This window comes from Natator depressus, chromosome 4 (assembly GCF_965152275.1).
Source record: "Natator depressus isolate rNatDep1 chromosome 4, rNatDep2.hap1, whole genome shotgun sequence".
Taxonomy (NCBI): Eukaryota; Metazoa; Chordata; order Testudines; family Cheloniidae; genus Natator; species Natator depressus.
The window spans coordinates 12,960,811-13,437,508 of NC_134237.1; the positions used below are offsets into that span (position 1 = coordinate 12,960,811).

Below are 476,698 nucleotides of genomic sequence, written 5' to 3' on the forward strand. Positions count from 1 at the left end.
CAGGGGAGAGAACAATACAAAAAATACATGCCCACAATGTACAGGGAGGTAAATCATTTAAAGCATGGCTGGACCAGCCTAAATCTGAGCTAATGTCATGAGGGGAAGCAGCAAATATCTTTGAGGACAGGATGGGAAACCATTCAAAGCAGCTAGAGACTATTGCAATGAAAAAAGAAATAGGACCATGATATTAAAATGCAATTTTGAAAGGTAGAAGTGAGAATGTAAATGGTTCTGTTTGTATAAGATGGTCTATCAGTTCTGAGATGCTTTCAGCAGCCAGAGAAATTATTTGTATTATGGATATCATTTTAATACCTTTGGAGTAATTGCATGCAACAGTGAGTTTAAAAAAAAACAACTAAACCAAGTGAACACTAAAATTTCTCATTGGTTTGTCATTGCAAGAGGACATTTTTATTGTATCATTTTTGACTTGACTGCAAAGCAATACTAATCTGCCAGATCTGTCTCCCTTGATAGCATGCTGGGAAAGGAGAGGACAAAACATGATTTAATTCAGTCGCTTCTACCAAAGGACAGCAAGCAATAGGCTACATTCAGAGTTGGTTTAGTTGGGAAGGAGTAGGTTTGAGAGGAGGCAAGCGGCTATGGCTGGATATGGTGATATCAACGATGCTGAGGTGTAAAATGTACCTGTATAGGATTCAGAGATCAATGGGAAGGGGTATAAAGTCTAGGAGAAAAGTACAGCTGGGGTCTCAAGCAAAGAGGGTATAGTAACAGTGGGACCGAGATACAGCAATTCTGTGCTGGTCCAAGTTGTATTTAATGGCTGATGTAAAATAAAGCTTCCTCAGGCTCAAATAATTGAGGGAGAGATCACCCCCAGGCAATCATCCATGATCCATATGGGCTAGACTGTACCATGATCTAATGCAGCCACCCAGGAGAGTAGAGAGAGGAGTAAGATACCCCCACCCATCCCCAACGTAACTGTGCTGGACTTGCCTGGATCAGGCTCTGGTTATGGACAGGTGAGCAGGGTTTGCATGAGCAACAATCTCCCACTGAGCAAGCAAACAGATGGCTAGATGTGAGGGGAAAGTATGTATAGATTATAAAGCCTGAAGGACCATTGTCAGGCAAGAAAATTTCCCTGAATTACTTCCTGTTTGAACTGCAGCATATCTTGGAGAAAAACATCCCATCTTGAGCCCACTTAAGATGGACAGTTGTGGGGGATCAGCATTTAGGTATTGAGAACCCTATGTTGTCAGTCTGGGAACCCATGGTTGTGTTTTCCTATTCCTTCCTCTCTAGCTTTCTTAATATTGCATCAACCTTTCAGTTCAAATTCCTCCAGTATCTCCTGGGGATTCTCACCAAGTCCCCTTGCCCAGCCAGTCCCAGACCACCACCACCACCACGGAGGTCCCCCCGCCCCAGCCAGAGGGAGGCCTTAAATAATGAACTTTTCCATTAGAGTTGGTCAAAAAACATAAGAATTTTGAGCAAAAATTTCTCATCTACTTCTTTTTTTAACCAGCTACAGATCTGTAGAGCTAGATTCAATTTCTCAAATGCTTCTTGACAATTTTGAAAAGCATTAAAATAAGGGGGGGTGGGGAGTGAGAAGGGTGTAGGCATATACCTAACCTTTGAGCTAGAGTGTGAAGGGTTTATGCTGGGTGGTTTGTTTGTTTGTTTGTTTTCCAACTAGCTCTCCATATAGTGTATTGAGTTGTGGCTCTGTTTTACAGCTCTTGTGTGTTAAGGTTCTGAATTCTAAGACGCAACGTAGTATTACTCTGCAAGCTTCCAGCAAGAGTATTTTATGTTTTATCTAACTTCTGTGCGTATGGCGTGAACATAATACTAATTCAGTTGGATCAGCTTTGCTTCAGAACTGATTTGCACCTCCCTCCAGCAGTAAATTCATCAATATGTAATCCACTGTGATGTTCAAGATACTCTTTGTAATAGTTCTAATTTAAAGATAATACATGGCTTTCTCCAGCTGCCTACTACATTCTGTTAGTTTTGTTTAGCTGATTTTAATAATTCATTATACCATAAAACCTGTTGCTAGTATTTTCAATTAATCTAAGCGATTTAGGAACCTGATTTCCATTGAATTTCAATAGGATTTAGGCATCCAATTCCCTTCAAGTTCCTTTGACTAGCCCTATAATAAGTAATAAGCTATCCTTACTTTTGTTAGGAACTACATACAAAATATCTTGGGGCTCTAAACAGGCATAGACTAAGACACATCCTTGCCCAAAAGAGTTTAGAACTAGATATTTGAAAGTGCTCTGATCCCACACTTGGGTCTAAATATTCAAAGTAGTCCACTCTCATTTAGGTCTAAAATTACAAATGTTTGTTAATAAAATGTGATTATTACATGTCAGGCAGATTAATGCCTTTAAATCTGAGCTCTGCATTTTATAAAGACAGGCAAATTACAGAGTATTGAAAGCCAAGCAACAAAACTAACGAGTCTAGAAAATAAGACAAATCAGGAAAGATTACAGTGAAAATTACATATTAAAAATCCTAAACTTTGAAAAATAAGAACCAGATTGCAATAGCCTCACTTATTTTCAGTACAAACTTACTTCTCAAGCAGTTCCATTGATTTCATTGGAACTTTTCATGTTGTAAGGTACTGTTAACATAAATAAGTAGGTCACAGCCTAGCCCTGTCCAAGTTATTCTTTCTAATCAAAGAAGAGAGAACAAGATTGAGCTGCAAGACGGGAAAGGTTGGTTTAAAAATTAGGAAACTACTGCCACACAAAATAAAACCCTTAGGTTTTTACACAGAATATCTGCTGCCACAATTAAATGACCCCATAGACCATACGCATTGTCATATCTGTAAAACCACGCCAGGCACCTATTTCCACCTAATATGAAAATGTCCTCGGATTCTGGTAATCTCTAACACTTCATTGTATTCTATAGATTTATTTAGAACCAACTGAAGGGCTTTGTATTTTATTCCAATTGTTTTCCTGTTGGCAAAGGAAATCGCACAATGAACAAAACGAGAAATACTGCAAGTGGGGGGGGGCTGTGGTGTGAAGGTTGAGGTATTGCATTGCTGAAAAGGGAAGTTGTATATCAGAAAAGAATCAACATGGAAATATTTAATACCACTTTGGAGAAATCTTTTGAATCAAATGTGCTCAGTATGCTTAGGAAATAAGCAGAATGTGTACAGTAGGTTTACAGTCTCTCTTATTAATTAGAATAAACCAAAACAATGAGAATAATCCTAAAAGATAGATAAGATGGATTAAGCTAAGTGGATTCCTGATCCATCAAAATCTTGCCTCCTTGACCTAATGCCCCATAGCCCTCAAATATATCTTCCTTGCTAGCCCTCTAGCCCAAATACATATCTGCTGCCTGAACCCCACACCCTTCCTCCTTTAGTTTACAGCAGGTTGAATAATCTCCATCTGTGGCATAGTGAGTGCTCTCCAGGGTTCTAGATGAAATGAAAGTGCCACATACACTCATCCATCTGACTCCCTCACACATTCACTCCTGCCCCACCAACTCCACATTCACCCTGTGCCCTGGAATGTTTTCTTCCTCCACTCAGGACAGGAGAGGTGGCCAGTGGAAAAACATTCTTTCCTTCACAGAACAGGGCAGGGGACGACAAAGGGATTGCTCACCTCCTCACACACTGGTTTTTATATTCACTTATAGGTTTTAAGGCCAGAATTAACCATCAGGTCATCTAATCTGACCTCCTGTCTAACACAGGCCACTGCATTTCACTAGGTTCCCCTTTTATCAAGCCCAATCACTTGTGTTTGACTAATCCAAATCTCCCAGAAAGGCAGGCAGGCTTGATCAGAAGATGGCAAGGAACTGGGAATTCACCACTTCCCTTGGTGGATTGTTCCAATGGTGAATCACCATTGTTAAAAATGCATGCCTTGTTTCTAATTTGAATTTGTCTGGCTTTAATTTCCAGCCATTAATTTTTTGTTACGGCTTTAACTGCTAGACTAAAGAGTCTATTTGCCTAGTTCTAGCTGTAACATTGCAAGTAATAATAATACCCACCTCTTGTATAGCACTTTACCTCCATAGATCTCAAAGCACTTTACAAAGGAAAGTCAGTAACCTTGTCTCCATTTTATAGATGGGATCTGAGGCACAGGGAAATGAAGTGACTTGCCCAAGGTCACCAGCAGGCCAGTGGCAGAGACAGCAGTAAAACTGAGCTTTCCTGTATGTCAGGCCATGAATATCTAACTCTCCATCTTAGCGTTTTACACTGCTGCCCATGGCCATAGTATCTGAGTGCTTCCCACATAAAGTGGATAGCAATGGTGAAATCTCTGATGCTATTTATGAAGTCTCTGCTCTTTTTGGGGTTAAAGCTTGACTAGGGGTGGGGTATTTTTGTTAGATTTGGGGGTGGCAAGTAAAAGACGGGTAGGAGGGGGCATCTATATACACAACCAATTTCTAATAGTAATGCTCACAATACAGCTCATTCAAAACTGGCTAGGAAGGGCCTATGGAGCAGCTGCTGATGTCTTCTACAATAGATGTCGGGTCAGATCCCCCGGCAGATGCCAGATTGAGACATTTTTATCATTAAGATTTTACAACATGGCACCAGAGAGAGGATCCTGCATAAGGCTCGGGAATTGAAAAATCTGACATAGGGAAACAACAAGGAAATGGTGTTCCCTGGGTATGCTTAGGAAGTGACAGGGAGAAGGGCCTGGTTTAACAAGGCCAGGAAAATGGCCAGCTATAAGGGGCTAGTGTACTACATTTCACTTCCAGCCACATTTAAGGTTAAAAATGAAGGCCAATTCCCCAGTTTTGTCATGGCAACAGAAGCTGAGAAATGTACTGAGTCTCTCTGAGGGAGCTTCACTGTACAGTCTCAAGGTTGGCACCCTCTCTATTGTGGAGATTGATCTTTTATTTAACCTTTAGAGCTATTGACTAGTCCTTACGCTCCCTTCCCTTCTCACTGATGTCCATATTCAAGATAGCAAAGTTCCCTCTTCCTTGTCTAGATTGTTGGAAACAATTTCTGAGGTTGTCTTTTTCTTTAAAACCCCTTTCTCCTGCACTGAACATGTAAAATGCCTACAGGCTCAGGGAATGCATGTGGAATCAGCAGAAGTGTGATTGCTATCCAGATCCACAATGATACCCACGTCCACATCCGCTAGGAGCGACTATGAAGGTGCAACACTTACTACATTTTTTGTATTGTTTTTAACTATTTTTACCAAAAAGTTCCCAGGTTTTACAAAAGTTATTTGGTTTTTACCGATTTTTTTTTTCCACCCAAATTTTAGACTAATCAAGTACATGGAAAACACAGATTGCATTAAGAAAATCCAATCCATTACATTTGGTAGATGAGTTATGTTGATAATAAATAAGTTTAAGTGTAAATGCAAGGCTGTCAAATTATCCAAGATACACATGTGTATGAGTGTGTATTTGTATTGTTCATGAAATAAACTGCTGCATGAAACTGCTTTTAATTTCAGTACTCTTACTTTTCTCTCTGTTGCTTTTTGCCTGTCTTCCAATATTTACCCAGAAAACTATAAAGTTAATTTTTTGCACTGAGATGTTTCACCCATTTTTTTTTTAAATTTAATAAATGCTAATTAATCCCTGGAAAATTTTTAAACAAAATAAAAGCTGAAAAAGGACTTTGATAATAAATTTATACTTCCCTCTGACTGAAACTGCATCTTATGAAAGTGAGCACCTGTGTACAACTGATTTAGACAACCTATGCTTGTTCACGCAGCATGCTTTTGCTAAGAACAAACTACCATGTGAGACGTGAGCTGGGAACTGCATCTCTCCACAACACGGCTTCTCAAGTCCTTCTTTCTCAGTGAATGCCCCAGTCTGGACCTGTATAAATCACCTCCCCACCCTGTGGAATTCTTTATTTCCTCCCCCCATCTTCTTTTTTTTTTAATTTATTACTATATAGCAGCCTCAACCCTTGACGTTTTCCCCCCTCCCTTTTCATATAGAGTCCAAATTTGGGATATGGTGGTTAATTGTTAATGATTCCAGTTACTTATATTGTGTTTTTACTCTGACTGAGGAGAATGATGAGAGAACCACAGTCTTACTACATGTTAACATCGGTTGTAGGATGGTTCCTTCCCCTTCTCTCCGCCATGATGTGCGGATAATTAGAGGACTACCAATCTTTGTTATGTATGTAAGGTGCAACACCTCACCGAATAGGGTATTCCTGTTAAAGTGAAATAATATATGTATTATCTGTTTTTGAATTTGTTGGATATGATGTTTGTTAACGAGCACCTAAATAGATTATATTGGATGTGGACACTAGGGGAAACTGGTGGGGGGGGGCTTTCTTTCTTCCTACAATGACTCCCCCTGGTAGGGTACAATAGTGTAGACCAAGAATTTCAGCTGTATTTGATGTATATTGGTTATAAATAGGGCTTCACGTTTGTCACAGTGGTAAAAATGTCAGATACTGTGACTTTTCTGGTTTTGTGCCTGTCTTTTCACATTTGAGTGAAGGAGTACTGACCCCACATGGCAGCACTTCCCCCTGGCACCGCTGCCCTAGCGCCATCCCAGTGAGGTGGGGAGGCCCAGGAGGGAGGGGTGGGCAAGCAAGCCCGCTCCACACTTGCCCTGCAGCTGTGCTTCTTGTCACTCAGGGCTGGGCCCTGCTCTGATCATTGCAACCTGGTGCATGGGGTCACAGTGCTATTGCCCAACTGCCCCTCTGTCATGACCCATGACTTTAGACACCATTTCCCCCATAACCCATGATTTTACTAAATTTACCATGGCTGCTCCATGATTTTTTGATTGGGGAAGAAAAAGAAGTTGTGAGAAATCTGCAGTACTAGTTATCATTGAAACCTACTTGTGATTAATTGGGTATGGGACTGTTATAGACCCATAGCCTTTTGAGTTATATATTATAGGTGACTCCCTCTTTGGGAAGGGCTTACGTGTTAGGTCGTGGGGTGTGTGTTGGGATTGCCCCTCTCTGACCTCCTGGGTATTGTCCTCTCTGTGTAAAGAACATTTGTATTGCCCCTTTTGATAAGGGATTTTTTCCATTAGTTTTCTTTTCTTGTTTATTACCATTTGTAGTTTTCTTCTCCTTCCCCCCTTCTCCTACTTCCTACTATCCTATATCTTGATAACCCTCCGTGGCCACTCTGTGTGTGTGTGTGTGTGTGATCTGACTCATCAGTGCAATTTTCTAATTACGGATTTGATGGCTCATTCAGATGAGTTCTTACATGGGTCAAATGCTTTATGGCACTTCAGGAATTCATGTCCCAACACAACCATTTGTGGCATGCTTTGTTGTTATGTACTGGCAGTAATGAGTGAGTTTATTAACAGTGTCATGGACTATCAAGGGCTTAAGTTACTCATCAAAAGGAAATATTATGAATCATTTATTTTTTTTAAACTGAAAGCCATTGTAGTATTTTTGCAGGACACTCATTTCATTCCCCACCCCCATTCTTCATATTCCAGAGTTGAATATTTTTAGTATCCAAGAATTTAACTCTGTTATCAATAACACTATCAAAATAATCATGACCTCAGATTGGGCACCCATTTCTTTTCAACTTGCCTCACATGGAGGTGACAAAACCTGTAAACAATGGAAATTAAACCCTTTGCTGTTAGATAAGTATTTTCAGAGGTACATTATAAAGGAAATTAACTTCTTTCATGGCATAAACAATATACCTGAAACCTCTCCTGCTACTCTTTGAGGTACAATGAAGGCATACTTAAGTGGTAGGAGTATAGCATTTGCATCTAATTAAAATAAAAAAAAAAGTGAGTCAAGCTTGTGTGACCAAGCTGATGAATACTGAATATGCAGAATCCCCATCCCCAGAAAAATTGCAGAAGCTAATTATCACGTGCTATGAGGTTAATAAAATTAGCTCATCCCAGGTTGATTTGCACTATTCAGGTTGAAACAACAATTTTGGGGAGTTGGGAGATAATGTGGGTAAACTGTTAGCTTACCACCTGAAAATGAGAGCACAAACATGCAAAATATGTACAATTCAAAATGGTCAGGGCCCCGATCACATCCCAAAAAGACAATAATGATCAGTAACCTCAAGTTCTATGAGGCTCTATACCAGGATGAACCTCCAGACAACAAGATATAGACAGGTTCTGAAATTGTCTTCAATTTCAGTAGACCAGCTGTCCTGTTCAGCTAGATGAAATACAAAATGCTTTAAAGGATATGAAGAAGGGAAAAGTACCAGGAATGGTTGGGCTACAGCTAGCATTTTATCAACAGTTTCGGGAAAGTGACCCCTAAACTCCTTCTAGTAGTGTATACAGCTGCCTACAGTGTAAAGCCCTTACCTTAGTCCACGAGAGAGGCTCTCGTTTCTATTATGCTCAAGCCGTGGAAAGAGTCGCAATAATCAGACTAATTCTGATCAATGTCAGTATAAAAATCCTATCAAAGGAGTTGGTTACCACACTAAACAAAAGAGGGTGGATGCTGTCAGCTATTATCAGATGGGATTCATAAAGAAAAATCAAGGCACTGATGATACAGGATTACTGATATATTTAATGCTTTTCATCAATATTCAAATAACTCATTAGCAGGGGCATCTTTAGATGCTAAAAAAGCACTTGGCAGGATTGGCTGGCAGTACCTGTTTGGAGTTCTAGGGAGACTGGGCTTTAGTAAGAATTTCCTCTCCTGGATTCACTTGCTTTACAATGATTGCCAATCATGTATACTCACAAACAGGCTAGTCTTTCAGGTGAACAGAGGAACAAGATAGGGTGGTCCTCTTTCACCACTGTTGTTTAACATTGCCCTTGAAATGTTGGCAACACAAAATAAGGGTTATGATAAAATATAAGGTATTAAAAACAGGAACACATTAGACTAAAAAATTACTTTATATTGATCATATAAATACAATTATATCAGACCCACAAATATCTACCCCTAATATATTGAACACGGTAGGTACTTTTGGGAAATACTCAAGCTATAAATCAATTGGACTAAATCTGAGACAATGGAAGTCTCCCAAGGAGAGTGAGAGATCAGTTTGGTCAATAGCCCTTTTCAGTGGCAAGAGACTAGTTTGAAAGATTTGGGTATTCAGTTGCCTAAGAAAATTAACTAAATTGTTAGAACTAATCTTAACCATTTAATTAGAAAGTGACTAATGACTTAAACAGATGGCAGAGCTTACCTCTCTCCTTATGGAAGAAGATTAATGCTATTACAATGAATGTCACCCAGACTACTTTTTGAACTGACAGGTTTCAGAGTTAACAGCCGTGTTAGTCTGTATTCGCAAAAAGAAAAGGAGTACTTGTGGCACCTTAGAGACTAACCAATTTATTTGAGCATAAGCTTTCGTGAGCTACAGCTCACTTCATCGGATGCATACTGATGAAGTGAGCTGTAGCTCACGAAAGCTCATGCTCAAATTGGTTAGTCTCTAAGTTGCCACAAGTACTCCTTTTCTTTTTTTGAACTGAGTGTATTGCCCTGTGTGCATCCCCTTTTTTTAAACTAATAATATGCTTAAAATTTTTCTTTGGGGAGTAGAAAAGCCAGAATTTCATTTGAGCTGTTATAGCTGTTGTGAAAACAAATGATCCAATATTAAGTTATCCTAGGAATGGCCACTTGACGGTTTAAATCATTATCTCAAGGGCCCTCCCATGGCAGTGGATAGACGAGAAACTGATATCTCCCCTGGCTTTGTAGGGAGTTTTGAATTCAGATTACTCTCATTTTCCTAAGGAATGTTAACCAGAGTTAGAGGCAGCCCAAAAAGCAGGACACTTTTTCACTAAATTTAAGACACATCCTCTTCTGCATATGGAATCTTCAGTTTGGGGAAACTCCAATATTTGTGTTGCTCGACATGCCGTACTGTGGAAGGACTGGATTACTAGGATGTATTAACCCTAACAATCCTAATAGAAAATGATGATGTTATGCCTTTTGTGACACTGGAGGAGGAGTACAGTTTAAAATAGACTTGGCAAGGCAGCCAATAGACAGGTCAAATCATGTTAATTGACTAGTCAATTAACCACCTATTTGACCATGGTCAAATATTCCAGCAAGAATGTCTTGACGCAGCTGACCTCTTTGATTGCCCCATTGTGACATCTGTTAGCAAGCCTACTTAAATGTCTTGATCGCTAACTTTACTACAAGCTAATGCCACCTGTTGCGGGTGCGGGGGAAAGTGAACTAACCAAAACTTGAGCATCTGGATTGGCTTGAACCTTTTAGAACAAACATTGCATGTAAGTATCGCTCTATTTGTACACCAGGCCATCAGTGTACATGGCAGTTTTTACAAAGTCCATTAAACAAGTTATAACACAGTACACACACCAGCTTCAATTATTCAATTCAGGATCAGCTCCTTGTACAATACCACAGCACTAAGGTATGTTTATAGTGAAAAACAATTGTAAGTTTATTATCGGAGATTTAAGAGAGAGAGCGGTAAAAATAATGGATACAGAAGGGTTCTATATGGAACACAATCAATACACGTTTTCTAGAGACTAAATTCAGCTCAGGCTAACCTCGCGTCTAAAGCAGTCTTATCCCATCCAAAGCCGTTTTCTGTATTTTCAACCAAGGTTGGTTGAGATCCCTTTTCTATGAATGTAAGTGTTCTGTTTACTTCCTTGGGGCAGGATAAGAAGATGTATTTTTGCCTTTCCCGTGTATTCCCCAAAGTTCATTGTCTGCCTCCAGACATGGGATAATCCCATGTGGTTGAGTCTCTCTGGTGTCTTGTCTCCCTGTTGACTTCCCATCTCCCTGTAGATTTTGTACGTAAATAGGCTTCTGTAATGTAGGGGAGGAAGGTTCAGTCATTGAAGCTGCTTCCCAAACACAGAGAAAAGATGAGCAGCTATTAATCTGCTTGAAGAGTTGGCATGCTGCCTACCTTCCATAAGCGCATTTCAAATTACTTTTCTTTTATGGGTAGTAAATGTGTTTTTTATTTCTTTTTTCTTTTGTAACTGTTCAGTCTTGAATAATATTCACATTTAAATGCTAGCTTAACATTGCTAGAAAGGTAATTCTTCGTCCAGGGCAGGTGACTGACCCGCTACAGCCTGGGCTCCTGGCCCTCCCCCCAATGGTCCCTGCTCCCCCACTCCCCGAGGGCAGTACCACACACTGCCTGGTTCCGTCTTCCAGCCTCCTGTCAGGCCAGGGTGGGACCTCAGGGGGAGAAGAGGAGCAGGGGGTGAGCCTTGTGGCAAGGGGTGGGGGAGCTAAGGCCCCCCCCCCCGGGAAGAGCCTGGCACCACCCCTGCTGATATGGCTATGCCAGCAGCAATGGAAAGAATCTTTCTGTAATAAAAATTATAGAGATAAGTTCACTGATATATAGGCAGATTTTATAGAAATGATGGAATAAATTGGTGGGTTGGCTTCTGATTTCTTCCGGTGCCCTCTCCCCTCCTCTTCTTCTCTCTGTCTCTCTATTTTTGTTGCCTTTTCAAAGAACCATAGGGTTAGAAGGGACTGCAAGGGCCATCTAGTCTAACCCTCTACTAAGATGCAGGATTTGTTGTGTTTAAACCATCCAAGAGACAGATGGCTATCCAGCCTTCTTTTGAAAACCTCCAGTTAAGGAGCTTCCACCACCTCCCTAGGCAGTCTGTTCCATTTTCCTACTGTCCTTACAGTTAGAAAGTTTTTACTGAGATTTAATCTAAATCTCCTGCGCAGTAGTTTGAACCCATTGCCTCTTGTACTGGCCTCCTTGGCAAGAGAGAACAACTTTTCTCCATCTTTTTTATGGCAGCCTTTCAAGTAGTTGAAGACAGCTATCCCGTTCCCCCTTAATCTCCTCTTTTCCAAACTAAATATATCCAGTTCCTTCAGACTTTGCTTATATGGCTTGCAGTCCATCCCTTTGATCATCTTTGTCACGTGCCCCTGGGTCCTTTCCAGATTCTCTACATCCTTTCTATACAGTGGTGACCAAAATTGGACACAGTACTCCAGCTGAGGCCTAACCAGCGCCGAGTACCGCAGTACTATCCCCTCCTGTGACTTGCATGCCATGCCTCTGTTAATGCAGTCTAAAATAGCATTTGCCCTTTTTTTTTTTTTTTTTTTTTTGCAACAGCATCACATTGCTGATTGACTTTGAGGTTGTGATCCACCACAACTCCTAGATCCTTCTCAGCAGTGCTGCTGCCAAGCCAGTTATTCCCCACTTTGTATTTGTGCGTTTTATTTTTTCTTCCCTAAGTGTAGCACCTGACATTTTTGTCTTTGCTGAATTTCATTGTGTTGTTGATAGCCCAGTTCTCCGATTTTTATCAAGATCCCTCTGAATTTTAGCTCTGTCCTCCAAAGTGCTGACAACTTTCCTCTCCCATCCCACCCCCAGCTTTGTGTCATCTGCAAATTTGATGGGTCTGCTCTCTATTCCTACACTCAGGGGCGGCATATTTCTAGGGGTGGCATTCCGGCGCCGGCCATGCCACCCCTAGAAATGTGCTTCCCGCCCCAGCTCGCCTCCGCCCCAGCTCCCCCAAGCGCGCCGCCACCGCCACTCTGCTTCTCCCTCCTCCCTCCCAGGCTTGCCGTGTGCGAAACAGCTGTTTTGCGCAGCAAGCCTGGGAGGGAGGGAGACGAAGCCTAGCGGCGGTGCGCTTGGGGGAGGCGGCGGCGGTGGTGGAGCGCAGGTGAGCTGGGGCGGGGAGCGGTTCCTCTAGCCCCCCCCCGTTACTTCCTGCGCTCCCCCCCACCCTCGCTCATCTCCGCTCCGCCTGCTCCCCTGAACGTGCTGCCTTTCCCTCACCTGAGAGGGAGTGGGGAGAAGTGGAGCAAGCAGGCGGAGCAGAGGTGAGCTAGGGTAGGGAGTTGCCGGGGGGTGGGGGAGCCGCAGGAAGGGGCGGAAATGCGGAGGGGGGGAAATGCGGCATGCCCGGGGGAGGAGGCGGGGGCCGGGGATTTGGGGAACGGGTTGGGAAGGGGCGTAGTTGGGGCAGAGCCAGGGGCAGGGGGTCACGAAAAGAAGCGGGGGCGGCCAAAAATTTTTTTGCTTGGGGCGGCAAAAATCCTAGAGCCGGCCCTGACTCAGGTCATTGATAAAGATATTAAACAACATCAGATCCAGAACAGATCCCATCTGGAACCCCACTTGAGACCGCCTTCCAATCTGATATTAATAGTTTCTCTTTGTGGTTTCACCAATGATGTATCCACTTAATGGTGGTTCCACCAAGCCCACATTTCTCCAGCTTACTTATCACAATGTTCTTTTCTGTCATTCATTAACTTTTACCCAAAAAATGAAATACAATTTATTCTCTATATGATAACTTCTGCTGTAGTTTGGTTTTTATTAATTTAAAATTATAAAACATTTAAAAATTAAATGTCTGTTATGATAAATATTCAATCAAGTACATTAATTTAACCATCTTATGTTTGGGGCCGATAGCACTACTTTTTAATACAACTAATATGTAATTTGATATATTTGCATGACTCTTTGGTAACTTTTGGTATTAATGGACCTAGTGTTAGTCGATCAATTTGGAGCAGCTTTAAAGCACAGAGACACAATGGACTCTAACAGATTCTGTGGTCTTTATGGTTGGTTTGTCAGCCTGGGGCAGTACTGCTTCCCCAAATGTATAATTGATCACTGGCTTTTATAGATCAGTTTGGATCACAGATTTTAGCATTGTCCACCTGATTTCTGGATTCCAGTTATAGAGCTGGGTTAATAAATTATAGTCACAAACTTATTGGACATTTATTCTCTTTTTCTGTTTGAATTGCTCACAAGTAACTTAAGGTTTTTCTTCAATTTACTTGTTCAGATTTATACACTGAATACTCCTTGGCATATTGACCTCAAAATTTGGGCTACCAGTTGGTTTTGATTGGACACATAGGTCACATGGAATAGTTTTTATTTCCCCAGATTTCAAATGTGATTACTTATTTTTAAATTCACTTTTCATGACTATTCTTAATATTCACTTCAGATTCACTGTTTCATCAATATTCCTGCTAAAGAACTTGTTAGCTAATATTTGCAGAAAGCAAACACACACATTGTGCAAACACAGTCAATGTGTATTTGGTTTTTGAGCAAGGGAATAGTAAGGTATTTGACTAGCTCTAATACTTTATCTTACTGCAACACCCCACAAAACCAAGAGGACAACCTGGATCTACAGTGTAACCTAGCTCTGGGCTTCAAATCTTATCAGCTTCCCCCAGCCCGATGTTGAATGTTTGAACTATTCCCAGGCTGTTTCTCACCTTTGCCCTTTCCCTTGCATTTAACTGACTGTGAGTGGCAGGTGGAGCCCCCCTTTTGGGGAGGCTAGCTGCTGGCTCTGCCCCCTTATGCCCTGACACCTCCCACACAGACACCTGCGTGGAGGAGCCCCAAGGTCCCATCACCTGCTTGGAGGAACCCTGAGCCCCCCCACTTGCCCAGAGGAGCCCCGGGCCAGCTGCCGCTGTGCTGCACTCTCTCCTCTCCCCTCCCCAGACCCCAAGCCTGCCGGAAAAAGGTACAGCATGACAGCATCTCTTCCCAAAGAAGAACCCTGAGCTTTCGCTATGCCCCATGCAGTTCCAGGGCGGCTGAGGAGACAGTATGCATTACTCACCTTCCTGGGTTCATCAGTCATCTCTCTCTGGAGTCCAGGGAGATGACTGATGAACCCAGGAAGCTGAATAGCACATACCGCCTCTTCAGATGCCCCGGAACCTGCGTGGGGCATAATAAAGCAAAAACTTCCTTCCACCAAACCTGAGCTCCGGTGGCACTGGTGAGGCCACACCTGGAGAATTGTGTCCAGTTTTGGGTCCCCCACTATAGAAAGGATGTGGACAAATTGGAGAGAGTCCAGTGGAGGGCAACAAAAATTATTAGGAGGCTGGGGCACGTGACTTATGAAGAGAGGCTGCGGGAACTGGGCTTGTTTAGTCTGCAGAAGAGAAGTGTGGGGGGGGGATTTGATAGCCGCCTTCAATTACCTGAAAGGGGGTTCCAAAGAGGATGGAGCTCGGCTGTTCTCAGTGGTGGCAGATGACAGAACAAGGAGTAATGGTCTCAAGTTTCAGTTGGGGAGGTCTAGGTTGGATATTAGGAAACACTATTTCACTAGGAGGGTGGTGAAGCACTGGAATGGGTTACCTAGGGAGGTGGTGGAATCTCCATCTTTAAAGGTTTTTAAGGCCCGGCTTGACAAAGCCCTGGCTGGGATAATTTAGTTGGTGTTAGTCCTGCTTTGAGCAGGGGGTTGGACTACACGACCTCCTGAGATCTCTTCCAACCCTAATCGTCTGATTCTAACTGCTAGAAGTTGATTGCAAGGGATAAGGTTGAAGCATACAATCCCTGCTCAGGGAGAAAACTCCCAAGATCTCTAAACATGCCATTGCAGGAAAATTCCTTCCCTACAGCATGGGGTTGGCAACACTGAAACAGAATTTTCTAAACTACGTTGTTATCCTGAAATTGTAGCTGCTGAGATCCTTCAACCTCAGAGCCAAATAGACCCCCATGGTATACAGGGTGGAAAACCTGGCTTTAGTAAAGTTCTCTTTAGAAGCAGGCTGGTACAGGGAGCATTTCACAGTGAATGAAATAGAAAGAACAAGCAAGGATTTTTTTAATAGTCGACGGCATCTGTTTCCACTGCTTAATCCTACTAAATATTATGTTCACAGCTTGCTCCGTGGCTTCCCCTCATATCCTATGAGGGATTTCACAAAGATGTCCATCTCAAGAGCCCAGAGATAAGGCACAAATGATTCATATAACGTTCAGTGCACTCAACGCCCAAAGAGCACTTACCACTCATGAAAAGAATGGTCAAGTTAATTTATTCCATAACTCTCTCCTCCACTTCAGTGACTTATGGATGTGATTTTTTTCCCCCTCCTGTGCTTAAGAGGCTTATCTAACCATTAAAACTCTGACAAAGATTATATTAAATAGTAGTCTCCTTATTTTAAAAAAGATGGTGTATTTTTTTTTCCATGAAAGTAGTTCCTCTCAGCAATCTCAGACCTGGACAATGCTACAGCAATAATTACCTTAAAAGCAGACTGAATTCACTGGGGAAATATGTGAGCTTACAGATACAATGTGGGGGTGGGGGGCACATTACAGCTCCTCAGTACAAACACAGGAAAATCAATTGTGCCTTCCAGTTGCTTCGGGGAATACTACTCTGTTGGCTTTCATAGCAGCCTGAGCAGCGCTGGCAGGCATTCCGTGGAGGTTCATAATTAGGGTGACCAGACGTCCCGTTTTTAAAGGGACAGTCCTGTATTAAGGCCCTCCTGTAAGTGTCCCAACTTTTTCTTAAAAACGGGCAAATTGTCCCATATTTTCTGTCTCCCCCCCCATCAGTACTGGCAGGTCCTGCTGCTGGTCGGATCCCCACTCGCCAGCTGCCTGCCCATCAGCAGTGAGTGGGATGGGGGTGCAGTGACTGACGACGGGGGTGGGGGTGCAAGGCTGGGGGTGGGGGTGCAAGGCTGCAGCGTACAGGGCCCGCCACTCCCCCTGCTGGTCTGTCAACACAGTCCCCGCTGTGTGCCAGCTCTCGACCAGCAGCCCCTCCTCCCCTCCCCGGTCCCTTTTCTGGCCAGCACTCTGAGCTGTGGTGACTGGTGAGTGTGGGCAGGTGCCAGTGGCAACCAGTTACATATCGCCTCTACTGCCCACCCATCAGCCCGTTACATGCTCCTCCTCTTGATGTCCTCTCCCTGCTTTGCCCCTTTACCCTCCACAACCCCGCTGCTCCTCCATATTCCACCCCCCCCAGGGCGTGTCCCACTCCCAACACTGTGCGGGGAGCCAGCCCTTGGTCGGAGCACTCAGCTCACCAACAGCCTAGCCGGCAGGCTCCTTCCTTCCCCCACTGGCTCTGGCTGGTACAGCGCCCCTGGAAACCCCCAGAACCTCTGGCCCAGGGTGCTGGCCAGGAGGAGCCAAGCCCTGTGTGTGCCAATGCCCTGCACACAGCGCTGGCATGGGGAAGCCTCTCTGTCCCTCAGCTAAGCTCTGGAGTGGCGGGGGGGGGGGCAGGGGAAGCGATTTCCAGCCTATTTGTACCCCAACCCTGCAGGCTCCACAGCACCCTCTTCACCCACCCAACCCTGGATCCTACCACATTCTGGTGTGAACCCTGGCAGAAATCTGGAGGGGAGGCCTGTGACCCTGTGTGCCCCCGACCCACATGTTGCCTCAGAAAGATGTGGTACCAGGAGAGGCGGGTCCGTCCCAGGGGCCTGGCCAGGCATGGAGGACAGAGAGCCCCGGGCAGGGAGGGTCGGGTCAGTTGGTCACCTACCCTCTGTGAGAGAAGTGTATGGGAGGGTGTGTGTCACCTCTCCCCGTAGGTGGGGTGCCACCCTTCCATATCAACCCTAAAGCCTTAAAGATAAGAAGGTAAATAAAAAGAATCCAACTATGCAGTATTTCTTCTTAACAGGGGCTCAGTCAACTTGATGTTAATTTGAATGTTTGTACTGCATAGTTCTTTTTGATTGCCGTTGAACTCGCTTGAATATGAGTAATTTTACTGATGTCCCATATGGAGCATAGGGAAATATGGTCTCCCTATTCATAATGCCAGTCAAGAATTGACTTCTGATTGTAACAGATGAGAAGTGCTGATTAATGAGTGGAGCTGGATGGCACCTGAGGAAGTCGAACAGAAGCATGATACGTGGCTGATATTAGGGAAGATTACATTAGCTAGCCATTTCCCCTTGGGAAAGTTACCCAACTAAATTTCACATTTGACCGATGTGATCTAATACAATTTTCTGCTGACATGGGTAACACAGTCTCATGGCATGAGAAAGGGAAATGTACAAGACAAGTGTAACTGATGTGAGAGCCTTGTGAAGTTTCCATGCTTCCAAGGTATTAACTGAGATGTGCCAGATGCTGTGGGCCCAGAGATTATTCACAAATTTGGGTATCTTTAAATGTCACATGTATCTTGGTGAGCTAGCGATTGTATTCTAGCTCCATGAGGAAGGATTACCAAACTTCTTCTCAAGACTAAAATCAGTGGTGGGTGATTACTGCAAATTCCAGGACAGGTAAACGACTCTGGAAAAGTACCATGCCCTGGAGGGAATTGGTTCAGACCAAGTACAAGAGGCCCAGGAGACAAAAGGGCATTTGGTGTAAACAGTCAGTGTGAACTGACTCAGAGTCCATCTTTTGGATCCAAGAACTGACATGAAACTGTAATTAAGAGGGCAGAACCCTGCTGGAGGGTTTGGAAAGACTGAAATCTGCCATGGTCTCCATGTGGAAGATGGGTGGCTGCTGGTAAGCTTAGCATGCATGTGGACCATCTTCTTTGTGATGCTTTTGTCCTAAAATACATATACTGTGCTCTGTGAAACCTGGCTGGTCACTAGTAACTCTGTCATTTGCCCTTGAGAGAGAGCAAACTGCATGTGCTGGACTAAGGTCAGACCTGCTAGGATAGTCACAGTGAATTGCAGGGGGACTTCAAGCCTCAATCCCTGGCCCATAGGGAGAGGGATGCAGAGAGGTGATGCCTGGAGGTCTTAGACTCAAGGGGTGCCCTTGAGCAGACCATAGAGAGGGCAGATTTGCAGTTAATCCTGTAACTGTGACACTAATTAACCTATATTACCTCTGCCATGCTACATTTTATCAGCACTGCATCAAAAATGGCCTCTTGCACCCCACCCCCCAATGTGTAGTTTCCTTAAGGAGTACATTTTGTGTACCCCAGGAGCTGTGCAACATTGCGCTTGCAAGATGTGCCATGTTCTGAGGCAAGAGTCTGCAGCAGAGGCCTGCTCATTCACTGCTCATTTTTCACTAGGCATCTAAATTACACTCACTCACATGATGCCACCTTACTAAAGCTCCACACCCAAAGTGTCCTGTGCATGTTCAGTGTGATTTTTTTTCCAATGGGTCTTTATGCTACCAAGTGTTGCCTCATCTATGGATTGTGTATTGATTATTTAAGAATCCCCAGTAGACAAACTAATACTCTGAGGTTTGACAGGTTCCTGTTTCAAGACCAGGCCAAGAGTTATTAGAATTGCAGTAAACTTGGAAACCCCGATGTGCATGGCAGCAGTCATACTTGGTGGGGGGGAAAGGTTTTGAGCTTTTACTAGTTGTGTTAACAACGTGAGAAAACACGTGAGTGTTCCAATGCAAACAAGAATGTAACAGTAATGCAGTATTAATGTTCTGTCCAGTGTCATGTCATACGTTGTGGAGCCCTAGGAGGTGCTGGTGGTCCACGAGGGTCCTGGCCTATCTGTGGCACGTCAAGTGATCCCAGTGGTCAAGGTCTCGAAGGGCTAACCATGGCCTAGACCAATTATAGGGTCTGATGGCTGCCATAAATATTCATAGGTGTTCAGCCCCCATTTCCCATAACTCACTTCCTCCCACACTAAAAATGTTGGTGTGTCCTTATTCTATAGGTTAGTATGTTAATTATCTCAAATTTATTAGCATATATGTCAATTGGTAACTAGCAATCCTGCCGTTAAGCATCTGATGATGTTCCTATCCTAAAATACCCAAACTGGCATCAGATGACTTTTGTGTTTCCATGTCAGCATTTTATGCAGAACATCAGCAGAATTTTTTTATTGCAAAATCATATGTTATGCCAACTTGTGACTTCGGGTCATTGTTGGTAAGCTTACTTATACTAAGGCTCAATAGGCCTAATATAAGAACATAACACAAAAACAGCCATACTGGGTCAGACGAGTGGTCCATCTACCCCAGTATCCTATCTTCCAACAGTGGCCAATGCCAGATGCTTCAGAGGGAATAAATAGAACAGGCAATCATTGAGTGATCTTCCCCCTTTCTGGCAGTCAGAAGCTAGGGACACTCAGAGCCTGGGGTTGCATCCATGACCATCTTGGCTAATAGCCATTGAGGGACCTATCCTCCATGCACTTATCTAGTTCTTTTTAAAACCCTGTTAGTTTGGGCCTTCACAATATCCACTAGCAATGAGTTCCACAGTTTGACGGTACATTATATGAAGAAGTACCTCCTTTTGTTTATTTTAAACCTGCTGCCTATTAATTTCATTGGGTGACCCCTCCCCACTGGTTCTTGTGTTATGAGGACTAAATAACACTTTCTATTGACTTTCTCCACACTGGTCACTATTTCATAGACCTCTATCATATCCCCTCTTAGTCATCTCTTCTCCCAGTGTTTTTAATATCTCCTCATACAGAAGCTGTTCCATACCCCTAATCACTTTTGTTTCCCTTCTCTGTACCTGTTCCAGTTCCAATATATCTTTTTTGAGATGAGGTGACCAGAACTGCACACAGTATTCAAGGTGTGGGCATACCATGGATTTATATTGTGGCATTATGATCTGTCTTATCTAATTTTCCTGTTTCCCTGCCTCCCACTACCCTGAACCTTCTCTGCCTAGGACCCATCAGCTGCTTTTCCAGGAGCAGCAGGAGCTGGTGAGGGTGGAGGAGGTCAGGGAGTACTGCTGAGTTCTGGGTGGAGAAGTCCTAGAGCAGTTAGGGGGGGAATAGGGCAGAAGGGGAGTTCTCATACATTTTGGGATTGTCTAGAGCTCCAGGGCACTGTGGTCAACACAGCCACCATTTTATATCACCCAGGCTGCTACCTAAGAGGGATGGAGAAATGTACGCAGACTCCCCTCTACCATCTCAGTGACCAGAAACCTCATAATGACCAACCTTCAGATGGCCCACATTGGCAACCATTGGGCAGGAAGAATTTCCCCAGATTCCCCTACGATATCTCTGTTCCCATGAACCTCTGTATACTTCATTTCAGGCAGTTCAGCATGGCACTTCAGCCAGCAGCTGTGAACAAAATAGCCAGCACAAGCACTTAAGTATAATTACATCTATAGAGCCAGTGAAGGGCCAGACCTAGGAGAACGTTGACATTTTCAGCCTTTTCTTGACCCTTTGTGGCTAAAATAGAGGCATTCCAAGAAGATTGGAAGAGGCCCTGGAGGTTTTTCGCCTTCCTCTGTAGCATGGGGCATGGGTCACTTGCTGGAGGATTCTCTGCTCCTTGAAGTCTTTAAACCACAATTTGAGGACTTCAATAGCTCAGACATAGGTGAGAGGTTTTTCGCAGGAGTGGCCTGCGTTGTGCAGGAGGTCGGACTAGATGGCCATACTGGTCCCTTCTGACCTTAGTATCTATGAAGATCTGGTATGATCAATGAATAATGGCTGCCAGTATTCTAGGCTTTTAGAGTTTATTTTACACTTGTTCTGATGAAGATGCCCTTAAGTTTCCATTTTTCTAGCAGAAATGAGGTCAAACCCACCAGAGAATGAAACTTATGTGACTTTTTGCTGTTCTTTGTACAGTGTATACCTTCTGGGAATATATTAAAGTGACAACAAAAGTCGTTCCCCAGATCTGTTGCTGATTTACTGCACTTCTGGGAATATATTAAAGTGACAACAAAAGTCGTTCCCCAGATCTGTTGCTGATTTACTGCAGTAAAGGATATCTGTTCTAAATGATTAGAAGTGGTGGGATGTGGACTTTGGATGACTTAGGTTATTGATAATGAGACAGAGCCTCTGGGTAGCAATTCAGTTCCGGCCCAGGTAGAAAGTAATCAAATGTCACTGCTGTCTGCTAGCCACTGGAAAAACCTATGTGAAATGAGTTGTGGGTCACAGTCCAGCCATTACTGTTACCAGGGCACATGGCCTCTTTGTCAGCAGTTGAGATGTGGAAGGAGGGAAAGTAGGATGGGAGAGACCCAAGAGAGTACTAGGAAATGAATGGAGGTTCCCATGTTTTAGGGCATGAGGAGAAGGTAAGTGAAGTCTCCAACTCAGCAGCCAGGAAGAGAGAAAGAGAGTGGGTGTATTAAGGTGGATTTTTCAACCTGAACTTATCCCACACATTAGCAGAGAAGTAGAGGAAAGTTTAAAAAATCATGAGATTGCCCCCCAAAATCATTAGATTTAAAATATACCATCAAATCACATGTTTTAATCTGGGTTATCACTTTTGAATCAGACGCATTATTTTTCTTTGAGATTGGCAGGACTAAACTGGTCACTACTGTGATGCCATTAAAATACCATTTCTTTGAGGCAGCAAGCCAGTGTTGTCTGAATATGAATTTCAGTGCACACACCAGTATCCTTGCCATATGTCTGTCAAAACTCTTGCTGGTATCTAGTCACCTACCTCCATTGATGGTAGATATTTAAACACCTTTGAGGAGCTCAGCCTAAGGGCATTCAGCACTTTACAGGAGGTGCTCCACTTCACAGAATCAGGCTCTGAGGACCAGATCCCCACAGATAGATAGGTCCCTAAATTCCATCAAATTAGTGGGAGTTAGGCACCTAAATCTCTTTGGGGAGCTGGGCCTGAGTTCTTAACACCTGTGTGCACACAAAGAGGGGATGTGGAGCTTCTTGAATCTCAATAAATGCACAAAAATATCTTTCCGGAAGCTTGAATAATTCTAAGTAGCAGTCCCAAGGGATTACAGGAGAAATGCAAAACTAATATTAAAAGCAATTTGCTTTGGACTAAAATTCAGTCCAAAGCAAATTGCGTTAAATATTAGTTAAGTGCAACTGAAGGGTGCTCTGCCCAGTGTTTGGTCAGGAATGAAGTATGAAAGGGAAAAAAATCAAAGTACAATGCCCACAAAATACAAACAGTATTGTATAATCAGTGCTCTAGGTTACTGGCTGCCCTAGTCTGGCTTCCTGCAGTTTCTACAAAGGGCCAGACTGTGAATCCCTTACTCACAGTGGAGAGCAATTCCCTGTGTGGTCCCATTTACTTATCTGGAACTACTTGCTAGTGCAAGTGAAGGATTCACAAACAGGGCTTCAGCATTTAGCTGGGTTGCATTAAGAGAAGCCCACTCAGCCCCATATTCTGAAGCTCTTGAGAACACCCAGCTATATATTGTTTAGAGGACTATTTTCCTGTTAGTGCACTAAAAATTCACATCTGTTTATCTTGTATGGCTCCTACCATAGTGGTATGTGAAGACCTACTTGTGAGGATGAGACTCCCCATTTGCGTTAGTTTGAATTAATACCCATCACTCCTCCATCTTAAAAGCACTTTACTAATATTATGTAACTCATCCCGTGTACATACCTGGTATTGACAGAAAATAGATCCCTTACGGTGGTTTCTTTTCTTTGTTTTCAGTGCTTTTCAATATGCAGATGTGGAATCGGAGCCTTTGGAAGGGAGAATGCCTTAATACCCTTTTCCCTCTGCCCCACACCTCCATTCCCACCCCCCACAAGCTCTCTCATAGTCCCTCATGCACCATCCAGACAAACCAGTCTTCTGTGATAAATGATTATTAAAACCAGAAATCACATATATTAGGCTCTTCCAGCTCCTGAGAGCCAACCACGTACCCCAGGTCAAAATATACTTCAGGATTTCACCCAAAAACCATGCTGGTAGTCAATCTTTTAGTAAATTAAAACTAAAGGTTTATTGCTATAAAAAAGAGAGTTATTAAAAGGTTACAGTGAATCATATACATTACAGTTGATTTCAGAGCTTGTAGATCAGGATAATAGCAGTGATGTTGAATCTGCTACCTTGTAATGAGTCTCTGATTCACCCAAAAGATTGGGGTCCTCAGTCCATTGTTCAAAGCTCCCTTTGTCAGAAATCACAGTCCAGAGATATGGAGCAGGAAAGAGGCAAAGAGGTGATGTCACCATCTCCAATTAATACCCCAGTCCATCTGCATGGAAAAGTACTGGCTCGAACATGGAGTCATGGATCACATGTTCTACCTGTCCTGCTGAGTCATGGGCATCCATTGTCCATGCACTTTCAGAGGTATCCTCTAGAGGGGCCCAATGGAAGAGCTGATTCTCCTTTAATGGCCCATCAACACATGGCTGGCTAGTCTTGATGTAAATCTGTCTTGTGGATGTTACCCAGGAACACATGTTTAGTAATACGTATACAGTAAAATTTCATAATTTCCTACACAATGGTGATACCCACATTTCAACAGGATAATAATACTTAGCAATTTATAACCTTTCCAATGATCCCTTACAAGGCATGCTTTGTACAAGATTTATCACAATTGTGTAACATTGGTGACATTCGTGCAGTCACCTCCCTTTTTCTACTGAAAACAACCAAGAGTCCTTGTGGCACCTTAGAGACTAACAAATTTATTTGGGCATAAGCTTTCGTGGGCTAGAACCCACTTCATCGGATGCATGGAGTGAAATACCTTCTCCTGTATTTTCACCCCAAGCATCCGATGCAGTGGGTTCTAGCCCACTAAAGCTTATGCCCAAATAAATTTGTTAGTCTCTAAGGTGCCACAAGGACTCCTCGTTGTTTTTGCTGATACAGACTAACATGGCTACCACTCTGAAACTTTTTTCTGCTGTGTCACTCGCATTCTTGGGTCCCAATCCAGTTCCCATTGAAATCAGTGCATGTCATTACATCAGGGCTTGTCAGCTACATGGGGCCATTCCACAACCAACCACATACGCACTTTGCATTCGGGTCTCACCAACTCTCTACTACCTCCTCACATCCTGCCTGTTCATGTTTGCCCAACAATTTCTTTCCACCTTTTAAATATATTTGTAAAGACTGGTTCTGTCTGTGCAATTGGCTCTGGAGTGTGACTGTAATACATAGCTGATTAATGCCAGAAGAGTTCAACGGGTTGAATCAGCCCAAGCACTTAAACTCCACTTTTAAATATGTTATCTCATTATTAGATATGAGGAGCATGCTGCTAACTAAACAGTCCAAAAGGACAAGAGAGCAAACAATGGAAGCACGTTGACCTGCGTGGTGTTTGCAGAGAGCTCAGCTTACTGAAGTCAAACTAGACATCTGGAAAGAAGCAAAATATTTAACCAGCTCAGCAAAACCTAAGTGAAAGTAAATGGTAACTGAGAAATGGGATTCCCGAAAGCTACCAATATCCTGTTGAAGTGGAACGAGAGAAAAAACTGGAGCTGGTTGAATACTGTGGAAAAACTTGCCAATAGTGTGTGGATATTAAGCCTTTGGCTTGACTCGGTTTTATTCAAGCCCCGTATGTCTATATTCACAAAGGGATTCAGGTGCCTAACAGTTATGCACCTAACTCCAAAATTTAGATTTGCAAAAATTCTTCATAGCTGCTGCCTAACCCTATAGGTGCCTAAATTCCCACTGGTAACATTCCCAAAGGATCTAAATTTCTGCTGTTGGGCATGTGAAAGGCTTCCTATATCCTGATGCCCAGAGACTAGCTAATGCCTAAGCCCCAGCATGATCCTCAAACTAGACATCCCTCTGCCTATCTCACCTGGGGGGCCTATTGGGAAAGTGTGTTCTGAAGCTGCCTTACAGCACACCTACCAGATCAGGCTCTGAGGAAGAAGTGATGCCCTCTCCTCCCCCCTCGATACCTAATTGCCCAGTGGCTAGAGCACTCACACAGATATTGGAAGACCCAGATTCAAATCCTCTCTCTGCCTAATAAGGAGCAGGGACTTAAACCCAGGTTTCCCACCTCCCCAAGGAGTGCCCTAGCCACTAGATCATAGGGCATGCTGGAGTGGGTCTCTCAGTCTCTCTTGTTGAAGCTGTTCCACTTTTTGTATTGAATACTTAAATATTCATTGAGCCAGGGAGAGAATGAGAGACTCTGCAGTAACCACTAGGTTATACTTCTCGCATCCAACTTGATTTGCAAATACCGGGACTGGTTCAGAAATGGCTCAGGAAGGAGAAAAAGTTACAATTACTCCCCTGGCAAGGGACTGGCTCTAGTTTCAATTTCTTTATGGGCCAAGCCATGGCTCCAACTTCTCCCTGCTAGGCTACAATTTAGCCAGGCCCACAGAAGGCAGTGTATTTTCCTGGTGCCCTCATCTGCTCCCAATGTGCATCTATGTAAGGGAGAATCTGATCTATGGTAAAAATCATCAATATTTTAAGAGAGGAGAAAAGAATCATGCCTACTTAAACAATACATTTCTGCTCCTTTGTAGAATGTGCCTTCCCGTTCTCATAGGCAGACAGGACCTTAAGCACATGCACAAGTCTATAGAGCTCATTTGATGAATCCTTACCCCCATTGGTCAACGCTTACCCATGTCAATAGTCCTATGGATTCTGCAGTTACAGCCATTTAATGTAAATCAGAGACACAGCTCTGGGCACAGTTCTCCTCTCATGCTCTCATTTACAACGGTGCCTACAGTAGAATCTCGGAATGGAGGTTTTTCCTAACTCTGAACAAAACGTTATGGTTGTTCTGTGAAAAGTTTACAACTGAACACTGACTTAATACAGCTTTGAAACTTCATTATTGCAGAAGAAAAAATGCTATTTTTAACATTCTGAATTTAATTGAAACCCGCACAGAAACAGTTTCCTTACCTTGTTACATCTTTTTTTTTAAACTTTCCCTTTATTTTTTATTAGTTTACTTTTAACACTGTACTGTACTATATTTGGGTTTGTTTTTTGTCTCTGCTGCTGTCTTATTGCATACTTCTGGTTCTAAATTAGGTGTGTGGTTGACCAGTCAGTTCATAACTCTGAGGTTCTACTGGAACTCCATTGTGATGAAACTGATGTAAGAAAGAGGAGAGTCAGGGCAGTTACGCAACACCTACGATGGTGAAGATTTACTCCAGCAAATAAGTCAATAAGGCTACTAGTGTGAGGAAGTGCTCCCTAACTTCTATAAGGGTTTTATAACTTGGACCTTACTATCTGTAAAATTCTGGGCTCCACAGTATGTAAGCAATGGCAGAAGAGGAATATACTGTTCAGTAAATGTGGAAATGTGATGATTTAAAGAAAAACACCAGCAAATTAAAGGGTCTGTAAAAATGTCAGTTATGTTTTTAAAAACAGGATCCCTATTGTCTCTAGCACACTGAATCCATTTAAGGAATGCCTTATAATGTGCCAGAAATTAGATTAAGGCCATCCAAATTTGTAATACATAATTATTCAATTAGCAGGAATACATAAGAGCAAAAATGAGTTGGACTTGGCCTGCAGGGCAGAGGGGCTTAAAATGAGGCAGATCTGGTTAACACAATAAATCCTAAAAGGGTTAGTTTCTGAAAAGAACAGCCTTGTCAAAAAGAAAGCAACGGTTGCAAGTGGTTAGGAATGGTTTATTAACTTCATTTTCTGCATAAGAAATTACTTACACTATTATAAACAGCCGCCAACATAGTTAATCAAATTACACTGCAAAAACAAATTAGAAATATATTTATCAGATTACTTATGGATAAGAAAGGACATATTCTCTCAGTGCCGCACCGCATGTTAATTTCCCGGTTGTGATTTATGATCATTTAAATAAATCATAAATAAAATATTTATTTAGGTCTTTGAGTGCCTTGTCATCCGACAAGAGTAACCACAGACACAGAGCAGGCTGAAATGCTGACAGCGACATGACTGCAACTACTGTACCCTAACCACATGGGTCTGCTTTTCAAAGATGGGTGCATGCAAACTCCATTTAATCATGTATTTGCATACACTCATGGCATGTTGATGCACAGGTAGGCCGTTTTCCAAGTTCCAGTGCACCCATCTTTGGAAATCATGCTGTACGTGTTTAATATGCCATGCTTTGTGAATGAGGGATGATTCCTTGTGAAGGGAGCACCGCTGAATGAAACCCCTCATTAGGTTGAACCAAAGTGAATGTGATAGGACTGTGAGCTGTCTGGAAGTGGGTGAAGATTGGGAGCCAAGATAAGGAAGAACAGGAGTACTTGTGGCACCTAAGAGACTAACAAATTTATTAGAGCATAAGCTTTCGTGGGCTACAGCCCACTTCATCGGATGCATAGAATGGAACATATAGTAAGAAGATATATAGATATATATATATATATACGGATATATACAGAGAAGTTGGAAGTTACCATGCAAACTGTGAGAGGCTAATTAGTTAAGATGAGCTATTATCAGCAGGAGAAAAAAAACTTTTGTAGTGATAATCAAGATGGCCCATTTAGACAGTTGACAAGAAGGTGTGAGGATACTTAACATGGGGAAATAGATTCAATATGTGTAATGACCCAGCCACTCCCAGTCTCTATTCAAACCCAAGTTAATGGTATCTAGTTTGCATATTAATTCAAGCTCAGCAATTTCTCATTGGAGTCTGTTTTTGAAGCTTTTCTGTTGGCAACTTTTTTTTCTCCTGCTGATAATAGCTCATCTTAACTAATTAGCCTCTCACAGTTTGCATGGTAACTTCCACCTTCTCTGTATGTGTGTGGATATATATATATATCTTCTTACTATATGTTCCATTCTACGCATCTGATGAAGTGGGCTATAGCCCATGAAAGCTTATGCTCAAATAAATTTGTTAGTCTCTAAGGTGCCACAAGTACTCCTGTTCTTTTTGCGGATACAGACTAACACGGCTACTACTCTGAAAGATGAGGAAGGTTAATCAATGCCATGCCAGAGGGGCGCTAGATTCATCCTGGGCATTATAGGGGATAGCACCCAGCAGCTGAAGGAAATCACAGACTACTGCCTTTCAGCCTCTCAACACCTATGAGAAAGAGACCTCAGAACAAAAGTTGGAGGTTGGGGGAAGCTCTGGATCCAGATGCGAATTAAGGATAAGATTTTTGGCGAGCAGTTACATACGTGGACAGTGAAATCAGTAGGACTATTCGTGTCCGTTAGCACTCAGCGATATGAGTGCTGCAAAGATTGCACATCACTGGATAATCCCTTCCTTGCAGCCATGGGGTGCATAAAATTTAGGCCAGGTTCATCCAAAATGTTCACAAATAGCAGCAGCCCTCGGCAGAATTTCAGGTTTGTAATGAAATCCGAAACTTTTCTATCTAGCTGGATCTGTCCACCTACCTACGGCAGTAATACCAACTCCCAGTGTGGAGTGCCTGAAAAACCGTAAGATTTTAAAAACACTAAACATGGGGGGGGGGGCTTGTTTTTGTGTTTTTTACCTCCTGTACACAGTAGGTCGCAGTATTTCTTCTGCATTAGAGCCTTTGGGGTGAAAGCCGAAATTCCTATCTAATTATAGCATCCAGGAGCTGGGGCTTTAAGAAAAGCACCAGCTACTGTGAAAGGCCTGATAAAATCAGGAGAGCTGGCAACGGGCTATGGTATTGACAAGTTATCTACTGCCTTAGCATGTAGGCGCTTTGTGTGCAGAACCGGGCTGTTTGATACCAGAGCTGCACCTGAGAACTCTTACTGCTGCTTGGAATCCTGTTGATTTCAGAGACTCCTCTGAGGACTGAAGGATCATGTATACGGATCAGGCACTCCTACCTTGGAGGTGTTCTGCTATTCTAGCCGTGAGCACAGTATAAAAAATGCAGGAAAAAATTTTCAAAGATGGGTGCCACAAGGGGGGCTTCTAAAGCTATAGTTACGCACCAAAATAGAAACTTCAAAATGGACTCTAGCTGCACTTGAATGGGAGTCCAACTCTAGTTACCAAAGTCAGAATATTTTGGACACCGGTAGAATCTGGTTTCAGAATTGGGCCCTGGAGATATCAGTGTGATTACATTTTAAATTTGCTTTGAATTGCTCCCCTTTGCTTTGCAGCCTTTTGATTTTGCTCAAAATGCTCGGTTCGCAACATTCTTATAGCAGTGAGTGAGTTTATGGTGCTACATTAACAGCTTGTAATGATGATATAGGAGATGTTTTTGGTTGCACATAACTACTGGCTAAAGCTCAAACAATTAGTGGTCTTCTGAGTCCAGTAAAGAGCAGCAGTGGCAGCTTTTAAAGTATTATCAGTGCTCGCTGGAAGGATGACCAGCTACCGAAGGCTTTATTCCCTTATTGCTACTTTAAGTACCTTTTTATGTTGTTTGGTTTTCGTTTTACCTTTGAGACTGTGCGTGTGATAGCTGCGCAACGTCCCCACTTCATGGTACAAATCTTCTGGAACCACAGGAAGAAAATTAGGGACAGAGAGCTCCTGAGGGTGCGGGACTTGGTTTATGTATTTTATTGCAACCCAAAACAAAAATGTCCAGGAAACCGTAGATCTACTAGAGGGCTGGGGTTATAAACCCCTTGGTTCCACCGGCCACAAGAAGTAACCAACAGCATCTTGTTGTCACTTGTTCTTTTAGAAACCTGGCAAATATACCTGTCACATAGAAAGATAGAATCTAGGAGGGGAAGGTCCTCCACTGGTGTTCATCAACATAGCTCCATTGAGGTCAACACAAGCTGAGGATCTAGCTGCTAACTGGCAAGGCTTTATTTAGGAAAAATAGGCCCTTTATGATTCAAATCTGAACCTCTTCTACACCATTTACTGTCCTAAAATCAAGGTGGGGGGAGGTATAGTTCCGCTTCTGCCTCTCTCTATTGCTAGATATTGGAAGCACCACACTCTTCTTGCTCCTGTTAAATATTAGATGTGTGTCTACTTTTATGTTGGTTGAAATCAAAACCATGATCTTCCTTTAATATCCCTCTTACAATTCTCCTCACCCTTTTATACATATAATAATATTATTAAAGTTATGGAGAGCTGTGAGGCAGACTCATTAAGGTTTCCTCCTGAGAAATCTCTACATCACTATATAAAAATGGGGTTTGGTTTGGGTTTGGTGTATGACCTGTTTGTTTTTTTGTGGAGAGCTTTTTGTGTTATGGGAATGGGAGGGAGGTTGTTGGTTGGTGTCTGGGTGTTTTTAACTAAACAGAATTGGCTGCTGTTGGCTCTCAGTGGACACGTATTTTTTTTTCCCTAGTTGCCATTATTAAACTCCTCAGATCCTCTTTAGTCCTTCAGAAACTGATTATTTGCAACAGTCCTATCTGGGAAGGGGGAAAGCGTGTTTACCATGTCTGGTAACTGGTGTGAATGTAATGCAGTGTTACCTTGCTAGCAATAGCAATGTGATTGCACGTGGCTGAGCATAGAGAAGAAATCTTCTTGGCATGGTCTTCTGTAACGCTTTAGCAATCAGCACTGGGAATGCAGCAATTATTCCTCATGGAATCCATCCCTAAGCTGAACTCTGCTCTGACAGCGGTCATGTCAAAATGTGGCTTCCTTGCTCTCCCCTCTCCGCATGTTTACAGGGAGAAGTCTGGATCCCTGCTGTGGGGGTGTCAAAGAAGGAACTGCCATTTCCCTGGCATGCTTCCCTCTTCTCCCCAACCCTGAAGAACTTTACAATTAGGGAAGGGCTGGGGAGGAGGCAGAGTGGGAGTGGGCCGTAAGGTCTGACAGATTCTCTCTGCACCTATGCTGTGGAGTCCCCATGCTGAGCTAGTAGTGGTTCAGGGCTGGCTGGGCAGCAACGTGGAGACAATGAGTTTGTCTATACTGGAATAAAAGACCTGCGGCTGGCCCAGCTCAGCTGACTCGGGCTCATGGAGCTGCGGAGCTGTAAAATTGCTGTGTGGATGTTCTAGCTTGGACTGGAGCCCACGTTCTGGGGCCACCTTCTCCCCTTGCAGGGTCCCAGAACTCCAGCTCCCGCCTGCAACCAAATGTCCACACAGCAATTGTACAGCCCTGTAACCTGAGCCCCGCGTCAGCTGACCCAGACCAGACGTACTCAAAGGGGCCTTCAATGTGGAGCTCCCTGTATATCCTTCAGCAGCCCAAAAGTTGGGAATTAGTGCATGTGACACATGGAATAGGATACCAGAGTGTTTCACTGCATTGCCTGAGAGCAGCACTGCACTGGAAAAGTGCCGTCCATTCTTGCCAATAATAGCACGTGGAAGAGAGAGGGTCTACTTATTTTCAGAATTTTGGGCCATAATCTTGACTATAACTCAAATCTCATTTCACAGCCTAATGAGTTGCTAAGCATTCCCCTTGCCTCACAGTGATTTTGTGAACCATCATTTTAATTTTCTTTAACACACCTTCAATACTAACTTTTCTCTGCTGAATTACAGTTAAATATGTAGGGATCTGCTGCAAGGAGACACAACTTCCACATTTTATACCAAAATAATAACCCATTACCTACCAGAAATGCACGGTAAACAAGTCCATAGCAGTAGCTCTCTACAGCAGCGGCTGGCTCCAATGAGCATCAGAGCTTGTCTAGCATTTTGTGATACAACTATTCTTTAAGGGTCAGAGGCTGCCATGATTACTCATATTGAGTAGCACTTTACATTGTGAGCAATCTCACTTATTTCAATGGGATTACTTGCAGAATGTGGTACCCTTCTGTGGCAGAATTTGGCCACGTGTGTATCTGCATATATGATGTCCTGTTTATCACTATTGGAATTAGAACCCACCCTTTTAATCTGACCCTCTTTCCAACCCAATTTCTAGACCAAAGACCTTCTGAGGTCTGCCCAGAAATAATGTGTTGTAATGGCAGCTCCCTGAAAAGTGCTAAAAATCTCTGTTCACGGTGCAAAGGAAATGAATGTGCAAGGATTTCCTGCTAGGACATACGGCTCCAGTCTCATCAGATCTCTTATAAATAGCCAAGCTGGGGTTACAGGAGGGATGAATGCAACCTTGAGCATTGAGTAGCCAAACTTCTGTAACCTGTGGCAGCTGCTATCCAGTGCTGGATGCCTTTGCACCTCCCTCAACCCCCACTTTTCTCTCACTACTCCCCAGGAGGGAGAGGAGGAGCCTACAGAAGTCTGCCTTCTTTCCCCCAGGAAAAAATCCAGGTGCTACAGCGAGTAATGCTCATGGTGCAGCAGGTAGCCGTGTTTCCTCTGGATTAGGACTAAACACATGTCCCAGTATGTTGTTCAGGAGATATGTGCTGCTGGATATGCCAGTCCATGCCTGTGCACAAGGACAGACAGGCAGCAACTGACCTTTGCATTAGAGATACAAAAAGGAAAAGGGGGTTTTGGCTCAGATCCTCAAAGGTCTTGTGGCCCCTATCTTCCATTGAATCCATGGGAGCTAGGTGCCTAAATACCTTTAAGAATCTAGGCCTTTGTGCCCTCCATAGGTACAATCTGGCTCTTGAAAAACGTATAGTTTAAGGGCCCACTCTGGACCCATTTGTGATGGTCTAGTGGAAGGTGGCTGCTCTTGTAGCCTAAGAGGTGTCAGGTTCAAATCCGACATGATTTAGGGGAAGAAATTTAGGGTTAGGGTGCTGGCCTAGGCCTTGTGAGACCTGGGGTCAGTTTCCTCCTTGTGTGACTCTGGACAAATCAGTTAATCTCTTCGTGCCACAGTTCTGCATCTGTAAAATAGGGATAGTAGGACTTCCCTACCTAATGGGGGGCATGGGGATCAATATTCTGAAAACTGTGAGATGCTATGTTAAGGAGGACCATATAAATACCAAAAGTGTACAGGTGGATGGAAGTTGTTCCACAGACTCAAAAGAGTTTTGGTTGAGGTCTTAAATTCCTCCTATAACTTAAACTGAATATACTCCTGACGTCCAGTCCTAAGCTCTTTGTATTGTTGCTGTGTGAACTTAAATGGCTGACATGCAAGCCAAAGGTGACTGTGTTTCTGTGGTGAGGAACACACTTTGTAAAGCACTTGAGTGAAAGGCATTGTGCAAGTGTCATTGATTTGTCATGGTTTTGTACCTGCTAACGCTGCAAAATAAACTTCTGTTAGAGAAATTGAAGCTAACATGAGGAGCGATTAAAATCTCCTGTGGCAGGAATAGTTTAATAAAATTTCCGTAACTATGTGGTATAGGTGGCATTGTCTCTGTTGCTTCCCATTTATGTGGTGAAGGCCACCATATCTGAAACAGTCACTAGTAATTTAAGCAGTTAGTCTTAGGGTTTTTATTTGGGGGGGGGCGGGAAATTATATGAACAGGGAAGTCGTCTAAGAAAAAATACAGGCTTTTTTTATTCAGTTCAAGCCCTGGGTGGGGCATCAAGCAGGAGCCAGTGACCGATAGCCTGGAAGGCCCTTAAAGAACAAATGTTAAGAAAATGATATGCTAAATGTGCACCTCTTATTAGGAATGTGCAAGGGGACTCAAGGTTTGGCATTTATCCATATTCGACATATGAGACACAAGCATAGAGGGGACCTAACTTATCCTGGGAGCAATTCATTTGGAATGGGGTTACTGGAGGGAAGAATGCAACCTGGGGCATTGGGCAGCCAAACTTCTGTTACCTGCAGCAGCTGCTATCCAGAACTGGATGCCATTGCACCTCCCCCACCCTTCCCTTCTCTCTCACTACTCCCCATGGGCGAGAGGAGGAGCCTACAGAAGTCTGCCTTCTTTCCCCATCCTGGAGGCCAAGGGAGGAGCCTTGCATCTTTCCCCTTCCCCATCCCATAGGCCCTGGAAATGATAGCAGCCATGTTCTTTTACTCTCCTCCCCACAGAGACCAGAGAGAGAGAATGCCGGGAGGGAAGGCTCTTTCTTCTCTTCTTGAAAGAGATGGTGACTAGGATCCTCAGCTCAGCAGGGTGAACAGGGTCTTCATGGGCAGCTTGAGGAATGTACCGATGAACACATCCCTAGTTCTCCATTAGCTGAGCACAAATCAGCAACCTCAACATGGACTCTGCTTCTTGTAGCACACTCCAAAAATATTCTGAGAATACCCAAATATTGCTGATCTTTAGGTAATTTGGCAAAACCACTTAATTTGACTCCCATCGCTTGCTATTTTGGTAAAACTGATGTATTATTCCTTATTTACTATATTTGCAAGTCACCTTTAATTCTCCAGCTGATAAAAATGGTGAGTAAAGACCTTGTTGTGTAATGGTCTGCACAGGACTGCTAGATATCAGGAAGTGCTGACCGAATCCCAGTTTGGAGGGCAATGGGCAATGATCTTAATTTCTTCCTCACAAGGTGCTGTCAGGATCAATGTCCATAAAGCACTTTGAAGGTTAAAACTGCTATGCAATAAGATGACACATAGAATGTATGTTTTCCACCTCTCTCTCTCTCACACACACACACACACACACTCTCTCTCTCTTAAAATTCCTGTTACATTGTTTGTGCATTAAAACATTGGTAGGATAAAAAGTTTGACTGGAATTGTATAGCTTGCACCCCAGTTTTGCAGAGTTAATAATAAAACCACAGAGATTTTTGGACACACTGGCATCGGTAAATGTCTATTTGTCTTTACTAGTCATTTCATTTTATCTCCACTAGACCAAGCATGCATGCCCTCTGCTCCTCGACCTAGATTAATCATTTATTGGGTAATTTACCTTCATCTGATTGATATAAATGGCAGAACGACCTCTAGAGTGCTACCTTTGGGGAAACAATCTGCAGAAGACAAAGTGATTAAACCATCCCTTTAAATCCAGTGTAATTACAAAATGAAGGTAGTAATAGTCCTGCTGCTTGCTGCAGTATCGTTGGGTCATGCTGAACATAGAGGTAAGATGGCTTGCACTCTGCATTTCTCCTGTGAAACTTTCCATTTGAAAGGCTCCATCCAACTTCCATTGAAATCAAAGGAAAGATTTCTGTCAGTTTCAATGAAAGCTAGATCCAGTCCTCAAGCAGAAGAACCGTTTAGATAAAGACAATGGAATCGTTCAGCCTGGGAGAAAAGTTCTCGGGGTGGCAAAGTTGTGTTAGCATATGGAACACGGTGTGCTTATATAAGATCTTGCAAAGACTGGGTGGGAGGCAAAAGGTATGGTCCATTATGTCTTTTATAGACTTTGAGGCAGGGGGCAAACCAAGGTTGGGGGGGCAACTGCCCCTTTTACCCCAGAGCAAATGATGCCCCTGCTGTTAAGGTGTTTGATTTTTCAGTAACAGGCACTAACAGGAACCTCTTCAGACACTGTAGTGATTAGTGCAGTCACACAATTGATGGGCATAACTAACAGAATCATGATCACTTATTAAAAAGTGTTAATGAACTGAATTTTTAATTGGACTTCCACTATGACGAGAGTTTCTCACTGCAACACAAACTCAGAACGCACGAAATAGAAAACGTCTTGGTATGGCTCTGTGTCGGCAACGGAACTTTGCACCTTTTGCATACGAGGCCAAGGCTGGTAGTGAAGTAAACTGACTGGGCCAGCTCCTCACTGGTGTAAATTGCCACAGCCCCATTGAAGTCAGTGGAACTACAACCATTCTACCAGCTGAGGATCTGGCTCATTATGACCTGATAGCTGTTATGTGGCCTGTCCGAAATGGATTGCTGCCCTCTCTCCAATTCTGGGGGTTTGTCTGCACACCCCATGGCAGTGAGCCTCCCAGCCCAGGTCAACTGACTCAGGGTCGCAGGGCTTGCCCTAGCGCTCTCAAAACAGCTTTGTAAACAGTGCTTTAAAGTTGTGGCTTGGGCTGGGGCTTGGGGTTTGAAGACTGGGGGTAGGGGGAGTGGGCTTCAGAGTGTCATCCAAAAAATGACACAACACAATTGCCACCTTTGCAGGGAGTCTCAAACTGGGAAGCAAAGTTCCGAGCGGGCACGAAGATTGAAGTATCCTCTTTGTCAGAAGCAGAGCACAGTGCTCAACAATGTGAAGGGAGAGATTGATTGCGTGGCTTTTGTTGGCCAAGCTCAGCCTGTTCAGGGGGGTGGAGGGGGAAGGAACTTTAGTTCAAGGCCTTGACTCTGCCAGGATTCATGTGGAGAACATGACTCTCTCTGGGGCTTTCAGTCTGGTACCTTTCGCAAACACTTTTATTTGCTTTACAAAATGAAAGACACTGAGTAGAAAGAGCAGGGCAAAATCACAAATTCTCACTTTGGTTACTTGATCTGTATTTGCAGACTCACAAATGAAGCTCTGCCAAAAAGAATGTAAATTATAAATAAATAAATAAACAAACCTATATATATGTATTTTATAATTATTACACACCAATTCATGAAAGTGAAAATGAATTCCAGCAACCTTGCCCTTCAAAGCTACCGAGTGGTGATATTAAAACTAATCCTTGATCGTGTTCGGAATATCTCCCAAGGGCTAATCGCCATACAAAACAACAAAAGAAAACTGGACATTAATAGATTCTACTTACTGCCATTTGCTTGTATTGATTCACAGGTTCTTCTTGCTTAAATTTTTAACACTGCAAGGTAAAAAGGAATATGTGGTTATTTCACATTGCTGAACCAGAGTTCTTTTGCTTCTATGATAGAAAACCTTTCCTTTGATGCCAATGTACAACTTGAGGGCTGATTTAATTAAACAATGCCCCAGAAGCTGAAGTGTTACAAAACCTCTATTGGAATGAAAAATGCAGGAAACTAGAGATTTTTCCCTCTCTTTGACAGGACAATCAGTCCTATAATAACAACTCTGTACAGCCTTGGCCATTGTAATCACATGAGGCCTGATCCTCAGCTGATTGTAAATTGGTGTAACTCTACTGATTTCAATAGAACTGCAATTAATTTACATTATCTGAGGTTCTGGCTCATGATGGATTTTTTTTTTCCCTTTCAAAAATCTAAAGTATTATCTTGAGATCTGAATGCTACCGGTTACCCAGCAATTAATATTGTAATTACTTTGGTTAACTGGGAAATAGCAGAGGCAATATTCTCTGGTATAAGGCACACACTGGATTCTTGATGTGAGAAATAACAAAGCTGGATGCAACAAATTCTGAGGATAATCTGACCCTGGAAATATCAAGAGCCTCCAAGATTTTAAAGTGCTAGCATGCTACATAAGGGGCTTGAAGAAAGAAGCACCAGAGAAGGAGTAAAAAGGGAAAACAGGAATTGTCCAGAGAGTTTATAGTTTTGTGAAAGATGGAGACAGGAAAATAGGATCGCGGATTGGTTCCAGGGGAGAGGGAAAAGGAATATTGGCTTGGGAAAAGGATGGGAAGGGAAAATACCTCAGTAGGTTCAAATAAGAAAATTTTCAGACGCTATGAACTCTTAGAGTCAGATCTTCAGCTAGTGTACATCAACATCACTTCACTGAAGTGATGATTTACATCAGCTGACCATCTGACCTTGAAGTGTTTGCCTAAAACCTGACCCGTATCTTTCTCTTCATACAACTTAAACTTGTAGGTAGGGACTGGATGGATCAGGAGTCTGAAAGGCTCATTAGTTCTCTGTCCTCTCTCAGATACCAGCTTTACTATGTCTCCAGGTCAGTAATGAAAAGAGCTGTATGAAATGCTCACAATGAAACTTCCGGAGGTGTCTTATACACTCAAACATTAGTCAATGGTTTGCGTGAACTTTGGCAGAGTTTTGCCTTTGTGTCGAAAATCATCCTTTCCTAGTGTTTTGACATGATCCTGAGGGCTTCGACGGAGTTTCATTTGTGCTCCAGGGTTTGTTTGACCTTAGAATTCAAAAGGTAAAAACTGCAAAGATCAAAAATGAAGAAAAAGTTTTTATGACCCTAGCAAAGTAAAACTGGTGAGTTTCACACAGCTTGAGTCATGACTAAAAGTTATCATCTCATCCTTGTTTGGGGACCTGCATAAAATGAGTTGCTGGTCTCAGCCCAGTCACAGTGGACAAGTGCCTGTTTGACAAAATTACCACTACCGCTAGCATTCATTGCGGCTTTGAGTGGCAGTCTCAGCAGAAAATCCAAGATCTGAATGGGCACAAAAGACTGAATTATCTCACTCTCCATTTTTCCTTATCTCCCTCTTTCAAACAGCCACAGCTGGACAGCTTGCATCAGTCATGTAAGATATCAGGCTCACAATTGACGCATTCACTTGAAAGCATTTCACATCATACTTACAAAGAAATAAAAAGGTAATCTCCAGGCCCACCCTATGACTTGTGCCATAAGAGATTTGAGCCCAGTTCCCATGGTTGGGGAGGGTGGTGGTGAAAGCAGGCCTAGTCCCAGTTAAGCAAATGCCTAACAATGCTCTGCGGTGATCCCACAAGGTAATCCAAAGCAGCAATAATAGGGTTTGAAGGAAGGGCGTTCAATGCTGCTTCAGTAATGCAAGAGTTGGAAGGCAGTGTCAGGCTGTTCTCCTGTACATAAACGCTTTCTACAAGCAAGGCTTAATTCCCCCCCCCCCCCCAATCCACCCATCCACTTTTTCCCACATCCATCTCATACCCTTGTTAATCCAGTCAGATTTTTAAAATTGACGAAAAGATGCCATAAACAAAGCTGAGCGCTTCACCCTCTTGTGGGCATTAAAGATACTGTGGCATTTTTCACAAGAACTAAGGCTGTAACCATGTGTCCTGATGTCAGATCATTCCCATTCCACTATCTGGAGGTCCTCACAGTCGTTAAGCTGGAAAAGAGATTTGTCACTTCTGTCATCATCTTCTTGGTGGTGTTTCTGTGCCCTCTTAAACAGCTGATGTGTTTCAGGTTGCAGGGAGCCAGCTACCTTTCAATGAGAGCTGAAGTGATGTGTTAGCATGTCTGTTTAAATAAGTAACACGCTCTGAGATCTTCTGGGATGAAAACTATTTCCCCCTAAAACACAGCCTGCTCTGTAGTCCTGCGACAATTGAGCCCTGATCACTGGCATCACGCCGCCCTTACCCTCTCAAAGCACCATCTACACCAGCAAAAAGGTGTGTATTTAAAACATGAGAGCTAACATGTTTAAAAACCCCAGTGGAGACAGGACAAGTTATAGTGTGGACCCGTGAGCTAGTCAAGGTGCGCTCTAGGGGAGAGTCTAAGCTGCAGACACTCCCTGAGTGGAGTACGTACCATCAGTGCTGCTCTGGGAAGCGTTAATTTCCATAGTGTTTCCTGACAGCGACTCTATGGATTTCTGAGGGGGTCATACTGCCTATAGCAGCCGCTCCCCTGCTCTGTCCTAACCAGTGGGCCATACCCCTGAAACCACGCATACCCCCAGCCAGGCATAGCTCCCTCCAAGAGGCTGGCACTGGCTCAGGGCTGGAGGAAGTCATCTAGACTCATAGACTTTAAGGTCAGAGGGGACCATTATGATCGTCTAGTCCGACCTCCTGCACAACGCAGGCCCCAGCATCTCACCCACCCGCTCCTGTAACAAACCCCTCACCTATGTTGTTGCCAGTCTCTTCCACCCATGCTTCCCGACCACATTTGACAGGTAAACGTGCTCATTCCCTCCTATTATGTCACAGAAGAGAGGAGGAGGCCCAGGGTGCTGCTCAGAGGTAGCTCTCTATCTGCAAGGAGGAGCTGAATGGAGCTGACTCTTGAAGGCAGGAAAAGAGGCTGTGGTGTTGACGTCTTCCTAGTCTTCTAGGGCCTAATCTAAAGACCTGATCGCAAGTCAATAACAAGATTTCCCCCCCTGATTTCAATGGGCTTTGGATCAGGTTCTTAATGAGCAGGGGTTATTTGACTGAGCTGAGCAGCCATTTCATATATAGAAATAACCTAACATGGCTGTATGTTTTGTTCGAGTCCAAGCCTCCACTTGAAGTATAACTTTCTGTGTCCTTTTCACAGCTGGTGGACTATCATTAACATCTTATTTATAAGCACATACCAAATTGTTTTGAATATGTTGAGCAGGTGAATCCCGTATTTATTTTGTGTCTGTTTAGCTGATTTAAGTGACAATATCACAGGGTATCAGTGAGCAGCTATTCCAGGTCAAAAAGACATGTATTTTGTTTACTTTGGTTGTGAGGAGACAGTGTTCTAACAAAGAGCTGTTCACCCTCAGAGGCTACTTGTTCTAACTGGGGAATGGGGTCAAACTTCTTTGACTTTAATAGATTAACAGGATACTGCCTGAATAATATCTTCTAGCTGGACACCTCACCACACCAGCAGAATCATCACTTGTCTGTGGGGGAAGATTCACATGAGCATAGTCAGATAGCATCAGACTTTAATACCATCAAAAATGTCAAACACAAAGCAAACAATAGCACTTTGAAGCATTTCAGGAAACTGAGGAGTTTTCCCATCCATCTCTCTAATTTTGAGTCCTGCAAAGTCTATGCAGCTGGTGCATTAAAATGCACTTTTGCTCTAAAAATGCCACCTTCTTACTAAGCAGCTATGCTACTTATGTGCATTCAGATGAAAATAGGCTTTTACTGATTTTTATTCTGCTTTCAGGGGCAGCGAGTTACATGGGCCTGTGGTGCCCGTGCTCCAGAGATCTTCAGGGCCTGGAGGCCCGGCTCCACCAATATCTCTCCCCCAGCCCCACCTGCCACCCCTACGCGCCTCCTCTGGAGCATCCCCCGGCCCCGCCTAATGCCCCTGGAGCGTCTCCCGGCCGGTGGTTCTGTGCACCACCAAAAATTATACAAACCTGCCGCCCCATCTGCTTTGTTCTGCAGAGTCCACATAGTTAAGAGAGAGTGAGCTAAACTCGATTAATCACCATCAGAATTGTTTAAGTTTCAAATCAGTTACATCTGTGCAACTGCACTGAAGGAAAAGGTGTTGTACATTTCCCCCTGAGGGCATCATTTGAAGACAGTGGGTTAGCAGAAACTTGATCATGGTAATGGTCCCTTCTGGCCTTCAAATGTATGAATTTTAGCCTACCACTCAACTCTAGTTCATGTAAAGGGATATCACTCATTTTAATCCCAAAGATCCTTACATTCCATGCACATTTGATGTCCTCTCACTTCTACTGTTGAAACTGTTTGCATCAGAAATAAAGTATCATGACAGGGAGGTTTGAGAGAGCATTAATTTCGCTACATGAATGGTTCTTACAACATGGTAAATGTCCAGCATTACTAATATTAGTATGTTCCCATTTGGGGTCTGTGTATATCTTGGACTTTTATATCTTCAACCAGACCCTGACTTCCTTAGATCTAGCTGGTTTCTAGATGTTGTGGGCCAGATCCCCAGATAGTGTAAATCAGATTAGTTCTGTTGATGTTCCAATGGAACTGCAGTGGTTTCCACCAAGTGCTGATCTGGGTTATACACTTCTCACTGCCCACTGGTGCCCCGTGTTTTTGCATGATTCAGATTTTCTAAAGGGTCTCCTGGAGCAAGTATTTCCAGAAATGGCAGCTTAAGGGTAAAAGAGAACATGGGAATTTTTTTTTCAAAAGTGCCTAAATCCTATTTTTAAGAGTGACTTAAAAGTCCAAGTCTCATTGAAAGTCAATCAGACTTAGGCTCATAAATGCCAAGTCCATTTTTATAAATGGGATGTAGGGCCAGACATTAAAGATAGTCCGGTTCCTAGAGATGCAAATAGATGCCTAGTGGGATTTTCTAAAGAGCCTAGGTTGGGAGTTAGGCACTTGGACCCAGATCCTCAAAAGTATTTAGGTGCCTAAGTAAATTCAATGGGAGTTAGTCAAAGGTATTTAGGCACCTATCTGGGCCTTTGGCATATGCAACGACATTCCATTTTCCTCAGGGGTGCATGACCCCCCAACTCTGCCCCAGGCCCTGCCCCCACTCCACCCCTTCCCGCCCCGCTTCTTCCAGCCCCCATTCTGCCCCCTCCCTCGAGTGCGCCCCACCCTCACTTCTCCCGCTCCCCCCAGCGCCTCCTGCACACAGCTAAACAGCTGCTCCGCAGCGGAAGGAGCTGAGCAATGGGGCTGCTGGTGGATGCTGAGTGCCCACTCTTTTTTTTTTCCCTGTGGGTACTCCAGCCCCACAGCACCCATGGACTCGGTGCTTATGGCCCTAGGTGCTTTTGAAATTTACATCTGTAGGTACCTAAAAACCTTTGCAAATCTGGCCCTAACTACCTAAATCACTTTTGAAAATGGGACTTGGGGCTCCTAAGTCACTTTGGTGCTTTTTGAAATGTTACCCTTTCAGCTTTTCGCAGTAACTGGATTCATCCTGTCTTCACTACAAACACCTTTCCGGGTGTGAAAGTCACTGTGAAAATAATGTAAATGTTACAGCAGAGTGTCTAAAATTATACTAGAGACTAACAAATTTATTTGAGCATAAGCTTTCGCGAGCTACAGCTCACTTCATCGGATGCATCCGATGAAGTGAGCTGTAGCTCACAAAAGCTTATGCTCAAATAAATGTGTTAGTCTCTAAGGTGCCACAAGTACTCCTTTTCTTTCTGCGGATACAGGCTAACACGGCTGCTACTCTGAAACCTAAAATTATACTGATATTTAACCTGCTGGTACCACATCCAAACCCAGACAGTTTGTAGCAAAACCAATGGCACTTTACAGGGATTAGTGGCTTATTACCATTCCTTTGGCACTTGCTATAATTACATGAATTATAGTGCTCTCTGCTGAGGGTTGGTAATATGGGCACGCTGTATCATTTTATAGCAATTCCACTGCAATTTAGCATTAATGTTCACCTATTGCAAAGACTTACGGTAATTCCTTTTCATTCTGTCTGTCCTGATACCTGATATTTCTTTTGATAAATCCATTCAATCCTGTGCATTTTCCAGACTGAACATAAGATTGAGTGCTCTCTATTTCAAACAGATATGGTTCATAGCACCCTTTATTGGTTCTTATTACAAAAGGAATTGATTTCCATGTATCTGGTGCAATCTACAACTTTGTGAAGCCAGTGTTGCAGCTGAAAAAATGAAAGAAGACAATACAGAAAAAGACTAACATCAATAAAACAAGGATAAATTTCTTTTAAAAGTGCCTAAATGATTTAGAAGACTGAGTCCTATTTTCAGAGGTGACTTAGGCACTTAGCAGATTCGGTCTCATTAAAAGACAATGGGACCTAGGCCCTAAGTTAGTTAGGCACTTTTGAAAATTGTGTCTCTAGACAATTAGAGGGAGATATTCAGAAGCATCTTTTAATTTTTTTTTCAATGAGAGTTGGAGCCTTAATTCCTTTTAAAAATCCTAGTCTTCAGTGATGGCCACTATACAAACCACAAAGACAGATGGATAGATAGAGTTGATGAAGTAAGAAGTGAACGTCTACCTAATTTCTTTAACTAAAACTCTAATTGGGCCTGCTTCTTCTTTCACACTGGCTTTACACTGGTGTAACTTTATTGATTTCAACAGAACTACTAATGGGGTATCAGCTGTCAGATAACCACTGAAGAAGAGTTCTGTGGAGCTCAAAAGCTTGTCTCTCTCACCAACAGAAGTTGGTCCAATAAAAAATATTACCTTGCCCACCTTTTCTCTCAAATAACGCTTTACTATTTTTGTTAGATTGTCCTGAATACCCTGTTGCTTATAAAAGCCAGAAAGAAAACAGTCATCACCTACCACCCAACATGATAATTTAAGAACTTTTTTAATACTAATGAAAGGAGAAACCCTTCAACAATAGTCACCATTAAACTCAAAATTAAAATAGATAAGAGGAAAAAGGAGAAGAGCTTGATATCACAGAGTTTTGATAGGACCATGAATGAACAGGTTACCTACCTTAATGTAAGAAAAACACAAGTTTGGACCTAAACATGAAACAATGAAAGACCTTAATTGACACTATCACATGACAGGATAGAAGAAGAAGAAGACTAAGAGTAGAAAAGCATCAACCACAATATGTGATTAATATTATAAAGCTGCAGAAACTGACTGGTAGCAGGTCTCATTGATACAGTTGTAGGGACTTCCATAGGCCAGTTTATAATTGTGTATTTTGTGTATATATTTTGTGTTTTCACGTGTGCTAGCTGCATCTCATCTGTAACATCAAGTGATTAGACAGGATACAAAACATCAAAGTCCTGGACAAAGAGAAGTGCAAGCCAAGAAAGCAGGCTGTGGCAAAAACAAGTGAGCATGTCTGCCCGATGGGCAGATACATCTGCAGATCCTTCATTAACTTACATTTTCACTGAAAGACACACTGAAAAAAACCTGACTCTTGTACATTGACTACAGTGGGAGTCTCCCATATATACTAATTTTTCTCTAAGTTGTAAAGCAAGTTTTATAAGGTTTCTGTGACAAAAGAATGGATCCGTTAGGCTTTGTTTTTCTTTCAAATTACTATTCTTTATTTATACCACAGTAAGTAAGAGAAGAAGGCTATTCTATCTCTTTTCTTATCAGACATACCACAACATTTTTCAGGATTAGCCAGACTAGGATAAAAGAAAGTCACACATTAAATCGTAATGTGCCCACATTTTGTATGCAGTTTTCTTTAGGGGTGAATGGGAGCTGCTGGTTCTCAGCTCTTTGAAACTAGGGCTGTAATTTTATTGAGATGTGTAAACACAGACTTTAGAGCTACAACTGCATACCCTATGAAAAACATGAATGGGTCTTCCAGAAAGCTGATCAAATATAGCCAGTGAGTTCTGTAACAAACTGAAAATGCAGCAGTGCTTTCTTCTCTCTTTATTTCTTTTTGCTCTTCTTCCCTAAAGAAATATTCTAACACTTTAGTGTATGTTCTGTTTTGATTTTTAATGGGCAAAAAAACCCAACCACCTTCCACTCTTTCTCAGCCTGGCCACCTCCTACTACTTCCCCGGCCCCAACGAGAACAGGGATTCCCTGACAGTGAAGAATCCCTGAGCTCCTGTCCTTTGTGTGGGCCCAGGGAGGAGGATGGAATTGGAGAGAAGGGAGAGGTCATGTGATCCTCTTTTCCTTCCCCCCCCCCACCCCCCACTCCTATAAGCCTTGGGTCTCAGTGATTTGATCACTTGGTGACTCACCGTATCTTGAAATGGTTTTATGACTCGAACATTCATGAAGCGTTCTATACACTCAGATCACTGATACGTGCCTGCAGCTTTAACCGCACACTGACAAAGCCTTTTTGTGGGTGGTCAGGCTAATGGGACTGTCCCTCAGATTGCTAATAACCTGTGTCCTGCACTGGATATTGTATATTGATGGCTAAAGGAAAAGAAAGAGAGGGAGACATCATTTATTTGTAGGAAATATTGAGCATGTATTTTAAAATTCAGCCAGGGATGAAGAAAAATTCATTAAAAAAAATTAAATCTATCATATTGGAAACTGAGTTCTAAATTATACTCTTGAATGGGTCTCCCACTGATTTTAAAAGAAGTCTTTCACCAAAATGACAATACATTTATTTCCAGACTGGTTTCCCCACCCACACGAGGATCCTTGCCCTTCCCTAGTACACCAAGTGCCCAACTCTGCCACCATTACTTGCACTGTGTAGTACATAACTCCATGAGTAGCCATTGGAAACACCAAGTGGGTAGGTGGGGATGGGAGGGAAATGGGCGAAGCCAATGCACAAGCCAGCACCGCTGAATCGGTGCAGGGGGAGGTTATAATTTGCTACTGATAGAGGCCAGCAACAAATGACGCTCTGCCAGAAGCAAGTGGGGGCGATCGAAAGGAACTATGCCTTTCTTACTTCCCTGGGCTACTTTTACACCCCATCCCGCAGGCTTGTGGCAAAGCCAAAAATCTAGCTCTCAGTAAAACAGGTTCCAATTAGCATTATGCAAAGCTCTCCACTTTTCATTTTATGGCCAAGTTAATATTTTCACAAACACTAACTTTGTGTTCGCCACAAGTAAACACTGCTTTGCATGACAAAGATGCCCTTATTCTATATTTACCTCAGTTGGAAATTGGCCATTTCTGTCTGCCTGCTTTTATTTAAAGAAATGTTCCCTGCCTCATGACATCTGTGCATGAAGAATGGCCTCTAGCATGAAGAGCTTCAAGCATCCTTCTCTGCTGCTGTCTAAAGCAGATAAATGTGAGTGTAACGCAGCAAAGAGGCAGATGAGACGACTGGATCATTCCAGCCCTACTAGTAGCTTGAATTATTCAAATGAAGACGGCTCAGGCACTGAGCAAACTGGAATCTCATCAGACAAACAAGATGAGGGTTAAAAATGTTGTCATTTTCCCTCTGATTTTTTTCAAGCTTCGTTTAAATTCTGAAAATGCCCAGTAGTACCTGCTAAGTGACTTACAAAGAAGAATTTAGTCACGCCATGTGCATTCACCCTGAGGTGAAGTGTTTACTAAGAGAGTGTCACAGAACATCAGTGACGCATTAGGTTCAGTGATGCATTCCATTGGGGTGGAACCAATAGGGTTTTATGAAAATTAATTGGAATGCTGTGAAAATTACTCTGAGCCTACAGTGTCAAATTTAACAGAGAAATATGTTCTTTGTAGAGTTGTGGGGCTTTTCAGGGAGTGGTTTGAGGAGTTGGTTTGTTTTACACAATTCTGTGGAATTCTGCAGCGGGGATATAATTCTGTTTTGAACTCTATAGGCTGTTTTGAACCATCCTATGTTATTTTGTATTAAATGCTATAGGGATGAAATTCATCCCCATGCAGCGGGCCTGCACAAGCTTTCTGCACCACTAGAATCCTATTTTGAGGGCTTAAAAGGGAATTAATTGATACTTAGAAAATTGATGCTGGACCTCGGCACAGGGGTGAATTTCACCCCACTGCTTTTCTACAAAGATACCCAAACAACATGTGCACGTAGACAGTTATTTTCTAGTTATAATAGTGGCAAAATGTGTTTTTGTTTTTCCAGAAGAGATGGCTGGAATATGGGAATAGACATGTCCCTCCCCTTTCCATTTAAAAAATAAACCAACATCAAAAAGAAAAGGAGGACTTGTGGCACCTTAGAGACTAACCTTAGTCTCTAAGGTGCCACAAGTCCTCCTTTTCTTTTTGCGAATACAGACTAACACGGCTGCTACTCTGAAACCTGTCATTAATTCTCTCATCTTCTCATTTTGGAAAGAAGAGCCTGATCGAAAGCCCACTGAAGTAACAAAGACTCCTATGCACTTCAGTGGCCTTTGGACCAGACCCTCAAGAACATACAGATTCTATTTTAAATAGGTTTTTATACTATGCTCATCACCATGGTTCTGAGCACCTTCCAGAACCTCAGTAAGGGACGTGACTAAGATTTGTCATGTTTTTGGTCTCTCATCCTTTCCCAAAAGGAGAGAAGTGTGCAGTAGAACATGTTTGGGTAGGGTTTTTATGGTGTGTTTTTTGTTTTGGTGTCACTCAAGCCCGTCTTTGTCTTCAAGAGGACAGAGTGAGATATGCTTTGTTTTCTTCTGTGTCTGTTTTATCAAAACAAGTAACTGATCATAAATCCTCCTGTGACTGATTTTGCAGGTCGAGACTATGTACGGGACAAAATCTGTCAAGAATTCAACAGCATGGGAAAAGACAACTTCCGAACTCTGTATGTACCCCCCAGAACACTGAAGCATTGACTTATAACCCATACTGCTAAGACACAGCACACAAATCAAGTTAAAGAAAAATATTATAAAAAGAAAAAATAATGTTATAAGTTTTAACTATAATTAAATTCTATAAATGGTGAGTCCTATTGATTTCAGTGGGACCAGTCACATGAATAAAGTTAAACACCTGCATGTTTGCAGGATCAGGGCCTTAAACTGTAAGTTGTTTGTCTGCCTTGAATTTTCAAAAGAGTTAATTACCTAAATCCTATTGCATTTTAATGGAATTCAGTGCCTAGCTCCCTTAGGATTTGAAAATCCCAGCCTTCTACTTGAATGGCAGCATCTGTCTCTCTGACCCCATTTCTAGCAAGCTAGCAGGTGTCTATCTGAGCTGGGAAGCACGCTCCCAGCTGCAGTTTGGATGTACCCTTAGACATTTAACTGCCTGATCTGCAGCTGCTATCAGTACTTAGGCATGTATGTGACACCAGATGTATCCACAGATAACTGTAGAAGGAAATCTGTGTCCACAATTACTTCTGGCTGCAAAGCTGTGGGAACAAACTGGAAGCCTGGATACAGGCATGCTGAAAATAAGTCTCTATGGCTATAGCACAGATTCCGGTGACATTTAAAGAAGTCAAAATGTTGCTTTAAAAGAAAACGCTTGTCCGTATTTCAGACCCAGAGCTGCTATTCTTCATGTAAAACTTGTAACTGCAATCGGACAGATTTCTTTCAATAGGGTTTCAGAGAATAATAAATACTTCCCCAAACCGGCCATAAGAGCTTTGCCTCCTGTTTGTTCTCAGAGCAATCATCCTGAACAGCAAGAAATTCTCCAATGCCACCTTTGAAGAGATCAGTCACCTTGTGAAAGAGGTGGTCTTCCTGGCAGAAACGTGTTGTCTCAAAGGGGTTCACCCCAGCTGCTATGAAACTGGGGTAAGTCATGCTCTGTAGAATCACAGTATCTTAAACACGATGCATTTATTAAAGAAAACAGCTTCTAACTATAGACAAACAAACAGGCTTCCATGCAGCTTTGGCCTCAGCTTTTTCTCCCTTTTTTACCAGGCTCCATCCTGTATGACGACAAAGGAGACCCATTCCAATTTAGGCTTAAATAGTTTCTTGTAGCATTTATTTTGCACATTTTAAGACTACGCTATTACCAGCTATAAATTATCTCTTCTGGGGGGAGGGAGACTTTTTCCAAGTCTCTGGTCTCTGCTGTGTTCTTCCCCTTTTTTTCTCCACTCTCTTGTTGTCAGTCACTATCTTTTATACCCTATTCTGTAGCTTTGCACAGACTAAGTTACCTCATCTGTGAACCTATCCGTTCTAAATCCCTGACTAAACATTTTTATGCACAAATCACAATAACTAACCCAAACTAATACATTTTTGCTTAAACTTCTTTTTACTTGTCTTACTTGTATCGTCTGTTCTCTGCTATTAATCCCACTGGCTCCTTCCAGTTTTTTTAATCTTACTGGTCTGTTTTTGTGGCCTTGGGTTTTTGCTTGTTTTGGGAGCACCTAAAATTAACAATTCCCTCATGAGGCTCTGTTTCACTTTGCTATTTACACAGACCAAGGTTTTACAAAGCAAGACACACAAACCAGATTTCAGAGTTTATACAACCCTGAAGCTTTTCCAGCTACATTCAGGAATGCTGCATGAGCAGAGCGACACACAAATGCCTTTCTATTGTCTTATAGTACTATATATAATATTCATGTCTCTAACATTATTTAGTATATATATATTTGACTGACACAATTCATTATGCAGTTTCCCAACAGCACTATCTGGAATTCTGAATGGCATACAGAGGCATCTACTGGCTGAATAATATATTGCACATAACCATATCATTACATGCTTAAAGAGAGAAACAATGTGATGGTTCCAATTTATGTACAGTTATGTACATGCAATGTTGTTTACATTCCAATGAAAGTTTCAAGTGAAAATGGTGGAGAAGTCTGGGGGGAGGTGACTACGTATGGAAGCATCTTGAAATTAATTTAAAAGGTAACGCTGACTATGGCTGAAAGGCGGTGGGGTTTATTGTCTGTTCAGCGCACACATGTAACTCTCATTAATATTAATGGAATTTAATAGAGCTGGGATCCAGCTGCAAAAATCAGGTCTGGATCCAGATTTCAAGCAGCTTGTCATGTGATTAAGAGTTACAGAAAGGGTTAAATTTTCCTGGAATAAAGGAAATGGTATTATCCCTAAAGTCACTGTGACCCCTCTTTCCTCCAACCCTATGCTTTGGTTCAGAGCTTCTGCCTAAAACCTGCTGCTGGTGTCTTGCTACATATTTAAAGGAACAATACACATACCCTCATGTTGCCAAAAGATTGGGGTATGCTGATCCAAGCTTTTGGGTTGAGGCCATCTCTATTTTTTATTTTGGGCAAGTCACTGTCCCACCTTGTGCCTCAGTTTCCCCATCGGTACTATGAGGATAATCATTGTGACCTCCTCTGTAAAGTGCTTTGAGATCTAAAACTGAAAAGTGCTATATAAGAACTAAATGTTGTTGTTATATAGTGCCAATGGCTAAGTGGTTTTGCAAATCATATTCAGAGTATGGATGAGGAGCCCCAAAAAGTATTGGGCCACATTTCCTGTGCACAGATCACTGCTCTGGTTTAATCGCGTCTGGAGAAATACAAATGTTGGGATGACTAATATCTAAGAGACCGACTCCTCGTCGAAACGGGGTGGCCCACTTCTGCCAACTTAAATACCCATTTCTGGAGTTACACCTGCCTCTTTCCTCTTCAGACCAACTCCATCATGCCAGCACCAAGCCTGAGTGTGTGGACTGGGCATGGGCCAGTGCATTGATGTGGGTGAGGAATCTTCAGACTCTCACCCCAGCCACAGAAGACCCATTAGGTGGAGGCTACTTCCGCTATGTGGCTAAGTAGCTCTCCATGCCAGTTACATGCTCCTAACATGGGACAGAGAATTGGAGGACCATGAATGGCCAATCATCTGCTTCTACCTCTCCCACAGGCCTGCTCTCACCTGTCTGTGCCCTGCAGCCTCCTTGGCTCCATGCACTACAGCCCCCCAAATCCTACCTTTCCCTTCTACAGCAGAAATGCATCAGATTGACTGCCAGAAGACCCTGTGCAACAATAGAGGCAGAATTTTGACACTAAGCAACACAACCACATCCACTTTGAGCTACATCTTGCAGTCTTCTCACTTAAAACAAGTCAATGGGACTTTTGCCTTCATTAGGGCTCCAGAATCCATCCCTTTCTACAGTGATTACCATTAAAAATTGAATGTTTTCCCACAATTACCACACCGTAGTGTCTGAAATACTGCAGGTATCTCCTATGCTAAGATAGCCTTCACTGACCACATTGCTAACGCTGACTTTGTAATGCAGCCACTGTAGTTCTCCTTCTCCTCTTTTCTTGCTTTGCATTGGAGCCCCCACTATTTCTGGTGCTTGCTTTATGCATTAAGCAATTGGGTTTTTTACTGCTGATAGTGTAAGACGTTTGGGTCAGATACCTTTTAATGCATGTTTTGTGTTATCTCCTTCTTAGAAGCACCCTGAACATAAGTTGGCTTAACAAAAGTCAGAAGTTGGCCAGAGCTACAAGTGGTTAAGCAAGATGGTTAACAAAATTCTCACACAACTCATTCATCCCTCCTCCCCCCCCAAAAAAAGTTATCTTGTCCCTCTTCTCACCAGAGAATGAATAGCAGAAGGGGAAATCTCATGTTACTAAGACTGTATTACATTGACAAAGTATTCTGTGGTACATTCATGGGTATGCAATGAATTACTAACTAACGTGGCCCCAATAAACTCCATAAGTGACTGGGAGGGGTTGCAGCCAGCACAGAAGAATAAGGTAGTGACACTGTGGTTCTGTACAACATACCTGTGCTTATGTCCCCAAGATAGGTATCACCAGCCCAACCCCCCACAGGGCTCCTCCACAGAGCCCGCTTCTTTGAGCTGTGTGCAGAAGTGGATTTCACCTATAGAAGGAGGCAACGTTTTACTTAAAGAATGTGAAAACTGTAATTACTGCTAGACTGAGAACTTGGACATTAATGTTCTCTCATTTCTTTTTCTTCCATTCCACCCTACCCCAGTCTTCAGCTCTGTCTGCCAAGTCCTGTGATGAAAACTCTCCTTATCCTGATCACCCAGGGATTGCGGCTTGTTGTACCCAGCAAGGGTTAGAGCGAAAGCTCTGTCTGGCCGCCCTGCACCAACCGCCCAAAGAGTTCCCTACATACGTGGAGCCATCAAATGAAGAACTCTGTGAGGCCTTCAAGAAGGACCCCCAGGATTTTGCAGATAGGTAAGTGTAACCCACACACCTCCTGGATGTGGTGTTCTGGCCCATCTAGTGTCACCAAGACTACTTAAAGAGAGAGAGAGAGATTAATGAGTTTACTCTACAGCCAGCTGGCTTTTTTTCATAGATTCATAAATTCATAGATATTAAGGTCAGAAGGGACCATTATGATCATCTAGTCTGACCTCCTGCACAACGCAGGCCACAGAATCTCACCCACCCACTCCTGCGAAAAACCTCTCACCTATTTCTGAGCTATTGAAGTCCTCAAATCGTGGTTTAAAGACTTCAAGGAGCAGAGAATCCTCCAGCAAGTGACCCATGCCCCATGCTACAGAGGAAGGCGAAAAACCTCCAGGGCCTCTTCCAATCTGCCCTGGAGGAAAATTCCTTCCCGATCCCAAATATGGCGATCAGCTAAACCCTGAGCATATGGGCAAGATTCACCAGCCAGATACCCAGGAAAGAATTCTTTGTAGTAACTCAGATCCCACCCCTTCTAACATCCCATCACAGGCCATTGGGCCTATTTACCATGAATATTTAAAGATTAATTAATTGCCAAAATCATGTTATCCCATCATACCATCTCCTCCATAAACTTATCGAGTTTAATCTTAAAGCCAGATAGGTCTTTTGCCCCCACTTTTAGGTCAGGCTTTTAAAGACTCATGCTTTAAGCTGCAGAGGCCCCAGGTTCGATCCCGCCCGCGGATGACCGGGGTCTGTCAGCATTACATAAGCACTAAGAGTTTAGCTTATGAACTTTACACATCTTGAATGTATCCTGAGAACAACATTAAATCCCTTAGTTAATTTCAAACAAACTCATTCACTAGTCAACAGGTTGTCTCCATCAGATTCTGTTTTTTCTCTCTGACAAACGGTTGGGATGCAGACAAGTGTAAGTGCTATTAAATGGGGGTTAAGCACTTGATAGAAGTTTATCTTGTGTGCTTTATTGTCTCTGGCTCCTGCATGGATGCACAAAGCTGCCAGGGTACAAAGAACCTTTCTCCCCCTACCCACTATGTGTGCCAAGCACGAGGGTTAGAACCACAGTCCCTGGAGACGTGCTCCACTCATAATGGGGCAAAGGGGACCGTGGCTTAGCTTAATAAAATCTTATATGGTGTAGCAGTAACGTTCTTAAAGACAATGGGGTCGGAGTGTCTTTCTGGCTGCTGTGTGATCTGAAGAAGGGTCTCTGTGGTGCCTCTCAGCAATGCAGTTTTTAGAGTATCTTCTGCTTGGATTGCAGTAGTTGGGGGTCAGAAGGCACCAGGAAAGGCTGCGTTTCTCTTGGTTCAGGAAGTTAGGACTATTGTTTGTTCTGACTCATATGGTGGAGACATGGTGGAAAAAGTAAGGAGGGGAAAAGCAGAGAGCCCTCTGTAGATCCTGAATCTCTGACTTATTGTCTCATTCCTGGGTTCTCCTGAGGGACTAACATAGGGACTGAGGTTCAGATTTTCAAAGGCATTTAGGTACTTAAACCTGCAGATAGGCACCTAATACAAATGAATTATAATGCCTAGCTTACTCCAGTACCTATCTCCCATTGAAATGAATGTGAGATAGGCCCCTAAACCATGTACGACATTTTTGTAAATTCTGCTAGACACCTGTCTGCATCTTTAAACCCTAAAATCTGGCCCTGAATCTCTCTGTAGAGATTGATAGTAAAATTTCTTTTTAGATACTTTAGAGAGAGATTTTCAAAGGTACAACAGTGATTTATTCACACAACTCCCACTGACTATCAAAAGTATTTGATTGTCTTTGCAAATCTCTCTGCAAATCTCTCCCGAGACACATCAATGTGCGAAAGAGTTGTCTGATGTTAAGTGCCCAAGTTTGCCAACTTTGGACTTACGCCGCTGTTTATTGTTAGATTTATGAACACATTTACTTTTATTATTTCTTTCCTTCTCCTGGCGCTAGCTGTTTAATAGTCTTAGAAAATGTAACCAAACTACAAGATAAAGTGTCCAATGTGATTGCCTGTAAAGGAAGCAACTGTCTCATGCGCCAGGGATAAAAGAGAGATCCATTAACTCTGACATTTCACCCAAGCAAAACCAGGGAGAATTTGGAGCTCATGTACTATGTTTAGGGCCACCTCTGTGTGGGTGCACAGCTAGGCTGGGGAGAGGGTACATCCCTGTAACACAATAATATGGCAGTCAGTTGTGTGGGAGAGGCAGTTAGAACTACTGCCCGCACTCACAGGCCTATGGTGGATGGGAAGGGGCGTGATCATAGCTTTCTGTCGGCATTATGCTTTATACAAGCATAATGTCTCCCTCCATATGACTTAGGCACTACAGAGTCTCTCCTCTTTCCCCCACTTTGCACTCCATGGATGCACAGAGCATACCCTAGCTCTATGTATTTATCTTTTATTGCTAACCCACCTAATTTGCTCATCAGGGTTGGCAGATGCCAGTCATGACAAAAATGCAATTTATTAAACCATTTATTAATTTATCTGAAACTCATCAGGATGCTACTAAATAGCCAACTTAATATTTTTTATACCATGAGAGTTATGAAGACTCCGTAAGGTCAGGCTGACCTTATGAACTGTAATGATTGTCAAAAAATGCATACGAATAAACAAACTTGCTGGAGTATTTCTGTTCTGATTTTAGTTGGTGGAGCAGTGACTCATTCACATGGGTTTAAGCCCATTTTTGTGAACTGGTTTATGCAGGCAGCCTGCTATATGTTCCTGGCATTTTAAAAAAAAATTGAGAATAGCATACGTTACATTTGCAAAAACACTGGGATGGGATTTTCAGAAGCCCATAAGGGAGTCAGGTCCCAACTCTCTTCGAAAGTCATTGACTTTCTTCAGGTGCCAAATTCCTTTCGATGTCTTTGAAAATCCCTCTGAGTTAACAAATCCTCCAGCCAAGTACTGTCTCTTTTCTAGGTTTGCTCATGAGTATTCCAGTAACTATGGACAAGCCCCACTCCCAGTATTAGTGGGTTCTATAAAGAGTTACTTATCCATGGTTGGGACTTGCTGCATTTCACCAAGCCCTACTGTGTGCTTCTTGAAAGAGGTAAGTGTGTCCCTCCTTCACTTGCTTCCTACCAACTTCTATAGCACTACTACTCTAAAACCTTTTAAAAAATGTTGTCTCTTCTATTGGTTCTTTAATCTTGACACAGTCCCTATCACAGTGGCATGGCGGTGTGTGCGCAAAATGCAGTGCCACACATCATAAATTATATGTACTGTATAGAACAATGATGGAGTATTACCTTGTTACCTTAGAACATTCAGGGTGCCATTTGGAAGGCTACCAAAGGATGTAGCAATTCAGTCCTGGCATCCACTGACTTTTAATCATGATTAAGCTGTGTGACTCTCACCAGTTTTGCTCCATGAGGAAGCAAGGGAACATTTGCTCTGCATTTGATCCCCCTGGGTTTGCACTCCTTTAATATGTAATTGTTGAAGTCAAACCCAACATTCCAAATGAAACTCTGCTAAAGCTATTAAGTTTCATATCAGGACCTTGCTAAATCATGAATTTTGATAGAAAATCTAAATTTGTCCAAAGTCTACTCCATGTTTCACACAACTCTCGTCATCTTACCAACTGTCTATAAGATGCTGCCACACATGATGAAAATGAGCGCAATAAGGGGCTTGGTTGCACCACAATCAAACAATATCCCTCTTATGTAAACGACAGTCTTATTACACTCAAAGTTGTCTAAGAGGAGATAGTTACTGCCATTCATTCATTCGTTTTCATTTGTTTAAAAAAAGGCTACCCATCAAACAAGATATGGCCGAATAGTGTAGAGTCTTTCTGTGAGAGATCTATTGCTATGGAGATTCACTGTAATAGGCAGCACAGTTCCTTAAGGGAAACTATGAGAGAATGCAAAATAATTTCCTTGGTGGAGAGAGGGAGCTAGGAAATTAGTGAGGAGGGAGAGAAGTTTACTATGCCACTGGTACCAAAAAGGGGGTTTGCTCTGAATCAGCCTCCATACACTGTCTTACTGTGCACTTCAGGAAGATCGCATTTAGGGTCTATAGTTTTTATTTGGTTTCCTAGCATCACCATGCACCCAGACTGGAATAGGATTTGCTGCTAATGCAGTGGAGGCAGGTGCACCAATTCCCTTTGCTTTCAGTCTGTAGGGAAATTAAGCAAACATCACAAACATGATGTTCATTTCCTACTAAGTGGCAGCTGCTAAACATCACTCCAGTCATTTCCAGCAACCTGGAAAACTATGTTTCAGAGTAGCAGCCATGTTACTCTGTATCCGCAAAAAGAAAAGGAGTACTAGTGGCACCTTAGAGACTAACCAATTTATTTGAGCATAAGCTTTCATGAGCTACAGCTCACTTCATCGGATGCATTCAGTGGAAAATACAGTGAGGAGATTTATATACACACAGACCATGAAAAAATGGGTGTTTATCATACACACTGTAAGGAGAGTAATCACTTAAGATGAGCTATTACCAGCAGGAGAGCAGGGGGGAGAAAACCTTTTGTAGTGATAATCAAGGTGGGCCATTTCCAGCAGTTAACAGGAACGTCCGAGGAGAAGTGGGGGGTGGGGGAAATAAACATGGGGAAATAGTTTTACTTTGTGTAATGACCCAGCCACTCCCAGTCTCTATTCAAGCCTAAGTTAATTGTATCCAGTTTGCAAATTAATTCCAATTCAGCAGTCTCTCGTTGGAATCTGTTTTTGAAGTCTTTTTGTTCTAATATTGTGACCTTTAGGTCTGAAATCGAGTGACCAGAGGGATTGAAGTGTTCTCTGACTGGTTTATGAATGTTATAATTCTTGACATCTGATTTGTGTCCATTTATTCTTTTACATAGAGACTGTCCAGTTTGACCAATGTACATGGCAGAGGGGCATTGCTGGCACATGATGGCATATATCACATTGGTAGATGTGCTGGTGAACGAGCCTCTGATAGTGTGGCTGATGTGATTAGGCCCTATGATGGTGTCCCCTGAATATATATGTGGACACAGTTGGCAACGGGCTTTGTTGCAAGGATAGGTTCCTGGGTTAGTGGTTCTGTTGTGTGGTGTGTGGTTGCTGGTGAGTATTTGCTTCAGGTTGGGGGGCTGTCTGTAGGCAAGGGCTGGCCTGTCTCCCAAGATTTGTGAGAGTGATTGGTCGTCCTTCAGGATAGGTTGTAGATCCTTGATGATGCGTTGGAGAGGTTTTAGTTGGGGGCTGAAGGTGATGGCTAGTGGCGTTCTGTTATTATCTTTGTTGGGCCTGTCCTGTAGTAGGTGACTTCTGGGTACTCTTCTGGCTCTGTCAATTTGTTTCTTCACTTCAGCAGGTGGGTATTGTAGTTGTAAGAATGCTTGATAGAGATCTTGTAGGTGTTTGTCTCTTTCAGAGAGGTTGGAGCAAATTCGGTTGTATCATAGAGCTTGGCTGTAGACGATGGATCGTGTGGTGTGGTCTGGGTGAAAGCTGGAGGCATGTAGGTAGGAATAGCAGCAGTAGGTTTCCGGTATAGGGTGATGTTTATGTGACCATCGCTTATTAGCACCGTAGTGTCCAGGAAGTGGATCTCTTGTGTGGACTGGTCCAGGCTGAGGCTGATGTTGGGATGGAAATTGTTGAAATCATGGTGGAATTCCTCAAGGGCTTCTTTTCCATGGGTCCAGATGATGAAGATCTCATCAATGTAGCACAAGTAGAGTAGGGGCATTAGGGGACGAGAGCTGAGGAAGCGTTGTTCTAAGTCAGCCATAAAAATGTTGGCATATTGTGGGGCCATGCGGCACTTCAAATCAGCGGCACTGCTATGGGTACCCACATGGCCCCACATGGCAGCACTCCTAAAACTAGCACACTGCAAGCTCCAGTCCAGAGCCACAGATGGAGGATCACTGCTGTGAGCTTCTCAACATGGAGATCAGGATCTCCCAGGGGTGGGGAATCACACATTGGTGAGAGGGGATCATATATTGCTAAATAGTAAAGCAGGCCTGGCTAGATGAGAGAAGGTCCTGGTAGGGAAGCAGAGGTCCCAGACTGTAAAAGATAGAGAATCACCCCCTCTGGATGATAGTGATCTTAAGAGAAAGGAAGTAAGTTTGCAACTCTAAATAAAAATAAAGAGATTCGGAAGTTAAAAGCCACTTTTGAAAAGGAGTGAATTACTAGGAAGGGAAATGCAAATGACTGAGAACTGCCAAGTTAACATATTCAGACCTGAATTTCTGACACTCCTCAGAACAGAGAAGAGGGCAGCAGTTCGTCAGCATTGCAACCAGTAAAAAGGGTATTCATGACAGGAAGAAGGGGCTCCAGTTGGAGTACCCTAGGTGACAAGACATCTTACATGAGCCTAAAGACTATATAAATATCTCCTTGAACCATCGCAAAACTGAAGGACCACAAGTGATAGTGGACATCTAGGAAAGCTGTGTGTAATTTCAGCATTGCATTGAGGGTTAATGGGGATATTTAGATTCATTTAGGATAATAAACTGAATGACACACTGAATGCATCCGATGAAGTGAGGTGTAGCTCACGAAAGCTTATGCTCAAATAAATTTGTTAGTCTCTAAGGTGCAACAAGTACTCCTTTTCTTTTTGCGAATACAGACTAACACGGCTGCTACTCTGAAAACTGACTGATAGGAATGCTCCCGTAGACTACAAGTAAAGGAGTCAATCTGTGCCTAATGCAGTTCTTCTCCTTTCTGTTCCAGAGGTTAGAAAGAAAGACTCTGTCCATACTCACCACCATGTCAAACAGAATTTGTTCCCGCTATGCAGTATATGGGAAAGAAAAATCAAAGTTCAGGTACAAAGGCAATACTATATGTTCAGAAGTGAAGGTGTTTCATATTTGAATTTCCTGTTTCCTGTAAATCTGTAATAAGATTCAGCAGGATTTGAAAAATAAGTGCACTATTGTATTCTGTGGAAAAGTACTGTATTTGGTAGAGGTGCAAGGCAACCAGTCTAATCTATTACCATTCTTTTGTAGCATGTCAGAGCTGTGAAATCCTTGTTTAGATGGGCTCCCATTCAACCCAAGATTATTTCAACTGACATGGCTACAGATCTCTCTTGTATATGGTTGGTGGAGTCTCACATCCAATTAGAAGGGTGCTCAAGAGGCATATACTTACTGTTTCTATTCTGCAGAGATGAGAGAGTAGATTGGGCTTTCGGCTTTGTAGTGGCATTGTGAACAGCGGGAGTGTTGTTTGTGTACTGAACACAGAGAGCAAGATATTAATGTTCCAGGCTCTTGACTAGTGCCTGAAGGTGGGATAACATAACAGTGTATCAAGGATAAAGGTGGCAAGTGCTCATGGATACTCTTGGTTTCAGAGTTAAATTTGGGTATGGAGCCATGCCTCTGGATTTCCCAACTCCAGCTATTTAGGCCAACATCTTCAAATGAGATGTCTCAGGTTTGGCACTTTAATTAATGTACTGCTTTTCAGAGCTGCTCAGCACCCATATGGAATCACAAGTGCTCAGCGCCTCTGAAAATCAAGACCACTTATTTAAGTACTTACACAGGGAAGGATGTACCTAAATTTAGCCACCCATGCTTGAAAAAGCTGGTCTTTTTCTTTCCCAACTACACTGTTTTAATGAGATTCTTTCAAACATTAGTCCATCGTTAGAGAGGGCTAAAGTATGACATCTCTACTCACCTGTAACTCAGTCATTGCTCAGGCATCATTCCCAGTGACTTCACAGGGAGCTTGCCAGAGTAGAACAATATACCACGTGAGGAGGAATTGGCCCAATGATCCTGGTTTATGCAAGCATGTTAAAGCATTTCAGTCTTCCAGTTCATTATGGTGCACTCACCATTAGAACACCCACTTGCAACAGGGCATAATGTTGCAGGTACGCCCAGTTCCAACCCCTTCTGCTGGCCATCTCCATCTGCGTGGGTCTTCCATGGCCTGGCCCTCCAGGCAAGTCACCTAAGAGTTCAAAGTTCAATCCCCTTTCAGGGCACTCAAAGTCCCAACACACACACAAGCTCCTGAGCTCAACTCACCGTTCTTACTGGACTTCTCTTCAGTTCCCTGCCCCTTATAGCCTCCCCGATACAGAAGCCTGCTCTGCAGGTCTCTTCTATTCTTTAGTCCCCTTCCAGAAGGTCTCCCTGGACACCTGGCCCCTTGTTCCAAGGGTCCGCCACAGTAGTTAGCTCTATTCCTGTGGCTCAGTTCTTCAGCCATAGACAACACCAAATTCATAGGCCTTCCCACACAGACAAATACTTCTGCCACTACAATCTCTTCCACACCTAGCTCTCTCAGCCTGTGTAAAGCCCAGCAGGTCTATACACAGGCCTGCAGGGTTGCCAGGCAGTGAACACCAGCTCCACACTGACACCTGTTACCAGCTTGTGCACCCCAACCCATGACCCACTGCAGATACCAACCCCAGGAAGTCTCACCTCTAGGGGTTTGACAGACAACAGCCTCATGGCACCTGATTGTCTTCCCACACTGTATAAATCCAAGGGCCATTCCAGGAAGTGTCTAGGCAATAATGCAGAGTACTAGCTAGCTGCCATGACCACCCTACATTCTCTGTTCCTGAATTCCCAGTATTGATCTTGAATCTTGACCCCCATTCGAACCCTGGAATACCCACATGGCCCCCGATACCTGGTATTGGCCCTCGGCCTGATCTCCAACTTGTCTCTAGCTCTGTTCTTTGGCCTGACTCGCTGCCTGACTATTGACCCTGGTACTTATTCTGAAGCCCAGCGGTTGTTTCTGCCTACTGAGTTCCTGCCACTAGTCCAGCCTATCTTCACCCAGGATCCTGACAGCCTGCTTTTAAGGCCCAAGTGCCTGATGGATCACCACCTAACTCAGGCCAGGAGGCAATCAGTCATTCACCCCACTGGTGTTGGTTGTGTCTCTAATTGAGGTTCTTCCCTTTCTCTGGCAGGTGAAGGGGAAACACCATCACACTGCTTTTCTATTTTTAGTCCATATTTTAAAAAGCCATAAGGTTTATGCGAGTCATCTTAGTAGGTTGAGAGTTAAAGTATTGGCAATAAAAGACTTTGTTGCCCTTCCCTGCTCCTGGTTCAACATTCAATAAAAAATGTACCGTATTTGTTTTTTCAGACCTTCTGCAGCCATAGTGTGAAACAAGCAAATCTCTTTTTAGTTACTCGTGTTCTAAATTCGTGGCACTTATCCTACAAATGTCAATAGACAGGACTTAAGAACAGTAGGCAGACTTTGGAATGGCTAAAATACCTAATTCCATTTTGCATTTTGTGACTGTCTAGCACCTTAACAATGTTTGCTCAGAAGATACCCTCTGCCTCGTTTGAGGACATTTCCCCACTAGCTGAAGACTCTGCTGAGGTGTTTTCCAAGTGCTGTAATTCCATGGCTGAAGACTGCATGCAGAAGGAGGTAGGAATCCCAGAATTCTAAACAGAGCAGACCTCTTAGGTCATCTAGCACAGTGGCTCTTCACTTTGTTGAGCCCACAAGCCAAAAAATGGCCCCAAAAGTCATGCCACAAAAGCTTGTGGGATTTGGATCAAAGGGAGAAACAATGGGAGGCATTGGAATGCTTTGAGCAATAAGTTGGGCAAACTGTCAGGTCTTGAGGACTTGGGTGTAGGGGTGGTGGGGACGCTCAGTGGGGCTGGCAGGGGTCTGATGCTGGGTGGGGGTTTGGGAGCCTAGGGGATGGTGGGCTGTTTCCTTTCTCTTCTCCCACCTCTGCCTGCTTAGTACTCACTTCAATGAGCACTGCTTTGGGATGCTGGCTCTGCAGCCTCTAGAAACAGCACATCCGCTACCCCAGAATTAGGTTCTCTAGGCAAGTGGGAGGAGGGGAAGGCAGAGAGCTGTGTGGTGACTGGGTTGGGAGGTGGAAAAGGGCTAAGGTGGCAGGAGCAGCAGAAGAGAAAAGGGAGAGAGCAAGATGTGCTCCCTGGATCCTACAAACTGCAGGATTTGGCTTTTTTCCCCTCAGTCCATAAAATAAGGGTCACACACTATAGACTGAGAAACACTGACTTAGTCCAGACTCCTTGCTGGTGCAGTAGTAAACCACATTGTATGCTTGGTTGTGCTTTGGTGCAGTTTTGTTTAACATGTCTCAAGTAGTTGAACTTCCACAATCACTTCCCTTAGAAAATTCTTAGGAGAAGGCCAGAGTTTGAAAGTATTTTGGCTGCCCAATGGGAGTTAGGAACCTAAACACCTTTAACAATCTCGCCTGAAGTGCATAAGCTTCGTAAGTGCTATCATTTCATTCTTCAAAGGGGCTTGTTTTGTTTCTGCTGCTTATTCCCTCTGGGTTTCTTTTCCTTTAGGGTATGTCTATACTTACTGGTAGGTTGGCACTGCTACAATCGATGCAGCGAGTATCGATTTAGCGGGTCTGGTGAAGACACACTAAATCGATGGGAGAGCACTCTCCCGTCGATTTGTGTATTCCACCTCCCCGAGAAGCATAAGGGAAGTCAACAGGAGATGCTCTCCTGTCTACCCAGCGCAGTGTAGCCACTGCCGTAAGTGGATCTAACTACATCGACTTCAGTTACGTTATTCACGTAACTGAAGTTGCGTAAATTAGATGGATTTACTGTGGTAGTGTAATCCAGCCCTAGTTTCGGATGACTGTACTAATTAAAAAAACTTCTTTGAAATGGGATCTCTAGAGAGTAGCATGAGTGATTCCATTCAATTTCCCATTTCATGTATTTATTTCTGTATTTGTAATTGAGTTTTCAAATCACCAGCTAACTTATTAGTATAATAATCACTTGCGCTGCTAATTGTTTCCCCTATTTCTTTATTTACTCTTCCTCATGGAAGAAGTTGTTAACAGATGGATTTCTCTATCTGATAGGTGCCCATCACACTGCTGTGGAGTTTGAGTAAATACATCCATTGAAAATTCTTTTATTCAGTTTCTATATTGACTCACCCATTAGTTTCCCTCCGAGACAATAATGTATTTGTGGGGGAAATGTCTTCCTAACCTCAGTCTTTAGGCTTTATGTCCTAAAGTTTGGGATTAATATCAGTTCTACAGTTTTATCCTAGATAGTCAAATAGTGGATGATATTCTTATTCAGATTGGGCCAAGATTTTCAACAGTGACTAGTGATCTGGGGTATCTCAATTTTGGGGTGTCCAGCATCAGATACTTACAGATTTCAGAGAGTGAGTGCTCAAAGCTTTCCAAAAAAATCACCTTGATGGTATCCCACGTTGGGCACCTAAACATGGAGGTACCAGAACTCACTAGTTACTTTTGAGTGTCTTAACTTCAATGTCTAATCCTCTTCTAAAATCGACTCAGCTTTTACAATGATGCCTTGTGACAGTAAGATCCATGTGTGCAAACAAAGTTGGCTTTGACTGATTACTGTTAAGATGATATGGACTCTAAGCATTTGAAAACTGACACGTAATCCTGAGCATTGCACCCAACCCTGCATTCAAAGTCCAATACCAAAGTTCACTAGTTGGACTTCGTGATGTTTGTGGCAGGTAGGAAAAGTTAAGCCAGTTTTCAGAGGCTGCAAAAGCCAGAGTCATGCCTTTTGGGTATCTCAACCATCAGGAATTGGTTCTGATATTGTAATCCTTCTACAACGTGTGTTTATTGTTTGACACATTGTCAGTTTGAGACCGTTTGGGATCTAGAGTTGTTTGACAGCACAGAGCTAAATTTCCCTCCAGCTTGTGCAATTCACTTAAGGTCTTATGAACTCACTTGTTTTTCTCACTCTGAACTCCAGGAACCAGATCCAAAGCCCAGGCAGTAACTGGAAACGCTGCTGGTCCAAACACAACAGACTTCTTATTAATAATAGATAAGACACTGGAGGAATGACCGCAGGGCTGGGAGTCAGGGGGTCCTGAGAAGTAATCTGTCACTGACTAACCATTTGGCCTTGAGCAAATCATTTCACCTTCCTGCTTGTTTCCCCATCTGTAAATGGGGTTGATAATATTTATCCACATGCCTCCTAAGGGCATAGCGGGAATTTAGTAGTCAGTGTCTGCACACTGCTTAAGACAGGTAAACCATTGTAAAAATGTCAGGTATCACTATACTTCAGCCCTTAAACTCATTGCTGTCTTCTTTATAGTTATCAGAACTCACCACAAAAATCTGCACTAAACTATCATCCAAGGACGAAAAATTTTCTGATTGTTGCAAAGGAAAAAATCTCCTGGAAAACTACTTCTGCATGTATTCACTGCAACCTGCTAAATCCCCTCAACTGCCGGAACTCCAAAGGCCCACAGACGAACAGCTGTGCACTGGTGATGGGAGCCATCAGATGGATCGGTACCTAGTCTCATTGCCCTCCTTCCCCAGCCCAGACAGAACAATGGTTACTGCTGTCCAAGCGGAGCCTTAGTTTCATTCTAACCCTTCTGAAAGGCACTGGGTTAATTGCCTTTGGTTTATGATTATTCATATCACTTGTACGTCAGCAGCATCAAGAGGTCCTCGTTGAGACAGGGGCCCATCATGCTTCAGTGCTGCATAACCCTAATAAGAGACAGTTCCTGCCCCCAAAGCACTAACCATCTAAATAGACAAGACAGACAGTGTGTATGTGTGGGTGGGGGGGAGCAAATACTATGATGTGAAAAGAAGCACAGAGAGATTAAGTGACTAACCCAAGGACACACAGGGAGTCAGTGTCAGAGCCAGGAATATAACCCAGATCTGCTGAGTCCCAGTCCTGTGCCTTAACCACAAGACCATTCTTCCTCTCTTCAGGGATATTACCCAGCAGCTCCCAACAGGATCAGGGTCCCACTGTGCATGTTGCTGTACTGACACACAAAGACATAGGCCCAGAGCTTCAAAGGTATTCAGGCACCTAACTCAATGAGAGATAGGCACCTGGGTATCTTTGAGGATTTGGACCACAGTCCCTTCCCCCAAACAGCTTACAATCATAAGCAGAAATGTAACGATGATGGGAAGTGTCAGGAAATGTTAAGAATAGGTGGCACTACGAGCCCTGCCTGTAATCCACACTGGAGAAATTGGTGGTTTTGTCGTTGTAAGAGAGCATCATCTAAAGCTTGTCAGCAATGCTGAAAGGAGGGATCTGGTTTCATCCCATGATGAACACGCAAACTAGAGGGTACCACGTTTTTCTTGTCCTATTGCAGATTCATATTTGAGAAAGCGCGAAGGCAAACCAGCATCCCAGAGGTGTTCCTAAGTAAGGTGTATGATGCTACCCATAATCTTGTCAATGGATGCTGTACCGCTGCGGATTCCGTTGCTTGTGTCTCTAGCAAGGTAACAAGTGTAATCGTTTTCTCTCACACGTTCAGATGCCCTCTGCCTTGCTCTTAAATTTCTCCTTCCCCTAAAATCTTTCCCAAACTCACACAGAGCTTGTATGCGCCAGCCACAGCTAGCGGATCAGGACAATGCATTGTGACAGACAAGGGGATTTCTTGATTATAGAAATATTCCTTTCTTTCTGCACTGCAGAGGCCACAGCTGAAAGGGGAGATATTCAAATTCCTAGCAAAGGCCAATGAGCTATGTGGAGAATATAATGACCTGACGTTCCTTGAATTCAAACAGAGGTAAGAATACACATTCCTGATCCTGTAAGCTCTTCTACTTCCGCCATTTGCTCCTAAAGCTTCTCCTCCATTCTTGACTAATAGGGCACTGCCTGCAATATGTCCTGAATATTCCTACGCCTTTTTAAACAACTTCATTTCAGCTGTGTCTTTGCCCCTTTTAAGTTTACTTTCTACACATGTTCTAGTGACCAAGTTCACAGGCGCGAGTGTTTTGGGAAACATAGAAATTTGAAGTGAATCATGGAGGATATTCACAGAAAGCAGATCTATTTGGACCAGAAACCTCACAGAGAATTATGCTCCTCAACTCGCAGCATAGAAATAGCCCATGTGACCTGTGTCCAGTCAAAAGTGCTCAGAATTAAGGGATGTGTAAATTATCTGTGGCCCAGAGGTGATTTCTCTTGAAAGGGGACAAGGCAATGACTTCTTCTGCCCGCTTTAGTTTTGAGGCAGGGCCAGGGGTGGCAGGTCTGTATAATTTTTGGTGGTGTCCAGAATGGGTCCAAGTCCTGCCTGCCTGCCCCCTCCCACACACACACACCTACACCTGCCTAAGTCTCTGGGAGGGAGTTTGGGTGCGGGAGGGGTGCAGGCTCTGGGAGGGAGTTTGGATGATGGGTGCGGGCTCTGGGCTGGGGCAGGGGGTTGGGGTGCAGCAGGGGGTGAGGGGTGCGGCACTTATCTTGGGTGGCTCCCGAAAGTAACCCGCACACCCCTCTGGCAGTGGTTCCTAGGCGAGGAGACCGGGGGGGGGGGGTCTCCGCGTGCTGCTGCCTGCAGGATCCGCCTCTGCAGCTCCCATTGGTCACAGTTCCCGGCCAATGGGAGCTACAGAGTCAGTGCTCAGGGCAGGGGCAGTGCGAGAAGACCACCCCCACGGGGCCACGGGGACGTGCCGGCCTCTTCCAGGAGTGGCGTGGAGCAAGAGTGAGCAGGAAGCCGGCTTAGCCTCGCTGCGCTGCCGGTGGCAGTGGTCGGGGGCCCCTGGGCCCTTTTAAATCACTCAGGAGTGGCAGGCGGGGCCGGGAGACACTCCAGGGGAGGCATGCGGGGGCTATACGAGGGGCCAGGAGAGAGACCGGGCCCTGAACATTGGTGGAGCCAGGCCCCGGGGCCCGGAATATTCCTGGAGCACGGGCACCACAGGCCCATATAACTCACCACCCCTGGGCAGGGCTGCTAGTAGCTGAGGTTGCTGGTGGGTGCAGTGAATCAGGCCCACTGAGTGCTGTCCTGTGCTCCTTAGAATCGGTGAGCGTTTTACCACTGATGTATTTGTACACAAATTGAACAGATCAGTGTAATTTTTAGTGCTTATTCTGTCACTAACGCGTCCTTTAAAATCTGACCTGTTGCCACTACATTGCAGACTAAAAGAAAGCTTCAGCAAGACAATGCCTGATACAACCCCAGCCTCCCTTGCCGAGCTGGTGGAGCAGAGAGCCAATTTCGCCTCCACGTGCTGTATTATGAATGCACCTCCAGTGTACTGTGGCATGAAGGTAAAGTGCCCTCTCTTTCTCTGCTCTCTTCAGTGAGGTTCAGGGGATATTTATTTGGTTTTCATCTGTCATGTGACTCCTCCTGTAGCTGCTGTGACTCTGCATTTAGGGCCAAATCCTGCAAATGGCCACACAACCCAAAAAGCCAGCTTTTGTATTTGCTAGGGATCCCTGACAAGGCCACAGAGGAGGGAATCTTCCCTGCCCCTAAGGTCATGGAGTCCCTACGCTTCCCGTGGCTTCCTTACTGATTCCATATCTGCTCTGGAAGAGCAATGACCATTGGATGCAGGTACCAGGGAGTTCTCTGGCCCTGCATCCTCTCCTTCCCAGACATACCCCAGATCTTCTTCCCCAGGAGGTCCTTCCCAGACCTCCTACCCCATCTCTTCCTGAGAGTGCAACAAGAGCTCCTGCAGAACTAGTGCCCCTGAATGGCACCTCCAAAGTCCTTCCCAGGGTACTACCTCCACCCTTAGGGCAAAAGCCACACTCCTCCTGGAGCACCAAGCAGGGTGTATCCGGGAGGAGAAGCTCCCTTATCCTTTGACTGGGTGCACCACGTACTCCCCCTGTGCTGCCCACACTCCCCGTCACCCCATGGCCCACTGGAGAGCAGTACTACAGCATTAGCATGGCCCAGTGGACATGATGGGGGCTGTGCTTATCCTCTGTACAGGGCCCAAGCAAAAGAACACTCCTAGTGTCCTCTCCCCGCACTGTGGACTTGCTTAGCCTGGGCACAATCTAGCCTGCTTTTCAGGATACCCACTGAATGTCTTATTTCAGGACAAAAGCAAGGTTTGGGCGGGTTTGGGTGGAGGAACTGCTCCAGCAATATCTGAGAATAACAAGGGGTGATGTTATCCTCTAAGTGGCACCTATGGCTGGTGTCCAGACAGCACCCAGCAGTGATCGCCTGGTGATTAAGACCTCTTGACTCAACGGCTACACTTAATGCTTCTTACTTTCCTGGCAAATAGCCGGTAGCTCTACAAGTAAGCCATCTTTATCAATGACCTGGAAGAAAACATAAAATCATCACTGATAAAGTTTGCACATGACCAAAAAGTTTGGGGGAGTGGTAAATAATGAAGAGGACAGATATCTGATTCCGAGCTATCTGGATCACTTGATAAACTGGTCACAAGCAAACAATATGCATTTTAATATGGCTAAATATAAATGTATATATCTGGGAACAAAGAATGTAGGTCATGCTTACAGGATGGATGACTCTATCCTGGGAAGCAGTGACTCTGAAAAAGATGTGAGGGTCACAGTGGACAATCAGCTGAACATGAGCTCCCAGTGTGATGCTGTGGCCAAAAGAGCTAACGTGATACTGGGATGTGTAAACAGGGGAATCTCGAGGTAGGAGTGGAGAGGTTATTTTACCTCTGTATTTGGCACTGGTGTGACCACTTCTGGAATATTGAGTTATTCAAAACGATGTTAATACATTGAAGAGGGTTCAAAGAAGTCACAAGAATGATTAAATGATTAGAAAACATCCCTTATATTGATAGACTCAATGAACTCAATCTATTTAACTTAACAAATCGAAGGTTAAGGTTTCAGAGTAGCAGCCGTGTTAGTCTGTATCCGTAAAAAGAACAGGAGTACTTGTGGCACCTTAGAGACTAACAAATTTATTTGAGCATAAGCTTTCGTGGGCTACAGCTCACTTCATCAGATGCATAGAATGGAACATATAGTAAGAAGATAGATAGATAGACACATACAGAGAACATGAAAAAGCGGAGTAAAAGGCTAATTAAGATGAGCTATTATCAGCAGGAGAAAAAAAACTTTTGTAGTGATAATCAAGATGGCCCATTTAGACAGTTGACAAGAAGGTGTGAGGATACTTAACATGGGGAAATAGATTCAATATGTATAATGACCCAGGCACTCCCAGTCTCTATTCAAACCCAAGTTAATGGTATCTAGTTTGCATATTAATTCAAGCTCAGCAGTTTCTCGTTGGAGTCTGTTTTTGAAGCTTTTCGGTTGCAAAATTGCCACCTTTAAATCTGTTACTGAGTGGCCAGAGAGGTTGAAGTGTTCTCCTACTGGTTTTTGAATGTTATGATTCCTGATGTCAGATTTGTGTCAAGATTGTCCAGTTTGGCCAATGTACATGGTATAGGGGCATTGCTGGCACATGATGGCATATATCACATTGGTAGATGTGCAGGTGAACGAGCACCTGACGGAGTGGCTAATGTGATTAGGTCCTATGATGGTGTCACTTGAATAAATATGTGGACAGAATTGGCATTGGGCTTTGTTGCAAGGATAGGTTCCTGGGTTAGTGTTTTTGTTGTGTGATGTGTGGTTGCTGGAGAGTATTTGCTTCAGGTTGGGGGGCTGTCTGTAAGCGAGGACTGGTCTGTCTCCCAAGATCTGTGAGAGTGAGGGATCATTTTTCAGGATAGGTTGTAGATCTTTGATGATGCGCTGGAGAGGTTTTAGTTGGGGGCTGAAGGTGACAGCTAGTGGTGTTCTGTTATTTTCTTTGTTGGGCCTGTCCTGTAGTAGGTGACTTCTGGGTACTCTTCTGGTTCTGTCAGTCTGTTTTTTCACTTTAGCAGGTGAGTGTTGTAGTTTTAAGAATGCTTGATAGAGATCTTGTAGGTGTTTGTCTCTGTCAGAGGGATTGGAGCAAATGCAGTTGTATCTTAGAGCTTGGCTATAGACAATGGATCGTGTGGTTTTGTCCTGGATGGAAGCTGGAGGTATGTAGGTAAGTATATACCTTCAAGTCAGCGGCACTACTATGGGTATCCGCATGGCTCCACAGTATGCCAACATTTTTATGGCTGACTTAGAACAACGCTTCCTCAGCTCTCGTCCCCTAAAGCCCCTACTCTACTTGTGCTACATTGATCACATCTTCATCGTCTGGACCCTGGAAAAGAAGCCCTTGAGGAATTCCACCATGATTTCAACAATTTCCATCCCACCATCAATCTCAGCCTAGACCAATCCACACAAGCGGACCATTTCCTGAACACTACTTTGCTAATTAGCGATGGTCACATAACAACACCCTATACCGGAAACCTACTGACCACAATACTTACCTACATGCCTCACAAATATGGGGGGAAATCTCAAGCCCAACATTCTGGTTTTATTGCCTTTTAATGAGAGATTGCCTGAGTAAAAACACCTGGATTTGGCCCATATCAATTCAAATATAAGCAGAGAGAAATTATTTAATATTTTGTTCATCACGCATACTCTGTAAGGCCGTGATTCTGAAACTGGCTCCATGCAGGGAGATTCCTGAGCCCAAATGACTCCTCACTGAAGTCACTGGGGCTCCACACAGATGAAGGGGGTATGTTCACCCATAACAAGTTGCAGGATCAGGGCCAGAGGTTGGGAGCGGTGAGTGGTCAGAGTCTTGCCTTTGCATGGTTGGGAGACAGGTCCTCAGAGAATGTCTTTCATCTGCCCAAATACACCCCCAGCAAAACTTGGTTAATTTCTTGACCTCTTGCATCCAGAAGCACCAGAGCAGCCAGCTAATTTGGGAATCCTATCGATCTGTCCATCTTCCATCACAGCTTTAAGTGACAGCATAATAGCCAAATATTATATATTCCTTATATAATTCCTTATAAGTTCAGTCCATTCTTCCTGTTGAGCTCATTGTGAGTGCTTGGAGGATAAACCATGAGAGCCCAGTCAGTTGAGCTGATTATAAAGTCCTTTTGGTTGGTCATTTTCCCGTGTGTGTATCCTCATGTCCCTTTCCTGAAGTTATCCTTCCTGGGATCACTTTCTCATGGCTTTGATTAGTAGGAAGTTGCCAACCAATTTGCCTTCTATTCCCTAATTCATACTGCTAAAAATTTACTTTTTCCACCTCTTTTTGTTTTATGTCTTTTTTTGTCTTCTTGGCAACCATTTAAAATTGGCTGGGTATTGATGAGTATCCAGTCCGACAGGGGGACTTCCACAGTCCTTTCCCATAGGATCTGAAATCTAGGACCGGATTGCCACCTCTTCCCCACACACATGAAACACAGGCCTAAGTTACTCTCCATTGGTTGAGGGGAGTGTTTTTTTAATAGGATTTCTTTCCCTGGTACGTCTAACTTTTAAAATCATATAGACCCAAAGGCTATAGCTAGCTAAGAGGACAATTTTTAGGAGCTTTAAAATATACAATTGTTTTATGAGCATGAGAATGGGCTTTATTTTAGGGTCTAGTGTGTGGTTGGGTCTGTTTCTGTTATATAGTAGTGTTCCTAAATCTCCCTGCATTCTTAGAGAGTACTTTGCTTTTCCTGCCAGCTTTTTCCCTTACTACTTTTCTGGCCAAACTATGGCCTCGTAAGTAATGACTACGTATCTGCCCTGAGCACAGGGCACCCAATAGGTGTGCCGTCCTGTGAGCACACCAAGCAGTGAATTGTGATGGAGAATCACGATTCATTTTCTGGTTCCCTCCCCTGGCTTGGGTGGAAAGGGGCAGGGGGGGACAGGGAAGTAATCTGTGAGTGATCAATACCAATAGTAAATTATTTCCCTTCTGCATCTGCTGAGCTGCTCAGGATGGGCAGATTCAAGGCTCTGCCTACTCCTGCTCACCTGCTTTGGAAGGGAGGTAGCAAAGCTGTTCTCCCCACAGTACTGTGACCCAGACAGCCTGTGCAGTGATGTAAGGGGCTGCCTTACCACCCAGCGCTGGCAGGTGAGACAAGCAACGGTGCTACTCTAAATTCCTCATGGGGCCAAAGCCAGCGACAAAACTCCCACTGATTGTGCCCTTCCTCTGTATTTTTCCATTACCCTTATCTGCCATCTCTCATTGAGTCTGCAGAGAGATTTCCAATCAGACTTCATTTCTGGTGGCACCTCTGGCTGATGGTTCCCCTCCTGAGATAATCCCATCACTGGTGAGGTCTCCAGGCCCCCTTGTGTTTGAACACAGTGTTCTCCGGAGCATAGTTAGCTGAGTTAGATTGTAAACACTTGGGTGCTTGGATCTCCTCTCTTCTGTGTTTTGTGTAGCTCTGTTGCACTTTTCTGATGCTCTATAACAACAATAGAAGCATGCTCAGAATAAACCATTCTCCTCATTGTCAGTCCGTCTGTTTTGTGTAGGATTTCCTATTAAGAATACTCAGTATTAAAATCACTTTTAATAAATATAAGCATGTTCTTCTAATAGCTGTAAGCATCCGTCCTCTTTATTTCATGCTCTGTAGGTGGATAATTGCCTCAGATGCATTTATGCTTCCGCAGTGAGCATGGGATGCAGACTAACACTATGGTTCATTTTCTGCCTCACAGTGAGGGACAGAGACGGATTATATGTTTCTCTTTTCAAAAAAGTCTGTCAAAAACCACAAGTGGAGCTGATCAGTATTTGCTCCTTTCGCACATCTACTGCTGTCACACCAGGATGCTGAGGCTCTGGGTTATTAAAGGCTTGCAAATTTTAGTTTGTATGTAACATCTTATTTATTATTTGTATTACTGTAATAATGCCTAGAGACTCCAAGATCTTGTCGTACTGGGAGCACACACATAGTAAGAGACAATGCCTGTTCCACACAGTTTACAATCTAAGAGAGACAAGGTGGGGGAGGTAATATCTTTTATTGGACCAACTTCTGTTGGGGAAAGAGACAAGCTTTTGAGAGTACATAGAGCTCTTCTTCAGGAGACCTGATATTACCTCACCCACCTTGTCTCTCTAATATCCTGGGACCAACACAGCTACAACGACACTGCATACTATAATCTAACTAGACAAGACCCGGCGGGGGTCGGGGGGAGAAGAAAAGTATTATTATTTCCACTTTACAAATGGGGAACTGCAATACAGAAAGATTAAACTAACTTACCCAAGGGCACCCAAGAAGTTGACCCTGGATTTCCTGAGCACCAAGCCAGTTCCTTAACCACAAGGTCAACCTTCTTCCAGTACTAGAACAGAAGGTCAGAAGTCAGGCAGATCATCCATTCTCTTCATGGAGCATGAAACTGCCCAATCAAGAGGGCCAGTACCTCACATAGGCAACGCTTACTTCCCTCAAAATAGAGCTTAAATGGGAGTTAAGTGACACATAGGCCTGGCACTGGGCTCTACACAGGAGTGAATTTCATCCAGAGTCTAATATGAAATTCCATCACAGCCAGGACTCTCCTTACAACATTCCTTTATTGCTTTTTAAATAGGCTACAGCATAATAATGGAATCTTTTGCCCTATTTGCAGATTAACACTGAAGTTGGACACACATGTGACCACGATTCCTGCATGTTGATCTAGCTGTGGAAATGCAAACAAAAAAAACCTCCCTAGGTAGGTGTCAAATCCGACATGGACTTTGTATGCAGGCAGTTTATAGTGCATGATTTAATTGGTAAATGATCTGTGGGACAAGGACAGGACTACTAAAGACGGATACTGCGTGCTGCTATTTGTCAGGTCTTTACACAGACTGGGAGAGTTAGAGAGCTCAGTAAATGAATTGCTTGCCTTAGAATGGTGTTTAGTGCAATTAGTGTGATTTTAAAATCAGTTTTTAGGCTTAGTCTTTACACTTTAAGAGATTTAAAAACTGTATGAACTCTGAATACACGTTATGTGATTTAGTATGTATCCCTAAGGAATCAGCCCTGTCTCATCCCCCACCAACACCGAAGGCTCCTGGCAGCTAAACTCAAGCACTTGGGTTGAGCAAGGGGAGTGTGATTTGGAGTGGGCACTTGATCCTGCCTCTCCTTCAGTGCTGGTGAACTTCGGCACTGGTGAACAGCAATACATTCGCCCAGCGCACCTGGGAGTCGGGGAAGGACAGTCACAACAGAGCACTGCGAAAGTTAACTAGAGTTATAACTTGTGTGTTGCACATAACTCAAGTCCTGTCCATACACAAAGTTCTTCCACAATTCATTGGGAGAGAATTCAGCTAACTGCAGTGCTAAGAACCACGGGATGTGCCCCCAGAAGCCGTCATATCGCACGTCAGTGAATACAGTGCCACCCTGGATGCAGAACTGAAGTATTATTTCACAGTGTGGCCATTCTCACTCCAGGTAGGCTAACTCCAGACCAGTAACTCACGTGTACATAACTTAAGTGAAGTCTGCCATGAAGACATTCCGAGGGTAATGCTAAAGAGGAAGCTGACATATGGGACCAGATCCTCAGCTGACATAAATCACTGTAGCTCCATACAATTCAATAGGGCTCTACCAATTTACATCAGCTAAGGAATAACCATTGTTGGTGTTTTGTCACAATCCTGACTTGAATCAAGATCTTTCCTGTCTTCACCAAATGTATTTCTTCACAGGTCTGTATTATTTTTAAGACTTAACATTTATGTTCTGAAAGGGACATAACATAAACAATGTGCTTGGGTCATATTGTTCCTTGTACAAACGCAAAAAACCAATTCTGATTTTTTTTTCTTTTGATCATTTTGCTGACAGAATGCAGAGTTTGCAAGGAAGCATTTTGAGTCAAGAGTCATCTGATGAATTGACTGGTTGAGTTACTTTGTTAGAACGTAATAATCATTCTTTCTACCTCAGTCTATGTGACTGCATGTTGGAGAAAAACAACCATTATTCTTTGTTCCCGTCACTATTTTACTTGAGATGGGCCCAAACTTAACCCCTGATCCTAACACACCCAAACTTTGGGGAAGTTTGTATCCTAATCCAAACATCATGGCTCAGCTCAGTGTTCGCCTTATAATTATTTTGACCATTTGTTTAGTTTGATTGATAAGATAACACTGAAAAAAACCAACAGCAGAAAGAATTTCTAGCCTGCTTTGATCCTGGTTTAGAAGTGAGACTTAAACCAGATTTAAAAGCAATGGTTCCATTTTTAGCACCTTTACTGATCTTTACTAGTGTTTGTTCAATCTTTCATCCAAAGGTTTCAAAGCCTTTGTAACCAAAGAGGAGGAGAAGGAGGTGTATAATTATTACCAATGGGGATAGAGAGGGTAAGTGACCGGCCCAAGGTTGCAGGGCAGAACATCCGGGAATAGAACCTAACTGTCTCTATGAGGGTGACCGTTTTTGAAATGAGAGGTAAACGTGCCACACTCTCCATTGTTAATCAATCAACTCTCAAAATTGGCAGCTGACATTTCAGGCTGGGATTCTCAAAGCAGCCAATGGGAGTTAGGCACCCAAATCCCAGTAAATTTCAGGAAGAGTTGGGTTTCTAACTTCCACTGATCCCTTTGACTATTTCCCCCTTTCATGTAATGTTTCCTGGGCCTTTTACAGAACTAAGCAACGTATATTTGATACATGGAAATCCTTTTTACACTTTACCCAGCAAACTGTACCAGCAAATTCCTTTTAGCCCTACAACTCTGTAGTCCTGGTTACACACTAGAGAGAAACAGAACGCTGAATCAAGTCCTTTGGATTACTCATTTCTGGAAGAAGCATAACCTTTGGTAATTGTTTCACCTTTGTAGGCACAAAGTGAAAACAGCAATTAGAAGGAAGCATGATCCTCCATTTATGGTGATGCATGAGGACCTCTGCTTTTCCTGAGTCACAAGAACTAAGACCGTGAATCAGTCTTATGGCTTCTTATCTATTATTACAGCAATGTGACTAGTGTTTATTGCAACCTCAATAAAGGCTTCAATAGCACCTCCTTGCAGGTGATCATGTTAACACAATGGCACGTTTAAATGGAAAATACATACTTGCAAACACTGAGGTGAAGTGTCTTTTCAGTTAGATTGGACCAGATCCCCACTGCTATAAATCAGATCCCTGACTTCAGTGGAGCTACCCCCATTTACATCAGCTGATGATCTGTCCCAACTGAGGACAGAAGTTCTCTTTCCAGTTTCCATTCCAGCTTCTACCAGAACTTTTGTCATGGAAAATCCATTCTCTATTTTAGCAACTCAAGGGAAAACAGAGCATGTGATGGGGCAGCTGCCACTCGCTGGCAAAGAGTTAATAGCAGCCCTTGGAGCAGTGGCACAGAACCCAATCAGAGGAAGTCTTAGAAGCTGCCAATCAGGGCCAGGCTGGGCCCTGTAAGAAGGGCTGCAGGGCAGAGAGGAGCCCAGTCTCTCTCTGGAGCTTGAGGGAGAAGGACTGGCTGCCTGTAGAGAGAAGGACCTGGGACAGAGCAGTGCTGGGCAGGGTCAGGGGAGCAAGCAGAACTCCAGCCTGGCTGGCTCCCAGACAGAGGCCTTGATACAGGGGCCGAGTAGGTGCTGGGGCTATGGGGAAGTGGCCCAGGGAAAGCAGGTAGCAGCAGAGGGGAAAAAGAGGCAGTGAGCGGCTGCCAGCTATAAGGTCCCTGGGTGGGGGCCCAGAGTCGTGGGTGGACCTGGGCCCTGCCCCCTTTGCCCCATTGGCCGCCGAAGGAAATGGCCAGCCAAAGGACTGCCCCTGAGCGAGGGGCTGGACTAGGGGCTGCAGTTCGCCACTGCGGCAAAAGGCTGGGTGAAGGACTGCCGGTTCCCCCAGAAGTGGGGAGACAACGGAGTTGGGGCACAGCTGTAGGGCAGTGCCCTGAAGAGGACGCCACGATCCAGGAGCAATGTGGGTCCCCACAGACAGTGGAGACAGTGGAGAAGCAGTGACAGAGGGTGAGACACCACAAGTGGAGGGCGCCCTGCTGATGGACAGAGCTAATTCCCAGAGCAACCAGCAGGAGGCACCACGGTGGTGAGCACAACCCGTAACAGAGCACAGCTACAGTCCATTTCTCCACATCAGGGTGTTTGACTGGAAGATTATCAGCAGGGTGGCAGGTTGACAGTAAAGCTTGAAAGACATTTTTTCATTTGCCTCCAACAAGTTCAATCAGCTCAGTGCAAAGGCGCTTAAATATGTGTTGACTTATACCATACAAATCAGTGTCAGGAAAGAAGCTCAGCCTGTCTTATGAAACATGTACTTATTAATTGCTACAGCAAACAGTGCCAGTCAAGGGGCTGTACAGTACTGAGCTCCCATTAGACTTTCTGAAACTGATCCCTAGCTGGATGTGACCTGTCTTGTGCTGTCCTACCATTGCAAAGCAGTCATAAAGCAATGGATGGACCATGGCAGATGGGAATGTAACAGGGCAGCCTGCCCTTTACAAGGCCCCGGAGGCCTGTGGCTGGCCAGCCCCACCCCACCACAGCTGAACAGGGTGTGGGACTGCAGAGGAAGAAAGCCCAGCAGTAAGGGGGTGAGTGAAGGAGTGTGGGTTGACACCTCCTTCCTGAGAGCCAGAGCCCTTTGTACTGGGCTGCCTGAGGAAATGACCCAGGGGATAGCAGAGACTCTTCTGCTGGAAGAACTTAGGGAAAGCATATGCAGCTGTCAGGTCTCTTTTGGCGAGGGTGTGGGGAAGGACTCTAGCCCAGGTCCAGTGGCCAATTGAGAGGGCCAGGGTTTGCGTGAGACTATTGTGGACTTCTGTAGCTAAGGTGGGAACAAAGAGAACTAAGCACAGACCCTAATGAGAGGCTATAGAGGACCCCTCGAGTCAAAGGGAAGAAGGAATGTTGTGTGTCCTGATTGGAGTGGGGGAGAAGTATTGATAGGGAGGAAGAAATACTGATAGGCCTGACATAAGGCCTGTGGACACTGGTACCCTGGAAGGCATGGGACTAAGTCACTGAAGCAGTCTGGAAGGCATTTGTTGCTGAACTTCTTTTGCACAACTATTTGTCAGATAATGGCAAATAAACAAACAAAACACCATTTAAAACAAATCACAAACTGTTCATGGACAAAGGACTAATTCATTGGATATTTTACTCACCGCACATCATTCAACCACATTTAGCCACAAGACTGTCACCAGATGTGCTGAAATTACCTCTTAGCCCATTTTCCCTGCCAGCTTGGGACTTCCAGAACCCTGTCTTGTTGAGTCAGACACATTAGCCTGCTGCAACACAGACCCCGAGTCTGGTCCACACCCCCAAAGCTACAGACTTAAATGAAAACAGCTCAGCAGGTTACCTATCTCCAGCACCCAGACACCCAGTTCTCAATGGGATCCAAACCCGAAATAAATCTGTTTTACTCTGTATAAAGCTTACACAGAGTAAATTCATAAATCGTCCGCCCTCTATAACACTGATAGAGAGATATGCACAGCTGTTTGCTCCCCCAGGTATTAATCACTTACTCTGGGTATATTAATAAACAAAAGTGATTTTATTAAGTATAAAAAGTAGGATTTAAGTGGCTTCAAGTTATAACAGACAGAACAAAGTCAGTCACCAAGCAAAATAAAGCAAAAACATGCAAGTCTAAGCCTGATACATTAAGAAACTGATTACAGATAATATCTCCCCCTCAGAGATGTTCCAATAAGCGTCTTTCACAGACTAGACTCCTTCCTAGTCTGGGCCCAATCCTTTCCCCTGGTATAGTCCTTGTTAGTTCCAGCAAACATCTCCGGTGGTAACTCGAGGTTTTCTCATGACTGGCACCCCATTTTATAGCTTTGGCACAAGGCGGGAATCTTTTGTCTCTCTGGCTCCCCACCCCTCCTTCTAAATGCAAAAGTACCAGATTAAGATGGATTCCAGTGTCATGTGACATGGTCACATGTCACTGTAAGACCCCTAGTCTCCATTCTTTCTGGGTTGGCCTACACGTACACAAGAAGGCTTGCAGGTAAACAAACTGTTTACAACCAATTGTCCTAGTCAATGGGAGCCATCAAGATTCTAAACCACCATTAAAGGCCCACACTTTGCATAATTACAATAGAACCTCAGAGTTATATGTCATATTTCTACCTTCAGATACAAGAATGATACATGCATACAAATAGGAGGAATATATTCAGTAGGTTATAACCTTTCTTATGATACCTTACAAGAGATCTTTTGCATAAAGCATATTCCAGTTACATCATATTCACACTCATAAGCATATTTCCATAAAAAATATGGAGTGCAACATCACACCTATCTGCAGAGAATGGACATAAATGTAGGTGTGGGGCTGCCAAATTTTGTGGACAACAGCAGAGCTCCAGCCCAGACTTCTCGAGTTTACCTACCTGTGTCCACGGGTAATCACTTAAGCATTTCCTCACCCATTAAAGCAAACTTAGGGCCAAAAGCCCAATCAAAATGTTCAAAGTGAAGGAGTGTGTGTTTACAATTTCCAGGAAAAAAATTACAAATGAAATCTGGCCCTTAAAACTATCCAGAATAATTCACCAGATATCCAACAGGTGGCGCTTACACTTTAAGAAAGAGGAAAATCCACACTGGAAAAGTAAGGAGCTATTAATGCGAACTTATGCTTCTCATACAGTTATCAAACTGGGTGGGTTGCAATTATTTTATCTACTTCGCAGTTAAGTCAGTTAGTAGATATGGTTTGCTCAGAGCACATACATTACATGGACATCCCAGAAGTGCTATATTATCCTTAGCAGTCCTCTCTTGGGATCTTCTATATGAAAGCAGGTACACAGATACTTTATATTGAATATGAGCCATGTAATGGTACCCACCCAATTTAAGAAGATGCCACAGACTCAAGAATTGACCATGGCATTCTCCAAACCAGGGTTCAAGTCCCCATGAAATGTTGAGTGTCACCAGATGACAAACAGAAGACACTGGTAGTGTTTTGAAACATAAAATGTTATCAACAGTCAGTAGTTTAAAATTGAGCTTCTTCTAAAATCTGCCGAAACGCTATTCACATATTAAGAGGTGGGGCCTATTTAAAGTCCCCACACAGAATTGGTTGACTATCAAATGACACCTTGAAAGGAAAGGTCAGCCCTCAAGTTAGCCCAGGACAGAATTAGTGATGAGTGTAGCAAGGAGGCGTGGCCTCCCTCAGAAATTAACAGGGAGAGATGGCCACGCACACCCTGGTGGGAGGAACCAGCAAGTCCCCGCCCACCCCACTGAAAGCAGAGGGGCGGGACAGGAACAGGAAGTATAAAAGGCGGCTTAGTTGGGCTGGAGCTGCTAAGAGAGACAGACACTTCTCCCCTGCTACTGGAGTGGGATGCCAAGGAAGACCTCGGCTGCTCCAAGGATTTGCCTGAGCCTCCAGAACATCCCACCACTCCAGATGCCGAGGAGCAGCTGGGACAGCCATTGGTGGTTTATCCTGGGGAGACGGAGGAGGACTCCTGGATCCAGGTACACCCCGAGGGGAGGATCGGTAATAGCCCAGAAACAGGCGACTGTAGCCTGGCTGCGTTGCTGCCTGAATTCAGGTCAGGGTGCCATGGCTGGATCCCCACTGACCCCATAGCATAGCACTCTGCCGCTGTTACGGCCCTGGGCTCAGACCTGGTGGAGTAGGGGTGGGCCTGGGTTCCCCTGTCACCCCACCCCCCTGCGGTGGTGGCCTTGCCACCTTAAGCCAAGAGGCCTGTGTTAGTCTACCATCCACTAAAGATAGGACACTAGACCCTGTACTGCTCTGCCCTGCCTGCAGGCTGGAGTCTTAGACTGTGTGGTGCCCCGCCCTGCCTAAAGGTCTGGGCCCCCATAAACTGTTTAGTGCTCTGCCTTGCCTGAGGCCTGAGCCCCTGCAGACTGTTAGATGCCCCGCCCTGACTGAGAGCTTGGCTCCCAGACTATTGACTGCTCAGTCCTGCGGAGGGCCAGAGCCCTAGAGCCTGACTGGGGCTCCCCCTGGCCTGCGGGCTTGAGCCCCAGAGCCTGATTGGGGCACAGCCCAGCTCAGAGGGCCTGGGCACTAGAGACAGCTAATTTCCCATTTTTCCAGACTGCCTTCTTAGGAACGAGACAGCAAGGAGTTGTGGCCTCCCTCCAAGACTGACAGGGAGAGCCGGCCACGCACTCCTACAGTGAGTCATAAGGGTCTGTGGTGTGTTTTAACCTTTGACTTGTTCCTCTCCAACTGCTTGGCTGATGCTGTGCATTTCTCTCTGCCGGCATGAAGAGTCACAGCTCTTCAATGGTTCTGAGCAGGACTCCCTGGGAGAGGCTTTTGCTAGCACTAAAATGGCTAACACTGGGAGGTGCGGCTGGCTACATAGTCATCAGATTGCTCCCATCATATAGCCCTGAGAAGGGCTTTTATTGATGGAAAGGGAGATGATGTGCTCATGGTGCCCCTTCCCAGGGCATTATCACAAGATAATAAGATAAGGTGGCATAAATAAAAAGGCTGGATCATCAGCGGGGGTAAACCAGGGAAGCTCCACTGACTACTCTGGCCGTTGCGGGTGGACAGCACCCCGGAAAATCAAGCCACGTATTTAGGTGCCCACCAAAGCTTAGAACAGTTGGCCATAATATGTTATCACTTCATCCAAGAGCACTGAAGTTACAGAGGTGCCCCACAGTCTCTGCCTGGCCCTGCACAGTGTCTCTCTCACTAGGAATAGCATAGCAAAAGCCAAGAAATTGTCAGGTAAAGATAATGAAAAGTCCCATGATGCAGCCGTGTCCTGCTTACATCTAAAATTTAAAAAATTAATTTTTTTTAAGTTTGAGATTGCAGGGCTATCGTGGGAGCCACAGCACGTTAGCCCAGCAGAAGAAAGCAGTGGTCCAGGAGACTGCGAAGGCAGCAATCTGGTAAATGATCTGATCAGCAGCCTCTCCCATTATATAATCAGTTTTTAGGGCTAACAGGAGCCTTTCCAATGGGTTCCTGTTCAGCTTCTACCCACCCCTTGAAGGCTTTGTAAAATGAGCTGTCCCTTTCCAAACCTGTCAGTTAATTTGAAAAGCACCAGCATTACCAATCAGTGTCTGTCCCACTAGCTCACTTCCATTTGGCAGGGGAATGAAAAGGCACTTTGCATTCCGCAGTGGATTCCATGCCCACAACTGGCCTTCGCACAAAGGACAGGCAGGTTACTAGCGGCTAAGGGAGAGATCTAGCTGTCTTTCAAAAAACGATTTATTTCCCATGCAAGGGATCTAGTTGGCCTTTATGACAACCTGAAGAGCTCAGGTTTGTCTTTCTCATGGTCTCCCCTGATAGACAACTACTCCACTCTCAGTCTGATTACTAGATAAAGAAACTCCATCCAAGATAACTAGGGCTGTCAAACGATTAAAAAAATTAATCGCGTGATTAAAAAAAATAATCTTAATTAATCACGTGATTAATCACACTGCTGAACAATAATAGAATACCATTTATTTAAATATTTTGGATGTTTTCTACATTTTCAAATATATTGATTTAAATTACAATACAGAATACAAAATGTACAGTGCTCACTTTATATTTATTTTTTATTACAAATATTTGCACTGTAAAAAACAAAAGAAATAGTGTTTTTCAATTCACCTCATACAAGTACTATAGTGCAATCTCTTTATCATGAAAGTTGAACTTACAAATGTAGAATTTTGTACAAAAAATAACTGCATTCAAAAATAAAACAATGTAAAACTTTAGAGCCTGCACGTCCACTCAGTCCACTTCTTGTTCAGCCAATCGCTCAGACAAACAAGTTTGTTTACATTTGCAGGAGCTAATGCTACCCGCTTCTTGTTTACAGTGTCACCTGAAAGTGACAATAGGCGTTTGCATGGCACTGTTGTAGCCAGTGACGCAAGATATTTATGTACTAGATGCACTAAAGATTCATATGTCCCTTGATGCTTCAACCACCATTCCAGAGGACATGTGTCCATGTTGATGACGGGTTCTGCTCAATAACAATCCAAAGCAGAGCGGACCGACGCGTGTTCATGTTCATCATCTGAGTCAGATGACACCAGCAGAAGGTTGATTTTTCTTTTTTTGGTGGTTCAGGTTTTGTAGTTTCTGCATCAGAGTGTTGCTCTTTTAAGACTTCTGAAAGCATGCTCCACACCTCATCCCTCTCAGATTTTGGACAGCACTTCAGATTCTTAAACCTTCGGTCGAGTGCTGTGGCTATTTTTAGAAATCTCACATTGGTACCTTCTTTGCATTTTGTCAAATCTGCTGTGAAAGTGTTCTTAAAATGAGGATGTGCTGGGTCATCATCCGAGATTGCTATAACATGAAATATATGGCAGAATGTGAGTAAAACTGAACAGGAGACCTGCAATTCTCCCCCAAGCAGTTCAGTTACAAATTTAATTAACGCACGTCATCAGCATGGAAGCATGTCCTCTGGAATGGTGGCCGAAGCATGAAGGGGTATACGAATGTTTAGCATATCTGGCACGTAAATACCTTGCAACACTGGCTACAAAAGTGCCATGTGAACCCCTGTTCTCACTTTCAGGTGACATTGTAAATTAGAGGCAGGCAGCAGTATCTCCCGTAAATGAAAACAAACTTGAAAACAAACAAGAAGCAGGACTGAGTAGACATTAGGCTCTAAAGTTTTACATTGTTCTTTTTAAGTGCTGTTATGTAACACAAAAATCTACATTTGTAAGTTACACTTTCACGATAAAGAGATTGCACTACAGTACTTGTATGAGGTGAATTGAATACATAAGAATGGCCATATTGGGTCAGACCAAAGGTCCATCAAGCCCAGTATCCTGTCCTCTGACAGTGGCCAATGGCAGGTGCCCCAAAGGGAATGAACAGACAGGTTATCATCAAGTGATCCATGCCCTGTCACCCAATCCCAGCTTCTGGCAAACAGAGGCTAGGGCCACCATTCCTACCCATCCTGGCTAATAGCCATTGATGGACCTATCTTCCATGAATCTATCTAGCTCCCTTTTAAACCCCGTTATAGTATTGGCCTTTATAACACCCTCTGGCAAGGAGTTCCAGAGGCTGACAGTGCGTTGCGTGAAAAAATACTTTCTTGTGTTTGTTTTAAACCTGCTACCTATTAATTTCATTTGGTGGCCCCTTGTTCTTGTATTATGAGAAGGAGTAAATAACACTTCCTTATTTACTTTCTCTATACCACTCTTGATTTTATAGACCTCTGTCATATCCCCCCTTAGTCGCCTCTTTTCCAAGCTGAAAAGTCCCAGTCTTATTAATAAAAAGAAAAGGAGTACTTGTGGCACCTTAGAGACTAACCAATTTATTTGAGCATGAGCTTTCGTGAGCTACAGTTCACTTCATCGGATGCATACTGTGGAAGCTGCAGAAGACATTATATACACACAGAGACCATGAAACAATACCTCCTCCCACCCCACTCTCCTGCTGGTAATAGCTTATCTAAAGTGATCATCAAGTTGGGCCATTTCTAGCACAAATCCAGGTTCTCACCCTCCGCCCACCCCCCCCACAAACTCACTCTCCTGCTGGTAATAGCCCATCCAAAGTGACCACTCTCTTCACAATGTGTATGATAATCAAGGTGGGCCATTTCCTGCACAAATCCAGGTTCTCTCACCCCCGCACTCCCCTCCAAAAACCACACACACAAACTCACTCTCCTGCTGGTACTAGCTTATCCAAAGTGACCACTCTCTCTACAATGTGCATGATAATCAAGGTGGGCCATTTCCAGCACAAATCCAGGTAGAAAACCTGGATTTGTGCTGGAAATGGCCCACCTTGATTATGCTGGAAATGGGTTTCTGTGTGTGTTTTGGGGGGGGGGGGGAGGGGGGGTGTTGAGAGAACCTGGATTTGTGCTGGAAATGGCCCACCTTGATTTTCATGCACGTTATAGGGAGAGTGGATACTTTGGATAAGCTATTACCAGCAGGAGAGTGAGTTTGTGTGTGTATGGGGGTGGGGGGTGAGAAAACCTGGATTTGTGCTGGAAATGGCCCACCTTGATTATCATGCACATTGTAGAGAGAGTGGTCACTTTGGATAAGCTATTACCAGCAGGAGAGTGAGTTTGTGTGTGTGGTTTTTGGAGGGGGGTGCGGGGGTGAGAGAACCTGGATTTGTGCAGGAAATGGCCCACCTTGATTATCATACACATTGTGAAGAGAGTGGTCACTTTGGATGGGCTATTACCAGCAGGAGAGTGAGTTTGTGGGGGGGGGTGGGCGGAGGGTGAGAACCTGGATTTGTGCTAGAAATGGCCCAACTTGATGATCACTTTAGATAAGCTATTACCAGCAGGAGAGTGGGGTGGGAGGAGGTATTGTTTCATGGTCTCTGTGTGTATATAATGTCTTCTGCAACTTCCACAGTATGCATCCGATGAAGTGAGCTGTAGCTCACGAAAGCTCATGCTCAAATAAATTGGTTAGTCTCTAAGGTGCCACAAGTACTCCTTTTCTTTTTGCGAATACAGACTAACACGGCTGTTACTCTGAAACCAGTCTTATTAATCTCTCCTCATACTGAAGCCGTTCTATACCCCTAATCATTTTAGTTGCCCTTTTCTGAACCTTTTCCAATTCCAATATGACTTTTTGAGATGGGACGACCACATCTGCACACAGTATTCAAGGTGTGGGCGTACCATGGATTTATATAAAGGCAACATGATATTTTCTGTCTTATTATCTATCCCTTTCTTGATGATTCCCAACATTTTGTTCGCTTTTTTGACTGCCGCTGCACATTGAATGGATGATTTCAGATAACTATCCACAATGACTCCAAGATCTTCCTTGAGCAGTAACAGCTCATTTAGACCCCATCATTGTATGTGTATAGTTGGGATTATGCTTTCCAATGTACACTGCTTTGCATTTATCAACATTAAATTTCATCCGCCATTTTGTTGCCCAGTCACCTAGTTTTGTGAGATCCTTTTGTAGCTCTTCGCAGTCTGCCTGGGACTTAACTATCTTGAGTAGTTTTGTATCATCTGCAAATTTTGCCACCTCACTGTTTACCCCTTTTTCCAGATCGTTATGAATATGTTAAATAGGACTGGCCCAGTACAGATCCCTAGGGAACACCACTATTTACCTCTCTCCACTCTGAAAACTGACCATTTATTCCTACCCTTTGTTTCCTATCTTTTAACCAGCAGAATACTACTTCTTTTGTTTATCATTTTTACAGTGCAAATATTTGTAACAAAAATAATAATATAAAGTGAGCACTGTACACTTTGTATTCTGTGTTGTAATAGAAATCAATATATTTGAAAATGTAGAAAAACATCTAAAAATATTTAATAAATTTCAGTTGGTATTCTACTGTTTAACAGTGCAATTGAGAGAAATTTTTTTAATTGCAGTTACTTTTTTTGAGTTAATCGGCTGAGTTAACTGCCATTAATCAACAGCCCTAGATAAGAGCCGTCACTTAAGGAAACTCATTAGTTCCAACAACAATGCCCCTACTATCCCAGAGGCATCCTGTTAGCTTTGTAATATCATTGATTTGTCCACTAGATGGCAGTAGATTTCCTCTGTTAGAGCTCTCTCTTTACTGCTGATCCATGTGCATTTTCTTTTCACTTGGCAATGGGATAAGCACTTTACTTTGAGAAAGTTAAATACTAATCCAACCTCATTTGTCACTCAACAGCATTTGGACAAATGTATTACGTAAGGGCATATTTTCCCAAGCAGGGCCCAAAACACGAGCAGATTCTGAACACCCCAGATTTTGGGGCAATTCAAAGTCGAGACCCAGGATTTTGTGGCTTGAGTCTCTCTCTAACATTTTCTCAAAGAAAAAGTCTTTGTGTATAAGACAAACACAGTCAAATGTCCCTTAGCTTCATCGGCCAGTGTGGTGCATGGGTTGAAATGTGTGATGGGAGATTAGCTATGATGGACTTACCACCCCCATTAAACGCTAGACACAATCCAAAATACTTTCCTTTATCAAAACCTGTAACACAGCAATATGTCTGCACCTTGCATTTGTAAAATGCAGTAGAGAAACAAACAGGCCACACGTAGCCCCCTGCTCTCAGGCACACCCTTATACGTCACAATAGACATGTAGCCCATAGCCGTAGCCCAAAAACTAGGAAGCATTAGTCCTTGAGCCCTTGCTGTAGAGCAGCTTTTAGAAGGGGTGTTGGCTCCTTGTCTGTTGTGACTGCAGTAGGATGGGTGGCACCAGAGCTCCTCAAGGGTTTGTGGTGTCTTGCTTGCTACAGTCTGACTTGCCGGAGGGTGTACACTAGAGACAGATGAACCCAGAGAAGGTTGGAGTCAGGTATGTTAACAATCAAGTTCAGGTAAGCCAGACCTCAAAATCTTTCCCCTCTTCATGCTCTGGAGGTGAGCGCCCAACATGGAGGGCAGCAGCAAAATGTGATAACGTGCACTGTAGCCTGCAGCATTGCCAGTAGTCCCCTTCCTGGCGTTTTCCTGTACTGCGCACATCTGGCGGCTTGGGTGTTTTCTCAGTTCCTGCCCCATCCATCATCTGTACATATGCTTGACTTATTACAGTGTCCAACAGCCATACGGGGTACTTCATGACCAATGAGAATGTTTTATAGATCATCTTCTTTTGTTTGCATCACATGTCAATATCTAGATTGTTCAGCCATCTAACTGCTGCATTATCAAGGGTAGCAAGGTGTTGCCATCCACCTGCCAATCTTCCAATTGGGCACTCTTCCATCATGTTTGACTGGCTGCGTGGCTGCCCTGTAATCACACTGTGAAGACTGGGCTAAGCCAAATTTCTACATGGTGGTAGCTATTCTGGCAGTTCCAGCCTGTTAAGCCGTGTCCAGCATCTGCATCCCAGGTTGCAAACAACTGGGTGTAAATTAGGGCTTCTAAAGTTCATCAGCAAGTTTGCCTCTCTGTCCCTGGGTTTCTGACACTCTGCTAGGACGTAGCTATTGGCCCTGATACGCCATTGTTCATCTGAGAATGGCAGCACTGGAAATGAATGGCCACTGCAAAAGGATGTGATGAAGTCATCATGGCAGGTCAATAGGCACTGTAGGTGTAGGTGTTTTCTTCTGGCATTGGGCTCATCTTCTTGTAGGAAGTGTGCGTTGCTTATTTGCCCCTGTTGAAATCATTGTCAGCTTTGTGGACAGCAGGTTGGTTGAATCCATTGTAGCCCTCCAGACAGTTTTTAGGATAATGCCACCTCATCAAACTTTTAGAGAAGCTATATGAGCCAACACACAAAAGCAGATGTTAATGTGTGGCTAAGGCAACCACTAGTGATATGGGTGGCTGTGTTCAGTTCTAAATCAACACGATAAATATGCTGACATCTGCCCCAAGCTGCTGCACAATATTCCACTGGAGCAAATACCAGCGCCAGGATTGAGATTCATAGAACATTTGCCTCTACTCCCCAGGAGGTTCCTGCTAGCTTCTGGATCCAAAGCAGGGCAGGAGATTATCTTTTTCTTTACACGCACTAGAAGGAAGCGGTATATTAGATTACAGTCCAGTTTGACTCCAAAATAAGTGATCACTGGCTGGAAAGGGAGTGGACAGCACAGACCGTAATGGGGTTGAGTGGCCAGGAGACGGTGGCCAGAACCTTCCACCTGAACTATCTTAGACTCACTTAATGTGTCTCCACTGAAAAGGTAAGTGGCCAGAACATTCATGTCCTAGCTGAGTGACCCTTCAATATATGTAGATAATTACCCACATCAGCAAGACAGATGTCATCCACATATATGTACTTATTGGCCTTAGTTGTTGGTAGGTCATAAGTATATATGTTGAGAGGGGAAAGGAGCTAGAATGGGTCCTTGTGGGAGTCCATTACAGAGATGCCTAAGCTGGCTGGTTTTGTTTCCAGCTTGCAAGATGAAGCTCTGATTCATTATTATTTCCATGACGAACCACACCATTCACTGACAACAAATACTTGCAACAACTTAGCAGTCAGCCCCAAACTGAGTCGTATGCAGCTGACGGGTCCACCAGGACAGCACTAACTTTCTTTGAGGCCATGCCTGCTGCCTTCTCGTCCCGTGTGGGTAGGGTAAAACAAAATATGGAATACAGGCTTGCTTTCTAAGACAATCAGCAAGAAGCTATTCTCCAGGGGGGCCCCTTTTGGGGCCAGCACCGCAAACTCTAGCACTGGGGCATTCTGAAGATTCTTATGGGTGTGTGCTTAGAACAGAGTTTGAGCTCTCTCGTAGGTATCCACAGGCGTGAGGCTGGTTCCTTTGCCATGCTGCTCTCCATTTTCTATAGAAACCTGGTCTGTGATTGGTTTGCCGCATACACATAGGCCACACAGCTCTTAGAGCCTATCAAGTGATTAACATACAAAGCATGACTGTAGGCCTTCATCGTGTAGGGATGATTAAAGGCTTCTCATGCTGGAGAGCTTTTAGACAAGAGATCAAACCCATCCCCTCTCCTCTTTTCACCAGTGTTCTCACTCAGATCACAAGGGCTATCTGCCTCGCTGGTGTCACCTGAATGAAGGAGTGTGAGGCTTGGGCCAGAATTGCACTGTGTCTTTAAGCAGGACCAGCAGCAGAAGTTCTATTCCCCACATGACTGCCTGTCCCTGAGGCAAGGAAGCAGGGGATGAAAGGGAGCCCATGGATCAGACTGCTGGGAAGATCCAGGCCCTCTCATTCCTTGCTGTTAAGTGAACGCACTCTGTGGGCCTGATTCTCCTCCCAATTGCCTCTTGTGGTGTCATTTACACCAGAGCAAAAATGAATGTACAACACTATCCAAATGCTAATAACACACACCCAGTGCAGAGCTGTAAATGACTCCACAAGGGGGAATCAGATGCTATATTTTAGAGGTGCTGGATGCATAAAGAATTCTTTGCTTTGTCTTAAGAGCTGGGTATATATATTTTTTCCTCTCTGGCTTACCTGGCTTCTTCTGGGGGAGAGACTTTAGCCCCTTCTAAAGTTACTCAACGGCCAGAAATGGCATGCAAACTGGATTTTTACTTCAACACATTACAGTTGGAGGGTCCTGTCTCTGCTAGTCCCATTGAGGGGTTAGGGGAGGTCAGGGCGTCATTGGGCTTATGCACAAGACTGTAGTCTTGACATTTGCAGTTTCCCATCTAATCCTCTACTTTCTGTTCTTTCTAATCCCCATACTTTACAGTGACTGAGCAACTAAACTACTTATGGGAGATTTGCTGATGACACAAGTATGTGTGGATTTCAACAAGTTCTGTGCAATCAGCTTTCACTGTGACTAGGGGGATTCTTCCTGGGACTTACTGCTGACAAATGTAATGGATTTTTCACCATTCTGGGGGGACTGGGGAGAATTCGAATATACCTGGTTAAAAGGCCATATGAAAAGCTCTACATTCACTTGAATTCAGCAGACCCGATAACAGTCCCAAGTTAATGAAGTACCATATACTGTATCCAATCATCATCTGCCTTATGAGAGGAGACTTGAGGAACTTGGCTTGTTTAGCCTAACAAAACAAAAGCTGAGGGGAGATATGATTGCTCTCTATTAATACATCGGAGGGATAAATACCAGCAAAAAGAGGAGTGATTTAAGTTAAGCACCAATGTGGACACAAGAACAAATGGATATAAACTGGCCATCAACAAGTTTAGGCTTGAAATTACACAAAGGTTTCTGACCAGCAGAGGAGTGAAGCTCTGGAACAGCCTTCCAAGGAAGCAAAAAACCTAAGTTGTTTCAAGACTGAGCTTGATAAATTTATGGAGGGGATGGTATGAGGAGGTTGCCTACAATGGCATACGGCCCATCCATGTCTGTTATCAGCAAATATCTGCAACAGCTGGAGATGGGACACTAGATAGGAAGGACTCTGAGTTATTACACAGAATTATTTACAGTTGTCTGGCTGGTGGGTTTTACCCACCTGCTCAGGGTCTAACTGATCGCCATATTTGGGGTCAGGAAGTAATTTTGCCCCAGTTCAGTTCAGCAGCTACCCTGGCGGGGACGGGGCATTACCTTCCTCTGCAGCATGAGGCATGGGTCACTTGCGGGTTTGAATTAGAGTAAATGGTGGATTCTCTGTAACTTCAAGTCTTTTCAAGATTTGAGGACTTCAATAATTCAGACAGAGTTTATGGGCCTATTACAGGGGTGGGTGGATGAGGTTCTGTAGCCTGCACTGTGCAGGAGGTCAGACTATGTGATCATGATTGTCCCTTCTGACCTTAAAGTCTATGAATCTGAGTCAATTACGTAGATTAATTTACTCATGGAAATGCATGGTTTCCTTGACAAGAGTGGACACCTAAAGGCTACCAGACGACTGGGAAAACAGAATGAATAACCTACAGAAATTGATACCTAGATCTTATACAGCAGTTTTCATCCATGGATCTCAAAGCACTTCCCAACGACTGATCAGTAGCGTTATTCTGATTTGACAGGTGGGGACATGGAGGCACCATGACTTGCTCAGTCGCACAGCAGGCCCATGGCAGATCCAGGCATAGAACTCCAGTGTCCTGAGTCCCAGACCTGTGCCCTGTTTGCCTCCCATAGCAGAGGTGTGCGAGCAAGGCATTGTGTGAAAAACGACTGTCCTGGAGCCAGCTCCTCAGCTGATGCAAATTGGGTCTGATTTACTGAAGTCAACTGAGCTAAGCTGACTATCACCCTCTGAGGATCTGGGCCAATGTTTTCTGTGTAAATGCCGTAACTTGAAAAGTGACAGGGAAAAAACGCCAGCCTCCAACCTCAGAAGAAGGGTGGTTTATTATTACAGCCCAGGAATCTGACCAAATGAAAACGCAAGCGTCACCAGCGGCAGGAGGAAGAGAGGACCAGAGAAACTAATCCTCTTGATTATAAGGAGGTTAGAAAGGGTTGATACTGCTGTTGTGGCAGATCATATTGTGCGTATGATCCAGTGTAAGGAGCAAGCCTTTGATAAAGTTCCAAGTGACTGTCCTCTTCTCAAATTCTAAGCTAGAGGGATCAGATAAGTGTTGGAACTAGGACCGAACACAGAATTTGTGATCAGCCAGGGAAAAGAAAGCTTGTGAATATCCCAAGGGGGATATTAAGTTCCACAGCTGCAAAGAGGTGACTTGTTGGCTTAAATTATCAAAAGTGACTAGCATTTTTGGATGCGTCTGTTTTTGGTGCCAGACTGAGCCCTTAAAGGGGTTTGATTTTCTGATGATGGAGGTTGAGGACGTCCTGAAAACCAGGCCCCTTTGAGGTGTGTCAACTCTGAACACCCAAAATCACTAGTTGCTTTTGAAAACAGAGGCTACTAGTCTTTGCCATTTGACTGCAATTAAATTGCACCACTGTGAAAATGCAGTGTATACACAGGTAGTGCCAGTGGTCCTCTACAGGTCTGCAGGGTTCAGCACACCACAGGCCAATTGTTTCATAAAACATATCCAAACCTTTTAAAGTCATCTCCTATCCAATCCCTTTCCTCCTCCCAACCACACTCACCCATTCCACAACTACTGTGTTCTTGTCAACTGCTGGAAATGGCCCACCTTGATTATCACTACAAAAGGTTCCCCCCCCCCAGCCACGCCACGCTCTCCGGCTGGTAATAGCTCACCTTACCTGATCACTCTCATTACAGTGTGTATGGTAACACCCATTGTTTCATGTACATGTGTATATAAATCTCCCCACTGTATTTTCCACTGAATGTATCCGATGAAGTGAGCTGTAGCTCACGAAAGCTTACGCTCAAATAAATTTGTTAGTCTCTAAGGTGCCACAAGTCCTCCTTTTCTTTTTGCGGATATAGACTAACATGGCTGCTACTCTGAAACCTTAGGCTAGAAGTAATCCTTTGAATCGTTCCCTGTTCCTTCCTTCCTCTTCAGCTCTCTGGACAGATTTCCCCTTCCCTCCCTGGACCCAGTAACTTCTGCCTCCTACCATTCCCAGCAATAACAGTGGTTCTCGTTCCTCTCTAGCCCTCTGCCCCTTCTTTCACTGCTCCCACCAAACTCCACTTCTTTGGCTGACATTCACATCCAGTCAGTCCATCATGTGATCTCAGCAGGTCTGGCTGTTCCTGGCAAGCCTCACACATGTTCTGTTTTCCCCAGGTGTTCCTGAGTGCATAGCTGTCTGCTGAGCCTCGGAACCCCTGACAGGAGCACACAAGTTTTGAAGATGCCAACTGGACTATCAGAGGGTATTTCATTATGGGTCAAATTCTGTGCTCATTGCAATCAATAGGAAAAGTTATTTTTACTTCAACAGGACTAGGATTTGGTCTTTATTGAGACTCCATGATGGGTTTTATGGGATATCAGAAAGATCCGGGGACTCTTGGAGGGTTGGGGGGAGCACTTACCTAACCAATCATGGCCTTATTCACATTCACTTCTGTGCTTGGGCTGAGGTTCAGATTAGCTCCTAGCCTTAATTTACCCAGCTTTAGTTCAAAGGGTATCTCCCCAGGGCTTGCCCTGGACGGGCACTGTTTCAGCCTGTAATTATACAGCTACAACTGTAAATTTATACTCTGTGCCCTAACAATTAAACCCAGATGAGTCAGCATGACAGATGGGAAAACTGCATTAAGCAAAATGTACCTGAATTTGGATCTGCTTTATAATGTGACAAATAAAATAAACAGACACACAGGTGGTAATATGCATTGCCTGTTCACAAAGAACAAAGAGGACAGAATTTGATCCAAAGAGGCAAACTCTGAAAGGCGCATAGGAATAACGGCTAGAATTAGAGAATTGATTTAAAACTAATGAAAGAGCCATGTAAATACTTTGTAGGAGATAGCATAAGCAGGAACAGAAGTCCTGCTCAGCAGATCTAAACCTCAGTGAGCATCTTGGAATGGTTCAGGGAACAATACCAACATCCATGCCAGGAGCAAAACAAATAGCAAGGGGGTGTTAAGGGCGCAGTCACATGTCATTAACCATAGACACGGAAGGTAGCATAGCTACGCTGGGGAACTTTTAAGTGTAAATCAGGTCTCAGGCAAAGGCTGGGCCTGCACAGAATGAAGAGGGCACAGGGAGCTACTTCCACCCTAGCGTGCAAGTGCATGAAACCGTCCTAATTTGTCTGCCAGATGCTGGGGAATGCACTGGGGAGAGGGGTGACGATTGAAGTTGACACCGGTTATAGGGCTCAGAGGGAGTAACTGTGTGGAATGGGACCCCCCCTACTTGTGACCTTGCTCCAGTGTTTTTAAAACAGATTGTAATTCCCTTGTTCTTGTTGCTGAGCAGCATGTACAAACACAGACAACTCTAATCTGGTGGGTGGGGATTAAGTCCTGCCCCCAGGACAAACCTCACCTGCCTGGACAATCCAGGGAGGTGGGAAGCCCCAGCCTTCCTCGAGAGGAGCTGTGGTTGGCTCCCCTCTTGCTCAGCAGACAGTGTGTGTGTGGGTGATCCCTGCAAACACTACCCCTTGTAGAGGTGTTCTAGGGCTCCGGAGCGCTATAAACTGGCCCCGTTCCCAAGTGGATATTTGTTTTCTAGAACAATATTTCTCCCCAAAATGTTTATGGAAAGAAAAATTTGACATTCAAGACATTTTGGGCCTAATCTTTCGAAGTGGCTTGTGTTTTGGCCCGTGCAATTAATTGTACCTGAAATTAATGCTGGTTGCAGGTGCTAGCAGTTAGACATACAGGGAGAGATCTTAAACAGCCCATCTGGGAGTTATGTGTTGATTCTCAGTGACTTTCAGTGGGACTTGTACTCTTAAAGCCCTTAGGCTCCTTCCTAATTACCTGGTAATTAGATAGTTAGATTTCCAACTGCTAAGACTACAGGAGATTGCACTTGCAAAATGGAATCTGTTTGTAGGGCAAGTCCTTTGTGTGAAGGCCACTGGTTATAAATTTTACAACTCCACTGTTCAGGCATCAGTACATTTCCTGACAATAATGCATTACCTGAGATACAAGATGAAATAAGTTCTCATTGAGTCATGTTTATTTACAGTCTCAACTGTGCTCCCAAAGAAAATTCCATTTGTAAGTAAATAGTCATCATCGTTTATTAAAATAATGATATTCCCGCAATCTCATTTCACATAAAGGGAGTTCAAAGTCTGAGACGAATGACGCTGCTTATCCGGGCAGTAAACGATAACTTTCAGAGTTGTAAATCCCACAATCTTTGAACTCTGACATGGTGTAATGATTTTCAGAGCTTGAATGGAGCATGAAATTAAGATGCATGTGCCATTCTTCCATGTTACCCAGCGTTAGGCAAAGTGTTGCAGCGTCACTCTGCCATAGCAAAGATCCCTGTACTAATCTAAGTGTTTACAGGCCTTTTCTTCCCCATGACATCAAAGCCTTTCTGCAAAAGGATGTAATCTCTATATATGCCCAATCATTCTATTGATTAGATGCATGTTCTTATTGACAGCCGTGGAGATCCTCAGCTGGTGTAAACTGGCAAGACCCCCTGAGTGAGGATCTGACCCACAGGTGCACATTGTTTTGGACAAGGTGTAAAGCTGGTTGCTTGTACTGGTTAAGTATCCTTAGTGGCTTTTTGTGAGGGTAAGCATGTGACGCCCAGGGTTCTGGCCAGATTCCCATTGGGTCACTGCTATAAATGTACTATAAAGCCTAAAGTGTTGCACTCTAGCTAAAAGCTGCCATCTTCTGCCTCAGAAATCTCAGGCATGGGTGAAATAATCATACTTGGTCAGACCAGTGGTCCTTCTCGTCCAACATTCTGTCTGACACTGGCCAGTCCCACATGCGTTAGAGGAAGGTACAGGAAGAACCCATACAGCTTGATGCTATCATAACTCTGCTCACTGCTTTCATAGAATATCAGAGTTGGAAGGGACCTCAGGAGATCATCTAGTCCAACCCCCTGCTCAAAGCAGGACCAATCCCCAATTTTTGCCCCAGATCCCTAAATGGCCCCCTCAATGTTTGAACTCACAACCCTGGGTTTAGCAGGCCAATGCTCAAACCACTGAGCTATCCCTCCCCTTTCCCTTCCAATCTGTCAGAACTCCCTTCTCACAAAGCGGAGTTCTGGGGACAGCTGCATCAGGGAACCCTTGGGAGCAGGACCTTTGCAGGCCAGGGGCAGGCAGGCGCTTGTAGGGCTGGGCAGCAGAACAGAGGCAAGAGGTGTCTACATCAATAGTGCTTACTTCTTATGGATCCTCCCCAGCCTGTGCAACTTTCTAATGCTCTGTGGCCATGAGGATGAAACCATGAGCTTCTTCCAATGGGGGAAGGACAAACCCCACTCCCTTGGAAGGATTTGAAGGAAACACTGTGGAAACTCATGACAATTCCTCTTTCCACACAGGGGAGAATGGTGCTCTGAGTAAGGGTCTCAGGATTTGACTCTATAGAAGTATTTCCTAAGTAAGACTGGAGTAAAAACTGAGTGAGCGCCTCAGGATTGGGCCCTTTGTCTATAGCTTGTAGGCATGGCTATGCATCTCAATGTGAATAAAAAGTGCTGTATAAAAATGCTATTAGAAAGCATTGGGGCATAACGTTGGCAGCCCGACACTCACCCACTCACATGTTATTGCATACTTAATATACTTGTCTTGGTATTTTGTGTAATTTTTTCCCCAAGTTTTCCCATGTCCCCACTCAGTGCTTTCACCACATACTTCCTTCTGAGTCAATTTTGAAGCATACTTAGTATCAAAGCATTCTTTTTCTGCATGCCCAAAATGGGATTCATTTTTTTAAAAACCCAGTAAGAATCATTGCTATATTATCTGTTGAAATTCATTAAAAAACTTAAATTCTTATAAGTCTGCTCATATGGCAGATTCTACTAAGTGAGCAGCTATTAGCTAATCCCTTGCTTTCCTGATAGCTAGCTTGTAGTTCTAAGCCACTCCTTAGAGATATTTGGCTGAATTCACTGGCTCTATTCTACAAACTGATTAGAGACTCGACGAACTCAAAGAACTATGTGTCCTGCGAGAAAATACAAATTCCAAAATCTGGCCAATGAAAGAGCAGAGATGCTCCCCCTGAAGGGTCAAATTGTTCTGAAGCGTCTATCAAGACTCCTTGTGACTCAAGATCACAGAAATCTGATGGATCCAAGTCCAAGAAAAAGGAAACCAAAATGAAAACTTCTGGCAGAGACCACAAGGTGTTAGGATTTCTAGCTATCAGCCTACTCCTCAAAGTGTAGGAGAGTGACTCATATCAACTTTTCTGAGCTGCTGTATATGGAGTATAACCATGCTGACCAGTTTACATTCTGTCCACTCAATCCAAAAGCTAAAACTAAAGGTTCAATCCTGCAATTATTCCATGCCCTGAAATCCCAGTGAGGCCAGCGGGATCTCTGTACATGGAGCAGCCGCAGGGCTGACTCCTATGATCCCGATCCAGCAACACACTTTAGCACATGCTTAACTTTAGGCACTTCTGTTGAATTGTATTGATTTCAGTGGGGCTTCTCACATGCTCAGATTTCAGCACCTGCTTAAGCATGTTGCTGATCTGGGGCCTTCATGTGGGTTGAGTGATATGTACATCCTTGCCTCTATTACCAAATAAATAAAACCAGTTGCCACTGTGGAGCTAACCCTTCTTACCACATACCTACCAACACACACTGGATAAAGTGTGTGCACAGTTCAAGCCATTGCTTCTGTTCTACATACAACAGGCCCAGCTCTATGCACACCAGTATTTCAAATCTTATTGTTTTATGTGCAAAAGTCCTTTTTATAATAATAAAAGAAACTACTTCTTCAAGCAAACTATTTTTGAAATAGTAGGAAATACCTCATGTTCTCAGCTTTCTTATTCTAATTGTAATGCTTCAAATTAAAACTGGGTAACCTCATCCTAACGAATAACGTATGTGACAAATGTTACCTCTTTTTCTGTTGGTGAATTGTTCATGGGCAGATCAAGATTCTTTTAGAGCTATTTGTTGTTTGAAATTATTCACCAAATACTTTCTGTGAATAACTCTTCATTTGCAGGTTGGTCATAAGTAGCTGTATCAAAAAAAAATAAAATAAAACAATTGAAACTAGAGCTGCTTTGATTGCATACATGCGGCCAAAATTTCAGTGTTGCCCTGACAATTTATACCAGCTGAAGATCTGGCCCATGGAGTGAAATCATGCCTTACTGAAGTCAATGGAAGTTTGGCCATTAACTTTGATAGGGTCAGGATTTCACCCGTGTTCTCTGTGTGGATGAGCATATGTGTTAGGATCAGATTTCTGACACAAATACGAATGCTAATGAATTCAGAACTCATTTTCTTTCATTATTTTCCTATATCAGTTTAAAATTCATTATGTCTGTGAATATTCCTGTCAGTGAACTCGGTCACTGGAATATCGGCCAAAAGCAAATGCAAATGGATTGCAACACAGTCAAAGCAAAGTCATTTGAAAAATGGTTGCAGTGTTCCCCACCTGTGCATTCCAGCAAGATACTGCTTGCAGAAGTTTTGCATTCCTCTCTACCTTATGATCCATAATAACATATGTGTTTGGGGACGGGGGGATTTGTAGTCATTGTCCCTTATTTCTTCAAGTGCCATAAACTAGAACAGGTAAGCATAACATATTTATAAATGGCCCCTAACGATGAAGTGAACATTGATTAAAGGGTTAAATGGGATACATGCCACCCTATCAGCTACAATGATACGTAATAGCACTTTCAGAATTCCTCACTGTACATTTAATTCAGCTCACTCCAGAGAACCATACTAATCTCTGCCCGATGTTGATATGGGCCTTGTTTTTTAACCCTGCAGCGATGTGTTTAACACCATAGGCCCATAAGTGCCTTGCTCCTCCATTTTATAGTTTTACTATTTCTGGACCAGCTTGAGGGGGGAAAGAATGATCTGCACAGCTGAGATAAAGTTGTTTTATTAATAGAAACTCAGAGAGATCAAATTAAGCAGCATCTTGTGTGCAGCTTGCAATGTGTCTAAAATGTCACAGCGTAATCCCACCCATCATGGAATATAACATGATGAAACCCTGACCCCCACTGAAATCTGTGGCAAAACTTCCATTGACTTCAACAAGGCCAGCATTTCATTCCTGGTCTGCAAATTATCACTTACAATGGTGCTAGAATAAGTGGTTCATATTCAGCACTCTGGGTGCAGCCAAGTATCTCAATATGCTGCGTTTTTATAACCTAACTGCATGGACATTTAGTGGCAAAACTCCTATTGGCCTCAATGGGATCAGGATTGGGCCTAAGAGGAAAATTCAAGCCTGTATGATGCCTATATACCACTTAAGTCCATATGACTTTAGTGTAACTTATGTGATTCATAAAACTTCTGCTGTTGAATTCCACCTTGTAAGAGCAATTCCTTAATGGGAATTTTGCTACAGTAAGGAGTGCTTGCTTGGGCCTGCTGACTTTCAACCCGCACAGCCAGAACTTAGTGAAGAACTGATGAACGAATTTCTGACGAATTTCTGACGAATTTCATTACCCTTTTTTTTTTTGTCTCCAAATTATCCAGATAGTCATAATTTTCTTGAATTTATTCACTATTCAGAATTATTGACTGAATAATTTCAGCAAGTAATTTTTGAGCTGTTAATTGTGTCCAGCAGTTCATTGCGAATATAGGGCATTTGAAATTTCAAGCTGTATCGGTTAATTTTGAATGGACAAATGGGTCAGGTGGTATGTTTTGTCTTTCCTGAATGGCTGAGTGTAACTTTTACAGTGAGGTTTATATTTGCCTTTCAAATTCATTGGCGGGGCCGGGGGGGGGAGAGGGGGGATATTGCAGCTTTCATAAGGCTCTTACTCAAAACATCCCAGTGAGGTAGGTCAGACTAATTGGTCCAGATCCTCAAAGGTGTTTGGGCACCTAAATCCTATTAATTTAATTGGAAGACGGCAACTGATACTTTTGAGGAGCTGGGCCATTCTACCCATTTTACAGAAGGAGAAGCTGAGGCAGGGTGTCACAGAGTGTCTGGCCCTTTAAGGGGAGATGGTCTCAGCCCTACCTGTGACACAATTAACTTGCCTCCTGAAGTGGGCAAAAATAAATAAAGTTCATGTGACCCAGTAAGGCCTCTGGGGAGGAGAAGGGAAAGGCCTGGGGAAAAACTTTGGATGTAGGAGAGGCTTGAGCCAGACGAGAAGGAAGTCTTCTGCAGGAGGTACTAGGGGAGACAGTCCAGTGGAGAAAGGACTGAGGTGAGATGACTTGGCCTTAGGGTGACCAGATGTCCTGATTTTATAGGGACAGTCCTGATATTTGGGGCTTTTTCTTATATAGGCGCCTATTACCTCCTACCCTGTCCCGATTTTTCATACTTTCTATCTTGTCACCTTACTTGGCCTCCACACTGGGTAGGAAGCTGGGAAACTGTACCCCAGCACAGATGCCTTGAAGGCGGGACTGTTGTTATGAAGGTTCTGGTCTTGAGTTCTGTTTCTTAAAAGACTTTGTGGCCAGCTCAGGTAGAACCAATGAAGGGCAATTTAAAGGGACCAGGGAGAAGCACACACAAGCCTTGGAAAGAGGACTGTGGAATTCCTTAGCCAAGAGGGAAACATTTGAGCACGGGGTGGTGTCACCCTCATGGCATGAAGGGGCACTCTGGAAGAGGTGTCCCTGATACACAGAGGTGAAGTGTGTAGCCCATGGCTCCAGAGGGAGCCAGTCTCAGAACCAGAATAAGACTGTGCTGAGACATTAGAACCTTGCTCTTCTCAATTATTTTATATAATATCACACGCATGTTTAATTTTATATCCTTATCTCCTTAGCCTTGCTGTGATTCACAGCAATTTGTTTGAGCTTGATCTAAAATAAAGAAAAAAATTCATTTCAAGGAGTTATTTACTTGTTTAAAAAAATGGATCACATCTGTAAGGTCTGGGTCTATGAATGCTCTGTTATCTCAATAGCAGCATTCAGTCAATGCTCTCCATAGCATTAAACGCCTGCCAAAGAACTATGCTGTGTTGCAATGAGCATGGGTCTCTAGCAATAACTCCCATTGCACATATTTCCATCTTCTCAGGAATATATTAATTTGCCTAAAGGCAGTCTTCTCGTCTCATAATTCATGGTTGACATTCCTAACATTTTATTCCAGCCTCCATTAGTAGAAGCAATAAAAGTGTTAAAGGCCACTGATTACAAATCTGAAAAAAAGGTTTTCAGCTCCACCCTTATATTGGGCAAAAGAATTTAAATTATTTGGCAAACTCTTCTCCTGGTTAAGATGGGAGCTCTTGAACAGGAACAGAGGGGGAGTTGCTTGAAAAGCAGCGTTGCAAGCGATAGGCATTCAGCAAGAACTTATTTCACTTGCCATCAAAGGTGAAAACATCCCGTGATGGTCAAATCTGTGGGAGCGTGATGCTGCAGCCCGGACCTGATACATCTTGTATTCAGAGCGTTCTCTCAGTGAGAACGCTCAGGATGCTTTCTGAGGAGATATGCAGGAGGACAGCGCGTGCCCGTTTCACCCTGGCATCATCACTGATGGCACAATACTGACAATTAGCCAAAGCAGACCGAACTCTAACAAGAGGGGACTGTTCAGGGTGGCACAATGGGATGTGACCAGGAGTAATGTGATGTAAGTGTAACCAGCTCAGCCTGGTGCTCTGTCCTCCTCTCCCTTGTGGCTGGGCTGCAGATGGAGGTTGAGGCACCTGCTACAGCAATAGCTAGCACAGCTGGGTCATTTAGCTCAAGTAGCAGACCCCTAGGGTGGTAGGGTCCCAGGGTTGATCCTTGCTGCTGCTGACTTTCCCAGGGTTGTTGTGTAAGGTCATGACCCTATCCAATTCACTTCCGGGGAGCTTACTTTGTCCCCCTTCCCCATCGGTCTAGCTGGCTGTGCTAGGCTATTCAGTTGCGGAGGCAGGGCCTCAGACTTTGACCTGTGCTAGAAGGGTGCAGGCTCTCTCTTGGGATGAATGCTGGGAAGGCCTGTTATGCTCCATCCTCCTTAGTGCGTCCATATAGTGGGCAGACTCTGTCTTGCCCTCAGTATTTAGAAAACAGCAAAGAGAATATGGGAGGAGCAGTGGCCAGGTCCATCATGTTCAATTCACAGCAGCCAAGAGGTCAGGGGTCAAATGAGACATCGAGCAGGTGGGTCAGCTTGCCATTGTCACAATCTCATCCTTACAACAAAGGCTGTACACATTGGAATACTGCTTGGTTTATTGTTCTAGGGAAGAATTGAAACCATGCTCCTACCTGGGGTCAGTCTGGATTACTGAAGGAATGTTCTAATAAACAAAGTGCCCTGGGCTACTGAATGTAGATTTCTCTCCTCCTCCACTACATGGAAGCCAAGGAAACCTTCTGAAACAACAAAAATAAGCATTTCTTATGTTGTGTCTGTTACTTCTCAGGATGAGGTGTGAAAGTTTTCCAAAGGCTGTTAAGGAAACTAAACACACAAGGAAGGAGAGGCAAAGTGCTGATTTAGAAACTGAGATTAGAAACTGGCTAAGAAATGAAGTGGGTTTTAGCTCACGAAAGTTTATGCCCAAATAAATTTGTTTGTCTCTAAGGTGCCACAAGGACTCCTCGTTGCTTTTTTTAAGAAAACAGAGTAAGACCATTTAGATCACAGCAGCGGGTTAACAAGAGGGTGCCATAAAGTTCTGTTGCAGGACTGGCAGTAATCTGGAAAAGAGGGAGAACAGTAAAGTGGGTAAATCTGCAGAAGACACAATATTATTCAGGTTGGTCAAGACCAGTAAAAACTAGGAGCAGTTTCAAAGGGACCTAACCAAGCTAGGTGAATGGACAACCCTAGGGCACTGTACTGCGGTCAGGAAAATTAAATCACTTAAGATAGTTTTCTAGGTACTTATATGGCCCCCCATCACCACAGTCCTAACAATCATTAATGGATTTTATCCTCACAATGCTCCTGTGAGATAGAGACGTATTATCCCCATTTTATAGATTGGGAATCAGGGTGGATGAAGTGAAAGTCTCTCAGGAAGTCTATGGTGAAGTTAGGTCTCCCAAATCCTGGTCTGGTGCTCTAACCACGAGACCATCTTTGCTGCTAAAGTCAAACCGCTACTCTATGTGCAACGGCCAAGAAAGCAAATAAAATGGTAGGCTGTCTACAGAATGGAGCACCAAATAATAGTATTTCTATTAGAGTACCATAATGAAAATCAGTGGTGGGCCCTCATTTAGAACCCTGCATTCATTGAAGGTCATCCTTTCTCCAGAAATATACAGCAGGAAGAGAACAGATCCAGAGATGGGAGGCCAGAATGATTAGAGCCATGTGAAGATTTCTGTTGGAGGAGCCACTGGGGCTGCTTCGTTTAGAGAGGTGAGAAATAAGAAAGGACATGATAGAGGCAGAGAAAATAATGAGAGGTGCACTGAAGGTAAGTGGGGTGCTCCTGTGTACTCTCTCATAACACAAGAGGCTGCAAGTTTAAAACAAACATAAGGAAGTACTTCTTCACACAATGCACAGTCAACCTGTAGAACTCATTGCCGGGGATGTTGTGAAGGCCAGAAGTATAACTGGGTTCAAAAAAGAATTAGATAAGTTCCTGGAGGATAGGTCTATCAATAGCTATAAGACAATAGGGTCAGGGATGCAACCCCAAGCTCTGGGTGTCCCTAAACCTCGGACAGCCAGAAGCTGGGACTGGACAACAGTGCATCAGCCAATTAATAATTGCCCTGTTCTGTTCCCTTCCTTTGAAGCAGCTGGCAGCAGTCGCTGTCAAACGACAAGATACTGGCTAGCTGGACCACAGCATGGCCATTCCTATGCCCTTAAAAAGCAGGGGACCCCTAGTAAAATTAAAAGGGGGCAAATTTTAAACAGATAAAACATAGTGTTTTTAATTCAATGAATTAAGCTCATTGCCACAAGATATCTTTGGCACCTGTCTCTTAGCAGAATTCAGAACAAGGATTTGACATAATGAGAACATGCACAGTTACACTAGCTGGTTGTTGACCCTTTATGGGGCTCTAGGTCAAACATGGCCCAGATCCTGGCTCAGCCAGGTACAAGGGAATTCTGGGAGGTGTAGTTTCCTGGGCATTGTAGGCTGGACAGCAATGTGTGCTGAAAAGTGGGGGCAGGGAACTAAAAGAGTCACCTGTTTCTTGTTGGGAGAGAGGAGGTTCTGCAGTGGTTCTCCTTTTATGTGAGTATTGGGAAAGGGCCTAGTTTGTGCCGAAGAGCCTTGGAAACAACAGGTTTTGGCTTCCTAAAGGGCAGGAATTGCAAGAACTCCCTCCACCTAAATAAGAGCCTCATGACTGGGAGCGCACATGTAGGGGAGACCTACAGAAATCAGCCAGGAGCAGCTGTGTTCAGAAGCCTGCAACAGTGCTGGGAAGAGGCCTAAAGACAGGCCGCACAAGCCGGTGAAGGAAGTGAGCCTGGGCCTTGACACAAAGTATGCAGGCTGCCTGGGGTGTGCTTTTGCAGAGAGAGCCCCCTTTTACCCAGTCCCCTCTGCAGCTGGGTGGGAGCTGATTATATCCCTAGCAAAGCAGCTGAGACTAGACTCTGTAGCTGCTCAGCTGTGTGCAGCCTGGTTTGGACCCTGCAGCAGAGGGAGTAAGAACCTTGAGGAGCCCTGCTACAATGAGGTGAAGGCCCTACAGATCATAGGAGAGGAATTGTGACCCATAAGGGGTGAGTAACAGCTGGTTGATACCAGTATTCATTTTGGCCTTTTTGTTGGACTTCTGTTTATCCTGAAGGGGTGGAGTTTTACTAATGTAGTAGGAGGTATAAATTAAATCACCCATGCAACCTACCAGTAGAGGGAGACTGTGGACTAGATAGGAAACTGAGGCAGCAACCTCAAGTGACACTGCAGAGATGGGCACTCTATGGCAGTAAGATTTAAAAAAAAAAAATGGGATAAAATTCTTCATATTTTTGGGTATGAAGCAACTACTAACAAACTGAGCTAGGATGAGACTTCTCCTTTAACTTGACTGTTGTGGATTTTTTTGTTTGATTGGGTTTTTTTGCATCTTTTACTGAGGCAGCTGGTAGTGGCCACTGTTACAGTAAGGTAGTTCCTGCGTTCCTGGAACAGACCAGAGTGCAGGGGACACTGAGGCACCGATAAATGCAGCCGCCACATATAGCATGCGTAGGAGGTTTCAGTGAATTTTCACTTGTGGCTCTGACTCTCTGAGTGAAATTCATCCCTGGTGCAAGCCTAGTGAGTTCACTGGAGGCTGGCTCCTTCTCTCTCGTGCAGAACTGAAGAGTACTCTCCAAACTTGCAAGAGATGCAGGTTGACAGGGTTGGAAGTTGAACTTCTCTATAAATCCACAGAATGGGTCCAGAACATGCAGCTACAGCACAGGCCGCTTGCCCACAGTAACCTACCAGTGTTTGGCCTGGAAGGACAGTCTGTTAGTGGGGGGGATATCGTGGTCTTCAAGTACAGTCAATTCTTGGCCTCAGTGCTGAAAGAGCCAAGGATGAACACCTGTCTGTTAGGGACTGAAGTGCTTCTAGAAGCAGTTAACTGAACAGCTCTCAGGTGGCAGTGAATTAATTTGGTTGCCACTAACTTCTGAATTTGAGCCAGTGCCCTTGAGAGAAAATGATCCGTATTCTAGGCCGTTGGCATTCTCCTGAGCCATTCAGTAAAGGAAGAGCCTTAAATATAATGGAAACTAGGAAGATGTCTGTGTGTAAAATGGCTTTTCTCCTCCTGAATTTCCAAACTCCTTGTATCTAATGGGTGATCAAGGTGTATTTTCCTTCCTGTGGTTTGATAACATGGATTAAAAAAACCTACTCGGTGACTACAGACTGCACAGTTGTGATTGCAGGTGGTGTTGGGAGGGGGACAACTTTTTCTTTTTGTGTCACGTGTGTTATGTGGCCTCAGAACTGGCTGCCTGTTTTTGTTTTGTTTTGTTTTTTTAACCTCAGAGGAGCATTCAGAGAATTGGCTTAGCCCAGCTCCTGTTGCAGTCAAGATAGTGCATGAAAATTGAGACATGGGTCTAATATTCTCAAATGGTGCCTCTATGTCTCAAAATGAGAATTCACCATGCAATCTATAACCATTAGCAGTAGAAATATTGCAATAATAAGGGGATTCATTTGAGATCAAGGCCATATAGAGTTAGGCACAGGTATATGCTTAGTAAGAGAGAGTCCCTGTCTGGATGATTGTATACTCTAAATAGACAAGGATGAGAGAAAAGAAGGATTATTTTACATGTAACCCTTCTGCCAGGCCAAGTTGATAGCAGCAAGGGCCGGGTTCAGTACACAGGGGTTCCCTCTCATCAAAGCAAATACAAAACTGGCTCGAGCCCCCACCCAGTGACCTGGGAAAATCTTACACACCCCCTGGGCGCCTCGAAGAGGCAATACTTCCCCTCTCGCAAGCACGGAGTCTCGGTGTAGTAGAGAATCTTTAATAACATGAGGTAAACGACATCAGCATTAAATTGGGAAAACACCACAACTAGTGTTCATTAACCAAACCATGAGCAAAGACCCACCCCAGAAAATTGGGCCACATCCTTTCCCTCGGGTTCTTGAGTCCCAGAACCCAAATGTCTCTTGAGTCCAGCAATCCTCAAATCACCCAAAATCCAAAAAGTCCAGCCCCAGAGTTCAAAAGTTCATCTGCAGAGTGTTACTCCCCAGTCTGGCTAAAATGTGCCTGTGTGTGGGGGATAGAGGTAAGGGGTACCTTACGTGTCCTGAAGCTGACTGCCCCACAGGGCTCTGCTCTGCTACGCTGTCTCACGAACAGCTCCGCTCCACCACGACCGGCTCCACTCTGCACAGCTCGCCGTCTCACGAACAGCTCTGCTCAGCTTGCCGTCTCACGAACGGCTCCGCTCCACCACGACCGGCTCCGCTCGGCACAGCTCGCAGTCTCACGAACAGCTCGGCTCAGCTCGCCGTCTCACGAACACACCGCTGTCTCACGAACGGCTCCGCTCCACCACGACCGGCTCCCTCTGCACAGCCCGCCGTCTCACGAACAGCTCTGCTCAGCTCGCCGTCTCACGAACGGCTCCGCTCCACCACGACCGGCTCCGCTCGGCTCAGCTCGCCGTCTCACGATCACACCGCTGTCTCACGAACGGCTCCACTCTGCACAGCTCGCTGTCCCACGAACAGCTCTGCTCAGCTCGCCATCTCGCGAACACACCGCTGTCCCACGAACAGCTCTGCTCAGCTAGCCGTCTCGCAAACGGCTCCGCTCTGCACAGCTCGCCGTCTCACGAACAGCACCACTGCACTCTAGATCTTCCGGCTCCCCACTACTTGACACAGTGCTCAGTGATTTCAGCTCTTAGTGATTTCAGCTCTCAGTGATTTCAGCTCATAGTAGTGGGGACCTTAGTGCTGGTGCACCATAAGGCCAAAGTGAATGCAGCACAGTACCTGTAGCAAGACTCTTAATAGACCCAAAATTAGCTCTGACATTCCACAGTGGAGAGAGACAGAGGTGCAATTGGTGCTTCAGGCCCTCACAAAGGGGCCCACACCACCAGGTACTAATACCTGTCTCAAGTCTCTCTCCCTTCACAGAGTTTTGGAACCCATGTCCCTTGCCTAGCGAGTGCTACTCAGTTGATGGTGAGTCCCTCCATCATAACAAAAGGCCAAGTACAGTTCCAAGCACAGTTCCCATAATCAGGGTAATAACAATTTACTCTTCCCGCCCCAATAACAAAGACACTGGGGATCCCACAACAGCCAAAGTGACCATTTGGGCAGTTATGGCCTCAGTCTAGGCGGGGTGGGTGTGCCTATGCAAATTGAGATCAGCCCCTGAAGTTCTTTTCCACTACTTGCCACACCTCACCACCAGATGTCAGGGTGGAGCCCATCCTGACTCTGCTTACATACAGTTGGAGGGGAATTCCATGATTTTTCCCTGGGGTCGTTTCTCAGGGCCTGATCCAAAGCCCATTGAAATCCTAACTTCTCTAGGCTTTAGTTCAGACAGTAAAACAACGGACTATCCTAGCCAATATTACATCTAATAGGTCCGTGCTGCCCTGTTCACTGCCTACAAATATCAAATAAAAAGAATCCTTACAATTGAAAATGCTAAATTTGGATCGAGGCTCTGTATTTTATTTAAAATCCCCATTCAAACCTTGATCTCTCGTCTTGACAGGTTTAGCTTAGTTCTTAACTGAACCAGGCCCACAGAGTAGTGCAAAGTGGTGGAGTGGTAGTAATCCCAGCAGATGCTTGTTGGCTGGGTGTAAATTACCTAAACACAGCTTTTCCCGCCACATGTGGTTTCCCTCATGGGAATGAATATTAGCGAAATACGTTATAGCGGCAGTTCAGGCTGTGGCAGAAGATACCTTATGCACTCAGAATGTTACAAGAACACAAATAAATTAAGGGGGAAAATTTGTGCATTCCTTTCCTCCTCCATATTGCCTGTCATGCTGGCAAGAACACCCTCCAGAACTGCATAAGATGTTCATTTCCTGCTCCAACAGTCTGTATTGCTTCTTGGTATCCGTTGCAGAAGGAAGATGGGCCGAATTCTCTGTTTGAAGTTACTGTTAGCATTGTGACATCCAAAAGCAGTACTGACTGGGATCACAACAGCGGGAGTAACTTCAAGCAGAGAATTTGGCCCATATTTCATCTCCAACCGATACCAAAAAGCAATACGTACCCCAGTTCCATTGGACTCTTGCTCTAATGCGAAACCTTAAGCGTGAGTTCAGCAATGTGAAGGTAGGGTAACCACCGCAATGCACAGATCGTAGATGGGCTGGTCTGTTGATATAAAAGCAGATGAGGTCACTGTTTGAAGTTGTGTGCTGGCGTATGGGTTTGAAGCTGGGGCGCATATTGCTTTTTGAGATGGAAGATTGGCCAAAGTCTCTGCTTGAAATTACACTCAGCATTGTGACCCCCGTCTGTCCTTTGAATCCCATTTATTGGTGAGAGGGGGATGCCTGTATTGATCCACAGTTAGTTGTGTGAGGAGGGAACCTCATATCAAACATGCAGAAAGAGGCCTGATCTAGTTGCAGTACTGAATTTGCTTGCCGTCGGTGCTATAAATGTATTTCCAATAACACCATTTCTCCCAGGCCATGTAGGGTTGGTTCAGCTGTCTTCGGAACTGATTGTAGAAGTCGTACTTATGTAGAGTTGATTGTTATATAGGGCCTTCAGTCTGCATGCATAACCCTCCATGACAGTGGTGGGAATTGCATACGCAGGATATAGCTCGCATTGTTTCCTTGATAAGCATTTTCTTTCTTTTTAAGGTGTGTGAGAAATGTCTGAGGAATCTATTCCTCGTTACTTTTATTCTAGTTTTTGTAACACCCTTTTATACAAGGGCCTTGGAATGTGTTACCTGGGGGCCTTTATCATGAATAAATCCAAATTATAAGACCATTACATTTTTATAGTATCTTCCCAAAGTGATTTTAATTTTATTAGTGAAGAACTTAAGTAAAACAGTTATGCAAGATGATGTAAGTGTACAGTAAATCTGAACCGTTCACTACTCAGAGGCAGATAAGTCAATGTTCTCTTTCCATAAACAATGCAAAATAAAAGTGCACTTACTTTCCAGTGTTTGTTTGTGTTGCCATCCAGAAGATGGTGTGTTCTTCTGGCCTCTGTTCAACACAGCCTATGGTATGGTTCCTGCTGTCCATTTATACTGGACACTATTAAAAATGGATATTTATCACACCACACCATGGAATTATCTCTACTCTGGTATTTGCGTTATTTCCCTAGCCAAAGAATAGCAAACTCTAAATTTAAATAGTGTTAATAAATGTCCATTTTTTAATAGCACTGATTGTACCTGACAGAGATCCATTTTTGCTAAAAATGGAAAAAATAATATACTTCTACAAATTTATAAAACTATTTTTCTAATGTTGCTTACCAGGAATGAGATCTCAGAGTTGACTGGCAAGAGAACTATACATTTCTCATTGAACGAGTGAATACCTTCTAAGTGCCTGAAACTATTCCTGAGTCAAAATGGGGATCAAATATTTTTCTGACTACTTAGGAGCCTGGTGCTTATCTGGGACTTAGGTCCTACCTTAAAGGCTTCGTAGCCAGATGAGAGGTCTCTTTGATGTCCCACACAAAGAGGGTAAGGGTTGCATGACTGGTGCTTGCACAGAATTATAGCTATTTGCATGGGGAAATTAAACTGCAGAATGTCGCTGTCTGCTTTTCTCTAAAAAGAAAAGGAGTACTTATGGCACCTTAGAGACTAACCAATTTATTTTCTTTTTGCGAATACAGACTAACACGGCTGTTACTCTGAAACCTGCTTTTCTCTGCTTGCACCCAGCTTCACGTATTAGTGACCTGCAGAGTGTCTGAAACATTTAATTGGCTTAGTCACACTTCTTTTGTTGATGCAATTATGTTGAGAAAGGTGAGAGAGGGGTTGCATATTTAAAAAACACAAATGAATCCCTAACAATCCTTTACAACTGCAGGTGTATGCTGGCTGCCCTTTCAGAGAAAACAAACTTTTCTAATGAAAGCCAGCTAACATTTCCAAGGTACCTCTGGCCTCTTGATGTGACCCCCGCCTCCAAATACCATGAATACAGTTAATTGCCAGAAATACAGATACATGGAACATTCATGGCACCTCATTAATCCCTAATAGAAAATTCCCATAAAGACAAAGCTGCAGTCACGCTACCAATTCCCCTGCAATGACCTTGAAGTGATTTCATGATCTCCATCATGTTTTCTCATGAAGGAGGGATTTGCTAATTTGCCTTTAAATATTCTGCTTAAAAGGCAAAAGACAGATTCCAAATAGCAGGTGACACACTTCAGCCACATTGAGCCAGGATCTCTGCTCTCTCTGAATTCAGTGCAGGACCTGGTGGGAGGGGAGACAGAGCTGATCTTAACTATCTTTACATTCTCCAGGGCTGCCAGTGTGGTCTACAATGTAGCAGAGCCTCCTAAAATCTATCCCTCATCCTATGTATATCACATTCTGACTTCCTGCTGGCACAAAAGTTGTTCTCGTTCTTCAGTGCCTTAGACATTGAGAAAACACATTATTAATTTGGATTATGGTAGTTCTTAGAGGCCCCAGTTGAGATAAGGAGCACCATTGTGCTAGGAGCTGTACGTACACATAGTGAGAGACAGTCCCTTCCCTGAAGAGATCACAGCGTAAGTAGACAGGGCAAAGAGAGTAATCCTTTTATCGCCTCGGACCTGAGGCACAGAGATTGAATGACTTGCCCTAGGTCACACAGGGAGTCTGTGGCAGAACCAGCAACAGACCCCAAATCCAAGTCCCTGTCCAAGTGTCTTAACCATAAGACCAACCTGCCTTGTGAGTTGTTTTGGACACTTCTTACTCTTGCTGTGGAAAGCTGTGCAAAATTCACAACTTGCATATAACTTCCCAGATTTAGCTTTAGTCACAGTTTTGACCATATCACGATTTTGACAAAAATCACTAAATTCTCAAAACATGAATGTTGGCATATTTTTAATGGGAAAGTGATCTTTGCTCAGTTAATGGACCCTCTTTGCCCATTTTCCCTTGGGTGGAAGCCTGTCTTGTGCTCAGAATTGACTGCAAGGACTTGACATCATATTTTTCCTCCCTCCCCACAAAAATACAAAATATGCAATGATTGATTTAGTGGCAGTATAGCCTCACTCTAGCTAGTGTGCCAACACAAAAGGTGGATGCGTGAGAAAAGATGTACTCTGCCTGCCTGTAACATGCCTGAAGGAGCATAAGGATATATTTGAGCACCAGCTGGTGATGAAAATCACATTGAACAATTTGAGTCCCTTATTTGGGAAAAGGTATTTAGGTGCCTAAAGATACAGGTAAGTGTCTAGTGGGATTTTCAAAAAGATTTCCATGGCACTTAGGCACTTCTCAAAATGCCATAAGGTGTTTCTCTGTACCTTAGGTTACCTAAATACCTTTGAAAATGAAGCCCTAAGTGATTTTTTTGAACCCACAGGAAAAAGCACCATCCTTTCACCATCTCAGTTTAGCTGTCAAAACAAAAGTAAGATGAGGAGAAAACCCTTTGGAACAACTGGCCGGTTTCAGTGGGCATATCCAGCAATAAAGGTGTTTGTTCTGAAAGGCTCATTTGATCACATACCTATTGGTTGTAGCCATACATCTGACTCTGTCTTCATGGCAAAAGAGAGAGGCCAAAAAGATTGGTTGCCTTTGTGAAAAACTCATTTCTAACAAAGATATTTTTCAATCATGATTATGTCCACAAGAGCTTGGAAAGGGCTCAGGGCAGTACTAAGTAAAAGCTGTTACCGTTTGTTGGCTATTCGGTAAACTACTTTAACTGCTTATGGGGTTCTCTGTGTACAGGAGTCGCCTTCACAGAAATTATAGAGCCATTGGTACAAATATGATGTTGGCGGAACAGAGAGCAAAGTGAAGTGTGGATTGGAAAATGGAAGCTGTGCTAATTGCTGTCTCCAAGAAGTGGTCTACAGTTTGACATATTGATATGTGTACATAACTCCTGCTGAGCCTGGTGGAAGTCTGAGATGTGTATTGAGGGAAGAATGATGGCTATTTCAGACTCTGCTGTTTTTTCAGGGATGGTCAGCCGATCCAATTCCAGTTAGTGTTCATGAAAAATAAACAAATCGATGGACCACGAGAGAGTTCTTTAAAAGAAAAAAAGGCAGCAGATTGTTGGTTACGTTTTTTGCTAACATTATCATTAACGAACTTTCTACTGAAAATGCCAGTGGAGTACAGCGTGGGAATGCGGTGGGTGCAATGCTAGATCAAAGTGTGTGCTAATGTGTCATAATTACTGAAACAAGCAGAGACTTATCTCCCATGTCCAAGGTCAGTGTGACATTACCAATGGGTAAAGGTATGTAAGAACATTACCAATGGGAAAAGACAAGCCCTGAGTAACTTACCATGGTGAAAGTGATGCACTCACGCAGGACACTGCTAAGCTGCCGTCATTTGTCCTGCATTGAGTCTGCGCAGGTTATGTCTATCCATGGAAAGCAATGGAAGAAACTTATTTGGAGGGGACCTTCTCAGGCCTTCAGATGTACAGCATTTTAAATTAAATCTTAGCGGAATTAATTCTACTGTCTAAGATGTCACTGTCGATGGTTGCTGCATCTGATGCTGAAGGAGCATTGTGACTGAGGGGCTATGCAATGTCCATTTAATATCTGAGATATGCTCTCAAACTTTATCCTGCTTGTGCAGGAGAAAGGACATGATCTATAACAGGTTTCTCTCTCACCTCTATTTTCTATGAATGCTATAGGTTAATAAAGTTCTCACTGAGATATGTCACAGGTTTTATCCCATACTATTTAGTGGGACTATGGGTTTATAGGTATCTGGCCTCATGACTAGAAAACTGTACTTGCTCCTCAATAGAATCTCAAGTCACTTGGTCAATATCACTAGAAATGTATGAAGTTTCTAAGCTTTTTAGGTGGCAGAAATACAAATTTTATAGTATGATGAAATCAGTGTCAAGATGTCTTTAGTGGTTGAATCTTCATACAAAATAAAGTACACAAGATAGTCCACAAGGATATAGTACAGGGGTAGTCAATGGGTAGACCACAGGCCAAATCCCGACCACTAGATGCTTTTGAACAGACATCGAAATCGTGTTTGTTTTTTTGTTTTCTCTGGAATCTGGACCTTGACTATGCTTTGACCAAGAAATTTAGACCTTGACTAAAAGTAATTGACTACCGCTGATATAGTATATGAAAGAATACAAACAGGACTGACTGAATTAATAATTTCATCAGTGTGCCTCTTTTGGTCCACAGAAATTCTCAAATTCATTAATTAATTGGTGAATCATTTCTCAAGATAATTCTTAGCCTATAGGTTGTTTGCAAACAGCTTGTAACAAGTGTTTGATTTTCAAAGCTGGAGCAGTTTGATTAGACATATGGGGCCTGATTCATAACTATTACTCTGGTCTTACATTAATGTGACTCCTTTGAAGTACAAACTCTTAATTCTATTCCTATAGGTTGTATAAGAACACAAGTATAAGGAAGCAAGATAATGCATACTACAAGATAAAACAGAAGATACAGTTCAAAACACAATACACAAGTACATAGGTGCAGGGTGTGCTCCCACGTTCCCTGGCTTGAAGTGGTTTCGATTATGTAAAGGGTTTTCAGTTTGATTCAGTGGGTCTCAGCACCCCCACTCTGCAGATTGTTCCAGCCCCCCTGCCCAAGTAACAAGAACAAAGTGAGTCAAATGTACATTTCACCAATATCTAATGGCAGCATTGGCTCTGCGTATTAAATGTACATTTTATTGTAGTTAAGGTTCGAAAATCTATACAGTTGCCACTGAACCTTACTATTCTCTAGATTTTTATCATAAACTGTGTGTCTAGCAAAGAAATGAGGTCCCTCACCAGAGGCGGGTTAGAGTTTTGTTGGGCCCTGGGCCAGAGCAAATGGGGGACCCCTCCTGACCATTTTTGCCTGCAGTCCCCCCCCACTCCCCTCCGGTGCTCCGGCTGGGGAAATGGGGTCAGGGCATGGGGGCTTGCCCCTCTCCACCCGCCCAGCGCTCCTGCTGGGGAGTGGAGTGGGGGTACCCATTTTTTCAGGGAGCCCTGAGCATAGTAAGAATCCATGTATACTCGGAAGAGGGAGAACTGAGGAACAAGATTTATATTCGCTCTTTAGAGCGGAGAGAGGATTTATTGTTGGCTGAACATTGACCATGTACAGGGAGAGATCAAATCAGGAAACGCTTCCTTCATCCAGGAATGTCTAAATCCATGTGATGGCTGGAGGGTGGTTAGTACATGGAGACTCGTGTGCATGTACATAACAAAGGTTTTTTTTCCCCTAAAATGAAGCTTTCAGGACTGAATAACTCAGCCCCTCACCACTTGGAGTACTTACTCATAGTGCTCCCTGAATCTGTATGATGTAGAACAACTAGAAAATAACCCCGTTTCAACCACTCTGTTTTGCCATGTCACTGACAAAGTAACAGGCAACACGGATGTGAATTCCAGCAAGCATCCCAATTACTATGATCCACACCACTCTTATTATAGTTGGGGGCACAACGGGTTGAAAGACTGTTCTCCTAGAGTAGCTATCAATGGTTCACCGTCAGACTGGGAGGGTGTATCTAGCAGGGTCTCACAGGGGTCCGTCCTGGGTGCCTTACAATCCAATATTTTTATGCATGACTTGGATAATAACATGGAGAGTGTGCTTATAAAATTTTGCAAATGACCCCACGCTGGGAAGGGTTACAAGCACTTTGGAGGGCAGGATTACAGTTCAAAATGATCTTGACAAATTGGAGAATTGGTCTGAAATGAGCTAGATGAAATTCAATAAAGACAAGTGCAAAGTACTTCACCTAGGAAGGGAAAATCAAATGCACAACTACAGAATGGGGAATAACTGCCTAGGCAGTGGTACTGCTGGAAAGGATCTGGGGGTTACAGTGACTCACAAATTGAATACGAGTCAACAATGGGATGCAGCTACAAAAGAGGCTAATGTCATTGGGGTTGGACAGTAGAACCTCTGAGTTACGGACATCTCGGGGAATGGAGGTTGTTCATAACTCTGAACGGGGGTGAGGGGGCAGAGTGTCGGGGCTTCTGCCCCACGGGGGCACCAGGGCTCGGGGGCTTAGACCTGGGGGGAGTGCTGGAGCACGGGGCTTCAACCCTGCGCCTCGGCTCCTGGTTTCAGCCTTGTGAGGGGGCCTGTTCCCAGCTTCTGCCCCTCAGGGGGTGCTGGGGCTTGAGCCTCCCCATGTCTCTGTTCCTGGTTTCAGTGTGGGGGCATGCTGGGGCTTTAGCTACAGGGGGACTGCTGGGGCTGAAACCGGCTCTCCCCCTTGTAGCGAAACCCCAAGCCCCAGCACCCCCCGCATGGGGCTGAAGTCGGGAGCGGAGCTGCAGGGCTGGAGCCCCAGCACCCCTCGTGAGTCTAGAGCCCTGGTACTCCTGAGGGTCAGAAGCCCTGACTCCCACCCCCTGCCCAGAGCCCTGATGTGTGTACCCCCACACACCCTCTCTCTCTCTCTCTCACTCTGCAGCCCCAAACCACCCCCCGCAGCTGAGGCCCTCAGGACAGTACAGTATTTGCTGCTTTTGTTTGGAGTTTTTTTTTTTTAATTACATCTGGTTCGTCAGGGTGTCCGGCTGACTGGTAACGCCGGTGTTTTGTATCTTTGAGGTTCTCCTGTATGTGACAGAGTGCGCTGAGCCGGGAGCGGGCTCAGAATCCTGTCACTCAAATCCCCACCAGTACTGGCTAATTGGGACCGAATTGGAACGTCAATCAACAGAGCAGAGCTGCAGCTGAGGGGCTCATTAGAGGGGGAAGCACCTGGGGGCGCACACTGAGTGGAAGGAGGGGGAGCCGAGAGCCAGAAGGAAGGTAGGCTGTGAGCTCCATTCCCTTCCCAGAAGCAAGTGGGGGAGCTGGCTGGGGCCAGTGGTGCCGGAACAGGGGTGGGGGGTGCATGGCCCTCCCACTTTTTACTGGGAAGGGGGTGGAGAGGAGTGAGTGGGGGCGGGGAGGCAGGTCTTCAGGGGAAGAGATGGTGTGAGACGGGGGCTTGGGGGCAAGGGGCGGGGCCATGGTTTGGACGCCTGTGCTGGCCCCACACGCGCGCGCACACACACACTTCTAGGGCACTTCCGCTGCTCCTGGCCGGGGCTTGTAAATATGCGTACGTAGCACTACAGGTGGTGGCCTGGTGGAACAACAAAACAAACATGGTCATGGTGAAGGAGACCTGAAGTGGAGTGCTTTGTATTTAGGGCCAGAAAAGACGCTCGGCGGACCAGCCCATGACCGTGTATTAACAGGAGTGCCCTGTGTCCAACACCGGGGGGTAACTGTCCTGCTCCACCTGGCCCTGGTGAAGTAGCTGGAATGCGGCATCCGGTTCCGGGTGCCACCCTTTAGGAAAGATGTGGACAAGTTGGAGAGAATCTAGAGGAGAGCAACAAAAGTGATAAAAGGTTTAGGAAACCTGATCTAGGAGAAAAGGTTAAAAAAACTGGGCACAATTCAGTCTTGAGAAAGGGAGACTGAGGAGGGACCTGATAACCGTCTTCCAATATGTTAAAGGCTGTTACAAAGGGGACTGTTGCCAATTGATCTCTGAAGCTAGGACAAGAAGTAATGCAATTAATCTGCAGCAAGGGAGATTTAGGTTAGATGTTAGAAAAACTTTGTAACTCTAAAGGGTAGTTTAAGCTCTGGACTAGACTTCCACGGGAGGTTGTGGAATCGCCATCATTGGAGGTTTTTATTAATGGGCTGGACAAACACCCGTCAGGGTCTACGACCAGTTTAGTTGGTCCTGCCTCAGTGCAGGAAGCTGGACTAGATGATATCTTGAGGTCCCTTTGAGCCCTGTATTTCTGTAATTCCAATTTACCAGCCCTGGCTTGGTGAGTAGCCCTTGGACTCAATGGTCCTACTTGCTGAGTAGGTTGCTTCTCAGCATGAGTAAGGATGGGAGAATCTGGCCTGGAATAATTATTTGTCTTGTGCTAGTAGCCCCAGTTGTGGATCGGGGCAACCCCATTGTGCCAGAGGTACAAACACGGAGCAAACAGACTGTCACTGCCCTGAACAGTTTACAATCCAAGTGTCCGACATGTGACAGCAAGTTAAGGCTGGTAGGGGAGACAAGGAAACCAGTAATCTGCTGAGTTTACATTTTACAATATATATTTAATTGGCTGCTAGATTTTTTTTTTTTTTTTTTTTTTTTTGCAAAATATCATTTGAATATTATTTAGGGAACTAATATCAATGCTGACTGCAAATTCAGTGTTCAGTTCAAATCTGGCCGAGAGCTGACCGCTTTTACAATAGGTTGTGTGATGAATCCTTTTACATATTGTATCTATTAAAATACTACTTCACCTTCTAACATCAAGTAGCAGGATTGGTTGAAATCTAGCAATGGTGCAGCTGAAGACTAAGGTTGTCGGCTTAATAACAGTTGTTAAGGGAGTGATACATTCCAGCCCAAATACTGCCAGTCATGGTAAACACGGTAACACAAGTGTGTCAGAGTGATGCCCAGTGGCGAAAATTGCTGCTGGTGACCTCATAATGGCAGCAGCTGGGACCATCTTCTCAAGTTACAGCAACATCACAATGAGTTTGTAGCAATCTGGCAACAAATGTTAAACTTCCCTGTGGGCTGCCCCATACAAATCCGTTCAGCCTGCAGGAACGGCATCTGACTTACGCTTGGAAGAAGAGGTTGTGAGTAGCTACATGCTGCCTACAAGAGGAGGTATGACGACTTGTAATGGGCACTAGCAACCCAGTCAGGCTGCCGTACATCCTCTGGAAAACCAGATCCAGGGCATAGCTCCACCCCTTACTTTTTTATAAACTGATAAAACTGTAAAAAGAAAAGGAGTACTTGTGGCACCTTAGAGACTAACCAATTTATTTGAGCATAAGCTTTCGTGAGCTACAGCTCACTTCATTGGATGCATACTGGGGAAAGTGTAGAAGATCTTATTATATACACACAAAGCATGAAACAATACCTCCTCCCACCCCACTCTCCTGCTGGTAATAGCTTATCTAAAGTGATCACTCTCCTTACAATGTGTATGATAATCAAGTTGGGCCATTTCCAGCACAAATCCAGGGTTTAACAAGAATGTCTGGGGAGGGGGGTTAGGAAAAAACAAGGGGAAATAGGCTACCTTGCATAATGAGTAAGCCACTCCCAGTCTCTATTTCAAGCCTAAGTTAATTGTATCCAATTTGCAAATGAATTCCAATTCAGCAGTTTCTCGCTGGAGTCTGGATTTGAAGTTTTTTTGTTGTAAAATAGCGACTTTCAGGTCTGTAATTGCGTGACCAGAGAGATTGAAGTGTTCTCCGACTGGTTTTTGAATGTTATAATTCTTGACGTCTGATTTGTGTCCATTTATTCTTTTACGTAGAGACTGTCCAGTTTGACCAATGTACATGGCAGAGGGGCATTGATGGCACATGATGGCATATATCACATTGGTGGATGGGCAGGTGAAGGAGCCTCTGAGAGTGTGGCTGATGTTATTAGGCCCTGTGATGGTGTCCCCTGAATAGATATGTGGGCACAGTTGGCAACGGGCTTTGTTGCAAGGATAGGTTCCTGGGTTAGTGGTTCTGTTGTGTGGTATGCGGTTGCTGGTGAGTATTTGCTTCAGGTTGGGGGGCTGTCTGTAGGCAAGGACTGGCCTGTCTCCCAAGATTTGTGAGAGTGTTTTAGGTGGGGGCTGAAGGTGACGGCTAGTGGCGTTCTGTTATTTTCTTTGTTAGGCCTGTCCTGTAGTACTAGTACTACTGTAGTAGTCACCTACGACAGGACAGGCCTAACAAAGAAAATAACAGAACGCCACTAGCCGTCACCTTCAGCCCCCAACTAAAACCTCTCCAACGCATCATCAAGGATCTACAGCCTATCCTGAAGGATGACCCATCACTCTCACAAATCTTGGGAGACAGGCCAGTCCTTGCTTACAGACAGCCCCCCAACCTGAAGCAAATACTCACCAGCAACCACACAACAGAACCACTAACCCAGGAACCTATCCTTGCAACAAAGCCCGTTGCCAACTGTGCCCACATATCTATTCAGGGGACACCATCACAGGGCCTAATAACATCAGCCACACTATCAGAGGCTCGTTCACCTGCACATCCACCAATGTGATATATGCCATCATGTGCCAGCAATGCCCCTCTGCCATGTACATTGGTCAAACTGGACAGTCTCTACGTAAAAGAGTAAATGGACACAAATCAGATGTCAAGAATTATAACATTCATAAACCAGTCGGAGAACACTTCAATCTCTCTGGTCACACGATTACAGACCTGAAAGTCGCTATTTTACAACAAAAAAACTTCAAATCCAGACTCCAGCGAGAAACTGCTGAATTGGAATTCATTTGCAAATTGGATACAATTAACTTAGGCTTGAAATAGAGACTGGGAGTGGCTTACTCATTATGCAAGGTAGCCTATTTCCCCTTGTTTTTTCCTACCCCCCCCCCAGACGTTCTTGTTAAACCCTGGATTTGTGCTGGAAATGGCCCACCTTGATTATCATACACATTATAAGTAGCGTGATCACTTTAGATAAGCTATTACCAGCGGGAGAGTGGGGTGGGAGGAGGTATTTTTTTCATGCTTTGTGTGTATATAATAAGATCTTCTACACTTTCCACAGTATGCATCCGATGAAGTGAGCTGTAGCTCACGAAAGCTTATGCTCAAATAAATTGGTTAGTCTCTAAGGTGCCACAAGTACTCCTTTTCTTTTTGCGAATACAGACTAACACGGCTGTTACTCTGAAACCTGATAAAACTGTGTAAGAGTTGTCTAATGTGCCATACGTTTTCCAGCTAAAATCCTGCTGTATGCATCAACTAATGCATATCTCCAACACAAATTCCTTTTTAATGTGAATTAGTGCATTTTCTCAAATGCTCTTCTGTTGTTGTTGGGACCTAAATTAACACTAAATAGGCCAGATTTCCAGCCTCGTTATGGCAATGCAAAGGAGCCATAAAACTTGCTTAACTGGCCTAATGAGGGTAGGATGATGTAGATGCCTGGGGTTTCAGTGGGGCTAATTGCCGAGTAAGACACTACTCCGCCTGAGCAGTCGTGGTGAAACTGGGCCCTCAATGCACAACAGACACTTCCTATAGACCAGGTAGTAGTATAGGCAGTCGCTGTGGACAGATTTAAGCAACTGAAAGGGTAGTAGCTTTTCATAAAATTATGAGTGGGAGGGTTCCCTCTGTTCTCAGAAGCATAGTGTCATTTTTTATGCAGAAATGTATTTACATAATTTCACTAACGGGTTAGCTGCTTGTCGTGAGAGACTCCTCATAAAGTACTTCAGGTTTGAAAACTCAAGATGTCTCAAAGCGAATTTACCATTTATATAAGCTACGACCGCCCGACCCTGTCTAAGTTCTTGTATGTAGCGCTGGTTGGAACATTTTTGACAAAATGAAGGTGGTTTGCAGCATTTTGAGGAGACTTCTGTTTCAGCAAAAACTTTGGAGGGTGGGGTGGAAAGAGGGCTAGAAACCTATACGCTGACTCTCTAGCCTTGTCGCTGGGGCATTGGCCTGGGCTGTGGGAGACAAAGATTCATATCCCTGCTCCGCCTGATTCAGCATGATCTGGGTTGAAAAACACTGCTCTGAATCAGCCAGAGCAGAGGCTTGAATCTGAGTTTTCTGCCCCCATGTGTAACTTCCTGAACTGAAAAGCTTAGGTTTTGATCCAAAACCTGTATGTTTTGACAATTCTGTTTTTTGCAAAAATGTTTGAAAGGTTTTTGTTTTCATTTCACGCTGTCATGAAATGAAATTGGCATCCTCTGGCCATCTCTTCTTAATGGTCCTTACCACCATAGTATCTGCGTGCCTGGGGACTAAGGGCCTCTATTTAGAGACAGAACAGGTACAACACAGGCAAAGGTAGGGCAAGCTTCTGGCATCTGCTTCTGTTCTAATCTTGACAGACCATCTCCAGGTGTGCAGGAGAACAGTGTAGTTTCCATGCCATCATCTATGGTCCATCAGCTAAGACAACAAGAATGCTAACTGCACTACCCATTTTAAAAACAGGATGCCTCCACTAAGAATTGGATTGGGGCACCAGTTCATTTAACACAGGCCATGGAACAGCAGTTAGTTGGCAGCAAACTTCCAGTCACCACCAGCCTTTGGACTCATTCTAACCAGTGACCCAGAATTATTTATTTTTATCTTATTTAAATATTAAAAGATGTCTATCCGCAGCACCCTAATGTACCATAAACAGTACCGTTAGCAGCAGCATCTAAATGACTCATTCTGTCCACCCACTGGGTCTGTGTTGAACATGCCTAGAAATTCACCAAATATGGGTTAGTTTGGACCAAGATGGTGAGTAAATTCAGAGTCTGGGGAGCCTTCACAGAGAGTGCCCTGCCAGAGGCGCCCTCTCTTATAATGTGAGGGGGAAGCCAGTTCAAATGAAAAGGTCACTGTTCCACTACTTATCCTGTAAGCCATCCAGTAACCCAGCTTGACATTTTTGCAAAAAATATTGCCAATCATTAGCTATCCTGTAGTTGATAGCTATATACCCACCAGCCTACTGCTGACTTGACCACGCACAAGGATCCCCGTAGCAGAAAGTCTATAAGGCAAAGCCTTAGTCTCAAGTTTTCTGTTCTTCCTCTTTCTTTCCTTAATTCTCTCCACATCTCTCTTGGTTTTTCCATTTTCCCTGTGCTTAATTTAGGATGACCAGATATCCCAATTTTATAGGGACAGTCCCTATATTTGGGGCTTTGTCTTAGATAAGTGCCTATTTCCTTCCCCCCCCCCACACACACACACCCGCCCCAATTTTTCACAGTTGTTGTCTAGTCACCCTAGCTTAATTTATTCCACATCTCCCCCACACACTCTACAGATAAGTGGACACTTCTTTTCCCAGGGTGCTGCTGCTACTCCACCTGCTGGCAGGAAGATTGGGGGCCCAAGCAATGTGATACTGCTCCTTATGCTCCCAGTTCAGATCCCCCTCCCTCCCCCCTAACTGGTAAGTCCTCTCTTCACCAGTCAGACCGTGAGGATGTGGAAGGAAGGGGACACATAGTAGGCCAGGTCAATGTTGCTGAAACTGCACATCCCTGAAACCTCTCCTCCAGCATCCCATTCTTCACAAGCTCCTTGCTCAAGCAAAATTCCCACTGAGTTGGGTCTAGGACACTGGGGCATGTGGAACGCTAGGTCAACAGTTGAGATGCATAGTAGGCACACTTTGGGGCACCTAATCCAGTAGGCCAGGTCATCAAATGGTCAAGTCAACTTGTATGCAGAGTACGTCATATTTAGGACCCTCAGCTGCAAGCTGATAAATTGTTGTATCGGGTCTTGCCATTCTAACTCCTTCTGAAAATCTACATCTTCTTTTGTAAGGTCTACAAATAGCAGGCCATTCTGCTGTCTTGGGGATTTATTTCTGTGGGTTTGCCCCAGAGTTGTAAATGCTAAAGTGTACGTCAGCACAATAAAAATGGTTGCGATAATGTGTACCGTGCTGTGAATACCCCTCGCAAGCCAGTTGCGAACAAATGTTGCAATGAGCCTTCAATCCTTTTTATTTAAAGCTGCAACTCCGCTCCTGCTTTGGGAGAGTGCCGGGCTGATGCACAAGACTCAATTAGAAAAGCACAAAGATCTGTATTTACTCATTTCTTTTAGGGCCATGTTTCTTAATGTCAGGATCAGGGATCTGTCTAATAGAATTCTTACTTTATTGGCTTGTGCAGAGATCCTGAAATCACATGAGGACTATTATTCTGTGTCCTGTAATCCATCTTGCATCTCTGTTTGACATTTAAAACGCTAATAAAGTTAGAGCGTGTCGTGTGGCTAATGCTACTGTCTCCCTCTCACTGGGAGCCTAGGTACACTTCATTTGCACAAACAGTTCTGTGTCCATCATTACAATTCCTAGGTGCTACCGCAATACAAATAATAAAAGTGGGTCTACGGAACTGATTTAAATGGAGATCTGAAACTCACTTTTTGCTCTCCTGAGATAAAGTGAAGAAGACTGCATTAATGATGTGAGAAGATGACCAGCTCCAAAGTTTCTTTGCGATGAACTAATCATTGTGGTTTCAGAGTAACAGCCGTGTTAGTCTGTATTTGCAAAAAGAAAAGGAGTACTTGTGGCACCTTAGAGACTAACCAATTTATTTGAGCAAGTGAGCTGTAGCTCACGAAAGCTTATGCTCAAATAAATTGGTTAGTCTCTAAGGTGCCACAAATACTCCTTTTCTTTTTAATCATTGTGGGTATTTCTACACTGAAAACCTTAGGAAAGTTAAGCCAAATTAATTAAAGGTATGGATTTAAAGGGCATTGGTTTAAAGTGGATTAAGCCCTTGTGTGGACGCTCTAAGTAAAGTGACCTTAGTTCTCTGAGAACTAAGGTCACTTTATTTCAGAATGAGAGCGTTCACATGGGGTTTAAAGCTCCTTAACTAAAGCACATTAGCTTCACCCCTTTAGTTAATTTAGCTTAATTTTTCTGAGTTGTATTCCCCCCTCCCCACCCCCACCCCCATGTAGACAACTCCTGTGCTCTCTCAAAACATTCTGTAAGTGGCTTGGTAACTGCAATTTCATGAGCAAAGTCAGTGTGGGGGCAGTACAAAAACAATGTCTAATGCATGTAACTACATAAGTCAAATTTGCTAACAGTCTCCAGTAATGTGTTTAGTAAAGGTTGCTGACACATCTGTTTGTATGCTCACAATCTCATGAGGAGGGAGGTGTGCACAAGCAGTTGTGCATGCAGAGTAGTAAGTGTGCAACTAACTATTTATTTAATTTGTGTGGACAATTTTTTTTTATACTACAGTACCACTTAAAGGCCCCAACAGTATCCATAGTGCGAGATACTGTACAGAGCTGTAACAAAGGTGATGTCTTCTCCAAATATCTTACAATCTAAGTAATAGTTTTCCACCTCCTATTGCGCCTTTCCTTCAAGTATCTCAAAGCACTTTATAGATACTGGGCCACATCCACAGTTGATGTAAACTGGCATAGCCTTGCTGGCTTCAGTGGAGCTATTCTGGGTTACGCTATCTGAGCAGCGTATCTATTCTTTATGCTCCTTTGTGAGGGAGGTAACTAGGATTGTCACACACAGGCTAAGCATTTTGCTCTGTGTTACATAGCAAGTTACTAGAAAGCTGGGCATAGTAATGTTCTCTAACCACTTTACATTGCCACCTCCCAAATATGGCTAATAGCAAATGCTTGTTAAATCGATGCACCTGCAAATTTTACAGCCTCCTTACAGATGCCAGTTGAAAATGTGGCCCTGTACATTTTAACCTGATACAACAAATGTCTGCCAGGTAGCGAAAGGGAATCCATACAATGGACCAGAATCTCGGCTGCTGTAAATCTGCTATAGCTCCACTGACTTCAATCATGTTTTATGCTAGTTTATACCAGCTACGAATCTGGCTCAATATTCCATATGACATTGCAACCAGTTCTTGGAGACCCCCGCTTCCTCCCATTCACACTCAACTTCTAGCATTTTATTTAACAAGGGCAACAAAAATGATTAAGGGTATGAAACAGCTTCCATATGAGGAGAGCTTAAAAATATGGATTGTTCAGCCTGGAAAAGAGATGCCTAAGGGAGGGGGGGGTATGATAGCGATCTATAAAATGATGAATGGTGGAGAAAGTGAATAAGGAAGTATCCTTTACCCCTTCACATAACACAAGAACCAGGAGATCACCCAATGAAATTAAGAGGCAGCAGGTTTAAAACAAACAAAAGGAAGTATTTCTTCACACAACACAGTCAACCTGTGGAACTCCTTGCCAGGGGATGTTGTGGAGGCCAAAAGTATAACTGGGTTCAAAAAAGAACTAGATAAGTTCCTGGAGGCTAGGTCCATCAATGACTATTAGCCAAGATGGTCAGGGATGCAACCCCCATGCTCTGGGTGTTCCAGAGCCTCCAACTGTCAGATCCTGGGGCTGGCAATGGGGGACAGATCACTTGATGATTGCCCTATTCTGTTCATTTCCTTTGAAGCATCTGACGCACTGGCAACTGTCGGAAGACAGGATACTGGGCTAGATGGACCATTGATCTGACCCATATGGCTGTTAAATGTGTTTTTTTTTCTTTTTTGAATATCCATGTAGCAAATGAACTACCTGGAGTAGCAGTGCACATGTCCCTTTGATAATTGTTTCATTTAAGTGATCCGAGAGAGCATTCTCAATATGGATATTGCAGTCCTAAAGGGGGTAGAAGGTACCAGGCTTGGTAAATAGGATGCGGGTATCTTGCTGGCTGTTTAGTCCTCCATGTCCGTGTTTGTACAGGAAGCAAGTATCTAAAAAATGTAACCTTCCCCAACCTCCTCTGGTGCTAGTACCATTTTATCAGCTGTCAATGAACAAGCAAATTTTTGATGTAAGGCAGGGACTGAATTTCAATTTTTTTTCCTGATTTTGTGTGGATTTCCACTCCCTCTATGTGGAGGAGTGGCTACCTTGTCTTCTGAAGGTCTCTTGAACCCTGACTTCCATTGGTGGACATCAGAAGGGGCTTTCAAGAGCTTGAAAAAGATTTTTCAGCCTGGTTATTTAAGCAGAATGAACAACTATGTCCTCTCCATTGTATTTGATTGCTACTTTCTGATTCTGAGAATACTGAGTTATGTGGTAGGTACAATTCCATCTGGTTTGTGTTCCCTGAATGAACTCTTGCACGGCAAGATTTATTATTTCATTTTGCTAGACTTGGGCAGGAGTCTCACAAGCTGTCAGCAGGTGATTAAAATGTGTGCAAGTCCTGTGTACTCTACCATGCCTCACAGGGTTACCAAATGCCTTTCATTGGTGAGAAAATCCTGCATGATCAATTTAAGACAATGGGGGAAGCAGCAGGTGTGAATTAGCCCCAAATCCCTGAGAGGTCATGTTATGTATTGTACTGCAAGTGCTACATTGTTTGTTTGTTTTCCTTGAAGGAAGATGTGAGAGTCTGTGGGGTGAACCAAGCATTGGCCAGTCATTCCAGATGCTTTTGAATGTTCTCATCTGTGTGTTTTCTTAGGAATGTGTGCGACTTTGCAAAGACAATGGCAACCTTACATTGTATAGTACGGTCTCTGTTCCAAGTGTTAATGGTGAGAGAAGGGCTGATTCCAACTTCAGATGCTATGTTACAAATTAATACAACCACACGTGACCACCCCCCCCCCACAGGTTCAAAGCTAATTCATGTGAAGTGCTCTATCCTGTGAAGTGCTGAGTACCCTCCTTTCCTATTGGCACCTCTCAGAAGGTGTCTGACACCTAGTAGGACTGGGCCCCGAATCTGTAGTAAGGAAAATAAGTTTGTTTTTTTTAAATCTTATCTGCATATTGGTGGCAAAATGTCTCTTTCACCCGGTCTGTCTCAGAACATACCTCACAAATGATGAGGAAACACCATGGGAAGATACAAGCCATGCTGCCTGAAATAGTTTAAAATCATTTTGAACATTTCACCAGTTTTAGACCATTCAATAAAAATCTCCGAGGTTGTGAGTATGTAAGCAGTGTCAGGATGAGCTCCACCCTGACATCTGGTGGTGAGGTGTGGCAAGTTGTGAAAAAAAAAACTTTAGGGGCTGATCTCATTTGCATAGGCACACCCACCCCGCCTAGACTGAGGCCATAGCTGCCCAAATGGTCACTTCGGCTGCTGTGGGATCCCCAGTGTCTCTGTTATTGGGGCAGGAAGAATAAATTGTTATTACCCTGATTATGGGAACTGTACTTGGCCTTTTGCTATGATGGAGGGACTCACCATCAACTAAGTAGCACTCGCTAGGCAAGGGTCATGGGTTCCAAAACTGTGTGAATTGAGAGAGACTTGAGACAGGTATTAGTACCTGGTGGTGTGGGCCCCTTTGTGAGGGCCTGAAGCACCAATTGCACCTCTGTCTCTCTCCACTGTGGAATGTCAGAGCTAATTTTGGGTCTATTAAGAGTCTTGCTACAGGTACTATGCTGCATTCACTTTGGCCTTAAGGTGCACCAGCACTAAGGCCCCCACTACTATGAGCTGAAATCACTAAGCACTGTGTCAAGTAGTGGGGAGCCGGAAGATCTAGAGTGCCGCGGTGTGTTTGTGAGACGGCGAGCTGAGCAGAACTGTTCGTGAGACAGCGAGCTGTGCGGAGTGGAGCCAGTCGTGGTGGAGCGGAGCTGTCTGTGAGACAGCGGTGTGTTCGTGAGACGGCGAGCTGTGCAGAGCTGTTCTTGAGACAGCGAGCGGTGCAGAGCAGAGCCGGTCGTGGTGGAGTGGAGCCGTTCGTGAGACAGCGGTGTGTTCGTGAGACGGCGAGCTGAGCAGAGCTGTTTGTGAGACGGCGAGCGGTGCAGAGCGGAGCCGGTCGTGGTGGAGCAGAGCCGTTCGTGAGACAGCGTAGCAGAGCAGAGCCCTGTGGGGCAGTCAGCTTCAGGACACGTAAGGTGCCCCTTGCCCCTTTTCCCCACACACAGGCACATTTTAGCCAGACTGGGGAGTAACACTATGCAGATGAACTTTTGAACTCTGGGGCTGGACTTTTTGGACTTTGGGTGATTTGTGGATTGCTGGACTCAAGAGACGTTTGGGTGCTGGGACTCTAGAACCCGAGGGAAAGGGGCATGCCCCAATTTGCTTGGGGTGGTTTTTTTTGCTCATGAGTTGTGTTATGAATCCTGTTGGTGGTGTTTCCCCAACATAATGCCACATTGTTTCTCTCTGTTATTAAAAGGCTTTTTTGCTACACTCAGACTATGTGCTTGCGAGAGGGGAAGTATTGCCTCTTGGAGGCGCCCAGCGGGGGTGGTATATATTTGTCCCAGGTCACTGGGTGGGGGCTCGAGCCGGTTTGCATTGTGTTATTGGAATGGATCCCCTAGATATTGAACCCGGCCCTTGTTGCTGCCAACTCTGATGGGCAGAAGGGTTACAAGTAAATAAAGTAAAAGCCTATGCTCTGATTTATCCCTGTCTACATCAGTAATTGGGAAATGGCCGCATTTACTTTGGCATTAGAATAACAATAATTGCAATTGTTCAGTACCTAACCACATAATGAAAGTGAGCAAAAGAATGACTTCTCAAGGGACACAAAAATACCACTCTGCCGATTAGAGAGAGCATAACTGATCCCAATGATTATACCATGTATACTGTATGTGCTTTAAAGGAGAGAGGTGGGGTTTTTTTCATTTGTGATTCATCTATCAAATTTTCTAAAATTTAATTATTTTACAACATGACCTTTTGCTGTACTAGTGCATACGTAACATGTACAATAGTTTGCACGCACCCTTTCTAGTTTTTTCACACCGAAATGGATATTTTTGAATGCAAAACAGATGTCAAAGACCCAGCTAAGTGACTTGTGTGCACAAATGTAGCAGTTGTATGAGCAAAAATGGTTGTCCATGCAAAATGGGTGGGCTAGATTTCCAGCTGGCCTTAATCATAACTCTGCTGAAGTGAATGGAGCCATGCTCCGTTTATGCCGGCGTAAAATCTGACCCTGCGTGTCCAAACTCGGAGGCTGTTTTCTGGCTCGCTAGGAATGTTCAGCCCAAACTGTGTGCGCACAAAGTAAAAAAAATTGTTCATGAAATTCAAGTATTTGTGGTAATGAATCCTCACCTGGTGTAAACTGGTTTAGCTTCATTGAAGTCAATGGGGTTATGTAGATTTACACCCACTTTGGGTGGGTGGGGTCTTTGGTTTAGAAATTAGAGACTGAATAGCCCTTGCTCTTGGTCATTTCATACCACTCCAGCAATGCAGGGCTGTATTGCAGGGCCTTACTGTATATTACCCAGGACTTTGTCAGTCTAGTATGAAATTTGTCTAAAACCATCAGAGAAATACTATTTTTCTAATATAAACAGGCATGTAGCTTGAGATATTTGCCTTACAGTAGAGTTCAAATTACTCCATCAGATCTGGCTGGGTATGGATAATACTGTAGTTTCTCCATCACCTATAGTGCGGGATAGAGAATAAAGCAGAGAACTTTGAAGACTAATTATAAAACTCAGCTGAGAGGGGGAAAAAACAATCTTCCAACTGGGAGAAATTCTGCTTTAACAATTCAGCAATGTTAAGCCAGAGTCTCTGTTTGACCGCTCTATGTGTGTGTGATCTCCCAATGTAGCTTGTCTGAGGCTTAAAAGCCAGAATCCAGCCCTTTATGTGCACGTGGGTAGTCCTGTCCCTCCTATTCTTCTGCTGCTGTTGGGTTGGGGGGCGGCAGGGTTGTTTGTTGTGGGGTGGGGGGGAAACTGACTCATCTGAAGTCAACAGACAGACAAGATACTTACTTCGTGTTCTCAGCCAAAGCTGGGAGCAAGACTCCATCTCAAAATGTGCCTTTTCCCTCTGTCTTTGTGAAGAACCTCTCTCTGGTGTCCATGGGAGTCCTACACCCAGAATTATTGTTGCTAATTTGTTTAGCATGAGTGCACACAGACCCCAGTCAGGATCGGGTCCCCACTCTGCTAGGTACTGTCCAAACAGGTAGAAAGACACGATTCCTCCCCTTCCGGTCTAATTTGACAAAACAACTGGGTGATAATAGACAACCAGCGTAGCACCAGAATGTCAAAGGTGTTCATTTTAAATTTCTCCCTCTCACTCACACACGCCCACCAGCACCACTGCGTCCCTCGACCCAGGTGCCATTGCTGACCTCACAGGTCTTTTTTTTTTCCCCATCCTACCTATCCCATTGAAATAGATTCAAGCACAGCGTGGAGAGTTTTATGATAAGCTCTGCCGTGCATGACGTACAAACTGCAAGTCGAAATCTAGGGCATTGCATCGTTTTCCTTGTGTTTCCATCTTTGTCATCTGTATAAATTATTACGCTTCAGTTGATCTTGTGACTTTCAGCTGAGGAAACACAGCTGTACATTTCAGTGCAATATACTAGATTACTGAATGGCTGGCATCCGTCACCCACGTCCCATTAATAGTAACAATATTCATTGCCTTCCCCCAGGCTGCTTTTGTTCTGCTGGAGTTTGTTTGTGCACTGTTCAGCTCAGGCGGACATCAGTGTGATGGATTGCTCCATACCTTCTGATCCATCACCTCTGTAACGTGTTGTATTTAGGAAAGTTGATTCCAAGAGACGTTTCTGCTATTGCATTTCACACTTCTGCAACCTGAATGTGCTTGGTTGGCTGAGACAGGAACGCAGGAGAGCGTCAGTTGTGATGTGCCGAACTGCAGCTGGCACGCTAGCTCGCTGTGGGTAACGGCTGGCTAGCAACACCCTCTCCCCTTCAGAGCCCTTCACAGGTCCCCTTGCCTAGTCAGGCAAGTTTTACCTCCAGGCCAACTGTTCTCCTTTGTGCCTCATGACCCTGCAGACTCCAGCAACCTACCCAGGGTCTCTGGCTCTACCCGCATCCTTGCTCTCCTACCATGGTATTGGGAGGGAGGGTATGTGTTACTGAATCTCACAGTAGTCTCTTCTTTTAGGGAATCAAAGCAAACCTGAGTCATCTGGCCTAAGTCACATCTGAGCTGGTCTAGTCAGGTACTCCCAGTGGAGGTTTGACACTCCTTTAAGTAAAGCTTTGTCTTTAAAGTTAAACTGTTGTAATTAGTTACAGCAGCTTAGACCTGGTTCTCAGACATGTTCACAGGAAAGCTAGCAAGTCACATGCGGGTTGCTGGCTTCTCCTTTTTCCAGCTATTGCTACAGATGTCATGGCAGAGAAGATGCTTGCGAGGCAGCTGGAAAGGAGGAGGAGCCCACCTTGTTACCTCCATTACAGGCTGCTGCTTCCTAAGTGCCCCCAGTGAGATTGTCACTGACAGTCGCCACCTGGAGCCACCAGCAGGGAAGAGACTGGGTGCCACCATCTGATACGTTTGTTCCCAAAAGGACTCCATGAGCTCTGGGGAGCTTTGAGAAAGCCAAAGGACAGTGATGGGCTGCCAAAACTTTAGCCAAATGTTCAGCTCAGTCCACAATGTGTGGGGTGTTAACACCCCTCCTGGACAGACCCAACACAATCCACGCATTGCTTCCTCTTCCCCACAAAAATTCCATCCAGCCGTCTGTCCCCGCCACTCGCAATCCATCGTGCTTTTCCTCCTCCAGGCAGATGCGTTTCCATGAGTAGCTGAACAGCTGTTCCTCAGAGCAGTGGTGCTAGTCTGATATCCTGCAGCTTACGCTTCTGGTAGGGGCAGGTCATGCTGGGGATTCTGGCCTGGGGATTCAGTCCCTCAGGGGGTGGGCAGGTTAGATTGGGCAGTGTGTTTCTTGATTTTCACAATGGGGGGTTCTATCCTGATTGCTAGGGGTCTCCCATAGCCAGTGAGGGACTGGATGTTTGAAATCCAGAGCTGAATCTGGGCTTTGAACTGAGCGGCTAGGGCCCATCACTGTTGTTCTTCATTGGGTTGCCTATCTCCGTGCTATGAAAAATCTTTTTGAGAAGTGTGCAAAACCCTCAAGTCCCAGCATGTGAAATAATTCCACCTTCTGCTCCCCAACTCAGAATGCTAAAGCCCCAATTCTGTAATGAGCTCTGTGTGGACGCAGGTCTGCCTGCATGGAGCTCTGCACAGGATTGGGGTCTGAGATCCAGGTATTCAGATGTCGTGCTGCAGAGTTTAAGCACCTCGCTGCAAATGTCAAGAGGGAAGTTTCCCTCTATATGTACAGCATTGATAACTAGTTAGGAGGGGTTCCTTCATTACTCTGAAGCGCTAAACATTGGCCACTGCCCAAGGCAGAGTATTGGATTGGAGAGAGCGGTATGGCACATCGACAAGTTACTGGACTTGATATAGGAATGACTGGGTGAATGACTTGTATTATACAGGAGGTCAGACTAAGTGTTCACAATGGTTATACTCATCTGACTCTGTCCCTGCATTCCTCTAAGTATATAAACCTCCCAGTTTGCTACTTTGTACGTTTCTATTGTACTCAGCAGTTTTAACATTGATTTCTCTGTTTTATATACATTTTAATTACCCATCATTTTCTTCTGCAGAATTAAAGTATTACTAAGAGCTCCTTCATTACAGCAAACTAATTTCCTTTTCATCGGTGTCCCTTGTTTTAGAATGTCCTGTTCCTATGCCCTCCTTAGAGCATATCGAGGACATTAAAGAATGCCAGAGCTAATATCATTACTCACTCTGTAGATGACTTCCAAGCAAAAAATAATCTCAGACCCACCTTTGACCGTGATTATATTTACTGGCAGATTTATCTAAGGACTTTGTAATGTAAGCATTCCGGCTTTCTGGGTGCTGAATGCCATGCACTCCCATTGACTTCAGTGAAAGCCAAGGGCACTCGGCACATCACAAGATCAGGCCGTGAGTGTTTAGAGACACAATGCTGCTCTGATCCTACTCTTGTTGAAGTCAATGGGCATTGTTAGCATTGGTTTTAATGGCAGCATGATCAGATACTAATTTAGGGTGCTTGGGTCCAAAATCTACCCTCGGGTGCAAGCATGTTCTAAGTATTTTACTCCACCCTTATCTGAGCTAAACTCTTATTGGCATCAGTGGACTTTTGTTTGAATGAGGGATGAATAAACACTGAGTAGAATCCGTTTCCCTTCCCTCCCTTTTGGCTGTCTTGTCTATTTGGCTTGTAAACTCTTCAGAGCAGGGATTGCCTCTTATGAGTTTGTACAGCGCCTAGCACAATGGGGCCCCTGATCTTGGTTAAGGCCTTCAGGTGCTACCACAATACACATAATAACGACATCAGGATTTGGCCTATTAAATTTCAGACAAGTTGCACGTTCATGCAGCTGAGTGCAGAATTTGGTTCCCACTGGAATTATAAATCCTAATTCCTCTAATAGCCGACTTTACTTGGTGGTTTGCAAACACTTATTCAGATTTCAACTCTGGGTAGACATAATTCAAAAGGTTGATCTGTCTCTTTAAAACAGAGCAAGAAAATGCGACTGAAGCAGCGGAAACATTTGACATATGCTTAATAAGTAAGGCTATGATTTAGTCACAGGTATTTTTAGTATAAGTCATGGACAGGTCATGGGCAATAAACAAATTCACGGCCAGTGACCTGTCCATGACTTACAGTAAAAATACCTGTGACTAAATCTTGGGGGAGGGAGACCTCGCGGAGGGGGGGTGTCTATTGGGCAGGGGAGCTGCTGCTGGGGGGGCACGCCCAGGGCCAGCCACACCGGACCGCGGTGGCTGTCCCCTGGGACACTCCAGCAGCAGCTGGTGTGGCTGTCCCAGAGGCCACCTGAGCAGCTGCAGAAATCACAGAGGTCACGGAAAGTAATGGAATCCATGACTTCTGTGACAGACACGGAGCCCTATTAATAAGGGTTTATCTCCTTACTCGGACATGAAACAAGCTCACTCCTTGATAACACACAGGTGGGGACCAAATTGTGTAATGTAGGATTTTCCTCTTTGCATCATAATCAGAGATGAACTAATATGTCTTATATCCCTCCTTTCTAGCTCGTCCCCCCTGCCAATACAGGATTGTTGCCGGTAGCATACTCTCTAGTGCTTTGTTCGGTAAAATGTTAGGGTACATCAGTGCTTTGAGCTGAAGGTGTAAACTGCAGATCAAGGAGACGTGCCTGTGCTAGATCTGATTGAGCGAGTGCGCTGAAAATAGGGTGTCACGACTGCAGGGGGAGGAGCTAGCCGCCCCTAGTACATGCCTAGTGCCTTGGACGGATTTGTACTCCAGTGACTAGCCCCTTGTGCCATCATCGCTACTACACGCTATCTTTAGCACGGTAGGTCAATCCGCGCTAGCGCACGTGTCGCCTCACGTAGATGCCAACTTCCTCTCTGCCTAGGGGGTGCGCGACACCCCCATTCCACCCCTTCCCCCTGCTATGCCTCTTTCCGCCCCGTCCCTGCTCCTCCCCTTCCCTCCCAGCACCTCCTGGAACAGTTGATCTGCGGCCAGCAGGAGGCGCTGGGAAGAGGGGGAGGAGCTTGGCTGCCAGTGGGTGCTAAGTACCCGCTGACTTTTTTCCATGGGTACATCAGCCCTGGAGCACCCCCAGAGTCAGTGCCTACATCTCCTTGGGTTGCTATTTACAGCTCCACCTGGAAGATGTACCCTTAAAGGAATCAAATTACATCGCTTCCGCTCCTTCAGTTGGGAGAGCAAATCCACAGTGTAATGGCTCTAACTGCTAGCAAATTTTCCTTCCCTTTCCGTATGCATTTTTCTTTCATTTATTTCAACCTAGTACCCTAGTAATCTCTGACACAGTGCTTTGTCATCCTGGGAGGTTTGACATAAAATAGGATAACCACCACTCATACTTTGTTCCTGAGTAGACGAGGCCTCTGAAGAGGCCTTCATAAGATCCAGAAGGAGTGTAATTTACCCATGTTTACATAAGCATTTTACCCTTAACTGAGGCTCCCACCCAGCAGACTGTGGTGTAAATTGACTCCTCTGCCACCAATTTGGCCCTCTGTTTGAGCATAGAGCGCCACCGGTAACAGAGAGAATAAAAGTAGGCCTTGTACTGTGACCAAGATGTCCTCTTTTGGCAGCCTTTAATATTTTCACATCCGCTGTTCCCAAAGCAGATACCTGTTATATATCCAAGCGGGCGTTTGGGTTTCCAAAGAATTGAAAGGAATCTGTTAAAATAGGCAGAGAGACATCTCTTCCATAAACTGTTCGATCCTGGGAAATTTATCCTCTGGCAATTGATAAAAAAATATTGTAACTTGTCTACGGTGGATTTGCCACATTTAAATCTCCTGACACCTGCCAGGGCAAGAACAATACAAGAAAGTGTCTCTGAGAACACATTTCTGATACAGAGAAAGAAACGGTCATTTTAAATAACCCAACTAAGCCTCTTTAAATCTGCAGAGAAAATAAAATAAGGCCTTCTCCCTTCACGATCCAGATCAAAAGTCAAATAATTAATCCACTTAGTGCCAATGTCACACAAGCTGGACACACTGAAGCGGATTTGCTACATACCTTCGGGGACCGAATGCATTTCTCATAATATTGTGCTTCTGCCCTTAGGGAAGCATGTGTTGTGGGCTTGAAGGGAATTTAGACCCTATAGAAGACTTTCATTCCTGCCAGTAAGAAAAATGTTTAAAGTAAGGGGGCAGAACTAAATGTAGATAACTTCTACCCATCATCTGAAATTTAGCCTGTCTATATCTCTTGTTCAGAAACAGTAGATTCTTCCAGAGGCAGCATATGTGTGGAGTAGTATCTTGAAGGGCTGGATTGGTAGATATCTTGGTGACATCCTAAAAGCTCATAGAACGACAAGAATAGAGATTAAATCTGAGTATGTGGCCATGTTACAGAGGCTAGCTGAAGCCTTTATAGAACTGGTAAATATGAATAATTTTTGTTTCTATACGCATTTCAGTTGTGGTACCAGATGGAACTTTTGGATAATACAGGGGACTTGAGGTTCAGAAAATGGGCTCAACTGTAACTACATGGCACAGACATAAGGAGAAGCCCATCAATAAGAACATTTGATGTGTTGAGATCAGAAATGGGCCTAAAACTAAACCCCGGTCGCCACAACCCAAAATCTAGGAAAATCCAGACCCAGGTTTGTAACTTTGTGTCTGGGCTTATGTTTCTACCATTATTTTGAGTTGGTCTGATAAGACTTTGCACCATATTTAGTGCTTGAAATAGAGGGTGTGATTGGGGTATCAAAATATCCTATTATTTGCCATTCCAAAATGCCAAGTCTTTGGCAACTGGGATTGTCAAGATACCAACAGGCAGTTCTAGAGGACATGATATCATTGCCTACACAGCTCTGAAAAGTGCTGATTGAGATATACGACAGTACATTCAAGATTAGGATGTTGGAACCATACTCATGAACTGATGTCGTGCAAAACACACAGACCATCTCCTCTCTGACATCACGGGGAGAAGTCAACCATGGAAAGTAATCACGTGCTGCATCTCCATGCTAGCAATTCACAACAAAATGAATATCCTGATGCAGGGATCGCTGGATGATGATCTGTGTCCTATGTTATGCAGGAGGTCAGACTAGATGATCACAGTGACCCCTTCTGGTCTTAGACTCGAACATTTCCAACCATTTTAAGCATCTGCTGGACAAGATTTAGGCACATAGGTCACCACAAGCCCACGCTTTCTGGGGCTGCTGACAGATTCAAATACTTTGCTCAGCAGCCCCAGAAATCATGATGCTCCCATTGACTTTTGTTAGCACTGTGGTTGCTCAGCACCTTCTGAAAACCAGGTTTGAATAGTCTGAAGTTGGGCATCTGGCACTTGAGGCCACTCTGAAAACTTAGGACATGGCAGCTCTGTGGCTCAGTTTACCCACCAATAATATTTACTTATACAGGGGTGTTGTGAGGCTTAATTAACATTTGCAAAGCTCTTTGAGACGCTCAGAAGTAAGCTGCTAGGCAAGTGCCCAGTGGGAAGGGGCACACCTTTTATCAGCGGAGAGGAGCGGAGCACTCTGAGAAGTAAAGCACAGGGATGGGCTTGAGCCATAAAGATTGGATCAGGATTTGGAGCCAAACCTGAATTTGTGCACCCATCTCCTGTATAGATACATAAATGGACCCACATGGGGACTCCCCACTAAGTCTGAGCCCACAAGATTTTTAGGTAACTTGATGGAAAACTGATTTGGGGGCCTTACTCTTTCTTCCCACAACTGTTTCCGAGCTGTTTATGCGGGGAGAATGACATGGCTTGGTACTGTGTGGGTATGTCTGCTGTTTAGTCACTCACAGGTGGTGGTCATTGATGAAGATCATATGCAATTCAGCTCTTCATGCAGCACAATGGAGAACATCCCTAACATCCTAATCTTGTCAGGCAGCTGGTGCCAACAGAGATTGACGGGAGAGAGCTTTCGTCAGCGTGTAATAGCCTACCAGCAATTGGGGGTACTGATACCCAGAGGAAGGAAGCCAGTTTTCTTCTCTGTAATAAATTCCTCCTGGCTGAGATTTCAGTAGCTCACAACAGTCTAAAATGCTAGGGTTTAAAGTAAACAGAGAACTAACTTAATGCTAAGCCTCAAACCTTATAACAAGATGTTTTGCTGGTTGCCACTGCAATTTCCTCAATATTCCACCAGAGGGAGCCCTGCCAACACACATTGTAGAGTTCATATCCTGGGTAGAGCCTGATTAGAAAGATTGGTTTCAGAGTAACAGCAGTGTTAGTCTGTATTTGCAAAAAGAAAAGGAGTACTTGTGGCACCTTAGAGACTAACCAATTTATTTGAGCATAAGCTTTCGTGAGCTACAGCTCACTTCATCGGATGCATACTGTGGAAAATACAGAAGATGTTTTTATACACACATACCATGAAAAAATGGGTGATTATCACTACAAAAGGTTTTCTCTCCCCCCACCCCACTCTCCTGCTGGTAATAGCTTATGTAAAGTGATCACTCTCCTTACAATGTGTATGATAATCAAGGTGGGCCATTTCCAGCATTAATTCAGGGTTTAACAAGAACGTCTGAGAAGGGGGGAGGGCGGGGGTTAGGAAAAAACAAGGGGAAATAGGTTACCTTGCATAATGACTTAGCCACTCCCAGTCTCTCTATTCAAGCCTAAGTTAATTGTATCCAATTTGCAAATGAATTCCAATTCAGCAGTCTCTCGCTGGAGTCTGGATTAGAAGTTTTTCTGTTGTAATATCGCAACTTTCATGTCTGTAATCGTGTGACCAGAGAGATTGAAGTGTTCTCCGACTGGTTTATGAATGTTATAATTCTTGACATCTGATTTGTGTCCATTTATTCTTTTACGTAGAGACTGTCCAGTTTGACCAATGTACATGGCAGAGGGGCATTGCTGGCACATGATGGCATATATCACATTGGTGGATGTGCAGGTGAACGAGCCTCTGAGAGTGTGGCTGATGTTATTAGGCCCTGTGATGGTGTCCCCTGAGTAGATATGTGGGCACAGTTGGCAACGAGCTTTGTTGCAAGGATAGGTTCTTGGGTTAGTGGTTCTGTTGTGAGTTATGTGATTGGTGGTGAGTATTTGCTTCAGGTTGGGGGGCTGTCTGTAGGCAAGGACTGGACTGTCTCCCAAGATTTGTGAGAGTGATGGGTCATCCTTCAGGATAGGTTGTAGATCCTTGATAATGCGTTGGAGGGGTTTTAGTTGGGGCTGAAGGTGACGGCTAGTGGTGTTCTGTTATTTTCTTTGTTGGGCCTGTCCTGTAATAGGTGACTTCTGGGAACTCTTCTGGCTCTATCAATCTTCTTCACTTTTGCAGGTGGGTATTGTAGCTGTAAGAATGCTTGATAGAGATCTTGTAGGTGTTTGTCTCTGTCTGAGGGGTTGGAACAAATGCGGTTGTATCGCAGAGCTTGGCTGTAGACAATGGATCGTGTGGTGTGGTCAGGGTGAAAGCTGGAGGCATGTAGGTAGGAATAGCGGTCAGTAGGTTTCCGGTATAGGGTGGTGTTTATGTGACCATCGTTTATTAGCACTGTAGTGTCCAGGAAGTGGATCTCTTGTGTGGACTGGACCAGGCTGAGGTTGATGGTGGGATGGAAATTGTTGAAATGATGGTGGAATTAAGAGGTCAGGTACAATATAAGACTTGGGAACTCTTCAAAGCCCCTGATGCCTCCATTGAGAAGGAGCCAACAGATGCAGTGATGGTTGCTATTGCGCTCAGTTAAGTCTTGGTCAGCAGCAGTTCCTTCTCTATCCCCTCCCTAGGGCCGAAGGCTCCTGGGGGCACCCGGTAAGGGGTGCAGTTATTAGCAGAAAGCAGGAGGCTAGACAGGGCTGCAAGGGGTGATCCATCCAGTTCCATCCATACTCACGGTACAGCACTACCCAGGTGGCCTTTGAGGTAATCCAGGTCCAACCCCAGTGTGTCCATTTTTGCACTCCCCTCAGGAGCGGACATGAACAGCTCCTTACAGCTGGGAGGAACGAGGAAACCTCAGAGGCTATTATAACATTACTGTTTTAAGGTAAAATAATTCAGAAAATGAAAAGGCAAATATTGGACTAATCTGAACCTGACTGGCAAACCTACTGCACAGTGAGCCTGCTAGACAGGGCACTGGTAAGGGGCAGGGCCACACATTCCAGGCCAGGTGAGGTGGGTGTTTACCAAAAGTAATGGTAGGTGTCAACTTTATAAGACCCACCACTGTGACTGACACTAGTTGGCCACCTTGGTGCCAGTCTGAGCGTAGGACTATGTGTCTGAGCCAAAGGCCAATGACTTCAACGGGAGTCTTTCCAGTCATTTGAATGGGCTTTTGATCAGGCTAAGCCAATAGAAAAGCGCTCACTGACTCCATTTGGCTTTGGATCAGACCCTAGATGGGCCATGGGGATCCAACAAGCCCCTCGTCCCCTAAGGCCTGCTCGCTACAGGTGACTCATAGACTTTAAGGTCAGAAGGGACCATTATGATCATCTAGTCTGACCTCCTGCACAACACAGGCCACAGAATCTCACCTACCCACTCCTGTAACAAACCCCTAACCTATGTCTGAGCTATTGAAGTCCTCAAACCGTGGTTTAAATACTTCAAGGTGGGGAAGCTTGCCTTGAATTCATGTCCTATACCTGCTCCAGAGTAGAGCACTTCACCTGGCAGGCTGTCGATGCAGCATCTTTCACAGGTATTAATGCCTCAGAAAAGCAAATGGAAATAATGCTGCAGAATTATAGTCTAGCATCCCACTGCTCGCCCTCTGCAGCTGTGCATAACAATGGCAGACGTACTCCTACCTTTATTTATTTTTATCTTAGGTATGTGGGCTTCCATTAGCTTTCATTATCATACGCCAAAGGGAATGATTTGACAAGTGATCGTGTAAATCTGTTAAAGAGATTGCATCCATTATTGAGAATTTCATTTAGAAATGGACCCCTTATCCAAAATATCCTTTTCTTTAGTACCTTCCTTGGGAGTTCGTCAGCACCAAGCTATGCAATCTTTAGCCAGTGCTGTTAGGGGAAAAGAGAAGGGTTCATTAAAGTATACAAAATAGTCGACAAGCAGAGGGAAGCCTATTACTCTGCATTAGTATCTGAGATGAATACACAGGAGCCTTGCTCCACATTCAAGACTTGATCCAAAAACCACAGTAGGCTCTTCCTATTGGGCTTTGCATCAGGGTCCAATTCTAGCGCCTCGGGAAGTCAGCGGACTGACTTGCATGGGAACTGGAATGAACCCTAAGGAAGGCTTTCCCATTACACTTGTGCCACAAAGAGTTTTCCACGGTAAAGCAGTGATATTCATGATCTCTCTTCTTTCGGGTTAATAATACGTGTTAATAAAACGTAGGAATTGCCAGACTGGTGAGCCATCTAGTCCACTGACATTGGCCAGCCCAACTGCTTCGCAGGAGGAGGGAAGAAACCCTTGCAAGATGGGGAATGCAGTATGTGTGGGTGTTCCTGGGCTTTCTGAAGAGCACACTGCAGTGGGAAGGCAGACTGTGATCACTTACAGAGCAGTATGTGGACCTAAAACCAGGAATAATGGGGTGATATTCAGAAAGGCAACACCTAGACTGACTCATCTGACCTGTTTCCTGGCAATGAGATCTAGGTGGCTGTGGAATAGGCTCCCAGGGGAAGTGATGTAAGGCTATTCAGGGCCTTCATGTTAAAAAGACCAACTTGAGGCTCGGTGTTTCCATGCCTGTGTGCAGCTCCTGTGACTTACACAGTCACTGTATGTGCACATGGAGGCACATGGTGCTTTTTTAATATCAAAGTCATGCCTTTTACACTAACCTGGGGACTACACTGAAATCGACTGTAAGTAATAGGTCTGTGCTGGGAGGGGGATGGGTCTCTTAGGCCCTCACAGGTACTTTCTGTAATAATACCTAGCACTCATCATGTGCCTGACAAGGTCAAAGCTCTTGACAAGCATAATGGGCCAGATTCTGAGACCCTCACTGAGGTTGACTAACCTCTTACTCCACTTTAGTCAATGGGGTCACTCAGGGAGTAAAGGTGGTGGGATCTGGGCTTATGTCCCATTGACTTCAATGCTAAACACATTTAAGTGACTTGCTGAATTGGGGCCTATAGTTATATGTACTGTGTGTGTGTGTGTGTGTGTGTGTGTGTATAAAATAAAAAAAAAGTGAGAGACCGACACATGGACTCTTTTTGCAACTCAGAATTCTGTGGCCATTGCAGAGTTTCACCCATCACACTTTTTCCCCCATGGGGTCAAATCCTCTTCCTGTTCAGTGCTTTAAAAATTTTATCCTAAGTGACTTAGGCTCTTTTCAAAATGGATCTTAGGCTCCTATGTCTCACTGACAGTCAATGGGATTTAGGCTCGTAAGGGCTGCACTCCTATTTTTGAAAATGGGACTGAGGGTCCTACGTCATGTAGGCACTTTTGAAAATGTTTCCTTTGTCTGAGTGAGGACTTCAGGGTTTGGCCCGACCCTGGTGGAAATTCTAGTAGCCTCTGTTAGCTCTGGTACTTAGGAAACAAAGTGCTAGGTGAGCCTTAGAAATTCCCTCAGTTAGATTGGTTTGGTAACTGGATGCCTCTTTTAAAATGAAGAGGCATAGTGTACTCCACTTACCTTAGGCAAAGGAGCTGATGTGGCATGTGTGTGAGGCTAGATGGGACAGGAAGGATACCTAGAGATTCTGTACACGTGACTCAGGTGAGCAAGGAGAATGCTGTTCATGCTTCCTGCTATTCATCCCCCATGTATAGCATTCACTTAGGTACAAAGTAAGGAACGACCAGGCTGTAAACACTTTCTGAGAGATTCAGAACAAAGAGCTTCTTGTGTTCTTCCCTGCCGCTCTGCCCAGTGGTTTTCCCCCATCCTGCCTCCACCACTCACTGCCTATGCTGGTTGCTGGTTATCCACAATAACCCCCTGAGCTCACTCCTGAAGGTGAAAAGAGCAAGGAGTATTCCCCTCTGACTCCTGTGCAAGGGGCTAGTCACAGTCCCATTGGGGTGCACAGGCCCTTTATGAGCACAGCCAAGGAGCAAGGGCCGTCACCTTGGAATGCTGCACGGTGGCACGGTCTGGAGCACACTCCGCGTGCCTTGCAAGGGGAGCAGAACTGCCACCTTGGCATTGCTTCATGGGAGCCCTCTGTGAAACCGGCTGAGTCCGATAGAAATCCTCCAGGAAGCACTGGCCTCAGCACGCGGCCACTCCCTGCATGCTGCAGCATGGTCCATGGCCTCAGAATTAGTCTGGCCCTGAACCTTTCCCAGCATGGTCCCCTGCTGCTTCACACGTTGGACTGCTGAGACGTTCAGGGGCTTCTAGTCACTTCTTTAAGCTTTGGTTGCCCCCAGGGGAGAAGCCTGTTCACTAGAAGACTTGCGAGTCAGTCGGCATCTTGACAGTTTAGTCTGTCAGTGAAAACAGCCAAAGCCCCAGCTAGCAGCCTTTGTGGACTATCTCATTGTCCGTATTAGGGTAGCTTTGTAGTGACTGCTTTGGAAAACACACATTTACTTGCTGTTTGTTTGTGTAATGCGGACAGGTGTCCCTTGAGAATGGACTGAATTTGCCAGCTCCTTTGACAAAGGCCACGAAACAGCTGGCCAATCAAGGTGATTTTCTTTCAGTGCTAACCTGTGTCAAACACTAACTCGGATCCAGACCCCGTTCCTTGTGCTGTTCGGACTCAGGGTGAAATTCATCCCTGTGTGGAGGACCCTCACAAGACTATGCACCAATTAAGGCAAGCCTTATTGGAGAGCTTGAGTGGGATGCCAGTGATGCACAGACCTTGTGTGGGGTGAATTTCCCTATTGTTTTTATGCAATGGTAATCCACGACCTAACGGGTGGAAATACTGGGTCATCAGGTCAATTTCTTCCCTTCCAGTGCAGGATTGTTCCCTGTGGTAATTACGCAAGTGTTTTGATTAGGCTAGTTGCAAATGACTCAAGGGACTAGGGCTCACGCCATTTAATTTTTCCAGTGTTTTTATTTATTTATTTATTTATTTATTTTTAATTAAGCCCTGTTGGCTTCTGAGCTCCTTTGGAATGGACAGAACATCTAGTCGCTGAACAGAGACCGTTAGCGGTGACCTTTCTCCCCAAAATATTCTTTAGCCTTTGTGCAAACCAGCAATATTTATTTATTTATTTTTCTGACATGCAAAATACCCCAGCGACAATATTCCTCTCTTTGCCAAAGAGGGCAGAAAACACTTTCATTTTCTCCTCTGAAACACGTTTTCTTTTACGGCTGCTACAAATGTTAGGACACTTTTATTGTACCATCTTTACAACGTCCTCTTTTGTGAACCAGACATGCAGGTGATGTCAATAGCTGGACCATCTGCCAATGTACCTCTGTCCTGACCACCTATTCTGAGGGGATGGGGTGGACATCCCCCGCTATCCCAATATATTGGGGGTAGAGATGATTTTGTAATGTGGTGAAATATCTTACTAGATAGAGTTACTTTGCTTGCTAGAATGGGCTGAACCAGTATTGCAGATTAATGGCCCTTTGGTGACCAGAGCACACCCACTGGGATTACAGACATTCCAATTTCTCCCAACGATAGTACGTTCCACAAGAGTAGGCTGAGCCCATCAAACTCATTTTATAGTTGACTTCATCCATATCTGGCCTCAAGTCTCTAGAGGTGAAGGACCATTAACTCCCTGATCCAGAAAAGCACTTAAGCATATGCCTAACTTTAAGCATACGGGAGTAATTCAGTTGGAGTCAATATTAAAGTTAAGCATGTACTTACGTGCTTTGCTGGATCAGGGCCTAACACTCTATTCCTCTGGTCCTGCTCCATAGTCTGTATTTTTCATAATGAAAACAGAAATAGGATTTAATGTAGTTAACAGTTGTGGTACAGGAGACCTTTTCCAGCATATTATCCTGCCAGCAAAGGGCAGGGCCATGTATCTTCCTGTTCTTCTGCCGACAAGGCTACCAGCCCTCGTTGGGGTAATTTTATTTTATCGGCAGGAGAGCTTTCTCCTGCCGACGAAGAGTGGTTGCACTGTGTACCTTACAGTGGCACTGCTGTAGCAGACCTAAAATGCTTCAGGCAGCAGAAATAGGAAGGTGCATAAAGACTACACTTCCAATTGTGGTTTATGGGGCTGTCAAGGCTGGGCAAGTTTTCTGGTAGATTTCTGTAAAAGTACAAAAAATAGAGGGAAGGGCGTGGAACCAGTTGATGAATGGATTGCACTGCACATTAATAAATGGAAGGCCACAGAGAGACCCACAAGAAAAATGCCTTTGCAGTGTAAACATTTCTCACAAACACTGCAGTTAATATTAACATCCTACTTAGAAAAAAGGATCAGTCTTGTCATTGGTGCATATGGCAGGGCAAGGGTGGTACTTTCAAACAAAGGCCATAAAAGCACCAGTAGATACCACTGCAAAACCCAGATAAGCTGATTGTTGTAATGAATGATAAATAAAAATTCTAGAGCAAGGGTTCTTTCACTCACCACTAACCATCAGGCCTAGCAGTATTTATATTGTCATGATTATAATTATGGCACTTTCATGACAAAAGTAACAATAGACATAATTCGCTGTAAGGTTTAGAAACCTCTTGTACAGTGTTTCAAATTTTTCCCTTGCCTGAAAGGCAGAATAATCTAATGTAATAAAAGCATAATTTACAGCAATAGAAGTAATCATATTGTAACAGGAAAAATGAACCAGAAATAGAAAAATGCTACCACTGTGGGATTCTAGTGACACATTGCTACCCGAGAGATTCATACGCAGTAGGTGGGATTTTCACGCCGTTCAGCCTTAGCCTAAATCTGCCCTCATTGATGTCAGTGGTAAACAAGCTGCAAAGTGCTATGAAATTCCATCTCCTCATTCAATTTTCAGTAGTCTCATGTAGCAGTAAGTCCACTTGGGGTGTGCATTGCGGTTGAGTGAATTGTGAGGGGAGTTCTGTGCAGTGTGACATTCTGCTCCGAAAAGTAATTCCTCGTTAAGAGAACAGAATGTGGTAGGAAAAGCTTTTCTACTATGTTGAGGCCTTACATTGTTAATGTTTTGGGACCCCTTTCACCCACCTCCAGTTCCCCTGGTACCCTGTGGCATGTCAGTAGCAGTTTGCGACCCAATGATTACTTTCTATTTATGAAAACAAAATTGACATGTATGGAAGTGCTCCCGCCCGAAACAACTCCCATTAAAGTCAAAGGCCAGTCTAAGGAATGAACTGGAGTTGTGTAGTGAGTTCGTCATCTTACAGACAGTAGCCTGCCTGCTTAGTTGCAGAAGTTGGATGGTGTGGCGTGAATGAGGTCGGGGGGGGGGGGGGGTTGCAGCAAAAGAAAAGAGGGTCCCCTAGGTAAGGCAGTCAGTATTGCCCTGGAGAACTGGAATCTATCCCTGCCTGTGCCACCAAGATCCCATGTGATGCTGGGCAAGTCACTTAAAGCAGATATTTCAAAGATGGCTACTAATTGGTGGCCTCATTTTTTGGGGTGTCCAGTTTCAGATGCCTGAGGCCAGATATGCAGAAGTGCTGGGCACTCACAGTTGCAGGTGAAGTTGATGGGAGCTGTGCTTTGAACTTCTACTGTAAAAAGTTACGTATTCTGACAAATCAGGCCCTAGGTGTCTCAAATTAGACACCTGAATTCAGTGGATATTTTTGACCATTTTGCCCTTAGTCTATCTGGGCATCCGTTCCCCACATTATAAAATGGGGGAAAATAATATCCGCTAATCTCACGGCGGTGTTGTGAAGATAAATACATCAATGTCTGTGATACACTCAGATACCCTGGTGAGCTCACCATAGAAATTCCCAGGAGGAAATGAATAATTTTGTATTCAGTACAGTGTTTGAGTGGTGTATGTTAAATAATGCCTGAGGCCACATACTGAATGATGAGGATGAAAGGTGATAGTGAATAACTACCCATTCATTGAACACTGTCCATCCTGTGCACAAATTGAGGCAGAAGTGGTGTGGAAAAAATAGTAATTAATTTAATTAGACTATTTACTTTAAGTAATTAAAAGCTGTATCACAATGCCAAATTTCAAGTCAATGCTCCAAGGCATGGAGGCTGTAAAGCTTCTCAGTGAAACGGTAAGAATTTTTTTTTAACATGGACAAAATATTTTCCTTTAATCTTATGTTCCAACATGACTGAACTGTTCTGTTTTAGTTGCCTCAAGCTGAAATTTTTGAAAGTTTCAGACTCCTTGGCATGACAGATTTCAGCCCAGAAAGTTAGATTGGCAAAATTTTATAAGGAACTGAAATAGGGTCTTACAAATAGACGTGTCGGGCAATCTTCACTAGGTATCACTACAGGCTCCGACTGTAGTGAAAAGTTGGATGAATTAAATATCATTTGTGTAATTGATTCAACAATACAACTTTAAACAAATCGTGTGTGTATTTTTTATATATATATTAGACCCATTGGTGTTCTGGCAAAGGAAGTTTTAGCTACTTCCTGGAGGTCTTCGTGCCTTTAACATTGTGGATAAGAACACTGGCTTGGCTGGATTGCATACACCAAATAAATTAGGCCTATTCAATTGGGCATAAAGTGCTTCCGGTGCATTGACTAGGTGTTGTACTCAAATGAAACTTCTTATTGTCCCTGTGGAAAAACACACATTGTGCTTTGGGCAAACAATACTCATTTGTTTCTGTCTCTAGAATGAAAAACAGAACCTGCAATGTTTGTACATTTTGCTAATGCATATTAGTCATCAGCACCATTCCCACTAGGATCATGTCCATTTTCATCACGTATGATGCTGTTTTAGTGGATTAAAACTAGTCCTCAACATATGCTTTTTGGCTAGGAGTTTAGTAGGTCAGGGCTAAAACGATGAATACTTTTTTAATCAGTTGCAAAGATTGGTTTGAGGAATTTTTTTTAATGTTTATGGGTGTTTAAAAAGAAAAACGTTTATTGTTCTTGTGCCACGGGTGCTATAAAAGTTCTCTCTATTGTGTGTGATTTTTTTCTAATGACTAATTTCCCCAGTGATTAGGGCCAGAGTTTGCTGTTTAGCACCAAATGCATCCCTGGTGTAATGCCACTGACTTCAATTTAATTATACCAGGAATTAATTTGGCTCATGGGGGTTATTTGTACGCTAAATATGATGCCATTAAGACAGACGTAAGTAATTCTTTGTTCTGCATTGCACCTTTGCTTTGTTTATCAAGTCAACCAATTAATACATAGCCCTGCTGTAATGTCCCTGAATTGTTGGCACCTAAGAAAGGGAATACAGAGTGGTGCAGATCAGAGGCCAGGTAATATTCAGAGGCAGGGGTCATAGAGGGGATACATCCTATATCCCTGTTTTTGGCGGCTGTGATAAAGGCACTCTTTCACCATGTGATCTCCGCTGTCCTATAGTGTTACTGCGTGCTGTTAACCAGCTGCCATATTCTACTCCAGAGGGGGCTGCACTTAAGTGAGGCCAGTTTTTTATAAGGCCATTTTCGTGCTGTATAGAAGTACTTTAGGTAATCAGTTTTGTTTGTTACCATTCTACTTTATATAAAGTAGAAAACCCTGTGGCTCTTAACCCCAAATTCCCAGATAGTTTCAACCATTGTCATAGAGTCTAAGTAAGTGTAAGGAGACTTGAAGTACTGCAGTTTGTCCAGGCTTTCCACTAACAACAGATGTGCACTCTTTTGGCCTCATGCGTAAAATGGGGTCGAATCCCAGAGGCAACACCTCAGCACTGAGCTCTCTGACTTGTGAGTTTCTTTTTTGGGATAGAGAGCAGTGCACTGGCTGTGGCCGGATATCTCCGAGATAACAGGGGTCTAACTCTGAGGTTGTGTTCTGCCATGTTTTGTCATGCTATTACCTTGCTTGTGAGTTGATTTCAGTTTGGTTCTTTTGAAAATCCCATTGGGTGCCTAGCCACATCTTTCGGTGCCTAAATACTTTTGAAAATCTGGTCCACAGGCGCTTATTTTGCAGCAAGGTGTCGCTTGACAACTAAAGCTATAGCACACATTGTGCACGCTGCTGGAGATGCAGTGTCTTGCTGCTTAATGTGATAGGAAAACTTCTTAGCATAGCTCAGTTCTTCAGTAAATATTAAACAGTGTTAGCCTCTGTGGTGAGCGAGGCTGGGGTGTTCTGGGACGTGGAACGTCCCATCGTTGGGAGAAATTGGAATGTCTGTAATCCCAGTGGGTGTGCTATCAATCTGCAATACTGGTTCAGCCCATTCTCCCAAGCAAAGTAATGTTTTTGTTGTATTCAGGCGCACGTGCAGCTCAAGGCAGGAAGTGAGTTGGCTTTTTGCTTAGATAGTAATTCAGGTGTATCATTAAGCCCATTCTCAGCGGCACTTTATTGGCCTGGCCAAGTGCACTGTGGACCAGGGAACCCTTGCTGGTGGTCCAGAGTACTTGCTAGTTACATGACACTGGCTCTCTTTCTTCCCAGCAGTTAAGTTGCATTGAAAGGCAGCGCACAACACACTAAATCCTTCCCTAATGTTCTGTTCCCTGTGCCACAGGGATATTGTATGATAGCAGGCCAGAGGAGGGGTGCCATTCGCAGTTATGAATGCGAGGAGAGGGATTCCTGAGACAATTGCTCTACTAAGTCTCTACCACGAGGGCATTTGAGAACTATTGCTGCATAAGCAATGCAGGGCTGCTTCTTCTTCTAAAGCTCACATGAAGACAAGTGAATTTGATGCTCAGAATCATTCTAAGTTTTTGCAGTTAGTAAGTGCTGAACACCATGCACAATGGTCATTGTAGTTTTGCAGTTTCTACTTTGCTGGCTAAGCCAGGTACTTAACAGAGGTGGTATTGTACTTCTGAGGCCCACAGTGAAAACCAGAAATGAATAAACTATTGACAGTAAAGAATGAATTAGCTGAATTTGGCCCTTTTCCCTGGAGAATGAATGATCTACAGTAGATTGTGATTTTTACAGTGTTTGTTGTTCACTAGGTGGAGTTGTTCAAAAGATATTTTGTCTGAGTGAAACCTCTGGGTGTAATTGCAAAACAGTCGTCATGTAGCTCTACTTGCTCCTTGAAATTAGTCACTCAAGCCAGTCGCATTCTTAATTGGATGTCCTTTATCACAAGGTCATTCTTCTGCTCACAAATTATCAGTGAACGTGCACAGTTCAACAAATCTATTGCTCACACAATACCAAGTGTTTCTCAAAATGGCTGCCGCTACCCTGCTGATGTCCATATGCTTACAAGTGTACTGATTGTATTCGCCCTGCATTTGCTTCCCATGAATGTTTTGTGAATGAAGCCTCACTTGTTCAATAAATGGGGATGCAATACTCATGAAGTGAATCAACATGGGATGGGTCCGGATCCATTCAGCATTACCATACTGCATTCAGATACATCCAGCCGCCACCAAGGGTGTCTGTGGCAGCTCAGCAGTCTTTAGCTCAGATTTTGAGCTCATGCCCCTATGCAAGGGAATTGCCTACCAGATAATGAAAAACCTACTTTAAAAGATTAAGGGATTCAGACAGTGTAATACCTCTGCAAATTATAATCTGGGGACCAGAAGCCATCCATTTTGTAACCACTAGACTATAAATACACACACACACACACACACTGCTTTAAAGGACTCTCTCAGGGGACTCTGAATTTTTTTTAAAAGGAGTTCCTATCTTCCCTATTTAGCGAGAGTCCTTGAAACCAAAACCTTAGGGAAATCTTCTTTCACTATCTCGGCTGCACGTGGGTTTGTTGTTGTAGGGTCTCCCGAGCATGCTGAGCCTTTCCCCAGTAAGGGGCTGTCCATAAATTGGTGGGGGATCCTTTGTGTGTTTGTTTCAGTGGTTAGAGGGTGGGTGGGTCTTGAAAACTCACCAAAAACATTGTTATGTAACTTATGGACAGCCCCTAATGAGGTGCAGGAGCAGGGTGACTGGCTTTTCCTGGTCTGACTCCCCTCTCCCCCAGTCCATTACGGAGCAGCAAAAAAGGTTGCTGATCTCAGAATTTGCAATTCCACTCAACAAGTGAGTGCATAAAGTGACGCCTTCTTACCAAGGGGTGGGTGTGTGGGGGTGTGTGTGTGCGGGGGTGTGTGTGTGCATTCATTGCAGGTAAGGGAGCTTGAGTTGGATTCTATTCCTCCCGGTGCATCATTAGGAAATGGTATAAAAATACCATACAAGGGTGTTTGGCAATGTCTTTGCACCTCTCCCGGCCTTTCACCTGTCCATTGGCCCCACTCACTGCAATAGCCATACACCACACAGGAGATTTGTCTGGTTTTCTGGCTCACTTCCATTGTTCATCCCCTAACCCTCTCCTCGTTTGATTGCCTCTTTATACCCTTCTCTAGAAGGAGTTAAAAGGAGCCTGCAGTTCGGAAACCAGACAAAACTCTGTTGTGCTGCAGCCTAATCTGCATCGCAACACGCTGTTCAGACACCGTGACTGAGGAAGTAACCAACAGCCTGCACACCTGATCCAGTGTCCTTTGAAAGAAAACGAAGGACATGTCCCTGCCATGCTCTGAAGGGATTCTTGGCAAGGCTGAGACGATTTCTAGTTAGCAGAGTGGTTATAGTTTTCTGATGGCCTCGATATGAAAACAAGGGTTGTAGCGGAAATCTTTTATGCCTTTAACAGCCGGAGTAATTTAATGCCATAGTAAACGGAAATTCTTCTAAGGATTCTGCTAGTGATTTTCATTGGCCTCTGTCCCCAACTGCTCTTCAAATTGGAGCTGGGTGTCTCAGCTAACATAACACAAGAAGCTTGGGTTATCTTCACAAAAACATGTCAATCATTGACCCTCCCTTCCTGTTGTCATTGGAGAATTCCTCTGTGAAATGGAATAGGTCTGGGAACACTGAAGGAGAGATGGGCTACCTTGTGCCTCCTTTTATTAGAGCTGGCATGAATTTCAAAGTGAGTGTCTATAAACCGGAGAAAGGTTTGAGTGGGCTGTACGGCAGTTCCATCAGAATGGGCTAATCCTTCCAGTAATGAGGACAAACACATCCCTGGGGCAAAGACCAATGGAGGGCAGCTTTCATTTAAGAAATGGAGGTCTAGTTGCTGTTGTCTGATGCCAAGGATCAGAACTTGGATTTCACTTGGAAGATTTCACACAGTGCCAGATTTGAAATAGGCTCATTGGAATATTTGCTGAGGACTGGGAATGTGGATTGAGTTTTGAGTGAACCTGCAACAAGTTTCAGGTACCACTGGGACTTAAAGTTGCAGCTTAAAACAGTCAGAAACTTAGTGGTTTTGACCCAAACTAGGTGGCAAGAATCATATTAAGAATTTTGAGTTAATTCACCTGAAACTTGCAATGCAACCTGAGGTGTGAACCCACAAAAACAGACCAAAAGAAAGCACTCATACAACCTTCACCATATTCCCCTGAACTGAAATTGTCAAAGTTTGCACTTCTCTAATCAACGGGTCATTATCAGTATTGTGCTTAATAGAAAAAAAAAAGTGCAATTTTTCCTTAAAGACACTAGACCCAGGGTTGTTCCCAATCAAATGATTGCTTTCAGTCTCAACTTGGGCAGAAGGGGATAGAACTTGATTTTTATATAGCACTTCTCATGCTTAAGGTATTGTAATAGGACTTCCAAAGCCACAAATTATTTTGAAACATCCTGGGATGTGTTGTTATAATGTGCAGAATAATTTAATGCAGTCAGTAGTGCCTAGCTACTGAGTCAAAGCAAGGGGATAACCGAGAGTCTTCTGCTCTGAGAAAAGCAGGTCAGAAGTCTCCGGGCAGGGAGTTCCAGAAAGAAGGGCTATACTGGGACTCAGGGGGTGGTGCTTGACGATAGAGGGGGCAGGAGGAGTGACCAAATCAGAGCAAGATTCTGCAGAGCTTTGTAGGTCAAGGGGAGCATCCAGGAGCTTATTTAGAGTCTGTGACTGGTGTGGTTATTGTAATTGCCAGAAGTGGATTTGTGCATCGGCTCAGTCTGGTGCCAGTTAGGAAAAACCTAGTAATAAAATGCTTCTTTAACAAGGGGTTCCTGTGAGCCCTCCTGACTTTCCCCAGCAGCTATTAGACTCTTGAATGTACCACTGTTAATCACAAGCTCTCCTGGCAGACAAGGCACAACTCAGCAGACCCAACTATGTGCCAGCTCTACAGGATAAGCAGCTTGCAGGCTTTAGGCTCCTGTTGTGGTGCTATGTTATGTAAACTAACTTACATACACTGTGGTGTTGATATATAAACAAGCAACTGGCAACAGGAGGCGGCGGTGTGGTGCCCGACATTCTGCCTACTCCCTGCGGCAGCAGTCCGTATTTGCCTGCTGACCGTCTTTACAGGCAGGTGTTCTGACCACTGATGGCTAAGAACGTTCAGAGGAGTCCAGCCTGTCTTTGAGGCTAGGTGGAGACTTTAAAGGTCCAGAGGGCTGCTAGGAGCCCAGCTCCCCTTGACTTACAAACTACTCTCTGTGACTGAAAATTTGCCCCTTAAACTGTGTACAGACTGCTCTGTTGCATACTTTATTGCCACAAATCCTACTGCTATTGGCTCGTTGCATCAAGGCCCTTCTGCTCATCAAATTAAAGAAATTGCATTGCTAGGATGTACTTGTGGGCCCAGTTCTACAATCCAGTTGGTAAAGTTGAGCATGACTTAAATCATGCTCATTATTCCATAGCCATCAGTGGGGACACCTGGGTAAGCAAGTAGCACTTAGCATGAAGAGCTGTAGAATTTGACCCTATACATCTTACTTACATTTGTACCTACAGTGTATAAGTCAGCAAACAGTGGGCAAGGACTCTAGGTGGTGTAAATGAGCACAACACTTGATTTTGATGGCACTGCACTGATTTACACCAGCAGAGTATCTGGCTCAATATATTTACACTATCTATAGCAAGAATTCTGTTGTTCCTAAGGAGCTTTATATCCCACATGGTGACTTAGTAAATAAAATATTTTTATTAGGTTGTGTTTTGTTTTGTTTTTTAAACCAGGTGTGATGTAAACACAGCTTAGTGTGATTTTAAGATGATGGTATCCATGCTAGGGGAAAGTTCAAACTGCCTTTTTAACATCTGATGAGTTTCCAGCATCCAGCAACTTCCTAAGACAGTGGTTTTCAACCAGTGGTCTGCAGACCACGTCTAAGATTTCCAAAGGGGTCCACAACTCCATTTGAAAGTTTTTAGGGGGTCTGCAAATGATAAATTGAAAACCACTGTCCTAAGAGATTGATTACGGCATTCTTTGTGCAGGTGCTAAACAATTCAGTCTCGGGCACTGGCAGAGCGCAACTACAGACACCGTAATGCAGTACTTCAGAGGTGCGGCTTGGGGGGAAAAGCTGTAGAAAAACTGAAGGTTTTTCTTAACTATTGACAGTGCAATCAAATGGAGATTGTGTTTAAAGTCACCCCTTCTGTTCTCAGCCTATCAGGACGGCAAGGCTCCAGAGGGCAGGATGGGCTTTCTCTGTCCTCTATTTCTACCGGTCATGAACTGGCTGTTCCCATTTGTCCTTTCAGAACAGTTTTGAACATTATGTACGCAGAGTGCAAGTACTTTGGGGCAGGAACTATCCCTGACTCTCTTTTGCAGGAGCATCTAGAGCCCCCAGCCAAACTAAATGGTCCTGTCTCGTTTTTATAGTCATCTAAATAATCCAGGAACTAACTGAAAGTGTGAGCAAACCATTGTTTTTTTTTTCCCCTGTTCCCCACAAACATAGGGTTGTATTTCCTTGGGGAGTGGGGATCCCTCTGTCTCAAACACTGAAGACAATGGGTTTGATGCTCTACTTTATTACATTTGAGGGCACTTACACTAGTGTTAAAGTAGTGTAATGGAATAAAGAAATGGGCCCACAGGGCCTGATTTCTGATTATACTTACACCAACGTAAGATCAGTGTAAGCCTCGAGTTCATGTAGTCGCTACTGATTTGCATCATTGAGAGGAGAGAAATGGACCCAAATAACTCCTCCCCTCCTCCAAATTAAAAGGGTCAATACTTTAACAAAAGTCATTCTGGGGAGTGTAAAAAAGTCAAATGAATATGGGGTCATGATGGAACTCTGATATGTGGTTTACGGCAAAAGGAAAACACATTGTTTGTTGTTTTACTTGTATAACTTAGGTTTGAGCAAACCAGACTATCCCCAAGTTATGCGATGGCGGGCAGGGAGTGCTATGATAAAAGTGATTCTCATTAATCTATCATCACTGATAGGCGCAAACAGTTTTCCCATACCATGAATATTTCCTTATTCTGAAGGGGACGGGGGAAGAGTCAATCTCAAAGTCATTTTAATAATTTCAAAACGTTCCAGTTGATCTTGACTTTTCAGTGGAATTAGCTTTTCAAGTTGAAATTTGTTGAACCCTAATGCTGTTTTCACAAGGAATTTTGACTAATCAGGGACTTGGTTTTGGTTTTTTTGGATGAAACACAATTCATTGAAAAATTCCTGACCAACACTACTGCTGGGAGACTTTAAAAACTCATTGCTATGTCAATAGTAACGGAGTCAGTAACATCTTGAGGCTATTTGGTGGCCTGTATGAGAGCAGCTGGCATTCAGTCTGATTCTTGGTAGCCATGTGCAAGACACAAAAACTATCTTAATAATTAGAAGTTAGTGAATGAAAATCTTGCTCCTAGACATGGCCTCTCCAGACATAGGGGCAGAGTGCTATGCAGAAGCTCACACTGTACTTGCCTATGCTGAACCTGTTCTGCAGATACCCTGTGGTTTGTTGTAGTATAGAATATTTTATATGGAGTCTATACTGAAAGATTCTTGTTTTAAAGTGTCCTAAAGGGATGATGATTCCATCATATTAAAGCACATTATTAAAACTCTAAGGGCCATATCTTCCTCTATCAATGCTGATTTACACCAACTGAGGATCTTGGCCTAAGTTTCACAATAACTGTTTATCTCCATGAGCCTAAAAATGGGGTAATTGCTGTCAAACATTTTGCCCAGAAAGGATAAACACATTCCCTTGTGCATACTAATGATCTTTCTTTAATGAAGTAACTGAGAGAATCACAACAGAAACGAACAAATGCATAAAGTTACTTTATTTTCAGTACACATTTAATTTTGAAAAATATAAATGCTAAAATATCTCATCTTGTTCATCTCTTGATTCCATAAAAGTCACAATAGAAAGCTTCATAAAACTGTAAAATACTATACTGTTATAAGGAATTTCATGTTTTATATTACTGGAAAAAATCATTAATATATTGAAATGTTTTCTGTTTTTTTCCTTTTTGCTCCACCATCTTGATCTACTTCATTTTAAAATAAGTTTTTATTCTCTCCTCCAAAGCAAATACAGACTTAAGAGGATTAAAAATAATAGAAGTATCTGAAAGTGCGTGTTGATTCCAAAAATGTAATGAATACATATATGTATCAGCCATAGGAATGGCTACAAAGATGAGACAATCACCAGTTGTTTCACATTGTAGGTCTGGGACAAAATTATCTGTAGTTTTTTTTTTAATTAGCCCTGAGTAGCAGGTTTGTAAATGTTGTTAGAAGCTCATCTAATTAAGGGTGCTCATTGATTTCAGTGGACTTTGATTCAGCCCCTAAAAGCACTCTCAAACCTTCTCCCCCACCCTGATTTTTTTCTGACATAATTGCTATTTACTGTCACAAGGCTGAAAAAGTGCAATGAAATGCTATTTCATGAGACCCTACATAGGCTATCAAAGGGCCACTTTGCTGCATTTCACCTTTTGGAGCAAGCAGGTCTTTTGTTCGTTTGAAACAAACAACCCACCCTTCAGTTTAGTGCTCTGTCGTGAAAAGTCCCAGGCTTCTGCCACAAAAGAATTGTGTGTATATAGATGAGAAAAATACCAATTTTTTTTGGTCCCATCCCCAAACAATGTCGCTCTCTCTGCATAAGAACTCAATCAGAAATCAGCAGTCAATACATTTCAAGTACATTTTAACGTGGTTCAAAAGTGGAAGACCTCATTTGCTGGAGATGGATCACCAGGTAATAGCAAATGTAAATATTTGCTCTGTTGGGGGTGTGGGGCGGGAGGGTGCATTGTCAGCCATTCTTCCTTCAGTGCTTTTCTAAAAAAAATCTGCTGTTGTCCAACACTAATTTCAATCCTTCCTCAGCCAGCACATTTGCGTTTCTCTAAACCAAAATCCTACACATGCATACATGGCTCTGTTGTTTCACATTATAGTGGGTTATGATTTTTATAGAGGAATGAAAGTGTTTTATGTTTTAAATTAACACAGCACAACCCTGATTATCCATCCTCCAGTTAGCTGAAGGCAGTATACACTCCCTTCCTGGTTTAGATGTCACTTAGGAGAATCAGGGCTGGACTGTTTACAGTATGCTGATCTGCCAAGGAAGAAAAGCTGCATTTCCTTCCCTTTGTCAAACTTTCCAAGTGACAGCAAATTACTCTTTATTTTGTCCCTCTAAAGCTGGACTGACCATGGGCTGGAATTTAGATCTGATATTGGATGGGGAGGGTGTACATTTGTTTTTTAAATGCTGATGTAAGGTGGGCTGCTGTATTTGGCATTTTTTTTAATGTATTTACCATCCCTCCCCCCACTTCTATGTGTAATATTGTTGCTAAACATGATACACTGCTGGGTTATAAACGGTGTAGCGCTCAAATAATACTAGTGACAGTGGGAGAATAAGGGGCTGGTTTGTGAATGGGTGCAAACTGCTGTAGCTTCAATAGGGCCAGGCTGCAATTATTACGGTCCATATTTCTGATGTCTTTCAATACAGCATTTTATTTAAAAATAACATTTCCAGAGACTTCTGTAGCATATTTGGACAAGAGAAAAACCCCTCTACTATGTCTGCAGTGTGGCTTGGGAGGCTAAAATTTCGCATATCAGGTCTCAGTACTATCATGACATTTATGTTTACGATGGGTTGTGTTGTTTTCATTACAGCTTTGCAGGCCCGTAGTCCTCTTGCAGCAGTTTCATTTCCCCTGAGGTACAAAGTGTTAGAAAGTTGCTTGTGGGGGTGTACAATTTCTTTTAAAATGCATATGGTATCAAATATTGGGCCAGCCCCTTAAAGCCAGTAAGAATAAACTCAGCCCACAGCAAGACCCCCATAGATTTCAACAGGAGCAGGATTGAGCAGCTGCATGTCATCAAGGGTTAGGGGCCAGAGGGGCAAATAAAAGTTGAGTGCCAATCCCCAGATTTCTTGACCTTATAAAAGTCTCTGCCTGCAACAGTACTATCTGGTGCCAAGTCTCCGTAACAAGATGCTGTCGACTGGGTCAGCATTTCCTTACTGAGTGAAATTCCCCAAGAGAAGAGAGGGTTGGAGGTGAAAGATATGCATCTGACAGTGGGGCCCTGACCCTTGAAGGAACAATGGAGTGGAAATTCCTTTGACTTAATTGGGCAGTTGATCAGGCCCTGAAAGTGGAGCAGACCCCTAGCTGAGTACCAACTAAGTCCTATCCCTGCACTGGAATGATTTCTTCCAGGGAAGATAAATGATGCCTTGACTGTGTGCTACATTTAATGCACATCCAAGGCAATGGAACCTTGTCAGACAGTCACCTGGATAAATTTCAGTGTAATGCCCAATTTCCAAAATGGTTTGAGGTTTTTTTAATCCTCGATTCTTTAAAGTATAGACCTTCGCCTACTTTGCTTTTGAACAAACAGGCAAATGCATGTGGATATTTTATCTATTTAAAAAGATGCATTCTAAATGGTATCTTTGTCCTTGTGGATTCTAAGCTGTAAGGAAGTAGGGTAAGTTCTATACACAATGGTGAATGGATCTGGGGGAGTACAGTTATCTGCATTCAGAGTGTAGACCGATTGGTGGCTTTCCTAAGTAGGAAATGTTATGGATATATATCCTGATAAGTAAGATTAAAAACTATCTTCCCCTTAACCATATGATTATGGTGTCCATGCTGTATTACATGCAGATGTGTACAGCCACACACACACACGTCTGTACATGAAATAATTCTAACCATACTGCATTGGAAAGCAACAAAATTAATACAATCAGCACATCAGTTATTGCCATTAAATGTAAGTCTCTTCCTAAACCACACAAGAGTTAACTTACATCCTGTCACCTTCATGTACAGCTAGAATCTTTAAAAACAAATTAACAAACAGAGGCTTCAGATGCAAGATATTATTAAAACTGATCCAGCCCTATGCCATGACTTAGAGATTGTGTAATTTTTGTAAAAATCACATATTGTACAATACATTTTTACAGAGAGCCTGGCATCTAGAAATAAGAGGTAGAACTACTCCAAACTATGTTTCCTGCTGCAGGAAAAATTCATTTTTCTTTACAGTAATTAAAAAAAAGTTTAAAAAAATTGACAAAAGTTGCAGGTTAGGCCCCATAATTTAAACAAAATAATCTAGGAAAATAACACTCTTCAGTGTACCTGACAGATAAGTCCATTAAAGTGTTTTAAAACAAAAAGTTGCATAGGAAAGGGACATTTCAGAACACAAGCTACGACGCTGGCACTAGTTTGTCTGTGCTGGGAGTGAAGTACCTTTTAAGAGCAAGTTAGTGTAGCAGCACTGTCCAGTAGTGTAGTAAAAACATTGAATTAGCCTGGAGGTCAGTTTTGTTCTGCCAGACAGAAAAAACAAACAGTGATTCACAACTAAGATAATGTCAGTTCCTCTGACATTTCACAAAGGTATTTATAATATATCCTTAATACTTCTGCCCTCTGCTTAAAAAAATGAGAGATGCGTGTGTGTCTGAGTGATAGAAGGCAAGGTATAGTGTGTTTCACATTTACCTATGCAGCAGAGAGCATTTTAATATTTGGCTGGTGACAAAAAAAACTGAACAAACAAAAAAAGTTACAAAGTAGTTTCTGTTCCCCTGCTCCTCCAGAAATAACCATTGTCTTCAGGCTCAAGTTCTATTCTAATTTGAGGCACAACTTTCACTGGAGTTCGTGGAGGGCTGAATGCAAAAAGAAAACAAGGTAAAAACATATGGACTGAATTTGTTTCTAGTGCATTCTGAAAGGGTCAAGTGATTTCTCCCCAACTCCTTCATTACAGAATACCACTGCCACATTATTAGTGCATGCAACTATTGACAAGTCACATGAGAAAATCTTAACTTTCATTGGGGAAGCTTAAGCATTATTTGGCCAGTAAGAAGGAAAATGTTGTTAGTCTAGGGGATGAATATTCAAGTCTCACTGAATTCATAGGACTAAATTTCTGAATATTGTATTATGTCTATTCAACAGCTCAAATATTCAGTGGTGGCTGCGGTCTGTGGAATGTATTCCTAGCACAATCCAACTTGGGGGCTTGATCCTGCAAGAAGCTAACAATTCTCCTGCACTGAATAATTAGAGATAGGTGTGTAATGAAATTAAATATACATGAGACCCATCATGTCATGCAGCAGCCTTTTATTTTAACAACATAAAGAGATCACTTGCTAATCTTTGGGAATTCTTGGACAAAATCTCTCAACAGCAGCACTGGGCTCAGAGCCATGCTACTGCAGCCATGTTTAAAGAGGGTGATGGTTAAGAGTTTTTAATCACAGTTCCCACTCCGGTGTGGACAGGATTTTTTTCATCTTGGAAACCTGTCTGTGGCCCGAGTTTGGTCAAGTACATACTCCTTAAACTGCAGCATGTGTGTAAGTACCTGGCTGAATTGGGGCATATGAAACTCATGTTACAGACTATTTCTTCATGGGCTATCCCACAATCTGCTGCTGCGCTCATAGCACCTGTGTAAAGTGCTTGTGACCACCTCACTCTCCTGAAACCCAGTCCTGGAGCAACCTCACTACAGCAGGCGGCTCCATTGCTAGTGAAGGTGTTTGGGAGGGAGGAATGTTAGGCAGTACTGCTTGGGCCACCCTCCTCCTGTTCTGGAGAATGCTCTCAAAGATATGAAGGAGGGGCATCACCATTTCCTGGATGTCTGCGCCTACTAGGCATGAGCACCCATGGAGACAGATGCAGTTAAACAGCAGCAAGTATCTCAACTTTCTTACGGTGGTCTGGCATAATTCCTTACTGGTACACACAGTCTGTCTCGAGAGACAATTCTAAAATTTAAAGAAAATCCTATCTGTCAATGAGACTACTTTTGCGGCAACAGTTGTTTCAGGGTAATGACAAGTTCCTCAAGGTCCCTCTGCTAAGCTATAGCAACTCAGCTGTTATTATTTGTGTGTCCTGATACAATTAAGTCAATGGGAACTGGATTGAACCCCACACAGATTTTTATTTTTTTTGCCCTACTACGAAGTGAGCCTCCCTTTCAGCCTGGATCTATCATATACCTCATGAGAGCCACACCTCCATTGTATTTACTGAGCATACAGTACATCTCATGAGACCATGCTGAAGTACCACCTACCTTGGCAGTGTGTCTGACTGAAGGAAAGGAATTTTATCAGCACGATGTATGGCGTTCAAGGAATGTTGGTGATTTTTCTCCTGTTTAAGAAAAAAAAAAAAGTCTTTTGTCACAGCATTCAGCCATTATAAATATGAAGTTCCCCCTCTAGCAAGTCCCCAAATATTTAACCATGGAATTTCACAGATTCCTAAAAAGCATGGAAGACATCAGCTGAATCAAGCTAACACATAATCAATTCGAGGGGGGAAAACCTCTGCCATCAGTGGGACACAAAATGCTAATTTTCAAACGTTGTCACTTAAACTGCAACCAAAACTTGCCTCTGTGCATGTAAAGAGGTAGATATCCAGGCACCCACCACTACATGTGTATTTCATTGGCCCAGCATGGTTTGAAATTTCATCTCTAACATTCTGACCAACCAAATATAGCATGAAAACTCACTCCATACTTAACCGGAGGGTGGTGTAGTTAGGGCTGCAGAATTCAATTTTTCATAATAATGTGGATTTTACAGTTTTTTCCCCCAACTTTTATTGATTTAAATTTGTGGAAAATTATAGGAGGGTCAGAATAATTTAATGACCACAAACATGAAGGTGGAAAAAAATTAAAGCTTTATAACTGTTAGGACACAAGTTGTCACCATCCCCTGTCAAAGTGTACAGAGTAAATATCCTTAAAGCAAACTAAGTTCTCAAGGAGCATTTTCCTTACATCACCTAGCTGCAAATTTCAGTTATCAATGGAAGTAATTTTTTGTTGGTTTGTGTGTGTGTGGTGAAAACTGATGAAACTCATCCTTCTGGATGAATTAAATATTTGTGAACATGCTGCAGAAGTTCTAAGTATTATTTGTATTATACTTTGGAACAAAGCCTTTCACAGGATGATACCACAGTGCAGACAGATTCCAGCTACTCTCTCAAGAGCAAGAAAACCCTCCATTATAATTTTTGCCTTGCCTCTAAATAAAAAAGATCCAATCAATATTTTTCAAAATGTAAAAATACATCTAAAGTATTTATTCAAGCTACTTTAAGTTTTAGCAATTAACCACTGGAGTGGGAAGTGCTCTGATAAATTGATTTGTTATGAAGGTATCAACAGACCCTGAACTATAGTAATACAGCATTATGCTAGTGAGAGATTACATTATTTTTACATGCACGGACATTGCAAAGGGGGTCAAAGTGGGATCATTCAGCTGAGAGCCATGATAAGCCACCCTCCTGCAATTCTGTGCAGTTCACCATATTAGGTGATTTATTTTTCTCATGTATCTGATCAGCAGGGAGGCTGAATCAGATTTTACATCTACAGTACTGGGGCAATGTCAAAATAAAAATCATATTTGAAAATGCTTTTGCCTGTCATGTTAACACCACTTTAAATTATTCAAATGGAGTAAGTTGTGAAACTCTTAATTTTTAGCATTTCAGTCCATTTGGTCAGTGAAACAAGAGTTGTCTGCATCACTTTTTGGTTCTCATGATCACAATAATGCTGTTGTATTTGGATTTCTATACATATCAAGGTTTCTCTGTCTCTTTAACACACACACACACACACTATTATAGGTACAATTTTCAAAAGCACCTACATCCCATTGATTACAATCAATGGGTCAATTTAAGATTATAGTGTAGACATAGCCTAAGTCACTTGTGCACTTTTTAAAATGATACCCTCTGGGCCTATACATTGACAGGATTCCTTTTAAACAAAAAGGAAATTGGATAGCCATGAAATTTCAAATTGCAGTACAATGCAGCCATAAGCTTTCATCAACAGAGAACATAAATAAAGCCAAAGTTAATTCACTATTTGACCCTTAAATGGTCATTGCCAGCATCTCAATAATTGTTTTAATACAATAATTTGTGTTTCCTCTCCAATTCCATTATTCCCAAACAGCGTTTTTGTCTGCTGCTTGTCATTTTAAAAAGCTGACAAACACCCCCTGAGATAACTCGTGGCAATTAATCTGAAATTCCAGGTTTATCAAACACATTATAACACTAGAAAATGCGACTGGCTATAAATAAAGGTTAAAAATGGGGAAAAAATACAATCCATCGTGGATATTAGAATAAAAAAACCAAAAGAGAAGGAACAGATGTAACACAAACGCAAGTCACCTAAGAAGGCAAATATGTTAATGCTGCATGGTTTAAATGATCACCGCCTTGTCAATTAAATGATTTAAGAAGATCAATGACAGGCCTAATTTGTTAAGTGCTGATTTTTGGGGACCTAAGGAAACAAAACAGTAATGGACAGTGGTGCTGTTTCTACCCGCTGCAATCCAGAACATTAACAGCAAGGGAGAGAAACCAAGTAGATACCACACCAAGACACACACAACAACAGGCAGAAATGGACTGGATGATTTAGAGGGTTAGAGAGAGAGAGAGAGAGCTAGCGAGAGACCTGTTAGTAGCTGAGTAGAGGCAGTTAAGGTGGAGGCACCAAGAAGGATAACACAAAACTTGTAAAAAGAAAAAGAAAAAAACAAACCTCCCCCAAAAAACTAGAGGCCTGGAAATTGTTTTAAAAAAGGAGAAGAGAAAACTTCTAAGGGATAGGACAGTTTGTTTTTTTTTTTAAATTCAGTCCGTATGTGCATATTTGTGTGTATCTTTTTGGCAGTGCAAGTCACACTCAAGCAGGCATGCAAGAGGTTAGTTCTACTCACTGTCGGAAGGTTTGCTATCACTTAGGAAAGGTTCCTGTTCCATGATGTCCATTGGAATTTTAATACTTGGGACATTTTCTGAGTAGGGGCAGTCGGACTGTGAAAGAAACGTGCAAAAGGTCTTAGAATATTGCCACTGCTCTCTCTCTCTTAGCGTCCCCCACATATTAAATTCATCCTTCACACAGCCACTGGCGGAGAGGAGTAAGAAAGGGGAAAAGGATCGTCCACCTCAGTTGTTTCCAGGCACTCAGCGGCCCCGTCACACCATACTTCCCCTTCCCTTACTACAAAAGCAAGACAGATTAAAGACACACAGGGGAGCTTTTCACCTTCTGCCACTCCCTTTGTCCCCAATTTAAACTCTGCCCTGTTTCCAGCTCAAAGATGCCAGAGGGGCAACTGCCCCAAGCGGAATGGAACATACAGACGCATGCTGCATTCTTGAGGTGTGTGAAAACCCATCTGAAGTATCCCTTGGCTGCCATTTCTTTCTGAAATGGCTCAGGGATGTTTCTTTTCCTCTGAAGTTTCTATAACTGAGATGGGCAGAGTCCCACTGCATCCTGTCAGGTGGGCTTTTTTATCCCCCCATTCAAAAAAATGACCAGTCCCAATTAAAATTCAAGTTACATTTAATTTAGTTCCCTACTTCCACTCTCCATTTAAGACAGGTTTCAGAGTAGCAGCCCTGTTAGTCTGTATCTGCAAAAAAAAAAGGAGGACTTGTTGCACCTTAGAGACTAACACATTTATTTGAGCATAAGCTTTCGTGAGCTACAGCTCACTTCATCGGATATGAGCTGTAGCTCACGAAAGCTTATGCTCAAATAAATGTGTTAGTCTCTAAGGTGCCATAAGTCCTCCTTTTCTCCATTTTAAAGGCTTTTATAATCCAACAGAACCATGACGAAGCAATTAGCACCATCAGGCAGCACTCTGAGGTATTTTCAGTTCAGAGAGGGGTTGCCAGTACTTTAGCAAGTGAGTCCCACATGTTTTCTCCCTGAGGGCCGTTAATGGGCTTTGGCCCAGACCCTTAGCAACTGATAAACACCATGTTCCAGGAATTGTGTACCGACAGGAAGGGCTAGACTCTATTAATTTGGACTGCCTTTCAGGCAAACGCTTAAGCACATGCTTAAGTCCCACTGACTTCAGTGGAACTTAAAGAACACGCTTATAAGTTAAAAGCCTTGGTCACCCATTTAAATAAACACTTTCTCATAACCGAGGCAGGGCATACCAGCACCTGGGAAAGCAATTAATATTAAGTTGCACTTTGCTAGAAATGTTTAGACATTGTTGCTGAAAAGATATAGGTCCTGCATTGACAGACCCGGCACGGTATGCCATTTGAAAGGTTGGGTAGGAATACCTTGTACAGAGGTCTTGTGGTATCTGCACTGATTGTTGGGTATTTTACAAATGTTTCCAGTGGGAATCTGGCATATTTCAAAGGCAAAACATTTGCTCTTCAGAAATATTTTTGTGAGCTTCAGGGATGGTTTAACAGCAAACATCCAGAGAGGTAGTGAAGCCATCCCAAATTACCCGATAGCCCCCTCCAACAAAACACAGTTTCCAGGCAAACGAATATAATAAATATGATGAAAATGCTGACACTAGAGGTTCTTCTTTATACATTACCATCTGCAAGAACAGAGATCTCAAATCTCAATATGCAAAAAAAGAAAAGCATTAAAGGTTTTGCATCTTCACCATTTGGCAGCTCTGACAAGGTTACTAAATGTGAATCCTGATCTAAACATAGTGGCCCAAAATTTTTTAAGAGTTACTAGTAATGTTTGGGAGCCCAACTTGAAACACTTTCATGAGGTCTGACGTTCAGAACATGCTCCGCTTCTGGCACGCCTTGAAGGTGTCTCATGATGGGCACCCAAAAATCACTAGACACTTCTGAAGGTGTAGGCTAGGGAACCAGGGATGGGATACCTGCATGTGCTTTCAGCTGTTCCCGCCTCTGCACCTAATTGCTAACAAATCCTGACTTAGAACTCATCAGGTCTTGCCTCGTTCATTCTCTCTAAGGCCATGTATATTATATATGCCCTAAAATGTCATCTTTGAACACCAGTTCACTGATACATTATACATAACCTGCTTTGTGCCATCTCCCAAGGGCAGGTGTATAGAATAAAAGAAAAAATACACCACCACATACTATCTGCAGGAATCCAGTTGCAATGAGTGCTGAAAAAATGTCCTAAGAAATGTTAACTAAAAGGAATGTTATGTAAGCCAGCCTCCCATACAACCAAATACTGTAAATGTCAATAACTAGATACACAACCATCACAACCACCCTGCACGCAGGTGTATTGCTATAATCATTGAAAGTGTTAGAAATCAATCCAGTAATTTCCTTTTAATCAGGCACAATGTGTCCAGCTCCCGTGCTGTATAGGGAATGTTGTTGGGCCTGGGGGCAATGTAGGACCTTCTGGGAATATTCTTAGCAGCTCTATGACATGGGCTGGTCCAATGGATCAACTGATTATGGATCCTAGAAGAAGCTTTGAAACTTGTGTCCTACGGGCTGACTGATAGGATAATGGGGTGCACTGTACAAGTACCTGCATGGAATTTCTAGATTGAATGTGCAACTTGTGCCATTTTTTCACCTCTTTCTTCCCCTAGGAGGAATGGCAGCATTCCTCTTCAAGGGAGCATCCTTCTGCTCCCAGCCACAGTAGTCAGGCTCTTCACAGAGCAGAGGAAGAAGTAACTCCACTAACACCAGCCGAAACTCTTCACATCATTGTGCTGAAGTAGTTAAAGCCCCATTGTCATTCAGCTGGGGGTAAAGAGAGCCAACTCCCCCAGAGAGAGAGTGTGATTTAATAGACATGTGACCTCAAATTAAGCCTTGGTAGGGAAATGCTTTAAAGGCACAAGGACAATATTTTTGTTTAAGTGCATATGGAACAAAAAAAACAACTGAAGTATTCTAAGGCACATGGATCAGGTCACAGCGCTTAAGAGCAACATTTGCAGCTATGCTTCATTATTTTAATGCACACGACAATCAGAGATTAGAGCTCTGAGTAAATCACACTCTAGACAGCCACTTATCCTCTCTCAATTTTCAAGCCAGGATTACCAACCACAAACAAAAGACCTTGCAGAATGTGACTAAGCAAGTCACATCTTTGTGCACTTTTAAAAATTGAATTAATTAATTAAAGAGCCATGGAATACTCCAAACAAGTGTGTTATTTTCACTGGTAGTGGAGCTGGTTGCCCAGAGCACGTACATCCTAAAGAGCAAAACAAAAGTGAAAGAGAGTCAGGGCGTAAACAGACTGTGGGAAGAGAGAGCACTCAGAACACACAACATTTCAATAGACACGGAGTAGAATATGCATGCGGAAACGTGACTCTTCGTTCTCGGAAATGAAAGCGCCACCAGCGAAGGTTAGGGACATCTGAAAGATGATATGCTCAGGGCCAGGTGCCTGCAGCGGGTAAAGATCATGCTGAGTCTGAGTCAAACTAGGCAGGGAGAAGTCGCCACTGCACCCAGCCATGAGGAGGGAGTGCACCTAGGGACACCCAGTATTAACAAGCTAGAGTTTATTACTTTACAATTGCAGGAAGCTCCTTACATCGTCATTGTCACTATCCAGACTGCCCTTCTTCTTTTTCTTCTTCTTCTCATCCTCTTTCTTCTTCTTGTCCTTTTCTGGAATGACGTCGTCAAGGAAACTGAGGTCATGCTGGGAGAAGAGGTAGTCCATGGCTTTTCTGACCGCCACAAGTGCCAGGATCTGGTGGGACAGAAATTCAGCATTCCCGTATTTAAATGTTACCATTCCCCTTACGCACGCAGCACATTACCTTTAGTCAGGGATATTGGCTTTACCCTGTGTATTCAATCTGACACTGTTGTTCTCCCCGGATGCCTCAGCCCTGTCTGCAAATTAACACGTTGGAAATCTGACAGGTTACTGGAATAGCTCACGTCAGGTTGGACATCTAAACCCTGTAGCTGATTTGGACTCCGGGTTTCAATGTCTGAGGTGACCACAAGTCAGCGTAAACAGGAACAATATACAGGTTTACACTATAACCTGTCACAGGTAAGTTACAATTCTACCCTGAAAAACGGCTTTGGAAAAGATGGCATTGAGTGGTTCCATGGTTACTGTGTTACAGTTATTTCTGTATTAAAAAGTGCTTAGGTTACAAGTAAACAGGGTTGATCTCTCTAGCTGCCAGTTCTTCAAACTCAACTTGGGAACTAAAAGTCTAGCTGGGTTCTTGCCTTCTTGTGAATCACCACCAGCAACTGAAGTTCTGCAGGCCAAGCCAGGCTCCCAGTTACCCCTGTGCAGCCCCACTGCCTTTCGGGGGTTTGCACAGGGGTAAAAAACCGGGGGTCTGTAACTGGAGCCCACTCAGATCTCTGCTTATTGTGCACACGAGGAAGAGAATCCAGCTCAGTCTCTCTCAGATGCCTTTGCTAAATGTTTTTACTGTTTTGTAAAGATATGGCTCTTAACATGCCAGCAGACCAGACACATTGATTTTAAAGGTATCTTTCTACATAGGAATGTTTCCACAGTGGAACCACAGTGAATGTTCTTAGAAGGAACAACGCTGATGCAGTTAACAGCATCAACACAAGAGTAAACACGTCCCTTTATTTTTTTCTCTGTTTCTGTTTCTCTCTCTCTCTCTCTCTCTCTCCCCCTTTTTTAGATAAACCATACATTGTGCAACTACAGTTGGCTTTGACTCACCTATTAATTAAGCCTGAAATAAGGTAAGTTTAGCCCCGGTTTCATGACGAGCTATCCAGCATGAGCCTAGCTGAAATCTGAACTGTCTTTAAGCGGGAGGCTAGCCTCTACGGAGTATAGATTAATGGAGGTATTGTTTCGGTCACAGTAGGTTTGGAATGAAACCCTCACCTCCAAGGGTTCTAGTTATCCCAAAGAGAAAACGCATACTAGAGAAGGGCCTGAGCTGTGCTGTTTGGTTTTGCAGCTAAGCTCTTCCAAGGATCATGTGTTTGTGTAGGTGTGTCTTGTCTTCAGGTTTGGGGATTTGCTCTGACCCATTATAAAAGAGGGAAACTGCTGCAAAGCGTGCATTTGAATTCCCCCAAAGTGTGGGAGTGTTGGGGTTTCTGGTCTGTGGTGTTACCAGGTACACTAGGTTCTTTTCTATGAGTAAAGTACCATATAATAGCCGTATACGTTTACACAATGATATATTGGGTGAATAATGTGTCCTTCAACATTTACTCAACATTTTAGAATGAATCTGATGTAATATTGAAAAACAAAAAACACTTCCCCAAAGATGGAATGAGTAAATGAACCATTGTTAATTTTTATGACATACAGTTCCAAGAAAAGCCGACTTCTCATTCCTGATTTAGCCAATTAACTTTCTCAATTTCCCCATCCTGAGTTACAGCAGCACACAAGCAAAGGACACGGAGGACAGCTCTGCCCTCAAATTCCTTTGTTTTTGTCAGTTTGTGTTATTGAGAAGCACGGAAGAAGGCTTCTGTGCAGTATTTAATGTGAACTATCAAGGGAAAACAATGCATGTCTTACATGTGGACGTAGCTCAGAGGGAGGGTGTGGGAAATCTGACGGTGGCAACAAAAATGGGTCAAAATTAATTGTGGTTCCTGGAAAAAAAAAATTAACTTTATGGACTCATTTTCCCCAAAAGGATTTGCGAAAAAGCAGCCACTAACACAAAGAGTAGAGGCCGCGGAGAGCATTCCCCTTGTAATCTTGTATCAGTGTGATGGGTGGAATGACAAAAGTTCTTTGCTAAGTGTCTACTAGCTTAGCGCTGTAATGTGTTTTGTGGGGTGGTTTAAGTAAAGGGAGCCTGAAATGAAGAAGAAACTCGACAGCCCCACTTACCATGACTGGGAATATTATAGCAGCCACAGTTGACTTGAGGATCCAGAGGAGGGCCAGACACACCACCTGCAGGAAAGTGAACAGGTGGACCCGGCGCAGCGGGACGTGACGCAGATAAATGAAGTCAGGCTGATGTTTCAGAGGCATCAGAAGCAGCTTCAGACGATCCATGAACTGAGCAGGAGAGGGAAGAAAAAATTAAATGATACAATATTCAGAGTAGCTGATACACAAAAAGGAGTGATAAAGCATTGTTGGCCCTTAATTTGTGAACCAATGGTGACCTGCTCTTCTTGCAAAAACAACACACAACCAAACACCCTTGCCCCCTGTGGCTGAGTTCTTTCCCTTTTAAGTAACCTTTATGTTCTGCACAATGGGCAAAATTTTTAAACCTGGGTGCCTAAAGTTAGGCTCTTAATTTCTATTTAGCTGCCTAAATATGGATTTACTTGATTTTCAAAGGTGCTAAAAACCGGTAGCTCCCATGGATTTCAATGGGATTTGTGGTTGCCCAGCACTTCTCAAAGTCAAGCCAGTTACATTAAGGTGCCTAAATATGGATTTAGGTGCCTAACATTAGGTTTGGAAATGTTGGACAGTGTATAACATGAGAGCCCCGGTGCAAGATCCTTAGCTGGTGCAAAGGGTATAGTTCTATAGGAATGGCATCTATTGCCAGCAGCTGAGGACCTGACTCTGTCAAAAACAAACCAGACTGAGGAGTTGGTAAGAGGGGAAGTGCCTCTAGCCCTACTGGAAGAGACAGGTTGGAGCGAATCCCCAGCCAGGATTTCCTATCACTCAGAAGTTGTCCTTGGACAGCTGAAAAACAAACATTTTGTAGCACACTGGTCACCTGGGCCAGAGCACTGAGAAATTCTGCTTGGAAGAACCAGGGGTAGTGAATATTACAATCGACTGCTTGTCCCTTGCCAGAGCACTGGCCTCTTGCCCACTTCTGGCTGATTCTGAAACCAGATTCATCTTAATCTAGGGGGTGAAAGACAGGGCCATTTTTAAAATAAATTCTGATGGCATCCACAGAACATGTAGTCTTTTCCCATTAAAATACTGCTAAGTGGAAAAGAAGTTTGCAATTAGCAGGTGATAGAAAGTAACAAAACCACTTCCAGCTTCCTAATGCCAATTAAAGTGGCTGCCCTGGGAGAAAGGCTCCCTTACGTAACATTTCCTCAATAACAAAGAAAGGGCGTTCGGCTTTGCTCAGTTATTCCCACCAGTTCATGCTGGAGAATAATACCACCTCAATAAATCCTGTTAACTTGATTCTCTAATGCAAAGCAGCAGGCCCAGTTACAGGCCTGAGCCATCTAAGAAGCAGGACTACAGCAAGTGAACAAGCACTGTTCTCAGTATTTGTCAGTAAATGGCCAGAGAGATGGTTTTAAATCACGCTCGGAGAACACACTTAAAAGGTTACAATTGCTTCTTGGGGCATTGCCAGGGCTCAGAAGGCCGGAACTTGGTGCTCTCCTGTGGAAAGGTTGCTTTTATTTGGTATCATCTACAACACAATATTTGTGAAGCCTTGGTAAGAGCCTTTGGAATGAAAATGAGGTGGAGGAGGAGGGAAAGGGTGAATAGTTAAAACAAGAGCAATGGTTAATGATTGTCATCCTCTTGACAAGGTCCTTTAAAGAATCTACCCTTAAATATCAGAGTGGTTTGGTTGCTATGGGAACTTACCTGCACTCCATTAAGGGAAGCGACACCCATGTAGAGGAACACTCCATAGAGCACAGGCATAGGAATAAACTAGGGGAAGGAAAAGAGTGGTGAAAAAACTACAGTGAATAACCTCAAACAATCATCTAGTTGGTACAGAGAGAGTAACAGAATTCATATCCTGTGCTAACCCTGAACTTCATACGCATATGAGTAATGCCAAGTCATAGAAATTAGCAAGTTTTATACTGTATTTTAGTGAACAGGAGAGCACTTGTTGTGTTAAAAATAAATAGCTAAAGGGCAGATGTAATTACACTGGGAAAGAACAGGGCTCATACAACACAAAAATTTGCCCAGCAGAGAAGGGAAGTGAAGCCAGCCCAACCAGGAGGCAGAAACATGTTCCAATAAGGTTAAAAGTTTTTAAAAAGTTGTAAAATGAGCCTGTGTCCCTGCACTCGTTGGTTTTGAATAAGACTGAATGCAGAAATGCTGCCTCCCAAAAGGAAAGAGACTATATTCCCATCATATTGCCAGTCTCTGGAAAGAAAGGTTGTTCTCATAAGAGTTCCAAACCAGAGATTAGATAATGATGTGAACCAACCCTCTTATTCTTCGTCCAATCCTTGACCCACGTTAATTCATAACTAGTCACGGGCTAACAATTGTGAGTCATCATCTCACTTGCCAAACCTGCCTTCCAAACACCACCACCACTTTGCACTCACGTAAGTGGCAAGCCCAGCCCACCCAACACAACAGGCCCCTTTGCAGTGGAATGGGTAAAGTTTAGGCTGGATGCTGGGGAGCCAGACAGGGAGTGGGTCCCTCTGCATGGCTTGGAGGGATCAGTGCTAGAGGAGCCACCTTTGTAGCTATCCCGCTCCCTTCAATATAGGCTATTTCAACCCGCCCTGCATCTGCCAAGTTCCCAGCCCAGCTGCTTGGTCAGGCTCTACCTTTAATCGAAAGGTCTCAAAGTGCTTTATAAATATTCATTGATTAGTACAAACTCAATACCCTTCCAAGGCAGGTGATACATAGGGATCACTTCATCCCCCCATTGAACGCAATCCCCCTAGCATGGGATGGAAGCTGTTTCAAAGCACTGAACCACACTGCGCAACAGATGGCTCTGCATGGGAAATTGGTTTTTTTTTTTTTTTTAAATCTGGCACTCCAACTGCAGACAAAAAGCCTTTATCAGCAGCAAAATAACCGCCCAGCTTGCCAAAAATGAAAGAGTCCCTCAGCTGAGCAGCAAAGTTATTTGTAATAAACATGACATGTTGTTAATCAAAATATCAGACGATGGTCCAAATACAAGATGGGCTTGAAATCCTTAATATAATTTCTTTGACACCAAGCAAAAGAGCAGTTCCTGCATTGGTCCCCCTGCGGTGAGAAAAGCACTTAGTGTAATGACTCGCAACCACCACTGCAGGGCAGGCACTGCACATCCAATGCCTCTCTGAACTTTTAAAAAAAAAAAAGGGGGAGGACTTCTGGCACCTTAGAGACTAACAAATTTATCTGAGCATAAGCTTTCGTGAGCTACAGCTCACTTCATCTCTGAACTAAGAGTACATTCCATTTTTCTTTTGAGTGACGCATTTCTTTAACATCTTTAATGCACAATTTTTGAGCAGGACAACAGAACTTTTTATTGTATTCCCACTACATTATTATTCGCCCTTTCCTAGGTTATAAGCACAGTGGCATACAAGTACTTCTTTCTTTAGGCCTTGATCCTGCAAACACTTATGCACACACTTAACTTTAAAAAGAAAAGGAGTTGTGCTGACGTCAATGGGCCTAAGTTAAGCATGTGCCTAAAGTTAAGCATGCATACGTTTGTGCAGGATCAAGGCCTTAATGAGGATGTGCTGCCCATTTCTCAACTGTGCCTCACTTCCCCACCAGCTTCTGCAAGTCTCTCTGCTGTACATTAGTCTTTGTTGTGGCTTTGTTTGCAGCACTTGCTTCACTGAGTGGGATTCATTTATATTCCGTTTTAAAAGCTAAATGATTTTCCTGCAGCCTGCTTGCCACAACCTTCTGACAGTGCGCTGTAGGAAAGAAAAAAAATGTCTCACTTTGTGTTGTTTGCATTAGGGATAAGACTAGACAATGTCTCCTGAAGCAAGATGGGTCGAAAGTTTGTGGAGATCTTAGTTCAGCTCTTAAGTGTTTCTGTGCTGTTTCTCTCGCTCTCTTTTTTTTTTTTAAATAAAAAGTATTTTTAAATAAAAAGCACTGTTGCAGGATAAACAAACACGTAACTCACTCCTCAGTGAAGTCAAGGTACAGTATCATGCTTAACCTAATCCACTTGTGTAGGAAAAGTACAGTGCTTTAGTTCTGGAAGATTTCATGCTGGCAATGTATTCTCTGGGAAGGAAAGGGACTGCTAGCTGACAGACTCAAAGCAAACCTGTTGCTGGCCAACTAAAGAAAAAAAATGTATTTATAGGAAACTGCTTATCATTCTCTTAGCAGGAACTCAGATCTGCAGTTACTGAGTGGAAGAATCAGGGACATAAAAAAACCCCCAAACCTGCAGTTATTCATTTCACTGACTGTTTTATTGAATTTGGGCTTGTTAGTATTCAGTTTACTGTTGGCATCATAAGTTGTGTAGGTTTGACAAGGCATTCCACGAGGCAGTTCTTACAAGAGCAGAATCCACTGCTGAGTTTTGTTAAAGGTTCTGGAATTTTGCCAAGTAACTCCTACTGACCTTAATGGGAATCATACAGCTCTATCCCACAGACTTTACCCCATACGCGTCCTTCAGGCAAGTGTGTAAAATAGATCAGTGAACAGAGCAATCCTTGCTTAGAAATAAAAAAGCACAGCAAGGGAAGGGAACAGATTTCTGCAGGGAAAGGCCACAAAGTAACAACCAAATGCATCAAACTAAGCATGAAATTAAAGACGGGGTGGGGGGGTGGGAAAGAGTTAAGAAGAACCATGATGAGGAATTTACTATTTGTAAAACCAGCCACTGAAATCTAGAATAGGAAAGTTTTGATTATTTAAAAAAAAAAAAAAAGATAAGATTCTTCTCTTCCCCTTCAAGGCACTTGGTACCACCTGCCCCTCCCCACACTCCTGCCCTCATCTCCACCCCAGGGTCACATCTTCCCCTTTGCTCACTCATGCCTTTCCATGATTAATATACGTAAAGCTCTCATTTGCCTTCTCCCTTACAATACCTACCTGTTGCATCATTCAATTACTATGACCCCTGCTGCTGTTTCTGTAGCATAATGTATGTTACTGTTCTGCATTGCCCTCGACTGTGCCTTTAAACTCTAAATCCGCAGGGCTGGGACGTGTTCCCCATTACTGCCTGTATCTTGGATGCTATAAATAAATAATCATCACCACAAAAGTCTAATATGCAGACAGAAGAGTTCCTGCACCAGAGATGTGTAACTAGCTTCCCTAGTGTTGTTCTGTGATCTAATGATGTATTAATGGTAACATATATGTATGTAGCTGTATGCAAATAAATCCCCGATCTCGAAAAATAGGCAAACATCTATGCTGTAGCAAACAGACAAAAACCCAAGGGGAATGAGTGTTAAAGAAAGAAGTCAGAGGCAGAGCTGATCAGTGCCTGGGCGGAATGCTACTGGCTGGCTATCAGGAAAAACAAGGAGATTAAGAAATTGCATTTCTATATCATCCTCCTCATATGCACATACTTTGCATACTGCTCAGGTGGGCAGTATTTCTGAGGGATGGAAATATTACTGATTTAAGAGGAGAAAGCCTAGAAGTTCAGTTCTCTTGGTTGTTCTGTTCAAAGGCAAAGCAAGTTTTATGAACCTAGCACGGGCCAGATGCGTGCTCTGACAGCTGGACCTAATGGGCTTAAATCGAGGACCTACTGGAGTCAGTGAGAAAACTCCCATTGACTTTAGTGGGGTCAGAATTTTACCCATGGAGTAGCTCTGTTAGCTCAGACCAGCTGAACTTTATGGATTGCCAGGAATTCTTTATACTCTTCATCATCTATGTCATGTCTACACTCTGAGTCATAAACACACACCATGAGCTGGGTGCCAAATGTAAAATTCTCTACACTCATACGTGAGATCACTGAAAAGTTATTCATGGCAACTAACATCTACTACAAGAATTGGATTCCTCGGTACTAACAGGATGAACTAAAGGATTGTCTTATTTCGGATATGCTCATTGATTTCCTGGTACATATGATATGTGGATGCCCTGGATGCATGCATAAAGCACATCTCACGCCATACCCATCCCTCTGATACACGCTGACGAAACAATCCTAATTCTTCACCTGGCAGCCTCCTCCAAGACTATAAAGTGAAGTCACTCTGGGAAGTTTGGAAAGGGAATCAATCTGAAACTTTCTTTTGTCACCCCCAAGCTGAGATGATCAATACCACAATCCTGCCGTTCCCTCACCTCCCACTGACTCAAGGTGCAAGGACGAGATTCAGTGGTATACTCTGACTTCTTTGTGCCACACCAGTGATGCAAAGCAGTATGTAAATGGCTGTACAAATACACTTACATAATTTCAAATTTCTTTTTCTTGACTATACATTCATTGTAAACTGGTGTCTTCCATGGAGGAAATACATTGTGCTATCAACCATGCTTCCAGCATGGCTTCAACAAGCTCTCCTAGTTTATCTGCAGTATATTTTGCATGAGCACATGTATGTGGCAGATGCATGAAACATATGAAGTACAACAACAGTGCTGCACACAAACATTTAAAGCAACTCTTATATTAAAAGAAAACAAAAAAACCCAACCTTGAAATTTCTTGGCAACACTGTATCAACCTACAGATAAACTTTTTAGGAGGAAAAATCATGTATTTTAAGCTCTCACTAAATTATAAAACTACATCAATAATTCTCCCTAATCTCCTTTTCCATACTGCTATGATGACAGTCTTATCATAAGAACAGTCTGTTATTGCAGTATGGGCAGCTTCTTTATCTTTCAGTGTCCCAAGAAGAAAGAAAAGGGGGAAATTTTAACATATTTACCTTCAAGATGGGAGCCATAAAGACTGACACACCAGTGAGAATGAATACAATGACTCCAGTGACTCTCTGCTCCCTGAAACCAAATCAGACAGTTACTGGTCTAGCTCCTGCTTTCTCCTAGGTTTCATTCTCTATTCAACTCTCCAAAAAACCCATATACTCTAAAGATTAGGTTTTGAGGCCAGATTTTCAAAGGTGGGTGGCAATGGTATGGCCAGAAACATCATGCACACAGGTTGAACATGCACACTGTTTGCTAATGCAAAAAACACGTATTTGCATGTTTCTCCAAGTGCCTGATTTGTGGATACAGCAGTTTGCACCCATCTTTGAAAATCTGGCTCCTTTGAAAATTGAGACTATTCCCAGAGTGTCATTTTTACTCAGATAGCTAAATAACAAACACATGACTGGCAAATCAGTAGGATGTTACAAATCAATATTAGGGGAACATGTTTGAAAATGTAATGTCACAAGCCATCAATGGGCAGGCTAAATTCTTTGTATGTGATTGGCAATTTGTGTTATACGCATATCAATGATAAATCATTTGCTATGGACTCATTAGTTGGTGGCATATTTTGAATCCTCGTCTAAGAAGGAAACCACAGTTCTGTTTGCTGGTCAGCACAAGTACAGAAGGAAGTCATGCACTATTGGTCTGACTTTCTGTGGAAGTCTGAGCATCTGCACTTCTCATTGCCCTCAGAGGGAGCCAGGGTTGCTCAGCAAGTCTGAAAATACACTGGCAAACATTTTCGAGTATGTAAAGTTAGGTACCTAAATTCACATTTAAGCACCTAAGTAAGTGGCCTGAATTTCAGATGCACAGCTCTCCTGCTGAAGTCACTTAAGACCACTCAGTTTGGGTACCTAAATATTGCATTAAATTACCCGATTAGGTAGAGCTGGTTGCTTTAGGCACCCCAAGTTTGAATTTTTTGGCCACTGTATTTGATCATGTCTGTCTGTCTAATTTCCAGTTACAAAATTATCTGTGATGACATTGTCCACTTTCCCATCCTCAGAAAGCCTGCTCTTATTACAGATCAGCTGTCAAAGCTAACTAGGAAAATTAGCCACACTCCTCTGGGAGTTTTGTGGCCAAGTCTCCTAGTCAGCTTTGAAAAATCTCAGCCTACATATTTCACTCCCAAAGCAGTGAAAAACAATATATAACTTATTAAAAGTTTCAGTCTCTCTCTCTCTCACTCCCACACACATGCAAGTTTTAAGACAACTTTTTTCCCTTTTAGGAAACAACCCTGGAGAGGGTCTACTCAATACAAACTTCTAAGTGAATAAAACCAGTGAGGACTAAAAGAGTTCTAAGGAAATCTCAGCTGAGTTGAAAATGTGCTGTAAATCTGACATCTATTCCCGAGTGTCTCTGCCTTTGTCCTGTTTGGTGCTAGATCACTTACAGCATACACTGATCTTTGCATGCAAACAAGGCCACTTTTGGTTTGCCATACCTCACTCCCAGAAACTTGGGCTGTTCTCCAGGTGCTGAGGTCTCGGTCTCCATCTTCAAGCTATCGATGTGGGCAATGGAGATCACAGTAGCAGCAACGTACCAGGGCAGGGCCATGAAGGAACATATAATCATCAGAATAGCCACCCAAAACAAATCCAGATGATAGCCAGCACCTTTCTGTGGAGGGACACAGGCAACAAACGTTATAGCATTCAGCTAATCATCAAATGTTTGAGAGCACCAGGACCTTCTCATAGTTCTAGATTGATGGTAATGGCACACAAATCATCTTGATCAGACGTTAGCAGAGTATGACCTGATGACCTTTAGAGGCTGAATTATCAATGTAGCTGCTGCACACAGGTATATATTACAGTGGTGGGTGACTTAACAAATAAAGGGGGTAGGCAGCCTTGTGAGCAATTTCGGAAGAGATCGAAATTGCAGAAAGTCCACCAGTAATTAATTGATCACTGTATTTACAAAACATGCATATATACTATATGCGGGGAGGGGTGAAATTGATGGAGTTCAAGCCCACCAACCAGCAAAATAACTCCATACAAAGGGTAGTAGTCAAATCAAACTATGGGCTGAGAACAGCTGCAGAAAGTAATACAAACCGGCAAAAATTAGACTGGATGTACACTGAATCTTGGCAGGAATTTAAACGATCCAAACAATATTATGTTCAAGTACTAAAAATATATGTATTTCCTGGGTATAATCTTGCAGGGTATTTCAACGCTGCTCTAGAATGCCCATTCTTTCACTTGGTAATGCGCCCTTTTAAAAAACAACCCCCCAAACACACCATTGTACAGTGCTATTTTTATAGTTAACTGTGACCCTTACTTTATTAGCTATTGTGTTGACAAGGAAATCACATGCCCAAGACTCCTGCAAAATTATCTGTAATGACATTGTCCACTTTCCCATCCTTAGAAATCCTGCTCTTATCAATCACATGTCCAAGACCCCTACAAAATTGCAGCAGTGTCTTAGAAAACAGAACAGTCCATTTGCACCCCATGAGATTGTTATGGCAACAAGAGAACTCAGAAAGTGCGGGGGGGCATGGAGCAACTACCTAAAAAGCAAGACAGTGGTTTACAAGGGAGAGTTAGCGGTTATCCTCAAACCCAGTTACAACAGGGCATTTCTCTAGACACAGCAGGAGGCCAAGACTTATATCCTGCTTGTGCATATGGGTCTAGTCCAGGGGTGGACAAACTTTTTGGTCTGAGGGCCACATCAGGGTTCCGAAACTGTTTGGAGGGCCAGGTAGGGAAGGCTGTGCCTCCCCAAACAGCCTGGCCCCACCCCCTATCCAACCCCTCCCACTTCCCGCCCCCTGACTGCCCCCCTCAGAACTCCCGAACCATCCAACCCACCCCTGCTCCTTGTCCCCTGACCGCCCCCTCCTGGGACCCCCCACCTCTGACTGTCCCCAGGGACCCCACCCCCTATCCAACCCCCACTGCTCCCTGTCTGCCCCAACCTCTATCCACACCCCCACCCCCTGACAGGGCCCCCGGGACTCCCATGCCTATCCAACCCCCCCGTTCCCCATCCCCTGAGCACCCCCTCTCCAGAATCTCCGCCCCTGACTGCCCCCTGGGACTCCCAAGCCTATCCAACCCCCCCTGTTCCCGATCCCCTGACCACCCCCCCCCAGAACCTCCACCCAATCCAACTCTGTCCCCTGACTGCCCCCCAGGACCTCCTGCCCCTTATCCAACCCTCCTGCTCCCTCCCCCTTACCATGCCGCTCAGAGCAGCAGGACTGGCAGCCGCGCCGCCCAGCCAGAGCCAGCCCTGCCACCGCACTGCCTGGTAGGAGCTCACAGCCCGGCTGCCCAGAGCGCTGGTGGCACGGTGAGCTGAGGCTGCGGGGGAGGGGGTACACCAGGGGAGGGGCCGGGGGCTAGCCTCCCCGGTCGGGAGCTCAAGGAACGGGCAGGACAGTCCTGCGGGCTGTAGTTTGCCCACCTCTGGTCTAGTCATTATCACAGAGAACACATTTACAGGAAAGCCTCAGTACAACGTCAATTAGCGTGAAGGTGAATGCAATGCTGAACAAATATCTGCAGAAATGAAATGACTCGTTACTTGGAAATCCGTCATAGAAACAAAGGCCCCAAATCATCCTCTGGCTGAATACATGACATGCATTTTCTTCTTCTTGGGCTCTTGTGGTCTGATTTACAAAGCATCTACAACGCCCATTTGTGGAGGCTCAGCACTTTTGAAAGTCAGGCCGTAGTTCTTTAGGAAGGAGACAGTTATTCATAATACAAATTCCATAAACCCATCCACATAATGCAAGCCCTTACTCCTTGCAAAGATCCTTTCATCTGATATTAACCACCATGACAGTGTCTTTTTCTGAAAAGTCACCCCCAGCTAGCTTAAGTGACACCCTGGACATTGCAAAGCTTTAGAAACCCAGGGTAATAAATGAAACCTTAATAAAACCAGTCCCCAGCTTAACATTAGTTTTAAGAACCTATTGTGAAATAAGTATGAGCGTAATGACTTACTAAAGTCTACCTAACAGCACACTTGAACTAGAAGGGTTATCAAAGCCAAACAGTGCCAAAAGTCTATGTTTACCAACAGTTATCACACTGTGGTATCATAGATCCTGTACTTAGAACAGGAAGCAAGTCCGGGATTTTAGTGACTGCAGTGGGAAAATGCTGACTTCATAAATGGCCACCACGGTACTTTATTTTTATGAACCACCTCCAGATTTGTGTACTGTTGTTGAGATTTTCAAAGCAATCTAGGGGATCAATTAATTTTAAAGGGAGGATGGTGTCCAAATTCTCCAGGCTGCTTTAAAATCTCAATATGTGTTTTTCTGATAACTTGATGAAATTAGTTTGGAAATTGCTTGCTCTTTATGTATGCCAATAATTTGCTCAAGTTCAGACTAAAAAGGCTCCTTTTGAATCCTACACACACTATACCCCTCCCCACCCCCCAATTAATAGAGGAGAACAGAAAAAAACTCCAAATCACTGAACCATAAGGGGTGAGACAGGAAAAGAGGGAGCATTTTTAAGAACAGGATCTATAAAATTTCATATTTTGAAGATTAGAGGTTTTAAGATCTGTTAAATTTGAGTTTATTAGCAGTAACAGGTGAGTCAGACCTGCTGATTGATGTTCTACCTGGCAAGACCTGAATACTGTCCATTGTTTTCCTATTACGTGTACCACTTTACCTTGGTTAACTGGCCAGCACAATTCAGTCTGCTAGCCAGTGATGTGCTGCCAATATTGTAACAAGGCACGCCCACGAAAACTGTCCCCACTTTCGCCTGCCCATAGATTTTGCGTACCAGGGCCACGTTTGCTGCCGAGGAGCAGAGAGGGATTACAAATCCATTCATTTTTCCCCCCCCATTTAAACAAAAACATGTTCTCATAACCACAACAAAGGAAGCAGGAAACACATTTTTACATTAAACAGCACTTTGGTCAAATGTTTATACTTTGTTACTGAAAAAAATAGACAGTCTGTTGCTAGTAAAGGAGCGTTCAGGTTGTATAAACTGAACTAAAGTTGGCGTGGAGGTGTCGACTTTGCAGAGAGGGATGGTAGGAATTCTTTCCCAGCAAGTTTTTTTTTTTTTTTTTTTAAAATACCTGCCTATTAGGTTCAATCTAGTCAAAAGCAAGAGAGAAAATTTAGCTCTTCAGAGATACTTGAATGAGACCCAGGGATGTCTCTCCAGCAGTAGCCAGAATGAGTGTCTCTGTCAGAGGCAGGGAGATTACCCCAACTTTCCCTTCGATTTGGTGGGAGGATTTTAACGAGCTCCGAGGAGAGACAGCCCCCACTCACCCACAGCACATCACTGCTAGTCATCATTTAAGTGGTAAACAACAATTTCACAGGGAAATGTACAGGAAACCAAGGAGCCTGAATGGCCAATACTGCTGAGACATTAGTCCTGAGGAGGAGATGGACACCACCAATAAAAGGATGCTGTTTTCAGTCATCCACTGCCTCCCCGAGGCTTACTCCTAATGGAAATAAAATGGTTAAATTTGTGAAGCAGCATAAATGCCGGGTTGGTGAGAAGAGACACTGTCTGAAATGAAGGCTATGGAAAGGAAGTTCACAATCCACCCAGCTGCACGGGGTGAGGGAATAAGCATATGGACACTGATTCTACCATTTGGTGGATCTTCCAGAAAACTGTACAATTCATGGCTGCACCTAGCCTCTATATTCACTTTCTTTTTATTACGTTCTTCTAATTAAGGTTAAAGAAAGGCTTTAACCTTTAGGAAGCTGTGTGCAGAATAATAATACATGGATGGCCTGGAATAAGATGAACTAAGACTGATGTTAACCTTGCTAAAGAAATAAGGAGTCCAGAGGTATATTTTATGCCAATCTCAGCAGTCAGCCAGCATTTCTTGATCCAGATCCCAAACAAAGGCCATCTTTTAATAAAAAACAAACCAAAAAAACCTTTCCCTTATTATCCTAACCCACTCTTTCAGGTCAATTTCAGGTTGATCTTAAATCTTCATGTGTTGTGAAATAATGCCAATCGTTACCATATCACGGTAATTATATTATTTATTAGGTTCACACCTAAATAATGACCCCAATATAACCCTCATTATGAATCAGTCTTTATTCCTACATTCCAGCCCTTTTAAAATGCCTCCTGTCCTGCGGAAGGGAGAGTCCTTTTTACAGGAACTCAATATTATTCAATGGAATTCATCCTGCAGGGCAGGCAAAACTCTATAGGGCACAAGAAACTGTAAAGGGCCAGTTCAGAGAGTTTATTTTAAAAATATCATTACATACCATATTGTGACTATATTAGTGACTACAAAGTTCTTCTTTAAAGAACATTCAAAAATGTGCATTTGAGGCCACCTTTCCTTATTGATTCTAATTAGATAGTCTCTTCACTTTCTTTCCTTATAGTCTCCTTTGCAGTAAATATCAGCTGTCACACTGGGGTCTGCCTGTTGGCATTTCCAGTCAAAAGTGGATATACCCCATTATCTCAGCACCCCGAAGTCTCCGAGGCCTAGGTTCTTAGTATCAGACAGTCAGACCAACATGCTGAGTTCACTCAGGTGTAACGATTATACAAACAAGGTTTGTTTTCCATATTGCTTAAAACTATCTGTCAATGATTTCCTTGTACGATAACCATGCTATTAAATAGATATTAATAGGGGCTTGTCAAATCTACAGAAACTTTGCCCGTCTTGATAAGGCAAGAGAAACCCTGACCCTTATGCTGTAATAAAAATAAAACTGTCAAAGCAAAATCAGCTCCAGTCTAAGGTTCCAGCTTTAAGGATCCTTTTGCTTGAGAAAAAGGCAGGCTTTAGAAGGAACAAACCCCCCTACACGTGAACCTATCAGCAAGCATAAGGTCAGGTAGGCACGGTGGTATCCTCAACTCTATCCACTGGATTCTAGTTACTGCTCAGTTAATTCACATCATCTTCCCATCTGAAATGGTTAGACGGGGGATGTCAGTGACAATAATTAGAGCTGTACAAGGGTATACTGAATCTGAATCTCGGACTGAATCTCGGACCTACCCATACTAAGCTGGTGTTCAGGGTTCAAGATGCTCCTCCAGCATGGTGGCAAGAGCATGCACAGCAGGAAAATCTGCACACCCAGCTCTGTCTCACTATCATACATGTTTCTAATGTGCCATAAGAACCTCCCTCAGCTGGCTTCCCTCTCAACAAACCCCAGAACACTCTGACTCCCTGTTGTCATCGCCTGGTGGGCCCAGTGCCTCTCTCTGATGGGTCACACCACTCTCTGATCTTGTAAGTACAGGGGGTGACAGAGGCCCACAGGGCAGAGCCAGTGTCCTGTCATCCCTTCAAACTCTAGGATTTACTGAGTTTTGTAGCGTAGAGGTCAGGATTTGGCTTGACAACTAACCCCTGCCCTCTACCCATCTCTCACACACACACAGGGCCATGGGAAGAGGAAAAGAGTCCCTTCTTCCAGTGGCTGCTCCCCAAGAAAAGCAGCAGCAACCCAGAAAACTTAGTGTGGTACCTCAAGGACCCTAAGTCATTGCTTAGTTGCCACACACTAGGCAGGGAAGTCCCAGTGGCTAAGGAAGTCTTAGGGGGCAATGTAGCTCTCTGGGCTTAGTGTAACAGCCACTCTGGGGGGCAGGACTCTTTTTTCCTTTCCCGCTGCCCTGTGGGACAACAGGGTCAGGTTGTTTCTTGACTCCTTCATCACATGACTCTGGGAATTGGGGGGCGGGGGCAGAAGAGAGAGGGGGAAATTATAGCCCAGTCTGGCAGGTCCTTAAGATGCAAGGTGGGGGTGCAGCCCCTCGACATCCCCTGAAGACACACGAAGAAAGCCAGCCACCATCACAAAGCAGCTTCTTCCTCTTAAAGACACAGCAACAGTAAAGAGGGGATGTCCCTGAGCTTCTCTGGGGAGGGAAAGTTGTTAATCAGTGGGGGCCAGAGAGGGCAGAGCTAGTCACGACTTTGATTAGCTTCCAACCCATGAGGGTCTGACCCCTGTGACGCAAGCAGCAGTTTAGAAACACACCCTACAGGTTTCACAAATCTCTCATGCAGGGATCAGCATGGTGCTGGCTTCGATTCACTATCTGTATTTCTTGCTGGGAAAAAATAAAAGGAAAGCGAATTGGAAACCCAGGAAGGCAGCAGTGCAGCCACGCTGGCAGAAATCCTATCCTCCAAGGTGCCTCTTGATGTCACAGTCGGGAATGCTTCAGAAGGATGAATGGTAGGTATTGGCAACGCTGGTTCAACCATGTTGTAGTCAGCCAACCCTCTGCCCGGGCTCAAGCCGTAGTATCTTTGAGTCTCTTGCCCCCACTCCTGAGCAATCTTATTGTTCCTGGCAGGAGCCCAGCTGACTCCCAGCACCCTTTCAGAGCCCAAATTACAATCCCCTTGTTCCTAGCCCTTGGCTGTGCTTCCCAGTACCCACCACAGGGCACTGGCTGGATGGAGCCCTCCAGAGCCTTCACTCATACCGAGCTTGTAGTGTCTGTCTGCCTCAAAGAAGGGGCTTGAAGGAAAAGATTAGCAACTGCCTCAGGCTGAGCATCCTTGTTACTGGAGCTCGCTAGCAGACCCTGGCAGCTACCCTGTTCCAGGGAAAACAACCCCCCATCTCTGCAGCCACTCAAACCATTTTAAGCCCCACTTCTCCAGATGGAGCAAGTTCTGCAAGTGTGCCTAACTGGCACCGCATGACTGCAGGAATGCTCATTAGCCTTTCCATCAGAGGGATGGTTTGGGTCCCATCACAGGTCTCAAAGGCTAAGTGGACACCATACTTCTATCCTGCATATTCAGATCAAATGAGATAATTAGATAAGGTCATGGAGGATAGATCCATCACTGGCTATTAGTCAAGATAGTGCATGACACAAAACCGTACTCCAGGTGTTCCTAAACCTCCAGTTGGCAGAAGCTGGGACTGGACAACAGCGGGTGGATCACTCAAAAGCGTCCTGATCTGTCCATTCTGTCTGAAGCACCTGGCACTGGCCACTACCAGAGACAGGATACTGGGCTAGACAGACCACTGGTCTGACCCAGCATGGCCATTCTTATGTTCTTAAGCATTTTATTTTTCTTCTCCAGCATACAGGTTCTGGAAAAATCTCACAATTTTAACTGGCTTAGTGGAAAACCAAGGAGCGGCAAGTGAAAAAGGAGCAGCAGTAGTACCCCTGCCCCAGCACCTGCTGGTGTGACGCACATATCTGAGTGCCCTTCCTCCCCCTTTTCTTCAAATCACGGAGTCCTGCACGGAGTCCTCAGACTGAAAAATCTTTCCGTGATAAAAGACCTTTTTTGACCCTTCACCGGACAAGGAATTGAAAACTCAGCTGAGACCAGCTCTGTTAGAAATTACTACTATCCCCCCAAGCTCTTGGCTGAGCTCCAAGCCAGTACGGGCTGGGGATTTAAGGACGTTCAGTTCCGATGGGAGGAAATGCTTTTTACTACTTCTGGCCAACTCAGGGACCAGTGCGGATAGCTTCTGGAATGAGCTTTGTTTACCCTCCGCCACAGGAACTGTCTACCATAGACATCTAGTACTGCTGAGACCACTACTGCAGATAGAGAGGCCAGTTCCAAGCAGTCAGTGCTGCCTTTTGTTAGTTAAAGATGAATTCGGAAAAGTTCTCACCTTATGTATCTGCCCTGTTCACCTGCACCTCACTTGCTGACCAAGGGGACAGCAAACAGCAGGTGGAAACAATGAAGCCATCTCCCCCAAAACTCTGACCACTAAATCCAATGAGAAACACCTTTGCAACAGGGATGGCCAGCTGCCTGTGCTCTGCTGTTGTGCTCTATCTGCAGGACACACCAGTGTCCCCAGCCTAAGTTAAGAAGGGCATCCATGCAGGGAAAACCATTTTTCTTCTCACTGTTTTTCTCCTAAGTCCCCCTCTGTGTTGCTTTGTCATCTTTTCCTTTCGTGCCATGGCAGTGGTGCTGAAAACCAATGAGATAGCACTAAGAGCAGAAGCCACAGGTGAGAATTATTGGAATAACTGATTCACATATGAAATCTAGTAACCTTTTTTTCCATTACTTGGGAGTTTGTTCGGTTAACAGTCCACTTCCTGCAGGGAGAGAGTCACAGTATTTCAAGCCTCACTCAGGGCTGTTTGAAGATGTACCGTGTTCATGCTTGAGGAATCAAAGGTGGGTGTAAGCAAAAGTATCTGCTCACAGCATAAGGCTGTTCTAATTTACAGCGATTAGAGCAGCTCCCTAGGGACCTCTTTGCAAGCCAAGCAGTAGGAGGAGTTCTGTGTGGATAAGCCGTGCCCTGACAAGGCCCCTACTCCAATGGCGGGAGGAGTATGTGGCTGGCAATGATGATGCCAGCTTTATGCCCTACAAGGATTCCCTGCACTGGGGCCTTTGGTGATGGCCAAGAATCTGGTCCTCGGGGTTTATTCCATCCTCACTCAGAAAGAACGCCTACTGAAGTCAAAAGGAGTTGTGACAGAGTAAAAACATCAGGATCTGGCCCACCGTCTGTGTCCTTTGCTTTAACAAACGTTCGAGAAATACTATCGCTTTCAAGCTGAAGTGATGACTTTGCTTTCAAATCTGCAATAATAATCTGTGCTAGAACAAAATACATGCTATTACTAACCACCAGTCATAGCATTTCTAAGGGAGCAGGTGCCCATTACCACCACAGGCTCTCTCTCCGTCTGTCATGCAGAGGACAGGCTCTACTTTGCTGCACTCATGCAAGGTACAAGGCACCCACCTTGAGCTTGTGCTCTTTCCTGTTGACGATGACGGCTGTGATTTGCTGGTCCATGAAGATGAGAATGGTCACCAGCAGTGCAGGGATGGCAGCTGCGAGGTACACCCACCAGGGGTTCCCTCCAAAGGGTGGGACGAACCAGCCTCTTTGAGGGCTGGTTGGCTTCAAGAGCAAAGAGAGGAAAACAGGCATCAGAGTGGAGACATATTAACGAACAACCCCCAACCAAAGCACGTTTATCCAGGTGACGAAAGGACCGAAACACTGATATGTCAAGCTGACTAAAGGAAGATTACCGAGGACACTGACAATTTGGGATTAATTATTCCCATATACAAACATCAACTAAAGTTCAAAACCTGGAAGTGGTTATTAGGGGTCAGATTCTGCCATCCTTGTTCGAGTAGTCCTGTTGGTCCAGATTGTGGAGCTTCTCTCTCACTCGTGAGCACATTCAAGCATTGAAAGCAGTGAAACTACATGGGCGAGCGAAGGCTCACCAGTGTGAGTAAGCACAATACAATTTGGCCCATTGAAAGTATGGAGTAAGGTGCTACTGAGCATGAGCAAGGTTGGCAGGATCCCGCTCTACGTTCAGGATTTGTCACTGCATTTTAGAAAACGTTTCAGCCAATTGACATGGCGTTAATGGGGATGACATAAATTTGCACTTCTAAATAAACTGCTTTCTAACTGGCTCAGCAATACAATCCTTTCTGGATAGCTTATTTTTTTATTATTGCTGGTCTGATGGTTGGTAATTTCACAGAAGGAAGACAGAAACGGCAAAGTGCGACAGAAGCCACAGAGTAAAATAACGGTTGTGTGTTGAGAGATCACTTTTACCTACCTTGAATTCACTTGGCACAATTAGTTTCGGTGTATCCACACCTACTAGGGCATCTATTCCACAGAAAATCAGAATGGACAAGATAATGGCAAAGTCACTGATGAGCTTCCTGGCCTGAAATAGAAGGTGACACCATAACAGTGGCTGGTACCAAGAGCAACCGTTTAAATTCAACGTGATCCTCTTATTCTTGTATTTGGTGGCAATTCAGGGTAAACGTTTCCCTTTCTGCAGGGACAAAAGGGGCACATTGCAGTGGCTGAAGTGATTTTAAAAAATGTGCTTTGATACTTTATTACACAGTCTGAAAGCCAAACGATTAGGCCTAAACGGAACTACAAAAACAACCCCAAGGAAAAACAACTTCTGTTGCAGAATACTCCCACAAAAATTCTCCCATGCAATTTTACTGATAATCTAATTCTACATCGTCTAACAATCCCCATTATCCAGACCCAGTTTCCCATAGGAATGGTTTCTGAAAAGCTGTGATACAACTCCATCAAGAAAAACGGGCCTCTTATTAAAACAAGAGGCATCTTAAGTAAGATGAGAGGTGTCTGGAAGAAGAGGTGGTGGGAGGAGATTTTGATCACAGATCTCTGAATAGCTCTCCAAATGAGATGCAAGATAGTTACTGAGATGAATAAGGGTGTCTGTGGCCATAGTAAGATTTTTAGTGGTACACTGTTGGGATTGTTTGTCAGCTGTCAGGGTTATTTGTCAGCTGTCAATATTAGATGCAAGACAGTGGCTGGGCTGAATAAGGATGTTTGAGGATCTTTGGATGGTATGTCTCTAGTGCTGTTTGTCAGTTTGTAAACAATGGTAAACTGCAGAAAGCCAATCATTTAAAGAAGGAAAAGTGCAACACTGTGTACGTTCTGCATGCCTGAATGAAATAAAGAAGCTGTGTCATCTTTAATGCAACATCTTAACTCCTGGTTCATGCTACCTGCCTTGTGTTGCATGGATCAATGCACAGCCCAAGCCTCAGAGTTAAAATTTAAGAACACAATCCTACTTGAGGAACCTAACTGTTATGGCTCATGTGCATGGATTGCTGGGTAAAGAATAACCCTCCAGCAGAGAAAAAATTGATTTTCCGAGACAGACTCAGTTTACACCTTCAGCCACCCCCATTAGGGCTTCAATTAACCAGCCGCAGGTTTTGTCTAGACATTTGTCTGTCAGCATCTTCAGTTGCTGAGCAAGTTCTGTTACTTCAATGACCCCACAGTCCTATGGGCATTTTGTAAAGGTGCCAGTAAGCAGGCTGACAAGCCCATGTGTGCTGCAGGATAGACCACAATAATTTAAAGTGCAGCGGGAGGCCCCAATTCAGGAAAGCACCTAAGCACTTGCTTAACTTTAAGCAGAGAAAAATTGAGTAGGAATGCTTTCCTGAATTGGGGTCGTAAGGATTAAAAAAAATCATCATCACAGGGTTTCATTTCTACTGTGTCTCAATAATTTTCTGTATCAAGCATGCTCTGTCTACAAGTGAAGGAAGGTGTCAGGGAAGAAAGGAGAGAGAGGAAATTCTCTCATTCTTGAGTGCAACAGTGTTACAAATACCATTACCAGAGCATGTTAAAACCACCTTCAGGAAAAGGCAGTTACCTTTTCCGTAACTGGCGTTCTTCGAGATGTGTTGCTCATGTCTACTCCACAATAGGTGTGCGTGCTCACCACGTGCACCAGTGCCGGAAGTTTTTCCCCTAGCAGTACCCGTAGGGGGGAGTGCCCCCCGCGACCCCTGGAGTGGCGCCTGCCTGGCGCAGTATAAGGGGAGCTGCACGGTGCCCCCCACCCTCAGTTCCTTCTTGCCAGACAACTCCGACAGAGGGGAAGGAGGACGGGATGTGGAATAGACATGAGCAACACATCTCGAAGAACACCAGTTATGGAAAAGGTAACTGTCTTTTCTTCTTCGCATGATTGCTCATGTGTATTCCACAATAGGTGATTCCAAGCTTTATCTATTGGAGGTTGGAGGATTTCACAAGTTCCCAGGATGGAGGACAGCCCTGCTGAACCCGGCATCATCCCTGGTTTGGGACACGATCACATAGTGCGAGGTGAACGTGTGAACCGCAGACCACGTGGCAGCCCTACAAATGTCCTGGATGGGGACGTGGGCCAGGAAGGCAGTCAAAGAGGCCTGCGCCCGAGTCGAGTGCACCTTCACAATCGGCAGCGGGGGAACCCCCGCCAGCTCATAACAGGTGCGGATGCACTAAGTGATCCAGTTGGACGCTGAGTGGAGATCGACTGACCCCTCATGCACTCAGCCGAGGTGACAAACAGTTGCAAAGACTTCCTGAACGGCTTAGTCCGCTCAAGATAGAAAGCCAGAGCCCTTCGCACGTCGAGTGTGTGGAGGCGGGGTTCCTCACTGGATGCTTGGGGCAGAGGACCAGCAGGAAAATGTCCTGATCCATGTGATAAGCGGAGACCACCTTCGGGAGGAATGCAGGGTGTGGGCAGAGCTGAACCTTGTCCTTATGAAAAACCATGTACGGGGGCTCGGAGGTCAGGGCCCTGAGCTCCGAGACCCGCCTGCCTGATGTGATAGTGACCAGGAAGGCCACCTTCCACGAGAGGTGGGACCAGGAGTATGTGGCTAGTGGCTCAAATGGGGGCCCTGTGAGACGGGACACCACCAGGTTCAGGTCCCACTGTGGGACCGGGGGCCTAGCATACGGGAAAAGACTCCCCTTGAGGAACCGGCCAGTCATAGCATGGGAGAATGCCATGTGCCCCTGCACCGGCGGAAGGAAGGCTGATATGGCCGCCAGTTGCACCTTGACAGACGAGGGCGCCAGGCCCTGGGCTCTAAGGTGGAGGAGGTAGTCCAGAATAAGCTGGATCAGGGTAGCCACCGAGGAGACACCCCGTTCAGCTGCCCATCTGGAGAACCAGGACCATTTTGCCAAGTAGGCACGGCATGTGGAGGGCCATCTGCTTTCCAGGAGGACACGCTGGACCCCTTCTGAGCACGTCCTTTCCTCTCTACCTAATTATTGAGCAGCCATGCCGTGAGGTGGAGAGCTGCTAGGTTGGGGTGGAGAAGGCGGTCCCCGGTCCTGGGAGAACAGGTCCACGCGGAGTGGCAACGGCCGCAGCGGAGCAACCGCCAGGCCCGTGAGGGTCCCGCACCAATGTTGCCTGGGCCACTCTGGGGCAATGAGGAGGACCTGCGCCTTGTCTATCTTTATTTTCTCCAGGACCCTGCTGATCAGTGGGAACGGGGGGAAGGCATAGAGAAACTGGCCTGACCAGGACAGGAGGAAGGCATTGGAGATAGCGCCCTGTCCCAGTCCCCCCCGGAGCAGAACCAGGGACAGCGCCGGTTCTGCCAAGTCGCGAACAGGTCCACCTGGGGAGTTCCACACCTGCGGAAGAGCTGGTGAGCCACTTCTGGGTGAAGACACCACTCATGTTCGGAGGAGAAGTCCCTGCTCAAGCGATCCGCCCGCACATTCCGGGCGCCCGGCAGATGGAAGGCCCTCAGGCAGATGTCGTGGGCTATACAGAAATCCCACAGCCTGAGGTCTTCACAGCAGAGGACAGAGTCCTACCTTGCCTGTTGATATAGAACGTGTTGTCTTTGAGGACCCTGACCATCTTGTCCTGCAGGTGTGAGCAGAATGCCACACATGCCAGGCATACCGCCCTGAGTTCCTTGACATTTATGTGTAGGTTCAGATCCTGCATCGACCACAGACCTTGGGTCTGAACATTCCCCACATAGGCCCCCCAACCCAGGTCCAACGCATCAGACACCAGCTCCTGTGATGGGGTCCTGTCCCAGAACGGGACCCCTTGGAGCATGTTGCTTGGGGTGGACCACCACCACAGTGAGGCGATCACCGAGTAGGGCACGGTGAGGACCTTGTCCATCCTGTCCCTGGCCTGGGAGAACTTCAAGGCCAGCCAGAGCTGGAGGGGCCTCATTCGGAGTCTGGCGTGGTGGACCACGCATGTGCACGCCGACATGGGACCCAAGAGCCGGAGGCACGCTCTGGCCGTAGTCACCGGGAACCTTGTAACTGTGTCGATGAGCCCTTTCAGGGTCTTGAACCTGTCCAGTGGGAGGGAGGCTGTGGCAGACGAAGCATCCAGGAGCGCCCCGATAAACTCTATGTGTTGGACCGGGACTAACGTGGGCTTGGCGTCGTTTACCAACAGGTCCAGGGTGGCACATGTGGACAGTAGAAGCATCACGTGATCCCTCACCTGCGACTGGGAGCTGCCCTTGATCAGCCAATCATCCAGATAAGGAAAGATCTGGACCCCCCGGTGCCTGAGGAAGGCCGCTACCACCAACATTCGTTTTGTAAATACCCGGGAGGCAATGGATAGGCCAAACGGGAGGACCGTAAACTGGTAGTGATTCTGCCCCACCAGGAAACGGAGGAAGCGTCTGTGCCCCTCGAATATGTGAATGTGGAAGTACGCGTCCTGCAGATCGAGGGCAGCGTACCAGTCCCCGTGGTCCAGGGAGGGGATGATGGAGGCCAGTGAGACCATGTGGAACTTGAGCTTCACCATGAACTGGTGCAGATCCCGCAAGTCCAGGATGGGCCTGAGACCCCTTTGGCCTTCGGGATACGGAAATAGCAGGAGTAGAACCCTTTGCCTTTGAACTCCCCAGGCATCGTTTCCACTGCTCCTAGACTCAGGAGCCGCTCCTCTTCCTGCTCGAGCAGGGCTTCATGTGAGAGGTCCCCTAAGATGGACAGGGGCGGGGGCAAAGTAGCGGGGGCAAAGTAAACTGGAGGGCGTAGCCCTGGGAGATGGTGTTGAGGACCCATCAGTCCGAGGTCAGCCGCAACCACTCCGGGCACACAACCGATTGTAGAAGGGAAGCCCTATTGAGAGGGGATCCCTGGGGAGAACTGGCAGGGAACTCCTGAGCATCCCGTCAAAACTGCCTTTTCCCCGCCTGTTTGCCCTTGGAGGACCCAGGCTGCGGGGCTGGCTGCGACTGCCTCTGAGGGCACCTTTTATAGTCCCTCGACTTTTTATAGGTGGCCTCGTACTTCGGCTCGGTGGCTTGAGCGGGAGCCTGCTGCGGCTTAAACTTAGATTTGGCCGGAGCCGGGACATAGAGACCCAGAGTCCGGAGGGTCGTGCGGGAGCCCTTCATGCCATGCAGCTTTGTATCCGTTTGTTCTGCAAACAGAGCTTTGCCGTCAAATGGGAGATCCTGCATGGCAGCCTGCGCTTCACTGGACAGCCCAGACAGCAGGAGCCACGACGCCCTTCTCATGGACACCGCCAAGGCCATGGACCGTGCTGCCGTGTCCACTGCATCCAAAGCCGCTTACAGCCTCTGTACCCTCCTCCACCAGCGCCTTGAACTCTTTCTTATTGTGCTCCTGGAAGGAGTCCTTGAACTTGGGCAGGGAACTCCACAAATTGAATTTCTACCTGCCCAGGAGCGCCTGGTGGTTTGCCACCTGCAACTGAAAACTCGAGGAAGAATAAAGCTTTCTCCCAAAAGAGTCCAACCTTCGCGAATCTTTATTTTTCGGGGTAGGGGCTGGTTGGCCCTGCCGCTCCCTATGGCTGACCGACTCGACCACTAGGGAGCTGGGTGCCGGGTGGGTGTAGAGGTACTCGTGCCCCGTGGCGGTTACAAAGTTGGAATGTCATAGCTAAAACGAGTTGGAATGTTATAGCTAAAAACAGTTGGAATGTTATAGCTAAAACTGACTGCCGACTATGATTCTTTCTGTATTCGCAATAAATGTGACATTTTGTCTTATCCCCTTTAATAAGATCCTGCTGGTTTTTATTTTATTGGTATAACAATATGGGTTTCTCCCAAACAGCGTAAACAGTACGCGGGCAGGTCACTCCTTGGCATAAAGCAGCTACAAGTGCCACACGACTTAAAACCCGGGGCGCGGGGCATGCCCCGGCCCGGGCACTCTAACTGAACAGCTAACTAACTACAGGTACTAACACTGAACGAACAAGCAGTTCTGGGACGAGCTACAGCAAAGCTGAAGCAGAGTAGTTCCGATGCACCTTCACTGGCGGCAAGAAGGAACCGAGGATGGGGGGAGCGCGCGGCTCCCCTTATACTGCGCCATAGAGCGCCACTCCAGGGGTCGCTGGGGCGCTCCCCCTCCGGGTACTGCTAGGAGAAAAACTTCTGGCACTGGTGCATGTGGTGAGCACGCACACCTATTGTGGAATACACATAAGCAATCACTCGAAGAAGAACCAATCTTGGAAACAGGATGAACTAAAATGTTTCGGCTGACTTGCTACCAACCAGCATGGATGGGCCCTATCTTTGTGCCTGTGCAAGAAAGGTGTGTGTGTGTAAAAGATACATCCTGTTCACACTGTCTTGTACAACCATATTACATTAAATGGGTTTCAAGATCACTCCCAGTATTGCCAACGAGCATTCAAAAATTATGAGTCAGGTCTCTCCAAAATAATGAAATTTTAAACAAATAAATATTGGGCTCTTTTTATTTGCCTCCTGATGTTTGATGGTTTTTTTAGCATTCATGTTTTCAAGCTTTTCATTGCTACCATCAGGGTTAGAAACGTACTCCCCCCCCAATGAAAGCTGAGTTTCTCCTGTGATCATGTGTCTCAAGATAAAAATAAAGATATTTAGCAACACTGATTCCCGAAACAATTTTTTAACATAGCCTATTTGGCAAGGCAGATTGGGCCCTTAATATGAAACTATAAAAGCAAGGAAAAAAAAAAAATCAAGATTTCACATCAGCAATGGAAACAGTCACCAAGGGACTCATATGGGGAGGTCAGAGAGAGGAACTCAAAAGAAAGGAGCAGAAAACTATTTCAATGTGGGTGTGGTGCCATGTACGGAAATGAAGAGTTTTTAAAATCATATCCTGATGTTTCTTTTTTATGGTGTTAAAGTAATAAATGAACCACAACACTGAAGTGAAAAGCAACTGGGGGCAGATCCTCAACCTGTGTCAACTGTTGTAACTTCACTGAAGTCAACATAGCTGTGACAGTTTTCAGTAGCTAAGGGTCTGACCCTTGAAATTTAACTAGCCAGATCGCATTGGGCTTTCATATGCTATTGTGTCAACTTTTCAGAGTTCTTCCTCCCAGGCTCCCCAGCTTCACATGGTTACAGATAAACTGAACTACATTCCTGCCACGGTGGAATTTGTTTTCTTTTCATTAAAAATAATAAAAGTTCCATTTCAGTGCTGCAGGAGCATAAACATCACTGTACTATAAATCCTATTGCAGTCAGAATGCCACAGGGGGGTTTCTCTGAGAAAGAGAAAAAGTTTTGTTATGTACGGAAACCTGAAACTAGTGCCCTTGTTTTCGCTCGGATGAAATTAGGGTTGGATCTTGGGGACGGGGAACGCTGTTGTCCAGAATATTGCAAACTGGGTTCTCTAAGAGGGAAGGAGTAGCACTTTTTTCACCACCTCTCTCACCTTTGACAGCTGTCATTGTGACACTAGCTGGGCAAACAGAACAAGCAGCTTTTGCTGACCCACCAGGGCTATGTATCAGTTGGCTAAGAGTCTGTTGTCGGGAGAGAGGTGCTAAAAGGTGTGTTACTGAAACACCTCTATTCAGAGATCAAATATCTCCCTGTTTGCTTTCAGCATGAAGAGCAAGAGTCCCAATCTGCACTAAAAATTATTATATCTATTTGTGCATGGCTCGAGAAATCCACCTCATGTAGGAGGAGGAGAAGGAATCTTTAGCTCAAAGACTGCAGAGCTCTGGGCATGTGCAGTCAACTTCTGCAGAACCAATGCTTCCTTTTTAAAATCGAAATTCAGTCCCTAGCCCTTTATGGTCACTAAGGAAACCTCCCAAATACAAACTGACAATAACTGAAGTAGTGCTGTTTTCCTAGGACAGCTGAGACAGCCCCAGTGCTGCTGCCGCTACTGTTAGAGGCCACCACTGCAAGAAGTAGGATGCCTTCTGGGAGCTGTCACACCTCCCTTGAAACAGCAAAGTGGCTGAAGACCAGCTGGGAATGGAGATTGAACTAGTCTCTCATCCCAAGTGAGTACTTAGATACACAGAAAAACCTAAACTGACTGTCCTAGGTAGAGAGAGACAAGGTGGGTGAGATACAGCTTTTAATCACCAACTTCTGTTGATTAGACAGAAGCACATTTGCACGGTGAGGAAGCTTGATGTCTCTCCTGTACCTGCCCATGCTGTGCCTGATCTACAGAGAGAGGACTTCAGTATCTAGGCTGTTAAGATGTAAAATATGGCCAAGAGCAAACATTGCTATGAGAATATTCACTTTTTCATTCATGTTCACTCATCTCTTTGCATATCGGTTGTTGTATTGTTTCTTCCTGTCTTATTCTCTAAGGGGCAGATTCTGCCATCTTTACACTGAGTAATATCTTACTCCTCAAGTCATAGCACTGATTTAACTAGAATTATTCAGGAAGTCAAGGTAGCAGAATCTGGTAAAAGCAGCCTAATCCAAAGCCTGTTTAAGTCAATGAAAAGATTCCCACTAACCAAGGCTGTTCTTAGATGAGACTCTAAAAGAGTCAATAGAATTTATGCTGTTAAATGCATACCATAAAATATACAGGAAATGCATCATGGCTGAGGTAACATTACTACTAAGACCATAACTTTTTAGTATTCTGACTTCTGAGCATTTAAAATTTGCAACCTTAATATTATAAGGTGTCAGTTTTCATATTCTAGACAGGTTTATTTCTAGGGCATTAGGAGACACTGGACTACTTTTACTCTGTAAAGATAACTTCTTTTTGTACAGACAAGAAGTTGCTTACTTATGTTTTTGCTGCACCTGTGTGTCACTCGATAAAGTGACTTCTGTTTATACGTTCAGGCATACCACACAGAAGACTGTTTATCACCAGGTATCCAGTCTTGCAATGGGAGCAGGACTCAGCTTTACTATCAGGACACTGAAAATGACCTTTGGCTACTACTGGTAGCTCAGTTTTCTGTATAAACTAAGGGCTCTGCATTGGTGAATTCTTAACCCTGGAAGCAAAAGCTCTGATGAGATTTGTACTAATCAATTGCATCACTGCACCCCTCAGCTTGGAATTCTTGTCTGTGTAAGCGTTATTGTCACTACAGGCTCCAGCCAGTTTTCAATTCTTCCGCCGTCTCACTTGTGCCCTCCAGAAACGTTCGGAAGTTTAGAGCTGAAAAATAAGCAATTCCGTGACTTGCCTAAATTCAATATTATTGGTTTTACTTCAACAAATAGGATCTGGTGTCAGTGCGTGCATCCCCACGTAGTGGTGTTTGTCCTTCGGCGTTGTATCTATTGCAAAAGAAGGGGTTGCAAACAAGAGTACATTGTATGTGCTCTTGTTTGAATAAGGCAATTCCCCCAGGTGATAAACAGAGATACTTACAGTGGTTGGGAAATAACGGCTGGTTTTGAATTTCTTCAGAGCCATGGAGCAGGTGTAGGTGCCAAAGAAGAGGATAAAAGACATGAGGGTGATGTCAGGGACGTAGTTGCAGCTGTTGCCCACAAGGTAGCCTCCGTATTTCCAGCACTCCTTCTTTGTCAGAGATGGCCAGGCGATCGTGTTATTGTACTAAAGAGCAAAGAAAATATCCCGTGAAGCTGTGCTCTGGTATAAAGAACAGGAGGACTTGTGGCACCTTAGAGACTAACAAATTTATTTGAGCATAAGTTTTCGTGAGCTACAGCTCATAACTCTGCTCATCATTAAAATAGCAGCTGGAGCAGAGAGCCCAGAGTTACAATGCTATGGTCTGAGGATGAAAGTTTCTGCAGTGGTGTGGCTGTTTGCTAAGTGAATGTGAACTGGGCGGCAAAGCGGGTGCATGCACACAAACAAAAGGCAAAGCTTGATTCCCCCTCAGATTCTGGAATTTAAAATGTAGGTCAGTGATACCTACCAACAATACAAACCTCTTCAGTGAGAACATCGTTTCATCCCTGTCCCCTCCACTGGATATGGAGAACTGCCTCTGTCTCCACTGGCAGGGCCTCCCCAACCTGCCAATCATTGTCTAGCTTCCCTGTGGCTTGCCTGATCAAGTTGGAAACCAGACGCAGAGTTCTGATGTGCAAGTGGAGCAGCTGGCCCGAGACCCAAACTTGACACTCAGATTTCATTTTTTCTAGTTCGCTCCCTGCCCACACCACCTAATCAAAACCCATTCCTATCCGAGAAGGCACAACACGCTGGCCTTCTAGCAGAAGAGACCCCATGCACCTCCTCAAAAGTGGGCCCCAAGACTGCCTGATGTCATTTGACAGCAGGAGGCTTCCACTCCAGAGCCAGCTCTGGCAGTAGCAGCTCAGACCCCTCTGGAACGGAGTTATGAGCATCACCTCCACAAAGTTCTACCCAGACCACTAAAATATGAGAAGTATGGTGAGCTACTGATGCAAAGTCTGATTAATTCTGGGTAACGAGTAGCCCTCCTGGTGAACCAACACACTGGCCTTCACACATTCCTGGTTTTATGTTGAGAACAAAGCTCTAATTCAGTTCTGGGGTCCCTCTATATAGTTCATAGAAGCCCTCAGTTTAGCAGCGCATGCAGAGCACAAAATGGCCAGAGAACACCAGACTCCACCGCAAAATGTACACCTCAGTAATCACATTAAATTGCAAGGGACAGAACTGCAAAACAATTCCCTTATCAGACTTCGTATTGGGCATCGTCAGGCAATCTGAGCCTTGTATTTCTTATGACTCCTTTTAACACTGCTGCATTTAGAACTGTTCAGAAAACTGTAGCTGCCAACGATAAAACTGCAACCTCCTTTGAGGAAAGGGGATGTATGATTTCACCAATTTTGATTTAATTACCATTGAAAAATTGAACATAAAAATAAGTTTGCCTAAATCAGGCCAAAAAAAAAATATCTATGGAATTCTTCCCAAGTGTAGTTACCCAACACCTGACAGAAAAGTGTTCCTCCAATACCTCTCTATCATACACGCCCCGACGTTCAGCTCTGCTCTCTATTGTACCATACATAAAGACCCTGCATGGATTTAGTGGCAATATACAAGATACAGTTTGACTTTCCTTTTGGGGGCCATTAAAAAGGCACACGAGTGGAACGTTTCTGGATTGAGTCTTAAGGCATTCCCTGCAGTAATGTTGTAAAGCACCAGCTCACCTGGGACGCAGTACAACCCCTACTGAAAACAAATATTTCCACTGACTTCTGTGGGACTTGAATTGGGCCCTTATTTATAGTAGCACTGGGAAAGATTCTGCATGTGAGCAAACCTGAATTGCATACACATGGATTCAAATATTTTAAACCAGATCATAACCCTGTAATTCCTAATGAGGAACACAATTTGTACTTAAAATTACATGATAGACCCCCTCATTTCTTTGTGCAGTTATGTCAGAAAATGATCTATTGCTTAATACTCTGCAGAGTTTATGGAGTTCTCGTCTCCTCTCCCTATGTGTACATAATTCCCAGCAATGCCAGTGCGGTGAGAAGGAGAGAACAAATCTGAATGCATAAGGAATGAAGAATACGAAGTGTGTATGTGCATCATCAAAATAAACTTGTGAGAAACAGGTGTGGGCAGTTTAAAGGGACACTGCCCACTCAAAATACAGTGTTAAACAAAACTGAAGTCGTTTCAGGTAGCTACACCTATCCCCGAACCTCCTGCCAGTTCTGGGGTGGAGTTTACAGTCACATTTTCCTATTTCAAACACGTTTTCTGCCGTATGCTGCAGAAAAACCCAAATGGAGGAAACGGACTATAACAGCAGAAGCAGCGAAATGAGCTATCTACGAAGTGCAGTCAAATGCACATAGCCCACAAACAAGGAAAAAGAGAAGACGACGATTCATCTGTTTCGTTACAGGAATCTTAGATGTTGCTCATTACTATGGTAGTCACAACCTTTTCAGACGGAAATTGGAGATACAATATGACGGCATTCCCTTAAGCGACCACACAAGGAGTCGGGGGGGGGGGGGGGGGAAATCAGTTACTTAGAAGTGGAATGCTGAACTAGTGAGTGGACAAAATTGTACTAGAAACCTTGGAGACACTTTAAAAGTACCAATTTAAGACCAGGAGATGCCTACTGTTGGAGGGTACACACACGTAACCACAGTGCGCGTTTGTTAGTATCTCATACACTTATATACATGTATCAATATACATCAGGCATGCAACTCAACAGTGGCCATGTATCAAATTGTGCTGGAAGGCTGCTTGTATTATATTGCAGCTTCCTCAGCAAATTTCACCAATCCAGAAAGTTGTAGTTGAACTGAGGTGTGATGTTGCTGACAATGATGGAGGGTGTGGGGAAGGGGGGAGACTATCAGTTTATCCACCTGACAAGGTGCCGCCACATTTGCTCTCTCAGCATTTTCTCTCTCTGAAGCACAAAGAAGCAAAACCGGGTTCCCTGTCAACAGGATTTCTGCCTATCTGCCTGGACTGCTAACTTCAAGCCTGGAACAAAAGGCTAAGTGGGTGGATGTTTTCGGAGCAGGGAGATAAAGACAGAAGTAAGATTTTGTGCCTGCCTCCCACATGCTGATTTTGAATGTGTATTGCTGGAGGGTAAAACCACTAGGTCTTGGATGCCAATGGCTTCATAAATGAACAACTGTAGAGTGTTAATTGAATGTTTCAAAGAAAATGAGTGTTTGGGTCACCAGAAGCACAACAGAAAAAAGGGTTTCCTCATGAGCCTTTTCCCCATCATGTCATTAAAATAAAACAAACACCCATCATCAGAAGCATTCGCCATGAACTAAATCATTCAAAAGGCAGCACATTTGAAACTGACAGGTACACTGAAGGGCTCTGTTCTCTGAAGTACCAGAGCCCGTTCATAGATTTAAAATAGATGGAAAGTTTTTGGACTCCTCGATTGCACTATCTTAACCCAAAGAATCACAATGTTTTATTACAGGTTTCAGAGTAGCAGCCGTGTTAGTCTGTATTTGCAAAAAGAAAAGGAGGACTTGTGGCACCTTAGAGACTAACCAATTTATTTGAGCATAAGCTTTTGTGAGCTACATGCATCCGATGAAGTGAGCTGTAGCTCACGAAAGCTTATGCTCAAATAAATTGGTTAGTCTCTAAGGTGCCACAAGTACTCTTTTTTTTTTTTCCCCCAAATGTTTTATTACAGAGGTTTCCTTTTCCAGCTTTGAGATTAGACCGCAAGCACCAAGAGGGCAACACATGGACCAACAAGATGACCTTCCACAGTGGCTGGCTGTCAGTGGAAGTACACTGGTAAGGGTTCTGCACCAGCAGATAAATGAGATATGCCATTTTCCGATACAAGTGGGATGTCAACTCCAAGAAGTACCCTGAAGCTCTCTCACTTTGTCACAGTACATTCAAAGATTCAGCACATTTGCTTCCCTGGGTAACTGTCTACAAGGATTTAGAATAGGACTGTTCTTCCCATTCTTAACATCATCATGTGCCCCTAACAATTTGTTTTGTTCTAAAACTATAAGGAACCTTAGTGCTTGAGGGAAAACACTGAGTTGGTCCTGGAGTTATTTCTCTACACTGGCACATGCAAAGGAACAGGTATTAATCCCTGGGTCCAGTGTCCGACTCCCCCTGGCTGGGAGTGCTACTTGTTCAGCTCCCATGGGGAGAGTGCACCTGATGTCTCTCTCTATGACTGATTCAGGAGAGATGCTCATCAGCTCTGAAGGGAGCACCGTCCAGTCCTACTCAGTTGCAGGAAGGATGTTAGCATATGGGGCTTTAAGGGTGGGGGATATCCGGTGCTGTGGACCCTGTCCCACAGAAGAGCATCTGGAAATATGATCTGCTGGGTTATTTGCACCAGCTTCCTCTTCTGAACTGGGCTTTTTTTATATCTTCACCCCCCTAAATTAATCGGTCACTTTCCGCTTATGCACTTTTCCAGCCTTTCCCCAAGCCTGAAAATCGAATGCAAACTCCACAAATAGCGAGAAGAGCTGTTCTTGTTAATGAAACTGAAGTAGCAACTGGCATTCTTTTCCGGGCAGGTGGCCTCCAGAGCCTTGACAGGTAGTATCGTACTAGCGCTTGGGGCTGCTCATCACTTTTAAAAGCATCATTTACTATGAAGGGAAGCTGAACAATTAGGACCTAATTTTCAGTCCCAGTGAAAGAGCAAAACGCAGCTGCTGAAGTACCACAGTGACTGCACATAGGCACAGTAACAAAATCATAGAAGACGAAAAGGAGGCACCAGGAAGGCAGTGTAGTCCAGAGCACAGGGCAACTAGCTGGGAATCAGGAGACCTAGCTTCTATTCCTGGCTCTGCTATCAACCAGCTGGGTATCCTTGGGCAAGTCACTTGGACTCTGTCTCCTCCCCTCCACACACCCTTTGTCTTGTCTATTTAGATTGTAAACACCTTAGGGCAGGGATTGTCTCTCACTATGTGTTTCTACAGTGCCTACCACAACAGAGCCTCGATTTCAGTTGAGGTCTCTCGGTGTTACTGTAATACAAACAAAATAATAATAATAAAGAAAACCCAGCCAGCAGCTTTGCATTCTTAGGTAAAATTTCCTGTTTTAAACCCCAAGTTAGTCTTCATTCCGGAAAACCAAACCAAAGTTTGAAACCACCAAGTTCTATTTCTTTTCTCCTTCTCGTCCAAAAGTTTGCCTCCCGTGTGAGCTCTCTTGTACCCAAACTACAGCAAATTAAAGTTTGTAATGAGAGAACTAGTACAGTGGTCCAGGTTAACATCTTTAGAACTATAGTTCTGATCAGATCTGCATGGGAAGGTCCCTCTGGCGACCAGGAGTCCATTGACCTCATGGGCACAAGTGCTGACCTACAGAGTCATAGAATCCTAGCAGATCAGGGTTGGAAGGGACCTCAGGAGGTCATCTAGTCCAACCCCCTGCTCAAAGCAGGACCAACCCCAATCACAAGGATGGGGCCTACTGTTTGCAAGTAATTAACAATACTGCAGCATTAACATAGGGAACAGCATCATACTACCAATTAGGCAAAAGGTAACAACACTGTGAGGATATTAACGGCGTCCAAACTATTTCTATAGCACCATCGGAGAGCATGGCACGAAGGCACATCAAAGGCAACCTCCCTGCCCTAAAGTTTTTAAGATCTAAGATGGACAATAAACATACAACGGACAGGGAAGAGGGAAGTGACATGAAATCATGCAGTTCAAATTGTTTAAGTCTGCACACACCTTGTGAGTTCCACTAGCGTTTCAAATTTTTGGGGTATCCAGAATTATAATATATTTTGTAAAATTATGCACCTATACTCCTATGTCTGCACTGCTAGTGGCTGAAAAGGCTGCTGAAAGAAGCGAGAGTATCTCTGTGGGCAAACCACCTACCATAGGTGCACAAATGGCACTACACATAAGAGGAATATTTAAAATAAAATTCAGTTGTAAAGTACAGGATCCACGGCATCACAGTTATGGGAGAGAAAGTGAGATGGTAAGCTCACTTACACCCGTAACACCTTTTCCCAGGCAAGGCCACGGTCACAAACAGCAGGTTATACATCACATGTTCCCAAAGCAAGACTGGAAAAACAATGGAGGAGTAACTATCCAGTATGGGACTGTGGTTTGATTATTTTTAATAAAAGGAGGAATAACTCCCTCTCTGGCTCTTTGCAATGGGACTAGAACGTTGCTTAGAAACCACCCCTCTATTTTTAATCCATTTTTTGGAGAAAAAGCACCAGTAGTGCAGAGGTGTCAATCTATTCCAAACACATAATTGAACAGCACACTGAGGTTTTCAATGCCTGCTTTCCTGTAAGCCTCACTTACCTTCTCAGCAGGGGAACTGGTCAGCCAATCAACTGACGCTGCCATTGTCTCATTCAATACTGAACGATTATCTGAAAGAGAAGACAGAAAACGAAGTGTTGTGAATGTGGTGTTTAAACAGTTAAGAATGGGAACAAATTTAAGATGTTAAAAAACTATGATAATTTATTAAAGTAGTAGCAAATAATATTTGCTGTCTTCTTAACCCAAATGAATGTTTACAGATGACCCACAAGTCCTGGGGGCTTGCCTGCCTGCAACAGTTAGCTTGAGTTAGTTCACTCAGATTACTCCACTGGAGCTGCCTAGCTCAAATGAGAGCAACCAGATGGCAAAATGACACTGGAGGACACAGAATGATTTCATTAGCGTCTCAGAGTGACTGGATTAGCAGCTGATGAGTTGTTGTAACTCGAGCTCTTGCATCCCCACAGCATGAGAAGTTTGAGCATCAGCAGTACTCCAACTTCCACACCTCCCCCAGTCTCCCCCCACTGCCAGGACAGCTGAGCTTAAAGGACTCCTGAATCTGAGATACAAATTTGTGAGTGGGGACTGGACAGGCATCAAGTTAGGGGGAAAATTCAAGTCATAGCTTGCGCTAACATTGCAGTGAAGACATGGCCTAAAAAATACAGCATCACAAGAAACCTCGATAACACTTCATAATTAAACCCGTACAACTGCTTGTGGCATTTACAATAAAATAAAAAAAGTAATCACAGTGGATTACTTTGCTGTTCACATGACAAGACTACGGAGCTTCACTGGTATTTCATTGTAAACTCAGAATTCATAAATTCCCACTTGTTCCAAATTTAAACCTCGTGGCTACATAACATGATAAAACTGTTAAAGTCTAAAAAATAAATAAAGGAGCAGTCGATAATACCAGCCAGGAGCTTGGTAAAGAAACATACTCACACCTCTCACTGTGCCACAGACATACCCTACCCTATGAACTGTACCACTGTAGCATCATAAGTCAGTTGGGTTTTTAAGGTTCATTTAGACAGGGGATTGTGCCTTCCAAGCACGTTTCAGTGTTTTGCAAAACTCGAATAAATACTTTTATCATCAATAAGAATATTTCAATTACATTAAAATAGGGCATCGTATAAATTGTACTGCATTATAGAAACTAAACAGGTATGATTTTGTTTTATAGCACTATGAGAGCAAGGTGGACTATATAACTAATGGGATATATTTACATTTAGAGAAGATTTCCAGTCCCACAACAAGTGGGTTATCCTCCTCCTACTTGCGAAATGTCATGTATTCTTGCCCTAAAATTTTACTCCAGATTTTGCAACCGGATTTCCATCAGGATCATATTTCATCCCTATTGATACAGGTCTGCCATGGAAACATGTTTGTATCTCAAATTCAAACCTATTTGGTAGTGGGGATGAAATGCAATCATGAAAAATATACCAAATCAAGAAATGTGTAGTGAGGATTTGGGCATGAATACATGAAATATTTCCCTCCTTCAACAACAGCACTACAGAATATGCAGTAAATGCCTCTTCTGGCATTGTTTCGGGCACCACAGTTCCTTTTTCAGCATCTCCAATCATGTCAAAATCCTATGTGCAGACCTGACATACCAGGTAAAAGGTCTATTGCACAGAATAGTTTGTTCTCCCTGAGTAGAAACACACAAGAAGGTAGAGTTCAACAATTACCACTGCACTGTCACATCCTAAGATGAAGGCCAGCACTGATGGACTGCACTGAACTGAAACCAACAAGTTATAATCTTGTAAACCTGAAGTCTGCTCCACCACTCAGAAACCTCTCCCCTTTTCACAGCACACACTCTTCATATCCACTCAGGCTTCATTCCTAAAGGACTTCACTACCTACCTGTTTGTTGTGCTCATCACTGTGGTACTGGGAAGCCTTACAAAAAATTTACAAAGCCAGCAACATCTAAAAAGAAACATGTTGCATTTCTTTCCTCTGCTCCCTCCTATCCCTGAATACATAGCAATGGATTGTCTTCGCTCTGTTTCCTCCAGTGAGTCTCATCCAGCCCCACACTTCTTTCTTCCCCATTTCTTTCCCTGAGGCGGTAGTTATGGGGAAAAGCTATAGTCAAGAGATGGGTCTTACAATGAGTCTGGAACGTGGTAAAATTCAAGCCTATTCTAGTCTCTAGTAGCAGCTATGGGCCAACCACAGAGAAACCCCTATTTCCTGCTTTTGCCATTCTCACTTTCCCTGTTTATAGTTCTCTTGTTCCTGATGACTGCAGTTGTGGTACCAGTAAGACCACACTGTTATTGGAGAGATGTTGCTGGAGATAACTTGGACACAAGGCTATTGGGCGGTTGGAAGACCCAAACCAGGAGACTGAATTAAATCCAAATTTCTGTGGCAGTCAGTGCAGTCTGGAGCATGAGTGGTGGTGTTCATGTCTCCATGTAAGGCTAAGCAAGCAGGCAGACACACGCTGAACTAGCTGGAGCCTCCTCAGAGCAGCCCTACTCATTCCCAGATTCAGGGCTTTGCAGTAATCAAGCAAGGAGGTCATGAGTAGCATAGGTGGGTTGTGTTCAAGGCTGCGTCTGTCAAGATGGAGTGCAGCTTCAGAGCTAGCCATAGAGGGAAGGAGCCTTTTTTTGCCCAGCAGCAGAGTCCAGAAGAGCAGTAAGGTTGAACACTGCCTCGACAATCAGGGGGAAGCATAGGAGCATCAAGGCCAGCCCGGCTTCCTTTCCTCCAGGAACTGAACGGTTTTGTTTTTTTTAAACACCACCTCCCGCTCTCCCCACAACCTGCCCACCCCCCAAATTACATGCTGGGGCACATTTTCTGTACAATATCCAGACTGGTCGAGTGAGAGGATCAAGCTCTTGAAGGGCAGTTCTCATGTACGGGGACATGCAGTGACTCCAAGGTACCAAAAATCGTGCAGACAATTTCAACAGCTTTGTTTTGATTTAATGTGCGCCTTCTTCCTCCGTCCCCTAGAGCAAGGCCAGTCATGCTTGCGGTGAGAGACATCTCTCTATCCTCCATCGTGAAGGTAGGCACGGTATGCCAATGTTTCAGTGCCACCATACGGGGGAAATTTCCACAGAAGAGACGTCACTTGCAGCATAATGCAGCCTGCTCACCTAAAACAAGTCCTTGTTTGGGACGTAGAGCACCCCCGAGAGCTACAGCCTGCCCAACGTGTGAGCAGGCTCTGTGCCAGCTGAACAGAGCACAGGCAGCCATGAGGCATCAGCTGTGTGTGCTGAAGGCAGAACTCTAGGCTAAACATCAATCACCCCATCAACTAACTAACAGGGGCATCTTAGTGAATGGGACGTACCATTACTAGCTCCAAGTTGCGTTAGTTCAAAAGGTGGGGGGTGGGGGCGGGGGGATTTTTTTGGGCCGTAAGTGTAGGTAGAAGAGTACAGGGATAGTGAAGGAGAAAAATCAATGACAATGAAACTCCCCGTTAGCTCTTTGCAGGAAACGCCCTGCCAAAAGGTCCGAGACACAGTTCCATGGAAATCTTGTTCTGTGGCCTTCTGAAGCTGCCGTGTGCAGAGCAGGATGTAATGACTTACAACGCAAACATAGCACTGGTTCAACAGCTCTGAAGCCAAATCTTAATTGCAACAAGAACAAAAACAACTGAAAGTATAAATCTCAGCATGAGCAAAGACCTCTCTCTCACCATCAGCTGAACTGACTACTTACAGAGTCAATAAAACCTTATCTGAACCTACTTGACAAAAACAAACCTCACAACACCACAGTCACTGGCAATTTATCACCCTTTTGTATTTTCACTCCCTGTAGGATTTGATATGTTCTATATGTATAGGAAAGTACACAGGGAAGAGATCACTTACTACGGAGTTACACAAAATCCCCTAGAATCAGGAATCTCTTTTAGCTAATCTGCCATTTGTCTTTTTATTCCATCTTCTGATGCGTAAGGTAAAGTTAGGGGGACTGAGTTTTTTGCTGACAAAACAAAGTATTTTAATAGGTGTCCTAGTCCTGCTTATGATACTTTCTGCCATAAGGCTTTATAGCCCTGAGATGTGTTATGGAGACACTGATAGTATCACCAGGATTCCAAGTTACTTTGGGCCAAAGTCTGATCCCCTTGCTCATGCTGAGTTGCACCTTCCTCCTCAGACTGAATTTGGAGGAACTTCCTGCAGAGTAAGGGCTGGTCTACATTGAAAACTTACACTGGCAAAGCTGCATCGCTCACGGGTGTGAAAAATCCACTTACTTAACTCTCTGGATGAGTAAGAGAGGCGTAATCTGCTGCTTTGGGGCATGATTCACCATTGCCCTGCACCTTGTACAGTCATTGATACAGTGCAGAGTGGGTGTAAAATGCTACAAAATCATAATGGTAGCATTTCACACCTATTTTGCGCTGGTATAGGTGACCACGCAAGGTGCAGGACAATAGAGAGTCAGACCTTTTACATTTAATGAGCCTAGTGGTACAGAGCGAATCCTATCACCATATACACATACGTTTTCAAAGTAAAGAAACAAACTAGATAAGCAAATGTCTAGATCGTCAAAAACTTGCATCCTGGCCCTTCCTGTTCTGCATGTCTCCTCTCAACAACAGCCCCACTGTAGGTTTTCAGCTGCACTTCACCCATGACTGCACTGCTTTTCACTTTCACTTAGTATTAAAGATACTAAGCAGGAAGGTTTACAGTGACCCGGGGTTCATTTTTGCAATAGACAAAGGAACAGCGAAAGGGGTGCAAAGCTTAGGGAAACCACAAACGAAAGCCGAGACTGCATCAAGCGTTCCTCAAAACAAACTATTCATCTGTGACCATGCCACCTTTTGCCTTTTTAACCTACCCTTTCTGTGTTACATAAAGACTAACTAAGAGGATTAAACACCTTTCAGTTGTGTCATTTATGACAAATTTTAAAAGGAAGCAGACACGGATTAAAGACAGGATGATTATGGTGTTGTTTTAGCTGGTATTAGTAAGGCTGTCTAGAGGAAAATGCTGTCAGTAGCGGTTACAGAAGGGAACCATGAGCCAGGACTTGGGCTTGCTCCCTCCTCTGTTAATGACTAGCCAAGTAGTCTTGGTCAAAGCCCTTCAGGGCAGATCCTGCCACTTTAATTCTTATTAAATAGCACCTTATGGGTAGTCACACTGAAATCAATGGGATCATTCACAAAGAAAGATACCATAAGGCTGGCAGAAACTGATCTTGAATCTCTCTGTAGACAACTTCTTCATTGGTAAAATGCATATCAATACTACCAATTGAAGCCTAGGAAAGGAAGCAATAAAATGCCTATCGACTGCTTTATAGAAGCAACCAAGTATTGGAATTCTGTTTTCACAAAATGAAAGTTTTAAATCTCACGCCTATTTTTCCCATTTACAAAAGGCTCCTCTTTTCAAATTACTGTGGGTCCGTTTTCAATACTCTTCACTCTCACTGAGTAGCACCTTACTCCACGTGTCACCCTGCTGACTCCAGCACACCTACTTGCCGTGTAAAGTGTTACTCATCATCGGTATCAGGACCTGCCCCCGTGAGGCTACAGGCACGACTGTCATACGTATTAAGAGACCTGCAAAGATGAGGTTTTATTGGTAAATGTCGCTAACGTCCATTTCACCATACACCTCTACACTACACACCACAGCCTTTCCCCACTGCTGGAGTCTCTCTCTGCGGTGGAGAAGGGCTCTAGCTGAAAAAAGGCAAGGGGGACACTGCTAAAAATAATGGCATAGATGGAGAGACATGGCTCTGGCAAGTAGAGAGCTATGTAGGGTACGTATTCAAGCACATCCTTCAGGCATGTCCTTACTCCCCTGTGCTGTGCCTCATGGTCTACGCTGCTGTATTAACCTGTGCTAGGGGCACTACACCCGTATGTATGCTGCACGCCGCTGAAAGCAGCACGTAGTGCCGACATACCCACAACCAGCAAAAGAAAAAATATTTCTATCGGTAATCATCAAAATTTGCAGATAGGCAAAGTGAGAAAAATGCAGCTTGAGAACTTATTAGAATTTGATGTAAGGATATTTACTTTGCATATGTTAACGTGATGTTAACGATTTAATGTTTTAATGCTTATCAAGTTTTAACTTTCTGAATCTCTGAATTTCTGAATCTGAAACTTTCTGCATCCGATGAAGTGAGCTGCAGCTCACGAAAGCTTATGCTCAAATAAATTGGTTAGTCTCCAAGGTGCCACAAGTACTCCTTTTCTTTCTGAATCTCGACATTTAGTGTCATTAAATAATTGTCTGAGCCCCCAATTGTCTGACCCCTCCATAATTTCCCACAACTGTGAAAATGTAAAATCAATAAAAATTGAAAAAATAAATATCAATATTAGTCAAAATGATAAAAGAAATTAAGGTTGAATTCTTCCTAGCCTACATATTAACTTTTCTCAAGCAGAAAAGCCAGTTGACTGCAATGCCCAGGACAGCCCCTGAGGAAGCATCAAGAGAAAACTAAACTATCTATTGTTTGTCACTGGTTACTTATTACGAAGTGCCCTATTGACAGGAATTCTGTCCTGGGGATTTCAGGAGAAGCAAGGGTGTCGTGCCATACCCTGCCTTTGCACAGCATGTCTCCCTCTTGTTTCCAAGGCGCACATCTCCAGCAACGCTCTATGGTTGTGTGTCTTTCATAGGTGATCCCAAACAGCAGTATAAACCAGTCTGAACTGCTCAAGCTAGTGCGTTCAAACGACTGACAGAGTCAAGTAAAAATGAAATTCAGCAGGATAGTGTATCACACTGCATGGAGCATGCAGATCTACAGATATTGTGGTTAAAAAGAAGCAGTTTCTTTTGTAGAAAACCATTTATGCTTTAAATAGTACAAGGGGCCTGGATACATATAACCTCTTCAAGTCACATGCAGCTCTCTGAATATGGCACACTGGGGACGAGTTAGCACTTTTACTATGAACAAACCCTGAGAAACTGCAGTGACGCATTCTCTGGCTTTTCCTTTAATCGTCCTCCTGTTTTTAAGCACGCCCACCCCAGAAAAGTCAACAATGAGCCACAGCATGTAAGCAAACTGCAGGAGGCTGCACACCTTGAAAACGTACCATTTCCTGCCCACGCCCCCATGACTTTGCTGCTGCAGACTCTTGAGCTGCAGGGGAAAGGTCTCTCCTAGTAACCACAATGAGCTGCTGAGTTGGAAAACTATTCATTTAAATGCAAATGTATTCCTTTTTTTTTTTTTTTTAATAAACAGACTCAGAAGAAAAGAGAACGCTCCCTTTGGGGCGCACACGTGTGAGGGAGAGAGAAAAACACATCAATTTAAGGCTTTTGAAAGGTGCCAATTGGCCAGCATCAAGACTGAAGTACTGAACAAGCTATTTAATAAATGAGATATGGCCAGTGGAAACCTCTCTGCTAATGTGCCTCAGACGTGACCCAAAGGCCTAGTGACAGAGATAAGCGTAGTTTCAGAGTAGCAACCATGTTAGTCTGTATTCGCAAAAAGAAAAGGAGTACTTGTGGCACCTTAGAGACTAACCAATTTATTTGAGCATAAGCTTTCGTGAGCTACAGCTCACTTCATCGGATGCATTCAGTGGAAAATACAGTGAGGAGATTTATATACACACAGAACATGAAAAAATGGGTGTTTATCATACACATTGTAAGGAGAGGGATCACTTAAGATGAGCTATTACCAGCAGGAGAGCGGGGGGGTTGGGGGGGGAGGAACCTTTTGTAGTGATAATCAAGGTGGCCCATTTCCAGCAGTTAACAGGAACATCTGAGGAACAGTGGGGGGTGGGGGGAAATAAACATGGGGAAATAGTTTTACTTTTACCTAAAGGTGCATTGCTGGCACATGATGGCATATATCACATTGGTAGATGTGCAGGTGAACACATCAGCCACACTATCAGAGGCTCGTTCACCTGCACATCCACCAATGTGATATATGCCATCATGTGCCGGCAATGCCCCTCTGCCATGTACATTGGTCAAACTGGACAAACGTAAAAGAATAAATGGACACAAATCAGATGTCAAGAAATATAACATTCATAAACCAGTCGGAGAACACTTCAATCTCTCTGGTCACTCGATTACAGACCTAAACGTCACAATATTACAACAAAAAGACTTCAAAAACAGACTCCAAGGAGAGACTGCTGAATTGGAATTAATTTGCAAACTGGATACAATTAACTTAGGCTTGAATAGAGACTGGGAGTGGATGTATCATTACACAAAGTAAAACTATTCCCCCCCACCACCGCCACCACCGTTCCTCAGACGTTCCTGTTAACTGCTGGAAATGGCCCACCTTGATTAGCACTACAAAAGGTCCCGTCATCCGTCCCCCCCCTCGTCCTCCCCTCCAGCTCTCCTGCTGGTAATAGCTCATCTTAAGTGATCACTCTCCTTACAGTGTATATGATAAACACCCATTTTTTCATGTTCTGTGTGTATATAAATCTCCTCACTGTATTTTCCACTGAATGCATCTGATGAAGTGAGCTGTAGCTCACGAAAGCTCATGCTCAAATAAATTGGTTACTCTCTAAGGTGCCACTAGTACTCCTTTTCTTTTTGAGAGATAACAGTAGCGCAGCTGGCATGCCCACTTAACCCCTGGCCCTTTGGCTGACACTACCTAGAAGGGTGCCAGTTAATGCCAGTTGCGATGGGCATTTTGTCATGTGACACTGTTTTCCAGGAACAAGACTTGCAAATTACTTTCCCAGCTTGCTCTGAGCCTCGTGTAAAACCTGGAGCAGATTATTTTCTTCTTCCTTCTAGATGATGTTTCTCCTTTCCATTGTTCACCACAGCTATATATGGGGAATTTCTCCAGTCCTTCCCCCACACGCTGTTAGCCTTTGAATCACAGGATTTGTTCCACTCCCAACACTCCAGCAAAAGCCCTGTGACACAGCGGTCCCTCGGGTACTCTAGATTTACCAGCAGGTATATGCAGGAGTGGCTCCGTCCTTCCAGGCTGTGAGATCCCAGAAGATTATACTGAGAGATTGCTCATCAGCCCCGAGAGCACTCTGATGGGGGTTACCACAGGTGCCGTCTTGTCACCCTTTTCGTTCAAGGTTTAGATGGGGCTATTAGGGGAGGGGAGCAAGGAACATCAGGAGTGGGGCTTTGGTGACCCCCAATTTTGTGGCTCCAATCTCAACTGATCCAGCAGGCGTGTTAAAGTCACTGACCCAATGTGTAGAGGAATATGGATGAGAACTAGCAGATGGAGGCTCAATCCAGAGAAGACTTGAGACAACACTGGCAGGTTTGGAGAATCAACCAGAAGCTGTGGCAGGGATTACATCTTGGTGAAGGGGCAGGGCCTGGTGTTTGTACCAGATTTCATAATTTGCAGGTCTGACTGAACTATTGATGGCATGGAGATAACCACATTACAGCCGTGGTCAGGACTGGCTGTCTCCATTTATGCCTGGGCAGAAGGGTAAGGCCTTATCTTTCTGATGCAGATCTTGGTAATGTCCTCCAGGCGTTTACATGGACTGATGTGCAAATCTGGAAGAGCATGAGAGAGTATCCTCCATGAAATTCCAAGATTGTCCCATGAATAAGGAATGGGGGGGGGGGAAGGGGGATTGCTCATGAGATTTTCCTAATTCTTTTCCTATAACTTTGCTTCCTGGTTCAAAATCTCACAATCTCCCTGTGTGCAGTTGCTAAATCATTACATACCATCCTGGTGCTGAAAAACAAGTAATCTGCCAGTTAAAATATTATTTACTCAAGGACCACATTCTTTTGCTAGGAAAGCATGTTGGGATGAAAGACCTGGTTTTTATTGTTATAAGAATACGCTGGCCATAAAAACAATTGGATTCCTTCAAAATAATGTCTCTGTTTTCTCCCAAGGAGCATTAAGGTTATATGATGGGATTTTCAGAGGTGCCTAAGGGAGTCAGATGCCCAACTTTCGCTGAAAGTCAATGGAGGTTAGATTCCTAACTCCTTTAGAAGCTTTTGAAAATCCCACCTATAGATCATTCTGACTGGTGTAATGTGGCGAATACTCTTCTAGCTGTGGGCTAGTTCTGGCTAGCTTCTGTGTGCTCACGGAGAAACAGGATTTTATCCAAGACAATCAAAAAGGGAAGCATGGTGCCTGGCGGCAGGCAGATAGAGCCAGGGCTCTGTTCCCCCTCCACAACAGGTGGCATAAGGGGTGGGAAATATGCAACATCTCTTAAATACACGTAGCAGCTTGTGGGTTCCCCTGCGCACTGAGCTGTGGGAGGCAGAATGCCTCCAGTGCTCTTCCTGGGGCAGTGCTGTGCCCTAAAGGTGCAATGGAGCCCGAAGGAAATAAACACACCTGGGCAAGTTAGGAGACCAAGAAAACATGGAGAGGTATTTGACGGAATTTTTATAGACACTGTTTAGTGCACCAGGATTTCATACCTAATTATCTGTGTGAATTCAGTGCTCCTAACAACACGGAACATGGACGCATGGGATCAAGCCAGACAGAGGGCCTGATTCACCCTTGTGAAGCGAATCAGGGCAATAGCGTCGACTCCTACACACCAGCCCTTCCCCAAGATGTGAGATTGCCGAACTACGCAGTGAGTTCAGGGTGTGTACCAAAATGTAAGGGCTAGGATGAGACCACATGCACACAGCCACTCGTGAATTAAAGAAAGCCTGAATTTCACCAGAGTCTGGTGCGGAAATCTCTCTGGGGGTGATGTGAGCAACCGCATACTACAGTTGTCCCCAAAGACCAGTAATTCATTTATTCTGCCTTTTCCTCTACAATAAATATAATGGTTACAACGTAAACAAGGTGAAATGGAAATTCTAAAAATCAGGATTTAATGACTGTGATTGAATTAAACACTACCACCCCTCCTCTCCCCCCACAAAGGCTAGGATTAGTGTCACATTTCCAGGCACAAATCTCTGTTTTTACACAAGCATGAGGGTTTCCCTCCCAAACATACAGACTCTCATACAGATTCCAGTTGCACCGTTTCCTTTCCCCACTCTGCCTGGATCCGTTTAATTTAAAATCTAAGTCATTTAAATGGACATCTTAAAATGCTGTCTGTCTAGAGTGGGATTTCAAAAGCACTCAGTGTTGGCCTAACTCAACTTCCTCACTTCTCCCAGTGAGGAATAAATAATAAAGTTCCTGCTGACTTTAATGGGAGCAGAGCTGGGCCAATGCTGAGAACTTTTGAGAATCCCATCCTTAACAGATCTACATTTAATGGATAACAAATACATAATTTTAATGGATCCAGTTACAGTCAACCCGTGGCAGACACATGGATAGCACTGACCTGATTATTTTCCTGTCTGGCAGGTACAATGCTGTAACACTCTGTTTACTTTGTCTGTATGCCAGATTTCTTACTCAGTCGTCATTGTTTAAAATGTCTCAGGAATAACTAACTCACCCATAATGAAGAAAGCTGGCACACAGCTTAAAGCATCCTGTTTGTATTTGCGGTTTTTTAGCTGGTTGCGTCCACCTGTATTTCCAAGCTTTAATCTGTGCCTATTAAAACTTCATCTGCACTACACGCATTCTACAGTAATAGGCAAAACTGTTTGGCCGGATCCCCTACAATTATTACGTAAAAATACTGTATTACACACACACCCCTCTTATTCATATACCAGCCTTGCGTAGCCAATCCCCTGCACTTTTGGAAGAAAGGTGCCGTGTATACAGAGACTGTGGGTCCCCAGCCTGTTGATGTAATGATCGCTTTCTGTCCTTTCCCAGGCTTTTAGAGAAATGCCATTCAAAACTAAGGATGTGTGAAGGAATGAGAACACAGGAGACCACCTCCCCTTTTTGGTAATGATGTACATGATGGCTCTCAGATGCCAGGCCTAGAGAGAATTTTAGATCAGCACTTAGGGTGCAATTCACAAGACCTATGTGCCGCTTAAAGCCTCAATAGAGGGCTTTACTGGAACTTACATGGTGCTCAGCCCTCTGTGTTGGTTTCATCTGCATAGGGTGAATTTAACGGTTAAATTAGATGTCACAGTGATAGCGTGACAGAAAGAGAGCGCGCAAGTGAGAGCCTATATTTGAAAGTCAATGAGCTAATATGGTATTCTCTTACCTGGCTTTGGTGGCATGCAGTCACAGGAGTAAACTGTGATATCGTCCACTTTAAAATTGGAATTGATTGGGTAATAGTCTGCTAATTTGATCATCTTCTTGAAAGCATCATAAATGAAGATGAAGCTGATCAGGGAGGAAAATCCCTCTTCTGTGAAGCGGGTGAAGTATTTGACCAGGAAACTGGCATCAGTAGCAACCAGAATGAGACACTGGAGGGCTGACCACAAGCCAATCCAGAGACGGAACTCCAAGTAATCAAATCCATGGTCTCTGCAAAACAAGTGTTTTAAAATAGGTGACAATGAGGAAAAAAATACTAGAGGCTGGATAATTCCATAAAGGGTTAGAGAACTTCCCAAAGTGAAACTGGGAAATGTATGGATTTTAAGAGCTGAGTTTATTAGGGTATATAAAAAGCAATAATTCCTGTAACACTTAAACCAGGAGGCTCTGTCTTTTTTTAGCCAGTGATAATGATGCGGTTTAGTTTAACAGCTGAGTTAGCAATTGAACCCCTAGGGTTGTTCAGTTTTGCTTCAACCTCCATTGCTGTATATTACAGGTGACCTTAAGTGCTTTTTAGAATAAATAACATGGTTTAGCACTGCAGAAGATCAATGAGAAAATATAAACGGAGGCGTAAAAGGTCAAACCTCCAACTAGTGAAAATCAGTGTCACTCCACTGACATCAGTTTATACCAGCTGACCATCAGGCCCAAAGTTTACAACATATCTTAGAAAACCAATTGCAAATTAACTTCCCTGATAAATATCAAGATCAGGATTCAGAGTTTCCCATGCAGCAGCGAAGGGAATGCAGGACCTGCCCTCCTTTAAAAATCAATCATATTATCAAAAGAAGAAATACACAAGTCTGAACTCAGGGCTTGCAAATTGTGGGGAACAAAGGAGTTATGTATAGTATTTGTTATGACTATCATATACACCTCAGTGCACCTGTTTAATATTTTCCTGCCTAACTGCATGGAATTAATCAAAAGAGGCTATTAGGAGGAAGCAAATAGGAAACAAAACAACAACAAAGATAAGTTCCTGCCAAAATCTTAAAGGAAACAACGGGGGAGCTATTAATTGGGAAATGTCCACCCACTGGGCTCCAGCAAGGCTGGAGGTTAATTTTTCCCAGAGCCTAGGATCAAAGAGGCCCTAAACCATTAAAAACCCTAGCTGAGAAAGGGAGGAGGTGAGCACACAGCAGCTGGAGATGAGTCTCTGACAAAGAGAGAGAGAGACTGCTACAGAGGCTGTCTGATTCTCCCAGGCCAGGAGCACAGGGGTCTGGACTGAGTGGAACTTATGCAAAACTTGCAAAAAAAGAATAAAGTTTAGGTAAGATCCAGGCATAGGCCTTCTGTTGTTTTATCCCTCTCCTTGCTACGTGCCTTTGGGTGAATAAAATAACACTTTGTTTTGAAGAAGCTGTTTCCGAGTCACTTGGACCAGCTGCTGGACTTACAGGTACCAAACACACCGACCCAGTCTAAGGGGTGAAGGTAGTGGAACTTGCACCAGAGAAGTGCAACTGAGAGGATCTCAAAAAGGGGATTTAAAAACTCAGCTTGCCTGTAACACAGGTAAAAATCTTTTCGTGTCGTTTGAAGAAAGAGCTCTACTCAGGGACTCCTTAGGAATGCAGGACTCACTTCACATATAGCCCAGAACCCTAAAAGAACAGCCTGGGGCAGCATTACGAGAAGACACTTTCAAAGTGAAGGGAATGGGGAAATTACTAGATCACTGTCAAGCTAATCTCTAGGACCTGTCTAGGCTAAGAAAATGACCGATTGCTGACACCGACTGTCAGCAACAGGGCCCCCCTGGACTCTGCAATACTCATGGTGAAAACAGGTTAGCTGCTAATGTTAAACAGTTTTGTCTCCTCTACTCCATTATTGTAAGACTGCAAGAGTCCTAGAAGAATGGGGTCTCTATGGACCTAGCTGCATTGGGGTTCTACCCTTTAGAAGGTTTCCCCTGTGTAGATAGACCATCATTATACTTTGTGTAACCGTGTTGAAAATGCCTTTTCCTCATATCTACACTAGTAGCTGAATGGTTTTCAACACTAGATGATGGACACAAGGGAATAGTTATAGGGTAGCCCTGACTGGCATGCCCCCTTGCAGCAGGCCATAGCATGACAGGCAGTTTCCCTGCCTTGGTTTCCCTGCTTCAGAGTCCCCAGAAATAGTCCCCAGAGCCTTTCTAAGGGCAAATAGCCCTTGTGGGGTGAATGCACGTAAATCGTAACCAAAGTCCCACAATCATAGCGCAGAATTCCCCGGCATAGTCTGAACAGAACATGGCATATACAACCCCAGCCCTCCTCATCACACCCCGGCCCTCCAGCACCACCTGGGCATCCCTCACCAGCTTCTGCAGCCAAGCTCACTGCATACACTGGGGCTCCTTGTGTCCCTCCAATGTCCACCCCCACAAGCTACCTGTGTGCCAGTCCCCCATCCCTCTCTATTTCAGGGACTCCCTGTACCCACACCCCTATACCATACACCTGGGCTCAGTGTCCCCTGCAAATTCCCCTCCCTGCATACCATTCTCCCACTCCATGCTGGGGGCTCACAACCAGAGAAGCACCAACAAGTTAAACACAGGGCCTCACAAGCTCCGCCAACAATAAGCACAGTGCACTTTACCATGATTAATTAATTGTCCCTCACAGCACCCCTGTGAGGTAAACTTTACCCTCATCACCATTTTATAGATGGGGGGACCAAGAGAGAGGTTAGGAGCCGGATATTCAGAGCCGCCTGCAGCCTCTCACTGACTTCAGCTTGAGCTATTGGTGCTCAGCAATCCTGAAAATTAGGCCCTGCGACACAGCACAGATCAGAACCCAGGACTTCCTGGCTCCTGGTCCTCTGCTCAGAGCACGAGTCCATGTCTCTCTCTACAGGCAAAAAGGGGCAACTGAAGGGCTAGCAAAGAGCAGCCAACTACAGAGAATGTGCTATAGTGGTATCTTTGGAGACTACGTATAGAGAAGGCGAATGGCCCAGTGGTCAGAGCACTAGGCTGGGACTCAGGAGACCTGGGTTCAATTCGCTGCTCTGCCACAGACTTCCTGTGGGACCTTGGGCAAGTCACTAAGGGTATGTCTGCACAGCAGCTAGGAGATATAATTCCCAGCTAGCACCTAAAAAATAACAGCGTGGCCACCGCAGTTATGGCTAGCTTCCCAAGTGCAATTCTGCTCAATCCCCTGGGTCCATTACTCCAGCAAGCTGCTGCAGCCACACAGCTGTTCTTAGGCACTAGCATATGTACTTCTACCGGAGCTGGGAATTACACCTCCGTGCTGCTGTACCCTTAGGGACAGATAATACATTAAAGATTATGAGGGGCTCAGATACTGAGGTACTTATCTGGCCCCATTACTGAAGAGGGACACATTTCTGATGTTTTTCCTCCTTTAAATCTGTTTTACTTCATGCCACCAATTGACTTATTCACACCAGTTTTCTAATGTTTACTTGATTAATCACAGTGGGTTTTGGGGGAGGAGAAGAGAGAAACTTATTTCATAAAATGAAATATCATCTAATCCAGATATCTCCATAGAAAGCAACCATGCAAACATTTTCTGTAGATTAAGACCTTGATCACACTGCCTTCTATAAATCTTTTGGGAAGGTCTGCTGATATTTATGCCTGTTTGGAGTAGATCAGTGGTTTCCATAAAGGACTTTTGAACTTTCTGTGCATCGGTCCATGGAATTCTTTCTAATTTTGTTGCCACTATACAGGACGTTCTTGTGAGCAGGAAGAACTGAAATGAAGTACTGAAAAGTCAATGTATGACTGCAATTGTCACGTGGCAGTGGCTCTCCATAAATCCCACTGCTACACACCAAAAGATTTTAGTCACAGTAAGTTTGAAAACCACCTCCTCTTTAGGGGAAAAAGAGCAATACTTTGTACCTCCTATTTATTCCTGCTGCTCACAGTACCTGGATTTGGATCAGATCATCTAGGCTAGAGGCACGTTGTGACACCAGAAAGTGTTGTCCTAATTTACACCAGTGAAAGAGAAAGGAGAGGATGTCCTTCTCCTCCTCCTACAGAGGTCCAAAGGAGTTGCTTTTGCCCATCTAATCTATTTCTCGACACACACACCAGTCTCTCCTGCATCTTGCTGCCTATGCTCCAGGAAGATAAAGAGATGGGCCGCAGGATTAATCTCCTCTCTCTCTTCTTGGCAGGGCTGGGCTGTATGAGGGAGAGAGGCAGGAGACCCACAGTGGATAGAGGGAATCAGGGGTGGAGGTGGGGGGGGGAGAGGGGAGTTTCCCCCTGTAGAAAAGGATGCACAGGGAGCACTCTGCTTATGTTTGGCGCCCAGCTCCCAGGCAGAGCATCCACTGGTTTTCCTGCTGACCTGGCTCTGTCACCTGAGCTCCTCTCACACTGCCAGGCAGGGAAGAAACTGGCAGCTTCAGAAATAGCTGTGGATTTTAGCTGTGACCTTTTTTCAAAGGAACGTGGATTTTCTCCCCCTCCCCCTACAAAATAAACTTGGTGTTTCAGTGCCTCAGCAGGAAGCACCACAACTAAGGGCCTGTCTACACTACAGGTTGTGTTAGTATAACCTCCGTCGCTCAGGGATGCGAATAAGCCACCCCCCGAGCAATGTAAGTTACGCCACCCTAAGCACGGGTGTGCACAGAGCCATGTCGGCTGGAAAGCTTCTCCTGCTGACATAGCCACCGCCTCTCGTGGAGGTGGTTTTCGTATGCTGACGGGAGCACTCTCTCATCGGCAGGGAGCGTCTTCACCAGACCCGCTACAGCAGCACAGCTACACTGGTGCATCAGCTTCTAGCGTAGACCAGTCCTAAGTCTGTGGTGCGTAAGAACCAAGGACTTAGCAGAACAAGTTTTCGATAACAAAAAGAGTTTGGGGAGGTAATTTAACGGATTATGAATTTTAACACATACAATAGTGCTTGTATTATAGAAACACATGGGATCCCTGCACTAATGATTTCTGTATGACTGCACAGATGTATACTACTAAGCTTTGGGGAAAGTTACTGCAGGAAAGAACAAAAGTTGATGGCTGAACTCACAAAAGGGTGAATGGACACTATGTTTTACTAAACTTCTCACTGTGCTGAAATATATCTGGCTCTCTGTCTCACAGAGGCTGAGAACAGTGGGTGATCATACGTGCTTCAAACACTAATGATTCTGAAATACTGCTAAATGTGATGAGACAGGCTCTGAGATCATGCCGTGCTTTGAGGCCCTCATTTAAATTGTATCACGTTATTTTCAGACGCAGTCACACCACCACAAATGTGGTAAGGTTAATGATGAAATCAAGTGGATTCATCCCACTTCTAAATGAACATCATACAGAACTCTGTAGATAGATCACAAATATATTTTTGCATGGCAGCATTACTATATCTCAAAAGCATATACAAACATGTCTAATATTTTCTAGGTTGTGTAGAAGAGAGACATATTAGATCATCTTAATTAAAATAGCCTCCAGAAAATAGCTAGAATTATCAAGCGAGATTACTAAACATCCACAAAGGTTAATTTCCCTAGAAACCTTGATATAATGAAGGAAGTAATGAAATTACGCTTTAGCTACCTAGACACCTCACTTTATGCCTCCTTTCTTATTGCAATCTACAGCCATGTTCAGTATAAAAATCTATTAGGCCTTTTCCATGTATAACTACAATCAGCTAAACAGCTGTCCCGTATTACAAATGGCTTTGGGAGGGAACCCACAGTTTCCTTAACACTGAATGTCTTCGTACTTTGAAATTCAGATCTTTAACAATACATAATATTGTGGGTTCTTTCTTTATGGGGAATGAAAGAGATGTGGTTTGGTTGGTTCTGTTTAACTTTACACACTCCCATTTTGTATGGCATCAAAAATGTCAACAGTGCAGCAGGTAATATTAACAGTAAGGAAGTGTACTCCTGATTACTTTAGAACAGCAATCTCCCAATATGTCATGCTACTGGTATTATTTATTGGAATAGCAAATGAAAATTCTGTGTCCATCCAGCACCTAACACAAAGGGGTGCAAATCTGGTTGTGGACTTTATTATTTATATTAGGGTAGCACCTAAACATTTCACAGAAAAAGCCCTTTTTTAATTCAGAGTTGATAAACAAAGCTATTTAATGCAACAAAATCCCATCTAGGAGATTTGGTGACAATATCTGTGCATGCCATGGATACTTTTATTTTTATATATAAATAGCCACTTTCAGTGGACCACCAGTTTAATGGCAAATTCTGCTGCCAGTGAAGTCAATGGGACTTTTGCCACCAAATTCATGGAATGGGATTCTGCCTTTATTGTATGGAGAAATCTGCTCATCTTTCTGAGCAACAGAGTGATTAAGGAAACCCACTGTACCAACCACTCTAGTTCCACTGTAGTCAATAATATCATGCACTGCCATCTTGTCCAGTTCATTATAGCTCGGCAAAATGTCTCTTGTAATCGGACGCTGGCTGAGATTAACAAAGGAACAAAAGGGAGCTAGGCACCCAAATCCCAGTGGAACTCTATGGGCACCTTGGAAAATTCTAGCCCCCATTTTACAGCGCTCTCACCCTCACACGAGTAAATGTTCAATTTCAATGCACTTAATTCCCCCCTTTAAAAATCTCATTCCCAGCTAACACTGTATTAGCACTGGCAACACTCCTCTCCCCCTTTACTTACTTGCTGAAATTAAACAGGAGTCTTTCAAAGACAAGGACAGGTCCTGTGCTGCTCAGAATTGTGAGTGGCTGACCAGCAAAAAGGCAAAAGACCGCTCCAGTGACTGCTGTGCCCAGAAAGCTCTCCAGCACACCCTAGGGCAAACATACAGTACAGATGTTAATTTCAACGGACACGTCACTTCATTCTCCCTTCTGTAAGCATGAATGCAAGAACGTGTGGGGTTATATCAGATACCTACAGACTGTATGTAGGTGGGCATGAGATTAGGGGCTCATCTGAGGGCTGGTATCTAGCATAAATTCATGCCTTCGGTTACTGATTTCATAAAATCTTTAGTTATTTGTGTCAATCAACGACCCAACATACCCCACTGTGGTTACTGCAGATACCTAGGGTTTTAGCATTTTTTTTGCTATCTGCGGAGACGTTCGAAAAGGGCGTGAAGGATGTAGGAGCATAAGTCCCATTGGCAATCTCCCACATCATGATGACAGAGCCCAAATGCATTATTTTGCAAGGTGCTTCACAATACACATAATTCTAAACATGGTACAACAGGGCTGGGGAACAACAAAACTGTGTCAGGGTTACAGCAATGAGGTTACTCTACAAAGCTTAGCCCGTACTGTGGTGGAGCAGAATATTTTACAAATAAAGAAATGGGTTTAAGAAAAGCAGATTCCTCTTTTCATAACAACAGGTTTTAACAAGTGAGACTCAAACCAAACAAGATTAACTCATACAGCATTGAAGTGTTAAGACCTAAGTTCATCAGATGTCATCAGAAAGTAATACATGCCACATTTTATGGTCTCCATCATTTCCTTTGGTATATGTCATGAAACAGCCTAACTGAGGAGTGATAAATGAATATGCCGTAGAAATTTCCTTGGATTTTCATGTAAGTTACTACTAAACAATATCTATTTTTCATAATGCAAAGCACAAGTACAACTTTAGTGACAGGTTTTGTTTACAAATAAAATGCAAACAGTATTATTGACAATACAACCTACTGTTTGTATGGAATTTGGAAAAAGCACTCAGCCACCACCGGGAGCAGAGTTAGGTCAACCCCACCCATATATACCCTTGCATGTATGAGCTTTTAAAAAACAACTATAGGGAAAAAAGTTGTCTTTAATTGAAAGTACATTTTCTTTCCACTGTCCCAAGGACTAAAAACATGGTATTTAAGTCTACTTTTAAAAAATATTAATATTCCTTTCAGAAACAAAGCAGGAGTATTCATAATTTTTTTCCCAGACAAAAATATTTGTAAGTCACATGAAAATTGCTACTTAAGTACCATGCTGAACTATGCAAGAAGAGAGAGATTTTCTTAAATAGAAGGATATTGTTTATGCCATTATGTGACTACAACTAATTTAAAAAAGTCAATCTATTTTATCACATCCGTGATCAAAGATTGTTCATCTGCAACATGTACGGACATTACTTAAAAATGTCACACTCCCTACAGGTGTGGAGTTGGCTTAGTGTAACTGGTGATTTCCCAAACTGTATTTCAATGGAGTAATTTATTGCTATCAAGGCTTTTAAATGTTTTGCCAAGTTTTATCCATGACATTTTACACCCAATAGTAATGGTGTGTCTGGAAGGGGTTTTACACACGACCATTTGATCTGGGGTAGAAGTTTATAATGGTGGCCCTGGGTACACTGAAAATATCCCACTCTTCAATGGTGGGAACTTTAATGTAGTCCAGCTGGAAGCTTTCTTTAGCCACTCTGTTGTTTCACCCCGCTCTGAGAAGGCCAAGGTGACACAGCAGCAAGAGTATCAGCAGCCAGTTCTTGCTCCCACCACCGCGAGCACTAGTGGAGCTGCTCATACCACAGCCACTTTGGGAAGGTTTTCAGAAAAAGCTCAGTTTAGGCCCCTGCCTGCTGTAGTCCTGTTCTCCTTATCAACGGCTCTTTTCATTTATTCTTAAAAAACGTGTCCACACTGGAAGCATGGAAGCAGAGCCATGTTAGCCAGGACTGAACTGAAGCTTAGACTGGTTGCTAGAAGGTTCTAGCAAGGTTTCTCTTCAGTAAGAGACGGTCCCCGGCCTGAAGAGCGTACTGTCTAAACAGAAAAGGCAGATAAAGTGTAGAGGAAAGGAAGTATTACTATCTGCATTTCATAGCTGGAGAACTGAGGCACAAAATGATTAAGGAACTTGCCCAAGGTCAGGCAGGATGTCTGTGGCATAACCAGGACTTGAATCCAGATCTTCTGCGTCCCAGTTTAGTGCCTTAAACACAAGACCATCACTCCTCTCCTCTCTACGTCACAGAGCATGGTTCTATACTCACTGGAGAAGGCCTTGATTTACTTCCTACTTTCCCTTTCCATCCTCCTCAACACCTCCTTTTCATAGCTTAGAGGGTAGTTAGTGCACACGTCCAAGGCTATCGCTTGTGCCATACGCTACCTGACTCATATCCTCACTATGGAGAGGGACTCAATGGCAGGAGGACCCACAGTTCACTGATGAAACAGCACTAACACAGCTGAACAAAAACTTCCCACCACCACCGAGTTACAGACCAGATCTTCCATTTGGAATCAGCTCACTCTGACATAGGTTTTTTCCTTCTTGGATGAACACAGAGACCTTTGACTTATTATAGAGATCAAACGGCAGCTTTTACAGACCAATTTTTATTTTATTTCTGCACTCTGTTAAAAGGAGCTACAGTTTCCAGTTTTGTGGATTACAGTTTTAAAATGGAGATGTTTGATTTGTTACAAACACTGCACTGGCAATTTTAAAACAAAAAAACAAAGCAAAAAAAACAACCCCAAACTTAGAAACACTTCCAGGGCCTCTCATAAAAGAGCTATTTTAATATATTGCTCTTTTAACTGGAAAATAGAGATTCTGAAATATTCTCATGCCTGGAAGATTCTTATTAAAATAATGCCTACTTGAGTTATAAAGCAGTTCTGTTCTTTAGCTTTTATATTCAACTCTGTAGCGAGCATCATGACAGCTCTGCCCCTGCCCACCTAAATAGCAGTCATGGTCTAGCTCCTGCAATTGGACTGTTCACCTTAGTGGATCCTATTGCAGGATTAGGACCTAGCTTGTATGTCTCATTCATAGTTCCACTTTACAGTGTGGTTATACTCTGAGCACTAATTGTAACCATTGCATCATGGGACTCCACTGTTATTCCCTCAGAATGAGTCCACAGATAAAATGTGTCCAGCCTCTAGAATGATGCTAATAGCAGGCATTAGTGGCTGTATTCTCTGACTTCATTATTGCCCAGTCTTGCAAGTTATTGTGGCTGTGAGCAATTCCACTGAAAAATGTATAGCAAAGACTGCTTGAAAAGCAGACGGGCATTACAAGGGGTCCCGGGAATTTATGAGTCTTTGCCCATTTCCTTTGAGCAGCTCGTGAGAATGATACAATTCCTCTCAACAGAAGGAATGGCATTTGTACAACTAACTCCTCTTCTCTCCTTCAGCACTAATTACAACAAGAGCATCACAGCCCATGGCATGGATTCCAACACATCTGGAATTTCTTTTCCTCAACATTCCTTAACATGGCTGTAGTTAAGAATAGTGTGTTTTCTTAGAAACAAAAACCTTGATGCAAGGTTCCAAAGAAAGATTGCATATCTGCTATTCTTTTCTGGCCAGCTCCCTGGGTCAAATACTACAAACTGTGATGATAAACATTGATTCGGAGTATCAGGCCCTGTGATATTATTTAACTATCCACAAGAAATAAAAGCCATAAATTGTAACTATATGCATGAATCTCACTTCCTGAAACATAGTTTGTATAGGTGACAAACTACTGGAAAACTCTCAGGGCCAGATCCTCAGCTGGTGTACAACAGCATAGCTCCACTGGAGTCAACCAAGTTGATGCCCCAGCTGAAGGTCTGACCAAATCTTCTCTTTTCAGGTAGCCCAGACAGATGGAACCTCTCTCTTCTGAAGAATCAATTCCCACAGCAGTCTCTGACCCATAACACATCTGGTTTTGATAATAAAAGGTATTGCTCATGCTTAAAGGTTTCTTCCTGAAAATAAAGCTTCCAAATATTTACTCAAAGTGGCCCAGGGCCTTGCTGACATCTGCTCAATTAGATCTGCACTTTCTGAGAAGTAAATGAACCTGTAGCCACTTCAGAAACTTTAGAAGTTTTAGGTGGGGTATTCAAAAGCACTCATATGTTGGCCTGGACTCTTCACCCACAGACATCCATTACCATGAACTTCAGGAGGAACAAAGTTGGGCCAGGGCTCCTTGCTTCTGAAAAATCACCTCCTTGGTAACTGAAGAAACTTTGAGCGCAGAGAATGCTCCACTATGCCTCTGCATTACAAAGCAGCCAGGGGAACTGGAAGGTGGCATTTTGCTTCATGTGGAATCCTACTATGTGACCAGTGGATGCACCACTCTTTTCAAATAACGACAGCCTGCAGGTTATCTAAAGTGTGAGGAGGTGGTGACAGACTGCTTTGGGATGTCTGCTGAGACTCTCTAGTCGCTTGATCCACCAATATACGATGCCCAGGCAGATTTGGGCAGCTTCGGTTTATTAGAGTGGTGTTTTTTGTGGCACAATCTCAGTAATGATTTTCCTGTGCTTTGTGCCAAATTTGTGAAATAAAATTAAAAGTCTAAATCTACTAAAGGCATTACCAACCCAGGCTGGTGTGCACAGTACATGCAACATCCCTTGCAGTGTCAGAGCTTCATTTCTGCAGTACAAAAGGCATTTGTCTGGGAAAGCCCCGAGTGCATTGAAATGTGTGCATAGAGAGTGGCTGAAAGTCTGACTGGAGAATGATCAAATCAGATGCTGAACAGCTCAGAGGGTCAGAGTACTGTGAAAGAGGGTTACTCACTGAGCAGTAAAAGAGATTTGGAAAAAGCAATCTCAGGCCATTTTCCCATACTTTACACTTCTATAACTCAGGAAGATTGTGGTCAGGGTGAGGCTGCTTTAATTCAAAGCAGAAACCATCAGCTCCCTTCTTGCTTCCCTGAGCCAAAACCAGCTGTGGCTTCTGTTGTCCTTTTCTGTTTTGGTGAGCTTCCCAGCCGCTCATTTAGACAGAAGCAATCTCCAACTATAAAAAGAGACAGGCAAGCATGGATCTCAGACAACTCCTTGGCCTGTGTGGTGCTGCTCAAGGGAATCTGCAAAGCAGGGGCAGCCCAGAGAATGAACCTAGTTTTTGAAGAGATAAGAGATTGCATTGTGGGGTAATGTCTGTGTTGACTTTGCCCCATGCAGGTGTTGGTGTCAATCTGCTCTGCCAGGCATTAGCAGAGTCCTCGCTGGATGGAGAAGGAAGACGGAAGTTTTGTTTTTTTTTTTAGAAGAGGGAGAAAGTGAACTATCAGACTTTGGGGACATACTCTCCAACAGAATGACCCAAAGAAACTTATGAGAACAAGTGTTCAGATTGCTTCTATTTCTCTTCTCCAACTCCAGGCAGACAGCAAGACAGAATTCTGGTGGAATTAAGTAGGATTGCAGACTTTTTCCCATTCAGTTTGCATGCTGGAAATCAAGCCAGTGATGACACCGTCTAGAGATGTTAAACTTAGCATTATGTGTAGTAGCTAAGAATTTCATACAAATCCCTGGAAGGGATCCTGGTCTTCTGAGTTTTGCCAGTACTCACTCATGATAACTTGGGAAATCTATTAAAGGCAGAGAAGACTTGGAGAAGTGATTTACACTTCGGATATCGGAGGTTGTGTCCACACTAGCAACTTTCTAAAAATACTCCAACATGAACCCTGGTGTGATTTCACTGGTGGCAGCATTAGCGTAGAGAGGTAGCTGGTGTTAATACCACCGTGTTGTCCACTCCTGTTCCAATCAAATCTAATGATGGCTAAACACACTACTCTCCTGCCATTGCTACCACTTGTAGAAGTGCAGTGGTGAGAGAGGTTTTTAAAAAGTGCCAGTGTAAACAAGGCCACGCCACACATTGATGGCGCTCTCCCAGCTCTGGAAGATGCAAAGGGTGAAAGAGGTATTTGAAAGACAAGCAAACAAGCAAGACAAAGCATTCACAGGACTCAGTCATGGGTTCTCTCTGCTTCTCCTGGAGTTTTGTCCTAAGACGCTCCATTTCATTTATGTTTGCCACAGAACTGCTGTGTGACTAAACCAGTATTTTTAAATGCAGGATACTAGCACGTTCCTTTTTCAAAAATAGAAGTAAATCATTTTGCACTGAAAAGTGCAATCTGGTAGCTATTGCCTTTCTATGGGCATCTTCTTTGTCACAGCTGAATTAGGTATAACACAGAGCAAGCAATAAACCAGGGCACCGAAGTCTCTCTTTTCTTCCCTCTCTGTCCTCCTTCACCCCATTCCTCATGCCCAATCATGGCTTCAGATTCTCAGAGACAAAAGACTGTCACATTCATCAAACAAATTCCAGATTAAATCAGAGGAAGGCAACATGCTCAGATATAAAGAAGGTTCACAAGGTTCCTGAAAGAATAACTTTAGCCCAGCCCGCAAGGTGTTAAACAAAATGTGTTTATTTATCACTCTCTGCACCTGACAGTCTCAATATGATGAAAGATAACAGAGGGCCCCTACTGGAGAATAAAGATGATCAACTTTTCTCTTGGAAACTTCCCACATTCTATCATTGCTTTGTTTCAATGTCTCACAGCCTGGGCCCCAGGCAGCAGAAAGTCTCCCAGGGAAAAGGCAGAGGCAACAAAAAATGGCGACACACGCTGCCTGGGGACAGAGTAGGCCCAAAGGTGGACAGCAAAGTGTGGGATGGGAGTATGACCAGGGTAGCCAATGCAATGCATCTCCTCAGCAGCTCCCACATATGGGTCTTCTGTGGAGGCTCTGGAGATGCCCTTCTGTTGATGGAAACCTCAGAGCAGAGTGGCAATGGACATACCTCTCTGCCCCAGACCCAATCAGACCCAACACTGAGAAGTTATTGCCCAGTTATCAAAATTCATTGTGAAAGCACAATAAACTTACCCAAAGTATCACAATCTTACATCAGTAGCAGTCCTCAAAGGATGGATAGCACACAGTTATTGCTGCTGTTGTTTTGCTTATCCAAAATGTTACTTTTTTATTTGCTAAAGGAATGGTAAATCTATGAGTTCTCCAGAAATCTATCTGTAATGAACATGTGACATGGTTTAATAGGTAAGAGGGGATTTTTATATGTAATGATCATTGGCATTTTCCATCAAGAACCTTCATGTGGATTTCTGAATTTTGTAGCATTTAAGTTGCTAATGCAGTTTTTGTTCCCTAGGTAAAAAGTTAAGCATTAACCTCAACGGTTTTTCACCTGAGTTAAATAAATGGCTGTGCTGAGATTCTTCTCCGGTGCACTAAACTCCCTTTTTTCAGGAAATTTCACCTTCTTCTGGAGCACAGCAGGGCTATTCTGTTCTGATCCAGTGGGCATATGCCACAGGATCATTGCTCAGCAATTGTAGAGAAAAGATGATCATGGGTGGTCGTGGGTCCTTCTCTTCTATATCTATTTTCTCTTCTCAGTTTACCCTATGGGCCTGCTGTGGAGATGGGCTTTTGAGATTAGTCAGATTTGTATGAAGAAAGGAAGTTTGATGTTCTACACGCTGCTGTATTTTATTTGGTTCTGTAATTTATGGCAGGGGAGTCTAGAGCCTTGGCTAGGCACCCCTTGGTATTTCTTTGTTTTTAAATAAATCTAAGTAAATAAATAAATTCATTACTGTTATAGTAAATTTAATTATTGTTAGGGCACTCAGAGCTGCTCGATGGGAATTATTTAATTGCAATTGAATCTAAATAAATAAAATAAATATTTGTGGGTTTTCAATTTGAAAAAGGCCAAAGGAGAATTAAAGCGCAGTTGAAATGTAAGCACAGTTAGGTCTCAGATAAGCAATAGACAGTAATGTTAACATACAATTATTTTTCTATGGACTTCTTATATTATCGAGCCACATCCTAACACTCTCACTTTAATCCTTGTTCATGCAAAACTCCCACTGACTTCAATGGAGAACTGCCTGAGTATCCAGTAAAAGCGTCATATTTGACCCTTTTTTATTAATCATTCTAAACGGCTTACATTTTGTCTGTAGTGTCTGTCTCAAAACACATTCTAAACAATTCCTCTGTCTACTTCCTTATCCCTTCTGTTTCCAGGGGACAACCACACAGAAGTATTTTTTTGAGACAGGCAGAAGACCCAACAAAGTTAAGCGTCAGGCAGAACATGCCCTGTTAAGCTCTGAGGACATGGAAAATGTAAATCAGAATTAATACACCTAGTTCAAATTAAACAACACACAAAACCAGTTAGCACACTTGAAGAGCACCAGTAATTTTGATACAGAAATGCCCCCCCCCCTTCTCTTGCCTATTGCTCGAACACAATTTAATATAATTGCATCTGCAATTGCTAAAAGAACCAAAGTACAACAACAGGCACAGAAGTGAGGTCAGTTTTAGTTAGAGCAGCAGGATAAATCTTGTGCTAAGTAACCAATCTTTATACATGGCCCATCTGCTTCCCTGTTACTCTCGAAATGAGGACATTTGGGCCTGCATTGTTTATATGAGTTTGAAATGATTTCTAACCTGCATGTTGTCTGTAGCATCACCAAGCAGACCTCCAAAAGTGATAGCATTGGTCACTGTGGCCAAGTAGATGAAGAGAATGGCTGAAAGAGCTTGGATATTTAAAGCATCATAGAAGTCACTGGCGAAGAAAGGTATTTTCCTCTTTATGTCTTTGACTAAACCACCACAAAATCTGAGGATTAGGCAAGAGAAGAAGAAAGTGAAAAAAAAAGTCTTACAATAACATTTACCATGATGAGCAACTAATCAGGGACATCATCAGAAACGAGGGGCTACGCAATCCGAAAGGATATGGGTCATTGCAGTTATTTCTACATAAGGCATAAATCAATGGGTGTTTGAGCCACATAACCGCTAAATGGAAAATGCTTCAAAACATTCACCAGAAGTAGAACTGGGAGTAAAACAGTACAGACAAATGAAAGAGGGGGTCATAAGTCCAATGGCTCCTCCTTGATTTGGAGGGCAAGGAACACTCAAGCAATAGAAAATACATTCTTCTTAAATAATCAGGAACTGAACAGAATTTGGTTTGTATAAGTTTCCGGTGGGCATTCTACAGAGGATAGGGTAAGTAACGTCACACTACAAGAGTGACTTTGGTACCGAAGCCCATTGGCTTCAATCATCCACGGTCAGCATGAGAAGCACAAATCTCACTTCTTATCCTCTCACATATAGTCCACCACCAAGACAACCTCATCGGTATAATTGCATTTGACCCATCTACCTTCCAAACTATTTACTGACTGGAAGATAACAAATCTGTAATGTTCTCAGGCAATTCAGACACGGCACATTAAAGAGATGTGATGGCAGACAAGCACACAGGACTATTGTTATGGTTCTTTGTGACAACATGGATTTCTTGCCTTTCTAAGAAGGAACATTAACTCTAACTTGTAATTGCAGGCTTTCAGCTTTTTTATTATTATTACTACTTTTAATACCTACAAACATTCTAATAATGTTTTAACTGATATCTAACTTATAACCTTAACTTTATCTCAGCAAAGTTTTATATTTGGAATAGTCTTGGGACCTCAAAGCACTTTATAAAGCACCATGTTGCTAAGAAATAGTAATAGCCTGGAACCACCATCTCAAAAACTGAGGAATGTTACTTCGGCTTCCCATTCAGTCTGGCAGTCTACTGAGTGGGAAAAGAGAACAGTTCGAGATATCTCCCTGAGCTACACATCTCAATTACAGTAAAACACTACACTGAGTTGCCGAACTGAACCAGGCCGAATTCTATGTTCTGTTACATTAGATTGAAACCAATGGAGTTCACTGGCACAAAACCGAAGTAACAGAACAGGGAATCAGGCCTCATGCAACATTATCTTCTCTGTTTCTATTAAATCTCTCTTTTGGGCTCTTCTACATTGTAATGGGAATGTCAGGAAACAGGATCTCTCTTTTATTGACAATTGATGGCTTTGAACATTTATTGTATAAACTTGTGATAGCCTGCAAACAGCTAAAACATTTCCACAAATATGAATGGAAAAGAATTGGTATTTACGATGAACGTACTTCATAACAATCAGCGTAATTTCACACATCCATAGGCCAAGCATTTTACAAGTGACTAGCAATTTGGGAGTTCTCATTGTTTGTTCCAATCTAAGACACCTTGAAGGGGTCTGCTGGTCCTCGGGATCCTTTAAAAGGTCTCAAGCTGGGCACCCAAAAATCACAGGTCACTTCTGAAAGTGGTGGCCATGTGTATAGCAGGTGAGAGCAATATTATAAGATGCAAAGTTAAAGGGGATAAAAAGGCAAAGCATCATGCTGAACAGGTCAGAGAATTCATCACTGACCTGCCAGTTCGTTGTAGTTCTTCAGTGTCGCCGTGGCCCCCACCTCCATGGCCCCCATCATGAGGCGTGTCTCCATTCATCTGTACATTCTCCCCACCCGAATACATGTTTTTCCTATGCAGAAAGACAAGTCACACTGAGGATTCACTGTGTTACACACTATAGGACACAAATCTATACCCAGCTCCATCACACAAGCCTTATGAATGCTCTGCTATACAAGCAGCCAGACGGGCATGCTACAAGTAAGGGATTAACTCATGGCATACTGGAAGCTGTAAAATAAAATTCAATATTGAGCTTAACTACAGTTACAAATGGCTTGCTGTATTAGGACACACCATTCTCCCTCTGAACTGCTGGTACAAGCACAGTGCTGCAGGGACATTCCCCACAGGACTATCAGCAAAGACCTGAAATTATAGCATAACAACATTCTCAGACACTGCTTTCAGGCACATTCTCTTCTATCGTCTCATGTGGAAAATTCAATGCTAAGGGGAAAAAATGACAACTCCTCCGTTCCCTTCCCACCCCCCTACTGCCCTCCCCTCCCAGTGCAATGTTTACTTACTGCACTTGCAACCCTCATTTACCTGCTTTCGTTCCTCAAGCTTGGAGAGTAAATGCTGTGGACCCAACCCACGTGGCCCGGCCTGTCTTCCTCAAGATACTCAACCACAGTTGCCCTGCACGCTCTCATAACTGAGAATGGGAGTCAGCCCTGCCTACATAAACATCGCTTGCTTTAACGTAACACATGTTCTTGGGTTACACCTATCGCACTCCTTTCATCTTCTCTAGTTAACATGCTGGCTCAGAATATCCTACTCTCTTGTCACTGACATGAGCCCTGCTACTCCCTGCTGTTACCTTTTATCAGAAGATGGGAGAGATTTGGGGGGCTCTATCCTGATGGCTGGGTCCCACTCCCCAGGTGGAAGCACAATGACTTCATCCAGGAACTCATCGATTCCAGCGATCAGGTCCTGCCTGTCTTTGGCTTTATAGGCAATGTCATGGAACACCTGCAGGAGAAGCAAAAGTCTCAATGCAGCAAGAAGAAAAGGAGTACTTCTGGCACCTTAGAGACTAACCAATTTGAGTTTTGCAATTTCTACAGCCAAGACTTACAACAGATCTTTCAGAAAAGCTTTAATCGACTCCCACTCAACACACTACAAAAAGATAATATCAGTGGTGCTTGGGCCAGTCAGACACGAACCGCCGAGCAAAGCTGGCCAAAAAGTTTTTTGAACAAAAAGATTTTAAAACAAAAATGGCCTTTAAAAAAAAAACAAAAAACTGCCCCCCAAAAATGTGACTTTCTTGACGTGCTTTGTTTTTCACAACGTTTTTATGAAAAATGTTAGCAAAATTTTTCATTTGCCACAAAGCCAGCTTTCAGTAGCCAAAAAATTTCAACAGACATTTCAGTAACACTTTGTGTGGGGTCGGGAAAAGTCATCAAATTTTAAAAAGTCACTAAAAATGTCAAGAAACCAAAAAACAAACAAACAAAAAACGGGGGGGGGGGGGGGGAGGAGAAAGGGGGAGTCAGTTCTGAACCCTATGAAACAGAAACAACTTCAACATTTTATTCAGTATTTTTAATGAAATGTCTTCTAGCCACCCCTACTGATAGGGTCAGAGAGTTTAAGACCCGAGAGACCTCCAGCTCTCCTAGACTGACCTCCTGCATATCACAGGCCACCCAGCATCCACACACTAAACCCAACAACCAGAACTAGACCAGAGTATTACAGCCCACAGGAGACTAAACCACTGTGGGCCATAGGCAGAGAACAGAAGGGACTGAGGTGCACCATTGTCAAAGGTCCCTGCAACACAGGGAAATAATTTAGTGAGACATACCAAGTTGGGCCAATTGGAAGTAAATGAGTGAGGCTGTAGTCAGTAGTTAAAGAGAGACAAAAGAATACTAAGATTTATTTTCATAAACATATTTTGAACCTTCCAGAATGACAATTCAGGTTGGGGGTAGGGGGGAGATCAGCATACGGAAGTACTTGAAAACTGGTGGATTGTAAAGAGGCATTGGAAGAATGAGAGAGAGGGCACTTTGTTCTGAGCACAGGGGTGGAATATAATAAAAGGCAAAGAGTCTGAAGTGGGTGAATGAAACCAAGGGAATTGTCAGAGAACCAAGGAGCACAAGAAGAAAGAGAAAATGCTAAGATGTTGGTGAAATACAGTTGTGCAGAGCCCAAGAGACACTGCGAAGAAGGATGTTTACCTTAATGCAGATAGCATCATGTCACATTATTGGTGTGTATTATTAGAAAGTAATTACTAGGTACAAAGGGGTAGTGTACAATTATTAGTTAGTTAAAGCAGTGCTCTGGGACACAGGGCACCACATGCTGGGTGTAACTATTTTGACAATAAGATGCACTGTCAGAGTTGCTGTGGGGTACCTGTGATCTTGGAATGTGAATAAAGAAGCACAGTTTATACGTTAACTCAAATGTATTTGAAAGAATTACAGATTACAGGGAAAGATGCAGGAAAGAAACACGTTCTAGTTCTACACATTTACAGAAGCGTGGAGGCAGATTAAATAATTAAGAAAAGGAATTTAAAGATAATCAGAATTTGATATCTCAGCTGTACATAAATTCAGCGCTCATGGATCCATCACCCAATTTGCCATCGGAAGCAGCCTCGTGTACAATGCTGATATATAGAACCCAAAAAGTTACTATACAGAAAAAGAAGAGGATGGCTACCATCTAGGTTGATGAAACAACAACAGAAAACAACTGGACATGGTATATGCAAAGATGCCTACCTCATCGGACATCAAAGTGGCAATGGATCGACCAATCTCATGGTAGGACTTAGCTTTTCCCTTCGGACCCAGCAAAATGAATAGAAATCTGACCAAAAACAAACGGATCGTTACCATTCAGGATAGCAAACTGCATCATTTACTCATTGTACCACAAATCCATCTATAATAAATAAAAGGAGTGAACACAGAGATTCATCTTTACAAGGATCATACTGTAGTAGTTAGAGATGCAATCCATTCCACTTCCCTGTAAAACACCCAGGATATAATGAGATATTAAGAGTGACATTTTCAAAAGCACTCCACCTTGACCTAACTGCTCCCATTGAAGTCAGTGGTAAAACTCTCACGGACTTCAACGGGACCAGATGTAGGCTAGCACTGGGCACATTTGAAGACCTCACTCTAAACCCACAACGCAGTTGTATTTAATCAAAAAACCAAGGTGAATCTTGTTTCAGTGTATAGTAAATTCAGGTAAAAGTTGCAGGAAATATGAGGAATCTAGGAAAATTTGCAAAATGCATTATTTTAAGCGTATGGCTTGGGTTTTCAGAATTGCAGAGTCACCACAGCTCCCACTGATTTCAATGGGAGCTCAGCCCCCTTCGTAGTCAGGCCATTGGCCCATAGGAGGAATGAGAAAAGGCCTTTGTGTCAACAGCATAACTAATGTATTTCTTCCTCTGAGATTCACACACTTCAGATAATCAAAACTTGCTACACTAGCAAATTAGGGGATCAAATTCTTCTTTCCGTTATGTGGTCCTCAGAGTCTTTCCTCTAAAGACCTAGGGTCACTACACACACACGCCCCCTGGCTCAGATATCAATCAGGTTTCTTTGTATTTTCTTCATCAAACAAGTGCTGTGATGGCATTACACAGAGGGGTCTAGCACCCAGCAGCAACCCATGCAACCTAATTCATGAGCCAGGTGCAGGCAGCAGCTAAAATGCGATACTCCTCACATGCCCAGAGACCAGGAAAATGTACTGTTCACATGCAGATGCTGTCCAAGTGTGATATAGCCCAGAGGTTCCCAAACTGGACTCTGCAGACCTCTGGAAGTCTGGAAAGCGCTTGTTGATGGTCACATAGTGCTGGCCCCTTTTTGTTTCCCGCTGCTAAATTCCCTTAGAAGGACAGCTACATTAAATACTTCCCCAACATTGTTCCTGGTCCTAGATAATCCTGTATATGATGGGTGTCGTCACTGCAATGGCTGGAGAAGGGATGGAAAGAGAGTCCCTCAATTTGTGGAACCCAAGCAAGGCAGAGTTCTAGCCCCTGTGCTCAGGGAGAGGTGCAGGGACTGCTCACTCCCTTACCCCTCAGAGCTCCCCCATGCTCCCAAAAAGGGTGGGACCACGACTCTCCTCATCCATCAGTCAGCAAAGCAGACTGGCCTCCTGAGGTCACCTTAGAAGGAGAGCAGCAGGCATCCAGGCCAGGTAAGGCAGGTGAGCTAGAAGGGCAGTGTTGGGTGCATTTGTGATGGTAAGAAAGTGTTTTCAATTTCTTAAATTATTTTTTAAAAACAATATCCTTGAAAACATTTAATATTTCCTTTCTAGAGCCATCAATCCCACACAGCTCAGAAATACACTGCACTGCATTTGCTAATCAGTGCTTCTCTGGGGATGAAATATCTGGAGGATTCAGCATCCAGGACAGCTACTCATGTGTGAAGGAAAACTATTCTTTTAAATCAGCCTTTAACTCTTAATAATTTAGCTAAACTGATTGAGCCTGGCATGCCTTGTGTTCCTGGTGGGGATACACAACACAGCCTTGCTGATAGTAAATGCTTCATAGCCACGGTTCATGGCAGATATTCATGTAAATGGATTATATTTTTAATTTACACATATTGCAGGGATCACTATCTACAATATACTAAGTGTTAATCCTTTATTTGATACCTGTTGGACAACAATTGCTTATTACTATGTGCACACTTACTTGATAATACCTTGAATATGAAATCATTGCTCACTACCTTCTCTGCCTTTGCTTCTAATCACTGCTCATGTATTTTGAATGAGAGAAAGAAGCATCCAGAAAGCTCAGGCTGCCGTAGCTGAGGTGCTAACAAACAACCTGCTGACCCGTTATCTAGGTCTTGCAGCCATGTTTTTATTTTTAAAAGGTGCCAGACTGACAGCTGTCTATCTACAAACAGCCATAGTCCAGGGAGCAGGAATGCTAGCTTCCTACATTCACCCTGCCCCTGTAGCTCACCCATGAATGAGCTGGGTCACAGCTGAGCCATGGAAGGGTAGTTCAATCCCCAGGCCTGACCACCGGCATCTCCACTGTGCTTGCTGAGAAGAATGCCCATTCATTTTGATGACAGTTTTGTGATATGGCCACCTGTTCCATGGGAACTGATTTGAGACAATGTAGGCCAGACAACGCCAATCTGGCATCCAATGCAACCTCACTATGAAAGATGCTGTTATCCAGTTACCAACCCATACCCTAAGCTCGTGGCAATAGAAGACAAGACAGAAGACCTGTTTTTAGGATTTCAGTTTACTTAGCAGAGCATGGGAGTTATTGCAAAAAAGACAATAATTTTCAGCAAATCCTGTGTCTCACCCTGGGTTTCATGAAGAAACACTACATAGCAGCGCAAATCAAGCAGACTACGTGCACTGTAAATCCATTCGGTCTGGAAAAGGGGTCAAACACAGGCAAAACAGCCATATTACTGCACTGCTCTCTAGCAAGAGATTAAGGACCAAACTCAGCTTGATGTAAATGGACACAATCCTCGTGCATCTCAGTGGCAGTCAACACCAGAGATTTTGGTGCCGAAATTAAACCCAGCTTGCTAGAGGGATACACGAGGGGTCAGGTGCCATGCCTGCTTATGCTAAAGAATGTGGACCGAAATCTCTACTAAATGGCATAAACAAGCATCAGAGTTCAATTTGGGGGGGGAAATGTACTTGTGATGAGGTGTAGAGACCCCACTCTGGGTTGAGGCAAGAGCGAGCCACACTGTCCTTGGGCCAAGCCTGCCTGCAATCCCTGTTTGGTAGCTGCTAATCCAGGAGGCTGGGCACTCCATATATAAAAAACCGTGGCAGAGCAGGAAGTATCACAGGCTGAAAGCCAGGACTGCCCACACATAGGGAGAACCCCTCTCCTGCCAAAGCAGGAAAAAGCCAACGCAGGGATTTCCTTAAGGGTTAAAGGCAGTTACTTCAGAAAAGGGTGTTGTTTTCTAGTTTGTTTCACTGTTGCTATATATTTTGTTCCCTTGGTCAACAAAGTGATTGCACATGACTCCTTAGCGGAAGGGAAAGGCCAGCTGGGTTAGTTTTCCATCAGAAACCGATGGACGCTGGACTGGACACTGCTTGATGGCTGGGGCGCTATTTGTGGTTGATCTCTGGGAGAAGGAAATGAGAACTCCAGACAGGTGAAGTCGTTTGTTTTTTCCTCCTTCACCACACATGAAGATTCATTGTTTGGGCACCTTGTCAACACGCCACCCAGCCGGTTGCTTGCATGGTGTTATACAGCAGCAGAGACTGAGAAATGTAAACCCTTGTTGCCACGAGTCAGGATTCCCCAGAAAATGCCCCAAACCTGGAAAAGTTCCAGTGAGCTGCAGTCATTGAGACGAGGCTGATATTCTGAACAATGAGCAAGACACACAAATTGTGTCTACACTTAAAAAAAAAAAAAAAAAAATCAGGCCAAAGAAAAGGACGATCTCATTATTAACCAATGAACTGGGCGTCTGGAGATCAGGTTTCAACTGCCACAAGCTTCTTGTGTGATCTGGAACAAGTCACTAGATTTCAGTTGAGGCTTCAAGGCATAATAATGGTGCTGCAGAATCACAAATTCGACTATACGGTTCTGTACCGATAACCCCCGCCCAGATACCCTTAAAACTCCTCTCTTGGTGTTTCTTGACCATCTCCCCGCATCTTAATGCAGCAGAGGGGGGAGATCTGAAGGTAATCTGCAGAATTTTAGTCTAGAAGCTTCATTAAGACCCACCCAAGTCATTAGCGTAAATGTGGTAAATAAGTGCTTGTGAAAGTGAGAAATTCATAGCACTGTAGACTTAAAATTAACGAGTAGAGACAACAATGAGCAGAATAGACACGATTTTAAAAGCCTGGGAAATCCAAACTGTAATGGGCAGACACAGCACCGGGTGAAGGGCGGATGATGCCTCATGGAAAACACTGAAAAACATTCTATTGCAAAACAGCTGTACTTACAGTTCCTTACCTGGATTTCAATTCCCCTGTTTTTTATTGCCAAGGATGGTAAGATGGCATAAGAACAGGGTCTTTGTTCAGCCAGAGCTCATGGGCTCTTGCTACTTACTTTTAAACAAAAGTTCTGTTTTCATGTAAATATTCTTAGTAACGAAGCCTAGGCAGAATGATTTCTAAATAGAAAATCTTTCAAAGATTTCCATTAAGCATCAGCTGCTCTGCAACTAAACATTATTCTGAAATCAAAACCAAACAACAATTAGAAGCAATAAAAAAGGAATACAGAGCCAATACATAACAGGCAATCAGTCTGCCCGATACAGTCTAAATAACCCATACAGTAAAATGTGTTTGTTCTACATTTCCAAAGCAACATGAAGAAAAGGAATGAGGATGAAGGGGTGCAGAGATTAGCTTTTCACCCTGTGCAGAGCTCAGTGCAAAGCCTACCTGTAAGCCATAAGACTTTGGTGCCTGCATCCTCCTCCTCAACGAATGCCCCCTGCCTCCTTGAAAAGTCACAGCTGATATGTTGTCCATGGGAATCAAGATTAATTTGCTTTGTTGTTGCTTTGAAAGTGGAAGCACCAAGATGTCTAACATACTTTTCTAAGTAGCCATGTTATGTCATCTTATTATTAGGAACTTTTTCTTTTCCCTTGCTTTCCCCCAGGTTGTTGTTTATGACCTTCACTACTTGTGTCAGACCTCAGTTTATGCCCTGATCCAGCTCCCATCGAGTTCAGTGGAGCAGGATGAGACAGCATCCTTGACTGTAAACTCCTTGGGGCAATCACTTGGGTCTAAGAAGCACTCAGCATATTTATGGATGCTCAAGAAAAATAGGCTAATTAATTAAGAGCATAAGAAGCAATGAGTGGGTCACCTGGTAAATAAATTTCCAATTACAAAATTATACAGACACCCCAAATAAATCATCGCTCACAGTTCTAGACCAACATTTTCAAATCTGGGAGCTTAAAATTAGGCTTCTGACTCCATGTTTAGCCTCCTAAATAGAAATGGGCTGATTTTTAGAGGCACTGAGCAGCTGCAGCTCCCACTGCAATCAGCAACTGGCCTTAGGCTGCAGTACTCCGTACCGCATTTGAAGTCCGTGAGAGGGTATGTTTGCAAAGCAATGTAAGTCCAGACAGGGTTACTTTGACTTGGGTCTGTGCACTGCAGTATGGACACCAGCACCCTAGGTTTGAGATGGGTCAGAAAATCCTCAACCTAAGGTTAAAATGCAATGTGGACGCTCAACCCCGGGGTTCCCTGATACAGGTCAGCTGACTCGAGTCTCACTAACCCTAGGCTTACATTGCTGCGTAGGTACCACTGCAGCCCAACTCCTCAGAAAAATTAGGCCACTCTACGTAGGAGACTAAATATGGCTTGAGGAGGTCTAAGTTTGAGCACGTACATTTGAAAGTTTTGGCTGCGGTCTTTATCAGATAACATAAAAGGGAAACCTAAAAAAAAAGAAAAAGGTCCCACCTACTGCACCTTTTAGGATCTGAGAGTTCTGAAGTGCACTTTACGGCAGACATGCTCACTGCACAGGGAGGTTAAAACAAACGATTGAATGATGAGCTAGTCCATCACAGCCAGTGTGGGCTCTTCTGGGATTTCCTTTATTAGATTTCACAGGATGCAACCACTGCAAATGGCTCCTCATTCCTCACAGAAGCAAGTTAATGAGCCTCCCTACTCTGATTACAACTACCATTTGGTTTGGAGGACAGCACATGGATAATATTATTTCCTGGAAAAAATGTTAACATGGAAGGATGTATTGTTTTCAATAATGCTCTGGAATAATTTCATGAGGTTATTAAGCTTTTCTACCTCCAACTTCTCGGCTCTCACTATCAGAACAAAGGATGTCTAATTTTACCTCTACTGAGAAACAATCAGACATGTATTTAAAAAAAAATAAAAGCAGGATCAGGCTAGTGACTGAAGTACTGAAATGTACAGCACCCAGTAATGCTGAGACAGCAAAAACAGTTATTGCTAAAAATAATCCACCCTATTTTTCCCAATGTATTCTTTAAAAAATACCCCACAATATAAACAAATTAAACATACTCAAACATTTCTTAGCATTTCCATTCTAATGCTCCAGTGAAATAGATTTCAGACATGCACACTGCACCATTGTTAATAAGCAATGTTACCTGAACATCAGACATAGGTAAATCTCTTTGAGCCCAGTTCATGACAATTACTGACAAGTTGCCACTTACCCATGATTATTTAACTTGAATATGGGCCATTTTGATTCTGTGTATTTCTGATGTTAGTAATATAAGTTTATAAACTTTAGACCTGTGGACTTTTGACAGATTTATCTTCCCATATCAGTTTTATCTTGTGTCTTAATAGTTTGTTATTCTTTGCTCATGTATGTCTCCTCTTATGACATTTCATATGATATATATATCCTCAGACTTTCTCAGCACTGTGCAAATATTACTTGCATCATACAGTGGATGCACATTAAAAAACTTTAAATGTCCACGTAAAAATAGGTATTTGCACACTAATGCTTTAAAAGTTATCAGGACATTTCAAACTCAGTATTTACAGTCAATGTAACCTAAATCTGAAAATTGATATTAAAACACTTGTATGTTGTCAGGTGCTAATATGTAATGGTATTAAGTGGTAATTGTGTATTCTCAGTAATGTATATTAATGAAACACCTCTGCTAGTGAGGTGGAATTGAAAAAGAACATTATGATTTAACTGCAATTCAATCTGTATGCAGATTGTAACTCTTTTGATTATAACTTTATTATGCTTCATTGGTAATTTAAGTACATTTTACTATATACTTTTAATACTAATTACTTTCTGGTTTCTGTCTGGAATACACAAAAAATGCAGCACATGTATCTAAGGTTCTACACTTTTTGAAAGTGACATTGCCGTATATTGCATAGAGAAATAGTATGTAACTGCATAATTAAAGACTGTATTGTTATGCGTATGAATAGACCCTTAACTGTCATATATTCCATTTTGAGAGTTAATGGCCCTGATCCTGCCAATGTTTATGCATATGCTTTATTTTAAACGTATGAGCAATCTCATCCACATACTTGAAGTTAAGTATGTTCACATTTACAGGATCAGGGCTTACATTTTCTAACACAAAAAGGGACATGGTTACTTTAAAAAAAAAAATCACACTTCTGCCTGAAAAATCTGCACTCCTTCTAACAACAAGGAACACCTACAATGACTATTATTGAAAGATTTTGTCCAATTTATTCACTTTTCATATAGGACAGCACTTTTTTTTTTTTTAAATAATGCCAGGATTTCACCCTTTGCATCTGATCAGTTTCACTGTCCCCCTTTTATTTGTAGGGTTCTTTGAGATAACAAGGGAGAGAAAAGCATTTTTAAGAGGAAGAAAATGTACTTATAAAACCAGAAAAAAGTACCAGGGAATTCAAGGATGAGCATAGTACTTTCTTTCTTTCTCCCCCGCCCGCCAGATTTCAAGTTAATTGTGTCCCTTTAGTGTTACATTAATATGTGCTTATGTATATTCATAGATTAAAGATTATTTTTATAGATTAGATATTTCAATAAATCCAAGATCCCATTTTGATTAAGCAGCAGAAGGGGTGATCCGTTAGCATAGTTCTGACAGTCTTGGTAAAAATATATAAATCCACTGCAAGTTACATTATGGAAAGCAATGGAGAAGGTTCCCTTTTGGGATGGTGTCATTATTTTAAAGGTGAAAACACTTTTCTGATTTATGTTGCATGCTGGGGGAGGCTCTCTTACCGGGTAGGAACGGGGACTTCAGTCAAAGCACCCAGCATAACTGCCTGCTGCAGCCGGACAAAGGCAATGAAAGGGTTTTCCAAGAAGTCTACCTCACCAACCAACACATTGGAGGCCTCAGCATCCCGGGGCAATTTCTTCATAAATTTATTCTTCAGCTGCGGCAGAGAGGGAAAGGGAAAAAAATGGGTTCTCTCATTAGGAAGATTAATATGACTACATAATCAAACTAATCCAATTTTAGCCCCTCTCCTGTTACACTTCCATGATCTTAGAACATCCACCTGAACATATCACCAACACTTCTTTGCAGCCAATATCTAGTATAGCCATGTTATTTTATCTACTGAGTATAGACATGCACAGTGTTCTTTGTATGACCCACCCCGACCCACTCACAACTGTCAAGCAGAGGTAAGACAGGGAAAAAACACCCACAGTGGTAGTATGTTTCCCCCCACAAGCTAAAAGAAGTCAGATAGTTCTCCCCACTAAAACAGTTAGCAATGCTACCATTAGGGTGGAGAGCCAAGATGCTTCTGGATGAATGGGGACAGATCATGCCTCTTTGGGCTATAGTTTCTCTGAACTTCTAGTTTCAGGAAGACAGCACTGCATCAGGTCACCTTGAAGTTTCATTGCAACCGTAAAGGTTAGAAACTTTTAACAAATGAAACCCTACATTCTGCAGGATCTGATGGCACCAACGGGGAATATGGCCCACTTCTACCTCTTTGTAGAACCAGTCAGTATTTCCATAGTATATATACTTCTGTCCTTGGCACAGTGGGAAAGCGTTAATGGAAGGATGGAGCACTCTATTAGCCTACCTTGGACTTTTAGGAGCAGAGCTGTGATGCTGATAACCCAGATTTCCCCAATCCCAACTTTCCAGAGCCATCCCATTCACTGACCCACTGGGAGCTGTGGCAGCTACTGCAGGAGTTTTTTGTAACTGCTCTGCTGGCCCCAGCCCCTAGGGTGGAGTGCTGAAGCAAGCAGGAGGCTAGCTGGCAATTGCCCTCCACTCTCCACAATGCCCTCTGCAGTCTCAGTGCAGGGCAAAGAATAGCAAAGAGGCAGCCAGGACAGGAGCAGTTGTTAGAAGCAGCCAGTGCAACACAGCTGCAGCATCCACCCATAGGCTTATCCTATGGGGGGTGGGAAAGAGATGTGGCCTATTTCCCCCCATGACTTTAAGGGACCAAGGAGAACAAAGGCACATTCAACTCTGGGGAAGGAAGGGGTGAAGGGACCAGAGACACCATTAACTCTGGGGAGGGAGCAGAGGTAAAAATTGGGGGAGAAAGCAATGAGTGAGAATTTCAGAGAGGAGAGAAGCAGGACGACTGGGGTGGGGGAAGGCAGAGCAGGAGAAAGAAGGGGAAGGATTCATGTGTTCCCATGGAATGCAGAGGAGGAAAAGTCCCTTTCTATTGCTGAAGGAACGAGAGAAGGGGAGATGTCTCATGCAGCTGTTCAAACACCTGCCAGTCTCCCCCAGACACACCAGAAAGGGGGAGCAAGCCCCTTGCCCTTCCTCTAATGAAGACCCAGTTTACCAGTTCTCGAGTACGGGCTGGCTAGTGACGCTGGAGGATCAAAGGTCTCCTGCGCGTGTTGCCTCCTTAGTTTTGGATAAACATCCAAACTTCTAGATCTTAATCCATATCCCAAACCTTTGGAGGATCTGCAAACAGTCCTATTAAATCACATTCTAGTAGTGACTCCTTGCTCTTCTACAGCAAGTCTCAGCAGTAGATCTTAAAAGGGCTTTACAGAGGAAGTCAGTATCAGTATCCCCATTTTGCGCCCCAGAAAGCACACAAAGCCCTCTGAGAAGCCGAGGTGAAGCTGCTCGAGATGGCAGGATTGGCAGAGAAATTCACAATACTCCCATCTCTCCCACAATTGTTGTACTGTCCTGTTGCGGTCCCTGTAATGCAAAACTCTTGCAGCTCTGCGACTGGGAACGAACGAACAAACCAACCAACCACACACACACTCATTTATTTACTCACCCACCCACTTTCCAGTGGAGCTGCAGGAGTTTTATAATTTCATAAATATATAATTTGGAAAACAGTCTAGAAATTATCATATGCTGAGTAGTTTTCCTGAGGGTTCAGTTTTTTTCAGGTGATTCTTCCATTGATGTGCTGCAGGAGTTATTTCCTTTCTTCTGTGTAATTACAAACTTTTTTTTTTTTTTTTTTTTTTTTTTAAAGGCACACAGTGATGCCTACAGTTAGGGCTGCCTAATCATGTCCCCGATGGAATCTTCTTCAGCTGTTTTTAAAACTCTCTCAACCATTTGCCTTTTGGTCTGAGATTTGCCATGGTTGGTCTCAGCCCAAGCGAGACCATTTTCCCCCCCAGAGAGGCGCAGGTGGAGCAAAAGCTACTCTTCATAATTGGCAGGGATGTATCTGCCCGAGATCGCCAGCATGCCCTTTGGAAGCCCAATGAAAATCTGTTTGCATTTGGGTGAATAAAAGGCTTCTGGAAACATACACTTTTTCCCCACCCCGCTTTCACATGTTAACGGATTCACTCACTAACAATCTCCCAGCATTCTGTTGGCATAACATCTGCCAGAGCGAGTCCAACGAGCAGAATTTCTCATTTAATGTGCAGGTGAGTATGAAATATTATCTGTGAGGGTCTGCGCAGAATTACAGATGATATGCAAAGGTGTGTATGTCAAGGCGAGGATGGAAATTTAGGGGACAAGACCAGCTAATCCATTAAATTTAGGGGACAAGAACAGCCATGCATACCCTCAATGAATTCATGTACGTTACAAAACAAAAACTCAGCTTGTATTTAAATGTCTATGTGATATTTTTAAAAAAAATCGAACTGTACATAACTATTATATTTAAAAGGCAGCAGATGTTAGGCAAGGACTGTTATTCTTCCCCCATCCTTACCCTAATAATAGACACATTTCCCTTATTCCTGCCACATTATTTAAACATGAAAATAAACGCAGCCCAACCCGAAGAGATGTCATTGCAGGTAGTACTTTAGCTATGCAACTAAAGTATCCTCTGATGCTTCCATAACCAAGCAGACATCCATTATTTCTTAATCAAGCCATCACAGTTAAAGTTTTATTCCACCAGAACAACTGCCAACTTGATGGACTCCATTCCCCCCTTCCTCTGGCTCAGAATACCTTCCTCTCGGAACCAAACTTTGCATGGGAGTTTCAAGCTAAATAAACACACTGTTAATGTGGAATATGTACTTAGAGAAACCATAAACACCACTCTGCCAAATCCTCAACTGTTGTGAGTCAGTGGCGCTCCACTGACTTCAGTGGAGAAATTCATTTTAATGGAGCTATGACAATTTACACCAGTTGAGGATCTGGCCTCATTGCCTCCCAAAAGCCCCAGAGTACATGCGAACAGCATGTTTTAATATTTATAAGCAGGAAAACATTAAATGCATGGGAAAAACACGAGGCTTATGCTAATTCCCCTAACCAAATCTCTGCTCGTTTTAAATTTAGGCTGCTAAATAATTCCCTGCTTGCTAAAGCAATGCTGGAAGAATCAACACATACACAGGAGTCAGGACATGCTCTGCTGAGGTCGTCAAGGAATTCTCTCACTGAGTTCTAGCCAGGGTTGGATTTCCAATTAGGTACAGTAGGCACGTGCCTAGGGGCGCCTAAAACTCGAAAGTGGGTTAAAAGTTTCATTTTTTAAGGAAAACATGAAGGTCAGCTGTAGGCAGGGGGGCCCTGAAGACGCTGTGCCGAGGGGCGCATAAGGTGTAACTCTGGCCCTGGTTCTAGCTAGTCTGTAAATTCCAGAAGGCTTTACACTGCCAGGAAGGGCTGGGGAGAGGTAGTGAGCAGGGTCCACTGGTGCATGGAAGCACAGCATTTCCTGCAGGCTGGCCCTGAGGAGAATCCAGCAGGGACAGACCCGCTGCTGGTGGGAGGAGCAGACTCGGAAACTTAGTGCCTCTGATCAAGCAGCACGAAGGAATACCTGCTTCCCAGGTCTCTTTTTCCAGGCAACATGCTTCCTTCTCCTTAGCACACAGGACATCAAACCCGTAAGAGACATCAAACCCCATCTCTCTCACAGTGATTCCATTCTCCCCAAGGAGGAGTCGTGAGGAAATCATAGCGGCTCAGGAATCAGGACCTGCGACTTGCTCCCTGTGGGGCTGTGCAACAGGGATTTAGCAAAGCCACCTTTCACAACGCGGATTTGAAACTAGTTTGTGCACTAATTTCTGGGGAGTATCAAGTTGGAGGTTAAAGGCACAGCAAACATTGAAAGGCTTGTTAGTATTTGTAACCAATGTTTTCTCAACTTCTGGGGTAAGACACATTGCCATGCCTCACTTCACAGTGATGTAGCACATCAGCAATGGAGGAATCAGGAATGGTCTAGTTATTACATATTGCTGCCTTGAGTGCAGGGAATGGACCCGATGACCTACTGAGGTCCCTTCCAGTCCTACACTTCTATGATTCTGACTCTAACGTTGCCAACTGTACCTGGTGTGTGGATGAAAGTATTAAGATGTATATCTTTCCATCAATATCAAGTGTGCAGAAAGACCATCTATGGTGAGACACAACATGCTCACAGACATTCTCCCAGCAGATGTTTGCTCCCTAGGGATGGGGGTGCCTTTTTAAATGATACTGAAGGCATGAACAGCAAACAGGATCAAAATAAATGGACCCCTACTCTCTGAAACACAACCATGCACTTGGCACATGCAACTCCCTAAGTCACTGTGTGATCATATTGCTGTAATCTTCATCCTTCCTTGTTCCATGTCTCCCTTTTCTTTGTCACCCTCACTTGTGGTGTCAAGGCTAAAATTTAGGCTATTCAAAAAACAAAGCAAAATAAAACTTTTCTAATAAAGTCAATTAAACTGAGAGCAATGTAGCTACCTACTCTACTACGTCATTTATAAAACCCAGGCACTTTAATAGCAAGAGAATGAATTGTTAAGGACACCATCAATCTTGTACTATCCACATAACAAACAGAGATGTTATTCCCATCACGTAGGAATATGCATAATCACAGTACAAGGAGCCTGATTCTCCACTGCCCAGCCCCTTGTGTAGTCATGTACCACAGTGTAAAGTGGGTATAAAATGCTACCAAGTAAGACTTTATACCCATTTTGCACTCACTTTACCCAGGGGTACATGACCGTGCCAAGTGCTGGGCAGCGCAGAATCAATCCCAAGAACCTGAACTCTGACCCATGTAGGGGCCAGGTGGTGATTATGCTGTGCATTACTCAGACAATGTCCTTTATATTGAAGGGATCTCACACCCAAATACAAGATGCCAAGGGACAACAAACAGTGACTCCCTTATACCAGGGACATGGAAGCGCTGAGAGAGGAAGAACCTGAAGCAATCACATATGGCACATGCCTCCTGGCTATATTCTGACTCAATGTAGTTTTCTAGTGAAGACAAGCCCTAACGTTTAGCCAACAGAGCTAACCCTGCTCCAGGGTCAGATTGTGCCCATGCGCACGTGTGTACACATATTAGAGAGAAAGAATACTTATACATTCTTCATATTTTCTCCTATTTCCAATGCCAAATAAAATTAGTTTCATTTACAATAATGGTCACTGCTGACTGTTACATAAGGGGATAATCAATTTGGGGCAGCCCCAGAGGTGGAAACCCTGTTTTCTGATCTGATCAGATCAGAAACAGGGAGAAAAATTCTGGTCTTTGCATTCCATCTAAGGTTGGGTAACCAGAAGGCCTGTCCTCAAAGGTCCTTTTAAGAATACTGGCTGTGGTCAGCATAAGCACAGATAAAGCCTAAAAGACAGGAGCAGTGCTAGATGAGGTGACATAGGGTTAAGACACCAGTAAGGAAAGAAGTGTTGAGATTTCAGTCACAATCTTAGCAGTGCCTCTAGAAACTCAACAAAGCGCCAAAAACACACAAGAGCCTAATGGGGGTTTAGACGTTTTATTTATATGTTTCCAGTAATTGTTCTTTAAAACAAGACAGGACTGTACCTAAGGTCTTATACTGTGCTCATCACCGTTGTATCTGAGTGCCAGAGGGACTTTACTAACCAGCTTCTCCCTGATCAGCCAACTGCCAGAGTTATTCTCATTTATGTGTCTTCTCTGAAAGTACAGCTATAGCTTCAGACTAAAAATAGTTCCTTAGAGCCTGAAGGTTATTCTTCTAATCTCTCCACCTACATCCCATAATTGCACCACTCAGGATGTGAGAATACCCACTGCGCAATAAAACAGGCATTGTCTAGGCAACAAAATGTAAGTTTGTAGGCTAAATAACGTAGTCAACGTAATCAATTACTTTTGACTTCTTAGGTGGGAAAACACTGCAGTAGAAGTCTAATTAAAGAAAAGCATCTCTTGGCTGCTTTCCTGTATCTTCCTGGCGGTAGAAATCTACGAGCACAGGCTTTGGTTTAGCACTGGACTGCACACACTTCTGCTGCATTTATTAAATTAGCCCAAGAGGGACTCCTGCGTGGCAGGCCTGTACCCGAGCCACTAGTCCTGCGCATCACACTTCCCCAGTGACAGCAGCAGGAAATCTCCTGGAGCAGCATGTCCATTTTCACGTGACTGCTGCCGCCATGGTTCCACTGGGGGCTGTGCCCATTTTTGGCAGGGGCAAGGCAAATAAAAGAACAATGGGGGTGTGGGAAAGCAGTGGGAAGTGCAGAGACCAGCACACGCTCGTAGTGTGGCCTACTATGCAGCCTCCCAAATCAGTCGGACACCAAACCGTTCTGACACGTTTTTCCAAAATGCTCAGTCTTAGTCTAATTTTGATTTTTATCATCGACTTCAGTGACAGTCGAGATAGACCAACGCTGAGTCCTTTTGACAATCTAGCCCTTTATATTTACTGCTGCCCCTGGCAGTTTTGAGGTTACTATGAAATAACAACAGGACTTTTTTTTTTAAAAAATTATTAAAGAAAGAGGGAGATTTTAGGCACTGCATGGTAGTTCACGGAATTCATAGGCAAAAGAAACCCAGAAGTATACCTGTCCCAGTAAGTCTGGGGAGGCTTTGGCAGACTGGTTTGGGAATGGAGGCAAGGGAGGAGATCCTGCTTGAAAAACAAGCAATCGAGAGACATGAAACCATGATATGAATCCCTAATTAGCACTATGTCGTCCTTTTGTAGAGCTGCTCCAGAAAGTAGAGAGATTGAAAAAAAAAGCTGATTTAAGCATTCTGCTCAGCAGTAAGAACCTGAGGGTGAAATCCTAGTCCCGCTGACTTCAAGATTTCACTCTCAAGGGTATGTCTACGCTGCAGTTAAACTCCCGCGACTGGCCTGTGTCAGATAATTTGGGCTAACAGGGTTCAGGCTGTAAAATTGCAGGGTAAATATTCAGGCTCATGCTGGAGCCCAGGCTCTGGGATCCTCACCCTTCACAATGTCCCAGAGCTCAGGCTCCAGACAGTCTGAATGTGCACACTGCAATTTTACAGCCCCGCAGCCCAACCCCCTTGAGTCCTGGTCAGCTGATCTGGGCCAGCCCCAGGTGTTTAACGGCAGTGTAGACATTCCCTTGGCTAGACTCTGAGGGTAAGAATCAATGATTCCATCAGGGGATGGCTGGAAAATGGAATTGTTTGTTTGTCCAGGGCACTGGGACTGAAAATAAGAGATTGGCTAGGACTGTGTTTCAGCAAAACAGCCCACATTAAACTTTGCTAAACAGGTTACGCCAGTGGTTCTCAACCAGGATTATGCAGAAGTCTTCCAGGAGGTACATAAACTCATCTCGGTATGTGCCTCGTTTGACAACAGGCTACATAAAAAGCACTAGCAAAGTCGGAACAAGCTAAAATTTCACACAAACAAAATGAGAAAGTCAGCAATGTTTCAGTAATAGTATGCTGAGATACTTTTGTATTTTTATGTCTGATATTGGAAGCAAGTAGTTTTTAAATGAGGTGAAACTTGGGGGTACGCAAGACAAATCAGACTCCTGAAAGGGGTACAGTAGTTTGGAAAGGTTGAGAGCCACTAGGTTAAACATGTGATGATTTAGTTGTTGGTCCTGCTTTGAGCAGGGGGTTGGACTAGATGACCTCCTGAGGCCTCTTCCAACCCTAGCCGTCTATGTGGCTAAGTGTTTTGCTGAATAGAGAAACTGAAACGCATGTGTACGTGCTTTGACAAGTCAGAGCCTCGGGGAGGAAGCTCAAGGCCTGATGTTTGGGAGGGTATGTCATTTTGGTGGATCAGGCCCATTTATCCTTAACCTACTCTTTTAAAATGAAAGCAGCGTGAGTGAAGAGATATCATTAACATATTTTCTGTTCCAGCTAAGCATTGCAGCAGCGTGCAAAGCTTTTCTTAATTCATTTGCAGCAAGTTCAATGATGGGACAACTGCAAATCGGTGCTTAAGATCCATTTTGAACCCCTCCCCCAAGCAGCTTCTAAAAAGATCCAAGTCCTCAGCAGAAACAGCCCAAAAAAATTAAATCATCTCAATCGTAACCACTCCTGCTACCTTTTCTATGCGCTGCTAAATCGAACACGTTCTTCTGATCTGACCATTGAGGTCATTAGACATCGAACATTTTAACACTGAACTTCTAAAGGGGCACAGTCAACTAGAAAAATCACACTTCCACTGGACATATTTTTAACCAACTGTTGTTACAAGCCTCCCCTCCGATTACAGGAAGTGAAAGATTAACGAACAAACATTATTTCTATTAGGTCAGTTTGTTTACAATGTGCATCTGGTAGCACGATGTGTCTCGTCGGCTTGACTGTTTTGGTGATGACCAGCTATACTTTCTACCTCTTGTACTAGCACAAGGCTATCATGGTCATACACTATACTGAGCGAAACTCACATGCACACTCCTCTTCAGAGTCTGAATGTGGTTGCCAGCAACACAACAGCAGAGACGCTGCCTTCCAGGGAGGCAGGATAACCTTCTTGTGGTTAAATCACTGGTCTAGAAATTAGAAGACCTGGATTCAATTCCCTATTCCACTACACATTTCCTGTGTGACCTCGGGCACATTACTTAATTTTTTATGTGCTTCAGATCCCCCTCAGTAAAATACAAATAGCATCACTGCCTCTCTCCTACATTTTGGCGGTCTTTTCTATTTACACGGTAAGTCCTGGGGAGGAAATGTACAGTGCCTAGCACATGGGGTCCCAAACTCAATTCCCACATCTCCCACTCTGGCACTAATACAGACAATAAATAGCCACCACCACAGTGAGGTTTCCAAGTTTCGGGTCAGCACAGTAAGTGTATTTCCCAGAGCCCTGCATGGAGCCATGAAGCAAGTAGAGTCAGTCAACAGTTTCCTTCACTCTCAGTGAGGGGACCTAATTCTTCCCATCCCAGCCACATGCACCAGGGACAGTGGGCCAGGTGAGCACTTAGCTTCCCAGCTCCTGCGTGGTGCTATGGAGCACTGGGCTCCTAGGGGGGAAGGGGCAGCAAGATGGTAGGTCTTCATTCCCTGGCATTTGTCTGCAGGTCCTGGGAGGGTACTGGGAAACTGAGGCCTTACCTCAGTGCTGCTGCTATTGACAGCGCCAGCTGGCAGGAGCGTGTGCAGGGGGAAGCTATGGCAGTTGGACGCAGGGCGGCCCCAAGCACATTTGGAGATTCTGGTCTCACATCTGCCTTCCCATCCTGTACTGACAACTTAAGTGGTTTGAAATCTAGCATTGTCTGTCTGTCTGTCTAAAGTACTTTTATGGACCCGCTGCTGTAGTGGCTTGGGCCAGCCACCCGAGAACAGACCCATTAGTCAGGCAGACTTGAAGTCAGGCGGCTAGTCTGTGCCACCGCCTGTACTGCAGCATCCACACTGCTATTTTTAGCACACTAGCTTGAGCAGAGCTAACGAGGGTCTGTCTACCCAGGCCAGGAGGCATGCTTCCAGCTGCAGTGTAGACCTACCCTAAGTCAATGTTTCTCAACAACCTGCCCGTGGACCGGCGCCAGTCCCTGGCATCAAAAAGGTTGTGAAACATGGCCGTAAGTGACTTAGAAGCACAAGTCCCCTGGATTCCCCTGCTCCCCAAAAGTCACTCATCACTTTTCAAAATCTTGGCCTACATTCTTTGGGGCAGGAACAGTCTCTTCCTAGGCGTTTGTGCAGCACCCTATGCAAAGGGGTCCTGACTCTGACTGAGGCCTTTGGTGCTACTGCAAAAAACAAACCAAAAACACTGAACACAGAAGAGGGGCAGGGACTGCCCGAGATACACTGCTCTTCTTCTGTGGTGCCCGGCACATATGGGCAGTATTTCACAGGCTAATCCAGAAGACGACTCTGGGAAAGCAGGAATTTCAATAAGTCAGTCACTAACTATGGCGTTTAAAAAACCTACACAGCTGAACTAAAACTTTTCATGGAGAACCCCTCAAGCTGAATGGAGAAGCCCTTTAGCTAATCACACTATTTTAATGATGTTTCAGCTGTTGAGAAGCAGCCTGTAAATAATACTTAGCATTAATCTTAAGAAGAGCCTATTTGCATGTGTGTGTGTATTAATATTTGATCACTTCTGGCCTAATGAGAAGCTGCCAAATAAAAACCTCTGTCACATGAGCTGAAGTCAAGGTAAACCACACCACCAGTTGCAGAACAACTGCCAGCAGCTCTCTCAGAACTTGAAGGCTACAGACCTGCAAAAGCTTAAACTGCTTGTTCCTTTGAGACTGTGTGCTGCATTGATGCCAGATGGCGTCAACAGAATACCTACTATGCATGCATTTGCAAAGGATAACTTTATAGGAACTGTGACTGATGCTTCTTGTTATTGCTACTTGACTTTGGCTACCAGGCAAATAGTGAGAGCAACACTTACTGATGATCTGAGAACAGCTGAGGGTATGAATGCTATATCAGCAGGGCACAAGTAGCATTCTCACAAAAATATGCACACACATTGTACCTGTACTTGCACACATTCGGACACATTTCACTCCCTGTATTTCTGTGCCAATGGGTTTTTTTGCAGTTACACCCTGCTTTGAAAATCTGGCCCCAAACAGAAGCATGAAAGAAAAAAATTTCTGTAAACCTAAGTCCCTGATCTGACCTAAAAGGAAAGGATTGCACATGCTGTCCTATCCTTAACTGTATACTCAGGCCAGCTCTCTGCATGAAAAACCATTACCCCAAGACCCAGCTGCTTTACTGAGGAGAGACAAAAAACAATTATTCAAGACTGATACCATTACACAGGTACATGGAAACATTAATATCCTGGGCCAGATTTATAACAAAAGCATCAATAAAACAAGATCAGCGCTACATGCTGTTTGTAACTCATCTGCTGCAGTAAACTTCATGACATGCCTTCCTCCTGTCATCTTTGAAATGCAGGTTACAGCTCCCCATCCCACTGAGCTAAAATCTTTCGGTCACCATCACCACTGGAATGACATGATCAAAGTAAACACCACTGGGTTTAACCATCAAGAATGTTGCTTACTTGGGGGGGTGGGGGAGGAAATTGTATAGTTAGAGTGAAGGAACAAAAGCCCAAGAATGTAACCTTGTGGAAGGCATGCTCTGGAAAAGCAAAACTACCAAGGCCAGCTCATTACACAGAAAGCAAAATTCTACCTTATAGAACACTTTACACTGACTATTTCTCAGGAACGTGTACTTTCTCCATCAAGGTCCTGCTGCTTCACTTTGGAGGAAGGGCAGTTAAGGGAAGGGCAGGTCATGTAAGCTTTACTTTGGGTCAGATCAGAACTCAGCTCACTGAGTAATGCCCAAAGTAATGTTTTTTTTTTGTAAAAACCCAAGCACTGAAAGCTATTTATAGTGATCTTAGATGGACAGAAGCTCCACTTAAAGGACAGCAAACAAATTGTACTCCAGCTTAAAGAAGGTGTTCTGGAAAAAAAGGTTACTTCACTATGGGCCTGATCCAAGGCCCACTGAAGTCAGCAGTCTTTCCATTGACCTCAATCAACTTTGGTTTAGGGCCCCTAAGAGGACTCTGCTGTCCAGTGTTAGTGCTTAGTTCCTCACCAACACCATCACGCCAGTTCCTTGGACCCCATTCTGCTTTCACGCTGGTTTTACCATGGTGTAACTCCATTTACTTACACCGAGTTGTTGGCAATTCACACATTGCGTGAGCAAAATCAGGCCGTTTATCTTTCTTGGCCTGACCCAACTCCCATTCAAGTCCGCTGAAAGACTCCTATTGACTTTAATGGGCAATGGCTTGGGATCTGCGAGAGGAAGATATTACTGGAGTCTCCACCCTCACAGCTGATGAGATGTGGCCAACAGTTGTCTTGTCCAAGCCTCTATGCAGGAGAGGGCATCAATTAGATACTCTAATATTGACTCGAATTCGCACTGACCCCCTGTAAATGTCACAGCACTTAAATCTCTGGCTCTCCTGGCAGATTAGCAGGGAATCTTTCTTCCCCTGCAAGTACTTGTAAGTGCTGTTTTAGCAAGGAGAGCAACATCAGCATGGTATGATTGCCGAACTCTAGACAAAACAGCTCCCCCAGCTAGAGGGAATTCTTTTGGAGCTGGTCTCTGAATTAAGCACCATTTACCTCTGGCACTTAGAAACACATCACCAATTTAAACAATTCAATACAATGGGATATTCTAACAGGGTGGCTTGCTCTTTAGGGCTGGGGGGCCTAGGGCTAGCCAACCCTGATTATGGAGGTGCCATAGCTGGGTTGAATCAGGCGGTTCCACTATAAAAACAGCATGAAGCTGCAGTGAAAGGGGGCTGCTTGGGGACAGCAGAGACAGCTAAGAGTGAGCAGTCCACCCCCATGAGCAACTTAGTTATACAGACATAAGTTGGTGGTGTAGACCAAACTTTAGTAAAGGGCTCTGAAGAGGGGAAGGAATTGTTAGCAGGGTGCCACAGAGTGACCTCTGGCCACAAGATGTCTGACTCTGTTACAGATGTGGATAGTGTTTTGAAATCACCCCAGCACATGAAGTGCCATCAGTTCAATTAGTCATACAAGATTTTAACACAACACAAACTGTGAAATGATACAGTTACAATTTGATCAGAAGAAGGCCAAAACAAACATCCTGAAGATGTATTTCCCCATGAATCTCAATAATAGTAACATTCTAATCAGTTCTCTGTATGGCTAATGGAAGGCTAAATGTTTTGTGGGTGCAAGAAGAAAGGACCTGGCTTCCTTCCACTTCCAAAGTGAACAAATTATGCTATATTGAAACTCTCATTTCTGACAATGGTAGGAGGACAGTGTATCTAAAGCTACTTAAAGGGATGCTGTCAAGTTAAAAAGACTCATTGTTGAAAGAAACATCCTTGCCTATGCTACCAACAACACCTTTCTGCGCATTTTAAAAGTCTGATCTACTTTATGCCCTTTTTCCTTTTTATATTTCAGCTCAGGCAATCATAGCATAGTATATTTCACTTTTGCTTCTACTCAATTTCACTTTCAGATTCTTGCCCACTAGCACAAGCAACCAATATTTTGCAACACAAGTGTACTTGTTTAAAAAAAGTTCTCACTGGAATTTTAAAAAAATCATTCTGGAATTCCTTTAGTGCTACATGTTTTGCCTGACCATACTCAAAACCCGTTACACAGAAATGTTGGGGTTTTTATTTTTATTTTTTACTGCTGAGTAGTGGGGAAAAAATTGAGCAAGTAAAAACTAGTCTGTTGGGCAATCTGTGTATTTATGCGTATAAACAAAATAAATGAAGTCTTGGCATTAACTAGCCTTCCTGGAAATGTCTGTTTCCCTTTTTTAAAAAGGCGTCAGCTAAATGTACAGGAAGAGAAAGTCATTTGCATTTGAGACCCATGGAGTAAAACTAGGTCATCCATGCTGACAGATCTAGAAATTAGGAATCCCTGCTGGTGATTTGGAAGATTAGTCCATTCCGTTTAAACAGTAAAAATTAGCCAAGCACCCTCACAAAAATCAATCAATGGACTGAGTTCCAAACAGCAGGAAGTCCTCAGCCCATCCCTCCCAGGAAGAGAATGAGTGCTTCTCTGATCCAGCCAATTTCTTTTTAACTTTAGAATTAGCTTTGGCAGAGGCTTCTGTTGATATGGAAACACTGATTTGGGTAAGCACTGCACACATCACACCAAATAAGAAGGGTTTTGTGCATCTCTTTGACTAAGCACTCCAGCTGACCACACTCATTCAAAGCCTTTTTCCATCCCGAACACAGTCTTGCCAGCTGGAGAACACACTAGTTCACTCTATTATCTATATATCAATACATATTCCATTATGTATATGTTACTGCACATACTCAACAATGAAAGACGCTAACATACCCAACAGACCTCCAATAAGATATCTGTCCATCTTTTCTTCTATTTCAAATATAAGCCACCAGAAAAAAGCCTTTAGGGGTTGCCAAGCTCATTTTAACAAAGCACGAAGGACCAACAGATTTTGCACAGTACTGGGAATGCCAGCACTATTATGTGGTAAAGAGCATCAGATTCCCAGGTTCCTGTGGAGTATTCACTATTTCTTCAAACAGAGGTAGCATTATGAGATTCAAGAGACTGACAAAGGAGAGATTCAAATTCACATGAAACATACAAGACATTGAGTTCAACTTCTGTTTGCAGACAAAGATCTGTCCTGTGAGCCAAACTGCCACTGAAAAAAAAAATCCCCAGGATACACAAAACTATTAAATATAGGCAGTTGACATATGAGCGAACTCCATATCATGTCACTAACAATGTGAGTAAGGCAGTGTTTGGTGAATCACACAGCATAACCAGCTTGTGCCCCTCAAATTCTGTGGGAGTCAGCTGCACAAAGGGGAGGAAGGATCTGTTTATGAATGAGGCCTGAGACAGGGATTTAAGGGATCAGAGCTCTATACCCTAACCACTTGTATGACCTTAGGCAAGCCCCAACTTCTGTGCATCAGTTTCCTAATAGGGGGGTTGGGAGACAATTAATTATAGGTATATTGCACTTTCCCCCTTCCAGCTAAGGATTGCCAAAGTTAGATTTTAAGGGACATTGCCAGATGGAAACAGAGCCCAGATTTGGATCTTGTAAAAATAAGCTTTCATGTAAGTCCTATAATATTTCCTTGAATTAATCATACGTTAGCTCATTTGTAAACATTCTCCTACATGTTGGCAACTCAAATATTGCAAGAACATGCCAGTGCATGAGAGCCTACAACAAAACAGAACAAAGTCGAGTAACTACAGTGGTGAAAACGACTAGTCTCTTTTCACTGAAAATCAGAGCTAGAGGGGAAGAGAATCTCAGTGAAATTCAGAGACATCACGCTGGGAAGAGTAATAAATATCAGTGGTGACAGAAAGATGACACAAATTATCTATCACAATTAAAACCAAAGGCAGAAAACAACAAGATGAGACTCAATGTTTGGCAGAGGTGCTTTTCACTTGGCATAGGCATCCATTTTTATTACTGTATAAATCCAAACATACAAGAACACGAGCGAATACCTCTGAAGACATATCGTCTGTAACTGGTATACACTCAATGGGAAGGATAAACCTGGGCAGCAGTAATGCTGAGAAAAACCTCATGTGGTGGTGTTAAACAGAAAATCTGAATGAAGTTTGCAATGTGCATAAGCAGTAAAACTAGGTCGCTCCAGTTTTGGGCTGCATACACAGAGGCATTAAAACATCCCAGAGAAGGGATCTAATAGCCCTCTCTTTACAACTCTGCTGCAACAGCACCTGGAATATGGTATTTATTTCTGGGAATCTCGTTACCAGAAGGATGTTGACCAGCTGGTGTCATTCAGAGAAGAGCAATAAAAAAATGATCAAGTGGTTAAGGGGGATAAATGTATAAGGAAAGTTTTAAAAAGTGCTAAATATACAGTATGTATAACTTGATTCAGAGATGACTAGCAGCCCAATCTTCTCCCATTTAAATAAATAGGAAAACACCTATTGCTTTCAATGGAAGCAGGACTACGCCATAAGAAAGCATAGGACAATTTAAAGGGTTTGAACACCAAGGAGGAAGAGGACTTATTTAGTGTGATGTGTGGGGGATAAAACTAGCAAAAATGGGGTAAAGTGTAGGTAGTTGGAAGGTTTTTCCTAACATTCACTGAAATCTCTTAGCATGTGGAGTACCCTCTCATCTGAAGTGGTGGAAGCTCCATCCCTTGGGACATTGCAAACTAGGCTGGGCAAAACACTGGAATATTTGCTGTGAAGAACAATCATGCATTGTTGGGCAGGGAGATGCACTGTATGGACTAAAGTTTTTTCCTGCTATGGTTGGCTAAATGCTGAGAAGTTTTTTCAGGTTATATCAGGTTTTGCAATCCAGGCATTATTTGTAATATATTTTAAAAATTATCCTTACATATATTATTAGCAGGCGTTCCCCCTTAACTACACCATGAACATGAAAGTATTTCCATGTCGTCCTTCTACTTGACTAGGTTATGGTCTGTTCACTGTGAGGAGAAGGATTCCAGGGTACCCAAGAGTTCTCTTCTATGTAAGCAGTTAATGGTAACTATACACTCCAAGGCTTGTCAGATTCTTCATCATGAGCACTTCCCAAACGGGTGGAGCACAGGAAGGAAGCAAAAACAATCTGATGCAGCAATAATAATCTCAGTAATGGTTTTCCTTTCCTAAAGAATTCACCTGTATTTTCTAGAACAAACCCTGCAAGGATCTATCCAAGTTAATCTGCTAGGCTGGTATTTTTTGACAGCGCTCAAAATGTTAATTATGTCCCTTACACTGGTGTAATTGCGATATGGTGTTAACAAAGACAGGAAATATTCTCTCTCTCTTCATATCGTCTGAAGAATCCCCCATCACTATGCTCTGCTCTTGGGACACACAGAACATCAGTTCAGACTTTTTTTTATAAATTGGAAAACAGAAAGCAAAAACAACATTTGTCCAAAAGCACCAGGACCTTTCCTTGTTGGGCTAACTGTAAATAACTGCTATGTTGCCCACAGCTGGTGTCTTCTGAAATACGATAAATGAAGGCAACTGATTTGTGTAAGCTCCTACATCAGGAGGGAAGCAATGGGTGTTCTGTCAACAGCAGCACGTGCTAAAAATGGAACACGCCGCCCCTTTAATTATTTTTTATAGATTTGCCAGGGGAAAAAGTAAAGCCAATAAATCATGCTTAAAAATAGCATTTTGTGTGATTCATTTAAGTTCAGGTTAATAATCAGCACTAATAGGTTGTAGTGGAGAGGTGTGACTGACTCAGGACCATGCTCGCTTCTGAAAGAAGCTCATAATGCAGAATCAATTTGCAGTTATTTGTGCAATCTAAATTTAACAAGGTACAATAAGTCACTTTGTCACTGCCGGGGGGGGCGGGGGGGGGCAGGGCACTCTAGCCCACTGGCAATGAACTCAGGCTTCCAGTGCCCTAATAAGTGCTAGTTTAAGACTAAATCAAGACTGGATGTCCTTCTAAAAGAAATATGCTCTAGTTCAGCCAGAAGTTATGGGCTGGATGTAGAAGACAATGGATGACGTTCTACAGCCTGTGTTATGCAGGAGGTCAGACTAGATTATCACAATGGTGCATTCTGGCCTTAAAAATCTGTGAAAGCGAACAGCACCCTGCCCCTGACAGGGGGAGATGTGGAGTAGTTATTTCCCTCTAGAAGGTTACAGACATTCCCACTCCTGTGGCTCAGCTCTAATAGGAAGAAAAGGAAAATGAGAGAGGGAGGCAATAAGGCCCTTTCTACACTGCACTCACTATGTGAGGCCCAGCATGCCGCAAATTAGACTGTTTCACAATTTTAGCCTGGTTATGATCATGGTGACTTTGACATTCCCCTTGTAAAAAGCGAGAAATGCCAAATAATGGGATACCTTTTACCCATGGCCGGATGCCAACATAACACCTTTCCACTGACAGGGACAGACTCTGCATGGTCACAAGGGACTTGCTTTGGCAGGTAAGCTGCTACACAGTGTAGCCTAAAACCATAATCACAGCCTCAGCACCATCTGCAAATATACAGGTTTGAGATATGTACACAGTCTCTCTATAGGATGTCGTGTGTGTCTGTGGGGGAAACGTAAGATCTAAATTAAGGTTGTTCTTTGTGTGCATTTAAGATCCACAGTTCAGATTTTCTGCGAACTCACCATTTTGGCAACAGACCTTACTTATTCTTGTGTTACTGAGGCTTCAAAATAATCCATTTTCCATGAGTTACGTGCAGGAAAATGAGTGAAACGTATGATTTTAAACTTAAACTAGACACTCCTCTTTTTCTCTATCTTAGAAACCCAGCACAGAGCTTTATCACTTCAGGCTTTCCACATCATTTTATTATCAGCTGTATCTGCTTCTGATGACAATGTCATCCTATTCCAAGTACAAGAAAGAGACCTTGGATAAGTATTATGCAAAGGAAATTTCTTAACCCCGCCACTATTTATGGAGCAACCTGTTCTTTGATACAAGTCTAATCTGACTGCTTATCACATGGAGTCAATAACCTGCAGTCAATAAAGCATATTTTGGTATTGGGAGAGAGAGGGGCAGATTTACACTAAACTAGTGACAAGATTTTTTTTTTTTTTTAAGTAAGTGGTGATAAAGGCAGGCAATTTGTTTTCCAAAGATAAGATCACAGCATAAAGTGCAAAGATAGTCTATAATTATCTAAGGGAAAATTAACCATTTAGATCACAAACAACCATAAAAATAAAACAGGTATTTTGCAACTATCGAATACTTGTGAGGTTTACACATTTTGGCCTCAATTCAAAAAAGCACAAACATGTCCTTAACTTTAAGCATGTGCGTAAGTTCTATTGACTTCGATAAGTGTCATTCCTGAACAGAGCCTTTGAAAGGTTCTTCTCTTTACATCTTCAGAGGCGGGCATATATACCTTTTTTAGGTCAGTGATGATTTACACCACGGATACTGGTATCAGAAGATGGAATCAAAAGTAACACTCAAACAAACCAAGCACACTTCATTACACAGTTACATAGCTAGGCTGTTAGATTACTAAATTACACTATGACATGACAAAAATACAGCAATGAGATAGGATTGACAGTCGTACTTATCACTGGTAAAACTTCATCCCCATTAAAGTTAAAGGGAATTTTACCATTGCCTTCTGTGGGAACAGAGTTAGGCCAATGCGGAGCACTTTACAAAATCCCACCCTAAGAGTTAAATTACCTGGAAAAACAAATATATGTCAAGAAACCATTGTGTAGTTGAGCACTCAAAAATCAGTACCACCAAATTAAGGCTAAACATGTCTATTTTAACTCTGCCCCCATGGGAATCGCAGCACAGTTCTTAATTACATGATCATAAACAATTTCTCAAACACAATATATTGGCACAGACTTCTCTCTACACTTTCTTCAATACATTGAAGCCAATTGGACTTACTCGTCTACTTAAGTGCTTTGCGGAACAGGGATAGAATAACTCATGCTTAAAGTTAAGCATGTAACGAAGTGCTCTGCAGAATCAGGGCCTTAGGCAATAACACACACACGCACACAGCACGAAGGAGGACACTTAACTGGCCTAGCAAAAAACCTGTACTGTTCAGGCTCAGTACATTATTTTCAAGTTCTCTTAACTCAGTTAAATCAAAACCAATTTAATCAAGAACAAAGGCCACATACTGCCCCTTCGGAAGAACTATTTCCATTTCAAATTATAAACCTCAAACATTTCAGATTAAGAGTGCTCTCTCTCTCTCAAAAAATTTTCCAAGCTCCTTTCACTCTCAAGTCACTTGTGGTCAGAGTTCAAAAACGTCCCAAAAAAGTCACCTTTAAGCTCACACTGAGCATGGAAAAACTTCAGCCTGAAAGGTGCAAATTTCACCAAGTTATGATCATTTGAAAGCAGAGTTTTACGGGTGGGATGATTTTCTAAAGGGTTCTGCATTGGCTACTGTTGACTTCTATGGAAGCAATGAAGCCAATGCTGAACCCTTCTGAAAATCCCACCGTGTAACTGTAATCTGCAGCATCCAACTCCTTTCATTCCTCTCAGACAACAAATTTTTCCCCATGCCCACTAACTATTAGCTACACTGGCAGTTGGGGAAAGGGCAGCATGCGCTCCACACTTCTGAATGAGTTCTCCAGGCTGAGTTCCTTCTGCCCTTCCCTGAGACGGCTCGCCACTCCCCACACGTTCCACTTTAGCCTTCCACTGGAGGTCAGAAGTTCATTTTCTCTCTCTCTGGAAATAGTTTAAAGTTTACCCCATCAGCAGCTAGACTAAATTCTGAAATGTAGATTAAAGAAGGCAATAATGAAAACAATCAGAAGAAAAAACAAAGCAAATCCCAGGTAAGCAGCATGGAACGTTACCGACCCTCCTGTCTGTGTAACCAGCGTTGCTAGCACGTGATGGGAAAATCTCAGTTATAGACCTTTTAGCAAAAGAACAAGGCCTGGTCTACACTTAACACTTAGCTCGACCTAGTGACATCACTCAGTGCTGTGAAAAATTTCACACCCCGTGTGATGTAGTCAGGTCAGCCTAACTCCTGCTGTAGACTCCGCTAGGTCCATGGTCAACCTAGCTACCACAAGGAGCTGCAGTTACTACAGTGATGGAAAAACCCTTTCATCAGCATAGGAAGTGTCTACACTACAGAGGCATAGCTGCAGCTGTGCTGCTGTAGTGTAGACATATCCTCCATCTGACATTACTGGAGCCTGTGTCTGAGCAGATCTGTGTGTCCCAGGCCCCTGCTGATAGGTTCTTTCCCTATCTTTGTCCCCAGTCCTGCAAAGGCATATGCACATTTAACTTTAAGAACTCTGAGCAGGCTCACTGAGCTGAATGGAACTGCTCACAGTGTAAAGTTAAGCACATGAGAATCAGAGTGAAGTCTGCATCAGAGTTACACTTGTTTCAGTCAATGAAAACGGGGAGCAACCTTCTTCTCTTCCTTCCCTTCACTAGCCCTCTGGGATGGGGAGGGGCAGTCCAATTGCCTTCAATTCTCTTTGGGCAGTGGCTAGCTTCCCTGATTTATCATTAGAATTCTTGATGGGCAGGAGCAAATAAGCACCCTGCAGTCACCAGGAGGGCAGCCTTAGGGAGCAGCCCTGAATGTTGCTGCAGCAGAACCTCAAAAACGTACCTGGACCCCACTAATATGCTGCCCTGGAGAGCCCTGGCCTAGCTACTATTTAGCTTTCTATTCTGGCAAATACATTCACTCTGGCTTTGTTTGGGTATTCTGGACAGTAGGAGCTCACCATACCACAAATGCCGCCATTACACACAGGACTAACTGCCTCTTACAGCACCTGTGTCGCCGTAACGAGGTCCTTGCTCCTTAGTGCTCTTCATCAAATTGCAGCAAACAGCCTCTCCGCAGCTTTTTCTCCCAAGTCTCTGAGAACACCTAGGTCACCTGAAAGCCCAGGCCCAGACGACCGTTCTTCACCACTGCAGCCAGAGGCAGGATGACTCCACGGAGTGAAAAGCAGCCAAGCAGCACTTAAATAAAAGCACCAGCATATTTAACACGTTGCAGATTGCATTTGTCCCCACTGTAGTGTCCTCTTTTGGTACTTTCTAAGTTTAGTCTGTTCATTCGTACTGTGAAGTGTATACAACCTCTCAGTCTGTCAGAAATACAAAATGCAGAAGTAAAGTATTTGTGACAGCTACACGCCTGGAGTTCCAAAAGGAGGATTGTGTGATGGAATTCACCTCCCCACTGCCCACGCCTCAGTGCTTCCCCGAAGTTTGAGCGGAGTTTCCACTTTTCTCCAACTTGGAAAGTCAAACTAGACTAGGAAGACCCACTGGAAGTGTGGTGTGTACATCAATATGTGAGGGGGTCCTCTCCATTTTTGGTTGCCCAGAAGAAGCCAGTCTCCAAATGAGAACTTCAGAGAAAAAGGGAGATTGTATGGTTTAAGGCAGAGGTTCTCAACCTGAGGGGTCCAAACCCCCGGGGGCAGGGGCAGAAATCGGTGTCGGAGGGGCATGACTCTCTCTTCTTCTATATTACTAAAATGGGAGGGCATCCCAGATATGGATGGGAACTGCTGCAGGGTCCCAGTATAGAAAAAGATGAGACCTGCTGGTTCCAGAGATTGGTAGTAGGATAAGGAGCCTTTCACGTGAAGCCTAGCAGTTACTGACAGACATTAGCATGTGTAGTGACTGTTTGGGGATACAGTGCAATCCCTCAAACGCTTTCCACCAACACTAAATTCCCTTTAGAAAAAAACAACAAACAAACAAAAAACATCCTTCAGAGGAACAAACAGCTTCACTGTGAACAGAGAGCAAACAGTATACGTTTTTCCAGATCCTCGAATGCTCCCCGGGTGTTTTTCTGCCCACTAAGAGCCTACTGGAACACAGATTAACCCAAGTTCTGGTTATAATCTTATTATGTTATTAACTCTATCATTGTACTTTGCAGAAAAAGATAAATAGGCAGGAGAAGAGAACACAAGCTAGTCCAAAGCTTTTTCGTCACTTAAAACATGTACCGGTAAACATAATTTTCCCCTTTTTATTTGCAAGTTATTTCCTGTCTTGAGCTAACTAACCTGCCATAAACAAACTCCAGTATGCCACCGTTTAAAGATAGGGTGGTCTCCGGTGCACACAAACAAATAAATAAAAACGGGGGAGCCTCTTTTTTAAGTAGACTCACGTTCCAACATACAGCCTGGGGAACTGTCTGACCTCCAGAGAGAATACCAAAAAAATGAGAGCCAGCTACTCAGCTGTCACAGCAAGAAAGTCAGCTCTTTTTACATGTCCTGTTGTCATTAAATCACGATTTATTTCCTAGCTTCCTGGGCTGCTTGGTAAGTGCTTAGCTCAAGAAAGTTACAAGGCAACATCACAATTTCACCGATTTTATCAAAGTAGGCATATGAGCCAATCAGTAACTAAAGTTCAGGTCCAAGGTGATTTCTTGGGCTAACTTTGACAACCTTATGTGGCAAGAGTTTTCTTGTGAAAAGCTCATTAGCAGGACATCTGCTAAATAACTAACAGACATTTTAGACCAAGTTAGTTGAAACCCAGCAGTGTTTCACTGTAAACAGACAGTCATTGTCCATATGGAATTCTACTGCACATTTCAAATCTCACTTTGGGAATAAACACAGTATTAATATAACTGATTGTGTTATTCATTTTTATATTAAATGCAATTTAAAAAAAAACTAATTTTCTGGATTTGCTTAATGCTTCCACCAAAATTTCAGTGACATACAATTCAGCATGTTTTTGCTGCAGAAAACTGAGGAAATTGTTGCAGTATTTAGGTCCAGCTTGCTACTGAGTACATGGAATCCTTATTACAAAACATTTTATACTATATTACTTTGCTGCTTTTCCTGTTAAATACAGAATTTTGCCTCATGTTCCTTTCTATGAATAAAAATATTCATCAAGGCTTCCTTACAATCAGAGAGAGTGTATGTGTAAATACACACACACACACACACACACTTTGAAAGACATTACCAACCAGAGCACGGAGGATGGCAATTCCATCCTGTGGTAACTTCTGAGATTTTGCAATTGGTTTTTGTTCCACGTGGGAATGAAAGCATTTTTCTGAAAACACACCGTTGTGTTTTTGTTCCACCGCCTGTTGGTTAGGGAGCTGGCCTGAGATGTGAGAGACTCAGTTTCAAGTTTTTGCTCTGCCTGAATTACAGCAGAGCTCTTCATCCCCAATTCCTCTGATTCAGGCAAAACAAGGACTTGACCCTGGGTCTAAAAGATTCCAAGACAGAACCCCAACCCATCTACAGCGAGGGTGTCTCGCTCTCTCAAAACCAAACTATCTCCACAAAATGATTTGGCTTTGACAAAACGGGATATTTTGGGGGGAGAAAAAGAAATAACTTTCTTGGAAGTAATTTTTAACAGATTATTAAAATTAAGATTAGAGGGCAAAACGTCTCTCTCTATTCTTTCTACTTTGTTTACTCCATGCATTTGACTGCAGTTTTTGCATAGTTTCTCCAGTCAGTTCTTTCCCCCTTTTGTGTGGATCTTCCACCCAGCAAACAGGGAGAGAATTTGTTTTAAATCAGAGAAATATGCGATAGCATAAAACACAAAAATTGGCTGGGGGCACTGAAAGGCAGTTGTAGAACCTGAAGTTATTTTGAACTCTTTTTCTTATAGTGACTGTGTTCATGTGCCCCTTTAAACACAAAAACCCAAATAAGCAGCACCAACATTGCCAGCAACTATCACTGTGAAGGACTTGAGTCATTCTCACCTGGCTGATCATAAAATTCTCAGGGAAATACATTAACTGTGTAATTCTCCTTTGCATCAAGAAATAAAAAGGACTAAACAATGTAGAGAAAAAGAAAGAAAAGATGCCACCAGAGAAACAGTCACACCTTGAGAATCTCTAACAGAAGGATGATTGAAATTTGCACAGAGCATTTATTCAGACACTAGCTTTCAAAGTGTTCAAATAAACTTACTCTTTAATATCCGAAACGCTCTGAAAAGATGAGAAAACACACCAAGGAAATGAGTATGATTCCCTCAGCATGTACAAAGGCACCAAAAACACTGTCCCATTCAGAGAACCTCAAACAGGCAAATTATTGGAGGCTAGTAACAAAGATTTTATATTCATTGACATCACAGGTCTATCCAATCCAACTTTTATTTTATTTTTATATATCGTCTTGGTTTTCTTTTAAGACCTTTTTGGTCAAATGTGCATTTTTGAAGTGATCACTGATAAGGACTTCATCACCCAATAGATGAGAGTGCACACCCTGGGGTACAATAAGCTCCAAGTCATACCATCTACTATGAAGTGTGTTGTGGAACCTAGGCTGAAAGTATGCATCTCTCTTTCAACATGAAGAGGAAAGCTGGAGATAATCAGAAGCTAGATGTTATCCATTCACTTCTCAAGGAAAAGGATAACATACTTTGCTTAACCAGTCAATCAGCAATATGGCTGCCAGATCTCTTAGTCACACCACAAACCACCACAAGCAGTGGTTGCTTCATCCCTGACACTACCGCAGCTGCTGCTTTATAAATGGCTGATACTTACAATTGAGGCGTTTTGTAAGTGGGCTGTGCAGAACACCTGACCCATCTACTTACTTGTTTCTTGCCCATCTCTTGCACTCCAGTTTTATGGTTCAAATTCTCCCTCCAAACTCACCCACTCACCCGGCACAACTTCAAATGAAGTCAGAATTTGATGCTTACCTGCTCCTTGTCAGGTTTGTCAGAGATGTCGTTCAGACTGGTGGAAGTCAGGTTTCTATGGGTCATGGCTGGACTGCCTGTAAGGACAAGGTCAATACCAGTTAAGGCATCTGTTACAACCCAGCAAAAAGGGCACAGAGGGCCTGGCTATAGCACAACCTTCCAAAGGGCTACATAAGGAGGGCAGGATAGTGGGCCAAATTGGAAAAATTGTAGAGCCTGATACAGGGTGCCTTATGGAGTTCAAAGTGGCAAAAGGGGTAGAAGGAAACTAAAGTTTCATAGGATCTGGTCCACAACATTACCACGTTAAGTATGAAACAAATAAAATAAAGGTTATGGCACTTCCAAAAAAACAGAGTTTGAGCGCTGCTCCTGGACATGTTTGACAGGTAACACCTCCTACAGTCGTCCCCCCAGTTAATAGAATAGGAAGCTTTCTAAGTAAGCCGACCGAACAGCTGGTTTAATCAACAATGCTTACTGGGAGCCTGTCTATAGTATCAGCGGATGCTATTTAGAAGAAATTCCTTTTCTTCCAATTACCTTGTTAGGCATCCTCCCTGTCAACCATAGGCTAATTCTGAGATTGCTGAACAAAAGAGAAAGCTATCTGCACATCAACTTGGTGTAAACCACTGTAATCAATAGGATAGCAGACTGAAGTTACCCAGAAGACAGAGGCCAATAGTTTAAATAGGTGGACTTAACCTCTCTTTCAAAGAGGTGATTGACAAGATACACACTGCTCAGCCTTAAAATGTCAGTGAAGTAACCTAGCAGACCTCAAGGCAGCAAAGCCAGAGAGTAATTGTGCGCAAGCTTATGGACAATTATTCCAGTTGAACCTTATGTTTTCAGACACTGCAGCAGAGAGGAGGAAATAACTTGGAAAAATAAGCAGCCACCAAACCTTCACCCATTTCTAAAATTCTATTAGAACTCTTTAATATTTTATTTAAAAAAAAAAAAACACCCACACACAGGAACAGTCATAACCACACGAGAGGAGGAGAAGAAAAAAAATCAAACAGCAGCCAAAGAGAGACATTGATGACAAATATAATACCCTCAATCTGAAAGGCATGTCAGTTTCTGAGTATGCTCTTTTTATGGTTCTGAAATGTTAGGATACTTTCTCTGCAACTTCTGCTGGAACCAGAAGTTCTGACATACAGCAAGAGAGGCTGCCTGTTATCATAGATTTTTCTAGTCAGGACCAGAAGAGGAGATACAGAAAAATCTCAGAGTGCTGCTGTGAGATTTCTCAACCAAGTTTTCAGACTCTAGGTTGGGATATGTCTCAAAATAAGCCTCTTAATTTATGGAGGTTTGTTCAAACTAAAATCCAAAGGCCAGGCTTCCAAAACAGATCAGTACCGAGCAGCTCCCACTGTTCTCACTGGAAGCTGCTGGGAGCTGAGCACTCTGTGAAAACCTGGTTACTCCATTCAGGTGCACAATTAGGAACCGAGCTCTTTTGAAAATCTATTCCTAATGTTACGATATTCAGCCACCTTCGCACAGCTGGAGAAGTAACTCCGGTGCCAAGATTGGTAAGCAACTGACACCCTTTGTTAAGGCAACAACACTGCTCTCAAGCCCCCTTTTCTGATAAGGAATTCAATTAAAAACTTCTGGGGCACAAGTGATATTATGGCACCAATTTGTATCATCTTCCAATAAGTAAGGGGGAGGGATAACTCAGTGGTTTGAGCATTGGCCTGCTAAACCCAGGGTTGTGAGTTCAATCCTTGAGGGGGCCATTTAGGGATCTGGGGCAAAAACTGGGGATTGGTCCTGCTTTGAGCAGGGGGTTGGACTAGATGACCTCCTGAGGTCCCTTCCAGCCCTGATATTCTATGATTCTATACATCTTCTGTGACACTGAAGTGGTGCAAGTTAAAAAACAAAATCCAAGGTCCTAGAACATGTCTACCTAACTTATTTATCCAGGATCGGGACCAGCAGATTGCTATTCTGATCTTCTCAAATTTCATAAATTTAAATGACTTTCAGTAGGGATTTCCTAGAGGTTCTATAAGAGGGTCACCAGTGCTTAGGGTTTCAGTAGGGATTTCCTAGAGGTTCTATAAGAGGGTCACCAGTGCTTAGGGAAGTTCCAATTTACTTTCCTTTTTATCTCCATTGTTAACCTTACTTGTGTATACAGCATGCACATATATATACACATATATATACACACACACACACACACACACCCCTCCGCTTTTAAGATGAGGCTATCTATACATATTGAGACAACTTTCAAGTAATCAAAAGGGTTTGGACTCACTGGGAGGAAAGTAAATGGACAGACTCAAGATATTCTTTTCCTGATCCAGTTTTAATTACAACATTCACATAGTTCATTATTACTTTGAACAAGAATGGCTAAAAAAACCAGCAGTAAGCAGCTGAGCTTGGATAGATGCTATGAAAGGAGACCCGCAAACTTCCTCCTATCATCCAAGCCAACTCCATACAAAATTTTCCCAGAGTACCTACCCGTAAGGGGGAAATTACATGCCTGAGACCAGTTATGTGCAGCCTCAAATGTTCCCTGATTTAACTTTCAGTATGCCAAACTTAGTGGTGCCCCTAAAATTTCAGTAAAGTATCTGATTTGTGCTTTGTGTATGTATGATACATGATAAACAAATTCACGAGGGGAAAAATCCATCAAATTTGCCTGACGGCATATTTAAGGCTATTCTACAATATACACCTTTGCTTTGGGTTTCTGAAAACAACCTTCCTCATTTTGAAAAGAATGTAAAGAAATATTTGCCACAGAGCATAGAAGAAATGGAGAAGCAAAATAAGGCTGGATTCTTTGAATCCTATAGTGCATTATTAAAAACCAGTGATATTTCTTCTTGCATTTAGTTGATTCATTAGTTTTAAAAAGTTACAGACAGGCTGCCAATTCTGGGAATTATTTTTTACACAAGTACATAATGTACATATGGGTTAAAAAGAAAAATTGGAACTGTGTGGAGAAGCATGGAGGGGAGTTTTGATCATCTGAAATCAAAGACACAGGGAGGCATTTTTTGTAAATATAGAACTTGTTCAAACCAATAATTGGTATCACACAGCTGGGTGAATTGAAGCAAAAGGTTTCTATCGAGTGGCCTTTCCTATTATTAAATGAGAGATGAAACAGACAATATTGACTACAGCTGAGCTAAACAGCTTTGAAGAAGTTCACGTACCATCAAAGATGTGAATGCTCATGGGTAGGGCACAGAATAGCTGTATCCCACATTCACCACCTACCCATTGCTATTGGGCTGGGCAGCCTGGGCTGCTTGTTGGCTGCAGCAGCATATGGAGAGATGTTGGGATTGATTTCTCATTGTCCAAGAAACTTTTCTTCTTGTCATATCATCTCCAAATCTTGGCAGTGGCTGCAACTATTTCATATGGTCACTGAGACAGGCCATTGCAAGAATGGCTTCAAATTTAAAAAACAAACAAACAAAGAAAAAAACTTTGGGGTGGAAAAAAAACCTAAAAACTTGCCAATTGCTTTATTTAAAACAATGTTCTAAGATGTTTTAATGCATTTGAGAGTACTTAGAAAAGTTTTGGTGCCGATTTCTGCTGTGCTGTTATGGGGAAGGCTATTTGCTGAAGGTGTAATTCCATTTTCTGTTGACTGCACTGGCCAAAAAGATGGTCCTGTTGATGAACTAACATCTGGATTTCTAGGTCCAAACCTCGAATGGGCCACACATGGACTGAGTCGGGCAATTTCCAGCTACTCAGTAGTAGATATCTGTCCACATCACAAAATTTGGTGGGATCTTTCTTATGAGATGCCCAAGACTGAACTAACATGCCCAGAATGCTGTATTTTAGGTTAACAGATTCATAGATTATATGGCCAGAAGGCACCACTCTGATCACCCAGTCTGACCTTCTGTATAACACAGGCCATAGAATTTCCCTTAATTAATTCCTGTTTGAACCTGAGCAGATCTTTCAGGAAAACATCCAGTCTTGATTTACGATTGAAGTACATTGGTAGAAAAAACTGTTAATCCAAATGGAGTAAATGAACTCCAGAGCAGAGTGGCTCTCCAAAAAAACCTGCCCTTCCAGCTACCACTCATATTGCTAGTGAGGGGCCTTCAGATCAAAAGTGGGGAGACAACAGCAACGTCACAGTAACAGCACTAGGTTTCCTCCAAATGAAACTTTTCAAAAAGAGTTCTGTGATCCTGGCCTTACTTCAGTCAGGGGCAAAAGTCCCACTGAATTCAGTGGGGGAAGGAAGTGACCCTAAAGAAAAAGCCATATTCTGTACCACCTTCTGTTTCTGAGAGGCAGAGCTGGAGCCATCTCAGCTGTAACTATGGCATCGCTACTTGTGATGCGATGATGACTTACTTTAGCCACAAACTAAGTCCAGACGTTCTACTAACCGCTGTGAAAAATAAATAGGTTTAACCTTGGCATTTTTGTTTCAGGCAGAAAGGCTTTCGTCTTCCAACAAAATAAACTGCAGGTAATCCAATCTTCAGTTGGCTAACCTCAGCGTTAAAGAACAGCCAACAGTCACAGCTGGAAAACAAAGGACCAATAAAATAACCATTTACTCTAAATCTCAAGTGTGAACACTTGTTCTTAATGTTTTTGGCTGTACATTTACCTGCATCTTCATGTTTATGAATCCTTTCTGATGGAGACTTAATGCCTGATCCTGCTAGCACATCACTCTGCATTTTATAACACAGCAGCTAGTGCACTTTGCATGCACAGTTGCTGATTTTATAGGATGCACAGCTCCCAACACCTTCACACTCATTCCCATCCCAACCCACTGGATATCAGGGGAAAGATTTAACCCTAATTCCCTACATTTTCAAAACACTGCAGGGGAGTAAGCTACACAAGTCCTTTCTCTTTACTTTCAGTAACAGCCGTGTGGCTAAATCACCAGCTACTTCTGGAAATTTAGGAGTAACAGGTGTTGGAAATACTAAGCGCACAAGAAACCAAACTCCTGAATTCAGACTCTCACTGAGAACTGACCCTAAAGGAGCATGTAAATAGTTTGAACAGATAGCCACAAATAGGTTCTTGGATCTTGAATCTTCTTTTAAAGGAACCCTGTATGGAGAGCAAGTGTCGTCTTCAGGTTAACTCCTCGTGTTTCTCTTTTTTCGAGAGAGTCACAATTCCTTGACTTTCCTCATAGATAAGAAGACTTGAGTGCAGGAGGTAAAGGGCAACATTCAGATCTGGTATAAGCAGCTATCACTCCTAATTATCCTGGGTCTTTAACAATGAAACACACCACCTGTTAAATTCAGGCCTGTTTTTTCTATCTTCACTTGGCACAACAAGCTACAAAGGCTTCACTCACTGTTCTGTTCACCCTTAAATCTGCGTATCAGAGCCTAAGGAAGTGCCTGTAGCCGATGGGAAGAAGTGAGCTTCTCACAATCCTGACTGAATATAGCTGTCAGGTACAGATGACGCATATCTTCAGCTCCTTTTGGCCACCTGGCCGAGGTAGAGTATAGGCTCCAACACCTTGAGCTTGCAACACTTTGCAAGTTTCACGTCCACACACCACATTCTTCCAAGACATTTTATAAGCATTGGTGTCAAACTCTGGGACAAGGTCTTCAGTTCAGGCCAGGCACAAATCAGCACTTGCTGCATTGGCCTCTTCAGAGCATGGATGGGAAGCTGCAAGCATTGTATCTGTACCAGTTGACCTGACCCTATGAACTGCATCCCAGCATGCACTGCCCTGCTTTTAGAAGTTACCCAAAAGCTTCTCAATACAAGACGATGGCTGAGCAATGTGGCATGGGTGCTTCAGGACTCCCAGAACAGCATAACAACAGATGCAGCATGTATGGCTCTGACCAAGTTTCTCTGTCAAAAAGCAGTACTGCTGCATGCACTGTCGCAAAGACAAGCAAGAAACACACCATTTAACGCAATCAGTCCCAATGCAACTGCTTCTTGTCTGAATGTAACAATATCCCCACCATGGCAGGCTCACTGCATTAGAGACTGCCAGGGAGAGGTTATGGGATGTCACAATGCTACCAAAACCTCCCTTCCACACAGGAAACCAGCAAAGGGCCAGGTTGACCCAAAAAGTGAGCAGGGTCATGGTGATACGACCATGGTAACCAGGGCAATGTGCGGATTCAGCGTCTCCCCTCCTCCACATCTTCCCCTGGCCCGGCTCCTGTAAAATCCCCAGCAGAAGATGAAGCTGCCTTTCCCCAGAGGAACCCCTAAGAGGAGGCAGCAGTCGGGACTCCAATCTCCCACCCATCTACACTCAAGAAATACAGCAAGACTTGCTGGTTCAGGGAGCTGCAGTTTCTAGTCTGCACCTCCCAACTCCAACTGAGGTGACCCTGACCTCAAGTCACTAAAGATCTTTAAGCCAAACTTTATTTATCCTTGAGCTAAGATCCCATTTCCTATAGGCTGCTTTTCCAGTACTGGCAGGAGTTACATCTAGGCATTTTTCCATAGGCTCACAGAAAAAAAAAGAGCGTTTCCTTGTGGAAAAAACAAAACTGTAAGATATGAATGGCGTCACTTGCTTCAAGAAAGAAAAATGCATACTGAAGAGAGGAAAGGACGAGTGGCGAACGGTGGAGAGGGAAGAAGAAGAAGAAATATGATTTATAAGACAAGCAAGGAAAAAACCAGCAGCACTTAAACGGCCTTGTGTTAAAAAAGTGTGCAACTAAAAAGCGTTCCCACCTAGCATGTAGACATCAACAGCTGGAGAAATACAAACTTGAGTAGACTCTGTTAGTAGCATGTGGCATCCTTGCTAAACAACGTTGCCACAAAAGCAGGGATGGCCGGAGGCAGTTTTTACCAGGTAAAATGGTTTTTACCACCCCATGAAAAACTAGTTAGTCCCAGTTGAAGGCATTTTTTAAAAACTGTTTCATTACGCACACCCCATTACATTTCGTTTTAGTTACATATTCAAATTGTGGTTACATAAGGCAGTAGATTCATCGATTTTATTTGTACAACCCTAAATTAAAGTACAACTGCAGTGGGTGTACTGCTAATATATGTAATTATTCTACCGAACATCAGAATGTCTGCATATATTTGGTTCAGTATTTTCCTCCAAGAAGGTATACATGTCATGACTCATTTCCGTTTTCAATATTATATAAAAGTCAAAAACATCTGGTTATATGAACATGACAGTAATGCAGAGGGGTAGGCTTGAAGCACTAAGCAATCAGAAGCATGCGGAGTTGCAGACTGCCAGTCCAGGTCCACTTGGCCATGCAATATTCTGTAGCAGACCGACTTTGACGTAGTGGATAGACCAAGCCTATTCCTCAGGTTTGAATGGATGTATCCAAAGTTTGAAAATATTCATTCCGTGCATGTTGAACAGGGATGCTTCCCCTTCTCTCCCTCCCCGTTTCCCAGTTTAATCCAGATATAAGCCAGTTTTTACCAGCACCCTGTCCTAAACTAGTTTTTCCTGGGAAATTGCCAATACTGCACAAAAGTTCCATGGCTTTGTGCCAACCAAAAAGAAATGGGGCCCTAGAAATTTCTTTAAAATGACGTGAATTAACACAATGTTATTCACCCCCCAGTGGTGTCCTGCTACTGAAATAAATACAATATAGAGGCAATGTGCTAGAAACTCTAGCAACGCTGTCTCAGAAGAAGAGAAAAAGAACAGAAAACAGAGTGGTGGGAAAAAAATTTAACCTTCAAGAGCCCAGCTAATACACTACTCAGATGCAAATAAAGAAGAGAGTCTGGGAGCAGAGGAACAAGAAACCATGCTATGTCAATCCTCAGAAGCTCATTCTTCTACGCAATTAGATTGGGAGAAAAGAATTTCTGCATTAAGTCCTAATTCAGCAAAGCCCTGAAGAACATGCTTATCTCTAAAGCATGTGCCGCATATGCTTAAGTGCTCTGCTAAATAGGAATAATTTCCTGAATATGGGCCATATCAAATAACCATTTCTGTGATATCAGTAATGTTACCCCTTGGATTTATACAATCAGGTGCTGGCACAAAAAAATAAACCAATCAAAACCTCTTCAACTTGACATTTCATTCTACTAATAGGATGTATAATTACCTTTTATTGTTCTGACAACTTAATGTTCACAATTCAAACATTTGAAGATTACTAAAAACAACTATGGTTTTGTAAAGGACCCAATTCTATCATCATTGTATTGATGGTACCTTGCTCTGAAAGCAGTTCCACTGAAATCAGCAAGACAACATGAGGAGCAGTGGTAGAAACAGGTCCTGAACAAAGCTCAACTCATCACTGAACAATACGTTTGTGGAGTTTTGCCAGCTCTGTGATATATGGAAACCTACATAGATGCATATTTCATTTGTAAGGAACTGAAATTAAACTTTGCATTTGTAATACATTGTACAACTGGCAAACCTTATTAAAAACTTTCTTAATAGCAGATATTTAAATACATAAATAATAAATAATTTACTAAATCTAATTCTTTAGTAATAGCTGCTTTGAGGGATTGGTAATGAGATTATGGGGCCTTTCACCTGTAGTTTGACAATCTGACTTTGTTCCAGACTGGAAGCTGTTACCATGTGTTGGCTGTTCAGTGACCTAGTGAATGAGTTCATGGTCTTGGTCTGGTCCCTAGTAGGAAGGTGTCTCCATCAAAAAACCACCATATTCATTGCCTCTCATTGATAATTTCAGTGGCTGACTTAGGAGAGAGACAAGAGTCTGAATGGGAATGGAACCGGAACTACCACTAGAGGATGGAACTTCGAGAAAAGAGCAGGAAACACTGTTGGGGCATCCCAGGGACACATGAACAGCTATCGCTGTATCTAGTCTATGCAGAGAGGCGTTCCAATCTCTCTGGCTATTAATATGGTAGTGCATACATTTAAGAATTTTAAGTGCTAAGTGTTCCCCCTTTCTATGTTTCTCCAAATTAACCCATTCACCTGCAGTGGCTCTGCCCTCCCCCCCATGTTCCCAATCATTGACTTACTTAGCCATCCCACGCTGGGGCTGCGCTGCACCCGGATTTCATCATCCAACGTGCGGGTTGCTAGGCAGGGCACAGAACTCTCAAGTGGGCTGCGTGCTTTAGTGTTGAAAGCAGAAGACAGAGCAGGAGACAATAGCAGCAGCGAGGAGGAGGAGGAAGAGAGCAAAGTTAAGTAGTAAAAAAACCAAAGAAAAAAGCTAAAGCAATTGCACAAGCAAGTTAGGAAAGACAGTGTTCGAACATTCACATTGTTAATCACACAAACCCACCGCTCCACATAACAACATTGTTCTGGGAATAGCTCTTAGGAGGACATGAAAAACCCCATTCCAATTTCACCCTTCAGCACTTGGTCACCGTGTCTTGTAGGTTAATACATACTGGTCAAAAAGTTTAAGCCTGGGTGCCTAAAGTTAGGCATCTAAATCCAAATTCATTTACCTAAATAGCCTGAATTACAGAGGAGCCCCAGCTCCCAGTGGAATCTATAGGAGCTGCAAGTGGCCAGCATCTTTGAAAAATTAATCAGTTCTCTTTAGGAGCACAGCTTTGAACATCTTGGCCACTGCACATAGCCAGATACACACCAATTAGTGTTCTGTAAATGTACTCCATTTTGTGGTACTTTAAATAATGCTAATGACTAATTCTCCTGCTGTTTTCAAATATCACTTGAAAACATCTCTTTTCCTCCTAAATCTCTGTCTCCCTGTGCTGTTATTTAACTCTGTTCCTGTATTATTCAACTCTACAGAGACTTGGGACACAGTGTGTATGAAAGACACTGTACAAAATAAAGCTGTATTGTACTGTACAGCAAAACATTTAAAAAGAAAAAAAAAAGTGTTCCATTGTCAATATTCATCATTCTTTGTTGTACTCTTGAACACATTCTAGCCTATAAGAAGCATTATAATAAACGTGGTTATTTTAAACACTTCTACTTGCAAACTACTGGTGTCAGCTCAGAGAAAAAACAACCAACCAACTCAGCATCCTCCTCCTGGCAACCCTCTATATAATGTGCACTAGGTATTTAAAAAACATACACAATACACACCGTGCTTTGTAACATGACTATGTATTAAGGACACACACACACTCAATTTTCTATTGCCTTTTTTCTGCTCATTTTGACTGATTTACTCATTTATCAGGCAAGCTGTCGGCTTGCATGGTGTCGGTGTTCAAGATTCTAGCAAGAAGGAAAACTAGCCCTCTAACAATGGCTAAAATTTATAGTGCATTGCATTTTTCAGCTTCAAAAAACACCAATGAGCATTTTCTAACTAATCCTCATATACCTGCGTAATGCAAGGTCAGTATTGTCCTCATTTTACAAGTTGGCAAACTAAGATTTGAGACACACACTGAGTCAATGTCAGAGTGGAGATTAAAAACTCAGGAATTCTGGTCTTCTAGTCCTGTGTGCAGCCCAATACACTAAGTAGATTTTCAAAAGCTTCTAAAATTTCAGGACTGGAATGCCTTGCCAGATAGCCAAAGACTGTTGTGAAATCCAGTGCCTAAAACTATTGTTCCGTCTTTATTAATAATGCCATATTCAGTGACCAGAAAGGAAACCTCAGAATTAACATGATGAACACTCAGAGTCAACTTACAAAATGAGATGCAATAGTGCAGTCCTCTTCCTCATGCTGGAAACCAACATTTCAATTAAACATTTTTGAAGCTATTGTTGAAATTATTGCAGATTTTATGAAGAGACATGAAGGACAGTGCCTTTGAAAGAGCAACTTTTGGTAGCGCCAGCCAACAAGATCCAAGAGGAGATCTTTGCCTTGTCTACTTTTGCTTACCATCTGCCTCTTGCTCAAGCAACAGAGTACTTGAAATGAATAGCCCATATTTACTCTCCTCCATCAAATTATGATGATTATTAGGAAATTATTATGATTTGCACAGCCTCTTTCATATCAGTGGATCCAATCAAAGCAAAATGATTTCTGGGGAAAGTTCCTCTTGTAAACAACGTTGGCTGGGCAAGACCAAGTCTCAACCCTAATTACACGTTTGTGAATAAAAACATTTATTGCATACCTTTGCCATCGAAGGATTTTAAACTTCAAAAGTGTTTTGGCCAATTTAAATCACTGTCTTTTTAAGAGAAGTAATTAAACAAATGAATTGGGAACAGAATGATTGTGCCAGCCCCTGTAATGAAGAGATGGTCATCCTGGGTGAGATTTTCAAAAGGCACCAAACCAGCTGCCATTGGAAGTCTATGGAAGTTGGGAACCTAGCTCCTATTTGTGCTTTTGAAAATCTCCCCCTCTTACAATGCTGAATTTTACACACATTTCACATATCTCCAAGTAATTTTAACAAAAGCGAATATGAAAATGGATTTTAAAAACACCGCCGTGGTCTCTTCCAAACTATTTGTGCATCACATCAAATTGTAACAAACCCATATTCTGCCATTTAAAGACATCATGGTCACTAGCTGAGCTAGAACCCAAGTTCTTTGGCTCCAAACATATAGGCCTCTACCACCTGAGCTGCAGATTATCCATGAGACATCAGCAATAGAAGCAAGAGCTCCTCTGTGGGCTAGCCAATACAGGGCAACAGTCGAACACATTGAGTGAGCTGCTTCTTAAGAGTCATCCCATGGGGACTTGCACATTATAAAGTGAGAGTACAAAAACAACTAATTTATGAGTTAAGAAATTATTAAACTTCTGTTCATTCAAGTTTTCCTACTGTGAAATGTATACAGAACTCCCCAGATTCCTTCCCCATAAGCGACACGAACAAAACCAAATACGCCAAAGATATATATAATAATCAGCCTCACGGAAGCCTAAATGTGTCAATGCTGGTAATGTCACCAACTCCTTTGTTAGAATATGCGGGGTTTGCAGGATTGAGTCCCTCTTAGTTTTATTACATAACTTGATTTTGCTATCTCAATCTTAATATAAACAAATAGTCTGTTTCTCTGTTTAGTTTCTAATAATTATTTCTATATTCCTTGTTTTTCTTGCTACCTTTGATAGCATACAGGTTAAAGTGTATCAATCCTAAACTTGCTCATGCCCTTGTTCTAAAAGAATAAAAAGTAAGTTTTTTAAAAAGTTAACCCTTTTCCAGATGAAGTGAGTTATCGGATGTTAATCTTCATACCATTTAATGATTCAAAACAAAATCATTTGTAATTCCAGACATGTGACAATTAAAGGAGAATTACGCTGCAGTTGTTTAACAACAAAATGCTCTTTAAACAACAAAAATTGGCAATAATCCTAAAAGAGGCTTTATCTTCAAGGTTTTTTTGTTTGTTTTGTTTTGGTTTTTTTTACCGTTCTTCCTCCTTTTAGAATAGCAAGTGACCTAGTGCTAAAGAGAAGGATATACAAAAGAAAGTGAAACTTCTAAGCCTAGTTTTATTTTCCAAACCAAAGGGCAAAAAGCAAAATGGGTAACAGGTAAATTTTATTTTCAAAAATTATTTCCATTTAACAATTTTAATATATATATGGGACACTGTCCCATATATATAAAACTTTCATCCTGACAGTGTCCCATTAAATATAGAACAGAGTTCAATTCTAGAGCTAGCAGCGATTAACAAGAATAGCCCATGACCCTGAAAACACTTACATGTGTGAGTAATTTTATGTATGGCCCATTGAGGACAATGGTGATTGACACACGTGTTTGCAAGATCAGGGCCACAGTATAGTGATGTGTGAAGATAACACAGCAGGGGAGCTGTAGCACAGAAGGAAGATCCTAAATCACTAGGATGCACCACAACTGCTAGTGTAGCCCTCACACTCAAGAACACAAACACTGTAAAAACCGCTGCTCTGTTCTAAGTATTTACTTTAAAGTATGTAGGTGTTGTGAGTAGAGATAACTATTTTAAAATGTAACTTACATGAATGAGCTTTTTAATAACTTCCTAAATTAAAGTGTTTATAGTGGGGCAGAGATGTCAGGAAGCTTAATCAGCTGTAAAGTATTACTACTTCACACAGAGTGGACAACAGGGCCAGCTCTTAATGGAACCTCAGATAAATTCCTGTTGACTATCAAATGAAATATATACAATCAAATCGCTCATCTGTTTTACTGAAGGGGAGAGCCTTTGTGGACTGATGTTTTCTGTTTTTAGTTTATAAAGGTAACGTTTCCAAAGAAAGCTATTGGAAATCCAGTGGCAGACAGGAAATCTACATTTTTTAAAAAGAGCATAGTCATACAGTTAAAATATTGTTTAGTAAAGAAAATTATTTTGAGGAACAATTGAATAAGATTGGATAACATGTTAAATCATGGGTTCCAAACACATTTAAAAATCTTTATTGCACATTAAGTGCCAATAAGTTATATAAAATGTTGAGGTTTAACGGACATGTAGTAGGTTATATAATCTAGTTACACCTCATTAAATGTCACTTCATCAATACTTTTTTAATGAACATACACATCATTGTATAAGCACAGTCAAATTAATGGTAACTTTAAATTCAGTTTGGTAACTTAGTTTAAATTGTTTTAAGGGTGGACTGGAGGTTAGAAGTTATCTGTTCTAATATTGGCAGAACACAGAGCAGCTGTTTAAATATCTTATCAGCCTATAAACCTATTACACAGAGACCTGAGAAGTAGGCAAGGCACAAATCTCTTCTATGGAGGAACTATCACTACCATTCTCATTAACCTCCTATACACAGTAGTAATAATTGTATCATTAAATTTATTAATCTTATTTGGGTTACTGCTGATTATGTACTATACATATTGTATTACTTTAAAACCAACCTTTGTACTTTTGAATAATTTAAGCACTATAACCAGATGTACAGAAACTTTTCTTATGTATTATATAATTTTAACATTAGCTTTAATAAAAATTTTAAAGTGTATGAAAGCTTCAAAACAATGCAAACAAAATGGAACTGTTGAAAGGAACCATCTACCTGGCAGAAATCACTATGGGCTGGTGGCACTTTTATTGTTATCAGGCATGACAAAGAACAGCTGTTGTCTTCTTCTCATTACATTTCTATAGGTTTAAAGGCAAAATTCTGCCTTAAGATGTAAATGTAGGTCACCCACTCAAATCCAAGCAGTGACATACATGCATCCAAAGGCATTTTTGGTTTTACTTTTTTTTACATAAAAGCATTAATAAATAATAATAATGCTTATTATTATACTTAGTTTTTATATAACCCTTTTCATCCTTAGCGCTCAAAGCACTTTACTTAAAGTTTAAGTTATTTAACTTAAAATTTATAACACTTCATTATTTATTACCCCCCTTGCATAGGTAGGGAAACAGAGGCACTGAACAATTAACTGACTTGTCCAAGGTCACCCAGCAGATCAGTGACAGTGCCAGGAACAGGACTAGGTCTCAAGTCCAGTTCAGTGGGTCCACTGGACCACAATGCTTCTTCCAACACTAAAAAGAAATGAATGAAAAAACTAGCCATTATATTGGTGACCCAACTTGAGTAAGGGTTGTTTTTTTAGGCTAAAAATTAATTTACACAAAGATGAGGGTTATGTGCTTATCCCTCACTCACACAATTTCCAAATTATATCAGCGATGTTTTTTAACCAGTTCTGACAAGAAGCTCAGCTCTCTACAATACATAGAGGAAGACACCATGACTGCCCCAGGGGCTTACAAGCTACGAGAGACAGAGAATACTGTTAAGATACATAATACACAACTGATCTGCTGATGATTCAATCTCATAATGTTGCAGCGTTTTTGGGTTGGTTTTTGTTTGGCTGGGTTTTCTGTTAAATGGTTGGAGATTTTGGTGTTTCATCACCGAAGGGCTTAGCTGCAAAAGTGAAGGACTGAATGAAGAGCTGGCACAAAAGAGGAGGGAGACCATTCATGCATATGGGGGAGTGTAAAAATTTAAAAAAAAAAAAAACAGAAAACGAAGCGTGGGAGAAGAATGCACATTCTCTACAATGTACTTTTCACCCTTTAGTGTCAATGAATCCCTTACCAGTTCTGAAGAGTCTCCAATCCTAACCATGTCATACACAGTAATATCAGATTATCACAAGGGTTTCTAGCACTCCTGACACCAGACTTAAACCTGTGAAATTCACTGACACTGGAGGCCAGAGTTAAATATTATGGCTGGATTACTTTTATTTGTAACTAATAAAAATATTTGTTTGATTACTATGTGAATTACAGTAGCACTTAGACGTCCCAAGCTCATAGTAAGAGGTTACACTCTGAACAGTTATGTACATTAAGATAAAGGCAATCAAATCTCAATGGTTGTCTATGGGATCATAAAAGAATTAAGTACCCTTAACCAAATGTACATTACACAGTAGGTTAGGTGCATGACAGCAGTTTATACATCTTTCTCTGATCATGGTATGATCAGGTATACCATGACATTTCTACTTGCAGTATGGGCCTGAAACAAAGCCCACGGAAGTCAGTGCAAGCCCTTCCATTGACTTCAACAGCTTTTCGTCAGGCCCCACTTTCTTTGGGATGAACCAACCATCTGATTTAACATGGCAAATCCTATCATTCTTTCCTTTATATTTAAGTTTAGCACAAGTATAATTTTCTGTACAGTGCTGTTGGAACCAAAGCCTCCTTTTTCACTCTACCAAATTCTCATGCAGACCTTCTGAAAAAGTTCACATCCAAGACACTCCCTTGATTGATTCTACTCCACCTTAATTTTCTCTGTCTGAATGCAGCTTTATTCAAGGCACTGGTATGCAATAAGTATTTTTTATTATTGAAAGCAAGTATTTCTCTCTCTCTCACAAATACACACAAATAAGCCTCAAAAATAAAGGACAGCATGAAAGAGGAAGAGTTATTTAAATAATAAAATATGACGAGAGAGATGCTGGCATGCAAGTGGAGGCAGAATGCAGAAAGCGAAGTGACTTCACTGCCATTAGTACAGTATTATTACCATCACCTCACTTTGACTTCCTGCTATTTTAAAACAGTAACTTGTAACTGTTCTTCATACAACACTTAGATAGTTTGCAAAATTCCAAACCATGCCGAAGCCCTCTCACTGGCTTAACGTGTTATTCTTGCTTTTCTGGATACTATTTTCTAACAGGTCTTCTTTACGAAGTTCAAAGCTCAATGCACTTTTAGCTATGGAGTTGCTATTTATGCATAAAGTGCAAGTATAAACTACACACACGTACGTGCCTACAAATACACACATACAAATGCATGTTTAAGGGACACACATGCCCCTATATCTGTTTATATACATACAGACATTTTCATAGGATGATTTTGTTTAGGATGAACAAAGCTTCATGGAAATCAGCTTTCACCACACCGAACAATGGTCATAGTGTACTAAAAACTGAGCTCGCTTTTTCTATCTTATATTAATATTCAGGGGCCTTGCTTTAAAAGCCTATGTACACCTTCTATAAGAAACTTTAATATACATAAAAACATGGTCTATATTTATATAAGATTACACAACTAGCCTTTAGGGTCTCGGGCACATTTTTCTGCCTATATGTTCTCATACTGAACACGCTCACTGATCTGTATCACCTCCCCAACATCGTCTGGAAGGGTCACTGCAAGTATTACTCTGTGAGCCCCAGGGATTTTTGTATTTTGCTATCAGATGCCTCACACTGTACCCTCTCGTGTTCACCCAGTTAGTCCAGTGAAGATATGGACAGAGCAACATGCCACAGGAGCAGAGCCCATAACTGATGCATCATCAGTAGAGCACACTACACTACTTGTGTGTTAGAAAAAGCATGGTCATGAGATGGCAATGGAGTTAGTTTTTTGTGGGTTTCTTTCAAAGGGAAGGCTATAGCCAACTGGCCTCTGCATTACCATTATCAGGGTTGGTAAACATCCTACTTGCACTGGAGACGGTCTTCCCGATGTCAGCCAGAGAGCGTAGGTTTGATTTCTTGGTCTGGTGCCGGTGCTTCCTGAGCAGCGTGTAGGTGACCTTGTCCTTCATGTCTAGTTTCAACAGGCCCGTCTCAATCTGATTGTCAACAACCATCTCTGTTACAATAAGAAATAAGGGAATGGGGGGGGGAGAAAATCACAAAGAGCAAAGTTACTTTAACAGTTATGAGACTGCTACCTTCAGCTAAGTGTCTGGTTTCTTGAGTTCACCCTACTTGTTCAAGGGCTTTCCCTCTTCTAACACTTTTTTTTTTATTTAATAACGTGATTTTTTTATTTTTAAAAGTAGGTTTCCCTTTTAAGAATTTCTTTTGAAACAAAACTTAAGTATGTTTGTCTTCCAAAAGTCACCAGCCCTGTTCCAGGAGGTCCCTAGAAGAAACACTGCTATCATACCAATAGAAGGCTAGATCCCACAACACTCACACGAGTAATTGCATTGACTTCAGAGGTAAGGAATGCTCTCTGTCATCCAGAAAGGGAAAGAATCTGCGTTACAGAATGAAAAATGCTCATGGATACGTACAATCATCAAGATGCTACAGCAAGACCACAGGTGAAATTCTGGCCCCACTGAAGTCAATGGCAAAACTCCTATTGACTTCAATAGGGCAGGTATTTCACTCCATAGGTTTCCAGGTAAATGCAATTTAGCAAGAACTATGGAGTTAAATTCCTGGGAATGACTGAACAATTAAACCATAGTTCACCCCTACATCCACAGTAAATTAACATCAACCACATGAGGTAGAACTCACTCTCAATTCTATGATCCCTAAAGAGATTCTGTTATAAATATGAACTTGGGAAAGTCATCCAAAGGCAAATATTCCAGGATTTATGGGGTCTCACGTCCAAGTGCATTTTCTTTTTCTTGCTCTTTACTAAGACTCTCCTGCAACCCGCAACCACTGCCTCACTCATAAATTATCTGCAGAAGGGAGGGACCCTTCCAGCATTGGAATTATCACCTCTGCTGACCATCATCAGTATTGTCAGTTCAGGCAAAAATGTATTGTTTTAACACTTGCATGTTTCTGCCTTAACTGAGTCTCCATAAAACTGCTTCCAGCCCCATTCCAACCCTTCCCCCTTCTCATCAACCCTCTCATTCTGTCCCGATATCAGGGAAATCCTTATAAAAACAAAAGAGATAGACACATTTACTGAAAATCTTTATTCCCCATCCAAGTCATATACTAAGTTACCCATTTTATTAATTCAGTCAATGTTTCGGTTCCTGGAGCGAAGGTGTCAGCTCTTACTTTTACTTGTGCTAATTAAAAAAAAAAAAAAGGTGGGAAGTTAGAAGCACAATGGGCAAAAAACTGCCAACTCAATTAGTTCAGGGCGTCAGATCTCATATGCCAACCTAGAATTAACACTTTTTCAAATCACTAAGAAAAAGGCCTAAAATTTCTACTCCAATTCACCTGAGTGCATGTGTTTACATGTGTGTGCAGACAAAAGACATTTTGCAAAGAGGCGGCTTTGTGCAATTTTTCCATTTAATTTTTACTGTTCGTATTTTATTTTTTTAAACACCTGTTGAGAAACTCAACTTCTCTTTCCCTGTCAATTTTATCTTTTTTTTTTTCCACTTGACAAACTACTCTTCCCCACCTTCCATGTTTCTGATACAGTACAAAGAAACAAATCTGAGTTTTACTTTCTTGTTTGTCATCACCATGAACAAAGTCATCAGTGACTGAAAAACTCCCGGAATAGAGTTTGCAGTTAACTAGTTGTCCCTATCTGGCTTCTACAGCAGCAGAGCAAGAAATACAGTTATATCAACCATAGCTATTCATTTTTGATTTAATTCATTAGTGATAAGAGCATAGATTTAAGGGGAAGAAAAGAATATTTAGGGCCACATTTTCAAAGTAGCCTCAACCAGCCCTCTCATTTTGGGCGATTAAAGTTTCGGATCTCCAATTTTAGTGGCTGTCTTTGGGTATTTATCTCCAGTTTTTGCACACAAATTTCAGAGTTATTAGTTATGAATCAAAGAGACTGTGCTTGGTGCCATACGAGATACAGACGTAAAAGCAGCTGTTTAACCCAATTAGCACACAAAACTTGGGGCGCTTCAAAATTGTAGGCCTGATGTTAAAGGCAGCTTTGGTAAATCTGGCTCTTCGAATATACAGGAACATGCCTTACCTGATGATGACTTTACACTAGGATGCATTTTGAGCCTAGCCTACAAAACAATATTTCACTGTTTTTATGTGGAGAACTTTCAAAAAATAATCAATTATGCTATTTTTACTGATTCTGAAACCAAGTTATTATTTACTTTAACTGTGCTTCCACTAGAGATTACTCTAACTAGCTTGTTTTCTGTTCCTCTTTTAATGAAAATTCTCATACACTAGTGAGAATATAGTATTTACAGCAGTCAGCAGTGACAGCATAGGTCATGCAATGCTATAGCTCTTTTCATATAAAAAACATCTTGCCATAGTGCTCAAAAGACATCAGCAGCTCTGTAGAGCAAATCCTCTCACTTCCCTTCAGTCCCCGCCTTTGTAGGCACAGAGCACTCACACCGTGGGCCAAGTCCTATGCCCTTTTACCACCCTATTCTGAAAACTGGCCTGCCAAATCAATTTTTGGTCTCGCCAGCTGTGTCAAAAATCTGAGAAACATTCTCTACGAAGCAGCAATTGTGATGTAGTCTTTTCCTAACAGATGTGAACTTGAAAGTTTTGTTTCCGATGCGACACACAGCCTGTAGAATTCCCTTCACACGTACACAGAGAAGGCTGCTAATTCATAGCCGACTAGGTACCTAGTGCATGTGAACATAGTCCTGTTCAAAACGGAACTACATCACCGTGAACTAGAAACCTTTTAGCGCACGGCAGCAGGGTCTATATGGAGCAGAGGGCAACATGTTAAAGCACACGACATTTCACAACCCTGTAGTCCAGATTGCAGCACCATGTAGACAAGCCCTTAGATATTTTTAGCATTCCAATCACCGGAGTATCTAAATGTGAAATACAATACAAGGATAAGCATAACAATCAGTGTGGAGGAGTCTGCTCATCCCTACCTATGCTCTGGTGCTACAACTTGATTTTCCTTCCTTCTCTTCTTCCCCTTCTTTTCCAATCCTCCTTCTACCTCCTGCTTTCCTGTTGTGGCTAATAGGGTTGCTAAGGTTGGTTTTGCACTGGGGTGTCCTCTGCAAAAGGATGCGCTATCTCATTTTAACTTCTTCCAGTAAGGTGCTCCACCACCTAAGACCCAGCATCACAACAGCTCTGCCGCTAGCTCTCAAAAGGCCACTGCAGCATTTCTAATAGAGCTGGTTGACATGCTTCAAATATTGGCATCAATAGAAAGGAGGTGAGGGAAGGCTCATTTCCCCTTCTCCCCTCCACCCCCCCCAATTTTTCAACCAATTATAGAGCTGGGCACTTTTTTGACCTTTGAAATAAAATTTAAAAAAAGCACAAGAAAACATTCATGACACTTCTTCCTCTTCCTTTCAATCAGCACTCCTTTCTAGTTTCCATGTCCTTCATGAACAAAGCGGTCTTGGAGGATCACGGATGATGAGGTGGTTGCCAGTGTAGCCTTAGCCTGGTCCACAACTATTGAGGGCCATGAGGATTAAGATCAAGACCTTAAATTGGACCCAAAAGGTAAAACAGGACCCATGGAGAGCACAAAGCATTGGTCAGGTGCACTCTTGGTTACTATTCTTGTTTCAGAATCAGATTGCCACAGACTGTATCAATTTTTTTCCTAACATCAAAGATGACAGTTGTGTGTATAAACAAGTGCAATTTATTTCATTTTTTAATGGTTTATTATGTGCAAGCTGTGGCTGGACAAATAATTGTATATCATCAATGGCTCTTGTACACTGTTCTGTACGTGTATGCAAGTTATTTATAAATATAAATTCTTATTTGAGGAGCACAAATAGTTTGCTCAGTGTTATCCACAACACAGAGGAAGACCGGTCCTGCCCTAAAAAGCTTACAATCTATGACTGTGATCCTGCAGAAATGTACACATGCTTGACCTTATGCAGTGAGTAATCCCACTGAAGTCAATGAAGAAAATAAGCTTTGAGTTGTTCTAATGATAACAGGGCAAATACATGACTTCAATGGGTCTTTGCATGATTGGAGTCTACGATAACACTTGACATTTGAAATTCCTCCCACCCAGCACCTAGTGTCAATCAAAATACAGTTGACACCTTCTTGCATTAATTAATTAAATTAAATTGCTAAGAGGGTCTATATGGCTTATGGAAGTAGTATTGCCATACAGAGCCTGAATCCAATCAGGACAGTAGCAAGTAAAAGCTGACACCAACGGATGATTATTTGGTGGCCTACAGTCTGGTGATCAGTCTAGTTGCAAGGTGAACTTAAAATAAGGGGTGCTTCTTAGTTTAAAGGGTATTCCTTATTTGATGTCTAATGTCCCAAGTCAAGTCGATATAGTACTTGCTTTGGCTCTGTTTTCAGCAATAATCATACAAACCTACCTATACCCATTATTCCTGTCATTTTTCAGATGAGCCTTATCTACACAGAGGAAAAGCCTGGAATAGCTAATGCAAAAGTGGATTAACCTTAAACCACAAAAGGGCACCCCTTGTGCCGAATAAGAGAGTCCACAGAAGGAGTTAGTGAAGAATACCTATTGCTCTTTAAGTTCATACCCTAGCTATTTTGGACTAACTTCCACTTGTAGACAAGCCCAGTTTCTTGGGGGTGGAGGAGTGCATGCTCAAAGTTTTGGGGAGAAATCTTCTTTAAAGTTGTTTCAAGTTACAGGAGGCAGTTTGGGTTTGAAGACGACTTAGGGAAATGCTTTTAACTGGGATTCCTGTAAGAACAAAGGCATGGAAACAAAAATGGATTTCTGGGTGATAAGGGATTGGACTAAGGAATTTCCCTCAGTCAAGAAGAGGTAATAAGTGCATGCTTTTAACTAAGAGTAAATCCAGAGTACAAGGAAGTTAAAAATTCATATTAAAGCAACCTGGCAAAGAATTTAGCCCTGGCTTAGAGCTGAAGCAGAAGAGGATGTTGGGGAAATTTACTGATGTTGCCAGTTACATCTTTTTAGATAAAATCATGCTGCCATTTATTTTTTGTTTATAGGAAGGAGCTGGGGAACATGCTTTTTAGACAGACTTAGGTCACTGGTTTGAGTCACAAACATATCACTCAAGGGTATTTCTTCCTCCCCAACAATGAGAAAAAGGAATCTTAAAGAATCCACAGAGCAGAGGAGAGCTCAGAAGTCCTCAAGCAAGTATCACCACTATCAGCAAATAGGTAAAACGGAACCACTAAAACTATGCTCAGTTCTGCTGTTACAAAGTGAGATCCAATCTATGAATTCTTTAATGCCACGTAAAGCAAAAAGTCCGTGGTGAGGGTTTAACTAACAGGGACTGTCACTGCTATGCTCTTGTAGTTGGTATTATGCTTGACGTGCTTGAATATCACCTTAGATGTGGAAAGCAAGTGACGTGCTTGAATATCACCTTAGATGTGGAAACTGTATTTCTCTGTTATTCTGTTACACCATGAATTAATAATAAACAGAAAGAGGAATACCAATTCAGAGGGTAATTTATTATAAAAGGAATTCAGTTTCTCTCATTAAATGTCTCTATAATTTTTCCCTTAAATAAGCAGACGGTAAATATTCTCAAAGATTAAATTGCAGTGTTGCCCGCTAATGATATTTGCTGTTTTAATTTGAGCCTCAGCTCTTGGAGCCATGTCATTAAGTAAGAGATTTAAAAAAAAAAAAAAATGTACTTCTCATGGTTACAGAGAAAGTCTTGGAAATGTGAACCCTACAAAAAAGTGAAGAAAATAAAAATAACCTAAGATTTATTATTTTTTAAAATCTCTTTTTAAAAATCAATTCCATGATATTTTGAGGACAAACTCATGTTTTTTGAATGCTTAGCTCTGGAACAACTCTACCCTGAATTCGCTATAGTCATTTTAGAAGCAAGTAGAGTAAGTCCCTCAAAGAGGAACTGTGGAATGTAGCGCTCAGCATTAGCCTAATTCCGTAGTCAATGGGACTATTACCAGTGAATTCATTGGAAGCAGATGTAAGCCAACACTAAGTGCTTTAGCAAAGCCCAAAACATAAGGTCTGACAGCAGTGGAACGTGCATCCCCCTTCATGCACAGAACAGTGACCACACAGGTAGCAGTGACCCCACGCTGCTCTAATGTGCCTGAACCCTGACTGGAAGCAATTACCTCTAGGAGCAAGAGAATAAGTCACTCTCCATTCTCATCCACTGCTTCGCTTCTCAGGTGAGATGGCCAACCAAAGTGCTAGTTCATGGCAAACGTAACGGTGGTTCCTATGACATGGACGGCTATTCACTCAGAGCTGGACTGAAGGCACCAACAGTTTTGCATAGGCAACTGAAGAGCCATCAGATGGCCATAGCTTTCAGTCACAACCAAACCAAGCAGGGCGGTATGCTACAGGTGAAAGACTTTGTATCTTCCAGGCCACCCAGCCGCAGCTACTCCTGTCATTCCGGAAAGCCTGGGACATGGTTGGCTTTTGGATGTTGACAAAACAACCACAAGCTCATTCCTTCACTTTCACTGACAGCCATTATTCAGGCTCTGAGGAAGAGAGCACCGGGGGGGGGGGGGGGGGTGAGGGAGGATTATTGAAAGAGCCTCCATGGAAGCTTACTTACCCACTACCTGAGGGAGAGAAGTGGCCTCCAAATCCAGCAGGATGGATCCTTTCTCGATACACGTCCTCAGTTCAAACAAGCTGTGCAGGGACAACGTAGCGACGTGAGGCTTGCTCCATCTCTCTCCGCCCTGTTCCACTTTCTCTTCAAACTTTATCCACCTATGGAAGGGCAGAGCGGCAAGAATACGTTAAAAATGCTACCGCTGGCGTTTCTGAAAGAGGCACAACAGCCGGAATGTCACTGGGTGTTGCCAGGTTTAAACGTACATGAGGTCATGAACACATCACTTTAAATTAAGACAAAGGAAATAAAACGCAACAACTATACCAATGCCACCCAGTATTTGAACAGGCCAAACGTTTCCAAGTTAGCCACCTAATCCACAGTGGGCCACCTAGATTAAAGTGGCTTGATCTTCAGAGGTGCTGAGTGTCCAGAGCCCCCAAAGGACAATGGATTATCAACACCTCTGGAAATAAGGTCACATTCATTTAGATGCCTAAAACACCTAAATTTGAACATTTTGGCCATGGTTTTTAAAGGTACCAGGTAAGCTGAGACAAGCAGAAAAGTAAAATGACTGAAATATATCATGAGAGAGAAATTACTAATGGATCTTAGTTCACGGATTTTTATTATTCTTACGCCTGGTCACACTTTGAACATAAGAGGGGAAGAGCCAATAAATAAATAATAATAAATAGCGCCCAGCTCTTATATTGTGCTTTTCATCCATAGGCATCAAAACACTTGACAAAAGAGGAAACTAAGGCACAAAGAGATGAAGTGATTTGTCCAAGGTTACTCAGCAGCCCTGTTGGCAGAACTGGGATTAATATGCAGGTCTCTTAATTCCTGGTTTGGAGTCTGTCCATTGGGTCAAGAAACACAGAACCTCCACTTTATATTCTCTCTGGCACATTATTGCTCACGATACTATGTGAAAGACAACCATGTACAGTCAATTTTCAAATTATAAATAAAGACGACAGTCCTTTGTCAGAAAACTCACTAACTCGCCTGAAACGTCCAAATTCAAAATTGGGCAGGATGGGGTGGGGAGGAATCAGTTTGCATGAAGCCCTTCTTAATTGAAAAAAAAAAAAAAAAAAAAAAAAGTTATTAGCTTTCTACATTCTGTATCTAGTTGTTTAATGATTCAATGGCATTTTCCTGGGGGGAAAAACCTGCAAACTCATCTCGCTAGTAGAAGATTAGAGCAAAGGTTAAATACCATTGCATGTAAAACATTATTTACACACCTAAGACCATGTCATCAGGTTAAAGCATTAAAGCATCAGGCCTAAGCCTTCAAAAGCAAAGAAACAGAAATATCTTCAATTCTCACTATTGTGCCTAAGTATAGCAGGTCATACAGGAGGAGTGTGACCTGCAGGCCAATACTTAGCACAACCAACAGCCAGGTGGGTTCTTTCCTTCTCATACAACACAGGTTTTGCAAGTCAAATTCTGCCCTCAACAACCCCTGCCTAACCCCTCAATTGGTTTGCACAGGTGTGACTGATTGGAACTTAGTAAACAATTCCAAGGAGGTATAAGGAGGAAAAAATTCAGCTTTCTTCCTTAGACATGTTAACACTACAGTGCTAGCAAAAGAAAGTGAAACCCATAAAAACTAATTTCTTTCTCTACAGAAAGCAGATGTAACTGGTGTACACAGGGAACCATGAGTAAGGATGACATTTTTACATAATTGATTTTCAGAGTAGAAACATGCTTAATTTAAGCTATTCCTGGATATTATTTTAACAGATTTTGAAAATAAACATTTTGAGACTTTTAAAAAACTTCTTTTTACCCAAACAAAATGTTGTGACTTTGGTCTGAAAATACTGAAGGAGGACTGTTAGGTCTACAGAGGCTGGGATTTTTTGATTTACTGAATTTTACCCTGCATGAACATAAATCCTGCAAATTAAAAAGACCTTGACATTTTTGTTGAAGGTGTATAATTCACAATAAAGCACTTTCCCATGTTTGATTTGGATTTGGTTTTTATTTGGTTTTCTCCATATAATCTGCAATATTTAGCTTTGATAAAGTAAGCTTTAACTTATTTTTATAAGTGTTTGAACTGTTAACTGCTATATTTAATTCACTCCTAAAGCTCTAGTGAATAGATCTTCCTGCAAATTCTGTTTCACAAACCAAACATTCTCCTAGGTGGAGACTTCCTGCAGTTCAAGCCAAGTCACATAGAAATCAATGGGAGCTTGTGCCTAGGTGCTTTTGAAAATCCCACTAAAAGCCTATCAGCATCTTTAGGCATCTAAATACCTATAAAAACCTGGCTCCCAATCACTTCATTCTTAAACTCCCTTTGAATTCTTCAGTGTCTACCACCTAATCTGGAAATTTATTTAGTTTAGCAATCTGTTCCAATTCCTCTTCTTTTGACACTTCAATCTTTGACAATGCCTTTTCTTTGATACCTGAAAACAGAGTAGGTTCAAGATAGGTATCACACACAACATCCTGAGTGGTGAAGACTGATGCAAAGAAATCGTTTAGCTTCTCTGCATATCTTTATTATTCCCTTTACTGCCTGGTAGTCCAGCACACCTTCCAAATCTCTCAGGCTTCTGATACATTTAAAGAATTTCTTGTTAGTTATATTTTTGGTTATTTACCCTTCACATTCCCTCATACCGTAGAGCTCTTAATTTCCACCTATTCACCTGGCTTTGTTTGCTGATGGTATGAAAGGATGAACAGAGATTAGCAGAAAAATAAAAATCTCAGCTAATTCAAGTTTTAGTCATATTTAGCTCTGATTCAGGGGTGACTAAAAATAACCCTTAAATTGGAGGTTAGTGTTCAATAGCCCAGAGGGACAGGTAAGTTGCCTGGGTCAATTCAGTGCTTAGTCAGTGCTCATTACTTGTAGTTACTATTAGCATAGCTAAAAATCACCAAGTTAAAGCCCCATCAGAGTAAAAATACTACAATTGAATGAGATTCAGTCCTAGTATAATTTTTGTAATTTAATCATTTAAATAATTCAGCCATCTCAGAATTGCTAATAATATTATAATCATTCAGTTGCATTCCCATAAGTAATGTCCTAGGTAGGACCCACTCTTCTTGGAATATCCCTGAAGAGTTTATGAGGGGTGATAAAGTGAGCCCTTTGCATGCTGGAGCAGAACGCTGGTAGTTCAGTTAGTACTGAGCAGATACCCAGGTAGCACAAATATGTTCAGTACAGCTGATATTCATGTACCTTGATATCAAGTCTCAAAAGATGAGATTAAAAGAAGCTCTCACAGTTTGGGACACAAAACCCTCTTTTATTAGAAATAACCAAGGACCCAATCCTCCAAGCCCTAGGCTAGAATTGATTTTAGGTGTCAGAATCACTTTTGATAAAATAACGTTGGAGGTCAAATGCAGAAAGTTGCATTTGCAGTTGGTTGAGCAAAGAGAACGTTCTCGGACAAGGGAAGAACTTTCAAGGGGATCAAAGGGGAGGAGATGTGCCTAAGTGCTACAGTACGCCCTCGCTATAATGAATCGCAGGGGATACAAACCAGATATTCAGTATAGCCGGGGTCTGTTATAGCGCGGGGCGGCGGGGAGAGAAACAGATCCTCCAGTCCCAGGGCCAGGGGAGCACTCTGCCCAGCATCTGTCACCTCTCCACCTCACAGCCTTGGGACTGGAGGAGATCTCAGCCCCCCACACGGTGGGCGGGGCTAGAGGTGGGATCCAGGGACCCCATTTGCTAAGGTTCAAGGTTCGTTTGCGAAGGGTGTTCCAGTAAGGGTCTACCATACATGTACCCGTTAATATTTACTGTGGTGTGAATTCAGCATTGTGGAGTTTCCTGGTATTCAAAGAGAGAACGTCTATAAAAGTAGCATAACAACAAATCAATTCAGGGCAAGAGGTTGCTGGCTTGATTATTTGAAATTTTTTTCATCACCTCAGTCCAGTTCTACTCCTGACCTCTACACACCTGGCTTCACTGCACTGCACTCCCATCCAACACCCAGTTTGGATCACTTTGACTAATTCAGAGCAAAAAAAACCAGTAAGTCTTTTTTAAAACCTCAGTTATGCTTCCCGGGCCCTCAACACTGTCCCAGATTTAGAAAATGCAGCATCTGAAGACTCCCCGAAGTGCGCAGTGACACTGCATGCTTCAGATTTCAGAATGACACTGCCGGTCCCAGTGCAAACAGCCAGCTGCTCGTACATTAGAAAAATCTGATGTGGCTGCATTTAAATGCTCCCCAAACCATTTCCTTACACTCTAACCATGGTTTGAGAACCTACTAGGGGGCAGTTCAATACCCACCATGGTGTAACATTGCTAACAACTGCACTGGTCAGTAGGCCAAGAAAGGGATGAAATTATTTCTAGTGTCTCCACAAAAAGTGGGTGAGGGAGCCTCTTTTTCTTCAAGGACCCTTGTTGTATACAATTCTTAGACAGTCCATCACACGGCTACGAATACGGTTGCCAATTTCCTAATCTCACAAGACCTAACATCCTTGCCCTGCCCCTTCTCAGAGGCCCCACCCATGTCCCGCCCCTTCTCAAAGGCCCTGGACCCCCACTCGCTCCATTTCAGCCCCCCCCCTCATCGCTCACTCTTCCCCACCCTCACTCACTTTCACCGGGCTGGGGTGCAGGGGAGGATGGGTGGTGGGGGTGAGGGCTCAGGCAGGGGGTGGGGCCAGGGATGAGGGATTTGGGGTGCGAGGAGGGGTGAGGGCGCCACCTGGGGTTGGGGCTGGGGGGTTTGGGGTTCCGGAGGGGGCTCAGGCTGGGGGGTACAGGAGGAGGCTCAGGGCTGGGCCAGGAGGTTGGGATGCGCAGGGGAGGGGGTGGTCCCAGCAGCGGTTACTGTGGCTCGGAGGAAGCAGCCGCCAGGTCCCTGTGGCCTCTAGGCGCATGGGTGGCCAGGCGGCTCTGCACGGTGAGCGCTGCCTTTGCGCCTGCAGGCACCATCCCTCGCAGCTCCCATTGGTCATGGTTCCCAGCCAATCGGAGCTGCAGAGCCGGTACTCAGGGCGAGGGCAGCACCCCAAGCTTCCCTGGCCCCAGGCCCCCTCCTGGACTTTTAATAGCCCGGTCGGTGGTGCCGACTGGAGCCGCCATTCTCCCTTTTCGACCAGGCGTTCTAGTCAAAAACCAGATGCCTGGCAATCCTAGCTTGGAACATACTGAATGGAGGTAACACGCTGTTTGACATTGCTCACCAGAAGAACAAGGAACAAAATGAATTCCAAAGACCACAAAACCGTTTCATGTCTTTTTGGTGCAATCACAGGATCAGACTTTTGGTATGACAGCCTCATTACTGGCACACTGGACTAGCTCCTGAGCATACTGCAGTGGATCCAAAAATTCAAGTAGTAGCCACAGGCTACTACTTTTCATTTTGCTGACAATTTACAATGTGTCCTTTAACCATTGCTGAACTGCAAAGAAGTTTGCCTGGAAGCACAATGGCTTTGGCATCCATACCAACTGAGTTCATTGCAGTTTGTATCAACTCAATGAACAAAAACTGCTAATGACCCAACCTTCAACTGTTACCTTTCAACAGCCATGACTTTTGCTGTTACTGCACGGCTCTGATGAATTCACATGGTCCCATGTGAACCTTGGCTACACTAGGAACATTCCTCAAAAAGCTTCTACTGTTACCAGTGGCTGAACTCCACCAGTCTGAACAATGTTGGGAGCCCACAGGTACATGGGCTCCCTCTACCCATATCATTTTAAGTCCTGGATTGGCTAGCCATACTTTGAGCAGGGTTAAACGACACTCAGAATGGTGCTGCCCATCTATTTTAGTGCTCCTAATATAGGTAACATCAATGAACCTGACGGCAACATTTGCTAAAGCAGCCAGGGACACCATATACATTTTATTCATATCTTTTCACTCGCGGCTAGAAATTTTTTATGACCTCTACCAATTATTTTTATATAGGTACGGCCTTGGGGAGACAGCAGCTCGATTTGCTATAACACTTGAATGCAAATGTTATGTTCTGATGGGGACACGGTTTCAATTCAATCCTCAAACCTCCTTTGGGGATTAATACCATACAGCAACTCCTCACTTAACGTTGTAGTTATGTTCCTGAAAAATGCGACTTTAAGCGAAATGATGTTAAGCGAATCCAATTTCCCCATAAGAATTAATGTAAATAGGGGGGTTAGGTTCCAGGGAAATTTTTTTCCACCAGACAAAAAACTTACACACACACATACAGTATAAGTTTTAAACAAATAATTTAATACTGTACACAGCCATGATGATTGTGAAGCTTGGTTGAGGTGGTGGAGTCAGAGGGTGGGATATTTCCCAGGGGATGCCTTACTGCTAAATGATGAACTAACACTCGGCTGAGCCCTCAAGGGTTAACACGTTGTTAATGGAGCCTCACACTCTACAAGACAGCGCAAATGGAGGGAGGGGAGACAGCATGGCACACACACACACACACCCCCTGTGGGGGGGAGGGGGGGAGATGCGCATTGCCCCTTGAAGTACGCTGACCCCATTCTATGTACATTGCCTTTAAAAAGATCAGGAAGTTGAGACAGCAGTTGCGGCCAGCAAGCTCTCTCTGTCCTGAGCCCTGTCCTGTCTCCACCCTTGTCTATATGATGAAGGGGTAAGCAGGGGGCAGGAGTAGGGGGGAGGGGGACACCCTGACATTAGCTCCCCTCTTCCCCAGTCCCCCTGCACAGCAAGCAGGAGGCTCCTGGGAGCAACTCTAAGGCAGAGGGCAGGAGCATCACAGGGCAGTGGGGGGAGGGACAGCTGAACTGTGGGCAATTGATAGCCTGCTGGGCGGCTGCCGCACAGGGAACTTAGAGGAGCTGATGGGGGGCTGCTGGTCCATCCTGGTTCCAAGCCCCCACCAGCTCACTCCAACGGGCTGCTCTTTCTGCAAGCCATGGACAAAGCAGGCGGCTGCCAAACGATGTTAGAAGGGAGCATTGCACAACTTTAAATGAGCATGTTCCCTAATTGATCAGCAACGTAACAACGAAACAACGTTAACTGGGAAGACTTTAAGTGAGGAGTTCCTGTACAGTGAACAGTAGTGAGATTTGGATTGGGCAGCTCCTCTACAGGCTGGAGCACAGAGTTGGGTGGTCCTATCTAGTAGGTCTTGCAGAAGCAGTCACTCTTCAGCTTAGGGTAGATTTTGCTTTGCAAGTTGTCAGAGAAACATTTAAAAACTTCACATATCATAGATGTCAGCAGCAAAATAAAAACCCTTTCTGAATAAGAGACTGTCAAGCTTGGAATTTTTGCAGTGGCTCTAACGCCACGCAGTTTAGGCATGTAAGCTACATACAGTGTCACCATTAAAGGGGCTCATATACACAGTCCTATCTAGCAGTTCCAGCAAAGCAGCATGGCACTGCATAAAGCATACAGCATTTAAAGGAAAACTATTCCTCTTCATTATACTGTGACCTGATAAAGCAAACTGAAGAGCCCATCCTCCAAAGTTATACCTACCTGAAGGCTGCTTTGAAATTATGTGACAGCTGTGGGCAAGTGTCCCTCAAGTTACTTTAGTGATCCCTCATGAAAAACCTAGCTGAGACTCATTTCCTTTGGCTCTGAAAGGGGGTCCTTACAATTAAATACTGTCTTTTACCCACTAAGCCAAATCAAATTCACATCAACAGCTCCTCATCAGGCATACGCTGCCTCCCTCTTTATAATCACAATTAAAGAGCAGCCTAAAAGATGTGCAATATTTGTGGAGTTAAGAGAAACCTCCTGGCCTATTTTCACACTGAAGGAAGAAGGCACATTCTGTCCACGTCAGGAAATATAAGTTTAGATACAAGACATGAAAATGGATAAACTGTTAATTTTTATCATTAGATCTTCTAAAAAGGGGAAAGTGGTATAGTCAGTGGAAGGAATAATCAGCTTTAGAAAGCAGAGAGGTGATGCACACAACAAAATGCAAATACTGAACTAATAATAAGGAAAAGAGTAATACAGGGAGAAAAGAAAGACCAATAAGCAAGAATTTAAAGAGTAAAGGTGAAGAGTCTTTAAATAGGCTCTACAAGAGACTGAAAAGTAAAATGAAGATAAGGGGACAAGGTAAAGTGGCTCATTAAAAATCAAAGGTAAAGGACGATTAAGGTAACCAAATAAGAGGGACTAACCAGAACATGGTCAGAGACCTTTAAGATTGGAAGGTGGAGAGAGAGCTTTGCAGAGCTACAATAAAGGAAAACAAAAAGCTAATATTCAAAAGGTGCAGGAGGAGAGGAAAAAGCCCTGGAAAATATTTACTCTGAATTCCTCTCTCTAGTGGAATACCCAAATCTAATACTTCATGCAGCTTCCCATAGAGCACAAAAGAAATGAAATTTCAAGACCAAAGTTATTGTCACTGTACAGAAAAATGTCAGCCTAGCAAGCCTGAGATGCTAAATAGAAGCAATTATAAACAGCTAATACTGCTCTCTAAATTAGTTGCAGATATCATGATTTTCTATCATCATTCCAATCTAATTTATCTGTATGCATTGTTCACAAAATGGTCTAAAATCAATTTGCCTGGACTATCAGACAAAGCATGCAGCTCTGAATTAACTCCAGAGTACAAAACAGAGAATAAAATCAGAAAAATCAAAATGGTCCATCTATTCTAGCAAATACCCTGAGGGAATAACTGGCTTTTAAAAAAAAAATTTTTTTTTAAAAATACTTGGGTGTTTTTTACTCATTTAAAATTAAGGTCATTAGCAGCTACTGAGGACAAAGACCAAGACTGAAGTTTTTGAACTTGTATCTGAAATTGGGCTCCTAGATTCATGTTTAGGCACCAAAACAGAAGTAGCTTTAATGGGGCTTTAAAAGCTTTACTTCCGCCACCCAATTTTGGCCAGCATGAGTTACCTGTTTGCAAAGCACTAAGTACACTTTTGGCTCTGGATAAAGTATAAATTCAAACAAATCCGGTACTCTAGATCTTCTGTTTTTAGGAAAGATTTAGATAAAGGCTGAAATGAATCGCTAAGGTCTCCCTTATGGAAGAGCCTCGTTGAATTTGAGAGGAGGACAACTTCTGAACCATCCCCTAAACAGGGATGTTATTCTCTACAACTCTCCCATAAAGGTTCCCAAGCAGTTGCACCTCCCTCTCAGAGTAAAGGGAAAATGCCTCACCTTGCCGTCTCCTTCCATTCCATCTCTTGTCCATCAACAGCCAGAAGCTCGTCCAGTTCGGTGAAGAGCTGAGGGGGTGCAGGGCTGTCATCTTCTTCACCCAAAATGAAGCGGATTCGCTCAGCAGCGGGGGAGACTGCAGAGGTGAAAATACTGCGGTTAACAGCCTGAATGATGATCAGGGATGTTCGGCTCCTCTCCTTCCCCTTCTCCCCAAAGCCATTTAGCTTTTTCTCTGTGTTGCCTTTTTCTCTTGACATTTTAATTCTCTGTGTATCTCTCTCTCTCTGTCTATAGTTCCCTCTCCTCCCACTTACTTCTTAAAACTTCAAGCTGGGAGTAAAGTTCAGGAAGACTTGCCTCTTCCTACAGTCCCTAACTGTGTTACAACAATCCACAGCCCCTTGTAAAAAGAGAACTACCAAGCTCAAAACCAATACGTTCTATGGTGCGTGCCCAGGACCTTTAGTACTCTGATCAGCTGAGGTCCTCCAGCCCTTTTTTTTTTTTTTTTATATCGCATAAAACCAGTTTAAGCCAAACTGTTTTGGGGGTATACAGCAAAGGAAAAGCAGCAGCATCCCACTGCCAGCTTTCCCCTCCCTTTGGATGAAGCTGGCTTTTTAATTGGTTTGCAAGCCAATCTGTAACCCTCCAAGACTGATTACTAGTGCAAGGAATATTTAACAAAAAAGTTTGCCTCGTCTTTCCATGAAGACCGTGCCTGAACATATTTAGTCAGGCATCAACGCACTGGAAAAAAACAACCCCCAGGTAAAATATTGTCCAATCAAGGGAAAGAAAACTCATTCTGCCATATGGCCCCGTGCTGAAGCAGATAATTGAAAGTTCTGTGGGGCTCCTTTTGACCTGTTAGCTAAGGAAAAATTAACTTAAATTCTCGCCAGTTCAAGGGGGAAAAGAGAGTGGCTATCTTATCCTCATAATAAAGGACTTAAAGCTTCACCCTAGGTATTTTACAGGTCTAACTATACCCTCAACAACAAAACCTCATGCTTCAATGGTCTTTAAATGTAACCTGCAGTAGACTTTTAAAACAGTGGTTTGTGCTCGTTTGCTTCTTTCTTGTGTATAAAGAAGGGCTAAAGAATGGTTGTTGGGTTTGGTTCTGATTTTTAAAGGGGAGAAAGGGCTTTTTCCCCACTTTTTTTTTTTTTTTTTTAAACCTCAGTCACCACAAATGTCAAGTCTCGTCCTTCCCTACGCTTTTACTAGGGGATTGCTTGAGACTAAAGAAGCTTTTGTAAGTTCTCACACTTTAAAATGACAAAGTGGAGTGTTCAAACTTAAAGAAAGATATCCTTTCAACTGAGTGTTTATTGGGCCTTGGAGTTAAATAGAAGATTACAAAGTAGGAGCTCTAATCGGTCTCACTAAAAATTCCTCTCCTCTCCCATATAAGAACAATTAAAAAAATATGGGAGGCCATGGTTATGGAAAATTAACACCCCAGTTATATACAAAATAAACAGAGGACAGATAGATAACCAAGTATCTAAGTATTTTTTATTCTATACTCAAAGTACATTCACCTGGAAAAATACCAACACACGTGTCCAATTAACATTTGATAGACACCCCCTGGTCTGTTAACTATATGTATATTTGGATTTCCCTTCGCTTAATAACATCACTAGAAACAACCTATTATAGGTTTTCTAATGATGCTCCCTCTGTAATATGGTAACATCCTGTTAAAAAGAAAGACCTGATGACTATTTTCCTGTATAAAGTCTCTTTAAATAAAAGCTACTGTTGTAATGATGGTTTTATTTCTGATATTTACATGGCAAGGATTTGTAAACTTGTTAAAATGTCCGAAATAATCAAACAGAAAAACAAACACAAAATCCTTCCCTGTCAATAGCTCAGCTTTCCTTCTCTTGCAACAGAAATATTTAACCAGTTCTCCAGTCACCATAAGAGTTTCCCAAGGTAGAGAAGATCTGAACTTCTAATGTAAAGAAACAAGCAAGAACAATTCCCCCTGCCCTAAAAAGAGACTTTTCATGGTTTCTATACATTTTGAAGCAAAAGTGGGCCTAAATGCACTTATTTTTCATTTGTAGCTACACCTTTAACTAAGGTGGCCATGTTTTTAAAATAAAACCCCCCAGATATTTCCCTTGTGCCATTATTTACACTATACAAAAAATAAAAGTCAACTTTTGTTTTTAAATGAGCACTGTCAACACTACTGCCAACTCCCAGTAGTACTGCAACCTAGGAATATTGCTCAGAATGGAGAAGTTTTTCCAGTAACTTAATACCTGATTCTCATTCACAGTAAGACCACTTTACAGCCCTTTGGTAACATAAAGGGGCCCTGGCATACATAGAAATCACATCCTTGATCTTGGATTGATTTTTTGCATGAAACACTGAACAAGTGTTGCTAACCATTACCTTAAGTAAAATTTTCAAAAGTGCCCAAGGGCTTGTCTACACTTAAAACACTACCATTGGCGCAGCTTCAGTGAAGATGCTATCTACATCGATGGGAGGGCTTCTCCCGTCGACAGAGGTACCCCACCGCACCGAGAGAGGGGGTAGCTAGGTTGACATGAGAATTCTCCTGTCAACCTAGCGCTGTCTGCACTGGGGGTTAGATTAGTTTAACTGCATTTCTCAGGGGTGTTGATTTTTCACACCCCTGGGCAGCACAACCCAATGTGGACCAGGCCTATATGACTTAGAAGCCTAAGCCCCATTTTCAAAAGTTAGTCATCACTTAGGAGCCAAGTCAATGGGATTTAGACCTCTCAATCACTTTTGAAAGCGGGGCTTGGCCACTTTTGAAAAAGGTTACCTACTGACCAAAACATCACCAATCATGGGATCTACACTCATTTCACTTCTCTTTTCATACCAAACACTGATCATCACAATGAGCACTTGTTCCACTCTATTCTTCCTGGCAAACACAGTGCAAATTCTATTTGCTATAGCAATGTTGAGGAGTTATTTTTAAAAAATGTTTTGAATGATTAAATGATACCCCAGAAGAAGTTTGTGGAAAAAAAACAGGAATGCCCCAGTAAAACTGGGACATATAGTCTCTTTACCTTTACCATCATCTAACTCCTACTCTGCTGGCCAGGGCTTGACAGCACATCAGTCCTGATCTTGAGAAACAGCTTCTAATAATTTTGCTCACATTTAACTGCATTTATCTTTCATAGCAACTGGACAGCTAACTGTACAGTTACTCATTATGCCTGCAGCTCAGGTAGCTGGAAGTTTAAGAGCTACAAAATGTGGAAGGAATCATTTGCTGACTATCAGGACCCAGAGTACAGTTCTTTTAAAAAAAATCAAATCAGACCATGCTATCCAAACCTCCATGTTTCAAAATCTGTGTAACACTAAGGCAAAACAGAGTGAGGCAGGGATGGTGTTTTGAACTTTGACTCTGAAATTTCATTGTACTTGTTGAATCTTTGCTTAATTTCCTCTGGCTTTTTGGGAAAAGCAGGAGGGAGGGTGGAAGCAAGGGTGTGGGGATGAACATGTATTGTTTTAGGGGAAGATTTTCAAAGACACAGGTGCACTTCCCCCTGACTTTCAATGGGAATTTCTTTGTGCCTTTGAATAACTTCTCTGTTTTAAAAAAGGCACTAAAACCAAGTTTGATATAAGTTATGAGAAGGGGGATTCAAAGAAAAATCCCAGACATGTGCTATAGGATACATCATCATTCTGGATCCAATATCAAGCCAATGGCCTTAGCGTTCATCTGAAGTTTGTACATTCTTCTCAAGTTTGTACATTCTTCTCTTAATACCCTCTCATTTCATACACTATACCAACTCTGGAGAAGCCATTCTCTGAATATGTCTTAACAACCCTACATAGTCCATTAGGTGGACTGCAGTTTGGTTTACGGCTTGTTTGTTTTTTAGGACTCCCTTATTTTTCCTGTTGAGCAGGAAGGCAACAGGCTCTAGAGCAAATCAAGGGTAACCCTGGATAACACGAGAGAACAATACAAGGCACTGCCTTTCTCCCTCTCTGGCTGAATGTGACAGCTATAAATGCTTATTGACAATAATACATTTTTTACATTATGGATCAAATTTTGGGCCCCGTCAATGGGAGAAGCTCCAAATTTGGCCCTGTAAATACATCGTTTATCTTCTCTCTGTTTTATCCCCCTTCCCGGTTTTGAGATGTTGCTTCTCTTTCAATTGATCTCTGCAGGAACATGAGGTACAGCCCCCCCCAATACCGAGCACTGGACTTCTAGCACATACCTCATGGATGAAGCCCAAACCCTCTAACCATAGTCCTGCTGCTCAGCAACAGTTCTAGTGATTCTATTTTCTGACCCATTTCCATGTTAACCATCCTCTAGGTAGATCACCTAGAAGCCCATTCTATACCCGATCTGTGTAACTGTTCACTCCAATGTTACTATACTTGAATGAGTTCTCACCTTCCCTCAAATATAATGTGAGGTAGATCAGTTTGTTCATCACCTGTATCAATATATGTGACGACATACTGATGTATCCTTTCATTTTTGAACTGCAAGTCACTTCATTGTGTTTACCCGTAAAGGGTAGAATACCAAAGGAGGATTCGCTTTACTCCCAACTACTTCAATTGTTTATTTGGGTTTATTGGAAGTACACCATTCAAAGCACAAGATGCATATACAAAATGTAAAACAAACCACCCTAGCAACAAAATCAATATTAGCCTAAATTCTTCCAATCTCAACCAAACTAGGATTCTCCCAACATACTGAATTATGAATAATGTGGCTTGTCGTGTAATATTCCAAAGTGGCTACACGAATGCTTTCATATTTTATAGCAATTCTTTTTGAGAGAGAGTCCATAATTTCTACAAAGGGAACAATTGTTCCTTACATTCTCCTGAGCAAACTGAGAAGAACAATTATTATTATTATCCAGAGTTGATGAAATGCTTCCTGCTTTACATTGGATTGTACATGTTATATCCTTTGAAAATATAGGTTAAACCCTTTTGTAACTAACATGACTGCTTAAATCTCTACATCTGATCTATTTTTTCTATTTATACACTAAAAAATAAAGTCACTTAGGAAGCTACCCTTTATGCTTTTTTAAAGGTTGACTCATCTCAAATTGTATCTGATGAGATATACATGTAACTCACTAGATATCAAGAGGAGGTTTGTATGCACCCTGAGGCAGATCTCCTCAGCTAGTGTAAATGGTCATAGCTCTGGTGACATCAATAGGCCTATGACAATTTAAACCAACAGAAGATCTGCCCCCACAATATTTATAGGCCTTTTAAGCCACATTTTCATAGGGGCTTCTTCCTGCCTCTACAATTGCAAATGCATTTCCCATCATAGTTTTCAATGTGCAAAATGACCACTTAATTCGTGACTTGTGCGCAACAATGCTATTTGCATAGGTTTGTGTTTTAAATGGGCCACCTTGATTACATTGGCCTCATTAGCACTACAAAAGTGATTTCCATCCTTTCTTGTCAACTGTTGAGAATAGCCCACTTCCACTTTAATTGAATTGGCTTGTTAGCACTGACCCCTAAATATTTAGCTTTCCACTGTACTGTAGATGAAAACGACCTTGTAGCCAAAATGTTGTTAATTGCAAAATGGAAGTGTGTATTTATGAGCGGGGGGGGGAGGGGAAGAGAGATGATTTTGTGGCTAAGGCAGTGGACTGGGTCTTTGAGGGTCTGGGTTCAATTTCTCATTCTGCCACAGAATTCCCGTCGCCTTGGACAAGTCATTTAGTCTGTCTGTCAATTCCCCCACCAGTCAGACAGAGATAATAGTATGTCTGTCTATATAGACTGCAAGCTATTCAGGGCAGGGATGCTATGCTATGTGTGCGCACAATGCCTAGCACAATGAAACAGTATTGTATTATTTATTTTGTGTTGTCGTAGAACACAGCCTAGAAGCCCTACTCATGGACTGTGTTAGACGCTGCACAAAAAACAAACAAAAACAAACAAAAATGATGGTCCCTTTCTCTTTCTCACACCCACACCCAAAATCCAGCTGCAATGGGCTGGGATGTAGGTTTCAGTGACCTAGCTTTTCTCCTTTAGGTAACTTGTTCCAATTCAGCTGAGGAAGCTGCAACTAAAATTGTTGCCATTTCACAGCCTGTCAGAGGCTTTATGGCTCTGTCGTGGTCTAGGTGAAGTAAACTGGACAGTCACCACCATTGATGCCAGTCTCTGGAACGAGTATAGAGACTGAGCTATCCATTCCCACTCCAGATCAAGACTGAGATGCACTGGCAAGGTAGAGTGAGGAAGTTTGTGCTTCTAAATGTACCTGTAATGTACCTGTTCTGGGGACTTCAATCTTTGGTACGGACAATCTGCACTGATTTCACTTCTTAAATTTTTTAAAGATCTTTAAAAAAATTAAAATGTCAAAAGCTTTAAAACAGACAAAGTTAAAATGATTTGCCAGTTCTTCAAAAATGAATATTGTAACAAAGCTATTTATTAGAGTTTAGGCATGCTAAAAGGTTTTTAAAAAGTGAACCAGCAGTTCCCTTAAAGTTCTGAGCTATCTTCTGTACAGCTAATAGAGATTTTTCTCTTTTAAATCATTTAGAGAGAGGAAACTTGGAAACTTTATTGCCTTTATGTCTTATTCAACTGCTTAATAACTCCACAGTCAGATGTGCAATTTTTACTTCCAAAGCATTCACCAGGATTGTTTTATAGCAGGGATTACAAGGTACTCATCGCTAAATCCAGCCTCAAAATACTGTAGCTAAACATTAGACTAGACCTTCTAAGTCTCTTGCTCTTTTTTCTTTTGTTTCTTTTGTCTTTGCTAATTTCAAATTAGCTGCATTTAGCACGGATGATAAGGTCCACAATCCAATTAAGGAATTTGCTGGGTCACAGGTCTCCTATGGCTTGCTTTACCACTTGCTCTTTAGTGCAGTTTTGTAGGTTAATGGGCCATTTATGGGTTGTTTATGTGCTCTCTTAAGCAAGGAGAACATATTTTCATCTTAATCCCCTGAGCAAACAGCATGTGCTAAGCATACCCTGGACCGCCCAATATCAGGCCGAGTACCAGAGTGCAATTAACCTCCACGCTGAACTCTGAAGGCCTCCTACTGTCTGACCTTTGAATGCCACCCTCACCCATGCTTTTCAATCCTTTCCCTTTGTCCACCCAATTTAGAAGCTGCTGAAACCAGCACCATTAACCAGAGGAACGGCTGCTGGTTTTCAGAAGTCCTGGGCACAGAGGAGGGAGAAGGTGTGCGGCGGGGGGGGGGGGGGGGGGGGGGGGGGGGGGGGGAGGAAATTTGTGTCTCATCCTTGAAACAACCCGATGATCAACAGACGTAAGCATTGGGAAAAGCATTAAATCCATAATCTGATGGATAATTTTTTCCCTCAACATGCAAGGAATTAAAATATTAATTGCAGATGGCAACATTTTTTTTAAATACACACATGTCACTCAGGTCATGGTTTTTTTTAAAATCTCCATTCTCCCTGCCCCCAGCAGCTGGAGGTGGCCCATGTAATGGCTTATAAAATAAATCAATCACTTGCTAAAGAAAGCGAACACATCAGCAGTTTCTCCTAGTTCAGCTCAGGTCAATTAGGAGTACAATTTATACCCTCAGGTTCCCAAAGGCAAAATCAATTTCCATCAACACACAGAAATCTCAGGGAAATCTCAGATATACAGAGAGACACATTCTAGCACCACTACTTCATATTAACAGTAGCTAAATTTACAACTTCAACATCAAGGTAACCACTGCTGCAATTGTCTACTGTCATTAGGAGCCTCCATCGCTATTCCTGGCTGGTAAAGAAGAAAGCCCATTTGTATGTAGCTCTCCTCACTACCCGCACAAATACATAGAGACACCGAGAGAGCTCAAGTTATCCTGAAATTACCTGTTACTTTAGGGCCAGATTATGGAGGACTTCCTCATACTGAGGAGCTGTTACTCACAGCAGTCCCCATTAACTCAGAAGTAATTCAAGCATTCACAGTCTGGCATTTAGGGGTTTAAAGCCTCTTCTCTGTATAGCTGGGGAGATAATTTGTATTAAAGTGCGACTCTGCTCTGACAAGTGAGTCCGTATGTAAAAGGAGCAGCCTCAGGTTTTTCTCCCAGATGGTGGGAGAACCTGAACACAGTGGCTCCAACATAGGCCCCAGTTCCTTACTTCTTACCAGGGACTCCACCCCTGGCAGGCCTTCTTAAGTCTCTCCCTGGGAGTTCACTGTACTCCCGGTAGGATTGGGGGTGAAGATCTACTGGATGGGAGTTCCCCCTATGGCTCCAGGAGATGCTCTAAGAGTCTCCTGCTTAGGGCAATTGCATCACTTTGCTTTGCTCCCTCCCCAAATGACCACAGTTTCCTCCCTTTTTTAAGGCCTGCTCCCTATCATACATGATTGACAAGGCCAGAAGGGCAGGGCTAGCCCCATCCCATGGGCCTCTCTGGCACCTGCTTTGTCAGCGCAGGGCTTATACTCTCCTATCACAAAGTAAAAATGGCAACTTCTTAAATCAACCGATCTTAATTTCCCTGCGTGTGTATTCAGTCTCATATCTGCTGACTTCAGTGATAAAAGTATCTTACTATTTTGTACGCCCTACAGAGTCCACACTGCTGTGGCTCACAACAGAAATGTTAACTGCATTCTGATTGCAGAGTCAAGTCCTCATTTTCACCACTGCAACCCCACTCTATAGAAAGGGTGACGTCATTTCACCTACAGAATCTGTATTACCGACAAGGATGTGCAAGACAGAAAGAATCCGGCCGGGCTCTGAGAGTTCAGGATGGTGTTTGCAGAATGGAGCAGGTCACAGGTTTTCAAGTTTTTCTGGTTTCTACTATAACTGTATAATCACTGGAGAATGGGGGCGGAAATCACTGACATGTTTTAAAGGGTTTTGTTCCAGGAGCAGTGAGTTTAATAAATCACTGACAACTTTTGCTTAGAAACTAGCATAGCATTATGTTCATGATCTTTTCTGACATGTTCAGTTCAGCTCCTTGCCAAAGGAAAAGAAAGAACAAAAGCCATTGACTCTAAATTAGTGACCTCATTCCTAAGTCACAATAGTTTTGCCCACTACTAGAAACAATTTAACAACTTCCCCCACAAAAGATTTTTGCTCTATGGTTATTTAGGCCTATGATATTTTCACTGTCTCTCTCATTAGATCCTGCAGTATGATACTTCCACTAGACCCAATCACTGAGAGCCCAGGGGAATTGCATTCCTACAGAAAAGGCCACCTGATACGAAGTATTAATCAGTGGTTCCAAAAATGACAGAAAGTTCCCCAGTGAACCCCTCCCTACCACATTAATATACATGCACCAAGCATGGCTGTACTTGTAAAATGTGCGTTTCCAGGGCATTTGTGTTAAAATAGCACAGATCTGTACTCTGGTTATTCCAATTAGAATATGGTCATGAGTCAAGCAATTATTTGGTTCTGAGTTTCCACTAAGGATAACTGTTAAGGTGATAGACTGGGAGCTGATGCCACAGCTACAGATACTATTAATGAGCATAGTAAACAGGGCAGTTTTCATGAAAGTTACGGATTTCTTTTCACTCAAACATTAACATTTTTTCACATTGCCAACACATACAATTAGCGCACACCCTTCCTCATCAGTTTCCTCCAGTGACTCGTCATTTCCAGCTAGCTGGTGTGGTCTATCCAGTACCTTTACAATGTGCCATCTTGTACTTTCCCGTTCTAATCATGGAGGGATACCATCGCTTCTCACACAGCCTGAGTTTATGGCTAGACAGGATGGGGGAAGGAGGAGGATACTGGAGTTAAGACTCTGGACTTCTACAGAGCCTTTTCAGTCTCTCCTTAGCTGGCTAAGATACTGGGATCAGCACAGTCTATGCCTCCTCCTCACCAGCACTCCCACCACACAAATACTTCTATGCTACAACGGCATCCAGCTGTGAAAACTATGCCCCTTCCTCAGTGCTGCTACGAGCGTGACGGCAAGGGGGGGGTGGACACAATCACCATGCTCTTAGGGATTCGGAGGCACAGCAAGATAACTTCTCCTGGAGACCAGTTCTTCACCCACTCCATGGCCACCTCAGGTGTGGTCAGGACTGGGAGAGGAAGACCTAGTAAGAGGAGAAGGGCTCCCATGTAGAATGCAGACCACAAACATCTATTCCCTCTCTCATTAATCCGAGCAGATTCCTTTCATAATTGGATACGGCTCTGGGAAATAGTAACCCTAAACATCTTCACCACAGATCTACTTAATAGAGATGCTAGTCAATGAAGTTAGAAATTTGTCTATCATGTTCAGGGAGCAGATAATAAAAATACCAGTAGAACATGTCATGTGCATAGGCAGCTGCATACAACTTCAAAGGGATGCATTATTAATAGCCTCCCGCATGCACATGATTATCAAGCTGCACCAGAGTGACTATTTAATGCATTATGAGCTTGATCTTGTGCCCACTGAAGTCAGTGGCAAAACTCCCACTGATTTCAATGGTAAGGGTTGAGGCGTTTCATCACTTCATGGATATGAGTTTGTGTATGTTGTACTTAGATGTTAATCTGCAATTACCAGTCTCCAAATTGTTATTAGGAACTGGGAAATTTCCCTTCCCCGATCACTTTTTTTTCCAGACTCATCAACTTTCAACTTAAGCACTGTGAAAGACAGATTTCAGAGTAGCAGCCGTGTTCGTCTGTATCCGCAAAAAGAAAAGGAGGACTTGTGGCACCTTAGAGACTAACAAATTTATTTGATGCATCCGATGAAGTGAGCTGTAGCTCATGAAAGCTTATGCTCAAATAAATTTGTTAGTCTGTAAGGTGCCACAAGTCCTCCTTTTCTTTTTACTGTAGTACCTATGCACTGTAGCACATCAGATCTTTCCCCTTACAGGCTACAACTGCAGTTGCTAAACCTATAAGTCAGGAATTGTTCACCTGCTGCTTGTGTCTCATCCTTTTGAGACAAGAATGAGAGCACAGTGACACACTCAAAGATGGAACTGAAATAACTTCAGGCTTTTTCTCTGAAAAAAAGAAATGGTTCTTTCCCCTCCTCCCACACACACCCCCAACTCCAGCTCCAACCCTCTGGCTGCAATAGGCAATTTTATGCCTATTTAATTCCTCAGAGAATCTCACTATAAACTCAGACTCATCAGTGTCTATTTGTCCTGTTCAATCAGTCTCCACATAGGCCCTGACCGCTTCAGCACTTAGGAAGTCTTCGTTAGCTACTGTTTAACCAATTGCAGGCACACGGGAAATTTTCAGTTTTGTTTCTACATCTTTAATATGGGCTAAGTCTGAGCTCCATGGTGTTTTAAGCAACATCTCCTGCTGAAACTGAGCCACTCTGCATCACTACATGCATCTCCAGGAGTGCTAAATGTCTATCACACCCAATGTGTTAGCTTTTGCTCACCTCTCCTCCCCCTCATTTTAATTGTTTAAATGTTGCCAAAACCTCATCAGCATCAGACATGCTGGGGAAGCGGAGTGTTAATTATTATTTATAATGGTTCCAAGCGCCTTACTTGTGTGTGACAACATCACAATGTGTGATCTGTGATGATGCCTGGAGGTTTTGAAATTCTGAGCTGATGGAATTTAAAGCACAGCAAAGAGATGCCATCTTCATATAGTATCTCACTAGCTGGAACTCTGAGGAAGCTCAACAATTCAAATTCGTTACCAAGAGAGTGCAAAGTAAGCATTGAAGGCTATCACACAGTGTGAGTGGAGAATTTTGATTTGGTTTCATTTTGCACTGACTTTGTACAGGTGCAAATGATGCACAAGGTGCCCGATGTGAGAGACTCAGGCTAGATTCCAGTAGATAGAAACATGGAAAAACAACAGAAGAGCCACCCAAGAAAATCTATGCAGAGGTGGATCACATTTCAAGTCTAATCATACGGCCAACAAATCATTCTTGAACATACTTATTGTGATGTCCTCTTTGCATTCATTATGGAAATTATCTAGAGCCGTAACAGTTAACACTGGCCATTGCTCTGAATAGTTTTGCGTGTGGCTCTTTTGCATGGCTGGAATAAAGTACTGCACTGTGACACTTTAGGAGTTACCATGGGAGAAAAACTCCCAGAGACATACAGAAACGTGTAGCAGTTACATCAACAGCATCTTCCTTCGTAACAATCTGTATGTGCATTTTGTAGTTTAAAATAGATTTAGTCCAGGATTTCAAAGGAGCCTGAGGGGGTTAGGCACCCAAATCTCATCGAATGTCAATAGGAGTCAGGCACCTAACTTTCTTTAGTGCCCTTAGAAAAATCTTAGCCTCCCTACTTTTGTAGCTCTCTGCAGTCTCAGGCAGTGACAAACTGCCCCTTTGGCTGCTGAAGGTTAAGTACCACTTCTGAAAGAGTTACACAGCCAAATCCTCAGACTCTGACTCTCACAAATCTCCCAATCCAAACATCAAGGAGAACTTTGCTATAGTAAGGGCCGTGGGATCTGCCCCACAATGGTGGCTGCAATCCCCAAGTCAATTTAATGCGTTGGCGTATTTGTCCACATAATTCCTTGCTGTAACTATGTGATGAAGATGCTTATTTAGATCTGCACCTGGTAGCATGGCATTGCATTCCTTCATTCATTCCTTATTTAAAATCTCTATAGATGCACATGCTGGCTACTTCCAGTACTAAGCCATTTGCCAGAGACTGTCCGGCCACTGTAACGGAAGTGTCACTTTGTTCCAATCAGTACGACAACCCTGAAGTTGCTGGTGGCTAAATCTTATTGAGGGAATTTTTCCTTCTCTCTCTCTGTCAAAACAATTTAAAAAAAAATAAAAAAACCATTCTTGCCTCGGTAGTTCACTAAACAGCAGTGCCTACTGAGACACTGACACTATTAAGTGCTTTGCTTCCTGCTTTGGTGGTTCCAAAAATTAATAACCATAACTTTTGTTTTTAAGCAGCTCAGCACCGCCAGCAGCGCCCCACCTCCAACTGGCTTTAAATAAAGAAACTCAGGATTTAACTTGTTCTCAAAAGCGTGGTAACATTTCTGCATCTTCAGCTCTTCACTGGTTTCCCCATGCAACAGCGAGTGAAGTTCAAGATTCTGCCCCCATGCTTTGTTCTCCGCTCCACAGTCTCTCTCCTCTCTCATCTATTATGTCACCCACTAAACCTCCAAAGAACTTGATTAAACTGGAAAAAGCAAGTGTGCTGGTTTGTTGAAGAGTACAGCTCAGGGGATTGTGCCTTCAGATGTACAGCTACTCTGAAGCAGAATCTAAACTGCATGAACAGGACATTACGTCTCCTGAGTTACCATATACCTCTGTCATTGTGAACTCAGCAATCTGCCCAACAGATGCTGGCATACACAGAGCAAAGGCTTAATATATTTTAATTTTGACCCTGTTAGGTAAGTCCCTGATTGATGGCTGATCTTGCAGAACTCATTAGTGAGAGTCAGGGAGATAAACCAGCAGGGTATCACACAGCAGGTATCGATGCAAATGTCAGCACCAAAAAAAGCACCTTTGAGAAAGGAAGAAGAGCTGAGATAATAGGAAGACGTGTGAAATGGAGGAAAAAACCAACCTTGGGCAACGAAATGTGAACATATAACAACTAAACATTCAGGATGTTCACTTTGCCTTGAGTGAATCTGAACACACCAGACTGTTTTTAACCTCTGGTTCTACAGCATGGGGGAGGAGAAGTTACTTCGGGCTAAGCAGAGAATAAACATACAGGAACTGGTTCAGTAAGTAACTGTAGTTGATTCACTGAGGGCTCCTACATACTCAAAAGATTCGCTGATTTAACTATACTCCTATAGATAAAGCAGCAAGGAATCCTAGTGTGGATGGATAGCGTATTCCAGTTGGGGAAACAGAAACAAGCTAGACCAGTGTAAGGCACCTTTATATTTATATAACTGTGTCCAAATGAGGACTTTACCTGTAACTATGTCAGTTAAAACAAAACAAAACAAACCAACATTATACCTCTATCCAACAAAGTTATACCAGTAAAACTAAGTATAGACCAGGCCAGCCCTTAGTAAGTGGCTATATTATAATTAAGTCCAATACCCTCAGGGGAAGGATACTGCCAAAAATTAGCAATTTATATTTCTCAGCTTCAGAAAGGGGGATTTCAAGAAAGTGAGAAAGCTTAGTCAGAAGGCCCTAAAATCAGAAATAAGAAAATTTAAATCCATAGACTCAGCACAAAGGTCTAATTCAGCAACCATAAATGCATCAGAAAAAGTATGCATTCCACTAAACAGTAGAGAAAGCCAGAAAGGGTGAAAAGTATTGTTAAACAGCAAAATTCAAGAGGTAATTTGAGCCACACAGATATCCTTCGGCAAATAGAAATCCAACCCAAGTTTAAGTCAATAGAAAGAAGCATAAGCTTTAGTAAGTGAAAGGTAAGATGGAAATTAAGACAGTTAAGAGGGAATTTGAAAAGCAAACAGACAAAGACATTAACACAAATGACAAGAAATTGTTTAAGTATATTAGCAGAAAGAAGCCTGTGGGAGAACTGGTGGGTCTGCTGGACCACCAGGAATTAACGGGAGCAAATTAAGGAGGAGAAGGATTTTGCAAAGAGACTAAATGACTTCAATCTTCATCACAGATCTTGATGCCAGACTCACTTTATACTCAGTACTGTAATAAAAGTGAGGCACAACCAGAGATTGGGGTGCCTAAAGAGGAGGAGCTGGAACAATTTATAAACCAAGTAGCAAGTCACCAAGACTGTATACTATTCATCCATAAGAGACCTCGTCCAATATTCAAATTTTATCAAGCTCTGAAACATTCTGTATCATACAAAGTAAAAAAACTCAAATTTACCCACAAATGGGTATTCAATCAAGTCAGCACATTGCATCCCTGGGTGTCACCCACTTAACTAGAAATAAAGCCCAGACAATATTTTTGTCTTATTTCTTTTTGTTTTTTAATTCCTGATATTGCCTTCTCAAGGTTTTATGCTACTCTGATCAACGACATTAAGGTTTAAAGCGCACAAAGTTGAAGCACCTTTATTTGTCTTCCATTATTAAAAATACAATGGATTTGAGCTGCCTCAGCTTGTTTAAACTCACAGAGGCCAGGGCTGCTGTGATTAAAAACAAAAGCATTAGTGGGGTTCTCATAATTAAAGCAGTATTTAAGCAACCTTTTCTTTTGAGCTCTTTACTGAAACTTTAGCAATTATCTCTATATGTAATTGCCCAACATTTAATGTTTAAGGAAACATATTACAAGTAATTTACATGCAGTTTTCTAAACGCTTTAGGGTTAATTGGTCTTCTTGTCGTGCATTAAACAGTTTGTTAATTATTAGACACCAGTGAGGGGGAAATGACTGGGAGGTCATTTTTGATAGCAGTTTGGACTGCATGGAGCAGCTATGGGTAATTAGTGAAATGCATGCGGGTTGCTCTTGGCACAAGCACTGACCTTATGATCAACCCTTTGCTTGGGGCTAATGCAGGTAGGTCGTGAGTGAGTGGGATACGCTTACTACATCATGACCTTTGCTTTATTCTGCCTTTCAGAGGAAGGACATCGGAAGACTTTCCTATTGACTTTAATCACTTAAAGCATGTGTATGCACGCATCTAACAAGGTAAAGACAGACCAATGAATGTGGGTTTGAGAGTGTAAGGAGGAGAGAGAAAATATGGACAATTACCCTGTGCATTTTGGCAAAGAGGAAGGAAAATTATGTCAGAAAGAAAAAAAGATATTTTTAAGGGTACACCAGACAAAATGTAATAATTAGGAATAGGGACAGTGAGAAGGACCACGATGGACTTTTTCCAGTGGGTCATTGCTCGGGTAAAGGAACTGTCCAGGAGCCTCTCTTCAAAACTGGTGAGTTTAATTTATTCTAGACATTTTTGGTTTTATTTGGGGTTTTATATTTTTCGCTGTTCTTCAGAAATGTAAAAAGCCTGACCCAAAACCAATTGAAGTCCTCGATGGTAGGAGTCCCACTGAACTCAGTTGGCCTTAGATCAGGCCCTGTGGAAATTCAAGGCTTTATGAAAGGTTCTGGTTTGATGGCCCGGGAGAAAGCGCTCTTCTAATTATCCACACATCAAATGGGTAGCGGGCGTATGAGCTTCCCCACACTTCCAACCCAGTCTGTTCTCTACCTCAAAGAGGGAAAAGGGAAGTCAATGCCCCAGCTCTTCTAGTCTCTGCACTGAGTCTACCACCCACCATCTCCTACCAACCATCAAGCCTGAACTCTAAGTAGCTCTTATTCCAATCTGCCCATCCCACTATCAAAAAAAAAAAAAAGTATAAGTAAAAGAAAATTAACTATTTCTGTGAGTGTAGAAGAGGAAATTTAATGCTCCTGTTGAAACTGCACCCCCAGTTACCAAGCCTTGGTACAAATATAGAATCATAGGACTGGAAGGGACCTCAAGAGGTCATCTAGTCCAGTCCCCTGTACTCATAGCAGGGGGGTTGTCATACCAGACCTCTACTTTGCCCACTCTAATATCTTTTCTTCAGCACTGGCCAGTGCACAGTGCTATCACTAACTGATTACACAGATGCAAAAACAGGCTTTTGTACAACAAAGGAATATACACATTGAGCTTTTCGTTGTTGAGCAAAACAGCTGGAACCTCATCGCAACACACAAGGCAGAAAGGGGAGGGAATTAATTTCTACTGAATGAAAAAGGGTAAGTCAATAGGGAGCAAAAAAGTTATTTTCATGGATCTACAACCATTGCAGATTGCGTACAGTTAAAATGTGATAGCTTTAAAATATACTTCACCCGTCTTCTACTACGTTCACAGCTTCTAGTACTTTACACATACTTGTTTAAGCATTTAGGGTGACATTCACTCCTCTCTTCTCTGCACAGCCATTGTTCAGGGGACTCTGTGGGGTCTGTCGGAATGGAATCCATAGGCCATATTCTCATGGCTATTCTAGCTTGACGCAGAAGCTGCTGCCCTTCTGCACCCCTATGGCTGAGGAGGTTGTGTCAATCCAATAGTCCCTCTCTTGGCCCTCATACAACACTCTGTGCTGACAGAGAAGAGTCTGCTGCGGAACCCAGTTAAAATGTGCCTCCAAGTCGTAAATCGAACGACTGCAGGCCCTCCAGAGTGCAGGGCCATGAATGTGCCCACCATGCCTACATGAAATCCTCCCCAAGATTATATTACGATTAATTCACACTTGAAGCAAAATTTACCACCTCTATGGTCCGACTTCGTAAGCACCAACAAAGAGAGAAATCATTAGCAAAGAAAAGTCCAGTTGGTCTGGAAATACAAAGGCTTTGTTTCAGTCCTGCTTTATTTGGGAGGGCTGCACAGTGCTTTCCTTCTGGGCCATCTCATGTGTTCAGTTCAGGACACCATCACTCAACAAAAACCTCACACAACTCTCTATCAAAACAGAATGAGTACAGAGATGGGATGCTGAAGAGATTAGACATTGAAGAGACTTTGTTATGAAGAAAAACAGTAAAGTTGGGACTTTCTGGTTTGTTGAGGAGATGAATAAGAAAGCACTTGACAGAAGTTTACAAAATGATTAACAGTGAATTGGGTATTCTGGTTCTTTCATACGAAAGAGCAAGATAAAGTTAAAATTTAAAGGCAACAAAAAAGGAAAATTCTTTTTCAAACAGCTAATTAACCTGTGGAACTCTCTGCCACAAGACATCGAGGTCGAGAGCTTAACAAGAATCAAAAAAGGATTAAGACATTTATCTGAGTGCTGAGATCATCAACGGTTCTATATAAAGGATGAATTATAAGGGATATAAACCCTCATGATTCAAGGCATCTGGTAGCTACTAACTAAAGAGTGTTGGGGGAAAACGTTCACTATGGGCAGTTTACTCCCTCATTGTCCTCTGACAGGGTTTCTTGCACTTCCCTCTGAAGCACCCAGGAAGTTGTTTGTCTTGTCCACTGTCATAAGAACGGCCATACTGGGTCAGACCAAGGTCCATTTAGCCCAGTATCCTGCCTTCCGACAGTGGACAGTGCCAGGTGCCCCAGAGGGAATTAACAGAACAGGTAATCATCAAGGAATCCATCCCCTGTCACCCATTCCCAGCTTCTGGGAAACAGAGACTAGGGACACCATCTCTGCCCATCCTGGCATTAGCCACTGATGGATCTATCCTCCATGAATTTATCAGATACCAGATTAGATAGATCACTTATCAGATCCAATAGCCTAGTTCCTACATGCTGGATTAGATAGTTATCTTCCTACTCTCCAAGTAATATTTTGTATAAGAAAGAGGGCACTGGAAGAAAAAGGTCCACATTTTATTGGCTCCTCACCTATCCTTTCCCTTGTAAAGATGGTGATACGATCCCTCTATCCTGGCACCCTCCCCCTCCACCTATTGTAAGGAAACTCGAAACAAAATGTACACAATAGAAAAATGCTCACCTTATTACATAGAATTCCAGCCAATCTGGCAAAAGGGAAAGAGCTAGATTCCGACACCCTTATTCACACTGTACATCACCTTACTTTGCAAAAAAGTCCATTGAAATCAATGGGGCTTCTTGCACAATGGGTCTAGTTACACAATAAGGAACTATTCAGCATGAATAAGAGTATTGGAATCTGGCTACATGACAGCAGAGACCAAAATTACATTGCAGATGCAAAGCAATGTACCCTACTCTACATTCATCCTTGATTCTCTATTCCATTTCTCTCCTGTCTCATCTTCCATCATTTCCTTCAGGATGGTGCTTTGGACAACATTAGTGAGATCTAATTCCCCTTTGACTATGATGTCTGCTACCCAAAAATTAATGCTCTGCCAGGATTCAAGATTAAATTTTTGTAATGGAGAGGGAGGGGGAGGGGGGAGAGGGAGAGGGAGGGGGGAGAGAGAACACCTGAATGTCTGCTTTCCAAGTCCATCATCTTCACTGTTTTGATGTTCTAGTTATTGTCATTTTCATTTAACATAAGCAGATTTTAGTTTTTCTAGCACTTGATCTTTACAGTACTTATAGCAAACACATATTACAATGCCATTCTTAGTTTTTATGTTGAGATATTGTATTTAAAGCATCAGTAAAACAGTGTCCCCTCTTCACTGTCCCCCCGTATGAAAATAAAAAGCATCCTGTATTTTAGAATGATAATTGAAGGATCAACAATGTCTGGGTAATCGGAGACGGTCATGCCATGAATGCATCTAAATAAATAAAGATCTCTATAACACACTGCTAAAAAAGCAAAATGAGGTGAATGGTATCGCATTTAGTCCATAAACCACCATGCCAATTGGCCAGCCACATATGAGAGGAAGATATGAAAGATGGCCTGCACACAATGCCGTAATAGGACAGCAAGCAGTTTATGGGCTGCTGGCAAAATAGATTGGAAATGAAATGTTAAAGTCGGATGGATTTGTGGGGTTACGTAAGACCAAAGACAGAGTTGCTTGACAGCATCACAATGAGGCCTTCATCTTTGACTACCGGAAATTCAGATCCTTATTTTCCCTATATGGTCCTAATTCAACCCAAAACGATTTAAATCTTATGTGAACAGCTTATGAAATTCCAGTGACATCAAATCTAAACCCCGATTCTTTATCTCAGCCTTTAACCCAGTTTCCCAACGCCATCCTAAAACTACCCTGGCCCCTGCTCAGAACACTGCCTTCCTTTGCCGCTCTCCACACCTCTATTCTGTATTGTACAGTGTTAAGTCTAGGAGCTGAGATCAGAAAGGGTGACAATGAAAAAGCCAACTTTGTGTTTTAAAAATATTCACACAAAAACAGTGCATCAAACTTGTTACAACAACTCTGCTTTTCTTCTCTATATCCCCCCTCTCTCAGCAAGAGCTCAGCAACTCACTCCCCCCACCCAGACCACAGGGACCCTAAATACTGGTCTATAGCTAGTGTTGTTAATAATAGTAATAATAAAAAAAAAAGTTTGGCTAGCAGTAGCACCTCACAGTTCCAATCAGGGCCTCATTGTGCTAGGCATGTACACACACATAAGAAGTGCCTTGGAAGTCTTCCCTTGCCCCAATGAGTTACAATCTAAATACCATGTTTACTACTGTACACGTCAGACCTCTTGCTGACAAATAGGAACCCTTTTTCTGCATTTTGAACTTTTTAAATGCGGGAGGTGCATTGGACAATACCAGGTGCTGTCAGACCATTACAGGGCTGACGTCAAAAGATCTCTCTCAAGACTGATAAAAGGGAACATGCTCGGGAACACAACAAACCACAACACCACAATTTTAGTTTCAATTTTAACCATCTATAGCAGAAAAATAACTCCCTAATAGTGTGTAAATGTTCACTTTATACATGTTTTCAACAGGAGAAGACAACAGGTGCTATTGTAACAGCAGACACATGTCCCTGTTCACCACAAGTACTTGACCAATTGTCACACCTGTTTTGCAGATTTCTTTCAGGCTTTTTCTCAAGTATTTCCTCTGAGGAGGTGGGAAGATTGTGGATAAAATGTCTTTAGCACACGTCACCACATCTTTGAACCAGGAATGGATACCAAACCCAAGATTTTCAAAAACAGGAACCTAAAGTTAGACTTTTAAGCCCACATTTAGGCATATAAATAAGGGGCATGGTTTTCAAAAGTGCTGAACATCCAAAAGCCTATTGGGAACTGCAAAGGGTGCTCTTCCTCTTTGAAAATCAAGCCTTTTATTGCGGTACCTCTACATATGGATTAGGAGCCCATATTTTTGAAAGTGTTTGCTCAGGAATCTAATGACCTTGCTTTAACCAATTTGAGCTGGAAAAAGCAAAGCAAACTTAAGTCACTTTTTTTAAACACAACCCCTGAAGAGAAAAACAAACCTTTTCATTTTCTTAAATGACACAGTCATTTAAGTAGTACTAGTCTCCTTAACTTTCATGAATACATTTTTTAAATTATTTTTAAAAAAATTTATACATGCCCATAACTGTATTTTACTTTAGATCCTTTGCAGTTCAGGAGCACAGATACTTCCTGTTCTGAAATTTTAGACACTCAGATAAATAAAATAAATTCTGCAAAGATTAAATTCACATCTAAGCTTAGAAAATTATTACGCACACCTACTTCAGTTGTTCAGAGTAGCTTAGAATTTCTTACAGAAATAAACCAAGGGCTCTGTCTATTTTGTTTTTTTAAGAGGACAAGACCATTAAAAGAGATAATTAATATGTGATCTTTATTTATAAAAATTATTCTAAAGCAGGAGCAGGATGCAGTATATTGCTCCAATATACACACACGGAGGGTCAATGGGTCATGTCAGCTTGCAGACCTTCCGGTAGCGCTTACTAGAATTACAATATGAAGTTAAGCAACCTCATTGTATGCTGCTCGCTAAAAGTTCGAAGCACAGCAACTGAGCAGGACCCAGTTAATGCAGATATTCAAAGGACTCTGTCCCAGTGCCAAGCATCTAGTTGGGTCTTACAAGGGTCTCTTTGTCTTGGGCTCCCCCCTCCCAACACATGGGAAACTTTAGAAATTCCCTTACCATGGAGAACAACTAAACTGAGCTACTTGGTATTATTAGCTCTCAAGGTTAGTTTGCTGTTTGAGCCAAGACATATTTCCAGTACTTCTCAGTACTAAAAACAACCTTCTACTTTGTAATCACTTGCCTTTTATCTTTAATAAGGGATTAAGGGATATTTTTCCAGCTAATACCTTAAAATCCAGATAATCATAAAAGCAATCAGTAATACTCTATATATGTTAATTACTCATTTTCTTCTCTTCTCTCTTTGGCACGCTGTCAATCATGTACATTAATTTGTCTATAATAAGGCTGCAAGTCAAAATCAATACAGGAGTGCTCCTGGCCTCTGGAAGGTCACAGGTTTAGAGTTTTGGCCATCACAGAAGGCATACTTTTGTGATGACAGTGAATAAAACTTTGCCCTGGGTGTTAAGATGTGCTGAACTATTCAATTTAAAGATCCACTCCTGCAATCCATCCACATGCGTAACTTCCCCCGCTTAGGTCAATGAAGAGCAGAGCTAATGGGATAGGAGACAAACTCTCCAGCTAGCAATGCAGATATTCGATTCTCATCTTGCAAAATATCATGGCCAGCAAAATGTGAACCTATACTAATTTTAAGTCTTGTATAATAGTTTAGATTGGGTTTTTCAAAGGAAAATAAAGGGAGTTAGGTTCCATTGAAAGTTTCATCCTTAATATGTTCAAGGTCTTGACTTTGCCTATTTTTAAAAAACACCAAAGTTATGAATTTGAACACAGCAGATTTCACTCTTAATATCTGTCCAGTAGTGGAACACTTCCATTAAACAGAAGAATTAAGCATCCGGGGAGGGGGGGAAGGAACTTTTATTCTGTATATTGATGCCATGACATACATGTTCTATTGGGCTGGATCACTTACACTACAGGTTACACCAAGTGGGGAAAAAATGTAAAGCATCTGTCTTGCTACTGTTATAAGTAGCTAACTAATTCTTAAAACTGTGAAAGGAGGAATGACGGAGACACACAAAGATATCTGTACCTGTAGCTTTTCATTGCTTACCAAGCCTTCAATATTTGTCATCATTTGATGGTCTGGGGTGCTGGATAGTGGGGATATTTGTTACTGGGAATGTAAATATACTACAGCTGGATAGACAGTTTGACCCTAAAGCCAAGACCACCTAACACCGGGCCTGTTGGGAAAACAACAAAAAACAAAAAACACACCTACCATGTTTTCGTGAGTTCATGTGCAGCCCTTTGGCCACAAATTCGCTGAATGGAAATGCTTGAACTCAAACCAGAACTAGAACAAGGTTAATTCAACCCTTTTGGAAACAATGATAATGATTTAGTGACCAATGTTAATGCTATGGCATTATCTACTGATAACAGCCAAATCAATTCACATATAGTACTGCCCTCTCTGTATGTAACCCATCTCCATTCCTGCCTAAAGGCCCAGCTATTTTAAGTACTGGCTGTGTTTGTTTAACCTGCTTTATAATCCTAAATTTACATGCAGTGTAATTTATTGCCAGAACCCCAGTCAATCAGTGCAATCTGTTCACCATGCCGATCCCACCCTTACATTCGGAAGTGCATTTTATATTGGCCCAACATTTTCCTCAAACAGGATCCTTTACATTCCAAAGATCGAAGCCAGTGGACTCATGCAAGGTACTTTGAAGGGGACTCAACAAGTAAAATAAAATAGATCAGCCACACTGATCTTTTGTGATTTACCCAGACACACAATGGACTTTAAAATAAGTACAACTGTAGCTCAGATATTGAGCAGCATCTTGTTTGCATTTGAGCGTAACAGCCATTTGGCCTTTTTCTGCATTACTACATCCCTAAAAAAGTGAACCAGATGAGACAATCATTTGATAAGACATACCACAAAAATTACAGTATGTTATTCACTTACTAAACATAGTAACCCTGATGGCATGCCATGCCAACCTCTATGGGTAGCCAGCTCTGTTGGGCTAGTATGTTTTATGTTTATGACTAATGCCAGCTAATTCCTCCTCCCAGTACCAGGAGCTTAATAAAACACAGAGAAGTATCAGCCATGTTATTCTGTTCTAGCCAGTAAAAAGTTTAAATAAGCTACTAAATAACGCCCAGAGCCCTCTCATCTAAAGACTCATAACTAAAATGTACATTAAAAGTCCCCAGTGAAAGCTGCTGATATTAGTGTCAAGGAATTTCAGTTTGTGTCTGTATTTTAAGTGCCAAGTTCAGCTATGTAGAACAACTCACAGGCAAAGATACACTTATTATAGGACATGATTTCCTGGGCAGAATCACTCTTCGCCATAATATCTACTAATATCAATACTTGTGTTATATCTCTGGACTTCACCTGGTCACACTCCTAATACAACTAAGAATTCTTGCTTGTTCATAATGACTGGATTAGCATAGCATCCAGGGGTAACAACTCACTATGGTTCTTTCCCCTACTGCTCCATGAATGTTGAGCATTCCATAGGGCACGTGACGTGGAATTCAGCAAAAAGCAACTGGGACTTACGAGCAACAACTATGACAACACTAGCAAGCTGATCTCCTATTTTCACATCTTGCACATGCAACACCACCACTACACTACCAATTTAACACAATGCCTGCAGTCACATCTGTTCATTTGTTCTTGCCTATGTAACATTACGGTATGTATAAACGGCAACGATATGCACTAATTGTAGCTTTACTGAACAGAAGTCAAACGTATTTTTTTAAATGCTTAATTTCCATATTAGCTATTTGGTTATGCTCCAAATGATCCTAGTATTTCCAGTTAATGTATTCTGCATTTTAATTTATCTTCTTCCTCCACCTCTGCCTGCCACCTCCAGCCTTATAAATGGACAGACAGTTGTTAACTATTTCCTTCAATACACTACTTGCTGCACCCAATAAAATTTTTAACATTTCTTTCTAATCCTGTGCTCCTGTACTTTGACAAACATACTAAACTGACACAGCACTTGAAAATTACATTAGTGCAAATTTCATGGTACAAGTTAAACCGTATTTGCTCTAAAAGCCATGCATAAATAAAAAAAAGTACTAACTTTTTTTAAAAAGTGTCTATTTTATGGGTGCCTAAGCACATTTAACAAGACAGATCAGAAGTTTCCTGACTGGACCCTCCTAGAAGATTCCTCAACAGGAGAAAGAAAAGTGAAGGCCTCTTTAGTGGGTCCTGCTGCCAAGAGTCACGGATCAGGAGACAAAAATCTTGTAAAGAAAAACCTCAACAAGCCTGAGGGGGCAGTGCTGTCATATGGAGGAAGAGGGATAGGAGACTTCAGAATGCAACATATTCAAAATCTGTTGGCTTCTTTGCTTGTTTGCCAAGTTACACATGGGAAAATCCCACCTGTTTCTGACTAGCGGATTCTGAGGGTTTGGTGGGTTTTTTTAAAAATGCAAAAAAGATCAGTTGAGGATCATGGCTTACATCCTCTTGAGCTTGATGCCAAAATTATGTTAGGAAACAGAGGTTTGTTTTCAGAGGCACTGAAATGCTATACCCCCAGTTCAGAGTATTTTCTTAAATTATGTTTGATACCAGCCCCCCGGAAGAGATGGTGGCACCTTCTAATTCCACTGGTCTCCCTTTAACAAAAAAGTGACTCAGAGAACATTTCCATGGATACAATTCTGAGTAACAGCAACCCTACTACACATTCTCACAATTGCCTAGCAGGACATATTGCCATATCATTCTGTCACGTCTTACACTCAGGGAGTTTAAGGGAGGGAATGTTAGCTTATTTTGGGGGAGGGGGAGTTTCCTTGTGCATTTTGGAGCGAGCACATGGCATGAGAGGCAGATCAGCCACTTTTTGTCAGAGATAATTAAATGGATGGATTTTTGCTCTTTCAGTTACTTACATGAGAAACCTAGGCTAAACACTTGAATTTTATCTCCCGTGAAGGGATCCATTCAAAAGTACAGAGCAAATTACTAACCACATCCGAGAATCTTGCACTAGCTTTCCACAATGCATAAAAGAGCTAAGAAAGGTTTTTAAAGCTTGACTGATGTAGAGGCATATGTGAAGTCAATTTCAGGGCAGCACATGTGCTTGTAGGTCAACCACTTTTCCACCCATTCTCTACTTTTCAGTTGTAAATAACAGCTTTTGCACTGCAGCAAGTTTGAAAAAGGTTATGTTAAAAAAATTAACCACTTGTTTTGTGTGCATCAGCTTTGCTGCAGACTGGCCCAAACATTTTTCATAGCAGACACACATCTGCTAAGAAAACTGAAAGACTGTGATGAACAACCCCCACTTCCCAGGCATGATCATGTAACATGGCTGCAACAACTATATGACACAGGGACATGGAAAAGTAATAGTATGAAAACGTGTTTGTATCAAAGGTAGCTAAAAACACAATCAGTGGATGCCTAAAGGAGCAGCTAGACAGAATTAAAGCCATGCCCCTCAGCTCTCTGTGGATAGCCAGCAAGTGCTCAGTTTGGGAATGGCTGTTTTAGATATTTGTTGCCTCAATCACAGCCCAGATTCTCCTACTTGATCCCATAGTGAAGTCACAATCCTGAGTTTAGGACTTCAGTCTTTCCATAGAAATTAACATCCCATTACAAATTTTGTAGTATAAAGTTCACTGCAGGTTCGCCATAACATGAGAAGATGATCTAGGAAGGAGAAAGACCTTTTTCTAAAACAAACATCTTCAATTATTAGCAATCATGCAACAAGCCCCAAGGATTTCTGTTCTGAGCCTGCTGCACTTGAAAGTGGTCCTTGACAGGAGAGTCCCATTGTAAGTAAATGCTCTGCATAACTGAAAGAGAATACATGACCTTGGTGGTAAGCAAAATATTTCAGTTCTTCCAAAACATTTACTCTTCCTATTGCAATTGTAAATCTGGCTGTTCTTGGTTAATGAAGGACACAATCCATGTAACCCTGAGAAATGTTGTGTTGGATTTCATCAGGGAGTGATGTAAGTAAGTGCAGTAAAGCTGTGACCTCAAACTTCTAAAGTCTTCATTTCAAAACATAAAATCAGACTTGCCATTGATTTCTGTTAAAACATCAACATAATGTCTCCTCCTCCACAAGTCTTAACAGTTTACCAGATAAAGCAGCCTGCTGCAGACACGAATGCTTTTAACAGGGATTGGTTTCTATAGCACAAGGCCAAAAAGGCAGTATTACTATTTTACTTGAACCAACGCCACTGAGCTCTCAACTTTTTCTAAAAGGAAAGCAGCATGCTGACACCAGCAGAGCTAAAACCCACAGCCATTATGCAGAACTGATTCCAAAACACAATTGTGCTTGCTGTCCTGCACATCAGACAAGATAGGTTAGTGGGATTTCCAAACATATTCTCAGGGTATGTCTACACTGCAACCAGGCGGTGTCACCGCAGCACATAAAGACATACCGATGGTAGCTCTGGTCAAGCCAGATCAGCTAGCTCAGGTACGTCCACACATGCTGCAATCACACCTCTTGACTACAGAGTCAACATACAAGTCTTGGCTTAATTCTACTCCCATTGAAATCAAGGGTAAAACTTACAGGGACTTCAGTAGGACCAGAGCTAAGCCAACACTGAGTAGTTTTCAAAATTCCACGCTCATCTAGTTCTCCCATGAGCATATAAAGCGCACGACATACCAACCCCCCCGCTGCAGCAGTTCTCATCCCAGCTGAGTCTCTAATCACTCTTACGTATCAGTCTCAAAGGCTACAATGTCATCTGCTAGGAAGACACTTTCTCCTTTTGTTTTGTGGATGCGTTCAAGGCTTTTTCTTTTTCAGTGAAAACAGCAGCCATGTAAAATAACACTCCTTTTGAGGGCAGGAGAGGAAAATAAAAGCCCTGCTCGACACTGAAGCCTGCCATTACCAGCCAAATTGCTGGTATTAGTTAATTAAAGGACATGCGCCCATATAGGATGATCAATGAGAGGAAAATTGAAACTGAACCGACAAAAAGGCAGCCTCGTAAGCGTACATGTAAAACCTACAACTATTTATCAGCACAAAATTAAGCCAACACGTGCACCTTTGCAATCTCATGACTAATTCTGTGAACAGTCAAAGATGGAGGAGACAAAAACATTAGCCAGGTGAGAGAGTGGTGCTCCCCACAGCAGCCACAGAACCTCTTATTCTGGTCCAATGGTGAGAAAAAGTAGGAACAGAGCCTTCAGCTCTTGGTTTGTCTGCTTTTTATGGACAAACACAGGAAGGATCACACATTTCCCAGTGTGAAACCTGGAGCATCAAGGCAACCCTTTAAAATATTTAGTTGTCCTAAGCACAGACAAAGAAATAAGCTGCTTTTCCTTACAGTCACATAGGGACACAGGGAAAATAACATTGCAACAGATTACAATCACAGCAGAGTTATCGTGGCTGTGGATAAACTTATTGATCTTTGAGCCAAGTGGTACCCATTTTTTTAAATGCAGGGATCAGCTCACAATTTATCTTTACCCGAATAAAGCCTGGCTTGTCTTGAAAATCAGCAAGAATTTTAAAAGCCTAAATTAAAAAAAAAAAAGCTGTATTTGCTAATAAATGTTTAAATAGCTTATTTCATAAGCAGAAAAGGTTTGGTTATTAGGGTATAACATTTGTTAACTCCATTGGAAAGGAAAAATATGCTGATTATTATACTAGCGCTTCCACCTGAAGAGAGAATTGTAATGTAATAATAAAATTGTTAAATTTTTAAAGTTCTCAGCATTGGTCTAACTACTGAAGTCAATGGGAGTTTTACCACTGATTAAATGGGAACCACTCAGGCTCAACTCTGAGTGCTTTTGAAAATCTCACCCACAGCAATTTTCACAGGGCCCAATTCCCAGAACAGACCTCAAAGCAAACCAAACACAATTTCCATCTCCCAAGGTGTAGTCAAGACTATCGTGTTTCAACTAAAGTAATACAAACAAACATTTTAAACTGTGAAAATTCACAAGTAACCTGAGTGCCAACATGGTCTTTCATGCATGGGATTTTCCACTGAAAGAAAACAGATGGAGAAATACAAAGGCATATTTGTTGATGTATCTCAGTTTCCCAAGCCAAAGGATGCTTTAAGACAGTTACCAAGGATTCAAGGTTAATGGGGCAAATGTAGGTATTTATCAACGGAATGTTTACACATTTGTCAAAGGAGGTACTACACCACATTCTTGACGTCTACACAACATGGAATCCTGCTCCCCTTCCCAAAAGATAATCAGTAAGATAATCATAATTTAAGTAACCATGAATATTAATATTATTTAGCACTGAGATAGCTCTTTACATCTTCAAGACACTTGAATGCAATTAGGCCCATATTCCACTGAGACAATAGGATTGCAATACTTGGGGGGGGGGGGGCCTGTTCAGCTTCTATTTCTCTGCTCTTCTCTTTTCGGTGCCAAATTTCTTCACGTTTCTGCTGTCAATATGAGAGTTTTGTACAGTAGTTTCATAGTCAAGGAAGACAGGTAGTAACCTTGCCACAGAACAGTGAAGCAAGTATCTTCGTATTCTTTGTTTATAAAAGATTAGACAATCAGCTAAGATAATATTAAAAGGTCTATTGGTCTCTTCAGGTTTCTGGTCACAATACCAGTTGCCGTTCAGAAAGAAACTCTTACTATCCTCCTCCTCTTCAAATAGCATCATATTGCTCTCATGGCCTATGTGTCCTTTTCTCTAAAGCTTTTGGCATTAACCACGGTCAGAGAGAATACACAGGGCGAGATGAAGCATTGATCTGTTTCTGGTGCAGCAATTCAGTTTGTGAAAACAGTAATAGACATGGGATCCAGAACACCAACTGTACCGTATTTCGTTTAGAAAAGACCCAAAATCTAAAGCTTTGCGCCAACCAGCCTAAAGAAAAGTTCCTTAGCATGTCAGCAGATGATGTATCAAATGAAAGAGACCTCTGGAATGGTGGCCGAAGCACAAAGGGGCATCCGAATGTTTTGCACGTCTGGCACATAAATACCTTGCAATGCCAGCTACAACAGTATCATGGGAACAGCTGTTCTCATTTTCAGGTGACAATGTAAATAAGAAGCATGCAGCAGTATCTCCCATAAAGGTAAACAAGCTTGTTTGTCTGAGCGATTTGCTGAACAAGAAGTAGGACTGAGTGGACTTGTAGGCACTAAAGTTTTACATTGTTTTGTTTTTGAGTGCAGTTATGTAAAAAAAAAATCTACATTGGTAAGTTGCACTTTCACTATAAAGAGATTGCACTGCGGTATTGTATGAGGTGAATTGAAAAATACTATTTCTTTTGTTTTTTAACAGTGCAAATATTTGTAATAAAAATAATTCAGTGAATAGTGTACACTTTGTATTCTGTGTTGAAATTGAAATCAATATATTTGAAAATGTAGGAAAATATCAAAAAATATTTAAATAAATGGTAATCTATTGTTTAACAGTGCGATTAATATGGCGATTAATCACGATTAATTTTTAATAGAATTAACTCAAGCGATTAACTCAAAGCAAATTAACTGCGATTAATTGACAGTCCTAAAAAGGATTTCACAGAAGTTTAGTAAGCTAATTTTCTTCACTAGTAAATCTTATGAGTATCATCTCCCAGCAGAGCATTATTAAATAACCTTCATTTATATAGCACATCATCCTGAAAGAACACCAGGTGCTTTATAATCTGAATATATAGGGTTCACTTAGAACTAAGACTGAGCTATATTAACTCTTCTACACTAGCACACTACACAACAGGGCATTTCATTGGTTTGATTTTGTCAGGAGTAGAAATGAAGGCTAATTTTTCCCAATTACACGGGAAATCTTAGCTACAGTAGGAGGAATGTAATTGACCAAATTAGTTCTTGGTAAAAGCACTGCAAGATAGTGACCAAAGTGATGAACAACTCCCGGTGAACATTTTATCTGTAAGATGGCACAAGAAGCAGGACAGAATCCCCTAACAATGGGTGGGGACACTGGTTCAGTGCTGACTCAGATGGAAGATCTTCATCAACTGAATCACCACGGAAAACCCAGAGAGTGTTCCAAAAGAGTCAGATGTTATCCAAGGGCTGACCACCCTAACCCAGCCCAGATGCAGAGTTCTGGAAACATCACAGCCAGTCGTGGCATGGCCATTCCCATTATTCATTTTCTAGAACCCAACACATAGGTTATAGGTAATAAATTTTCATTAATTACTCTTTTATATTGGTTCAACCGATGTTTCTGGGGCCCTAGGACAAGCAACATAACAGGGGAAGCATGGAAGTTTGTCTGTTCCTAAAACAGAATGCTGGGAAAACACAGGAAAGATTTTCATATTACTCGATGCAGAGTGAGAAGCCGCCACAAGCTATAAAAAGCTTACTGGCAACTTTTCTGTTAAAAGATAGCTCTGCTCATCTTTCTAGGATCAGTTTACACTGAACTTGGCAGGGAAACTCTCAGGAGACTGACATCATGCATGACTGGAGACATAATGGAAAAACCGCAACAAAAGAAGTGAAGTGATCAGCCTTCAAAATGTAACCTCATTTATCCTTCCCTTCTCCTGCTGGGGATGCAATAAATTCTTAATCAGCTCTGAAATGTAGTGGTCACCAGTAAGAGAGCTAAAGAAAAGGCGAGTGGGCAGTAAGAATCTATACCAGCAACAGTTGTATGGCAAAGTCATACCACTTACAGTGACTGGAGGCGTTCACTGAATACTGGTGCAACTCATCTCTTTCTCCATGTAAACATAGAGGCCTCAATTCAGGAAAAGCATCTCTATTCAGGAGGAAAATCAACAGGACTTAAGTATACACTTTAAGCGAAGAATGTTCTTAAGTGCTATCCTGAATCAGGGCGAAAGATGGTGCTCCATTTCTGCTCACAGACACTATGGTTGTGCTGGTTTTTCCACCCGTAAGTTGATGGACATTGCACAGAAGACCTGATCCTGCACCACTTTAATGGGAGTTTTGCCAGTGCCATCAATACATGCAGGATCAAGCCCTACGTGGAACTAGCTCTGTCCTACACTTACGGAAACTCCAGAAGTCATAACTGCTCACCATTTCACAGCAACTATGGTTGAGTATACAGCTGGACAGCCTTCTCCTTGTTATCGGAGATGCCACCACATTAGAATAAAACAAAACAGAATGCAACTTAATTTTGAGAGCAAGTATAAATCAGTAATTAGGGGGGCAGTATTTTTCAGACTATTTGTTTTTTAAACCTGGTACAAACTGAGGTAAAAAGAATACAAAATGCCCTCCGCCCACCAAGTTAAAGACAAACCCACATATTTAGGATGTTAACCATTTCCCAGCTTAATAGGTGTAAACATCACCCTTTATTTTTGAAGGTACTAAGATGTGTAGCCGTTTACTCTCCATCAGTTACATTTTTGGGGCAGGTCCTGTCCTATCCCTTCATTCAGCATTTGGAGTATAAAGCTTTCCACATCCACACTGGCTGCTGGAGTAGCAAGCATTTCTACAGACCCTTAGCCAAGTAAGGGTAATGCTTTTTTCCAGTATGAAGTAGTTAGGGACTGGATCCCAAGGCTGCTATTAGATGTAACTCTAAAAACTAGTCCTATCAAGAATTAAAATGAGTGCTGTATACATTTTTGCAGACTCTTTTCTTTCATCTCCAGTTGGTGCACATCGATGAAGTAAGCTGTAGCTCACGAAAGCTTATGCTCCAATAAATTGGTTAGTCTCTAAGGTGCCACAAGTACTCCTTTTCTTTTTGCGAATACAGACTAACACGGCTGTTACTCTGAAAACTATAACTCTGCAAGTTCGGCCTCTCTAACCATATTTTCATGTATTTAAATGGTCCATTTCAACATAATCCACACTTCTTCAAGCAGGTCCAGCACAGTTACATCGGACAGTACACATTTTCTTCCTCCAGGAATGCAAAGCATGTTTCAATGCAACTTACGTGAAAAGCCTAAACTAATCCCCCTACAGAGCTTTAGCTAGACTTTACTCAAGGAATAATTGCAGTCTTTAAGTAAGTTCACGCTGCTTGGTGGTTAGCATTTTCTTTTGTGCAAAGAGAGCTCCAATTCCCATAGGTGGAAATGGATGCTGGAGTGAAATCAGTTTCTGCATTTATTTTTACATAGAATATCCACCTGAAGTGTCCCATTCCAAGCCCTTTACATAGAGACAGGCTGGAACAAGAAATAATGCAGTACAGGGTTGCATACAGCAGGTCTCAGACAATCAGAAAGGGAAAACCAAGAAAGTATGCAAGTAAGAATGATGGAATCCCTTTTATTAGGATTGTATCACATACTCTAGGAATGAGCTACCCCAAGCCCAGCAAAGAGCCACTGGACAGCTGAAAAAGTAACATCAGTTGTCTGTTCCAAAGCTAGGAAGAGAGGAAAGGCTCCATCTGCAACACCTGAAGCAGAGGAAACTGTATGCCATCCAGATTTGCAGACTAGCTGGTTTTAAAGAAGCCAGGTTGTCAGCATGGGCCCTTTAAAACTGAATGGTGTGCAAAGCCAGCAACATTCTCTGAAATCCTCCCTGATTAACTCAACTCCTTTCTAGCCAAAAGGTTGCAGGTGTCTCCATGGACCTCCAGACAAGGATTTGTGCTATATTCTTAAAGACAGTCTCAGTGCATTCCCTTATACTGAGGAATGGGCTGAGTAACTTTCTTTCAAACGTTTGTCCAACTTTTTCAGATCATTATTTGCCACCTTCAGAGTGTAGTTAATTACACCATTATCCACAAATTGCAGCAGCCGTAAAACATTTCACTGTGTATTAATGCTGCTTCCAGATGAGAATTATGATGTAGTTACTACCTTGTTTCTGCAACACTTATTTTGCATCAGATATTCAATTCAGTCCCGTCACCATTACGTAAAGAATGCTCTAGAAAGAATTCTGCTTTAATTCCTTTAGCACCTGTCTGACCCACCACAACTTACACCATGCCTCGCTCAGACAACTGCTTGTCATATCTCACCTCTCAAATTTGGTACAAATCAAAGCCTTCATCTTTTAGTCTCCCATTTTCCATAAAGATGTTCTAGCCTTTTTGCAAATAAAAACCTCAGGCTCTATAATGAACCATTCTGGTTGCCCTCTTGTGTATTCTCTCCATTATACTATTTATTTATTTTTTTAACATGTGCCTGTTTATTCTCAATCATGGTGATTTAACTCTTAAGAGCTCTTTACCCATATATATAAAAAAATTAGTGTTCTTCAGCAATGGACTAAAATATTGTAGAACCACTGTAGTTTTTGAAAAAAGAAAAGGAGTACTTGTGGCACCTTAGAGACTAACCAATTTATCTGAGCATAAGCTTTCGTGAGCTACAGCTCACTTCATCAAGCTTATGATCAAATAAATTGGTTAGTCTCTAAGGTGCCACAAGTACTCCTTTTCTTTTTGCGAATACAGACTAACACAGCTGTTACTCTGAAACCTGTAGTTTTTGAACTTACTATATTTATTTTGTACATAACAGTAGGTCTATTAACTAGTGCCACCCACCTCTGTCAAACCATGTTTGTCCAATACTGTAACAGTGCTAAGACACTGTAAGATGTACTTTCTTTGTGATGTGTGGTTCTTTGAGGTTTAATGTATTGTTGGGTCACAGTGGTGCCTAATTTCCAGATGATGGTTTTCTTTTTTGTGTGCAAACAGGCTTTACAATTATGAGCTTTCCATTTGTATTGCCTGTGTGCACCAGTGTTAATGCTTGAAAAGAAAATACATCACTGTTTCCATCTGCACAAATGGGGTCCCCTTGTAAATCAGACCCTAGACCTTGCAAGTGCTGAACTGTAACATTAAGGGCTAGGGACCTGATCCAAAGTCCATGGAAGTCAATGGGTGTCTTTCCATTGACTTGTATGTGCTTTGTTAAATCTTAAATTTACAAAAAGGTAGAAGCCCAGGTCTGAGAGAGAAAAAAAAAAGCAAAAAAAAAAAAAAAAAAAAGAAACAAATGCACAGAAGAGCATGGGTAGTTATGCTTGCAATCACAATAATTTTGCAAGAACTTGTCAGTGTACTTCTGCCTCTGCCATGTTTGCAGGTGGACCTCAGGATTCCTATTTGAAAGCTTAGCTAGTAAGAAATCACTTAAAGACAGAATGGATAACTTGCATACTCTGGTTAGACTGCATTCCTCACTGGCTCATAAAAAGGCTTGTTTTCCTAATCTAAAATAAGAATACCTAGCTCTTCATATAATGCTTTTCATCAGTCGATCCCAAAGTGCTTTTATAATACTGTACTATTCATCATATCAATCCCATTTCTCCGGTCTTTCAAATTGTGGAGATGGCGAATATTCCACCTGCCCCTTTGACTGGAACCAAGCTAGAAGTGTTTGGAGTCCTCTGCCGCCAATCCCAGCCCCCACTGGTAGAACTGCAAGTATAAATTAAAGACACATGCTTTACATAGTGGAGAAACATCCATGCAGCTTGGCATGTAACGGTTAAGTTACTAGTCAGAGTTGCAACCTATGCCTAAATCAGACCATTATGGAGCTGTTGAGCATGAGCCCAATACACAACAACTGCTGCAGCTCTCCAGCCAGATGAAGCTGCTCAAAATACCTTTCCTTTCATGCACCATCCCTGTAACTCTCAGGGTATTACATACCAACAGCTTAGAGCTACATCCAACACCACTCATGTGTTGGATGAACTCAGCTCGCATGGCTATATTTAAATACCAAGTTCTCTAGGTGGAAGCAAGCATTGAACACAAGCACAACACTGCCTTCAATCTGAGGCTAGTCTATTCATACATTTCTTTACAAAGAGAAAGGCAGGCTGCGCTGGTTACTCTCCACTTTTATTTCCATCTCTCTGTTCACATCTATAGTACTACTTTTTCAGTAAATATAAAACCCAGAAAGGGAAATATATCACAAGGACTGAATGCATTTTTTTAGAGTGATAAATCTGGTGATATTTGCCAAGTGCCAGAATACGAACACCTCAGTCAAGCAATTACTTCACTTTCCTTGTGCATGATTCCCTTTTCCCAGTCATCATGTCATTTTTTCCCCTTGACTTATTGGATGAGAATTCAGTAGTAAAGGCCTGGATCCAATACCACCAATGGCTTTCAACCTTTTTTCATTTGCAAACCCCTAAAAAATGTCAAATGGAGGTGCAGACACTTTGGAAACCTTGAACAGTCTGCAGACCTCAGGTTGAAAACCACTGTAAGAGCCTAATAGAAAGAGTCCCCAATGGACTTCAATAGGCATTGGATCAGGCCCCAAAAGGACATCCCTAGCTGACCTGCATCTTTCAATGTGTTATCGTTGTTAGAATACAGGTTATTATTATTATTATTATTTAATAATTGATAGAGGGGGAAAGTAATTTTCTGCAATTAATGTGTTTGTAGAAGTCATTTTTCACCCCAATCAATTTTCTGCTTCTTCAAGGTTTACCATTTGATTCATGGTCAATTTAGGTTTGTTTTGATCTCCATTCCTTTAGGCTCTTTTTCCCCCATGCTCCAAATCCTCCAGACCTTCTGCTCAAACAATCAGCAATGAAACAGACTGAGTTAGCACCCCATTCAGACAAATGGGCAAATTCACACTTCTCATCAGGAGGTCTGTCGTCTCAGGAAGACAAGGTTTTTTGTTTTTTTTTAATTAAAGTTTTATTTCTGGAGTACAGTTCTTCAGAATAAGTAGGCCACAGTGGATCCCACAGCAAAGCCCATAGCCGGGGGACACACAGTTTGAGCAGAAGACTCTGCTGAATACAATGTTGGAGAATACAATGGAATCTGCTTACAGTGAATTATCATGGAAGAAATTTTATTCTAAGGCCTTTTACTGTGCAGACTGCAAATGAACCTGAACCTGAAGTTCCGTAGGTAAACAAGAAAACGACTCTTTTGTATGAGAGTTATACTATATAAGTTTCTTTTCCCTTCAGTAATATTTCTACCCTGTCATAACAGCCTATTGACCTCTGGGTAAACCAGCTTTTTGGCAATATACATTTATGGCTCTCTCTGAACATTTCTTTTCCATTATATTATTTCCCTACCACTTGATTGTGCAATCAAAATTATCTGCAGCATCTCTTCTATCATTTTATTGCATGCAAACAAACAGATACCTTAAAAAAAAAAAAAGGGGGGGGGGGAGGGCACAGATATTTTGCAGAAATTCTCCTACAGATATCTCCTCCTTGCAACTCTGCTAAAACATCTACTGGTCCTACGCATTAGAGCTGCTGCTGCCCAGTGACCTGCCATCTGCGCATCCGTATTCAGAAACTGCAAACCAGACTAGAGGAGGTTAGTAGGTCATGGAGGTAATTCTCATCATCTCCTAGGATAGGAAGAGAGACCCGTCCGCACAGTGCCATGCCCCCACAGCATCCATCTCACTTGCTCCTGCCCCATTCCTGCTGCATTGCCAGTGGATCTAAGAAGCTACCATCACTTCAGCCCTGCAGAAGGCAGCTCACCTGCCCCTCCCATAAGAGTACAGAGGTGTAGAGAAAACAGCTGAAAAAACAGAACTCAGCGGATGAACAAGTAGACTTTGATGTGCTAAACCGAAAGATACAACCTTGTAAAAGCCCTCTAGCAGAGCAAGGCCTTCCTGTCTGAAGAGGTGTTTGTCTAAACTTGGATTCCTTCCGGATCAATCAAGTCTTCCTACATAGTGAGAAGAAAGTCTTTGTAGCTTCAAGAGTGACAATCTACAGCAGCATTTCAACCACTAGACAATAACCTAACCTGTGTCTACATTAGAGAAATTTGCACAAGTATAAATTGCAGCAGTAAACCATACTGGGGTAAGCCCCACTCTACAACAATATACTGCGCCTACATTAGGGCTCTGCAAGAGTGTAAACCCAGTGCCAATTTTCTCTACTGCAGACAGGGCCACACTCACTACAGCGCTGACGCTAATGTATGCTAGCAACCCCCTGCACATGCCTGGAATCCTATTGGGGGTCTGCCCACATACGTCACTGCAAGATCAGGGTCTTAATACTATTCCACAGAAAAGCCACTCAGGCTACCAGTTAATTCAACACCCACCAGCTGAGAGTTCTGCATTGGAGTACGCCTGCAAACCTGGATCTCTCAGCTGCTGCTCAGGGTTAGTGTCCTCCGCAGGATCACCTGGAATTTTAACCACACTATAAATTACTTCAAGTGTCTCTAACACATATTTGTTTTACATTTATCATCATCTCTCCTTGCATCAGATCACAATGATCAGGCCTCTCTTCTTGAGGCATGTTATGTCCAGCCAGTAACTTCTGCAGAGGTGATATGATTTGAATGAGACAAGGGTCTTTGGAATCACAGGTTTTCATTCCAACATCTCTTTTTGCCACCACAATCCCCTCCAGCATCAGAGCATGAAGGTAAGGCCTAGCAAAACATTGTGTGCGTGTAGCAGTTTTGCCTCAGGCACCCTCTCCAACACTCTGCATTCAAGCTCTAGTAATGCTTCTCCAGAGACCACGGAGAACAGGGTTCCCATATCACTGGTCAATCCCTTCCTCTGAACCACCTCTTGGAGAGCACTCTTTTCACCAGGGCATTCCATAAATATGACACCTAAAGTCCCTAGTTTGCCAGGAAAGCATTAATTGAGTTCATTCTGGGCTACCATATAGCTTGTAGACCAGGGGTGAGCAAATCTTTTGGCCTGAGGGCCACATCTGGGTATGGAAATAGTATGGCAGGCCATGAATGCTCACGAAATTGGGGGTAGGGGTGCAGGTGGGGGTGAGGGCTCCGGGGTCCAGGAGGGTGGTCTGCGCTGGGACCAAAGGGTTCAGAGGATGGGAAAGGGATCTGGGACAGGGGTGTAAGAGGGGGGCAGGGGTGCAGGCTCTGGGTAGCACTTAACACAAGTGGCTCCCAGAAGCAGTGGCGTGACCTCCCTCCAGCTCCTATGCGGAGGCACGGCCAGGCGGATCTGTGCGCTGCCCCGTCTGCAGACACTGCCCCTGCAGCTCCCTTTGGCCTTGGTTGCTGGCCAATGGGAGCTGCGGGGGCCGTGTGCAGAGCCCTCTGGCTGCCCCTACACGTAAGAGCCGGAGCGAGATCATGCCACTGCTTCCGGGAGCAGTGCAGCACCCTGGCATACGCGGAGTGGGGAAAGCCCCCGACACCGCTCCCCAGCTGGAGCTCGAGGGCTGGATTAAAACATCTGAAGGCCTGGATACGGCCCGCGGGCTGCAGTTTGCCCACCTCTGTTGTAGACTGTAGACCAGGTATGGCCAAACTGTGGCTCGTGAGCCACATGTGGCTCTTTTGCAGGTAAAGTATGGTTTGCAGACACACACCCCCATGCCTCTCCCCATTATCCACCTACCAGACTGGCGGGGGTTATGGAGGGGGGATGGGAACTCAGGGTTTCTACCCTGCAGCAGGGTGGTAGAACTAGTGGCTTCTGCCCTGCAGGGAGGGGGGTCTAAGGGCTTTAGCCCCGTGGGGGGCATCACGGCAGAAGCCCCGTGTTCCAGCAGGCACCGTCCTGCTGGGAAGGTTGTGCGTGTCTTGCGGCTCTCTAACTTCTGAAGATTATTGTATGCTGCTCAGAGGGGCAGTAAGTTTGGTCATTCCTGCTATAAACAGTTTTGTTTTTAATTAAGGTCAAAGGCAACTTCCCATTATTAGTCCAAGTCTGGTACCATTCATCCTATCTGCCTAAAATCTCAATGCAAGATTTCAGCCCAGGGTACAATTTTTCTCATACTCTAAAAGTACATGGGATAAGACCTTTGGGTGTTCAAAAACTATAGAGAGTTTTCCTTCTGGGAGTTTTGGTTTGGGGGTTGTTGGGTTTTTTTGGTTTGTTTGGGTTGGGGGGAGGGGGGGAGAAGGGGACTTAGCTCTCTAAAACAGTTTATTAACTCCAAAATGTGTTTAATCTATTGGTTTTAGAATGAAGTGGTGCCTTTGACTAGTTTTGCCGAACTATTTTAGCAAACTATTTATTTATTAGCAGCATTCTTCCTATACTTAATAAAGTCTGCATGGACCCAAAATATGCTTTATCATAGACCTGCAAAGATCAAAGACAGATGGACAACAATGGGGGAGCATCGTGCAGGGAACCATATTGTACAGACAAAGATACTCTGGAGAAGAAAGGCATCTACCTTTGTACCGCTTGCAAGCTTCACGAAGATTCCAGTGTCTGAGCAATTCCTTAATCATCAAACACACAAAACTAAGGATATTCCCAGGTAAACAATATTGTTAAGATGACCATAAAATGAAGCAAATATAAAAAAAAATTGCCCAGTGCTTTAGAGTGCAATTTTTTTTTCTTTTTTAAAGCTGGAATATTTCTGAATTTTTTAATATTAGTATTAGGTCTGCTCAACATTAACTTCATCTAGTGACCTTTTTGTCTGGGATAATAACAACAGTTACCTCAGTGACTTCAAAGAGCTATTTCTTATACACTAAACTCCCTAGAAACCATTAAGGGTGTCTCTGATGGCTATTTCTATTGGAGTGATGATTACAACTCATCAACAGCCCTCTGTCCCACTAAAATCCATTTCACACACACACACACGCACGACCTGTGTGATTCCATATTAAAGCAGCCTAAACCACATTTCCATTTCCTGGTTTATCAATAAAATAAAGGCTGACTGATTGGCGCTCACTTGGAACAAAGCTACTCAGTCTGGAAAAACAGGAGTCCAAAAACCTCACTACGAAAAATAGGTTTTATACAAAATGTTAGTGGAATGCTGTAAGAGCTACAAAGATTCTACATATAACACAAAATTAGTTTCTACAGCACATGGGTAGGTTTAGCTTACATGCTTCCAAAATCTTGCTTGCATGCACACACAGAGGAGCACAAAAACATTTGATGGCTTTTTCCCACACTTTTCAACAGATTTGGATAGAGTTTAATCCAAAAAGGAGTAGCTCTTTAGTACCAGCTATCACCTACCTAATCCACCCCTTCTCAACTCTGAAAAGTACCTTTGGCTTAGAACTGAAACATTTCTAAATGAGATTTTTTTTTTTTTAAACAGCACATTCCTTAGACTTTTCTATCCCTCAGCAGTTTCACGTGAATGCACAGAACAGAACTAGGCAAAGAATTAAGGTGGTTTAGGTCATTATAGCTGCACATGCTATCAGTCCGAGACAGAGGATTAACAGAGTGAATTTTCAGTTAAAGGAGGTCTTCCCACGTGTTGTGAAAAGAACTAGCCCTCATTTTTTCCTGAGCATAACCTTTGTTTTAAAGGTACATTGCTCAGTGGAAGTATGCACATTATAAAACTTCATTGAGAAGCCATTTCTATTCAGTTCTATCTTGTACTTAGAAAAGAAGGAGACAGGCACCTTAGAAATGCACAGGATAGATGGCTACATCACCCTGTGGCTTTGAATCAAGGGTGGAGTCTATACGATTTAATTACTTTCCCCTGCATCTGGCATGATATATCATGCTGCTTCTAATCGTGGGAAGTTTCTATTAAAAACGGCATGGTAAAGAAAAGTGCAGCTATAATGACCATTAATAAACAAGGTCGGCGTCGACTGAAAACTATACAGCACAGATTCAGCTAACGAAAGGGGACAATTAAAGGAAGATTACGCTACTGTTTGCACCTAAAAGGAACAGAGCTCTCTAAGGGTAGGTCTACACTGCAATTAAAAACCCACGGCTGGCCTGTCCCAGCAGACTCAGGTTAAGGGGCTGTTTAGCTGCAGTACAGTTCAGGCTCAAGCTGCAGTCTGAGCTCAGGAGCCTCCCAGCTCACAGGGTCCTAGAGCCCATGCTCCAGCCCAAGCCCACATGTTGACACTGCAGTTAAACCACCCCTTAGCCCAAGCCCCGTGAGCCCGAGTCAGCTGGCACGGGCCAGCCATGGGTTTTTAACTGCAGTGTAGACAGTCCCTTGGAGAGTGGATTCGTCCCTTCCAATTTCCCCCATTTTGTAGGCCACATGCACCAGGTGCAATATTGTCAACTCTCCTTGCAACATTTGGTGTTTTTCTTAAAGCCCCATCTCCTGGAAATCCGTGATTAGGAGAGTACCTCAGTCTTCACTTAAAAATAAAGAATTCCTCATTGTTGTACAGGAAACCTTAAACACATGACTCATGTATAAGGATATGATTTTGTCATGGAGGTCACAGAAGCCACGGATTCCCTGACTTTCAGAGACCTCCGTGACATTTTCTGCTTCAGCCCCATGCCCTAGGGCAGCACAGCCAAAGCTGTCAGCTGACCGGGGGGGCGGGGAGGGGGCGGAGCTTCCAGCCACCATCAGGGGCCCCGTAGCTGTTAGTCCCCCTTCACCCCCTTATTTTTAGTAAAAGGTCAGACAGGTCACGGACTTCTGTGAATTTTTGTTTATTGCCCACGACCAGTCTGTGACTTTTACGAAAAATAACTGAAAAAAATCTTAACCTTATTCATGTATGACCTAAAGGCTCTCAACCTTTCTAGACTACCGTACCCCTTTCAGACATAAAAATACAAAAGTGTCACAGCACACTGTTAGTGAAAAATGGCTGACTACCTCATTTTTAACCAACATAAATCAATTGGAATAGAAATACTGTACTTACATTTCAGTGCATAGTATACAGAGGAGTATAAACAAGTCATTGTCTGTATGAAATTTTAGTTTGTACTGACTTTGCTAGTGCTTTTTATTTAGCCTGTTGTAAAATTAGGCAAATATCTAGATGAGTTGATGTACCCCCTGGAAGACCTCCATGTACTCCTGGTTGAGAACCAGTGACTTAAAGTCTCCAAAACCAGAAGAAAGGCAAAAAAAAATCCCCCTTTTTTTAATCCCATGATTTTTAACTTAATCTCATGATTTTTTATGTAATAACTCATTTTTGACCAATCAGAGCTGGCAATACTGCAGGTGCAAGTGCATAATCAATTGCACTTTCTCCAATGACCTTACTGCACTGGTGATTGTGAATTCTTTTTGAAAGGGAAAAGACAATCAGAGGAAAGCTAAAAAACGGATCTAAGCAGTTGACACTGCGCCTTTAAAGGTTTTGAGCTCATAGCGTCCCTTATAAATGATCCTTATCAAAAGTGATTGTCTTTTCTACTGAGAATAAAGTGACCACATTCCTTCCTTCGTCTACTTTGGCTTCTGTGCATTTCCACACAGAAAGCTTTACAAACAGAACCCAGACCAGCACAACTTGTTCTTACTAGCGTACAGGTGACGAAGATCCCTTGCAAAGTATTCATAGCATTCCAGCTCTATTCATCTGACATTACGTCATGACAGCAAAGCCACAATGTGTTCTCTCTTTTTTCCAATCCCCAAATCAAAAGCATCTTTTTAGCACTACATACACTACGTTGACTACATAATTCATCTGGGAATACTGAAGCCCTATAAATAGCAAAAGTATTATAATTCTTACATGAGAGAGACACTCACATTATTAATTCCTCGTAAGCATGAAACCTCACTGAGGAACCAACTAGCACTGACACAGTTAAGCAGGCGAACACTGGGGGGGTAGCGCATAAAGCTGAAACGCAATACTCTGGTATAATAAAATGAAGTTTGAGGATAGGATTTCAGCTTGAACTGTGAATTTCTTGGCTCTTTTGAGGAAACAGGCCAAAGCCATAATGTTAAGGCAGTTTGGTTTTGTGACTTAATATTTATCAAGTTTCGAAGGAAATTTCTGTTCTGGTGGGGTGAGTATGGTAGAAAATATAACGGGGCTATGGTTGGAGAGAGAAAAACGGTACTAATACCATACAGACAAAATTAGCTTTGGAGGCAAGTTGAGAATTTTCAGCTGACGAAAGAACTCAACATACACAAATTAGCAACCATAGCTGCTTGCCACTTGCCCTTGTTGCCACAAGAATTTGCAATGCTCAGGCCAAAGGGAAGTAGAATAGATGTTTCAAGGAACTGAAAATTGAAGGGACAAAAGTATTTGGCTCCTGTGTGCCATGCAGCATTCAGCTGGCAGCAGGGAGTCTGTACTGCTTCTGTTTTCTTTCCCAAAGCAGAGGCCTGCCCAGTGTCGGATGTGAGGTGCTATCTATAAAGAATGACAAGCAGCGAGGATAATGTGGGAAATGATACTAAATTAGAATGAGATTTGTCACTCACACAAGATCCTTCACATAACTCTCCCTCTGAAGACTTTCAACACCAGGTGTTCATAACTTGCCAAAGGGTCACCTGGTGATAGCGTAACCCATGGCTGCTTGGTGTGGTGTTCTGTGCCCCACCTCTAGTGGGATCTAGACCACCTAGAGCAGTGGTTCCCAAACTGGGGTTCGCAGAATGTTACATGGGATCGGCAGAAAAATTTCACTAATGGTGGCCAGAGGACCCTGGGCATTGGAAGCAGCAGGTGGGACCTGGTTGCAGGGCAGACAGCCCGAGCCCCAGGGAGAGCGGGGCCAGGCAGTTGGGGCTGCCAGCCCGAGCCCTGCCCCTGTCAGTGGGGGAGCCAGCAGCCCGAATCCCAGCGCTCCATGCAGGGCTGGCAACCCGAGCCCCAGGGAGAGCGGGGCCGGGCAGTTGGGGCTGGCAGCCCGAGCCCTGGCGGTCAGCGGGACCTGCAGCCCAAGCTCAGTGGAGCTCAGTTGACTGGAGCGGTCAATGGGGTCCAGCAGCAGGAGTCCCACGGAGTGCGGAGTATATTTAAACTTAAATCCCTGGAAATACTCATTTTTAGGAGGGGGTTTATGAGATTTCACAATTTAGTGAAAGGGGTTCGCGGGCTATTAAAGTTTGGAAACCACTGATCTAAAGATTGAGGAGTCTGCTACAGCCTTAGCTAAGAGGGATACAGCTTTTAGCTCATGCAGTAGAGGCTCATACACTAAGCTTCGGAGATCCCAGGTTCAATCTCACCGGCCGTTACAATAGGACAACAGGGAGACAGAAGGAGCCCCTTTTGTGATTGTAACACGGTGAGTACTGACTGGTTTGAGGACTAATACATGTTGGCATCATCCCCTCTTCAAAGAGGATTTAAGATTGACTGACCTAGGGACTTCATTTCAGGGTGAGGTGAGAGATTGATAGTGAGCCAGTTCATTCTGGACAGGAAAATGGCTAATCCTCCAAAACTGAAATCCAGAAATATTAGCTGTTTTCCCGAGAGACCACCACCACAGCTAAGAAAGATCATTTCAGGTAGGGGCGTGGGTGTGTGTGGGTACACACACGTCCCCACAGTCCAACAAGGCGGCACAATCTTCTAGACAGATCATGTAACATATATATATATATATATATACACACACACACACCCCCAAAACCTGGAATTTGGGGAATAGAGGGGTAGAAATCACGCCTCCCTTCCACCAACATAGACCGTATTAGCTCACTTTCCTGCTGCTCAGATCAAGCAGTGAATGGCTGGAGGCCATGAACCCTCACTTTATAAACCCAAATATTAAAATGCACTGAAATAATTACTTTAGAAAATCCATTAGTGTGAGAAGAGGACAGCATAATGGGGGAAAAGAGTGACTGGGCAGTGAACAGTCTTGGCACTGATGAAAAGCTGCCCTATTCGCTTACCCGGAAATGCTGAACAAAAAGCAGCTGCCCGCTCCTCTAGTTCAGTTTCCTGAATGTAACTGGATCGCCGACTGGCATCCATTGTTCTCATCTCAAGGACCAGTGCTCATTAGCATATACCCTTCAACATGCATAGGTTTCCCATTACAAAAAAAAATAAAAACAAAAACAAACATCACCCTTCTGGTTTGCAATAATCTGTGCTTAAAATACTGGCATGTATTAAAAAAACCTAAGAATCAGTAATGACCTTATTTAGCAAGACGTAAGCCTGAACAAAGTAGAATGTGAGTGCAGATGCTTAAATGAATACAGTATGCAATAAGAAGCCATCCTCTGACCTGGATGCTGTCTATAAATACAGGTTTACTTTAAAAAAAAGAAGTGTTTGCAAACAGCATTTGCATTACAGAGCTCCCAGTGAGAGAAACCATGCTCTTGCCAGGAGGAAGAATAAGGGGGAAAAAAAAAAAAAAAAAAAGACTCCCAGGAAGGCACTTCATAGCCAGATCCACCTTGTACCTGGACAGGGCCTCATCCAGTCACAGGGCTTCAAGGGAGCTGAGAGTTATGCACTTGGCAGGACAGGGCCAAAGAAAGGTATGGAATACTGGCCTGAGACTTTCTCTCAGAGGAGAGAGGTTTGGGGTAGCAAGTTAAAAGACTTTTTCCTTTTGTTTTATTGAAAAATTGGTTTTCTCCCCCCCAAAATACCCACCTTTTTATTACTTTCAAATTCCTTTCAGTCTGCTTATCCTACTCCCTTACTATTTCCCCTGGTTCTCTCCTTTAAGCCATCTCTACACACATGTATGGGTTAGGCTCTTGAAACAACAATGCCAAAGAAAGGCTCAGCGTTGTAGCTGTGTGTCCCCCAGGGTATTAGAGAGACAAGGTGAGTGAGGTAGTATCTTTTATTGGACCAACTTCTGCTGGTGAGAGAGACAAGCTTTCAAGCTTCCACTGAGACCTGGAGAAGAGCTCTCTGTAAGCTCAAGAGCTTGTCTCTCTCACCAACAGAAGATGGTCCAATAAAAGATTGCCTCACCCACCTTGTATCTCTCAAACGAAGACTCAAGCTTCCCAGCCCTTCAGTTTTCAGAGGGCAAGAGACTATCCTGACCATCCTGTTTTCCACAGCTCTTAACTGATTCTTTGCCATGGAATTACAACATCTACCACAGAGAAGGCAGTGGGTGGGATCCGGCCTTAGACAAATCAATCAAACCCTGAAGGAAACATCTCTACTGTGTAGGGTAACAACATATCCAGAGCCAAGAATCAGTAAGTCTGATTCTGCCTAGTGAGATTTGCAGTAAATAAAATTAAAGAATGCTCATTCCATTACATAATATCTACTTCATATTATTATATCATGTGATACACTATGGCTTTATCCGCATGTCATGGTGATGTCCATGTGATATATCTGTATTTACCATGCACCTCTGACCATCTCACCAGCACTTTACCCCTTAAGCTGCCTCTTTCACTAAGCAGCTTTAGACAACCTCTTTATTTTAGAGAAAGATGCACCTATGCAGTTGCAGAGGCTCTCCTTTTACTTTAGAGTGACTCTCTGCAATGAAATTTAGTATTTATTTCAGTGTAGACCTCCATGTGTGCTCAAGGAGATTCTCTGAGCTTTTTTTCCTCGCTGTTTTTTTTTTTTTTTTTTTTTTTTTTTTTTTTAGAGAGAAACGATCTACACAAGTTCAGGTGGGTGAGCAGGTATTTCTATACATGGTATAGGATCTACCAACAGCTTCCTCACGACAGTGATATTCAACAGGTGGCCTGCAGGTGAAATGTGGCCTCCCAACGCTTCCTGTGTGGGCTGTCAGCTCATCTTAAAAAAATGTTTATAATTAAGTTCACGAACAGTGATTCACGGCCTATCACTTGCCTAGGACTTCCTTAGTAAGTAACTTACGGGCTCTTAAGTTCCCATGATCGTATCGGCTACAACAGAGCTAGGACACTGCCCATTTTTGATTAGTGGTGGAAATGGCTCCAGAGGCGATCCCAGCAATTACAGGCCAGTAAGCCTAACTTCAGTACCCCCAAAAACTGGTTGAAACAAGAGTAAAGAACAGAATTATCAGACACAGATGAACACGATTTGTTGGGAAAGAGTCAACATGGTTTTTCGAAAGGGAAATCATGCCTCACCAGTCTATTACAATTCTTTGAGGGGGGTCAACAGGCCTGGGGACAAGGGGGATCCAGTGGATATAGTGTACTTAGATTTTCAGAAAGCTTTCGACAAGGTCCCTCACCAAAGGCCCTTAAGCAAAATAATCTGTCATGGGATAAGGAGGAAGGTCCTCTCCTGGATTAGTATCTGGTTGAAAGAGAGGACACAAAGGGTAGGAATAAATGGTCAGTTTTCAGAATGAAGAGAGATAAATAGTGGTGTCTCCTAGGGATCTGCACTGGGACCAGTGCTGTTCAACATATTTGTAAATGATCTGGAAAAAGGAGTAAACAGTGAGGTGGCAAATGATACAAAACTACTCAAGATAGTTAAATCCAAAACAGACTGTAAAGAGTTACAAAGGGACCCCGTAAAACTAGGTGACTGGGCAACAAAATGGCAGATGAAATTCAATGTTGATAAATGCAAAGTAATGCACACTGGAAAACATAAAAAACATACAAAATAATGGAGTCTAAATTAGCTATTACCACTCAAGAAAGATCTTGGAGTCATTCTGGATAGTTCTCTGAAACCAAGAGCTCAAAGTGCAGCAGCAGTCAAAAAGCTAACAGACTGTTAGGAACCATTAGGAAATGGACAGCTAACACCACAGTAAATATCATAATGCCACTATTAAAATCCATGATTCGCCTGTACCTCGAATACTACATACAGTTCTGGTTGCCTCATCTCAAAGAAGATTTTAGAAATGGAAAAGGTGCAGAGAAGGGCAACAAAAATGATCACGGGTATGGAACAGCTTCCATATGAGGAGAGATTTAAAAGCCTGGGACTGTTCATCTTGGAAAAGAGACACCTAAGGGGAGAGAAAGTGGTGTGGAGAAAGTGAATAGAAGTGTTTTTTACTCCTTCACATACCACAAGAACAGAGGTCACCCAATGAAATTAAGAGGCAGCAGGTTTAAAACAAACAAAAGGAAGTACTTATTCACACAACGCACAGTCAACCCTGTAGAACTCGTTGCCACTGGATGTTGTGCAGGCCAAAACTACAACTGGATTGAAAAAAGAATTAGATAAATTCATGTAGGGTAGATCCATCAATGGCTATTAGCCAAGGTGCTCAAGGTTGCAACCCCATGCTCTGGATGTTCCTAAGCCTCTGACTTCCAGATGCGGGGATTGGACGACACAACAGAGGATGGATCACTTGATGATTGGCCTGTTGTTCATTCCTTTTGAAGCATCTGGCATTAGCCAGTGTCGCAAGACAGGATACTGGGCTAGATGGACCATTGATTCGACCCAACATGGCCATTCCTATGTTCTTGGGCCTTAATAAGTTTCTCTCTTTTTTTTTTTTATACTTTACATCTATTTTGAGCCAGACTTGCATATTTCAGACCTTTGTTTAAGTTACATATTTACTAAGTGAAATATATCACAGCCTACTTACGGAGACTGTTTACAAAAAACAAGGCTGAGCAAAAAGGATCCAAAAAATGAGATTTCCAACAGAAACTAAAGCATAAAGTGAAGAGACTCATGCTGGAACCTTTGCTGGAAGTCTCAGAAATAAAGGAGCAAGTGAGCCTAAGCCTTGATTCAACAAAGCAGTAACGTACATGCTTAACTTTAAATGCAAGTTTAAGGTTCATAGACTTCAGTGGAACTTAAGCATATGCTGGAGTGCTTTGCAGAATCAGGGCCACAGAGACTAAACCAATATTTCAACCCTATAGGTGATCTCTTCCAGATCAGAGAGCAAGGTACATTGGCAAGAGAGTGCACGTACAAGGGAGCATACAGAGGTACATACGTATGTACAAATGCTAATGCATGATCTAGGGCTGTCAATCTAGCACGATTTTTAAATAATACATGTTATACAAGTAAAAAAATAAATTCCCCCCAACTCTCAAATGATTCAGGTATCTAGAGAGCACTAGTCTCCACATTTCCAGAGGACTTGAAAAGGGTAAATACAGTACCTACCTAAACAGGGGAATACGGACAACCCAGGGAATTATAAACTAGTCAAGCTTAATTTTGGTACCCAGAAAGATAATGGAGCAAATAATCAAACAATTTGTTAGCATTAAAAAAAATAATTATGTGATAAGTAACAGTCAACATGGATTGTTAAGAACAAATCATGTCAAAAAGCCTAATATCCTTCTTTGACAGGGTAACAAGCCTTGCAGAAGCAGTAGATGTGAAATATCTCAACTTTAGTAAGGCTTTTGATATGGTCTCATGACCTACTCATAAACTAGTAAAGTATAGGCTAGATCAACCTACTATAATTTGGGTGCACAACTTGTTGTAAAACAGTGTACAACTGGTTGTAAAACCATATTTGGAAAGTTGTCACCAATGCTTCACAGTCAAGCTGGAAGGGCATACGAAGTAGGGTCCCGCAGGGATCTGCCCTGAGTACAGTTTTAGTCTATATCTTCATAAATGATTTTGATAAATGTCAGAGAAAACATTTATAAAAGTTTGCAGAAGATACCACACTTGGAGGGGTTGCAAGCACTTTGGAGGACACGTTCACAATGATCTTGACAAGCTGGAGAAATGGTCTAAAATAGATGGGATGAAATTCAATAAGGACGTATGCAAAATACTATACTTAAGAAGGAATAACCAGCTGCACAAATACAAAATGGGGAATGACTGAGGGTTATCGTGGATCACAAACTAAATATAAGTCTACAATGTAATACTGTTGCAAAAAAAGTGAACTTCATTCTGGGATGTATTAGCAGGAGTATCGTAAGCAATTATTCCACTCTACTCAGGACCGATAAGGCCTCACCTGGAGTACTGTATCTAGTTCTGGGCACCACACTTTAGGACAAACTGGAGAAAGTCCAGAGGAGAGCAACACAAATGATTAAAGGTCTAGAAAACATGACCTCTTAGGAAAGATTGAAAATATTGGGTTTGTTTAGTCTGGAGAAGAGAAGACCGAGGGGGGACATAAAAACAAGTATGTATAAGGCTGTTTTAAAGGGGAGGGTGATAAATTGGTTTCCTTAACCACCAAGGACTAACAAATTTATTTGGGCATAAGCTTTCGTGGGCTAAAACCCAATTCAAGTGGTTTTTTAAAACCTTGAAAGTATCAATTTCTTTGTTAAACAAAAGCAAAGCACATGGTCAAGACAACTAAGGATAATAATGACACATTCTCACAGCATAACCACCCCGTTCCAGAAGCAGGAGCCAGAGCTCCCATGTCAAAGTAGCAAACAATGAGAGTTAAATATCAAAAGATCCCATTAGCCAGGATCAATGAGCAAACTATTTTATTTGGTTAAAAATGACAATAGCCCTTCACTTTAACAAATCATTATGGCGTGATGCTATGAGATTACTTACCACAAAAATCTTTTCGCTCTCCAGACTTACGGATAAGCCAAGTGCAGATTAACCAGCTTTCAAAAGTGGTGCTGAGAGATGTTACAGGATCACTATTCCACGTATTTATCATTCTCTCTCCATGCGAAATGTTTGTTTTACTGAGCATTGCCTAGAGGCAGGTACTAACCGGCTAGCATCAACATCTACACCAAAACTTATAACAGGGTTCATGAAAGCAGGATTCTCTAGAGTTCTAGTTTACTACCATAATCAGATTATACAGAATTTACTTTCGAGGGAAAGCTGCATTTTGAATCAGAAATGTTAAAAGCTGCACATTAACCCAGCCCTTGAATGACACTTTGCTATCATTAGCAAAGGTAACAATGGCTACACAGACTGGATGCTGATCCAAATATTACCAGAAGCTGAACTGGGTTCATGCAAAAAGAGAGACATTTTTCCAAAATGGAAACAACCCAGATGTACAGTGTTCAGATTTAAGCCACTCAATTGTCCATCCAGACCTGATCAAGAACTTTATTTTGAAAGCTGCACTCTATCTAAACAGAGCACTACACTGCACAAACCTCAAATGGCACTTTACTGAAATGGCATGTTTATTTCACATTTGCTCTCTCAACAGAATGCTCCACCAAACCCACATCCTAAGGGTGAAGAGATTTTTTTTTAAATAAAACCAGAAAGAAAGACAGAAAGAAAGAGGAGCATACCAATAAGACAATTTTCAGAGCAGCAGCCGTGTTAGTCTGTATCTGTAAAAAGAAAAGGAGTACTTGTGGCACCTTAGAGACTAACAAATTTATTAGAGCATAAACTTTCGTGACCTACAGCTCACCTCATCTCATTTCATATGCTCCTTTATCTGTCACTGGGTCTACTGGAAACCCCTCCCATAGTCAGAGCCATATCTGTACCCTCTTTGATTCAGTCAATAGCTGAAGCTAGATTTACATGTAAATTGAGATCATAGTACCTTCTGTCAACTGGTAAAGAACACTTCCACTCCTAAGGTTAGCCCTCATACAACTGTACATAGAATATCTTAATTGGGACGAACATTTTCCAAAGCATGTTTATATCGGTGCTGGAAGAGGAGAGTCAGAACTGCTAAACTGAACGATGAATCTGATCACAATTAGTTATCGCTCGACATAGATGATTTTCCAAAAATGAGATCTTACAATCAATCACTGGCCAAAATTGCACTCTCTTCGTTTGGACACAGAGTCAAGTCAGATCTCCCCGCTTTGAGAATGAGCGTTTCAAGAGAAAGCTGTGAGGGAGCATCGTTTGGCCTGTTGCATGCAAGTGAGGGTGGGGGAAAGGGGGAGGGTGGGAAGAATGCGACAAATTATGTGTGTCTGACTGGTTAACATGCCACAAGTTAACAACTGGGTCGCATGTGATAGTCACAAACTGGGTGAGTCATATTGTCCTCACTTGACTGATAGGAATGCAATAATGTTAAGCACGTTTGTAATGGGAAACTCATGTAATGAATGAAATTTGGAGATCTGTGGTATACTCTTACATATTCAGCAATTGTTAAACCTATCTCCTTTTGGCTCTTTGCTGAGGCCTGCTTTTGTATGGAATTCTAGCAAGCCACCGAGCGTGCGTTTGTTTCTCTTCATACTGCAAAAGGAGTTCTTGGACATTTTCTGAGGGTTGACAAGAGAAGCCCAGGTGCTACTGCCTACAGCATGTCATGAGAAAAACCAGAGCAAGACTTTTCATAAACTGCCAATCTAATTTGGTAGGGTTAAAAAAAAACTTGATTCCCAGGGAACACTCATAACCAAACTGAAAGTCAAGTTTATTCATGTTTGCTTGGTGACCACACATCTACATGTAGAGATGCGCTCATGTAGATGTGAGTGCCCAGTTTCCCCACCTCTGAAAAGTCTACTGTTGAGATTTCGTTACCTCATTTAATAGAGATATAATATCAGAAAAAGTGCTAACAGGAATAGGATGACAGGTGTGCAATCACACAGATTTGTAAGTGGCTTCCAATAAAATATAAGGCTTCATACTGGGTATTTATGGTGGAAGAGGATTCACCCCAACTCCTGAATATAGCTCACTGTTCTATTTAAAAGTTCACAGTGTGGCAGACATGTAGGGGGTGAACTTCGTTCCATATTATCACAAAAACATCTTCTAAATTGATCCGACAGAAGCAGAGGCTCCAGCTTCACAAGGTATTTAGTCACATTCCATGAGTAGCTCCACTGACTTCAGGGGGACTAGTCAAATAGTTGAAGTCAGGCACCAAGTAAGTTGCTGAGTCAGGGCTGGCTCTTTGCACTTCACTATTTTCTGCAATGGGAGTATTAGGGCACCAGCAAATGATCAGCATTAACCATTAGCAAAGCATAGGGCAGAAGGCATCATACTACAGTTTTAGAAAAATTGGCCGATTTGCGGTCAAAATTAAACAGTGTTAAAATTTCATGATCCCTCTCTCGTCCCCCTCAATTTAAAAACATGAACTTGGGGTCAAAAAGAGCTTTGAAGCCTTACAGGCCAGAACCTGAGTGCCCTGCACGAGTGCCAACATTTTCACGCCCGCCTTTGGTTTTAACACAAAGGCAGTGGGCAAAGCATATAACGTGACAACAAGACTTTAGGTTGAGTGACTTTTGGGTTGAAACCAATATACTCAGCTCACACCCACACAAAAAACAAAAAGAAAAGGAGTACTTGTGGCACCTTAGAGACTAACCAATTTATTTGAGCATGAGCTTTCGTGAGCTACACGAAAGCTCATGCTCAAATAAATTGGTTAGTCTCTAAGGTGCCACAAGTACTCCTTTTCTTTTTGCAAATACAGACTAACACGGCTGTTACTCTGAAACCTGTCATTATGCAAAAAACAAAGAGATCCCTGAAAAATCCCATCTTGGTCCCTTATATATATTAGTCCTACATCCGGGAAGGGTGTGGGGGGACACGCACGTGTACATAATGGGAGGAGGACATGTAAACAGCCAGCTGGATCATATCACTAAAAGCATATTTATTTACATCTTGTTTCATGAACACTGTTCCAAAATTCTATTTTCATGTAACCATGCTGTGGTTTTCATAAGCAAGGTGTAAAATTGCCATGTGGGGGTGTTAAGGAGAGATGGTCCATGAAAATCTGTGTTTCAGGGAGGAAAAAAGTTTGTTGTTGCATCAGTGTTCTCAATCCATTTGCCTGTCACTTTCCCTGTATACACACTGAACTCGGGCTCTGATTCCCATGCGTCCTGTGCTTTGTATAGCCATTTATAACAGCATGGAGTGGCTATAAAAATCTTACCAGATCAAAATGATAGGGAGTCAGTGTACAACCCCACAATGTGCAGAGCAATGCAGAATCAGGCTCAAACTGTTTATACAAACAACCAAGCCATGCTCCCCTCATTAGCTTCTTGGTGCTGGGGGATATAGCCAGCAATATGCATCAAAGTGGGAGAATTTAATTCCTGCCACACACACCAAATATATATATCAGAGGTTTTTTTAATCTTGATTTCTCATTCTTTAGGCATGGTAAGACCACAGAAATAAATATCTTGCTTTAAAATCATCCTGAAGAACACAGTTTCCAGTTTTACTCTACATATTTATCTGCATAACATTCTACACTTATTTTCTGTATTACAGTAATGTCTATCTGAGATCAGAGTTTTATTATCCCATGCGCTATATAAAAAGAGACCACTTCTGTCCTGAATAGCTTGCAAGAATACTAACCTCCATCCTTCTATACTATGAGATTGCAAAACATTTTAGAAAGTTTTGCTAAGTGTTGCATATTTCAGGATGATCTCTCCCCTCTGCACGTGGTAGTCCCAAGTGACCTCTGCATAAGAGAATATCTTTAAATAGTGTATATGAAATTCACATCCATCAATCCAGATGGACTGTTTTACTGTTTTCAAATACTGTCAACCAGAGACAAACCAAACAACAGAGGTAAGAATTTTCATCACTGAGAAATCTTTTAAACTTTCTACTCTATTTTCTGCCAAAGCTGTCAGTCGCTAAAGTCACTCTCTTCATCTATAGTTTACATATCACATTCAGAACATTTCTGTTCGGAAAGCCTACAATGTCAGAGCCTCAAAATAAAGAGAGATATATCGTCATCACAATTTGGCTTGTGGCTTTTACATGTAGCTCATTCATACTCCCTATTCCCAGGGCAGTCAGCCAGAGGGAGAATTTCAGTGGCCTTTTCCATCTCAAACAAATATCAAAGTGACAACTGAAACCACAGAACAATCAGACTATCGCTCCACTAAGAAGAAAAGAGGAAAGCATAAGCAGAGATGCACCTCCTCCCAGGAAAGTCTTTAAACACTTCTAGTGGAGAAGTGTGGGGTGGTCTGGATCAGTACTCTACCCAAGCAATTCCTCCCTTATCTTGTTCTTTGCAATATTCTACCCTCAGCTGCACGCAGAGACAATTAGCCTCAATTACTTCAAAGGGCAGAATTTGGCTTGAGATTTTTATGCATCCAGAAAGACGGACTACCATTGTCAAGCTTGCTCCAGGCAACAAAGCCATCAGCTTCTCTACCACCACCCATTCACGATTCATTCCTTCTCTTCATTAAATGGGTCAGCCTGGATTGATGGATCTGATGCAGCCTAAAATTTCTGCCCAACATTGCTTCTACTATTAGTATTACATCATTACTTACCTTCCCACCCTACAGCTTTGCATTTCCCATTGTGGTCTCAATGTTCTACCTTTCTCCCTTTGGTGGCTAAGTGCTTCAATAGCACTTAAATCTTAGAAATCTAAATTCAGAGTTTCGCAGTTGTTTTAGTGTAAAGCTGTTTCTTCATTCTAATTATCACGTGCGTGTTTGAGGGAAGCGGGAAGAGGAAGTTGAAAGCTGGTTTAACACAACTGTACTCAATGTTACATTTTCCCCCCAAAATGTTAAAATATGTATATATCAGGGACTGGATAGCTCAAAAAGACTTTAAGTTATGTTAATATGTAACATCTCTCTCTTTGAGGTCATATATATATATATATATATATATATATATATATATATATAAACGAGGTTCAGGCCAGTAGCTAGTGAAAGTCATCATTTTTGGAAATAAGATGTTCTTGGGCTAGGTTTGGGCAGATAGGAAACCACGCCACAATTGGTACCCTCACTGACATTCTGCGCAGACAGGCTAAGGATGCAATAATCAGCATGGAGACTGATTTGCCTTCCCATCTCTAAAAGTAGTTCCTGCAGAGCTGGAGCACATTGATGAGACTGCACTGGGGAAAATTTACACTAATCAGGCCCATTCTGTACCAGTTCTGTGGAAAGGGAGCCTCAGTCTCCAAAGCTATCACATTGGCACCTTTCATGAGCACTACAGTACATAATATAAACAAAAATCTTTTCTACGCAATCCTCCTGTGGCTGGAGGAACTGAAGACTGTACATTTCTGTATCACACAAATTTTGAGTTGTTTGCAGAACTGGACACAGATAAAAAGATTACTAGATACAGTTCCCAAATCCAGCTGTGCCATGCCACCTGTTCTAAATTAACAAGGTGACCTTGGAAGAGGTCTGCATTTATGGACCTGTTCAATCTCTTGCCTGTCTCCACTGACATATTTTGTCTGGGCTCATCAGCATGGTACAGCAACCCGACCTGGTGATTCAACGCAGATTTGCACACAAACACCAACTGACAAGATTTCAGAACATCTGCCAAGGGAGGTTATGGAATCACCTTTAGTGGGGATATTTAAGGCTGCACTGGATACCTGCCCACCAGGGACAGTTCAGGAAATTATTAAGTCTGCAGGAGACTGGACTAGATGGCCTCTCAAGGTTGCTTCCAGACATATGATTCTAAGAAATATTTCCATTAATTCTTGGAAACTATTTTAACAAATAGTGACTCAAACTCAAGCAGTACTGTGCTTGTGCCTGGAAACCTGAACATGAAAATGACTACAAACTAACTACCTACATACGTTACACTGCCATTTCCATTTTATTCGCTAAACTAGAGAAATGCAAGCAGCAAAAGAACAGATTTTTTTTTTTTTAAATAACCTCATCTACTTTAATAGAAGAAAGAAGTTTTTTGAGTTTCTTTAATTTTAAAATGTGATTTTTAAATGTTTCCATTGAAAATAAATCTTCTCACAACACAAAAGATTCACTTATCCTTCAGGTTTCAGAGTAGCAGCCGTGTTAGTCTGTATTCGCAAAAAGAAAAGAAGGACTTGTGGCACCTTAGAGACTAACCGATTTATTTGAGCATAAGCTTTCGTGAGCTGTAGCTCACTTCTTCGGATGCATCTGATGAAGTGAGCTGTAGCTCACGAAAGCTTATGCTCAAATAAATTGGTTAGTCTCTAAGGTGCCACAAGTACTCCTTTACTTATCCTTCAGTTCAGTCTCCAGTGCACCACATCTCAAACATTAACCAATCAAATTATACATGAGCATTGACCACAATGCTTCCAAAAAAAAAGTTTTAATTTTATTCTCACATTACATGTACACACAGCCCATATTCTCTATGAAGCATCTGTGGAGTGGTATCTTAAATCCAGTATTTGCTACACTACATTCACCAGGTCTGACTCACTCAACCTCTTTCAAACTGCGTGAATACAATCCATTTTTAGTATTATTACAGTGAAGGATAACAATTGGTTAGAGTCAGCCTCAATCCAAATCAGTGTTATGCAAGTGTCATCCGTGTGGCTGTCCCAATGCCCCTTAATCCCGTGAACTGCATCACCCCCTGCTATTCTATTCTTGGGCCTCTTTGAGAGAGAGAGACACACACACAATTATGCTCAACTGTGTCAAAATGCACGGTGGATTTGTAACTTTATTTTCACTTTGGTGCACAAGGCATTTCTTTCCTCCTCTGACAACATTTCGCTTCATACAAGCATCAAGCAAGCCAGTACACAGCCTGATTCTCTTCTATACTACAGCACCCCTTTGTAGATATCTGGCAGTGTAAAGGTGTGTTACTGTAAATGAAAATCAGACCTGGTATACTAATTCCCACTCTCTGCACTCTAACAATTTTTAGAGATACCTCCTGCTCCACTGTCTTATTTCCAACAGTCCTCCCATTCCGAGGAAACATTCATGCTCTGTATTCCCCAGTTTCTTTCTTCTCTGACCCCAGCATATCCACCTGTACACCCCTTTGTTCCAGTGCTCCATATCAAAACTCTCTACTCTTACCATGTGATTGAGATCCAATATCTACTTCAGCCTGTTACACCACCTGCCCTCTTTTTCTTTTTAAATGGAAGACTTCATGTCCATGTTATCTTAACCTACCTCCATAAAATTACTATTCAAAATCTCGAAGCTCTTTAATTCTAATATTCTTAGTCATCTACTGCAACCGATCCTTACCTAAAGACCATAACTTGAGTTGAACGCTTCTTAACATGAAAGAGAGGGGGAAAAATATTACCCTATGAACCTGTAACAGAATGGAGTACTGTGGGCCTGAGAATCTGATTGTGGAGGATTCCTATCACTAGGGTTAATTTCAGCTGCCTCTCCCCGCTACTGTGGAGAGCAACTGGTCTGCTCTGAAAATTGGTGACACAGTCGAATGTGTTAATGAAATAGCAGGTAAAGGAGAACCAGCTACTTAGGTTTTCAAAAGGCCTCTGACAAAGTCCTAAACAAGAGACTACTAAAGTAGTCATAGTCTGAGAGTCAAGGTAACCATGGGTCAGGAACAGTCAGACAGAAAACAAAGTAGAAATAAATGGCCAGTTTTTAAATCGTGGAAGGTATCAATGGCAAAACAGTAGCCAAAAGGTTTTTGTACTAGGACTGGTGGGGTTCAATCTATTTGGGAATGATCTGGAGACTGGAGAGGGTTGGGAAGGCAAGGTGAAGAAAGCAGGCAGATATAGTGCAGACTATCACCTTATATTCTTCCCATATCGCCAAACCTCTGCAGTGTGACACCATTTTCAACAGTTTATCACCGTCTCTCTCTTCCTGTTCTTTAACCCCCCAGCCTCTTATTTAAGCAACCACTTTTCCGAATTCAGAATCATGAACCTGCAGCCAGTTGAGGAGATGGCTAAAGGGGCTGGGAATCAGGCTTCACAGACTGCCCCCTAGAAAGGTACTCAAGAGAAGGTACTCCACTAGACAATTCAGGTGTCTCATCTCTAACACTCCCAGGCCCAGCCCAGCAGTAACAGATCAGAGCGGAATATCCCAAATCAGATGCCCAATCTATCAGTATACAACTGATTCATACAACTAAGGTTACATTTTCATTCCAACTTTTGTTTATAAAAAATTCTTATTCCTAAGACAATTCAATAAATAGTTAGAGGGAAGCAACTGATATACAGCAGCTAATTACTAAAGCAGGCATGCCTGCATGCACCATGGTATACAATTCTGCAATTCCACATCAAAACATTTCTTATGGCTTCTGACAGGGGGATTGGTTCTTCTGTTATCCCACTGCTAGCTCTTTTTCTAGCTAACACCCCGCCTCCTCCCAGGGCAAGTGACTATCCTTGTACCCTGGGAGACTGTGCCTATGCTGTGTGCAGGAGGAGGGGGATCAGTCAGAACGGGTAATTAGATTTCAAATTGCTTGCTGTCTCCTCACACACCACATTGGCTTGGTTTTGACAACTTGCACTGATAGTGTCTAACCCAACAATGACACCCGACGGTGAACAAAGATGAAGCGCTCACCTGGGGTGCATGGGTGGTGTCCCTTCCAAACAACAATTCCCTGGCAACTGATAAAACACATGCTGACCCCGCAACACATGCTGGGGATGTTGTTTCAGGGATCCAGATTCCCTGGGAATGCTCAGGACAAGAGCACTGCACATCAATAGAGTATCACAAGGAATATCAGAAAGCGACAGTACTCACTGAGTGGTTTAAGGATGCCGCTGCTCGTCTCATCCGCATTTTCTGCATCAGATTTGTCGGAGTAGTACTCAGAGATTTTTTCTCTTTCCTTCTTCTCCTTTAGCCCAGGTTTTCTTCTGTGCCGTCTCCTTCTCCGATAGCTCTTAGGCACATGGACCCCGATGTAGACGGTGTGATGGCCTATGGAACAACAGGAGCATTAATTTGCATCCCATGCAATTTGCAGAAATACCAAGAAGTCTAGTTTATATCGCATTTCATTGTAGGAGTATCCCTAAACAGGGGGTCAACTTGTTGTTTTATCCAAACATTAATTAGCAGCTTTTAAATCCCCCTTTGGTTGTGGGGTTTGGTTTGTTTGTTATTTCTTTTATGGTCAAGTAGTTTAAAAAAGAAATCACAACTGACAGTACATGCAAGTGTAGACTCACTGCTGGCTATTACATATTTGTGACTATTTCTCTTTTTTTAAAATGGACCTCAAAGTCATGAGAATCAGTTTCAAAAGTACAGAAATACAAAGAAGCAGCTTAAAAAAAAAAAATCATCTCAGTATTTCTGCTGTCTCACTCTTCAAGAGCTCTCCCCTTGAACCTACTTGGTTTTTTTAAAAAAAATACACTTGTTGGGCCAGATACTTATCTGGTGCAAACCAACATAGCTTGAAATCCATCAACCTATGATGATTTACACCAGTTGAACATCTGGACCAGTGTCCAATATGCCAAGTAATAGCCCAAATCTGGAGGGGGGGGGAAAGCGCTAAGATACATGTGTTTTACTGCATCACAGCAGCAGTGTTATGGTTGAGGAAGAGGCTTCTCTTTTAAGCTCCTGTCAAGTATCTGACACTTTCCAAAACTTTAAAAGAAAAAAATTGTAATTTGGCCTAAAATTGCTTATGTTTGTTCTCAAATATAAAGATCTTCACTCCCCATATCTTTTTTTTTTTCTTTTTTAAAGCAATGGAATAAAATTCTACTTGTCCATTTTTTGAGTTCGATAAAAAGTTCTTGATTCTTTATTTTCCAAGTTCCTTGCCCCTCCAACACCAGCCCAGAATAAAAGAGATTCTTTACACTTTAGGAAATTATTCAGACATTTCTTGTGTACTCTGATTACTCAACCATCTTATTTTTAAAAACTTCAGACACACCTGCCATGGATTCAATCCCTGATAAAGACAAGTGCCTTTGATATGTCTGAACAACTTTGGTTTATCCACTCATTTTACAATGTACCATTGCAGAGCTTCAGATAAACACACTTGTTCGACCATTGACTGAAGTATGTTTATCTGAAGAGGTGATCCTAGTCACATGTGAGAACAAACGTATTTATCTGAAAGTTCGATCAGTTCTTTTCCCTTAAACTCAGAAATTAAGTTATTGTTTCCGATAGCCATCATCTATCTCAGTTGACTTGCATATATTTAGTCTTTTAAATCTTGGCAGTTAACCCACAGATACAGCAAGAAAAAAAATACTGATTATGCAGAAGTGGGCAGAGGTGCAATTGCTGTGGGAACCCAAACTTCGAAATTCCAACTTGTGTGCATTTTGGCCAGAATTCTCACCCCAGGAGCCTAAGTAATTCAGCTGGGACGTCTGTTGGGGAAAGTGAATTAAACTATAGCAAACTAAGGCCACTTTACTTTGGAATTGAGAACATCCACACAATGGTTTAATGCACTTTAACTAATGTATGTTAACTTCACACCTCTAGTTAATTTGCCCTTTACTTTCCTGAGTGTCCCTGTGTGCACATGGCCTAACGCAGCTTCAGCATTAGAGTGGACAAGGACTCCTAAATTTTAGGCCTCTCTGCACTACTAGCTTTTATAAAATTTGCAACCAAGCTGTAACATGAATAAATCCATCTGCACTTCACAACCACACACACAACATGGGTCTCATGCAATCTCTTCTGCTGTGGATGAGGTTCCGATCTCATTCATGAGCAGGACTGACTGTTAAGCTGTGAATGCATTAAAAAAAAAAAGTGATTCTGCTATAGAAATGGGAATTCCTAGCCCCATCTGCATAATTAACTTAGCCACTTCAGCTGACTCCCGGGCCCCTGTGGGCTGGAAAATCCCAGCGCACATGGCACCATGTGAAATTCTTGATGACCAACGCCTGGAACTCAGCCAGCGTCGGATAGCTACCCAGATCTTCCTGGATTGTGTAGATGGGGACAGTCCAGTCGGCACACACCTGTCCTGGGGAACCTGCCACTTTGTGGATGTTAGTTGTAACAATATCGGATGACAATGTACAGCCTGATTACATGAACGAGATTCTCTGTGTTCTTTACATGGGGTCTTTTGGAACTAAAAACAAAACAAAAGGCCAAGTGAAAAGTGTGTGTTAATTTGGCCCATTTTTGCTGCTTTATAGAAAACATCTTAAAATACTCAACATTTTTCTTCAGACACACATGCCAGAGTTCCTTTCCTAACTCCGGCTGCTGTAAGTCTCGGCATAACTGGTCATGCAGGAAAGACTGAACCCCAAAATATTTTACATCAGGAAGAATTTATCCTTTGATGCTTTAACTTCTAATTCACAACTCTCAAACTGAGCAAAAAGTTATTTCACTGGTAATGTTTTTTAAAAGCTATTGTTTAATAAATGAAAACGCCAAAGCAAAATTGCACCAGTAAAAAAAGGGATGAGATTTTTGTTGAATGATTGTTGTTTCTATTGAGGGAAGGGTGTTTCATTCTTGCACAGAAATCGGGGGGGGGGGGGGGATCTATATTTACATGCCAAAAAACTGTATGCAGAGTACAGTTCTATAAACCAGAACAATAGATAACCTAATTTAATTTGCAGATTTTCTCAGATCAAATCTCTGGTTTCAATTCACACTTCATGAAATGTAATTCCACAAGAGTACAACACATTCAGATTAGCACCATAGGAGTCAATTTCATATTAACCTGTGCGCTGAGACACACGCATCCCAAAAAACAATACTCGTTAAAAGAATAAGGTTTCAACATGAAGCTTACAAGTAATGCTAACTGTAAGGTTGTCCATGCAATCTGAACTCTGCCCTTGTGTGCACATACATTACACACATTTCTGTAGGAACCTTGCCTCATTCACTGTGAGATTCACTCTTGTGCACAGAGATAGCACAAGGCTTGTGCATTATTTAAGTTTCACTAGCGTCCTGAAGTGGTGCACAGGCCTTGTTCTGGCGCACTGCACAGAGCCACCTTTCCCCTTGTGTGCCCGGGTTGGACAATGCACAGTGAATGGGGCAACTGTTCAATATTTATTTTTATCCTCACTGTTCAGCACATGGACCCCTGCCTCATTCACTGCACAATTCCTTCTTGTCCGCTAAGAGCCTACATGCACTCAGTTACAGAAATATACAGCCAGATCTATCCTAGGCTTTTGCTCTAAATTTCAAATAAAGCTGAGGCCAAAATACAGGGACAGACACACAGGACGCCATCTCATTCACTGTACCATCCAACTTGCACACTCCAGGTCTGATCAGATGACTCCCACTGACTCCTTCAGTGGGATTTTCACTGACTTCGAAAGGCATCGGATGACAATGTGAATGAAACAGAAGTCCTACAAGAAAAGTAGAAGGCAACTATGCCTTTAAAGGCTGTATTGTAATGCATATACGCACAAGAAAAACAAGAGTTACTGGATTATCTGAACGTTGGCATCCAAGATCTCCACCTGGCAGCCTTAATGTTCTTTCCATGTTTTTCGGTAAGGTTTTTTCTATTTGTTGTTATTAATAAAGAAAACAAAAGAACAAACAAAAAGTTCCATGGTGTGGGACTACTTGGAAGGCAGCAGGAAAATGCTGTGTTGGATCAAACGAAAAAAGGGGGTAGTCCTGCCTCATTGAAGCATGGATACCTGTAGAGCAAGGGTGGGCAAACTTTTTGGCCCGAGGGCCACATTGGGGTGCGAAACTCTGGAGGGCTGCGTAGGGAAGGTGTGCCCCCCAAACAGCCTGCCCTCCCATCTGCCCCCTCCCACTCCCTGATTGCCCCCCTCCTCAGAACCCCTGAACCATCCAACCCCCCTGCTCCTTGTTCCCTGACCACTCTCTCCAGGACCCCACCCCCTATCCAATGCCCCCTGTTCACCATTCCCTAACTGCCCCTCCCCCCCCAAACCTCTGCTCCATCCAACCACTCCCTGTTCCTTGCCCCCTGATTGCCCCCTCCCAGGACCCCCCACCCCTAACTGCCCCCCCCCCGGGTCCCCACACCCTAGCCAACCCTCCCAACCCCTATCCACACCCCCACCCCCTTACAGGCCTCCCGGGACTCCCATGCCCTATCCAAGACCCCCTATTCCCTGTCTCCTGACCACACAGACCCCCAGAACCTCCGCCCCATCCAACCTTCCCCTGCTCCCTGTCCGCCCCCCGGGACTCCTGCCCCCCAACCCCCTTACCATGCCGCTCAGAGCAGCAGGAGCTTGCAGCCGCGCTGCATGGCTGTGGGGGGGGGGGGACAGCGGGGGAAGGGCCGGGGGCTAGCCCCCCCAGCCGGGAGCTCAAGGGCTGGGCAGGAGGGTCCTGAGGGCCAGATGTGGCCCGCAGGCTGTAGTTTGCCCACCTCTGCTGTAGAGCCTGGTCACCTTGCTTACACAACTCCAAAACTTTGCATCGATCAGAATAAGCACCCTCATTCCGTGCACACCTTCAGACATTGAGGAACCCACTCAAACTGCTTATCTGCACAAAGGTGCAGTGCAAATGCAATGCCGGGAGATCAACAGTTATTGTCAGAGGCAGGGAGAGAACTCAGTCTGCACGGACAATGTCTGTTTTTAAACAAACCATTACAACACAGTAGAATAGAATGGGTTTTCACCACTGAAAAGCACACAAATCTCAAATTTCTACCCCAAATTGCGAAGGTGATAGAGCTGTTTAAAAAAAAAAAGTCACAAAAAGTTCCTAGAAGAAAATTTTTAAAAAGAGCAACATCTGTCCCTCTCACCATCCGCACCCACCTTCTACTCTCTTCACACTCAAAACCAGCTGACCCATTTTTGCTCAAAATCACACGCGCGCGCGCGATCACCACTGGACAGAAAATCCATCTTCAAAAATTTCAGCCCCAACAGGGAAAAGTTGGAGAAAGTGGTAAGCAACTGGAAAAGGCTCTTCAGAATGGAAACGTGTAGGCAAACTTCAATGATAGGCATCAACACACACGCCACCTATAATACTTTAAATCAATACACAACTCTGATCTATTGGAAGTTTCTAAAACCTAATCAGATCCTTAGGACAGGCTGACAGTTTTATTGGGGGAAATGAGGGCAGGGGGACAGTTGCATGGAACAACAAACTATATTATCCTCTCCAAGAAAAAGATTTTGACGAAGGGTAGGGTGCTCCCGCAGTGGCGTTAGAAAAATTTTTATAGTAGGGGTGCTGAAAGCCATTGAAGAAAATTGTAAACCCTGTATATAATGGAAACCTCTTTGAGCCAGGGGATGCTGCCACACCTGCAGAACCCCTACTTCCAGCACCCTGTGCTCCTGAAGAAACCTTTATCTGGACTGACGCAGGTGTCGAAGAAAAACCCTACTGACTGCTGGGTAATACCTAGGCCATCAGGAGAACTAAAGCAGACATTTTCATTCTTCCTGTCCTCCTTTAAGTTGCAGCATGCTAACATGCCACATGTATCTTGTGAAATTTATCAGGCATAACCATTTGCATTGAATGGTTCTCATGGGAAAGCTAAATTATCCCAGCAAGTAGGAAATGTCTCAAACATAGTGCATTGAGAATTGTGTCAATTGCTTCCTGCCAGGCACTCTGGGAGGAGAGTCTAGAAGTTTATCTCAGAACTCACAACAATGTAAACAAATGCCAACCACTTCCTTCAAGTACATTGAACAGGAAAATCTCTTACTTAGCCACCTCCCTTCAGGGGAGGAGCGGGCGGGAGAGGAACATTAAACATTTCTCTCTCTTGTAGAATGGGGAACTGCAGCTAAGTAATGCAGATGCTTGCCTGCACATACACAACTTAGTTTCATGTTACCAAAATCTAAACTGTGCACATGTGATCAAAAGGATTAAAGAGATTGTCTAGTTCTGTTGGCAGCATATTAAAATATTAAGTCTACAAGCTTACTATGAGGTGTTTCTATTATCAAGCTGACCACAGAATTAAAGTGTCTCAAAGAAGGAGATTGCTTTAACGCACCGCGGGAAGCACCTCGCCCTCTTATATCTGACTTTCGCATCTGGTCAGGGCAATAAGATTTCCTTGTCAAGAGTCACTAACTGCCCTTTCTGTTGTGGATACTGTCCCCACCCTACACCTGCTGTTTCTTTTGATATTAGAGTTCCACACATTAATCGAGATTATTCACTGTGCCCTGGCTCACGTTTCCAAATGCTCAGTTAGGTTTTATGTGGTGCCTCAACACATCAGGGTTAAGTTGTATCTTCAGGTACATGGGTGTGACCCCTATAGAAGCCACGAAACTGTGTGTTCATCTTGGAGATAGATCTTGGTCCTTACTGTAGCTCTGTAGTTCTCTGGACTCTTCACCCATTGGCGCTGCTGATGAGCCATGATATTCAGCAGGAAGCCACCCCTCAGTCATTTGCTCCTATGTATGGAAGGCACTGTGTCCAGTGGATAGGGAAATGGACTGGGAGTCCAGAGACCTGGATTCAATTGTGCTCTGTCACTGCCTTGCTGTTTGACCTTACCTAAGTCACTTAACTTCTATGTGCCTTTGTTTCCCCTCCCATCCTCGGTCTTGTCTACTGAGATTGCACACAGCACAACAGGACCTCTAGATGCCACACCAGGACAAGTTAATTTATTAACGTGTTCCTGGTTAGATTAATTATTGGGCAGTACTACTATACTCCATGGCTTGATCTGGACACTCTGTAACTTCTTTACTTTAGTCTAATGAATTTTCGCTAACACTTTTGCAAAGATAGAGCAGTAAGAGAGGAATTCTATTCTTTCTGCGTGGTCCTTCATGAAGTTATATTCACTCCATCAACTACAGCGGGTTAGCACACACTAGCAGCCAGAATGACGATGTGATAAACTTGAAGGCCACTGCAAGCATTGCAGCAGGGAGCTTCATTGTAAGCCCCCACTTTCAGTGGTTAATTATAATTTTCCACCAACAAATTACCTAGGAGTCTAACTCTATCATGTTGAACGGCAGTCTGAGGGTGATTTTTTTAAGTTACCAGAGGAAGAAAACAGGCTTTTTTCTTTTTTTAATGTTTTAAGAAGCTTGTTCAGATGCTTTTTTGCACTCTAATACCCCAGTTTGGATTTAAACATTCTAATGTGGTGCATACCTAGCCCTCCGTGAGTAAAAAGCACTTTGCTAATCTTAAAAAGAGCTGGTTAAGACTTTTTGCAGATACCTAAGTATGCATGCATTTAAATCAGTATGGAAAACAGCATAATATGTATGGGGAGCATGTCATTTTCACCTGGCTGTAAGATTATTCTTCTCCGGACCTGCCTTCACACCCGGTGCATCAATCTGCCCCCAGCAAAGCCTCCTGAAATTCCATTAACCACTTTCAAGATGGTATCAGAAAGGACTACGCAGGCCTAGAAGCTTTTTGCAAGTCTCATGTGCTTTCAGTTTGAAATTTCAAATGTAAAAGAGGTGAAGGATCCCAGGCTCTATAGCAAACTAGAGAGTGTATGAAGTTTGAAGTAGCAGATGTAGAGGCTCAGCAGAAAAGCTGACAAATTTATCAGGCTTATTGATAATACAAGAGGGCACCAGTGATCAGCAACACCACTATCTATCTATACCTATATAAAACAAACACCACCACCACCACCACACACAACAACAACAACCCACTGATGGTAAAAGAATGTTCAGGTTACAAAGTCAAGCACTCAAAAGTTAGGGAATGCCAGAATTAAGATAATTTTCCACATTTCAGAAAAAAATAAAATCAAAGCAAAAATAAATTTTTGGCTGATAAACATGTAATTAAACTACAACTCAAATGAGGCACCTTGAGTGCCCTGTGCCCCCATTCTCCACTATGTGCTCAGACATAGCTAAAGATTTAAAGGGGCGAGGGGGAGGGGGAAAAGGTACTTTTCAACACTTCTAATTTGCTATTCTAAAGCCCCATTTTGTCAAACGACGACATTTCTTGAAGCACAATACCTTCCCCTAGTCAGTTACACACTAGCTGAACTCCACCTAAGGTTCTACGTGCTTTTTTTTATTAAGATTAACAATGGGATGTTTAATATAATGACGACAGCATGAATGCAGGGCACAGATGAGGAAAACAATATGTAAATAAGTGAAATAATTTTTGATAATGTCTCATCAGGTCACTGGAACTTGTGGGCCTTCCAAAGGTCAATTTAATCTTCATATAAAAACGATCTCTACAGTCCTTAAAGGTTCACGTGTAATGACACTGTAGTCAGCTTGTGCTGAAAGGCACTTGAATAGGATGAAGAAAAGGAGTACTAGTTGCACCTTAGAGACTAACCAATTTATTTGAGCATAAGCTTTCGTGAGCTACAGCTCACTTCATCGGATGAGTGTAGAATAGAGGAGATGTCTGAATCTCAAGCTTTCTCAATTCCAAAAGCATGATTTTTCCCTCCCTCACTCCATACCTATTGATCACCATTGAGTTAAACTGAAAAATTCCTAAGAAGATTTAACAGCTTTTCTGAAGCTTATTGTAGAGGTGGTTTAGTGCTGTCCCTTGACACCTACAATCCCTTTCAAGTAGGGAGGCACCACACAAAGTAAAATCAAGATTTAAGAAGTGAGAAGAACTTAAACTAAAAAATAAAAGGTGCATTCTTCATCAGGCATCTTAAAAGAACATACACAAACCTGAACATTTAAATGAAAGAGCGGATATAAGCAACCAAAAGATGCAGGATTGATCTACGAAAGAAAGGGAATGTGTGCAGTGGAATCTGGGACAGACACTCACTTAACTGAGTGTAGTTTCTGTGTGACAGATAAATGCCTATAGCTGGCAAATGATAAACTGATCAACACCGTTAAGACAGAAGACAACGAGCATGTTTTGGGTATTCAACCTGAGGTTTTTATAATCTACTGTTAGACGCTTACCCACAAACCTGTAAGCAGCTTTTCTGACTCTTCAAGTGTGAGAGGTTACACAACCTACAGAACCTGCCATGCCATGACTGATCTAATCAGGTCAACGCCACTTGGATCCTAATCAAAGAAGAGGATGACTTCTGAAAGAGCAGCTTACATACATTATAAAATGCTATACAAAGTGTTAGTCCAAGGTTTCCAGAAATGAAAACTGATTTTGGGTGCCTCTGGTTTGTTTGTTTTTTGAGACACCGGATTTTCACACACATCCTTTAAAAATCAGACTCCCTTAAGGCGTCTCAAGTGGTGCACCCAAAATTGAGACATCCAAAATAATGCAAAAAGAAAAGAAGTACTTGTGGCACCTTAGAGACTAACCAATTTATTTGAGCATAAGCTTTCGTGAGCTACAGCTCACGTCATCGGATGTATCCGATGAAGTGAGCTGTAGCTCACGAAAGCCTATGCTCAAATAAATTGGTTAGTCTCTAAGGTGCCACAAGTACTCCTTTTCTTTTTGCGAATACAGACTAACACGGCTGTTACTCTGAAACCTACCAAAATAATGTATTGCTTTTGAAAACCTTGGCCTGAATTGTCTCTTTCAGAGTATGGAAATCATCAAAGCAGATAGACCCAATATTAAACTGCGTTTGGCATTATAGATGCATATATGCAGATAGGAGCCATATTTAGGTATAAATAAGAGGCTTGATTTTCCACAGCTGCCGAGCCCTATGGATCCCATTGACTTCAGTGGGAGCTTTCAGTGTTCATCCCTTCGGAATATATTAAGCCCCTTCCTTAGGCATGAAAGTTTGAAAATTTTGACCCTAGTTCTTCTAATTGTCTGAGTAGGAAGGACATTAAATTTTGCAAGTATGTTGCACTCAGCTGTGTTGGAGGACAGGAGACTTATGCTGTTGATGAACTGCATGCCATTAAGTCTAGAGGAGATAGTCTTTCCTCCCCATTATGTGCACTAATAATTCCTGTGATTATGGAGAAAACCAGGGCACTGGTTATTATTGTAGAGTCATAATTAATACATAATTTGTTTAACTGAAACTTGCCTCTATCTCACCGCCTCCAAAAAAAAAAAAAAAGAAGTGTTTGTACTCCACTAAAAGTGTCCCCATGACACTTAGAGTAAATTGCCAGCATTTCAGTGCCTGCTCAGGTGTTTGGCATATCAACTGAGGCATCACAAGAACTCTGCTACCCACAACTTAAGCACAGGTGGTCAGGACACTGGGAGATCTGAAGCTGCCTCCTGCATGTCATAGCATAGCTGCAGCACGCATGCATGCACGAGCAACAGAAGTGTTTGTCAGTGAAACTAACCACCTAAATTCCAAGGCACACACCCCCGTGCTTTAGAGACTGAAATGTGAGTCACTATCATTGAAAGCCACTGCTAGCGCAGGTAGGGGCCTGAGTGTTGGGAAAAGTACACTGGATGATCAAGAAAAAAGGAACAGAAAATGCCTATAGGGATATAACAGAAAGATGGACACACGAAATGACAGACCAGAACAGACCAAGGATCCACCTAGTCCAGTACCCTGCCGCCGATTTTGGCAAATGCTGGGTGCCTCAGAGAAGGTATAAAAGCCCTTATGCACCTAATTCTGCAGTACTACTGTACATCACTAGTACATCCTAATGGCCCACTGCTTCTGGGTATTCAATTATGGTTAACTATATTGAGGATGCAGTTTTCTTTTAAAAGGGAGATTTCACCTACATTCTGGAGTACTCCAAGGTCAGACTCCTTGATACAGGGCCTGCATTTATCCCCATGTCCACCCTCCACGCTGATGGGCCTCTATTAAATTACAGTGTTTTTTAACGCCATGCCTACACTGCACAAAACACATCCTACTCATGGCAGCGAGTCTGAGTCTGGGTCAACTGACTAGGGCTTCTGGGACTCGTGCTATGGGGCTAAAAGTAGTAGTGTAGACATTCCCACTCAGGCTGGAGCCTGGACCCTGAGGTCCCCACCCCTTGCCAGGTTTCAGTGCCCAGGCTCCAGCCCAAGCAGGAACGTATACAGTGTTATTCTAGCCCCGTAGTGTGAGCCCAAGTCAGTTGAACTGGACTCCAAGACTCACTGCTACAGGGTTGTTGGGGTTTTGGGGTTTTTTTGCAGTGTAGATGTACCCTCAATCGTCTGATTCTCATTTTATACCAAGGCCACTTTACTCTGATCTGTCACTGTAAAGGGGCCTTCAAGTGAGCATAAATATGAAGTATGCTCATTTTAAAGTCCCTTTACACTGCCTCTCAATATTGTCCAAAATACACCCACAATATTGTCCAAAAAGTCTTGGAATAGCACTGGTCCCGTGTGAAGGGAACAGACACCCCCTAGGAATCGTTAAGAGAATTCTAGAACACAAAGAGCCCATATTACAGGGGTGGCCAACCTGGGGCTCCGGAGCCACATGCGGCTCTTCAGAAGTTAACGTGCAGCTCCTTGTACAGGCACCGACTCCAGGGCTGGAGCTACAGGCACCAACTTTCCAATATGCCAGGGGGTGCTCACTGCTCAACCCCTGGCTCTGCCCCAGGCCCTGCCCCCACTCCATCCCTTCCCGTCCCCTCCCCTGAGCCTGCCGTGCCCTCGCTCCTGCATGCCACGAAACAGCTGATCAGGAGGTGCGGTGAGGGAGAGGGAGGCGCTGATCGGCGGGAGGTGTTGGGAGTGGGGGGTTGGGGGAGAAGAGCTGCTGGGGGGTGTATTACCGTGGCTCTTTGGCAACGTACATTGGTAAATTCTGGCTCCTTCTCAAGCTAAGGTTGGCCACCCCTGCCATATTAGCGCCACTGAGTTACAAGGCAGCCCTGGCAGCACTCACCAGAGTAAGCCCAGCTTTGCTGCTTACAGGCCCATAGATCAAAGCAATGAATATTTCTCTTTTCCTTAGACCAATGAAGAGTAAGATTCTTTCCCAATGGCCAGTGAACACACAAACAGGAAAAGTCAAGCAAGAAACCAGGGTTGGTCCTAAAGTCTGACTTTATCCACTAGGCCAATTCTACTTCTGTTCCTCTCACTCCTCTCCACCTCCAACCTTGACCTCTCAGGCTCGGCCTCTCCTTTCCATCTGTCTTTGCTCTACTTGCCCTCTCATTCTTGAGTCACGAGGAATGGTTAAACAGAAGCACCCACTGGGCCTTCTCTCTATACCCTTCGTTATCTTATACACTAACCTCTCTTTCCTCTTACTATTCTCTCCTCTCATGGAAACTCCCCAGCATTCCATAGGTCAGCTGACCAGTTCCGTAGCGTCCACTCCTCACAGGGTTCTAATTTTCTGACTAGGAAACTCTTCTTGGGATCTTTTCTACTTTTTGAGATTAAAAACTCCATTCATTTACTCAGCTCTATTCATTCAGTCAGTCAATTGTCTGTTAATTTTTACCTTTCGCTTCCCAGGAGGCTTTTTTGTTTTGTTTATTTGATAAGTTTTGTCACTTATCAGGTATAATTAAGAATAGCTTCACTTCGTTTCTATAGGTTTTTGAAGTTTTGCACAGATTATCAGTTTTAATTGGTCTTTCTTTGCGTTTAGCAGTTATTGGCTTAGGTGACTTCTCAGTATTTATTTCTATATCATTAATGAGAAGGAAATAAAAAGTGAGCCCAGGATGGCAGTGAACCAAATGAAAAGTCACTAAAATACAATTCCGTCTTCCATTAGAAATTACACAGCCATGACTGGACCTACCTGCCATATTTTAAGTTTTCCTAGATTCAGAATCCAAGACCAGAAGAGACCATTGTGATCATTTAGTCTGACCTTCTTTATATGCATTTTAGGTTTTTTGTTTAAAAATAACCTGAAGGAATTCAGAAAGGGATGCGGTATCATGCACAGCAGAGACAGGCAAATTTTATATACTCGTCATTTTCTGTCCTAAGCGGTCATGTAGTGTTGTAGGGCACTAATGAAGAGCTGCTGTGTCTCACCCCAGAGGCAGACATGCCAGCAAACGGGGAAGGGATTCCAACAGAAAGAGTTTGCAAAATCCCCGTAGAGCAATTTGAGATCCCGCTAAGCAAATGTTACTCATGGTTCCTGGGTACGTGTATGTCCCAGTGTCCTGTTTCCAGGTTCTGGCCTGCAGCTCAGTCAAATGACTGGGGTCCCATGAGAACAGCTGGGGTGCAGTACTTATTGTAAGAGAGCGTCTATTCACAGAAAGAGGAGAGCCCAGGGCCAGTGGAATCCATACTAGCCAAGTGGGAGCAGAACAAGTCTCAGCTAGGAAATGGTTTGGGGAAGAAACTCCAGAGCCTGGGGAGAGGGCTGGTAGATTTGTACTGTCGGTTATGTTTGAACTGTTATGTTTTCTTAGCAAATCAGAGCCAAAGAAGGGGATGTGACATCAACCACAAGTCTACATGTACTTCTCAGAGAGAAACTGAGGCAGCAGACACATAACCTGATGGGGTAAGCTGGCCATAGCATGGTCCCGTACACCAGCGGTTCTCAACCAGGGGTCCGGCACCCCCTGGGAGGCCACAAGCAGGTTTCAGGGGTTCCACCAAGCAGGCCCAGTGTTGGATTCACTAGGGCCCAAGGCAGAAAGTCAAAGCCCCGCTGTGCAGGGCTGAAGCCCGGGGCCATGCCACCTGGGGCTAAACCCGAAGCCTGAGCAAGGTAGCTTTGCAAGGTCCCAGGCAATGGCCCTGCCTGCGAAACCCTAACGCCGGCCCTGGCTTTTATATGCAGAAAACCAGCTGTGGCAGCACAGGTGGGCCGTGGAGTTTTCATAGCATGTTGCAGGGGAGGAAACGCAAAGAAAAAGATTGAGTACCCCTGCTCGACACACAGTAAATATATATTACGCATACAGCTAAACAGTTTGGGCCCTGATCCTGAAAAGGGATCAGCCTGCTCAGTCCCAGCAAATTTGCCTCTCAAGCTGGAGTCTGTGAAGGCAGCTCCCTTGGCAGGCCTGGTGCTCTGGTTTTGCCTCCATTAGTACATCCGAAGCCCTCCACTTGGAACACTTATTCACACCAGCAGACAAGGGGCACAATGCCTCAGTCTGACTGTCACCGTTTCAACTAGCGTGGCCTTCAGCCAAGTTTGGTTAGTCGCCAAGTTGGAGAGCAGGTGCGCATCTCATTCGTGTCACTTTTGCACAGAGATGGATTGTTTTTAAATTGATCATTTAATACCATATTAAGTGTTTTTAATGCTGGCTGAGTGTTTGCTCCTTGCCTTTAATTAAGGAAATCAGCAATTCCTATCTTCTCCCTTGAAAACAGGGGTTAAAAGAGCCATGTTATTACCATTATGATATTACAGAACACTTTCTTCAGATTTGATGTAAAATAATTTGTACTACTAGGCTCTGTCACTGGAGAATTTAATATTCCTTTAAAAGAAAGGCCACTCAGCACTTATACAATGCCTTTTCATCCTCAAAGAACTTTCAGTGTTTAACATGCGGGTGGCCTGTGCTATTCAGGAGGTCAGATTAGATGATCTGGTGGTCCATTCTGGCCCTAAACTCTCTGACACTTCCCAAAGGTGTACTTTTTTTTTTTTTTTTAAGGCAGAACGGAAAACCCTGACAGTTCTTTTTAAAATGCACATTCGGACAAGCACCATTTTACAATCATCCAAATTTTGACCCAAGTTTTTAAATCAGAGCCCTTCAAATAAGACATTAAAGCATCACAGCAGTGGAAGTGAGAAAGCACTGATGTCATACACGAAACCAGCACATTTTAAGATAACACTGAAGTCTGCCAACTACCCTGCCAACAGAGAAAAGACATTTGCAGCAGACGAGAATGACATCTTGCCTACAGACAAAGAAGATAGCCATAAGTTGAAAAAAGACAGATGGTAAACATGCTGGTAGATTTACTAGTGTCAAGCTATCAAATGTTAGAAAGGTGGTATCATGGCAAGGAACCTCCTAGCAGACCACTTTAAGACAAGTTCTACTGCATTGTATTGAATCAAGACTTGGGAGCTTATCCGAGCTGTACTACAGCATATTTAATAGTAAACAAAGCATAACAGGGAATTAAAACTAGAGAGGAGCTGAAATGGAAATCTTTTATCTGAACCCTCTCAACATTTGAAGGTTCACATAAAAACCAGAATCGAAATCCAAACCACTATTATTATTTACTATTTGTATTGTGGTAGCACTGAGGGCCTTGTCCATATCTGGGGCTCCGCCACCGTGCTAGGTGCTCTACAGATAGAAAACAAAACAAAAAAGACAGTTCCTGCCCCAGAGAGCTTATAATTTAAGTAATCACTCCTAATTCTGCAACAGCAAAATCAAAGTCTGTGGCGGTTTTGAAGAGACAAAAATGCAGCTCCCTCTGCTATTGTCCAATTTAAACTAAACTAAATTATCAAAACAAATCAGCAAAGTACATTCTGTGGTGGATTATTCCTTGCTTATATTTTTAATTTCACTTGTTCATTTATACTATATAAAAAAAATAAAATACATCAGTAATTCACAAAGTCTTTGTTACTGCAAAATGAGTGACGTTTTGAGTGAAGCAAAATTAAGGGTAGCATTTTTATGACATTACACAACTTTTTCCCCCAAATGTGTGATAACACAAATCCACAGACATCACAACAGGTGCAAGCAAAAGAAAAAGGGTTTAGCAAAAATGGCAAATGGTTTTAGGGGTTGGGAGGTTTTTTATTAAAGTTTCTCTTGTTACGAAGTCCCTAATTAAGTTCCACATGTTTCTCTGATTCATGCGTACAGATGTTTATGTAGGTAACTCCCCTTAACATTGATGAGATCCACAAGCATAAATTTCCAGTGTAACAGAGAATTCTATTCTAGTCGGGTTCCAGTACTGCATCCATCTCCATGGTACCCCTAACTTATTAAAGTAGATGGATACAGGGTCGGGGAAAACTTCTGGAAATGCAGGCCACATTCCCCTACATACCTGAACCCTGTCAGAGTGCCCCTCCTCCTTTACAGGTTTAACTGAGTTGCCAAACTTGAAATCAAGTACCTTCCGCCCCACTATGAAGTCAGAGCTATTACTGGCTTGAGGGGAGTTAGAGAGGCAAGATCTTATCACAAGGGATAAGGTGGAGCTTTACTTTTTCCCTTGTTCCAAACCAGGTTATTAAGTGTTCTGTGTGTCACACCTATTTAGATTCCTAATTTAGTGGAATTTTAGGAATACGTCACTACCTTTTAAGAAAGGAATGTACAGTGCTGTAGATAAATGGGGCTGCTTTTCTTTTTCAAAAAACTTGACCCTGGAGCTCTGTTTGTTCCTCATTCTCACAATAATGCTTACATTTTCCCATTCTCTGAAATGGAATCGGGAAGTAACCTCAGTAAACTATGCTGAGCCATATTTCCGAGCATCTCTATAAAATCTCGGCCAGCCGCCAACAAAGCAGCTCTTCATAACAAAAATGTGTTGTAGTTATTACTTATGCCCTTTTGATATTCACGCAAGGTAGGCAGGTAGCATTTACCCATGAACATCAGAAGTGAAATGATAACTTCACCATGACAATAAGCAGGAAATGGCCAGCTACACACAGATGTCTTAAATTATCTTCCAAGTCTGGGAACATGCCATAGGGGCATATGCTCTCGTATAATTCCCACCAGCGTTACAGTTACAGGTAGGTTAGGCACACACATGTGTGGTGCATTCTTGGTTAGGCAAATGCAACGTATACAAAAGGCCAACACTACACGAATAATTATTTGGGCAAAGTGCCCAAAATGTGCCCGGTGCTGTCAAGGCACGTACGAAGACGACAACCCATGCCCCAAAGAACAGCAGAAAGGCAAAGTGGCAACTTGAAGTCTTTTCACATTAGCACACCTGTTCCTCTTCCGATACAACACTGCAAGTATTCAAAAATGTCCATGTGCTAGCTTCCTTAACTAGTTATCTGGGGGTATTTACGAAGTTTTGCTCTAGTACCTAGGCACTGCCATTAACGAGAACAAAGGAGTTAGACTCAGACTTTGGGTTGTATAACTATCAAAAGGCTCAGACACGGAATTACAGTTCCCAGCCTCCTGTGCTGAGGAATAATATAGACACTTCATCTCTTTTCACCTCCTCTTACACTCCCTGCCCCCAGCAAGGCGATAACAATTGGACTGTGATTCTTTAATGATAGATCAAATTTGGATATTCGCCTGGAAAGACTATTAAGGGTCAGATAGAAAATCATAGTCTTAACAACCACCCAAAACCCTTCCATTTTTAATGCACCTTTAGGAGGTTGGCATGACATTTTTGCTGCTCTACTCCTTACAGCTATAACTGTGGTTTATTGTCGGGGGCCAGACGGCAGGTTTTATTTACCTTGTTTCCACCTGCAGTTACAGGGATTGTCCCCATTTTAGGCTTTAAAATATGGAGAAATGTTTAAAGAAAAAATTACATGTTTACGTTCTGTGCCAAAGCTTTCACACCCCTGGGGTCAGTCTCCTCTAACAGGAGATCCCCTCACCCCAACCCCTATGGACAGTAAATGGCCTAGTTAAAACCAACAGGGTGATTTTTGTAGCTATAGAGCACAGCTGACATTAGTTGAGGAAACAAAACTCTGTGCTTCTCATACCTTGCAGTTTCCAAGCTATTTTTCATTTACATGATTGTTTTGAATTACTGGAAGCTTGATAGTTGCATTCAGAGACCTAATCACCGTATTTGGCAGATATTTTCCAAAACTATTTTCATACTTTGGGGGAGTTACACAAATATATTTAGTTTATGCAAACAAAAAATTTCAGACACTCTTGTTCACTTCTTTAAATATGGGGCAACTCTTGGCCTAGTTAAACAAGTCCCTTTTCTCACAGAAAGTCATGGCCTGTATTTCTTCTAAGCTGAAAGAATCCCACAGAAAATGATCCTCTTAGTGTCCTGAGTCTGGTGCCCAAGAGCCAGCATTCGATACGGACTCAGCTGAGATTATTTTGTGCAAGGGTCTCCTCCATTTGTGATGCCTGCCAACGTATGCCATACAAGGTGCAATACTGATTCACAAGTGCTGCGAAATGCATTCATATTATAAAAAACGAAACAAAACAAAAAAAACACCAAACACCACACAGCATTTCAGGGTTATTCTGTGGAGGCATGTGAATGTTATTTTGGAAAGAAAGAAAGAATGCCAGCAGCATATTAACTCTCACTTTGAAAACAGGACTCTTTAGGTGTAAAAAGTCAGGACCATGCTAATTCTGCCTGCCACCATTTCAATCGTTTTTAGGATTAATTGTTCAGAAAAAGAACGATCCCTTTTCACTGAATCTGCCTGTGGCCATTTGTTTTGCTCTAATATATACATTTTAAAGAGACACATTAACCTAAGAAATATAGATCTCTTACCTTCCACTTCTTCGTCGTCACATACATGCTTAAGGAAGGAAGCCCCTCTGTCCAGCACTGCCTCATCCTCCATTCTGTAGTAATAGAAAAGAAAAAAAGAGTGCTCAGACTTCTCCTGGAGTGAGCTATTTGAACCAGCCCAACTCTTGGGCAGGTTAACCTGCAAACTATTGTTCATGTTATTGGATGGGTGCAGTTGCTCTTCTTTCCGTGTCTGCTGTTCCTTCATGCAGCTCCTTTTGAATGGCGCTTGGTATTAAGCTGGTCCCATGTAGCTCGAATTCTAACCTTGAGAGGGCATCAGGGGTGGCAGGTATGAGAAAGGTAATCCCAGCTAGGAGTCTTTTCTTTAAAAAAAGACGCCCATAGTAGTTTGGTGTGTCTATACACTAGCCAATAGCTTGTGGAAATCCGGTTTCACTTAAAAGCTCTTCTAAAACACACTGCCTGTAGAACCATCTACACACACAGACACACATAGTGCATACAGACAGACACACACATTCTCATGCACGATGAGAGATGAGGCATCAGCTAGCCTCTTAATACCAGCAAAGCACACTTCTCTGTGGAGAGGCAAGCTTTGTGTCACATGTTGGCCTTAAGGAAATCTGACATCTGAGGATTATCCAGAGACCAAGCTACAGCAAGTCAGGCCATCACAGCAGTCGTGTGTGCGTGTGCCAACCATTCATTCATGTACTGATTTTCTAAATTTCTCTCTTTCATTTCTCTCCCCCTTTCCTTCTCCCCTCACCTCTCAATTTGTTCCTAATTTTATAACAATGCCAGGAAGCCCTCCTGTTGCATTAAACGTGATTTTCACTATACAATTTCACCTCTAAATAAGATTGCTGAAACTTCCCAAGCGAGTGTTTGTAAACCTACTTCTGACTAGCAAATATCAAGAGTTACAGTCAAAATTAAAGGAAGCCTGTAACATACTATACTAATACTTTAATTATATTTAATGTAGATAAGTAAACATTTGTCAACCTTTACCATTCTTAGGATAGGGAAACCATTCAGTGATAACTGTCAAATACACATTCTTAATTTACACACTGCAAGCAGCACTGAAGTCAATGAGGCTTTTCAGAGGGTGTAATGCTGCAGAACTGTGGCCTAAAGTTTTCTACCAGCTGTGAAAGACAGGTGCATTTGGGAAATAAAACATTGCACCCTTTCCTGCAAAGGCTGAGAGGGCCAGCCCAAAGTGGGAGAATCCCTGGAAAACATACTAACACATTATCAGGTCTTCTAATCATGCCCCGCAAAAGGGTGCTCTAAAAGCAATAGCAGCTACCAGTAAATTGATTTAGCTCTTCAAGAGCTCAGAGTAATCTTGATGTCAAGCTTTCTCGGAGCAAAAACCATTCCAAGAATTTTATAAGCCAATAAGCTTCATAATTCCCCCTTGTCTCTCCATTTTCCAGCTAACAGTTTACCAGCAATTCTCCCATCAACAGCTGGGTTTTCCTCCATCTTGGACTGTTAGTAACATCCACATTATTGTAGCCTTTAGCTATTAGTTTCCAATTAAGAAAAGCTCACTTCGCACAGCACGATTCCCGAATATTTCATATAGGGGGAGGGGCAGAGGAGAGGGGGCCAGATTCAAAACCAATAAGTGAACACCCACTGTGCATTTTTCTTCTGGATTACTGTAGAACAATAATTACTAGAGCACCATCTGACATGTTTAATTCTAGAGATGAGCCCAATCCAACACCCCAGACCCTGGCACCCACAAAGTTCGGATCCAATTCTGAACTTTGCAGCACAGGGCCCAATCTCTAGTTAGTATAGTCTGATAGTTTCCTCACATACTGTATGTAGCAGGTAACCAGAAGTCTGTTCTGGAGAATAAATTCCTATGATTTTACAATGTATGAACATCGTACCATTTTACAAGCTGCTGTTCCGCTGCACGATGAGATAAGATTTAACATTCTCTACAAGCTAGCATTAGCAGCTAAAAATACAAAGCCAGCACACACGCACAAAGCCTTGCTCCAGAGTTCACATTAAATTATTCAACACTATTTGTGCAACTTTTGTTATGCACACAAAGGAACTGATTCCATGGCTCGTTGTCTATATGCAATGGGTGTGAGAGAGAGTGTAAAATAAACTTTTTTTTTTTTTTAAACAGCACAGCAGTTGCTTGCTATAAATGCAGCTGAAAACATCTGGAACAGATGGCACTGAATTTTCAGACCAAACAGAAACCTAATACACGTGTTTCTCCCTTGATTACTTCACAAAAAGTCTATTCTTACAGAGGCTTCCTCACAAACTGCTCTGCCAATATGTCAGAGGATAAGATCCTCTTTTAAAGAAGCCATATCAATTAATTTAGGACCCAGAGTTTGTGCGTTTATGAATAAAGAAAAGGAGTACTTGTGGCACCTTAGAGACTAACAATTTTATTTGAGCATAAGCTTTCGTGAGCTACAGCTCACTTCATCAGATGCATATGATGCACATGTTTATGAATGTGTTTTATAAACATAACATCAATAAGAATATTTTCAAAAATTCTTTCCCGTCCAGTTTTAAACATTGCCCCACTTTCCAAACATTGCAGTATTGTGGTAACGTAGAGTAACCAAGGAGTGCCAGCGACTAGGGGAAAAAGAACAGAACTGCCCACAAGGAGTGAAATGCAGACAAGGCAAATGAATGGTAAAGGGAAGATTTAGTTTAAAATTCTGTTCGAATAACCTAAAACAGCATATGTAACACTGGCAAGTTTGGGGCTTTTTAAATATGGTTTTAATCCAACAGTCCCTTTAAGCTACCTTGATCAGCACCATTACATACAGATCGCATGAGAAACATCATGAAAATCTTCAGCTGTAATAACTTTTATTATGAGAGGGAGAGAAACATCTCCCTCCACTTCCCCTCAGGTGTCCCCCTCCAGCTGCTGATTGACTACAGAGCTTTTCCAAGAGCAGCATTACCAGCTGCTAATCAGCGAGTGACAAGCCAACAGCAGACAAACTGCAGTGAACAGCTGTCTTTGGACATTACCATTCAAGGCACCTGCATTGCACAGTTCAGGACAAACTCAAATGCTCATATCTTTAGCATTTTATACGGTTTACAGTAACAGCGTCTAGTTTCTGAGGATCCTTAACTGTTTACAGCATATGTCAACCTTTATGCTTTCACCAAAACCGGCAGAAGGAGATACAGGTTGAATGGCCAGAACTAGTACTTCAGTTACCTTGGCTATCATCAACATGGCAAATCCCAAAGGCACATGGCCTCCTTGCAAATTGAGCAGCACCTGGATCCATCTCTGGAAAGAGGCCTACGGTGGTCAGCTGGTAAACTCAGTTTATGTCCATCACTGGCAATCCTGTCACATCCCCAAAGCTTTCAACGCCCACCTGATCACCAGCCATGTAGCAGCATTCCTTGGTACACACACGTCAGAAGCTGCTGGTCTTCCAGTCTAATAATATGTCCACACCAAGAAAGCCGTCCAAACCAAACTAGTGCTGATGGAGGCAGTTGCTGAGGTTGGCTCCAAATATCCTCATTTCTGAGCGTGTCCTGCCACTTGATATGCAGCAGCTAAAGTCGACAAGAATCAAAAACGTAAATCCAGTGTTCTTCAGCCCTCCTCAGAGCCCATGTTCATGGCCTTACGATAGCATTTGCGTAACGGTGGTGCTACAGATCCTCAACTTCACGGCAAGTTTGATGTCACAAAGCCCCCAACAAAGGCCACTGGCAGCAGCTGCTTCTATACAAGCATCCACAGCCACATCTTCTCCTCCAGCACTATGACCCTGCCCAAATATCGGACAATTTCCACCTGCTCAATGCCTCACCTGCACAGGCTGATACTGAGCTGGTTGTAATGCAGAGCTGGAGGCCACTTGATGACAATGGCTAGGGGTTCAAACCAATGCATACGGCTTATCGCTCAACGAGATCAGCGATCAGCTACAACAATTCGCCAGATTGAACCCACAAGACAATGTCACTGGGAGACTAGCAGTTACACCAGAAGCACCACCTCCTGACTCTGACTTTCCTGCCCTTCTCAGGTTGTCAAAAGACTCCCTTTGGCCAAAATTTGGCATGAAAGATGCATTGCAAATTTTCATAAAAAAAAAAAGTTCAGACTCCTAAACTTTTGGGGGGGGGGGGAGGGAGAGGGAGGAAGTTAAATTTGGGACAGCGGTTGCACAAAGAAACAAAACTGGTGAAAATCTTCACGAGTTTTATTGGAGATGGGGAAAAGGGGGAGAATTGCTTATCATCCTACCAGCATACCATGGCTGCTAGGTAGAGCAAGCTACGCTGTCCCATAGTGGAGAAAGCTGGAGCTATTGGATGGAACAGAGAGTCTTAGTCCTGAGAGAGGAATGGGTCTCAACTCTAAGAGAAAAGAGGAAGAATGGAGTAGGCTTGCTATCCACAGTAAGGACATGCCATATGGGTTGGATTTTCAAAAAGCACTTGGCCTAACTCTGACATCAACAGCAATTGCTAGAGCTGGGATGAAAATTTTCATTTTGACTTACAATGTTTTGTGTCAGTTGTTGAAGACCAAAAGACTATCCATTTTCAGTTTCTAGATTTTGGGGAAACCACATTTTCTAATGGGAAAAAAATTTTGTAGAAAAAAGTCAATCTCTTGACTTCAGTAGGAGCTGAGCTGTGCTGAGCTGGGCCAATCCGGCCCCGCCGGCTGTCCCCCAAGCCGCTGCTCCATCAGCCCCGTGCTTGGGAACCATAAACCCCGCTGGGTCTTTGGAGGAAGAGGGAAAAAAAAGCAAAAGGAAAAAAAAAAAAAAAAGCTGAGCACTTCTGAAAAATCCCACCCTACATAAGTGAGATTTTGACAAAAGTCCAACATCATGGACTTAGCATCCAACTCAGGCAGTAAGGTACATACCTGCTGAGTGCTAGAATCCACTGGAACCCTCTAGTAGTCGATTTAGAAGCAGGACTGACTAGTCTAAAGGGAGTCTCAGCCACGCCTAAATCCATAAGAACGGTAGCTACAACATAGGGTCAGGAGGGCACAGTGGCTTAACGGTGGGCAAAAGGAAAATTTGGAAGAAGGGAAGTAGTGTGAAGTGGAGGGAAAACCTGAGAAGGTTTTGCTATTCCAAAAAAGCAGAGGACCTCCCATGGGATAATCAGGTAAATCAGGCTCCCTACTTTGCATAGTTCTCAGTGAGGCTGAAGCCATGCCAGGGGAAGCACCTCAGAAAGTTTAGTTCCAGTATGATGTCTATACTTAATCGGGGATCAACACATGATCAATGCATCAGCAGTGGATTTAGCAGGTCTAGCGAAGACCCGCTAAATTGACCGCAGATTGCTCTCCCATCAACTCCTGTACTCCACCGGTCGAGAAGAGTAAGGGGGGGAGGGTTTGATGGGAGAGTGTCTCCCGTCAACGTTGCATAGTGTGGACCACGCAGTAAGTAGATCTAAGCTACGTCAATTTGAGTTACACTATTCACGTAACTCAAATTGCGTAGCTTAGATCAACTTTTCCCTTTAGTGTAGGCAAGGCCTCAGACACAGTTTCCCCAGCACTAAACTAGGGAAAATTCAAGCCCAACTCACAGTAATGTAGTGAGGCTTAGAGAATAATAAAGTGTTCTGAGATCACCATTTGAAAGTTACTATAGCACTAAGAAGTATTAATTTTTCTAGATTGTATTTGTCATACTACTCACAGTTTAGGTCTACAATTTAGGAATCACTGCTCAGTCTACAATGCAAGAAAGGAATCTTTTAAAATTAAGACGATCTGTTTGAATGTTTGTTTCCATAAAATAGGACACATTTAGAACCTCTGACTCAGAAAGCCTGCCTAACATATAAATGGAATCACTTTCAGGGTTGGAAAGTTTGCGAGATGCAGAACAGCTCTGTTTAATACAAACGTCGGAAGTTATAGTGGGAAGGTGAAGACTGAAGGAAGGTTTCTAAAACATGTTTTAAAAGAAAAATGTTGTTTCTCTACAAAATACAGAACAACTAAACAGATGGAGTGCTGCCACCTTTTGGCTATTTAGCCTAATCACAGAGGCGGTGAAGAATGTATTTATGCAAATAAGCCATGTTAGAGCAAAAGTACTGCCTTGTTACACGTTTAATTGAAATAGTTTATTGCAAAGAACTTCATTCAGTCCTTCACGCTGAGAGTAAACACTACTAGTGGTTTGTATACCTTTATAATTTATGACAGGAGAGAAGATGATTGTGATAAGAAGAGCAGAGAAGCTGATGTGACAGCACTGGTTATCAGACTGAGACGCAACCAACGCAAGTTAATAAAAATGTACAACATTGCTAGAGAACACAGATAATAAATCAGAAGTTTCCGATATGACTTTATTATTCTTCCCATTTTAAACATGTTTTGAAAAATCGGGAACAAACCCAAATAAGCTTTAGACTTAATGTAGAGACATTCAGCCAGCTGAAGCAACCTATGTGGGTAGCAGACAGCTCTTCCAATGAGAGAACCAAGTTTAAAATAGCAATCCCTTTGCAGTCAATGAAGTCAGTAGGGGCTGAAAGCATGGAAAGGCTCCAAGGAGGAAAGGGGATTGTGAACATCAAGTGACTTAACAGCAATGCCTATTGGCCAAAACATAAGCGACATTAGCAGAACTCTGAAGGGAGGTCAGTTCAGCACTGACTGTGAAACATGGACTCCCCCCTCCTAAGAAATAAGACCTCTACTCACTGCAAAATGAGACTGTATACAGAAAAGTGGGAATTGGGTAACAAAGCCTGTACTGAAGTCTGCACCTTCATAAAGGCCATCTGCTTTGCAGGGCCTGGATTTCATTAAATCTGCTAGATCTTCTTTTCCTACAATTTCCATCATTGATGGGGAGGTGGGGGGACTAACACTTGAGAAAGCAGTAAGTCCCCTGCAGAAGCTAACCGTGCCCTCTACTCTTCAGACACAGCTTTCAGCTGAAGAGTCTGCCTCCTTTAGAACAACATGTCTCAGTTGTGAGGGCAGCTGCCTTCAGACTATATCAGTCTGCAGACTTGGGGTCCCTTTGGACTCAGGGCTACTGGCTATCCGAACGCCAACAGCAGCAAAAGACACGCTTCTTCCGTTTGTGACTGCCCAACAGATAGCATCCAATCTTATTGGGCACAAACCTGGCCATCCTGATCCAAACACTCGTGACCTCTAAGCTTCTGCTTCTCATATCTATAGCTGACACCACATATCCTGAACAGACTACAGCTGGTGCAACACAGATTGCCACGAGCACATCACCAATACACCCCTCCCTGCAATGACTCCTCCATGGGACCAGATCTGGCTACCTGACCACTACTCCTTCCATGACAGCTAGGTTCCACTGGAACAATGAAACTGTTTGATGAACCTCCTGCACTGCAGTGGACCTCCCAAGTGAGACACACAAATTGTTACTGGAGTGGGACCCAGATTCTGGCACTCCCTTCCCCTGCAGAGGCGAGTCACTCTGGCCCTCGCCACTCCCAGAGCTGAATGCAAAACCATAGTGATGTGACTGAGCTTTTTCCTCATTCTGTTACCCACACAAACACAAAAACCCTGCAAACTAATCAAGCTGTTTCTTCCAAAGGCTAATAAGGAAGGAAGAGAAGTTATTTCTACTTTTAAATATTTGAGAGGGGTTCAGATACTAAATGAAAGGGGAAATTAACTAGATTAAATCCTAATGAGGAATTGATTACCTTGCAGCCCATATCTGAATTTTTGTTGAAGAAAAAAAATTATACATAATGTGACCAATTCCTCATTGGGTTCATTTTGTCTACTTTTCTCAACAGAAATTCACATATGGCCTGCAAGACATGCAGTATGAGCTGCTCAATCTCTCTTCACTCTTAATGGCCTGGTTTGTGTGTTTATAAATCAGATAGTTATCTTAAATGTATTTTTCCCGTGGATATAAAACAATTTACTCGTGAACACAAGAGGCTATGACCAGCAGGGACAGAAAACTCCTCCATTCTACTTCAGAGAGGTCCCCCAACTACTGTATTCTTCTTTACGAATACAAAGCTAGCTCCCTTTCAAAAGGGAATATTTATAATCTACGGGCTTGAAGTCCTAAAAAACACACCTTTCTGCTATGGGAATGAGGGATGGTATAACAGCATAGGGCACTGGACTTGGACTTAGGAGAACTAGGTTCAACTCCTAGCTCAGTTTCAGATTTCTTGTGTCACCTTGGCCAAGTCACTTCAGCTTCTTGTGCCTCAGTTTCCCCATATGTAAAATGGGGGAGTCCACTTCACAGATCTTATCCTTGTGACACCACTGTGAGATAGGGAGGTGCTCAAATACTACAGTGAGCCATGTAAGTATCTAGTCAGATACTCCAGCTTGTCTATAAAATGTAACTAAAAACTTAAAAAAAAAAAAAAAACCCACAGAAATCTAAGAGGTTTCATGTATCCTGTCCAGGAAAAGGCTGAGATGGCAGAGCCTAAGCAACTCCAAAGTAGCACGGACTATTTTTATTTCACAGTATTAAACATGGACCCAATCTCACTGATTCCACAACAGTTGTTGGTGTATGTCACCAGGCTGCAGTGAACACACTTGCTCATGTCTTGTGTATGCTGCAGTGTAAACACACTGGGGAAGCCAACAGCTGGAGGCACTGCCAAAAACCAGCAAGACAAGGCCTGCTGATCGGTGTGACAGAACTCCCTCTGTGGATCACATCTTTGCCCAAAGGACATGTGAAACCTTGGAGACTCAGCTTCCCTTTTGGTATACAACACATAAATGCGTTGTTGGTCACATACGCCTATCACAATGAACAGCGCAGGACAGCTGGTGAAGGGGGTTCTCCGCTACCATAACAACAGCCCCATACTCGATCAGACCAATGGTCCATTTCGCCCAGTATCCTGTTTCTGACAGTGGCCAATGACAGATGCTACAGTGTGAGTGAACAGAGCAGGGCAATTTATCGAGTGATCTATCCTGTCATCCAGTCCCATCTTCTGGAAGTCACAGGTTCAGGGACACCCAGAGCATGGGATTGCATCCCTGACCATCTTAGCTAATAGCTATTGATGGACCTATTCTCCATGAATTTATCCAATTCATTTTTGAATCCAGTTATATTTTTGGACTTCACAACATCCCTGGCAAGGAGTTCTACAGATTGACTGTGCACTGTGTGAAGCAGTACTTCCTCATGTTTGTTTTAGACCTGCTGCCTATTCATCTCATTGGGTGACCATGGTTTGTGTGTTATGTGAAGGGTAACACACACTTCCTTATTCACATTCTCCATACCCTTCATGATTTTACAGCCCTCTCTCAGATCCCCCCTCAGCTTGGGAAAGAGACAACCGAACAGTCGCAGTCTCTTTAATCTCCCCTCACAGTAAAGCAGTTTCATACACATTCATTTTTGTGGCCCTTCTCTATAACTTTTCCAACTCTAATAGATCTTTTTTGAGATGGAGCAACCAGAACAGCTTGCAGTATTCAAGATGTAGGCGTACCATGGATTTACAGAGTGGCATGATGATACTTTGTCTTATTTTGGACTATAAAGTAGATAGAAAGCTGGCTAGATCATCGGGCTCAATGGGTAGCAATCAATGGCTCCATGTCTAGTTGGCAGCCGGTATCAAGCAGAGTGTCCCAAGGGTCGATCCTGAGGTCCCTTCCAACCCTGATATTCTATGATTTGCTATCCCTTTCCAAATTGTTCCTAACATTGTTAGCTTTTTTGACTGCTGCTGAACATTGAGCACATGTTTTCATGGCACTATCCACAATGACTCAGAGATCTTTCTTGAGAGAACACAGCTAATTTAGACCCCATTGTTTTTACACACACACACACACACAAATTTGGGATTATATTTTTCAATATGCATTTATCAACAGTGAATTTCATCTGCCATTTTCTTCCTCAGTCACCCATTTTTGTGAGATCCCTTTGTAACTGTTTGCTGTCTGCTCTGGACTTTACGATCTTGTCTAATTTTTGTATTGTCTGCAAAGTTTGCCACCTCACTGTTGACCCCTTTTTTCAGATCATTTATGAGTGCAGAAGGAGCAAAGCACTGGGGTACACAGTCTTTTCAAAAGACCCGCATGAATCAGATTATTACAACGCTTACTCACATGGAATAATACCTGAAGCTACACTTGTTGCAATCTATCAGTGTGAGAGATCAGAATCAGGACCCCAACTCAGCAGAACACTCAAGTATGTTAACTTCAAGCACATGCTTACACCCCATTATAGGATTTAAGCACTGCCTCAGTGCACTGCTGAATCAGGGACCTGACTAACAGTGATTACATTCAGTGGCTGCAGTCACAAGAACTCTGAAGAGGTATTGTCTTTATAATTTCAGTATAGCAGGGCATTTTCCAGACACCATAGTAATAGGAATTATTAAAAGTATACTTTGGCAAAATAATGGTACTGATCATTTAAAGTTCCCAATGGGTCAGATAAGTAGGTGAAATTTTACACATTTAAGGACATAATATTTATTAACTATACATTTTATGAATGGCTCCATTCTGGTCTACCACAGTCAGGATTTTTTGTAGCTTAAAGTATGTGTGGGGAATAAAAAGTTTCTCAACATTCAATATGGCCAGTTTATAAAACCATAATTTCTTTGTCAATTTTAATTTTAAAAAAATTAAAACACAAGCAGCAGCTGGTTTATCAGTGGAATTATCTGGCAAGTTTTAAAAAAAAATTATTTTTGCCACAGGTAAAGAGAAAACCTCCATGAAATATAAAAAGCAACTGAAACAGTAGTAGAGATTTTAAATTATTAAATTTAATATTTCAAATAGCTTTGTGTTTTTATGCAACTTAACTGTTGACCAGTGAGTAGTTGTGTAGAAAGGCGCTGATTCTCCACTATTCCATTTATTCCTAATTTATACAGGGGTAAATGACTACATAGAGTGTTTACACCACTCATGTTTTAAACCCCATCACTGTGACCAATCTTCAGTTGGTGTAAATCAGCATAACTGCAGTGTCGTCAAAGGAGCTACATCGTTTATACTATCTGACCCACTCTGTGATTACACCTGATGTAAAGCAGTGGAGAATCATATTAATATTTCAGTGTAATCTGCAGGATTTCATATTTGGTTATCTAACCAATTGTGTGTGTGGTGATTTTTTTTAATTTTCCCCCTCTAGCTTTCTGCCTTTAAGGAGATACATTTCAAGCATAGCCATATGAGGTAAGGTTTCAGAGTAACAGCCGTGTTAGTCTGTATTCGCAAAAAGAAAAGGAGTACTTGTGGCACCTTAGAGACTAACCAATTATATGAGGTAAGGTTGATGGGGTGAGAATGGCACTTCACTTTCAGCTGTGGGAAGCTCTCAAGACAAATACAGCTCAGATTAACTTGGCTGGAAAGAAGACTTTGGTAAAATCTTAGCATTAGATCAAAAATAGTTGTGATGAGTTGGGGAAAAAAAGACAAGTAGTGAACTAGAGAAAGTCTGACACGGGAAAGATGACCTCGGGTCATGATAGTGTGATTGCTGCCCTAATGAAAGAAAATAAGGCATTTAAAAAAAAATTAAAAAAAAAACCCAAAAAGAGAGAATTTCCCCACCTCCAGCAACTCTCTCACTCCAGGTCAGACCAGCACAGAAAAAAATACCACAAGCCGAATCATCCAGAAGAATTATTTTCTCTCAATAACTCTGAGTATTTAACAAAATACTGACTATATTTATGTCAACCTCAGATCCCAGGGGATACAAAATGTACTTAATATGAATTATATCCATTAGGACACATTCTGATCTTAAGTAATTGCAGGTCACCCAATGAAATTTTTAAACAAAACTGGAAAGGTTTAAAAAACAAAACTGGAAAGACTTCTTCATACAATGCACAGTCAACCTGTCACAACAAGACCTTCCTCTAAATCAACGTTTCTCAATCTTTTTGATACCAGGGACCAGCTTCCTGCCCTCCTAAACTGTGTCTAAAAGCATCCACAGCCAACTGGTACATGCTGTTTCTGCTAATTGTTACTGCCAAGGAGTATGAGAGAAATGAAAGGCAGCCAAGAGATACTCCTTACCACACTAGCCCAGGAGGCCCGAGTTCTCCCCAAAGTATCCAGGTGTCAGTGCAAGGACTAATGGGCTTGCGGACCAGGCCAAATACACTACAGCAGTCAGAACTGCCAGATATAGATATATGAGAAATCACAGCTCTGAGAATGAAGTGTATGTATTTGAAATTGAGAGCATTTGTATCCTACATTTTCAGAGGACTTACATTTAGGTTCTTGTATTCAAGCAAGCTGGTCTGAGGAACAGGTCCCTATTAATGCTGATGTTAAGCTAGTTCCAACTGCTTCCAAACCCATAGAAGGACTGGTCCATATGTACAGATTTCCCCAGCATGCCTGTAAACTTTTCTCCAAAGGGGAGATTCCCAGCTTCACAGTGGGACACATAGCCGTCACTTCTAGCCATGGAAGGGCCATGACATTTCAAATCAGGACATTTTAAGTCTAGAAAGATTATTTTGTCATTTTACAACGCTTTTAATAGTTCTCTGAGCCCTGTATGGTAGGACTCACAATTCTACTTTAGAAATGGGGGGAACATTTAAAAAAAAAAATCACAATACATCTAAAAAATGCACTAAAACAGCATTTCTGAAACGATGGTACAGGTACCACCGGTGGTACAGGGGCAATAGTGGAATGGCATGCAGGCTGATTTAAAGTACAACGTTAGACTAAGAACCCATTGTAACTACACTGATTAAAATTGTAGAGGTGGCCAGGCCAAGTACTTTTGAGTTTTAAGATGTGACAAAATAGGTCTTCAAGTCTGAGAACCACAGTTCTAAAAAAAAAAAAAAATATGAAATATTCTTTTCTATAATCCATGTGGCATATACAGAACACGTGCTGGTGCGAAATAACGCTTCCATTTCTATCCTTGGAGGGCCACGGAAGTATTTCCCTGGCATGTTGATTACAAAGAAAGTGGCAACTCTCTGAAGCTGTTGTGTTTGGAATGTTACAGTAACTACCAAGGAAATGGGTTAGTGGGTTGGGGGCAGGTCATACAGTCAGAAGCGTGCAATCAGCACTTAATTGGCATGAACTGATATAACTTGCTCTCGGTATTGCTACACGAATAATTAATAGGATCATCCCAATCTCATAACAATAAAATATTTTATACCACTAGCCATAGATATCTAAATATTGGGCACCCAGAAATTAATTCCCACAAACTTCAGCTGACCATCTTTACCTTGGAACCTACTTTAAGAATAGAGGGGGTAGATCTTGAAATGTACAAATAAGAACTCGGTGCCCCACTCCAACTGAACATCAATGGCATTTGGATTCCTAATTTTGCGCTTTTGAAAATATCAAGAGAGGTAAAATTTACCAACAGGTGACCTTGGTGAAGACATATGCATCTGAAAATGCCAGTTGCAGGTAGCACCCTGAAATTTGTTGCCAGATTACAGCCAGCTATACTCCATCTGAGCTTTGTAATACTATATGCCAGTTTTTGGGAGACACCTATTAACAATGAACTGCTTTATAAAGGAACATCTAATCAGAATACAGCTCTTTAGAGGTAAAAGGAAAATACTCTAATATAATATTAAATCCTGGTTATCTGTACCCATTATCTTGCATTTGTACTGCTCTACTAAGTGGAACGATTATCTTTGGACTAGAGCCAGAAAAGCTGGATTGATACCACAAGTTCAAGACTTCAAATCTGTCACTGGAATTTTCAAAGCCAGGTTCTGATCCTGAAAGGTACCAAGTATCTCCTGGAAGATATTAAGCAGCCTCTGCTAAATTGAGGGTGCTTGTCACCTCACATGATCAGGCCCCAAGAAAATACTAAATCCCTTGTCCTGGTTAACAGAAGATATTTGCAACCAAAGCCATTACTGCACCAGGAAGATGTAAGACAAGAGTCTCTTAATGGATGGTTAGGAGTAAAAAAGCAAAAACAGTGTAAGACAGCTGGTTTTACTTGTACAGAAATCTACCAACCCCAGAGACCCACATATCTCACCATCACCTGAGGACCACACAGTACTCAGGATGCCCACCAGTGTATACATTTTGAGCATGATGTGCAAGAGTTGATATTGCACTGCTTTTTAATAAAAAAGTATGATGTACAGCTAATCTTCAGTGAATTGCATGGACTTTGAGCTCTCCTAACTTACTTGTAAAAGCTACAAACAAGACCTCTCTTTATTCAGTCTCTGGAGAAGATATTACAAGATGTAGACTAGGATTTCCACAAAGTGGTTTTTCTGATTCTGTATCTTGAAACAAAATTAAACACTGAACTTTTGATGGAGAGGTGGTGGTGACCCAAAAGAAATTTAAGGAACAAAGAGGTTTTGTTTTGCAATGATTCCTAAGGGCCTATGATTTTGCTCAAGAGTCTAGTACTCCATTCCCATTTGAAAATATTAAATGATATTCAAAGTAATGTGCCTATTAATTTATGTGTATTGCACATATAACTATATTTTCAAGGTCTGGCTTTACTAGAGCTGTATATAAATCAATCAAACTGGACTGTCTGTGATGCAAGATCAGAGAACATCAAGGGCCCAATTCAAAGCCTGGTGGAGTCAATGGAAAAATTTCCATTGACATCAATGTGCTATGGATCATTCTCTGAAGTAACCATTTTGAAAGTCAGTTTCATAAAAATATAATTCTAAGTGGTGCTTTCCCCCTTCTTCCACTTAACATTTTAGGATTGTTTTAAGTCACGTTTCTGAGTCACACAAATAATTAAATCTGATCTTACTAGGTTCTTCCCTTCCTTCACTTTGGATTCAAAACACTACGATTCTCTAAAAAAGGGTATGTTTTAATCTGTGTAATGCACTATTTTAAAAAGGCAATCTATCCTTCCTAATGGATCAGTTTTCAGATTAAAATGTTTTTCCATCACTTTTTATGTTAATCCTTTCCAGTTATGCTAGCTATCCACATTAAACTGAAAAAGGAGAGAGAGAGACTCAGACTAATGCATTAACTAAAAGGAAGCATTTTCACATCAAAAATCACAATACAAGCCTTTTCTCCTACCACACTAAATGAAATCACTCTTGACTGAAATGAGAGATAGCACCGGAACTCAGCTTCTCCTCAAAAAGGTGTCAAAATCCATTTATGTGGGCAAGTTGTAGTGGGGGACGTCTAGGTTGGATATTAGGAAAAACTATTTCACTAGGAGGGTGGTGAAGCACTGGGTTACCTAGTGAGGTGACGGAATCTCCATCCTTAGAGGTTTTTAAGGCCCAGCTTGACAAAGCCCTAGCTGGGATGATTTAGTTGGGCATTGGTCCTGCTTTGAGCAGGGGGTTGGACTAGATGATCTCCTGAGGTCTCTTCCAACCCTAATCTTCTATGAGTCTAAGACTAAATATAAAATACACTGTCCAACAAAGGCCACAGAAGCGCTGAAAATGTTTTCCATGACATGGAAAACAGATGTGTTGTTTGAATCAGATTGTCCTTGCTTCCATAAATCAGATGAGTCCAACAATCATAACTTATATTTCATATCAAACACTGTTAATATTCAGACAAAAGTAGGGAAGGGCGGTGGCCGATACTAATTTTTAAACTCTCTAAACAAAAAACATGTGTGCAGCTATAGGGAAATCTTTATGCGTAGCAATGTCATAGATCCTAGTGGGCCCTTTCCTAGACATGCATGAGGACTGCTGTGAGGAGAATCAAAGCCCTTGTGCTCTGGGTGTTTCAAGCTCCTGGCTCCTGAACAGAGACTAGCCACTGCCCCAGTCTGAGCTCCCTAGACTCTCAGTGAGCAGTCCTTCTATTTGGCATATCCCCATCCCAAGTGCTAGAACCCGTTGGCCAGCTGCCTAGCACCTCTGGGTGCAGCACTGACCCTTCAGACTCTCCAGTACTTAAACATAGCCATCTCCCAGAAGTCCACCCCAAAGGTGCAAAGCTTCTGGATACAGGTTAACTGCCCACAGCAGTTGCGAGGCAGTCCACCCACCCACCCCAGTCTAACACCTTTATGCTCATTTATACTTAATCTTGCAAAGCACAAAATAAAATATCCTAACACACAATGTCCCTCACTAGCTCATCCATCACTTGGGAACCATGAGTGTGCCATCTGGAAGGTCACCAGGATCTTCTGCCCTCTCCCCTATCCTGCCCCTGCAGCCATCTCATCTTAATCTGATGCTCTTTCCCCAGTTTCCCCTGTGAATCACTTTACAGACTTCTGCTGGGGTCACCTGCTTCTTTTCTTCCTTTTAGTAATTTTCCACTGCTCTCAGAACCCCTTCCTTTCAGACAAGAGGAGAAAATGTCTTCTCCCAGCTAGAGCAAACTGATTGCCCGAGGTCTTCTACTTTGAATAGATGACTATTGAGTGCTGACCACTCACCATTGTCTATGGCCTGACAGAGGCATGACAACTCTGCTGACTGATGGGGGGTCCACATACACATAGGCCTTCCACAACACAGTTTCATAAAATTATCCACAGTTCCAAAGTGGTGCACAGACTCACTCCCCAATTCATCCCAATGCCGTATTTCTGCAGTTAGCCTACTTGCCTTGAAACAAGATTAATTTTCCCCTTTCATACTTGCTTTGATGATGTGTCACTAATGTATTAGAGAAATAAAGTGAAAGCACTTTAACTTAAAATCTTGCTACTAAATATTTTCCTATTACTACTGATGCCATCTGATCGGTCTTCAAAGTGAAATTCACTGCATAAGGCCCCATACACCTTTCACACCACAATTAACCCCCAATTAAGGGTTTATGTGACACACAGGACCACGTGCAGGCCATCAGCATTAAAGGGAATTTCAAACTCAGAAAACAGGCAATTTATAGCAGGGTCTAAATGTTGGTCAAGAGAACAGTTTTTATGCCTACTAAGGGCCCATTTCTGCCACACTTATTCAATTCCCTTGCCAGGCATTTCATACATTCATTTCAATGGGGCTGCTCAGAGAGGCCTGAATCCAGAAAAGCATTTCAACACAGGCTTCCCTTTGAGCAAGAGCAGTCCCACTGAAATCAGCAGCAGACTCAGACTCATAGACATTAAGGCCAGAAGGGCCCATCGTCATCATCCAGTCTGACCTCCTGCATGCCACAGAACGTCATCCACCCACTCCTGTAATAGACCCGTAGCCACGGGCTGGGTTACTGAAGTCTCAAATCATGATTTAAAGATCTCAAGTTACAGAGAATCCACCATTTTCTAGTCCAGACCAGCAAGAGACCTTTTCAGCTTGGGTCACAGACAGGAGTGGGGGGAGAGGGAGGAGAACCCAGGGTATTTACAAATCTGACCTGGGGGAAAATTCCTTCCCAACTCCAATAGGGTTACATGCTTAAAATTTAAGCTGATGCTTAAAACACTTTTCTGGATTGGGGGCTATGTGAGTAGTGCCAATAAGGATAAGTAAGGGTGGCAGAATTGAGCCCACTGTATTTCAACATTATGAATAAAGCACTCTAGCACATTCAGCCAATTTGACTACTGTACTATACTTCCTTGACTTTCCCAACATAGTTTTGTTTATACAAGTGCTTACTGTGTGACAATTCCATTTCCCTGATGTGTTTGGAGCCCCTATTTCAAGAACATTATACAGTTCATTTGATGGTATCGGGGAGGTATTGCTACTGTAGATCACATCATTTACAATTCATCCAGGATAGTCACACACCATCACCCATATAGATCATGAGCTGTTGCATAATACATATAATGCCATTCTCAGGACACTATATACTCTATGTTTGTGCCATCAAGACTTCCAAATGAATGCCTTCATTAAGTATTGGAGAGCATGACTACATATCTTTGTTTCCTGCTATTATTGTTTCTGGCTAGAAACAGACAATCCCTGAGGACAGTCAGTATGACAGAGCTACTGTTCTAGTGGTGATAGTGGTCACAGCTGAGGACAGCAATTGTCCGAAATGGAACCTGTGTCAGTTTAATTTTATAACAAGCAAAATTCACAGCATTGTGGTTACAAAAACATCTGTGTACCATGGGGCTTAAGTTAAATTTGTGTGTGTGAAATTTCTATTTCAAACACTTATTCATATGAATTCACATTTAGCTCACATGGGTTTTACCCAGTCCCAGTGTACTGAGAGGTGATTCAATATACTGAAACATTACTTGTCATTTGGCTGTTAAGCAAGCATTATACAACTCCAACCTACACACAGAGACCAATTATATTTAGCAACCTCAGTGACTGACCCAGAATGCTTGGCTTTCAAGTATAAGGGTTTAAATAATGTAGCTGAAGTGTTAGTTTTATAGCTTCAGGTATAAAAAAAAGCAGATAACCAAAACCTTCTGATCAAGGTTAAATTCTAAGATTAGAAACACTGAGATGAGGAAACTCCAGAGATGATAAAAACTAAAATACACTAATGGTGAAAATGACTTTATTTAGGGTATTTAAATTCTATTTCTGTACCTACAATGAGAAACAATCAAAAACTAAATATGTTATTGAAAATATACTAGTTAGGGCTCAGATACATTTTTTTTGCCTAAAGGTTACACAGAAACATATAACGTTATCAGTATCATCCAAAATAATCTATTTGCCATTTTCTTCAAGAAGCAGTAGTGACCTAAACCAGAGGCGCAGAATACAAGGATCAAAAACCATGGAAAAAGCCATCCAAATCAGTTGCACATACAAACGACTAGGATTTATGACTTAATACTGGCTCACTGCGCTAACATGCAGAAAAATGTAAAACCTAAACTCTGGTACAAGCGGTAGGGACTGAATTTCAGTGGAGTCACATCAAATTTTAGTTAATTCATCAGATTAGTAGCAATAACCTGTAACCAATAAAAGGTTACACTCTGCACTGTACTCTCAGAGCCAGATTTCAGACAGTGGACTCCATATTTATAAGCACAGTTTTCCACTAAGTCACTCACCATTTAGGTAAGGTGAATATCAAAGTCCTAGATTTGCAGGCAGGAGCTTTGACGTAAAAGTGACAAAGTGCAGGTTCAAAACAGTCCCCAACTATGGAGCCCAATTTAGGCTAAACGGGAAAGGTGGTCCTTAATTAAATAAAGTAAAAAAATAGAAGAGAACAGAGGAAACTAGATGAGCTGCACTGATTTATAATGCAATGTAATTTGTCTCATAACCTATGGCTGGATCATAAACCGCTCCATTTTCCTTACTAGAACCCCAAAGGGAAATTAAATTCCACAGACTGACCCGCTAAATTGGGTTTAACTCCACCACAAAGACTTGGGTTCTTGAGGGTTGCAATGATCAACAAGTACATGATTTTACAAAAATGGAAGAGCAGGCTTATGCCCAGAATAGAGCGTGGCATGCAGACCTGTCTTAGTTAACAGCCAAAGAATAAATAGCTCATTGCAGTAGACAGCAATTATATGAATCTGAAGAAATTCGGACCCTGTTTCTAGGTACATTTGGATAGAAAAGTTGAGCTGGCTTAAAGAATGCCAGGCCTTCATACCTCTGAACGCCTCCCCTCCCATCCAGTACCCTCTTACCCTATTCATATAGGTCTTCTCCCATTGTATTACTGTTACCCCCAGCCTAACATGTTAAGTTTATGTAGTATTGTCTGGTTTGTATTGTCTGCTCTTGCAATTTTATAACTTGTCAAAGCTGCACAATTCCATAATTCTACTGGAGATCCCATGAAGCACGCAGTATTTGAAAACTTATACAAGCTGTAAATCATTTACCTTTCTGTACCTTACATTGTCTGTTTCTTTATGAAACGCAATAAAGAATTAATCACACACAAAAAAGTCGTCGTAGACTGTACCTCAAGATAGTCAGATTGTTTTGGGGAAGAAGGGCACTATATAAAGCTTCAAGACAACATTTTAAAATCTCAGAATATTTTAAATTAGAACATTTTATTAAGGCAACAACTATATTAGAATTGAATGAAATAATTATGATAAATGGCAGAAGTAAAGGGATTTTAGTAATCCGCAGTCTTAAGTCTGTATTTCCAGGAGTCACAATCCATCATCCAGATGCGATATTCATGGATTAGGATTTTTTGATGTCAGGACAATTAAGAATTACTTAAAGTATGAGGTGCTCTAGAGTTTATTGACAAACATTTTAAATTGTAACAAAGCAGAAATCCGAATCTGCTCACACTTCTAAACTTTTTTTTTTTTTTTTTTTTAATATTCTGGGAGTGAAATAACAAGTAGCTTATCTCACAGTTGCATATGCCTGCAATCATAAGTGAAATAAGCATAGCAATCTTTGATTTGTTCCTAACTAAGTCATAAGAATGGCCATACTGAGTCAGACAAATGGTCCATCCAGCCCAGTATCCTGTCTTCTGACAGTGGCCAATGCCACGTGCCCCAGAGGGAATGAACAGAAGAGGCAATCATCAAGTGATCCATCCCCTGTCATCCACTGAATTACAAAATAAAATTACAAAAGAAAGAAAGAAAGGGCTAGTTTAAGGTCTGATCCAAAACTCACTGAAGTTGATAGGGAGTCTCTTATGGGCTTCAGTGGCGTTTGGGTCAGGCCTATAGTGAGTGTTAGTCTCACAATCCAAAGGACAGTGGTGTACGTAGGTCCCAGGAATGAAGGAATCTGTGCAGCAGTTTGAAGTGTAAACTTTACATTTGTCTGCAGCATAGCTATCCAGGTGCACCTGAATGGAAGACTCTGGTTTCCAGCAAACAAATACACCCTGAAAGCATGAAGAAGGATGTTTTCTGGTTTTATAGAGAAGTTAATCAAAATACATAACATGGTTTGATTGTTAAGACATGTATTGAAAATGTTTTAAAACAGTTTCATCTTTCAAGCATAATCTCACACATTACGTATTAATTGCCATAGGTGTACATGGTGCTTTGCAGACATTTGAAAGAGAAGCTTTTGAGGACAGGTTATCTAACTCAGAATAGTAACAAATATATACATCTTGCCATCAGAGACTGTTTTAACCTGAAATTTACATGGTAAGCATTTACAACACTGAATGTAACAAAAATCCTGCAAAAATTAGGTTACATTTTCAGAACAAAGTAATGATGTTCAGTGCTCAGGGGCCAGATATTCAGAAAGTGTGGAGCATTCACCCTCTGGAAAAATCAATTTTACAGTATCTCAGGATAGGCACCTAGAAATTGAGGTCCCCTAGACACTTCTAAAATGTTAGGGTCTTATTTGTGAACTGAAAACTCAATATGGTGATTGGTGCCCCACTGAGAAATGTTCAGTTTCTTTTTCTAATTTCTCAAACAGCTTTATTATCTGAGTAGAAACATAAGATGAGGGAAGACAAAAAAAAGATTAGATGGATAGATGGGGAATAAAGGTTACAAATAGTTAACTTACTTAGTGGCACTGCACACATCTTATTTTATTCATTTATTTTAAACTTATTTAACATACCCCTAATCCTCACTTATCAGCCAGTACTGGAATTGCTGAGGTGTTTCAAGTCAATATTTAGATGAATGGTCCAGATAAATAGGATACAATAAGAACATAAGAATGGCCATACTGGGTCAGACCAAAGGTCCATCCGGCCCAGTATCCTGTCTTCCCACAGTGGCCAGCCAATGCCAGGTTCACTCCCTCTGGGCACCTAACAGGTAACGATCAAGTGATCTCTCTCCTGCCACCTATCTCCACCCTCTGACAAACTGAGGCTAGGGACACCATTCCTTATCCATCATGGCTAATAGCAATTAATGGACTTAACCTCCATGAATTTATCTAGTTCTCTTTTACACTCTGTTGTAGTCCTAGCCTTCACACCAGGTATGGTGCACACAAGTACCGTGCACTTCTTAGCCCCTTACTTTGGCAAATAATAAAATTCACCTGTTGGTGAAAGGAAAAACACCCAGTTAGGTATGATGTACATGTATAATTAAAAAATAAAATAATCCCTAAAGCCTTTAAAAACAACAATAATTTTATTATTTTACAATAGAGTAACCAAGGTATTTGGTTTTTAAAATGAGTACTTAGTTTTCACGTACAGCAATTTACCGATATGAATGTACAATGCATTCTCAGCACCTACACTGACCCAGAGATGCATCTTTGAACTAAAAAGTCTGTATACTAAGCCTTGACCTGACAGACCATGATTCTTCCTTTGAAGCCATCATACAATACTGAGTAAGTAAAGTTCTAAAGAGTCCAAGATACATATTTATATGCTAGCAAATAATTAAGAGGAAAGAGCACAGTACAGATTCATCTGAATAGTGAACAAAGCTCTAACTTCTTATTTACAGCTTTATTATTATTAAACCAAGTGCTATCAGCAGACTCAGCACTGTGCTAACAAGAAGAAGAAGGAATGCCCCTGTCCCAAGGAAATTGAAATCTAAAGCAAATACAGATAAGACAAAGGATAGATCAGAGGAAGGTTCAGGGTGAAAACCTGGCCTCACTGAACCCAATGACAAAACTCCCATTGACTTCAATAGGGTCAGGATTTCACTCAATCTTTACACCAATGGTGCAGATTTCTATTTTGTTATCAAGCCACTCAGGAATAGGACAAGTTTAAGAGAGGGATTTCTCTTCTCCCCACCCTAGTTTTCTTTGTTACAGAAGAGTGTGTATTTTTTTTTAAAAAATAGGAGGCGGCAGATGTGGTTCCCCATCACACTTTTGTATCCAAAACCATCAAGATTAGTATAGTGACATGAGGTAATCCAGACATTCTACTTCTATCAATCTTAAATCTAAAGTTCCGTGGCTGTGTGGATTTCACACTTTTCAAGTTTTCTGCACAAATTTTAAGCCACACAGCAGCTGATGATTGCTCTTGGCACAGAATAGTAAGATGGACCTGATCCTGGCAATTACAGGAACGCTGAATCAGGCTACAAGAGTCCAGATTCTGAAGCTAATATACAAAGAAAAATACCTCAAAGCCAGGCCACCAGCGTAGGGAAAGGATCTAGCCATCTGTTATAATTAAGCCACCATAATCTGTGGTGGACAGTGACAGACTGGAAGGAATAAGGCCATAGAAAAGGCATTGGGGCTACTGATTTTCAATAAAGTATCTTCAGAGGAGCACATAATCCGAACTCCAAAATGGAGGGGCATCTGCATCATTTCTCCCCTCCTATCCCTGGTCACACTCAAAACTGCAACAGATGGGCAGAGTGCATGCTGTAGTTTGATACAACTGACTTAGTTTGCTTGATAATTACAAATCCTTTTACCTATGCAACCGTGACAAAAAGGCTTAAGATTCAGTCAAAGCAGCATCAATCTGCACTAACTGAATGGCACATAAAAAACTGCAGAGATAATTAATGAAAGTGAGTACAGATGCAAATATTCTTATTAATGCCAGCTTCCTGAGAAAATAGCTAGTCCAGCAAGTCATTGTCTACAAAAGAAATATTTTGTATTTACTAACAGGCAGGTAGTAAATCTTAGTCTAAATGACTTATTTTATCTATTAAGAATAGCTGCCTGATAGTCCTCCTACTGTTTCAGAAAAAAGTTATGTCTTTTTATTCTTAAGAAAACCAGTTTTCCATTCATAAAATTAACAAAAAAACCCATATCCTACATGTCATATTAATGCATCTTCAAATTCTTATTGCAACCAGGGACCCCTTGAGATGAAAACTTAACCTGCGTTCACTGAAAGAAACTTCTCATACTTGAGTATGGCGCCCTCATTGACAGGCAGGCAAATCAGAGAACAACAACATGATTTACAAATGAACACATTTTCAACTCTTAAGAGACATTTTCCTTTAAATGTGCACTTTGTGCATAAATCTCCTCTTTAGTTATCAGTGCAAGGTATCAGCAGTTTTAGTATTTGCCATACATGGACAGACAGTAAGATTATCAGAATGTATTTGGAAGGTTCCCACTACTGTATTTCTTTTAAAACCCAATTACTTAAAATGCCCTCCAGCTGATGCAAAACTAACAAGACGGCATGTTTAATGCATCACCCCTTGGGGAAAAAAAAAAAAAAAAAAAAAAGCAACACACCCCGATGCTCTCCTTGTACCACATTTTCAACTTATGATACTAACAACGTATCAGGCAGTCAGCTCCGCCAACTCTTTTAGAGAGTGGAAATTCACACATAATGAAAGTGGCGAAGATTGGGGGGAAAAAATTTGTTTTTCTTTGAAGTGAAATAAAAATCTGTTACTGTTTCATGTTTTCAGTCTGAAAAAAATAGAAGGAACAAGAAACAAGGCACCACTTGAATCTCAGGGTTGTACTGCTATCCACAAACAGCCTAGAGCCATATCCTTTAATGTCAGCAAAAGCCTGGACATGATGTGGAGCCTTTTCATTTCTGTGATTCCACAACAAAACCACAGAAGTCACTGTGAAAGACACTGCACTTACTTCTGCACTGAAATACATGCAAGATATTGAAAGACGGACCACGGCAAATGAACAAGTCCCTTAACCCGCAGTGCAAAATATATAAAACCACACAATTCCATTTAAGATTCTGCATCTTAATGGGAACTACAGGTAATTACAACTAAGCTATTTCTAGTAGAGAGACTCTTACCTCTTTTATATGCAGATAACTTCTGGTTTCCGAACAAAATAAGAACTGGATATATTTGCACAAGATAGCACATTAGCAAGAAGCAAATTCTCTCCCACACAAAATGCTTGGCTCTTTAACATTTCGCTAAATTCATCAAGCCAACTTTAACTATGGGAAAAATAGGCATAACTGGAACAATTAAGTCACTAAGGGTATGTCTACACTACCCCCCGGACCGGCGGGCAGCGATCGATCCAGCAGGGATCAATTTATTGCGTCTAGTCTAGATGCGATAAATCGACCCCCGAGCGCTCTCCTGTCGACTCCTGTACTCCAGCTCTGCGAGAGGCGCAGGCAGAGTCGACAGGGGAGCGGCAGCAGTCGACTCACCGCAGTGAAGACACCACGGTAAGTCGATCTAAGTACATCAACTTCAACTAGGTTATTCACGTAACTGAAGTTGCGTAACTTAGATCGATCCTCCCCAGTGTAGACCAGGGCTACATAGTAAGCATGTTGTAAGCATGAAGTAGCTTTTAGATACAAAGCAAACTGTACATCTCAGTCTCTTATTTCTAAGAGTCTGTACTCTGTGAAATATGTCTTAACACAAATCCAGTGAAGCTACTACCAGTGTGCCTTAGGATCACCGCAAATACCTAGACACATGAGAGGTCCCCTCCAAGTTAATGGAACTAGGTCTATGAGTAAAGTTATTCAGTTCATAAGTGTCTGCAATATCAGGTCTTCGGTGCTTAAGGGCACAATCCTCTAGAGGTGCTGAGCACCCTGAACTGCCACTGACTTCAGTGAAAGCTGAACGTGCTTGTCACTTTTCAGGGGTGGTAAGTACCTTCCTTAAAGCATCAAGCCTGATATGTTCCATATTTTTTGAAACAAAGTTGCCATGAAGCTCTAAGGACATTTATTATGAAATACTATAAAAAATGTTAAATACTGGTGCTAAAAGAATGCCCTCCTAACAAAGGAAACATAGAATAATCCTTAATGTTGCATCAGAAAACAAGATTATGAGAATGAAAGGATGATTTAACATTCATTTCCATGTCTGTTCTTTAGTGAGAGTGGAACACCTGAGGACAAGAATTCTTAGCAGGAAGTTCAAGAAAGAAAGGAGAGAGAAGATTGGACAAGAAACATTGCTCAGCTAGTTTATGGCAGTGGAATATTCCCATTTAGCAAAATGCCAGATGAGATACTAAGACCATTTAAAGAAATACGATTTCCCTGAAATGGTTCTTGCTGACAGTTTAATTAGTAAGCTTTACTGATTTATCAAAAGTTTCCAAATAATAGCTCTTTAAAAACTGTCGGGTATCAACTGGTAAACACCAGGAGAGGTGTGTCTGAAGTGGGAAAAAAAATTCAATGTCATTTTTTACACAGATGTTTAAAAAAAAATTTCCTCAGGTTTCTATCCAATGTAAAAAGTCAGACTTAGCAGTATGCATTTCCCATTTTAGGCCCAATCCAGCACTCTTTGCCAGTGCAAGACAGCCACTTTCAGCTAAACTTACCACAGAAAAAGAGATTGCATCTGCACTTCTCAGAGTGGCAAGCCTGTGGTTTCCTTCATGCAAGTAAAATCCTGCATTCATCAGAGATATGCCAAATTGAATGCTAATGGAAGAACTGCTTTAACCACTGTGGAAAGCGATATAAAATAACTGTACACACGCAAGAGACAAGAGCCCCAGTTCCCACAAACCGAGCTGTGCCAACGGACCCTTTCGCTCTTTGAGAGCGCCACTGACTTCAAGAGCTAAGTCTGCCTGGCCATTAGGGCCCGGGGGCGCACATCAGGGTGCAAGATCTGGGCCACAACTTGTATACCTCAGTAACATACATGTAAGTTGTGTGCGCATACACACATGCACGCACACATAGCCCAGTTGCACGCTAAGTCTCGCGCACACATTCTTGTGCAAGAGATGCATTTGCTCTCGGACACACCAGCGCCTGTACTTATTTTCGAACATGCAAACGCCCGGCGTGCAGCAAAACTCCTGAAAAATGCACGTGTTAAGTTCTTTCCTCCTTTTGTCCGAGCTTTGCCCCAGCTGCCGGGAGTGGATCCAGGGGACGAACCCCCCACCCCCCACCCGTGTGTCAGGGGCAGGGGCCACGCGGCTCTCCCGCACGCACCCAGCCCCTGCCCGGTAATCCCCAGCGTGGGCGGGCGAGCGGGAGCCACTGCAGGCAAAGAAGGGACCGGGGCGGGGCGCGGCGGGGGCGGTTTCCCCCGGCTGCACGGACCCGGCTCACCGCGGGCGCCGTCCCCCGCAGGCGGAGCCCCTCGCACCGGGACCCCGCCGCTGCAGGGGCGGGAAACCCGCGCGGGGGGGGAAGGGGAGGAAGCGCCGCCCGGAGCCCACCTGCCCCCGGCCCTGCCCCGGCCCGCGCTCACCTCCGCGGCTCCGTCCTCCGCCGCTCCTCCAGCGTGGCGGCGGGCCGGGCCGGGCCGGGGGCGGCTGCCCACGCGGGAGCCGCAGCTCCGGGGCGGCGAGCGGGGCGCTCCGCTGGGCAGCCCGCGGGCCGGGAGAAGGGCGAGCCGGCGTCCGAGCGCCGCGCTGCAGCACTGCCCAGCCGCGCCCGCCTCCCCGCTCCCGTTTTAAAGCCGAGAGTGGCCGCGGGCCGTCCCCTTCCCCGCGTGCCATCGCAGCCGCGCGGCGTCACCGGGCCCCGGGCGGGCCAGGGCGGAGTCTGGGTGGCTCGGGCTCCTGGTGTTCCAGGCTCACTCACTTGCCCGCCGCTCTCCCGGGCGCGCCGCGCGGCTCCGGCCCCGGCCCTGGCCGGGGATCAAGTGCGCCGGCCGCCGCCTGCTCCCTTCCTGGGGAAGGGCCAACAGAGGCGGGCGGGAACGGGGTCCGGTTTGCAGGAGCAGCAGCGCCTCGGACCCTTTTCTCCCCCCGGAGACACATTTACCTCCCCCGGGGAGGGGCCCCTGCAGCTGGAGTCGGAGCACGTTAAGTTCATCCAATTGCATGTCAGCCTGGTGACGACAAGAGACGAGAGTCACACACACTTTGCTGGCTGAAGTGAAGTGACCAAACCACAGCCTTGCAAAACAGAGGGGAGAGACATGCCTCTCGTCCTGGCATGCGGAAAGGTGGGATCTAAGACACTGCACAACCGCGGGGGCTTTGTTCCCCCCCCCCATGGGAAATTATCCAGAATGGAAAAAGTTTCCTGCTAAATCAAGCGCGTACAGAAAAGAAACAACGAACAGAACGTGGAAGCTGCTGCCCCATGTTCTAAAGCTACTAAACGCTACAAGCCATGCCATTCCCAAGGGACTGGGTGCTGTCTCTGGTGAGACCATTCAACAGCGGTCACAATAAAGCGTGCGGGGGGGGGGGTTGACACCTTTCATATTTTATAACGTTGGACAAAAGTGTGACATCCCCTAACACAGGCAGATTCCCCCCCGCCCCTTACATTAAATTCTGAATATGAAACCCTGCAGGCTAGTATTGCACAAGAACACGGGGCAAAATGCAAATCTGTCTCCTGCTCCTCCCCTTCACAAATCTGGGGAGGTGTCAACCCTATTGAGAAGGTGGGGTGGTCGTGAGGGTGCAATCCTGCTTGGAAAGTTCTGAAGACTTCTACAGGAGGGACTGTACAGGGTGAACGTGGAAAGGATAGGAAGCTAACACTCCCCCTCCGGCAGCATTTTATTGAGAGTACAGGATACTGGTGCAGAATTAATTTTTTTACATCATTTTTTAATTGTGGTAATTAAACATCTAGATTAGTGACAGGGTTTTTTTTAAAACTTGGTTTTCAGGAACCCACGCAATGGTTTAGTGAAAGATGACAAGATACAGGGAAGGCAAGTGAAAGGTACGTTACTGAGATAAGCAAAAATCAAAAAGAGGTTCAAGGTCTAGCCTCAACGGCTGCTGACCCCAGCATGCCATGCATAATTATAGCAGGCGTGTTTCCTTCGTAATACAGTGATGTAGTATTTGAGTGTAAAGAATTGCAAACTGCAATGTTTAGCTTTATTCAATAGCCTCAAGCAGGGCAGGTGTGGAAGGATCTGTATTTTTTCCAAAAGCTCATTTTTTATTTTTAAAGGCCACCTTTCAGCAGCTGTGAATGCCGGCATTATGCTGGGGAAAATAGGTGTATATGACACAATCTAGTTCCCAGATTACTTCACCTGACTAAGGCATTTGGATCAACAAACCCCCCATTCAGATGCCTAACAAGTGTGACCTTTAAAAAAAAAATCCTATTTTAATCTGAGAATTCTAATCAGAAAATTTTACATTTCCAATTCCACCCACTCCCTCTCTCTTTAAACACAATGGGCTGCTGGCTGCCACATTACACTCCCAGAAAGACGTAAGACAACAGCACTCTCTACATAAATTCTTCCTTGCTGGTTGGCTTTTTATACCTGTTCCTTTTACCATCATATGCAAAAATCATTTTCACAGGTACCCTATTTATCAGTTTTCCACCAAAAGGGAAGAACTTTTGCAGGGACATTAATGACTGTATAGGGTGACCAAGCAGGAGACCCCTGCCCACCACTGCAACATTCCACAACTCTAACGGTGAAGGTTTTCAGCTGTGATTATAAGAAAGTGATTGTTGTCTGTAGCAGCATGATCAGAGATCTGCCAGTATCAAGAGAGAACTAGACTCAAGGGTTCTCATTTTACAGGCTGTAATGCACTAGAGGATATACAATAGTCCTAATATAGCCACTGTATCACTGAAAATACACAGCCTACCTACCATCTCAACCAAAAGGGGAAGGAAAAAAAAAAACCAATCATTTAGTTTAAAGCAAGAAACACCAATTGGTTAGTCCACAATAATATTCGTCGGAAAAAAGAAATTTCTTAAGTGCTGGTAAAGCAGTCTCTAATTTTCAGCATGGCAATGATAACAACAACATATAACAAGACATTCAACTGTACCAGGAGCCTTGTGCGGCTTGACTACATTGTGAGGAAAGCCTCATGTAGAATAGGTAGGGCTTCTGATTTTAGGTAAACACCCAATACAAAAAAATCAAATTGGTGTTTATCCAGTCAATGCTGGAAAAATGCCAGAAATGGTTACTCAGTTAGTGTTGACTTCACCCCTTTCCCTGTGCAGTTTGTTTATACAGGAGAGGTCCCTGTTCCTGGACTTATACACTTATACATACTTATACACACAGAGTGGACTACTACAGGGGAGTGATTTCTAAAGTGCACTAATATGTTGCACATTAATTGGTCCACGTAGACCCTGCTGGTGCGCACCAAAGGTTCCGTAGTACCCTTTAATGGAGTGCTAGAGAACTCTTCCCAGACTGAAACAGGAGCAAGGATAAAAATGATCACCAACCTTCCCAAATTCTCTCTCTCTCTCTCTCTCTCTCTCTCTCTCTGAGAAGGGGGTCTTCTGCTGAGATTTACTGTCCAGGCAGAGGTGAAGTGAGGCATGCAACAGCTTCTAAGCTCAAGGACTCTACAGTAGTAAAGACTGTGGCTCATCAGAAGAGTGAGGAAACAGGAAACCAGCAACAGAAAGAACATCAAAATTGGGATGACCACGAGGCTGAAGCTGCCACGTGGAGCAAAATCCCACTCCATCAGCAAAGCTTGGGATCGTCACATGGCATCTGCCTTCTTCAGACAAGTATCTCCTAAAGTGCTCAGGAGCAGTGCTCTCCTCCTGCAGCCCTTATGAACTCTGCATAAGGGGAGACTGAGTGGCCAGCTGTAAAACCAGAAAAGCAGCTGCAGTCAGTAGCAGGAGGGTACACAGGATTTGTGGAGGTTAAGAAGAGGCTGCAGCAGCCTTCATGCAGAATTCCCAGCCCTTCTTGGTGCTGCCTGTCCTCTTTATCATTCCTCCAGTCTCAGATGAGAGAAAACCATCTAAAAAGAGAGAGAGGTTAGTCAAGTATCAGGGAGTAGCCGTGTTAGTCTGTATCCACAAAAACAACAAGGAGTCCGGTGGCACCTTAAAGACTAACAGATTTATTTGAGCATAAGCTTTCGTGGGTAAAAACCTCACTTCTTCAGATGCATAGAGTGAAAGTTACAGATGCAGACAAATATACTGACACATGAAGAGAAGGGAGTTACCTCACAAGTGGAGAACCAGTATTGACAGGGCCAATTCGATCAGGGTGGATGTAGTCCACTCCCAACAATAGATGAGGAGGTGTCAATTCCAGGAGAGGCAAAGCTGCTTCTATAATGAGCCAGCCACTCCCAGGTTAGTCAAGTCACCTAACCCGCTGCGGGAAGGTGCTCAGATCCTACAGTGATGAGGGTGGTATAAAAAAATCTAGATCAAATCAAACTTTAACTTTGTGTCCCTCCTTAATAAACTAACTTCTGAAGTTAAGCCCTCCCTAGCTCAGTCCTTAGTCAGTCCATCCAACAGGGCCCCTCATGATACCCTCAGTTGGAGTCTGGCTACCTGGCAAAGGTTCCTGCTCTGGGATGGAGCAGCGCCCCATCTTCCCTGGAGACTCTTTGCCTTCACTTTATTCCTCAGTGACCCCAGCTCTCCCGCTGAACCACTCCTCTTGAACTCAGTTCACTGACCCCAGCTCTTCATCTGAGACAATCTCAGTTCAGGCCCCTTCTGGGGGTAATAGTTCCAGATACAGCCCTGCCCTGGGCCTTCCCCAATGGCTATGCAGGGGAGGGGGAACCTGGGTGGCCCACCCACTACTCAGGGTCCAGACCCAGGGACCTCTAAGTAGCAGCCATGTGCCACATCCCTTTAACTAACTGCCTTTCCCTGGGCCATCTCCCTGTGGCCCCCATCTTACTCAGGAGGTCAGACTAGATGATCATAATGGTCCCTTCTGACCTTAATATCTATGAATCAGTTAATTTCCCTGGGTGTGGTACAGGATAAAAGGATTTTATTTCTTGGTATCCAGTACACAAATCCCCAGGTGAATTTTTCCCATTGCACCTAGACATTGCGGTCAGTATAGTCCTCTGAGAAGGACCTATGTGATGTGTTTCAGCATCTCAGGAATATTTGTACTGTCTGCTTTTGTTTGAGCCTCCAAGAATCAAAAATTTAGCTATCCCTTTAACCTCCTGCCTCCATTACTGAAAGAAAATCTAAACAGAGCAGTATTTCTTAGTAACCTGCTACCAAGATAACAGTCTTTTATGGGCATAATGTGATTAAACCTATTTGCTTTCAAAACTAGATTAGGTCCTGTGTATTCTCCTAGTCCAATGTATTTTGGCTAGCTGTGAACACCATTCAATGTAAAGTGCAGCTAAAGCCCTTTGTAAGCACCCTGTTTCAAGGGCCTAATTCTGAGCATCTGCATACTCACTAAGAAAGCTGATCCCATGCCCAGTGAAGTGAATGGCAAAGTTCCCATTGACTTCAGTGGTACAAGATCAGGCCCTCATAGTGGCTAAAATCCCATGCTGCTCTGCTAAAGTGGAATCACATGCAGGAACTATACAGATTTAGCTATATACTGATGTGCTTTGTAACCAAGAATACAGTGTGCCATTTTGAGAAGAAACTGCTCCCGGAGCACTTTGACAGCCCTATATCCTAGAGTGGTCTCTTCATTCATTACTATGAATGAATTGAGGGGATTACTATGGAGAATACAGGATTTCGATCAGCCACTTTGGCAGCTGGTCTTTTTCCATATTCCAGAAAACCTACTGTAATTGAACATTAAGGTTGCAAGGTTAAGTACTCAGAAGACAGGAACTGCCAAAGTGAAGTAGGCTGGTCTTCATATTAAATCAACAAGAGCTTATATTTAAAAATTACATTATCCTATAATAACCAGAGCCTGTTGTAAACTGCAGCGTGGCACTGTTTGAACTGCTGTCTACAGTCCAGGATCCCACCTTCTAAAAAGGAGGAGGACCATTGGTGATTGCAGCAATGCCCCACATCCTTACAAAACAATAGCAGCTAGTCCACACACAAGAGTTACATTACATACAGCAGAGCATCTCAATATGGGGGACATAATCAGGTTTCATGGAGTAGTGTGACAGAGTAGGGAGTATTGACCTGGGAATGTTGTGTGGGAGTTTTACTGGTACTGTTTGCATTGGTGCTGGATGGTGGTGGGATATCAGGGTGTGACTTCACTGGAGAGATGATACGTGAGCACATAACCTGAGCCCAGGAGGGGATTGGGGTCAGGTGACACCTTCTGCCTGGGAAACTGGACAAAGGCTGGAGGAGGAGCTGGGGGTGTGTGCCTGGGGGAGACTGCTGGAGGGGGTTTCAGTTTCAAGTTGGCTGGGAAAATGGAGGGAGGCCCAGCACCGGAGTCTGGGCTCCCTACCCCCGAAGATGGATCTGACTGAGGGGTCCTGTTTTTTGTACCTACAAGCTCTGTTTTGGACTGTGTTCCTGTTGTCTAATAAATCTTCTGTTTTACTGGCTGGCTGAGTCACAGTGAATCGCGGGAAGTGGGGGGGTACAGGACCCTGACTCCCCCATACTCCGTGACAAGTAGTGACTACCCTGTCTTATTTGTATGGTTGTGTGGGAGGGAAGGCCTGAAACTTATGGGAGATGTTTCCCAAAAAACTTTTCTGCTGTAACATGGGGTCACAATACCTAAAAGGTTGAGAATCACTGCTATACAGCTTAATTACATGATCATATGCTATTTTTCAAATACAAGATAACCTTTAAAATGTCTGAAACTTTAGGTACGCATGTGTATTGTCTATTGCTCTATAGGACTATTAACCCCGGGCACCTTTCATACCCTCTCTAAACTGACTTTTAAAAATGGCTTGCAGCAAAGTTAACACACTACGGGTTTGCGTAACCCACATCCACTCAGAACACAGGCAGCCCCAGTGAAGGACTCTATTTCTTCAGTAACTGACCCTCAGTGAATGCCTCAGTTCTGCAAGTCTCCCAACACTGAACGTTTTAAAAAACTTCAGCCAGAGCATATTCATCTACTACATGTGCTGCAATAACTAGGGATAACAGATGATTTAAGGAAGGCACCCTATCCATAATTCTGAGTTTTCTGACTTCGTCTAAAACAGTTTGATTTAAACCAGACCCATTTATTTTTCTGGATATATGTTCTAGGTCAAGAAATATGCTATTTAAGAGCTTGCAAGTAATCACTTCAAACATTTTACAACACTTAAGGAAATGAAACTGATTGGGTGATTCATGTGTGGTAATAAATATTATTAATTATTAAACAACAAATCAGAGGAGGGGGTGTTAATAAAAGATACGGTGTCATCATGGATATAAAAGGAGTGTACTGAGACTTAAACCTTTGCCTGTGTAAATGTTGGCCTGCTATACCCCAGCTGATCACTGGAGTGTGGCATTCTGACCCTATGCTGAAATAGGGTTTCTTGGATTTGAACTCAAAGTTAGCAGTGGTTTTGTCTCTACAATACGCAGTGGTTGTTTGCTTTGCTAGGTTTATGATGTGACCTGTGGGCCTGGTTGGTGGTCTATAAAATCCTTGCAAACACCTTCATATTTGTTAATGCTAAGGTCTGATTGCCATATTCTATATGTTGGGAAGAATAAAGTCTCTCTCCTGTTGCTTCTGTAGTGAGATTAAAATCACCTTTTGGAAACATTACACCAGAGAGAGTGGAATGGTGCAAAAATGGCTTTGACCTCCCTGCAGAATTTAATCGTGTGAAAAAAAGACAAAGAAATTGTAAACTCTTCAGGGCAGGGATGTACTAGTTGTAAAATTTAGGTGGGGCATAACAATTTACCTTACCCGTAATTCAGTAGTTACTGGTACTTGGGAAAATGCCTCCGACTCCTCTGCTGTGGCTAGAAGACTGTTCAATGAAGAGAAGGCCATATGATTATTATTAGCAGAGTTGTAGCCAGGTTGGTCCCAGGATATTAGAGACAAGGTGGTGAGCGAATATCTTTTATAGGAGCTTAGAAGAGCTTTATGGAGCTTGAAATCTTGTGTCTTTCACCAACCAAAGTTGGTCCAATAAAAGATACTACCTCGCCACCTTGTCTCTAAATTACTACTACTACTATTTCTGAAGTCCTGCTTCTGCAGCTTTGGAGCCCGCTACTGGAATGTGCCATACAATATGCAACCTGGGGCACCGGAGAATTTACCCCCATATTAATAATTCCATCATCTACCATCCTGTTAAATGATGAACTGTAGTAAAAGGCACATGGACATGGAATTAGAATGAAAGCCCATTTGTCTCTAATTTTGTATTATGAGTGGGATGAGCTCCAGGTGAAATACAGAAATGCACCGAATGAGGAGACTTGTAGACTTGCTAAAGCACTAGGTCCACTTACAGCAATGTATAAAGTAACCAGTTTTATATACTGTAAGTTTTATCCCCCTGCTGCAGCGCCAGAGGAAGAGAGGCCAAACCAGGCTTTGGTCATCGAGCCAAAACATAGGACTTTGTTAAAAGGAAGGGTGTTTGTTTATATGCCCAAAAAGCATCAGAGGACAGAACACAAACACACACTTCCTCCACCCACAACTATCAGGATACCAAAACAACAAATACCCATGCTGCTAATAAATAAAACATGAGTGGGGTGAAAAGAACACAACAGGCCAACTCTCTTAGGTACCTTTAGGTTTTTTAACTGCGCTGCCTCCTTCTTCTGCCCTCTCATAACAAATGAATGTAGCAAGCAGTTCAGTATAGAAGTTCTTGGTACTTTCTTACTCTCCATTGTCTCAGGAAGGGGAAAAGTAACAGGACTTTAACCTCAGCCTGCTCTCAAAATCAACCCCACCCCCACATTACCAATATGATCAAAGTGGAGAGACTGCAGCATCTCACTTCCATAGTAAATATATGTATATCAGGAAGATTTATTCCTTTGCCCAGTTTCCCTTCAAATTATCATCAAGATGCTGACGGTCCCTCTCAGCCTCTTCCTCTCGTCGGAACACTTCTTAGCATCCCTGACAGAATGTGGCTCTTTGGGGCCAGCACCAGGCCTTCATAGGATTTTATACAGCACCTAGTACAATGAGTCCTTGATGCTGACTTGGTCCTCTGGTCACCACTTAATTACAATATGAATAATAAATAATATTAGTGAAGTAGCTACTACAGTGCAGTAAGTAAGAAGAGCTTTTGCCTCCCCCAAGAAGTTTCCAAAAGCTCTTCCCTGGCTAAAACTCTGTTCTACCCTACATGTGATCCCAGTGGTGCTGAGCATCTCCAGTGTTCTGATGAGACATTGGTGTTGAGAGCCAATCCACCAACTTCACCGATATCTTATATAAAAAGCCTCCAATGGGCTACCCTAAATAAACAACATTTGGGAAAATCACCCTTTTACCCCTCTGGCCAAGGAATCCTTCCATGAAGTAGATGGAGACAGGTGGTGTTGGGGAAAGAATATGTTAACAAAAGGAAGTTCTGCTTCCCAGCCTGGAATTGGAACCCACACCTGCTCTATTTGAGTCTTCATTGCCCTCTGGGGAAAAGTAGCTTGAATGTCAGACCACTGATATTCTCTTAGCCTGAGACCATTTCCTTCCCTGACAGAAAAAGGGATACAAATCTATGATGTGGTGCCAAGTCCCCATATCCCAGAAAGATGATGCAATATTGCCTTCTGCTGTATCAGTACTCACTTCCTCACGTGATTATTTACAAGTTGTACAAGGTAGTCCTGGTTTGAGGTATAGGACTCAAACTTGACAGTGAAATCCCAGATCAGAAATTACCACTCAGGTAATTATCTTTTTTTTTTCCCCCCCTCACATTCGTGTTCATTAAAAATTGATTATTGTAAACAAAATCTGTACAAAAAATATCAGACTGCTTAGAAGTTTGTAACACGTATCTGTGGTGTGAGAGAAGTTATCGCCTAGGTCCCCCTCTTCCTCTGCCCCGACCTCTTCCTGCAACTGCTTCCCTCTTCTTGGATTTGACTTTTGGTTCAACAGCCACTATCAAGGTATCCAGAGGTAAACTGTCTGGCAGAATGAAATATCGAATGTTATTTCCTTGAATACTTTTGCAGAGATGTAGATAATTCCAGCACTAGCACCATAGGGCTGACTAGGCAGTTGTATACAGCCCTTAGTAAACAAAATAAAACCCTGCTGTAATAGCTACTGCATACTATGTAATAAACTATTTACAGAGGAATTGGCTAGGATGATGAGCATATGCTCTTGATAAACATTTTGGTTTGGTTTGGTTTGAGTCTTAGGGCCTCGACATAAAGATGTGGTTCTCTCGGTTTATGAAGGCAGGGTTAAGAAGAAAGTTCGTGGAGCCCTGGCTATCGGGTAAATTACATACTAACAGCTATGTCTGATCAGAACAATGATCCTCCTAATCTCTTGTCTCAGGCAGGCCTATACCAGATATTGAAAAGAAAGATGCAAAACTCCCATTACAGACTGTTACACAATAACATACCCCTGGGGAAGTTTCTTCCTTAACCATTAATTCCCTGGGGTTAACTAAAGGCCTAAAGTTCGTGAGTTGTCATCCCCAATACATAATATCTTAGCTGATTTAACTACAGATATTAATGTAAACGTTATGCCTTTTTTCCCATCCAGTGCAGCTTTGCCTCTTGTAGTAGTAACACAGGCTCTATTCATTGTGTACAAAAGTATTTCTTTTGTTTGGCTTTAAATGTATTGCCTCTTAATATCACTGGGTGCCCTCTTCTGGTCTTATGAGAAAAGGTAAGTGGGTGCACCTAAGGTTTTCTATACATTTGGTATTGTATTTACCTCTACCATGTTGCCCTTTTTGTCTGCTTTCTTAACTCATTATCTTTTTATGTTGTATATAATTTACAGTGATTTATAGAACTTCACTGTGAAGTTCATTGGGAAGAGTTTAAATGTATTATTCACTCTCATGTTCTGGATCATCATTGATGGTGTTTTCCTGATGTATACAATCTCCTCTTAAAGACTGAAAGTAGCAGCCCAATCACTCATCTTTCTTTTTCCATCTCGCACTCCTTCTTGGCTCTTTTATACAAACATGTTCTAAATAAAACACTGAAAGGGGACACTGTCAGACAAAATTGACCTAAAATGTAGGTTTTGTATAAATAAGCTTTTGAAGATCTAAAGCTTAAAAAAAAAAGTTTGGTTTTGTTTAATTCTAATGGAAACAGTATTTTTAAAACAAACAGCATTCCCCTGATGTATCTGCAATCCAAAGAACATTGCCAAATTCTGCCAGCACAGGGAAACCTCAGGAGTGAAGCTGGGTAGAAAAGAGATGCAAATCAAAAGTGAAGAACTGACTAATCTAGTTTCATTGTCCAAGTTCAGATAAATGGAAAAAGTAAGCATGGCACAAATAGCAAAGAGATGGGAAGGAGTTCATTGAATTATTTCATTTAGAACAATATAAGTTGCTATTAATGAAGAGCCATACTCTCTCCTCCTGCAGAAAGGGGGCAAGGGAGCCAGAAAACTGGGAGATTCACTTTGTTTGTCCTGGCAATGCAGCCTCCAAACCCCAGGGACTCTGTGAATCTGCAATCTAAGATGGTAGGGTGCCACTGAACGTTGCCTCTAGCAGTGACTATCCCTCTCTCATCCTATCCAAGTAGCAGGTTCCCAATGGAGCCCTACTGATGTTGACTCCCTACTCTAACTATCCAAAGGCATAAAACAGAAATCAACGCTGCTTGCTGCATAGCTGCTCAGATATGTGCTAGGCTGAGAGGGAAGTGTGTCATTGAGAATCTGCTGCTCTTCCCGCACACTGCTCCCAGCCCAGCAGAGTTATGGCAGAGCAGCTCCCACAAGTGTGGGAGAAGAGAGAAAAGGATGATGCAATTCAAGCTGGTCCACAGGCTCAGGAATTCATCCCAAGTTTGAAGAGATGAGAGGGCCAACTCAGATCAGCAGAGAAAGGCCCATTCCTGTGTGTGCGTGGGGGGGGGGGGGGGGCTCTGACTCCAGCAGAAGACCAGGATCCCATGCTAGGGAGCTAATCATGTAAAGGCAGCAGCTGGAGATACCACACTGTGGGCCCAACACAGTGGCAGCTTGATCCAAATTGAGACAGGGAGGTTGGCAGCTGGGGAGAGAGATGGGAAGAAACTAAATGCCTGTGTGGTGAGACTGGAAATCCAACCAGTGGGTGTTACAGGGAAAGGTGGCTTGGTTGGACAGTGTTTGTCAAGCAGGAGTCCCCTCACCACATGCCTGCATCCAGATACTCTCAGATGCTAAAACCTTTCTTGGTCCTGCCCTGAAACACACTGGCCTTCCTTCCCAGAACTGAGGGGCTCTGCGACCTCTGGGCACCATTGGCAAACAAGTTCAAAGAGATTGCACAGGTGTAACCAAGAAGAGAATTTGGCCCAATCTATCCATTGTCTCAACCACCTATAGATGCTTCTTTGGCTATTGCCCACAGCAATCACACATAGTGCAGAAGGCCACACATACACACACAAAAAAGACAAAGTGAGCAACCGGACTCAATTACACCAGCTTCCAGAAAGCAAAATAGCCAACACCACATCAGCCAGCCGGCATAACAGAAATAAAAGCATTGTTGGAAATAAAAATTCATATAACTGATATCTTCTGCCTTAAAAAATAATAAACTTGAGACTTCACTTCAACATTTACGTAGCAATAGGACACCATTGCCCTGAGACAACATTCTGTTCTGCTTGCTTTGCATGACTCGAATAGGACACCATCGACTATTGATATACGTGGAGGGACAGGATGTTCTGGTATAGCACATTCATGAAAATAGTGATGCTGTCAAAGGGCACGCCTTTGTTCTTTTGCTTACAAAGTGCCAGAATAAAATATTTCCTTTGGAGAATCTCGCACATCATTTCATTAAGATAAACACACGCTGATCATCTACATCTGTCAGAGCCCTGAGATCCCTGCGTTTCCTCCCACCCTCATAGCCCCACATCCCAACTCCCATGCTTCCACCAAGGGAGAGGACTTCCTTCAGGGCACCTTGCCAGCTCTTCACTGTGGAGCAACATGAGGCTCACCCTCCCCTGGGGGGCTGAGGGCATGGACAGCCCTTCAGTAAACAAAAAAAAGACACGATTCTTCTTTTATTTTCAATTAATGCATTGCTAGGGGAAGGCAGTCTGGGATAGGAAAGACCTCTATTTCCTCCTCCCCCGCATAAAGGATACAGCACAGCCAGCAGCAACAGAGACTTCAGCACTAGTGATGTCCTTAGGCTTATTTGGCAGCAACTCCAGCCAACCCTCTCCCCAGTCTAGCTAACCCCATTCCTACCTGCCATTTATAAGTAGTATTTAACTCGTGCAATACGGTAACACCCAGAAGGCCCATCAGGATAGGGTCCCGTTGGGCTAGGTGCTAAACAAACAGCAAAAAGTGGAGTGGCTGTGCCTGGAGTGGATACCTCTGGGTCACCCTGCCCAATACAAATCAATCACTCATATATATATATATGGTCAAATCATATCATCCAGGCCAATTTGCAGCTGCCAAAAAACACACACTAAAGAAAGCCAAGCCAGATCCTAAGCCATCACAACAACACAGGAATCCACTGAAGGAGGGGCAAGGAACTTATCAAGTTTAAAATTAGTCATGGGGGTTGACAGGGTCGGGGGAGGTATGGAGCTTGAGAAACATTAGGAGAGGTTCCCACACTGAAGAAATCTGAGAATTTCTGACCTAGTCTTTCTCTTGGTCAGTGCACAGCCATTCCCTGTCGTCCTTCGACCAGTGTTTTAAATGTAACCAGGAGAATTCTCCTGGGCCAGAAGACTGGAAGCTGTCATGGGGGGACATCCAAGGCAGAGGTGTAGATAGAATCCAATGTGGTAGGGATATGGAGGATGGACAGTAAGGAGAATGGGCCCCGGGGGGGGGGGGTATTTTCCTTACTCCGTTGTGAATGAAATCAAGAAACTTTGTTCTACCTTCCTACTCAATCCTGTTTCCTAACGTTAAAATGCTGTCTGCTCCATCTCCTCAAGCATTCGCGCACAACTTATGGGACGATTCCAAGGAACGTTCATTTTTGTTTGAAATCACTTCAAAGGACACTTTTCTTCATTATATTAATTGCAGGGATGGGCAAACTGGTTTGAGTTTTATTTTTTAAAAATCAGCTCCCCAAATCTGTAAGTCCACCTAAATACATACCAAACCTTTCTGAAGTGTTCCTATACCGAGCCTTCCCCTCACCCCCAAAACCCCCCCCATGACCTTTTAGACAAGGTGAGGCACAAATCAGAAAAAACAGTTCTTTCCACCCCTTCCCAACCTGTAATTTAATAGCTATTAAAAACTTTTACCATATTTATCGGTGAGAAGCACAAGCAGAGCCAGGGAGCAGGAGCCGCCACTCTGGCGCCACTGCTACCTAGGCCAGTGCAGGAGGTGGAGTATGAAGCAGGCCCAGGGGCTCGGCAACAGCTCCTTATGCACACGCTCAGGCCCACCCCATGAGGGAGGGGGCCCAGGATGCGGCCACTCCCTGTAACCTCCCTGCAGTCCAGGTTTAACTGCTATAATCCTGCCGTGGCCTCACCAAATGGAGGTTACCACAACAGTGCCATTAGAAAGTGGTTTTATGGGCGTGATCAACTGCCATGGTAACAAGGCAGGTTCTTGAGGCACTATTGGAAATACCAAGATTTGAGCCTCATGCAGCACTACCTTCCTCAACCTTTCTGGCGTTGCATTTTGCTACAGGAGAGAGAGAGTGGTGATGTAAATCACAATTTGCCCTTAAATGAAATATAGGGAAAATGTATTTTGTAGCTTTTGGAAATTTTGGGTTAGGCTGTGCCCCCATTGCCTGTCTGCACACTCCCATTCCTTTCCCATCTGCATTCCCATGTTCCAACTTGAACCAGGAGGTGACAGGAATAACAACAGGAAAGGCTGCTATGAGATTTCCAGCCAAATCTTGCAAATCCAGAAAGCATCTGAGTGTGGGTGGTTATCTGAAGTCAACCCGAACTCTGAGGCTTTTAAGACTCACTTATCATATATCAAATTTAAAAACAAAACAAAAAACCTTGCAGCAGAGGTTTTCATGAACATCAGCTGGTAAGAGGCCAACAAGCCCATTATTATTGCTCACCTCTGTCAATATTACTCGGGAAAGAACAGTGGCTGGACACTAGCTAATGGCTGAGGGGGCACTTTTTCATTCTGAGCCTCTATTTTCAGTGGATGAGTTACAATTAACTTTAGGAACTCGGGACCTGATTTTCTGTTATTCCATTCCTGTGCCTGGGGCAAGAGTAAACAAAGTGTGTCTCGAGCCACCTTTATGTTTCCTGTATTCCAAGACCACTCAGGGGCCAACCTGGTCTCTGGTAAAGTTAGAGAAGGGTCAGGGCTCCTCTAATTTATTATCTGCTTATCAGGGCCCTAGGAAGGAGAGATTATTGCCTTAGTGCAGAGCACGCTGCCAGCCACTCTCCTTGGTCATACCCTGATCCACCACCTATGGTGGAGGCTGGGAGTAGGGAGGTATGGAGCCCCTATGCCTGCTCTGCACCATCCAAGGAGGCCCCCTGTGCAAGAGGCCATCTCAGGGGGCCGTTTCTACTCAGTGCAACTGAGACTCAGGCCCTAAGTTTCCTGGTATATGCACTTGATTCATCAATGCCTTAGGAAGTCATTTTCACTCATGGGGCTTGTGTTCAAAATGGATATAATAATGCTACCAGATGAGAATTCTTCACACTTTTATATCAGTGGTAGCATTTTACACCCACTTTGCACAGCTGTGTAGGAAAGGACTCTGCCTTTAAACTCCCAGCCATAACCTTGCATTAACCAGGTTTTTATTTTTTGCATTTAATATGTCTCCACTCTCTTTGTGCAGAGTTGTACATTTCTTTGATTGACAAATCTGAAATCAGCTTATATGCATAAAGGTTTTGTTCACTTACTAGCATTTCTACAGGAGTAGGAAAATGTTGTTTGTGTTTAGACATGCCCTTTAAGAGTGTCACAATTATAATACAATAAAGCACATCTTATCAAATTTAGGATCTACAGCATGTTTTGTAGCTACACGTTTCTTAGCCTCTCTAAGAGGGAGCATCAAATGACTCAAAGGTACATTTGTCCCCTATTTTTTCAAGCTAGATCTCCTTTCAAAAATAGAGCCTATTTCATAGATCTATTATTATCTTCCACTTTTCATTGTTTCTGGTACGTGTAGCGATTGCAGACAGACAGATTGCACCAACGCACTACCCAGCTTTATTTTATATAATTCTCAGAATATCAGTTCCAATTTTGCATCTCATGCTGCCAAAGGTTCCATTCCATAATTGCAGGTTAGAATCACACAGTTATGGCTACAGATTAAGGACTAAATCATTTTTTAAATTCTGATTACTAAAACCCTAATTATACTATTCTGAGAAACACTAGGTGGAAATAGAGGTGTAATTTTGTTCTCACACATCAAGCATTCAGTTTATCATGCCATCATGAAGTTCAGTGCAGAGGAACATGGCAAGCCACTCAGCTTAATGGTTAAAACAGATCGAAAAGTTGGCTCAGTAACAACATTGCCAGTGACAACAAACCATTACTTTGATGCTGTCCAAGCAGTCACTGTAATATGCTAGCATTGGCCAGATAATATACAGGATGTAAATTAAATCAAACTGAATCAATTTTTAATAATCTACATAGTATCTAATATGCCAGAAATAGAACAAGATAAGATAGGTATTTCCATTTGAATACCTGCACTCTTTCAATGGTGAGACACAAGGATTTTTCAGTCAGCTGAAGAGACCCAAGTATCTGCTGTGACATGATCTTTAAACTTTTATATGGGGACACAGGACACTCATGAATTAAAGTAACAGAAGATGGTACAGAAGAGCTTTTAGCCAGAGCTGAGGGTTATATTGACTGAGCAAGCCCTTTGGAATTTTAAAAATCTGCAGCGGGGCTGTGGTGGGAAGAGCTTAGTGCTTCAGGTTTTGATTCTTAGCTGCTGCTTTCATTCCCAGTTAAATTTGAATTGCAGCTTCCAATCCTAAACAAAGTTTAGTAACCCATCTCCAATCCAGCCTCAAACCCAGCTGGTCACTTTCACTTCTCAGTGCAATAGGTAAAGCAAGCACAAATGCTCACACTACATGTACACCCAGCTCATAAAAGACAATTAGAGGCCAGCGTGCATGAACCAGGCTGGAGAAACTCTTTTGAAAATGAGACCTATTACACCATTTGTTTTGGCCCCCTTCTTCTCAATGGTGTAAGGGATCGAAAATATTCTCATTGTGACATTTTGCTTTATTTGGCCAATCAACCTTGGGAGAACACGTGAAGCATACAGTCACCTAGCCAGTAAAAAAACAGTTCTAGTGGGAAAAGCCAGCAAGTAGGTGTGTGTGTGGCAGGGGGAGGTTAAAAAACTTTGAACAGTGTTTCTGTAGCCATGAATAGAGGGCGTGATGGTCAGGATGAATGAGAATTTCCCTCCACTACTATTTGCCTCATGCTCTTCATGTGCAAGCTGATCCCGTCACCTAGTGGTATTGAAACTAAGGCTATGTCCACACTACTGCCGGGATCAACACTCTGAGATCAATCTACCAGCGGTCGATTTAGCGGCTCTAGTAAAGACCCACCAAATCGACAGCAGATCGCTCTCCAGTCCAGTACCCCTGTACTCTACCCCCGACGAGAAGAGTAAGGCAAGTCGATGGGAGAGTTTCTAGGTGCTGCTAGAATACTGTATTCCTAAACTCCCTGCTTCTGCAAGTCTCTGAGCTCCGCTAACCAGATGTGTTTTTCTTCCTCTTAGAGTGTTAAGATTTTAAATGCCAGAGTTTTAATGTGTACAATTTTATCTCTCAGTGTTTCACAAATAATGTTTTACCCATTGGCTTCCATGGCAGGCTTATAAACTGGAATGACAAATAATGCACATAACTTGGTTTGTAATAAAGTTACTTTTAAAAAATGCTCACCAAAGCATGAGACTGTTTAGATCTACAGCCACCTAAAATTTCAAGTGTCCAAACAAAGCTGGGGGGGGAAAAATGAGACATCTGCCCTAAAATGTAAAAAAGGAGTAACATTTAATGCTTTGAGCTCATAAACTAGTGAAATAAACTCAAACACCAACCTTCCAGAAAATTTAATCTGCACCGTAAGATTAAACACAGTCTTAACCCTGGAATCACTGATACCACTTCTATAATAGTATAGAATACTCCTCAACTCAGGATTGCTGGGTGCTTTACAGATGCTAGTCCGCACTACAAGGTAGGTATTAACTCTACCTATAGATACAGAAACCAAGGAATAGAAAAGTTAAGTGATTTGCCCACAGTTATTCAGTGGCAGTGTCTGAAGTAGAAATCTGGAGCACTGGGGTAAAATCCTGGCCCTACTGAAGTCAATGTCAAAACTACGCCTGACTTGAAGGCGGCCACGATTTCACTCCTAATCCCACCACCACCACATAGCTCTTACATAGCACTTTTCATTAGTAATTCACAAAGCACTTTACAAAGGAGGTTGGGCTCATTATCCCCATTTTACAGATGGGGGCACTGAAGCACAAAACAGTGATGTGACTTGCCAAAGGTCAACCAGCAGGCCACTGGCTGAGCAGGGTCTAGTGAATCCTAGTCCTCGTTTATACCCACTATACTACACTGCCTCCCCACTAGACAACCCTTCCTTAAATAACCGGTGGCAATAGACTTGCCATTCTTTTCACTTCATTTACCCATCTCTGAACTACTTACACAGGTGGCATCTGTGAGGAATATTTTCCCAGTGAATTTTCCTCTCTAGTGGGGATTTGTAAAGAAATACATGGCAACAAGCAGGAGTGCCACTTTTCTGATGCATCGGATTGTGCTGCCTGCATGTAAACTGAGATAATGGAGTCAACGTGAAGCAATGCGTGAAATATAATACAAGAGTTAATGCTGTGAGGACAACCCCCTTCGATAAACATGAACTGTAGATGCCTGATCCCAGAAGTGAGGGATTCCTATATCTGCTGTTTCTGTAGGGTTGCGGCAGATAATCTTCCTTTTGCAGAGTTACCCCTGTAGTTTCGATGTTCCTCTTTTGTGGTTTATTTTAATTAAGGATTTTTCCCCCACCCTTCTCTACCAACATGGATTCTTTCAGACAGGAGGGTTCTTTCCTGCACAGGATTCTCTTATTCTACAAGCCACCTGATCTTTGTGCTACAACCCAGCTTTTCTTAACCCCAATGCCTTCCAAAGCCTTTGTGGTTAGACTTTCACAAGCACTTGGTGTGAGCCAACTCTGTTGCCATTGAAGTAGTTGGTAAATAGCGATTCTAGTGAGAATAGCAATAGGCCAGTTCCATCCTTAATGCTGATTGGAAGCCATACTAATAAAATGGGTTTTGAAGAAACATACAATCAAAGGACTGGAAGGGACCTCAAGAGGTCATCTAGTCCAGTCCCCTGAACTCATGGCAGGACTAAGTATTATCTAGACCATCCCTGACAGGTGTTTGTCTCACCTGCTCTTAAAAACTTCCAATGATGGAGATTCCACAACCTCCCTGGACAATTTATTCCAGTGCTTACCCACCCTGACAGCTGAGAAGTTTTTCCTCATGTCCAACCTAAACCACCCTTGCTGCAATTTAAGCCCATTGCTTCTTGTCCTATCCTCAGAGGTTAAGGAAAACAATTATTTTCCTCCCTGTAACAACCCCTCTCCACTCAGCAGGCTCAAACCTCAGGGCCAAGGGTCTCTCTCTCACACTCACCACAACCGGCTCCTCCTTTGGGCAAAAGGCAGGTCTCAGGGGGCTTGTATTTGCAGGGCCTCTGAAGTGACCTTACTGATCTCAGATGCCCTACTCAGGTCCTTTCTCCCAGCCCCCAAGGGGGTTATTTGCACTACCACTTAACAACAAAGCCCTGGGCCACCCCTTCTGAGGGGACGCAGCTCTTCCTATTGACAGTATGTGTTTTAAGATGTGACTATCCCCTCAGGCACCTGGCTGTTTTTCTGTTGGCATCTGTCAGAAATTTCAGAACAATGTGCCAGGAAGTAGCAATGGGTGCTGGAAAAAAATCTCAAACATAACATTTGTTTTAAAATGTTTACATTATTATATCTATCCTGATATTTGGTTTAGTGGCAAGAATCCCCCTTTAACAGGTGGTCAATAACTCTATATAATATAGCTATGTAGTTGTATAGCTTCCTGTGATGAAGTATTTTACAATATACAAGTACATAAGTGCTTGCAAAGAGTCCTACTAGGGAACCGGGGAGAGGCTGAGCAGTGATTTTCCCCTGCACTTGGCATGACTTATGGGCTTCTTTTCTCCTGGCTGCTAAGAAGAAGCCTGGACATGTGCCTGGTTATGCTGTCCCAGAGGAGCTCCTGGCACTCTCAGGACTGTTCAGAAGGCAGTTGTACCCAGCTCCCTCTTTACAAGCAGATGCCTCTCCTTGCCTCTGGTCCCCACCTCTGCCTGCCTTGCACATATCCCCTGCATCAGCACCTGCCCTGGCAGTGGTAGAATTTATGCTCCTCCCTACCCTACTAAGATGGATCCCTAGAAAGGGGGGCATGGGTCCACTTCACTTTATTTTTCCTTTATGGTTCATCTAGCTTTAAAAAGAGACGTATCGCCAGTATTTCATGCCTAATGTGCTTGAGTAAGCATTGCACGCTCGTTGACAATTAAGTTCTAGCTGTTCCAGCCAGAGCTAGTTGCATTCCATTAGAAGTAGCTTTAGATTATTTCAAAGCACTCTCCCCCGTCGGACGCTAATTTCCATGGAATTGGAATGGCAACCAGCAGTTTAGGCATTAGAACTCTTGTCAGTATCAGCGATGGCTGCAGGCTGCATTTAGAATGTACCATTTTCTAAATAGTACTTAATGACTAAAAAACATGCTTGAACATTGGAGAAAGACAAGAGCAGGGATTTACTTGCTTCCACCCCGCCCATAGCCTTAACAGGCATTATGATTTAAAGCAGGAGGATAGATTGATTAATGAATCCTGACTCTAGGTCTGTGTACTTTTACCAGGTATTTTCACAGTTGGCACCTTCCCTAGCCTACGGTGACCAGATAGTAAATGTGAAAAATCGGGACGGGGTTGGGGGGGTAATAGGAGCCTATATAAGAAAAAGACCCAGAAATCGGGACTGTCCCTATAAAATTGAGACATCTGGTCACCCTACCCTAGCCTTATTCCACAATACCTATTTTATCAAGCACTTTATCTTATTGGATCGGTAACTGTATCATCTCGACTTTATGCCTGAATAAAAGCTTGTTAATCTAGCAGTATACCACCATGGCTTTCCAAAGGAAAACAGAATAACCCAAAAAATTAAGAAGGGACAAGTTAATTGCTTGCTATAATGTTGATGAGCTAGCGAAGGTAGTCACAGAACTCCAAACTGAATTAAATGTATCATGCCACATTATCACAGAAAATTCTTGAGTTACATAGTTAACCAATTATCTTCGCCACGATACATTAATTGCTGGAGCATTCAGTTAAAAAAAAAAACAAAAAAAAAACCCCAACACACTGCACAGGCAAGCAAAAGATAAAATGTTGGGAAGAACTAATTATTATAGCCAGGTTTAAAAGAAAATCCCTTAAAACGACCTGTGATGGGGTCCCCGGGGTACAGCCTTGACTGTGAGGCTGCTGAGCCCTCTGAACCCACCAACATGGGCTGCCTCTCACACTGAGGAATTCCACCATGATTTCAACAATTTCCATCCCACCATCAACCTCAGCCTGGACCAATCCACACAAGAGATCCACTTCCTGAACACTACGGTGCTAATAAGCGATGGTCACATAACCACCACCCTATACCGGAAACCTACTCACCGCTATTCCTACCTACATGCCTCCAGCTCTCATCCAGATCACACCACACGATCTATTGTCTACAGCCAAGCTCTACGATACAATCACATTTGCTCCAACCTCTCAGACAGAGACAAACACCTACAAGATCTCTATCAAGCATTCTTAAAACTATAATACCCACCTGCTGAAGTGAAGAAACAGATGGACAGAGCCAGAAGAGTACCCAGAAGTCACCTACTACAGGACAGGCCCAACAAAGAAAATAACAGAATGCCATTAGCCGTCACCTTCAGCCCCCACCTAAAACCTCTCCAACGCACCATTAAGGATCTACAACCTATCCTGAAGGATGACCCATCACTCTCACAGATCTTGGGAGACAGGCCAGTCCTTGCTTACAGACAGTCCCCCAACCTGAAGCAAATACTCACCAGCAACCACATATCACACAACAGAACCACTAACCCAGGAACCTATCCTTGCAACAAAGCCCGTTGCCAACTGTGCCCACATATCTATTCAGGGGACACCATCATAGGGCCTAATCACATCAGCCACGCTATCAGAGGCTCGTTCATCTGCACATCTACCAATGTGATATATGCCATCATGTGCCGGCAATGCCCCTCTGCCATGTACATTGGTCAAACTGGACAGTCTCTACATAAAAGAATAAATGGACACAAATCAGATGTCAAGAATTATAACATTCATAAACCAGTCGGAGAACACTTCAATCTCTCTGGTCACGCGATTACAGACCTAAAAGTCGCAATATTACAACAAAAAGACTTCAAAAACAGACTCCAACGAGAGACTGCTGAACTGGAATTAATTTGCAAACTGTCCCCCCCGCGCTCTTCCTCAGACGTTCTTGTCAACTGCTGGAAATGGCCCACCTTGATTATCACTACAAAAGGTCCCCCCCCCCCCCCGGGCCCTGCTCTCCTGCTGGTATTAGCTCATCTTAAGTGATCACTCTCCTTACAGTGTGTATGATAACATGCATTGTTTCATGTTCTCTGTGTATTTAAATCTCCCCACTGTATTTTCCACTGAATGCATCTGATGAAGTGAGCAGCAGCTCACGAAAGCTTATGCTCAAATAAATTTGTTAGTTTCTAAGGTGCCACAAGTCCTCCTTTTCTTTTTGCGAATACAGACTAACACGGCTGCTACTCTGAAACCTCTCACACTGTGACGCTGATGTCAAGCTACAAGCCTCTGACAGGGACTGTACTTTCACAGAATTCACAGGCAGGGACCCACCCAACTGTGTTATAGGAATGATCTCCCAGCCGCTCATGTACCATCAATAGGGAGGCTCCAGCCAATTCCCCCCAGCCTTGCACCCTAGAACTGTACCGTCTTGCACTGATCAGAAGCCTGGCCAGTGTAAACTCATTACCGAGTTCACCACTCAGACAAAAGGGTAGTGGATGAGCTAAGATTTCCCAAGTACTTCAACCAAAACACAGTTTTAGGTAAAATATAAAACAGATTTATCAACTACAGAAAGACAGATTGTAAGTGATTATAAATGCTAGGCAGAAAAGGTCAGAGATAGTTACCTTAAGAAAATAAAAAGTAAGCATGCTTTCTAAATCCTAAACTTCTAGTCTAAGCAAGAGTTGAATTGAACAGCTTCTCTCACTCTGATGGCTGGTACAATGTTACAGTTCCTTAATACACAGGTTGGGACTCCCGTCCAGCCTGGGACCACCCTTCCCCAGTTCAAAGTCTTTGTCCTCCAGACAAAGGTCTGAGAGGGGAGAGGCCTATTTATGATGTCACTTCCCCTCTTTTATATTTTCTTCCAGATTCCTATGATGTGAGGGTCAGGCAGTCCCCATTGCATACATGCTCTGTCTGAGAAGTCTCTGGGATGGTCCTTGGGAGAGTAGATTCCCTTTAATGGGCCATCAGCACATGTCTAGCTCGTCCTTTGTTGCAACTGAAAGGTTGGCTATGGGCATTTCCCAACCTCACAATATATTTCAGTACCAGATCTAGCAATGCTTCATAACTTCACATATAACAATAGCACTTACAATCCAACAGGATATTAATGTTCAACAGATCAAGACTTTTAAAATGACACCTCGCAGGGCATGCATTGTACAAAACATAGAATAATATCACAGGGGTGAATATGGGGGTTCCAGGATACTACTTTGAGGTTCAGAGAGTCACACTACCCTATTAAGGGGGGTAGGAATGAGTCTTTGTTACCTTAAGGGCGGAGAAATGTGAGTAAGATGATACTGAGGACTTTTCTAGCTTATAGCACTATTGGCACAGCTGCACCACTGTAGTGCTTAGTGAAGAGCTTCTCCTGTTGGCATAGGTACTTCACCTCCCTGTACTCACCAGTAGCTATTAGTTTCAAACACCTGCATTCAATAAATGTCCTCCCACTCCAGAAACAAAACCCCACTTTCTCTAACAAATATGCTTTCACTACTTCCGCCTCCCTGCCAATGGGCTGTGGGGAGGAAGGCATTTGTGATGAGGAGTTGAACTCTTCACAAGCAATGGGGTGGAGGGAGGCAGGGGAACAGAATTGGAGAGACAACTGAACAGTGTGGGGGCAAAATTTGTAGTTGATACAAAATTTCTCAAGATAATTAAGTCCAAAGCTCACTGCGAAGAGTTACAAAGGGATCTCACAAAACTGGGCGACTGGGCAAGAAAATGGCAAATAAAATTCAATGTTGATAAATGTAAAGTAATGAACAGTGGAAAACATACTCCCAACTAAAATGATGGGGTCCAAATTAGCTGTTACCACTCAAGAAAGAGATCCTGGAGTCATTGTGGATAGTTCCCTGAAAACATCTTCTCAATGTGCAGTGGCCATCAAAAAAGCCAACAGAACGTTAGGAACCATTAGGAAAGGGATAGACAGAAAATATAATGCCACTGTATAAATCCATGGTATGCCCACACCTTGAATACTGCGTGCAGTTCTGGTCACACCATCTCAAAAGAGATACCAGAATTGGAAAAGGTACAGGTAAGAGTAACAAAAACGATTAGGGGCATGGAACAGCTTCCACATGAGAAGGGACTAAAAATACTGGGACTGTTCATCTTAGAAAAGAGACAACTACGCAAGGATATGATAGAGGTCTACAAAAATTATGAATGGTGTGGAGACAGTGAATAAGGAACTGTTATTTACCCTTTTGCATAACACTAGGGGTCATCTGATGAAAATAATAAGCAGGTTTAAAATGAACAAAACAAAAGTACTCCTTCACAAAACACACAGTCAACATGTGAAATTAGTTGCCAGTGGATGTTGTGAAGGCCAAAAGTATAGCTGGGTTAAAAAAATTAGGTAAGTTCGTGGAGGATCAGTGCATCAATGGCCATTAGTCAAGATGCCCAGGGACACAATCCCATGCTCTGGGTGTCCCTAACTTCAAACTGCCAGAAACTGGGACTGGACAAAAGAGGATGGACTACTCAAAGTTGCCCTGTCCTGTTGATTCCCTCTGAATCATCTGGCACTGGCCACTGTCCGAAGACAGGATGGTGAGTCTTGCCCACATGCTCAGGATTTTAACTGATCGCCATATTTGGAGTCGGGAAGGAATTTTCCCCTGGGTCAGACTGGTAGAGACCCTGGGGATTTTTTTTTGCCTTCCTCAGCAGCATGGGGCACGAGTCACTTGCAGGTTTAACCTAGTGGAAATGGTGGATTCTTTGTCACTTGAAGTCTTTAACCCATGATCTGAGGACTGCAATAACGCAGCCAGAGGGGTGTATTACAGGAGTGAATGGGTGGCTGAGGTTCTGTGGCCTGCAATGCACAGTAGCTCAGACTAGATGATCAAGATGGTTCCTTCGGGCCTTAAAGTCTGAGGATACTGAGCTAGATGGACCATTGGTCTGACCCAGTATGGCTGTTATGTTCTTAATTAAATGGGGGATGAGGGGAAGGCAAGTTGATTTTGGGGAGAGGAAGTATTTTGAAGGGACATTGATATGTGGGAGGGGCCAATTTTGTGCTGGTGGTTGGTTCTTGGGGGGCATTGACTGTGCAGTGGAGGGAGAGAATGGATTGTTGGAGAGAAGCGGTGCAGGGGAGCAGGAGGATTGGCCATGTGTGGAGAGGAATACCTGATGGCTATGGGGGAGTGGAATTGATGGACGGGGAGAGAGCTGCATAGTGGAAGTATTAAACTTGTGAGGGAGACAGTCTCTCTCCTAAGAGTTACCAGTGGGTTTGCTTCAGTATGAGAAGAAGGTACCGCATGGGAGGAGGAAAGAGCAACAGATTATGACTATGCAAATGTTATGTAAATTATCTATTAGGCATTTGATGGGCCAGCATAGGCAAGTCTCCCATTCCTTTGCCCCATCTGAAGACAACTTCAGGTAAGTAGTGGGAAGCTGGTTATAAAAGGGAAGGTTGTCTACTTAGCTGAATTCCAAATCGTTGAGGCCTTAAGGAGTGTGTGAAACTTTTACCTGCATTTCTGTGGCATTTAGTTCCACCCTTACAATTGTTTAAACAGCATTCTAAAGACAATTATAGAAAGGTAAGAAATGAGAGTCATATAAAATTCCCCAGGCAATCTGAATCCAAATGTTACGTCTTTCCCATCTTCAGTTTTCAACCCTTCCTGCCAACTAATTTCACTCTGAGATCAGTCATCATGGGTACCAGGTTAATTCTTTTTTATTTCATGAGAAATCATTAAAATGTACTGTGCCAAGATCTTATTAAAATGGATAATAATTAGCCCTGTACTATTTCTTTTCACAGTTGGGGTATGAGTAATCCATAAGAGATGCCAAAAACTCAGACACAAGGGTTTAAAAACCATCAAAAAAAAAAAAAAAACAACCCCAAGGCTAGACATTTTAGAATGGTTTTGGATGCTACTTTTCTTAGCTGATACACAATTCTTACATTTGTGCAATTGTTACAATGCAGATTAAACAGCAGTAAGGGTGAAACTTAAGCCACAGAAATGCAGAGAAAGGTTTCACACCACCTATAAATCAGTGGTTTTCTGGCAGCAGCTTGGTGGTGTAATGTAAATATTACTTAGAAGAATAGACCACTTTTGAAAACTGAGCCCCACTTAAGGAAAATAAACCCAATGAAATCCCTTCAGGCCTGCCATGTGTTGTGAAAGGCCCATCCAAAATGAACAGTCCCTCAGAATAGATTGTGTAGATCTTCATAGTAGGTACTTTCTCTCCTTTCTTATGGGTGTTAATGAGGTGTGAAATTAGTTAATCTTTGGAATCTGAGTGAGCACCATTGAAATAAATGGGGAAGTTCACCCCCTCCAAAGCTATTTGTTTTTGGCTCTCTGAAAACTCAGGCAGACACCATTACGTCACTTATGTGTTTTGAAGATACTGCCTCAGTCCTTATGCACCAACCCAACAGCTGAGTTCAGCTGTTTCCCTCTTACAGAGGGTCCCTATATCTGAACTTTGGGAGACTGGGGCCCCAGGCAATTTCTGTGACAAGTTTGTGGTTTGCTGGAAATACCTTCTTCTATCAGTCTGTCATATTTGTTGACCTTTAGGACACAGTTCAAAGCTTATCTATTACCCAAACATTTTCTTGAATGTGGGAAAAAGTAAGGTGCATCTAGGAGAAAGATAGGTTAGGCAGCAGAGCAACTAGTGATTGCTACTTCAGACATTAAATAGTTTGGCTTAAGTTTAATGTAAGGGTGCCCAGAGGCTATGAGGATGGGCACAGAATAAATCAGTATAAACAAACAAGAGAAAAAACTGACTGATGACCAGAATGGATTTAGGGAATGAAGGTGGTTGCTCTGTCACAAGGAAATGCTGCATCACGCAAAGAAAGATGGGAGGTGTTAACATTGTGGTCAGGTTTTTAAGGAGAGAAGTCACCTAAACAAACCAATAAGTTAGGAGAGGATGAAAAAAGCAACTCACTATTGAAACAACTTATTGTCTCCAGTATTTCTGCTGGGAGTTCTTTCCGAGAAAAGTCTGCAGAACCTGCATGTGACGGCAAAAGTCCCTGTTCCTTCTGCTAATGTATCATGGTGCAAAAAAAAAAAAAAACCCACAAAAACAAACAAACAAACAAAAAAAATCCTGTATATGTAGATTCTTTATGAGAGATCTGCTAGCATACTCATAACCGGGCTGCCTATCCACTCCTGCCTAAATGGCTCCTAAGGTCACATCACCCCCCACTTGGTCCTATTTTGGAATCTTCAGTGTACTTCGCCTGCCTCTGTCTTGCTTTTTGGCCTTTGGCATCTAGTCTGAGGCTATTTTTCCACACACACCACTACTAGTTCCATCCCATAGCTATACACGTCCCTTGATCTCTTTGGTGACTTATGAAATGTTTATTTGCTATTTGATCTTGGCTGATTGTGTCATAGTAACAGGGGGCTGTTTGTGATGGATATCATGTGAACCCTCTTCAACAGAGTACATCTGTAAATCATGCTGGCTTCTTAGGTAATGTTATGCCCTCTGGAGCAATAAGCCTATTCAATAATATGCTATCTGCATTTTATACTGCGATTATAGCAATTTAGCTCTGTTCATTGTAAGCTTGATGTTGTACTGATTGCCAGAAAACACAAGTATTTCACAACCCCCACAACCACTTCCCCAAAAACATACAGTTATCCATGATATTAAGGGCTTTTCTACATAAACAATTAACTCACGGTGAGCTGGGATGTAGCTCTGCCCTGCACTAGGGTGCCACCCAGTGTGTGCCCATGTGGACCCTGCTGCTGGGCAGTAACAGTTCCCTAGCGTGCACTAACCTACTCCTCTTTCAAAGCAGCGTGCATCAGAGTGCACTAGGGAACTGTTAGTGGGCAGCAGCAGGGTCCACATGGGCACTTAGTGCATGGCAGGCTAGTGTGGGGTACATGTACACCCCAGCGGTGAGCCCATTAACTCTTGTGAGTTAAGCAGGATTCACAGGGTCAGTCCTTCGATTTTAAGCTCTTTGGGACAGGAACCGTCTTGCTGTTTCGGGTTTGTCCAGAGCCTAGGACAACAGGGTCCTGGTCCAAAAATGGGACTTCGTAATAATAATGCATAACAATAGTATTGGGCTGTTGTGACATACCAGTGCACAATCCAGACTAATGAGTAGTGAGCGGTGTCACACCTGCCTTGCGACCTGGGGTGCCCTTTACAATGCTTGGCTGCACTAGCCTTCAACCTGGCCTGGTCACAAACAGGCTCCAGCATGTAAGTCACTCCCAGCTATGTCTGTGAGCTACTGCCAGACAGCCGCACCTTGGCTCTTAGCAGCCTCAGAGATTACCACAGGGTGACCCAAACACACTTTCAAATTTCCCCACAGAAATATATGTCCTGTACTGCCCAGTCCTGGCTGAGGCATCAGCTTGCCCTTTGTCTCTGAGAAACTGGTTTAGCCACTCCCCAGACTTTCCTGGGAAGCATATTTCAGTCATGATTTCAGCTTATGCTCATAACTTTATATATAACATTGCTATGTGCATTTTGCCATGATATTATAGATCAGCAAGTTATAAGTTTTTAAATGATACTTCACAAGGCATATCTTGTACAAACATTATTACAGTAGGGTGCGAACACAAGGATATATTCCGTCACAGGATTGGCTACTCATTGCTGTGGTGCCTTCTAGTAGCCATATCCGGGGAATAGCTTTAGACAAGTCTGACATGCCCTCATTCAGTTGCTTGTCCCCTATGTCTCTCTGAGCCTCTGGAGTGAGGTTACTCCCTCTCCATCATGGTGCTGGCCTCTTTGTGGCTTGGCCTTCTGTCCAGGTCACTGTAGTCCTCCCTTTCTAGTGTATCAAAGTCCCACTGGATGATCTGCCTCAGGCAGTTTTCTGTTCCACTGCCGAGACTGTGCCACTTCCTCAGGGGCTGGATCCAGCCCAAGGACCCTGCAATCAGTGGCCAAGGTCTGCACCATCCCAAACCTTGCTGCTGTTTCCCTGGGCTGCTTCTTACTTTGCCTCTATCAGATCCTTCTCGACCCTCCTCTGGGTACAGCCTTCCCTCAGGAGCAAGATCCCAGGGCTTCTATTCTCCCTTGGTTTCCACCTTTCCCTCTCAAAGTCCATTGAGTGACTGCAGGCCTTCACATTGCAGCCCTTTCTTTTTTCCCCCCTCTTTTTGATTTTTTTTTTTAAATGACAAAGCAAACTTGACTGAATAATCCAGCGGTTCTCAAACTGTGGGTCGGGACCCCAAAGTGGGTTGTGACCCCCTTTTAATGGGGTTGCCAGGGCTGGTGTTAGACTTTCTGGGACCCAGGGCCAAAACCTGAGCTCAGGTGTGAGCCCTAGGTGGCAGGGCTCAGGCTTCAGTTGCAGCCTTGGGCAGCAGGGTTCAGGTTACAGGCCCCGCCCCGAAGCCTGGGTCTGAAGCCCTTGGGCTTCAGCTTTGGCTCCCCCACCCAGGGCTTCAGTCCCCACTCCTGGGGTCATGTAGTAATTTTTGTTGTCAGAAGGGGGTCACGGTGCAATGAAGTTTGAGAACCCCTGGAATAGTCTATAGCCACTATCAACTGTAATTCCTCAGTACTTAGCAGTTTATATCGTCCCGGTCTGCCCTGTGTCCTGCAGGTAATGTAACAGTACTTTTTTAACAGTACTCCATGTCCCTGACGTTTTAACTAAAAAACAAATAATTTTTTTTTTTTTTTTTTTACCTTAAGACGTTTGAATTCCTCAAAAAGCTTTTCGCTTTCTTCAAAGCCCTGACAGAACCATAACTGGTGATCAGTTGTTTCTTCCACCTTTTATTGAGTGCATCTTTGCATCTACTTGAAACAATGTTTGTGTTTAAGCTACAATAGCCAGTTAGTACTCTGTCTACACCAAAGCACTTGTTAGTCCTGTCCAGACCCTGAAGTATGCTATAATCCTCAACTCTCAAAAAATCTTCCTTTTCATTAATCCAATTATTTTACCATTCCTCTTAACTTTTTCTGTACTCGGGATTTGAATTCCTGTTTACTCAAGGGTATTTCTATGTCAGCCCTTCCATTTCTTAAGGCATTTTGAGCTGTTTTGTCCACCGTTTCATTCCCTGTTATCCCAATATGGGCTGGGATTCAAGCTAATGCTGCCTGTATCCCCACCTGTACTAACTCTGTTATTAGAAATATAATTTTGTTGATTAAATCACATCTATATACTGAGAAGCCCTTTTTTATTGCCATAAGGCCAGAGATTGAATCCGGGGGGGAGGGGGGGGAGGGGGAGGGACCACTGCTGCTGGGCATACATCCCAGATCCAATTTAATGCTAGCATTACTGCTCCTGGTTCAGTTTTCATGACAGCCACATAGTCAGATAATTCTTTTAGATGTAGTAATTCCCAATTTCATTATATAATATGCTGTCCCTACTCTTCCTGGTTTTTGTTTTTGTTTTTTTCTTCTTTTTTGGACCCATCTGTATATATTTGACCAAAACGACTCCACTTTTCATCTATATATTGGTACACTTCATTTATTACCTACTGTCTCTTTCTTACATTTAAGTTTATAAAATAAATCTAAAGCCACATTCCATCCGTGACTAAATTTTCCCATGACTAAAAGTTTTGACTTTGTTCAGCTTTTCCTTGTCTTGCAGTTCCTGCTTCCACACTAACTCAAACGGTACAGAATCTTCAAGTTTACCCCAACTACATAATAGATCACGATTCTCTACAATTAATTGTCTTTTAATCTGGTGAAAAACTTAATTTTGTTTTTCATCATTACTTACCCCTCAGAAAGTTTCTGCTTTCTCATTGTCAGAGCTTCTAACTATGTTGTCAGTCTCAACAAGACCTGGGATATGGTTACTCTTAGTCTGAATTGCAGCTAGACAGGCTTATGTGTAGTGCTGGGGGGGGGGAGGAGTCAGTGGTTGTGGTACATGTAGGTACTAATGACATGGGGAAAGGACAGCCCCCAGCCCCAGCGCTGAGCGGGTGGCGCAGCCCCAGCACCGGGAGGACGGGCGGTGTGGCATGGCCCCAGGGGCACATCGCAGCCCCCAGCCTGCCTGCCCCAGCCTCTGGCACAAAGGGAACAGCAGGCTGGATGGGACCTGGGGGTGGAGCACGGGTGGGGGGACATCAGGCTGTTCGGAAAGGCAAAGCCTTCCCGTGCCTATGATACCCCCCGCCCATGCTCTATCCCTTTTATACAGTTTTCACAGGAATGCTCTCTCCCACATTTACCACATCTTGTTTTCCCTTCACAGAGGCTTACATACCCATACCATTGGCACTTATAACTAAGGCTAAGATTTTGTCATGGAGATTTGTAGTAAAGTCATGGACAGGTCATGGGCAATAAAGAAAAATTCACCAAAGTCCGTGACCTGTCCCTGACTTTTACTAAAAATATCCATGATAAAATGGAAAGGGCTGGGCAGCTGTACCCGTGGGGGCTCAGAGCTCCAGGGTTGTCCTGCCTCCCATGGGGGAGGGGAGCTGCCAGGGTTGCCTTGCCCCCCCAGAGCTGCCAGGATCCCCCTGCCCCCTCTCTGCAACAGCCGGGGAGCTTGGGGGCCTGCTGCCTCAGGCAGCGGGGGTACCTCACAGCTCCCTGCCACTGTGGGAGGCGGAGGGATCCTGCAGCTCCCAGCCACTGGGGCTGAAGTCACAGAGGTCTTTGGAAATCACGGATTCCCTGACCTCCACGACAAAATCGACAAAATCGCAGCCTTACTTATAACACCTTAGGGGAGAATACATGGCATGGTTCCTGAATATCTGACACGCTACTGTTACTTTCTCAGGTGGAGCCTCTCCTTAAATGTAGGTTTCAGAGTAACAGCCGTGTTAGTCTGTATTCGTAAATAGAAAAAAGAAAAGGAGTACTTGTGCCACAAGTACTCCTTTTCTTTTTTCCTTAAATGTAATCAGCACAGCTGTTGATGACTTGCTTTCTCCTCCTTCTTTACTAATTAGTTGCTTGCTTGCTCACTAACCCTTTAAATCTTCTCCTATGCTTTTGGTTCTCTCATCACTGGTCAGCACTTATGACATTCCATATATTACCCTCTTTATTTCAGTGAAATACTTCAGTAGCTGGCAACTTATTTTAACTTGCCCCAGCATTTTAGTTTTTAGCAATTTATCAGCTTGCTCTTTGTTTCTACATTCAACTGGAAGATCTGCATCTTGCAGCCTCCTAGCTCTTCCAATATCCCCTATGCTTTTTTAATCCAGTCAGCTGCTTTTACAGGGTTATCATCTAATCTTATTTCTTTGGCTAGGGATTTTACATCATCATCATTTTGGTGTATTTTCCTCCTCAGTTTTGCTGAGATCATCATCTGATTCTGCTCTTTTCTCCCCCGCCCTTGTACACATTCTCCCCCTCTAATAGACTCTTCTTCAGTTTCCAGAATGACTTCATTTGGGGTCAGAAAAATCCTTTTTCTTGCCTAGCCTCGATTCTCCTCCAGGTGCAGCCTGTGACAGGGTTAATTGGCCCTTTCTCTCTACTCAGGCATTGTGTGCAGTAGGGACCCCACCACAGGGTGGAAGCTCTCAGAAGAGCATACAGCTTCCACAAGAAGTGGGATCTGTGATTTGATAGGTGGCACATTTCTCTTGGAGTCAGCCTGAACAAAACTGGTATCAAACAACAGTAAGGCCAGGTCTACGCTAAAAAGTTAGGTTGACCCAACTATGTCTCTCTGGGATGTGAAAAATTCACCCCCGAGCAACATAGTTAAGCCAATCTAACCCCCAGTGTAGACAGGGCTAGTTGATGGAAGAACCCCTCCTGTTACTGTGGTGTCTACACTGAAGAGGTGCGTTTGTGCTGCTGTAGCAGTTTAAAGCCAAGTCTACACTACAGACCTATATCGGTATAACATCACCACTCAGGGTGTGAAAAATCCATACCAAGGTAGTTATACTGACCGAACCTCCTGTGTAGACGGTGCTATGTCAACAGGAGAGGGATTATAGACTCAGACTTTAAGGTCAGAAGGAACCATCATGATAATCTAGTCTGGCCCCCTGCACATCGCAGGCCACAGAACCTCACTCACCCACTCCTGAAATAGACCCCTAACCTCTGGCTGAGTTACTGAAGTCATGAAATCATGATTTAAAGACTTCAAGTTACAGAGAATCCACCATTTGCACTAGTTTAAACCTGCAAGTGACCCATGCCCCATGCTGCAGAGGAAGGCAAAAAAAAAACAAAAACAAACCCAGGGTCTCTGCCAGTTGGAGCTGTTGGAGATATTTGCTGCTAGCAGTCACAGATTGGCCACATGCCATTGTAGGCAGTCTCATCATACCATCCCCTCCATACATTTATCAAGCTCCGTCTTGAAGCCAGTTAGGTTTTTTGCCCCCACTGCTCCCCTTGGAAGGCTGTTCCAGAAGCTCTCCTGTCGGGGTAGCAGCATCTTCATTAACGTTCTACAGTGGTGCTGTGCTCCTGTAGCACTGTATGTGAAAACAAGCCCTAAGTGTAGACAGAGCCTGAGGTGGGCACTATGGATCCCTTTGACCATCACTGAAATGCAGCCCCCTCCTGCGCAGCTGGGGGTGCTATCCAGGGGAGAAGCCACAAGATTTAGTTCCTGGCCCTTGTAGGGATTAGATTCCAGAGCCCTTTTACAAGGTACTGCTGTTAACTCCAGTGCCCTGGCCACAATCTAACTCAGCTGGCTGCATTCCAGCTATCTGAATTCTCCCCATTAAATCCCATATAGAGTTCCTCGTCTAACTCTACACAGTTATGTAGTTTTGTTAGTTACTGTCAAACAGCTTAAGCATTTCACCCCACGTGTAGCTGCCTTTTAGTGGTGGGCAGAGCACTCCATGTGTTACCTACAGCACTTTCAGCTTTCTGGAGGAGAAGTGCTGGTATAAGAGCAGTTGGTTCAGGCAGTTCCATTCCTCGCAAGCCACACAGGGAATAGATAGTGTTCAGCGTCTGTTTATTTCATGCTCAGACCCTACAGAAGCTGTTAAGACAGTGCCCTCTGATTTCAGGGCTTTATACAGAGGAGTGCTTTTTGACTCCTGATCACAACAGAGCTCCCCAGGGACTATTTCAGAAGATCTGCCTTGCAAAGTCCCTTTTACCAGCAGGTATTAAGCCACACACTTCTTCACACCACCATAACAGTCCCTATTCTTAAGACTTGCATATGAGTGTGTGCAGGTAGGTTGAAAATTAGGTCAGACAAGAGGACAGACAAGTTATAAAGGGCTTTGGAGGGGTGTTTCAGAGTTATAGACTGCTTTTCTGCCTTCTGAATCTGTCTCTATGATTGATTCCTGTTGGGACATGGGTACAAGAGGGTCAAAGTATTTTATCTCTTCCCTTTGACCTAACCTCAAACATCCAGCTAAACAGCTTCTCCACATTCCAAATCAAATTTTCTGCTGGTGTAACTTGGCAGAGCTCTATTCAAGTCAGTAGTGCTACATCAGTTTACACTGGCAGAGAATTTGTACTTCTGGCTCTAATTAGTGCTCTGAAATTCTACTACATCAGACTAAGGACTGGCACAATTCCAATGTCCCAATCATTCTCTATGGCACTCCTTACGGCCTTCAAGTCCCATTGCATTCAAGCAGCCATTTGACACTGCTGTCTTTCCTCAGATAGAGCTGTTTACTGTTGCTTGATTTACACTGGCCCTCCAAGCACAACAAAGAGATCCATCTACTTAAGTGATTCAATCATTCAATCAGCTATGCTTCATTCTAAGCCTTTAAACAAGGATCCAGAGTCTCCATGTCAAACACAATGTAGAGGGAAGGGAGCGGGTGAACCCAAAATACCCTTGGGAAGGCAAACTAGTCACCAAATAGGCAGACAGCTGTGCACACCCAGAACACCCCCGATGTGCTGAGTGATCTCCCCTCCCAGCAATTTCTGGTGGGAGGTTAGTGTCCAGTCCGGGTGCCCATGATTATTGTTCTGAGCTGGCCCAGATATTTTCTCCTGCCATTCAGCACCATGGCCAGAGCAAAAAGAAGAGAAGAAAGACAGAGGTACAGGACTGCACAGGCCTGAGAAGAGAGAAAGGTGTCCATCCGTAACTGTACTGTAGACCCTTGGTTTTCAAATTGGGGGCATGGCCAGGTTATCAGGGTGACCTGAGGAGTTAATTTTTTCTTGTTTCTTCAAAATAATGTTGATAAAGTAAGAAGTCCTCTCACTAGCTGAGTCTCCCATGTCAGCTCGTGCTGCTGCTACCAGGCTGGAAGAACAAGAAGGATGAAGAAACACCTGTGCAGCTAATGTCCCAGCGAGAGGATGCTTGCAGGCCAGGGAGCAGTACGGGAGGCCACTGGGATGGGCTGTTGGACCCCAGGCATCTGCAGAATTATTGCTTCTTAGAACAGGGCCACCCATGGGAAAAGAATCTCTCAAGGGATGCACAGCAAAAAGAAAAAAAAAAAAAAAAACATTTGGGAACCTCTACTGTGGAGTATTTGGATGGATTCCCGCCCCTCCTTCCTTGAGCAGAAGCCTTAGCACATAAGGGTCCTGTCCAACATCTATTAAAAAGTCAATGGAAAGACATCAATGGAAGTTGGATTGGGCTATATACTACATCAATCCAGGGTCAGGGTCAAGGTGGTTTGGGTGCTGGTCACTGAGAATATTTTTGTTTGATGGTCTGTGTGCAGGGATCAAGTGTTAAGATTAGTGCCCAAATAGTTTCTGTAACCTTATATAAAAGTATGGAAAGTGTAAGCTATTTTGAGTTTTTAACAAGGTGCTTAAAGTCCCCTTTTGAATTGCACCTAGCAACCACTGTCATCTAACAAAGTTTGTTTATATCATTTCCTAGGATTTTTTGAAAAGGATATTTTATTTTGAATGCTTCTAAAAGTTGTCTTCAAGTGTAAATTGGATGTAATAGGCCCTATAGAATCTATAGGCTCTGTATATACTATAGCCCCACTGCATTTTATAAACATTTGTCAACAAATCCATTTAATAACAAACATTGCAATGTAAATAGACAACTATTTGTCAATTCCAGTAAATTAATTCTGTATTCTTAGTGCTATAAATTTGGTGAGAACATGCTACATTATTCATACCTAACAAAGTGCTTTAATCACTGCTTTAAAGTGCAAGTCTCACCCCAGCCTTAATGATGCAGCTCCTGCGATGCCTCCACGATGTAGCAAGGAAAGCTAACTGTGGGGTTAATTAAAAAAAGAAATAAATCAGCATTTAGGTTGAAGCAGAAAAGTCATTTTGTGCATGTGCTCATGCATGCCCATCTTAAAACCACTGATTGCTGAAAATCAATCCTTCCCCATATCATGGTGCTCCCTTTCTAATCCCGCCTACTCAAATTTCCTTTTAGAAATCTTTCAACCCTTACATATTAGCTAATTCTGGTGCCAACTACTTTCGCGATGCTATAATTTACAGCTGCAAGAGGCACAGAAATATATTACTGGATAAAATTTTCATAGGTGATACTATTGTATGAACCTCCCTAACTTTACTCCTGCCCACACCCGGGAATATGAGGCATTGCTATTCACACTCATCCCAGGTACCTGCAGTTTAGGACAAGGAATTTTGTAGCTGTAAACAAGGAGGCGATGTAACCTCCAGTAAGTTCTCCATGAACCACAGCATGGGAACTGCCACTCTCATATATTGCTGGAATCATGCCATATTTCTCAACACAACATAAGTGTGTTATGGACTCTGTGTATCGACTCTTCCAAATCTGATCTCTCAGTGTTAGTCAGCAATGGCTGTTCCCATCTAAGACACAGACTGTTTTGCGTAGGATTGTGATGTTGCTATCCATTTTCCCTTAACAGGCACTCACCTTTGATATGCAGTTGAAATCAAGCACCAAAATATAGGGCTATTACTAAATATAAGGCATTACTAAACTTGATGCACTGTTATTTGAATTGCATTATTCTATGTGAGGACAAGTCCAAAGTATGGAACCCATATCACATTTAAATTCTTTATACTTCCATTCACTGCCATTTATAAAGCCACACAGCTCTAGGCTAGTCAGCAACCAGTGTACATGGGGAAGATTTTTGTATGGGCCAGGCCTCCTGCTGACACAGAGAGGTATAAGTTTAGGCTTGGAAGGATTAGATTTTTGTTGCTAAATGTCGATTTCACTATACACACACAAACCAATGAAAAACTATGTCCATCAACAATAATCAAAATACATAGATGAGCAGTATTTTCTTTGCCTAAGAACTTAGAGTTTGATTTAAGGATATTTGCTTTGTATTTTTTCGACATATGATGTTGACAATTTGTGTTTTAATTGTTATCAAGCTTTACTTGTTGAGTCTCAGTGTCATTAAATAATTATGATGTGACTCTCTTTATGGTCTGACCCCACCCATAATTCCACACAACTGTGAAAGTTTAAAATTGATAAACATAAAAAAATGGCTAAAGCCTATAATTTTGCATAGCGGTGACATTTTAAATGAGAGGAATTTTTAAAATGCTTAAAACAAACATCAATATTATCCATTAAAATTATAAAAAAAAATAAAAACTGAATACTGCCAAGCCTATATAAAAATTTCACGGTACTTCACCTGCAAGATCTGATGCACTATTAGGTGCGGGGGAAGAAAGCAGGCAGCACCCTCAATACCACCTTCTATGCCTGGAGATCAACTTTAATTTGCTTTAGAGAAGCTCCACAGAAGCCCTGCCAGTTGAGGATGTGCTAAATCAATCCATGTCCTAGCCAAAGTGTTAATTTAGCCTCTTTAGGCAGCTGAGGGGATCTTAACCCGTCACCCCATTGTCCCACTAAACATATTATATTTAAATTCTTGTCCCATATCAATATTAAGCTATTTACACTGGAAGTTAGACATGCCCACTTCATCTACAACATTATGGAAAACACAGAGATGGAAAACACAGCTACTCATTTGGGGAAGAGGGGAAGGGATGTAGAGGGGAAAATGTAAGTTTTATAAGTTGATGAGGAAATAAGAATTAGTGCCTTATTGTACTAAATCACATTTGTAAAGAAATGGAACAAGCAGTATCCTTTCCCAGTAACACCCTCAGAAATGAGAGGTGGCTGGTAAATTGCTGGCACCTCGCTTTAAAAGGCAACAAGAGCAACAACTTACCCCATGTAATCATTCAGCTTCAGAGGCACAATTTGCTAACCCTCTGGCTATCGGTAGCACATTATGGCTTTTTTAAGGTTTTGCATGGACGTGAATGTGATGCTTCAGCTGCTCAGAGTCAGGAATTTTTAATTAAACTGGAAATTCCACAACTATCATAAGATGAAAGGCCCAGTTAGAACCTCCTCCACGTGCCAAGGGAAAAACAGGTACAATAATGTTCTGGACAGCTTCTTCAGTGCAATGCATGTGAGGCAGTGGGTATGGTATATGGTTGGGCATGTATGCAATGCAGTGAACATGGGATAGGGTCGTGTATGTAATGCAATGGCTTATTTCTAAATTAATGTCACAAATAAAGTAGTGACACTTGCCCCGTTCTTGTGCATGCTCATCTTTCAGAAATGGCTTTAAAATCTGCTCAGGAAAAAGACAGGCCAAATTTTTTTTTTTTACCAATTCATTTTGCAATTTGATTTCACACCCCTGAAATTTAAATTTTTCACAATATCGTGGGTATAATGAACATTCTTGGCAGCGACATATGCAAAAAAGCCTCTTGTACGAAAAGCCACACTTGGGGATAGTTTAAAAAAAGAAAAAAGGTCACTGTTGCTTCCCCTGTGAAGCTACACGTTCTCGTTGATTCAGCATAAGGGTGGGAGAGAGCTCTATCCCCTTCTCTGCCATGACAGACTATAATACTTTGTACTTATATTGCACTTCACAAACATTTAACTGTTCCTTGTAACATCCCACCATGTGGGTAACTGCTAGTGACTCCTCCTTTAACTGAGGGTGAAATGGAGGGTCGGAGATGTGGTGACATCCACAAGGTCAAAAAAGCCACTGTCACAACCAGGGTTACCAACAAGGGACGAGATTTCCTGAAATGATTAGTGATTTAGGATGTCCAACTTGAGGAACCTGATTTTCAGAAAGTGCTGAGCACCTCCAGCCCCCGGTGAAAAGTCAGGCCACTTTCAGGTGTCTCACTTGGGCACCCTAAGGCTGAGGTAACCAAAAATCATATCATTTAAAAAAAAAAATCTTGATCAAGATCACAACTGCTAGATCTCTACTGTTATTTAAAGAACTAGTTTTCTACAAAAAGAAAAGGAGGACTTGTGGCACCTTAGAGACTAACAAGTTTATTTGAGCATAAGCTTTCGTGAGCTACAGTAATTCCTCAGTGTTGCTGTTGCAAGCTGTACTGTTTTCAGCCATTACTCTGGAGCTGTGCTACTCAAAGTGGTGGCCCGCAGACTGGTGCCGGTCCGCGAGCCATCTGCTGCCGGTCTGCGTGCACATTGGGGAAAAAAAAAAATTGCCAGTCCCCCACATCAGATAGCTTGAGAAGCACTGCTCTAGAATAGTGTAGTGCCTTTCATAAGGACTAACCACTGGATCACAGTGCCACCCAGTGGCCCCGTTCTAGGCCAAAATTTTCAAGAATGGCTACTGGTTCTGGGTATCTCAAGAATGGCTACTGATTTGGGTTCCTACCTTGCAACACCTGGGCCTAACTGTCAGAGATGCAGAGCTGCTCCAGCTGCCATTGACTTCTATCAGAGCTGCAGGTACTCAGCACCTCTGACAATAAAGCCCCAGGCATATCACAGTTTAACACCCCAAAATGGAGGCGCCCAGGATCAGTAGCCACTTTTGAAAGTTTAGGCCATAGTCTCTCCTTTGGAGAGCGGCAAGAATTCTGTCCCTGGCACAGACACACAAGAGAGAACTACCACAGTTTCCCCATAGGCTAAATCTTTAAGCACTTGTCAAACATAGGATTAATGTCATGTTAAATCCTACCAACCATAACCAGTGAAGTGCGGATGCTCGTACAGAGGGCACCATCAGCAACCTCCACACAACAGCCCTGAAAGACAGAGAACTGTACAAGTCTCTCAACATGACCTACTTGTTTCCCTTCTATATCTTGGAAGAAGGTGGAATTGACCCAGGAATAACGAATCAATGCAAGGGATGTTGTGACATGCTTATGGTCAATGGTAGGACTGTACCTGGAGTACCTGCGTGGGTGGTTTGGGGATTACTTCCCATACAGTCTGCCACTTCCTGGTGCAGAATCCAAGCTTCCATTAAAAAGAATTAAGTTTCTTGTCTTTACGATTGTGAAGAAACCCAAGTGAACAGAATACAGCACTACACTAGACAGCCTGAAACAATAGCTCTGAAGAGTGTGAACTACCCTTTTCATCACAAAACAGTGTTACTCTGAACCCTTGCGGTAGCAATTTAGATGTCAGCAAGGTAGTTAACTGCTGAAACATCAGTAACATGTTTGTGTAGGGGGGATATTGTATCAGGGAGGCTGAGGGGTGGAAGGATGCGGTCAAGGGTTGTGAGGTGGTGCGACTGTGCACTCACCTCTCATGAGCGCCTACTGCTGGCTGCATGCGATCCTGCCCTCTCCTTTTCCTGGTCCCCCCTTTTGCTCGTCAGGTGGGTCTTCACTGGCTCAGCCCTCTGCCCGAGTCTCTCACAGTCACTATGCACAAACAAACAAACAAACCCCTTCCAGGGTAACAAAAGGCCAACAGGGCTTATCACTGTGCCCATGTTGGTATCTTTAGCCCTGTCTTTGGGATCAGTTCTCAGCACTTTCCAGGCTAGCTTTAAGTCCATGTCTGTCCTGGTATAGAACAGTGCCTCCTTTCTCCCCAGAGGCTCTAAGTCCTGAGCAGCTCTCACTGACCCCTTTAAGTCCTGCCCTTCACTTGGGCCTCTCAACAAGCCTTATCCCCTTCTCGGGGCTTTGCCTACACAGATGGGGGACTGGGGTCAGCCCACTACCCCATGTCCTGACTCAGGGACCCTATAAATAGCAGCCATGTGCTGCTTCCTGCACAAATTGCTGCTGTTATCCCTGGGCCACTTCCCATATAGCCCCTTCCTCTTTTTAGGTTCTCTGTCTAGTCCCTGTTTGAGCAGGTTCTCTCCCAGACCTCCTTGCCTAGAGAATTTCTCAATCTCTGTTCTGATTTCTCAGGGTCTCCTCTCAGGCCCCTACCTAGATAGCTTGTAACAGTCCTATCCCAGTCACTCTACCTATGGAGTTTCACAGCCCCTTACTCCTTCTTCACCCTCCTAGTCTCAGCCAGCAACTAATCTACTCATGCCCTGCAGCTCCTTTTAACTTGGCCTGCTATGCTCTGATTGGCTGCTTCCCTGCAGCCTTTCTAGGCAGGCCTGGAGGACCCACTTTCATTGCTCCTTTTCCTGGGGTAGGGTGTGCTAGGATCACCAGGCCTCCAGCAGGGGGCCTCATAAGGCCTGGTACACTCACCCCCATCCCTTGCAGAAAAAAACAATGTTGTCACCACACCCAGGTCACACGGGGGAAAAGTAAGTAAGGAAAAGATAAGGAGTACTTGTGGCACCTTAGAGACTAACCAATTTATTTGAGCATGAGCTTTCGTGAGCTACAGCTCACTTCATCGGATGCATACTGTGGAAATTGCAGAATACATTATTATATACACAGACACCATGAAACAATACCTCCTTTTCTCTGAGGCACTGACAGTTTCTACAACTCAGTTATGTTGTCAGCTCAAAATTCTGTAGCAAACTGAACATTTGGGGACAGCATAAGGTAAATTCAGTTGAACATCAAAATAAATAAAAGAAGGGATATTTGCAGTAGGAGAATTTGTCCTTTTCATTTTTAATTTAATAGAAACATCAACTTTTTAAATTCTCTGAATCTGCCACGGAATTTCCAATTTGCTGGAGAATTTACCTTCCCTCAGAGCATACAGGGCCATAACCAATGCTGCCACAGTTAGAAGAGGGAAAAAATAGTAATTTTCAGAGGTTGTATAACAGGACATTCTAACGTATGTGAGAAACACACAATACAAAGCATCCCTCCAGCCCCAGGCTGTGGTACCTTCTATGCTTAGTAGCCTTGCTGGATACCTGCGCATGGTCTCAGCGTCTCACAAGCCAGGCCTGGAGTCAGCAGAGTCTCTGTGCCAGTGCTGGTTGCTGATCCAGTTGGTCAGCCTGCACTGACTTACACTTACAGTAAATCTGAGCTGTCAGGGTAATAGGCAAAAACATTTCAAATAGCAGTGTGACTTTTAGGGTGATCTCTGCCACTGACCTTTGGCAAATCACCTAAGTTTAAGAGGTAATAGCCTGTGGTTTTGGAGTAGATGGCTCCAAGTTTTATCCTTGAGCAGGAGCACTTCTCATTCTTTCTCAGAGAGGAAAGTCTGCTCTGAATTCAGCTGCTCCTCTCTCCATTAAGCCCATATACAAACACTGTTCTTTCATCAGAGGGTAATTTAAATTTGTTTATGCTGCTCTACTTGCAATATAAATTATTCCAGGCAAAGGGTTAACCCCCTGATTCTTCCAGAGTTACTCCTGGGTGAATTCTGTGCCACTGCACAAGCCCAAAATTAATGCCCTCTGCAGATTTCCCCACCCTGCAGAATAATTGATTCTGGTGGTGAGGCAAAGGGAAGTCACGAGAGGGGTCATATTGCAATTACACCTTTTGCCCAGCAGGAGCTGATGTGGCACCAGAAGAGAGGGCAGCTGGCTCACAGGCCAGAGCAGCCAGCCAGCCAGCCACAGAAGAGAGGGGGCAGAGGCTGCCTTCCTCATAGCACCTTGCCCACAGGGCCAGGTGAGAAGGAATGGGGTATGGTGGGGATGGACAGAGTGGGGCACACAAGGCTGCTGAAGGGGTCATACACACTGGAGTTCAGAAGCGCTAGTGGAGGGGTAGACAGGCTGGGACAGGGGCATAGGAGCTAGAGAGGTGACAACATTGAGCCAGGGGCTGAATGGGAGTGGTGGTGCAGGGCCACCTGGGGATGGGTGTGTGCATGCAGGGACACAGGGGCAGATATGCCTGGCTGAATGTGGAGTGAGGTTGCAGGGACACACGGGGACAGGGAAGATGTTCCTGAATGAATGGGAGAGGCTAGGGGTCAGCCAAGGGTCTGCATGGGGGAGGCTCCCCAACAATTTCCCCCCCCCCACAAAAAAACCCCACTGTTCCACACTTCTCCTACCCACACCCAACAACCCTCAGCTTCACTCCCAGGCTCCTTCCCAGCAGTTACTTGCATGTCTCTTAGCTCCTTCATTACCCTTGACTCCCCCAAGCCATTGCACTACTTCTGAGGGGTGTAGGAAATACATTTCTGTATAGTAGTTTAAATGAATGATTACTTAAAGTTCTGTATTAATATGCCTAGTAAGGAATCTATTTATCAAAAAACATTTCCTGAATCTTTTTTGTTGCCTGTATTGTTACAGACACGCTTGCTGACAGGTATTTTGAAATAAATTATCAAAATAATTGAAACTGGCATGATTATATTGTGGTATTTTGATAAATAAAATATGCTGAGTTTTTGTTTGGTGCAGAATTCCCCCAGGAGTACAGAATTGATGTAACATGTTATTGAAGGTGGAGCACCGTCAGGCTAAATTCCTCCAAGGTTTCTTGTAATAGTCACAGCACTATGGGAATTAAAGAGGAGTTTATTATTAGCTCTAAGACTTAAAACTAAAGAGTGATTTAAAAAGTCACAGTAGCTGCATGAAAACCAGGAGTGAGAACTACATAAATTAATTACAGAAAGGTGCCTAGTGCCTAGCACAATGAGACTCCAATCCTTGACGGGCCCTTTGAGTGCTACTGCAATACAAATAACAATTATAATAAACATGTTTTAATATACAGAAAAGCTGTTTAAAACCCTACTGTAATTAAATGCTGACAGGTTCCAGGGTTAAAACCCTTCTATAATATCAGCATGATCTACTTCACCCCATCTCTCAGATCTAGCCTGTCTATATAGATGTTTTATACTCCCTAGCAATCAGCAGTCCTTTCCTCAAGTGGTATCACTCAGGAGTTGTGCAACCTAAGATGCAACTCTACCTTCCTCAAGGTTCATAGGGCATCACACGTTCTCCACACACAATAGTCCCCCCAACCCAGCCAGCTGGAGCACACCTGCTCTGTTCAAAGCCAAATGACCAACTGCACTGGAGCACACCTGCTCAACTCCATACCAGCCAGCCAGCTTTGGCTCCTTTGGCTTGTGGAGGGAAGACCAACACTTACTCACATGCAGTTACACTTTATTAAGCACATACAAACACCAGCTAGGTGGGGGCAGAAGCAGCTAGAACATCTGGGAGGTGGAACCAGACTGTATAAGGATCTATCTTGTGTCCATAAGACCCAGCCAGGTCTGAGGGTCAAACTGAGGTCCCAAAACATCGTCAGCTGTTAAGGAGCATGGGGGAGCAGCTGCCAGATGAAGCAGGCTCCATTGGTTTGTAGTTGTTCTCAGCTCTACAGGCATGGAGGACAAAGGGATCTGGCTGCTTGTCAGGAGACAGAGCCCCACCCTGCCCTTGAGCACCAGAAGCTGGCTGATTTCTTCCAGCATCTGACATAGGCAGCAAAGTCAGTTAATGCAGGAAGCTCTGCTACATTACTTGTACTGGGCTCCTCCCCTGACCCTTCTACTGGTTCTAGCATAGCAAACTCCTTCCCCACTCCAGTCTGTGATGATGGAACAGGATCTAAAGGGGGGAGCAAATTGTGTGACTTTAAAACAGAACTGCAGGCTGTCAGACTGAAGGAAGGGAAGCAGAGGCTGGAACGGTTTGTATTGTTGGTTATCTTTTGAGTTGAGGCAGCAGATTAGTCAGCCTGTTTCCTGTCAGCCTGTGTACTGTGTCTGTGACTGGGAATAAAACAAACACACAAACCACAGTACTAACATAGCAGCACTCTGCAAACTCCTTCACTATAGCCAAACACCACAAAAACCTAGCAATGGGAGAACCTCCAAAGGTTTGGAAAGAGAATGCCCTTCTGAAGCTACAGAAACCATGACCCTCTGTCCCCATATAGTCTCCCTCCACCCAGCATGCACTGCAACAGCACTTTTCTCAGTAACCCCCACCCACTACTTGGTGCTGTCTTCTTGCACGGAGAAACAATGACCTGCTACCCCCCTTTAGCATCTTTGGTGGACATGCAGGCTCTGATTGTAGGGTAGCTGACCCTCCCAGACTCTCCTTTGGGGTACATACAGTCCCATCCCCCCCCCCAGGGGAAAAATACAGAGAAGCCTTCCTGCTTGGACCTTCTGATACACCCTCTGCTTCTCCTGGGATCAAAGCAGCCTCCTTCCCACATGGGCCCACTGCTGCTTCTTCCTGCCTGGTATATAAAGTAGCTGGGGCCTGGTTAGCTCCAGCTGCCCTGACATCCCAAATCCTGTGCGGTGCCAGGATCCTGACAAGAAGTGTGGGAAAGAAGAGCGGACCTCAGTGCCCACAGTCCTCTTGATACCCAAATGAATAGCGTACCCTATTACAGCTCCCAATAAACTGAAATAAGCATGGGATGAGTGCGATAGGACTGCCAAGAAAAATAGTAGAAAATAGTCTTTGCTTTTGAGGAATAATCAGGTTGTGGCTGGAGTAGAAAGAGGCCCAGATGCGAACAGCAGATCCAACCTCCCCCTTCGGGGAAGTTCAAACAGAGAGCCAAGACTTCAGACAGCCTCTAATTTTGTTAAAGGAATCTATTCATACAGTCAGTGTCTTGCATAACCCTCATCCAAATTCTGCTCTGAGGTACATTGACATGACTCTCACCGAAGTCAATGGGAGATGCATCATTACAAGGCCCTCTCCATGGCTCCCCATGTTTTTTTAACCAGGCTGTGGGTATGTCTACGCTGGCAAGTTTCTGCACCACATACTATACCACTTTTATTAAACTGCTGGAATTAAACCACTTTTGTGTGTCCACACTGTGCTCCTTGTGACGCTGGAGCGCATCCACATTAGTAACTCTTGCAACGGCAAAGACAGCAGTGCATTATGGTAGCTCTCCCACTGTGTAACTGGCCACAGGATGCTTTGGGGAGGGTTTGCAATGCCTCATGGGGCCGGCACAGCATCACATGATGCAGGTTTCCTAATCCCATGGGCATCTGACTACATTGCCAGCTGCTTTTCAAGTGAAGGGGGGGGGAAGAGTGTGTGTGACAGGGAGTGTGTGTGTGTTTGTATGGGGGGGGGGAGAGAGAGAGAGAGAGTGTGTTTTGGGGGACAGAATGTGTGTCAGCATGCTGTCTTGTAAGTTCAGACAGTGGCAGGAAGCAACCAGTCCTGAGGCAGGGGAAAATCCCAACATCAGCCCCCACCTCCCTCCCTCGGCGCTCTCTCTCTCTCTCACACACACACACACACACACACACCCCTCTGTGTTCAACAGCACCAGCATTCCACATTAATGGTTTGCTTTGTGTCCCGGAGCAGATCAGCACAGGACGCAACAGCTGTCAGAAACGGTGCTTTGAAAGGGGAGGGGCTCATGACTCCAGGGCAGCCAAGTTCAAAGCAATGAGCAGAGTCGTCACTTGAGGCATTAGGGGTCAGCTCCCAAGGCCAATTACAGCGCAGAAAGCAATCTAGCATCATCTACCCTGGCAATAGAGCCCTGGAGCCTCTGTGCAAACAGCCTCACGACTCTCGTCCGAGGTGGGTTTTTTGCAGCGCTGCAACTGAGGAGTTTCTGCGCACCAAGTGGCTTGGCAGCGTACATGGCTGCAGGTTGAGTGCAAAAAGCTGCTTTCCTGCGCAGAAACTTGCCAGTGTAGACAAGCCCTGAGGCACCATCTTCTGTCCAAGTTAAGCAAAGGGGGTTGAGGTGTATCCACAGAACAGCTTTTTCCACATCCCAGCACCACTCAAGTTAAGATATCCCCAGCTACCTGGTTCCTAACCACATTTTGGCCAAGTTACAGCTACAATATGGCCTCAGCAGGGGATAGTGCCCTCACAACAAGCACAGAGGTGAATGCAGGGTAGTATATGACGGGACTGATTACATAGGACGAGTTCTATCTGCATAGCAGAAGGCAACTATGAGACAGCCTAAGCCAAAGCCATGGTTGGCTGCTGTGGTCACTGAGTAGTAGCTAAATTATATGTAGACACAATCCATGTTTGGAGTCAACCATGTCACAAACTGATTACAAACTTGGTTGGAAGTTGCGGGACCACATTTTTCAAAAGAACTCAGGACTCAGCATCTCTCGGTTAGGCATCCAAATGAAGCAGCTCAACGGGAGCTGCTGGATGCTTGAGCATCTTTGAAAATCCAGCCCCAATGATGGGTGTTGAGCACTTGAAAATCTGGCCCAGCATGCAGAAAGGGCCGAGTGAGTAGAATTTATCCCATGTCTCTTGGTAGGCAGGGGGAGTAAATCAAAGCATACAATGGCTGGAGAAGCAGGCTAGAAGACAGCTCTGTATTAGGCAGAGTCAAGGACTAAAGAGTAGTGAAACAGCATATCAACACAGGCTACATTTTTCTTCTAAGAGAGAAGGAGAGTGTTGGAAGGCTTTTTCAGTAGAAGAAAAAAAAGTCTGTGTCCAATGGTTGTGAAACCCAAACCCCATCTACTCCAGCTCCTGTAAATGATGGGAAGTGATGAGTACTTGTTCCTGGATCAGGAGGAGAAAATAACCAGTTTCTCCAGGGTGATTTAAAAAAACCCATATGAAAACATGAACTCCCCAAACTAACCTCAGCTACAAATGACATGAAATTTGATGAGAGGCTTGTGCAACAGGGAGCCACTAGTCATATCCTGCAACTTCTACCCAGGCAATCTTCTGGTGGAGTCAATGGGAAATTGTCCAAGTAAGGAGTACAGGATTTGACCCTAGGGAAGTGAAGGGTTGAAATTAACAGTTTGGGAGGCAGGGCTTGGAAAGACTGTCACAACAGAAAGCATCACCAGAAATCATCAAGTGGTTCAAAGTGACCACTTGAGGCTCATGCCAGAAAAGAATCAACAAACAGAAATAAATTCATAGAAAAGCAACAAAATGTGGAAGGAGTTGCAGGGAGGGAGTTATAATGAAAGATTAAAAAGGGCACAGGCAGAAGTTATGAAAATGCAATCAGCAAGCTGGACAATAGGTAAAACTTCATATGAGCAAGGTCTGGCAGTCTGTGGAAGTGATGGAAGCTTCAGTGCTTGAGTCACTTAAAACCAGTTTTACCAGCATATTGCTGTGGGCCAGGGACCATGCCTTTCTCTATGTAAGATTACATACAGCACTGAGCACACTGATGGTGGTCAATAATTATAACAGTTCTTACATTGGGAAGAGTGATCAGACATTCAAAAAAAGGCAATCATTGTACTAGTCTTTATAAAGAAATAACTTTTACATGAATTATAAAGTAATCCATTAATTATTTTTAAAAAATCATAGTCCCCTTTCCTTTATTAACAGCATTGAATTAGATCAAATTCCCAAAGCCAGAGAAGTAAAGCAATTTTAGAGTGACAGATCCATAGATACTATGGTGATGTATGCTTTTAGAAATTAAGACACTAGTTTCCATAATACTTTTAATTTACATAGCAAATTAGGATCTCCTAGATCTCAAAGCACTTGTCTTACATTTCTAAGGTAGGATTTTTCAAAAACACTTAACGTTGACCTAACTCTGATTCCACTGAATTGAGGAAACAGAGTTAGGCCAATACCAAGCACTTTTGAAAATTCCACCTTGGAAATTTAGGAAAATAAGTGGCAGCTAGATGCATGGCTCTCTTCAAAGTGCTAGAGAATTTGTCAGAAATGGATTGGATTTCCCACTGTCCCCTTACTCACTGTGTTATATAAGGCCAAGTCACTTGCTCTTGCTCCGACAGTCTCAGCTACGTTCTCAAACCTAGCAGAATCCAAACACATTAAACTGTATGAATGTCAGAACAAAACAAAGTTACATCGGCCTTCATTAAACATTTCCAGAGTTCTACTGTACAGCATGGTCACAAACAAACAAATCCCAGTTTATAGCTAGTCTTGTTTAGTTAGCGTTAGTCAGGGGGAGGAGGGGGAAGTAATTTTGTTCTGAAAGGAAAGCGAAACTGAGGTCAAAGTTTTTTTTTAAAAAGGGCCAACTCCATTATCTTGTTGGGAGTGAAAATAATTATTCTCCAAGCTTCTACTGAGCAGTTGTTTTCCTTCACCTTAAGTACTCAGAAACACAAGTGATAGGTGTTATAGAAATCCCTGGCAATGGTGTTTGTGCTAAAAAAGCCTTCATCCTCTTACAACAGGGACAAGTACTCAGTGTTCAAACAAGAGTCATATCCAGCCCTTCATTCTGTCTCGCATCCATTTTGCAGAGAAATCTTCCGTGAGCTTAAACACAAAAAGGAAGCTTACAAGAAGTGGAAACTTGGACAGATGACTAGGGAGGAGTATAAAAATATTGCTCGAGCATGCAGGGGTGTGATCAGGAAGGCCAAAGCACAATTGGAGTTGCAGCTAACAAGGGATGTGAAGGGTAACAAGAAGGGTTTATACAGGTATGTTAGCAACAAGAAGGTGGTCAGGGAAAGTGTGGGACCCTTACTGAACGGGAGAAGTAACCGAGTGACAGATGATGTGGAAAAAGCTGAAGTACTCAATGCTTTTGCCTTGGTCTTCACAGACAAGGTCAGCTCCCAGACTGCTGCACTGGGTAGCACAGTATGTGGGGAGGTGAGCCGCCCTCAGTGGTGAAAGAACAGATTAAGGACTATTTAGAAAAGCTGGACATGCACAAGTCCATGGGGCTGGATGCAATGCATCCGAGGATGCTGAGGGAGTTGGCAGATGTGATTGCAGAGCCATTGGCCATTATCTTTGAAAACTCGTGGTGACTATGGGAGGTCCTGGACGACTGGAAAAAGGCAAATATAGTGCCCATCTTCAAAAAAAGGGAAGAAGGAGAATCCGAGGAACTACAGACTGGTCAGCCTCACCTCAGTCCCCGGAAAAATCATGGAGCAGGTCCTCAAGGAATCCATTTTGAAGCACTTGGAGGAGAGGAAGGTGATCAGGAACAGTCAACATGGATTCAACAAGGGCAAGTCATGCCTGACCAATCTGATTGCCTTCTATGGATGAGATAACTGGCTCTGTGGATATGGGGAAAGCAGTGGACGTGATATACCTTGACTTTAGCAAAGCTTTTGATACGATCTCCCACAGTATTCTTGCCAGCAAGTTAAGAAGTATGGACCGGATGAATGGACTATAAGGTAGATAGAAAGCTGGCTAGATCGTCGGACTCAGCGGGTAGTGATCAACAGCTCCATGTCTAGTTTGCATCAGGTATCAAGCGGAGTGCCCCAGGGGTCAGTCTTGTTCAACATCTTCATTAATGATCTGGATGATGGGATGGATTGCACCCTCAGCAAGTTTGCAGATGGCACTGAGCTGCGGGGGAGAGGTAGATACACAGGCGGGTAGGGATAGGGTCCAGAGTGACTTTGACAAATTGGAGGATTGGGCCAAAAGAAATCTGATGAGGTTCAACAAGGACAAGTGCAGAGTTCTGCACTTCGGATGGAAGAATCCCATGCATAGGCAGGGGACAGACTAGCTAAGCAGCAGTTCTGCAGAAAAGGACCTGGGGATTACAGTGGATGAAAATCTGGATATGAGTCAACAATGTGCCCTTGCTGCCAAGAAGGCTAACGGCATATTGGGCTGCATTAGCAGGAGCATTGCCAGCAGATCGAGCGAAGTGATTATTCCCCTCTATTCAGCACTGGTGAGGCCACATCTGGAGGATTGGTCCAGTTTTGAGCCCCCCACTACAGAAAGGATGTGGACAAATTGGAGAGAGTCCAGTGGAGGGCAACGAAAACGATTAGGGGGCTGGGGCACATGATTTCTGAGCAGAGGCTGAGGGAACTGGGATTATTTAGTCCGCAGAAGAGAAGAGTGAGGTGGATTTGATAGCAGCTTTCAACTACCCAAAGGGGGGTTCCAAAGAGGATGGAGTTAAGCTGTTCTCAGTGGTGGCAGATGACAGAACAAGGAGCAGTGGGGGAGGTCTAGGTTGGATATTAGGAAAAACTATTTCACTAGGAGGATGGTGAAGCACTGGAATGGGTTACCTAAGGAGATGGGGGAATCTCCATCCTTAGAGGTTTTTAAGGCCCAGCTTGACAAAGCCCTGGCTGGGATGATTTAGTTGGGGTTAGTCCTACTTTGAGCAGGGGGTTGGATTAGATGACCTCCTGAGGTTTCTTCCAACCCTAATCTTCTATGATTCTGTGCAGATGGGGAGATACACAGCCTTCCCCCAAGCAGTTACTATCCCCTGCCTAACTCAGGTATTTGTATGCTCTTTCTCCCCTCTCCCCATCCACCCCATTACTGTAGTATCTGAATGTCTCAATCTTTAATGTATTATTCTCAAAACACCCCCCATGAGGCAGGGAAATGCCATTAGCCCTTTGTACAGATGGAGAACTGAGACTAGGTGACTAATGTCACACAGGAAGTCTGTGGTGAACCTGGACCTCCCAAGTTCCAGCCTAGTGCCCTCACCAGTGATCCATCCTTCCATTCCTGGGGGGCAAATACATAATACATGTTGTGCCTGCCCTCTCCAGGAGGCTGAGCACATGAACGTTTTTGCCATACACAGCCTGAGAGCAAGCCTATCAAGAATACTCAGGAACCCAGATCCCCTGTAGTGGTTTCTCTCATTGTTTGCTCAATGAACTGTGACATTCGGGTCCCAAAACAGAAGTCCAAGCTGCATCATTAGCCAGACTAGAACTCAAAACCACCTGCTTCCTGAAACACAGGCTGCTACCTCTGAAGCTTAGGGTATGTCTACACTACGGAATAAGGTCGAATTTATAGAAGTCGGTTTTTTAGAAATCGGTTTTATATATTCGAGTGTGTGTCTCCCCACAGAAGTGCATTAAGTACATTAACTCGGCGGAGTGCTTCCACAGTACCGAGGCTAGAGTCGACTTCCGGAGCGTTGCACTGTGGGTAGCTATCCCACAGTTCCCGCAGTCTCCGCTGCCCATTGGAATTCTGGGTTGAGATCCCAATGCCTGATGGGGCTGAAACATTGTCGCGGGTGGTTCTGGGTACATATCGTCAGTCCCCCCTTCCCTCCCTCCCTCCGTGAAAGCAAGGGCAGACAATCGTTTCACGCCTTTTTTCCTGAGTTACCTGTGCGGACGCCATACCACCGCAAGCATGGAGCCCGCTCAGGTAACCGTCACCGTATGTCTCCTGGGTGCTGGCAGACGCGGCACGGCATTGCTACACAGTAGCAGCAACCCATTGCCTTGTGGCAGCAGACGGTACAATACGACTGGTAGCCGTCCTCGTCATATCCGAGGTGTTCCTGGTCGCCTGTGTGAGGTCGATCAGGAGCGCCTGGGCAGACATGGGTGCAGGGACTAAATTTTTAGTGACTTGACCAGGTCATTCTCTTTAGTCCGGCAGTCAGTCCTATTGAACCGTCTTATGGTGAGCAGGCAGGCAATATGGATTGCTAGCAGTCCTATTGCACCGTCTTCTGCCGAGCAGCCATGAGATGTGGATGGCATGCAGTCCTTCTGCACCGTCTGCTGCCAGCCAAAGATGTAAAAGATAGATGGAGTGGATCAAAACAAGAAATAGACCAGATTTGTTTTGTACTCATTTGCCTTCTCCCCTGTCTAGGGGACTCATTCCTCTAGGTCACACTGCAGTCACGCACAGAGAAGGTGCAGCGAGGTAGATCTAGCCATGTATCAATCAGAGGCCAGGCTAACCTCCTTGTTCCAATAAGAACAATAACTTAGGTGCACCATTTCTTATTGGAACCCTCCGTGAAGTCAACCCTGTAAGCCGTGTCCTCAGTCGCCCCTCCCTGCGTCAGAGCAACGGCAAACAATCGTGCATCTGAGTTGAGAGTGCTGTCCAGAGAAGCCCAATGGAGCACTCTGATTGGGCTAAAACATTGTCGCGGGTGGTTCTGGGTACATATTGTCCGGCCCCCGTTCCCTCCCTCCCTCCGTGAAGGCAAGGGCAGACAATCGTTTCGCGCCTTTTTTCCTGAGTTACCTGTGCGGACGCCATACCACCGCAAGCATGGAGCCCGCTCAGGTAACCGTCACCGTATGTCTCCTGGGTGCTGGCAGACGCGGTACGGCATTGCTACACAGTAGCAGCAACCCATTGCCTTCTGGCAGCAGACGGTGCAGTATGACTGATAGCCGTCCTCGTCACGTCTGAGGTGCTCCTGGCCACGTCGGCTGGGAGCGCCTGGGCAGACATGGGCACAGGGACTAAATTTTTGGTGACTTGACCAGGTCATTCTCTTTAGTCCTGCAGTCAGTCGTATTGAACCGTCTAATGGTGAGCAGGCAGGCAATACGGATTGCTAGCAGTCGTATTGTACCATCTTCTGCCGGGCAGGCAAGAGATGACGATGGCTAGCAATCGTATTGTACCATCTTCTGCCGGGCAGGCAAGAGATGACGATGGCTAGCAATCGTACTGTGCCATCTTCTGCCAGGCAGGCAAGAGATGACGATGGCTAGCAATCGTACTGTGCCATCTTCTGCCAGGCAGGCAAGAGATGACGATGGCTAGCAGTCGTACTTTACCATCTTCTGCCGAGCAGCCATGAGATGTGGATGGCTTGCAGTCCTTCTGCACCGTCTGCTGCCAGCCAAAGATGTAAAAGATAGATGGAGTGGATCAAAACAAGAAATAGACCAGATTTGTTTTGTACTCATTTGCCTGCTCCCCTGTCTAGGGGACTCATTCCTCTAGGTCACACTGCAGTCACTCACAGAGAAGGTGCAGCGAGGTAAATCTAGCCATGTATCAATCAGAGGCCAGGCTAACCTCCTTGTTCCAATAAGAACAATAACTTAGGTGCACCATTTCTTATTGGAACCCTCCGTGAAGTCCTGCCTGAACTACTCCTTGATGTAAAGCCACCCCCTTTGTGGATTTTAGCCCCCTGAAGCCAACCCTGTAAGCCGTGTCGTCAGTCGCCCCTCCCTCCGTCAGAGCAACGGCAGACAATCATTCCGTGCCTTTTTTCTGTGCGGACGCCATACCAAGGCAAGCATGGAGTCCACTCAGATCACTTTGGCAATTAGGAGCACATTAAACACCACACGCATTATCCAGCAGTATATGCAGCACCAGAACCTGGCAAAGCGCTACCGGGCGAGGAGGCGACGTCAGCGCGGTCACGTGAGTGATCAGGACATGGACACAGATTTCTCTGAAAGCATGGGCCCTGCCAATGCATGCATCATGGTGCTAATGGGGCAGGTTCATGCTGTGGAACGCCGATTCTGGGCTCGGGAAACAAGTACAGACTGGTGGGACCGCATAGTGTTGCAGGTCTGGGACGATTCCCAGTGGCTGCGAAACTTTTGCATGCGTAAGGGCACTTTCATGGAACTTTGTGACTTGCTTTCCCCTGCCCTGAAGCGCATGAATACCAAGATGAGAGCAGCCCTCACAGTTGAGAAGCGAGTGGCGATAGCCCTGTGGAAGCTTGCAATGCCAGACAGCTACCGGTCAGTTGGGAATCAATTTGGAGTGGGCAAATCTACTGTGGGGGCTGCTGTGATGCAAGTAGCCCACGCAATCAAAGATCTGCTGATATCAAGGGTAGTGACCCTGGGAAATGTGCAGGTCATAGTGGATGGCTTTGCTGCAATGGGATTCCCTAACTGTGGTGGGGCCATAGACGGAACCCATATCCCTATCTTGGCACCGGAGCACCAAGCCGGCGAGTACATAAACCGCAAGGGGTACTTTTCAATAGTGCTGCAAGCTCTGGTGGATCACAAGGGACGTTTCACCAACATCAACGTGGGATGGCCGGGAAAGGTACATGACGCTCGCATCTTCAGGAACTCTGGTCTGTTTCAAAAGCTTCAAGAAGGGACTTTATTCCCAGACCAGAAAATAACTGTTGGTGATGTTGAAATGCCTATATGTATCCTTGGGGACCCAGCCTACCCCTTAATGCCATGGCTCATGAAGCTGTACACAGGCAGCCTGGACAGCAGTCAGGAGCTCTTCAACTACAGGCTGAGCAAGTGCAGAATGGTGGTAGAATGTGCATTTGGACGTTTAAAGGCGCGCTGGCGCAGTTTACTGACTCGCTTAGACCTCAGCGAAACCAATATTCCCACTGTTATTACTGCTTGCTGTGTGCTCCACAATATCTGTGAGAGTAAGGGGGAGATGTTTATGGCGGGGTGGGAGGTTGAGGCAAATCGCCTGGCTGCTGGTTACGCGCAGCCAGACACCAGGGCGGTTAGAAGAGCACAGGAGGGTGCGGTACGCATCAGAGAGGCTTTGAAAACCAGTTTCATGACTGGCCAGGCTATGGTGTGAAAGTTCTGTTTGTTTCTCCTTGATGAAACCCCCCGCCCCTTGGTTCACTCTACTTCCCCGTAAGCTAATCACCCTCCCCTCCTCCCTTTGATCACCGCTTGCAGAGGCAATAAAGTCATTGTTGCTTCACATTCATGCATTCTTTATTCATTCATCACACAAATAGGGGGATGACTACCAAGGTAGCCCAGGAGGGGTGGTGGAGGAGGGAAGGAAAATGCCACACAGCACTTTAAAAGTTTACAACTTTAAAATTTATTGAATGACAGCCTTCTTTTTTTTGGGCAATCCTCTGTGGTGGAGTGGCTGGTTGGCCGGTGGCCCCCCCACCGCGTTCTTGGGCGTCTGGGTGTGGAGGCTATGGAACTTGGGGAGAAGGGCGGTTGGTTACACAGGGGCTGTAGTGGCAGTCTGTGCTCCAGCTGCCTTTGCTGCAGCTCAACCATACACTGGAGCATACTGGTTTGGTCCTCCAGCAGCCTCAGCATTGAATCCTGCCTCCTCATCACGCTGCCGCCACATTCGAGCTTCAGCCCTCTCTTCAGCCCGCCACTTACTCTCTTCAGCCCGCCACCTCTCCTCCTGGTCATTTTGTGCTTTCCTGCAGTCTGACATTATTTGCCTCCACGCATTCGTCTGTGCTCTGTCAGTGTGGGAGGACAGCATGAGCTCGGAGAACATTTCATCTCGAGTGCGTTTTTTTTTTCTTTCTAATCTTCACTAGCCTCTGGGAAGGAGAAGATCCTGTGATCATTGAAACACATGCAGCTGGTGGAGAAAAGAAAAGGGACAGCGGTATTTAAAAAGACATTTTATAAAACACTGGCTACACTCTTTCAGGGTAAACCTTGCTGTTAACATTACATACATAGCACATGTGCTTTCGTTACAAGGTCGCATTTTGCCTCCCCCCACCGCGTGGCTACCCCCTCAACCCTCCCCCCTCCCTGTGGCTAACAGCGGGGAACATTTCTGTTCAGCCGCAGGCAAACAGCCCAGCAGGAATGGGCTCCTCTGAGTGTCCCCTGAAGAAAAGCACCCTATTTCAACCAGGTGACCATGGATTATATCTCACTCTCCTGAGGATAACGCACGAACGGATGTTGCTTGAACACCAGCAAACATACACTGCAATGCTTTGTTGTACAATGATTCCCGAGTACGTGTTACTGGCCTGGAGTGGTAAAGTGTCCTACCATGAAGGACGCAATAAGTCTGCCCTCCCCAGAAACCTTTTGCAAAGGCTTTGGGAGTATATCCAGGAGAGCCGTGAATGCCAGGGCAAAGTAATCCTTTCACATGCTTGCTTTTAAACCATGTATAGTATTTTAAAAGGTACACTCATCGGAGGTCCCTTCTCCGCCTGCTGGGTCCAGGAGGCAGCCTTGGGTGGGTTCAGGGGGTACTGGCTCCAGGTCCAGGGTGAGAAACAGTTCCTGGCTGTCGGGAAAACCGGTTTCTCCGCTTGCTTGCTTGCTGTGAGCTATCATCATCTTCTTCGTCCCCAAAACCTGCTTCCGTATTGCCTCCATCTCCATTGAAGGAGTCAAACAACACGGCTGGGGTAGTGGTGGCTGAACCCCCTAAAATGGCATGCAGCTCATCATAGAAGCGGCATGTTTGGGGCTCTGACCCGGAGCGGCCGTTCGCCTCTCTGGTTTTCTGGTAGGCTTGCCTCAGCTCCTTCAGTTTCACGCGGCACTGCTTCGGGTCCCTGTTATGGTCTCTGTCCTTCATGCCCTGGGAGATTTTGACAAAGGTTTTGGCATTTCGAAAACTGGAACGGAGTTCTGATAGCACGGATTCCTCTCCCCATACAGCGATCAGATCCCGTACCTCCCGTTCGGTCCATGCTGGAGCTCTTTTGCGATTCTGAGACTCCATCATGGTCACCTCTGCTGATGAGCTCTGCATGGTCACCTGCAGCTTGCCACGCTGGCCAAACAGGAAATGAGATTCAAAAGTTCGCGGTTCTTTTCCTGTCTACCTGGCCAGTGCATCTGAGTTGAGAGTGCTGTCCAGAGCGGTCAAAATGGAGCACTCTGGGATAGCTCCCGGAGGCCAATACCGTCGAATTGTGTCCACAGTACCCCAAATTCGACCCGGCAAGGCCGATTTAAGCGCTAATCCACTTGTCAGGGGTGGAGTAAGGAAATCGATTTTAAGAGCCCTTTAAGTCGAAATAAAGGGCTTCGTCATGTGGACGGGTGCAGGTTTACATCGATTTAATGCTGCTAAATTCGACCTAAAGTCCTAGTGTAGACCAGGGCTTAGATGACTTGCCCTAGGGCACATAGTGAGTTAGCACACTGGCTCTACCTCCCATACACAGTCACACAACATTTTGTCACCTTGTCTGTTCCCTCCACCCCATCTCAAGTGATCTCTCAATCTTCCTCTTTTTTGGAGTCACTTTTTAAAGGACATAATATGGTCCAGTGCACAGGGCTGGGAGTCAGGTCAGGGTTCTGTTCCCATTTCCAGTGTGCCCTGGGCCAAGTCACTCAATCTTTCTGTTCCTCAGCCTCTCCATCTGTAAAAAGGGAAATACTAATACTTAGAACATCTTTGAACTGTAATGTGCTTTGAAATTTACAAATGTAAATATTAGCTATTAACACCCGAGTGTCCTGGTATCTGAAATCTGCATGCATTTTCTTTGTTCAATTGGGTGTTATTCCAGTAACTCCAGGCCAGTATATTGTACGTTTAGTTGGCTACATGTGTAGAAAACTCATAGCCTTTACACATAGCCCCTTTTTGCTGCACCATCTTGCAGCCCTTTAGAACGTTAACAGGGAGAATATATATCTTGACATTTAAATAAGTCTCCTCTAAATTAATTATTTTCCACATTTCTGGTTCAAAAGGAAGAGTCAGGTAATTTTCCTTATCCACAGCAAGCCCATCTGGTCCCATGCATCATGACCCCAGTCTCTCTTATACCACTCTACTTTTCCTCTAACATGGTCACAATTGGTTAAAAGGTTTTGAATTTTCAGACATCACTGACAGAACTATCTGTGGACCCTCAAGAACCTATGAGCTTTTCACTTCTACCAGTCATATGCAAGAAAATACAGTTGTGTGGGCCTAATTCTCCTCTAGCTCTCCCAATGTAAACTGGGAGCAAATCAATTAAGTTATGCCAGTGAGAGAGAGCAAACACATTAGACTCTGCATTTTTTCCTTAGTTAATGGAAATATAGTGTCAAATCCCTAGTGGATGTAAATCAGCATAACTCCATGGAATTCAGTAGAGTAATACTGATTCAGCTGGAAATCTAGCCCAGTTTCTGATCTCTCACACTGGTGCAAATCAGGAGTAATTCCTCTGAAACAGATGCCATTACAATGCTGTAAAACTAGTGCAAGTGAGATTAGCTTAGAATATCTCAATTGCCCTTTTCAATATCTGTTTGTCTCTCTGATCACATGTTAATTCCAACATGCACAACTTCAGCAAGCTCATCTTCAATTCTCTGGACTAATTCATCAGCCTTCTCTATAACATCTGCAAACCTTTTGTCTCCAGTAGCTAGTCAATCTTCTATAATTTTTTTATATAGATACCTATGCACAAAACATCAGGCCTAATTCTGATCATGTGTATAATAGTTTAACGTCAATGTAACAATTGATTTCAATGGAGCTACTCCAGATTTACACAAGTGTAAAAGTGAAAGCCAAGTCAAGCTCACTACTGGAGCTCCTAAGACCAGCGTATCTTTTCATATTACTTTGTTTAGCGCCACAGATTGTCTGCGTTGTGTATTCCCATTCTCTGAATTATCCTCAATGACATCCAATGCCACAGACCTATCCATGACCTACCATTGCTTCATTCATCTCTTCATTATACTGCCTCCTTCTTACTCTCTTCTCCTTACCCTCACCCAGTTATTTACCTCTTATGTTTCTCCCATGCTGTGCCAGCCTGTGGGGCAATTGTTCTTCAGCTCAGACAGCCGCCCACCCTCCCCTTTCTGCTGCTGTGGCCAGGTGTAAAACCAGGCCTTTTTCATTCATGACCATCTCATTTTCACTGGTTATCCTGAGGCTAGAGTTAGAGACTAGTTGCTGTTATCTGATGCCTTATTACTACGGCCAACAGATAGCACTCCAGTGTCCTCTTAGCTCTCACTAGCAATCAGAATTATGTTACCCTTAACACATACACTGCACACTCAGTACAAGAGTGTGAATATGGCTGATAATTATGGGTCATCCAATGGATTAAGAGAAGTGTTTCTATCCCACTATATAGGGGATGGTTAAATTACTGAATCTTGAAATGGTTTGGCTGCCGTCATTGAATTATCAAATATCACCACCAAATAAATTCTTATTATTGGGTCAGATGCATCCCTGGTGTAAAGCCATTAATTGTAATGCAGTTGCACTCAGCGTGGATTCAGCCCAATATATATGGCCAGGTAAAGACATCATGAACTTGCAGTAATAATTGAATTAAAACATGAACGTGTTCAGTCAGCCCTCAGTAATTTTGTAAGGGAGCTATCCAACTGATTCTACTCCTTCATGTAATATAGACATGCCCACTGATGGGAATTTCTGGCAAATAGCTGATACTACAGGTCCCTTGCCATTTGGCAACATTTAAGTTACCTTGCTAGCTAGTAGTTAGTTGAACGCTGCTAATTTTTTTTATTATACGTTTTGGGGACTGAGAGGCTAGCTAAGATTACTTTTGTAATACATTTTGTTGGGTAATAAATATGTGTAACTCGGAAAAGCAACAACTATAAATAGGACATTTGAATTTGTCAGAGAATCCAATAAGCTCCGATTTACCCATTTTATAATCACATACGAAGACTATTCCAAAGTCTCCAGTTCTGGGAAGTTGAAACACTAAGACTAATTACTGTATAGTTTGGTAAGAAAAGATTGCCAGCATCTGGTGTAGCATCGAGGAGGATATTTTAGGGTGCTACTGTGGATTTAATTACTTTTATAAAGAATCTGCAACAATTCCTGGGTCTTGCTCAAATTTAATTCAGTTTTTGCAATTCAGATAGCAGAATGGGGCCATTTCTTTTTTCCCCCCACTGTGTCCATAGGTACATCTGGAAAAATACACAATTAGTAATTCCAAAAAAAATTCTTCTTAACACTAGTCTTGAATCGCTGTCAAAGGTGCACGAGTGAAGTCAACAGAGCTATGCTGGCTCATGCAAAGAGTGAAATTATCCCCCAGAGTTTGGAGATTTGGGGTGGGATTTTCAAAAGTGGTCAGACCTAACTCTGCTCCCACTGGAGTCATTGATAAAAATTCCCATTGATTTTAAAAAGGGAACCAAAATAGGCCAACACAAGTACTTTTGAAAATCCCATTCTTTAGACCTATCATGTTCTAATGTTACAATACTCTGTGCCCCTTTACTGTACCCAACTGTTTTACTGTAGACTATGGAAAAAACAAGACGGCAACCTACGGCCCAGATTCTGCAATTGGATCCATGGGGGCAGACCTCTGGCTCATGCAGAGCCTCAGTGGGGTTTTACTATCTGGGTCTGACTGCAGGATCAGCACCTGTATAGCTACAACCCTATGAAGCAGGCTCCAGTACCTAGCCCTTACCTCCTCTCACTGTCGAGCTTTCACAGGAAAGAATATATACCACCTAAAGATACAAAGACCCCCTTATCCTCCTCCCCACAAATTAAAAATACAAATTCCAATCCACCACTACCAAATACAAAGAGAGAGCAAAACGAACAGTTATCATTCAGAGATGACTTCCCAGAATCCAAGGGCTGTGACAACCCTAGATACTTTATCCCCACTGTCCTAGATGAAAGGGTACAGAAATCCCTACAAATAAGATAAGCCAGGGTTCCCCCTTTCCACACCATCTGGCATCCACAGCAAATGCAAACATTTTACCGTTTACAACCTCTTCCAGACACCCCCCCCCCTTTTTTTTCCTCAAGAGGAGCAAGATGTTGTTTATGGACAACATATTCTGCCTTCTGTAAGCTTCACGCCTTCTTTAAATAAGAAATTATGTTCTATTATTTGTTGTTTCTTGTCCAGTCACCCTTCTTAATATATGTGCAACATACCTCAGGTGGCATGTGAACAGGATTCATCACCGAATGTAGTCTGCTGGTTGGATCATTAGCTTCCCCAGCCCAGGCCAGGCACTGATGGGGAGTGCGACGTGAATGCTGATCCATGCCCCCCCTCTAATCTTACTTTCAAGTTCATCTAAGTACCAATTATGCAGGGCTTGATTCTGGTCTCACATCAGCATAAATTGAGAGTCATGCCATTTAAGTCAATGAAGTGGCTGGCATAAGTCAGATAAAGACACTAAATCAATTTAACAATATATTATCTCCATTTTTGCCTTCACATGCTTTTCCAAAGCTTGAATTGATCTTAATAGCTCCCCCGAAGACCCAGATTGCTCCACTCCCCAAATCAGAATAAAGATTGATTGAAGTTTCTGGGCTGATTGAATTAAACCCAGAACAGAAGCCTGAAACGACAAGTACATTTCACAATTTTGTTTTAACTCTGCATTTTTCAGTGGATGCAGGAGGAAGAATTTGGTCAGGGGGTTCTTTTCTTGCACCTCCCTGTAAGGACGAGGAAAGTATCATTGTTTGGCCTGACTGCTCTGGTCTGGTTAGTGAATAAAACAAGCTCTTTTTACTTTCAGTGAGCATCTTCTCTAATAGTTCTCTCCTATTTGTACGCTGGGTATGTAGAAATAGTTCCACTGTTTGTCTTTTAGGTCAGATTCCCTCCTTCAGTCTTGTCCTGAGGGATATCTATGCTCTCAGCTCTACCCACTTTTTAACATTACCAGGGCAGCTTTGGCTGATAGGCAATTGCTTCTTTGCTGTGGTGACCCTTAACTTCACTCCTCTCAACCCCTTCATTCTCCACTTTTAAGGAACTCCTAAAAACATTGACCCTTCTCTGCAGAACATTCTCTTTCACTCTTCCTGCCCTGTAGTTACAACCCTTTCACTCTTACAGTACTTTGCACATTCAAAGTACTGTATAGATATTAAATAGTTAAACACCACCACTGTTAGGTAGGTGGTTCAATCTTCACAGCCCCATTTTACAGATATGGAAACAGAGAACGTGCGACTTGTCCACAGCCACACAGTAAGGGTACGTCTACACTGCAATCAGAGGTGTGACTGTAGCTTTTATCTAGCTAGCACATTAAAAAGAGCGGTGAAGATGCAGCAGTGTGGGCTGTACAAGCCCACTTGGGATCCTGAGTACATACTCACATTACTAGCAGAGCCCTGACAGACACAAAGGCAATATGCGAATAGAAAAGGTGCTACTGGCTGAGATCTTGGGAATGGAACAATTCCATCAGTTTACCTTTGGGCACAAAGGGGAGGTATAGTCCTACCACGAGCCATTAGAAAGCATCCTGGAAACGCCACTACTAAGTATACTCAAGCAACTACAATGCACGTTATTGAGACTCCCGCACTATAATGTAAGGGTAAGGTACTGCCCAGAAAATTCATTACTGGTGGCAGATGCACTGAGCGGGGCACATCTTCCAGAGTACAGCTTTGTGATCAGAGACAGTCTAACAATACGCTTCGCTACCTTCACTTCTCCGATGGGAAGCCCCAGGCAGCCCAACAAAGCACCAGCCAGGATGGGGTGCTACCAGCAGCAAAACCGATCATACTCGTGAAGCACTTGCTCCTTGTGATCTGGCCAGCCCTGGAGACCACCCCCGACCAGCAGGTGCGGGATGAGTTGTGCGCTCAAGATGGCATTTGGTTTAAAGCATTCTGATCAGTCATCCCAGCAGGTTTAAGAGTAGACATCATGAGACGGATACACAGTTTGCACATGGGGATAGAGGCAAGCCTGAGATGAGCCAGGGCGTATATCTACTGGCGAAGCACAAATACTCAATTGAGAGAATACATGGAACAGTGTGAGGAGAGCAAAGAGCATAATGATCAGCAGGAGACACGATAGACTCCTGGGGTATAAGTACACTGCAGCTAGGAGGTAGCTTCCACAGCGAGTAGACAGGCTCATGCTAGCTCAACTTGAGCTAGTGTACTAAAAATAGCAGTGTGGACCTTGCGGCAGAAGCGGCAGCTCAGGCTAGCCACTTAAGACCAAGCCTGCTCAACCGCTGGGTCTGAGCTCAAGTGATTATCCTGAGCCGCTGCCCGTGCTGCAACACCCGGACTACTATTTTCAGTGCACTAGCTTGAGTTGGGCCACTGCATGTCTGTCTAGCCGTGCTGGGCATCACACTTCCCAACTGTAATGCAGACAAAACCATAAAATCCCAGCCAGACCCTGATAAGAGATCAGAACAGACCTGTTCACTTTTAAAAACAAGAACTATCTGGTCACAGTAAATTACTACTCCATTTTCTGGGAGGTGGACTATGTGGAAGACACTCAAGCAAGAATTGTGATCAGACAACTAGAGGTTTATTTTGCAAGGTCTGGCGTACCTGACACACTGGACTATAATAAGCACTACAGCAAAATTCAAATGATTCAGCATCAAATGGGAACTTGAGCACAAGACATCACAAAGCAGGGGAAGGCAAAGTCAGCAGCAAAGACAACCAAGAAGGGATCTCTGCCTGGCAACGTTGGACCATCACAATACTTCATCCCAGGGTCTAGATAGTAGCCTAGCAGAGGGACTGATGGACTGGAGAACCAATACCCTTCTTTCATTGAAGAGCAGTCTGCTCCAGTCCAGGGGAGGAATAATAGCAATCAATCACAGAAGTGATTAAGAGAATGCAAAGCTAGGCAGGCAGCCTGTCACAACAAAGGAGCCAAGCACCTGAGGCCACTATGCACAGGTGAGCAAGTCTAGGTCCAACTATCAAATATCCACACAGAGCAATGCAAAAGGCAACAGTCCAAGGCCAAGTTGTAGTGTGATATATGCCATATGAGGTAACTAGATGCAGGACAGCAACAGAAATGAAATCAAAGATAACTGTGGAGTAGAAGCCCATCCCAACAGACAGGGACAAGGCCAGGCCCGGAAGGACATAAAATGACCCCTATCCATCAGCTGGCTTGACCTAGAGTCGGAAGAAACAAGGTATATGAGCAATACAGAGGGCCAACAGGATATCTAGTAGAAAGAAGGTAGCAATAGGGTGGAAGCAAGACTGCCACCATTAGTGATAACAAACAGGAGACCGGTTAGAAGACAAAAGCACTTGAAAGAGAGCAAGGCCTAAAAGATCACAATGGGCTGGCAGTAAAGTCCCTGTCCTACTGTGGGCCACGTACTAGTAACCACTGGCACGAGCAAGTAAGCAAACGCTTGCACAAAAGACAACAAAAATTGTTAAGTGGAAAGATGTAGCAAACTAAATGGAACTTGTAGGGAGGAGCACAGATTGCTGCTGGGAAGAGTAGAGAGCAGGCACCAAGAACTCAGTCTGTGTGCACAGGGCAAGAATGCACACAGATGCAACATTTCTGTAAATAGTTCTCTTAGTAAAGTCAATGCAGTTTTATAAGCATGGAGTCTTTTCCCAGCACATGGTACACTAAATAGTTAAGCAGCATACCTGCACTGATTTGATATTCCATGGTCATACCGAAAAGTATAACTTATACTCAGGATGGAACTGCAGGAGAAGCAACCATCAGGAAGGTTCATGAACAGTGTAGTTGATGGCCACTTCTACCTTTCACTCTCCTATTAGTTCCTTTCCTGTGATGCTCCTTACACCCCCACAGTGAAATCCTGGCCCCATTGCTGACAAGGGGGCCAGGATTTCATCCTCAGTGAGAGAACTACACTCATTTTATGCACTCTCTGAATGTCAACCTAACGTAAGTTACAATTTTACCACTTCCACCCAACGTGAAACTTACATTTTGTCTGTTGACTTTGGCCATCCTTCCAGGTGAGCCTTACTTACTTAACGCAGGCCTGTATTTGGCCCACAAAGTGTAGCTTCAGTTAATAGCATTCCTAATTGCTTAATTTTTGCCAGTATACTGCCAGCATTAGTACTGTTTGTTGCCCGCATTCAGGCCTGATGGTTCAGCACTACAAGATTGTTATCAGACGACACACCAGGATTAGTATTATCCATGCATTAACATCCAGTCACACAGCAGAACCAGCTGGGGGCTGCATAGACCTTCTGGTGTCAAAACAGCTCCCACTAGCTCAGCCTTTGATAGCCTCGTATTTAATCCAATAGGGCTTCTTTTCTTTTTTGTTGGTTCACACAAAAAACACTTCCCTCATTCAGTGAAGTATTTACTAATCAGTTAATGCCTTTTCTCTGGCACAGCAAGAAAGTGACCTTTTCCATTGCTACCTTTTCCAAAGCCAGTCTCTGCTGAAATGCTAATGCTCTTCCAGCCAGCTCAGCAAATAAGAGCTGAGGGTACAATGACCTCCTGTGGCAATTTCTGCACATAACTGAACAATTAGCTTCACCTTATCACTAGCAAGAGACTCCAGGGCAATTTTTTCCATAGGTTTTTATTCCAGTATTGGAATTCCTAGTAGCCATTATTTTCTGAAAGGGGATGTTTAGGGAAATGACTGTTCCAAGGGAACTATTCTTCAGTGAATGAACCTGGATATAAATGGGGTTTTAATGATTGATTTTAATCCGATTTAAAACAAATAAGTAATCTCTGCTAGTCATGACATTGGGACATTTGCCATTTCTATGCAAGCACCAAAATGCTGCACTGAAGACACTAAAAACATTGCTTTATTTTTGCCCCTTAAAATATTTAGCAAAGCACTTTAGATCTACAAATCAGTGCATAAATATTAACTAACTAATCCTCACAACCTTCCTATGAGGTAGGGAGATATCAATATTTTAGAGATGGAAAGAATTAGGCTCAAAGTGACTTACACAAGATCACACAGTGAGTCAGGAGCAGAGTCGGGAAAAGAACCCAGGAGTCCTGATTCCCAGCTGTGCTTTAACCACTTGACCATGTTGTTTCTACAAGATTCCTTTTCATAAGATAGGCATTGATTATGAAAAGGTATACAGAGTAAGTCTGCATTTAACAATTGTAGTGTGCAGTTTTCCTCTGTTGTTTTCATTTAATAAACAGATCTGTTTTTAAAAGGCCTTAATTCTGTATGCAGGAAAAGAACAAAACCAATTCAATACTAATCACATTTTATATACAATTTAATTATTATGAAATATGCTTAAATAAATGTAGAATAAAGGAAAGTTATTCCATGTGCAATTCAAAAAATCAGTAAGCTCTATCACCAAAACTGAATGTGCTGCACACAGGAACCTGCAATATACAAAAGCTAGGTATTATTAATAGACGTTAGAACCCACATCATTAAAAAATGTAACCACAGGGACCACAGTTAAAGTGAAGTAACATGCATTTCTGAAATGAATATCTAATAAATGATTTCACACAATGATTAAAATGTTACCAGCTATTAATATTCGAAACTGCATCCTAACTGAAAAACTACAATTAATTCTACATGCCAATTTTATTTTCAGGCCCTGTTGATGTGTTCAATATTAAAATGAATCAACATCTCCACCCTGGGTCACTCTCTCAAGCAAAGGAAAGCAACGGGATAAAACACTTAAGAACTAAAAAGGCACCATTTCAACAGTAGGTTCAGTTTCAGAAACTTTCAACTATTCTAAGCGTGGCAAGGAAGACAATATGGTGACCTATCAAACTACATATTATGTCCATGCCAGGAACAGGTTTAATAATGCAAAAGGATTAAATTTTAAAATCAAAACCATTGGTCACTCTTCAGAATAACTGACAAGGAGATCTTGATTTAAATCTTAATTAAATGTTTTTAGCTTTGACGGCATCATTCCTAACGCCCATTTTTGTCCTCCACTACTATTTCATTGTGCGGTGTGGTATAACTGTTAGTCCCTGCCTGGGAATTGCATTTTGGAAGGGACAGGATGCCATGACAGAGAGGAGCAAGAAGAGAGAGCAACACTCAATCAGGCACCTACCCTCTGCTGTCAGGTTCAAGCTTAAAATTCCTTACAGTTTATGAGGAAAAAATAGAAAACTAGTTGGTAAAGCCGAGATTTTTAGAAACAGGAGACTAAAGTTAGGCTCCTATATGTCACCTGATTTTCACAAGTGCTGAGCACCCAATAGCTGCCCATGAAATCAAGGTAAGCTCTGATAGTCAAAACATTTGAATATCAGTTCACTTAGGTGTGTAAATATGTTTTGAAAATCTTGGTGTAAGATTCCAGGGAACAGCCTGATGGAAATCCTTGAAAACATTAACTGAAAACACACTCTGCAGTCTCTCAAAACCAATATTTAATACAAATTAGTGGATCCATTTTTTCAAAATACCCTTAAAAAGTAAACCCTTTTTTCACCCACTTCCCCAATTCCACTAACACAAAGCTGGACTGTGTAAATGTAAGAAAGTATGTTGTGACATACCAGATTGTTTTTTCCAGCATGAAAGGGTATATTAATTCCATTGTTTAATAACTGTACTACAAAAGACTCCATAGTCTCAAATCAGGATCTACACCTTGTCATACGCGGTACTATATGCTCACCTGAATACATACCTCTGCTCTGAAGAGCTCTCAGTAAGGTAAGTGAAACAAAAAAGGAGAAGTTACATACACACAATTTTTAATCATAAAATCCAGCAGGGCTCTAAGTGTTAACCTCAGCTGAGACCAAGGATTGATTGGAGACAGAGACTGAATCATCCTTGCATTGTTAGAGGCCCCTCTAAGGTCAGTGTTGAGGCACAGACAGTACAGTGTAGGCAAATTTGATCTGCTGCTGTTTGTGCTGCATCTATTCTATGCACTAATAACCTCACATTCCAGCGCTGTCAGTCCAGCTACTACCAAAGCCCTAAAATAGTCTTATGTTCACAGCAATTAAAACTGTCCTTATAAGTTGCAGAGACTTTCTCCTGTGAATTCATACTTGGCTTTTAGTAATTTTGTATTGCGTTCTGGAACTGGTTGCATACAATCTCCCCCAGAA

General features: G+C 43.1%; 2 protein-coding genes across 15 annotated transcripts; one reads left to right on the forward strand and one right to left on the reverse strand.

Moving 5' to 3' along the window:
* Nucleotides 1-35,340: 35,340 nt before the first annotated feature.
* Nucleotides 35,341-74,703, forward strand: GC (GC vitamin D binding protein). The gene is made up of 13 exons (XM_074949934.1): nucleotides 35,341-35,471; nucleotides 48,043-48,112; nucleotides 48,932-49,064; nucleotides 52,266-52,477; nucleotides 55,413-55,545; nucleotides 59,210-59,304; nucleotides 61,786-61,915; nucleotides 64,621-64,823; nucleotides 65,666-65,798; nucleotides 65,997-66,094; nucleotides 67,470-67,602; nucleotides 73,846-73,932; nucleotides 74,670-74,703. Exons 1-12 carry the CDS (start codon nucleotides 35,411-35,413, stop codon nucleotides 73,897-73,899), a joined length of 1,455 nt encoding a protein of 484 aa, XP_074806035.1. The 5' UTR covers nucleotides 35,341-35,410; the 3' UTR covers nucleotides 73,900-73,932; nucleotides 74,670-74,703.
* Nucleotides 74,704-156,835: 82,132 nt separating this feature from the next.
* On the reverse strand, nucleotides 156,836-408,471 carry SLC4A4 (solute carrier family 4 member 4). 14 transcript variants are annotated; one of them, XM_074950424.1, is made up of 27 exons: nucleotides 408,176-408,339; nucleotides 380,770-380,843; nucleotides 362,263-362,442; nucleotides 302,601-302,736; nucleotides 293,401-293,561; nucleotides 286,590-286,769; nucleotides 278,726-278,821; nucleotides 269,693-269,769; nucleotides 244,413-244,570; nucleotides 236,350-236,437; nucleotides 234,411-234,565; nucleotides 233,538-233,651; nucleotides 231,709-231,883; nucleotides 223,081-223,214; nucleotides 216,334-216,605; nucleotides 204,207-204,277; nucleotides 197,791-197,979; nucleotides 188,381-188,494; nucleotides 187,531-187,692; nucleotides 178,213-178,391; nucleotides 176,738-176,810; nucleotides 171,711-171,779; nucleotides 170,001-170,174; nucleotides 167,718-167,879; nucleotides 164,089-164,185; nucleotides 161,388-161,467; nucleotides 156,836-159,612 (listed from the first exon to the last, which is right to left on the reverse strand). In XM_074950424.1, exons 2-26 carry the CDS (start codon nucleotides 380,840-380,842, stop codon nucleotides 161,424-161,426), a joined length of 3,333 nt encoding a protein of 1,110 aa, XP_074806525.1. In that variant the 5' UTR covers nucleotide 380,843; nucleotides 408,176-408,339; the 3' UTR covers nucleotides 156,836-159,612; nucleotides 161,388-161,423. The 14 variants fall into 14 exon arrangements, with proteins under 14 accessions (XP_074806525.1, XP_074806524.1, XP_074806519.1 ...); XM_074950423.1 differs by having other exon boundaries at nucleotides 156,836-159,957; nucleotides 408,176-408,338; XM_074950418.1 differs by lacking the exons at nucleotides 164,089-164,185; nucleotides 408,176-408,339 and adding an exon at nucleotides 408,359-408,471.
* Nucleotides 408,472-476,698: the final 68,227 nt, after the last annotated feature.

Bases quoted from the DNA above. Each gene is read 5' to 3' on its own strand.
- GC (XM_074949934.1), top strand. From the start codon at position 35,411: ATGAAGGTAGTAATAGTCCTGCTGCTTGCTGCAGTATCGTTGGGTCAT. The intron at 48,113-48,931 runs GTATGTACCCCC...GTTTGTTCTCAG, and splicing joins AAAGACAACTTCCGAACTCT to AGCAATCATCCTGAACAGCA. The intron at 49,065-52,265 runs GTAAGTCATGCT...ACCCTACCCCAG, and splicing joins CCAGCTGCTATGAAACTGGG to TCTTCAGCTCTGTCTGCCAA.
- SLC4A4 (XM_074950418.1), bottom strand. From the start codon at position 380,842: ATGGAGGATGAGGCAGTGCTGGACAGAGGGGCTTCCTTCCTTAAGCAT. The intron at 234,566-236,349 runs GTAGGCATCTTT...CTTCTCCTGCAG, and splicing joins CCACTTTGATGTCCGATGAG to GTGTTCCATGACATTGCCTA. The intron at 171,780-176,737 runs GTAAATATGTTA...TCCTTCCCCTAG, and splicing joins TTATGGCTCCCATCTTGAAG to TTTATTCCTATGCCTGTGCT.